The sequence below is a fragment of the Eschrichtius robustus genome, chromosome 13 (genome assembly GCF_028021215.1).
Source record: "Eschrichtius robustus isolate mEscRob2 chromosome 13, mEscRob2.pri, whole genome shotgun sequence".
NCBI classification, from domain to species: domain Eukaryota; kingdom Metazoa; phylum Chordata; class Mammalia; order Artiodactyla; family Eschrichtiidae; genus Eschrichtius; species Eschrichtius robustus.
The window spans coordinates 97,988,220-98,564,935 of NC_090836.1; the positions used below are offsets into that span (position 1 = coordinate 97,988,220).

General features: G+C 43.6%; 6 protein-coding genes and 1 pseudogene across 16 annotated transcripts; 5 read left to right on the top strand and 2 right to left on the bottom strand.

Annotated features, from left to right (window-relative positions):
* Positions 1–52,131: 52,131 nt before the first annotated feature.
* On the top strand, positions 52,132–70,007 carry GRAP2 (GRB2 related adaptor protein 2). The gene is made up of 7 exons (XM_068561235.1): positions 52,132–52,233; positions 58,927–59,018; positions 62,034–62,153; positions 65,675–65,843; positions 67,690–67,878; positions 69,104–69,226; positions 69,828–70,007. Exons 1-7 carry the CDS (start codon positions 52,156–52,158, stop codon positions 70,005–70,007), a joined length of 951 nt encoding a protein of 316 aa, XP_068417336.1. The 5' UTR covers positions 52,132–52,155.
* Positions 70,008–91,035: 21,028 nt separating this feature from the next.
* On the top strand, positions 91,036–119,973 carry FAM83F (family with sequence similarity 83 member F). The gene is made up of 5 exons (XM_068561862.1): positions 91,036–91,527; positions 111,487–111,654; positions 112,141–112,262; positions 113,116–113,804; positions 119,924–119,973. The coding sequence occupies exons 1-5, from the start codon at positions 91,036–91,038 to the stop codon at positions 119,971–119,973; spliced, it is 1,521 nt and encodes a 506-aa protein (XP_068417963.1).
* Positions 119,974–132,554: 12,581 nt separating this feature from the next.
* On the top strand, positions 132,555–379,236 carry TNRC6B (trinucleotide repeat containing adaptor 6B). Of its 4 annotated transcripts, XM_068560730.1 has the most exons (25): positions 132,555–132,751; positions 194,138–194,211; positions 199,625–199,715; positions 226,390–226,457; positions 306,802–306,889; positions 318,204–318,225; positions 324,673–325,011; positions 327,254–329,602; positions 331,287–331,445; positions 334,334–334,509; positions 336,776–336,850; positions 338,397–338,442; positions 340,080–340,228; positions 345,712–345,837; positions 357,389–357,520; positions 357,793–357,888; positions 358,049–358,220; positions 366,220–366,357; positions 368,723–368,899; positions 370,205–370,351; positions 370,602–370,697; positions 373,529–373,753; positions 374,191–374,261; positions 377,459–377,598; positions 378,544–379,236. In XM_068560730.1, exons 3-25 carry the CDS (start codon positions 199,671–199,673, stop codon positions 378,929–378,931), a joined length of 5,424 nt encoding a protein of 1,807 aa, XP_068416831.1. In that variant the 5' UTR covers positions 132,555–132,751; positions 194,138–194,211; positions 199,625–199,670; the 3' UTR covers positions 378,932–379,236. The 4 variants fall into 4 exon arrangements, with proteins under 4 accessions (XP_068416831.1, XP_068416834.1, XP_068416833.1 ...); XM_068560733.1 differs by lacking the exon at positions 368,723–368,899; XM_068560732.1 differs by lacking the exon at positions 331,287–331,445.
* On the bottom strand, positions 234,060–234,618 carry LOC137775155 (U3 small nucleolar ribonucleoprotein protein IMP3-like; annotated as a pseudogene).
* An 18,694-nt stretch (positions 379,237–397,930) lies between the features above and the next one.
* Positions 397,931–415,134, top strand: ADSL (adenylosuccinate lyase). Its single transcript, XM_068560753.1, has 13 exons — positions 397,931–398,147; positions 401,349–401,552; positions 403,264–403,308; positions 403,838–403,917; positions 407,542–407,713; positions 407,927–407,973; positions 408,571–408,661; positions 409,079–409,148; positions 409,294–409,441; positions 411,633–411,723; positions 412,682–412,771; positions 413,172–413,348; positions 415,004–415,134. Exons 1-13 carry the CDS (start codon positions 397,977–397,979, stop codon positions 415,088–415,090), a joined length of 1,473 nt encoding a protein of 490 aa, XP_068416854.1. The 5' UTR covers positions 397,931–397,976; the 3' UTR covers positions 415,091–415,134.
* An 8,755-nt stretch (positions 415,135–423,889) lies between these two features.
* On the top strand, positions 423,890–459,697 carry SGSM3 (small G protein signaling modulator 3). Of its 5 annotated transcripts, none has more exons than XM_068560147.1 (22): positions 423,890–423,984; positions 449,693–449,811; positions 450,336–450,421; positions 450,858–450,924; positions 452,912–453,108; positions 453,181–453,288; positions 454,089–454,235; positions 454,440–454,662; positions 455,006–455,151; positions 455,427–455,651; positions 456,006–456,060; positions 456,231–456,358; positions 456,454–456,612; positions 456,753–456,807; positions 456,994–457,043; positions 457,216–457,368; positions 457,511–457,581; positions 457,713–457,761; positions 457,838–457,923; positions 458,674–458,796; positions 458,884–458,944; positions 459,152–459,697. In XM_068560147.1, the coding sequence occupies exons 2-22, from the start codon at positions 449,805–449,807 to the stop codon at positions 459,230–459,232; spliced, it is 2,277 nt and encodes a 758-aa protein (XP_068416248.1). In that variant the 5' UTR covers positions 423,890–423,984; positions 449,693–449,804; the 3' UTR covers positions 459,233–459,697. The 5 variants fall into 5 exon arrangements, with proteins under 5 accessions (XP_068416248.1, XP_068416251.1, XP_068416249.1 ...); XM_068560150.1 differs by having other exon boundaries at positions 454,467–454,662; XM_068560148.1 differs by having other exon boundaries at positions 454,092–454,235.
* Positions 459,698–460,475: 778 nt separating this feature from the next.
* On the bottom strand, positions 460,476–564,604 carry MRTFA (myocardin related transcription factor A). 4 transcript variants are annotated; one of them, XM_068560145.1, is made up of 14 exons: positions 564,384–564,604; positions 500,629–500,694; positions 478,402–478,457; positions 476,032–476,107; positions 474,953–475,114; positions 471,262–471,434; positions 470,641–470,772; positions 468,264–468,517; positions 467,877–467,982; positions 465,638–466,876; positions 465,103–465,198; positions 464,562–464,714; positions 464,203–464,263; positions 460,476–461,452 (listed from the first exon to the last, which is right to left on the bottom strand). In XM_068560145.1, the coding sequence occupies exons 1-14, from the start codon at positions 564,427–564,429 to the stop codon at positions 460,950–460,952; spliced, it is 3,123 nt and encodes a 1,040-aa protein (XP_068416246.1). In that variant the 5' UTR covers positions 564,430–564,604; the 3' UTR covers positions 460,476–460,949. The 4 variants fall into 4 exon arrangements, with proteins under 4 accessions (XP_068416246.1, XP_068416245.1, XP_068416244.1 ...); XM_068560144.1 differs by having other exon boundaries at positions 467,877–467,985; XM_068560143.1 differs by having other exon boundaries at positions 467,877–468,048; positions 564,384–564,603.
* Between the last annotated feature and the right edge of the window lie 12,112 nt (positions 564,605–576,716).

A 576,716-nucleotide genomic window follows, 5' to 3' on the forward strand; every position in this document is an offset into this window, starting at 1 on the left:
CTCTCTTGTTTGCACGTCAAACACAGACATTTTTATCTGACTCACTCCTGCAGCGAAAACTCGATTTATAATGTGTTTCAATAAGCTATTAAAATTTTCAATCACGAGGATTTTCTTTTTCTATTGTCCTTTTCTCGCCCTCTACCAAGCTCACTCAATGCAGAGATGCACGGTGACATTGGCTTAGAGCAACGAATATTGATCTGTTTCTTCACAAGTCTATTAAAAAACAAAACAAAACAAAACCCTGTTAGAATCATAACTTGCTGGAATTAAACAACAGTTTTTAAAACCCTCTTTTTCTTTTTTGGATAACTACCTATGTATATTTTGGAGGGACAAAATAATTTTTAGGTTTTCCTCTATTCTCTAACCTGCATTTTAAAATTTTTTTAGATGTTTTCATAAATGAACTTTCTGCCCAAGAAAACTATCTACATAATAGCCTTCCATCCAATAGAGTAGTTTAAAATGGATGTGTTGGACATCATACCAAAATTAAACACATTCCTAACCATTCGAAAAACCACAAGGAAAAATGTCTGGGTAAGTGAATTAATATCATTTACTAACATACAGTACTTTGTGATATGAACACAGAATATGTAAGACACCATTCTACTAATGAAATCTTTTCAAGCTAACAAGGAGCTCAATTAATTGGTGTTAGTTGTAAATTATATGTTGTTTTACTATGTGCTTTAGACACCTGACTATATGCAAATGCTCAGTTTACTCAGTCCTTCAAAATTTTGAGATTATATCAATAAATACAGTGATGTGACATCTAAGACAAAAGTAGTGCCCAAGAGGGTAAATTTTCACACCTGAGTTTTGGTTGTCTGGCTACCCAAATCCCTGTAATATTTAGAAATGGAGAGAAGTAAGATATTTCATATCGTAAACCTGGGTTGCCTCCTCTGACAGGCCTTCACCCACCACACTTACTACGTAGGTCTACCCATCATGCTCTTTTCAGCACCCAGTTTACTTCCTTCATGACACTAATCAGGATGCATAGTTATGTGTTTGTTATTTTCTCTTGGCTTTCTTCACCACCAAACTGGAAATTCCTTGAGAGCAGGGACCATGATTGTCTTATTTACCAGTGTAATCCTACTGTGTAAACAGGTACCTAGCACATAGCAGGCACTCAAGAAACAGGTCATTGAGTGAATGACCAAGTGGTGGAGTGATACTGCTTTGGTATAAACCTGAATTGAGTCTACAGCTTTTAATTATAAACATGACACGTAAAATATATAATCTAGCTCTTGTAATTGTCAAGTAAAATTCTAGAGTTTTGAGCAAACATTTTCAAACCAATCAACAAGTATTTCTTGAGTACCTACCATTTATATGGCTTTCTGGAGGATATAAGAAATATCAAACATGCTCCTTACATTCAAAAACATCATTTAGTTAAGGAGCTTTCTCCCTTAAATGATTCCAAAATAAACCAATGATGAGGTATAAAAGATCTCTTAATTTTCTTATTACATTTACCCACTTCCACAACTCTTTGGCAAAGGCTGTTTTCTCCCCCAACTTTACCTGAATCATAACAGGAGAGCATTTAAGTTGCCAAGTGACATTAAACTATGGGTCCACAATCTCTTATCTGAATCTTTTGAGGCCAAATGAGTCACAGAATTCAAACTCAATTTTTGGGGGGTAACTTTTGAAGGGTAATGCCATGCCTACACCATATATTACATGATACCCACAGTGAGATCTGGGGTAAGTTTAGCAAGGTCTGAACAATCAAACACATTAACATGACTGCAACAAAAATTTGCAAATATTTGGAATAAGTAAAGACAAATGGCTGTTTCAGTTCAGATCTTGTGGCCAGATAAGTTAGGGGGAAAAATTGGTTTTCAGAACTTTTTGGATGTCAGAATTGAGAATAAAAGATTGGGGAGCTACCAGATGCAACAATTTCTACCAAAAGAATAAGCACAAATTCCCCTACTGAAGTTGTAAGTTCCAAACCCGCAATCTTAGGAATTTAAGTGATTAAAACTATAAAATGAACTAGTCTCATATATCCCCTTTCATGGGCCAAATTGTGTCCTCCAAAATTCATATGTTGAAATCCCAACCCCCAGTACCTCAGAATGTGATCTGGAAATAGGGGACATTAAATAGGTGATTATAGTTATGTGAGGTCGTTAAGGTGGCCCCAATCCAATATGACTGATGTTCCTGTAAGAAGAGATTAGGACACAGACACACAGAGGAAAGACCATGCGAAGAAAGAGGGAGAAGAAGGATATCTACAAGCCAAAGAGAGGTGGCTTAGAAGAAATCAACTCTGCAAACACCCTGCTCTCAGACTTCTAGCTTCCAGAACTGTAAGAAAATAAATTTATATTGTCTAGGCTACCCAGTCAGTGGTACTTTATTATGGAAGCCCTAGAAAACAAATATACCCCTCCTGCGTAAATTCTAAGAAAGATTTATCAACTATATCTAGAAAAAGTTAAAGAGGGTCCGATTGATATTTGGTTATGCCAGGTTTAGAAAAATACATGTTTTGAATATACTTACTTGCATTCAAATATGTATAAATAGGAGGGAATGTCTCAAAAGAGACGTTTCTGAAGAGATAAGCAGAACATATAGTTGATGGCCATACTTTTTTTTTAAGATCAATTCATTAATTAAATTAGAGGCAACAACTAAAAACACTTTCCTTGAAAATTAAACATCCCTTTATGAAATAAATATATTTCAGATGACTCCAAAGCTTCAAAAAAAAAAAAAAAAAAAAGGATTGGGGAGCTAAACTGACGTTGTCCAAAGATTTAGGACAACAGTGACAACAGCATCTAAGAGGCTGAGTACCAAGACGCATCTCTGGAAAGACACATTTAGGGTAGTGCTATGAGGACAGCACAGCTCTTGTGTTTATACAGGTTCTGCCTGTAGACATGAGATCAACTCAGGAGAAAATAAGCTCTGGCCAAGATCGTTATAGAAGAAGGATTACAGAAAATACCTCAGCATTAGAAGGTGTTGCTGTTTTGATGGAAAGAACACTGCAAGAGTCAGAGAAACTAACTTGAGTCCCTCCTGTGTGTTCATTAAATCACTCAACTATTAATTTTCCAGAATTTACCATGTGACAGCCTCCATTTCCAAGAAATGGAGAAACAGGTGCACAAGACACAGTCCCCACCCTCTGGAGTAAATGGCTACTCTTTACTGAATGCTCACAACGTGTTCACACCTAGGCATTCAGTACCTCATCTCATTACTTTAATTAGGATTCCAGAGGCGCAGATTTGAGGTCCTGCTCTGCCATTTCCTAATTAGGGCTTAAGGACTTCTCTGAGCCTCAGTTTCCCCATCTGCAGCATAAGGAATAATCACCACCTAGGGAAGACTGTTGATGGGAAGACATGAGATGTTCTGTAAAGGACTTCTAACGTGAAGGGCGGAGGGAGAATCAACTGCCTGTAGCCAGGGTCGTTCCTTGGCATCCACTTCATTCTTTCAACAATTGTTTCAGAATTACCACTGTGTTCCAGGCAGGCCCTGCGGAGGGCACTGGGTCACAAAGACGACTCAGCCCAGCGACTGCCCTCAGGGAATTTACTGGGAGTGGGAGGCTGGGCCTTGGAGAAGCTTCTAGAAGGAGGGAGTGACGTGATGGCGTCACACAGTAATGACCTTCCCTCACGCAGACCTGCGAGCCTCGTCGCCCTCCCGCCTGCCTCCCGCCGGAGCAGGGAGCAGCATGGGATGGGCAGCGGGATAGCACCCCTCCAGGGCCCTCCAGGCCCCCTCCCTCCCCACCCCCACCCCCACCCCCACGCGAGGGGCTCCTACCTGAGGGGAACGTCCAGCCGCCGGCGTCCGGGCTTTTCCCTCCCAAACGCAAGCCCCGCCTCCTCCGACCGGGCCAGAGCGCCCACGCCCGTTCCCACTTCCGCTTCCTCACTTCCGACCCCTCACTTCCGGCCTTTCCCAGAGCCAAGGTCCGCCGCTGGACGGAGAGGGATGCAAAGGAGAGGGATGCCGAGGGTTAAAATAAGCCCCGCTTGAGAGTAACCCGCGGCTTCAAGGCAAATGTCTTCCTTTCACGATCTGTTGGGCTGTGGCACTGCCCTAATCCTTCATTCAAACAATAAATTTTACAATTTGTGTTACTAGTGTAATTTTAACTGACTGGCCGTCCGCAGCTGATTTTCATCTCAAAGGACAAAGAATGTAATTTCTAGTAGTAGATTACTAGAGATGAAAAGTGTGTGTGATGGGCAGTGACGGAGTGCCTCCAATGAGGGCCTTGAGTACCACTGATGGGTAGTCCTTGAAATATTCGACTGACCTTCACTGGGCACCTACTATGTGTCAGGCACCCCCGAAAGCAGCAAGGACTCAGATAGGACAGAGTTCAATGCTGGATGAGTTTACAGGCTAGTGGAGGTGACAGGCACCATCCCAGAAGATTGCGACAAGATATGTATAGCATGTTGGGAGAGGAGAGAGCATCTAATTCCACCAAGGAGTATTTGAGGGCCGGTTTCAGAGAACAGTTTACATCTGAATTGAATCTTAAAGGATGACAGGAGTTCTCTGGATAGGCAAAGTAGAGGAAGCCATCAGAGGCAAAGGGCACATCATGTGTAAAGGCTTGACAGCTGAGAGCCTATTATCTTGGTAAAACTACAAGCACTGTAGTTACCATGGCTGTCGCAGACTATTAGTGAAACAGCACAGGGAGATGAAGTGCCAGAGGAAATTCAGATCATGAAGAACCTTGTCTGTACAACCAGGTGATTTTATCCAGTAGGCATTGAAAATGTAATCAAACCCATGTTTTAAAGAACTATGGTGGCTGAGTGGAATACTGACTGGAATGGAAGGAAAGAGATTTAGAGAATAGGAAAATGCTTAGTAAATGAAAGTTACCTTTGTTTTTGGTTCCTACTGCTTCAATCATAATTATTATAATAACAGCCTGCATTATTGATACTGACATGTAGATAGGTAAGTGTAATACAAAATGATAGGAGATATGGGGCTTCCCTGGTGGTGCAGTGGTTGGGAGTCCACCTGCCAATGCAGGGGATACGGGTTCGAACCCTGGTCTGGGAAGATCCCACATGCCGTGGAGCAACTAAGCCCGTGCGCCACAACTACTGAGCCTGTGCTCTAGAGCCCGCGAGCCACAGCTACTGAGCCCGCGTGCTGCAACTACTGAAGCCTGCACACCTAGAGCCAGTGCTCTGCAACAAGAGAAGCCACCTCAATGAGAAGCCCGTGCACCGCAACGAAGAGTAGCCCCCACTCGCCACAACTAGAGAAAGCCCGCGCACAGCAACGAAGACCCAATGCAGCCAAAAATAAATAAATAAAATAAATAAATTTTAAAATGATAGGAGATATGAAAGAAGTTGGTACATTATAACCAACTTAGCTGGCTGTAATGTAGAGTAGTGGGGGTAGAAGCCAGAGGGAAATTGAAAAGATGGCCTGGAAATGGGTGGTTCAGGACCTTGAATGCCATGGTAAGGTGTTGGACTTTATAAAGTAGTGAGGAATAAACCAAAAGTATTTTTACATAGAGTTATAGTTTATGAAGACTTTTTATATGCATATCTTATGTAAATTTCAAAGGAAGTCTGAAATGTAGGTGTTATTATCCCATTTTACAGATAATAATGCTAAGTTTGAGGCACATGCCATCATTCTACATTAGAGCCAGGCACTATTCTGAGCCATGAGAACATAAGGAAGTTATAATCTAATAGTCTAATAAACAGGAATACGTCAGTAAATGTGACAAATTACCATGATAAAGGCAAGTATAGATTGCTATGGGAGTCAAAAAGGAATTTGTCCAAACCACACAGTTAGGGAAGGCTTCCTGGAGGAGGTGAACCTGAGCTGAGTTTGCAGGAACAAATAGGTTATATGACTTCCCCAGAAATATTCAACTAGCAAGGATTTAACCGGAACTTGAACCCAGATCTCCTGCATGCACTTCTATGCTCTTTCCCCCATGCTGAGAACCAATCTTTTGTCCTTGATGTTGAGCTTCATTGACCTTCTCAGTCACAAGTCTACCTGTTATATTTTGAGAAGGTCAGAGACCCCAATTTTTTCTTTTTAAACCCATTCATTTTCTCCTTTTAGAACAAATCTCCCGGTATGTTCAGAAAAATAGATTGGAAGCAGGAAAAGAGGGATTGGAAATAGAACAGAATTTTATAATAGTTCTGGCAATAAGTGATGAAAGCCGTAACCAAAGCAGAAGTCATGGGCCTGGTGCCATACTCCACTCTGCTCATTCTTCTCTGACACGCAGACTTTTGCATATGATGTTAAAGCATAGTAGTTACTGGACTTGGCTCCAAATACATGTGGGAGTGAGGGAGAAGGAGGAGTCTACGGTGAGTCTCAAGTTTCTCTTTTGGGTGACCGCGTGAACGGCTGTTGCCAGTTCACCTAGATATGTACACGGTCTGAGGAACAGATTTGGCAGGAAAGATGATGAATTCTGCTTTGGACATTTTGAATGCGAGGTGTCTGGGGGCGACCATGGGAAGATGCCCAGGAGACATCTGAGTAGAAATAACTGGAATAAAGGAGAGGGTTCTGGGCTGGGCTCACAGACTTGAGAGTAGCCAGCACATAGGAGGTGATTGAAGGGGCAGATGGAAAAAAGAGAACAGAGCAAACTCAAAGACGGTGGTCCCAGTGCAGGTGGAGAGGCCAGTAACAGTGACGGAGTGGATCAGGCAGGCAAAAGGCTCACGTGCTACCAACCTATGGATTTAACTCCACTAAAGAAACATTGTGTAAAGAGATTCTTCTTGTCTGCTTTCCTCCATTTGGGGGCACCATAATTTAGTTGCAATACTGTAGCATCCACAGAATACAGACATCATTTTACCACAGTAACTTGGTGTGGGTTTGTTTTGGTTTTTTTCCTGAACTCAGAGTTTTATAAAAGTGAACAAAGCTTTCTTCACTTGGTTTCCAGGACATCGCTTCTTCTCATCTCCTTGGCGGTTTTCCTCTTATTTCTCTGACCTCTCGACTTTGGAGGAGTCGGCTCTCTGTCTGTATTCATTTCCGGGGTGGTTTTATCCAGTCTCATAGTTTTCAACACCCTTCCGTCTCTCAACAACAGTCAAGGTTTCATCGCCAGCCCTAACCTCTCTCGACCTCCAGACTCATATGTCTAACTCCCTTGTTGGCCCCACTGGCAGGTCTCATAGACATCTCAAATTTAATATGTCTGAAAGCAAACTCCTGATCTGGTCTTCCAGACCTGCTACCCCACAGTCACTCCTGTGTCAGGAAATGACACATCCTTGCTGCTAGTTTCTCGGGCCACGAACCTTGGGGTCACCGTTGACGTATCTCTTTGTCTCTCACACTGCACATCATGTCCATGAGCGCACCTGTGCCACAGGGTGGCTACCGAGTGTGGGTTATGTGTGCTCCACAGGTAATAAACGGTTTATCAATGCCACATTTCTAATACACATAAAATAATAATAATATCTATGGCTCCAGACTTTACGGTCACCCTGTATATTCAGAATTCAATCACTCCCCAACATCTGTCCTAAGTCACCGTCATCTCTTGCCAGGATCGTTGCAGTAGCCTCCCACCTGCTCTCTCTGCTTTTTCTCTTGCTTTCTTACTGTACAATCTATTATCAACATAGTGATCAGCATGAGACTTGAAAAACTTAAAACACAAGTCAGATCATATCATTCTCTGGTTCAAAATCTTCCATTGGCTCCCATCTCACTCAAGAATAAAATCCAAAGACCTTGCAACAGCCAGTGAGGCCCTACGTGTTCTGGCCCCTGCTCCCTCTCTGACCTCCATCTCGACTCCTCTCCACCTCACTCACTGCATCAAGCTTGCTTCCACCTTCAGGCTTTCCTCCTGCGAGTCTCAGTACCTGCAAAAGCTATTTCCCCAAAGAACCATCGGGCTGGATCCCTCACTTTATTCTGGACTTTGCTCAAATATCCTTTGATCTCCTAATGAAATCACAACCCCCGCTTCAGCCATACTCTCTATGACTCTTGCTCCATTTTATAATTCTCCGTGGCAGTACAACCATCTGACGTATGTATTATTCCTTCCTCTACCAGAGTGTGAGATCCAGAAGGTCAGGGACTATGTTTTGTTCACTGATACATTCCCAGTACCTGGAACAGGCCTAACGAGGAGTAGGTGCTCAAACATTATCTATTGAATGAATAAAAAGAGAATGTCTGAATCCATACTATTGGATGAAAAGTATACATTTTACCATGAAATTAAATTAAACATAATTATAAATAAGAAGTTCTGATAGTAACAATGACCCGTCAAAAGGAATTGCTGGAAAATTTTAAACAAGTATGGTTTTAAATGAAAATTTCTCCATGGTGGATAAGTCCAGATTTCATATATGTCTTAATTCTCCCGATTTTGCTGATATTTTTATGAGCGTCCTGTGATGGTGAGGACTGAGTTGCTGGCATTCTCACATGAGGGTTTTTATTCTTAGTTTCTGCCTTTGCACCGGTTCAGTTACAAAGCTGCTATGAAATTAACCACCAAAGGGGCCTTGCTTCCCACCCAATATGCTCTGTAACATGTCTGCAGATCATTACTACCAAAATAACTTCTCTGTGAGATCTTCCTGTTCTGCCCTTGGTGCCATACTTGGAGGGGAAGGGGTTGTATTCTGCTCCCTGGGATCATTGCCCTGTGGGAAAGCAGCTTCCTCGCTGGGCCCGTGCTCAGAACACCATGGCGCTTCCTGTACAGCCCTAGTCAACAGTCCCCTTCCTTCCCACTTCAAAGCCACTGGCTCGGGATAAGGACTGTGGCCAGAGGATTTCAGTGTTTGAAAACTAGCGATGGAGCTGTCGGGTGATCCCACCAAGAAGGCCCTTAGAATCTGGAGACTGAAGAACACTGAGGCCAACATGGAGATGTTGTTTTAAAATCATTGTTATCTTGAAAAGTCTGTCTTTATAACATGTGGAAGTAGTGGGGACCCAGTTCAGACGCAACTTGGATTTAAGAACATTTGACAAACTTGCATTAATAAAAAGAAAGTTCTTTATTACAGACTTAAGAGGAGCAAATTCCTTCCTTTAAGTCATTTGACCAATCATTTACTGAGCACCCACTATGACCAAGTACTCTAATGACTCCACACCAGATTCTTCTTTTCTATTTCAATAAAAATGTTGAGTGATCATAACCAAGGAGAAATTCCCTCCCAAAAAAGTAAATCTTGAGCAAGGTTTAGGTATAAAGGGGCAAAGAGATAGAAAAGGATACCATTTCACAATGGAGAATAAGTTTAAATCTGAGACTCCCAAATTGTCTTATCTGATACCCTCCTTCTTAGCCTTTAAGGGGTTAACACTGGGAACATCTTGTCAGCCAGTATTTCCCTCTTTATCTTGGGTCTGGTCACCCAACGCTGAACGGTGCCACTTAGCAAGTAGCAATGTCTCTAATTTTGTGCAAAAGATGCAACGTTGGCAATCCGTTTTCTAGCAAGAGCAAAGACAGAGGAAGAGGCCTTCGCAAGTTACACTTGGTATGGGAGGAAGGAGCTTAGAGAAGAGAGCTGGCTATAAATTTGAAGGTAAGAGCTAAGGAAGTTGAAGGTGACAAAAACGTTAGGTCGTGAAAAATCTTAAAATCCCAGAAATATTTTAGTCCAACCTACTCAGGAGAAAATGAAATCCCCAAAATCTAAGTAACAAGCCCCAGCTCCCACCTGACTATAGCAAAGCTGGGGTTAGAACTCATCCTGGCTTAAGTTTTTCTTCTGTCTTTTCTTAAGGGTAATATTATGGGCTAAGGGTAATATTATGGGCTGAGTCCACTAAGAAAGCATTTTTTTTTTCTGGGATTTTAACATTGTGAGTGATCCAGGGTGGTATTAACAAAGTTCCAGTAAGAAGTCCTAATGTTCCTCTGGATGCTTGGATAGACACAGAAAATGCATTTTCCTTAAGACCAGCAGCAGCTTGCTGACAGACCATCTCTAGGATTAGAAATTTTCTTATGTGAACATAATCGTTCGGGGTGAACTTGTTAAAACTGAAACCAAGCATAAGGAAGCAAAAGTGTTTCAGTGAACCTCCTGCATTTTAATTCTACTCCAGCAGCAAGAAGACAAAACCACATAACCTAAGGCTCACGCCCAACTCTCTGGAGCCCTGTATCTGCTAGTTCCTGTGTGGTTTGCACACAGACTGCAGGGCTGACTGGGGGTAGTTTGAGGGAGGGAAGAAGAAGTCGGGGAGGAGGAGGCACTCAATGGATCTGCGAGCCTGTGCCCTGGGTTAGTGTGGTACTTGGAAGACAGCACAAGGTGGATCTGTACTCTGAAATGCAGACATTTTGATGTTGGAATTCATCTTCCTTGTCGCCAGAAAGGTTTCTAATAACTCGGTGTCAAAGGCATAGACTCAAGCTCTTCTCTTCTGAAAGGTATGTTATTATACACCATCAGTCCACACGTTCTAGAAATCTTGGATAGTTTTATTATTTGCAGGATGTTCTCTAGGAGTCAATCTAATTAAATGAATCCCATGGGCTCTGTAAATATTGGTTTTAATTTTCGGTTCATCACCTAAGGTCTCTACATCTTTTTCTGTAACAGTGTTTGTGGTGATAGGATTCGACTTCTAGCGAATGAACTAGGCTGCTCCTTACCCAGCCCGTTGCACAAAAAGACTCCACTAATTGGCTTCTGAGCCATCTCAGGGAAAGACTTTGGACCCTGGGATTACAGAGGTGAAATTCCACTTCACCAGTGTCAGCATTTATTCCAAATTGGGGTGGGGGGTGGCAGGTGAAGGGCGGAGCAGCAATGAATGAACACCAGTACTGCGTGGTCAGGATTTCTCTTGGGGCTTGCGTTTCTACTTCTGTTAGTATTTGTGGTGCCTTTACAAAGCACACCAGTTCGGGTTCCTTTACAAAAAGAAAACTACGTTGAAATAGGTTTTGAGAGAGTGTTGTCTGTCTTTGTCTCTTTATTAACAGTCAACACTGTGTCCCTAAGACGGTCTCCAGTTCAGGCACTGAGCCCCTACACAACTCTCTGACACTCTCTGCCCCACCTGCCCCCGAACCTGAGGATTGAATACACCCACCAAAGTTTGAGCCAACTTAAAAATATCGTTTTTTACACACCTGGAATTGGGTCTTGTTAACAGAGTATATGTAACTTAATCTGCACATTACTGAAAATATACACCCCCAGGGGAATTAAGAGGAGGGAAAATGTTTAGGATCTAAAACTCCAATAGAAAAGATTACATGTGCTCATGTCCTGTCATCTGAGGGTGGGAAACCTCAGGGTGAAAAACCTTTCATCCTCTACAACTACATTTATCATAGACTTACTTGTTCTTTAGTGGGTCCTCTTTCTTTCTTTTTTTTTTTCCTTCTTTTTGGTTTCAGAAAGAACATTTAGTGTAAGTGTACCCTGCTTTAACAACCCAGTATTGTTTATAAAACTTCACATTTATAAAATAATTTTAAAGTGATCCTCTTTACAAAAGGATCCATTATTAAATAAAGGGCACTGTGTAAATTGAGAACCATCTAAGTGTATTTAAATTTCAAGTTTTAAAAATTGATTTGCACCCTTTCGGAGAAATTTAAGGATTTTTCTGGTAAAAGGAGACAGCCCTATATCATTGAATAAAACTATCTTTTTAGATTGAACTTGGAGTGTCTCCCATGTAGTAAACTGTAATCTGATTCTCCCTACATTGTAATAGATTTCATCTTTTTAAAATGATTTTACTGAAGCAGAGGGGAAGGAGGTGATCGATTTGTTCAAAATGAAGAAGTATCTCTATTGCTAATATAATATCCTTTTGAATATCTTCTATTTCTTGGGCCCTGATGAAAATCCCTTATCTTTTTTTAAAATTTCAATTGTTCTACGTCTATCTCATAGGGATATTGTAAGAATAAATGAGTTAACATAGATATGAAATGGCTTAGGAAAAAGGCGCTGTGAAAATACAGGGTGATATCAGTATTAGTTATCTCTTTGAATCTTGATCATTTTCTTCCCACCTCTTATACGAAATATATCTCACTTACTGCCTGAAGCCATCTCTTTCAGAGCCCTTGCCTTTTGGAGGGGCTGAAAATGAGCCTAGTTCCCACATACTTATTGATTCTCAGAGAATAACACCTGCGGGTATTGGTGATTTGCAGGGCTCATGCCTGAACTCTAGCAGAACTTGCTTCTTTTCCTGGCTCAAGAAAAGTCTACAATTGTTCAAAAATGTGTCATTAAGTGTGATTCCATCAGGATTTCTTAAACAAGCAAGAGTTGCTGCTGGATTAGTCCTAGGGACAGGCTTCATTTTTGTGCCCTCATAAAACAAACTCAAAACTTGGTCAAGAATCTTTATGACCTAAGCTATTTCAATCAAAGGATGTGGTTGACTGACCCCCATTTGTCCATCTCAAGTACTTGCCCACCATATCTCGATTTGTAAAGGAACAACACAGCCCTCTGTGTGTGTGTGTGTGTGTGTGTGTGCGCGTGTGTGTGCATGTCTTTTTTTTTTTTTTTTTTGCCTCTTTACAATTCTTAGGAAAATATAGCCTCATTTAACAAATGAACATTTATTAACACTTATTGTGCATTTACTATGTGTCAGGCTTTGTGCTAGGCACTGAGTTCTCTTCAACAATGTTAATGTTATATTAGGTTTCAATAAGCTTGAGCCAATAGGAATTCAGTAAATAATTTTTTTTAAAAAACAGGTTTTTTAAAAAAATATGCATTCACAGCAAACATTTTGGAGAATTAAAAGAAACTATTACTAAGTACGTGAAGATTAAAGTCTTACATGCCCTCCAAAGAAGATATAAGACATACATCTTACGAAGAAAGTGAATAAAATGTCCAAACATAAAGAAAAGTTGAAATATTTGTACAGTGAATACCTCTATACTCACCTCCTAGGTTCAACAATTGCTAACTTTTTGGCATATTTGTTCTATCTATATGTATTTCTTTCTGAACTACTTGTAAGTTACAGACAAAATGATACTTCACCCTTAAATAATTCAGTAAACATCTAAGAATAAGAACATTCTCCTACATAACCACAATGCAATCATTATACCTAAGAAGATGAACAGTAATTCATTAATATCATCTAATATCTAGCCCATATCTAACCTTAACCATTATCCCCCAAATGCTGTCCGTACCTTAAAAAAACTAGGATCTAATTTTTAAAAAGAAAAATACATTTTTGCATTAGGGTTCTATGTCTTTTTATTCAACATTGGATTTTTTTTGAAAAGGTTAGGCGTTATCTTGTAGAATGTCCTACATTCTGGATTTGTTGTTGTCTCTTGGTGTCATTTAATTTGTTCCTCTATCCCCTGTATTTCCCTGTAAACTCCAAGTTAGAACTGAAGCGCTGATTCGATTTCAAATGAACATATTTTACAGGGTGCTCCATATCGCATCTCATCAGGAGACACGTAGTGCCACATTGTCCCTCTATTTGTGACACTCAGTTTGATTGTGGCTCAAGGTCGTCACCTCACTCCAGGGATCCCTTTGCAATTAACAAGTGATCTGACAGGATCACGCTTAGGCATTGTGGTAATATCCTATTTCCTAACAAACCTCACTCACTAGCTTTAGTGAGTCTTTAGAATCCTTGCCTAAATCAACTATTCCGTTGGGGGTCATATACATTTTAGTACACTTTGAAGAAGGATTAGACATACACATTCATCATTATCAGCAGCAACAGCAGATGTTTACTGAGTGTTTAAGTTCAGGTAACAACAAGGATGACGATGATGGTGCTGATGATGTTGATGATGATGACAGTAATAAGTAACATTTACTGAGTGTTGCTGTGGAGCCAGATGGTCTAGGTTTGAGGCCAATCCTTCCGTTACTAACTAGGCCAATTGGGATAAGTTACTTAGTCTTTCTGTGCCTCAGTTTCTTAAGCTATAAAATGAGAGTGATATTGGTACCTATCTCATCATATTGTGTTGAAGGTTAAATAATTTATACACGTAAAGGTTTCTTTTGCTTGTTTTTTATTTTTATTTTATTTTATTGGAGTATAGTTGATTTACAATGTTGTGTTAGTTTCAGTGGTACAGCAAAGTGATTCAGTTATACATATACATATATTCATTTTTTTTTCAAATTCTTTTCCCATATAGGTTATTACAGAATATTAAGTAGAGTTTCCTGTGCTGTACATTAGGTCCTTGTCGGTTATCTATTTTATATATAGTAGTGTGTGTATGTTAATCCCAAACTCCTAATTTATTCCTCCCCCCTGCCATGTTTCCCCTTGGGTAACCATAAGTTTGTTTTTGAAATCTGTGAGTCTGTTTCTGTTTTGTAAATAAGTTCCTTTGCATCATTTTTTAAAATTAGATTCCACATATGAGTGATATCATATGATATTTGTCTTTCTCTGTTATACGTAAATTTTCTAAAACAGTGTCTGTTATTATTATTTGCCAAGCACTTTACAGGTATTAACTCATTTGCTTCTCCTAACGGCACAATGAAACAAGGCCTAAGATCACCCTTCTTTTATAAGTGAGGAAATTGAGGTACAGAGAGGTTAAGTAAATTGCACAAGGTCACTTAACTTCTGTGTGGTAGAGCCTGGATTTGAACCCAGGCGGTCTGATTCCAGAGCATTCTCTTGAAGACTCCTGGCAGATGGGATGAGAAGGAACACAAATGGGACTGAAAGAAAATCAGTTATAGCCTCCCATCCCCACCCCATCCTATCACCACCCAAGTTTTAAGTTATTTTAAGTTACTGAAAATCTGGAAGCGTTGCTACCAAAATGTATTTTAGGTTTTGTTCATCTGATAATAGCACTCTATTAAGCACAGGTGAGTATGCTTATTGCCTTTCTATAGTTCAAGGCTATGTGTAAGAACTTTAAACATCAGAGATAATGCTAGGACTGAAAAATATAAAACTATAAAGGAAGAGGAAGGAAAAAAAACTGAAAGGAATAATACAAGAGGGGAGTTATGAGATCTCAGAACCTTGGTGCAGAAGGTGATATTTTGATACAGTCAAGGGGGGAAAAAAACCCTTTCATTTTTCACATTACTGTACTGTGTAAGATTTACCACTAAAACACAAGAGTATAGCCATTGTCAGATTTATAAAAGACCACATTGGATTTCTTTATGGGACGATGGATGAGTCTTGTTAGTAGGTAACTTTCCTGGTTGGTTATCTCACTCACTCAGATATTCCATAAGTCAGTCTATGGCTTTGGAAACACATAACTGTGTACAGAAAAGGCCTCACAAACCAGGTATTGGTCCCTACCCCTTCATTAGCATTAAAAAATGGTTCCAATGCTGTCTTATTCACTCTTTCTATTGCCGTTACAGAAAGCTCTCAAGTATAATTTTCTAAAGAGAACTAAAAATAAATGAGAAAAAATCCCAACATTAATAATGTTTTTATGCATTTCCAACATAGTCATTGCTAAATCGGTTCTGCCTTTTTATGTTTTCTAATGAAAAGCAGGCTAATTGATCAATTGGTCATGAATAATACTTTTTCATTTGTTTTTCTCCTCACCTCTCAGCCTTCCAGAACCACGAGCTTAATGTGGCAGCCTGCAAATGGTTTATGATTTGTGTCTATTGTCCAGTGCTTTATGGGAAAATACTGGAAACAAACTGCTGGGAACTCAGTAGGAACTCAGTAAATAATAAGTAGATACTTCTCTTGTTAAGTATGATTTTAAAGAAAAATCTTTAAATAAGTAGGAAATATTACTAAGGAAGTACACTAGTAGAAAAAAACCTGTTTGATTTATAATTTGAATTTTCATCATCATTTTATAAGTGATAGATTTTTAGCAGTTTACAGAGCAAGGTGTGAGGTCAGATTAGCTCCCCTCCCCCAAATGGATTTATAGTCTAAAAATGTGAATTGTTGAATTAGTAAAGCCAGCAGGAAGATCCCAGCTATACATTAAATCATATTTTAATACATTATATCAACCTTTTAGGTTGATCATAAATGTGTTGATATCCATAGCGCAGAGGTTCTTAGTGGCGGTGGTGAAGCTAGAGGTGAATAGGAGTTTCAGAGACACATTTAGGAAGCTGAAGAAAGCTACAGAAACTCTCCCCAGGGGTAAAAAATATGTCTAGCATTCATCCACACACACATTTACACAGAATTTCCAGTGGACCACCTCCCCCCTCCCCCTCCAAGAGTCCATCCATACATTCTCAGAAGGAAAAACATCCTTTATCTGAAGTGTTTTTTTTTTTTTACCCTAAGCCTTATAAAGCTTTAAAAAGCATTTTCACACATTATCTCATTTGATCTGCCTATGATCTTTGAGGCAGACAGACCACATATTTTGCCTCTCATGTTGCAGAGTGGGAAAAGCAAAGCTCGTGAGTTTAAGTGACTTGCTCAAGGCAATTTTGCTAACACCTGCCAACACTTAGTACCTAGGCTGTGAAATTGTAGCCCAGGGCTCCTTCTACTACTCTGGTCTAGGCACAGCATTCTGGAGACACAGGAACCCTTGATGGGGGTTCTGGAAATCTGAATTCTGGCTCTACTAGAAACTACCTGCGTGACCTTGAACATGACATTGTAGCCTCTCTGGGCCTCAGTTTCCTTCTCAGTCGAGTGAGAGGTTAGATCACATGTTCTCTGAAGCCCCTTCCATTCTCTGTTGCAAACTACCTAATCCCCGCCGCGGTCTGAGCAGAGGGAAATGACTTTTCTCTGTGCTAGGTGGCAAGACCTTTCACCCTTTCCTGTAGGTCATTAGAGCTGGCATCCCCTTTTAGATGGGTTCCTTTTCAATGTCCAGATCCTGCTGGAAACTATCAACATGGACAGTGCTTTTGTGGGCTGCTGGTGTGTCGTTCTGCTGGTTGCCTCATTTTCCTGCAGGGCTGGCTGTCTCACAGCAATTTTGCTCTAACTCTGTGCTCTGCACCTGACAGACGTACCATGCTATTTTATGATCCCTCTTGGGTAGTTCAGAATATAATATGGAAATAAAGAATGCTGATGGACTTATTTGGGGCTGATAGACCTTATCCTTCTAAAAAGGTTATTTCTCTTGAAGGATGCAAATCTTCCACCTGATTTTTCGTCATTAGCAGTTATTTCCTTTAATGTCCCTGAAATGTGCTTGGAAATCAAAGAGTCGTGAGAGAGCCAACAGCGTTGAACACAGACGCCCTGAGACAAGAAAGGACATGACCAAGCCCTTTCCTTTGCGGGGTATTTGTAGAATCTTTGGGTCAGTATAATTAGGACAAATTTGTATGTTAGCCTCTGTTTCAGATTTATAAAACGTGTCCGCAGTGCATGTTGCCAAGTATACAAAATCCATGATATAGCCCCAGTTTAATTTTGGGTCTCTCCAGGAAGATAAAACAAGCGGAAAGTTCTCATGCCCCGTATGTCAGTAAACCAGGGTTTAATAATATCAGTTGTCAAACGGTGGAAACTTAGAACCAAAGGTGTTCTACCCATCACAGGAACCACCCTGCTGTTGGCCTTTTGAATCATCTGAGCCAAGCGCTATTAGCACAGACAGGTTAGCTCCCTCAGTAACCAGGAAGGTGTTGGTGTCTATTTATGATTAACAGCCGATGATAGAAAACTGGGGGCCCTGTCTTTTTGCTCACTGCATTCTCTAACTGAACGTTAGGCTGGCGAGTGGAGTTCTATCAACTTCTTGGAGTGAAGTGTATAATTTGCTCTGTACCGTGTCAGGTCATTGGATTTTAGGAGGTAATACTGTCCAGTGATGAGAGTGACAGAGCATGAACTTAGCTCCTGTGTTCTGCGTTCTACTCTCAGCTTCGTGGATGACTCAGAGCGCCCCATCCATGCCTCTGTCCTTGAGTGAAACGATACCATTCTTTAACCCACTACACAGGAGACTTAAGAAGAGTCGTGCATTGCTACCCCCAAAGCATGTTTATTATATCTTTGACAACATAAATGTGCAATCTCGCATTTTTAGAATGCATAACATGGTGCTTTCTCATTTAAACCCATTTGTGGAATTTCTATTTCTTAGACCAATATTGTTAAATAGACGACTCATTCATTTTACAAACCAGATACTGTGCGATGCTGTGGCTTGACACAGGTACCCTGTAAATATCCAGATAAACAAAGAGGATGTGTGAAGTCAAAGAATCTCCTAGCTGGAGAGTAATTCCCAAGACCTGACACAAGGAAGATGGGGCTCTTAAATAGTGGCATGGACACACAACTTTGATTTTAAAATGCAAGATGTAAGGGAAAGTAAGATTTACTACACAGCCAACTTTGTCAGCTCATATTATTTCATAAAGTGAAAGGTCAATTAGGTGTTCTTATCATCAAGAGAGCATGCTGTAATGCTTTGTCATGTAGACACTATAAAAAAATTACCTATCTGGTGACTTTAATCCATCTTTTGGCTACTGTCAGCAGACATCCCCTCAGTCCTAATTCACAGTACCCAGAGGTACTGAGAACATTTAGGGTAATAAAAACAAAAAGAAAACAGGGTCCTTTTCCCTAAGGAACTAACAAGCTCTTAGGGAAACTAGGACAAACGAAAGCAAATGCTGCCACCGCAGGGCAAACACCCAGGAGACAGGGTAAGTGGCCCAAGGCCACGCTTTGTAGGGAAGGCTTCCTGAAGGAGGTGCGTCTGCAGGCAGATGGAGATGGCTTGGCAAAGGGGCGTAAAGTTATCCACAAATTTGCGTACTTCAAGGATATCATAGGAGGAATAGAGTCTTCTTTGCTGAAGATCTGTTTATTTTGCAAGTGACAAAGAGTAGAGAGGGCTCTTGTGAATTTTTTTCCTTGGGGATCCAGATATTTAACTTGTGCCAGTGGAAACTGTACCTCAAGCTCTTTTCCCAGATAACCTGTTTTTCCTTCACTTCTTATCATGTCCCCCTAAGTCTTCTTTTTCGAGCATAAATATCCTTTGTTCTTTTAACTATTCCTCCTATGATGTGGTTTTACACGTTCTCATCATTTTAAGTGTTCACCTCCAATGGACTCCAGCGTAAGGCCCCTCCTAAACCATGGTGCTCAGAATGGGACAGAGCTCTCCAGGAGTGGTCTGACAAATGCGAAATCCCATGGAGTAGTTGCCTCCCTTGATCTATGCCCTATACTTCTATTAATATGGCCCGAGATTGCATTAGCCTTTTTGACACTCATGTCAGTCACACTGCTGACTATGAACATACTGAAATTGTGGTCAACTCATACCCATGAGTTCCCATGAACTACTATTAAGCCAGTTCATCCTTATTCTGTACTTACACTATTGATTTTCTTAAAAAAAAAAAAGAAAGAAAGAAAGAAAGAAAAGCAAACACAGAGTTTTAAATGTAGAGACATTTAACTCTATTACACTTGATCAAATTGATAACAACCCATCAATACATCTCAGAGCTAGGATATTAGTTCTCCCTCCCCAAGGTGAATACTTATCTGCTGGCATGAGGGCATAGCTAGTCTCAACACTGGCCTGGAAGAGACCTCAAAAGGGTCAGGACTTTATTATCTACATCTTTAGAGAAACCAGTGAGCCTCAATCTTTCTAACTGTAAACTAGGAACAAATGTGAATAGCCCTTTCCTTCCCGAGGGTATGCAACAGTGAGTCAGATGTCTGCAAAACTCCAAGTCAAAGTTACTCAGAGGCAGTATTATATGAGAGGAGGAAGTTTTTATATCAGGCTTTTGACAGCTTTCAAAAGATTTGATTACTCTGATCACTATATGTTACAGTAAATAGCATTCAGTTTTGCAACTGTTTTATAGCTATAATTGAGTTATCTGATTTGGGGTTGCTGTAACTTCATGTGATGTCAGTATAATTTCAGCACACGATTATTTGTAATTTGAGGAAGGTCTATGAATCTGTTTCTTTGCAAGGCCCCGTTTAAAATGATTCTCCTCTCTCCATCCCCTCCCCCAGACCCATCCTCACCCCTAGTCTCTTCCTCCCTAAAACAAGGACTACAAAGACCTTGAAGTCTAGATTTCCCTTAGAGTTTGGGAAACCTTTCAAAGTCTTTCCAAGCTCATTTAGCAGGTCACAGGTTTTTGCAGGTAGCTTGTATAATATTTATAATTTCAAGCTAGTAGAAATGTCACATTTCAAAACACATCTCTGAGAACAGTTTTATTCATTATAGAAGAGTGCAGGGAACAGTCACACTTTTATAGTCTGTCCTCCGAATGCAAATTTTAATCTTGCTTTTATGACCTTGTAATCATTAAGATTCAAATAGCCCCTCCCCCACCTCTCACTAGTGATTTTTTTTTTTTTTTTTTTTTTGGCTGTGTTGGGTCTTCGTTTCTGTGCGAGGGCTTTCTCCAGTTGCGGCAAACGGGGGCCACTCTTCATCGCGGTGCGCGGGCCTTCACTAGTGATTTTGATCTAGGGCCTTGCTACTCAATGTGAGGTCCGGGGAACAATGATATTGGTATCACCTGGGAGACTGTTAGGACTGAGTGTCTCAGACCCTGCCTAAAACCTACTGAATCAGAGTCTGAACTTTTAAAAAAGTCCTCTTGTGATTCTTCTGCACAATAAGATGTGAGGAGACCGGATCTAGGGTGCAGGGATTTCACCCCACTTTACCCACCATAACCCCATTTTACCCACTTTACCCCTTGTGTCGTAATACAAAACTTAACAAAACTCCATTTGGTGTTTATTAATAGTTTAGATTTGTTAGTTAAATTTTTTTATCTGGATTTAAATATTCTAGATACATCCAGCTGTTTCTCAAAGTATCTATAACTGGTTTTAAAATGCTCTTGCCTTTCTGGGTTCTTGCAGGGCAAGAATTCTCAACAGGGCATAATTTTGAAACCCCCTCTGCATCAGGGACATTTGGCAATGCCTGGAGACATATTTGGTTGTCACAGTTTGGAGGTGGGGGAGAGGGGCTACCCCTGGCATCTGGTGGGTGGAAGCCATCAATGCTGCTAAGGGCCTTATGATGCACAGGACGCCTCCCGCCCTGATACACGATAAAGACTGAACCAGTCCCACGTGTCAATGGCAACGAGGTTGGGGAGGCCTGTTGTAGAGGTATGTGGTTTGTAGAGAGGGACTCAGATGTGCAACGGTTCACAGCAGAATGCAGGAAAATGAAGCCATGGGGCAGGTCATCACGTGGCCAGGCGAAGAGCAAACGGAATGGCAGTGGCCTGAGTCATGACGGTGGGGCCCTGGGGGGCAGCGAGTAGAGAATCCAGCCACAGGGGAGAGGAGAGATCTCAGGGAGATTGTAACCAGTGCTCTGTGCACAGACTGCCAGCTTTAGGTAACAGGGTTGGGGTTCAGAGATTGGACACCATGTCTGAGCTGGGGGAGGGGGAGGGAGGGGCTGGAAAGAGACAAAGCTTCAGTCCTGGACTGGAGGTTAGGTGTGATCTCAAAATCATGTTAGACCTGGAAAGGGAGAAAGGATTTCGGGTGTTAGCATAGGAAGACACGGGTGAATTTCAGGTAGATCCAGTAAGAAGTGGACTTAGGTGCAAGGCAGAATCCCACTTGCTAGAACTGGGACACTTCAGAGCCAGGCCAGCAGCAGGGGGTGACCTGATGACAGTTAGCTGAGCGTTCAGCTAGAGTGAGCTTCTTAAATCCCTCCCAACCAAGAAAGGCTTAGGGCTGAGTGTACCGTATTGGTTGACTTGCGGGAAGAGGTCAAGGGCTTCCAGCTATAGAGAAAGTTGGGCAAGAAGCAAGTCAGATCCTGATACTGGCTGCTTAAAAGTCACAGGATAAGAACTGGAATAGAACTTGAGAGGTCCTCTGAGTCATTTACCTACTGCACAGCACCTAACTCATTTCAGAAAGATGACCTACTCTTCAACTGTAAAATTGCCAAAGTAAGATTTCTTAAGGACCTGTGTTGATGCCTTATAATCCATCTAAGTCAAAACTGCTTCCGTATTCCTAACCCTAAATCACCTTACCGATGTAAGTCAACTTTCTTTCATCCTACCCTGCATATGATGTGCTTTCTAACATTCAGTAATGATAAATAACACCAACTACCTTCACAGCTGCCAAACCCAGCCTTCTCTTTTCTGGACTAAAGAACCTCAGTTCCATTAGCGTGTCACCCTAAGAGTCTCTGCCCAACCTCTTCATCCCTTTGTCTGTCTCTGGACCCTCTCCAAGTGTTGCCGGCTTACGATAGTCACCACCAAAAAGTATTTATTAAATATACACTGTGTGTAGATTGCCCTTTTGACCATGGAAAGCAAAGAAGAAAGAATATAAAAGGATATACATGGTTTTGGTGGTTTTTATTAGTCTCTTTTCTCTCCAAGGAGTTGTCAATCTTTGCCAAGTTCATAGTCTAGTTGGAGCAACAGTCCTTAGGCTAAGTTCCGTTGTAAAATTTTAGTTGTCCTATATATGTTTTCACTGTGACCTTCACCTAAGGGCAACAGAGTGTACTGTCATATAAAATATCTCTGATGTGAATTTAACTGTAAATAAAAGTGGGATAAATGCATTTGTTCAGTTCCAGAGAAGGCATTATACTGCCATGTGGATTTTCTTTCAAATGAGCTGCAAAACAAAGTTCTTTTCCACGTAAAGGGATTTATTCAACTGAATGCACTCGCTTTGCTGCAACTGGATTAATTTCATTTCACATCATGTCTCTAAGTAGAAAAGTAAACTGATTTGCAGCAGGCTAAAAGGATATATTGATACATCCTACGTCAGTAAGATTTATTCCAGCTTGATTACAACAATCACAGTGCGCTGGTTGCTTTAGCTTCTGTAAAGTAGTTGCAAAAGTGCACCATTTCAGTATGTGCATTAAAAAATTTATCAAAGTTACGATTAGATGGGAATGTTGTAGAATGAAAGAGAACACAGATATGTAAAATGAGAAAATATTATAAAAAATATTAATTCCATTCTGTATCCATGTTCTAAAAGCCACCATTGTAGATCTTTGAATTGTGTTTCACACTGGTACTGCTCAAGATATACACAAGCCCATACGTGGGTGAACAGGTATTGACCATGCGCTTGCTGTGTGCTCATTGTTGCGCTAAGGACCACGGCCCACCCGGTACTGGACCACCACCCCCTCACTCCATCCTCTAATTTCTTCTGCGCACTTGTCTCCTCTGCTTCACTCTCCATTTCCAAAACCACAATCTCACCATTCTCCTGGGACTCTCAATCTCTGTCTGTCTTGGGACTCCTCCTTTCATTTCTCCCAGCTTGCTGACTTTATGCTGGCTTGTGCTTCTAACACAATAAAGCTGCCAGTGGAAAAAAATTTCTGATTTCCATAGCTAGTAGTTTCTATAACTAGTGGTTACTTTCAAAGGAAATAGCTTGTGGAGATGAGGCTGTGGTGTCACAGGGCTGTTACATGGATCAAATGTAACAATGTGTACTGAAAAAGCCATTTGTAAACGGTAACACACTTTCTCAAAGTAAATTATTACTGTACTACATGATTTTAGGGTTTAAAAAGCAGCTGGATGATATATAAAAGTTCAGTAAGACTTGGTAACCCAGTTGGAAATGAAAATTAGAGAATTTGGGGCATTGACCCCTTCATCAATAAGCTAGAACTCTTCAACATTTTTTACAGCCAAAGCACACCCATTCCGTTGAGAACATACACTCTGGTCCAAGGACTGTGTCTGCTCACCATTCTGGAACTAGGCCTTCACTCTCACCTGAGTGTCCCCATTCCCCACAGTCACCTTCCGAAATCCCAACCAACCTTCAAGGGCTAGCCCCAAATCCACTCTCTATCCCCAGCTCTTACCCAGACAGAATTCATGTTTTTCTCCCCAGCACTCATATCAGCCTTAGAATTATTTATGTGGGTATCAATCTCCCTGCGACCTGCTGAAGGGCAGGGCCATCCTAGCATCTGCCAGGCCCTCTTCCCTGCCACAAATGGACATAACAGGTCAAAGTAAAGTGGCCAGAGGATAAAGGAGAGAATTCCATGGACCAAAAATGGCCTACAAAAAGGCTCTATTCCCAGAGGCTGGTCTCAGATATGATAATGTACTTGCACAGCTAATTGTTGGACCCTACGAAATGGAACAGGGTCTATGAAATAGACTCATAAAAACCCTGTGAGTGGTGGGTACACGGAGCGTTCTTATTCTTCTTCGTACTTTTCATTTGCAATTATTTCATATGTTTAAATGAACATAAAAGACCCCATCCTATTTAAAAGTTAGTGAGTTGAGTAACTTTTATTCTAACTTGATTTTCAGTCTCAAAGTTTTCCTGTAGTTTAAATTAGAAAAGTCATCCTTAATGCCACAGCTTAGCTGTATCTTATCTACTGAATATGGTACCCAGTGAAATCAATAGTCCATAGACTGTGATCCACACAATTCCACCTTGCATTGCATCCATATTGAAAGGAACTCCTTGTGCAAAGGGTGGGGCTCTTGAAGAATAAAAAGTACCACTTTTTAGCACATTTTTAAAAAATCCTTGAGCTGTTTTACTATTTTAATACTTTACCTTTGCCAGGGCAGAAAGTCTTTTTTAGGAATCATCTCTAACATGATTAGCCATATAACTATTGCCAAGTACATAATAGGTGCTCAATAAATATTTTTAAAATAAATTAAAATACTATGCCTTTCTAAAAGAAAGATAACTTCAGTCACTTAAAACAAATAGCAATGGGTATAGCTTCCATTTGCTGCTCTTTTGTATTCATTAGAAATCATAGAAAAATGGGAATTTGGGGAAAATATCAGACCTGTTATGGAAACTGCATTGATGAGAGCAGATTGTAATTTTGTTTATAGTGATTTGATATACAATTATTTGATTTATTGTTATTGTGGATTAAAGCTGTGTTGTTTCTATAACAAAAGATTGGCCCAGAGCCCTCATCCAATGCCAAACTCTCTAATATCGCCTCTGTTCTTTCATCAGCTGCCCGCCCCCACCCCCCCGCCCCGCTCTCAGACTCTGTGCGATGCAGTCCTGGCACAGACCCCTAACCTAAAACTCCAGCCAATTTCCCTAACTACACACTTTCTCCCCTTCACCTGCCAGACGCTTCTTGTTCTCAGATGTTGCACCTTGGAATCGAGGGCTTTCAACAAGTTAAAAAAGGAAATATAGAATTACCTAGCTTATCAGTATTTTAAGTATTCTTGAAGACTTAAATGAGAGTTCTTGTACAAAACCACTTGAACTCTTTCTTAAGATATGCTAATTTTTTTTCTCTCTTTGATTGAACTGTTGACCTTCTGGATAAATGACTAGTTATTACCTCAAGTATGTTTGGAACTATTCTTGCCCTAACCATTCTAAAACATAATTAACATGAAGACATTGTTGTAGGAGCACATCACCTAGGACTGGGATCTCATTAGACGGCACAAATCGAGCAGAACTGTGCACGCTCCATGCTCCAAAAAAATCTCTAAGAAAAATCCACAGCATTGAGGGAAAGGTTAAAATTGCTGATTTCGTGAGCTTTCTCTTACCCATATATTTAAGTTGCATAAGGATCCAAACATAGAGATGATTGTGGTTCTACTGTTTGAAAAATGAAAGCAACTCTGTTTTCTCAGAACTCTGCTTGTGCAATGTGGCTGCTCTCACAGCTCTGGGTCAACCAAAACCAAAATAATACATTTTAGAGCTCTAGCTTTTCCCCCCAAAGAAATGCATGGCATTTGAAGGTATGATCCCATGCAACAACAGATGCTATAAAGAATGACTGTCCTCTAGGAGGTAGTTAACAAATATGGGGAAACTGAGGCCCAAGGAGGTGCAATAACTCACAGGTAATTCACACTCCTTGAGCTTCCCCGTCTCTTCTGCCATAGAAGGAGCTCTTCACTTTCTGAATTGAAAACCATTTCATGCTGGCTGCTTAATTATTTCAGTAAACGCTCCTAAGTTTGGGACCAATCCCAACTGTTATGAAACCTTATATGAGTAATAATGATGCTCTTCAATCCTGGGGTCCCAAAGGTGATCATTTCTAGTTCATCGCAGGGCACTTTGGATGCCCATGTAGGGCCCTAAGTGATTGGTACCTTCAGGAGAAGGCTGCCTGATTCTACCATTCGCTTCATTTGTAAGTGTATAATATGCCTTAACGCACAGAGATGTGTCATATAAACAGTAATTTCTCATTTTTATAATAACTTTTTTCCTTATTTGCAAAAATATTTCTGACCTGAATTTATTCTTGTCATGGCTGGGTGTTCAAGCAGAGTCTTGTTTGCCTCTACAGCATATCAATAATGTATTAATTAGCTTCCCAGTGCTGTCCCAACAAGGAACAGAGAGGATTTATCTAAATCATGAAACATGAAATAAAGCTAACACTTTGTTAATTATATTTTAAGGGCAGTCTCAGCATTAGGTAGTGTAGCGAAATTTCGGCCTAATTTTTGAGAGAAGATAACAGAAAAGACTACTCAATTAACAAGGCATTTGTTTAGCACCTACTGTGCACAAATTCTAAGAGGCAACAGAGGCTGAGATGGGGGAAATTGGCCAATTTATTTTTATAGTCATAGTTAAAAGGCAATAAAGAGCAAGATAATATTAAGAGTTTTAATTCAGTGTCAATTAGCTTAAGTATATTAGATTGAACCATATGAAATTGACAATGTCTGACCATTTTTTACCAAAAGAAGTGGCAATTTCATATGATTCAACCCAAAATTAAGGCACTCTTATCATACTGTATCAGTTCCTAAAATATTATAGTGTTCATTTTCTATTTTTTAAATGAAATGATTCAAGTTGAAGCTGTCATTATTAGAAAATCAGTAGAAGGTAAATATAGGTCAGGGATTTGACTCCTGTTTTTCATATTTATTTATTTTTGTAGGCTCAAAAAATAGCATATATTTTGTAGTTTTTAAGGGTTTTTTTTGTTTCTTTGTTTGTTTGTTTTCTACTATATTGGAGACTTCTGTTGATTTGATTTAGAGTCACGGACCCTGCTACCTCTTCTTCAAGTGTGATATTCCCCAACTCAGTTCTTCAGGCGATTTCCTTCGTGATCTTCATGCAAAACTGTCCTGTCTCTCTTCTTTTCTGCAGAGATGTTTGATTGCTGAACACTCTGCTTTTTTTGATCTATTTCTCTATGGGAGATTAAATCTTAACATCCAATTTTGTCGGTCTGTCCCTGAATTACAGATTACTGAGCAGTCAGAACAGGTTACCACACAGGTATTCCACTAAATCCATTCCTCTAATCCCTTCAACATTTAACAAATATTTACCAAGCGCCTATTTTGTGCAAGCTGTGGAACAGCCTCTGTCAAATACGAAGTCGTATGGCCACAATGCATGCATTCACATACATACGAATTTAGTGCAAACTAAGTACCAGGAATTGTTCTTGCACCTGACACGTTAGTCTATTTAACCCTACCCAAGGGGGGTAGGTTACATCGTTATATCCATTTTAAAGATGAGGAAACTGAGGCCAGAGAGCTCAAGTGAGCTTCTAGAACTCAAACACCTGACCAAGGCACCAACCATTGTTCTGGTTATTGTGGAGGACCCGAGGTTAGAAAGCAAGTGCTTTTCCTAGACCATGAAGTTAAAGTGGGACAAATTAGCAGTGCCTTCTGATGCCCTAAAATGGTAAATATCAACCCAGACCGACCTGTGCACAATGACAGAAAACATTCGCACCTGTCACGCTGGGTTTCCTCCCAGCTCAGAACACGCTGACGTGCCCCCATGAGGCCTCAGTGAATACGGGGACACATGCCACACGTGCTGACCGGGGCATTCTTGCAGAGTCACATCTTACCCCAAATCTTATCACAACCCTGCCGAATGTCAGTCTCTATCAAGAAAGTGTTCGCTCATCTTCCCGTTATGCCCAATGTGTGAACACTGATAACACATCTAAATTCGAAGAAAATCAACAGAAGTCATCTCAGTCAACCTGAAAAGTCCAGTGACTCATTCACACCCTTTTCACAGGGCTCCTGCGGGCCGCCCGGCTTCTCCTGAACCGGCCTCCAGGCTCCTGCAGCCTGAGTACAGCTCAGGGCTTGATCGCTCTCCTCTGCAGACCAGATGAGTGCTAACTCCCTCCTGCACAGACGGTAGGGTTGCTCAGCCAGCCGCCCCTGCTCTGTGTTGCCGGTAACCCCACCGCTTATGTCCCTGAGGCCAGTTCAACAAGGTCGCCTTGTAAAAGAATAAGACGGAGGAAGATGCTGGTTTTTGAGCCCCAAGAGTAAATTCCATCACTCTGAAAGTAAAACCATAATATCTAAATTTGATTCGACTTATGTCAGGTCTGATAAATACACGCACCACGTACGTATTGGTGCATGGATGCTTAAACCATGTACGCTGACTGCCGAAAACAAAAAACTTACTCTCTCATTAAGAAGACGAGAGCTGGTAGGCCAACTCACCAGAATAAAGAAAAGAAAAATGGATACTCTAACTTCTACACACACACACACACACACACCACACATTTGTGTAATGCAGCCCACAAGACAGTTGCCCAGGCAGTGAAGGAAAATTAATGTTTTCCAGGATTTTCCTGTTTAAATTTAAACTGTTCCCATGAGCTTAGTGAGCTTGGCTTTAGGCCTCCATCCTCAGATGGAAGGCTGGCACAGATTTCAGCCTTAGGCAGTAAGCAGAGTAGGTAAGAACGAAGGCTCAGGAGCCAGACACCCCAGGCTGGAATTTCAGCTCTACTGTCTTCCAGCTGTACAACCCAGGTAAGGTACTTATCTACCCTGTGCCTCCATTTCCTCACGTGTAAAATGGGAATAATATAACTAAAACTAACCCCCGTGGGTTTTTTATGAAGAGCAGATGAAATAATAGCGGTAAAGTGTTTAGAACAACGCCTGGTTCAGAGCAAGCCCCCAAGATATGGGAGTTATTTGGAACAGTAACTTCAAATGGGCTCACATATCCCAACAGGAAACTCTTGAGTGCTCTTTTGTTTTTAACTTTAATCTTTTTTCTTTTCTTTTTGTTTTTTTTTTGTTTTTTTGGCTGCACCACGCGGCGTGCAGGATCTTAGTTCCCCGACCGGGGATCGAATCTGGGCCCCCAGCAGTGGAAGCGTGGAGTCCTAACCACTGGACTGCCAGGGAATTCCCATCACTTTAATCTTTGTAGCACTTAATTTCCTATTTCTTCTTCTTTTATGTATGTGCAGAAGGAAGGTGTTTAACCATCCTTGGAGTACAATCTTTCCTTTCATTAAAAACCATTATTAAGTGTCTTCAAGCTTCTTTTCTGCGGTAAATGATCCAGATTACTTAATCGTTCTGTTTTACATGCTGTAATCATGTATTTGAACTTCTCAACCATCTCTAGATTTAGTACACGCAGAAATATTGTCTAGGAAAATTTGGTTTTGGAATCCTTTATCATCTACAGTCCATTAGCTCAAATGTTTAAAACTATTGTTCATAAGATCAAAGTTAAGTTCTTTACCATATTTGTCAGTTGGTTTTATTCTGTCATATTGCCAGAGTCAACTAATTCTCAAATGCATAATTCAGCACAAGCCAAACCAGACAAGACCAGAAGTCATTCATTCATTCACCAAATATTTGTTGAGGGCCTACGATGTGCCAGGCACTGTGCTAGCCTCTAAGATTACAAATGAGACATGCCCTGCTTGGAGGAGCTTATAGCTTGGGAGGGAAGACATGGAAGTAAACAAAGCATTGTCAAAGTCTTCCATTAGATGCTGTACTTGAAGTGAGAAGGTGGCAGGATAAACTTGGGGCAGAAGGGAGGGAGAATTCAGCACTGCTTGGTGGGTCTAGGAAGGCTACACAGAGAAGGTGACTTTTGAGCCATATTAAAAAATGGCAAGGAGGGACTTCCCTGGTGGTCCAGTGGTTAAGACTCCGTGCTCCTGATGCAGGCGGCCCCGGTTCGATCCCTGGTCAGGGAACTAGATCCCACATGCCACAAGGAAGATCCTTCCTGCCACAACTAAGACCCGGCGCAGACAAAAAAAAAAAAAAAAAAAAGAGGCAAGGGAGAAAAGGAGGAGAGTATTCAAAGAAGAAGAAACTATTAGCTTCCGGGGTGCTGGTATGTCTGGGGCCAGGATCTAGGGAGAATGCAGAGACACAAAACTGCCCAGGTGGCTGGGGCTGGGCCCACAGTGACCAGCCCAAGAAGCCTGAGCTCCGTCCTGCAGGTCCAGGGAGAGTGGGGAGGGTGTGTTTTACACAAATCACTCTGGAAGCAGTGAAGAGGGGAGACTGGAGGCATTTGAGTCTGGAGTCAGAGAGGAAAAGCAGGATTCTGGGGTCGTGGAGAGAGACTGTAAAGCCTCACTAAGGAGAGGGTGAAGGAAAGAAGGGAGTCATTTTAGGCATATTTAAAAGACAGGGTTTAAAGACCCAGTAGAGAGGGGTGCCAGAGTTGGGAAATAGGAGGAAAAGAGGAGGAGCCCACAAGGAATTCGAGGTTTCCAGTGTGGACCCCTGTCAGGGCCTCGGTGCCATATTGTGCCATAATGGAGCGAATAAAAGTTGGCACAAATCCTTCTCCTAGAAATGCTCCTCAAAGACATGTCTTGTTGAAGGTCAGTAAGGAATGTCAATGTTGTATGCAGAGGGCAGTATATATATTCCCTACTAGTTATTCTTTTTGAAAGACCCCTTAATATATGTGACTTACATGAGGTAAGATAATATTCATGTAGGAGTTAATTAAAAATTAAGTTAATTTTTAATTTTCTGGAAATTAATTTTCCAGATACAGTAAGATGTTAGCATTATTTCAGTTATCTGTGCCTGGTAACCACTAAGATATCTACTTATCTGTTTAATTATTTATTAATCTGTCTCCCCCCAACTAAGACAAGCTTCATGAGGTCAAGGACTTTGCCTCTTTTGTTCACATCTGCATCCCCAGCCCCTAAAAGTGTTTGCCTCACGGTAGTTGTTCAATAAATATTTGTTGAGTAAATGAATGAATTTCCATACGGGTAAAAAGAAATCATCATATCCTTTACTAATGTGGAAAGAAAAGAAAAAAAACCTGGACTTAAAACAATTTTTCATGAACAGATCCAATTTGCAAAAATGGAACTGACGTTTAAAAGCTATTTTTCTTCCTGAAGCTCTACTTCTGGGAAAATCACAGCTGCCAGCTTAGATGGTGGTTTTAACTGCCCAGTTACAAATTCTGCACAGTTGTACACATTGGCAGAGCTCAGCTTCCTTAAATGCTGTTGGATCAGTAAGGAAATGGTGATTTTCCTTGCTGATTTCATGCCAGTTCCTCTTTTGTGAAAATTCTCGTGTGCTGTCCGACGGAACACGTACAAGAAAACCCGAACGTTTTGGGGCCAGAAATTAAGTCTCTCATGTTCCTCTCTGGTCAGGTGATGTTAAACCATTTCTACTTTCAGGCTAGGGTGTTCAATTGTTTTCCCCTTTAAATTTAGCAGAGAGATTATTCCTCCTGGTGGATTGCACATATGCTCCTTTTGATCTGTGAAATAGCTCATTCCCAGATAAACTTTAAGCTCCCAAATGATGCATGTAAAATACTGTTTATGAATCGTGGGAGAAATGTTTCACATTCTCATCACTCCAACACGGTTGCTCCAAACCACTCTCTCCGAGGTTCCTTATTTTCCAAGAAGAAGGAAAAAAACTTCAACGCACAGCACTAAGATAACAGTAATAGCAATCACACTTCCCTTGGATGTTACTCAATAGTCTCCTAGAGGCTACAATGTAGGAAACTCAGCAGCAGCAGCAAATATTTTCCATGAGCTGGATACTGTGCTAGGTCCGTACACTACAAAGAGGAGCGAGGCAAGGTTCCTATCCCCCGGGGCTTACAAATTAGCTGGGGCAGTAAGACAGAAACCACAAAGTAAAATTAATAGTTACTAATGAACTACATGGTCAGTAAGTGCTACACAGGATTCAGAAATGGACAGTGGTAACCAGACGGTGTTCCTAGAGGAGATGGACTTAAATTTGACTTGGACCTTTAGTGGGAGACTGCAGTGAGAAAGGGCAAAGTGGTAGGAACATTCCTGGATGCCATTGCTAGGGGTCCCACCGGCTGAGGTGAAGGTTGTAGCAGCTAAGGTAGGGGCTAGATTGGGGGTGGCCTTGAATGCCACTCTAAGATTGTGGGGCTTGATTCTAGAAGTAAAGTGGAATCATTGAGAATTTTGGAGCAGAAAGGATGTGAGCTAAGTAATGCTTTACAGAAATTAAATCAAACAGAGATCCATGCTATGAATTTAATCGGGGGTCTTCAGAATTGAGATAATGAGACCGTGACCCAGGCTGGGGACAGTAGGATATCTCCATCATGCAGTACATTCCTGTGAATGCTTCTTAGGGATTTCTACGAAACTGCACTCAATATGCCTAACTGGCTCCATACCGTTAAGACAGTGATTTTGTGATACTGCGTGCTGCTTGGAAGTAGTCTCATTCCTTTAGAGCCCCACAGTGTGTACATGCAACAGGCCCAGGTGTGGTCCCTCTGCAAACCTCAGAGAATCTAGGCAACTTAGAGGATAAAAGCTGGGAGGAATCTCAGAGCCCGCGAAGTCCACCCCCTCAGTTTACCGATCCAGAGGCCGGCCCTTTCTCAGGTTCACACAGCTCGTCAATGTCGGGCTCAGGGCGCGACTAGATCTCCTTACTGCACCCCAGCAAAGCTTCCAAAGCCGGTCCAAATTCTGCTTTCAGGTGTGTGTGTATATACATTCTGGCAGGATCCAGAAAACTCCGATCCCTAACTGAGATAGTTGAAGCTACTTTCCTTGACTCCTCCCAGAATCCATTCCCCCAGATCCAGTCCCTGCCTGAGCCCCCTCTTCATTGCTGCCAACTCCCTGCCTCCATGCTTTCCCGCAGCATCTTCCGGCTTCCAGTTCTCTGCTCAGACCCTGTTGTTTCTTGGGTCTTGCCATGGATTGTGCTGTCTTCTTTGTCCAGAACGCTTTATGGTCCCAGCATAAGCCTCACCACCTTCAGGAGACCCCTTGGCCTCTGCCCCTCCCCTAGATGGACTCAGGTCTCCCTCCTTGGAGTTCTGCGCTACCCTACACGAGGCTGTATCCCTGTGTCTCTTAGATGTCTTATAATTGCCTGTTTATGTGCCTGCCTCCCACCCTTCAACTGTGAGCTCCCTGAGGGCAGAGACTGAGTATGCATCACTGAACGCCCAGCATCTTGCCCAGAGTCTGGCACATACGGGGCATTCAAATGTCTGATGAATGAATGAATGGCATTTGCCTTCTTGGTGCATTCATTCATTTAATAAATATTTATTGAGCAATTACTTATGATCAGTATTGTGGTTCACCGTTACACGTCAAAATATGCCAAGGCACTCAAGCTCCAAATTATGCATGCGTAACTTATGCACGTGGCGTGCCCACATGCACACGCAGCAGAGACTGTGTACATGTCTACAAACACCAGAGCTGGCAAATGCAGTAAACTGTGTGCCAGATGTCTCCGAAATTTGCAAAGAACCAAGAACCAAAAATGACAGTTAGCTCCATATAAGCCCTATAAAAGAAAAGCGAAAAAACGCAAAAGAACAAAAGAAACTTGAGCAGGAGGAAGTGGCTATGTTTTTTTTTCTGTGCACTCAAGCCCAGGGGTGGGGAAGACTTATAAAATCATTCTATGCTGGGCAGGTTCATGTAAGCCTGAGTTCCTCAAGGGTTGGCTTTAGGAGCTGTTAGGAAAATTCATTGCCATGCACGAGTCGGGGGATTGCTTTTTATTCCACTGGAAATTGTTAATGGGGACCGCGTTAGCGGCCCCTTCTTGCTCTGCCTGATAGAGAGACAGCGGGTTCACCCAAGCAATTCTGAAACCCTGATCACTGCCAATTAGGGGAGCATTGTCTGGCTGACATAATCAAGTGAGTATAAATATATTTATCGTGACTGGAGTCGGGAAGGGAGAGCAGGAAGATTGAGGCAGAAGCTGCCACCCCTTGCCTGGCTCCAGCCTGCTTCTAACTCAGCATGTCTGTCACCCGGGGCTCAGTAGAAGCCATCACCGGCTTCTGAGGAGGAATGCACAGCTGAGAATTCAGGACTAGAATTGTTTTCCCCAGAAGGGGCCATGTCTCTCCTTATTTTTCCTCCTTGCTTCTTCCCTTTTTTCATGATCACTTCTGTGAACGCTGCAGAGAGACAGGAAACCAGATGCCCCGTTGATCACATTTTAATTCTGCCCCGGCGGCCGCGCTGCCCCCAGTAGCTTATCTGCAGTTCAGAGCGATCTCGGGGAACGTTGCTGTGACGTGACTCCTACCCTCTCTGCCTGCCTGGGTGTGCGTGTCTGTCTGGCATTGGGTTTATTTCATTGTCCACTCGTGAAACTTTTGTGGGAATACCTGTTGATGTGTCTCAGAGCCGGGCTTGAAAGACCCTGATAAAAATAGCCCCCTGAACTGGACTAGATATAGGAGGAATTTCTCACACTTCCACAGCTAAACAGTGAGGCGAGCTGAAGTCATATCTGGTGGGGTTCATGTTGTCTGCCTGGAGAGGAGGGTCTGTTTGAGCATCTGCACAGATTTCAAAATGCAGGCTGCATCCATTCATCCCCAAACCAATGGCCGGGGTCCGATACAAATGGCTGAGTGGCATGGTTAGGGGGAGGTCAACGACAAAACTGACCTCTTGGCTGAATTTGAACTCCGGTCGATGCAGAGCCAGTCCATCAAACAAGAGATTTTTTTCCCCCTCCCCTTGACTATTTGATAACAGCATTTGTAGAGCTGAGTTGATTTTAGCTATTTCCTCTGCTCTCATCATGTGTGTGCTGCTCTGTCTTTGCATTTGAGGGCTGAAGACCCTTTCCAGTGGCTACAATGGATTACAAAACCCCTTCTGTGTGTCCTGTTCCCTTTAGTTTGTCTTCACAGCTGCAAATTGTTCTCAGCCTGTCTTCTTGGATTTGACAAAAACTATTTTATTACTGGTAGCACACGTATAATACTCTGTGATATAAGGGAAGGTGTAGATACACAAAATAAATAAGAAGCCCATGTAGGAGAAATGTCATTTTATAGAGATCGCTCAGCCTTAAGGCACCTGACCACCCTTATTCAGTCTATTCCTGCTAAATTTTTCCTTCTTCAGCTGCTCAGGAATTGTCAAGGCTAAACTCTTTTCAGCCAGCTACCGGAAATATGTATTTCCTTGGCTTTTCAGATCTTAATGGATGAGATACTTCTTTTTTCTGTCTTCTACCTCTTGCCAGATATATTGTATATTTGTTTTGTTTTGTTTTGAGAATGTGAGTTCATTTATCTCCAAGGGAGAAAGAAAGTCATTGCATATTTACCCGTTAACAGATTATCACTTGCAGTGAAAGTACAACAGAACTCTCTCACTCTCTGTGGATAAATGTGTTACTCGCCTTGGCCATATCTTGGTTGGATGGACTACCACTGCTCTCTTCAAGGTGGCTTAATTTTCTCTCCTTGGTTTTTGTTTCCTTGAAGCAAAGAGACTCTTGGTTCTTTCTTTGATCCTGCTTTTGAGGAATGTGCCTGTCTCCTTTCGGTCTTTGTTTCGTGAGCTGGTTCGATTAACCCCTTAGCATTTATTGAGGAATCTGTTATGTTGGGTGCTGTGGGTTCCTCTGAAATCCTCCCTGCTTGAACGTTGGATGGAGTCACTTATCTCAATGCTGACTCCCTCCTAATCCATCTGTGTAGATGGGGGCATGAAAGAGCCATCTACCAAGAGATAGCACGATGTCGTAAACTGAACTAGAGTGCTGTAGTCAGCGAGACCCAGGTCGTAAAACGGTGCAGTCTTGGGCATATGGCTTCCCTTTTCTGAGCCACACATTCCTTGTTAGAGATGCTGATGGGAACAACAGAACAGTCTATTCTTCTTTGCTGTTCTCCATAATGAGATAACCACCAAACAGACGGAGAAGAGTCTGGTTTAACCAAATAATGTTGGTGCAAATTACAAATGTCTGTAAGAAGGTATTTTTGGCCTGAGCGTTTCGGTGGCATTTAGTGCGGTGTCTGATGCATGTCATTTAGTTACAGGGATAAAACCTCTTGAACACACACAGAGCTCTTGACCTGGTAACACATTACATCTTACATCATTTTGATTCTTTTTATTCAGGCTACTTCTTTCTAGGAAGTGGTAAAAAAGAAGTTAGTAGTATAGTACCAATGTCAGTTTCCTGGTTTTGATACTATACTATGGTGATACCTTTATCACCATTGGGGGAAGCAGGATAAAGGGTATAAGGGAACTCTCTGTACTACTTTTGCAATTTCCTTTGGGTCTATAATTACTTCAAAATAAAAAGTTCAATGAGAGAGAAAGAAAGAGAGAAGGAGAATGGGGTGGCAATTAGGAGAAATGAATGCTCATCTTGGTTTTGGTCCCCAGCTAGACAAATATTCATATTTTGTCTTCCTCTTCCTCCCCTTTTCACATATAGCTTTTGTGAGCAGTCAGATATAAAAAACTAGGGTTCATTTCTCTATAGAAGAGAAGAAAGAAGGAGAATGAGTCAGAATGAGTCAGAAGAACCCCTGCCAACATCGGGTCAGAAGGCCTACCACCTGCCCCTCCCCACACCCTTTACCTGCACAGACTTACCCTCTGCATCTGCACTCACCTTGTCCTCCTTCCTTCCCGTTCAAGGGGAGATACCTCATTTGCTGCTACAGATGAACTCCTTCACCTGCACAAGGCATCCATGCCTTCCTGCTGTTTCCAAAGGCTCATCCTTCTACATAATCTCCCCATGTGATTCCTTCTTATCTGGGGTTTTAACAACCATCTAGATGAGAATAACTCCCAAATGTATATGTCCACTCAGACCTTTTTGCTGAGATCCACACCTACGTATTCAACCCCTGACTGGGAATCTGTACTTAGATATTTCACATTTCAAACTCTTTCCAAGTGATTATTTCTTCCTATATTCCCTTATCTCCAAAAATGTCATCGCCATCTACTACGTTGTCCATGGCAGAAAGACGAGAGCCATTCTAGACCCATGCTGCCCAGTCTTGTAGCCTCTGGCCACATGTGCTATTACGTACTTCACATATGGCTGGTCCAAACTGAGATGTGCTGCAAGTGTAAACCACATACCAGACTTCTTAGTTCAGAAAAAGAAGACAAAATATTTTAATATTTTATACTGATTTCACATTGAAGTGATGATATTTTGGATTTATAATGTTAAATAGAACAAATTATTTTGAAAAATTTCCTTTTACTCTTTAATGTGCTACTAGAATATTTTCAGTTACATGTGTGGCTTGCATCTGTGACTTGCATTATATTTCTACTGGATGGTGCTGCTCTAGACTCTTCTCTGCCTTTTAGCCACTCCTAATTGGTCAAAAAGTCACAGTGATTCTCCTGAGTTAAGACAAGGTATACAATATCAGCGACGTGCACAGGCTGAATTTGAATGTTGGCTCCACCATTTTTGATACATGTGAACCTGGGCCATTATTTAATCTTTTTGAGCCTCAATTTCCTTATCTGTCAGATGGATATAATGCTAGTTCTTACCCCTTAGGTTCAGACACCATTAAGTGAGAGGATACATGTAAAGCACTTACTATGGAGATAAAAGCATGTGCAAAGGCCCAATGCCAAGAGAAAGAGCACAGCCTCTCACTGTCGTATTTCAGGGCCTCATCATTTCAGGCCAAGGCTACTGTAATAGTTTCTTCATCTCCAGTTCATCCTGCCCTCCAATCCTTCATATTGCCACCAGATTAAACATTTTCTAACGCAAACATTATCAAAACATTTAGTGAGTCCCCATCACCCTCGGGATAAAGTCCAACGTCCTTGGTATGCTATGCAAGGCCCTCCATGACCTGTCCCCACTGGAAACACCAACCCTGCCTCCTGCCAATCCCCGATGGCTATAATGAACCCACTGGGCTTCCCAGTTCCTTCTTGCACACACCTCTCTCTCTATCTGTGATGTACGTGGCCTCTACCTGTCCACAAGTCCCAGCTCAGTTGACACCTTTTTGGGGAAGCTTCCCCTGGTCCTTGCTGTGCCTGTACCCATCCCAGGCTGGATCAGGAGCCACTTCTTCGGGGTCCTCAACCACTTGAGGTTTGGCTCCATTGTCACACTGCCCTTGCTTCTTTGGTCGATGTGTCTGTCTGTCCTACAAGACTCTGAGCCATCTGAGAGCTAGGATGGGCTCCCCAGTCCACTCGGGATCTCCACGCTGAACAGGGTGCCTGGCACAAAGTGGGGTCTGGTAAATGTTTGTTGAGTGAATGCTTAAAGTACAGGAGATGCTCCTGTGGGAAATAAAGAGAGTGAGAGCTAGTGAGGCCAAGAAGCAGAAAATCTGAAGACTAGCCCGAGGAGAAATTGACGCTTCTTGGCCATGCAGACAGAATTAAGAGAGAGGAAAGAATCTGGGCAAGGAGTCAGTAATGGAGGATTTGAAATGAAAGACTATAAAAAAGAGAAGATCATGAAAAGAACAGAACCACATTTGGTACTGCCAGTGGTTTAGTAACTTCCTCTACAATGATTCCAGGAAGAAACAAGGCTCTAGGAAGGCACAAATCATATAAAGAAAGGATGAGGTATCAGCAACCCATTCAAGGATTATTTGTTATCAGGACTAGATACATGGGTGATACAAGTAAATGTCAACCTGCTGACTACGTGATGAGACTACTAATAATTTCCTGGGGCTGGTGCCCAGGAATTCTTTTACTGTGGTGCAAATGCCAAGCATGGAAAATTTTGACACATTATAGATATGAGAAAGCAGATAGTGAATTTGAGAAGAACGATGTGAAATGCCAGAATAATCACAAGAGAAATATCTGAATGCGTAAGAAGGTTTAGAGGATTCCAGCTTTACCACAAATATGGATTACAAGAAAATTCACTTATAAAGACAGAAATTCCACTATATAAAATCCACTTATCAAAACATGTAGCATTCCAGAATGCATAATGCTAAACGCATGTCTTTTGACACACACACAATACTAAAACTAGCAAATAACACCAGAAAGGTAGAGAAAGTAGGAAGTACGACATTTTGTGGCTCACAGGGTATACGAATGGGAAAATATATACTTCTACATACAAACCACAACCTTCACAAGAACGCCTAAAGGCTTCATTCCGAGACCTCAGGTCTCATCCCACAGGGTAGCCCACTCCTCAGTTTTCATGTAAAAGGCCTTATGGGACAGGCATGGTGTGAGGAGAAGGGACAGCAGGGAGAATTGAGGTGAGAGGGTGAAAAGATCAAATGATCCTTTGCCATCATTCTTGACAATGAGCCAGTCCTCCTCTTTGAGAGTTCTGTGGAGAAGGTAAACATCTGGGATATACTTATGCTAGAAGCTATTTGCTGTTTATCTGAAATTCAAATTGAACTGGGCCTTCTGCGTTTTATCTCACACCCCTACTTAGTGAGGTATACATTTCCTCGTTCGTACTGCCTGTGAGCCACACACATCTCAATAATCGAGGAACGTGTGGGAAGTCTCAATGACTAACAATTCTTGAGTACACCTACTATGTGCCAGGCCCCATGCTAAGTGGTTTAGGGGGATATTTCACATGTTTTTCACAAGCACGCTAGGAGGCAGGCACTAGTATTATTCCTGTTTTAAAGACGAGATTAAATCAGAGAGATTAAATAACTTGCTCAGGGTCACCCAGATAGCCATTGGCAGAGCCAAGACTTGAACTCTGGCAGTCTGACTGCAAAGCCCATGTACTTGCCCACCTCACCGGACACGGTGGCAGCAGCAAGCAAGGGGTAGATACATTGAGTCCCCCAAAAGAGTAAGAGACAGCGGGAGCACAGGGGATGACAGGGGCGGGCCCTGAGTGAGGCCTTGAAGGAGCAGTTGAAGTTAGACCAGGTGCCTTTATTTAAGCTGGAAGAGGGTGGCCCTAACTCTAGGCAGATGCAGCCCCACACCAGGACCGGCAGCTTGATTAGAAGAGCACCAGATGGATTTCAGTCCCCACTGAAGCCTTAGCCAGGGGCCCTTGTGCAGTGGACAACCTGCACAGCTGTACATAGCAGCCTGAGTTAGATGGCAGAAGGAGGACCAGTGCAGAGGCCAGGATGCAGATAGGGTGCTGAGAGAATAATGAGGGGCCAGTCACTAAAGCACGTTTGCACGGGGTAGGTGGTGCTCTGAAGTCAGTTTAGAGAGACAGGCCGGGGAAAGATTGCTGAAGGCCTGAAATGACAACAAGAGTCTTGAGTGGATCTGGGAGGTGGCATGGCAACATGACACTGACGAATTCTGAATGGAAAAATGACCCTCAGAAAGTGTGTGTGTCAGAAATCTTCAACACACAGGGGTCTTTGCTCCATCAAGCAGGCAGCATAGGGTAGAGGGAGGATGGGGGCACGATAGCTAATGTGACAGCAGCCTATTTAAAAGACATGAGAAGGGACTTCCCTGACAGTCCAGTGGTTAAGACTCCACACTTCCACTGCAAAGAGTCCAGGTTCGATCCCTGGTCAGGGAACGAAGATCTCCATGGCGCAGCCAAAAAATAAAAAAATTAAAAATAAAAGACATGAGAAAAGGAAACTCAACAGACTGGAAAAGAGCTCAAGGAGTGGGGAACAGAAAACACAAATGAGGGAAAGTGAGTGAGAAGGTGAATTTCTTCCACTTTGCATTTCCCCAAGTGTGTCCCTCAAGGAAGAGTTGACCTGTTCTGGTTTTTCTTTTCCTGAGGGTTGGAAAGGGCACAGCACAGTTTGCTTTCAGCAAGGCATTTGGTTGCATTTTTCATGATACCCTAGAGAATAATATGAAGAAAGAGGGACTTCCCTGGTGGTGCAGTGGTTAAGAATCTGCCTGCCAATGCAGGCGACACGGGTTCGAGCCCTGGTCCGGGAAGATCCCACATCCCACATGCCACAGAGCAACTAAGCCCGTGCGCCACAACTACTGAGCTGGTGCTCTAGAGCCCGCGAGCTACAACTACTGAGGCCATGTGCCACAACTACTGAAGCCCACGCGCCTAGAGTCCGGGCTCCACAACAAGAGAAGCCACATCAATGAGAAGCCCGCGCACCGCAAAGAAGACCCAACGCAGCCAAAAATAAATAAATAATTTTTTTAAAAAAAATGAAGAAAGACACGTTGAGTGATAACTACCAGAACGGGCGGGTTTGGAGTTGATGAGCAAAAAATATAGATTAAGAGGTTAATGTCAACCTGGAGGGAGTTTTTAGGTAAGGAAACGGAGTTCACAGATAACCAATTTGTTTATCACCACACAACTGGTGAATGAAGGAGTCAGAATTCAAATCCAACTCTGCCTGACTCCAAAGCCCGTGTTCCATTTATTATGGAATAAAGACCAAAAAGGCATTAAGTTTGCTTATGAAAAAAGGAGATGGAAGAGAAAAGCAGAGGGAAGGAATGCAATAATTTTCAGTCTGAATTTTACCCTAAGAATAAAAAAAAATTGAATGTAAGAAGATGATACTCACAAGTCCCAAATTCTTATGTCTAAGCTTTCAGACTGAAAATTATCATGTGACATTTTGGTTCCATATAACCAGTTCACCAAGCTCTTAGTCTATTCCTTCCAAGTCCACCCTTCCTACCGCACCCCTCCCCCCCTGCCATGCCCATTCTCTGTCATCTCAATACATTAGGGAAAGACCAGACCAACTTTCTGGGTCACTTCCGACTTTGAGAATCCAAGATTTAGGGCCCTACTTGATCAAAACTGGCAATTAAAAAAGAAAGAGAACTGCTTTAAACAAGGCTAATACAGGTGTTCCTCAGTTCAAGCAAACTCCAGTTAAGACCTACATTTCCAAAAAGTAAGAATGTTACAGTTATTCATTTGATTGAAGCAATTCACAATATCCTCCCTTCTATTGGCAGCTTTTTAGTACCTTTATGGGGTGACTTGATCAATAAAAATGTAATTACCTCCAATTTCTCAGGGACAGACTTATCAAATGAAGAAAGGTACACTGTCATACGGGTTCATGTCCACTTTTGCAAGCTTTTGAGACCAATGAGCTAAAAAAATGATCCTCATTCCAATAATAAATGGGGGCTGGGGAATATAAGTAAAAGTGACAAGAAGATGAAAATAGCTGTGGTCATGCAGTCATTCACTCCACCCTTTTGTGCTTTGGTAAAGTTAAGGGAGCACAGAGCACAGATGGTGAGGGAAAGGGGGCGGGGGCGGGCACTGAGAGTGTTTGTGGTGTTTGTGAATGATGTTACAGCCCTGGTGACGACAGAGCAGGAAGATGGAGGCTTTCAAATATGTGATAAATGAGCCAAGATTTCAGAGCCCAAATCAATAAAAACAAACACGAAGCAAACAGAAGGGAAGAAGGAAAAGAGAGGGCACCATAAAATCCCAGTGATATATTCCAGGGTAAATCAGGATGTGAATAGAAAATGAGAAGTGAAAAAAAGACTGGAGATGTGTAAAATGCCTGTCTGTCTGTCTTTCTGTCTCGTTCTTGGCTTCCACTCACATCCACCACCACTCCCCTTGCCCTTCTTATAGGGCTCACTAAGTAATTTCTGATTTTAGGTGGGTATTTTTAATGCTTCATTCCTGGTTGGGTTTTGCCAGCAGGATTCCTGGTGTTTCTGTAGACAATCGTTACAGTTTTAGGAAACAATTCAGGATAAAATGAGAAAGTGGCAAGTCTTGCAGCAGAGTTGGGCTAGAGGTAATATCTCCTGGTCGTGGGCTCTTTCTGTTTCATTTTTGTTGTTGTTGTTTTAGATTGATGTTTTCATGGGGTTATTTGAATAAGAAAAGTGTAGAAGATATTTAAACAGGAACATTTTAGATATACTTTTTCTAACTATATAGATCCATGGTAAATTACTAATGTTTTGAAGAGAAAGAAAAAGAAGTTGAAAAAAGCAGAACACATTGTGGGGAAAGTGGATGGTGGGAAAGGTTAGACAACCATGATATCACGAGAGAGAAAGAGGCAAGGAGAGAGAGAGGGAGAGGAACAGAAAGGAAAGGAAAAGAGAACAGCTGCTTGTAAGTTTATTAATTGAGATTGTTTCCACATCTGCAGTTGCCTTAAAGCATGATTGCTTGGTGTGAGGTCCTCCAGGTTTATTGGAGTCTTTGCCTCTTTGACCAAGGAGCAACGGGCTTGAATTTTGCAAGTATGTGAGAATTGCTCCCATCAATTTCTTGGCTGATGGACAGCAGCCCAGGAAGGTTCAGGCAGCCCTAAGCGAGTTAGCAATTATCCTGAACTAGTGCAAGACTTGCATTCTTTTGCTAGGACGGAGAAGAGAGAGCATGTACCCTAAACTCTCACCTCATCTGCTCATTCATAAAATGTGAATGATAATAATAATAATAATGCATGTTGCAAAGGGTGGCTGTTTGTGAAGCCCTTGGCACGTGATAGACCATGGCGATAAATGGAATTTAGTCTTTGCTGGTTCTTGTTCCTAGCCATTGGTGAGACATGTTCCAGGTGCTCTCCCTACATGACTGTCCTGGAGCTTCCTGTTTAAAGACAGCAACGCAGTGACCGAGCTCTGGGCCCATGGCAGGGTTTAGAAGCCAAATCAGTTTTGTGTTTCTCAACCTTCCATTTCCCCACTTCCCTTTGGTTAGTGCTATCTTTTCTCTTTACTTACTGGATTGTCTTGATTACAAGCGTTGTACCTCCTGGTGACATTGCAGCCAGGGCCCCATAGTAAGTAGGGAGAAGCTAACACTTGCCCAGGGTAAGTGGGGGAAAATGGGGCCTTGAAAAGCTGAAAAGGAGTATATGCTTGGATCTAGAGTTTTGAAATTTTTTGGAATTCTTTACGAGAAAGAATGGTAGATAGCTGAGAGGCAAAAATGCTTTGGAGAAAGACACACTAAACTGTTGATCCCCAATGATGAGCCACGTCTTCTGCATCCTCTTCCCAAAACAGTGTGGGGTGAGGATTATTTTCTCAAGTCTTGATGAGAAAACCATGGCACAGAGAAGTTGTTTCCCCAGCTACCAAGTCGGCAACAGACTTAAGATTTGAAACCAGGCCACTGTTACTGGCAGCCTCACCTTGCAGAGACTGGTAAATTAGGAAAAAAAAGAATAGAATTTGCTTGAGTTTGAAAGAACTTATACATTTTGCTTCAAGAAAGATTTTTCTTACAAAAAGTGTGAAGACGAATGAGATTTTATATGATGTGCTTTGAACTTAAAAAGAAAGTTATGTTTTATAAGCCAAACTGGTGTTGATGAAAGGAAAGTAAGGTGATAAATAATCAGGAGAAGGAAGAGCAAATGACCCTTTATCTGGGCATCACTCAACTTGTGAGGCAGGGGAGGGGAGCGACTTGCACAGGGACCATCTCCTGATTTGTCTCCTCCCTCTTCTACTTCCCTCCCTTGCCATCCCTCCCCCCTCCACACACACACACACAACAAAAAACCTTAAGCAGGAGCTAATTTTGAAAGAGGAAAGCATCCTTGAGACCAATGAAATCTCCATAATCCACAGTGACAGACGGGGACCAGCAGAAGAGCAATTTGATTAAATAAGGATATCAGGGACTTAGAGGGACTCTCCAGTTGTGTCACGTTTGTCTGTTAGTCTTTGAAATATATTTCTTTGCCTTCCAAGCCTGGAAACCAAGTGCCTTCTAGCTGGGGAGATGTTCCCATTTGGAAAATAGGAAAAAAATCTCAGGGCAAAGCCAAGGGGTCCAGGCAGGGCTGGGTTTCCAGGTTGGACTGAACCTAAGAGGCTGGCAGAGGGTCTGCAGGAGGTGCTGGCAGAGAGAGGCATTAGAAGGTCAGGGTGGGTACCGCCAGCCTCGCAGTGGATGGTTATGGGCTGAGCCTGAGGCCATTGCAGAGAGCATGCCTCCCCTGCCCGTGTTTCCTATCCCACTGCCTGCTGCCCATTAGTTAACCTGTGATCAGAGACCGCTCTGTTGCCACTTTCCGCAGTGAAGCAGCTAGAGGATGCATTGTTCGGTGCGGAACACACCTGCGCGGGCAGATGGAGCGCTCCCTGAAAGCTTCCATTCACCAGCCACTTCCTAGTGGCTTCAGGACTGGCGTCAGCAGATCAGCCGCCGAGGAATTATCGTCCTCGGACAAGCTTCAAAGGGCCCCTCTAGTTCCGTGTGTTCACCTCTGCTGGTCATGCCAGGGGATTTATGCTTTCCTGGGGCTTATGAGGGGGAAATAATGAGTCACCCGGGGACAAGAGGAAAATAAGAATGTCCCATGGGCACAAAATCATTTAATATGGAGGCTTTTAGAGGGTACAGTACTAAACTCTCAGCCAACTAGCCAGAAATGGTTTGTGGGGTATATTTTGCTTGTCTTGGCTTACTCTGGTTGCAATAAAAATCAGAAATGTTTATATCCCGTGGAGAGAGTACCTATGGAAACAGGCCAGGTCCTCCTGAGCAGGCGCCTGAGATCCTAAACCCAAAAAGAAATGGTCCTGCCTCTCTGACTTGGGAGATCCAGATAAGCATAGGAGTTGTTGGTTGTAAATCTTTTAAAGGAGAAGCCCATGGTGGCCACTCCCAAGTTCACGGCTATCTGCAAGCTTGGTTGTAGCCGCCATGATTCCAACGCCCACTTCACCCTCCACACCTGGCCTCAGATCCAAGTCTCCAGAGAAACCGGAAGGAGGATCTTACTAGGATAGGACTGGAGGCTCTCTATGTTAAGGGCCCCGGAGGATGAGTTAGAAGTAATTCAAGAACAGGCACAGTAAAGGAATCTGTAAGCCTTGTTAGACATTCAGAGATAAGGTTAACATTTCCAACATGGCCAGCTAATGAAGAGGTAGCCTGTAAGCGAGGGTTCTGCTGGTTTTGAATAGAGCCAAAATGTTGTCATTTGAGAGCACACAGTGAGGAAAGGCCAGCCCTTGATCACTTGGCCGTGCGCAGCCTTTTTCTTTTCTTTCTTGTTTTTTTTTCACTTTCTTTTCCAGAATAGATTGGTTTGGGTCTCTAGAAGAATATTTCAGCAGAGGCTAACAGGTGAGTTACAGGTAGTTGTCCATCCTATGCTTACAGATTTTCAAGAAGACCCATCTATGACCTTTCTTGGTTTCCTGCTCTGTCCAATGCCCAGTAAGAGGTGATAAGGCAGAAAGGCCCTAACCACAACTGTAAGGTTCAGATGAAAGAAAAACACACAGTAGGGATTTCAACACAAATCATAAACCTAGACTCAAAAGTAGCAGAGAGGAACTGGTCACTTTGAAATGAAAGGGGACCAACTTTCCAGGGAGCGCAGAGAGAATTTAAGCATCAGAAAATGTGTAGGAGCAGGTGTCTTCCAATTTTTATCCATCAGAGCAATTCTGTATTTTATGGGTTTGAGACTCTTTGAAACGTTAAAGTTTATATGCCTTGAAACACACCGGAGAGAAAGAAGACAGTCGCCAAACTGTCTGGAGAGAGGTTGCGGGGACTCGAGATGCATAGAAAAGTTATGAGATGGAATCCACTGTTTGGGGCGCACCATTGCCCTCTATTGGATTAAATAAATCAGACCTTTAGCGTGGGTGCATGCTTCATTATCTCTGGCTGAGTTTGCCCAGAAGTCAGGGCACCTTTGAATGGGAAATTAATCCATCCTTGTAAACGGGTCCTCCGGTCTGCTGCCCCTTCCCTGAGGAAATCAATTACAGTTGTAACTCTGACGGCAGGCCGTTTATCATGTTTCCAGTCGCTCAACAATCATTTGCTAGGTGCCTAAGCACTGGTGAGGTATCGTAGGGCATCCAAGAAGAAATAACGACTGTTACTACCATTTATTGGATGCCTACTGTGCACCAGGGTCTTTCTACACATTTACACACAGGACCCCCATGAAGTAAGGGTGGCTACTCCCGGGTTAGGGATGAAAAAACGTGATACTCGGGAAGTAAATGCCACATCTGAGGTTCCAATCCAGGTCCAGCTACTCCTAAGACCCCAAGAAGTTTACAGACTATCAGGGGAGATAGATAGGATATTGATAAAAATGTCTATACCAGGAGTCCGTAAACTACGGCCAGTAGGTCAAATTTGACTCATACATATTTTTGGCCACAAGTTAAGATGGTTATTACTTTTTTTGAATGGTGGGGGAAAATCAGAATAATAATATCTTGTGGCATGTAAAAATTATATGAAATTCAAGTTTCAGTGAGCATAAATAAAATTGTATCAGAACCCAGCTCTGCCTGTTCGTTTACTGTTCTCTCAGGCTGGCTTCTGGAAAACGGCACGGATGCGTGGTCATGGCAGAGACTGTACAGCTCGCGGAGCCGAAAACCCTTTCTCTCTGGCCCTTTACAGAAAAGGGTTGAGGACTCCTACTCTATATTCCGAGGTGTGATGTTATATATCAGTAGAAGAGGTTTTTAGAAAGCATTTGGGGGTTAAGGAAAGGGGGAACTAATATTTAATCCACGGTGTGAGGTGATAGAAGGGATAAACAGGTGTGCTCCGTTTTAAGACTCAGTGCAGGAAAACCCAGCCTTCCAAACAGATCAATTAAAAGATAGCTATCTGCATAACAAATTTTCCTTTCCATTTTGTAAAGGGATTCACCACGGGGTTCCTTTGTAGAATGAGCCTCCATAAGGCATGCTAATATGATTCTATTTGCAAATACTCTCTTCATAATAACTCTCCAAGAACAGATCTATTGTGTACAGTGAGGTTTAGCTATCATCATTTTTTCCTGGCACTGAGAGGTTTCCCACTTCTGAAAAGTCACTGAGCTGACCTTGTCAATTCAGAGGAGGAGGAGGCACTGCCTTCCCCACCGTCTCCAAGAGGGGCTTTGCCCGGCAGATGAAAGGGTGTGGATTCCAAGCATGCGCATTATGTGAACCTAGAGAGCTGGTATAATTTTACATTTTTAGCTAAGCTCCTCTTGGTCAGTGCAGCCAAAGTCCTGAAATGTAAACTCCTCACTATTCTATCAATCCATAAATCAATACAAATTATATTGCTCATGTTCTGATAAATAGGCTATAAGAAATACTTATCAAGAGCAATGTTTCTCTTCTTTTTTTGAGACATAATCTTAACCACATGACAACAGAAACTGGGGCAAGTCATATAATATTCAAATTAGGGCTCTCCCCAGCAAAACAGGAAGTGTTGTCGCGATTCAGTTTAGGACCTGGCTCCTTCTTTCCCTGGGTCCTGAGCCGGAATCTTCGGAACAGCTCCGTGCTGTTATGCAATCGCTCTTTTTCAGAGACGAGTAAAACGGAAACCTTCACTATTCATAGCCAAATTAGGAGGAACTGAAATCGTTCAAGAAGTTGCTTGCCTGGTACCATTTTGTTGTTAACTATGCGTTTCTTCTGAACATATCCCCTGACTCTGGCTTTCAAATGGAGGCTCTTTTAAAGAGCTGTCTCCTAGCTTTTATTTTCATCCTCCATGGTGACTTATATTTTAGAAGTAGATAAGCATTCCTGGTATATAGCCTGACTATTTTTCAGGTTTTTTGGTGGTACAAGAAGCCTAAATGGAAAAGCCAGGGCAGAGAAAATCGTGCTGAGGATGTCCTGTGTGGTGTTGTCCAGTGGTGATCTGTGTCTCAGGGCTGCTAATGGGTATTCTGTGCAATTTGTAAAACAGGAGAGTGAGAGAGATGCAGAGGGCTGGTGGGAAGCAGAGCCAACATCAAGAGGCAGGAGCCCTGCACGGTTCAGAGGCGGGATTCCTGAACAAATGGCCCCATCACTGAGGCTGGGATGAAGGGGGGAGGCTGCTGGCAGGGGCCTGGCACCTGGATGCTGTCACTTCTCATTCACGCTCTATGGCAGGTAGCATTGCAGCCATTTCTAAAGCTGATCACTGGAAGGGAAAACGCATTTAACCCATCTGTGAGGCTCTCTGAGGAGGTGTCTGTCTTCATCTTCCCCTGAGGTCAGCAGCGGCGTAACTGCAAACAGCAGCAAGAAGGCTCCACCACATTCTTGAGTTCTTGAGACTGCTGCCCTTTCTCTCTCTCTCTCTCCCCACTCTTTTCTCTCTTGGAATTGTTGCTACCATGTTTTATCTCCATCATTTATTTGTTTTCTTTTCCAGATGCAGTATGCAGTGGTGGTAGGTACAGATTACCAAACGAAATGGATAAATACTGAATAAACTATGTTAGTTCCGTTTTCTTTTTTCCCTGGTGGTAATTTTTAACTTTTCAAAATTAAAACTAATGGATATAAAGGAATAGGATATAACTTTCCACGCATTTTTATGATCAAACATCAGACCAACCCCTGGGGCTGGCACATTTACCATTCTCCGCTATTAGGGAAGCAGAGAATGGTAAATTCAAGGGAAGAACTTGCAGAGCCCGGTGATTTGAATGAAAACAGAGCATCCCCCACTCCACCCTGAGCATCTCCCTCCCACCAAACAACATCTGAACAGATTTCATTTCACAAATGGAAATGGGACGCAAACAGATTTTTTCAAAGTGATTTCATGAAGAGTGGGCCTGTTTAATTGGGTTTCCTGCGCCAGGATTAATATTACAAGCTGGGGAGCTCTGTGATGTGCCTCTGTTGTTGGCTTTGCCACACCACCTGCCTCCTGGGGGAAGGCAGAGAAAAGTGCCACCATTCAGAAGCAATTTTACTTCTGCCTCAGCCTTCTCACTGAATGACTTACAGTCAGCCTGGACCGAGCACCCAGGCCTGATCTGAGTTACATGTAATGTAGGAAAGATCTCCCCAAGCTCAAGGTCATATCTAGAGCATGCGTCGGATATTTTTTTTCATCTCTAATGTATGTGACTTTCTAATATGTTTAGCATTTGCCCTCCCCTTGTCTCCGTCCTGCTTATTAAGGTAAATTTGCATAGAAATGGGATCTTGGTTTTTAGGACTATTCACCTGACACTTGATCTCTTGATGTGACCAGTGTCTGCTGCTGATACCATGTGGGTGACCCACAGAAGCCCATCTTCCTGCACACCAGAGGCAAGGCCTTAATTAGGGAAAGCTTTGCATGTTAAAGTAATGGGGTGAATCAAATCATCAAAGGCATTTAGCTTTCACTCAGGAGGACAGAATACTTCTTCCTGTTGAGTGGGTCATCCTAGGTCACAAAAATTTTAATTTGCCTTAGACAGACAGATCTTGAAGAAAGTGCACAAAAAGTATATATATTTTGGGTTTGGAAATAAGTTTTGGCTGGTGATAAAGCTCAGACGGTGAGCTATGACATTTTCCTTTGGATCCTGAAATATTTTTTGCTTAATATCTATCTTTGGGATTGGTAATACTCATCTCTATAATTGCCTTTGGAAGACCAAGCAAATGTGGAGAATCAGAGGAAGGCGCCCCTTGCTATCACCAGGGTTGCAGTCTGCTTTAAGCCCCTGATCTCCGGGTGCCACCCCCTCCCACGGGCAGCCACCTTCCTTATTTACCTAAATCTTGTCACTTGGGCAGAAATTCCCACTGAGAGGATAATTGTGGTCCCAGTTTCCTGGTTGCTGAAAGTCAGTTAGGTTTGAGGGTTTCTAACCTAAAGGGTTTCAGACTTAAGCAAATTTTGCAAAACATAAATGCCAAGCAATAGCTCTCAAGACGGTGTCCTTGACAGTTAGCAGAGAACCAAAGAACTTGAGCGTCATGGAGAATAAGCCTCAAATTTCTTTCTTTTTTTTTTTTTTTAAAGCAATGCATTCTTTTTTTTTTTTTTTTAATTTATTTTTGGCTGTGTTGGGTCTTCGTTTCTGTGCGAGGGCTTTCTCTAGTTGCGGTGAGCGGGGGCCACTCTTCATCGCGGTGCACGGGCCTCTCACTGTCGCGGCCTCTCTTGTTGCGGGGCACAGGCTCCAGACGCGCAGGCTCAGTAGTTGTGGCTCACGGACCTAGTTGCTCCGCAGCGTGTGGGATCTTCCCTGACCAGGGCTCGAACCCGTGTCCCCTGCATTGGCAGGCAGATTCTCAACCACTGCACCACCAGGGAAGCCCAAGCCTCAAATTTCAATGAGAAAAGTTTAGAGGAGGTGGGAGAAACCAGAAGAAAATTTTTGCGGCTTTTGGCTAGGCTGCCTTTGCTGAGGCTAAATTCATTCCATAAAGTTATTCTAAAACATAAATGCTATGCTACTCAACTTTATCTTGTATAACATTTTGCATCTATTCTTTAATTTCATCTTACATCCTTATTCGTTGAACATTATGATTCCCATTTTACGAACGAGGAAACTGAGGCTCCAAGAGGTTTAGTACTTGCACAGATCACACAGCTGTTCACCGACACAACCAGGACTCTGCTCTCTTTCTATTACAACCCCACTGCCTCCTAAAAAAACCCAACCGTATTTCATTTGTGGGCTGACTTATTTATCTTTACACAGGTCTCATGTATTACTAGGAGGAGCCAATATTTTAACTCAATTCAGAGGTATTAAAATGCAAGTTTCCAAAATGTACTTGGCTTACACAATAATAATAAAATAAGGAATCTGACTCATTGAGTCTCCCAATTCTAAAACCAGAATGCTTTCTACTCTCAAACCATGTAGAAGGCCGCTAAGTTCCCCACTGACCAATGCTGTCTAATTCTCTTAAATGATTCAGATGTAAAAGAGAAAATGGCATCTGTCTAATTAACACCGCCTGGCTAAATATAGCTGTTGAGGGACGGCCTCGGGACAGTGTTTACAGAACAGTCTCTCCAGCCCCCCAGGCCTCAAGTTAGAGATGATAGCAAGTCTTCCGTCCTTATCAACCGGAAACAGGGGTGCCCCAGAAACGCTTACAGGCCAGGACAGCAAATGGGGATGAAAGGAGAAAGGGAAAGGCGGTTGCTGGCCTTCATTTCCTGCTCCTGGCATCTGGGGATTCAGAGAATGATGCCGGGAAGTGGATCCTAGCAGCTCGTGCAGCTCTTTCTGAAAACAGAAGCCCTCACTGTGTGCCTACGCCTCCCTCTCTGGCCTGGAGACCTTGGACCCTCTCCACCAACTGCTAAGACTGCCCTCCTCCTGGCAGAAAGACACAATGACCACATTATTTCCCTTCCAGCTTCACGTTACAACATGGAAGCCATTGCCAAGTTTGATTTCATGGCCTCAGGAGAGGATGAACTGAGCTTTCACGCTGGAGATGTTCTGAAGGTAGGTGATGCGGGACCCAGGAGAGCCGGGGAGAGTTTAGGTTACTCTGGTTTAGCCACTGAGTTAATCTAACAATCCATCCTTTGTTTCTCAAGAAATACACACAGTTCCTTGCAAAATGTGAAGTTTGCCTCATTCAAAAGGGTTCCTTCTGAGCACCTGTGCACCAGCTACCAGGCCGGGTGATGGAAATCCGATTGGCATGAGCCACCATCCTTGTCCTGAGATGCTCGTGGTCTGGAGGGGGAAACAAATCCATCCAAAGGGCTGTCATAGATGTCCTTATCTGAGGGCTCAGGAGCACAGGTGAGGGGACAAGTGATCCCACCTTGAAAGATGGGGTTGTAGGAATGGGTGGCAACATCAGTTGTCAGGGAACACAATGCAGGTGAGTCGGGCTTTTGGCTAAAGCTCAGAGATGGGCAAACCCAGGCAGAATTAGGTCAGCATTGCAAGTTTCAGCAAAGCTGGAACTTACAGAAGGAAGGTGTGGATGGGGACACCTGGAAAGTCAGCTGGAGGAGATGCGAGTCAACAAAGGCCACGCACACCCGACCACTCAGGGGCTCCTTACAACTTTTCTGCCCCCACTTGAGTTGTAGTGGCCACTTGCTGAGCTGAAGAGGCCTTGAACTTCTCCCACATTTCATGCACCATGCTTACGCACTCTGCATCTTAGCCCCTGTTTTGTGCAAAATAGCATAGGAGGCCTTCAAGAGGCCACTGGGGAGTCTCTGGCACCTATGCCCCCCTTCCTGGCCTCAGAGCACCTCAGATACCCTGATCCCCTGTCCTCAGCAACCCATATGGGCCTCCTGAGACTGCCCAGTGGCACTGAGACCACCATTGTCTCTCCACGAAGATAAATGCTTGCTATGGAAAGAACCCTATCATACGTGAGAGGGTGACTCGGAAAGTGTCTGCGGAGCACAACCCAGGTGGAATGACGTGGTCTGGAATTTTAACCCCCCAATGTTTATCCCTCTGACTGCTCTCATCTGGCAAGGTCTGGTAATGTGGCTGCCAAGAGTATGCCTTCAATGCTGGAACTTCTCAAGGTCAAAATATTGCTTGGGCCGCTGACCCAGGAAAAAGTGACCTTCACTTCCTTGGGGTCTTACCAAGGTCACAGAGGGGTCTGCGACAAGGTGAGCAGTCCCTCCCTTCCTTGTGGGGTATTGTGACCATGTGATTATCTACCATTCTCCAGTGTTTTCACCCAAAAGAGAACCTCCCTGGGGGGTTGGGGGCAAGTCCCGTCCCTCATCTCCCATTTCAAACAGAACCTACTATCTGGCTTAAATTTTCCCTATTCCCCAGAAAAGGAAAAAGGAAGAAAAAAAAACACCTTTCCTCAACTCTGCTTCTCTGTTCAGCTCCTAATTTCTTTCCTCTCCTCACTGCCAGCACTGGGAAGAATTCTCTATGCTGGGTGCCTCCACTCCCTCACTTCCTGTTCACGCCACTGGAACCCTCTGGAATCTGTCTTTTACCCCCAACACTCCCTTAAAGTCCACTGGTGATCTCCTCAATGTGGAATGTAAGGACCCTACTAAACGCCTGTAGGATTAGACACTGCTAACTGCCCCTCTCCTGTATCTGAATGAAGCTCTGTCCCACACCTAAACACTGTACTCTGCTCTGAATATTTTTCTTTTATCATATCTCCCAAGCAATCCCTTCTTCACTGGAGAAGAGTCTGGTGCAATAAAAAGGAGCATGGACTTTGGAGCCAGATAAATCTGAGTTTGAGTCCCAGTCCATTAGCTGTGTGGCCTTGGGTGGGTCACATGCCCCCTCTGAGCTTCAGTGTCTTCATCTATAAGTGGAGGCCATGCCTATCTTGCAGAGGTATAGAAAGGATTAGGGGTAATGGTCCCAGCCCAAATCGGATGCTCAATAAATGATCACCGTATTGTCAATATCACTCAATTCCTGCTGCCTCTGACTGTTCAGACTATTGCTATGTTCCCTTGACTGGCCTCATTGCCTCCCGTCTCTTCCTCCTTCATTCTACGTACCAGTCCCAGAAGGATCTTTCCAGAAGATAAATCAGATCATATTACTTCCTTACTCAGAAGCGTTCAGTGGTTCCCCATGACCAGGTGATGGAAATCTAAGCCATCTGGCCCCAGCCTACTGCCCAACCTCATCATGCTCGCGTGCAAGAACATGTACACATACATACACATATACATACATACATACACACATGCGACACACACACACACATCTTTGCGTATGAAATGCCCCAGGTCACGCTGCAATATACAAACTCTCCTTTTTCAGGCTCTCCCCATATTCTGAATGCCCTTCTCTCACACACACATATTTGACCACCTCTACCGGGGAACCCTCACTAATCCTCCCCGCTCCTGACCACCCTGGTAGAATAAATACTCCCTCTTCAGCTCCCCCACAGCATTTCACACACACTGTTCAAGGCACTCACACCCTGGCCTCACAGGACAGTTATTTACAAGCAGGCCGAGCTTCAGCTCTCTGCGCCCTGAGCACCCACCTCTACTGCTGCCCTTACCCCGTGCCATCCTGACTGTCCACGCACATCGTGGCTGTTCCACTCCCCAGAGCTCTGCGCGGGCTGGGGCCGGGCCTGCCTCAGTGTCCAGAACAACAGAAAGGTGATGAACATTCGATGAATGAACGAATGGGTGATCCCTCCGCTGGTGTGAGAGCAGAGCTTTGCCGGGTTCATCTTTGTATATTCCCAGCATCTAACGCAAGTCACGGCCCCAGATAGGGGCTCAGTACATATTTCTTGAATTGTTAACTGCGTTTTTGCACACTCATTTAGAATTCCATCAGAAAGCCAGACCCCTCCTTCTTTTCAAATTCTATCCATTGCGGCCACAGGGGTAAAGAGGAAAGGGGAGGGGGCTTGTTGGCTGAGCCTCACAGAAGGTCTGTATCATGGTGGTCGGTGGGCCTGCCTGTAGGTCTCCACGTACAACCCTCTCCTCCAGAGATGGGTAACAAGCCCCAGGGTCCTGGAAATTGTTTTCTTTTCTTTTCTTTTTTTTTTTTTTGGGAAACTGTTTTCAAGGCTAGCTCTTAACTGCCCCGGCAATTCACTCATGGAATGTTCTTTCGTGTTTGGCCTTTAGTGCTAAAAGACTAAACAGACATTTTCATTAGAAGGTACACAAAATGTCTCGCTCACCATCAACCACCCCCCGCAGACTTTGAGTTCCCCGGGGCGCAGGCCCCAGCTTGTTCATCTCTGTATCCCCAGCACCTAAGTACAAACAGCCAGCAGGCACTCACTAGATGCTGATCCCAGAATGGTGAACAAGACGCTGGACACAGAACTCTGGCCAAATGACTCGATCCCGTTTCTCCTGTGAGAGACACATTCCAAAAGTCAAGGGTTGGATGTTTCGTGTTCGTATCAGCCCCTCTGGACCCACAGCTGCACACAGCTCGCAACTTACACTTCCCACTCGAATCTGCCGGTCATTATTACAAAATGTCTCTCGACCCAGGCCATCTCTATCTGCTTCTGTAATACGTCTAACACGACCCCGTTTCTTCCTACTAAAACAGCAACCAAAAAGCCCCCAGAGTTAGACCTACGTAATTAACTTCTTCAGCACTTCACATTTCTGCTATGCCTCTAACAGCTAAAATTTCATCCAATTTTAAAATTCACCCAACCGTACATTTTGTCTTCTTCCCACGTCTAACTTATTCTCAGGCCATGTAACCCAGAAAATGATTCCGGTAGGCAACGTTGTAAGAATTAAGTCACAGCAAAGCTAAGGGTAAAACCTCATGCGTTTAGGCTGAACTTGCCCAGCTTTGCACGATGGGGAAAAGAGATAGGGGGACGGAGGAGATGGAGAGATGAGAGGAAGAGGAAGTATGGGCCCTGAGCCAACAACGGCAGGAGGAAACCACCTCCCCCCAAAGACTCTTCTTTGCAGAAAATGAGATCTTTTTAAAACCTTGCCTTCTATACACCACAGAAAGCCTATAAATGTGCCTCTCTGGGAACACGATCTCAGGCTGACCGAGCACCAGGTGGTGGGGAAAATGGCTGGCATTGTGGGACAATCTTTGGTTGCTAGAGGGGGTAGATGGGTATGAGCCACGATTACTAAAATTACAGCTGGTTTGGGGTCAGAGAGCTAAGTGCGAAGTGTGGTTTTTACCGTGCAGGATCGATTTCCAAATGGCCTCTTTTACCTCATCCCTGCTCACCCCGGTATTTGACAGCTGCTACCCAAGCCGCACACCGCCTTCCCATGTGACGGGAGAAAGGAATTCCAAAGCCTTTAAACTTGGGGGAGATGGCGCAGAGTGAAATGCCCCCGTGTTCCTTATGTGCAGGCAGGCCCTGCTGCTGAGCTCCCTGGTTCTTCCTTTGACCTAGATTTCCCACCTTCCCCACAGGCCCCTCACCACACACGTACCCACACGCCCTTAGTGATGCCGACAGTCATATTTGATGTCAGAAACTATAGAGTTTTCTTTTCTCAGCAATTCTAGAACTCAAACATGGGACACACTTTTATTTCTTCAGAACACATGATTACATTCAAAACATACAAATATAACACTTTAAAGAACTTGTAAACCCTTCCGTGTCCTTCAGAGCTGGAGTTCTCCCTCATAAGAATATCACATTTTACAGAATTATATTTAAAAACACAGCCTGTACTCTCTGAAGGACATCCAGATACCAGGGCACATTTGATCCTTGCATCAGCTCCGTGAGGTGCCGGCCAGTTTTTATTGCCCCCATTTTGCAGATGGTAATTGACTCGCCTGAGGTCAGACAGCTAGTGACAGGACCAAGCTAGACCCCAGGCCTTCTCATCCAAAACTCAGGAGTGATATTAGAAATAGGTCAACCCTGCTTCTCAATTACTTAGCTCTATTCAGCTCTCTTCCCATCTCCGGGAGGGAGAAATCAGAGGCTTCAAGTCCACCCACTTTTGGATGACCCGACTCCGAAATCTAGCTCCAGCCCCCACTTCTCCGCTGAGCCCGACACACATCTCCAACGCTCGCTAAGCCTTCCTTCTCAGAGCATCCCGGGGCAACTTGATTCCCCTAAAGGCGATCTGAAGTCTGTGAGTTTTCCCTCAGACCTGCTCCTCCTCCTGTATTTTCTATTTTAGTAAAGGCATCACCACCCACTCAGTCTCCCAAGCCAGAAATCCGGAGCCATCCCAGAATCCCCCTTCTCCCTAGGCTCTGAGAACAGTCAGGAAGTCCTGCCCATTTGTGCTTCCTGATTCCTCTGAAATCTGTCCTCACCTGTTCTCAGGCCAGATCCCCTTCGTCTCTTGCCTAGATGGCTACACGCATCTTCCTACACTTTCTCCCCTGACTTTACCTACCAATCCATCTTCACGCTCTGATACAGCATGCCATTCTTAACTCTGATTCTCACTGTGCTGTTTCCCTGCTGAAAATCCTTTCATGGCTCCCCATACGTTTCAAGATAAAAATCCAGACTTTTCAACGTGGGCTACAAGGCCCTGTGCCCCTGGTTTCCCCTCTCTCTACTCCTGGAGTCACAATCTAAACTGCCCCCTGACTGAGGTGTTTTGTCCCCAGAATGCACCTTCCTTCCTCACTCCCCGGAAGTAGTTCTTTTGCCATCAGACTTCGCCTGGGTAGCTCCTTTCATTGCCTGGGCAACCCAGATGGCCTCTCCTCCGGGCAACCTTTCCTAGCCATCTCCTGCTTTCCTCTTTATCATTGCATGACATTTTCAGCTACAAGAAACAGAAACTAAAATTGGCTTAAACGACAACAGAAGATTTATAATTTCTCCTGCGAAGTCCAGAAGTAGGAGGGCTCCTGGGTGGCTAATTCAGCGGCTCCGTGACATCGCCAAGTTTCTTCCCATTTTTTGTTCTGCCATCTTCATTTTGAATTATTGTTGAGTCTGTGCTACATATTTTAGAAACATTCTCAGTGGGGGGGTGGGGGGAGGGGGGCAAATATTTGTCTTTTGATGGTAAAAGATTTTCTGAAATAACCAGAAGCCACATAGAGCCACGTCTGGAGGGTCATATGAGTAATCAGGGCAGGTGATGACATTTGAGGTCGTGGTCGAGGTAAGACCCTACAGTAATGAGACAGAACTTCTGGTTTTGCCTATGATCTGGGTCTAAAAGCAAGTTGAGCAAAGGCATTCCAGGTATCTTGAGTTATGTCCAAACTGTTTGGGAAAACATGGAGTGTGAACACCAAGAGTTACTGTTTTCAAAGCTGCTCCCACTTGATGTTTACGTTTTAATCTGCTGGTGTAAAAAAGGAAGAGCAAATTAAAATTATAAAAGGTTCCTTGTTACCTGGCAGAGAAGGAGAAACTAACTACCTGCCTAGATAAGGAGCTTAAAGTGCTAAGATCTGGGACACGAATCTCCCAAACAGAAGGAGAAAAGGGGTTCAGGGAAGCCCCTGAGCCCTGAGTCTGGGAGGTCACGCCAGGGTGGGCTCATATGAGTGGGTGGCCCACGTGGACAGAAATAGCTTGGGGTCAAGGGAAGCCAAACTCCAAAGACAAGCCAGCCGCTCCCCACTCGAGCGGCTGTGTGGCTTCTTCGGCTTATTTTCCTCTAAATCCCAAAGCGCTTTCTTTGCCCTGCAACCCCTTTCTCCCGCTTCTTGGCATCCTCCCCACAGTGTCTTTGTCCTTCCTTCTCCTCCCTGTAGATCTTAAGTAACCAAGAGGAGTGGTTCAAGGCGGAGCTTAGGAGCCAAGAAGGATACGTGCCCAAGAATTTTATAGACATCAAGTTTCCTGAGTAAGTATTTCCAGCCTGCTGAGATGGGTCTGTCCCACACACTCCCCTTTACTGCAGCAGCCACTAAAATTATCCCAACGCAGCCCAGACGCTGTCAAAAATGGTTGCCTCTGGAGAAGGAACCACGCCGCTGAAAGCCAGGGCTGGGAGGGAGATTTGCATCGCACAGCATTCTCGTTTGAATGTTATACCATGGGCAAGAATCACCTATTTTAAGTTTATAAACTAACATCATGTATAATTGTAACCATGGGGTTTCCAAGAATTCCGGGGGGGCGCGGGGGGCGCTCCCGGCCGCTCCACCTCAACAGAGGCTCCTTCAGGGCTCTTCTCTTTTATCTCCCAACCCACCCTCCATCCCAACCAGGAGGGCAAAGCTCTCGGCCTTCCTGAAACCACGTTCGCACCAGTGAGAGAGGTCAGGGAAATTCCCTCCATAAAGAGGAAACGAAAAATTGAGATTGGGTCTCGTGCGTCTCAAGAATTGACCACAGGGGTGAGATAGAAATCTAACGTGGTGTGAGGGTCAGGGTCTAGCCGAAGAGCAAAGGTTTGTTAGGTATTGGTGACTCTGGTGAGGAACCAGCACTGACCACTGAACCAATAGAATGACCACTGACCTCAGCCAGGGGGCCCCTGAGGCTGCCCTGTCATCTTCTAGGTGAGCACGGCACACCTGCAGCCCCTCTTCCACCGCACTCTCAGCGGATGGCCTGGCTTCCAGGACAGCGGAGGCCCCCAGAAAAGCCCCTCGACCCCACCCAACCTGACTCGCTGCATCCACCCACATCCTGCAACTGCGCAGACACTGCCTTTCCTGCAGTTGTTTGGAAAGAACCGTCTGCACTTCGAGCAGAAGTTCTCCCCTCTCTCGCGCATCAACTTGCCTCCCTCTCTGCTGGATCATTCCCGGCAGCAAACAAAGATGCCGCAGTTTCTCCCATCTTACCAAAAACCAAAAAGCAAAACCAAACAACAAAACCCTTGATTCCAAACCCCCTTCCAGCTACGACTCCACTTCTTCAAAAGAATCGTTCGTTATATTTGCCATCCTAAAGTCCTCTCCTGCCATTCTCCCCGGAACCCACACGACTTCAAGGTCACCGTGAACTGCTGGTCCCAGTGGCCGATCGTCGGCCATCACGTCAGCACGATTCAATGTGGGGAATCTCTCCCTCCCGTGGAAACACTTTCTTCCTTTGGCTTCCAGACTATCCTTCTTCCTGGTTCTCTTCCCGCCTCCCTGGCTGCTCCTTCCCCGGCTCCTTTGCCGGTTTCTCCTCGCCTCCCCCATCTCCTTTACAGTTAGAATGTCGCCCTCCCAGTGAGACCCTCCCCATCATCATATTTTAAATGACTCCCCCTCCCCATCTCTCCTCTGTCTTCATTTCCTCCCCAGCACTTACATCAGCTGACACACTTAATATTCTAATTACTTTGTTGTTTATGGTGCGTCTCTCCCTGCCACACTAGAATATAAGAAGTTCCACGAGGGTCCTTGTCTGTGCTGCTCACCACTGTACCCGCTATATCCCCAGAAGGAGGCCCAGCACACAGTAGATGTTTAATAAAAGCTGTTAGCGATGAATGAATAGCTTTTGGAATGATGTGTAATAGGAAAACCTGGCACTCGTTTCATAGGCAGTGTGTGGACATTTTTGCAAGTCTTGAGGGAAGTCACTTATCAAATTCCAGATGGAGGACAAGCGTGTATTTTCTAAACAGTCCCCTCACTGTTTGCTGCCTCTTCCGAGATATCTCCTCTGAGGACGGCTGCTGTGGAGGGGTCCCATTCTCTTCCCCTCCCCGTTACATTTCCTGTGGTGGTCACTCATCAGCACTGTAGGTTTGTATGGCAAATACTCTGGCAGGATCTCCAGGCAGATGACTGGCAGAAACCCTCTGCTTCCGGCCCCTCAGAGCCCGACCAACCTTCCCCTGCAGTCCCGGGTCTGGAAGAAGGACATTCTTCCGCCACCCCTGTCTGTTCAGTTCCTACATTCCAAAGAGCACAGGGAACTGCTCACAAAGGAATCCAAAGCTGTGGCCTGTTGGACCTTCATCTTAAAGGGACACACATACTGGCTTTCCAGGGGTGGCAATTAGAGCAGCTACCTTGCAGCAAAAGGACACCGCCCCCCCTTTGGCCGCTGAGGGATTGCAAACACTTGTTCCGCTTCGCTATGGTTGAGAGAGGTTTCTGGCCTCCTGCCCCGTGGCTGTAGCCACTGTTTGACTTGCCCCTGTGCAAGTGTTTGGTCTTTTTCACATACGCTGTACCCCCTGCAGCAATGCTTCCAAAGGCTGCCAGCCTGAAAGAGCAGTTTCTCCTTGGTTTCTTCTTTTCCAGGGTAAAGATTATTTTCCAGCCTGGTTTTTGGAGGGGGCCCAGGAGCTGGCTGTGTAGACGTCTCTCTCTGGCTGCTGCCATCCTCGCTTATTTCCAAGTGTGCGTGCGGGCCTCCCTGGGTGCCCTGCAGCCTCTGCCAGGCACGGAGCACAGCCGCTCCCGCCCCACGCCACCCAGGGGCCCTGGGCTGTGACTCTCTTTCCCGGCCACCAAGGTCTCAGCCCGGAGCCGGTACCCAAGGCCCTGCCCATTGCCCCCAGTGCCCCGAGGGCTCCCTGTCCCTGCAGTTCTTTTCTGGAGACATCCCTCTCACAGCTGCCGGCAGCCGCTCCCCGCAGTGAGTCACTCCCATGCTGTCCCATTTGGTGCAGTGGCACATTTCCATGATTCAGGATTTCCAAGCAGGAGAGAGACTTCTCCTGGGGGGACGGGACAGGAGGTGCCTCAAGGAGAACACTCACTTGCCTCGCCTGCAAACTGCTGGAGCGTTTGTTTAGTTTCAAAAGCACCTGGCCCCTCTTTGGTCTCTGTCAGCTCTCTGCTGAGCAGTCCCCAGCCTCTCTCCCTTTGGGTCATCTCTCCCCTACTTCCTTCCCTCCCTACCCTCACCCCTACCATCACTCTGGCGTCTCACCAAGATCCTCTGCTTTTATCTCACCTGATAGATGGTTTCACGAAGGCCTCTCACGACACCAGGCAGAGAGCTTGCTGATGGGCAAGGAGGTTGGTTGCTTCATCATCCGGGCCAGCCAGAGCTCCCCAGGGGACTTCTCCATATCCGTCAGGTACCGGCTGTTCCTGACTCCTCCCTGACCTACTAAAGCACTAAAGCAGCAAGGTGACCTCTTGAACATGACCTATTCCTCAGGAGCATGGCGGACAAGGGTCCCAGGCATCCTATCAACTGTGATGCTGTGCATTTTCTTTCCGTAACACACGTACACAACTCCTTAGTTTGTGGCCCAAATTACATGTGCATTCATCTGCCTCCCCCTCCAGCCCAGGTGCTTCTGGAAAGAGAGGATTTTTATCAACTTCGTCTCTGTGCCTTTTACAGCACCCTGTACCCAGTAGGTGCTGGATGAGTATCTGTGGAAGGCGTGGGAATGGAGAAGGAAAAGAGAATTCCCAACTGTCCACATCCGTCTTGGGGTTGCGATCTTAACCTTTTCTTTTACTACTGATGCTTGTCTGAAGAAGGGTAGAGAAAAATCAAAACCCCAAGTCACCGCCGTAGGACACATCTGTAGTTGTAAGTGGCTGCACAAAACGAAAGGCTACCTCTATGCCCCGTAATGCAGCAAAACTGACAGGAACAGAGCAGAGCCCAGGAGTCCTGGGGTGGGGGGCCCGTGACAGCAAAGGCTCGTTAATGTGCAGCACCCCCGGGAGGAAGTGAAGCACCCCCGGGAGGAAGTGATTCAGTTTAACACGACACAGCCCCACACGCAGAAGCCCCAAGTCTGAACACACGGCATGTGGTCAGCGTGTTGGGGATCTCAAGTCACACATCGGACTTGGTGACCACATGTGAAAGTGCAAGAATTATGGTGATAGCAGTACAGGGGGTGTCGCGGCAACCCGTACAGTGAAACCTCACTGTCAAGTTACCTGACCGGAAGTGCTGTCTGGATTCTGCAATATAATCTGAAAGGCGTGCAGCTTTAAGTTCATAAATCCAATCTCGGGTAATAAACGGAGGCCACTTTACTATTTAGAAAGAAAGTGTCCTGTAAGGAATAAGTAGGAAGGACTTAAAAATAATGGGTCAACCATTTGTGTGCATTTGTGCCCCCAACGTGCTCAAGAATAGCTTGGTCTCCTAAGCATTGCACTTGCAGGCTGGCTTAAACCCTTCATTTCCCTTAACTTAAGTGTTCTTTTTCACATCTTGGGTGATGGTAAATTTTAGCTCAGGCCAATATTGATGTATCACAAATTCTAAAATTGTTAGGTCTTAATGAGATTTTGCTCTATTAATAAATCTTGCAAGTCAAACCTATTTCTTAAGGGCCACAATTCAAGGCAAGACCAAGCAAATTGTTCGACTGAAAGGCATTTCTTGGTGCCTTTGGTTTGCATGATGTTGCTGAGTCTGGCTTTTTCAGTGAGGAATTAGGGTTTCTAGTTCCTTGATTAAATTGAATTCTACAAAAAATGATCAGCCTTGACGTCTGCCACAGTCTTCCCCTGCTGTTGAGGCCATGCAGCTTCTCGTGATGGTGATTATTACTGTAATCAGTATTACCTCTTCTGCAGAAATGTAGCATAATATATTCCAAAGCAGAATCATTTTTATTTATTTATACGTCTGCTTTCTGTCATGGGCACAGATAATTAAGAGCTAATTGTAGTTCTATCACTTAGCATTTGTTAGGGGTCTGAAATACTAGACTTTAGAGCCTGGAGCCCTGAATTACACCCTTTCTCTGTCCCTCTCAGAACTCGAGACAGTGGTCCAGCCACTCTCTCTCCAGCACCCAGATGACCCACTACAGCCCTGACATCCATCCTCTCAGCACATGGGAGTGAAAGGGTTAATGTTTCTCATTCTGAGTTCTTTGACTAAGAGGTGGTGGATGAAAAATTGTATCACAAGAATATTTCCTCCTCCTCACCCCGATGTGGGGAGTGATGGCTGTGAGTTGAGCCATGTGGTGTTGCACTGAAGAAAGCATATGTGAGTGACCACAGCCAAAAGGCGAAGAGCAAGCAATGATTGCCAAAGTGTTGGCTACGACCCCCAAGGTGGTTAAGCAGAGGTCACTGCATGGGTTCACTTGGCTATGAGCAGAGACCCACACAAAAGATGAGAAGGAAGATCAGAATTCCTGTCTCCTGGCTTCCCTGGTGGCACAGTGGTTAAGAATCCGCCTGCCAGTGCAGGGGACACAGGTTCGAGCCCTGGTCCGGGAAAATCCCACATGCCGTGGAGCAACTAAGCCTGTGCACCACAACTACTGAGCCTGAGCTCTAGAGCCCATGAGCCACAACTACTGAGCCCATGTGCCACAACTACTGAAGCCTGCACGCTTAGAACCCGTGCTCTGCAACAAGAGAAGCCACAGCAATGAGAAGCCCACACACCGCAACGAAGAGTAGCCCCCGCTCGCCGCAACTAGAGGAAAGCCTGCACTCAGCAACAAAAACCCAACGCAGCCAAAAATAAATTAATTAATTAATTAAATAAGTAAATTTTTAAAAAAAGAATTCCTGTCCCCTCTGAACACGGACCACGAAATCCATCCCTAAGAACGAGGTATCTTTACTCTTCAACATGCTTTAAGTTTGTGAACTTTCTTCTGCATCAGGCAACTGGTGTCATTAATGCCAGTTTATTTTTAGACATAAATGCGTATCCATTTGACAAAAAAAAAAAAACTTGACATCCCAACGAGAATGACTTGGTGATGGAAAAAGGCTGGAGCTATTAGTAAAGGCCCGGTCCCCTCTTTCTAATGAATAAAATCCAATTTCTCCATCCCCGGTACAAACATGCTCCATCACTTGTGAGCCCAGCTGGTGTCAAAGGTGCTGATCTAAAAGAAGTTAGCATGAAAAAAAATAATAATAAAAAACAAAAGAAGTTAGCACGTGTGCATGGTGTGACAGGCCCAGCTCATTAGACTGGAATCAGAGACCCCGGGTCCTTGTCTCAGCTCTGCCAATCACTCACAGTGACCTTGACAAGGCCCCTCCACCTCTCTGAGGCTCAGCACATTTTTTCCCAAAAGCTCAAAATACTTTGTAACCTTATTTATGCAAAACAAGACCAAGAGATACCCATTATGTAGAGAGCAAAGCGTGGCAGATTTCTCAGGGTAGTTTATGGGCTTAAAGGAGCTGGTTCAAACTATTTTCTGTTAACAGACAGGTAAAGAGGGCTTGAAAAACTCCTCTCCTCTGAGTATTGGCAGAGTCCTTAGCCTGGTAGGTTCTCAGGTGTTGCCATGTTTCAAATAAACATTGTAAAAAAAAAGTCCTTGACCTTGTAGTCTTTAAAGCACTGGGAACATTTTTTTCTTATAAAAGGTCAGTTCCAGTGCCAGAAGAAAGATTACCTTCTCCTCATGTTAAAAAAAAAAAAAAAAATCCCCTCTAGCTCAGCCTGTGTCCGGAGCCGTCCCTCCCACAAATCTCCCCATGGAGTTTGCCTGGACCAGCCCACCTGCCCAGGGATGGGCCAGCCACCCATACCTCTGCTTCCTGCCCAAACAGAACTCCAGCATCCCTGGATGCAGTCAGCCCTGGAGGCAAGGACATGGTCACCATGTAATAGACAGTTTGGATTTGCCTTGATCTCTAGGCATGAGGATGACGTTCAGCACTTCAAAGTCATGAAAGACAACAAGGGTAGTTACTTCCTGTGGACAGAGAAGTTTCCATCCCTCAACAAGCTGGTGGACTACTACAGGACGACTTCCATCTCCAAGCAGAAGCAGATCTTTCTGAGGGACAGGACCCGGGAGGAACAGGTATGCTGCAGGTCCCCGTCGGCCCCAGTCCAGAGATTCTGGGCAGCTCGGGTCAAACACGAACCACCAAGACCATGCATCTGATGGGCAGGTCCCTGCGTATTCTGAAAGGCAGAGATCTCAGTTTTAATCCTAGCTTAACACTTCCCAGCTATGTGACTTTGGAAAGTTCTCTAATCCTCAGTTTCCTCATCCATTAAAATTGAGATAATAGTGACAGCTACCTCATAGGATGGTGTGAAGTTTAGAGAAGATAATGTATCCCCATTCCTTGCATCGTTCCTAATCACGCCACAAGCACTCAGTATACGTGGGCTCTTACTATGGATGCTCTTATTTTGTTATTCACAGACGTTACTATGTCACAGTTTTCAGCCTAGCTCAGGAGTTGCCCAAGGATGAAGGTGGGGGGGAGATGGGGGGGCACTATACGTGGGGATATTAGAGCCTAGAGTCCAGGACTAATGCAGCAGGTAGAGCTTTGTGACCGAATTTGGGGGTGGGGGAGGGTAGAAGCAGGGGGCATTGGAGGAGAAAACTGGAGGTGGGATTCTTGCTCTTGAAACAGTTTGGGATATGAAGTATTGTTTTAAAGAAAATGCATCCGACAGACCTGGCTTTCTTTAAAACCTGATTTCATTGCAGGAGACGAAAACTTTCTGAGTATCGGTTTTTCTCTTCCATAGAATGGAGAGACTATAATGCTTCCCTCATTGGGCTGTTGTGAGGATAAACGAGACATCATTACAGCCCTTGCCACAGGGTCTGGTCCACAGTCGGCACTAAGGAAATGTTAACTAGCCTCCATAAGTAAATTCACACACACACAATCTATACAATATGTTTCAAAGGAAATAACATGGTTATAGGAGATGGGTATTACAGGAACAAGCATTGACTAGAAGAGTTGAAATCCCAGCGACAGGTTATTTGAAAAGGCATTGAGACTTTCAAAGCAACATGTGCTTCAGGGAAGTAAAGAAAACCATCCCTTGCAAGTAATGGGTTGATTTTAAGCCTGAGAAGTTACCGTCAAAGGAGGAAAGAGTGTTCCCAAATGCACACAGAAGTTCAGAAAGATAAACAAAGGTTAACCCCCCCACCTTGTAAATTCTTTTAACCAGGAAATGGACAGAGGTATTCATTTATTAGGATGTGCACACAGAGGTGAAAGAGGAAATATAAAACTGCATTAAACTGGATTTAATGAGTTCATTTTGCAAAGTGCTTAGACCAGTGCCTGGCATATACTAAGCCAAGGGCCCTGTGTAATTGCTTGTTAGATAAAAATAACAAGAAAGTGTCTCTGAGTCACGAGGTTGTGGTAGCAGTCAGGAGAAAGATCTTGTTTCTTCCCAACATGCCCAGCAGCAGGCCTGGTTTCCATGGTGCTGCAAGAGCGTTGCTGTTTGGATCTCTATCACCAGGCTATAAATGACAGTTCAAAATCATGCAAAGTCAATAGCAGAGCTTATCTGGAGGATAGGATGTCCAGCAGTGTGGCAACATGCGATAAGGAGGGGTGGCACTGTGTCGGTAAAATGGAACATTTAAGCTTGATTACACAGAGAAAAACAAGCCCACTAGGAAGGGGCTAGTTGGGTACCACGTGGAAAGTCTGTGAACCAGAGATCCAAACTCCCCAAACTGGGAGAATCTGAGCATGCAGCGGCCACTTTGAAAATGTAATGGTCTGAACCATCGATTCTCCTTAAGCTGCCCTCACCCCATCAGCTGTTTCTTGGAGCTGTCACGAGCTAAGTCTGGGAACAGCTGCCAGAAGAGTGGGGCAGGGCCAGGAGATGCTTGAGGAGGATGGAACCGCATCATCTCTGTTCTCTCCCAGGGTCAGCGGGGCAACAGCCTGGACCGGAGGTCCCAGGGAGGCCCACCCCTGAGTGGGAATGTGGGAGAAGAAGTCCGGCCTTCGATGAACTGGAAGCTGTCGGATCACCCCCCGCCCCCTCCCTCGCAGTTTGCCCCCGCACCACTGCCACCACAGCAGCGGTACCTGCAGCAGCAGCGTTTTCATCAGGTATCTGGGAAGAATGAAGTGGGGCACAGCGAGGTGGGGAGGAGGACCCGCTCTCCCCCCCAGGCTTCAGTCACCTTGTCCCCACTGCCACTTAGTGTGTGAAAACTCCCCACAGTGCCGGAAACAACCAAAGCAAATAAACGCTGGGGGCCTGTTTTGGGTCCAGGACTGGGGAGGAATGTCCCAATCCAGGCCTGGCCCCATCAGCTCTCACTGGGCCCATATAGAAGATCCTGGACCCCCAGATGGCAGAAATATGTAAACTGCTCTTGGCGAAGAAGTCTCTGTGAATTAAATGGCTCCCTGCTTGAAAACACACACACACACACACACACACACACACACACACACACACACACTCTCTCTCTCTTAACCCTGAGGACTCAGTGAACAATTGTTTCATTTTCCTATCAGCACAATTCCAAATCTTTTCATGCCCTTTAACCCATCTGGCTGTCAAGATCTACAAGAAAAACAGATGAACACCAGAAATGGAGCCTTGCTTATTTATTTATTTATCCCCCGCCTTGTTCCAGATGGGATTTTACGTGGCTTGCCCAGAGTGACAATACAGCCAGATAACATCATCCCTGAATTCCGCAGCAGGGCATACAAAAGTCCTTTGTGAGCTGCCCCTATCTGTCTCCCCAGCCCCATCCCCTGCTACCGCGCCACGTGAACATACATTCTGGCAACGCTGCACTCCCTTTAGTTACCAGAATTTTTCACTGCGTTTTCTCTCATGCTTTTGAGGCTTTTTATATGCTGTCCCCTCTGCCTGAAATGCCCTTTCTTCGTCAGTTCTGCTCCTCTTGAAGCTGGAGTTCAAGCATCATCTGCTCCCTGATCACCCAGGCCAACTTACACTCTCTTCTCTATGCTCACTCCTCACTTAAAAGTGTATGGCTCCCCCTCGAAACTGATGTTCCATGAAGATAGGGGCCTTCTCTTTCCAGCTACATATCCTCAAGATAGTACTAGACACATGGTAGGTGCCAGAGAAATATTCCTTGGTTGAACGAATGAAATCTGGCATCATCTTCGCAATCTAAGGTCTGCTTGTCATCCTTTCCCCTCTCTCCATTATCTAGGGTTTGTTGTCCTCAGCAGTAAGTATTCTTGGAGCACGGGCTGTGTCCATGGCATCAGAGCAAGGTGCTGGGGGAGCCTGTGAGGGACGCTTCCGGCGATGTGGTGATGGCTCTTCTGTCACATCTGTTTCTAGGAACGCCGTGGAGGCAGCCTGGACATAAACGATGGGCACTGTGGCATAGGCAACAGCAGCGAAATTAATGCCGCCCTCATGCACCGGAGACACACAGACCCCGTGCAACTCCAAGCAGCCGGGGTATGTGAACTTCCCTCTCTGGGCTCAGTGGAGGAGGCCAAGGGGTCAAGTAGAGAAACGGTTGGTCCTCCACGAGAGACATCAAACTGCGCACAGAGGTGGTGGGAACCCAGCGAGTGATGGTGGGGCAAGAGTTCCCCGTAGAGCTGATCCCAGCTGGCACCATCCAGCCTGCTGTTCTCAGTTTGGCTGTCGGGCCTTGCCTGATCCTCATATTTCCTGACTGCAATTCGAGCAGAGGGAGATCTGTTGCGCTGGCATCGAGGGCTGTTAGTCTGGGCACACTGCGTTCTGTTTGTCACTTGAAGAAAATAAAAAGACCACCTATTGATGTAGAGAGGGTAGTTCTCAAGGATCCTCTTGGAGCCTTGGAGAATTACATCTCGGTTGCTCAGAGCTGGGCATCCGGGTCTGCTTTCAGTTGCAATGGGGCTTGAAATGTCTCTGGAGAGCCACCCGTCAGCCTTCAGGGCAGGCAGCTCACGGCGAGCTTTGTCTTGGTGCCAGGGCCAGCAGATCCTCTTCCGTGTGCCCGTGGCTCAGAAACCAGCTCGGCCGGCCCCAGCTCAGCAGGACCTCTCTCTGTGTTTTCCCCCAGCAGCGAGTGCGGTGGGCCCGGGCGCTGTACGACTTTGAGGCTCTCGAAGATGATGAGCTGGGGTTCCACTGCGGAGAGGTGGTTGAGGTCCTGGACAGCTCCAACCCATCCTGGTGGACCGGCCGCCTGCACAACAAGCTGGGCCTCTTCCCTGCCAACTACGTGGCCCCCGTGATCCGATGAGGCCCTTCTGGAGGGTTCGGAAGCTTTTGTCTGAAGCTGCCTGCAAGTGACGGAACAAGGAAGAAAATCTGGAACTACACATACATATATATATATGTGTGTATATATATATATATGTGTATATATACATATGCACACACATATATATGCCTATGTATCCACACATTTATAATAGTAATTTATTGGCAAGTTAGTTGGTTACTTAGTTGATATGAAAGGAACTCAGGTGGAGAATTATATTCATACTTATTTTTCTGCTCCCCTCAGCGGGTGTGCAGAAGGCAGTGGGGGCGCTGGGAAGTGGGAGGCAGGGAAATGATACGGAAATGCCTCCTGTCCTTAAGTCGGCACTGCTCCCTCCTCGTCTTGGGAATTCTGAGAGGAGCTAAGCGGGATGCACACCTGGTGCTGGATGCGGAAAACAGGCTGGGGTTGGACTTGGCGGGGCATGTTCTCGTTTCCCTGCACGTCCTGCTCCCCGCCCCCTCCGAGGGTGCGCGGGGCTGCTGCCCTCCTCTGCCTGCGGGGTGGGCACTGCCGGCTGGAGGATGAGGGTGCAGCTCTGAGCTGGGAGCGGGAGGGGATGTGAGGGGAGGGCTGGAGCAGGGGGCATCCCGGGGCCTGGGCAAGACTAGTCCCCTGGCCGATGCTCACCTGAGACCTTCCTCTCCCTCAAGCGAACATTCCCCAACTAATTCTCTTCCCTGTGGCTGAGGTGGAGAAATGCAGGCCCTGTGAGAACCGAGCACTGGGAAACGGAGCGGTTTTTCACAAATCCCCCACTGGCTTACTTGAGTGTAACATCTGTTTCCCCAGCAACCAAGAAAGCAGCATCCTAGACTCTGTAAAGCGCCCGGAGAAGCCCCGGCTGAGAATGGCAGATTTCAGAGCCACTGTTTTATGGTTACAGGGATGTCTCTTCAGGGCTCTATTTGTTTTCCCTCTTGGTTTCCTGTGTTTTGAAGATGCTTTTGCCCAGCAACACAGAGAGAAGCCCACTCCTCAAGAGCACTGCTTAGCGACTGATGGATTGATTGATTGGCCATGACCCTGGGTGGCAGCTGGCTTTGAGAGAGCTTCCTGTTCCCTCCGACTGTTGGGCCACCGCTGGCGCCTCCCCGCCCCACGAGCTGTACCTGGGAAGGAACCCCACGGCCACTGTCTCTCCTTCACCTCAAAATAGACTTGTGTCTCCCAGGGCTCAGCCTGGGCGCGTGAAGCGCAGATCAGGCTGGCCGGGGAGCAGGGACACTGGAGAAGGAAGCTCAGTGTCTTAGGGGAGCCAGAACAAACGTGTCCGCCCCGAGGGCGCCTGGGAAGGGTGGTGGGCGGGTATACTGAGACCAGAAGGAAAGGGCTCTGGCGGAAGTGTTGGTGAAGGAGCTCCGGGGTGGGTGGGGACCTGTTGCTTTGTTCTCTTCCCAGCCCTTCCTGCTCTGAGGAGGGACGGGGCAGCCATCACCCAAGGTGACGTAAGAAGGAAGAGTTTCTGACTCAGAAGTAACTGTCAGTGTAACGTAGGCTATGGCCTGTTGACTCTGAAATCTGCCATTCTCTGATCCCCATGTCGCCTTTAGAGAAAAAGAGAAAAAGAAAAGACTCTGCGGTGGGTCTCGGGAGGGAAGAGAAAATAGCCTGAGAGGCAGGGGGAGTCCAGCAAGTGGGGAGCGGTCTCTGGAAATGAAAGCGCAGGAGGGAGAAGGGAGCGGAGACATTTCAAAAGGTCCAGGAGCAGCGTGAGAGGCCGAAGGGAGGAAGAGGGACGGGAGGTTAAGTGGGGCAGGTGAGGAAGACACTGGAGTGACAAGTTGGGGGCAGATGAGGCACAGGCAGGAGGGACAGAGGCCGTGGGCAGGAGGAACCGGGACAGAGAAGACACTGCAGGAACCAAGACAAAAGAACAAAGGCCAAGGAGCCCGGATAAGCTGTTTCGGTGCTGGGTGATGTGAACAGGTTACAGTAAATAAAAGCCAAAAGTAATGTTTGATTTTACAGTATTTACAAACCATATGCTTTCAGCGGTCCACGAACTTGGTCCATTTGTCTGATTCTGTGGGAGGACCAGCCCCAGGGAAGACAGAGGGAAACGACTTGGTTCTGGCCTGGGTTTTGTGCCTTGAGACACTCCTCAAGAAAACAGTAATAAAACAAATGCCTTTGTTTTGCTGGGCTGGGTCTGGTGTCTGTGTCACACGCCTCTCTGGCGGAGGGCGGGGGTCACTGGCCTGGAGAAGCTGACCACGCAGTGTGGGCAAAGCTCTCAGAACCCCTGGATCTGGACTTTCTGTTCCACCAGAGCTTTTAATTGAGGTGCTCAAACAGCCTCGTCCCTGCTCATCTTGAGGCTCAATCCAGAAGGAACTGAGAGTCATCCTAACCACCCACAGAGAACAAGGGCCCTCAGGGACCGGACTAAGAGGCCCAGGACCCCGCTGTCCACACTGTCGGGGGAGGAGAGGCCTCTGGTGCTGCCCAGGGGAAGTTGCTCTCCACCCAAGGGCATTTCAGCACCAGGGGCGGGTCCCCCCAGGGCCTTTCATCAACCACACAACCAGGAAACAACACATTGTCTCAGAATTCAGTTGAATGAATCACTCTGCGTGACTTGGGGGCCACCTGGAACTTCCAGAGAAAATCTGGTTCCTGTTGGACCAGTTCGGTCTCCCTAACCGCTTGCTGAGGCTCAAGGCATTTCAAATATCTTGTACCTGCCACTGCCCACCCACTTTTAGATGGCCCTAGGGTGACCTGAGGCAGCACTTTTCTCAAAATGAACCTGCCTATGAATTGCCTGGGAAGTGTGTTCAAATGCAGAGTCTGGTTCAGTCCTGCAAGTCTATCAAGCTCTGAGGCGATGTTGCTGGGTCCACAGAACACACTTGAGTAGCAAGGGCAAAGAACTTGGCGGTGAGCTAACGGTCTACGAAAATCTAATTGAATCTCTCTTCTAGGGATATTTAGGCGTTTTTCTCTGTTGCTAACAAGTAAGTCACTTTGGCTGTGGGATAGACAGACATGATTCAGAGCTGTCATAACATCATTTGCGTTTGGCAGCCCAGACTTCTTATTTTAGCATCTTCATCTCCATCTCGAACCAAGAAACTTTAGGGCAAGAGGCATTCGGATGAAATACAGACAGGGATTTCCTAACAGTAATTATTGTAAACACGAGCAGTGGTTACAGAAGTTGTGAAAGCTTTCTCAGGAAATCCTTAAACTCCCATCAGCTGTGATCCTGCTTGGAGGCTGGGGGGATAGCCCTGTGACGTCATCAGATCTCGGGTAACTCAAAGCAAAACAGGCCACGTGTGGGACAGACTGGCGTGGTCAAAATATTTGCTGTTTGCTTTGTCTCAAGTTGGCCTGTCTATACCAAGGCAAGAACCTAAGAAAAACCTGTCGTCTCAATTCTTCTCTTAAATACTCCTTAGACTCTTCCATTTCTTTCTATTACCACAGCCACGCCACCATCATCTCTCCCTTAGGCAGCTGAATTCACCTCCACCCTTTCCTCCCTGCACACCCTCTTGAACCCAATTCATTCTCCACAGTGAATCTGAAGGCACCACTCCCCTGCCCACTACACTTAGGTTTAAATCCAAAGTCTTAATGTGGCCCTGTGAGGTGTGGCCCCTCCCTCCCTCCCCAGCCTCCTCTGGTTCCTCTCTCCTCCTTGCTTTCATGCCCCTGACCCACTGGCCTTCTTTCAGCCTCCAGATGGCCAAGGATTTGTCCCCATACCTTTCACACCTGCTGTTCCCTCTACCTGGAATGCATATCCCTGCTCTTCACCTGGCTCACTCCTATACATCTCCAGGTCTTGGTTTAAATGTCACTTTCTCAAATTGTCCTTTCCTGACCTCTAATCTAAAATAATCCTTCCCGGTATTTCCCTGGTGGCCCAGTGGTTAGGACTCTGTGCTTTCACTGCCGAGGGCCTGGGTTCAATCCCTGGTCGGGGAACTAAGATCCCACAAACCACGTGCTGCAGCCAAAAAATAATAATACTAATCCTTCCCGTTAGACTATCTCGTGGTTCCCGGTACTTTTCCTGAATAGCACATATACAGATGATGGTGCCAGACTGATTACTATGACTATTAGATGGTAAGCTCCCTGGTGACAGGATTGTCTCTGTTTTGTAAACCATTGTACACCCAGCATCTAGCACGATTCATGGCACACCCAGGTTCGATAAATATTTGTTTAATGAATGAACAAGTGAGAACTGCCTCATCTTACTTATCATTCATTCTGTAACCCAAATGTCCCAGGCCTTACAGGCCCATAGGTACAAACAAGGTGATATTAACATTGATGCCCAAGTTATAGTAGCTCTTAGCCATCTGCCCTCAAAATCTCCAGTTACTTCTGGAAGCCCAAGAGACAGAGGCTGGTGTCTCTCATGTGTTTAAGCACCAGTCTGCTTGCGTCTCCTACTCTGCATTGCCCAGGACACCCTCTGCTGACAGCGTCTCCCCTGATGCTGCAGATACACTGTGCATTGCATCTGTCTGCTGGTGAAATGGGCCAATCCTTCAGGAAACCAAACCTGCTCCACAGTCCATGTGGCAAGGGGTGGGGGGGGAGAATAGCCTGCACCCAACTCTGAGTAGCTCTTGTCCCTGGGCCCCAGAGAGGCATTACTTGGGTCCAGGGTCCCTCACAGCTTGTTCCCTTCTCACCAGAGCCATCTCTCCATCAGACAAGATAGGGATGCCACCTGCCCCATCATCTGTCTTTTCTGTCTCTCTCCCTATTGCCCCTTTTTCCTTCAGCTGAAATAAATGCCCCTGTACCTCTTCAACTGTGCAATAGGGTCCCAGGGGATGTGCACCCAAGTTGTACAGTCTGGGCTTGGTTATAATTCATTCATTAAATCAACAAATATTTACAAAGCACGCCTAGGGGCCACACACAATCAGCCATTGGGTCCTTTCCATCTGTCGACCCTGCCCTGTCTCTGCACCTGTGCCACAGTCATTGCCTCATTTAAAACTTCCCTCTCTTCCCTCCCAGGTGATTGCCATGGTCTCAGAACTGGCCTCTCTGCCTCCTGGCTGGCCCCCTCAATCCAGACTGCCAAAGAGAGCTTATTAATATGCAAAGCTGATGACATCAGGCTTCTGTTAAAGCCTTCAGGGCCTCCCCATGGCTTTCAGGCTAGAGTTTAACCTCCTTAGCTTCACACTAAAGACATTTTGTGATCTGACTGCTGCCTGTTTGTTCAGCCGAAATTTCCATCTCTCCCCAGAATGAGTCATGTTGTCTCAGACCTCTGAGTCTTCCCACCCTGTTCCTTCTGCCTGGAATGTCTTTCTCCCACTTTTTGGTCTAGACCAGTGCTGTCCAATAGGACTTTCTGCAATGATGATGGAAAAGTCTCTATTTGCTCTGTCCAATGTGGTGGCCCCTGGCCACATGTGCAATGTGTCTTGTGCAAGTGAGTTAAATAGCTGGAAGTGGCTACCTTATTGGGCAGTGTGGATCCAGACAACTGCTAATCCCTTTACAGTACTTAGCTCAGGGCTCAAGTTCTGTGCCGGGAAGCCACGCCAAATTCATGGCTGATGTAGATGCCCCTCCTCTGTGTCCTGTAGCATCCTTGCTCTGTTTCTATCCCCATACTCAGAACTTCTCTATAGCCAGTGATGCATCAACCTGCCTCCCCCACTGGACTGAACATTTTTGAGGACAAGGGCAAACAGTTCACCCAATGAATGGTTGGTACATGAATGCATAAGTGCACTGGTAAAGGTTTAACTAGCTCAGAGGAAAAGCCCTGATTTGTTTTATTTGCCAATTCTGTGATGCAAATATTCCTAATATGTGTCCAGAGAATAAGACAAGGCACAGAAAGAGAGAAAATATTTGCAAAAGTCATATCTAATAGATCTGTTATTTGACTATTATCCAAAATAAACAAAGGATTCTTAAAATCCAACAATAAGAAAATGAACAACCCAATTCAAAAATGGGCAAAAGACTTGAACAGACACCTCACTGCAGAAGATAATGAGATTACAAGCAAGTATGTGAAAAGATGGTCAACATCAGGTATCATTAGGGAAATGCAAATTAAAACAATGAGATACCACTGCACACCTCTTAGAAAATCCAAGATCCAAAACACTGACAGCACCCAATACTGGCAAGGATGTGGAGCCACAGGAACTCTCACTCACTGCTGGTGTGAATGACATCAAATGGTACAGCCACTTTGAAAGCCAGTTTGGCAGTTTCTTACAAAACTAAACCTAGTCTTAACATATGATCCAGCAGTCATGCCCCTTGGCATTTACCCAAAGGGCTGAAAACTTATGTCCACACAAAAACCTGCACGTGAATGTTTACGGCAACTTTACTCATAATTGCCAACACTTGAAAGCAACCAAGATGTGCTTCAGTAAGTGAATGGATAAATAAACTGCAGGACACCCAGACAATGAGATATTATTCAGCGCTAAAAATAAATGAGCTATCAAGCCATGAAAAGACATGAAGGAAACTTAAATGCATATTACTAAATGAAAGAAACCAATCTGAAAAGGCTACATACTGTATGATTCCAACTATATGACTTTCCAGAAAAGGCAAAAGTATAGAGACAGTGAAAAGATCAAAGGTTACCAAAGGTGACTGGGGAGAAGAATAGGTGAAAACAGGGGATTTTTAGAGCTTCACAGTGAAACTAATCTCTGTGATTTTATAATGGTGGCTACATGTCATTATACATTTGTCAAAATCCACAACAAGGGCTTCCCTGGTGGCGCAGTGGTTGAGAAACTGCCTGCCAATGCAGGGCACACGGGTTCGAGCCCTGGTCTGGGAAGATCCCACATGCCACGGAGCAACTGGGCCCGTGAGCCACAACTACTGAGCCTGTGCGTCTGGAGCCTGTGCTCCCCAACAAGAGAGGCCGCGATAGTGAGAGGCCCGCGCACCGCGATGAAGAGTGGCCCCCGCTCACCGCAACTAGAGAAAGCCCTCGCACAGAAACGAAGACCCAACACAGCCAAAAATAAATAAATAAATTTATTAAAAAAAAAAAAAAATCCACAACAAGAGTGAACCCTGACATAAACTATGGACTTTGGGTGATAGTGATGTATCAATATAGGTTCATCAGCTGGGACAAATGGACCACTGTGGTGGGGGACATTGAAAATGGGGGAGGCTATGCATGTGTGGGGATGCGGAGGATAAGAAAAATCTCTATCTTCTGCTCTAAAAACTACTCTTTAAACTGCTCAAAAATCAAGTCTATTTAAAAAAAAAAAACTACCATGGCTGACTTCAAGCTACCAACATGACATCACTGAACTCAGAGTGGGGAAGAGATGTGCAGGATTGGCTCTCACAAATGCAATCCAGTGGTGGTAGGAGCCAGCTCCAGCACACCACTGCATGAATAAATGAAAGAATGAATGAAGTGTGCTAGATGCTGGAAATATAAGAGATGCCTTCAGGCTCTTTAGGAAGAAGCTTATTCAGACCTGCAAGAAGCTGGGCATGCAGCTGCAGGTCTGATTTCAGTTCTAAACCATCAGATAAAGGACTGAGGTGTCATGTCTGTGACTTATTCAGGAAGAGAGACCTTTGTTTCCTTTGGGTCCTTTACCTTCAATACCAAGCCTTGTCCAGGCATCTACTGAGCCCCCAACTCAGATTAGAGGAAAGTGGGTGAGCCTGAGGCTAGGAAGCAAGGGTATCAGTTAGGAGGGTTCGCCTGCAAGAACATGGAATCCTGACCGGAAGTATCCTAAACAACCAGGGATCTGTGATGTCCCACATAAGATGTCCAGAAGGAGGGCAGTTCCTGGCTTGCTGAATTCAATGGCTCAACGATGCCATCCTCTGAGGATCAGTGGTGTCTCTCCTCGGCGGCCATCGCAGTTCCAGGCATAACATGCAGGCTGACAACGTCCAGTGAAGAAGAGGCACATTCCCTCCCAATTTTAGTTAGTGAGAAAAACCTTACCCAGAAGCCCTTCAGCAGCCATTCCTACAGATCCCAGCGGCAATGACTAGCTCACATGCCGTACTTAAACCAACCGCTTCCAAGGGATGAGACCACCATGACTGGCTTAGGCCAATTAGTGGGACCCTCTAGGAGGCAGAACCTGGGAACCCAGGCAGGACTCTGCCCTCATGGAAGAAGCAGGTAGGGGTGGGTGGCAGTGGGCAATGGCTGTCAAGACCCAATCTACAGGAAATATTAGAAGAAGATTCACCTATTTTATGACCAGGCCATTCCATAAGCATTCTTGAGATATTAAGGAACAAGAAGGCGGTGCGAGGGAACACAGCTCCCCACATTCCCTCTCCAGGTTGAAATACCTACATGGACACACACACATGCACACACACAAACACACCCTGCCATCAGCCCTCCTCTATGGATTCCCACGTGCAGATTAAGCCAACACGTCAATGGGGACAGGTTCCATGCTGTTCAAAGAAACCAGAACTGTACATAGTAAGGCCCGGCGTCTGCTGTGGGGACAGAGGTCCCAGCCAGCCCAGGTCTGAGCCATACTCCCAGCAACTCTCTGGTCCTGGTGTGAGACTCCCCCAATGCAGGTGCTTCCAGGTATGGCTCTATCCAGGGTCATCTTGGCCACGGTCTGATGTGGGTGACCCCGTTTTGACAGGTGTGAATTCCCCAGGGAGAGCAGCGCATGGTGCCTCACTCCAGCTCTGACCTGGTTATGGGGAGTTGCTAGGTAACCGCTACGCGGCCTCTGCTTCCCACGCCGCCGAGGAGGCCTGTTTACCATGGCAAGTCCAGATGAGTTGGGGCGTGCAAAGGAAAGGGAGCCCCGGCCGGGGGTCCGCAGCCTGGACTCTGCCCTCACTCTCTCTGGACCACTGGACCTTGGGGAAGTCTATTCACCCCTCTGGGCCTCAGTTTCCTTGTCAGTCAAATGAAGGAGAGGCTGGGTCTCTTTTCTCTCTAAACCGTTGACACATGCAGGCAGCATAAACTAAATAAACACTGATCATCAGATTCCTCTTAGGTAAGAATGACTCAACATGAGTGCAGAAAAGGAATGGGTTGAGTTATTTGCCTTTAAAATAAAATAGAGAAACTAGCAAACCTGTGTCTCCATTAGGACACATAAAAGTTACAGAGAATCTGTAACTTCCCTGGCAGTCCAGTGGTTAAGACTCCACGCTTCCACTGCAGGGGCCTCAGGTTGGATCCCTGGTCAGGGAACTAAGAGCCCACATGCTGCACGGTGAGGCCAAAAATAATAATAATAATAAATTTTAAAATAAATAAAAGCAGAAGTTGCAGAGGGCTTCCCTGGTGGCGCAGTGGTTAAGAATCCGCCTGCCAATGCAGGGGACGCGGGTTCGAGCCCTGGTCTGGGAAGATCCCACATGCTGCAGAGCAACTAAGCCCATGTGCCACAACTACTGAGCCTGCGCTCTAGACCCCGTGAGCCACAACTACTGAGCCCACGTGCCACAACTACTGAAGCCCGCGAGCCTAGAGCCCATGCTCCGCAACAAGAGAAGCCACGATGATGAGAAGCCCGTGCACCACAAAGAAGAATAGCCCCCGCTCACTGCAACTAGAGAAAGCCCGCACACAGCAACGAAGACCCAACACAGCCAAAAAATAAAAACAAATAAACAAATTAATTAAAAAAAAAAAACTTACACAATGTTTAAAAAAAAAAAAAGAAGTTGCAGAGAATCTTCCTTCTGCTGGCAGAAATTTAGCTTTTGGAATTGATGTTCGTAAGTCCATGGGGCTCCCCGGGTCCTTTTCCAAACCCAGACTTCCTAAAGAAGTCCCCTTAGGGTCACAGCTTGCTAAAGCGTGCTGTCCTATCTGGGCTCTACTGGCCCTTCTTTTCCCGTTGGAGCCACGTCACAGGCCCAGCCCTTCAAGGTTGCTGGGGCCAGCCCCGACTCCTGCAGTGTGGCCTCTGCACTAGCCTCTGGGGTCTGCTACTTGGTCCTGCCTTCATTCTGAGACCCGGTCCCACCCTCTTCCCTGGTCCCTGCAACAAGATCCCCGCCCAGGCCCGCATGCTGGCACCTCTGGAGGACCCAGCTCCTCACCACCCCTGCCCCTTGTTCATGCCAATCCCCCTCCCAGAATCCAGACTCCTTCTACTGAAGTTTCCTAACCCCGCCGCCATCCTGCCTGTCTGCCCACCTGAATTTCCAAATACGGCAGGCTGCTTTACCCCTCAGCATTCCCGTGCCCTTGTGCCAGAGCCCCTGGTGTGCCAGCTGCATGCCACGGCCACCACCACCACACAATGCCCGTTGTCACAGGTGGCCCCTGTGACCCCATCCTACCCCAAGCAGCTGATGTGTTTTGCCCTTCCTCCTAGACCCTGCCTTCCTGGTCCAGTTCTAAGTCTTGGCCACGTCTGATCCTTCCCTACTGCCATACACACACAGCGTAAAGGATCGTGTCTGAATGTGCCCCAGGATGCTGGAGTCATATCAGGGAACATTCTCCACCCCCTCAACAGAGTTTCCCCCCGGTTGGGGGCAGAAGGAGGCATTAGTACCTTGTGCACAGGGAATGAGAATCACTGGGGTGGTCAGGGCAAGTGGCCTTTCAGCTAGCTGCCAGCTCTGCTCTGGGGCACTCTAGACCCTCCCAGCCAGGCAGAGAAAGCCCCATCCTTGAGTCATGCACCCCAGTCCCGCCTTCTTTCTAACACTCCTGTAGGCAATGCGGAAAAGCCAAGAAATCACAAGCTTTGAGTCAGACAGATCTGGGCCCCAGTCCAGACTCTGCCCCTGACGAGTCCTGAGCCTGGACAACTTCCTTGACCTCTCTGAGCTATTCTAGAGAACTGGAGAGAGTAGCACGGAGTTGTCATGAGAAGTAAGCAGAATGATAGGAACTGCTTGGTGAGGGCCCAGCAAACCGTGGGCAGCCCCCCACCCCTGCCATCTTGGCAGAGATGGGCTTCCTCACGCCTCCACCCCACCCCAGACATGTTGCTGCAAAGGCCTCCTCTGCTTTGAAACTTACCTGCCCTGTATTCAGCCCCCTGGGGTTAGTCTCTCCACCCCTATCAAGTTGATAACTTGCTGATGTAGTAAATCAACTTTGGGGGAGCTCTATTCCCTGGGCCTCACCCACCCCCTTCCAGGTGACGGCTGCCCCGCCATAGTGGCCCACCGGGGACAAAGTACAGAGGGTGTTGGCCAGATGAAGGAGTGATTCTTGAAGGGAGAATGCCAGGGCAGGCAGAGGTGTCCCGCAGCCACCATGACTTCCTCTGGCTGGTCTGCCTGCCCCCAGGCTCTCCGTTACCCAGATCGGGCACTTTCTCTACTGGAAAACCTTTCTCCTGCCATGCCTGGCTTGGGGTTCAAGGAGCCTCCCGGAGATGCAGGGGGGAGGTGGAGGCAGGATGTCTGGGCTCCTCTGCCCTAAACCTTGCCCGGCATTTCCTTCTTTGGAGACTGTGCTTCTGCAGGTCCGCACTTGAATTTCCCCTTCCTTTCGATTTACCTCTGTCCACATCCTAGCCAGCCTGCAAGGCCAGGGAAAATGCCACCTCCTTGATTGATTCCTTGATTCCACCCTCAGCCTGGAGTAACTCTCCCTCTGCAGAAACTTCTCCTGACGCTTGCTCTCTGGCCTTGCCCTGGAGGGATGTGTGCCCTCGAAGCCTGTGCCCTGTGACTTTGGGGGTTCCAGTTCCCCAAAGACAGAGACGAGCAGATACTAAGCAAACAAATAATTCCAGCCCAGGTCCCTTGGTTGGGTCAGAGCTGTCATAAAATTTGTCTAAAACTATTGCAGACACAGCCCAGTTCCCAGCACTGCCGGCCACTGGGAAGAGGAGGTGCTTCGCAGCACTCTGCCCAAAGGGGTGAAGATTGCCCACGCTGCCCCGCGTCTGCCCTGCGTCTACAGCCTACCAGGTGTGCTGCTCCAGGAACTCCCCACGTCTGTGCTGCCGCCAAGAGGAAGTGAGAGGAGGCTCCGTCCCTCCCCGCAGCTTCCCTCCTAAAGCCTCCCAGCCTCAGAGCAGAGTTCTTTCTCTAACACCGAATGTCGTCCACCACGGGCTCTCTCTGCCTCTGGCCCGTCCTGTGCCCTCTGCCAGGCACATCCATCTCGAGCACCATTTGCATCCTGCCATTTCCCAGCTCACGAACCATCCATGGCTCCCAACTGCCAACAGAGTTAAGTTCAAACTCACCTTGGAATTCAAAGATTCAAGAATTCAAAGATTCAAGATTAAAAGATTCAAGAACTTTCATGAGGCAACCTATATCTCTGGCCCATCGCTCTTCCCATCCTTGCCCCATCCCTGAAACACACACACATGTACATATTCACATACATGTATACAGACATACACATATGCACATGTGCACACTTACACACACATATGTACATGCACATACATACACATACATACACACTTTATATACACACATAAATTCACACATATATACACACTGACATGACCCAAACTAATTTGTTGTTTAACCTGTATTTGCTTTGAGCATTACATTCATTCACTCACTCACTCATTCATTCATTCATCCATTCAACATTCCCTTGGTGCCAGGTCCATATTAAAGCTGGGATGCAAATGTGAAGAGCACAGTTTTCTTACTTCTCCTAGAAGTACTTACTATTCAGCCAGCTTTCTAATAGCTTTTATTTAATTCTGACTACTTTAAATTTAAATAGTAGCAACCATATTGGACAGTGCAGTTCTACTATAAAACCTTCTGGCCCTTGGGTCCCACGAAATTGGTGGCAAGTAGACTTGGGTTTGAATCCTTAGCTGTGTGACCCTGATTGGGTTGCTAAACCTCTCTGAGCCTCAACTTTATCAGTTACATTGTGAACAGGTTGTAACACATAAATGTAAAGATGAAATGAGCAAATGTATGCCTGGAGCCTAGAAAATGCTTAGAAAATATGTTGAATCTGAATTTTTGTCTCCAGAAATTAAATAATTATTTGGATCATGATCCCTATCCTACTATTAACCTTGTCAATATTTTTGAAGTCTTTTGAATATGTTCAGTTGGCCTGAAATAATATAGAAATCCTGCCTCCTTCGATGTTTCAAGGACAGCAGGGGAGACAGGATCTGGAAGTCCCTTTGTTTTCTGAGCTCCTTTTGAGCTGGGAGTGTGTCCGTGTTTTTACTTAAGTCCCCTGTAACATAATGCTCTATGCATGTTTGCTGATAGAATCATTGTATTCACTGATAACGATACTCAGAATTCAGTCCAATAAATATTTAGTGCATGCACTCTGGCTAGATACTATGGGAAACACAAAGCAAACCACAACAGTTCCTAACCTGGGAAACTTAATCTAACAGCGGAGGCAACATGTTTGCTTGCGATCGTGTTGCCCTCTGACTCTGGGTGTGAAGCCCTTGGGATGGGGCCGTTCTGGTCAGGCTAAGTGTCTCTGCCCGGGGAAGTGAGAGACGAGGTGGGGCAAAAGCCTGGTTTGGGGTGTAAGGTTGTCTTGGTCCACCTACTTCGTGGTCAGGAATCTCCTTCTGATATTAAACCAGCAGAAACAGCCGGAGCACGAAGCATCGAAGACCACAGGGCAGAACTCAAGCTAATCTGCCATGGCCACCTCTCCAGTGACCAGCTTTTGTTCTAGGTCACTGCATCCCAGGTCACACAGTGGTCTGACTCTGACAAGGAACGCAGCAACCAGGCCCCAGGGGGAAGGGCCAGGGGAGGAGTCTCCAGGTGGGGAAAAGCACAATCCCCTGGGCCTCTTCCTAGGCAGGACTTTGGCTGAACTCTGCCCTCTGTTCCCTTCCTGATCCTGCCCCCAACCCCACCTGCCCTTCCGTTTGCACCTCCCAGGAGGATGTGGATGGCAAAATCCAGCTTCATCTTTGACTTATTTATTAATTTATTTTTGGCTGCGTTGGCTCTTAGTTGCAGCATGTGGGATCTCTTGTTGCCGCGCGTGGGCTCTGTAGTTTGTGGCATGCGGGCTTAGTTGCCCCACGGCATGTGGGATCTTAGTTCCCCAACCAGGGATCAACCCGCCTCCCAGGCATTGGAAGGCAGATTCTTAACCACTGGACCATCTGGAAAGTCCCCTGACTTCCAGGTTCTTATTCCTATGTTCTTACTTCATCTATGCTGAGGAAGAGAGAAAATCTTACCCATTTTTTTTTTTTTTACATCTTTATTGGAGTATAATTGCTTTACAATGGTGTGTTAGTTTCTGCTTTATAACAAAGTGAATCAGCTATACATATACATATATCTCCATATCTCCTCCCTCTTGCATCTCCCTCCCACCCTCCCTATCCCACCCCTCTAGGTGGTCACAAAGCACCGAGCTGATCTCCCTGTGCTATGTGGCTGCTTCCCATTAGCTATCTATTTTACTTACCCATTTTTAAGAAGGAATTCCTGGTCAGTTTGAAGTAAAACGATGGTGGAAAAGGGGGAAACTGGGGTGAAAGTCCAGTGTTTAGGGTATAATGCCTGGGAACACCACACTGAATAAGACAGTCCTGACCTCCAGGAACCTACCACCTGCTGGGGGAGACAGGCCATCAGCACAGAGCTTGAGTGCTAAACAGGGGCTGAGCGTGAAGTGAGGGGCCCTGACCCAGACCCGGAGGGTCAGGAGAGATGTTGTGGAGGAATTGACCAGGCTGAAGACAAAGGATTCAGAAGAGTAGCACATGGACTGAACAGAAAAGCATTTCGGCAGCAGGAAGTCCCCAAGCAAAGCCATGACGTACTGAGGAAGGGGGATAAGAAACCTAACAGGTTCGGATCGTAAATGGTCACAAGGCGCTTGACTTGTAGCGTAGGGATAATAGGGAACTTTGGAAGAGTTTTGTGCAGGGAAATGTCGTAATATATTTGCATTTTAGAAAGGATTTGGGAGGAGAAGATCGAGTTGGGAAGACCAGTTAGTGTTACCGAACCCAGGTCCAGCTGCTTGCCGCTCAAAAGACAATAAAGAGACAAGTTTGGTGGAAAGGAAAGTTTGCCGCCTTATTTTGGATGCCGGCACCCGGGGATGGGTGGGGTGGGTGGGTGTGGATGTCTGTCCAAAGGCCGATGCCCCGCCCCCAACAATCAGGGGGCAAGAGCTTTTATAGACAGAGGGAGGGGCCTACATGCAGAAACAATACAGTCAGCTCTGACAGTCATCTTGAAATTGGTCATTGGTGGTCTGACCAGCCTCATCTTGCTTGTTTTAGGTACAGTTAATCTTCAGTTCCAGGTTCGGTTTGTTTCCATTTCTTTGAGGCCATTTCTCAGAATTGTGGCAGCTTATGTCGTGGCTACAGTCTGGTCATCATGTAGTTCACTTCTTCCACCTGGTGGGAGTTTCAGTATCTATAAGACAGCTCACAGGACATGGCTCAGAATATTGTCTACAGCCCTTGAGGAGGCACAAAAGGTCCTTGACTATATGACTAAGTGATTATTTGGTCTCCTTTGACGGTTTTCCTTTGTTTCTGCATTTTCTCTCTTCTCTGATTAAACTTAATCTTTGGCTAAAGGTTTTCCACAGACAAAAGGCAGACTGAAGACATGGTGGTGGCAGGGGCAAGGACCAGAGGGTCCTGCTCTGTTTCATTAGGAGGCTTTCGTAACAATGCTTGGGATGGGGGGAGTGGCAACAGGGATGGAGTGAAAAGGGCTGATGGGAGACATCACAGAGGAGCCTCATCTGGCCTGGTGGCTGTGAGATGGGGGAAGAGTCCAAATGCATCCATGTGTCCCACTAGGGCCACCAGGCAGGTAGTGGTGTCATTCTGGAGGAGGGGGACCCAGAAGGACGTGTAGTGGGAGCAGGTAGAGGAGGAGAGGGTGAGGGGTTCCTTTGAGACACGCTGCCTCAGAGGTGCCTGTGGGGCATCTGAGCAGAGATGAGCAGCAGGCAGCCTGATCTACTGGTATGGAGCAGAGGAGAAAGTTCTGGAGCTAAGAGAGGACTGGGAGAGTCCTTTGAGCCCTAGGGAGGTGGGAGCACCCATGGAGCGTGTGAGGTCTAAACAACGAGGAGGCCAAGGCCAAGCGCTGAGGGACGCCAACGTTGAAGGGATGGACAAAAGAGGCGGAGAAGGAGTGGCGGGAGGTGCAGAGAGGTCAGGGAGTCGGGCTGTCGGGAAGCAAGGGCAGCTGTGAAGCGGCGGGGAGAGGAGCCTATAGGCTTCCAAAGTTGCAGATACAACCAAGTCCCCAAGTCTGGAGGTCGGGGAGGGCAGGTACTTGCCTAGTCCAAAATCAGCGTTCAATAAATCACCCCTGAACGAACAGATGAAAGCCCGAGATATGTCGTGAATGGCAGGGGAGAGGCCTCGGTGTGTTCACTTCTCTGGGCTGCAGAGTGGGTCAGAGGTGAAGGCCGCTCAGCTAGTTCAGTACCAGGATCTACACCCCTCCTCCACGGCCCCAGCTATAATCACCTCCTCTTCCTCTCTCATCCTCTCCGGGAATAGGCAGCAAAGCACGAATCTCATAGAGGCGTGAGAAAGCCCCCAAAGTTTTATAACAGGTCTTCATGACACAAATTGCCGCAGAGGGAAAAAAATGTCAGCCCTGAGAAGCTTATCTTAGAATATATCATGAGGTGGGTTATTCTGTGACTCGAATTACACAGGAGGACCTAGGTCAATAGACGCAAACAGGGATGAACGCACCTACAATGAATGTAAACGCCAAGGGGTCAGATCTCAACTGCACACCCAGCCGGCAGTGTGCGCGGGGTGAGGGGAAGGCGAGTGACAGCCAAGAGCCCAGGCAGAGGGGGAGGTGTCTTCTGGAGGAGAAGGAGGCCTGAGGGGAACTGGAGGAGGAGGCACAATTTCTCAGGAAGGCCCAGTCACCTTGGGCAAGGTGGCTTCCGAAGCTGGAAGAAATGCAACCGTGATGGGCCCCCCAGCTCAGGGAAACACCAGATCCAGGACTTGAGGGACTGGTAGAGGACCAGAGGCTTTCCTAGGGAGTCACCACCGCATGGGATGTCCACAGACACAAGGTAAATTGGGCCTGTGCCTAAAAGAAATCAGTTTCTGGGCTGGTAAGGTGTTTAAAAAATCTCACTAATAATGCACAGGGGATCAGGCCTCAGGGATGCGTGTCCCAGCACCTCCACTTGTTGGCTGATAACCTTGAAGAGGCTGTCTCACCTCCCAGGGCCTCAACGTGTTCATCTGCAGCACCTTACGGTAGTCCCTTTCACAGCCTACTTCCAAAGATTGGGGGGACCAAATTAGATAACTGTACGTAACAGTGCCTCCATAGCCTATAACTTCTCTGTGAATGCCACTGTGTGACTCGTCACCCTGCCTTGTAAAGAAGGCTGTGGGTATCTGACTCCCAGCTAAACCAAGGGAGCCACCAGAGCAGTTAACGATCACGTCTGATTCCTCTTTTTTATTCTCAGTGGCAAGCATGTTATCTAGTACACGTCAACTGCTCAAAAAAGTTGGCTGAATAAATAAGTCATTGGTATGTAAAGGGAACTATCACGAAAAGATCACTGTGTGTTTCATAGCAGTTAGATCTAGGAAAGCTCTTTTCCACTGCGAACTGTTACTAAAATAGTCTACTCTGATTCTAACCTTCTGTCCTATTCTAACTTGTGTCACATAATATTTGTGTCTTTGAGAGCAAAATCCTTATCTCAGTCATTCACTTCAATGTAAGCTCCACATGGGCAAGAACTTGGTTTTGTTCAGAGCTGTACCCTCAGCACCTAGGGCAGGGCCTTGTGATTGTTACAACTCAATAAGGATTTGGTAAACGAATGAGTGGTTTCTGACCACTCATTTGTTGAATTTATCCATTCAACAAACATTCAGCAAATGTTTGTTGAATGGATAAATTATTAAACAAGGGGAATTCTTTTTCTTTCTAATGTCCCTTTCCAGCATTCTCAACCGAGGCAGTATAGCAAGATGGGCAGGCAGGCAAGCCCTGGAGTCAGGTGGTCTGAGTTTGAATCCTGGCTCTTCTACTTAGCAGCTGGGTGACCTAGAGTGAGCTACTGAACCTCTCTGTGTTTCAGTTTTCTCACTTGTAAAATGAGGATAATAATAATTTTTCTAACAGGATTATATGAATTTATTTGAAAGATACATATTTTGCACAGTGCCTGGCACATAGTAATTGCTGCTATTTTTTTTATGACCATATCAGTCTCTTAATAACCTTCAATGCCTCCCCTAGCTACGGAATAAGATTTAAAGTCAAGGTCCCCAGGGACTTCCCTGGTGGTCCAGTGGTTAAGACGCTGCACTTCCACCGCAGGGCGCTGGGGTTCAATTCCTGGTCAGTGAACTAAGATCCCACATGCCGTGTGGTGCAGCCAAAAAATAAAATAAAATCAAGGTCCCCACAGTTTGGACTCCAGGTCCCTCTCTTTCCAGTCCCATCTTCCCACACTTTAACACTAACTACTCTTCACAGGCTACCACGCTGTGCCAGACACTCCACTAAGTGGTGTATATCCATTAATTTGTTTCCCTTCTCACACAGCTCTATTAGGTAGGACTTATTATTACCCATATGTCACTAATGATGTGGCCAAGGCTCAGAAAGGAGAAGTAACTTCCCCAGGGACACACAGCTTACACCAAGAAAGTGGGATTCCATTCCAGGACTCTCTGACATGAAAGTTCACCCTCTTATTCACTGGCTTCTGAAATCCTTGCTATGCCAATTGGTCTATGGACCAGCACTACGAACATTACCTGGGAGCTTTCTAGAAATGCAGACTCTTGGGCCTCACCTCAGACCAACTGAATCAGAATCTGCATTTTAGCAAGATCCCCCCAGGTGACTACTGGGCACAGTAAAGTTTTAGAAGTACTGTTGTAAACTGCTTTCCATCAGTCAGACACAACTGCTAATTAAATCAAATATGTGATCTTATTTAATCCCTACAACAATCTGGGAGGTCACAGGGTCGGGGGGTGGTCAGCATTGTTATCCCATTTTGTAGATGAGGATACTTAAGGCTCTGAGGGTTGCGTATCTTGAGCTGAACCCACGTGTGCCTTATGCCAGCATGATGCTCTGACCGCACCCAATCCCAACTTCCTCTGCCTGGAATGTCTTCACTCCCTCTCTCCCCCTTGACTTCTCCTCCTTTTAGGCTCCACTTAAGATCCCTTCCTGCTAGGTGAAGACCTTCTTATTTACATCCCACTAGTCAGATTAATTTCTTTTTCCCTCAAAGTCCCCACAGCTCCTTGCACCTACCCTTTTCTTGGCCCTAATACATTCTTTTTTAAAGAAATCGTACTAAGTACATACTGCGTGCCAGGCACATAGTAGGCATTGAGTAAATGTTTACTCCCGATGCATTGCTGATTGAGTTTATTAAAAGCATTTTCATCACACCTGTGTTATTCTCCTGTGTGTTTGTTTTTCTATTCCTCCCACTGCTCTGAGCTCCTCTGTATACCCAGGGCATAGAGTTTGGCATCTTATAGGGCCTCAAGGCATCGGAAAACAAACTAAATGCTCTCCCATCTAAAGATGAAATTTGTCTATACTTAGAGTGTTACTAGCAGTGAGGCCTTCCAATTCCCAGGAATAGCAGAGGACACAAGTGAGATGATGGACACGTCTCTGCTCCCCATCCCTGACCTGACACAGAACGCCAGAATTGACTACTGTCACAAAAGTTGCAGATATTTGAAACTCTAACCCTCATTTTTCCAGGCCGTCAAAGGAAGACCCAGAAATATTAGGTGATCTCTTCTAAGTCCCCAGGGTTAAAACCATGTCCCCAGTAACCTTCTGTCATTTCACAAGAGAAGTAGAAAGGGCAAAGGTGCCTGTGGTGCAGGGCAAAGATCTCCCAGACACAGAGAACTTAATAGTCCCCTGTGTTGCCTCTCCTTTACAGGGAGACCTGGGCAAACCACATGTTTCTAGGCCTTATTTTCCTCTTCTGTAAAATAAGGGGGTTGAATTAGTTTCTAAAGCTCCTTCCAGCTCTAAGATGCCGTGCTATAAAATGAGAGAAATGTGAACCTTTGGTTGCTATGATCTGAAAATATTTTGAATGTGGAGAATCAAACTGTACAGCAGTGCATGAACAAAATAATATGTTAATGACTAAGAAGATTGTACTTAATCCAATGGGAAACAGCAGAGCTGCTGCTGGTGATGTGTGTGTGTGTGTGTGTGTGTGTGTGTGTGTGTGTGTCTTCCTCCCTTGAGCTCAAACATATATTTTAGATTACTAATATAGTAATCAGGCCTCTGGCAGCCTATCTTGCCCAAACACACACACACACACACACACACACACACCACTTCAAATTAAAATGGGGGAAAAAAATTCCACTGTTGCTGCTTACACTTTTGCTGTATCTGGGTGGCTTTTTTTTTTTTTTAAAGAAATTTTTGTCCTGGTGAAAGTGTTGGATTGACAGCCCCTGGAAGGGCCTCTGATCTCAGACTGGGACACGTGGACGTGGGCCAGGAGCTTGGGGTTTTATTAGCATTTCGTTGTTGCACACCAACCGCCCCTGCTAGGCCATCACAATCCGGCCTAGCAGAGGGCCCCCGGACCCCCAACCGAGGAGTGGTCAGATCGGCCACCCCAGAAGCACCCTGGCCAGACCACGTGCTCGGGGCCCTAACAGCGGGGGAAAATGGACGCGCTGGGACGTGTCTGGCCGGCCCGGCAACAGGAAGGGTTAGGTCCCCAACCTTTCCCCCACCTAAGGGTCGGGGCCAGGAGACGAAAGCGGGCCAGAGGCCGCACGTGTGTCTAACTACGGCCCGGCTCCAAGTTCCGGCCCGCTCCGGGGCTCCCGCCCCGGGCTGGGCCCCGCAGGCCTAAGCGTCCTCGCGTCCCCAGCCGAGCCGCCGAGGCCGCCTGCGCCGCTCGCGCCCCGCAGGGGCGGAGGGCGCAGCTGCCCCTCCCCGCCCGACGGCCGCGCCTGCGCCCGCGCCCGCGCCGATTGGCCGCTCTCTCGTCCAGGTGAGGCGCCCCGCCCCTCGGCGGCTCCAGGTGCGGCGGTAGGACCCGGGCCGGGGCGCCATGGCCGAGTCCCAGCTCGGCTGCCTGGACGAGGCGCACGTGAACGAGAGGGTGACCGCGGCGCAGGCATCCTTCTACTACTGCGAGCGGCGGCGGGCCGCGCTCGAGGCGCTGCTGGGCGGCGGCGAGCAGGCCTACCGCGAACGGGTCAAGGAGGAGCAGTTGCGGGACTTCCTCTCCAGCCAGGAGCGTCAGGCCCTCGGCGCCGCCTGGAGCCCCTACGAAGAAGTCGCCGCCGCCGCCGCCGCCGCCCGGGGCAAGAGCAAGGCCGCGGCCGAGACCCCGACGCAGGCCGCGGCCGAGTCCGGCGAGTCCCTGGCCTACTGGCCCGACCGCTCCGACACCGAGGTGCCCCCGCTGGAGCTGGGCTGGACCGAATCGTGCTTCTACCGCGGTGTGAGCCGCGTCACCCTCTTCACTCACCCCCCTAGGAAGGAGAAGGCGCCCCACCTGAAGCAGGTGGTCCGGCAGATGATCCAAGAGGCCCAGAAGGTAGGCCCCGCCCCGCCCCACGCCTGTCCCCTCGGACCAGGCGCCACCTCCGAGGCAAGGCCTGGGCCTGACCCCCCTGACGACCCTCTGGAAAATGGGCCCAGAACCCTGCCTTCCGACGTGGGGCTGGTGAGTCCTCTGGAGAGCATGGATGTGAACGTGTTTGGCAAATTACAAGGTGCTGGGACAGTTGCTTGTCGTCACCATTACAGTGTCCAGAGGCGCTGGCTTTCCTCTGCTCTGTGCTTCTGTTTCCTTGTCTGGTTTCTCTCCCTAGAGAAGAGTGTGGGCTATGGAGTCCTGTGGTAAAATGGGCCACTCAGAGGTCTTGATAATAACCTATGTGCTGCCCAGGGATTTACAAAACATGTCCCTGGCCATTTTCTCATTTGATCCTCAGGCAACCCCAGGAAGTGTGGTGTGGCCTCCCACCCCAAGCCTCGCTGCTCTTAGGAGGCCTCCCAGAGTCAAGGCTGGCCTGGCCCCTGGCCCCTGGCATTCACTCCGGCTCTGGGTCCAGTGCTAGAGCTCAAGCAGTCTAGGATGAATTAAGGGATGTATTTTGAGCACCTACTGTGTACCTGACTCTGTGCTGGGTGCTTTGACAAGGCAGATCCCTGGACTCAGCAGGTCAAGAAGAAGCTCCCATTTAGGGCGTCTACTCTACTTGGGGATTGAAAGGAGGTGATGTTTCCAGAGTGGCTGGTATTCTAATACTGGTAGGGCCAGTAGTTCATAGGGCAGGGGGAAGATTTACTCTGTGCCCTTGGGTAGGGGTACCTGGGTAGGGCTTCCAGATAAAATATAAGATGTCCTGTTAAATTTGAATTCCAGATAAACAACAAGAAAAAATTTAGTATTATTCAGTATGACCCAAATATTGCATTGGGACATACTGATGCTAAAAAGTCATTCACTGTTTCTCTGAAATTCAGATTTAATGGGGACATTCTGTATTTTTATTTGCTAAGTCTGGTTCCCCTACATTGAGATTTGTTAAGAAACATCAGCAGCCTTCGGTGCCCAGTTCAGAATATACAGCAGGAGTGGCTTGGGTTCACCATTCTGATTCAACTCAGTAACTGTGGTTGGAGCCCTGTTATCCCTGGAGGCTGAACGAGCCTAGAAAGACCAGTGGTGGGCCTCCTCTTCCTGGAAGTCGCGATGCAGGTAGTCGGATAGATTGGCTGCCAGAAGGAAGGGTTAACTTTTCACTGTCCATGTTTCCACCCTCCCTCTCTAAAGAATTCCAGCTTGTCTACCTGAGCGTTCTTTGTATATTGCATTCTGCAAAAGAGAAAAACAAGTTTGGACAGAGGAGGAGAAAGGACGTGGGTGACAATACTGTGCAGCAGGGTGCAGCTGGGGTCAGGGGTCAGGGCTCACGATGTAATACTAACAAGCCTTGATTTACGCATTCTTAATATGTGCCAGCCACTGTGCTAATGATTTACCTGCATTTTTTCTTTTGCTTTTCACAACTACGGAGTAAGATGGGTATTTTCCTTATGTTTGGATTCAGAACAGTTAAGTCACTTGCTGAGCCAGGGTTCAAACACCAAAATCCTTCTTCTTAACTGCTGTGCTGTCGGATGATGATGCAACAGACTAAACCAAGGAGCTGGAATGGAACTAGCCTGGTCACAACCTGGGCTGCAGGTTGTGAACCCCTGTTACAAGAAGGTGGAGACAGGGCCCTGCCCACTGGAACTTCTAGTCCCATATGGGATGTCAGGAATCTCCTATGTAGTGGAGTGTTCTTAACTCTTCAAATATTTAACAACAGAAACTTTAACAACTGTGAACCGATCCAATGCATACATATTAAACCAGTAATTATTTCCTGAGTGCCTACCGTGTGCCAGGCACTAGCCATAGGAGGATATAAGGTGGCCTTTGCCCTCCAAGAGTTAATTCAAATGCTGGGAGATGTGCTGGAAGGAAAACAGTTTTTGAGGCTAGATATGCCTAATCTGGAGGATTTCCCAAGGGACGTAAATTGCAGAGTTGAAAGGAGAGAGAGAAGGAAAGTGGAATGGGCAGTTTCTCCTTAAGAGACTCAGGAGAGAGAGATTTTCGCTTCAAAACAGCAAGTGGCTTTGACTGGCAGGAGGAAAGAGCTGTTGTGGTGGGAGCTGAGTATGTGGGGGACCTGGTGTTTAGAGCCTGGTCCTAAAACTGGGTCCAAAGCAGGTGACCACCCCTCAGGAAGAAGCAGCTTCTGGCCCCATCTGTGCCCAAAACCCACAAGCCCTCTGGACCCCAACTGTTAATCACTGCCATTCACATCTGTGCAGTACCTTCTTCCCAAAGATCCTGTGAGTAGACAGGGCAGAGAGGTTGACCCTGTTTCACTGGTGAGGAAACTGAGGTGCAAAGAAGAAAAGGGGCTTGCCCAAAGGTCACATGGTTGGTTATGGAAAGACCCAGATCCCTAGCTTCCGCTCTAAAGGCTACACCTTCCGACAACTACCTGCCCACCTCCCCAACCCCAGCTTGTCCAACTGGCAAGCAACCCTCTAGATCCTTCCCCCTTCCTTTTCACCCTGAAACACCCTGGAGGGAGTTTCCTTTGTCTCCAGGGAGAGTCTGGCTGCTGTGAGGCTGGGTGGGACAGACCGAGATGGTTTATGTGCAGAGACACAGGTGACTGTTGGGGAAAAGGGGGAGGGGGGGTCAGAAGGACCTAGTACACACGTCCAGCTGTGTGCCAGAATTTCATATTTTATCTCTTTTAATCCTCAGAATAAGTGCGTGAGGGGCTGTCATTTTTATTCCCGAATGAAAAACAGGAAACCAAGCCTCAGGGGGAGTGGCTGTGACTTGCCCACAGGCGCAGACCAGTGGGGGTTTTGAACCTGGGCCTCAGGGTTATGGACAAAGGAGCCTAACTAGGGGACACTTTGAAAATATGATTGGAGGTTGGGGAGGAGGGGCAGAGGGTGGTGGCCAGTGGGGAAACAGCCCAGCAGGGGTGGAGGTGGGACCGCGTGTAATGGGAGGAGGCCTTTGAGTTGGTCAGTCTTAAGTTATCTGCTGTCTGGGCCTCTGCAAATGGCAGAACGCCCTCCTGGCTGTGCTGGAGAGCCAGCATTCAGACATTCGGCCCTGGTTCCTTGTGGGGAGGGGGCGGTTTTTCCTGTTGTTTTAATCCCCCTTAGGTGATCTGCTTATTTTAGTGTCACTGAATGATGTACTTTGCTTAAAGTACAGGCGGAAAACGTGCCTTCAGGGACCCAGAAGTGAGTCCGTGGCCTCTCCCACGCTGGCAGAGAGGACCAGGGGAGGTTGCTGCCGCTTGGGCTGCTATGACCACTGTAACTGCAGGGAGGGGGCAGGGGGGACTGGACTTAAATCGAGACCATGTGTAGACAAGGAAACAGTTCTCATTTACAAGGGCAGAGTGAGAGGACCAAATAACTGCGGTTTGGAAGAATAGTGCATTTGGTCATTGGACAAATATTTCGAGGTTTACTATGTGCTAAGCACTTCAGTAGAAAACAGACATAAAACACACCTCTGCTCTTAAATAGCCTAATAGTCTAATAAACCATCATTTTAATACAGAATGATGGGTGCTTAACAGAGGGCGTGGCAGGAGGGGCACTGACCCAGCCCCTGAACCGGGTGAGGGAAGGACCTTTGATGCTGAGGGCCTGTCTACAGGCGTGTCTGAATGCAGCAAGAAGGGTGAGATTGCACCAAGCATCCACCCATCTTTGCACCCCAGCTCCCTTCTGACCAGCGGCATCCATTTTTGGGTCTACTGGGTAGGTTTACAGAGTATTGCCTGTGCTCCAGGAGCAGAGGAAAACCTACTGGCCACCCACCTTGAAGATTGATCCTTGGCCCCTGCGTTCCTGAGCCCCACACTCAAGGGTACCAACTACCCAGCTCCTCACTGCTTACCACCGTGCCTCCCCCAGCATTTCCTTTGGGCCTCGAAAACCATGTCAGGCAGAGGGGAGGCCCCTGAGGTCCAGAAGGGTCTAATGACTTGTCTTCAGACCAAGGACAAGGAGAGGACACAGCTTCCCCAGGTCCCTGGTCAGAACTACCAATGACCCCGTGTAGATATAAACACAACCCAGGAGAGGGTGGCTGCTGGGCTAGGAAGCTGTGATTAACTGGGAGCTGCTGCTCTTTATTCCTGTGGCAGTGAGAGGAACAGGCCCACCTGGTTGGTGGGGGACAGAGGGGCATGGGTAGCAGGCCCAGCCCTACCCCATCTCTGCCTGTCAATGGTTTGTCCCTTTCCTTCAGGGTCTGGCTCAGAGGCTAACCCTTCTTTGGCTGTTTATCAAATTTTCAATCCAAAAGTGACTTTTTGTTCTCAGACGTGGCTCCTGGTTTGTGCCACATGTGTGCCTGGCACACAGCTCGATTTAGGAGAGCCCATTTTATCCTCGGGAACTAGCAGCTTTGGAAGAGCTGAGACTCCCTCCTACACCTCTCCGTCATCTTTGTAGGGCCCCAGCGGCACGGGCAACCAATGATGTTTGTTTAATTGATTGGAAACTGCCTCCTATTGGCCACCTGCCCCTCTCCATCCCTCTAGGGAAGCAAGTGTCTGGAGAGTCCCCAGTTGAACTGCACATTACCGAGGGACCCCTTCAATCCCCGCTGTTACAAGCCACCTGGCAGCAGAGAGAAGAATGCTCTAAATTGGGAGGAGGGGGTGCAGAGGGCTTTGGGGAAAGGCTCCAGGGCAGGAGACATGGTTGGTCCGGTTAGCAGCCTTGGTTAGAGGTCTGGGCAGCAGATGGGGGTGAACAGCTGGGTACACATGCCCAGGGGATGTGGCAAAGTCTCAGAGGCTCCAGTTCACTTCACCAGGAGGCTCAGCTTTCGGGTGGCAGCCTTTGCCACTGTCTTCCCCCGTTAGCCTCAAATTGGCTCTTCCCTCATTCAGATACATCCAGCAAATAGCACGCAGCACCTTCTCTGTACCAGGTGCCTGTACCAGGCACCATGCTGGGCACTGGGATATTGACATGAAGCAGATTCAAAAAGAAAAAAGAGAGAGAGAGAGGAAACAAAAGAAAGCGTTTACATATATATATACTTAAATATTACTGGTTTGTGAAATCTGAGTCTGATGATACGTTCGTTAGCCACCTCGCAGCCTTGTTCGAGAGCTGGTCCCGATTCTCGCCTGATACCTTTCCCCGTTCTCCTGACGTTCCATGTCAGAGGCTTTATCTAGAGCTTCTGAGCTGCCTTTGAAAAGCCTGATTCGCTGTGCAGAGCAAGAAAAGGGCCTCTCAGGGCAGCCCGTGACCTGTGGGTCCAACACACTGTCCCCCCTGCCTAACTCTTCTTCCCTCCCTGAGTGACCATTCCTCACGGGCGTTATTTCCGAGGCGCGGGGCAGTTCCAGAGTCCTTGTCCCCTTGAGGCTGGCGGATAATGATGCAGCTGCAGTTCCAGGGACTGAGCACTTCACAGTCCTTCCAGGATCTTGCCTCGGCCTGTCCCAGCATCCCTGCCAAGCCCTTGGCTCTGTGGCTATTGGATTCTGAGTCTCTGTCTTTTATGCTCAGTCACTGATCCTGGGAGCTGGGGTTTCTGGGCAATGGAGACCCAGCTTCACGTCAAGGACAGAGAATAGGCTCTGAAATTGAAAGGTCTTGATTTCTGTCCTGACCTGGCTACTTACAAACTGTGTTCCTTTGGGGTAAATCACTTCCCTCCCTGGGACTCCTGACCTGCAAAATTGGAGGGCATTACCTAGATTTCTGGATGGTTTTGAAAAATAAGGAAGAAACTGTATGGAAGCAGAGGATACCAAGAAAGTATCGTACAAATACCAGTTGTCCTGGAGAGGTGCTGCTGCTGTCGCTGTCCCCTCCCCTCTCGGAGCAGGGAGGGAAGTGTGGCTGAGCTTCCTCCTGGGACGCGGGGCTGCCGGCCAGGAGATCAGAGTTAGGACGGTCAGGGGTTGCTTCTCGTCCTCAGGTTGGAGGCCCTGTGCAGGTGCGCTTCCTGTTTCCTCCTCTGGGTGAGAGGAGCAGCTCCAACTGCCCTCCCCTCCCCCCCCACCCCCACACTTCTCAGCTGCCTTGATTTGATGTGGCCGTTTGTCAGGGTGGCTCTCGTCTGCAGGGCTGTGGTAACTGAGTACTCAGCCAAGGGTCTTCTCTAGGATCTGCCACAGGCCGAGATGAGACAGGAAGGCACGGAGGCTCCCCGGTCCCTGAATCAGGGGTCCCTGAGGGCGTTCCCCTGCAGAGTCACCCGGAAGGGCCAGCTCAAAGAGCCCGAGGGCAGTCTGGAAGGACTCGTCAAGGACTAAAGCTTGCACAAGTAGGCGCTGGGGCATGGGGACACGGGGGTGGGGTGGGTTGAGGTGGGGGACAGGCTGTGTTTCTGTCTTTGGAGAAGAGGGAGGCTGAGGCTTGGTTCCTCTGAAATCTGACACTTTAGGTCCCTGGGTGTTCCCGGGGAGTTCAAAAGTAGAAGATGGGGCCTCAGTAAAGGGGTGCCTTCTTCATGACTTCTTGGTCTCATGGTAGCTTAGCCAGGTTTGCTGGGCAGTGGTCTCAGGAGGCCAGGTCACTGCAGGGGAAGGAGTACACAGTTGGCAGCCGGGAGCCTGGGTGTCTTCATTCTTGCTCTCTCTTTCCTCCTCTACCAGGTGACCTTGGGCAAATCATTTGACCTTGCTAGGCCTCCATCTCTGCATCTGTAAAATGGGGATCATTCTTGTCTTCTTGCTTACTTTCACAAGATTGCTCTGAGACTCCAATGCAAGACTATATGAGACAGCATTTTGAAAAAGATGACTAATAGATGCAGATAAAAGGGATTTATATTAAGAGGGGCTAACATTGTTGAAAGATAGGTGCTCTGCATGTTATTTCCTTTAATTAATTCAATCCTTAGCACCTTGCAAGGGAAATGAGGTTTTCCCAGAGGCTCAGGGAAAGCACAAGGCCATAGATCTCATAAGAGGCAAACTGGGACTCCACCCAGGTCTGAATTCAAGGCTTGTGTCCTTCTGCTACACATGCAGTTAATTTTGGGGATTGCCCCTGTGGCCACCGCTTCCATCTGAAATTCCAGAAACAGAGTATATTTGTTGCCAGCCAGGTTCTGGGAAGCTCACCAACTAGCTCTGGAAACAAACAAGTACAGGACTACTTTGGTGGGAGAGGAGAGGATTCTTTCTGCTTGGTGGCACTGGCACAGGTGTCACCAGGAAGCTGGATATAGGTAGCTTCCAGGGACGTTTTTGGTTTGGCCATGCCACATGGCTTGTGGGATCTTAGTTCCCCGACCAGTGTCCTCTTGCTGGCCACTTTCTGGCCCTCTGGGACGTGGGCCCTCACTGACAAACTGAGACCTTAATGGGAGACCCGCCGGCAACCACACGCCCACGCCGCCCCATCTGTGCAGGTGCACCCCCAGGATGCTGCCTCACTGCTTCACCTTGGCTGGTGGTCAGATCTGCCTCCCTTTCCTCACAGTGTACAGGGCAGACAGAGCCTGTTCTGGGGCAGGCCTCCAGTCTGCGGGGAGAGAGGAGCAGGGCAGAGGACCAACGAGCAGGGCTGGGTCCTGGCTGACCGCCTGCCTCTGCTCCTGGCACTGTCCTGACCACACCCCCTCCCAGGCTGAGTCACTCTAGTGATCCCTGGCCCTCCCCCTCCCTCCCACCACACCTCCTACCCCAGGGGCCATGACTAGTCAGGCTTAGCTGGGGCCGCTGCCTTCCCCCGTTTTCTTTTCCTTCTGTGAATTTGTGGAGTCTGTAGACTTGCTAATGATCCCAGAATCTTAGCCCAGGAAAAGAGCCTATGGCTCTTCTAATTAGTGGTCTCTCTGGCCCAAGTTTCTAGTAATCTGTTAACTCATCCCGGCCCAGCTTGTACGGTGGTCACCCTGTTGGGCCTCTCACAGCACTGGTGGGGCATGTGGGAGGCTCCAGATAAATGCTCTTTCTGTTCTGTTTTCTAGCAGAGTCAGTAGAGGGCGGGGGCAGGGACAGGGACCAGGGATTCTTACCTTTTTGTGGGTCTTTGAGGACCAACTGTGAGTGTTCTTAACTCCCCCTCCCGGGAGGGTTCCCAGACTGCTTGGAGATTCCCCACTTCTGCTCATTCACTCACCATGTTTCACATGTGCCACATTCCGGAAATATACAGGTGAATAAAATGTGGACGCTGAAAAAGAAAATAAACTGCAGGACAGGTTGGAGGGAGCGGGTCAATAGCTATTAATTGTTGAGTACTTAAATACCAGACCATGCTAGCCCTTTTAAAATATATTATTTCGTTTAACTTCCACAACAATCCAGCAACTTTCCATTTTACAGATGGTAAGGTCACAGGGCTGGTAAATAGTGGAGCTGGATGGGAACTTGAGATTGAGTCTGAATCCCACTGAGCTCCAGGGGTGCAGAGGCCTCCTGGGAATTGACAGCTGAAGCAGCCAGTATGGAAGGGAAGGCGGGCAGAGGGCCGGGGTGTGCAAGGCCGGAGGCCTAGGAGTGCACAGATTCACACTACTCCCATCGCCCAGCGCCTCCTGACCACCTTCCCCTGCTCCCCGCACCCTCCACTTGCCTCTCTGGCGAAGCCCTCCCAGGCGGCATCCCCTGGCAGTGGCCAGCAAGTTTTCCTTGCCGCTTCTCAGAACCTCCCGGGCAAGCTGCCAACTCCAGTTGTCTTGCCCTGATTGATCAATCAAGAAATACCTCGAAGGTACTTCTCGAGTCCTGCCTTACTCTGCCCACATATTGTATGGTGCTCAGAGCTCCAGGCCAGTAACCCAGAGCAGCAGCCGATCCTAAAAATCATCTGTGTATCCTCATTGGGTTTTTTTTTTTTTAGCAGCTGATTTATCTTCCTAATTATGTTTAGCTTTAAGCTAATGTTAAAATGAGCTTGCATTAGATAATTTTCACTAATTAACACCAACTTAATGCAGGGGAAGTCATCCCAGAAGCATGCCGCGGGGCAGGGAAAAGCTGGCCTAGGATCTTAAAAAGAATTGCTCTTCTCACTGCCTGGCAGATCACATATGGTTCTTCACGGCTGAATTAGTTGACCTCGCTCACAGGGGTACAGCCTGTTCTCTGGAGAGCCAGCCCGAGGCTCCTCTGTATCACCCCTTCATCCACCTAGTTTGGGGAATGGGTGTCAGGAGTGCCTCGTACGGATCCGAGGTGGACGGGGAGTGAGCCCCGGTGGTGCGCAGCAGAGGCGGGGGCAGAGCTGGCACAGAGGCCAAGGGGTCTGGGAGGGGAAGTGGCCTGGCTGGCAGAGCTGGGCTGCCAGTGCAGGAGGGAGCCTGGTGTTTAATGACGTCTAATTAGTGAGCCTGAAACAGTGTAACATGGCGTCAGACAGCTGGGAAGCCTCAGCTGACAAAGCGCAGGTGCCCGGCTGCTGGGCTGGTGGCAGCCCGGCCTCGAGGCAGAGAACAAGACCCCAGTGGTCTTGGCTCTGTCCTCTCGGTGGGCCAGGGCTCTGGTCCAGACTGCTTCCTCAGCCCCCCGAGGGAAGCCCCCTACCGCGGAGGTACTCTGTTTAGACATTTACTGCGTGTCGGGCCCAGTGCAGGGCGGCATGACAGGTCTCTGTCCCCCCACCATGTGCTCAGAGAGACACAGGCCTGAGCAGGTGTGCCTCCTGGGAAGGGCACACACTGCCCTGGGGGCTGGGGACCCAGGACGAGAATGAACCTGGGACAGCCTGGGGGAGGGTGAAGTAAGGACCTCAACAGGGAAGGGATGTTCCCATCACCACAGGGAGAAGGTGGTGACAGGGTGAATTAAGCCACCAGGGTGGGAGTTGATGGGTGTGTTTGGAGAACGCAGAGGAGTTTATCGTCAAGGGAGGGAGTGGGTTGGAAGCACACGGAGGGTCTTTGGCCAGGCTGAACTCAGGCCGAGGGTTTGGGCAGGGAAACGGCACGATTAGGGTTGGGCTATTGGCTCCACCTGCCAAGAGCAGGGGACCGACCCCTAGTCTCCCATCACGCTGACGCTGAGCCCGCACCGTGCGCCAGGCGTGCGCCAGGCGCTGTGGGGAGGAAGCGCAGCGCCAGATGCTCTCCAGGCATCACTGCGTTTCTCTGCATCCTCACAAGAACCATGAGGCTGCCTCACTTTACAGGGAGAGTTCCCAGGGGTCAAGTAACACCCGTGGTCTCACCGCCCCTGTGGGACCCCTGACTCCAAAGTCTGTGCTTCACCCACTGCAGGATGCTCTTGGACTTTGGGGATTCAGCTAAATGACTCTGGAGTCCACGGGTAGGAGGCTGCAAGGCGGGTGGGGCAGGGCCAGGCAGCGTCCGTGGGTGTTCCCCGGGCAGTCATGCAGGCCTCCTCTCCTGGGCTTTCCTCTCCTCTCTCACCCCAGGGAGCACAGATAGGAAGGAAGCTTAAGGTAAAGCTTTCTTGTCCAGTTGTTCACATCCCACCGGGGCAGAAATTGGATGGGGCCTGTTGCAGCCTTGATGACAAAAGAAAGCCTTTGCGGTGTGCCGGGAGCACTGGCACCTCCGCCATGAGTTGTGTCCATCCTCCAGCAGCACCTCTCCGTGCTCAGTGGCAGCCGTGCCAGTTGGGTCCCGAGCCCACCTGGAGGTGCTCTCCACTCAGGCTGCAGTTTTCTTTCCTTTCTTTCTTTTTTTCTTTTGGCCGCGCCTCATGGCCCCAACCGGGGGTTGAACCCAGGCCCTCGGCAGTGAAAGCTCAGAGTCCTAACCACTGGACCACCAGGGAATTCCCAGGGGCGCAGTTTTCTTAGCGGTGCGTTCCACGCTCGGTGTGCGGGCACTGATGCCCAGCATCACTCGAGGGACAGTGCATTGTACAGACTTACTTACTCTTCCCTTGATCGAGCTGCCCTTCCCCTCGGTTCAAGTTTTGACCTTCCTGGAAGTGTAGTGTTGCCTGGGCTTTAATCACCATGTGCTGGGCCTGCTGGACATGGTATCAAGCAAAGGAAAACATCTCCACCTTGATGTCTGGGGCTGGTGGGCAGCTCTGTGCTGCTGGCTCCCTGGGAGCTGCCTCCGAAGTGAGGCCCCTTTGTTCTGGGTTCCATCAGAGGAGAGAGGGGGGTGCCGACGTGGACCCTCAGCTCACAGCAGGCCAGGCACTGTGTTCCTTGTGCCGCTGCATTATCTCATTTAAAACTCAGAACAACCCTGAAGGGACCACCTCCCCATTTTAAAATGAGGAAATGGAGACTAAAGTACTCACTCAAGGCCCCACAACCAGTGAGACTTTCTGCTTCCAGAGGGTAGATTCTCTTCCCAACAACGGCCGTCACTCAAAGTGTGATCCTTCCACCACCTGCATTCAGATCACCTGAGGGGGAGGGTGTTGTTAAAACGCATTTCCAGGGGCCGCTGAGTCAGACTCTCTGAGGATGGGGCCCTAGCATGCACATTCAGCGGGCACACCCCGCCCCGCCCCGCCCCGCCCCGGCTGATCCTCTACAGGCTCGAGTTTGACAGCCACTGCCCTGGAGACCTAGATCGCTCGCTGGGGAAATCAGAGAAGGCGATCCACAGCTGGGGATGTGTGAGCCGGGTGCTGGCTGGCCTGCCCAGAACTGACTCCCCTTGGCTGCCAGACAGATGGACCTTCTGGGAGGCAGCAGCTGACCAGTTTGCCCAGGTGCTGCCCTTCCTACCCCAAGGCACCTTAGGGCTGGAGGTGTGGGCATTTGGCACCATTCACCTGGTTTGGTGATAGCCCCTCAAAACCGCACAGCTTTTTCATGGGATTTCGTGGACATGATCTCATCTGAAACCCCCAACGGCCCTGGGAGGCAGGCAGGGCAGGCATGGGAGGTAAAAGTCAGGCCCCAGGCTCACATGGGTAATCAGTGGTCAAGTGGGGACTGGAGCTGCCCATGTGGGCTCCCCGCCCTCCCTCCCCAGGAAAAAGTGACCATCACCAGCGCATACCTGCATGGAGCATGCCTGGCCTGGGGCCTCTTGCCTTTTCCCCACCGCGGCGCTGAGCGGGACGGGGGTCTTTGTCAGCAGCAGCCATGCCCACCCCAGTGCCTGGGCTCCACGTCAGCAGAGCTGGGGAAACCAGTGAGGGAGAGGGTGGTATCGTCTGGCTCTATGGAGGCATCCTGGTTTTGTGTGTCCAGAAGTGACCTCAGGTCCTAGCCAGAGTAGATGTCCCCAGAGCCTTCCATGACCACATCATCTGGGGGTGACAGCTCTGGACTGGGATCGGAAGCCTGGGCTTTAGTCCCGCCTCTGCCAAGACCCAGCTGGGTAACTTAACCTTGGGGCTGGGCTCTAGCTGATACGTTTCCTCCCAGCTCTGAGGTGCTGCCCATCTGGAACGTCCTTCAGTGCAGGGGCCGAGTGCAGAGATGCAGCCTGTGCCTGCACTGGAGCCTGGCCCAGGGGCTTTGTAGGGCTGACTTGCAGCCTATGCTCCACTTACTGGCTTGCATTCCATCACAGGGAGGACGGGTACCCTTTCATAATCTGCACAGAGGCGCTGGCTGTACATGCTGGTGGCAGCTCTGCTTCCTGGTCTAATGTTCTTGGCGTGGACTTTTACCCCTTGGTAAAGTACTGTCCTCAATAATGGGCTGGGTGCTCCTTCAAGACCTCGGGCGGGTGGAACAGAGGCAGACCAGCCCGGGGACCGGCGCTCAGGCAGCAGTCCCAAAAGGTGGCCACTTCTTTTCCCTTCTCTATGCCCTTGAGGAAGAACTTCAACTCTGCCTTCCAGCAGGATGATCTAACCGGGAATCTTGCTCAGCATTCTTTTTTTTTGTCCTTCCACCGAAATGTCTAGTCATTAATGAAATAAAAGAGTTAACAACAAAGCTAGGTTCACACCCTGCAAATAAAACAGTAGACATGAAACACCCTCCATTTAGACATTCATTCCACAAACATGGAGAACTGACTTGGTGTTGAGATGTCCCCTGAGGGTGGAGATTCTGAGAGAAGTCAGATGGTCCCTGCCATCCGGGAGCCCACAGCCCTGTAAGGGACAGAGCCATTCAGCAGATGTTACAATAAAATGTCAAGGACCTCTGTTATGTGCCCGGAACACAACGTGGGCAGGAAGCAGGGAGTGGTGAACAATATTGGGTGGGGAGAAGTTCAGGAAATTCTTGCCTGTGTCTTGAAAGATGCGTAGATGTTTCACAGGAGTACAGGAGGGGTAGGAACAGAACTGGAAACTGCCTGATGTGTGCAGTTGTTCTCAAAAGGGGGTGGGGAGTTGATGCAGTTTTGCCCCCAGGAGATATTTATCGATGTCTACAAACATTTTTGGTTGTCACCAGTGGGGGTGGCGCTACTGGCATGCTGCTACACACCCTGCGATGCACAGGACAGCCCCCCACAGCAAGGAATACTGTCCCTGGGTCCCTGGAAGTCCCACGGTGGAGAAACCCTGAGTTAGGGTAACTGCAGGTCATCCTGCACGGCTGAAAACAAGGGGCAGACGTGAGATGGTCCAAGATGAAGCTGGAGAGGAGGAAAGGGGCCATCATAAAGCCCTTCAATGCCAAGTTAAGGAGTTTGGCTGTGGGACCCACCACTTCATCAGTCTGTTGTTTTGGCAGGGTCACTGCTACGGAGAAAAAATTGGAGCACGGAGATGGAGGAGGGACTAGTTAGGAAACTATTCCAGAAGTGCAGTGAGAAATGAGGGGGGCCCGAGCGAGGGCAGCAGTGCAGTGGGAACAGAACGGAGCTGACCCAGAGAAGGTGCACAGAGGAGGACCTGCTGGCATTGGTGGCCGATTGGATTTGGTCATGGGGAGGAGGAGGAGGCCAGTAGACTTGGGCTTCTGGCCCGGGTGACCTAGAGGACGTTGATTTTGGAAGGGCCTCTCCAGGGCAGGCTGGTGAGCATAGCTCTGTGACGAGGAGACTGGCAGTGCAGTGGCCGTCCAGACTGGGTCATCCAGACACACCAGGGGTGTCCGTCCCCAGCTGTCTTTTTTTTTTTTTTTTAATAAATTTATTTACTTATTTATTTATTTTTGGCTGTGCTGGGTCTTCGTTGCTGCACGCGGGCTTTCTCTAGTTGCGGCGAGCGGGGGCTACTCTTTGTAGCGGTGCGCGGGCTTCTCATGTCCTGGCTTCTCTTGTAGCGGAGCACGGGCTCTAGCTGCGCAGGCTTCAGTAGTTGTGGCACGCGGACTCAGTAGTTGTGGCGCACGGGCTTAGTTGCTCCGCTGCATGTGGGATCTTCCCAGGCCAGGGCACGAACCCATGTCCCTTGCATTGGCAGGTGGATTCTTAACCACTGTGCCTCCAGGAAAGCCCCTCCCCAGCTGTCTTGAGTAGAGTTGCTGTGGAGTGCATGGGGAAGGTGGAGTCCTTTTCATGAATTTTGTTAATCTAATGGTAATTAAGGAGTCCAGGAAGAGAATCTGAAAAGCTGGCAGTTTAATTAAAGGTAAGTGACAGATGGAGGGGAATTCAGAGGCTCCCTAACACACCCTGTTCCCCCACCCCACCACTGAGGCCGAATATCAAAGGAGGAGATGGTAAGCTAACCAAACACCTGATGAGAAGTGTTACAGCATCAGAACTGCTTTCCCAGAGCCTGTGACAGCTTCTGAAAACTCCTGCCACCTCAAATTAACCTCTCTCCCCAGGTGCTGCACATCAGTGGGTAACCAGGTAAAGGATGCTAGGAGCCTGCCGGGAGGCCAGGGGATGACTTTTCCCTCCTGACGAAATCCGGCTCCCCAGGTTCTGTGCCTTTGACGTCTCTCTTATAAAACCTGATTTTCCGTTTATACTGGGAGCCTTGAAGTTAGATTTGGCTCGTAGGCTCACGTGGCACATTAAACACCAGAGCGGAGGGAGTGGGGAGCTCGTTTTCCTGGGCCTGATGCCGTGCATCCTAATGTCAAGCAGGCCCTCAGAGACCAAAGCGGAGGGTAATTATCACCTCTCCTGCACAACGAGATTGCAGGAGTCAGCGAGCAATTGATTTTTTCCTACTACAGATATTTCACTGCTTAATTGGTAGTGACACAGATGGCTGGCTCTCACCAGGGCGCCGCAGACCAAGCCTCCCGAAAGCAGGGCCCCTGGGGACGTCTCTCCCTCTAGTCTGTGATGCTCTCACAGCACATCCTCTGTCGGGTGGGGGTGAGGGTGAGCTGGCTCCCTGCGCTTTCAATTACAAAACAAAAGCAAGAGTGAATCCAGAAGCGCTTTCCTGAGCCAGTCAAGCCCTCCCCAGCGACATACTGAGAGTCAGCTTTGAGCTGGGCACTGGAGAGTCTGGAAATGAGCAAACAGTAGACTCTGGCCTCAGGCAGCAGTTGGGAGCTATCAGGAGGCCTATGAGATGGTGGGAGCTGTGTTCTGCTGGAATGAAGCCGAAAGTGGCCTGTTAAAACCCTCCGTGATCCAGCCCCACCCCGTTGTCCTTACGCTACATCCACCCTGAACTGTTCCAGGCCAATTGTTTTTTGTTTGTTTGTTGTGGACCTCAGGTGCAGAGCTGATTGTGAATCTCAGTTCGTGGTCCGCTGCCATCGTCAATCCAGGGAAGGCCCCTCTTATTTTACTCTCTCCTTCCCTCCCGTCCCTTTCTCCTTCCAAAGGCAGCCACCCACCTATATTCAGTGTATGTCCTTGGACATGTCCGTATCCTTGAAAAACTCGCAGAGTTATTTTATGTAGTGTGTTTTTATTTACATAAATGGTATTAGGCTATAGATCTCTATCTCTAACATTCATCTTAAAAAGAACTACCCAGGTTCTGCACATGGAACTCGTCCATTGCTTCTGTCTGCTGCAGAGCACTCTGTCCCGAGCACCCCTCACATTCTCCACACCCATTCTTCTAGAGATGGACATCCAAGTTGTTGCCAACTCCTTGCTATCCCAAAGAAAGCTACAGTGAATGTCTTTGTTCCTGCCCCCTTATAGACCTGTGCAAAGATCCAAGAGGTTCCCTGGGTGTGTGGCCAAGAGTAGCATTGCTGGCTTCCAGGCATGCAAAACCTTAAATCCACGAAGCTCTGCCCCTTGCCCTAAGAAATAGCTGTACCAGTGTTCCCTCCCACCCTCAGTGAATGAGGGTTCCCCTTTCCTCACACGCCAACATTTAGGACTATCCAACTTTCTAGTTTTTAGTTAATGTTATAGTTGTAAAGTGGTATCTCTCTTATCTCTTTGCTTTTTTAAAATTTATTTTAAATTTTTTATACAATTTTTAAAGGTTACACTTCATTTGCAGTTATTACTATCTCTTTGCTTTAATTTGAATCTTTCTGCTTACTAATGAGGTCTGCTTCTCTTTACATACTTATTAGCCATTCAGGTATCTCCTCTAGGAATTGCCTATTCATATCCTTTGCCCATTTTTCTAATTAGTTTTCTGTCTTGATGATGTGCAGGCATCTCTTGTATATTATTAGTTCCTTTCGGTTGTAGATATTGCAGATATCTTCTCCCTGTCAGTTATCTTTGTCTGTTGACATCTTTCTTTGAACAGAAAATCCCTAATTTGCCAAATGCCTCTTTTAAAATTTTATTTGTGTTATGATTCATGCTTTTGGAATCTTAATAAATCCTATCTTACCTATGCCATGAAGATATTTTCCTATATTTCATGAATTCCTTTATTAGTTGTATCTTTTGCATTTAGGTATACAGCCTACCTGAAATTCACCTTTATATATGGTATGAGGTAGGGATCCATTTTATTTTTCTCTATTTAGTATGCCAATTGTCCCAATAGCATCTACTAAACAGCATCCTTTCTCCACTGAGTTGTGATTCTACCTTAAAGTTAAGACTAAGTTAACTTAAAGTTTTATGTATGTGTGTAGGTACCTATATATTTCTGGTCTCTCTATTCTGTCCCATGGTCTATTTGTCAGTTCCTTCCCATCTCAGTATCGCAATTCTTACTAATTTGGCTCTGCAGTATGTCTTACTGTCTAGTAGGACAAGTGTCCCCTTTTAGCTTTTCTTTTTCAAAATTGACTTAGCTATTGTGAATCTTCATTCTTCCTCACATCTTAGAAATATTTGAGCTCCTCAAAAAATTTTACTGACCATTCATTGGAATTGCATTGGATTTTATTAATATGAGGAGAACTGGATTTTTAAAACATTAAATCATGTTATCCATGAACACAGTTTATCTTTTCATTTATTCAAATATTTGTAACTGTCCTTTAATAGAGTTTTCTAAATTTCTCCATAAAGGTATTAATTCCTAAATACTATGTGCTTATTAAGTTGCAATTTTGAATGGATCTTCTTTTCTTTTTTTTTTTTTAATTGGTTTTTGCTGTAGTAGAAGAATGCTATTGGTTTTTGTAAGTTTTTCTTGTATCTGGCAATCTTGCCAAATTCTCCCATTACTTCTAATAGTTTTTCTCTGCATTCTAATTGGTTTTTTAAAAAAATATCATCTTTAAATACTGGTAGTTTTGTCTCTTCTAATCCTTCTGTTTCATTTCTTTTTCTTGTCATATTGCATTTCTCAGGACCACCAATACTTTGTTGAACAGCAGTGGTGATAAGTGAACATTCTTGACTTGCTTAAGACTTAAAGGGAATGCAACTTTAAGTATGTTTCATGAGGGTTTTTAGTAGATAGCCTTTATGACATTAAGGGAGGTCCCTTCTATTCCTAGTTTTTTGAGAATTTTAATCACAAATAGTGTTATCAAATACTTTTTAAAAACTTATTAAGATAATATATGATTTTCCCTCTTTGACATGATAAATGTTATAAATTGATACGTTTCTGATGTTGAATAATCCTTTCATTTTTAGGATAACCTTACTTGATTATGCTGTATTATATTTAATTTACTTTTTAAAAACCTGAACTATAGTTGATATGTTTAATTCACTTTTCATGACTTATCCATGTCAATTTCATTTTCAAAGTCATCAATGTGTAAATGTTCCTAGTCTTTTTACCATTTCTTAAATAGTAAGATTTATTAAATAGTAAGAATTTCTTGAAAAGTAAGTATATCTGTAGTTATTTCTCTTTCTTCATTCAGTATTTTATTTGCATCTCCTCTGTTTTTGTGAGTCATGCCTGTCCTCAGTGCCTTTGCTTGTGCTGTTTTCTTTGCCTGAAATGTTCACCTCCTAGGCCCCTGGTAGCCCATGTGGCACCTGTGCGCAGATTAGGAAAAGGCATCTCTTCCTCAGGCAGGCACAGCTCCCACTCACCCCCATCAGCCCAGTGCCTGTGTGCAGTGCACAACCTGCATACCCATGCATGGCAGCCCTGCCCACTTCCCTGCTTGGTTTTATTCCCTGCTCATTTCTCATGGCACCCAAGGCTGCCCATTCTTCAGGTTTCAGCTTCCTCGGTGAAACCTTTCTTGTTCTCCCCTGGCTGAAAGTAATCTTTCAACCCCCTCCCTAAGTCCCTCCTTCTCTTCCTACCACCCCTCCTTTGAACTCACATTACACATCATTTGTGCATCTCCTAAGGCATTTATCTCGCTTTACCTTATGTCTTATTATTTTGTGTGAATGTCTTATGATTCCAACTGGATTAACCCCTTGAAGTTAGGGACTGTAGTTTGTCCATAGATCCTCCCTCTGCCTGTGGGGATTTGTAAATGTTACCTGTATGAATGATTGGGTATTAAATGTAGGAGGTAAGAAGGGCCTTATGTAATATTGTGTAAATGGTGTTGGGGGGTGGTCTTTAGAGGCAGAGATAATGGCAGAGCACACGTGAAGGTGATGGTGATTGTGATGATGACGATGGTGATGGAGGATACACTTATTGAGCTTAACACGTGCCGGCACTGTGCTAAACGCTTTCACAGTTTGCTTCTCTAAGCCTTCTCAACAACCCTTTGAGACAGGTGCTACTATGAGCTCGATTTTGCTGCCAAGGAAGCTGGGGCACTGATGAGTGAGCAGTGGAGTTAGTGAACCAGGCCTGGTCTGCCTGGCTTCAGCGTTCAGGCTTTCAGTTACAACGACAAGCAGACTCCTTCAACCATACAATGGTTACCATTTATTGAAGACTTACCTACGTATCAGGCATTGTTGATGCTTACAGATGTTATTTCTAATCCTGATGCCAAATGTAGCCAGTACAGGGTATCCCCACTTTGCAGATGAGGAAACAGAGGCTCATCAAAGTTAAGGGATTTGCCTAAGGTTACATAAATAAAAAGTGGTTATAATCAGATCTCTGTGACCCCAAAGCACATACTTTCCTCTGCATCATGGGCACAGTGCTTGGGGCCAACAAGAAAACCCTGCCTCTGGAGCAGAAGGTTTGTAAAGGGAAGTGGAGGAGGTTGAGGTCAGAAAGGCAAATCTGCCTCAGGCTGTGGAAGGCCTCGCCTTCCAGGATGGATAATCAAGACTGGCTTTTGGAAATCAAGGGTCCTAGGCAGGGACCTTGATCTGAGGATGAAGTGGGATGGTCTGGACACCTGGAGGCCAAGGGAGCCCGAGCTAACTGGAGCTCTGCCTGAATCTGTGCTCAGGGAAGCACAGGGCTTTGCACAGCTGCAGGGAGATCAAAGCACCCAGGTCTGCAAAGAAAGTGGTATCTGAGCAGATCTGCAGCTTGTGGAAATGGTCCATTTCATGCCTCTCGGTGACTGCAGCTCCTAGAACCTGCTTATTTCCTGAAGGCACCAGAACCAACTTTCCTCAGCCTCCTAGATCTCCACTGACAACGGCTTCTGAAGAGCCGCTGGAAAATCCCCAGGGTGGGTGGTGGGAATTTGCCAAGGATGAAGCACAAGCAGCATGGCCTGCACCCTCTGCACCATCTTCATTTCCCAGAGCAGGGAGCCCATCTCCTGCTCACATGTGCTCAGAGGTGGGTGGGGATGTGCGAAACCCAGGAGTGGTGCAGATGGCATTTTTGACTCTTGGCCAGCGCTTACCCCAGCCCAGCTGGTCCTCCGTGGGCCACAGTGTGACTCTGTATGTGTGTAGTCACCACGTGCCTCACTGGTGCCTTTCCCTGTCCAGGTCATTGCTGTGGTCATGGACCTCTTCACTGATGGTGAGATCTTCCAAGACATCGTGGATGCTGCCTCCAAGCGCCGAGTCCCCGTGTACATCATCCTGGACGAGGCAGGCGTGAAGTACTTCCTGGAGATGTGTCAGGGCCTGGAGCTCGCTGACTTCCGTATTCGGGTAAGTTGTACCACTGGGGCTGGGGGCGGGAGGGGGGAAGGAAGTGGGATGGAGACTGCCTCTGCCCCTCCCTCTGCCTGCTCCCCAGTTCAGGGGCCCAGGTGAACAGCACTCTCAACCCCTTTCCTTGTGTCTAAAACCTTGCCTCATGAACTGATAACCCTAACATGCCCAGCTTACATCTTATCCCAGGGCTGCTGAGGCTAAGGAGGCAGCTCCGGCCTAGTCCCGGGCACTCAGCCCGCAGAGTCACTGTCAGGGTTGAAGGCAGGGCTGTGCTTCTCTTCTGAAGAGCTTTGAGAGCAGACTGGGGCCACCCTGGGCCTGTCCGAGCCCAAAGCAAGATTTGCTGACTTCCTCAGGCCGTAGGAAGCAGAGTCAGGGTCCCGTGGACAAGAGCATTCGTCCTCCACCCAAGCAGAGACTCAGCTTAGAGCCTCTAGGCCCCCAGCCTGAGTGACAGTGCCCTTCTCCTCTTCTCAACAGAACATCCGTGTCCGCTCTGTGACAGGTGTTGGCTTTTACATGCCCATGGGGAAGATCAAGGGGACCCTGTCATCCAAGTTCCTAATGGTAGATGGTGAAAAAGTAGCCACTGGATCCTACAGGTGAGTTGGGCCAGGTCAGAGAAGGGCCTGGGAGGCCTTAGTTCATGGTCAGAAGTGTTCATGTTCAGAAAGATGCTGGGCTAGAGCCTCCACAATCATGAGTTTAAGAGCTATTGTCTATTCTGATAGCAAAGAATAGCCTCCTGGCCAGTCCCTTCCCTCAAACTTTCTGGCTAATGGATTATTCAAGAAAGAGGGTCAACTTTTATTGAGCATTAAGCACTGCCTGCCTTTCATGGTCCACAACAGCTGGTTGCCTTTTGAGGCTGGAAGAGACCCGGGCACATGAAACAATTAATAAATGGCGTCAGTCCTCTTACATGGTTAAAGTATGGGGTTTTGCAGACGCTAAGTGCTCTAAAAATTCAGAGAAGAACTATTGAGGAATGGAATACTAACAGAATACTAACAGAATACTAACAGTAGTGGCAGCTATAGGTACTACTTATTAAATGTATGTTTGTGCCAGGTACTGAGCGAAACCTTTTATATTCGTTATTGGACTTTGAGCCTCACAACAACGCTGTGACTGTACCCCTTACAAGCCCCATTTTACAAGGCACGCAGGGCAGAAAGCAGGTTTGAATCCAGGCCTGACTTCTCTTGCCCTTGCCCTTGCCCTGCACCCACTGCCTGCTTTCTGCATTTGAGGCCAAGACCTGGGCCAAGGGAGGATTTGGGTCTGTGGAGGGAGAGCACCCCAGCACGAAGGCAGCAAGGCATCCAGCCTCAGTGGTGGAGCAGGTTGGGCTGGGCAGCGGGGTGTTGAGATGGGCTCGCCGAGGGGCGGCTGGCAGGGCGAGGCTGCAGGCCCGGGCACATGTATGTTGCTTTTCTGTCCCCACGTTCCCAGATTCACCTGGAGTTCCTCCCATGTGGACAGGAACCTTCTCCTCCTCCTGACGGGGCAGAACGTGGAGCCCTTCGACGTGGAGTTCCGGGAGCTGTACGCCGTCTCCGAGGAGGTGGACTTGTACCAGCAGCTGGGCCTGGCAGGAGGCGCTGGCAGGCTGGGCCTCAACTACGCCTCCACTGTGGCTCGCAAGCTAATCAACCCCAAGTACACCCTGGTGGCAGGCGGCCGCCACCCACCTGGGGAGATGATGCGCTGGGCTGCCCGGCAGCAGCGGGAGGCCGGCAGCAATGCAGAGGGGCAGGAGGAGGGCAGCAAGGGCGGCGAGTCAGCACGGCGCCTGGAGAGTTTCCTGCACGACCTGGTCACGCTGGAGCAGGTGCTGCCCCCGGTGGAGCCCGTTCTCTCGGGAGAGCTGAGTCAGGATGGCAGGGTGGTCTCCCACCTGCGTGTGGACCTGAAGCCCAGACCCCGGGAGGCCCTTGCCGGAAACGGCAGGGGAGAAACTGCCAACGGGGAGGCCACCGCGGCCAAGGAGGGCAGGCGCTTCAGCAGCAGGTTCTTCAGCCGGCGGTCCAAGAGGCCCGCAGCGCCCAATAGCACGGCCGGTGCCCTCTCCCCCAAGGCCTTGGCCGAAGCGGAGTTTGTGACGGGGAAGAGGCCCAACCAGGGCTCCAGTGACGTCTCAGGTGAGCCCCTCCCACCGGGCCCAGGGCTCCTCAGGCCTCTGGCCCTGGTCCAGGAGCACTGCTGATTCTGTAAGAAGGCAGCCTCCCGGCAGGGAGAGCACATGAGCTCTGGGCCCTATGGTCCTCAGTTCCTCAGGTGCTCTGGCCTTTGCCTGCGTGTGGCCTGGGGCCAGCCACTGCAGGCCGGAGTTTCAGTTTCCTCTTCTCTAAAAGGGGAAAGTGATGCCTGCCTCGCCCAGCTGTTCTGAGGATATGAAGTGCTCAGAACAGTGCTGGGCACGGAGTAGTCTGAGACTAGGGCTCTGACTCTAGGGCTTGTTCCAGCAAACCTTGTTCCTTGCTGGATCAGTTGTTGTCAGGATCTGACCTGGTCAAACACACCGCACCAATGCCCTGACCCACTTTTCCTTGTTTCTGTTGTAAATAGTTTGACGTGGCTCCTCCCTGTGTTTATTTGATAAGTGATATTTGCCAGGCTGCTTACTTCTGGGAGAGACTGTTCCTGGTGGTGGTATCTTTCTGGCTGTCTCTCTGCCTTTATCTCTTTCTCTGGAACAGTCTCCAGAGTGGCCTTTTCTGGCTGGTGGTAACAGCCAGGGCCACTGCTGGCACCTTTTCTCATGTCGGCATTGCTGAGTCAAAGGGGTTTCCATGTTGGGGTTTCTCCCTCCATGGCTGTGGGGCTTTGCAGCGGTGAGCCTGGGCTCCCTGGCTGGCCAGGTAGGTAAGGGCAGGGACTTACCTTGGGCAGCCTGAGTGCTTCCAGAATTCCTGTGTCCCTCAAGGCCCCAGCTTTGACCTGACATTGGCTGCAGTGCAAGTCTTCCCAAACACTGATGCCCCAGCCCTGCTAGAGAGCCTGACGCACTCAGTCCGTGCCTCTTAAAGTTAGGACAGGCCTGGAGTCTCCGAGAATTTGGGCACAGCAGCAGTGCCAGGGCTATAGCTGCATTTGGCCAGGAAGCATTTATTGAGCGCCTCCGTGTGCCGGGTCCTTCACTAGGTGCTCGCTCTCTCACTTGGCCCTCACAGTAACCACGGAGGTGGCAGATGGAAGCTCAGAGAGGTGAATTAAGTGGTCCCAGGGCACAGTAAGTGGCAGTGGGGCCAGTTCGCAAACCGAGGCCAGGGCCCGTGTCCTGTCAGGGAGGGGTAGCTGGGCCCGTCCCATTCCCCCTGGGCTCCCTGGCTCCCCCAGCCCCGGATGCTGTTGCTGCTGCCCTGCACCTCTTGTTTGGAAGGAGGGTTGCCATGGTGAACACCTGGCAGGGAAGAGAGGGGGAGGGGCGAGCCCAACCACAAAAGGGGCTCTTTCCCACTCCCTGACTGGAGGTGAAGCAGAAGCTTTCTCTTCCTTCAGCCCCTCACCCTGAGGTGCTGTTTCCATAGAAACAAAAGGCCATTGTCTTATCCCTTCCTGCTTCCTTTAGTGAGTCTCAGCATCAGACTCCCCTGCTTGGATGACTTGAACGGTCACTGACACTTCTGCTGTTCCCTGAGTGTTTGCACGGGGTGCCAGGAGCCAGCCAAACAGCCAGGGACAGTGCCCTGTACCAGCTCGTCTCCTGAGTGCCTGGCACCCTGAGAGAGAGAGTCAGAGACAGAGAAGGGCAAGTGCAAGAGTGCAGCGGCACGCACGAGGGATGGCCCTCAAGATCACCCTATTCCTGCTCCATCATAAGGAAACACACAGAGTGGCCTCGTCCAGCACAGCCTCTGTGTACCCGGATGGGCATCCAGCCCCGAGGGCCTGGCATTCAAATCCCTTATGAGACCTTTCCTCTTTCCTCCCTCGAAGGCAGGGCAAGAAGCCAGAGACTCCCCTCCCCAAAGGCCCTTTTTGTGGCCTCCAGCCTCCCAAACATTTGACTGGTTTAGTGCCTCCTCTCAGGCAGCAGAAGCTTATCAGCAGGACTCTGTGTGCCAGAGGGTCAGGTTCCTGGCAGCATGGGGGTCCCCAAGGTTGGAACTTGCAATCCTAGTACACTGGGAACTGTCATCTGGGAGGAAATCACGTTAGCTATTCCCTTAGGGCCCCATCCAGGGAAAGGATCCCTGTCCTACAGTGAACATTCAGAGCAGCGTCAGAACAGCCATCGGAGGGATCTCAGCTCCCAGGACCTTGCTCCCCACGCCTTGGACACATCCTTTCACCTCCCCAGGGGCTGTTTCCTGGTTGAGAAGAGGAGGGGTTGATCCAGGAAGGGTTCAGGAGGTCCCTTTGAGCTCTGATTCTGACTGTCCTTTCTGTCCCTGCTGCCCTCTTGTCAAGGGAGAACCCAGGCCGATGACAGGGTGGCTAAAAGAGAGAAAAATAGAAAAGCTAAGAGCTGGCAGCCTGTACAATTACTTGATAAGAAGTATATAGTTGTCAAACAGCATGCAAATTTTTGCAAACCCAAGCGTGGCCCTTGGGAGAACCTTCAGAAATCCCTTCCTTTGGGTCTGGCAGTCCAGCTGTGGGCGGCCAGGTGGTTTGAAGGCTCACAGCTCCCCCTACTGGTGGAAGCCAAGCACCCTGTCCTGGTTTTTCTCTCAGCTGAGTCCTTGCTCCTGCAATTGGCGCCTTTCCTGAGCCGGCCGCCTGTGCCCATCCAGGAGCTTGGGACTCTGTGGCAGAGATCCAACCTCAGGGACCAGCAGTCACTGGAGAGCCTTGTCAAAAGAGTCAGGGGTCTGTCCCGCTCGGCTGGGCTCAGGAATCTGCATTTTAAACGAGCGCCCTGAGTGTTTTCCCACGTAGGGGTCCTCAGAGCAGCAGATTAGGTGACAAGGCTCTGCCCTCGGGGGCTGCCAGTTTGGGGGAGGCGGTTCCAGGTGATGTCCTGAAACCCCTCCTGGTCCCCCTGGGGAAATCCCTGGGACAAGGCCAACACTCTCGTGCATGGTAAGAGGAGGAAGAAAGGCACAGACTTCGGCTGAACACCTGGCGTGTGCTGGGTAGACACGGTGCTAAATGCTGTCACCCAGAACCCACAGCCACCCTGCCTGATGACGTTGTTTCAAGATGAGACCCCAGAGGTGCAGAGAGGCGAGGCCCTGTGCCCACGGTCATGAGTGAGAAAAGGGCGGTGGGCTCTCCTGCCTCCCAGGGCCTGCCAGAGCATTATGGCCATCTCTGGAAGGTTAGGGTTGACACCAGCTGCCTACGTCTTTAAAGGCTGTTTGGAAGGGCCAGAGGCCTGAGTACATGACTGACTCCACCCCCACCCCCCCCGCCACGTATGGAGGAAGAGGAGAGTGCCTCTGGGTCACCACCTTCCGAGGGCCCCTGAGCCCACGCTTCTGTTCCCAGAGTTCTCTGAGGTGACTGCAGCCACAGTTGCTGTGCCAGAACTCTCCCAGGTTCCCCTGAGTCATGCGTGGATGGGCCACCCTGGCTGGCAGTGTGGTCTGGCTCCTAGTGCTGTGCTCGCTGGCTCCTGGATTTGGGGACTTCACATTTGCCTGTGTCATCCCTGGGGTGGAGGTCTCAGATCTCTCTCCTAGAAGTCTGGGCGCCTGCCTGGGATGGAAGGCTGGGGAGGTGCTGCTGGGGTTCAGAGCTCCATAAGGGACCTGTGGGCTTCCAGTTCCAGGGTAAGCCTACTCAACAGCTGTCTTGCCAAGATGGAGTTCCAAAACTCAGTGTCGCTCCTGAGGTCAGACCCCGGCTGATGTTCTCAGGCTGTGCTCTGATTCCATAAACCTGAGCACTGTTACCAGCCAAGGTCTCGGTCACATGACACAGATGAGGGGAGCTGAGTGGGCATCCTTCGAGGAGCTGATCCCACTGGGCTCCGGAGAAGAGGCAGGCGTCCTTAGTCTCATTGGCAGATGTCAAAATCCCCTGCCCTGCTGGTCTCTTGGGCGTGGCCAGGGCTTCCGTCACCATCTAGGTGAGTGAGGGCACGTACGTCACCCAGTCACCACCCACTGATGCCACTGCAGTTGCTCTTGTTACTAGATTGGTGTGAACCCTTACGTAGCTTGCTGCTGCCTGATCGTTCATTGTTTTCAACAAATGTCTATCTATGCGGTGTCTGCTCTGTGCCAGGCACGGTCCTAAATTCCTGGTGTAGCAGTGGACAGAGTGAGCTTGCCCCTGCTCTTATGTACTGGGAGGGGGGCAGGGAGGGCAAGGACCTTCTCCTGAAGAGTGATCAGGGAAGGCCTCTCTGACAAAGGGGCATTTGAGAAGAGACTTGAATGATGGGAAGCAGAGAACCAGGTGGACATCCAGGGGAAGAATCTTCCAGAAGAGGGGAGTGTGAGGTCCTGAAGCCTGTAGGGAGGTAGAGCTCACTGTCCTTGTCATGGCCGTCTGTATCACTGTCCCCTCTCCTGCCTGCCAGGCCGGACCGGCCAGGTCCTGACCATCGGACCGGGTCCTGATGCTCCAGGCCTTCCTTCAGGCCGCCTCTCCTCCACTTCCCGCCCCTATGTCCAGTCTCACTGCGCTGTTTTGTTCCTTTGAAGTTTGACTTTCTCTCATGAGCCTCCTTTGGGCCACCCGTGCCACATATACTTTGTAAAAAATAGAAATGTGGGGCTGTTGATATATTCTCCTCCACTCATCTGAGCAGGTGTGATTGGCCACAGCATCTGCTGCAGGCGGCAGCGGGCTCCGGTCTGTGTGCCGCGGGAGGGGCGGACTCGAGGGCTTGGTCCTCAGCCCGGCCTCCCGTCAGAGGCGCGGAGGTGAATTCTGAGCGAGAGGCCCGTCTCCAGGCTCGCATCCAGCCTCAGAGAGTGGGTGGGAGTGTGGGGAGCTGGCCACAAACCTGCTCTGCCCCGGCTGCCCACAGCCCACGCAGCCACTCCTCCCTGGCCTTGGGAGCCCAGAGGACTTTTCTCACCTGCCTCCAAAATTCTGCTGCCTCTGGGGAGAAACTCAGCATCTGCTCAGTAGGCCAAGCAAGTACAGCAAGCCGCTGAGGACAGGAAGTGGGGACGGACGTGTCCTGCGGCAGCCAGGGGACTACAGGACAGGAAGGGCAGCGGAGGCAGCCTCAGCACCCGAGGAGGCTGGAGGCTGGAGGCTGACCCAGCTCCGGGCCCTTGGAGCCACAGGGAGGCGGGCACCATCGTCTGGCTCCCCTCCCACCTCCTCGACGCTGTAGCTGCTCTCGGAGCGGCCTCCAGGGAGGCTCAGCTGGACCCGCAGCAAGTCCCGAGGCCTGGGTCCCGCTGGCCGGGCAGGGAAGGGCCCTACTCAGGCCTGTTCAGCGTCTCTCTTGCTAACGGCCCGGGAGAGGAGGCCAACACCACCTCCGTGAAACTCACAGCTGAGGTGATACGGGAAGGTGGTGCGAGTGCTGGGAGACGACCCTGGCCCTGGCGGTGTGGAGAGGAACCGGCAGGAAAGAGGTCAGCGGCCGCCCGGGAGACGGCGGCCAGCGCCCCAGGAGGGCTCCCCGCAGCAGACGCGAGGCGCTGGCCTGAGGGCAGGAACACAGCTGGCCTCTGCTTGGGCTGTAGAGGCAGTGGAAACGGGTGGAAGGGGCCTGGGAAGAGGAGAGCTGTGCCTCTCCACCCCTTCTTTCCTCTCGGTGAAGGGTGTGCCCCGCGCCCCTAAGCCTGGGGTCCGCGCCACCATGCCTGGCTCCCTCCCGGTCAGCCTACCAGCCCCTCCTGAGGCACCGCTTTGTCCCTTCCACGTCGGCGGCCTGAGTGGCGGGAGGAGCTGAGATGGGGCTCGGCAGAGCGGGCACTGGCGCAGGCGCTGCCCGGCTCTGGGGGCTACTGGCCCCCCTGCCCACCACTGTCAGGTCGGGCCGAGGATGCCCCCTTGCAGCAGGGCCACGCTGAGGGTCACTGACAGTGACTGCGGTTGCGCTTGTGAGCTGTGACGCTGCATAGGGTATTAGCAACTGGCGAATCGCCCCGCTGAGGTCAGGAGATGGCAGGTCCCTGATGCCCCAACCAGTGGTGGTCTTGCTAAGGCTGTCAGGGCAGGGAGAATCTTTCCTTTTGCTCTTCTGAGGACCCTACTGACCTAGTTTCAGCAGCTTGGGAGGGAGACAGTGACCCCAGCACCCAAATTTGCGGTGTGGGCGGTGCATAGGAGGGGGGCTGGAGGCCAGCCCAGGGAGCACTTTACCTACATCCTCCCTCGCCTGTGTCCCTTGTCTCTGCAGGTAAAACAAGTTCCAGTCCTGCCAAGGCCAGCAATTGTGTGATTTCGTGAGCTGCGGGCCAGCTGTCGGCAGGACCTGTGGATGCCCCCATCCTGTCCTGTGGAGACACAGGTCAAACCCTGCACCAATTTGCACATCGGACGCCTACTGGCCTCCTGCCCCAGCAGCCTCCATCCTGGCCTCAGGGACCCTGTATCCCAGATGTGAGGGTCTGCAGCATCTCAAGACAATCACACGCCTCCACAAGACTGTCATGGCCGGGCAGGGGGTCACCCTTTGTTTACATGAAGTGGAAGCTTGACTAGTGTCCGCTCTCCTTTATGCCCAGCCCCCTCCCTCCACTGGGCCAGCCTTGCCCTGCCGGCCCCCAGATGGGATAAGTCCATGTCTTTATACCTTAATGTGATGGGGTCTCCGGGGCAGCCCCAGCCCCCTGGCTTCTCCTTCCCTGGGCTTCTGGTGCTGCTGGTCCCCCAAGAGGTTTGGTGGAACACACGGGACGAGGACAGGGCTCTGAGCCTGGGATCCAGTCTTGCTAGAGCTTCTGAACTCAAGCTGGAAGATGCAGCGAGGACGGCTGGGGGCTGGCTGCTGTGGCCTTCCTGGCCTGTCCCTCAGGCTCCTGTAGTAGTCTCTGAATGGAATGAGGGCAGAATTTGACCCTGCCATTTTGAGAGCCCTTGTGCTGAGGCCTCCTTTCCCTCCCCCAGCACCATCCTGGCAGGCTGTGTCCTGAGTGGTCCGGGCCTCCTCGGCTGTTGCCTGCTGCAAGCCCATCTGGCAGTTCTGCTAGTGCCTTTACCTGAGGCGGCTCCCTCCCGTTTTTTGCCTTGATCTGCAGCCCAAAGTAGGGAGAGAGAGAGCCTGGCTGATGTTCCGGTGGTGCTGGAGGCTGGGCCCTGTCACCAGGAGCGCTGGCCCTCCTCCCACCCCAGAGATGGCCCTCAGTCCCTTCACCAGCCGGGACTTACGTGCCTTCTCTAGTTATATGTCAGCCAAAGACCAGCCTTGGCCTCCTGCCAAAGTCAGACTGTATTGAGGAGCCTCAGCCTCCCTGGCTTCTTAGGGACCTGGCCTGATAATCGCCACGATGCCAGGCCAGGAAGACCAGCTGAAAATCGCACACCACCCCCTCTTCGTGCATGTGACTGAGAGGACCTGCGGAGGGGGTTCTTGAATGGACAACAGAGAAACTGCCAAACCGCCGGCTCTGTGGCTGGCCTTGCTTCCGGCTGGGTGCTGGAGGCCTGGAAAGCCGCGGGCTGCAGTGCCTGAGAAAGCACCACGCTCAGCCTCTCTCAGCCTCCTACTTCTGAGCCAAACTCTCGTCCTCACACCTTTCCTTCTGCAAAACCCTGGGGCACCAGCAGCCCCTTGGGGAGGGCCCTGGTGCCTGCTAGCACCTGATGGGAGAGGGAGCGAGGGGCACACCAAGCATCCTGCGAGGAGCCTGGCCTCCCCGGTGGGTGGTGGGAGCGGCAGGGGAAGGAAGGGTGCATCTGGTTCTTGGGGGGTGAGGGACCCTGACCCACCTCCATGAGCGTCTGTGAGGATTAAACACTCCTGGGAAGTGCTTCCTTATGCACCAAGGCCTGGCGATGTGGCCCTGCTTGTTCTGGAGGGGAAGGGAGAGGGAGGTGGAAAACATGGGGCAGGGGTTACACCTCAGTTCAGAGTGTTTGGGTGGAGAGAGCACTCTTGGTGAGCAGAGTGGACACCTCTGGGGCAAGGGGGGAGGCCAGAGGAGGGGACCGGCTCCTAAGCGATTGTGCCTCCCTTGCTAGAGAAGCAGGCCCATGGAATCCCTTTCCCATCTCCTGACCCAAAGCAAGCCCGGTTCCTCCCCTGCCCTCACATGCAGGAGGCTCTGGACTGGAGGTTCCAAGTCGCTGCAGCCTTGAGCCTGGCTGTCCGTCCTGCCCCGGCTTCTCCCTGCACCAGCGTGGGGTCATTCTCACTCTCTTCAGAGAAACCAAGCAGGATGGGAGACCATGTGTTAAAAAGGAAGCAACGCAGTGTCACGGGAAGAGTGCTGGCCTGTGAGGTGGGGCACCTCTCCCCTTCCTTACAGAGGTCTCGGCGAGATGGTCTCTGACCCCCTCCAGCTCTAAGATGCTCGGGAAGAGACGATAGTCCAAAGGTGGCTGAGGATCCTGAAGACCTAAAATGCAGCTTGTCTGCCTAAACTCCAGCCCCTCCGTTCTGCCTCTCGGCTTCTCACTTTTTAGTGCATCTGCCCTCTGTTCCAGCACTTTGCACATACTTTGTGAAATAGTCTCTCTGTCATCAAATCTCAAGGGGACATCTGGCCTTCCCAGTTGGATGGCACATTCAAGGATGGATCATGCCCTTGGTCCCTCTGCAGTAGCTTCCACAAGGCTGGTAACATCAGAAGGGCTCCAGGAGGAACAGGGATGAAACAGCACTCTGGGTGCGGGGCCTGGCTTCGCTGGCCCCATCTCACCCCACCGCCAAGCTACCCACTTTCTGAGTCCGGCCTCTGTAGGTTGAGTGCCAACAACTGGCACAGCTCCTTGAGAGGCCGACCTCAGATGAGCAGAGGCACTTGAGGGCTGAGACCCCGGGGCTGCTGCCACCCTAGACCTCGCCCCGTAGGAGCAGGAACCCCGGGACCCCTGCACGGCGCTGGGAGGCTTTTCCTTGACATTGGCAAATCTTCCCAGTCTCATTGTCAGCTGTCCTTGGGGTACAGTTAGCCCTAGCCCTGATCCTTTGGGGGTGCTTCTGAGACCGCCTCTGCCAACAGCACTACCCTGTGCCTGTTTGGACCCTAATAGAAAGGCTGGACCACAAAGGCAGCCTTGAGATACGGAGGAAACGGGCCCGGGTGGAGGGGAGGGGCTATGGGGGAGACTTTTTTTTTTTTTTTTTGCTATGACGCTTTCCTCTTTTTAACTTATTGAACACCTACTATATGCTAGTCACCGTGCTAGATGCCTCCCTCAGTCACCTACAGGTTTCAAACTAAGAAAAGCTCAGGAAAAGGCCCTTTACAAAGTTAACAAAAAGTTCTCCTGTATATTTGGAGACTGAGCATCACAAAGTTGTGTGATGAGCAGCTTAGGTCTTGCCGCCCCCCTTTTTCAGATGAGGAGGTGCATTGTTCTCCCCAGATCCCATGGCACACAAAGTGCAGATCTCAGCCTGCTCCTCCAGCTCAGGGTTTCCTGCCTTCAACGCCAGTGACACTTCGGACACAAAATTCTCTGTGGGAGGAGAGGCTGTCCTACACGTGGTAGAATGTTTAGCAGCGCCCCTGGCCTCTACCTACCAACTACCAGTAGCACCCCTTCAGATGAGACCGCCAAAAATGTCTCCAGACATTGCCAAGTGTCCCTGGGGGTTAGAATCGCCCCAGTTGAGAAAGAGCTCTTTGCATTGAGCCCTGAAGGGCCACGGGCTCCTCCCTGAGCTGCTTTCTGTGCTTACATCCTGCAAAACAGTTCTCTTTGACAGATCTCTTTGGCCCAGAGAGGCTGGCTGACTTGCCAAAGATTTTGCTTTCCGTGACTGACACGATAGCATCTTCCATCTTTGTTCCGGTTACCTTGCTTAGCTCTTGCCTGCCTTGGACTCTGCGGAACAGGTATGTTTATGTGCACACATCTGTCTTACTCCACCCAGAGCCCTGCCACATTTCCTCCCAATCTGTTCCCCTTTCTTCAGTCTCAGTTAAAGTCCTACACAGAGAGTACCCTTGGACATACCCATGTGTGCCCAGCAGTGTCCCCACCTCAAAAGGCAGCCAGGGCCGACAGTAGAGAGACTTCCACGCTCCTCAACACGGGCCAGGTGGGGATTGCTACTTGGGGTGCCACAACCACGTTCCGTTCTGACAAAGTCCCCTTAGCAGCTATTGAGCTCTGCCATGCACTGTGCATATAGTTTATCACTTGGATGTGCACCACAGTCATTCCTCCCTGCCTGGAGGACCCAGCGGCTGTCACTGTGATTGTCTGCACTGCTGTTCCAGTGGCAGGAGGTCTGGTGCAGAACAGGCATCCCGGGCTCAGCAAGCTGAGCCAGACCAAGGTTGAGAGGATGTGCACCTTAGGAAAGGTTGAGAGGTGGCAGGTGCAGACGTGAGAGTGTGCTCAGGGCGAGTCATCGTTGGATCAGCCAGAAGGCTTTGAAAAGTTAGGCAGGCCTGAACTTCTCACCCCTCCTCTGCGAAGCTTCTGCCTTCCCAGCTCTGAACCGAGGAAGGCCCTGCTTCTGACAGCTTATGCTGCTGCCTGGCACGATAGATACCCATTCTGTGCCTGGAGACCAGGACACTGTCTTTCTGCCTCACTATCGTATCCGCAGTATCTGCTTAATAACGATTCGTTAAATGATTGAACACTTGACAACCATGTGATACAGAGAATAAGTCAGGCTAATCAATGTGGACGGTGTCAGAGGCTCTGCAATTGATCATGACCCTTTCACTTTTGTTCCTGACTCCTGAAATTGTACATGGAAGCCAAACAGGATTTAATTTCTTAAGGACTTTGGAGTCCTTCCTTATCAAATCCTTTCCTCCAGGAAGGCTTCTCCTTTCAGTGCATGTCCTCAGCAGACAGTCTTCATTTCCCAGTCACCTGGTCTCCAGGCCTCTCTGGCTGCTCACAGATGACCCTGTCTGCATGCTTCTTTCAAAGGCTAGCACGAAAGCAGGGGAGGAGGAGATGGGCCTTGAGGTGAGGAAATCTGTCCAAAGTCACCCAGCAAGTCATGAGAAGGGCTAGAACCTGGCTATCCGGACCCTCTAGGAGGGCACTGTCACTGCATCATGTGGCCTCTCCAAGTGACAGCCAGCTGGAGACAAGTTTTCATCAGAAAAGTGGCTAGAAGTTAGGCACTGTCTGCAGCCACTAGAAAGCAGCTCTAGGAACAGATGTTCATGTCATAGGAGACCAGCTAGGACCTACCACGGAAGCCAGCAAGTGCGTGGGGAGCCTGGAGGAGGAAGGGAGGAAAGGGCAAGACAGGCAGTATGCCTGCAGAGGCTACGGTCCTCTGGGCACAAGCAAGGGAAAAGCACATCCCATCCTGTGCTGAGCCAAGAACCGTGCCTGGTGATCCTTATTTCCTGAGTGCAGCTTGGACACCCTGGCTGGTCTCCTCCTGGAAGGCCTTGGAAGTTGGGCGATTGGACAAGGAGGGGCACTTCACTGCGGTACTTGGAAGGCTTTATTCATTTGTTCACTCAGCAGATATTAACTGTGCACTAGGCCCGGGGATGAACGGTGAGGCAGGCAGACCCTCGCGGATTTAGGGCAGCGGGAGGGCATCCTGCTTGCTGTGATCTTAGCTGAGGCTTGTGGCAGCGAGAGGACAGTGCAGAACGGGCAGGCTCGGGCTGGATTCCCCACTCCGCCACATATTAGCTAAATGACCCTGCAAGCTGCTCCACATCCATCCAAGTAAAATGGGGATAATCCTGGTACCACTCTCAAGAGGCCCTGGGGAGTAAAGCACTCAGCACAGTGGCTAACGTAGAGGAGGAGCTCTGTAAAGGCTGATGCCTCCGTTGTGTTAAATGGGGGGTTATCACTTCCCTCTTGGGACATTCTCTCCTGGATTCTCTCCCCTGCTCCCTCCCAGTAAAATTGCCACTTTCATGTCCAGTACTTGGCACACCGGCCTAAATGCTCATCCACCTGGAAGAAGTTTCAAGACCCAGGTTTTGAAAGAAAGACGGAGAAAATTTCCAGAGATGCCACTTGTGAGCCCTCAGCTCAGTAGGGCCTGAGTTACACCGGTGCCCGCTCACCGCCCCACCCTCCCCAGCTCTGTAGTTTTGTTATCAGGGGGCCTGGAAGAGGGCCACCGTCTTATCTGCTTGTGCAAAAGTCCCAAACTTTTCTTGACTGACAGTTTTGGGTAAAAATAAACAATTTTTGTTTGTTTGGAGACTCCTTCATATGTAAAATACAAATTAAACCCAAACCAAACAAATAGCACATCAGAAAAGCCTGCCGACCCGCGCCAAGCCACCGGGCTTCCGAGCCAGTCCTGAACCCCCGTGCGGCTCCAGACCCTCCTCAGCTTTCTTCCAGCCCTTTCCGCGCACTCGCCGGCGGCGACGACAGCCGGCGTCTCCCCGGATGGACCGGGAGGAGCCCCAGGACCGGCGCGGGTCGGGGCGCAGAACCCGAGGCTGCGGGTCCCCGCGGAGCGCGCGGCTGAGAGCACGCGGGGCGATGCTGACACCTGGCGGCCGCTCGCAGCGCCGTGCTTTCCTCTTCAGGGTAGAGAAAGAAGGCAGAGGCCAGGGCTCGGCAAACTTTCTGTAAATGGCCACCTAGTAAATGTTCTAGGCTCTGGGGACATGCGGGGTCTGTCACGACCGCTGCTGCTGCTTCAGCGCTAAAGCCCACCAGTACGATGCGAGTGAGTGGGCGTGGCTGTTCCAATGAAATTTTGGGGACGCTGAAATTTGAATTTCGTCTCATTTTCGTGTGTCACAAAATATCACTCATCTTTTAATTTTGTCACCCATTCAAAAAAATGTAAAAAATCATTCCTGCTCAAGAGCTGTGCAAAAACAGGCAGTGGCTGGATTTGGCCTGCAAGCCCGGTGGACCCCTGGCCCCGGGCCACTTTCCTCCAGGCTCCCAGCACTAACCCCCAACTGTCATACCTGGGATCCTTCCCTACTTTGCCACTGTCCTGCAAAGGGGACTCCCCCAGCACCCCACACCCCCCCCCCAACCAGACTGCTGCCGCTGAGCCCTCTTCCTAACAAATTCTGGAGTTGTTAGTTTTCACCCATGCCTATGAACAATCCCCATGGCCAGGCCAGGGCTGGGTCTGACTCTACACAGGGAACTGAGAGAATCTAGGGGGAAGGAGATGTGGGTCTGGCTTCTCTGCTCCAGAAGCCCCTGAGAGGAAAAGGGGCTTGAACTGAGCTTTGAAGGAAGTGTAGACCTCGGAACAGGGGACAGAGAAAGGGGCATCCGAGAGCCGGCAAACTCACTGACGAAGCAATGGGCATGGGCCCGCTGAGAGGCCACCAGGAAGTCCTCCCGAGGGGACCCCCGGGAGGGAAGCATCCTTCACGGTATGAATCTCACAACTACTCCAACCAACAGGTATAATTTTTCTCAGCCCTACCAATTAAAAAATGCGACCTTGGGCAGTTACTTAACCTCCCCCTGCCTTAGTGTCCTCATCTGTATCTACCTCATAAGATTGTTATGAGGATTGAGTAAGTCAATACCTATATAATTACAGCAGTGCCTGGCACTAGGGCCAGCTTCATGGGCATGCAACTTGCGGGCTCCCACGGGCCCTGCACCCAGAAGGCGAAGGGTCCCACATTTGGTTTAATGCTCTGCTGTTGCTGTCTTGAAATTCTTAATAATTTTGGAACAAGGAGCCCCATGCTTTCATTTTGCACTGCCAGTCCTGCCTGGCATAGCATGTGCTTACAAACTTGAGGTTTTATTATTATCTTAGAGTCTAGAATAACAAATCTGATTCAATACACTTATTTTAGAAATGAGGAAACTGAAGCTCAGACAGTTTACGTGACTTGCACACGATCACACAGCAAGTGGCCTGCAGAATGAAGGCTGGGGACGGAGAAATGAAAACCGCGATCTCAGAGGTGAAGGCAGGACAAAGACCCAGCTCTCCACCCCCACTCCCCACCCCCCCGACACCCCCGGAAGGCAACATAAGGAGAGGAGAGAGAGAGACTCCTTAGCAGGAGCTTAGAGAAAGAGGAGATATGAAAAAGAGCATGAACAGTTGTAGAGGTAGGAGGGGAGCTAGCTATTTTGAGGAACCAAGAGAAGATTTTCAGAGTAAAACATAGTGGTGAAGCCATGGAAACAAGGACTAAGAAAGTCTCTTGGATGCCGGCCACAAAGAGGTCATAGATGAGCTTGGAGAAGTGAGTTTCAGTGGAGAGTTAGGGCTGGAAGCCAGGATACGGAACAGCAGTGGTGGAGATGGCCACAGGGCATTATTTAAGACGCTGAGAAAAGGAAAAAGAGGGGAAAAGGGCAGGCAGGCAGGAAGGAAGGCTATTTTGAAGGGGGTGGGAGAGGAGCCAGATCCCAACTGGATGCAGAGGAAGGACCATCAGAGGCAGTAATTTAGGCAGGAAGAGGTGCGCCTCTTTCCCTGAGTCTGTAGGGAAAAGAGCACGGGGTTGAGCTCATAAAGGCTATGAGGGCGACTGTTCATTTGGGGGCTGGTTGTCTCTCCAGCGGCACTGTGGCGGTAACGACGTAGACGCCTCTGGGCAACATAGCAGCATGGAAAAGAGCTGACTCATTGGAGTCAGAGGGCCTGGGTTCAGCTGTGAGGTTATTAACTGTGGTGACCTGGGGCAAGTTAGTCAGCCCTTCAGAGCCTCAGTTTCCCTACCTGGAAAATGGGGATAACCATGGTTGTTGTGAAGGTTAACTGCCATGATCCATGTAAAGCCCTCAGTACAGTGTCTGACATACATCGGTGTTCACGAAAGGGTAGCTGTTATTAACAGCACATTCCGGTTCTCCTGTGAACCTCCTGGGGGTCGAGCGTTGGCCAGCACACAGGAGGGGTCCAGTGTTTGCAGCTTCCCTAGGAGCTTTTCAGGAAGTGTGGTTGTAAGAAATGAGAGGTGATTTAGAGGCGGCACAGCTTCTGTCACAAGGGCTTTGTTACACAATAAATGCTACCAAACGTAATAAATGCTTATGAACGCGTCCTCTGTAATCAGCACCCTCTAGAAAGTTCTCCTCTCCAACTGCTATTGGCCTTGGCTGTGGCCACGCCCACTTCCCAAGTGAGCCAGATCAGCTGTCAGCTGTCCTCTTGTCTTTTGGATTTAGTTCTTTGACAGGGAATCTTCCCATAAGTTTGAGAACCGGAGACTGCATTATAAACACTTCCAAATGTCTCACAGAAATGAGAGGCCAGTGCAAAGGGTAAAGGGAGTTCTCCTGTGCCACAGAAATCAGAGCTGGAGCCGATCCAGCTGGCTATGTCACCCCAAGCTTGTGGGTCATTGCAGAATTGTTTGCAGAAATTCCCCTTGTATTGGATTTTGTCCAGGCCAATGCAATGTGTTCAGGGAATCACAGAACAATCTCTCAAGGGAAAAAAGGAAGGCCTGTTGCTTGGAATGGCTTAGAGCACTTTTGGTAGCCATCCAAGGCAGCTATCACTCATTAAATCTGCCTTCCCCTCCAGCAAAAAGCCAACTGTATAGAACACCACATATAGAGCTCTAAGAATAGTATAGCGCTCCAAGAACATACTGCACTTGGCCTGCATACGAGTGTGCAGGGCTTGGCGAGTCTTTTTACTCTCAAAGCTGGGTGTGTTGTAACAAACAAACACACAAAATATTTACCACAAGTAGCATGCAGAGAAGAAACGAGAAAGAGAGCAAAGGAGAGCACCCTAGCATGTCATTCTTTGACCTGGGCTGCCTTTTCAGGGCAGGAATCGACTCCACAGCCATCAAAGCAGCCTGTAAGCCCTCGGGCAGTGAGTACAGCAGACCCCTTTCCTCCCCACCATTCACTGACTCCACGCTAGGCTGAGCAAGCCCCTAAGTCCTGTAACAGGTGGTAATTTGTCATTTGCTGCGACAGGAAGTTGAAACCATCATCCTCCACAATAAATATTTAGTTGATTTATTGGCTTTCTTCCCACAAGTATAGAAAGTGAGAACAGGTTCCATCCAAAGCTGCAGTTCTGAGCAATGAGAGCTCTCAAAGTACAGACAAGACCCTAAACCACACCCCACTGTTTGTTGGAAGAAATCCATGTGTGGGTCTATTCATAAAAGAGTCTGGGAAGATATTCTCCTTAATGGCGGTTGGCTCTAGTAGTGGGATTTGAGGGAGGTTTTATTTTCTACTTTAAAACATTCTGTATTGTCTGAAATCTTTACTCAATGTTACTTTTATGATCAGAAAAACAGCAATCTTATTTGGGAATTATTTTCCTATTCTCAAGTGGGCAAACACAACAGGGTTTCTGGCTTCCTGCTTTCTCCTGGGGAAGGAAAGTACAACGAGGTGGAGTGGACAGACCCCTGAAGGCCCTCAAAGGCAAAGGTTATAGGAGGCACCGGCTTTGGCCACTCCTGGATATTCCTATCCTGCTCCCTGCCCCCATAGAGCAAGCATTGCAGGTCACGGCACATCTCCAGTCTCTTGCCTAGGTAATCACAATTTAGCCTTTAGTTCTCCTTATAGATGTCACACCTTCAGGGTAGCCATCTTTGTCTCTCCAAGATTGAGTCCCATGTCCCTCCAAGCCATCTGCACTGTGTTTACCTGTTGGTCACCCCCACTAAATCGAGGTTCCTAAAGGCAGACGTGTTTTATACATCTGTGCAGCCTCTGTACCTTAGGAAAGTGCCAACAAGCTCCATAAATATTTACTGAATAATTATTTATTGGGGGAACCTTTTATAATCAGAGCAATTCGAGACATACAAAGATGAAAAAGAAATCATTTGTTTTCAAGGAACTTTAAACTGAGTTGGGGAGACAGGTATGTCCAACAATTAACTCTAAAACCAAACACTAGTTTAAGGGTTAAAAATAGAGTTACAAACAACAAACTATGAAGATAAGGAAGGTTTTGGACACTGACCATTTCTCATTCTTTTTGTTTTCTGGTTCAGAATCCCCATATTGGAATGCTAGTATGGGGTATGTGCATGTAGTTATAAGGATTCAGGTTCTTAGGACCTTTCTTAGAATTTGACTCATGAATTTTCTTCTGTCCTTCTGCTGGCAGTTGCCCTAGGAATACCTGCCATTTAATCTTAATTGATGTTTGTGAAACACTTATCTTCCTCTGCTGAAAGGCTATAAGTGTTGAGCACTATTACTGTGTTACAGTGGTTTTATTATTAAAGCAGTGCCAATGCGGTTACACAACAGCTTGGATCAGGAGACGAAACAAGGGCAGTGATCCCACTGAAGCTACAGGGGATGGGGATTTGGGATGGTAAAATGTTAATTACCCGAGACGGAATGCGGGCTATCGTCCAGCACTGTGCTCCTGGAGATCATTTCAGTCCCAGAGCCTGGGGCCGGCTCTCTGGCAGTGGGTCCTAAGCATTCTGCCCTCCCCTGGCTGGAATGTTGGATTCACTTTGCTGAAAGCAGCCACAGAGAAAGAATCCAATGGCCACAAGCCAGGAGCACTTGTCTTGCACAGCATCAGGGGCTACTCTGGAAGCTATCCAGGAGCTGAAGGGCTGTTCCGTTTGCATACAGTAAATTATTTATTTCTAAGCCGATTTATTCTTTTTCTCTCTTTAGACTCTCTTCTTGTTTCTGGCTCTTGAGGACTCTCTCAAACGAGAGTGAGCTGGAGATGGATGGGTGTGGGTCAGGAAGGTAGGCTTGAAACAGAAGGCTGGTAGAAGTGTCCATTTATTCATAAAGCTGAGAAAATGAACATAAAGGTAGATAGGCTTCTGGTCAGGAACCACCAAGACTGTTTAATTCAGGGTGGGGAGGAATGGGTGCTGGAGAAGAGGATGCAGTGGAGGCAATGACAACCTATCCATAGCTTTAGCCCCCAGCAATGTCACCTCCAGAAACTAACTGAGGAACTTAGGTTCTGAATGAAAGCTTTTGAAGATGTTGGGTTGGCTGAGGGGTACGATTCTAGGCTAAGGGAGAGGCACTAAAGTACAGTGAAAAGAGCGAAGGCTCTGGAGTCAGACAGACCTAGGACCAAATGCTGGTCTACCAACTACATTCTATCTAGGTGACCTTGGGCAAATTTCCTAACCTCTCTGGAGCCTCAGTTTCCTAACTGTGAAATTTAGAGAACGTAAAACTCACAGGTTCAACCGATAGTCCTTGTAAAGAACTCTGCATGGTTGGCACAAAGCGGGCATGCAATAAATGGTAATCGTTACTATCGTCAACCACAGGCCAAATGACGGGAGTCATTCAAACTCCCTAGCAAACAATTAACCATAGCACAGCGAATCCAGATCTGACCGACACGCCTACTTGCCCAATAAGGTACCAGGAAAGAACTCAGTGGAGACAAACCAATGGCATTAGCCCTTGTTGTTGGACGGACTTTCTTGCTGTTCCACCAATAGTTTAAAGATTTGACTAGGGAGTGACATGCTGACGGTCCAATGATTCACAACCAGCCCACACTCAGCACTTCGGAGGGGATAAATCAAGGAGCCGGGACGTATAGATTCCGTTATTAGGCAGTACTGGATGGAGAGAGGCGCTTAGGGGAAACAGCGCGAGGGCGAGGCACTAATGAGCTAATAAAAGGAAAAAGACGATGGTTGCGCCAAGTGAGCTCGGCCGCCATCATGCTCTAGTTTCCCCTTCGCCTCTCCGAGTCTGCGACCGAGGAAAAGGTCTCTGGGATGCTGAGGGGGTGTGCCCCAGAATGATTGGCGCAGGCAGCTCAGCCAATCGTAGCTCGTCAAACGGAACGCATTTGACCAATGAGGGGCGACGGCAGCTGAGCGAAATTGGAGGGGCGGAACGGCAGCTTGACGGGCACAAAAGCCAGCCAGTGAGGGCCGGCAGCATCCTCCCTGCGGCCAATGGAGTGGGGCTCTGGGCGGGCCCCCGAGTGTTTGTGTTGTGGTTTTGGGGGAGGGAGGCGGAGGGGAAAGTTTGTTTATTTTGTTTTTAGTTTCTGGGGTCCCCGTGTTTCTCGGAGGTGAAGCGGGAGGGAGTGACCCCCCCGAGCCCCTCAGTCCCTCTACTACGTCGCCTCCATAGCCTGCAGAGAAGCGGGGACCGCGCGCATCGCGGCGCATCGCCTCACAGCGGAACGCCGCGCACTCGGAGCCGGCACAGCTCAGTGGTAAGTGAGGACCGACGGCCACCGCCGCCCTTCCCCTCCCCCGCTCACCGCCCAGTCAGAGCTGGCCGGCCGGGTGGGCGAGGACGCCCGCGGGATTGCGCGGCGCGGGGTCGGCCTGTCAAGCTGAGGCGCAGCGTGTGCGTGTCCTCGCGAGTGAGCGCGCGCGGCGGGGAGAGGGCCGGGAGGGGCGTGAGCGCGCGCGGGGTCGGCGGGGGTGGCGGCGTTGGGCGCGCGCCCCGCTGGGCGGGCGTCTGGTGGGTTTTACCCCGGGGCTAGGAGGGACGCGGCCGACATCCGCTCGCGGGGAAGGGGCGCCCCGAATGGCCGGGCCGGGACCGGCGGACGAGCGCGACTCCGGGCGTCACGCGCCGGCAGGTGTGAGCTGGGGGAGGGCTTCCGGGTGGGCTGGTCGAGTCGAGTTCGCTTCCCGTCGCCGGGGGACCTCGGGGCAGGGAGGGGTCCCCGCGGAGAGCCGAGGCCCTCGGAGGCGCGTCGGGGCCCCTGCCTGGCGGTGGCAGAGAGAGGCGGCAGGCCTCGGAGCCTCCCGGTCCCCACCTGTGTGCAGGACCTGCGTGACGGAGTGAATGCGTGCCCCTGCTCCCGCCCCCACCCCTCACCCCAGAGCCCTGCGTGTGTGGCCACCTTCAAGAGGCGATTCAACCTTCTCGGGGAAAGGAGGGCGAGGGGAATATCAGTGGACGACCAGCCCGAAGTGTTTTCTGCATTCCCTGGTCCTGCGCCCTTTGGTTTCAAACTAGTGGGTTTCCACAATGGGCTTAAATGCACTATAGTGGCTAAAGACACCCAGTAAAGGTAGCGTCTTGTCAGGCTCCTTAAGGACCAGTCCATCCTCAGTTCTTTGGGCACCGAGAACTAGTCTGGGTCTTTTCAGGCTCCTTGCTTTCTCATGTATCTTTTGGCTGTTTCATTACTTTTTAGCGTCTGTGCTAGAGGTTGAAGCGAGGGATAAGGTGAATTTCAAGTTGGCCATTTGCTTGCAATATAAGCAAAATTATACAACAAAATTGGCCAGAGATGTTTCCCCATGGTCAGTGAATAAAACGTCATTAATTACTGCCCCCCCCCCCAGCAGTTAAGCAAACAGAAATGAGATGTATAGAAATCTTACATTTTAGCATTTTGTGCAGGTTTAACAATAGAGGCTATTTCCTTCGTAGTTGTGGGGAATTTCAGTAGGATGGTAGTTTCCTATTGATTTGGAGACGCATCTTGGCTTTGAAACTATGTTTATTCTTTTGGTAGTGTTTTGTAAATGCCTCTTAAAAAGCAGAACTTTTAGAACATTGACAGCTCTACATGTGTGCAGTGTCACACTAGGTAGGAAGTAGGAGAGATGTGAATGTAGTAGGTCCATACTCTAAGGCAAGTATCCAGATCACAAATCAGACTGGCTTGTTCCACTTGGGATGCCGTGATGATAATAATGATGCCTTTATAGTTTCTTAGTTCTTGACTGTTTTTAAGTGCTTGTCCCAAACATCATTATTTGAGCAGAATAGTTCCTGATAGGACTTAAGGAGAAGAAATTCCCAAGCTGCTTTTCTAAGGTAGCACATAAATGTCATGCCCTTGGGGAAAAAAGATTTTTTTCTCATTCAAATGGAAGCACTTAAAAATGTTTTAAATCAGAATACCATTTCTTCAAATGGTAGTAGTAATGTTAAGCTAACATTTTTTGCGTGCTTTGCGTATGCCAACCTGTTTATATTTTTACCTAATTCTTACCTTAAGCCTGCGGGGTAGATATCATTACTGTTTTATGGATGAGAAAAAGAGCCTCCAAAAGCCACAGAGCTAGGAAGTTCAAGGGCATCGGTTTAGTCTTAAGTCTGTTTGGTTTCAAAGCCTGTGCTTGTTCCATTTTGCCCACTAAGTTACCCAGAGGAAGAAATGCAGAGTACACTGAAAAGTAAGAGAGGGATGGAAAAGGGAAATGCGAGTGATGATTAGGTTCCCCATACCTAACTTAAGAATTAATTAAACTCATTCTTAGTTTTTAGAAATTAGGAACATTTTTACTAGTGTTACATCTAAGCTTTGCTTTAATTTCCTCCTTATTTAATTTTTATAAAGATAAATTAAAATGCGTTTAAAAAAAAATTTAAAAAAAAATGCGTTTAATTCAGAGGTCAGGGCTTTCAGAGCCCTTCGTGCAGATCACTCCAGGACCTTTGCTGTTGTGATTAATCCTGTGTGCTCTTCCAGGGCCCAGGCGTTATTCACTTTTGTATCCAGCAGGGTGCTTACTGTATAGTAGGAGCACAGTAAATATCAGTTGACTAAGGAACAGAGTTAAAAATGTCATGATTTCGGGTTCATTTTAGCAGTTTTAGTTTAATGGGACAATAAGAAAGTGAACAGCTCATGTGCAAAAGGCATGTTCTAGAAGAATACTTAAATGGAGCAATTCATAGAGTCTGGGAAGTTTGGCTCTGCTAGTTTGCTAAATCTTCCACTTCTCCTTATCTGTTTGAGCTCCTGTGCCGTTCTGTTCTTCCTTTCACCTCCAGAATTCTAACAGAGGAGGCTATACTGACTGCTTCCCTTCACTACTTAGTCATCCTTTGAACCTTTGCAGCCTGGCTTTTAACCTCACCACCATTCACTGAGGCGTTTTCCAAGGTTGCCATTTAATTTAATGGTTAAATTTCCCAGACCATCCTTTCGGGCTTTATCCTGTTGTGTTCTGTCTCCCTGCAGCTCAGTCCTTTTGACTGCCCCACCCTTAAAAAAATTTTTTTTTTTACTTTTAAAATAACATATAATAATAATGACTTTTAGTGTGTATACGTTTCTGTGAATGTTAGTACATGTACAGGTTCATGTGACCATCACCATAATCAGGATACAGAACAGTTCCATCACCCCCAAAAGACTCCCTCATGCTCTATCCCTTTTGAGAGCCCTTTCTCCTGACTTCCATCCCAGAGAGAAATTAACACTAAGGATCAAACTCAGGCTCCTTTTGTCGTCTTTCTTTTTCTCTTTTTCTACTCCTTGAAAATGTTATTTACTTTTGGGATTTAAACTATCACTCCTATCTATTAACCTGAGGATCCATGCCTCATCTCTCTTCCATTCTCTAAACAACATCCATATTTACCTGCTGGAATTCTTCCCTAGTCCTTCATACCCGGTATGTTTAGAGTTGTGCCTAACTTTGCCTCCCAGCTAATGGCTCCCAAACCAGCTCTTCCATCAGATTTTTCTATATTTTTTGGTGGTGCCATCCTTCTCCCAGCCTTGTAACCCTGGAACACTTGAAGGGCCTTATATTAAACTCTGTTACCCCAGACCAAGTATCCTGCTACTCAGCTACAAATGCTGGCTCCTGCCCCTTTGCTGCCAAGCCGGCTTCTGTTCAGTAGGCTGAGCAGAGCATAGGTGGTTGGAACACTTAGAACCCATCAGGATTTCCCTGGTCAAAACCCCTCACGGCTTCCCATTGCGCTCAGACCCGTTTAGGATTTTATTTTTCATCCTTTGAGGCTTCGCAAGATCTGGCCTCTGCCTGCCTCTCCAGCCTTCTCTCACCTTTTTATGGCCCACCTGCCTTCCTGACATTCTAACTACACAGCCTTTCTTTCAATTCTTTGAATTACCCAAGCCTTTTCCAGCCGTAAGGTTTTTGTACATACCACTCTCCTGGCTTGGGCTGTTCTTCCGCCCTAGTCTTTACCCACCTGATTTCAGGGTTCAGATGAAATTGTCACTTCTTCAGAGAGTCTTTCCTTTATGACCTCATCCCATCACTCCCATCCACCCTTAATTAGGTCTCTCAGAGTTCCTGTTCTGTCTTCATAGCTCTCACTACAGTTTGTGATTCAGGACCATGTCTGTTTTGCTTCCCATGCCTCCAGAGCCGAGCCAAGTATCAGGCATACAGCAAACTCTCAGTAAATATTTGCTGGCTGTGTTGTGAGTCTGGGCTTCTGCTTTTATAATTTATTGCTGTCTTGTAGTTTCTGGTAGCCTTGCTTTCTACTTCCTACCTTCTCTGGACTTGATCCCACTGGTGGAGGTCTTGCCACATAGAGATAGATATGAAATCACTAAAGAGGACACCGATTTTGTTCTCTTGAATTGCACCTCCGCCTGGGAGCCTTTACCCCTGAGCCAGTTGAGATCTAACCTAAATCTAAACCGGGGCTGGGCTTGCTAGTCCGCTGAGCATTGCACCTTGGTTATCCAGGCTCATGTCAGTGCTTGCAGCTGTTACTCTTCCCTCACCTCACCCTGCTCTTGATTTCTTCCTCCTCTCTACACCCAGCGTGGGACTTCTAAAGACCTGTATACTTTCCAGCGGAGCCTGCTTACCCTTTGACATTTGCTGGCCTTTTGACATTGACAACTGCCTCTAGTGTCTTGACGCTAGGGATTGCCCCCACGCTAGTCTTCCTGAAACAGTGCTTTGTTTACGTTTCCTGTCCCCTCCCCAAATCTACCACAGGCACTTAAGTTTGAAAACATTCAATAGTGTTTCATTGCCTCAAGGGATTAAACTCTGGAGCTTGTTATTTAAAGCTCTCTGGACTTGCACTGTGCAGTAGAAATAGAATGCAAGCCGCAAATGTGAGCCACACATGTAATTTTAAATTTTCTAGTAGCCACATTAGAAAGGTAGAAAAAAAGGGTGAAATTGATTTTCATAACGCTTTATTTATGTAAACATATAATCAGTAAAAAAAAAAAAAATTATTGAGGTGCTTTACATCCTTTTTTTCATGTGAAACTCTGAAATCTGGAGTGTACTTTTCATTTAATACATCTCAATTCAGACTAACCACATTTCCAGTGCTCGGTAGCTGCATGTGGCTAGTGGCTACCATGCTGGACGGCACAACTCTAAACCATGTCCTCAACACAGATGGAGGGCTGTACCTGGGTAATAGCCACCACTGGCCTTTTGGTAACTCTGTTCCCCTTCCCTACAACCAGCTCCTTATCCAAATATGCTAACCTTCCTTGCTGAGAAACCCGGAGGATCCTAAGACCATCCCTAAACTTCAGTTCTCACCATCTCCTCTGAGCCATTTTAATGTTAATTTTTTCGTGTCATTGTTTTTTCATATAGCAATTATTTATTTATCAGTTTGTATTATAATCAGAGGTAGTGTTAAAATATTTAATAACTGATAAGGCATAGGTATAGGTGCCTGATGAATTAGAACCAATGGCAACTGTGTTCTCATCTGTGCGTACCTGCTGAATTACAGCTCTTATTGTCCTGGGCTGTGTTACTCTTGGCTTCCTCCATAAGACTGAGTTCCTTGAAGGCAGGCTTTTGTCCTGCTCATTTTTGCATCCCTAAGATGGCGCCTTACCTGGCCTATAGTAAGCAGTCTGTAAATATGTTAAATCAATGAACAAATGCTACCTTGTATTTTGTTTTATTCTTTCTGTGTGCTGCGTTTTATCTTTCCAATTAGAAACCAAAATATAAGTTCTTTGAGGACAGAGATCATGAATTATCAGGACTAGATGGCGGTTTCTCGATTGTCTTCATAGGAGAATTTCTTCTGAATGAAGATTTGCTTTAAAAAAATAACTATGTTTAGATACTGTTATGGGTTTTCAGGCTGGGTCAAAAAATGAGGTTTGACTTTAATGATACTTTCTTTTGTGGTTTGTAAGCTGGCTTCGAAAGCAGCTTCAAAAGAAGAGCTCCTTGGAATTAATGCATGCTCTTCCAGTTAGGGGCATATTTAGTTACTGGAAAGGCACTGAACTAGAAGTTGAAAACCTGGGTTGGTTTGTATCATAGACATATGCTTGAGTACCTACTGTGTTCCAAGCACAGGAATGATTGAGAATTCAAAAACTAATAGTATGGAAAAAATGCAGCTTTAACACAGAGATGAAATGATTCATTCTTCCTAGGAAGATTGAATTCCTCTCTGCTCCCTTATACTTTCCTTATTTTTAGCATGGACTACACTATATAGTGTTTCTAGATCTGTCTCTCCCATCAGATTGTGAGTTTCTTAAGAGCAAGACTGTTGCATTCATCTCTGTATGAATGCACACACTGTACTGTGCCTGCCATATAGTAGGCACTCAAATGTTTGTTGAATAAATATCCCCAAATAAATTAGTTTTGCAGAACCTTAGTTTTTTCTTTTGTAAGTAGGGGATTCTCTGCCTCAGAGAATTGTTGAAACTGTAGCAGGAATAATCGTTTAAAACTACGTATCTGTTCTGTGTATGTTATACCTCAAATATACAACATTTAACTAAAAAACAAGTGTAACTGATCACATTTCTCCCCTACTTAAAACTGTTAGTGAGTCCCCAAAACCCTGCCATCTGCCCTCTGGAATATAAACTTCATGAGAATAAGCACCTGTTCTGTCTTGCTCACTGAATGCCCAGGGAAGACCCTGCCACATTGCCTGTCCTCCCCTTGGTTGCCTGTACTCTTGGCACACCGACCTTCTGGTTCCTGAAATGCATATTCCTCCCCACTCCAGGTCTCTTCCTTGCACTTGGTCTTCCCATGGTCTGGAGGCCTCCCACCCCAACCCTAGTTGATGCCTCTTCAATCCTCAGAGCCCAGTTTTGTATGTCACTTCTGTAGTGACTTTCTAAGCATCCCCACCCCAGATTAGGAGATGTGCTGCTTTAAAAAATTCAGAGCACTTAATATAGTTGTAATTAAGTAATCATTTAATTTGTATATTGTTTTCCCTGCTAGAAAATAGCTGTGTGAATAAAAATACCTTGTCTGTTTTGTTCACATTTTTATTACCAGTATCTAGCACTGTAAATTGTACATAGTAGGTCGTGAATGAATATTTTTCAAATAAATTAAGAAAGAGAACTAAAAATAGAATTTAAAAAAAATCATTCTAATGGTTTAAATAAATTAAATATATGGGGGCAAGGAGGGGCTTTCCATTTTAGATTGTCTCCAGGTTCTATTTTTTTCTTAGTTTCTACTTGTAATAGGTAAACATTTTAATATTACAGAAAGAATATTGTAATGAAAACTTTTAATTTGTCTGAAAATTTTATCTAGTCATTGTAGAGTTTTTTTCTGTTGTTGTTTTGGCCATGTTGCGTGGCTTGTGGGATCTCAGTTACTGGACCAGGGATTGAACCCAGGCCACGGCAGTGAAAGCCCGGAATCCTAACCACTAGGCCACCAGGGAACTCCCCACTGTAGAGTTTAATGAGTATCTTTTTAATCCTTATTAGTAAAAATGATCAGAATGGTTATTCCTTTAAACGCTTTTTTTATGTGGTCGGGACTCACATGACTACAGTTTCTCTGAACGTTTGAGTGCACACCATGTGCTGAACACTAGGTTAGCAGCTAGGACTACAAGGATGGGATGAGAAGAGATCTTTGCTCCCGAGGAGTGCACAGCGAAGTGGGCAAGGCAGACACATACACAAATGAGTGCCATTTAGTGCAATAAGTGCTATAGTAGGCATATAGGGGAGGGGGCAGGGGTGAAAAGGAAAGTTGTCCACACAACTGGAGGTCCAGAAAGCCGTTCCAGGGAAGGTGACACTTCCAGTAAGTCATAGAGGAAGAGGGCATTTCAGGCAGAGCGAACAGCCTGCACAGAGGCCCGAAGGAGCATATTTAGTATATGGAGAAGATGGCGCAGTGGTGTGCTTTTATAAAGCTGGCGTTGGGGTACAGGACCAACAACTGACTTACAGGCTAACCGTGTCATGTCAGACTCAGACTCTTAGATTACACTACATTTCAGAACTGGAAATAATCTTGGAAATCATGTTGTGATTCCGTACATTTGAATTCATAAAGGCATTTTAAAGTACCATTCAAAGAAGCTAATCATAAACCAGAATGATGCTTGTTGCTTCTAATTAATATAGTTGCTTGAGTAGAGTACCTGTAACCATGCAAATGATTTCAGGTGGAGTTAGAAAGCAGTAACTCATTTAAGCTTATCTAGGAGTGGAGAGTAAAGGAAATGACCTCCAGGTTGCCTGAGGCGAGTGCAGATCCACCTCACAGGGCCAGACACTGAACCAGTGAAAGGGATGAAATCAGAAAGGATTACCCAGAAGGGCCTCCAGGTACATGTACTGGGAAAGACGACTTCTACAGCTTGAAGTTTTAATTTTACTTATCTATAAGTCTTTAAGTGGTTCACTGAACCAGCATTAGTTTAATTTGATTCTCAACTAAAAGTGAAGAAAGGAAGATTCGTTGAATGGAAATTTAGTCCATTTTCATTCATTTTATACCTCTTTAGTTTAACAGCTCTTTGCTTTCATGTCCCCTTCCATTCCTCTTTCTCAGCCTTGTTATTCTTAAGTAGTGCCTCCTTTTCCCTAATTCACCCCAACTCTTGCTATCTTTCGTTCTATTATTGTTTTTAAGTACAATTGTGAGATGTCTGTACTTTGTTGGCTAACCAGTGTTTCTTCAGATTATCATATTCAGAACTTGAATGGGAGGTGATTAAGCTCTGGTAGTGCTGATCACGTTCAGAAGATGGTAATTGACCTGTTACAATGTCGATTGCTACAAATTTCTGTGTGCTTGTTTATTGACCTACATTACAAGGGGCTAAGGAGATAATGGATGGTAGGGAAAGTGATAGCAGTGAGTGTAGTTTAAGATGTTTGGAAAAGAAAGGAAGGAGAAAATGGGAAGCGCGGTGAGGTTGAGAAGGCACAACATCTTAAGGTAAGAAAGAAAATCTATTTAAAAGGTGTAGGAATGAGACAGGAGGGAAGAGGGCAGGGCAGAACCTTTAAAAGAAGGACTTAGCTATTGAGGATGTAACATAAATTGGTTAGAACTGATTAGGCCCAGGATGGCAGCAAGATTCAACTTCCAGTAGCCCTTGAGCCTCATTATACGCTCATTGTAAAACATGCTAAATGACACACCCATGGGCACCATGACAGTTCTGAGGCTGACCATAAAAGGGCAAAAAGTAGGTGGTGGCCCAATTCCTGGAAGTCCCCGCCCCTTCCCCCCAAAGTAGTTGGACTAATCCTCCCACTCATTAGCTTATGAACCCAGTGCATAAACACTAAGCACCCCATATTTTGGGGCTGCTCTCGCCTTTTGAGACGGCCCACACTCTGGCTGTGGAGTATGTTTTTCCCTCAGTAAACCCGCTTTCACTTTACTATGGATCACTCTTGAATTCTTTCCTGTGCTAAGCCAAGGACCCTCACTTGGTGGCCTATCCCAGGAACCCGCCCGAGACCTGGGACATGACCATCCTCTCGTGCCCCATCTTCCTGCAGCCTCTTTACAAAGGATGTTAATAAATCTATTTCTTCCCTGTCACTTTGCCTCTTGCTGAATTCCTTCTGCGCCAAGTCATAAAGAACCTGAGCTTCATTAAGTTCTGAGACGAGTTGTGTGGTTTCAGTTGGAAGATTGTTGGTTCAAGGTGCAATTTCAGGAAGGACCCAGGAGAATGGAGTGATAATTGATAGAAGTTCATTGTAGTTCCTCAGCTAGAGAAGAGGGAGAAGTCAGGATTCTCTCTTGGATACCGTGAGCCTAAAACAGTTTATACTACTTTTTTTTTTTCTATGGCACTCAGCAGAATGATTTGCATATAGTAGGTGTAAGCAGTCTAAGAGATAAATCCACAGGATTGAAAGGAGATATTATTTTTGCTTTGGTTTTGTTTTTGTTTTTTTGGCCACGCTCTGTGGCATGTGGGATCTTAGTTCCCTGACCAGGCATCGAACCCGTGTCCCCTGCATTGAGAGCGTGGAATCTTAACCACTGGACCACCAGGGAAGTCCCTGAAAGGAGATATTGACTGTAACTTTAAACTTGTTCCAGTTGCCAGATTATACTATCTGTGATTTATGACAAATGAACATGTTTGTTAATCCTGTATCTTGTGACTAGTACAGTTACGTTGTATTCTTTCCCTAGAAGGGTTAATTACGTGTATACATTTAAAATGTACCACAGTTTTTATAATGCTTTCTTGGCATGTCTTTATTTTAAAACGTAGTAAGAACCTCCAAAAGTGGAAGAGGTGCAGGCTTCCTGACTTAGGCCCAGGTCAGTATGTTGCAGGAAAGTGGGACACATGAGGTTGGTCATGTTCCAGGTCTCAGGCAAGTTCCTGGGCCCGGCTGCCAAGTGAGGGTCCTTGGCTTTACGCAGGAAAGAATTCAAGAGTGAGCCATAGTAAAGTGAAAGCAGGTTTATTTAGAGAGATACACACTCCATAGACAGAGTGTGGTCTGTCTCAGAAGGCAAGAGCTGCCCCCCAATATGGGGTGGTTAGTTTTTAATGGGCTGGGTAATTGCATAGACTAATAAGTGGCAGGATTATTCCAACTAGTTTGGGGAAGGGCCAGGGATTTCCAGGAATTGGGCACCACCCACTTTTTGGCCTTTTATGGCCTCGGAACTGTCATGGTGCCTGTGGGTGTGTCATTTAGCATATGCTAATGCATTACAATGAGCACATCGTGAGGCTCAGGGTCTAATAGACATCGAATCTTCCACCATCTTGGGCCTAGTAGGTTCTAACCAGTTTTTGTTGTGTCCTCAATGGCTGTGTCATTCTTTTAATGGTTGTGCCCTGCCCCTTTATCTCCTGTCTCAAGTATATCAAGGGAAATGTCTTGAGCATCTTTTGGGTTCTGATGTGGAGGAAGGAGTGAAAGATGAAGCCAAGGTCCTCCTAGGAGCTAGATGTTTTTCCTCCTGTGAAAATCTTGCTAATGGTGTATCATGCTCAGTAATATCCCTTTCATGAGGAGGTATTTTACCCAGATGTATATCTCTTTGGGACTTCCAAGTTGTAGAACTTTCTACTTAAGATGTACAATGGGCAACAGATTTTAAAATAAACCTTCAACAGCTACTCTTTTGTCAACCTTATTTTCTCTATAAAAGTTTTATATTTTATACCAAAGTGTTTAAAATTTATGATGTTTTATTTTGCAGTTTGGCTCTATCCCTTTAAACAAAAGGGCACACTAATTATTGATTCCCACTTAAATCATGCAGGAGAAGGTCTCTTTATTCCCCCATATTCCCAATATATGGCCAAAACCCGGACCCAAAGGGGAAAACACTAGTTTTCAAACACCAGAGAATTAGTGAAAAGGCTCTTTGTGGAAATAACAAAAACAAAACAAGAGAATGAAAATGCAAAAGACATCACATTTCAAGCCAGTAAGGGCTGGTTTGAAAACTTTAAACAGGGGACCCTGTGCCCCGCACACAGCTTGTGAGGCGGCCTCAGCACATTGTGGCATCACCCTACGCTTCCCGAACCTGCCAGAGCCAGGGCTCCACACTGATGCAGCGTGTTTGCTTTTGAAGCAGGTGCCCTCTAAACTTTTATTTACTGCACCTAAACATGTGTATCTAATGTCATTTTCTCTTGTTTTCCTTTCACCTCCTATTTTTCAGACCTTGGGTTTATCATTCAGGGTGCCTTTCAAAAAGGTAACTCTGGAGGCCAGAGATGGGCCTCTGCTTCACCTCCCTAAATGATTTGTTCACTCAGTTGGGTCCCATCATTGGTAACCATCCTCCCAATACCTGAATCTTGAAATCCGGAAACACTGAATCTTGGAACATTGCCACATCTTTCAGCTCTTTTCTCTATGGCTTTGGACTTAGAGCCTCTTATTTTCATTTTCATGCCACCATCCTGCTTCTAAGTCATTCTCAGGCTATGTCTGGATTGTTAAAATAGCTTCCTGTCAGTGGTCCTATTCCTAGTTTCTCTCCAGAAAACATTTCCAACATACACTATTTTCTTTTCCCTTCTTGATTAACCTTTCTTATTCTGTGAAATCCAGACCTCTCTGTCTGAGCCAGATCCTTTAATGCTTCCATCTATCAACTATCATTCCCTAGTTTTGAATCTTTGCCTTCTCCCCTACAATCTTTTCTCTGTATTTTATATGATTTTCTCCCTTTTTGTCCCCATACTTTATAAGGGTTATGCTGTACGTAAAATATTCTGCCTTGTTTCTGGATTCCAAACCATTTTCCTTCTCACTCTTAAAAAGCGTCCTCTAAACTGTCTTCCTAGAAGTCCTTCATTTTTTTTTAATAGATTTATTTATTTATTTATTTATTTATTTATTTATTTATTTATTTATTTATTTATTTATTTATTTTTGGCTGCATTGGGTCTTCATTGCTGCACGCGGGCTTTCTCTAGTTGCAGCTAGCGGGGGCTACTCTTCGTTGTGCTGCACGGGCTTCTCATTGCGGTGACTTCTCTTGTTGCGAAGCATGGGCTGTAGGTGCATGGGCTTCAGTAGTTGTGGCACACAGGCTTCAGTAGTTGTGGCTCGCAGGCTCAGTAGTTGTGGCGCACGGGCTTAGTTGCTCCGTGGCACGTGGAATCTTCCCGGACCAGGGATCGAACCCGTGTCCCCTGCATTGGCAGGCGGATTCATAACCACTACGCCACCAGGGAAGCCCCTGGAAGTCCTTCATTATTAAAGACCTCTTCATTTAGATACAGTGTTTTATTTATTTATTTATTCATTCATTCATTTAGCTGCATTGGGTCTTCTTTGCTGCATGCAGGCTTTCTTTAGTTGCGGCGAGCAGGGGCTACTCTGGTGCATGGGCTCTCATTGTGGTGGCTTCTCTTGCTGTGGAGCACGGGCTCTAGGTGCGTGGGCTTTAGTAGCTGCAGCATGTGGGCTCAATAATTGCAGAACGTGGGCCCTAGAGCACGTGGGCTTCATTAGTTGTGGCGCACAGGCTTAGTTGCTCTGCGGCATATGGGATCTTCCCAGACCAGGGAATGAACCCATGTCCCCTGCATTGGCAGGCGGATTCTTAACCACTGCGCCATCAGGGAAGTCCGATACAATGTGTTTTTATTGATACGATTGTGACTCTAATGAATCAAATAAATAAAATTTCATTCCTTATTTCTAGTGGCATTTTTGTAGGTCATTTTGGTTTTTTACATACACAATTATATTATTTACAAAGAAAGACAATTTTACTGTCTAATGTTTGAGTTTTAATTCTTGCCTTATTGTACTGGCTAAGACCTCAAGTACCATAATAGAAGTGATATAACCAAATAACAAATGTTGGCAAGGATGTGGAGAAAAGGGAACACACTTGTACACTGTTGGTGGGAGTGTAAATAGGTGCACCCACTGTAGAAAACAGTATGGAGTCTTCTCAAAAAACTAAAAATGGAACTACCATATGACCCAGCAATTTCACACCTGGGTATATATCTGAAAAAAAAAAAGAAAACACTAATTTGAAAAGATACATGAGACTTCCTTGGTGGCCCAGTGGTTAAGAATCCGCCTTCCAATGCAGGGGACGAGGGTTCGATCCCTGGTTGGGAAACTAAGATTCCACATGCTGTGGGACAGCTAAGCCTGCACGCTCTAGAAACCATGTGCCACACCTAGAGAGCCCACGTGCTGCAGCTACTGAGCCCACATGCTCTGGAACCCGTGTGCCACAACCAGAGAGCCTGCACACTGCAGTGAAGATCCTGCGTGCCACAACTAAGACATATACAATGGACTACTACTCAGGGATAAAAAATAATGAAATTTTGTCATTTGCAACAACATGGATGGACTTGGAGGGTATTATGCTTAGTGAAATCTCAGAGAAAGACAAATGCTGTATATATATCCACTTATAAGTGGGTTCTACAGAAGTAAAACAAAATAGTGAATATAACAAAAAGAAACAGATTCACAGACATAGTGAACAAACTAGTGGTTACCAGTGGAGAGAAGGAAGAGAGGAGGGGCAAAATAGGGGTAGGAGATTAAGAGGTATAGACTACTATGTGTAGAATGAGTATGCTACAAAGATATTGTGCAGCAAAGGAATGTAGCCAGTATTTTATAATAACTATAAATGGAGAGACATGTACCACAATGTTCATTGCAGCACTGTTTACAATAGCCAGGTCATGGAAGCAACCTAAGTGTCCATCAACAGTTGAATGGATAAAGAAGATGTGGCACATATATACAATGGAATATTATTCAGCCATAAAAAAGAAATGAAATTGAGTTATTTGTAGTGAGGTGGATGGACCTAGAGTCTGTCATACAGAGTGAAGTAAGTCAGAAAGAGAAAAACAAATACCGTATGCTAACACATGTATATATGGAATCTAAAAAAAAAAAAAAAGGTTCTGATGAACCTAGGGGCAGGACAGGAATAAAGACGCAGATGTAGAGAATGGACTTGAGGATATGGGGAGGGGGAAGGGTAAGCTGGGACAAAGTGAGAGCAGTATTGACATATATACACTACCAAATGTAAAATAGATAGCTAGTGGGAAGCAGCTGCATAGCACAGGGAGCTCAGCTCAGTGCTTTGTGACCACCTAGAAGGATGGGATAGGGAGGGTGGGAGGGAGGGTATGTGGGGATATATGTATACATATAGCTGATTCACTTTGTTATACAGCAGAAAGTAACACAACATTGTAAAGCAATTATATTCCAAAAAAGATGTTTAAAAAAAAAAAGTGATATAGATGGGCATCTTTGTTTTTTTCCCGGACTTGGAAAGCACTGTACCATTAAGTGTGATGTTAGCTGTGTTTTTCCTAGTTACTCAGCTGAATACTCTAGGGGTTCCCTGCAGATCTCTGGAGTTGTCTCTGTGCAGTCCTCTCCTCTCCAGTACTACTGTGTACTACAAACTCTAGCTCCCTTGGACTTCCCAGAATCTCAGCTCCATCTCCTCAACTAAGGGAGGTCTCTGAGTTCTACCTGGGTTCCCCCTCCCTGTGCTTTGGCCTGGAGACTTTCCCTAGACAGCAAGCTAGGACAATTACAGGGCACACCTTGTTTGTTTACCATCTCTCAGGAATCACTGTCCTTCCTTACCTGATGTCCAATGTTTTGAAAACCATTGTTTTGTATATTTTGTCCAGAATTTTAGTTGTTTCAGGTGCAGGGGTACATCTGATCCCTGTTACTCCATCTTTTCTAGAAGTGGAAGTCCTGCCTTTTCTTAAAACATCTGAGGAATTATTTAGGAGTTGCTTCGAGTATGAGATATTCTTTGGAATTTCCGTAGGGGAAAATCTTCATTCTTTCAGGGTGGGTTTGATTTTAGGGAGCAACCAAGAGTCATTTCTTTAAAAAATTAATTTATTTTATTTTTGCTTGTGTTGGGTCTTCGTAGCTGCATGGGCTTTCTCTAGTTGTGGCCAGCGGGGGCTACTCTTTGTTGTGGTGCGCGGGCTTCTCATTGTGGTGGCTTCTCTTGTTGCAGAGCATGTGCTCTAGGCATGCAGGCTTCAGTAGCTGTGGCTCGCAGGCTCCAGATTGCAGGCTCTGTAGTTGTGGCACATGGGCTTAGTTGCTCCGCGGCATGTGGGATCTTCCTGGACCAGGGCTTGAACCTGTGTCCCCTGCATTGGCAGGCGGATTCTTAACCACTGCGCCACCAGGGAAGCCCCCAAGAGTCATTTTTAAGGTCTGGTTAAATGATATGTCTGAGTGATACTGTTTGGGGTCCAAAATGATTTCAAAGTAATGAGGCAAATTTCCTTGTGCCATTTGTAAACTGTTTTGCAAAATAGGAGTTGCAAACTTTTTTCAGGGATGGCAACCTGATTGAGATAAATATAAACCTTTTTAGGGTGTGTATCTTGAAAAATTACTTTCAGTTGAATGTTTCTATATATTTATTGGTACATATTTAATATCAGTTTATATTTACAACTGGCACTTAATTGCTTACTAAAGCTTTCTCAAATTGTTTTTATGTGATTCTCTCCAACTTGATTATAAACTCACTGATATCTGGATACTTTTGTACATTTCATCAGTACACTGCAGTCTTAACTGCGGAAGCTTCTTAAATGATGATAGTCAACTAATTTCTGTGTAGGGAAACTAAGATCACCCTGTCAGAATACACTGCATGATATAAAAGGATATAAAGTTGGGTTTTGATAACTGTACAGAATTATTGATGCATCATGATTTAAATTTAAAGTTATTTGTATAAGATGTTGAATTCCGGTAGCTTGAGCGCGCATGTATCTGTATCTGTCTTACACTGTAGGAATTATGTGAATGACCTAGTTCACAAAGATGCCTTGACTCTGGATCTGTTATGTAATTAACCAAGGAATATTCTTAGAACCTAGTAGATTGGTATATACACTATATTATATGCAACCTTAATCACTGGGTATAATTCTTCGGGGCGGAGGTAAAATTCTTTTCTCACAGTCTTTCTTGTACCTGAAGGTCCCATTATTCCCAACCCCACCCCTCCATTAGGAAACAAGGACTTTTAAAACATATTCTTAATGGATTAAAATCTTAGATTTTTAGCTTTCAACTTTGATTTTCTTTAACTTTGTATTTTTAGTTAACTGAATTTATAGCTTTACATTTCTTTTATAGTAAATCTTATAATAGTGAGTTTGGAAACTCTTTTACTTACAGGATGTCCTCTTGGCTTGCTCTTTATCCTTGATGTTCCGGCATCTTTATGTTATCTTTTTTTTTTTTTTCCTCTCCTCTTTCCTTCCATTTCTGTTTTGTTTAAGTAAAAGGGAGATTACAGTGGGAAATTTTTCTTTTAAATTCTTATATGTAAGATGGACTTCTAAGATCCAAATTTACCCTGACGTTTTTAATTTTAATTTTTAATTAGAATTCCATATATCAGTGATGTTCTCATATGTGCTATTTCTGATGGCAACATTGTTATTTTTCTTGCATAGTACGAACCACAATTTAGTAAATAATACTTGTAAAGATAGCATTATCCTTCATTTCCAGGATGTAGCAATGACCATTTTTGCTACTAATATTGCTTTAAGGAGTGTTTTGAGTTATTTTTCTTTCAGTCTTTAGTTTCTTTGAGTAGTATAACTTTGTGAGTGCTTCCTTTGGACAGATATAATTCGGGGTTCTTCTCTACCCCACACATTTATTAAAAGGGGTTTTATCAATCAATGTGATACACCATATTAACAAATTGAAGGATAAAAACCATATGATTGTCTCAATAGATGCAGAAAAAGCTTTTGACAAAATTCAATACCCATTTATGATAAAAACCGTCCAGAAAGTAGACATAAAGGGAACCTACCTCAACATAATAAAGGCTATATGTGATAAACCCACAGCCAACATCGTTCTCAGTGGTGAAAAACGGAAACTATTTCCACTAAGATCAGGAACAAGACAAGGTTGCCCACTCTCACCACTATTATTCAACATAGTTTTGGAAGTTTTAGCTACAACAGTCAGAGAAGAAAAAGAAACAAAAGGAATCCAAATCGGAAAAGAAGAAGTAAAGCTGTCACTGTTTACAGATGACATGATACTATACATAGAGAATCCTAAAGATGCTACCAGAAAACTACTAGAGCTAATCCATGAATTTGGTAAAGTAGCAGGATACAAAATTAATGCACAGAAATCTCTTGCATTCCTATACACTAATGATGAAAAATCTGAAAGAGAAATTAAGGAAACACTCCCATTTACCATTGCAACAAAAAGAATAAAATACCTAGGAATAAACCTATCTAAGGAGACAAAAGACTGTATGCAGAAAACTATAAGACACTGATGAAAGAAATTAAAGATGATACAAACAGATGGAGAGATATACCATGTTCTTGGATTGGAAGAATTAACATTGTGAAAATGACTATACTACCCAAAGCAATCTACAGATTCAATGCAATCCCTATCAAGCTACCAATGGCATTTTTCACAGAACTAGAACAAAAAATTTCACAATTTGTATGGAAACACAAAAGACCCCGAATAGCCAAAGCAATCTTGAGAAAGAAAAACGGAGCTGGAGGAATCAGGCTCCCTGACTTCAGACTATACTACAAAGCTACAGTAATCAAGACAGTATGGTACTGGCACAAAAACAGAAATATAGATCAATGGAACAGGATAGAAAGCCCAGAGATAAACCCACGCACATATGGTCACCTTATTATTTTTTTTTTTTTTAGTTATTTCTGAGATATACATTTTAAGGTAATAACTGGGATTATGACTTATCACATTACACCAGAACATACAAGATTTTTAGAAATTTCATGTAATGTCTGAAACATTTATATTAACATATTTCCATACAAATAACCCAATGAAAGTTTAGTATTAGTTGTTTTGTTTGTTTGTTTTTTTATACTGCAGGTTCTTATTAGGCATCAGTTTTATACACATCAGTGTATACATGTCAATCCCAATCGCCCAATTCAGCACACCACCATCCCCACCCCACCGCAGTCTTCCCCCCTTGGTGTCCATATGTCCGTTCTCTACATCTGTGTCTCAACTTCTGCCCTGCAAACCGGCTCATCTGTACCATTTTTCTAGGTTCCACATACATGCGTTAATATACGATATTTGTTTTTCTCTTTCTGACTTAACTTCACTCTGTATGACAGTCTCTAGATCCATCCACATCTCAACAAATGACTCAATTTCGTTCCTTTTTATGGCTGAGTAATATTCCATTGTATATATGTACCACATCTTCTTTATCCATTCGTCTGTTGATGGGCATTTAGGTTGCTTCCATGACCTGGCTATTGTAAATAGTGCTGCAGTGAACATTCGGGTGCATGTGTCTTTTTGAAGTACGGTTTTCTCTGGGTATATGCCCAGTAGTGGGATTGCTGGGTCATATGGTAATTCTATTTTTAGTTTTTTAAGGAACCTCCATATTGTTCTCCATAGTGACTGTATCAATTTACATTCCCACGAACAGTGCAAGAGGGTTCCCTTTTCTCCACATCCTCTCCAGCATTTGTTGTTTGTAGATTTTCTGATGATGCCCATTCTAACTGGTGTGAGGTGATACCTCATTGTAGTTTTGATTTGCATTTCTCTAATAATTAGTGATGTTGAGCACCTTTTCATGTGCTTCGTGGCCGTCTGTATGTCTTCTTTGGAGAAATGTCTATTTAGGTCTTCTGCCCATTTTTGGATTGGGGTGTTTGTTTCTTTAATATTGAGCTGAATGAGCTGTTTATATATTTTGGAGATTAATCCTTTGTCTGTTGATCCGTTTGCAAATATTTTCTCCCATTCTGAGGGTTGTCTTTTTGTCTTGTTTATGGTTTCCTTTGCTGTGCAAAAGCTTTGAAGTTTCATTAGGTCCCATTTGTTTATTTTTGTTTTTATTTCCATTACTCTAGGAGGTGGATCCAGAAAGATCTTGCTGTGATTTATGTCAAAGAGTGTTCTTCCTATGTTTTCCTCTAAGAGTTTTATAGTGTCCAGTCTTACATTTAGGTCTCAAATCCATTTTGAGTTTATTTTTGTGTATGGTGTTAGGGAATATTCTAATTTCATTCTTTTACATGTAGCTGTCCAGTTTTCCCAGCACCACTTATTGAAGAGACTGTCTTTTCTCCATTGTATATCTTTGCCTCCTTTGTCATAGATTAGTTGACCATAGGTGCATGGGTTTATCTCTGGGCTTTCTATCTTGTTCCATTGATCTATGTTTCTGTTTTTGTGCCAGTACCATATTGTCTTGATTACTGTAGCTTTGTAGTATAGTCTGAAGTCAGGGAGTCTGATTCCTGCAGCTCCGTTTTTTTCCCTCAAGACTGCTTTGGCTATTCGGGGTCTTTTGTGTCTCCATACAAATTTTAAGATGATTTGTTCTAGTTCCGTAAAAAATGCCATTGGTAATTTGATAGGGATTGCATTGAATCTGTAGATTGCTTTGGGTAGTATAGTCATTTTCACAATGTTAATTCTTCCAATCCAAGAACATGGTATATCTCTCCATCTGTTGGTATCATCTTTAATTTCTTTCATCAGTGTCTTATAGTTTTCTGCACACAGGTCTTTTGTCTCCCTAGGTAGGTTTATTCCTAGGTATTTTATTCTTTTTGTTGCAATGGTAAATGGGAGTGTTTCCATAATTTCTCTTTCAGATTTTTCGGTCACCTTATTTTTGATAAAGGAGGCAAGAATATACAGTGGAGAAAAGACGGTCTCTTCAATAAGTGGTGCTGGGAAAACTGGACAGCTACATTTAAAAGAATCAGAACACTTCCTAACACCATACATAAAAATAAACTCAAAATGGATTAAAGACCTAAATGTAAGGCCAGACACTATAAAATTATTAGAGGAAAACATACATACATACATACATACATCACAGCAAGATCCTTTTTGACCCACCTCCTAGAGAAATGGAAATAAAAGCAAAAATAAACAAATGGGACCTAATGAAACTTCAAAGCTTTTGCCCAGCAAAGGAAACCATAAGCAAGATGAAAAGACAACCCTCAGAATGGGAGAAAATATTTGCAAATGAAGCAACTGACAAAGGATTAATCTCCAAAATTTACAAGCAGCTCGTGCAGCTCAATATCAAAAAAACAAACAACCCAGTCCAAAAATGGGCAGAAGACCTAAACAGACATTTCTCCAAAGAAGATATACAGATGGCCAACAAACACATGAAAGAATGCTCACATCACTAATCACTAGAGAAATGCAAATCAAAACTACAGTGAGGTATCACCTCACACCGGTCAGAATGGCCATCATCAAAAAATCTACAAACAATAAATGCTGGAGAGGGTGTGGAGAAAAGGAAACCCTCTTGCACTGTTGGTGGGGATGTAAATTGATACAGCCACTATGGAGAACAGTATGGAGGTTCCTTAAAAAACTAAAAATAGAACTACCATATGACCAAGCAATCCCACTACTGGGCATATACCCAGAGAAAACCATAATTCAAAAAGACACATGCGGGCATCCCTGGTGGCACAGTGGTTAAGAATCTGCCTGCCAATGCAGGGGACACAGGTTTGATCCCTGGTCCAGGAAGATCCCACATGCCACGGAGTAGCTAAGCCCGTGCACCACAACTACTGAGCCTGAGCTCTAGAGCCTGCAAGCCACAACTACTGAGCCCATGTGCCACAACTACTGAAGGCTGCGTGCATAGAGCCTGCGCTTCGCAACAAGAGAAGCCACAACAATGAGAAGCCCTCGCACCACAACGAGGAGTAGCCCCCGCTCACCGCAACTAGAGAAAGCCCGCACACAGTAACGAAGACCCAACATAGCCAAAAATAAATAAATAAATAAATTTAAAAAAAAAAGACATATGCACCCGAATGTTCATTGCAACACTATTTACAATAGCCAGGTCATGGAAGCAACCTAAGTGTCCATCGACAGATGAATGGATAAAGAAGATGTGGCACATATATACAATGGCATATTACTCAGCCATGAAAAGAAACGAAATTGAGTTATTTGTAGTGAGGTGGATGGCCCTAGAGCCTGTCATACAAAGTGAAGTAAGTCAGAAAGAGAAAAATACCGTATGCTAACACATATATATGGAATCTAAAAAAAAAAAAAATGGTTATGAAGAACCTAGGGCAGGACAGAAATAAAGACGCAGATGTAGAGAATGGACTTGAGAACCCAGGGAGGGGGAAGGGTAAGCTGGGACGAAGTGAGAGAGTGGCATGGAGTTACATATACTACCAGATGTAAAATAGATAGCTAGTGGGAAGCAGCCGCATAGCACAGGGAGCTCAGCTCTGTGCTTTGTGACCACCTAGAGGGGTGGGATAGGGAGGGTGGGAGGGAGACGCAAGAGGGAGGAGTTATGGGGATATATGTATATGTGTAGCTGATTCACTTTGTTATAAAGCAGACACTAACACACCATTGTAAAGCAATTATACTCCAATAAAGATGTTAAGAAAAAGGGGGGGATTTACTGCTTTCATGTCCACCAGTTGTGAAATGAGGTTCCTATTTGGCTGCGTTGTTTCTAGCATTTGCTAGTTCTGTATGTGAGAGAGGGTCGGGGAGGGAGGGAGGATTGGCGTACAGTTTAAAAAAAAAAATTAACAAATTTTATTTCACCTAGATACCAGGGTTTAAAATACAGTACTGTACTTATGTTTATTAAAATGTTCATTCTACCCCTATTTTTCATGTGAAATCTTCTAAGTTACTCTTCATTGTAATTAATGATAGGTTCTTAGTAGTCTTATTAAGACTTAGTTCTTGTTTTACTCTGGCTTTATAGTTTTCTTTCTATAATAGAGACCATTGAGTTTTGCAAGCTTTGTTATTATTTGTCATTTAGTCATATATTATAATAGAATTGATACATAACTGGGCTAAAATATATAATTTTCCCTTGCACGTCTTCTATTCCTTGACTTTTATTTTGTATTCTATTCCTTGGTAACTACTTGGATTCTGTGACTTCTTTTTGATTTTTATTCTTTTAATTATTTAAATCGGTGCTTGTTAACTTTTAAAATCTATGTTCCTCTTTGATACATTTAAAAAAAAACTTATGCTCTTTGTTTTTGGGGTTTTTTTCCAACATAAAAAGAAAAATCAAAACATATTGACAGAGGTCTGCTTTTTTAACTTTACTATCTTTACCCCATTTTGATACCACACTCCTGTCAAAGGGTGATTTTAATGTTGCCTTCAGAGAGAGGTTGACTTAATGTTGAAGTGGTATAAAATATTCTAACTAGGGGCTTCCCTGGCAGCGCAGTGGTTAAGAATCCGCCTGCCAATGCAGGGGACACGGGTTTGAGCCCTGGTCTGGGAAGATCCCACATGCCGCTGACCAACTAGGCCTGTGAGCCACAATTGCTGAGCCTGCGCGTCTGGAGCCTGTGCTCCGCAACAAGAGAGGCCGCGATAGTGAGAGGCGCGCGCACCGCGATGAAGAGTGGCCCCGATTTGCCGCAGCTAGAGAAGGCCCTCGCACAGAAACGAAGACCCAGCACAGCCATAAATAAATAAATAATTTTTAAAAAAAATTCTAACTAATAATGCAGTTATAGCATTATAGACATTCAGAGTAGAGTATTTTAATAGTGATAAGTTTTAATTAAAAATTAATTAGTTCAAATTAATGTATAGGAATATTTTTAGAAAGAGATGTATATTTTGATAGAGATGGACAGGACTATTTTAATAAAAACCCATTCTTAGGTTCATAGTCCCTTACTGGAAACTCTAAGGGCCAGCTGTATCTTAGAATTCAGAATTTTTTTTTTTTTTTTGGAAAGCTTATAAGATACATTTACTGTATACATGTAACGCCCCTGCAGAGTCAGGGGTAGCACTGCATAGTCAAATACATTAATATTTCAGTGGCCAAAGCTATGACTATTCTTACTTTAGTGGGTAGACTATAAATAGTCTCATGTCAGTTCAGGTCAGATTTTGCTGCCAGTTAAATTCAGATCAAGTTTTGCTACCAATGAATTACAGAAAATTTTTGATTCTCAGAAGTTTTTGTGGATTTTGGAATTGTGGCTAAGGGATTATGGACCTGTTTTTACTTTCTTAGCTCTAATATTTGGTTACTTTTGTTACCTTCAGAAAATGAAACCTGCTTTCCTTTTTTTCTTCTACAGGATATGAGATTAAATCTGTTCTCTCCAGGCCAGTTAATAGAAATTAGGACACCTCTTCACAAAGCTTGATACCTTAGGCAGCTGTCACTGTCACATGACACTTCCTCCACTTCACTGGCTTTATGTTGAGAATCTCATCGTTCTCGTCTCCATTCTCCTTTTCGGAGTGCTTTGTGGTAATAAATAGTAAGGAAAAGAGATTTAAAATGCCCAGTACTTCACGTAATACATATCCTGTCTCACGCACAGTAAGGTTTCAGAAGGAACAGCATGTTCTCTGAGGACCAGCCTTTCCTACTATCAGCTAATGTAGTAGCTTAAAAAATAAATCTTTCTAAAAGGAATACATGCTTATAGTAAAACAAAACTCCAAATGGTACAGAAGGATAAATTAAAAGTAGACGCTTTCCCCTGCCCTACAGCACCCTTCACCCAATCAGCTTTTAACCACTTGTTTTGTACCTCTTCTAGGGGTTTGGATCCTTTTTAAATTTTTTTTTTCTTTTTTTTTTAGTTCAGACTTTCCAGGGGACGGTTTGGGAAATTCTGATTAGGTATTATAACCCAACTTGGACTGATTTTGTGTTCATTGTATGTTAAACTATGGAGTGACCTTTTCGGTTCTAGTTGGCCTGTATAAATTTTATTTCTAGAGCTATTTGTTCAAACTGCATAGTTTTGAAATGTTAGACACATGTTTTGAATATTAATTGTTCCAAATTGCAAATGTCTGAGTATTATCCACACATAGGAGTAAAAATTCAATGACTTATTGATTTGCTTAGCAAAATATAATTTTTTTTAAAGTCAAAAAGCATGCATATATTTGACAGTGTGCACTTTTAAGGAACACTTACGTTTAAGAAGTAGGGTGTTAGCTCGTTGGCCAAGTCACTTGTTCTCAAGGTAAGCATATGGGCAGTGAGATGCAGATGGTCCTAGCAATTATTACCAAGAACATTACTGAAATTGTTTATGTTCTTAAATCCATGATAAATATAAGAGCACAATATATCTAAACATGAATGTTCTTCTGGGGAAAGTGTCAATTTTTGTTTTATATGGAATCCAGATTGTTTTACTGTTTAGTTCAACAAGCATTTATTGAGTATTAACCGTGTCAAAAATTGGCCTTATAGTAATGAGATAAAAATTGCTGGGACATTCCAGGGGACTGTCCAGAGATTGTTAGAAAACAAAATTGAGAACTACTTTTCCCAAGTCATGATGAGGCTGTTAGATGTATACCCTTGTAAATGAGGACGTACCTAGTAAGTACTGGCTGAAATTCAACTTAAGGTCATTCAGTTTGAAGTTGCTTGGTCCAGATCCCTAAGTGGTACTTCCCTCATCCTACCCATCCCACCCCTGCTGCCTCACACTCACATACACACAGGGTCTGTTTTTTTTTTCCAGTTTTTGTGCTTGGCACCATAAATATGGGACAGGAGAAAAAAAAAAATAGTCATTGGTGTTCTAGGTTGCTTGTTTGCCAGTTTAGAGCCTCAGACCCCTTGTTTTTGCCAAGTACATATAGACTGCTTTTTTTGTTAAAGTCAAGGACTCTCTTAGTTTTTGTCCTCTTTTGGTGGAGCTTTGCTAGGATTCAACACTCTGCATTGAACAGGAGCTACTGTGATGTGGCTGTGAATTGTGGGAGCCAGACCAGAGATCTCTAAGTACTTTTTGGCAAAGCTTTGGCTCATGGAGTATAAGTTGCCTCTTCCCTTTTAGTGTGATTTTGGAGGGAATGGGAACTGGGATCTGTGACATTTACAAGAGCCTCTAGTCGTTAATTGAAGGAAAAAATGCTGGTTGATGAAGGGAAATGACTATAAAATGTAGCAGAAATAAAACTATTAAGTAGGACTAACAAAATAATAAGCAAAAGTTTGCTATAAAGTCAGGCAAATAGTCTCAAGTTGTAAAAAGCCAATTAGCAGATTAAAGAATAAAAAAAGTCAAATTTAAAAATAGAGCTGATTATTTTAAGCAGTTAAGTAGAGCTTAGAAGAGTAATAGAATTGCCCTCTCTGATAGGAAATAAGTCAAGCTAATAATTTAAGAGTAAATAAAGGATATAAATATGGAGAAACTTTAGAGTATATGAAACCAGTACATTTAAACATGGTAATGTATTTGTTATTATGAATTTCAAAAAAGGTATAAAGATATATTAGGAGTATGCTTTGTAGCTAATGCAGATTCTAAATTTTATGTGCATAATTAAGCTATTTGGATTTTCTATTTTTGTCTTGTGTTAGTTTTGGTAATTTATGTACATCAAGGAATTGCCTGTTTCATCAGAATTGTTTAGGTATTGCCATAAAGCTGTTCATAACATTCTTTTATTATTATTTTAATGCCTGTAGGATTTGTAGTAATGTCCCTTCCTTTATTTCTGATATTAGTAATTTGTGTTTTCTTTCTTTTATTCTTTAGCTACAAGCTTAACAATTTTATTGATCTTGTCAAAGAAGTAGCTTTGAATTTCATAGATTTTTCTCTGTTGTTTTCCTGGGGTTTTTGTTATTACTGTTGTGGTTGTTGATTTCCAGTCTTTATTGTTTCATATTACTTGCTTTAGATTTAATTGGCTCTTCTAGCTTCTTAGGGATGGAAACCGGTCATTGATTTCAAACCTTTCTTGTTTTCTAGTAGAAGCATTTAACACTATAAATTTCCCTCCTAGCACTACTTAGCTATATCCCATAACTATGTCTCACACATTTTTATATATCATTTTCAAAATATTTTGTAATTTGCTTTGTGATACTTATTTGACCCATGTGTTACATATAAATTTCTTACTTTCAACATATTTCTGGATTTTTTTGTTACTAATTTCTGATTAAAAATTGTATCGTGGTCACAGAACACATACTATATGATTTCAGTCCTTTGAGATTGTTGAGACTTGTGATAGTCTTCTTTAGTGAATGTTCTATGTGTATCTGAAAAAAATACGTGTTCTACTGTCCTTGGGTGTAGTATGCTATTAAGGTCAGTTAAATCAAGTTGGTTGATAGTGTTGTTCAGTCTTATATATCCTTCCTGATTTTCTTTCTACTTATTATATTGATTTCTGAGAGGAGTGTTGAAATATTCACCTATAATTATGGATTTGTCTATTTCCCCTTTCAGTCATTTTTACTTCATGTATTTTGAACCTCTGTAATTAGGTATATACACATTTAGGATTGTTATGTCTTCTTGGTGAATTGAGCCCTTTGTAATTTAAAATGTCTCTTTTATCTCTGGTAATATTTCTTGTCTTGAAGTCTCCATTGTGTAGTATTAATATCTTCACTCCAGCTTTCTTATGACTAGTGTTTGCATGGTATATCTTTTTCCATCTTTTAAATTTTAACCTATCTTTGTCCTTTTTTAAAAATGAGTTTCTTTTAGATAGCAGATAGGTCTTGTGTTTTGTTTTGTTTTGTTTTTAAATACAATTTTACCATCTTTCCTTTTTAATTGAAGTGTTTAGATCGTTTACATTTATGTCATTTTCAAAATGGTTGGATTAAGTCTGTCATTTTGCCTCTTTTCCTGGTTATTACTTTTTTTACTATTTTATTTCTTCTGTTGGATTATTAGCTTTAAATCTTTATTTTTATTGTCGTTGCTCTAGAGTTTAAAATATGCATCTTTAACTAATACTGTATCTGCCTTAAAATAACATGGCACTTCATTGATTGTGTAAAAACTTTATAAAGTACGCTTTTATTTTCCTCTTATATCTTTAGGCTGTTGTTATCATACCTTTTACTCCTCCATATGTTATTAACCCCACAATTCATTGTTACCATTTTTGCTTTTAGTGAAATTTTAAAAATCTGAAAAAAGAAAAGTCTTTTACATTTACCCACATATTTGCCAATTCCAGTGCCCTTCATTCTTTTGTTTAAATCTGAGGTCTCATTTGTATTAATTTTCTTTAGCCTGAAAGGCTTCAGCATTTCTTGTAGAAAAGATCTGATGGCAATGAATTCTGTCCTCTTTTGTTTGTTGAAAAATCTCCATTTCTCCTTCATTTTTGAAGGCTATTTTTGCTGACTGTCGAATTTTAGATGGCCAGTTTCTATCTTTCTGTACTTGAAGATGCTGTTCTGTTGTCATCTTGTATTATTTCTAATAGGAAGTCAGGTGTCATTCTTAGCTTTGTTCACCTGTGTGTAATTTGCCTTTTTTCTCTGACTGCTTTATAAGATTTTCTCTCACTGGTTTTCAGCAATTTGATGATGACAGTGTGTCCTGGGATGCTTTTCTTGGGATTCTTAGATCTCTGGGCTTAGAAATTTCAACAAATTAGGGAAAGTTTTAGCCATTATTTCTTATTTTTTCTTCCTCACCCCACATACTTTTTTGGTCTGAAATTACACATAAGTTAGACTGCTTGAAATTGTCGTACATGTCGTACAGGTCATTGGGGCTTTGCTCATTTTTTTTAGTTAATCTTCTTTCCTGTTGTGTCTGTTGTGCTCTTCGGCTTAGCCAATGAATTTTTCTTTTCATCTCTACTAGAAGTTGTGTTTGATTTTTTTCATCTTTTATTTCTTATTTTGTTGATGCTTTTCTTTAAGTTCTTGAACATATTTATAGTAACTGTTTTAAAATCCTTACCTGCTAGTTCTATCATTTTGGTCATTTCTGAGTCTGTTTCTGTTAACTGATATTTTTTCTCCTAGTTATGGGTCACATTTTCTTGCCTCTTTGCATGTATAGTAATTTTTTTTTTTTTGGATGCTGTATGTTGTGAATGTTACATCACTTGGTATCTTGATTTTGTTGTCTTTCTTAAAAGAGGGTTAAGTTTTATTTTGGCAAGCAGTTAAATCACTTGTGGGTCAGATGATTCTTTCTGGGTTAGTTTTTAATCTCTTAGGATGGATCTAGCACAGCGGTCCCCAACCTTTTTTTGGCACCGGGGACTGGTTTCATGGAAGACGATTTTTCCACGGATCGGGGGGGAGGAGGGATGGCTCAGGCAGTAATGCAAGTGATGCGGAGCAATGGGGAGCAGCAGATGAAGCTTCCCTCGCTTGCTCGCTCACCCGCCGCTCACCTCCTGCTGTGTGGCCTGGTTACTAACATGCCATGGACCTGTACCAGTCTGTGGCCTGGGGGTTGGGGACCCCTGATCTAGAGTTCCGAGTTTAGCCCTCTACTAAGGGTCTCTGCTGCATGCTTGGAGTATTCATTGAAGTTTCTCCACTCTGGCTGATTGAAACCCAGATGTCTCCCATCCGGGTATCAATTCTGGGTATTGTTCAGTTTTAAGCTCCCTAATTGTTGGGTTTTCTCTAATAGTTTGTCTTTGCCTGGCCTTATAGAATTTCACATTCAGCAGAAGACTCAAGGAGACCCAGTCATTTAGCCCACTGTGCTCTGCTTGCATTCTTTCTCCCATTGCCACAGTCTGGAAAGTGCCTCCAAGCAGAAAGCTAGAGCCTTCATAGGACTCACTTCTTTGGTTCCCTTCCATCAGATATCACAGTGCTAACTGTTGTTCAGTGACAGAAACAGTTGTTTCATATATTTTGCCCAATTTTCTAGTTGTTTTTAATGGGAGGGCAGGTATGGTACTAATTGCTTAATTATGGCCTGAAGCAGAAGTTGAGAGATACCATTTTTTATCTTCAATTTATAGATAAGGAACTCAGGGCCCAGACATATTTAAGGAATTCTTCCTACTGCGCTCCTTTAACCAGATGGACAGTCTTTATGTTTGCCTCTCTAAAGCCACATAACTCACCAGCAGCCACGTTGAGCCCTGTCTGCTCTAGACCTGGGGTTTGGCCAACTTTTTCTGTAAAGGTCAAATAGTCAATATTTTAGGCTTTCTGGGTCACATAAGATCTATGTCACATATTCTCCTTTGTTTTCTTTTACAACCTTTTAAAAATGTAAAAGGTTAAAAAAAGAGCTAGTGGGCCATGCAAAACCAGGCCATGGCAGGATTTGACCTGTGGCTCAGTTTACTGTCCCCACTCTAGATAGTCCCTTAATACCTTGGACTTTCCTAGTCCCCCTTACCTATGAAATCTCGTATATGCTCTATCCCATTCCCTAGGGAATAACAACAAGATTTATTCAGCTTTTGGTTTGGGGCAAGCATATTCATCATTATTTCAATTTTCAAATGAAGAAACTATGGCATAGAGAGGGTAAGTTCTGGGCACACAGGTAAGTGGCAGAATAGAGACTTACTTAGACTTAAATCTGTCTGATTTTTAACACTCCCCTCCCAACCTCCATCTATAACATTTGAAGCTATGTGCTGTACTGCCTCTAGGACTGACAGAATAGCTAATTTAGCTTTAAAAAATGTATGCTAAGATATTAGTCGTTAATAATGGTATAAGGTTTTTCTCGTTTATGAGAATTACAGAATCATGGCCCTTCATGGTTGGAAGAAACACTAACGATACCAAGTCCAGACTCTTGCCGAACTTAGAATCCCTTCAGCAGCATCCTTGTCAGTCATGCTACTTTCATTTAAATGCCTTACTGCCTCTGTGAGCAGCCATGAGTTTTTGTCTTGCCTTCTGGAATAACCCAGAACAAGCCTGTTCTCCACATGAAAGTTTCTTCATATGCCCTTCCTTTCAGTATTAACCAGATTTTTTTCAGTCTATCCACTGTCTTATAAATATGATGTTCACACAGTAGAAAGGAATGGGCTACGGATATGCACAGCAACATGGCAGAATCTCAAAAACATGCAGAGATGAAAGAAGCAAATAAGGTCCGTACAATACGATTCCATTTATATGAAACTCTAAAAAAGACATCTATAGTGACAGAAGGGAAATCATTGGCTCCTTTGGGCTAGATGTGGGGTGAGGGGGATTGACTGTGATGAAGCACAAGGAAATTTGGGGGATGATGGAAGTGTTCTATCTCTTGATGGTGGTGGCGGCACATGGGTGTATAAACTCGTCAGATTTCATCAAAATGTGTACTTAAGAGGGTACATTTCAGTGTGGACATATCTCAATAAAGTTGATTAAAAAAAACAGAGTTCTGGGACTTCCCTGGTGGTGCAGTGGTTAAGAACCCGCCTGCCAATGCAGGGGACATGGGTTCGATCCCTGGTCCGGGAAGATCCCACATGCTGCGGAACAACTAAGCCCGTGTGCCACAACTACTGAGCCTGCGCTCTAGAGCCCGCGAGCCACAACTACTGAGCCCGCGTGCCACAATTGCTGAAGCCTGCGCGCCTAGAGCCCGTGCTCCGCAACAAGAGAAGCCACCGCAATGAGAAGCCCGCGCACCACAACGAAGAGTAGCCCCCGCTCACTGCAACTAGAGAAAGCCCACGTGCAGCAACGAAGACCCAACGCAGCCAAAAATAAAATAAACAAATAAATTAATTAACTTAAAACAAACAAAAAAAAAGAGTTCTCAGAAATGAGCATGGTGCTCTAGCTGTTGTTTCACCAGTACAGAATATGATAGAACTATTGCTTCTCTCCATCTGGATACTTTGCATCCTATTAATAATTTACCTGTTTTAAGGAACTCCTTCATATTGTTGGCGTACATTAAGATCATAGTTCACTAAAACCTTTCATATGTGTTATTATCAACTCAGATGTAACTCTTCGTGCCTACTTTCGTAATTGATTCTTAAAATGCATTCTCTGTACTCTCAGAGCGCTCTGTTCATAAACAGCACTGTGATAATAGCATTTACCTCATTCTGTTGTGCTTTTTCTATTTCAGTGTCTGCCTCTCTGACTAGACAGTGAGCTCCCCGTGCAGAGCCATAGTCCCTTTTGTATCTCTGGATCCTAGTATAATAACTGGGGGTAACAGGCACTCAATAAATGTTGTTTGTTTGAATACTGATGAATGAAGGAAAACACTCACTCTTCAGAACCCATCTCTCAGATATATCTCCTCCAACAAGTATTTTCTGATTTTCTACTCCTCAAAGCTAGGTTAGATGTTTCTCCTGGCTACGTCACTAACCCTGTGCTTACCCATCACAATATATATTATTGTGTTTTTCATATTTCAAGGATATTCACTGTGCTATTATTTATAGTAGTAGAAAATGGGAAATAACTTACCTATCCAACAACAGGGAAATGGTTAATTATGATTCATTATCAGTGGAATCTATACTGTCATTAAAATAATATTTTTAAAGACTTTTTAAAAACATGGGAAAATGTTTCTGATAAAATGGTAAGAGAAGAGAAGATGCAAAAGGCTATATAGATTCTTAGGTTTAAGAAATGTAAAATTATGTGTGTACACACATGGAAAAAAAGACCAGTGGGTTATAGATGTTAGGAGTGTTTATCATTTCATAAGGGAATTATCAGATATTTTATTCTTTCTTTGTCTTCATCTTTTTTTTTTAACTTTGCAGAAAATATATTACTATAACCAGGATAAAAAGCTGTTAATAATATAATTTAGAGGAGAGGGAGACATGACAGCTAAGTGTAATGAGGGACAGAAAAAGGACATTAGTGCAGAAACTGGGGAAATCAGATTAAAGTCTGTAGTTAATGTACTGTAGCAGTGTGAATTTCCTAGTTGTGTATCATGGTTACATAAAGTGTTAACATTAGGGAAAGCTATGTGAAAGTGATACGAGAACTCTACACTATCTTTGCAACTCTTCTGCAAGTCTAAAATTATATCAAAAAGTAAAAAAATACAATCGAGTGTTAACAGGATTATAAACTCCTTGAGGACAGAGAATGGGTCTTGTTCGCCATGACATACCTTGGGCTGTATCAGGCATAAGTAGATGCTTATTAAATATTGGGTTGGCCAAGAAGTTTGTTCAGTTTTTTCCGTAAGATGGCTCTAGTAGTGCTTAGTTGTCTTTTAACTTCATTCGAAACAGTTTTGTTAGATTGTATTGTGACAGCTGTCATATCAGCCTACATTAAAAAAAAAAAAAACTTACCAAAATTGGTGAATTTTTGTGTAGCCATTTTAATATTGAAGATAGAAGAAAAAAGCAACATTTTCGGCATATTGTGTTTTATTATTTCAAGAAAGGTAAAAATGTGACTGAAACACAAAAAAAAGGATTTGTGCAGTGTATGGAGAAGGTGCTGTGACTGATCGAATGTGTCAGAAGTGGTTTGCGAAGTTTCGTGCTGGAGATTTCTCACTGGACAATGCTCCACGGTCGGGTAGACCAGTTGAAGTTGATAGCAATCACATTCAGACATTAATTGAGAATAGTCAACATTATACCATGGGGGAGATAGCTGACATACTCAAAATATCCAAATCAAGCGTTAAATGCACCAGCTTGATGATGTTAATCGCTTGGATGTTTGGGTTCCACATAAGTTGAGCGAAAAAAACCTTGACCGTATTTCCACATGCGATTCTCTACTTAAACGTAACAGAAACGTTCTGTTTTTGAAGCAAACTGTGATGGGCGATGAAAAGTGGATACTGTACAATAATGTGGAATGGAAGAGATCGTGCGGCAAGTGAAATGAACCACCAACAACCACACCAAAGGCCGGTCTTCATCCAGAGAAGGTGATGTTGTGTATATGGTGGGATTGGAAGGAAGTTCTCTATAATGAGCTCCTTCCAGAAAACCAAACGATTAATTCCAACAAGTATTGCTCCCAATTAGACCAACTGAAAGCAGCACTCGATGAAAAGCGTCCGGAATTAGTCAACAGAAAATGTGTAATCTTCCATCAGGATAACAGAAATCTCATATTTCTTTGATGACCAGGCAAAAACTGTTACAGCTTGGCTGGGAAGTTCTGATTCTTCCACCGTATTCACCAGACTTTGTGCCTTCAGATTTCCATTTATTCCGGTCTTTACAAAATTCTCTTAATGGAAAAAATTTCAATTCCCTGGAAGACTGTAAAAGGCACCTGGAACAGTTCTTTGCTCAAAAAGATAAAAAGGTTTGGGAAGATGGAATTATGAAGTTTCTTGAAAAATGGCAGAAGGTAGTAGAACAAAACGGTGAATACGTTGTTCAATAAAGTTCTTGGGAAAATTAAAAATGTGTCTTTTATTTTTACTTAAAAACCGAAGGAACTTTTTGGCCAACCCACTATTTACTAAATGAATGGATTGAAGTGAAATTGTATATTTTCTCAGTTTCTGCTATTCCAATTATTTTGACTCAAGTTTCAATCTCTTACGGTGACATTGCATTTCTAAGTTGCCATCACCCATTCATGCACTAAATTTTTGTTGAGTATTTATGATGTGTAGTATTATAGATAATGTACTAAGCCCCACAAGCACTCAAAGATAGTCCCCTGGCACTTGTGAGATAATGAGGAGGTCAGATGTATACAGATATTTATAACAAAGGGTGGCTGTGCTAAGCACTATGTGAGGAGTGCCAAACAAAATATCATGAAGGTGGAGAGAACCTAAGGAGCCTATCCATTTGGGAGATTACTTACTGAAGAAATGCGTATTCGAGGAAGTGAAATTTTGAATTTGCGGTGGTGACATTCTGCCACCACATATCAAGAAGAGAGGTGAATACCTTTATCTTCAGAATGTGGTCTTTGATTGAGATATTTGGGAAGAGGAAACCCTTTCATTGACTTGAGTCATACTGGGAGAACCAGGCCTTCCCTTTCTACTTGTTCCTGAAGGCCAAGGGTCAGGAGAGGAAAGGAGTGGAAAGGAGAGGTGGAAGAAACCAAGAGGAGTGGAGTAGCCTTCTCCCCAGGACTCCATTACATCCTTGATGTGTATTTAGAAGCATGAAGAGTTGTGGACTCCTGGTTTTTATATATGAATCTATATTGTGTAGTTCTAGTGATTATTATAACAAAGATTGGTGGGATATTTTGTAGCATTCCTATATATGTGTGAAACACTTACCGTATATGGTGTACTCATTCACCATTCCCCAAGTATTCACTGGGTGGTTTCACAGGAAGGTGATCCCATTCAGTTCCCACTGCAGGCTCCCTGTGGGAGAGGAGTCTAGGATTATCGTCATTGTCAGTCTCCAGGTGATTGGATTGCATTTCAGAGAAGTTAAATAACTAAGTGAATAGTTTGGTACCACACAGCTACTATGTGGCAATTTTTAGAACCTATGTCTTCCTCCTCCAAATTAAGTGCTCTTCCCAATCTGCCTACTAGTTACTCAGACATTTTGCTGAACATACATATTTTTTGAGAGTTAAGTGAAATACTAAACAGTTTCAGTTGCTGACCTTATTGAACCCAGTCAAGAGGTTAGGTCAAGGAAATAAATTCCTTTCCAACAGGAAGCTAGGCCACTCCTTTTATACCACTTATTCTATTCCAGTCTGTTAAGAAAGTAACAGTCTGCTAACCTTTACCCTGCATACCTTTTCTTAGAATAACCATTAGAAATTTTCATTTTTGAAAATACTGTGATTCAGTATCTGGCACTTGCCAGGCTACAAGAGGTCTTCATTGCTTTTACTTTGTATGATGGGAATTGAACATAAATAGCTTAAAAAAAAGGAATATTTTTATTACACAAATAATAAATATTTATTGTAGACAAATTCAGAAAATACACATTGCCTGTTATCACTGTAATCCCACTACACTGAGATAACCACTGTTTACATTTTGGTGATGAGTTTCATATATATTTTTTTCACAAAATGAGTAATACAATATGTGTTGCATTGAGATCTGCTCTGTCCATTCAATATGTATTGTGAACATCTTTCCATGTCAATAAATAGACTTCATTTTTAATGGCTATATTCTATTATATGGATATGTAATAATTTCCCATACTGATTCTAGCTTATTCCCAATTTATAATATTTATCGACACCATTGTAATTTGTTTGTACATCTGGCTTTGCACATATGCATAGTTAATTAGCTAGATTTCTATAAGGAGAATTGCTGGGTCACAAGGTATATATGGCTTTTTTTAATGCTTTAAAAAGACACTTTGTCAGGCTAAAGGTAAAGTTTAGATATACAGTCGACCTTTGAACAGCATGGTCCACTTATACATGGATATTTTTCAATAGTAAATATTGCAGTACTACATGATTTGCAGGTGGATGAATCCGTGGACATGGAGGGTCTGCTATAAATTATTTGCAGATTAACCCCCTGCATTGCTCAAGGGTCAAGTGTAGTAAGTGGAAACTTCTCTCATGAAGTGTCCATACTACTTTACTACTTGAAGACTTTTCATTAAAGGACTCTTCCAGTCTCTTAATGAAGTTATTTATGATTAATCACTGATTGACTGCTATTGAAAATCAGTGTGTTCCTTTTAAATGAAAACTTTTATCAAAGGAAGATCTCTCTTTTAAGCCTCTCCCTCAGCCTAGAAGCTCTGGTAGGTTTCTAGGGAGTTTTTGCAAAGCTCCCGGGTGGTTCTGACTGCTTTGGACCAGTGCTTCTGGTCTTTTGCAACAGAGTGAACTTGATAACCTTCATTGGGGTAAGCAAGCCACATTAGTCTGCCACCAGAACAAAGTTCCTTTGAAGTTTCCTGTTTTAATTGAGAAATGTCTATAGAATTTATATTCTATTCCATAAAATATTATTTTGTTTTAAAAAGAATTTTATGGTTTTATTATTTATATTTAATCCCAAACCTAAATGAATTTTATTTTCTTATATATGAAGGAAGGGGTTTACATGATTTTTTTTTTCCAAATGGATAACCAGTTGTCTCCATGGCATTTATTAAATGATTTATCCTTTCTCCACTGATCTGGAATGCCCTCTTTATTATACACCACATTCCAATATACATATACATAGGTCTGTTTCTTTGTTCTATTTGGGAATATATTCCTCTGTGAGGACCATGCTGTTTTAGTAACTATGGCTTTGAAGCATTTTTGTTAGTCAGTTATTTAATCCTGTAATAATAAACAGTGACATTGAAGATCACATCTGTACCCCAGCTGCCAGCCTCATCTCTTGCCACTTACCTGTAATATACTCCTTCCATCTCTGGCTGTGTACTTCCCCAAGTGTTCCTTGCTTTATCAGATGGCCATGCCTTTGTGCAAGTCATTCCCTTTGCCTGCCCTCTTCTCCTAACTTGGTTAATTTGTCCTTCAAGATCCAGCATAGGTTCATCTCCTGTAATTCATTGCACTCAGTTTAAAATAATAAAACAGAAGAATCCTTCAAAGTGTCCTGGGTATTCAGTGCTCCTTTAAGTGCCTGCATGCTTTTCCTTACATACTGCTTCCTCACACTGCATTACCTGGCAATTTCCTGCTTAAACTTTCAGGCTCTGTTCAGGGGTCACCTCTGGAGGAGCCTTTTTGCCCTATCATCAGAGTTCCCTACTTTCTTCCATCTTGCCTTGTGCATGCCTCTATTGTAAGATTTTTCATAGTACTCTATACGATAGTATATATCTGGAAGTAGTGCTGTTTAGTAGCTTGGTTTTATTTTTTATCTATTTTTAAAATTTATTTATTTATTTATTGGCTACATTGGGTCTTCATTGCTGCACGCGGGCTTTCTCTAGTTGCGGCAAGCAGGGGCTACTCTTGGTTGCGGTGCTGGGGCTTCTCTATGCAGTGGCTTCTCACGGAGCATAGGCTCTAGGCGCGCGGGCGTCAGTAGTTGTGGCATGCGGGATCAGTAGTTGTGGTTCGCAAGCTCTAGAGCGCGGGATCAGTATTTGTGGTTCGCAAGCTCTAGAGCGCAGGCTCAGTAGTTGTGGTGCACGGGCTTAGTTGCTCCGCGGCATGTGGGATCTTCCTGGACCAGGGCTCAAACCCGTGTACCCTGCATTGGCAGGCGGATTCTTAACCACTGTGCCACCAGGGAAGTCCCAGTAGCTTGGTTTTAGAATTAAATAGCCTAAGTTCTAAACCTGACTTTACCACTTTTCAGTTTTGAAACCTGCTATCAGTTATTTAACCTTCATAAGCCTCGGTTTCCTTAGGTGTAATTTGGGGATAATAATAGTCCCTTCCTTATAGGGTTGTTTTAGGTCTAGATGAGAGAATACTTCTGAAATGCTTACCCCGTATTCAGAACATAGGTGGCCCTGAATAAATGCTACTTATTATTACATCTGTCTCCGCTACACTTTGTTTAAGACTGTCTCTTACTTACCTCTGAAACCCAATATTTAGCCCAGAACCTGGCAGGGAGTAGACTGATGAATAAATTACCAGCTCAAAACTCTCCCCTCCTGTTTCCCTCTTCTCAGTGGCACTGTCGTTGCCTTTAGAGTCATCTTTAACTTTACTTCCCATTTAAAACAAGAAATTTGTTGCGTATTTATCATGATCCAGGCACTGTGTAAGGCCCTGGGTGAAAAAGAGAAAAAGATACTGTCTCTATCCATCGGAGCTTACAGTATAATAGGGGAAGTAGTTTAAAAATAAAACAAAAATACTAGAATCTGTAGGCTCATTTTACCATTTGCTCTACCTTTGTTTATGGTTGTAAATTTTCAAAATAAGTTTTAAAGTAAATACATGAATATGTGTAATTATTAAATGTTATGTGCTATGAAGAGTAAAGTGGTCTGGGAAGTTTATATTTAAGCTGAGACTGGAGATTGAGAAGGAGCCAGCTAGAGGAGAGGGTGTTTGACGAGGGAGTAACATGCACCGTGTCATAGGAGAGCAAGTCTTAGCATAGTCAAGAAATTGAAAGGTCAGTGCATATTAGAGCAGGATAATAGAAGAATAGAGAGAGCTGATGATAGTGAGCAGATAAGCAGAGTCCATATCACTTGGGATTTTGAAGACCAAGAGGAGGAGTTCAGATTTTATTCCTGTTATAGTGTGATGCTGTTGAAGACTTGTAAGTATGGAATAAGCCGACCTAATTTACTGTTTTTTTAAATGTGTCTGTCAAAAAGATTGGAGGAAAACATAACCATACAAAATTTATGGGATGCAGCAAAAGCAGTTCTTAGAGGGAAGTTCATAGCGATACAGGCCTTTTTCAAAAACAAGAAAAATCTCAAATAAACAACCTAACCTACCACCTAAAAGAATCGGAAAAAGAAAAACAAGCAGATTGGAAGGAGGCAAGGATGGGAGCAGAGATGCCAGTTGAAGCTGTTGCAGTAGGCAAGAGATGATAATAGCAAGAGAGAAGGAGAAAAAGGAACACATTTGAGAAATATTTTGGAAATAGAGTCAGTGGGACTTGTTGGTGGATTAGAAGTGGGAGAGGAGGGAGAGATAGGAATAAAGATTTATGGCTTGAGAGCTGTATATTGTATTATTTATTGAAATTTACTAAAACAAATGTTTTGGGAGGAAAGTAAACAGTCAAAATTGATTATATTAAGTTTGAGATGCTTTAAGGAGTCCCAAGTGGAAATGTCAAGTAAGTAATTGAATATGGGAGAACTAAAGTTCCAAAGGAAGTTCCATGCTGCAGATATAAATTTGAAAGTTTTTACTGTAAGGATAATAATTAAAGCCGTGGGAATGGATGATGCCATTTAAGGAGAGAATAAAGGAAAGGGGGCTTGGTATTAAATTCTGAATTACTTAACATTTAGAGAATAGGTCAGAGGAGGATGAAGATGAGAAGTAAGAGGAGTCAAATACAAAGAAGGAAAACCAGGGACGTGAGATGCCACAGAAGCCCTGTATCCCCAGGCAATGCCTAGAACAGTGCCTGACCAGGGCTAGTGTTCAGTAATCATTGGTTGAATGAAATCAAGAGATTATTTCGCGAAGGAGGGAAAGATTAACAGAATTTAGTGCTGCTGAGAGACCTAGTAGGATGAGGGCATAAACTATTCATTGGATTGGTGGGATAGAAATTGCTTGTGATGGAGGCAGAAGTCATATTGGAATGGATTGAACAGAACATGAATGGGAGGTGAGAAAGTGCAGATAGCATTTATTTACTTAACCACTTTAACAAAATTTGGCTGTGAAAAGAGTAGAGAAATGGAGTTGTACCTGAAGGGGAGTATGGGATCAAAGAAGAATTTTTGTTTGTTTCTTAAGAGGGGACATACTAGAGCTTAAATGTATTATATAGATGGGAATGATCCAGGAAAGAGTGAGTGACAGTTGGAGGAAAAAGAGGAGATAATTATAAGATTGGAGTTTATGAGTAGGGAAGAAGGGAGGTGATCAGAAGCGTAAGCAGAGAGATTGTTCTTCAATAGGAGGAGGAGGGTCATGTCTGTTGAAACGGAGGAAAGAAGGGAAAACGCGCACAGATTCACATAGGTTTATACAACTGGTCACGAGAAGATGACAAATTTCTAGTTTTAAGCTTGTTTAGGTTCTCAATGGAGAATCAAGGACATTAGCTGAAAAGGATGGGAAGGCTGTAAAGGAGGGAAAAATGGGTAAGAAAGAGCTTTGTTGGAGAGGGGAGGAATTAGAAATCGAGTTTACTAGTGAAATCTAGTAGGATTGCCAGCTAAGATTGAGTGCCCATTTAGTGACCTTGAATTTATGGTGAAAGTAGTCTTCCTAGTTGAATGTTTTTTCATCAGTATTCTTGGTATGGAGAAGGCAGTTTCTTGAGTTCTGGAATTATGGAGTTTGAAAGAAAGAGACCTTGGAAGAGGATCGAGGGTTCTTGCAAGGGAGTGGTTATAATTTTTAACTATGAAATCTAAGCTAGATAAAGAGAAAAGTTGGGAGAGGGAAGATGGGGTCAAAGGAATTGAAGGTCTTATGGCAATTGAAAAGTCATTTTCATGGGGCACTTGAGCAAGTGAACTAGAAGGGTCAAATAGTGGATTGAGTTTGGTGTGACAGTGGGAGGATGTGGCTGAGGCAGAGGGAGGGAGAAGGTCCTTGGAGCTGAGCAGTTTACAGAACTGGGAGGCAAGGTGTTTGCCTGGGTTACCCATTTGGATGCTGAGGTTATGTTGAATGTGATGACTAAGTGTGCTGGAGAGTTTAACACTGAGACAGATGTGCTAAAATATCAGAGAGTGATAAGTGTTCTGCAAATAATTAAATTGGACTCTGGGATAGACAGCTTCTTCAGACTGGGTGGCCAGGGAAGGCCTCTCTGAGCAGGTGACATCTATGGTCAAATCTGACTGATCAGATGATGAGTGCAGAGAATACTTCTGGCAGAGAGAACAACTAGTACAAAGGCTCTAAACTGGATACAAACCCCTCACTTCTGAAGAACAGAAGGGAAGCCAGTAAAGCTGGAGCTTATTCAACCAAGAAAGGGTGCAATGAAATGAAATGAGGTTAGAGTGCAGTAGGAGGGTGAAGGGTTTTGGAAACTCACAGTCTGGAGCTTATGTGCGGTAATGTGGTAGCCAGCCTCCGAGATGGCCCTGATGATCCTCTTGAGTTCATGCCTTTGTGTAATCCTCTCTCACATTGAATAGGGCTAGCCTGTGTAACCAATGAGATATTGAAGCAGTGATGGTGTGTGATTTCCAGTGCTAGGTCGTAAGAGACATTGCAGTTTCTGCTTTGCTCTCTTAGACCACTCATCTGAGGGAAGGCAGCCTGCCATATTGGAAGGACATGTAAATAGCCTGTGGGAAGGTTCACGTGGAGAGGAACTGAGGCCTCAAGCTAACAGACACCGTGTGAGGGAGCCATTGTGTAAGGGGATCCTCCAGCCCCAGATAGACCTTCAGGTGACTACAGCCTATCATGTGTATTTCATTCGTAAATATTCTGGTGTATATGTCTAAAAGCTAAGGACTCATTAAAAAAAAAAAACCAAGCATAAGCATAATGCAGTTATCACATCTAAAAAATTAATAATTCCTTAATAGCACATCAAAAAATCAGGATTCAGATTTCCCCTGATTTTGTAAATTTGATTTGTTTGCATCAGGATCCAAACAAGAACCAAAGTACCATTTGGTTAATGTTTCCTAAGTCTTTTTTTATCTGTAGGGTTCCCTCTCTTCTTCCCCGCAATTTATCTAAAAATTAACTCGATCATGTGTCCAGTAGTTTCTCACCTTCTGGATTTTGCTAATTGCATCCCCATGGTGTGTTTAACATGTTCCTCTATCTTGTATTTCATGTAAACTGGTAGTTATATCTAGAGGCTTGTTCTAGTTCAGGTTCTTTTTGTTTGGCAAGAATACTTTATAGGAGGTGGTGTTTACTTCCATTAGGAGGCATAATAAGCACTTGTCTCATCTTACTGTGATGTTAACAGGTATTAAAGATCAGTGCCTCGCTATGTTATTCTATGTTGCAAAATGGTGATATTCTAACTCTGTCATTTGTCTTCATTAATTAGCTGGAGAAACTTTCCCATATCACCTCTGTGGTTAATCTGAGGTACACTTCATTCAGGAGAGGCAGGAAAAATGCTTGATTCTTTCCCTTTACTTATCAGTGTTCAGAATAATGAGTTGGTTCCCTAGCATTATCCAAAGGAGACCAATGAGTTTGTTTAAAAATAGTATCATGAACTCATGGATTTTTAACATATTTGATATATGTGAAACCATTGCAGTGATTATTTTTATTTATGCTTCAGATTGTCCTATTTTTAACTAGTGGGAGGAAGCTCTTCAAGTTGACTTCTGAAGACTTTTTATAGATAGCATCCTTGCTTTTTGATATGTAAGATGTCTGGGGCTTACCTTGTACGTTTTCTGTCCCAGTTCTGAATCAGATGTTTCTTTGAGGAGCTCTGGTTCCTTTCAGTGGTAAAGGCTGTTATGTGAATTTTGGGTGCTTGATCATGTATATCACACTTTTTAATAGATGCTAATCAGAATGTATAAAGAGTTCAAAAAAGGTCTTCTTTCACTTTGAGTTCAAATGGATAGAAATGCTATTTTTCTTAATCTAAGAAATATGGAATGTTTTTGTTTGTTTGCAGGAAAATAGGAAAATGAAGGCTTTAGATAGAAAAAATAAAGTTTTAACTTCTCTTTTAAATTGTGTGTCCTTCTTCTGCCATACTTTATTCATTATGTCCAGTGAAGAGAAATGCTAATAAGCTTTTCATATTTCTGGCTACATAAAACGAGGTAGTGTTTAAAGATTATCATTATAGCTTTTGGTTTCTGTATTTCTTAAGTCTCTTTTTATCTCTAGATTCCCCCTCCCACAGACACATTTCTCCCACAGACACATGTCTTCTTGGCATTTTTAGGAGGGTATAGTATTTTATTTTGAAATTTTTTGCTTTATCATAATACTCTTGGCTTATGCTACATCACTAGTGAAAAAAGCAGTTTTTGTGACAGGCATAAGGAAGCCTTGTTTCTGGATATTTTGATCATTAAAACTCATTATATAGAGAGAGGGAAGTGAATTCTACAATTTGAATGATTATTTATTTAAATTATAAATCAAGTTAGAGGAGAATGAAATACTGCCCCCCTTATGAGAAGACTCTGGAATACAGATTTTTTCCCCATATTTAACAATTTGATCCTTCCCTTTTCCCCAGTATTCAGGGTCTAGTTCATCAGTTTTATATATGATGCATTAAACTTCATTCACTCACTCATTCATTCATTCATTCATTCATTCATTCAACAAATACTCATTGAGCACGTACTCTACACCAGACATGGTACTAGGAACTGGGAATGAAGAAATAAGCAAAGCAGGGAATTCCCTGGCAGTTCAGTAGTTAGGACTCGGTGCTTTCACTGCAGTGGCCTGGGTTCAGTCCCTGGTTGGGGAACTAAGATCCCACAAGCCCTATGGCACAGCCAAAAATAAAGAAGAAAGAAATAAGCAAAGCATTTGCTGACCATCACAGAACTTTTTATCTCGTGGGAGTAAGATGGTCAAGCAGTCACATTACTACATACGTAGTATGTAGTAATACCAAACCCTGATAATTGCCTTTTAGGAAAATATAGGGAGCTGTAAGAGTGATACACAAGAGGATCTGTCTCGGTCTGGGAGGTTAGGGAAGGCCTCTCTGAGAAAGTAACATTTAAGCAAAGACTGGAAGGAAAAGCAGGAGTTGGCCAGATGATCATTTGGAGCAAGAGCCTTCGTGTAAAGAGACTAACATGTGAAGGTACCTAAGGGAAGAAAGAGCTTGAACCCTTGGAGGAACTGAGGAAGGCTGGTTTGCTGGAGACAGAGAGGAAGGCAGGGTGGTAGGAGAGAAGCTGGAGATGTAGGCAGGCCTGGGTCTTGCAGGGTATTGTCGACCTCATTCTCCCCTAGAGATCCAGAAGTCCAGCCACTTAATCATCGGTGACCCAGACTCTAAGGATCGGGCAGGCCTCCACATAACACTTCCCAGGACCCGCTGGTCCTTCTCCTGGGAGAATATGGGGAACCTCTGAGTTCAGCTTCTCTCCCCTTACTTCTTGAGAGTCCTTTCTTTTTTCTTTCTTTTATTTTAATTGAAGTATAGTTGATTTACAATGTGTGTTAGTTTCTGGTGTACAGCAAAGTGATTCAGTTATATATATATATAGATATATATATAGATATATATATAATATCTATATCTATATATATTGTCTTTCAGATTCTTTTCCATTATGGTTTATTACAAGATACTAAGATATTGAATATAGTCCCTGTGTAATACAGTAGGACCTCATTGTTTATTTTATATATAGTAGTTTGTATCTGCTAATCCCTAACTCCTAATTTATCCCTTCCTCCTCCATTTCCCCTTTGATAACCACAAGTTTGTTTTCTATGTCTGTGAGTCTATTTCTGTTTTGTAAATAAGTTTATTTGTATAATTTTTTAGATTCGACATGTAAGTGATATATGATATTTGTCCTTCTCTGTCTGACTTACTTCACGACGTATGATAATCTCTAGGTCCATCCATGCTGCTGCAAATGACATTATTTCATTCTTTTTTATGGCTGGGTAATATTCCATTGTATATACGTACCACATCTTCTTTATCCATTCATCTGTCGATGGACACTTAGGTTGCTTCCGTGTCTTGGCTTTTGTAAATAATGCTGCTATGGACATTGGAATGCATGTATCTTTTCGAGGGTCCTTTCTTAATAAGGGAATAGTTTAAAAATTATTCCTGCCTACTTTGTACCTAAGAGTGAAAGAGATTTTATTATGAACAGAATTATTTTGGACTGATCTTCAGAAACCTTTCCTCCAAGGATGTACTTATATACAGTTGTACCTTTAAAATTTTTTCACGTCTCATCTGATCCTCACAGCAAGTGTATAAGGTAGATATTTATTATTTTCCTCATAATACATAAAAGGTACTGAAGCTCTGAAAAATTAGACAGTGCCCAAGGTCAACTTAACAAGCAGTACAAGGACTTCCCTGGTGGTCCAGTGGCTAAGACTCTGCATTCCCAATGCAGGGGGCCTGGGTTCGATCCCTGGTCAGGGAACTAGATCCCACGTTGTAACTAAGAGTTCACAAGCTGCAACTAAAAGATCTCATATGCCGCAGCTAAAGATCCCACATGCCACAATGAAGATCCTGCACGTGGCAACGAAGATCCCATGTGCCGCAACTAAGACCCGGGGCAGCCAAATAAGTAAATATTTTGTAAAAAAACAACAAGAAAAACCAAGTAGTAGTATAACAAACAGTAACTGGATACTATGTCTTCTAACTACAAGACCAGTGGTCTTTGTGCTCTGTTCCTCCATTCCCTTTGAATGCGAGGGCTTCTAGCATATTTTGACGTTAATATTTGCATTTTATGTTTTTTTAAATTGAAGAAAAATCATAAAACTTAGGAGAGGAAGGAAGGGAAATAAGGTAGAGGGGACGGGGATAGGAGCAAGACTGCTTTGAGTATAGTGTATTTGTAGATTTGACTTCGTGCAATTACTTAAATATTATAAGGCAAAGTTAATTTTCTTTAACAAAGCAATCCTTGAAAATTGAAAATAACAAGAAACAAAGAACCTAAAATTTAAAACTCAGTAATTTGAACGTTATATCCTTAATGGTGTATACCCTAAGGACAAAAAAAGAACTGCAAAAAACAACAGCAAAACAACAAAACCCTTCAAGTGTACCCATATATAGTTGGTGATGGTATCAGTATTGTCATTCAGAGATTGTTGTGTGTGTATTGTCAGATAAAGTAAATGAGTACTTATGTGATATTTTATCATTTCCAGTGTTGTTGAGACTCAGATTCTCAACATAGGTGAAAGGAGATACAGATATAAAATAAAAGAAGTTAATTAAAGCCCTGTTAACTTGGTTTTTTAAAAAATAGGCTTATTTTTCTAGAGCAGTTTTAGGTTCACAGTAAAATTGAGCACAAAGTACAGAGTTCCCATATACCTCCTTCCCCACACCCAACCCCTAGTTTCCCCTGCTATCAACATCCTGCACCAGAGTGGTACACTTTTTACCATTGAAGAACCTGCAATGACACATCATTGTCACCCAAAATCTACAGAGTTTACATTAGGGTTCATTCTTGGTGCTGTACATTCTGTGGGTTTTAACAAATGCTTAATGGCATGTGTCCACCATTACAGTATCATACAGAGTAGTTTTCACTGCTCTAAAAATCCTCTGTGCTCCCCCTATTCATCCCTCCCTCCAACCAAGAACCCCTGGCAACCTCTGATCTTATTTCTACCTCCATAGTTTTCCCTTTTCCAGAATGTCATATAGCTGGAATCATACAGTATGTAGCCTGTTCAGATTGGCTTCTTTCACTTACTAATATGTATTTAAGTTTCCTCCATGTCTTTTCATGGCTGGATAGCTCATTTCTTTTTAGTGCTGAATAATCCATTTTCAGTTTATTTATCAATTCACTTACTGAGGCACATCTTGCTTGCTTCCAAGTGTTGGCAATTATGAATAAAGCTGCTGTAAATGTCAGTGTGCAGGTGTTTGTGTGGATATAAGTTTTCAGTTCCTTTGGGTAAATATCAAGGAGTGTGATTGCTGGATCATAAGACTGTAGTTTTGTAAGAAACCGCCAAGCCATCTTCCAGAGTGGCTGTACTATGTACTGCATTCCCACCAGCCATGGTGAGCATTCCTGTTGCTCCGTATCCTTGTCAGCATTTGGTGTTGTCACTGTTTTAATTTTTGGCCATTCTAATCAGTGTGCAGTGGTATCTCATTTAATTCATGATTCCCTAATGACATATAATGTTGAGCGTCTTTTCATATGCTTATTTGCCATCTGTGTGTCTTCTTTGGTGATGTGTCTTGTTCAGGTCTTTGGACCATTTTTTAATTGGGTTGTTCATTTTCTTACTGTTTTAAGCGTTCTTTGTATATTGTAGGTGACAGTCGTTTATCAGGTATGTCTTTTGCAAATACATCTTTCACATTCAGTGGCTTGTCTTCTCATTCTCTTGATTAACTTGATTTTGAATTGGAAGTTTTTGGAAGAACTCTTGATATATTTTATCTTAAAAAAAAAAAACATAAAAACTACCTGCTACCTTATTCTACTGAAAAGCCCTAGAAACAATGATCAACCCAGTAGCCGTATGTAACCCTAGTGCCCAAATTACAGTCTCGAAATACCAATTCTCACAAAAGGAAGCAGAATTCCTTGGATAGCTTATCCAGTTCTGCAGTAGGAATTATACAAGATAAAGCTAAACCTAGAATTTCTTGTTATACCATATTACAAGGAGGTCATCAAAGACTACAAGGTCATATCAAAAGGGCCCAAGAACATACATGAAGAGACTCCCTTTGGCCAGTGATGAGACAATTTGAATACCAATAAAAACATTAACTGATACATTTATGAGTTCATAATGATACTTTATAAAAGTTTATTGGTTACCATTTGTTAATGCTGCATTAAGCATATATTTTTCTTTTCCTATACAAATTGATCTGGCTTCTGGATCTGAGTACCAAGTTATAAGAATTACAGAGGACAGAGCAACATGTTAAATACCAACATGGGGGTCTAATAAGAAAAATCCAGACTATAGGAAACCCTACAGGACAAATAGCCTGGTTTCTTCGACAAATAAGTTGCAAAGGAAAAACACATGAAAGCAAACAAACTAACAAAACCTTGTGTATTTATGAGACAACTGGAAATTTGAATACCCACTGGTTACTTGCTGGTATTGGAATTATTACTATTTTTAAGTGTCATAGTGGCATTGTGAATTTTTAAAGAGGTTTTTTTTTAATGTATTAGGGATGAATACTGATGCGTTTATGCATGAAATAGGTTTGGCTTGAAACTAATGCAGAGGCAGGGAGACAGATGTGGGTTGGATACAGATGAAACAGTGTTGGCCAGGAGTTAACAATTATTTAGGCTGATGATGAGCACGTGAAGGTTCATTACATTATTCCACCTACTTCTGCGCTTAAATTTTTCCATGATACATTTTTTTGAAATCTCCCCTAAGAATTCATAACCATGAACTGGCCCACGTGTGGATGTGGGATTTGAATTCATACTGTCTGTGTAGCATGAGAAACTCAGGATAATTTACTTTAAATTGTTCTTGGGTTAGTAGTGCCTCCAGGAACCTGACAGAGCAACACAAATATTCTCAGGAGAAAAAAATATCCTACTTAGGACTCAAAGAAGTCCCACAAATAAAATTCCACAGAACAGGAGCCCATGATGAAAAATCACAAAGCACTTAGGAAACAAGCTGCAATGAGTGAGGCAGCAGAAATAAAATCATCTGATTTGAAAAGACTATATATTGTAATGATTGGAAACTGAACATAAAGTAAAAATATTTGATATCCTTAAAGCAATAAAAACAGAGATTAAAAGCATAACTAGGTAACTGAGACCATCCGAAATAACTAGGTTGAAAGTCCCATATGTTGTGGCCGGGTTTTTCAATTGCTGTGCGTCGTTGTAGAGCTATCTGACTAGCTGTTTTAAAAGATATTAATAACCAGATATATTTTAAAAAGAACCATTTCAGAACTGGAGAACACGATTATTGAATTTAGTAGTTAATCGACAAGTTAAATAGCAGATTAGACACATGAAGAGAGAACTAATGAACTAGAAGATAGAGCTAAAGAAATTGCCCACAGGAAACCCAGAGAGACAAAGAGAAAATATAAAAGAAAGATTAAGGCATGTGAAAGAATGAGGTCTAACATAACATCTAATCAGAATTCTGGAAGGAGATAATAGAAAAATTGGGAGAGAGGGAGTATTTGAGGAGATAATGACTGAGATTTTCCAAAATTGATGAAAGACTTGGATCCTCTGAATTAGGAAGTTCAAGCAGGATAAAGAAAGAGAAATATCCCCTAAATACATTGGCAAATGTAAGATCTTAATAGTGGCCAGAGAGAGAAAGCAGACTGTTCTCAGACTACAGTTTGATAGCTGACTTCTCATTAGCTGGAGTGGAAGCCACGAGACAGAATGCTATTGTCAGAGTGCTGAGAGAAAAATAATTATCTTTCAAAAATGATGACAAAATCTTTATTTTGAAATAAAGACCATTTTATGATGAATGGAGGAAATAGAAGAGTGTTTTTGAGCTTTCAGTTATAACACAGTAGTTAGAGCTTAAGCTCTGGAGTCAGCTTGAGTTCTACTGCCCTTGACTGTGTTATTTAAGCTCTCTGCTTCAGTTTCCTTCTGTATGAAATGGGATGACAGTAATACGTGGGGTGTTTTAAGTAAGCAAATGAGTTGTTAAATCTAAAGCGTTGTGACTGGCCCATAGTATGCATTCAATAAATGTTAGGGGTTGTATTACCATATTTTATTGAATTTAAGATGCCATCAATTATAAGACGTGCCATTATTTTATGCTCCACTAAGAAAAAAGAATGCTGTCAATTAACTGTAAGATATAAGATGGCATTCATTGTAAAACCTGTCTGGATTTCAGAGATGTTAACATGTAAAGAAAAAAATACGCATCTCAGAATTGATGGATGGAATATAGCTTTCCACTTTCCACTCCCACGATAACTAGCTGGTTATTCCAAAATCATTTAATGAATAATTCATCTTTTCTTCACTGATTTGAAGAGTCCTTTTTATCATAATTTCCCTTATATGGTGCATTTCTTTCTCCTTGATTGACTAGAGCTTCAACCATGGAATCAACAAGATTAGTATGTTGGATGAGGACTAGTGGGAAGGGAGATTGAATGTAAGCAATGTAGAGGTTTGTGATATCAGAAATGAATTATACTTGGGAGAGAGGTTTGGAGAAGAGTTCTTTTTGGATAGGTTGCATTGGAGATTGGAGGGACATTGTGATAGAAATTCTTATCAGGTTCCCAAATTCTCTCCTCATCTTGGCCAATTCCTTCTTCGCTGCTTCTTTCCAAACCACTAATTCTCAAACTTATGCCTAAATCAGAATCATCTGGAGGGCTCCTTAACACAGATTGCCGGCCCTGCCCCCAGAGTTTCTGATTCAGTAGGTCTTAGTAAAGCCTGAGAATTTACATTTCTATCAAGTTCCCAGGTGGTGCTGATGCTGCTGGTCTGGGGACCACACTTGGAGAACCACTGCTCGAGACCAAGTCCTCTTCTTTCCCATCTAGATTATTCTAATGGCCTCTAGTTTGGGGTTCTTTTCCCAGTTTTCCTGTCCTTTAACAACTCCTGACACAATTTAGGATTATTGTGGTGAGAGTAGAAGTGGAAAGAAAAGAATAGACCTGAATGACATTTCAGAAGAAAGATTAATGGCCTTTGGAGACTGCGTAGATGTGAGAGAGAAAGGAGCAGGAGGCAAAAGAGGCATTTTCTGAGCATTGCCACCAGATTTACTTTTTTCGAAAACACTTCTTTCATCTTGTTATTTCCCTGTTCAAGAATCTGCAGTGCGATACATCTAAAATGAGATTTATTTGAATAAAATACAATTGACAGTTGACACCCAACCAGTGTGGTTTCTCCTGTTGTGTCTAAGTCAGATCTCATTATGACAAATGATTTTGCAAGTAGAACTCTGCATTACCAAATACTTTCAGGCCCGTGCCAGTGACCTACTTTAAGCAATATCCAATTTGACAATTTCAGTTGAGCAAACTAATTTGGATAGCATTTTAGGACTTGTAGAATTCAATCTGAAATACATTTGTATAAAGACTGTTGATTTCTAAGGGTTAGTTTATACCCTATTTAGAAATCCTGTTTATTGTATGTATATCATTATTTTTTATCTCATTATACGCTATGCTTTCTTGTATTTACCTTTTTCTTATGCTTGCTGTTTGGCCATAAAAAGGGGAGGCATTGTGCCAAATATTTATATTTGCAATTATAAATGCAAATGAGGCAAGAGTGTATGTTTGTACAGGTGGGATGAAATGAACAAATGGCAGTGAAAGCCTGTTTATCAAGATCATTATTTGTTGCTCTTGGATTGGAAAATAAGTATAGAGATGGCGCTTTGGGTTTTTAAGATATTTAGTATGTGACATTTTTATTTTTTAATTTTTAAAAGCTGATTTTTGTTGTTAATTGTATGTTATTTGGTCCCGTGTGTGGTTGAGATTTTATTTTAACTTTTTTTAATATTTATTTATTTATTATTTATTTATTTGGCTGCTCTGGGTCTTAGTTGTGGCACTTGGGATCTTCGTTGTCGCATGCGGGATTTTTAGTTGCGGCATGTGGGATCTTTCAGTTGCAGCATGCAGAATCTTTTCTTAGTTGCGGCATGAGGGATCTTTAGTTGCGGCATGTGAGATCTAGTTCCCTGACCAGGGATCGAACCTGGGCCCCCTGCATTGGGAGCACGGAGTCTTAACCACTGGACCACCAGAGAAGTCCCTGGGTGAGATTTTAAAGATGTGGAAAGTATAGCTAGCTGTAAAAGAATACCAAATATTTGTATTTTAAAAAACAACTTTATTGTGGCATAATTTACATACCATAAATTCACCCATTTTAGGTATGAAATTAAAACATTTTCAGTAAACTTACACAGTTGTGTAGTAATCATCACAACTCAATTTTAGAACATTTCCATCAGCGCAGAGACCCTTTATGCCCATTTGCTGTCAATCCTTGTTCCAACTCCCAGCCCTAGGCAACCACTAATTTACTTTGTCTCTGTAGATTTGCCTTTTGTGAACATTTCATTTAAATGGAATCATAAAATATGTAGCCTTCATGGGCGGCTTCCTTTACCAAGCATGTTTTTGAGGTTCACCCATGTTGTATAGTATGTATCAGTAGTTTGTTCCTTTTTATTTTTTTATTTTTTTTTATTTTTTATTTTTTATTTTTTTTAATAAATATATTTTGAGTGAATTAATTTATCTTTCGATAAAGTGTTGCACTTTATTTTTTTTTTTAATTTTTACACTTTATTTATTTATTTATTTATTTTTGGCTGTGTTGGGTCTTCGTTTCTGTGCGAGGGCTTTCTCTAGTTGCGGCAAGTGGGGGGCCACTCTTCATCGCGATGCGCGGGCCTCTCACTGTCTCGGTCTCTCTTGTTGAGGAGCACAGGCTCCAGGCGCGCAGGCTCAGTAATTGTGGCTCACGGGCCTAGTTGCTCCGCGGCATGTGGGATCTTCCCAGACCAGGGCTCGAACCCGTGTTCTCTGCATTGGCAGGCAGATTCTCAACCACTGCGCCACCAGGGAAGCCCCCCTTTATTGGTTTTATATGACCTGCTTTTTTGTTTTCCTGAGGGTGTCTTTTGGTGAACAAAAGCTGAATTTTGGTATCATTATATTTGTCTGTTTTTTGATAATAGATACTTTTTGTTTCCTGTTTAAGAGATCCTTCCCTATGCCTAGGTAATGGAAACATTATCCTACATTGTTTTCCAAAAGCTTTATCTTTCACTTGGGGGCAGATAGTTCACCTGGAATTGATTTTTGTGTATGGTAATTCTTAATTAACTTATTAGTGCTTCTCTGCCTTTAAGATATTTTTTTATATTTTGTCCCGATTTTCTGGGCTGTTTTTAGCAAGATAGGATGGTTGGTCTGAATTACCTAGTTTACCATGCCCAGAACCAGAAATCTCTTTTAAAGTTTTAGTTTCACTTTGACTTCAAAATGATCCATTCTCTTCTGTAAAGAGGCCTTAATAAATATGTTTACTAAAAAAATAAAATAAAAAAGACTGAAAACTATATAGATTCATGATTGCTTTTATTTTTTATATTTTTTATTTAAAAGACCAAAAAAGAAGCTTCTGTTTTCATCTGTGCTTCTCTCAGCTATAAAATAACTGTTAGACAACTTAAAGCTTGCTACATAAAATGAACAACTGTACTTATTGCAGGATAATTTTAGAATGTTATTTTTTAATTTAGAATTTTACCATAGTTATACACTATCGAACACTGATGATAAAACAGTTTAACGATGGTAATGGCCACCCCCCTTTCTCCGTCTATCCATATATTTAAACCTCTTTTTTTGGCCAGAGATGGACTGTATGCAAATCACATCCAGAATGCTTTTAGTTTGTGCCACAAAATATGAAGAAAATGTTTTCAGTTTATGGCAACTAGATCCATGACATATGATGCTCTGGGAACTGTTTTTACAGTCGCAAGATGCACAGGAACCGAATAGCAAACTCCCATGATTATTGGCAAGGAAAAACTGGCTACGTGGCTGATGTTAAATGTGCTTTTTAAGACAGCCAGATCAAGAAATGGCTGAAGAATTTGAGACTGTAGCAGGGAGATGATTTAGTAGTTAGTAAACACAGCCTTGGGAAGGCCCGGCAAGGCAGTTTCTTGTGAGCCATTTACAGCTTCTAGGAGGAGAGCACAGTGTAGGCGCCAGAGAGGAAAGCCTGACGTGGCCTCCAGGGAATGTTGCTGGGGGCAGCAGAGCCTCTTCCACAGGCACAGACGCACCATGGGGTGAGGTGGAGGCTTCTTGTCCCCACCTTGCCCTGCCATTTCTGTCTCTGAGGCTCACGATGGAGGTGAGCCTGGTTGTAGCCAAGATTTTAGGGATAAGCATTGCGTACTTGGAAGTTATGGCTCTCGAGCCACACATTTCCTTCCTGCCCAGCCCTTGCTTATACCATTTTCTTTCTCTTTTAAAATTAATGATTCCCCAAAGTGTGGTCCATGGATCCCTCCTCACCCCCCATCTAGACCCTTTCAGGGGGTCCATGAAATCACAACTATTTAATGACATTAAGATGATATATGCCTTTTAAACTCATTCCTGAAATGTAAGTGGAGTTTTCCAGAGGCTGCATGGCATGCGGTACTGCAAAAGGTTGAATGCAAAAGCAGATGTTAGGATACAACTGTTGTCTGATATTTGCAAAATATTAAAGTCACTTGCAAAAATGTTAAAAAATGGCACTCTTCTCAAATTTTTTATCCTTTAAAATATGATTTTTAATTTAAAAATGTTAACACATAATCATTTATTTGTATGTTTAAATATTTATGAATAAATATTTTAAATTTTTCATAGTTTTAATTTTTAATGTGGTAAATATTGATAATTACAACCCACCTAAACAAAAGCTTTTGGGAGTCCTTAATAATTTTTAAGAATGTAAAGAGACCCTGAGCCGAAAAAGTCTGAGAATCACTGCTTTAGATCCCGTCAATTCCAGCACAAATCTTAGTTTCTCTCTGAAGGCTGCACAGATTGTCTAGCCCACTGTTTTCTCTGCATCCTCAAAACTTCTGTGCCACACAGCTTAGTGCTTAGTTTTTGTGGAATTGCTTGGAGTGCTAGTTTTCTTATCAACACTTATCAACAGTGTTAAGACCTCTGAGGACAGGGAACATATCTTAAATGAGAGTTTTTTGAGATGTCCACGATGTATATTGCTGAGCACAGCATAAATAGTTAATGGTTATTCATATTATTATTATCTTCAATATCAATATTAAAATTTCCCTTACTTACTGGTTTAATGGAAAACCAATATGCATTTGAAATTTTGTGAAGAACCTCCATAGAAATAGCTATTTGATTTTTTAAAAACCTACATAAAATATACGATATGGAAAAAGAATAAAGGCTTTTTGATCCTAGATCGTCAGTGAATTGGGTACAAAAGCTGAGCATGTTAATCTGTTTGACTCTTATGTGGCCAATGATTGCAGTAAAACCTGGCCAGAGGCCCTTGCTCTGAAAACGCTGAGCATAGTGCTGGGCATTTCGTAAGCATCAGGAAAGCTGGTTGAGTTGAATCTGCTGTTCCAATAGCTACCTTTGCTGTTCTTGTAGCTGGCAGTCATTATTCCCTACCATCCCGCCCCCATCTCCAAGTGACTTGCAGTGTGTGTAGGTCTTCAGAGGGTAGTTTTACTTTCTGTTAAAGAATTGACAAGTTGTCCTGGACTAAGTGAGAGGGCGTTAGTTCCATTTGACCAAACTGGATTAGTGGTTGAAGGTGAAGCACGTGCCTTTTTCATCATCCCTGCTTCAGACTGAGTTTGTTTTTTATTAGGCAACCCTCCCTGACTTACAAGATACAATAAATTTAACATCTTTGTTTCAGGGTCCTGCTCTCAGTCCCAGAGTTTCTTCACAGCTTCTCCCTGGAAGTCTGTGGGTCCATGCAAGTAGCACACTGCCCCGAGAGCCTAGCATTACTTCACCATGGTGTTTCTAGAACAGAGCATGATAACTGGCAGGTGGCTCATTCACTGAATGAATGAATGAATGAATGGAATCTGTAATGTGGCCTTGGATGTATTGGTTTTTTGTTGTTGTTTGTTTGCTTTTAAGTATTTATTTATTTGGTTGCATGAGGTCTTAGTTGCGGCAGGTGGACTCCTTAGTTGCGGCTCGCCAGCTCCTTAGTTGCAGCATGCATTTGGGACCTAGTTCCCTGACCAGGGATCAAACCCGCCCCCCCTGCACTGGGAGCGCGGACTCTTATCCACTGTGCCACCAGGGAAGTCCCCCTGGATATATTGTTATAAGTGATAAGCAGCATCCTTATTTGAGTAAACCAAGAATATTGTATTGAGTTGATTTTCTTTTTCCCCAAAAATGTATGTTTTTATTTCATAAGAGCTTATTGGAATATCCTTTGGACTAGCACTGTTTTAAATGATGGTGATACTGTGATAAAAAGACTTAGCCGTTTCTGCCTTCAGGAAGCTTATGACTTTGTAGTATACACGACATAAACAAGCCTAGTGGAAAAATATACAAGTACGGTTGCTAACCCAGAGGAAGGACCCATCCAGAGCACCTGTAGCGAAAGAGAGGAATCAAGACAAACTTCATAGGAAAGGTTTCCCTTTTCTTGCATCTTGAAAATTGAGAAGAAATTTGCCCTGTGAGTGGGAAGGAGTCCAAGGGGGAAACAGCATGTACAGAGTCACAGGCACATGAAACCATGTGGTGCTTAAGGGAAATTGAAAGCAGTGTGGTTTTGTGAAATGAAGCTGAGAGGTGAATGGATCCTGGGCCTTGTATACCACGCAGTGGGAATTAGATTTCATCTTGAAGATGGATGAGAGACATTGCAAAGGCACTGTGGTTTTGCACTTTACAACAGTAATTCTAATGGCAGTGGGGATGGGGTGGGTCTTGAGGGTAAAAAAAATCAATTAAAAAACAAATGGAATAAACCTGGTGAGAAACTATGCTGGAACTAAGGCAGTGACAGTAGGAATAGGGAAGCAAGTACCTGTTGAAATATTTGGGGATTAGAATTGACAGAGTTTGGTGAGAGCAAGATGCTGATGATGGTCCCAGATTTTTATTTGAGTGGGACGCTAGTGTTCTCTAGAGAGGCGGATTATTTTGTGTCATTACGTTGCGTTTTTATTTGAGTGGGACGCTAGTGTTCTCTAGAGAGGCAGATTATTTTGTGTCATTACATTGCGTTTTAGGGACCTGTGGAACATGGGGTAGAGAAGTCCACTGACATTAGGAAGCTATATAGATGGCTTTGAAGATTGTAAGAAAGGAGAGCCCTAGAGAGAGATTTGGGAGTCATCAAGATATAGCTAGTAGTTAAATCTGTGGGAGAGAATAAGGACATGAGTTTATAACAGCGGTCCCCAGCCTTTTTGGCACCAGGGACCGGTTTCGTGCAAGACAGTTTTTCCACGGACTGGTGTAGGGGGCTGGCTCAGGTGGTGATGCGAGCGATGGGGAGCGATGGGGAGTGGCAGATGAAGCTTCGCTCGCTCGCCCGCCGCTCACCTCCTGCTGTGCGGCCCGGTTCCTAACAGGCCAAGGACCGGTACCAGTCCTCAGCCCGGGGGTTGGGGACCCCTGGTTTATAATAAAAAGAGAAAGGGAGGATGAATTCCCGAGGAACGTACCAATAATGAAAGGACAAGTAGAGAAAGACTGTCCAGCAAAAGAGACTGGAAGGAAATGGTCTAAGTCAAGAGAGCAAAACTGATGCATTTGGCCCCTTCTGTGGGATAAAGGGACTAAATATGTTCCATATCAGTTTGAGCATCAGAACTAGGCTCAATCCTTGAAGACAGGAATTGAGTTGGATTCCTTTACCACAGCCCCTGTCCTCCAACCCTCCATGTACAGAGGCAGCAGCTCCTCACCCAGCAGCACTCTGCCCATGGTGAGAACCTGAAAATCAACAGTGTTGACAGGGGCCTTGGGCTGGCTGCAAACCTAGGGAGACGGGGACCCAGACACAGCCAAGGGACCAGGAACTAAAGCAAGGTGCCCCTGGCCTAGCGACGGGATCTGCAGTATCCTTAACATCAAGATAGGAAAGGAGCTCCCAAATGACAAGGGTTTCAGGTCATTCCAATTTTTAAATGCCAAAGAGAGGTTAAAGCAAAAAATTCAATGATATCCACTGTATTTGACAACAGAGAGTGACAGGGAAAGAAACCAAATTTTGATGCTTAGCAAGTGCATGAGAGATAAGGACACTGACACCACAAGTAAAAACTTCTTCTTTTTTTAAAAATTAATTAATTAATTAATTAATTATTTTTGGCTGCGTTGGGTCTTTGTTGCTGCGCAGGCTTTCTCTAGTTGCGGCGAGTGGGGCCTACTCTTCGTTGCGGTGCACGGGCTTCTCATTGCAGTGGCTTCTCTTGTTGCGGAGCATGGGCTCTAGGCGCGCGGGCTTCAGTAGTTGTGGCACGCGGGCTCAGTAGTTGTGGCTCGTGGGCTCTAGAGCACAGGCTCAGTAGCTGTGGCGCACTGGCTTAGTTGCTCCGCGGCATGTGGGATCTTCCCGGACCAGGGCTCGAACCCATGTCCCCTACATTGGCAGGCGGATTCTCAACCACTGAGCCACCAGGGAAGTCCCAAAAACTTCTTTTTTAAGAGCTTGACTAGGAGAGGAAAGAGGGGATGGAGGGCGCAAAAGCTGGAGGAAATTATAGGATTAAAGGGGATGTTTTTAGGAGTAGGCAGACTTGAACATTTTTACAGAAATTCCAAAGCGTTGAACTGAAGTAGTAGTGATTGGAAACTGCAAAGGTAGCATTTCCAGATCTTGGAACAATAACAACCCTCGGGTTTTGGTGGCTAAATAAACCCATCGACCTGTAGCAGAACAGCCTCCACCTGTGCTCCTTAGACTTTTGAGTTTATCATTGATGTTAATTAAATAGGTTCCTTTTTGCCCACTTGGGCTGGGTGCCCCGCTTATAGAGCTGGACGTGTGGTACCCTCCCATCTGCCCTGAATCTCCGGGTCTATGCTTGCCTCCTGGGAAGACCTTCCTGGGCTTCTTTGCTGGTGTTTTGCTCCACCCTCACATCTGCTGCCTCACTTAAGGCATCTCTTCCGGACATCTTGCTTGAAGTTAGGCCAGTTCCCAGCAAGGTAGACAGTCAGGGTTTTCAGTGTTATTTGTGATTCAACTAAAAGTTTACAGGTATATTCTTAATAATCTGCATCTCAAGAATCATGATGGTTGTCAAACAGATAACAGTGGTGAGTCCTGGGAAGACCAGGGCAGGGAGAGAGAGGACCATGGTCAAGGGCTTTATCCATATTGCTTGAATTTTTTTGAAATGAGAATTGAAATTAAATTTAAAAGAACCATGCTAAACAACCAAGTCTGAAAATTAAAACTTTATCATATCAGAGGTGTTATTAGTAAATATAGTTTATTGACTTTGTATTTCTTTCAACCTGCCATATTCCCTATGAAAGATTTCAGTTCTAATTACATCTGTGAGTTTAGTTCCATACTTAACTGTGGAGGAGCTCTTGAAGCCTACTTGAAGTTTTGCAGGGCCTGGGAATTGATTTAGTACAAGACCCACTGAACCTTCCCACCCCCCAGTGTGAATTTCAAGACCAATCTGGTTATTCTGCAAGAGAATAGAGAAAACTGGAGCAGTTCAAATAGTTTACTGCCGTGGCTACACATCGTCAGATGGAAGGATTGCAGTGTAGTTCTGAACATTTCAAAATGATGTTTGAAGGAATTTGCCATTACTCATACCTTAGAAGGAAAACAGTGCTGTAGATAACTTCAACTAGATAATTTTAAATGTTGATTTTAGAATTAAATTTTGTTTATTTTGAATATGAGTGCATCTGATACAGAGGTTTACAGCCCTGCAGAGAACGTAATGAAGCTGTTCTGTAAAAACTGGTTTCCAGAGTAGTTGGAAAACTGCCCAGTTTCCCCCGCCCGCCTCTCCTCTGTTTTAACTCCTTTTCCGTCACTGACCACCGGCAAGCGTCTGGGACCAACTGCCAAGCAGGCAAAGGACAGAGCTGGCCAGTGTCCTAAGCTTGTCTGTTAGCAAGATATGTAAGAATGGGCTACTTTATGAAGTTGGTATAGAATTTAGACTACTGATAAGCCTGGAGAAGAATGTTTAGCCGGGGCAGGAACTAACCACAATAGAGAACTGAAAATTAGTCGGTCTTATCTTGATAGTCTGCAGTTGAGAAAAAATTTAAGAATCCTATCTTTCTCTGAGGTGCTGAGCGTCACACGTAACCACAAGGTTTACATCCTCTGTGAGGGCCAGGCCCATCTTGGAAGTTGCAACTAGCTTCTTCAGCTTTCCCCAGTGCAGTGTGGAAGCGTCCACACTGTAGTACTGAGTTATAGGGATCACGTCAGGATTCAGTTCAGCTTATGTTTATTGAACTCCTGCCCGATACCAAATTCAACGTTAATGTAAGACATAGATAGTCCTTGTTGTCAAGGAGTTCTGTTGTGTGAAGAAAACAGACCCATGGATATTACCAGTATTATATGGTATTTGGAGGGACACTTAGAGCAACCAAGAAGGGCACAGGAAACTGTCAGGAGCTAACAGCTGAGGCAGATCTTTAAAAGAGGAGTAGAAGGGGGACTTCCCTGGTGGTCCAGTGGTAAAGAATTCACCTTCCAATGCAGGGGACGTGGGTTGGATCCCTGTTCGGGGAACTAAGATCCCACGTGCCACAGGGCAACTAAGCCCGCATGCCGCAACTACTGAGCTCACGTGCCTCAACTAGAGAGCCCGTGCGCCACAACTAGAGAGAAGCCCTCGCCCCTCAACAAAGACCCCACATGCCGCAACTAAGACCCGATGCGGCCAAAAATAAATAAATAAGTAGCACCCCTTATTTAAAAAAAAAAAAAGAGGAGTAGAAGAGAATTAGGCACAGGGCCCTCAGAGACGTTAGTGAGCAAGGAAACCCTGTGCAGTCTATGTGACTAGAATGTGAAGTGACGATGGGGCTAGAGAGATCTTGAATTTAACCCTGAGGGTAGTGGGTAGGTATTGACTGAATTTTGGCAGTGGTATGCTCAAAGGTGAAATTGGCTTTTTAGAAAGGAAGGTTGCTGGGATAACAGTGTGTATAATAGAAGGGTAAAGATAATAATTAAAATGTCACTAATATCACAGCACCATTCCGTCTGAGATTTATTTATTCAAACACTTAAAAAAATAAGCTAAGGTAGAGATGATGATAGATAAGAGGGCAGCAAGATGCTTTCGAGATTCAGTAAAACACTACCTCAAATGTAGGACTAAAGCTATAATTTATAATCCGTAGCCATGGGAAATGGAATGTGCTTTCTTGGACAGAAACATTAAGTTGATTGTGAAATCACCTAGGGGGCCAGTTGAAATCAACTAGGGGGCCTGCTTCCAAATAGTGACCTCTTTCTGACAACAGTGTAGCATGTTGAGCAGAATATCCTTCTAGCATTTGTTCCTGCCATTATAAAATGAAGGGACTGGCCTGGGATCTCTAAATGTCTAATAAATGGCTGTCATTTCATATATATTTGTATATATATGAGTATATATTTCACATATATATAAAGAGAGAAACATTCCATCAGGAAATAACATTTTCACTGCACTTATTAGCAACTTGCTATCATCTGATTTGATTTTGAAGAGGCCATTCCAGCAATTAATTAGAAACGGATTGGGGAGGCACAGGAGTAGGCCCAGGAACACCAGCTAAGAGGCCTCCACAAGTAAGGAATGATGATAACAATGAAAATGAAGAGTTATGGGTGGATCTGAGATCCATGCTGTGAAAGCAGGAATGACAGGACTTGCTGAAGGATTGTGAGAGGACTCGGGTGGGGTGAGAAATCCAGGGTGACTCTGAGGCTCTGACCCAAGCACCTGGGCGGAGGACGATACCCTCTCCTTATTTTTTTTGGCCGTGCTGCACGGCATGCCAGATCTTAGTTCCCTGGCCAGGGATCGAAATCGTGCCCCCTGCAGTGGAAGCACGGAGTCTTAACCAGTGGACTGCCAGGGAAGTCCCAGTTATACCCTTGATTGAGACAGTGGAGACAGGAGAATGGGGTCTGGGGGTGGTCCAGGGGCACAGGGGATGAAGAGTGCAGTTTGGGATGTATTGAATCTACAGTGATTATGAGACAGCCTCATGTCAAATGGAGAAGTTGAAAAGGCAATTTGGTATTTTTTGGTAGAACAAATAAGTTAAATAAATAATAAAGGTTTAACATCGGTTGTCATGTTTCTTCAGAAAGTATTTCAGTTAACATTCTTAAAAACCATTCACCTTTATAGAGCATGTGGCTGGTGCCCTGCCCTGTGTTAAGTGTTTTACACATATTTCGTTTAAACTTCCAAAGAACCCTAATGAGGAAGGTGCTGTTATTGTTCCCAATGTTGAATGAGGAAGCTGAGGCTTGAGCTGTTAGGCCACTGGCCTAAGCGTCAGTAGCTGGTAGGTGGAGAAGCCTGGATTTGTACCATGGCATCTTGCTGTGAGCATGAGGCTCATTGTTATTTTCTTCTCTTTTCAGGGTTTTGGTTTTTGCACTGAATGTAGTCTAGACTCATCTTCACGGGCTTGTGTTGCCCCAGGATACTGTCAAAGGTAAGTTTTTAAAATCTATTTCCACCGCGTATTGGCAGTGAAATGGGAGAGTCTTCATCTTAAAAAGAAGAAAAGTACGTTTTGACATTAATGCTTCTTTCCAGAGTTCTTACAGAAGGGTATTTAAAGTGGCCATGACACCAGCCCTTTTGCATTTCCACTTCACTAGGTCCCTTTAAAAACACCTGTATTTCGTTTGATACTGACATTTGGTGCCTCATCCTTTTATGAAGCTAGAATTTGTTCTTAGATTTAGCAGTTTCACAGTTTTACGTGAGTGTAGCCTCGCTTCTCTGCCTCCGGTCCCTGCCCCCTCCGGTCTGTAGTCCACGCGCTGCCAGAGTCAGCGTCTAACGATAGATTTGCTCACGTCGCACCTTTGCTTAAACAGCTCTCGTGGCTCCCGGTCACTGCCGATGTCATCCTACAAACCCCTCCAAAACCTAATCCCAAACAATGTTTCTGGCTTCTTTTTTAGTAAACCCCTATCTGTAAACCTCACCAGACCATGTTCTGTTCCCCAGACATGAAGTTATTTTTCACAACTTTGTGCCTTAATGGATACTCTTCTCTTTGCTTAGATTTTGGAAGAGGGGAGAGGGATGCAACTATTTACTCTTCCTTCTTGTACTCTCCTGGCAGAATTTCTTTTTCATCTGTGTTCTAAGAGCACGCGTTGTTGTTACAGCAATGAAGCATTCGTTATTTTAAGAGTTATTTGTATCTGTCTCCTTTACTAGTCTGTAAACCCTTTGAGAATTCTTGGAAAGGAACGGTTTTTGTAGTGCCTATTGGCTGCTGCTGGACACCTTGCTGAGTGCTATACATATATTATTATTATTAATTAATTCATTTATATTTTTTTATTTTTGGCTGCATTGGGTCTTCACTGCTGCACGCAGGCTTTCTCTAGTTGTGGCGAGCGGGGGCTACTCTTTGTTGTGGTGCTCGGGCTTCTCGTTGCGGTGGCTTCTCTTGTTGCGGAGCACGGGCTCTGGGTGCACGGGCTTCAGTAGTTGTGGCACATGGGCTCAGTAGTTGTGGCTTGCAGGCTGTAGAGCGCAGGCTCAGTAGTTGTGGTGCACGGGCTTAGTTGCTCCGCAGCATGTGGGATCTTCCCGGACCAGGGCTTGAACCTGTGTCCCTTGCATTGGCAGGTGGATTCTTAACCACTGCGCCACCAGGGAAGTCCTATTATTTAACTTAATTCTTGTAACACCTCCTCCTGACCAGTTTTATAGATGAAAATAATGAAGATTAGAAAGTTAAGTAACTTGCTCAAGATTATACAGCTAAGAAATGACAAAGAATAATGGTTCTGCTCCTTCAAAGCCAAAGCTCATTCTACTACACCACACTAGCCCAGCACCATCTGGCATGTGGTGAGGACCCAGTAAATATTTATTGAATAAATACCTATTGCAATTTAAACAAAAAAGACTTCAGTTGATTAATTCAGTCATTCTTACATAGAAATTTATTGGATACTTATTAAATGCTGGGTACACAGTTTTACGTAATCTGTTAATACAGAGATTAATGAGAAATAGTGTCTGGTATCAAAGGGTTGATAATCTGATAGGAGAGGCATTAATGTAAGTAAATAAACCCAATACAGTGTTACAGATCTTATAATAAAATTCAAACAAGATCCACTGGGAACACTGAGGAAGGAATCACCAGTTCTGCCTAGAGATGGGACAGGAATTACTTTATAAAAGCTGAGTCTCTAATGAGAAGTAGGGAGAGGAAAGGCCGAGGGAGTAATATGAATAAAAACATGAAAACCTGAAACAATCTGGCATATTTGGGAAGCTGTAAGTAGTTCACTATGGCTGGAACAAAGTGATCAAAAAGGCCTTGGCCGATGATGCTGGAGAGACAGGTGAGGGCTGGATCCTGGAGGACTTTGAAAATATTAACGTATTTGCCAACTTCTTTAGAGAAGATCGAGCACAGAGGCTGCATGACATTACTCATATTTGCACATTAATGTCTGCTGAGGCCTGTCCTGTGTGTGCTGAAGCACTGTGCCAGGTCAAGACTATCGGTCACCTGCTTTATTCACCTTCCTTTTTGTCAAAAGGGCAGTAAAACTGATTTAGACCATTAGACACAACTATAGCCATGACTTCAAACAAGAATGTCTTAGAGGCTTTCTCAAGAAACACATTGAAGAACATTAAGGATAGTTCAAAATCAACCAAAAAAAAAAAAAAGAGAGAGAGAGAGAGCAAATTAAATAAAGGACATCAGTATGACATTTAGTGAGAAACCTCTCAATTTCCATTTCCCCTTTGAATTGCCTATATAAGCCTAGAACAAACAATTTAAACATAGAACTTCACTGGTTTTATAGCGCATGTGCTGTTTGAAATTCAGCTGCCTTGCAGCTTATGTACAGCAAATAATTGTTAACACTCGCTAAATATCTAAAAGGCCTGTATGAAGAAAGTCTCTTTTCCCTAAAGTCTAATCATTGCCTCAGCCATGCCTGCTTAGGAAAAGCTGTGCCTGCATAATTCAAGGTCAGGCAGCAGCCTTCTGTACTTTGAAGCCACCCAAGCCTGATAATGCCATTGCCTTTGCTGAGGCCAGCATTTGCTTGCTAGGCCAGAGTGGCTGATGTATGCTGAGGCCACTTGCACAGCTGACATTTAGATGAGCTTTCAGTACCACCACCACCACTGCTGCCACCACGACTGACTGTGGCTTGTTGCTTTGCTGAGGCCGGCAAAGCCCCCAAGCCTTTGCTCAGGCTTCTCTGCCTGGTGCATGCAGCCTTGTCTCTATAGAAACAGCCACATACCTGAAGACGGAGTTGCCATAACTACAGTTACACTAAGGTCAAAATACAGTGTGGCCTATGCTTTATAAAATTGTCTTTTTTTTTTTTTTTTTGGCTGTGTTGGGGCTTCGTTGCTATGCGCGGGCTTTTCTCTAGTTGAGGCGAGCGGGGGCTACGCCTCGTTGCAGTGCGTGGGCTTCTCACTGCGGTGGCTTCTCTTGTCGTGGAGCATGGGCTCTAGGCGTGCGGACTTCAGTAGTTGTGGCACGTGGGTTCAGTAGTTGTGACTCATGGGCCCTAGAGCGCAGGCTCAGTAGTTGTGGCGCACGGGCTTAGTTGCTCCATGGCATGTGGGATCTTCCCGGACCAGGGCTCAAACCCGTGTCACCTGCATTGGCAGGCAGATTCTTAACCACTGTGCCACCAGGGAAGCCCCCCTATGCTTTATAAACTTCTAATTTGGCCTCAGTAGTTAAAAGCTAGTATATAACTGTAAAAACTCATGTGGACTAATGTAAACCTCTGTAAGGTCAAAGCACTTTGCCCTCTCACAAAAGACCAAGGCCCAAAGTCCTGGGCCCAACAGAAGCCTCAGAAATTTCACGTGTATTTTTCTCCCCAAATTTTGCTTCATGTCTGTTAATCAAGACTCTAGTCTCATGTGCCAGATTTAGGTCTTTGAGAGACCTAATAAATAGCACTTTTTCCCTAGGCTGAGTTCTATACCATTGAGAAATAGAAGAGTAGGGCATTTGGGAGACCAAAATATCATCTTTATTACTAATAAAGCTGTTTTGGAGAATGCAGCTTACATCTACGGGCAAGAGTCTTAACAGTGAAGCTCAGAATTCAGCAGACTTACCTGTCACAGGTAACCGTGAGGGACCTGTATTGATGGGTACGAGAGTGGAGCACAGTGCGTGCTCCTGGGGGACAGCTGGCTTCCGAAGGGAAGAGACAGAAGGGGCTGAGCTCACATACCTTGTTTCTCCTTCTGAACTCACCATTCAGATAAGATCCTGCACCTCCACTGGGGTGGAATGTGTGGATGGAGTGGAGCCAGGAGTGAAACCTCAGGAGAGGGGAAGAAGCGTTCCTCTTTCCAGGGCATTCAAACGAAAACGGCACAGAAATAATAGGGGTGTCTTTCCTGGTCAGCTATGCCTGTAATGTATCATCTATGAAATACAATCTCTATTTCAGTAAAGCAGAATGAGAACTTAAAAGACATTTGTGAAGCAATTTGTATACCAGATCTTCCTAGTTATGTTATCGAGTTTTTCCAGTGCTGTCAATTTAGTTTTTATAGAAAGAGTAATTCTGCTTCTGCACAACTGTCATAAACAGGTGAGGGACAAAAGCAACTAGAGAAAGCCTGTTTCACTTGCTGTGAGCATCAGCTGTGTATTTTACAGAGGGAATGGACAGTGTCGGTTCACGTGGAGTGAGTGAATTGGTGTTGGTTAAGGGGCTTCCACTGTACCAATTTTACATTTCATTACATAAATACACATTGGTTCCCAAAAATCCTTATTAGGTGAGCACAGTAGGTATTTCGATACCCTTTCCCACCCAACAGGTAAGGAAACAGATTGCCAGAAATATTCAATACCTTTTTGGCCTTAGGTCTTGGTTATTGAGAAGCCTGCAGAACCAGATTGTGAGGTCCCCAGACCTGCTGTATTCATAAAGATTTCTCTGCACACCAAAAGGATTCACTGTCAAACGTCTTTTTAGCTTTCATATTTTGTAGCTATGAGCCCTTTGAAATATTTGAAAGGCTTTGAAATATTCATACCTGTATTATAATGGAGATTTGTTTTGTATCAGTTTGAGTACTTATTCCTTAATAATTACGTACTTAATGAATTAATTTGAATGTTGCATAAACTTTTAGTAGTTTCTTTTTGGTACATTTTAATTCATAAAATTTTAACACCTTTATTGGACTCATCTTCTTAGAGGAAAAATTACTACTTTTTATTGTCTTGCCCTATGAATAGTCTGTTCTCATGTAAAAATAAATTAACTGACATTTATTTTATTAAGCAAATTTTCTTAAAGTAAAAAGGTAGGATCAACCATTAGAGTACACCTTAATTTCAGTTATAAAATACCACAAATGTTTAACATAAATTATAAACCCAAGAAACCCAGATACTTTCAATAGCCTAGCCTAATAGCCAGACAGTATGACCTGCTACAGCATAACAACTGGTCCCCTAGTTTACTTAGGCCGGCCTCTTTTCTGACAGGTCAGTGTTTGTACTGTATGAATTGCCGAAGATTTTCACTATTACCTCTGCCAAAAGTCAAAAAGAGGAAAGACATCTAGAACTGTTTAATATTCCAGTGTCTGAAACCTGTCCTAATTATTCTCCCCTAACGTGGGGAAAACTCTCTCCCTACCTCTCTCCCTCCTTTCTTATCTAGGATGCACGTGTATATACACATACACACACATGCACACACACACACACGTGCACGTGCGCACACACACATTACTTAAGGTCATTGCTTCACAGTATCTATGGTCTCAGTGACAGAATTTCAGTATAGTCTGAGAAAACAAATTTTCACACTGAATTCCTTATGTGTTTTTTTTTCTCTTCTTACCTCTTTCAGGCAGTATTTGTGTGTTTCTGCAGAGTTTTGCACAGAGTCTGTTCCCATGCAGACCAATGAGGGAGAAGTATCGGAAGAAAGCAGTTCCAAGGTCAGTGAATTACTGTAGGTGCAAATAATTTGAGCAGAAATTAAACAACAGGAGCAGTGATTGAGTAGAGTGGGTGTTATGTTTTAGGTGAATTTAGAAATTCGATTGATTTAAATTAGAACCTAACCTAAGATTGAGAGGATTTTTTTTCTTCTCAATATCCATTTTTGTTGCACTCGGTGACAAATTTAAAACAAATTTATCTGAACTCATAGAAAAATTTATGATTCATTTGTAGACTACTTTAAGGTTTTATTATGCAAGTTGTATGTACTTATTTTAAAAATCAAAACAAATCAGAAGTGTATAAGGTAAAAGGTAAAAGTCTGTCCCTTATTCCTGCTACACAGAGGTATCACTGATAATTTTTTAGACACTTTTAATTATAAATTTTTACATGGTAATTGGTTTGGTTTTTCAAGCTAAAGCTTAAATGAGTGCTATCATTGTCACCTGTGTATAAGTAATTATGTATGTGTTTATCTATATCTGTCTATATCTGGCCTCATGTCCAGAGTCTCCTTGGCTGTTTCTCTTCCTGGTCATATGGAACCCTCGGTATCACTTTCACATCCCTCTTTCTCCTGTCAAAATTGTCTCTAGTCCCTTCCTGGGAGCTCTCAGGGTATCTCACACTGTGTCCTGGGCAGTGCCCAGCATGTTATCTGCTCTGAACCCTCCTGAGGGCTGTCCCTTTTCTGCTGCCACTGCTGCTGGTACTCTCTGTGGGAAAGCTTATTCTTTCACCAGAGCAAAAGTGGAGAGGGGTCAGATGTCACCGGGAACCTCCAAAGCATCATGCTAATTGGAAGAAGCCAGGCACAAAAGGTCACATATTGTATGATTCCATTTATATGAAATATGTAGAATAGATAAATCTGTAAACAGAACACAGACTGGTGGCTGCCAGGGATTGGCTGAGGGGAAGGGGAATGAGGAGTGACTGCTTAATGGGTGTGGGGTTTCTGTTTGGGGTGATGAAAATGTTTTGGAACTCAATAGAGGTGGTAGTTGTATGACATTGTAAATACATCAGATGCCCCTGGATTGTTCACCTTAAAATGGTTCATTTTCTGTTATGTGGATTTCACATCAATAAATTATTAAAAAAACAAAAAAGACAGAAAAAAAATATCTGTGGGTTCCCATCAGATCAGTCCTCACTGCCTATTGGCCTCATACAAACACTTCACCAAGTTTTAGAGAGGCCACCCCCTTCTCTGCTCTGTTGGGCTTTGTGGGCTGGGCTTCAGAGAAGCACGGTTTGTGCCCTGAGTCTCAGGGTCCCTTGTGAAAGATGCTTCAGCTTCTTTCTGAATCCCCCCTCACTGCAGTCCATGTGTTAGGTAGAAGGACAGATGTCATCCTGTCTTCTTGTTTGTTTTTTTCCCCCTCACCAGATCTCTTCCTTCTTTCTGTAGCCAAAGGAGAAGCCTATAGACTTTGATCAGACTCATCTAGATCCTAAATCTGATTTAGGGAGAGTCAGAATATGTGACATCTGGACACACTCTAGGAATCTCCCCCAAACACACACCCAGGTCACCCAAAATACACAAACCCCAGGATTTCTATAGTATGCACAGACCCTTCCCCAAGACCCTAATTAATTAATTTATAATGAACTACAATGTTAAGGAAGACTGGATTCTTGGATCTTCTAGTTAGTACATTCTCTCCCTGGAAAGCTAGGTTGTAACTGGAAGGTTGCTTGACAAGCATGTAACTAGACCAACGTAGAATATTTAATTGTACCAGAGATTCAGTTTCTACCTTCTTCCTGGGAGCAGGGGAGGAAGGATTGCATTTCTTGATTTTCAGTTATTGAATATTTTATCAGTTTAGAATCAGTTAGACTAAAGAATAAAAGAATATTCCTTTTATACTTATAGTTAAGTAGATGCTTTGTTCTTTTTTTATTTTTGGCTGCATTGGGTCTTCGTTGCTGGGTGCAGGCTTTCTCTAGTTGCAGCGAGTGGGGACTACTCTTCGTTGCGGTGCACGGGCTTCTCATTGTGGTGGCTTCTCTTGTTGCAGAGCACAGGCTCTAGGCGCAGGATTCAGTAGTTGTGGCTTGCAGGCTCAGTCATTGTGGCCCGTGGGATCTAGAGCGCAGGCTCAGTAGTTGTGGCGCACGGGCTTAGTTGCTCTGCGGCATGTGGGATCTCCCCAGACCAGGGCTCGAACCCGTGTCCCCTGCATTGGCAGGCGGATTCTTAACCACTGCGCCACCAGGGAAGCCCGATGTTTTGTTCTTAAAAATTACATTTTAACTTTGTTTTCATCAGTCTTAGTTTATGTTTTTATGACTTTTTTCTTTCTTCTGCTTCTCTTTGTTTAAAATCTTATTATATTCGGAATGATTTGATGTTAATACAGGAATTTATCATAGTACTATGGTAACATAATTTGTGGTTTTCTGTTAACAGAAAGAAGTTAGGAAAGGTAACTGGTTTTGAGAAAAAGTGGGGACTTTTCTACAAAACGATACTGAAGTGTATCCATTTTTAAAAAAATAAATACTTGAATATGTGCTATTAGGGGATACACAACAATAAATAGAAAAGACGGGCTTCTTACTCTCGAGGTAGTTATGTTTCAGTGGGAGAAACAAATGTAAATAAAGACAGTAATTGTGGATTATGGTCAATACCATGAAGAAAATAAAATAATGTAATATAGGGTGACTGGGAGGACAAGCTTAGGTTAGTCAAGGAAGGCCATTAAAGGCTGTTAAGTTAGGGAGTAGCGTGATATGATTGCATTTTTAGAAGATCGCTCTGGCTGCTGTGTGGAGAATGGGTTGGAGGGAGGCAAGAGTGGGAGCAGGGAGGCCAATGAGAAAGAAGACAGTCGTAGTCAGTCACTCAGGTGAGAGAGAAGATGGATTAGCGTCCTGCACTGACGTAGAGGAAGACAGACTTGAGGTGTATTTTGGCAGTAAAGCTGACATGACTTGAGGATGAACTGGAATACTTTTGCTTCATAAAATCAAGAGGCAAATTTCAAGAAAAAGGTAGAATCAGTACTGTCAGATGCTGCTAAGAAGCCAAGGAGATTGGTAACTGAGAAAATGCATCTGGATTTGTTTTTTGAAGAATTAATTAAAGAGAAGGGACGCAAGAAAATTTTCTGGAGGGATGGAGGCGTCTATGTCCGATAGGGGTGTGAGTTATACAGGTATATCCATTTGTCAAAATTATAATTCTATAATTTACATTTACAATAAAAATTACAACTTTCCAGGTACAATTGTCCTGTGAAAACTGTAAAATAATATAATTAAATAGGGATGGAGAATGGATGGAAGTATGGCTGAAAGAAGAATGACAGAATGTTGATGACTGTTGAAGCTTGGTGATGGGTACGTAGGGGTTCATTTGTATTTACTTTGTATGTACTTGAAATTTTCCATAATAAGAAAGTTTTTTTTTTGGCCCCTCTACACGGCACATAGGATCTTAGTACCCCAACCAGGGATCGAACCTGCGCCCCCTGCAGTGGGAGCACGGAGTCTTAACCACTGGACCACCAGGGAAGTCCCCATAATAAGAAAGTTTTTAAAAGGAATTTATTAATGGTCTGCAAGAGTAAGAGGATGAGAAACTAATTTTATGGGTTAAAAAGAAATGAAATGATAAAGAAAAAAGTAAGAATTGTGGCTGTAGTCTACTATCCAGTTGTAGGAAATTTAGAAGTAAATGAAGTGAGAAGGAGGCATTACTAGTTCAAGTGAAAGATTTTTTTAATGGAGGAGGCCCATGCATGTTTGAGAAAAGAGGAAAGAAATGAGTGGAGGAAGGCAGAGTGTGTTTATGGAAGAGGTTCACCAGGCTTGTGAGCTGGAAGGAAGCCCCGGGCCGGGGATCAGTGAGGCTGGCCTTTGCTGCTGTGGTGGTGCCTGAGCTCAGGCCTGAACCCTGCTCCTCTGACTCCTGTCTGGTGGTGGAGAGATATTTAGAGGAGGAAAGAAAGAAAGTGGGGTTCAGCTTTTCTTCATGTTGCCTCTGGAATAGAAGTCATTGTTATTTGGAGAGTTTAGAGTGCACGATTGAGGACTTGAAATGACGAGTGTAGATTTCCTTTTAAGGGGAAGTTTTGGAATTGCATTTGTAGAGAAGGTGCTAATAAGAAAGCTAATAAGTGAATGAAAGGGTCAATGCAGTTTTTAAAAATACCCATGTAAGTGTTGTACAAACAGAAATGAGGGATGCTTATGGTCGGACTGGATTGACAAAGGAAGTCTTCTTGGAGAATTTTGATGCTCCTTTTGAAGAAATATTCTCTGAAACTTTGCAACATCTTCCATAGCTTTTTTTTTTTTGGAGAGAGATGTTTGTTTAAATTCAGAGATGGACTGGGGATTATATATTCTTCAAGAGTTAGGAGATGTACACTTCAATCTCTTGAGTTTAGAAGACTGTGTCTGTGCTAGAAAGATAAAAAGCAGAGGATGGTTTCTAACAGTTGGCTGTAGGATGGCCATAGATGAATCTATAGTTACGTACAAGTGTTCTTTCCATTTTTCCTTGCTTATTTTTTTTTTACCTCCCTTTCCCCCCTCCTCTTTTCTTCTCATTGATTCTGCAAATACTTACTGAGCATCTATTACGTGCCGGGAACCGTGCTGGGTGCTGACACACAGAGCTGCCTCAGTGAACTGTGATTTTTCTTTCTTTTGATTATTGGAGCCGCAAGAATTTTAAGTGGAAGCAGGAAAAAAGAATGTTAAATTTCACATTAGTTTAGAACTAGCTTTTTTTCCCTGAATGGTCACTAAATATAATTTTGTGTGACCTAATCACTTTCTCAAACAGAGTTCTGCTATTTTAGTGAAAGCTTCTATTGTAAATGCTGAAGGACAGCAAGTTGACGGAGTTATTATTAATGTAAAACTTCAGACGCCCCTGAATATATCCTTTGGAGGCACAGTGACTATTCCTTATATTTTTCCCAAGGACTACTTCAGGGCTTATTTAATTTCCCTGCTGGGTCTGTGAGAGAGAAACTTGAATAGAATTAACACAGTTACCCATGAATCTGTCTTATTGTTCCACATTTTCAGAAGTTAAGTATGAAAATTATGTTCTGTAAAAAAGTCTTTGATGCCGTATCAGAAATCCAAAGGTGGGAGCATGAACTTCATTGGCACGATTCTCTTAGAGAGAGACTCATGTAACTTAATTTATTTAGTATTTTTGTGCTTATGCTGTCACATTAATCTAAGAACAGGTACTATTTTATCTGACATTGTGGCTTTGACTTTCTGAATGCAGTGATCAGTTTCTTAGTGCCTGGGCTAGCTATTCCATAGTGGGACTCTATGTTACTGGGGCGTTTCCATTCTAGTGTGGATTTACTGACATATTTTGTATTGTAGCTATTTATTTATATTGTCCCTTCTGTTTTATTTTTTGTAATTAAGATATTGTTTAAAAAAGATATACCTTTGTAATCATTCAGTTAATTATTTAATTCTGTTAACCTAAACCTGTTCTTAAAAATAAAAGTTATATACATTAAAACACACACACACACACACACACACACACACACACACACACACACACACACACACACACACACACACACACACCCACACCCATCCCACCACCACCACAACTTATTATTAACTCTCATGACTCTGTAGTTGGCTGGGCTCAGTAGGGCAGTTTTTCTGCTCCAAAGTGGTGTCAGCAAGGGCTGCCATCATGTGGAGGCCCAACTGGCCAGAAATGTCCAAAGTGGGTAACTCACATAGCTGGCAGTCAACGTTGGCTGTCAGCTGGGAGCTTAGCTTAAGGCTGTTAACCCGAGCGTCAAGGGTCTCCTACATATGACCTCTCTACCTGGCTTGGGTTTCTCACAGCATGGAGACTGGACTCCCAAGAGGGAACATTCCCAGCATGCAAAAGCTGCAGTTATATTAAGGTCCAGGCTCAAAAGTCACACAGCTTTACTCCCTCTGCATTCTGTTGAATTAAAGCAAGTCATAGGGCCACTCTAGATTCAAAGGAAGGAAAAACAGATCCCACCTCTCATTGAGAGGACTGGCAGAAAATTTAGGGTCATCTTTAATCCACAACACAGTGATATGAGTGTTGGGTGCTAGGTTGAAGAGGAGGTAATGGCAGAGACCAGGTTATTTTAGGCTAAGGAGTTTTAATAATAGTCAACAGATTTTTTATTTTAGATTTTATTTTATTGAAGTATAGTTGATTTACAGTGTTGTGTTAATTTCTACTGTACAGCAAAATGATTCAGAGACACACACACACACACACATATTCTTTTTCATATTCTTTTCCATTATGGTTTATCACAGAATACTGAGTATAGTTTGTGTGCTATACAGTAGGACCTTGTTGTTTATCCATTTTCTATATAATAGTCTACATCTGCTAATCCCAAACTCCAATCCATCCCTCCGCACCCTTCTATAATAGGCAACAGATTTCTAAAGAATGGAAGAGATATGTGCATTTTACTTTATGGTTTGCTTTCTTTTTTTGAAGTGCATCTTTTAAAATTAATTAATTAATTTATATTTTGGCTGCGTTGGGTCTTCGTTGCTGCATGCAAGGTTTCTCTGGTTGCAGCAGGTGGGGGCTACTCTTCTTTGCGATGCGCAGGCTTTTCATTACGGTGGCTTCTCTTGTTGCGGAGCATAGGCTCTAGGCGCACGGGCTTCAGTAGTTGTGGCACGTGGGCTCAGTAGTTGTGGCTTGTGGGCTCTAGAACACAGGCTCAGTAGTTGTGGCGCATGGGCTTAGTTGCTCCACGGCATGTGGGATCTTCCCGGACCAGGGCTCGAACCCGTGTCCCCTGCATTGGCAGGCGGATTCTTAACCACTGCGCCACCAGAGAAGTCCCTATGGTTTGCTTTCTTATGATAGCTGGTGTTGATGTAGAGGATAGACTAGAATATCTGCATCTTGACCCTCAAATTCTCTAAAAGAAAGAGAATCTGATTAGCCCAACCCCACCTATGGACTGATTTCCACTGGGTCTTGAGTTCTTTGAGTAGGATGGCAGGGCCCAGAGATGAGGAAGTAGATCCCATAAAAGGACATATTAGGGACTTCCCTGACAGTCCAGTGGTTAAGACTGCACGCTTCCAATGCAGGGGGTGTGGGTTCAGTCCCTGGTCAGGGAACTAAGATCCCACATGCTGCACAATGTGGCCAAAAAAAAAAAAAAAAAAAAAGACATATGAATTGGGAGGCAAAACCCAGCATTCCTGGGTAAGTCTCTAATAAACACTGATATAATCTTCCATTATACATATTTCTCAATGAGGATGGATTAGAATTCTTAATTTCAATTCCACAGCTATTTCTCAGTTTAAATTTAGTATAATTTAGGTTGATAGTCTAAATGAGTTCGTGTTGGCTTACTAATTATAGAGATTATGCAGCTATAGGCTTGGATTTTTTTTTTTTTAAGTAAGCAAAATCTAAGCAACTATAGTAAAGTTTATAATAAAACTGAGCAGTTGGGTGTTTGTAATCTTATTCTCTGTACTTTTTTTGTATATTTAAATATAATAAAACAATAAAAATGAATAAACTCTAGGATTTAAAAGTTATAGCTATGGATTTAAGTGCCCATGTATCTCTATTAATTACTACAAATAAAAAATATGTATTGAATCAGGAAGCCAACATTTTAGCTGTAACATTCCCCTTATTGTTACCAAAGGTAACAAGTAAACTTAGTCTTTGCCTACAAAGAATAAAGTGATCTATTGACTGCTTTACACTAAAGAGAATTAAATGAGATTATTTAGACAGTCTTTTTTTTTTTTTTTTTTAATTATTATTTATTTATTTTTGGCTGTGTTGGGTCTTCCTTTCTGTGCTAGGGCTTCCTCTAGTTGCGGCAAGTGGGGGCCACTCTTCATCGCAGTGCGCGGGCCTCTCACCATCGCGGCCTCTCCCGTTGCGGGGCACAGGCTCCAGACGCGCAGGCTCAGTAATTGTGGCTCATGGGCCTAGTTGCTCCGCGGCATGTGGGATCTTCCCAGACCAGGGCCCAAACCCGTGTCCCCTGCGTTAGCAGGCAGATTCTCAACCACTGCGCCACCAGGGAAGCCCTAGACAGTCTTTTGCTTCTTTAAGTTTAGGATATTTCTACCTTAGACTGAATCTGACTTACCAAATTTATAACAGGATTTTATTGATTCTGGTATTTTAAGAGCAGACTGGGAAAGAAACCATGCAAGATAGGTATTTTTCCCATTTGTTTACATGGCTGGCAAACAGCATAATTTGGATTAGATTCCAGGTCTGTCTGACTCCAGAGGCCACACTAAGTTCAATACTCCATCGTGAAGAAGTCATATGGCAGAGTAATCAACTCTGTTTACTTATATCAGAGAAGCTTCCTAGAAAGTTCACCTGGGTGTAGAAGAATGCATATGAGGGAAGAGGGTGCTTTGTGCACGTTCAGAGTCATACACTTCTCTTGAGGAGAGGTGTTGGAGCATTGGGATGTGTGTGTGAGGCGGTGAGAGATGAGGTTAGACAGAATCCCATGCAGGCAACAGGGTACAGCTAGAAGGAGAGAAACCTGGTCTGATATGTGTTTTAGAAGCATCACTGTAGCAGCAGGGTGGAGAAATGGTTACAGACAGGGTTTAAAATGGATACAGGGAGACCAGGTAAGAGTCAGATTGAGGAAGGCTTGGAATCAGGCAATAACAGTGGATCTAAAGAGGAGAGGACTAACAGGAGAAATGTTCAGAAAGAATGGGATGGGGGCACTTAGAGGCAAATCTGGAGTTTTCAGCTTGAATGATACGTGCAATAATATAAGAGATAGAGCAAGGTTTGTTGTAGCTGTTGTTAACTATTATTGTGGTGGTGGTGAACTGGGTTATGTATGGAGGGTTTGGATTTTGAAATATTGAGGTGCCTTTAGGCACCCCAGGAGAAGATATTTAGTAGGCATCTTGGAACTCAGAAGAGAGAAAGAGAGGATATCAAGGTATACACTTGGGAGTTCTCAGCATATAAGAATAGATGGGACCTGGGAAATGAGAAAAGGTCCAAGTATAGAACTGTAGGAACTACTTCAGGTTTGTGTCCTTTAGTACAGGCACACCTCATTTTATTGCATTTTGCTTTATTTTGCTTCACAGATAATGCGTTTCTTACAAATTGAAGGTCTGTGGCAACCGTGTGTCAAGCAAGTCTATCGGCACCATTTTTTCAAAAACAGCATTTTCTCACTTTGGGTCTCTGTGTCACATTTTGGTTATTCTCATGATATTTCAGACTTTTTCATCATTATTATATTCATTATGGTGATCTGTGCTCACTGATCTTCAATGTTACTGTTGCAAAAAGATTACAATTTGCTGAAGGCTCAGATGACGGTTAGCATTTTTTTAGCAATAAAGTATTTTTTAATTAAGGTACATTGTTTCTTTTAGGCATAATGCTACTGCACACTTAATAGACTACAGTGTAGTGTAAACATAACTTCTACGTGCTCTGGGATACCAAAAAAATCATATAACTCGCTTTATTGCAATATCTGCGTTATTGTGGTTGTCTGGAACCAAACCCACAACCTCTGAGGTATGCCTATATACATAAGCATTACCTTGGGTATTTTTCTTTTCTTTCTTAACAGTTTTCTAAAGATATGCTTCACATACCATAAAATTAACTCATTTACAGTATACAGTTCAAAATATCAGCTATATTTTATAATAACTGTAAATGGAAAGTAAACTTTAAGAATTATATTAAAATTTAAAAAATAAAGTATACAGTTCACTATTAGGACTAATAAATGAATTCAGCAAAGTTGCAGGATATAAGATTGATATACAGAAATCTGTTGCTTTTCTATACACTAATAATGAACTATCAGAAAGAGAAAGTAAAAAAAAACAAAAACTCATGTAAAATCACATCAAAAAAGAATAAAATACTTAGGAATAAACTTAACCAAGGAGGTGAAAGACCTATAATCTAAAAACTCATTGATGAAGGAAATCGAAGATGATACAAAGAAATGGAAAGATAGTCCATGCTCTTGGATTGGATCCTAAATCATATGGAACCACAAACTGCCAAAGCAGTCTTGAGAAAAAAAGAACAAAACTGGAGGTATCACCCTCCCAGACTTCAAACTATACTACAAGGCTACAGTAAGCAAAGCAGCATGGTACTGGCACAGAAATAGACACACAGATCAATGGAACAGAATAGCCCAGAAATAAATCCATGTGCCTATGTTCAATTAATCTATGACAAAAGAGGCAAGAATATACAATGGAGAAAAGACAGTCTTTTCAATAAGTGGTGGTGGGAAAACTGGACAGCCACACATAAAACAATGAGATTAGAACATTTCCTCACATCATATATAAAAATAAACTCAAAATAGATTAAATACCTAAATGTAATACCTGAAACCACATAATTCCTAGAAGAAAACATAGGTAGAACACTCTTCAACATAAATTATAGCAATATTTTTTTGGATTTTTCTCCTAAGGCAAAAGAAATAAAAGCAAAAATAAACAAATGAGACCTAATTAAAACTTAAAAGCTTTTGAACAGCAAAGGAAACCACTGACAAAATGAAAAGACAACCCACGGGAGAAAATATTTGCAAATGATGTAACTGATGGGTTAATATTCCAAAATATATAAACAGGTCATATAACTCAATATCAAAAGAAAACAAACAACTCAAAAAATGAGCAGAAGACCTGAATAGACATTTTTCCAAAGAAGAAATACAGATGGCTAACAGGCACATGAAATAATAACATTGCTAATTATTAGAGAAATGCAAATCAGAACAACGAGATGTCACTTCACACCTGTCAGAATGGATGTCATCAAAAAGTGTACAATAACAAATGTTGGAGAGGGTGTGAAGAAAAGGGAATCCTCGTACACTGTTGGTAGAAATGTAAATTGGTACAGCTATTATGAAAACAGTTCGGAGGTTCCTCAAAAAACTAAAAATAGGGTTTCCCTGGTGGTGCAGTGGTTAAGAATCCACCTGCCAATGCAGGGGACACAGGTTCAATCCCTGGCCCAAGAAGATCCCACATGTCACGGAGCAACTAAGCCGTGCGCCACAACTACTGAGCCTGCGCTCTAGAGCCCGTGCTCTGCAACAAGTGAAGCCACGACAATGAGAAGCCCGCACACTGGAACAAAGAGTAGCCCCGCTTGCCTCAACTAGAGAAAGCCCATGTGCAGCAGTGAAGACCCAACACAGCCAAAAATAAAAACAAATAAATAAATTTATTTTTAAAAACCCCTAAATTACCATATGATCCAGCAATTCCACTTCTGGGCATATATCCAGAAAAAAATGAAAACACTAATTCGAAAAGATACATGCACTCCAGTGTTCATAGCAACACTATTTATGACCCAAGATATGGAAGCAACCCCAATGTCCATCAACAGATGAATGGTTATGTATATATGCAAAACGAAATATTACTCAGCTGTAAGAAGAATGACACTGCCATTTGAAACAATATGAGAGGGACTTCCCTGGTGGTGCTGTGGTTAAGAATCCGCCTGCCAATGCAGGGGACACTGGTTCGAGCCCTGGTCCAGGGAGATTCCACATGCCACGGAGCCACTAAGCCCGCCTGCCACAACTACTGAAGCCCGCGCGCCTAGAACCCGTGCTCCGCAATGAGAAGCCACTGCAATAAGAAACCCGCGCACCATAATGAAAAGTAGCCCCCGCTCGCTGCAACTAGAGAAAGCCTGCATGCACCAACGAAGACCCAACACAGCCAAAAATAAATAAACAAATTTATATATAAAAAAATGAGAGAATATTATGCTTAGTGAAATAAGTCAGACAGAGAAAGACAAATACTGTTATGATATCACTTATATGTGGAATCTAAAAAATAATACAATCTAATTTAAGAAAGTTTTCATTTTGCCAGAAGGAAACCCTGTAGCCATTAGCAGTCACTCCCCATTCCTGTTCCTCTTGGACTCAGGCAGCCACTAGTCTACTTTATGTCTCTATACAATTGCCTATTCTGGCCATTTTGTATAAATAGAATCATACAATATGTGTCCTTTGTGTGTGAGACTTCTTTCACTTAGTATGTTTTTAAAGTTCAACTATGTTGTAACATGTATCAGTACTTCACTCCTTTTTATGGCTGAATAATATTTTGTTGTATAAGTATATAAGATATAGTATTTTATATACAATATATACAATTTATTATATATAATATTTTATTATATATACTACATTTTGTTTATCCATTCATCAGTTGATGGAAACTTGGGTTGTTTCCACTTTTTGGCTGTTACAAATAATGCTGCTGTGAACATTTTTGTGTAAGTTTGTATAGACATATGCTTTCATTTCTCATGGGTGAATAACCAGGAGTGGAATTGCTGGGTCACATGCTAACTCTCTGTTTTACTTTTTGAGGAACTGCCAGACTGTTTTCCAAATGCCGCCTCATTTTAAATTCCCACCAGAAATGTGTGAGGATTCAGTTTGTCCACATCCTCACCAACACTTGTTATTGTATTTTTTTATTCTAGCCATTCTAGTGAATATGAAATGCTATCTTATTGTGGTTTTGATTTGCACATTGTGTGCTTTTTAAAATGAAAGTGCCCAAGGTCCACCCTGGACTTATTGAAACAGAATCTCAAGAGTTGGGACTCTGGAATTTATGTTTTACAAGCACCCAGGTGATTCCTATGCTGGTTGTAGGCAGACCAAAGCTGAACTAAGGGGCACTCAGAGGCGGAAGAACCAGTGAATTGTTAAAGTTCTCTCTGAGATGTAAGGCACACATGAACTTCAAAATAGGGTTATTACGTCTGAGGAGGAAGGACAGGGATGGTGTTTGGAAAAGACTGTGCTGGGGGGCCTCAACCCTTCACCATACCTTCACTGTATTTTATTTCTTTAAAAAAAAGAGAGAAACCTGAAGCAAATGTAACAAAGTAAATATGTTAAATCTGGGTAATGGTTACATGGGTGTGTTTGTTATTTTATTCTCTGTGCTTTTCTCTCCCCCCTTGTAGCTTCAACACAGCTTATTCTTGTTTCTGCCATATAGAATAAGGAAGGATAAAAAGTATTCTACAGACTGCTCTCTCAAATATATGATGACAGTTCTCATAAATTTCTCAAAAATCTTGACTAGGTGGCCCAGGACTGGTATGGCCACAGGGACTCAGACGTCTTCTATTTTGTTTCATCTTCAATATGTTGCTTCCACCTTATGTTTTGCTCTAGCCCCAACCATCATGTCTGGGTTCCATCCAGCAAAGAGGAGAAAACTTCCCTTGAAACACTTTGTGGAAGTTGCACATTCCACTGTGCTTATTATTTCTTCGACCAGAATTTAATCACATGGTCACAATAAGCTTCAAAGGACTTTAGAATATGTGTCAGCTAAAATTTGTAGATTCCCTTGCTAAGCGAGAAGTGCTTCTTTGTGTGAGTCAACCACATTATCCAATACACTGCTATTATACTGGTCTTGCCCATCCTACAGTTTTACAACTGATTGTTTTGAATCTAATGTATAAGACTTCGCAATTTAAGGAGTTTTTAAAAAGACTGATTAATTCAGTGAGGGAAAGGAAGATTTTTCAATAAATGGTGCTAGAGCCAATACATGACCATATGGAAATACATGAACCATGATCCCTGTATCATATAGCATACATAAGATCTAATTTGAGATGGGTCATAGACCTAAATGTGAGGGCTAAAACTGTAAAGCTTTGTTGGAAGATAACACAAGAAGTGTCTCTATGACCTTAGGTAGCTTGCAGAAAGCACTAACCGTAAAAGAGAAGTAGCTCAGTTGAAGTTCATTTTTTAAAAAAAGGTTAAACTTTTGTTGATCAGCTGAAACCATTAAGAACGTGGAAAAGCTATAGACTGGGAGAAAACACTTGCAATACGTTTATCTAATAGAGGTCTCATATGTAGAATATATAAAGAATTCCTAAAAATTAATCAGAAAAGGACAAACAACTCAAGTGAAAATGTGGACAGAAGACTTAAATAGGCATTTCACAAAATAAGATATTCAAATAGGCATGAAAATAGGATATTTAGCATTCTTATACATAAGGGAAATGAAAATTAAAACTGTAATGTGATACCATTACATACTCACTATAGTTCAGAAAGACTGACAATGCTGTGTTTTGTTGTTTTTTTTGGCCACGCTGCAGGGCTTGCAGTCCTGACGAGGGACTGAACCCGGGCCACGGCAGTGAAAGCCCGGAATCCTAACCACTAGGCCACCAGGGAGCTCCCGCTAAGTGTTGATAAGTATATAGAGCAGCTGGAACTCTCATACGTTGTTGGAAGGAGTGTAAAATGGTACAATTACTTCAGAAACTATTTCTCAAGTCTGTAGTAAAGTTAAGTATACGCCTACCTTACTACCCTGACATTCCATTCTAGACGTATGCCCAATAGAAATGACTGCATATATTCACAAAAAGACTTATGTGAGAATGTTCATGGTAACTTTGTTTATAACAGCCCCAAATTAGAAATAGCCAAACTGTATCAACAGGTGAATGAATAAACATATTTGTTCAATGAAATACTGCTAAGTTTAAAAACTGAACTTTTGATGCACATAAAACATGGGTGAATATCAAAAACATTATATTGAGTGAAAAAAGACAGACATGAAAGTGTACATTCTAATTATACAAAGTTTATGAACACGTAAAGCTCATCTATGGTGATAGAATAGTTACTTGAGGTATAGGGGGTAGAATTCAAGGGAAGGGGGGGCATATAGGAGTTTTCTGGGGGGGAGGTGGAAATGTCCTGTCTTGAACTATATAGTTATGTGGGTGCAACCATATCTAAAGTTTATTGAGTTCTACACTTAACGCTTGTGTATTTTTCTGTAAGTGAATGATTTTCAGTAAAAACAAAAAACAGTTTTAGGAACTTCCACCCTTCTCCGTAGTCTACTAAGATCATTTTGAATATTGATTCTGTCATGCAAAATATTAGCTGTCCTTCTCAGCTTTACATTTCAGGAAATATATATGTTTTCTTTTTAAACCATCTGTGGTACCTGGAATGGAGGGGGTGGTTGGAAAGGTGTAACATGTATAAAATGGATGGGATTTAGCAATTAATTTGATATGGAAGAAAAGGAGATGGAGAAATCGAGGGTAACATCAAGGTGTCAAGCTAAATGACTGGGAGGATGGGGATGCCATTGTCAAATAGGAAACATAAGGAAGAAAACAAGTTTGGGAGGGAACAGGATTAATTCGGTATCGAACATACAGAGTTTGAGATGGTGGCAAGCTATCCACAGATACGTGTCTGTCAGCCAGGTGAAAATACGGGGCTGGGGGCTGGAAATACAGGACTGGGAATCACTCACATTTAATAGTTGAAACTGTGGGATTAGATGGTATTGCTATGGCAGAATGTGAAGAGAGGTCCAAGGACAGAACCTGGGGACATAAATGTTTAGAGAGTAGAAGAAAGAGAAGCACAGATAGCAAATTAGAGAGTCAGCAAATATTTATCAAACATCTTGAGCCCAGTTTATGATGAATAAGACATTCAGAGTCTCTGCCTCAAGGCGTTTGCATCTTGGTGGGGGGACGACAGGCAACAAAACACATAAATAAGTGATCCCTTCAGATAGTGATGTGTGTTATGCTAGAGAGTGACTGAATGTGGAAGCTCTTTTCAGTTGGGGTGGTCAGGATTCATTCATCGCTTCAAAGAGATGGCACTTGAGCTGATAACTAAATGATGTTGAGGGAAGCTTTCATGTAACAATGTGAGAGAAAAGCTTTCTAAGCCAAAGGAATAAATTCAGAGCCCAGATGGGCAAGATGGAGTATCAGCAACAGGATTTACCTTCCCACTAGAAATAACAATTTTTAAAATATACGAAATGGGGGCTTCCCTGGTGGCGCAGTGGTTAAGAATCCGCCTGCCAATGCAGGGAACCACGGGTTCGAGCCCTGGTCCAGGAAGATCCCCCATGCCGCGGAGCAACTAAGCCCGTGCGCCACAACTACTGAAGCCCGCGTGCCTAGAGCCCGCACACCGCAACAAAGAGTAGACCCCGCTCGTTGCAACTAGAGAAAGCCCGCACACAGCGATGAAGACCCAATGCAGCCAAAAATAAATAAAATAAATAAATTTATTTTAAAAAAATATATATATACACAAAATGTATTTGAAACAGTGGTTTTTCAAGACACTGGACATCAGGTAATGAAGGACAGTGATCACTGAGAAATGGAAAACAAGGTGAGTCATCTGACTACCCCAGCGTACTGGCTTGAGAGAGAGCTTCCAGGCCGCAGTGCAGGGAAGGGGAGCCCAGGCAAAGCCCAGTGGACCCTCTCAGTTGAGGCAACATTGCTGAGAGTCTGGGGAGACTGAGGCAGCCGAAGTTTGTAGGACAGAGTACTGGAAAGGAGAGAGCTGCTAAGAGAGAGCACTCTGGAGATTTGAGGAGGGTTCACCTGTGTATTCGGCAAAGTACTTTTGCTATATACTTACGGCACATACGTGTGACTACTCAAGGCTGAGGCAGGAAGGGGCACCCCTCCAAGAGGATTGGAAGGAACAGTGTCTAGCACTCAAACAGTGTCAGTAATCGTGCCTGTTTCTACAGACTAGAAAACCTCGTAATTCATGGAGCATTATTAGTATACTCAGCAGTAGTACTGGTAGAGTTCTCACCGTAGTAGTGAGGAATAATTAATTAGCCCTAACTAATTATTAAGTCTGGCTTAACAAATCCTAAAAGCAAGACCTAAAAGGAACAAACTGTTTCAAAGTAATTTAACTGCATGTCAGTGCAATGCTCAAAAATATTTATAGGAATACAAAAATATTCCGGATCCAGCAAAAATTCTCAATGTCTGTTATTCAAAGCAAAGATTTTCAGGCATGTAAAAACCAGGAAAATGCAAACATAGTGAAGGGAAAAACAAATCAATTGAAACCAACTCATAGTTGACACAGATGTTAGAATTAGCAGACAAGAGTATTAAAACACTTATTATAATTGTATTTCAGATGTTCAAAAAGTCAAGCAGAGACATGGAAAATATATTTTTTAAAAGCCCCAAATCAAATTTCTAGAGTTGAAAACTATACTGTTTGAGATGAAAAATATACTGGATGGAATTGTGGCAGATTAGATATTGTAGAATAAAACATTAGTGAATATAAAGAATCACCAATAGAAACTATCCAACATGAAACACAAAGAGTAAAACTCGAAAAAGTGAAAAGAGTACCAGTGTGTTGTGGACAACTTCAGTCAACCTAATATCCCTGTAATTGGAGTCTCTGAAGAAGGGGGCAGTGGGGCAGAAAAATAGCTAAGAAATAATGGGCTCAAATTTTCCAAATTCGATAAAAGCTATAAACCCACAGATTCCCAGATCCAAAAAGCTCAATGCACCTGAAGCATGAGAAAAATGAAGAAAACCACATTAAGGCACATCCTAATCAAATTACTCAAAACCAGTGATAGACAAAATCTTAAAACTGGAAGAAAGAAGACACACTGTTAACAGAGGAACAAAGAATTTCTCGTTGGAAACAATGCAGACAAGAAGACAGTGGAGAAACATCTTTAAAGCACTGAAAGAAAAATCTAACCTTGAATTCTATAACCAGTGAAAATATCTTTCAAAACTGAAGGCTAAATAAAGTCTGTTTCAGACATACAAAAGCTGAAATAATTTATCACCAGCATACCCTTACTATAAGTAATGTTAAAGGGAGAAGGAAAATGATGCCAGATGGAAGTATGAATCTACACAAAGGAATGAAGTACTCAGAAAACGGAAACTACACAGCTTAAATATATGACTTTTTTCCGTTATTTAAATCTCTTTAAAAGAGAATTGATTGTTTGAACAACAATAATACAAATGCATTGTGGGTTTATAGCATTTGTATCTGTGAACTGTACGATAACAGTGGCATAAAGACCTGGAGGGGAACATGGTAGAATACTAGTGTGAGATTCTTATACGTGAATTAGTATAATTTCACTTGAAGAGAAGAGAATACACTTGACCCTTGAACAATGCAGGGATTAGAGGCGCTGACCCTCTGGGCAGTCAGAAATCCAAGTATAACTTATAGTCAGCCATCCCTGTACTCGGTTCTCCATATCTGGGGTTCCTCTGCATCCTTGGATTCAACCAACTGGAGATGGTATGGTACTGCAATATTTACTATTGCACAGTTGAAACCCGTGTTGATCAAGGGTCAGCTGTACTTCCCAACTCAGTCTGTGAGGCCGGCGTTACTCTGATAACAAAACTAGACGAAGACATTGCAAGAAAAGAAAACTACAGGTCAGTATCTCTCATGAACATAAATGCAAACATTCTAAACCTAATTTTAGCATATTGAATCCAATAATATGTACAAGGATAATATGTGAACATGTAGGGTTTATCCCAGCGATGTAGGGTTGGTTTAACATTCAAAAATCAATGTGATTCACCACAATAACAAAGTAAAAAAGAAAAACTGTATGATCAACTCAACAGATGCAGAAAAAGCGTTTGACAGACGTCACATCCATTCCTGATAAAAACTTTCAGCAAAATAATAGGAAGGAGCTACTCAACTTGATAAAGGACTTTTATGAAAATTCTACAGTTAACATTAAGCTCAGTGGTGAATGACTGAATGCTTTACTCATACGATGAAGAACAAAAAAAAGGATGTTTGCTGTCTACACTTCTATTTAACATTGTACTGGAGGTTCTAGCCAGGGCAAAAAGGCAAAGAAAAGAGAAGAAGAGAGAGAGGAGAGAGGAGAGGAGGGGAGGGAGCCAAAAGAGTACATACTGTGTGATTCCATGCATATGAACTCTAGAAAATGCAAACTAACCTATGCAGACAGAAGGGACATTAGTGGTTGCCTGGGGAGGGAGAGCAGGAGGGAAGGATTAAAAAGGGGACATGAAACTTTTAGGAGTGGTGATTTCTTGATTGTGGTGATGGTTTCATGAGTATATACATACATCAGATTGTATACTCTAAATATATGCAGTTTAATTTGTCAGTTATACCTCATAAAACTGTTAAAATTTTAAATAATTTTTAAAAGAAGAAAACAAACCAACAAAAATTTATTGGTGGCACTAAATAGAGCAGTTTTGATAGTGGGAAAACGTAGAGGCAAGAGGGTTTTAAAAGTAGTCTGAACACAGTAGATTAAACCCAGTTATTAATCTCTGCTCCCTTCTAAACCTCCACTAAAATTACTTTTGCAAAATGATTTCGGCAAGCATAAATCCACCAGAAAAAAAGTGAGTGGAAGAGGAGGTGAAGTAGATAAGAGACGCCAACGGAATTTTGGAAGCTAGAAAGCTTTTGGAGTGACCCTGAAAATGGCAGGTTTGGTTGAAGAATTTACAAGGAGCAGGGTCCCAGGTATCCTGCCCCTCACATCCACAGATGGATGGATAGCTATCCCTCTCCCACCCTGGCAAAGCAGGGGGCTGGGGAGGGGTAGAGAACCTAACTAAAAACAGAAGGATTAAATCAAAGTCACATACTAGGTGAGAATGTGCCAGCTCTCTTCCCCCATTCAGTCCCAGAACACTGGAAGCCAGGCTTATACCTGTTAGGCTGAGGATTGAAGGGGTACCTCTCTGGGCAATTGAACAACCCAGGGGGGAAAAAGAATATACAGATGTAGGCATCTGAGTGTTCTCCCAATGAAATGGCCAGGTCGCCTCCTTATATCCAGGAAGCCAGCCACGGGATAAGCAATGTCCTCCCCCTTCTCCATATACAAAAAGCACTTTTGAGCTCTTTAGGACTTAACTCTTAAAAATCAGTGGATAGCTGAAGATGACCAGACATTTGATAAAAACCTGTGAATGGAAGATAGTGACCAAACCAAAGATCAAAGAGGAACTTGGAGGAAACAGATGATACAGGGAGCGAAAGAAAATAAAGCAAACAAAATAAAAACACTCCATAATAGCCTCAGAAATAAGGATTATATAATCGGGGAATAAGAACAGGACTATTAAAAAAAGGACTATTCAGAGCACAAGGAAGAGCTCTTAAAATTAAACTGCAAGGGCAGGAAAACCATTTTAATTGAAAGTATTGAAAGGTTAAGAGAATCTCCAGAAAGTAAAATAAGTCAAAGTGATAAAAGTGGAGAGATAAAGAAGAAAATTAAGGAATGAGTCCTGTAGACTCAGTACTGGGTAACAGGAATTCCTGAAGTAGAGAAAAGAAATCGGAGGGGATAAAATTTTCAAATATTTAAATAAGTAGAGAAAATATCCCAAACCTGAAGAACTAGAACTTCTGGAATTGCAAGTATTTACCCAGTACCAGCTCAGTAAATGAAAGAAGGACCATACTTAGTGGTTTGCATTTTTAGAAACTTGAGGAAAAGGAAAGGATCCTAAAAGTTTCCAGAGAAGAAACAGGTTATATCCAAAACATTAGTATTTATAATACTATCGAATTTCTATCTAGCAACTCTGGGTGCTAGAAGACAATGGACATGGCCTTCAAATTTTGGGGGGGAAAAACATTTACTAACTTGAAATGCTATATTTGATTATGTATGTGGATAAAAATATTCTATATGTTAAATATATAGATAAAATAAGGACATTTCAGTCATTCAAGATCTCAAAAAGTTCACTTCCTGTATACCTTTTATTAGGAAATCATTGAAGTCTGTGTTCCACCTAAATCAGGAATAAACCATAAAAGAGGGAGAAAAAGGAAACAGATGCTCCGGTGAAGGGGAGAGAGCAAGGAGTCCCAGAGATGAAGGGAAAGAGTCATCCCTGGCAAAGTGTCAGCTATTGAGCAGTCTAGAGAGCAAACAGTCTCAGCCGGAACAGGAGAAAACCCCTGAGGAATGTCTCCAAGACCAGAGTGAAATTGATAGATTACCTGAAGTGTTTGAACTTATTTAAGAGGAGACTCACAGCTCTGTTGAAGGGTTTGAGGGCGAATTAGTTAAAAATACATAATAAATACCAAGCCAAAAAAATTGAAAGAAAGTATAAGAGGAAGTAGTAATTGTTAGTTCCAGGGAAAAGAAAAAATTGTACAAGAAAGGAAATTAACTATCCCATATGATCCAGCTGTATATGTTTTTTACTGAGTAATAGCACTGCTAGCACTGAATATTGATTTGAACAAAAATTGTGATTTATATTGGGAGGATATTGGGATATATTGGGAGAAGGGAGGTACATATGTGTTGGTGGGGGAAGCAGCAGAAGAGCGTGCTCAGTGATGAGAACACAGAAGAAATGGGGGTGTAGTTTAGTCTTTAAAGAATTTGGTTAGTAAAGGGAAGGGAAAAAACAGGAGGATAGTTGGAGAGGATCACAAGGCCAAAAATAATTTTTCAGAATGGAAGAGATTATAAAATATTTGTAGCTTGAGGAGTTGAATTTACTGGAAAGGGAGAAAGAAGGGTTCTTTAGATAGTGAGATCCCAGAGAAGGCAGTGTGGTGTAGGTCATGAGTTTGGAAACAAGTGGTGAGGTTAGCCTTGCAGAGCAGTCAGTGGGGGGCAAATGGGCAATGACACAGAGGTTTGTGATATACTCACGAGAGAAAAAAACGGGGGGCTTTTGGCACTTTGTGTGGGATAGCGTTGTCATCTTCAGAAAGGAAAGACTTAGGGAGGATGCTTAGTGGATGGGTTTAGAGTCTTTGAGGAGATAGAAAAGGTACAGGATAAATAAGTAAAGGAGTGTGGTGTAGTAGGTCAGTCATTCAGCCCAGTTCTTAGCACCTAGAAGGCATTTGGCAGTTGTGTTGAAAGAATGAACAACCGACCAGAAGGGCTGTGTTAGAGGCTGTGTTTGGCGGGGGTGGGGGGAAGCAGGTGAACAAAGGATCACAGCTGCTGGCTAAACCTTACAGAGCTACTGGGAAGGAGCACCTGGAAGGGAGGAGGAGGAAGTGCCAGGAGATATCAGAAAATGCTTCCTAAAAAAGTAACTTTCAACCAGTTTTTGAAGGTGAAATGGAAGTTCACCAGAAAGACAGGATGAAGATGGGCCTTCCAGGCAGAGGTGCTGAATGTCAGCACTGAGTGGAAGTTAACTGGTATAATTTGTAAAGGAACCAGTTTTGTAACTTTCTCCAGCTCTGCACTCCAGGAGCTGAAGAGAAAAAGAGAAGGGTTTGGCAAGACAGGAATGTCCTAAGGACAAGTTGGTGGTGAGCAAATCTAGGACATTATGGAGGAAAGTCACTGAAATGCCTGCGGGTGAGCCTCTGAATGGACTCTGAGGAAAGAGAAGAACCACAGAACTAGACCTGCCAATGAGGACTCCTTACAAATTCATATGGAGGGAGGGAGTGGAAGAGGCACTTATGGTCGGAGGCGGATTTCAGAATTCATGGACCTCGGTGTGGAGCGGTCCAGATGGATGGCGAGGCCCAGCATCCGGTCCTGCCCATCTCCTCCCTGAAGCAGGAAGGAGATGGATCTTTTGTCTCGGATGGGTCTAGAGTATCTGATGCCTTTAAACTGAGTTAAGTGCCCTTCCTTCCTTGTTTCATTGCATTCTCACACTGTATTTTAATTGACTAGTTTTTGTTTGTCTTTCCCACCAATCCGTAAGTTTTTTGGGGGGCAAAGACTGTCTTCTTCCCCATTACCTCAGCACAGCACCTAGCATGTAGTATGTACCCAATAAATAATTTGTTGAATGAATGAATGGTAATGGGAGAAAGGTGAGGATATGGTGTAAGTTTTATGAATAAAAGTACTGAAGCTCCTGAAAATGAGGTCAAGGGGGAGGAGTGGTGGGGATCATCAAATTAAGTTCAAAGTGTTCAAGACATTTGTAGAAAAAAGAAATTAAGATGCGAAGGGACTGGAAGTGGACTTGAGAAAAACAGGAATTGGCAATAAGGAGCAGTGATCTTTCTGGACCGTTTTTATTGCCTTCTGAGATGATGAAGAGTGAGAAAAGGTATGAACCCTGGTGAAGGAGGTAGTATCTTCTGGGGAAAAGCATTTTAATTAATACTTAAAAGAATGAGCAGAAATATGAAGTATATGTAAGGCAGAAGACCAGGGCTTCTAGGCAAGAAGGGACATTATATGTAAAGGCACAGAGGGGTGAGGCGTTGGTGTGTGCTCCACCAGGGGTTCAGAAGGGGTGAGTGAGGCAGGGGTGATAATAAAGATCACTTAGGCAAATGAACTGAAATTTTATCCCTCAAGACAGGTGATAGAGTGCCATTGAAGAATTTCAAGGAGAGTGATGTGATCATGTTCGCATTTCACAAAGTCCATTTGATGGAAGTGGTTTGGAGGATGGATTGAAATGAGATGGGACCCAGAAGCACAAAGGCTAGTGAGAAGGTTTTTGTAGTAGTGAGATTTAGAGAAGCTGGCTTTAACTATGGCAGTTAAAGAGGATAAAGAAGGGATAATGGGTATGAGAGCTGTTTAGAGGTAGAAGCCACTGTACTTGGTGATTAATAGGATGTGGGGTTAAGGAAGGAAGGTGGAGAACCTATAACCTTGACTGTAGGTTTCCTGTTTAAGGATCTTGGTGAAGATGGCACCATTTACAGAGATAGGGGATATAAAAAGGAGTGGAAATTTAAGGCCAAAGATGATGTTTCATTTTGGACCTATTGGGCCATCCAAGTAGAGACCCAAATATGCAAAATATGAGGGCTGCAGTTAAAGATTCGAAAGCCAGTATAGGGGAGGTTGTTGAAGCTATGGGGTTTTGTTTTGTTTTGTTTTAATTTTTGGCTGCATTGGGTCTGCGTTGCTGCACACGGGCTTTCTCTAGTTGCGGCTAGCGGGGGCTACTCTTTGTTGCGGTGCACAGGCTTCTCATTGCGCTGGCTTCTCTTGTTGCGGAGCACGGGCTCTAGGCGGGCGGGCTTCAGTAGTTATGGCGCATGGGCTCAGTAGTTGTGGCGCATGGGCTTAGTTGCTCCACGGCATGTGGGATCTTCCCAGACCAGGGCTCGAACCCGTGTCCCCTGCATTGGCAGGCGGATTATTAACCACTGAGCCACCAGGGAAGTCCCAAGCTGTGGGCTTTTTGATTATTATTTCTTTTCATTATTGTGCTAATTAGAAATGGTTATAGATAAGACTTTTTAAAAATAAATTTATTTATTTATTTTCGGCGGCAATGGGTCTTCGTTGCTACACGCAAGCTTTCTCTAGTTGCGGCAAGCAGGGGCTACTCTTCGTTGCGGTGCACGGGCTTCTCATTGCAGTGGCTTCTCTTGTTGTGGAGCACGGGCTCTAGGCACGTGGGCTTCAGTAATTGTGGCACGCAGGCTCAGTAGCTGTGGCTTGTGGGCTCTAGAGCGCAGGCTCAGTAGTTGTGGCGCACGGGCTTAGTTGCTCTGCGGCATGTGGGATCTTCCGAGGCCAGGGATCGAACCCATGTCCCCTGCATTGGCAGGCAGATTCTTAACCACTGCACCACCAGGGAAGTCCCTAGATAAGCCTTTTTAAAAAAAACTAGTAAGCAGAGGCTAAGTCCGCAATGTAGAGCTCTTTAACTGGGGAGGATTTTTAAAGGTCAAAAATCAAGAAATTTTCATAATATATATAAGTGGGAGAATAGTCATTCTTTGAGAAAATGATTACAAGGAACTTTAATAAATTTAAACAATGTGTCATCTTTTTTTTTTTTTTCTAATTAAGGCATAACATTTATTTGTAGAGTCAAGTGCATAAAATGTACAGTTCAGTGATTTTTTTTTCCACGTATGTGTACTTTCTTGTAACCACAACCCAGATCAAGATCATCTCCAGCTCCTCATAAAGTTCCCTTTGCAACATTATAGCCATGTTTTTTCTTCTGGAGGTTTAGATCACTGTGTAAATTTAGGATGGAAGAATCCTCCCTCTCCTTGGCAAAATCTGGTAGGCTGCAGAATCAGGAAGTCCGTAGAGAAGAATAAAAGTCGAAACCTGGTTTGAATTTCACAGTATGCAGTATGTGTCTTTTATTATTCTTGCTTACACTTCCTCCAGTTTCTCCTTTTAATGGAAATAAAGTAAGCCTCTCGATTTTTCTGTTCTTTTTGAAACATAGCCTCTTAATACTATTCCATCTTCTCCAGTATTTCTGAGAAATGAAGACTGCAGAGGGTTGCAGAGCTGGAAAGCCTTTTGTTTTATTTAGGTTTCATTATGGTGTGTATCTATGTTACTGTTGTCTGTCTTCCAGATTACTAGGTTCTATAAGAAATGGACGGTATTTTTCTAAGTAGGGAATAATCCTTGAATACATCTGTTGATATCTATCTCCTTGAATACTTCTGTTTGATATTTTAAGATTATGCCTTTTGGGGAAGTTTTCATAGGACTGATAGTCCCAGTTTGTGGAGGTAGCTCTATCTCTGTACTTATCTTCCTTTATTGATCAGTAAACCATCTGGAATAGTAAAATGCTTTCTTTTTCCTTTGAAAATTTGCATTGAGAAATAAACCATACATATAAAAGAGAAAAGAAAAACATACAGTTAAAAGAATAATTATAAAATAAATGCCCATATACCTACTACATAGGCCAAGAAATAGAATTTAACCATACCCCAGAAACCACCATGTGTCCCTTCCTGATCGAATCCCTCTTGCCTGACTCCCTAAGATACTAATTAGCTTAAGTTTTGTAATAGTTATTCCCTTTTCTTTATAGTTTTATAAACCATAAATATACATACATGTCTATATATACATATATATGGCTTAAAAATGTATATATTGGAATTTTATATTAATGGATTTAAACTGTGTATGTATTCTTTTGTGACTTGCTTCTTTCACCTAGTATTGTGTTTTTGTAACTCATCCAGGTTGAGGTGTGTTTCTGTAGTTCATTCATTTTCATGCAGTATAATATTCTATTGTCTTAAAACACCATAGCCTATTTATCTACTTTATTGTTGATGAATGTTTATTTTTTTTTCCTGTTAAAAATAATGCTCCAAAAAATATTTTTGTATATGTGCAGAAGTTTCTCTAGGGTATGTACCTAGAAGTGCAACCACTGGTTTGTACAGTAAGTACATAGTCAAGTGTACTAGGTAAGGGCAAACTTATTAAAAGTAGTGGTACCAATTTTCCCTCCCACTGGGAATGGATGAGAGTTGCTGTTGCTCTGCACCCTTGTCAACACTTGGTATTGCCCAACTTTTTAATTTTAGCCAGCCTGGTGGTTGTGAAATGGTATCTCTTTGTGGTTTTAATTTGCATTTTCCTGATTGACAGGAGATTGAACATCTTTTCATAAGTTTAGGGCCATTTATGTGTCCCCCTCAGTGAAATTCCTACTCAATAATTTTGTAAATTTTTCTGGTAGGTTGTCTTCTTCTTACTGATTCATAGCAATTCTTTATTATATTCTGGATGCTCATCTTTTGTCACAATTACGAATTGCAAATCAGCATGCTTCCTTTTTTATTCTGCAAATCTGGTCACCCAAGCAGAGATGCCATAAGCAAACCTGGAGAGTGAAAACCACTGGCTGAGGCTTCTGTCCTAGGCAGTATAGTGAAATGCCATGCGGTTCTGTAAGCACAGGCCCTGGCACTTTGGAGTGATTGCATCTTAGTTACTGACTACTGCTGACTGTGGTACTTGCCTTTGCAGGTGGAACAGGAGGATTTTGTAATGGAAGGGCATGGCAAGACTCCACCTCCTGGTGAAGAAAGCAAACAGTGAGTTACAGTTTATTTAAAAAGGGTCTTATTACAGATCTTCAGAAACACTTTGGTTAAACATGCTGAGAGCATGTTTGCAAGGGATGTATATGTTGGGCACATTGTGGAACTCACGAATTGCTTTGGTGGCTGTTAATGCATTGCTTCTATTTATAGACAGACTAACTGGAGGGACAAGAAAGTTGGCTTTGTAGTTTTTCACACTTGACTAATCAAAATTTATGTCACGCTTTAGCAAAGGCTTTAAGGCTTAGGATGTTCCAAACTGAACTAACTCAGTCTGGTTGATTTCCAAAGACAGCGTAAAATGGTATATCCTTTTCTTAGCAATGTCTTTATGAAGTGAACTTAATTAATAGACTGTTGTTACCCTGCATTCCAAGTGTGAATTCATTTGAATAATACTTCCTGAAATTCTATTCCATTAGTTACTTATACTTCTGATCTTTGTTTAAATAACAAATTGTTTCCCTAAAGGAACAGGAATTATAAATAATATAACTTAGCCAACGTTCTAAGTAATTCAGGATGTCTCCTCTAACTTTTTTTTTTCTTTTTTATAAATTTATTTATTTGTATTTTATTTATTTTATTTTTGGCTGCGTTGGGTCTTCGTTGCTGCGTGGGCTTTTCTCTGGTTGTGGCGAGCAGGGCCTATGCTTTTTTTTTTTTTTTTAATTTATTTATTTATGGCTGTATTGCATCTTCGCTGCTGTGCACAGGCTTTCTCTACTTGCGGTGAGCGGGGGCTACTCTTCATTGCAGTGCGCAGGCTTCTCATTGTCGTGGCTTCTCTTGTTGTGGAGCACGGGCTCTAGGTGCGCAGGCTTCAGTGGTTGTGGCACATGGGCTCAGTAGTTGTGGCTCCCGGGCTCTAGAGCACAGGCTCAGTAGTTGTGGTGCACAGGCTTAGTTGCTCCGCGGCATGTGGGATCTTCCCGGACGAGGGCTCGAACCCGTGTCCCCTGCATTGGCAGGCAGATTCTTAACCACTGCGCCACCAGGGAAGCCCGGCGGCTACTCTTCGTTGCAGTGTGTGGGCTTCTCTCGTTGTGGAGCACAGGCTCTAGGTGCGCGGGCTTCAGTAGTTGTGGCACGTGGGCTCAGTAGTTGTGGCTCACGGGCTCTAGAGCACAGGCTCAGTAGTTGTGGCACACGGGCTTAGTTGCTCTGCGGCACGTGGGATCTTCCCGGGCCAGGGATCAAACCCGTGTCCCCTGCATTGGCAGGCAGATTCTTAACCACTGCGCCACCAGGGAAGCCCCTCCTCTAACTTCTTAAGGAGTGATAAGTTTTAAATCTGAAATTGAGAGTCCTCTAGGTAGCTTTTGTGTGGCAGTGAGTAGATTTTTTCCTCCCTCTGTCACAGAACTTGAAAAATTATGTTGCAGAGCAGAGTGGTGTTTCATATGCCCTTTTAAAGGAAAAACAGTTAAGACTGGCTTAAAGTACTGACATAACTATTTTTTATTCAGACAGTAGTCTTCTAAGTTGAATGGGACAGTGATTCATGGAATTTACAGAAAATCTGTAGAGAGAAACTCTTTTCTCTCATCTTTTTTTTTTTTTCCTAGAAAATAATTTAGTTTTGGTCTGTCTTATGAAAATTATGTCTCTGAAACCCTTAGGAATGAATTATGCAGAATATGCTATGCTGCCCTGAGGCCAGGTTCATTAAAGGAGAATGTTTGTGTTGTGTTTGTTGTGAATGGAAACCAGGATATTTTCACAGCTGGTTTAATTTGCTAACCAGGCAGTTTTAAAAATAGCTTACAATATAAATCCTAACTTTGCTGTATTCTGTCAAATGCACTTATATTCTGCATGGGCGGATAGAATCAATTCATCTTTAGCAAGATAGAAAGCCAAACAACTAGTCTCAGTAGAGGGAACTAGGAACACTTCAGTTGCCCTGCCCCCTTATCCACTCCCCCCTCCCAGACTCAGGTCAAAGGTATTATAATATAAAAATCATAGCTCCCATTTGACGAGGGTTTTCTGTGCACTGAGAACTTTGCTTAAGGTGCTGTGTATGTTACTTCCAACCCTTACAGTGTCTCCACTTCAGGTATTGGGGTCGGTAACTTGCCCATGGTAATGCAGCTTGAAACGGAAGTTAGGATTTGAACTGGATCTTTCTGACTTTAAAGTGTTTTATAACATCTCTTGAATGCAAATTCTTTGCCAACCTTGGGATCTATGTTCCTGGGAAGTATTGTGTCTAGCAAAATTGCAGCTGTCAAGATCAAAGTCTCATGGATAAGAGTGAGTTGGGGGAAACAGTGAAAATGGCATAAAGCCTATTTTTAAAACACAGATGAAGGTTCTATTCTCTGAAGGGTATCCATTTCCCAAACAAACCAGTCTTTATCTTTAAAAACCTGCTCCAGTAACCCCTATCCTGAATCAGCTTCTTTAGGTATTCAGGAAACATTGCTGGGATAGATTCTCCCACAAGTTTTATGTTATACAAACTGTACTTCTTTTAGAGAACTTAAAACAGCCCCAGCAGACTTGAAACGTCATGGGTTGTATCCTTACCATTCCTCTTGATTGTTTTGTTTTCACAAATCTCTGACTTTTCACAGATTAATCTTGTTTTATTTTGTTTTGTTGTTTAGTGGGAAGGAGTTGTTTGTTTTTTTCTGGGCTTGGTCTGCTATCATATATTGAAATGATAAAGCAGAAATGAATCTTCTCTCTGGGGCTTCCTCCGATAGATCTGCCCACCTCTTCTGTGGGAGTGGGGAGCAGAGGTGCTGTGTTCTTTTGTTTGAGGCAACAGAAATAAAAAGAGTGAAAAAAATTTTTATTTTTTATTTTTTGTATCTCAGAACTGCAGTTAGCAAAGGATGATTGAATCCTGGGTAGTAGGATCTAGGAACTGAATACTACATTCTAGATCCTGTGAGTGACACATTGCTGAATAACTTATGAAATTCCCATCCATTCTTTTTTTTTTAATTATAAAAGTAATACATGGTTGTCATAAAACATTCAAATAGTAAGTGTGGATTTAGAAATAAAAATGAGACTCTTCTTTTACCCTCCTTCCCTTCCTCATCTTCTTAAACATTTTCTGTATATTTAGAAAAAACAACTAAATAGATTTTTTTCCTAATATAATTCTTCTGAGACTTGCTTGTTTCATCTGACATCTTTTGCAGTCTATTTCATTCTTTTAAACATCTGCAAAACATTCTGTTGAACTGATGTACTATAGTCATTCTTCTCTAATAAATATTTTGGTGGCCTTCGCTACTTTGATTATTACAAATAATAGTTTATTGAACATACTTATTCTTATATCTTTATACACAGGTGTATTTCTGTAGAATAGATGTCCAGACATGGAGCTGTTTGGCTCATGGGCATGTTTATTTTTTTACAAGGAGGTAGCTGCTATCAAAGTACCTTTCAAAAGAGCTATACCAGTGTTCATTTCCATCAGCAGTGAATAAGAGTGCCTATTCCTCCACAACTTTTTTTTTTTTTTTTTAAACCAGCAAACGCGAGTTTATTCAAGAATAGCCAGAACTGCAATCCGGGATACGTGAAATATGGCGGAGCATAGGCAAGGGCAGAGACAAGGAAGGGGAACTTGTTTTTATAAGGAAATAAGGGGGAGTTGGGAGGGGCTGAAGTAACCAAAGAGTCCATTGGAGGAAGCTGAGAATCCAAAGTATGGAAGCTTCTCATTGGTTGGACTGCTAGTCTCTGATTGGCTGGGCTGTGGTCCCGCGAGAGAACTTTTCTTCTTCCGGCTGGGTAGTGAAGTAAGCAGCATCTTCCTGCTGGAGACGGAGGTGTACGTCTCTTCCTATTCAGAGTGATTGAAGATGCGTGGGGGGGGTTTGAGAGCTACCCCTACAGGCCTGTTGGGACTCCAATTTTAGCTGAGGTTTATGAATTCCACACCTCCATTCAATGTTTCCATTCATTCAGATCCATTCTCTGATTCGCCCTATTGGTAGGTGTTCCTCACAGTCATTTTCCTCAGAAATGTCAAGATCCAGTTCTCAATTATAAAATTCTTTTAAGTTTCTCAAGGTTAAACTCACACTCTCTTTCTTATTGTTGGATTCCCATTCGGCCCATGGGAAGCAGATTTTAGAGTTTACCTTGATGAGTGAAAAAATGTATTGATCAAATAATTTCTTTTTTTTTTTTTTTAACATCTTTATTGGAGTATAATTGCTTTACAATGGTGTGTTAGTTTCTGCTTTATAACAAAGTGAATCAGTTATACATATACATATGTTCCCATATCTCTTCCCTCTTGCGTCTCCCTCCTCCACACCTTTGATGACAATAAAATTATTTATCTTTGAATTTTTGCCACTCTAATATTTTATTGTTTTAATTTGCACTTTTATGCTTACTAATAAGATGGAATGTCTTTTGTTCGTTTATTGGCCATTGATTTTTATTTCGTGTTACCACCCTATTTACCTACGATTCCCATTTTTCTTTTGGATTGTTTTGATAGTTTTGTAGGAGCCCTTTGCAAAGTGTAGATATTAACCTTTGTCTTTTGAGATGTTCTGAATATTTTCTCCCAGGCCTTATCTTTTAACATTGGGGTATCTGTCATACTAATAAACCATTTGCATTTTTATGTAGTAAAATCAGCCTTTATGGCTTCTATGTTTTGTGCTTTCCTAAAGAAGTCTTTCCTACCCTAACATGATGAAATGTCCTGAGTTTTTCTGCTGTATTTTTCACTTTTATACCTTTAATTGAAATGGTACTCATTTTTGTGTATGGTATGAGGCAAAGATCTAACTTAATTTTCTTCTGAATTGGTTTCCAAAATGGCTCTCATTCATTGGTATTAGCTTGTACGGAGAGCCTTTTTCACTTACGGAGGCAGGTGGAGCACAGGGATTATATAACTCGCTCAAGGTCACAGAGCAAATTCTAGTAAGGATTAGGTCTAAAATTATTTCTGTTAGCTGATCTGTGCCACTTTCCTTGTTTCTTCATTTAACATTTTTACCATAGGTTCTGGAAGTCTTGAAAAAATTATTTTATTTCTGTGATGTTTATTTCAATGGAATAAGTTCTATTAATAGGTAGATTAAGGTAGCTATGCATGTAGAAAGCTTCTTGAAAAAATAATTGTCTTTTGATATTGAAAAATATTTGTGCTAAATTGTTAATATTTAGATCAGTTGTGCTGATTTCTGGTGTACATGTGAATAAGATTTAGTAGAATGTATAGCTTTAAACATTTGTCTGTATATATTGTCCCAATATTATTGCTTTTTAATGAGGTTTATTTACTATTAGTGTATCTAATATAATCATTTTTCTGAGGATATTCACTTTATGAGCTATTGAAGCAAATCAGACAAACCAAGGTTATTGCCATATAATTACTACACTAAACTCACACAGTATTAATCACATGATGTGTTTGACACAGGGGTAAATATAAAACTATTACAGCTTTTTAAAACACAACATGAGCAGATACTTGCTCATAGATTGTGTTTGATCATGCTTATTGAAAGCTCATTCCAGATAAAATGCTTCTACCCAGGCAGGATTTTGATTTGGTTTTATTTATGATACAAGTGGTGGTCTAGTTATTTGTGGGCATATCATTTCTTGTAATTTTTTTTTTTTTAGATAAACCCACGCACATATGGTCATCTATCTTGTAAATTATTTTGAAGTTAGATATCAGTTTTGGTATATTAACAAGATGAGTTTGGCCTCTTTTTCATTTCCTCCTTTAAAAAAAATTTTAATATAGCTTATAAACAAATCTAAGCTTTACATCTCCATGCTGAAATTCACTCATATTCTCAAAAGATATTTGCTTTTAACCTACTAAAATAATTCAATTTTTCTAGTAAGTTTTTATCGATTGAATTTTCTTAATTCTTTTGGTTCATTTTATGAAAGGTCATCATTAAAAACAACTCTCTCGGGGGCTTCCCTGGTGGCGCAGTGGTTGAGAGTCTGCCTGCCAATGCGGGGGACGCGGGTTCGAGCCCTGGTCTGGGAGGATCCCACATGCCGCGGAGCAGCTAGGTCCGTGGGCCACAGCTACTGAGCCTGCGCGTCTGGAGCCTCCACTCCGCAACGAGAGGCCACGAGAGTGAGAGGCTCGCGCACCGCGATGAAGAGTGGCCCCCGCTCGCCGCAGCTAGAGAAAGCCCTCGCACAGAAACGAAGACCCAACACAGCCAAAAATAAATAAATTAATTAATTAATTAAAAAAAAAAAACAAAACAACTCTCTCAAAGCAGGATCTCAAAGAGATATTTGCACACACATATTTATTGCAGCATTATTCATAATAGCCAAGAGGTGTAAGCAACCCAAATGTCCATTAACAGGTGAACAGATAAAGAAAATGTGGTATATACATACATGGAATATTATGAAGCCTTAAAAAAGAAGGAAGTCTTGTCACGTGCTACAACATGCATGATCCTCAAGGGCATTATGCTAAGCAAAATAAGCCAGTCACAAAGGACAAATACTGTATTATTCCACCCATATGAGGTATCTAATGTAGTCAAAATCATAGAAATACAAAGTAGAAAGGTGGTTGCCAATGGCTGTGGGGAGAGAGGAGAGAGAATTAGTATTTAATAGGTATAGAGTTCAGGATGAGAAAATTCTAGTGATCTGTTGCAAAGCAAAGTGACTATACTTAATACCACTGAACTGTATACTTAAAAATAGTTAAGATATAAAATTTAATGTTTTTTACCATAATAAAAAAAAATAGCAGCCAAATTGAAATGTACCTTAAATGTAAAATATAGCCTGGATTTCAAAGACTTAGTACAAAAAAAGAATGTAAAATTAATAACTTTTATATTGTTTGTTTATTTATTTTTTGCGCTTAAAAAGCAGTTAGGTCATTTGTTGGCATTAGGAGAGCATTCCTTTAAATAAGAGAAAGGACTCTGAACATTAAAACCTCGTCCATTTTATGAAAACTTGAGACCAAACTCTTCATCATCTGTAAACTGCTTAATCACGAACAGGAGCAAGAATTTGAGTTAAATAAATTAAACCAAACTGTCCGTCTACAAGAAAATGAAAGGAAAGCTGGGGGGCGGGGGAAGAAAATGAAGGGAAAGCTGAGGGCGGGGGAGCACCCCCCCCCCAGAGTCCTTGCTTTCACACTACAGTGTTTCAGGTACAAGAATCCGACAGTTGGGACTTCCCTGGGGGTCCAGTGGTAAGACTCCCCCTTCCAGTGCAGGGATTGAGGCTTCCATCCCTGGTCGCGGAGCTAAGATTCCACATGCCTTCTGGCCAAAAAACCAAAACATAAAACAGAAGCAATATTGTAACAAATTCAATAAAGACTAAAAATGGTCCACATCAAAAAAAAAAAAAAAAAAAACTAACAATTCCCCAGTGCAGCACAAAACCGCTTCCCATAAGGCAGTCATTTAATTATCAACTGTCCAAAGGCTAAGAAAATTTCGTGGAAAAGGAGCATACCCTTTGGCTCTGTGCGTGGCCTGTAGCTGAGGAGCCAAGTTCTTAAGAACCGATGATTGACTGCCATACTCTTGGGGAGAACGCCTTCATGGAATCTTAGGCATCCGTTCTCAGCTTCCCCATCTATAAAATGCGGCCCTGGCGAGGCAAGACCTGATAGGCTTCCTGATCGAAGCCTTCACACACCTCATTGTACTCCAGCACATGCCGCTTGATGTTGGACGAGTCAGCCCAGGTGACGAAGTCCTACATGCTGCACGTGACAAGGAAGGTGGGGTCGGTGACCACGTCGGGCCCCTTGTGCACGTGGCCCTGCTCCATGAATGCCACGGCGGCCTGGAGGTGCTGCGCCAGGCGCAGCTCAAGGAGTACAGTGGGCAGGCTGCGGCGGCAGAAGGACGAGGCCTTGAGGAAATCACAGAGCTCCAGTGATCCACATGTGGGTACTAGGCCGAGAGCATACTTGTCCATCAGCGCTTCGGCCAGTAGCGCAGGCGCAGCTCGCGCGCCCAGCAAGGCTCAGCTGGTTGTAGCGTGTGTCGTCCTCGTACCGCTGCAAACGATGACACCGCGACACGCGCAGCTCCTGCAGGTTGTGATCGGTGGCCTCCCAGTTCAGGAAGACCATGTGCTTCAGCAGCTTCTGCTCACGGAATTTAAGCTTCCACACCATGGTGGCGGCTCGGATGCTCTATATTGTTTTATGTTGAGATGATAATCTGTTATATATGTTGTGTTAAAGCATATTAAAATTTTAAAAACCAAAAAAATCTCATTTAATAATGTATTTTATAGACAGTATCCCCCTTTTAGGGATTGTTGATATAATTAATTATATCATTTTCTATATTTCTACTCTCCTGGGGTGCTTTTTTAACTTCTCTTTCTAAGGGAGAATCTATTCTTGCATCGGAGACCTGTAAGGAAATCGAAGTGTTGAAGACAGGTTTATATTGATTCAGAGAGAAGAGTGTAATTTAGGGAGTCAGCACCACCCTTTATACCCCAGTGTGGTGTAATATGGTTTTGTGCTTGAGGTGCTGTTTTTTAAATGTCTTAACAACAATGTCTTGATTAAATTCTCTTCTTACTAATTACATTCTTCCCAACTTAAATGTCTAGTTATAAAATGCCCTTTTAATTTTTCTGAATTGTTAATTATACAGACCTTTTGTAAGTTCTGATAGTTAGTCCTTACCGTTATTTCTGCTCCTACTCTAACTCCTTAACCTACAGTTCTCTCTTCCTCACATTCATCTTACACTGTGGTACGACTTTTAAAAGTTTATTCTTTCTAAATCTCTACAGTTGATAGCCCTTGTTTTATATTTGACTACCGAATTTAACACTAAACTCTTTGGGAACCATTCTTTTGGTGCTTATTTAAAGGCTTTGCGAAGCTCTGTAGCATTTCCTAAATACAGAGAAAATGAAAGTATTTCCAAATCACTCATTTTATAGATCATTATCTTCAAAACACAAACCTTGGTATTTGGCCATAGGAAAGGGTTTTTTGGTTTGTTTGTTTTTAACATTTTATTTTCTGTTTTCTACCATCAGTTTTTCACCAACTTTTTTTTTCCTTTGGACCATTAAAATATATACATGTTGAAATAAACTTTTTAAGAAGTGCCAAATTGAATGCTTTGTAAACTCAATCATTACTACACAGCAGTAAGCTGGACATCAGGAAAATAGTTGGATTTCTTTTTTTAATATTTATTTATTTGGCTGCACCAGATCTTAGTTGCAACACGTGGGATCTTCGTTGTGGCATGCAGGATCTTTTTTAGTTGCCGCGTGTGGGATCTTTAGTTGCAACATGTGGGATCTAGTTCCCTGACCAGGGATGGAACCCGGGGCCCCTGCATTGGGAGTGCGAGTCTTAACCACTGGACCACCAGGGAAGTCCCTGGATTTCTATATAATCTTTTCAGATTGTTTTTGGGAGAAAGGAAGTGAGAGTTATTTTCAAGTTTATTAGTATTTTGAAAATGCCACAAAGAGGTTCAATAGATAGTTATGCTCATGGAATTTTTGCTGCTGGGAATTTTAGTATAACCATAAACATTTTATACTAGGTCTTTGGGAAATTTTCAGTTGCTAATAAATTCTCTAATATACGTTGAAATCACTTAAAAAAATTAATTCTTTGAAAATATCTTTAAGTTCTAAACTCTATTTTATGAGGTTTTTCCTGTGTTTCATAATTGAAAATGACTAGACTGTGGATTGCTGCTACACTTACAGGTTAAAGTGGTGACTTTAAACAACAATGAATAGGGTAGCTCATGTGGCTCTCAGAAAACTACAGTTAATTTAATAAAAGTCTTATTTATTTAGCTTATATTTTACTTATGGACAAATAATATGCTTTCATGGAAAAATATTACTTGAAAGGCAAAATGTAGTAAAATGTATTTGCACAGTTCCTTGAAATTATTGTTTTAAGGCTGCTTTTTTGGAGACATTACTGTTATCGTATAGTTGTAAAATGTTTTGAAATACATAGCATTATGTAAATATAGATAACGAAATGCATGTTCAGTTGCAAGAATTTCCAGTGGTGTTATGAGGAGAAGGTAGTGTTTATTTCTCCCAAATTCTATGTTCACTGGAGGGTATGGACACAAGTCCTGCCCTAAGCACTGCGCCTTTCCTTTCCCACTAGGAGTCTGTGAACTGAGGTTTTGGCAGAAGCACGGGGTGGAGGGGGAGGGAGATTGTAGTAAAGAGGAGGTACAACATGATGGCAGGCAGTGAAAGGTCAGGCTAAGGCTTTTTGCTCTGTCTTCAGCTCTACAAGAACAGAAACTTTTGCCAGCGTGGTCACTGCCATTGGCACCAGAAAACGTCAATAAATATATACTGAATAAATGAAGATGTCAGTAAGTTTCCACAGACTGTTAAGAATCCCTGTTCTGCACACTAACTTTGAAAATCTGAAGTGAGGTAACTAAAAATCCTAACTTCAGAATATTTTATTTATTGTTAGCAGAAGAAAAGTGAATTGGTAACCTGTCACGTTTGACTTTATATTCACTACTTTCTTAAATATATTCCAACAGATCCAGCTTTAACAGATTCTTCTCTTTAAGTGTCCCTACCTGTAAGCCAGTAGATTATTATTTTGCACAAAAAAAAAAAAAAAAAAAAAAGATTTTCTATGCAAGTCTGAACTCTTTCTTTGCTTCCAAGGGCCTCCATAAGATGCCTTTAGCCTACTTATGCATATTTTCTCTACTGTTTAAAGGATCTTCCTGCTCCTGCCCAGTGTCTCTCAGTAAGGTCTTCCATGCATATCTCGTTTCCTTCCCCCTCTCATGCCTTTGTTCAGGCAAAGAGACCCTTCTTTCTGACCAGGAGCAAATCTAGGTTTTGTGGGAATGCTCTTTAGGAAAAAGAAAGTCAGATAACCAACAAGGACCTACTGTATAGCACAGGGAACTCTACTCAATATTCTGTGATAACCTATATGAGAAAAGAATCTAAAAAAGGATGAATATACATATATGTATAACTGAATCACTTTGCTAACACAACATTGTAAATCAACTGTACTCCAATAAAATTTTTAAAAAAGAAAAAGAAAATTTCAAATACATAATTGGTACAAAAGTGAATATTTATTTACAATGAGGAAAGAAATCACAAAAATGGCAACTTAAAAGTTGACAAATACAAAATTCAGAAGAATAACATATTTATATTAATTTGTATTAATATTTGCCTAACACATTGCTGTAATGTTTTTTTCCCAACATTTTTTGGCTGCTTACTCTTTGATTGACCCTTCATATTACGACAATTCTGTGATATTTTCTAAAAAGAGATGGAGATAATTCAGTGTTTCCTATAGCATGGTTGACCAAAATATGTTGTTTGTTATTGATAGATTAGAGAAGTTCCTTTCATCTTCACAACCTGTTATTGGCTACATCATATAAATTTGTAAGATTGTTATCAATTTTGGGAAAACCTCAAGCAAGTATCTTTTATAAATAAGCTATAAGATTGCAAGGCTTCATTTTTTTCTCGTATATTGACTACCCTGAAATACTCTTTGAATTGACACATTTATATCATGGTATGATCTGGCCCTGCACATTTCTGTCAGTATGCACAGTGAGTTGGCCCAGCAACATCTTTGTACACAGGATGGTTAATAGTAACTCAGCCATACAAGGAAGTGACTGAGAGCCACATAAATATATTCCATTAAAACCAAAGGGAGTTCCCTGGGGGTACAGTGGTTAAGAATCCACCTGCCAATGCAGGGGACACGGGTTCGAGCCCTGGTCTGGGAAGATCCCACATGCTGCAGAGCAACTAAGCCCGCAAGCCACAACTACTGAGCCTGCATGCCACAACTACTGAAGCCCTTGCGCCTAGAGCCTGTGCTCTGCAACAAGAGAAGCCACCGCAGTGAGAAGCCCATGCACCGCAGCGAAGACCCAATGCAGCCAAAAATAAATTAATTAATTAAAAAAAATAAAACAAAACCAATAGAATATCATCAACACAGCTTTCCCTTTAGGAATCCCCCAAATGCCTACAGCCACTCTTACTCCATTGACAGAGGGGATCATGGTGGGGGGAAGTTGAGATGGAAAGAGACTGTGGTTTTGACAGTCTGTGTTAAGATTGTGAGGAAAAATACATTGTCTTTGCACATTTTTAAAAATAATTGGTCATTTGGAACAAAGTTGGAGAACTCACACTCCTAATTTCAAAATATATTACAAAGCTACAGTAATCAAAAACAGTGTGGTACTGGCATTAAGACAGGCAAATAGCCAAATGGAAAGAATAGAAAGCCCAGAAATAAACCCTCATATAAGGTCAGATTATCTTTGACAAAGGTGCTAAGACCATTCAGTGGGGAACAGAGAGTCTTTTCAACATATGGCAATGGGAATTTTCAATACCCATTTGCAAAAGAATGAAGTTGGACCCTTATCTTACACTATATACAAATATTAACTCAACATGGATCAAAGACCTAAGCCTAAGACCTACACCTATAAAACTCCTAAAAGAAAACATAGGAGAAAAGCTTCATGACACTGGACTTGGCAGTGGTTTTTTGGATATGACACCAAAACATAGGCATAAAAGCAAAAATAGACAAATGGAACTACATCAAAGTTTAAAATTTTTATGCATCAAAGAACACAGTCATAGAGTAAAAAGGCATTCTACAGATTGTGAGGAAATATTTGCAAATCATATTATCTAATAAGAGATTAATATCCAGAATATATAAAGAACAACTCAACAACAGCAAAAATCAAATAACCTGATTAAAAAATGTCCAAGGGCCTTGAGTAGACATTTCTCCAAAGATGATAACATAAATGGCCTTTACGCATATGAAAAGATGCTCAGCATCACTAATCATCAAGGAAATGCAAATCAAAACCACAATGAGATGTCATTTCATACCCACCAGGACAACTACTATCAAAAAAAAAAAAAAACCAAAATAACAAATGTTGGCAAGGATATGGAGAAATTGGAACCTTTGTGCACTATTGGTGGGATGATAAAATGGTATAACTTCTATGGAAAACAGTGTAGAGTTTCCTCAAAAAATCAAAAATAGAACTACCAAATTATCCAGGAATCCCCTTTCTGGGTATGTATCCAAAAGAATTGAAAGCAAGGTCTTGAAGAAATATTTGCACACTCATATTCATAGCAGCGTTATTCATAATAGCCAAGGGGTAGAATCAACTCAGGTGTCCCATTGGTGGATGAATGGATAAACAAAATGTGGTATATATAGGAAATGGAATATTATTCACTCATAAAAAGATGGAAATCCTATTAAATGCTACAACATGGATGGAACCTTGAAAATATTATAAGTGAAATAAGCCAGTCACAAAAAGACAAATACTGTATGATCCTACTTTTATGAGGTATCTAAAGTAGTCAAATTTATATAAATAGAAAGTAAAATGGTGGTTACCAGGAGCTGGGGGGAGGGGGAGTTGTTTAATGGGTATACAATTTCAGACTTGCAAGATGAAGAAGTTCTGGAGATCTGTTTCACAACAATGTGAATATATTTAACACTGCTGAACTGTACACTTAAAAATGGTTAAGATGGTAAATTTTACATATTTTACTACAAGAAAAAAAAAAGAGATCATCTGGGCATAGTTTCAGGACCCCTCCTAGGGCTTTGGGAGAGCCCCATGAAAGTGAGGGGTCCTGCAGCTAAAGCTTCATTAGCTTCATATTGAAGCATCTGGGTTTTTTGCATTCTTCTGGTTTTGTTTTTTGTTTTACTTTTATTTGCATTTATTTTTTGGGGGCATTTATTCTGGTCCGTAAGTTTTTGTTTCTTCTGGAATATCTTTTTCTTCTGTGCAACCTCTTCTTCTGGTTTAGGAACAATCTGTTCCTTTTCAGTAAGGATATCTCAGTGTGGCAGGGAGAGCCCATGTATGGGTTGATCTGACCATGAGCTCTGTTAAGTCCTGCACCACGTCCTGGGGACTTCATTCACCTGGATGTGCTCAATGACCAGAGAATCTACCCCTAAGCCCTTAAGTTCAGCATTACCCTATGCATTATTGAGCATGTGCAGTAAAAATTCAGCACTCTTTTGGGGCCATGGAGCCCCACTGTTTGGCCCGGGCACACCTACCAACTCCACCATTGTAACGACAGGATGGCACACATTGCTGAAACATCTAATTTGACCATTCTGATTCTGTCCTTCCTTTGAAACTCAGCTCAAATGAGCTATAGTGTCTCAATTTTCTAACTCCTGTCTCTCTGAGGGTTGGAACCATATAGTTAACAATTTATCTTATACTTTCTTGTTGACTGTCCAGTGTCTTATCTCCTAATTATAGGATGTTAAGTGTTGTTTCTTTTGCATCTTATAAATACCCAGGTTAATAGTATTCATCTATTCATTCTTTTGCTTATTCATTTGGTCATTCATTCAGCAAACATTAATTGAATTCTTCCTATGTACTAGAGATAGAAATAATAACCATATACCCTGCCCTTAAGAAGCTCATAGTTTAGAGGGGGAAGCACCAAGTAAATGGGTAACAATAACAATAGGGTTTGAAGGTGCTTCCATAGAGGCATGTACAGGGTGCCAGGAAGCACAGAGGACACTGAACTCAAACAGAAGTGTCAAGGAAGGCATCCTCCAGACGCAAATTTGATTTTTGAGGTTTGGTTCTAAAGACTCTGAGAATTTTTTTTTAGTGTTCCTTAAAAGGTCTGCTAGCATTCTAATTTATAAATGTGTAATAAGAGTGTAAATGCTAACCTTCTCCAAAGATTTTGGATTCTAGTTGTGTTAGAGATTCCACTGTAGTTTTGGCTACTATTTCTGTCTATATACCTTCTGACTTTGTTGGGGACAAAAATTCTGAAAAAACTTAGTTCTTACATTTATTTCTCGTCAGCCTTCTTCATCGCTGTCATTTGGTAGTGCTGAAGTTGATAAAACTTAGAAAAGCTTTTGCCTTTCCTCTGTTTTCTACACGACAAACTCCTACTGATTCTTTAAGACTCCGTTTAAAATCTTACCTCTCCTGTGTAACCTTTTCTGACTCTCAGCAGTTAGTTCTTTGTATTCTTATAGCGTAACTATCTATATATCTCTATTTATACTTTAATTATGGCAGTTACCATGCTATATTTTAATTATGGATTTACATGTCTCTATGTCCTTCAAGGTGTTAAAATCCTCTTTGTACCCTCCTGGGCTTGGTTCTAGCACAGCATCTAATACATAGTAGATGCTTAAAAGATGGTTCTTGACTGAATGAACAGTGAGTTCAGAGTTTGGAGTCTTATTTTTGAAAGGGTGGATTGGCCTTACTATACTTCATGGTCACAGATTGCATTCTTTTTCTTTTTTTTTTTTTTTTAAATATTTACTTAATTGGCTGTACCGGGTCTTAGTTGCAGCACGCGGGATCTTTTAGTTGTGGCATGCAGCATATATATATATTTTTAATAAATTTATTTATTTTATTTTTGGCTGCGTTGAGTCTTCGTTGCTGCGCGCGGGCCATCTCTAGTTGCAGTGAGCAGGGGCTACTCCTCGTTGTGGTGCGCAGGCTTCTCATTGCGGTGGCTTCTCTTGTTGCAGAGCACAGGTTCTAGGAGCACAGGCTTCAGTAGTTGTGGTTCGCGGTCTCTAGAGCGCAGGCTCGGTAGTTGTGCCGCACGGGCTTAGTTGCCCCACGGCATGTGGGATCTTCCCGGACCAGGGCTCGAACCCATGTCCCCTGCATTGGCAGGTGGATTCTTAAGCACTGTGCCACCAGGGAAGCCCCCATGCAGGATCTTTAGTTGCGGCATGTGGGATCTAGTTCCCTGACCAGGGATCGAACCCAGGCCCCCTGCATTGGGAACATGGAGTCTTAGCCACTGGACCACCAGGGAAGTCCCACAGATTGCATTCTTAACAACAACCAGTTATCTAACTTACGATAGAAGCCCCTCTACCACATCCATCTGATCCAGGCTATTCTCCCTCACCTAGAAGTCCACAGTTGCCTTCCAACTTGTCTCTGCTTTTCCACTTGGTCCTCTGTAGTGTATTCTCCATATAGAAGCTAGGATGAGCTTTTGAACACATAACTCTGATCCTGTCTCTCCTAAAGTGGTAGTAAGACCTCCATGGGTCCTTGGAATGTTTACTTTGGGAGGTTTTGGAGACTTTGTCCCACTTTATAGGAAACATATTAAAAGGTACCCTCATTCCCTATTTTTTTAAAAAAATATTTGTTTATTTAGTTGGCTGGGTTGGGTCTTATTTGCGGCGCGTGGGCTTAGTTGCCCCGCGATCTTAGTTCCCCAACCAGGGATTGAACCCGTGTCCCCTGCATTGGAGGGCGGACTCTTAACTACTGGACCACCAGGAAAGTCCCTCATCCCATATTAAATACGTGGTTTTATTTATTTTTGCTATCGTATGTTAAAAGAATTTTAATAATTTTGCTTCTGAAATTCTTTGGCTACTAATAACTGACTTAATTTGTAATCACCTAAGATTTCTTAATGATTAACATATTTAGTATTTTTTGCAAAGTGAGAATTATTTTCAAATGTAATGAAACCTTATAAATGCTAAACTTAGTGAATGAAAATTGTTGGGTGTTATATTCCAAGGACACTGAAGCATTTATTAATTTTTATGGTTATAATTTTCTTTTTGTATTTTGGACTTGTAAATATATTTTTTCAGGTCCCAAACATTTGCCTAGACCCTTAAAAAGCTTGTCGATCCGAGATATTAAGTGGAGACTGCGTAATGGATAAAATGGCACTGTTCACTCTCCTGCTTTAAAATTCTTTTGTGACTTTCCACCATTCTTAACAATAACATCCTTTCTGTGGCCTGCAAGACCCACTATGATCTAGCTCCTCCTACCTCCTCGGCTTGTCTCCCACCTCTCTTCCCTGGTCACCTGACCTAGCCTCCTGATCATCCCTCTTATTCTTTCAACACTCAAGCAATTGCTTTTCAACTCAGCTTAAATGCCCCTCCTGAGAAAAGCCTTCCCTAACCACCTGATCTGAAGTGAGCCTCTCTCAGTTTTTCCATATCCCATCAACTCTTTACTTCCTTCTCAGTGAATTTCCTTCTCCCATGAGGATATTGGCTCCATGTGGACGAGAACCTACCCTGTTTGATACTACTGTATCCGCAGCACCTAGCACAGACACAGAGAAAGCAGTTAATGCATACTTGTTGAAGAAATGAAGAGTTATGTTAATAGATTTTGTAGTTTACCATTCCTTGAATTGTTGGTATAAACCCTACATGGTCATAATGAATTATTCTCTTAAAACTGGTAAATTCTATTTGCTAATATTTTACTTAGGATTTTTGTGTTCGTCTTCACAAATGAAGATTGGTCTGTAGTTTTATTTTTCATACCGCGTCCTTAGTCCAGATGGGTATCAGGAATATGTTAGCCTCATAGAAGAAATTAGGAAGCTTTCTCTTCTGTCTCCGTAAGTTCGGGAACAGTAGAGATAACATGAAATTATCTGTTTGATAGAAGAAAACCACTTGTGCCTGACGTAGTTTCAGTGGCTAGTTCTTTGAATAATTATCTAACACATTTCTGCAATGGGTTTTTGTTGTTATTTTCATAACTTTTCTTGAGTTGACCTTGGTAATTCCTGTTTTCCTTGGCTATCATCCATTTTATTTAATCTTCAGGTTTATTGACATAAAGTTATGTATAATTCTTTCACAGTTTAAAAAAGTCCTCTCCAAATCTGTGATTATAATGTCCCATTCTCAGCCCTAATGTTAATTTATAACTTCTCTCTTATTTTTAATTGATCAGACTTTCCAAAGGATTATCCACTTTTATTTATTTATTTATTTTTAATTTTTAAAACTTAATTTTAAAATTTTATTGTTATTATTTTCATTGAAGTATAGTTGATTTACAGTATTGTGTTAGTTTCAGGTGTACAGCACAGTGATTCAGTTACAGATATGTGTGTGTGTGTATATATATATATTCCTTTTCAGATTCTTTTCCCTTATAGGTTATTACTAAATATTGAGTATAGTTCCCTGTGCTATGCAATAGGTCCTTGTTGGTTATCTATTTTATATATAATAGTGTGTATAAGTTAATCCCAACCTCCTAATTTATCCCTTCCCCCACTCCCCCTTTACCCTTTGGTAACTATAAGTTTGTTTTCTTTGTCTGTGAGTCTCTTTCTGTTTTGTAAATAAGCTCATTTGTATCATTCTTTTAGATTCCATATATAAGCGATATCATATGGTATTTGTCTTTGTCTATCTGGCTTACTTCACTTAGTATGATAATCTCTAGGTCTCTCCGTGTTGCTGCAAATGGCATTATTTCATTCTTTTTTATGGCTGAGTAGTATTCTATTATATGCATATGTATACCACATCTTCTCTATCCATTCATCTGTCAATAGACATTTAGGTTGATTGGCTATTGTAAATAGTGCTGGAGTGAACATTGGGGTGCATGTATCTTTTCGAATTATGGTTTTCTCCAGGTATATACCCAGTTATTTATTTTTTAAAACAAAATTTTTTTAAAATTTTAAGTATAGTTGATTTACAGTGTTAATTTCTGCTGTACTGCAAAGTATTATACATATATTATAAACTTTTTAAAATTTATTTTTATTTATTTTTTTTTTCGCTGCATTGGGTCTTCGTTGCTGCGCACGGCCTTTCTCTAGTTGCGGCGAGCGGGGGCTGCTCTTTGTTGCAGTGCGCAGGCTTCTCATTGCAGTGGCTTCTCTTGTTGCAGAGCACAGGCTCTAGGTGCGTGGGCTTCAGTAGTTGTGGCACACGGGCTCAGTAGTTGTGGCTCACAGGCTCTAGAGCGCAAGCTCAGTAGTTGTGGCTCACAGGCTTAGTTGCTCCACGGCATGTGGGATCTTCCTGGACCAGGGCTTGAACCCGTGTCCCCTGCATTGGCAGGCGGATTCATAACCACTGCACCACCAGAGAAGCCCCATATATGTAAATTTTTAAGTATTCTTTTCTATTATGGTTTATCTCGGATATTGAATATGGTTCCCTGTTGTTTATCCATTCTATATGTAATAGTTTGCATCTGCTAAACCTGAACTCCCAGTCCATCCCTTCCCTACACACCTCTCCCTTGGCAACCACAAGTCTGTTCTCTGTGTCTGTGAGTCTGTTTCTGTTTTGTAGATAGGTTCATTTTAAAACAAAAGTTTTTTGAATCAATAAAGATTCAGTCTACTCTTTATGATTTTATCATTGTTAATTTATTTTTTGAGTTCATTACTCATTTTTGTAGATTTTTGAGTTAAATATGTTCAGTTCATTATTTTTCAATCGTGTTTCCTCATAGAAATATTTTAGTAGTGGTTATATAGTCACCGAAGGTGCCAACTTTGAAAGATAACACTCATTTGAGCATGTAAGTTCAGGTTTATTTGTTTTAAAAGTAAATTCATTTTTGTTACTTTGTAGCCTCACCTTGTAATACAATTGAAAAACGCTGTCTAATTGTTCATATGAAAACAGTACAATAAATATAACTATATCACAAAGTCCAAAATGCCTGGAAATACAGGGGAAATAGTGCATTTATTACACTTCTTTCTTTTAGATGAACAATTGGACTAATTGTTTTACGTTTAGAGGTATCTCACCAAGAAGAAGATTCCTGGAGGTTGAAGAAAATTGTTGATCACATCATTTGAAAATAGAACTAATATTTTGCTTTAAAATGTGTTTGTTTCTCTACTTTTTGTGCAGCTTGCTATAACACAAGGAAACACATAGTCACGTTTACACGATAATATTCTGCATTGAGGAGTGGAGACTTGGCAAAACTCAGTCTTATAAAGAAATTCTGTCCGTCACAAATTAAAACAAGGCAGCTGTACAATTTCCGTGCATTTTAACATGTTGAGCATGCGCCACATAAGTAAGCTTTCCGTAGCTCATCTGGAAGGTATTGGAAGGATAAAAATAGACTAAATGTTCAAAATTTCCATCCTTGGAGCTTCCTGCTTTTGCTTACAATCTCAATTGTCAGTTCAGGTCCTGGCTCCTACTCCACTCGGGTCTGTGCAAAGACAGTGGAAGCGTTTACGCCATAAATATTCAAGCTGCCAGATCATCTAGGCATTGGCTTCTGCCTGCCCTGAAACAGCTCCTTTCTGGTTCTTCTATCACAGTGGAAAAAGCGAAGGAGGGAGACTGTATAAGGACCCAGAAGCCAGGATGACAAAAGTGTGGGATTTAGAAAGGGCTCGTAGGATCCTTTTCAAGGAACGCTGGGCTTACAGAATCCATCAGCTCTGTGCTGGCTGGCATGTCAGATTACGCTTGGTCAGCCCAGTTCATTTGGGAGAATCACACCGTGGAATCCGAGCTTTTCTGGTTCATAGAGATAGATGGAGTCTGATAGTCACAGGGCACTTTTGCCCACTTTCTATCATTTTAGTTACTTTATTTCCTCAAGCAGTCCTTAAAACAAATAGATGGAGATGATTTTCTGGAAACTATGTGACTTTTATTCCTTGTATTTGGATAGCACATTTCCTCTGTTCGGCCCAGCACTTCTGAATGGAGGTCTAAGTCATTAATTCATTCATTTATGTACCTACTATGTGGGGCTAGGTAGGTGTCGGGCCTCACACAGCAGTGAAGGAAGATGTGGTATGTGTCCTTATACATACTGGGGACGACCAACTATAAGCAAGTTCTTTGACAAATAATAAATTGCAGTTATGCCCAGTGCTATGAAGAAGTAGTAAGGGAAGTTATGGGAGTGTTGAACAGGAAGGCCTGGTCTAGACGGGGAGGGTCAAGGAAAACTTTCCTGGGGTAATGACTTTTGAGATGGCAAGGATAAGATGAAACAGAACTGCTAAAAACAAAGAAGCCGAGTACAGTTTTAGGGCTGAAAGGAATCAAAGATACCGTCTACTGATGGCCAATCCTTACATTCCACAAATGAGAAAACTGAGGCCTGGAAGGTAAAGGGAGTTGCCTAACTAAGGTTACACAGCCTGTTAGCCCCTGGGCTAGAGACGCAAACCCAGTGTGGTTTTCTTAGGTGGGTTGAAAGCAAGATGCACTGAGTCAGAAGAAGGCTCTTAGAAATGGGGGAAACCAGGTAGGTTTTAAATTTAGCGCTGACTCTAGGTCAGCTGCCGAGCTACTTCCTCAGGTGGTGGGGGAGGGGATTAAAGGTGACTCAGATCTGCCAGCTTGCTGTGCTGTAGCATAGTTTTTATTTGGGGTGCGGGGAGGAGGTACCAAACATACATACACCCGAAACAATAAATGTGGAGTTCAGTTGGGAAACCAGTCACTGTTCTGCAGCTGTCTAGCTGTGTGATTGGGATAAGTCACTTAACCTCTCTGAGTTGGCATTCACAGATTATACTTTGGTATATTTCCTTTCAGTCTTTTCCTGTGCATTTTAGGAGCTTGTTAGAGATCAGTTGTGTCCTTTATTTCACCTCAGTCTTTAAAGACGAAAGTCTCTTGTTTGGGTAAGGTGTTGTTTAAGCCCCTTTTTAAAGAGTAGTTTGCCAGCCTGTGCTTGCCCAAACATCCAGAGAATAACTGTAGCAAGTGAGCCAAGCTCCAGGATCTGTAAGAATCGTTAGCAACTGAGCACATTTCTATAAACCAATAAAGGTTTTTATATTTTGTTCATCTGTTACCCTTATGCTGTTGCCACTTTCACATTCAGTGTGTGTAGGTGGAGAGTATGAGATAACAGCGTTTCACAAATGAAAGTGAGTGGAAAAGGGCCGCTTTCCCTTTAAGGTAGTTTCAGCCCCAGTTCCCTCCCCTTTCCTGATTGACAAACCTACCCAAAGTCACATGATCCGCCTCTATTTGAAGGTCACAAAAAGCTGCTTCCTTTAGAGACAGAGGGGGAGAGAGAGAGCAAGAGGGAGAGTGAGTGTGAGAGTTAGTTCAAGCCAAAATGGCCGACAGAGTCTCTGCTGGTTTCTGAATATTTAAAATACAAAAAAACAGATAGACAAAAAGAAATCATTTTTTGGACCTTTTTTCATTTCCATTTCTACCTTGTATGCCTCAATTTGCTGGATTTAAGCACTGCTGCACTTTATGAGGTTGGTAAATATTTTCAATTTTTTAAAACCAATTGATTTATATGGATCTTGTCTAACCGTTTTCACTAGTGGTGTTGCAAATCGACATTTGTCTAGCGTGGAGACTGGCTTCAGACATTTCGTGAATCTGTGTAAATCAGACCCGTGATGTACTTTTGGTTCGGCATTTTAGAAATGGAAAAGCCTGGGTAAAATATTTGATTTTGAAGTGATTTAATTGCACTTTTAATTTATATGCAGATTTTCATCGTCTTGCAAATAAATGAAGCTGCGAGTATTTGGAAATTTGATATTTAGAAAGAGGTTTTTTAAAAAACACAGACCTCTCCCTGCCCCCTTAAATCTGCTGCAAAAATTTGCATAAATATAAATGGGTTTGCATTCTTTCGGCTGCTAAGGCCGACAAAGGATCTGGGAGGGCAAGCACTACCACGGGAAAACCTTTTTCTTTTTTTCTTTTTTTTTTAAAGCTAGGCCGTCCTTCCTAGAGAGATGTAAAACCTAAAATAAGACCTGATCCATTTTAAACATCAGGCTGGGGGCGAGTGAACACCAGGAGGTTTGGGGTTTGTAGATTCCCCTGCTTGAAAACCTCCCAAGCAATGTGTGGATCACCCCTCTCCTCTGCGCGCGCTCATTTGCACTGGGTCTCTGTGTGTGTTCTCAAATATGCAGCCAGATGCGCGTTTATTTTGATTGTGGTTCGAACCAAATGGTGGGACTATCTTGTAAACATGGTGTTTTAAAGGGTATAAACAGCTATTCCTCCCGATTAGGAATTATTTCTTTATCAGTTTCTCCCTGTGGATTGGCCTTATTCGTTTCTCATAGATTACAATTTCCGTTTAATCTTACACAGATGAACTGGGCTTTTCAGCACAAATTCAGCATCTGTGTGTGTAGGTGCCTGTTTTAGCCACGTATCCATTGTGAAGTGGTCGTATTGGGTCACCTAAATAAGTAGCTGTATGTGTTACCCCTGAAACTGTGTGTGCAGTGCACTGAAGTTAAATTCCATTACTCCTAATGCAGGATTCTAGAAAGCCTGGGAACAGGGAGGGAAGAAGGCTGAAAACTTGCTTTCTCAGAGCCACCTCCCCCTATCATTGTGAGAGTGTGATGTAATGCTTCTCGGTCTGGTGGGCTGAAAGGATCGTAGTTTTGATGCGGCGGGTATATTGACCCCCACCCCGGGGAAATTCCCCCCCCCCGCCCCCCCCCCCAGCACATCCCTGGCTCTGCGAGGCCTTGTTTTCTTTTTTTTTTTCTTCCTAATTTGTATCCTCCTGATTTATGCTTTAGCATATTGGCATGAGAAACAGACTATTTTTCTAAATCTGTTACATAGTTTAGAAAGGGCATTTAAAATACGCAAATAGGTTGAATTGTCATATCCCCATCATTAAATATGTAGACTTGGATTAAAGCTAATTAAGCATAAATGGAATAATTTTGATCAGAAGTGAGCAGTGGCTTTTTTTGGCTGTTGTTGTTTCCTCTTTAATTAATCTAATTATAAGATGTTTGCTGGACCTGAAAGTGTTAAAAAAAAAAAAATGGAAAAAAAATGCTGGACCATTTTGAAAATTTGACAGTCTGGAAGAGGGTGTGTAGTGCTTTCAAAAGCTTTATTCACTGTTAAAATGGATTGGCCTCTTGTGCTGAAAATGGCCTGTTTCTTTGGGCCAATTGTGTGTAGATGAAGGGACTTTCATGCTAATTTAACAAAAAGACTTTCCATTTGAATTCATGAAGATAATTAAAGTTCTCTGTCTCTAAAGAGCAAGTATTTTATTATTTTTCTAAAATTAATGTTGTTATTATATTAGCAGTGGAAATGAGTAGAGAAGTGACGGTTTAAATTCAGTGTAAATTTTTTTGGTGGTGTAAGTTCAGCTTTTGTGTAAGAGGGATTGGAAACATTACAGTCAGGAGGTAATCTGGAAAAAATTTGTCTCTTAAAAATTTTTTTTACAGCTTGAATTTAAAGGAAAAGACAGAAATTACCATAGTGATAGGGAGTGTTGCTTTGTGGTAGACCTAAGGAAAATTAGAGCTCTGATTTTTGTTGTTGTTTTTTCTGAAAATGAAAGCGCTTATTTGGGGCTTTACTTGTTAGATGATTCATTTTACGCCCATTTCCTAAGTTGGCCTTACAGAAGAAGAATGAGAAGAACCTAAGCTTTCCATGTTTTGCCATTAGCTTGTTTTTGTGGACTGTAAACATGTGAATAGCAGTTTAATTCAGTTTGCAGAGCGGAGGGACCAGAAGCAGGGTGCCTGCTCTCTTAGGCAAGAAGGAGAATGATATAATGAACATTAACAGAATGCCATCTGATTCTTTGAAATGTTTTGGTAAATATTCTTCTCTCCTAGACAGGTTGAGAAGTGCGATAAATAAGACCTGGTTTCACGTATGTTAGGCATTATGGCTCTGATGAGTTTCAGAAGCTCAGCTGCCATTTTGGATCTAAGTTCCTGCGGGGCCAGTCCTTATGGCACACCAAACTATGGGAATTCAGGAGCAAATAAAAATGAGTAATAAATCAAGTGTGCAGATGGGTGGTATTTGTGCCTTTTGTTGAAGTTTTCTTTCTGTTGGTAGCGTGAAATGAATCTAAAAACTTTAGAGATGTGGCTGACGTTATGAACAGCAAAACCCCAGGGATATTAGAACTTGCATGTTGTGGTTTTTAAAAATGAGACGGTGTATGCAGAGGAAGTTTCTTACTGGAGAAAAATAATATAATCCTCACTAAAGTCTCCCCACCCCCAATGCTGGGTCTACTTGTGATATTACAGTAATGTCATTATTCACAAGGCTACTCTGTCTCAGAAAGAATTGTCACAGATTCATTATTAAGATTTTACTGAAACATCACAAAAATTGGTAGCGCCTATTATCAGAAGTGGTATCTTATTTTTAAACTGTTTTTCAGTCCTTCCATCTGTGTGCCAGAAAGGAAGCATTGGCATCTTTGGTATATGGCGCAGACTCAACCCTGTTGTTCAGCTTTGAATGGCCATTTGTTATTCTCTGTCGCCACTGGGACAGTCCTTTAAAAATCAACTTCTAAAAATTGAAGCAGAGACTTCTAAGGCTTTTCCAGCTCTTAAACCTACAAAGAGACACAGAAAGAGTGATATGTGATGATGAGACCTTCAGGTTCTGCAGAGCAGGCCCCAGCAGATAACAGTAGTAAGGGGTGGGCCTCACCCTACCCAGTTGCCCCAGAACTGAAAAGTTTTGGAGAAATTTAATTTTTACAACTCAGTATAATCATTGACCTTCTGCCGTTTAAATTGGACAAGGCCCTGAGGCAACACAGGTGAATGTACTTTGTCCCTCCCCTCAAGGAGTACCCATCTAGCGAGGGAGATACCCAGGTAAAGAACCAGTGGCTTTACCTTGGTGCTATGTGTGCAACAGTTAGAACAAGTACCTGGTACATAAGTAGCCTGAGTATCTGCATTAGGAGAACCCTTATTTAAAGAAGCCAAATAATTACTCCTTATTAATTTTTAATTATCATTTGGATATTAGATTTTCTTTAAGTGGAACTTGGAAGTTAAAGGTGGGGTTTCTGATCATTGGCTGGGGAGTGGGGCAGCCTATGCTAATTGTTTCCTAGTACAGTATTGTTCAAGGGTTTACACTAATCCGACTTCCCTCACCTGCTTCTTGTGATTAAGACTTGTGGTGGAGTGGGTGGGGTGAATTGAAGCCACTTGGCCTGAAAAGGGATTTAACCCGCGATGGTGACATTTTAACATGTTTTCCTTTCTTTCTTCAAATATTCAGCAATCATTTATTATGCCAGGTGCTGGTGTAGGAGCAGGGGGCGCTAAGAATTAATTTGGTCAGCCCATCGCCCTGAACAACCACCGGTTCATGTGGAAATATTTGCCACCTGATGACTGTCTAACCTACTGCTTTGGGTTATGACTAGGATAACGCTATAGTTCTTTCACCTGATGGTCTCCTTACTGATACTCAGGGAATGAATGGTAAGTTTTTGCTTCTGGTAGTTCTAGAGACTTCGATTTAAGGTTTGACGAGATAGTCACTTTATCCTTTTTTTTTTTTTTTTCAGGCCTGCAAAATTATCTTTTGAATTATCTCTGAGAACCTTGCAATTTAAGTTGCCTCCCTAGTTACTCTATCATATCCCTCAGTTTTACTTTTTTTATGCCCCTTAATTGTGTCAGTGTCTGAAATCACATTATTTGTGTGTGGTACATCACTCCCCACAAACCAAAGCAGACTTCAGTGTTTTGCTTATTGCTCAAGCCTCAGCATCTAGAATAGGGCTTAGCACAAGTAAGTGCTCAATAAAAATGTGTTTGAATTAGACCTGAGTGTAAGATCACCAGGACCAGCTATGTGACCATAAGCCCCTGTTTCTTAATCGGTAAAATGGGAATAATACGTTGTTGGGAAGCAGAAGGGAAATGCTGCATGAAGGGGCCAGCACCTAGTCTCGTTGCTCAGTGTTTCCTTCCCCTTTGCTCTCTCTCTGTTAAGTAAACCAGAAAGGCTTTTACGGCCCCACAGATGCCTTGATCCTCTCACGGCTCCCAGGATCGTGAAGCACTGCACTGATTGCTCGGAGCTCCAGCCTGGATGAGGACAGGAGCAGCGCTGAGCCTTTTCTTTTATTCAAGTCCCTACATTCCTATGGTCTGAGGTCGTCTCCCTGCTCTCCAGTTCCCTTCAGGCTCTGCCTCTGTGGTGTATCCACATTTGCTTGGCTGCTTTTCATACATTCTGTGTTTTGCATCAAAAGGTTCTCAACGGTTTCAGATGAATTGGTCTTAAAGTTTACAAGGCAAAGGAGAACATAAAATACGGTGTTTTTTCCTTCATTTTCATTGTTCTGAGCCTGCACATGTAGACTCTATTTCACCAAACTGGTAATAGTTTTGACTCAAAAGACAGATAAAATTAAAATTTAGGTCAATTGCCCACTTTATACAATGCTGTTGAATTAATATAGATGACAAATAGCTTTCATTCATTGACCTTGGACTGGAATTTGTTTCAGAGAAAAACAAAATTTTTATCTGTTCATTCATTACAAATAATTATTTGAATACCTGTTACCTGCCAGACATTGGGATAAGAGCTAGCATAGGAGTAGTAGGAAGATTTTTTTCCGGGTACCATTTTTTTCCAGGTACCAGGTACCAGTAGTAGGAAGATTTTTTTCCAGGCTGAAGTTAGAAAGAATATAAATTCAAGGAGCCTGGCCAGTCCTCAGGGTGTTGGGTGATTACAAAAGAGGGACACCCAACCCAAATAGAGGGAGGGACCAGCTTATGCAAGGGCCCCGAGGCAAGAGAGGACTTCAGCATATTTGGAGAACTGTATGTAGAGTACTTGGACATGGTTGGAGCATGATGTGTGTAAGAGAAAAGATAATCTGGGAAATGAGAAGTGAAACTGAAAAGGTAAACACTGGTGAGATGCGGAAGAGTCTGTAAGTCATGTTTGGAAGTCTTTATCCCAAGAACAATTAAAGGGTTTTCAGCAGGAATTTCACCTGATCAGATTGAATTTTTGAAAGATATGCTCTAGTTGGACTGTAGAAAATGGCTGGAGGATTGAGTATAAGACCAGATGGTATTGCAGTAATCTCAGGTGATGGTGGCGTGGGCCGACAGCAGAGCTGGGAAGAAGTGGATAAATCCAGAGACATTTACGAAGAAGATTTCACAGAACCTGATCATTGAGGGTTAGGGTTGGCGAAATAAAAGATGACACCTCTGTCTCTGGCCTGGCCTGCTGATGGATGGTGGTACCATTCACGGAGTTAGGGTCCATTTAGATGAGAGACACATGTGGGATTGAGAAAATGAGTTCAGTTTTGGAGTAGTTTAATCTTGGGACATCTAAATGAAGGTCTGGAGTAATTAGATACCTGGTTGGAGATAAAGATTTGAGAGTCATCAGTGGTCCCAACTTTACCAAGATTTTCCTTTTTTTTTTAAATTATTTATTTATTTTTATTTATTTATTTATGGCTGTGCTGGGTCTTCGTTTCTGTGCGAGGGCTTTCTCTAGTTGCGGCAAGTGGGGGCCACTCTTCATCGCGGTGCGCGGGCCTCTCACTATCACGGCCTCTCTTGTTGCGGAGCACATGCTCCAGACACGCAGGCTCAGTAATTGTGGCTCACGGGCCCAGTTGCTCTGCGGCATGTGGGATCTTCCCAGACCAGGGCTCGAACCCGTGTCCCCTGCATTGGCAGGCAGATTCTCAACCACTGCGCCACCAGGGAAGCCCAAGATTTTCCTTTTTAAGTTGATTTCTTTGGTAAGATGTCCAGAAATGGCAATGTGCAGTGCAAGTGCTATTGGGTACTGACAAAAGAACACTATTTTATAAAGAGGGTAAGACCACAGATGTACTCCCATTACTACAGTGGTCACCATTAGAAATACAAAAGGAGTTTGAGGGAGGAGAAAGGCTAATTTTGGCTGGGTTGATCAGAGAAGTCTTTATATGAGGACCTTTTATTTGAGCTGAGCCTTAAATATTGGGCAGAATTGTGAGGAGCAGACATGAGGGCAGAGCATTGTAGCTGGAGGGTTAGTTGTGTTCAGAGGGGACTGAAGGGAGTTTGGATGGGAGAGCTGGGACGCCTGCTGAGTAGTTTGGATTGCCATGGCAGATAGTGGGAGTCTGTTGAAAGTCTGATGGCAATGTGATCAGTGTGGTATTTTGAGAATATTAGTATGGCAGTGAGGCAGAGGAGGACTCGGGGTGGTGGGATTGGGAGAGGGCAGGACTGAGGGGAGAATTGAGATAGGCAGGCCAAGCAGGAGGCCTGTTATGAAAGGGCCTGCCATAAGACTATGGCAGTGGGGCTAGAAGAGGGACCAGGGACTCCAGATTTTCAAGGTGAGTGACGGGAATCCAGCAGAAATGAAGATGAGGAATTCCAGGTCGGGCATACTGAGTTTAAGGAGCTGGTGGGATTTCCAGATGGAACTGGTTAGCAGCCAGCTGGCAATGTGGAGCTGACGCTTGAGAAAGAGGTCAGAAGTGGAGATAAAGAATTGGAAGTCATCCACGTAGAAGTGATAGTTGAAGCTGAGAGGAGATGAGGTCACCATGGGTGCAGAGAATGGAAAAGAGAACTGAGAATGGGGCCTTGGGGACAGGCAGAGAAAGAGGACCTGGGAAAGGATTAAAGAAAGGTGCTTGTGCGGGACAGTCGTGAGTCACTGAAGAGGAGGGAAGGACTTCTGAATCTCAGATGCCGTCAGCAGGTTTTGATGCCACACAGGAAGAACAGTATTTGGTTATGGCAACGTCCCCGAACCTGGTGTTGGAAGGTGTTCTGGTGGGAAAGGTTTGGGAATCATTACGTTATGCCAGCACCATTCAGTAGAAATAGAATGTGAGCCATGTGTTATTTTACATTTTCCAGGAGTCACATTAAAAAAAAAACGGGGGAATTCCCTGGCGGTCCAGTGGTTAGGACTCAGTGCTTTCATTGCTAGGGGCCTGGGTTCAACGGGGAACTAAGATCCCGCAAGCCATGCGGAGCAGCCATAAAGAAAAAAAAAGAAGAAAACAGGTGAGATTAATTTTAATAATATATATTTTATTTAACCCAATATGTACAAAAAGTTAATTCAACATGCAACAGATTTTAAAATATTAATGAGATATTTGACATTCTTTTTTTTCATACTAAGTTTTCAAAATCTGGTGTGTGTTTTATAATACATTTCAGTTTGAATGTGAAATTTTATTGGACATGCTTGATCTGTATTTAGATTTGATAAATTTTACAGTTGAAAAAGTACATTCATGTACCCAAGTTTTTTCAAACATACAAAAGTTTTCTAGTAATAGAAGTAAGTTATCAATTAAAAAAAAAAAATTTTTTTTTTTTTTGGCTGCGCCATGTGGCTTGCGGAATTTCAGTTCCCCAACCAGGGACTGAACCCGGGCCACGGCAGTGAAAGCCCAGAATCCTAACCACTAGGCCACCAGAGAACTCCCTTAAAATTTAAATTAATTAAAACTAAGATACATTTAAAAATTCAGTTTCTCAGTCACAGTAGCCTCATTAAAAGTTCACACTAGCCATGTGTGGCTACGAAATTGGACAGGGAGGGTTTATGCAGAGTAAGATAGGCTGCTTGCAGCTAATGGGCACTTTGGAAATAGCCAGAGTCACAAAGCATTTTTCCCATCACAAAGCATTTCACAGGATTGGTGTTAGAACACATGTGGGCTTATGCTAATGAAATTTTTAGAATTGAAGGGGTCAGATCCTAATTTTGCTTGTGAGGAGATGAACTTTTTATGCATAGATTCTAAAATTTAAAACAGGAATTTAAAAAATTGTTTTGGCTAAGGTCAGCTGGATGGTACATTGGTAGAAGTTCTTAAGCATAACCAATTTGTGTCCAGTTTCAGTAATGCTAGGTACAGAGATTTAGTTGGAGGGTGGGAGCACTCCCTCCCCCTTTTTGAACTCTGTGGGGTCAGTGAGAGGCCGGGCTTCAGGTGGGGCGGTGACATTAGGATTCCAGTGTTCTCAGAAGCTTTCAGTCAGTGGTCCCAGCCTTCTTGCCTGAGGGGGAAAGGGTGCCAAAGGGCTAATTATTTTGTGCTTGAATCTCGCTTCTTTTTGGCAACCTGCAGGCTGTTTGGCCATAGACTATTATACTCATTTTGTATTTCTTGACATCCTGGGCCAATGTAATATTTACTAAATATGGGTGGTTTATAAAAAAGCAGGTTCAAAGATTTTTATTTAATGATCTCATTGATTTATATTGCTTTGTAGTTGCTAACTAGACCTTCTGAATAATAACCTGAAAAGATAGAAATGATCTTGAGTTGTGCTTGGAACCAAACCTTGTTCACACTGGAAAGTTAAGCGTTGCTTTTGAGTTGGTGCACAATTCCATTTCGGTGGGCATAGAGGACCTTATTTTTCTATGAAGTATAAGAGTTTGGGGTGTCAGTTATTCTGTGAAGTCTTCTTTTTGTTTTTTAAGTCAATATGGAAATTAATTCCTTACATTTTTGTTTTCCTTTAGAAGTGCATTTTGGTTATCCATGCCTTTGTAAAACACCAGACTGTGTAGTGGTGGGCTTATGTAATGCCCTTTAATGGCTTAAAAAGAGACCTAGCACAAGGTTCCTTGCCCCCCTCTCAGGAGCCCAGAGCAGTGAGTCTTGTGCCTCTCGGTGCCATTCTTTTTTTTTTTTAACCCCTTGCTTGCATAAAATAATTGCTGTTCTTTTTATGCCAAGAAGTTCCTATTCATAAGCTGAAGTTAGACAGCTAATTGGGTAGCTTAGAACAGTGGCTTTCAAACTTTTTGATTGGATCTACACTAAGCAATAAATTTGATTGAGGCCCTGTACATACATGAAGTATACACTGAAGCAAAAGTATTTATATTTACTTTCTGATACTACGTCGTATATTCTATCCTGATATAGGCTACTCAAGTCCATTTTGTAAAACAAAACCAAAACCAAAAGAGCTGATCCCAACCACTGAAATGATTTAATGATCCACTCTGGGTTGTTTCACTGAGGTTTAAAGAATTTTTAAGGAACCACTCGTGGGTTGCCATATTCCAGGACATGATCCCCAGTTTTTCTGGTTTTGAGAATCAAATTTATCAGTCCACTCAGTTGCCATACCAACCAAATTCATAAGCGATTTTTAAAAATGTTTATTTGCGGGACTTCCCTGTCGGTCCAGTGGTTAAGACTCCTCGCTTCCAATGCAGGGGGCGTGGGTTCGATCCTGGTCAGGGAACTAAGATACCACATGCTGCCTGGAGCGGCCAGAAGATTTGGGGGAAAAAAAAAAAAAAAGAAGTTAATTTGCTACTTCAACACGTAGGAGATGAACATTTTTGATGACCAGAATGTTGTCCTCCCTATCCAGAGCTTTCCATTTGGATCAAAAGGAGTTGGCCATCCGTATTGAGGAATGGAGATATACATGCATATTTTCCCCCTAGATTTTAGAGAAACTGAAGTAGAAAAACCCTGTTACCAGATTATGTAACTTTCTCTCAGGAAAGCCCCACAGAAAACACTGCCATACTTTCTTTTTTGGAGGGGTTGAGGGTGGGGTGATTCCCTGCCCCATTTCCAGGTTTCAGGAAGACAGACTTCCACTAATTAACATATTCTGTTTTTAGACACACTTCAGTAGATTTGATTAGTTCAGCATTTCCTACTGTTTGTCAGGGTACTAACAGGTTTGTCTGGAAAACAAAAGAAAATTTCCTTTCCTGAATTAAACTGATCTTTGCTTACTACAAGGACTTAAGAGTCTTTAAGATGCTAATATGCGTTGGGAATCTTAAGTGTTGTGTATATATAAAATCTTAAAAGTCCCAGGTTTTTATTTTTGTTTTTTAGGCACAATTTGGGGAAATGCATGGTGTGCTTTCCATTTTAATTATTCCTTTCTAGAACTACATTCTAGACAAGTAAGCTGGATTTGGCTATTTCCCAAGTCTCTTCAGACACTTTAACATGGTGGTTCCCAGACAGACGTAGGTTTCAGGGAACTGTAACATTGCAAAAGCAATATTAGGATCCATCATGAGTTATCAGTTTTAAATATGCCAAGTAAAGGCATTTTAAAAAACCCACTATTTATTACCACCATTTCAAAGAAAAGGCATTTTGACAAAAGAGTAGAATGGACAGTCTCAGAATAAGAAACATTACTCAGTTGATTATAGCTTCGTGAAAACTATTACATACGGAATATAGATCAGCACAGGTACTAAAGTTTTCAGTGTTTGGGAACCACCCTAATTATAGCCCATCTCTTAGCATGTATTACAGTTAACTATGTGCTTGCTGGTTTTATTAGCCTCACTCATAGGAATAAACCTTACTTCAAGTTCTGGAACTACCTTCCTTCATATTTATTGACAATGATGGTCATTGTGTGACAGTGACTCACTTTTAAAAAAATTACTTTGCTCCCTCTGAAAATACTGTAAGCAGGTAACCATTCTACTTTAACGTACGAAAAAAAGAAAAAACGAACCAACTCCATTAGGTGCTGAGCAATTGTAGAATCTAGAATAATAATCAAAACCTGTTCCAAAGTTTATCTGATTTAATGAGGTATACAGTTGACCCTTGAACAATGCCAGAGTTAGGGGCGCCAACCCTCTGCGCAGTTGAAAATCCGAGTGTAACTTTACAGTCAGCCCTTCGTATCCACAGTTCTGCATCTGCGGATTCAACCAACTGTTAAGTATTTACTCTTGAAAAAAATCCATGTATAAGTGGACACACGCACAGTTCAAACACTGTCTGTTCAAGAGCCAACTGTATAGTCGTGGTGATTTTGTAAAAGTGGCAAGTAGGTCACAGAACTAAATAATATTACTTATGTACATTTTTGCCAGCCTGTTGGCTCTTAGTGAGGTGTAAATAATGGCCATGGCAGGTTTTTTGTCATATTATGTACGTTTTTATTTTTATGTCCACCATCCCACTCTCACATTTTAAATGACAAAGACCTTAAATCTGGCAACTGCACATCAAATGTCCCCTCTGTCTGTCTTCAGCGAGAGAAAGTGCTCTTTAGATGCAGTTTACTCCTTTTATCAAGGGGCCCATGGCCAGCAGCTCACTGGCCTGCCCTGCTGTGATAATGCTGTCAGCTGGCTGTGGGACTGGCTGCCCCAGCGAGTGCTTTGACTCTTCATCCTCAGAATCCTGGGGCCAAGAGAGGAGGAGGGGAGAGGTTGGGGTTAGCACTGTAGGTAGGGTCTTTGGAAGCAGTAACAGGCTGGGTAGACTTGAGTGAGCAGGATATACTCTATGTCCTGTGTACTTGGAAAAATTTGTTTATTACCTAAGTATTTATGCCTCAGGCACTATACAGTGTTGGGAATAGTACAAGATAAAAAGACCTGGCTTTTATCTTTGGAACTCAACCAGTAATGTGAGGCTGCCTGTAATAAAGACAGAGGTATGATGCCAAGGGATCCTGGAGGTTGGAGGCAGAGCCCTAGGGAATTGGGGAAGTCTTCACCATCGAGGAAACATTTGAACTTATTTATTTTTTTTTGGCTGCCTTGGGTCTTCATTGCTGCACACGGGCTTTCTCTAGTTGCAGCAAGCGGGGCTGCTCTTTGTTGCAGAGCACGGGCTCTAGAGCACAGTCTCAGTAGCCATGGCGCATGGGCTTAGTTACTCCGCGGCATGTGGGATCTTCCCGGACCGGGGCTCGAACCCGTGTCCCCTGCATCAGCAGGCTGATTGTTAACCACTGCGCCGCCAGGGAAGTCCCTGAACTGAGTCTTAAAGGAAAATTAGGAGTTGCTTGGTGAAGGGGATGGTGAGTAGATCGGGGTGATATAACGTAGTGGTTAAGAACTGAGGTTCTGAAGTCAGGACAGTTGTGTGGTTAGGTCAGCCCAGTGTTGGGCAAGTAATATCTGTGTGCCTCAGCTTTCTCACTGGTAGAATGGGGAATAATAATAGTAATAGTACCTGGAATCAGTGTTAGCTACTGTTTTCATAAAAGTTATGCTAGCATTTCAGGCAGAGGAAGTGACATAAACAAGGGAGGATTTAGGGGGCGGGGGCATATGGGAAATGGTGAGGTGTTAGTGGGACACAAGTGCAGGCTGCCTGGAGGAGAGTGGAAGGGTTGTCTGGGTTTTGTGTTCTAAGGAATTTGAATTTTATTCTGTAGAAAGCAGTTTTTAAAACAACTTGCTTCAGTTGATCTCCATATTGAGAATCTGATACTGGAGGAGAGATAAGGGGCAATCAAAGCAAGAGAAGTGATTGGAGAATGTAAATTAAGTCCTTGACAGTAAAGATGGAAAGACTAGATTTTAGAAAAACTTGTGAAATGAGATCCATCGGATGTGAGAAAGGAGGAAGAGTTGTGGACAGGCCCTTGGCTGGCTGAATGGATGATGCCAGGAGTTGGGATGGGCATTTGGTGGGTGGAGCAGAGGTTTTGAGTTTGTAAAAGTGTGAGGATGGAGGCTAACAGGCTGTGTGTTTGCTTTGGATACGTTTTAGATGTTTGCAGGACATTTACTATAACTTGGCGGGTGGAAATGAGGGCCTGGAGCTCGAGAGAAGTTGGGAGCCATCCATTTAGATCTAGAGATGGTCATCTAGGCCATGGTTGTGACGGTGCTCTCTTAACAGATGGTCAGAGGAGTGGGATGAAAACAGGAAAACGGGTGGTGCAAGAGAAACCCAGGCAGGAAGGAGTTTAGGGAAGTAAAGGATAGTTATCAGGGCTGGTGCCCCAGGGGGTCAGCTGAGATAAGCCCTGGATGTGGGCAGTTAGGTTTGGCCTTTAGGAGCTCAGTGCAGGGGCTTCCCTGGTGGCGCAGTGGTTGAGAATCTGCCTGCCAATGCAGGGGACACGGGTTCGAGCCCTGGTCTGGGAAGATCCCACGTGCCGCGGAGCAACTGGGCCCGAGAGCCACAATTACTGAGCCTGCGCATCTGGAGCCTGTGCTCCGCAACAAGAGAGGCCGCGATAATGAGAGGACTGCGCACCTCGATGAAGAGTAGACCCCACTTGCCGCAACTAGAGAAAGCCCTCGCACAGAAACGAAGACCCAACACAGCCATGAATTAATGAATTAATTAATTAAATAAAAAAGGAGCTCAGTGCAACGCGTTCAGGGCTCCACTGAGGTCCAGCACGTTGTTCATCCTGCTTGCTGCTGTCTGTCACATTGGGAAGCCTCCCTGTGGGTTTTCGGGTCTCTCTCTGTCACTACGGTGAGCAGCTCTAGGACAGGAACTAGTCGTGCTCACCTCTGTAACTCCAGCACCTGACCTGACGCGCACGCACACACACACACACACACACACACACACACACGCAGAGCGAGTGCTCAGTGAGCATTTGCTGAATGAATAAATGAATCAAGGATGACTTGAATTAACTCAACAAATATTTATTGAGTGCCTTGTGTGTTTCAGGAGCTATGCTAGTCTCTAGGGATAAAGCAGTAAGAAAATAGATAAAATCCCTACGCTCGTGGGGCTTATATTCTAAAGCATGAATCAGAAGGCTAAAGGGAAGGAACAAGCCGAGACTTAACTGTCGAAGGTACGAGGATGAGCTCTGTAGCCTCACCATCCATGAACTGAGCCTGGCACCCAGGAGGCATTCGATACAGCTGGGTGGCTTGAACAGGGGAGAGAGAGGGTTTGAAGAGAACTGAGGTGTGGGAAGAGATTTGCTGCCTAGATGACAGGTTAGCCTTGGAGAGGGAAGAGTAAATTTGGAAATGGAGAGAAGGATATTTGAGGGAGTTGCCTCTGGGAGACACTCCCCTCTCAATGGGTGGCATTCCTCGCTGTAAAACAGGAGATGAAGTCTGAGTGGAAAAGGACTACAGGAAGAGCCATCTACCAGCTCTACAGGCTTAGCTGAGAGAGGAGATCCTTTCTTTGTAATTGCAGTGATCTGAGGCTATGCAGGCTCTTTCCAGCAAAGCAAGGTGAAGAACGTGGTGAGTTGGGGTTCATCTGAGGCTGAGTGAGGATTGGCCTGGGTAGGTAGTGTGGGGTAGCCAGGGGTTGAAGTCTTCAGGGAATGCTGGTGAATGTTCATGGGAGTCCAGGCTGGGTTGGGAATAAGATAAGTCCAGGGTCAGGCAAATGACCTGAAAGAATATGGAAAGAAAGGGTTTGGGTTGGAGGAGGCGAGAACTTATACATTAGAAGGGAAAGACAGTGTTACTTCCTGTGTGCTTCCTATAATGCTGTTCTAAGTGCTGTATATACGTTAACATTTATTCTTCATGACGACCCCATGAGCTAACTGTGGAGAAGTTAAGTATCTTGCCCAAGGCTGCTGAATTTGTGTGCTTGAGCACTAAGCCCTACTGCCTTGGGAAGAAACCAGACGCAAGAGCTTCTCCCAGGCCAAGTAGCTTCACAGTAGCTTCCTGAAGTATCTGAGCCATCCTTCCCTTCTAGCAGAAATATTTGGGGTGGCATGGAAGGGACCTGTGAACTGTCCCCTCCCTTTAAAAATATTTTAGGCGACAGTGTATTTTATATAGAACTCTCAGTTTTTCCTACCTGCCTTGTTCATGCCCAGACATCCTTGAATAGGAAACAAAGAATATTTCACAATTAGAGAAGGCTTTAAATGCAGGCCAGTCTCTGAGCTCTAGTACCTTTCCTGTTCACCTGTCCTCCCCCCCACTAAACTGAGAAGAAGAGCCAGAGCATCTGGCACTTCCACCAGTGTGAAGGGAGGAGAGACTAAATAAAAGCTTGATTGATGTGTGGTGTCTAAAAGGAGGGGAATCTGGCTGTGTTGCCTGTTACAGAAATGTTGGTAGTGTCTGCTGTGGTTTGGGGGCTTTGACAAACAAGAAAGTGTTCTCTTCCTGGGGCGAGTCCCCATGTGTTTTTGGTGACATGGGCTCTTCTGGATAACTAGTTGGACTTCAGTTGGGTAAGGAATTTTACCCCTGGCCCCGTGCCCTCCAGCTGTGTCTGAGGCCTGTGACAGATCACTCATAGACTAGGCCCTTTGCGAACCTTGGGGGGAGACATTTTGACCTTTGCTTGGAAGCCATTTGGAAGCACAGAGGCTTTGTACACAACTGATGAAGTACACAACTTCATCCTTTTGTATGAAGAAAGAATTATTTGCAGAGACCAAGTGTATATTCATGATACCTCAGCATTTTGTTTGCATTCTTTTAACATCTGGCTTTGCTCTTGAAGCAGTATGGAAGGAAGGCCACTACATCCTCCTCCATCCCTACAAGGTAAACAAATTTTCATGATTTAAAAAAAAAAAAACACACCAAAACCACATACTTTTACATTCCAGAAAAGCTTAGATATTTCAAATATTGAATATACAGAGCACATAGATCATCTAGCATTATTTGCTGGCAATTTTTAGGTTCACTCCTCATCCTAGTGTTTTCTGTTGAGGCCGTGTCTTAACCTTCTGGGACTTTTGCATTTCTGCTTGGTTCACTGTTGGGGGCTAGCATTTTTGTGTTTTTTTCCCAACACTGCTAGTGTGGCCCATAGTGCATCACATTATTAACACCTTTGGTTTTTAAAATTGGTTACCTCTAATTGATTTTTTTTTTTTTTTTTTTTTTTTTTTGGCTGCATTGGGTCTTTGTTGCTGTGCACGGGCTTTCTCTAGTTGCGGTGAGCAGGGGCTGCTCTTCGTTGCGGCGCAGTGGCTTCTCTTGTTGCGGAGCACGGGCTCTAGGAACGCAGACTTCAGTAGTTGTGGCACGTGGGCTCAGTAGTTGTGGCTCACGGGCTCTAGAGTACAGGCTCAGTAGTGGCGCATGGGCTTAGTTGCTCCGCAGCACGTGGGATCTTCCCGGACCAGGGCTCGAACCCATGTCCCCTGCATTGGCAGGCGGATTCTTAACCACTGCACCACCAGGGAAGCCCTAATTGATTTTTAATAATGTGATCTTCTTTTGTCAGATATTAAATCCTAATATTTAGTCACTGGTACTTGATAGAGCTGGTTAGGCAGAACAAACAGATAACCCATCACTGAGAGAGTGGTCCCAATGCCCTCAGGCCAGGATTAGTTGGGGTCTCTAAGACTAGTTGGCACCTTTATTTGGAAGTCAAAGTAGAAAATATAGGCTATTTATTCCTCATTTCTTCCCCCTCTGAATACTGATACTATTCTCCTGGGTAAGGGATAAGTTCATTGCTTGTTTTTAGGTCATGGAACTCTTGGCTGGTGTTTTTTCATTTCTCTTGTTTTGGTCAAGGGCAGTGATAGGCAGACATAGTTAAAGCTAGCAGTTATGACCCATGTTCTTCTATAGGTTCTCTCTGAGGTTCTGTGTGACCAGATTGAAAAAGACTGCTTAGAATCATACTGAGTTTTTCCATGAGGCTCTGGTGGGGAAAGGACATGAACTCACATTCATTAAGTGCCTATTATATAGCAGGTATTTCCCATGACCTCATTTAGTTCTCACCGCAACCTGAAGTGGAAATGGTTTGATCTTCATAGGAAGGATGGCATGCCCAAAACTTAGTAACTGATCTGAAACCACTAAACAAGGAAGTGGAAGAACTAGGGCTCTAACTCCAGAATGTATTCTCTCCCCAAGCCTTCTCAGTTGCGGCACAGAATAATTTGTGCATTGATGATAAACCCCTGTTTTATAAAGCAGAGTGTCTTAAATAAAATATGCACTCAAATGATGGGAACTGATGGCTTTATGGGGATCCTCACACTGCATTCCTAATAAATAATAATGAGGACAATGAGGCCAGTACTGATGGCATGCAGAGCGGGAGGTTTTGGGGGACAGTCCTGGATGGCCATTGAAAGGCATTTTTCTTCTTGAGCAACATGATATGTTAACTAAGAAAGAGAAACTACTGAGTGATTAAAAACTTTATCTCAGATAATTAATTGAAAAGCCAAATTGATTAATAAAGAGACATTTTTAAAAGGATCTTAACTGTATCGAGTTTAAGTAGTAATTCTTAAAGTGTAATCAAACAGAGGACTTAACAAAACTATAATGAAGAAAATAGAAATCATTTGTAATTAGACAGTAATTAAAGGCAAGTACATGCCCAGTGATTTTAGAGTGCTTGAAAACAATTACATTTCTTAAGTAGGTTAAACATCTGGGTTATAAGCTTGTTTACACTATTAGTTTACTTAACAAACCTGTTCTTCAGAGATGATGCAAAAGTGAACTTTAGCTTGGCTGTCTGAATTATCATAAGTTCCAACTTAATGGATACTCTTTTTAAAAAAATTTTTTTACACTTAATTTTTTAAAATTGTCCCTTCCTGAACAATCCAGTCCTAACGCTTCTTAGGTAGACAGAGAAGGTAGGTGACCTGGTCGGGGTGTTAGAGCCCAAGTAGGATGAGGCGGCCTTCACATACAGGGAAGGTCTGGTGTGGTGTATTGGACCCAAAGAGAGGTGAGCAGGGCATTCACGTGAGCCTAAGGTGGCAGCAGCACTGGGAGATTGGTTAAATACAGGAGGAGGATTGATCTAATGCATATGTACGTTAAGAATAATGGGAGCCGGCAACTCTCACTGTTGGAGAAGGGAGTTACAAATATTGAAAGGGAGAAAACTGGAATGAACCTTGTGATGTTAGATTGGAATCAGAAGTAGTAGTGTGAACTCATGAATTTTAATTAGTATTGATAAATATAGAAATGATACAGATGTAAAATGCATGCATGTGTATTTATATACATATGTATATACATCTCTTCGCTCTGTCCGTAAAGAGGGTGAGAGTGCCTGAGAGCAACAATACCTCAATAGCAATGAGCACATCACATGCCCAGATCTTGGCTTCTAAATACCATTTGCCACTAAAAGGAACCCCAACTTCTTGGACAAATGGCTGATTACGGGCTTAGAGCAGAAAAGTTTAAAATGAACCTGGAATATCTTGTGCTAGAAAGCAAAGAAGTCTTCAAGAATGATGGGAGATATTTCAAAAGGACACACGCCAGTTTGAAGGCACTCCCACTGGCCAAATTTGGGATAATTTGATCATCAAAATTTCAGAAGTGATAGTCATTGGTTAAAACCTATTGAATAAAAGAGAAATGTGAAGGTTCTCACAATTTCACCTACTTTGAAATAAAACCTTTGTATGGACTCGTGAATAAATTCAAAATGTCTTATTTAAATTGTAAAGTACCTCCCCTCAAAATACTTACTGAATACGGGGGGGGGGGAAAAGAGTTACTTTACAGTCAAGAAGCATGGTAGATACCACCTTAACCAAGTGACCTGAATGAATATTACCAGTAATGGGACAGACTGAAATTAATAGGATGCAATATTGCATTGGTGATATTTGTGCCAAGGTGCATGACCCAAATCTAATCATGAGGAAACAAACATCAGACAAACCCAGTTTGAGGGACATCCTACAAATTAAATGACCTGTGATCATCTTTAAAAGTTCAAGGTCATGAAAGTCAAAGCAAGGCTGAGGAACTATTTCAGACTGAAGGAGACTAAAGAGTCATATCAACTAAATGCCACATATGATGCTGACCTGGGTCCTTTTATTTTAAAAGACCGTTGCTGAGACAAGAACAAAACTAGAATGGGGCCTGAGGATTAAATGATAGTAATGTATCAGTGTTAATTCCCTGATTTTGATAGCTGTATTTTAGTTACATAGGAGATTTTATTTTATTGTTCAAGAAAATCATACATTAAAGTATTTGGAGTGATGAAGTATGAGACCGACAACTTCCTCTCAATGGTTCTGGGAGAATGAACTCTTTGTACCATATCTGCAACTTTTCTATAAGTTTGAGATTGTTTAAACATTTTAAAAGAACTTAAAAAATAATATTCTTGCCTAAAATTTAAATCATGAGAAGTACATAAAATTAAAAGTCCCCCATTTCTCATTTTAAACACCACTCCCCCGCCCCAATCCAACTCTGTAGAGATACCACTGTTAACAACGAATGCATATTCTTCTAGGCATTTTATTTATGTAGGAATGAATGTATATATAAGTAGATTATATTGAGTATTTATGGTATGCTGGCCACGTTGCATTCCTAGGAGTTATAATGATCAGCAATCAAAAGGCATAGTCCTGGGGCTTCCCTGGTGGCGCAGTGGTTGAGAATCTGCCTGCCAACGCAGGGCACACAGGTTCGAGCCCTGGTCTGGGAAGATCCCACATGCCGCGGAGCAGCTGGGCCCGTGAGCCACAACTACTGAGCCTGCGCGTCTGGAGACTCTGCTCCGCAACAAGAGAGGCCGCGATAGTGAGAGGCCCGCGCACCGCGATGAAGAGTGGCCCCCACCTGCCGCAACTAGAGAAAGCCCTCGCACAGAAACCAAGACCCAACACAGCCATTCATTAATTAATTAATTTAAAAAAAAAGGCATAGTCCTTGCCCACCTCTGGTAGCTGCGTTTTGAAAACTTTGCCTGATGGATTTTGAAAGTCAGAGAATTCCTATTTGTTCCAGTTTAAAGTCATTTAATTTGACTTTTATATTCCTGTATACCCTGCTTCAAGCAATGCTTTAAAAACCAGAATAAGCTTTTAAAACCTCTAAATGACTCCCCCCTCCACCCTTTTTTTTTTTTTTTGGCCTCTGGCAGACCTGTTTTACAAATGACCAACTTTATATTATGAGTTTTAACAAGAATGTTTTTCGCTTGTTACATTTCACATTTGAAAGAATCAAATAACTTAGGGTATTATAATTGCAAATAGATTGTGATTTTCCTGTACTCAGTGAAGGAATGGAAATAAACCATTGCTGCTCATGAGTATGTATAAACTCGTATAGGATGGGAGATACGACTGAAAATTGTGAAAAAGAAGGGAGTCTGTCTTTCAAAAGGAGACGAACCCATTTCTTAAAGATTAATCTGATTTATGTAATGCCTCAGTAGCAAATGACTTATTTCTCAGTTTGGATTTATATAGTCCACAGTGTCAAATAATCACCCTCATAGCTTTGTACACACCAAAATGTTTCCTCCATATCACTGGCCCATACAGATCTCAAGTTCTCACAGATGTATTAAAGGGGCCCGTATGTAGAATGCCTGCTGGAATAGGAAGAGGAGTGGACTGAGTGGAGGGGATAACTGGGGTGAGGTTGGGGGGACATTGTTTCCATCCTGTCTTTCCTCACACTCTTACTGTCTTCTCTTGCTAGCCTCTTTCTTCTTGCCCAGGCTTTCACTAATGTTTTGATCTAAAACACTTTTGAATTTAGTGAGGAGGACCTTGGGGCCTGTTGCCTTAGACTGTGATGAGGCCAAGGTCTGTGTTGAATGGGCTTCAGCTTTGCAAGTTGGCATTAGCTTACCAGCAGGTTCCCCAAAATGCTGACCACTGATTATCAGCCTGTCTTGTTGAGTGTTTTAGAGAGAACTAATCATTGGTGTTCACGGTGTTGTTTAGCAAACTTCACGGATAGTTCAAAACAAAACACATTTTTGGTCCTAAGCTATTGGTGCTTCCCAGGCCCGTGTCAGGACACTAGTGCATCACAAAGACCTCACATGTCACAACAATGCCAGGTTTTCCCCACTGCCCAGGGGTCACTCGCCCCCTTACTGGGTTCCCATCAGGCTCGCTTCTGGCTGTTTGCCCCACCTTCCTCTTTACATTAATCCATGTCCCACCACTTGCCCTTCCATAGCAGAAGTCAGCTTCATGAGAATACTCCATAAGAATGCAAAAACTTACAAATGTGGAGTAAAATAGACAGAATTGGGAAAATAGCCCAATAAACTCTTTTTTTCCCTCAATAGTTTTTTATTGAGGTACAGTTGATTCACAGTGTTGTGTTAATTTTTGCTGTTCAGCAAAGTGACTCAGTTGTAAATATATATATATATACACATTCTTTTTTTAATGTTCTTTCCATTATGGTTTATCATAGGATATTGAATATAGTTCTCCATGCTATACAGTAGTACCTTGTTGTTTATCCATCCTGTATATAAAAGCTTACATCTGCTAACCCAACCTCCCACTCCATCCCTCCCCCAGCCCCCTCCCCCTTGGCAACCACCAGTCTGTTCTCTATGTCCGTAATTCTGTCTGTTTCATAGGTAGGTTCATTTGTGTCATATTTTAGATTGTACATATAAGTGATATCATTTGATATTTGTCTTTCTGTTTCTGACTTCACTTCATACAATAATCTCTAATTGCATCCGTGTTGCTGCAAATGGCATTATTTCATTCTTTTTTTATGGCTGAGTAGTATTCCATTGTATATATGTACCACATCTTCTTTATCCATTCATCTGTCAATGAACATTTAGGTTGTTTTCATGTCTTGGCTGTTGTGAATAGTGCTTCTGTGAACATAGGAGTGCATGTATCTTTTTGAATTATAGTTTTGCCCGGATATATGCCCGGAAGTGGGATTGCTGGATCATATGGTAATTCTATTTTTATTTTTCTGAGGAACCTCCAAACTGTTTTCCACAGTCCAGTAAACTCTTTAATGATTACTTTGATAAATGCCACTTATGGAAAAGCTTTACAATTACAGTAAATTCTATATTTAAGATGAAATTTGGAGACCTGAAAATCCTCTTTCTTTCTTTTATATAGCTTTGAGTTCAGTCATCAGAACATTCTCATGGGGTGAGGCCTTCTACTTTTGCAATTTTATGTTTTGTTTTCATTTCCTGCCACATGGCAGGTGCAGCTGAGAAGTACCTTCAGAAATCACGGAAAATTCTGGCCTCATCATTCTGCAGGGTGCAGTGATCTATCTAGAATCCAGAAGGGCTGTTAGTTGCAGGGTGGAAGGCTAGTGGCCAGCCTCAACTTGGACCTCTGTCTTGTCTCTTATTGCCCTTTATGAAGTGTCTGTCTCACTTTTCCTTTCCTTCCTCACTCTTCCTTGCCCTCTTTCCGTCCAAACAGCAGTACCTTCTTCAGCCCTCTACGTCTCACCCCTACCAGCCACTTAGTAAATGAAAGGGAATCAAAAAGAAAGGAAAGAAAGGAAAAGAGAAGAAGAATCATTATAATGCAAAGTTTTGAGCGACATACATAACTCTGTGTCTTTATGTGTTGCCACATCTCTTTACATTTTTAGAGGATATGAATATTTTGTCTTTTGTAGTTCAGTAAGCCATCTGTACTGTGTTTAGACTCTGGGGGTTCTTTATTGTTTCGTTATAAGAGAAGGAGGTATGGGACAGGATCTTTTCATGTACTTGCAAACTTCAGTCAGTCCTGTATTTATTCATGGGCCACTAAGGTAAACTGGGCATGCAGGTTCAATTCTTCTCCTCTTTGTTCGGTTGCTGTGGCCAGTGTCCGGGGCCAGTCGTTCCAGATTCACCTACTGCCACTTTGGATTCCCAGCCACTAGCAGAGCCCAGACGGTATATCTTTTCTTGGCTGTTGACCTGCCCTTCTGCTTCCTCTGCCCCACTGTGTTCAGAAAATTCTAGCAAGTTACTACTAATGAGAGTAAGTTTTAAGTGTTGCAAAGCAGTTTGTGGAACTTGGGTTTTAATGCCTGCACCATTATTTTGTAAGCATGATGTATCTCTGAATGATTACATGTGTAACCGACCCGGGGGCTGCTTGGCCTCATTGATGCTCTTCTGTGAGAATAATTGACTCTGGTAACTGCAGAGCTGCCTGCGGCTATCAAGGAGCTCTGCTATACCTATACCACCTGCTATTGTTCTCTTCTCGGCCGCCACTGCCGCTGCTTTTTCTATTTTTAATAAGTTGCCAATTACTGGGTTTTTGTAGGGATACCAACAGTTTGCTGAAATGGGCATAAGACAAATATAATTGCTTTCTAATCTTTATTTTCATTTATCCAATGAAATTATTGATATTAAGAAGCTCTTGGCAGTTATTTTGAAAGTACTGATGCATTTTTATCTTACTAAACAGCACTGTGTCAGTTTTTCCAGTTTGAAGGCGGTATACAAGCATGTAGCAGAGGGCACTCTTCCCAGCATACATTAATTTTGACGATGATGTTAATTTCAGGTGTATTCCACAGATGTGATCTAGGAGGCTGATCAGCTGTTCCTGACCACTGAACCACACGGGAGTGTACTGAGCCCGTTTTCTCAATTGTTTGGCTTGTTCTCTTAGGGGAAATTGTCAGCGCCTTTTGTCTGTTTTGTTCGATGATGCATCCCAAGTGCTTGATAGAATAGTAAATAATATTTGTAGCATTGTAGTAATTAAACAGATGCCATTCACAGATTATTTAGTGTTAGGTGAGATCATGTTTTTATGCACCAGTACTGCAAAGGATTCTTTGGTATTGACTAGAGGTCAAAAGATTACTGGTACTCTAATATGAAGAAAGAATTTACACATAATGTATTAACGTAATCACCAAAATCACGAGATTAGTCGTGTTGGTTTGCCCACAGAAGCAGTAATGATCATCAACCTAGAAACTTTAGGATCTGAGTGAGGTTCATTACTGAATCTTTAAAGTGAGTCATTAATTTGAAAATTGGCATTTAAGCATTGAGGGAAAAAAAGTAATTGAATAATTATTTGAAAGTTACCATTGTTAACCAACAGAGAAATACTAGCTTTTGTGACATTCTCAGTTTACGAATTATCTAAGTTGTTTAAATATAATTATTTAAAAGGGTTGGAAATGATCATCTGTAGAGCATGTTCTTTGAAATTAATCAGAAAAGTAGTTTTGAATCCATAAATATACTGTCAATGCTATTCTGATTTAGAGAACCCATCAAGTGAATTTGGGCAGCCTAAAGGGATTTTGATTATTAGGAAACGATAATTCCTTTTTGGTTCTGAGGTTAAAGTGGATTTTATTCTTCTCATCTATCACAACACAAGGGGACAATACAATAGTATTTAAGAGATTATGCAGTGGAACCAAATACTGGTTTCTGTTTCCAAAGTGCCTCCTTGGGTCCTTACCTCTTTAAGCCAGTTTTCCTCAACTGTAGAATGAGGTTAACAATTTACCTCAGATGTGTGAGGATGACATATTTAGGGCAGTGTCTGCCACATAATGAGCACTGAAATATCAGATATTAATATGGTTATTAAAATGTCTGAGATGCTCATTCAAGAGGTTACTGGGCATTAGAAACTATTTCTAAAGATCAGCAGAGTTTCATCTCTTTTATTTAAACCAGGGGTCCCCAACCCCTGGGCCACGGACCAGTACCAGTCGCTGCCTGTTAGGAACCAGGCCGCACAGCAGGAGGTGAGAGGCGGACGAGCCAGCAAAGCTTCATCTGCCGCTCCCCGTCGCTCCCCATCGCCCTTATTACCACCTGAGCCAGCCCCCCAGCCCCCGTCCGTGGAAAAATTGTCTTCCACGAAACCAGTCCCTGGTGCCCAAAAGGTTGGGAGCTGCTGATTTAAATGATTCCCTGTTTAAGAATATAATTCTTAAAAGTATTACTACAGTAGCAACAGAAAAAATAAGAAATTTGGAGCTAAACCTAGTAAGATCTCCATGGAAGAAAATGTAAACTTGTATTAGGAGACATGAAGGTGTAAATAAGCACAGAACTCTGTCATGATCATGGGTGAGAGGGCTCAGTAATTTAAAGATGTCATTTCTCTGCAAATTGGCATTTAAGTCCACAGCAATTCCAATAAAAATCCCAGTAATTTTTTTGAAACTTTATAAGCCTATTTACATTTATTTATTTATTTAGTTAGTTAGTTGGTTGGTTGGTTGCTCCAGGTCTTAGTTGCGGCCCGCTGGCTCCTTAGTTGCGGCATGCAAACTCTTAGTTGCGGTATTCATGTGGTGTATAGTTAGTTCCCTGACCAGGGATCGAACCTGGGCCCCCTGCATTGGGAGTGCGGAGTCTTAACCACTGCGCCACCAGAGAAGTCTCTGATTTTTAAATTTATACGGAAGAAAGAACAGGATTGACAAGTAGGAGGACTTACCCTACTAGATATCATGACTTACGGTAAAGCTGTAGTAATGAATACAACCTTGTATAGATGCAGGGGTAGAGATGGATCAGTGGATCAGAGTGGAAAGCCTAGACCCAGACCACTAAGCATGTATGGAATCTATGATAGAAATGGCCTCACCAGTCTATCAGTGGGAGAGGTGACAATTGACACGGCAGATTAGTAGGGGAAAGGATGGACTTTTCAACAAATGGTGCTGGGTTGCTCTATATGATTGTAATAGGCTCCTGGGGCTGCCATAACAAAATGTCACAAACTGCATGATTTATAACATCAAAAAATTACACTGTTACAGGTCTGGAGGCTGAAAGTCCAAAATCAAGGTGTTGGCAGGGCCAGGCTCCCTCTAAAAGGCACTAGGGAAGAATCTTTCCTTATCTTCCGAGCTTCTGGTGTTTGCCTACAATCCTTGGCATTTCTTGGCTGTGGCTGCATCACTCCAATTTCTGCCTCCATTTCACAAGACCATCTTCACCCTGTGTGTAAGGATCAAGTCAGACACTGGGTACAAAAATAAATGCCATATGGGTTCAGATAAATGTAAAAAGATTTAATAATTCTAGAAACAAATATAGGAGAATATCTATGACCTTGGGACAGGGATGTTTTAATCCTAAAAGCACAAATCATGAATGAAAAAAGTTGATACATTCATGTTCATCATAATTAAGAACTTACATTCATCAAATGACATTATAGTGAAAGTAAAAGAGAAACTAGGAGAAAATATTTTCAGCACATATGATCAACAGAGGATTTGAATCCAGAATACATAAAGAACTCCTACAAACCAATAAGAATAAGACCTAGTAGAAAAAAATAAATGAAATAAGAATTTCACAGTAGAGAAAAATCCAAATGTCCAATAAATATAGGGAAAAAATGCAGCTTAATTAGTAGTCAAGGAAATGCAAGTTAAAGCACAGTGAGATAAGATTTTGTACTCATCAAATGAGCAAAAATTAAAAGATTTGAAAATACCAAGAATTGGTGAGGATATGGGACAATGAGAATTTTTATACTCTTCTGGTGGGAGTATAAATTTTAGTAACAACTTTGGAAACAGTGTAGCAATATCCAGTAAAGTTGGAGAACATGGACACCCTGTGACCCAGCAATTTGAGTTGTGGGCACGAACCTACCCCCACTGAAGAACTCTTGTGTATATGTTTGTATAGGGAGACATGTTCCAGGATGTTTATGGCAACATCGCATATACTTGTAAAAACTGGAAACCTAGATGTTGGTCAGAAGGAAAATGGATAAAGTGTTAAAAAAAAAAAAAATACCTTGTGGTATATTAACAATGGAACTCTGTACAACATTTACATGAATGAACTATAACAACGTAACAAATGAATTTCAGGAACATAGTGTTGAGTAAGAAAAGCAAGTCACAAAAAGAATAAAATCGTATGATTCCATTTATAAAATTCAGAATGTATACAGTCAAATATATTGTTTAGGTTATTGTTTAAGCGTTATGTGGTAAAGCAAGGGGATGATAAGCATCAACTGAGGGGTAGTTACCTCTGTCAGGGTGGGAAAAGGTGGGATCACAGAGGGTACCAGGGGCTCTAAGTACTGGCAGTGTTCTAGTCTTTAACTGAGTACTGCGTACATGGATATTCTTTCGTACGCATTAAATATTTAGTAATAAAAAATTTTAAAACTTTGAAAACGTTACCCTCATAAGTTTTATTGTTTTTAAGAGCAGAAAAATAACAGAAATGTCAGGTCTCCATCCAAAAATTCAGGCACTGAATACTTATTTTTACATGTGTTTTGAATTCTTTGTCGCTGAGAGATGCTTGAAACTGGGAGAAGGGAAAGGCGGGCCCAGTGATCCTTGTCTGTCTCATGTCTCTGGCGTTGAGGAGGCTTCTGCCACTGCAGACGTGACATTTGTGTCTTAAGACCCTGCTGAAGGGGCTTTTAACAGCATGTGAAAGCATATTCACATTTTTAGCGAAGCAACAATATGCCCATCTCCTGTTCATTTCATTTTTTTCTTGGCATCTGAGTAACTGAGCCAGATGGAAAATGTTTCCCACATTAGGTTCTATTTCGACATGTCAGCCATTTAATTTTATTGTCCCTAATCTCCTGTTGATAAGACTTCAAAATGTGAGTGGTTGACTAAGAGAGTCCAATTTATTCTAGTCAAGGTTGATAGCAGCCTGTTCTTGGGGCAGACTTCCTTTAGAACATTTACTTTCCCACTAAGTTCTCCAGTACAGAAGCTTTTAATGATAGCTTACACCTGCCCCTTTCCGTTCAAATCATGTACTGAATAGAGAGTAAGAACACAATAAATAAAACTAGCTTTCATTTCTTCCAGCCCATCTGGACATGTAGTCATCTGGCTAGCAAGAAAAAGCTCAAACCTTTATCTCACCAAAATAACATGGAAAATTCAATATTAAGCAAAAGAAAAAGTTTAAATTAAGAACATGGGCTTGGCATCAGACAAACCTAGGTTCAAGCCTCAGATCTGCCTCTTATGTGTAAACCCTTTGTAATTTACTTAAAGTCTCTGAACCTCAGGTTTCTCACTTATAAAATGGGGATGTTGTTGATAGTTCCGATTTCATAGTTTTAAGGATTAAAGAACTAATAGATATAAAACATGTGATTGTTACTCTTGGACCAGCTCTAATTTTCATACAAAAAGCAGGCACAGGTTGGGCCCTTTGGTCAGGTATTTCTCCTGCCTCCCCATCTGCCCCTCAGGTTTCACAGGGCACGTCATCTCTACTTGCCATTTAACTAGTTGTGTGAGCATGGGCAAATCACATAAAATCTCTGAAATGGTTTCTTCAACTATAAAATGGAGATGGCAATATCTGTGTCACAGTTTTGCTACACAGATCAAATAGTCAAGTGAGATGAGGCAGTGGGCATGAAAATGCTCTGTCCTCTGTAGCAGTGTGGGAACCTGTCCATTCCACCCCACCCGCTGCCAAGCAAGCCTGTTAATGTTTGTCGAATGACAGAGTTTTATCTTCATAAAATAGCTTTGAAGGTACATGGCTCAGACAGTCTTTGCTTAAAATTGATAAGAGTTTGTGAATCTATTTCTGCTTGCAGATTCATTGAGAACTATTTGATACTTCGGTCAAAATTATTTTCTGTAACATTTTTTTATGCATTGCTTTCAGTGGTTAAAACAAGTAGGTGAGTGTAGAGTCTTATCACATCACTTCCTAAACATTTCCTCTTTTACTGCAGTGGAGACAGTGTTAGAATCTTAAGTAAAGGTGAGGATAGAAACTATTAACAGACTCGTGGTAACATTCTTTGATACTCATCTTCCCTAGAACTTAAAGTCAATTAAATTGTAAAGAAGATAAAGTGGTTTTATAAGCTGTGGTTTGCTAAGACTTATATCATCTTTAGATTTGTCTTTTGCCGTTCTCTCTTCCTGCTCTCTGGAGAAACTCATTACTCCCGGGACTTGGGCTACTGTCTCTGTGCCCTGTAAAATTCCTGATTCTTGTTACCAGCTCCATTGTTCCTCTAAGTTTCCAAGCCCTGCTCACCATCTTTATCTGGATGCCCGTGGACACACAAGTGTTGCCATATCCCAAACTGAACTCATTATCTCTTGCCGCCTTCCCCCAGCCCCACATCCATAGTCTTCCGCCTGCGTGCTCACTCTTGATTTATAGCCCGTTCTTTATCAGTTACCCTAGTCTAGGAACCTGGATAATTCTTTGTTTGGGGGGCCTGTCCTGTGCATCGTAGAGTGTTTAGCAGCATTTGTGGCCTTAACCCACTAGATGCCAGTAGGACGCTGGCCCCCTCAGTGGTGACAATCAAATATGTCTCCACACACTGCTGCCATATGTCCCCTGGGGGGCAAAATCACCCCTGTTGAAAATGACTGTCGTACACACTTTTTCTCTTACCTCTCACATTTCGTCAGTTACCAAGCCCTTTTGATTCTGCTTCCTGAATATCTTTCGGAGATTTCATCTTTCCTTTTTATTCTCTTTGCTCATGCCTTAGTTCAGGCTCTTTTCTCCTGCCTGAACTATTTTAGTAGTACTAAGAACACCACCTGTATTGAGTACCTCACACGCTTTACATGTATTTACATATAATCCTCACCACAAACTTATTGTCGGTCTCTCAGTTGCGAGCAACCTAAATCTAGCTCAAACATTTAAACCAAAAGAGGAACTTAAAGGGCCTGTGGTACTAGGAAGCCCAGGACTGTACCCCACTCTGGACCTCTAGGCTGTGCTTGCCTGTGCTTTGCTTCCGTCTGACAGGCTTTCGCTGCAGGGCAGCCAGAGGCCCTGGCAACTCTTAGCCCCGCATTGTCCTACAGACCTCCATCCCAGAGAGAACAGCAGGAGGGTGTCACCAGAACTCTGGCAGCAGTCCGCAGAGGCCAGTTCCTCACCTACCACAGAAATGTGTAGGGAGATAGTCTCCATTTGACATTAAGGAAACCGAGGCTCTGGGAGGGGAACCCTGCGCCTAAGGTTACCTTGTGGGTGGGGTCTGACCCCAAAGCCTAACTCTTTCTCCTGCTGTGTGCTATATCCTAATGCATCTATCCTTTGGTCTATCTCTTCTCCTGCTGCATAGGCTTCTTTCTCTTCAAAGGTTAGCTTTCTAAAATGAAAATTTGGTTGTTTAAAATTTAGTTTACATCGCTTAGTAGATTTCTTCAATGGTCCCTCACCAAGATAAAGTCCAAATCTAGCCTGAAAGACAAAGCCCTTTGTACTGGCCCCTGCTTACCTTAGAACTGGCTCCTGTTATTTCCCTAGCTGTATATTTAAGGCTCCAGCCACCCACTGCCTTAAAGCTGCATGCTTTTGCGGTTTCTGCAGTCTCGTGGAGTGGCAAAGATCACTGGGAAACAGACAGACCTGTGTTTGAATCTTGGTACCTACCAGTTCTGTGACCTTGGGCCTTGCCTGGACCGCCCTGCCCACCGTGTCCCCCTAGCTGAGGTCTGTCTTTAGGACGGTGAACGTGGCCCTTGCTGGAGAGACCTTTTTGGCCCCTCAGTGCCTCTACCCTCTTCACCTTCCATTCTCAGCCTCTGCACATACTGCTGTTAACACTTTCATTAGTATCCTTAGTGCCAGCACTGATTATTTTTTAAAAGCATACCTTAGGGAACAGATTAGCTTGGAGTTTTTATGGCCTTTGGGTATGGACACAGGCCAAGGTTCTGGTCTCTGTGTACTGGGTTTCTGCATGCTTCCAGCATGCGTCAGCTTCCCTTGTAGCTGTGGCTTTGCTCTGGCCTGTGTGCCTGGCCTTACACCAGCCGGGTATTTCTGATTTCTTTTTCAAATAGTCTTAAGCAGTGCTGTCTAGTAGAATTTTCTGTGGTGATAGAAATGTTCTGTGTCTGTGCTATCCAGTCAGGTAGCCAGGAGCCACGTGTGGCTCTTGAACATTTGAGATGTGTGACTGAGGAAGTAATTTAAAATTTTTATTTAATTTTAGTCAATTTACGTGTGGCTAGTGGCCACCATATTGTACAGCTCTGGTCTTGACTGTTAATTACTTAACCCTTCCTGTTAAGTGAGATGTTACGTCTTCTCATAATTTGGAACTTCTGATGTCCTTCTGCTCTTTTGTGGAACATTGTTCTGTACTTCAGTGCCTGATGCATCTAGAGTAGTAAACTTGTGTTAAAATTGAGTAAAATACTTAATGTCACTGAACTGTATACTTCAAAATGGTGAATTTTATGTCATGTGTGTTTTACCACAATAAAAAACAAATGAAAGTTTGCCCACATGGTGAATGGTGGTAAAGTCTGCAGTGAAGAGCCATCAGGGAGATTTTTGCTGAGGAGAGAGTACCCTCAGTATGACAGGCAGGAGCAGTGGCCCAGGGGAGAGGGGTGACAAGTGGCTTCCTGACCTGGACCTGGAGAGGCTGGTTAGCAAGTAGGTGCCAGGCCTTGAAGAGCCCCAGATGGCAGGCTAAGGAGATGAGGCTTGGTCCTGAAAGCTATGGAGGGATTGTAAGCAAGCAAATGACATGTTTGGATTTTATTTTTATAAAGATCACTCTGGGGCCGCTCTGTGGAAAATGTATCAGAGTGTGGCAAAACTGGACCATGGGAGACACAATCAGGCTAATGACAACCACAGTGATAATAACAGCAGCTTCCATTCAGTGTGGCAGCGATTCAGGAGGAGATGATGCTGAGAGCCTGAGAGTGCCTGACGGGGTTAGGAAAGATGCCGTCTCTTATTTGAAAAACAAGGTGTCCTTATTTGAAGAGGTCTTTATCTACTTTGCATTGTACTGCTGTGTAAGAATAGCTAATCCAAAGCCACCTGAGTTACCTTGTTCTTTAATCACTCTTTAAATATGGAAAAAAGAACTCTCAATTAATATGACAAATGATAAAAATATATAAGGTCTTTTCCTTAAAAAATAATGTACATAGGTATTGGCGGGGGAGAGGGATGGCGATGGCTATAAAAGGGTAACCCAAGGGATTCTTGTAATGGAACTGTTCTGTATCTTACTATGGTATGGTGGTGGTTGTTTGAATTCACACGACAAGCTGCCTAGAACTGAGTACACACATGCGCACACAGGCACAGATGAGTACATTGTAAAGCTAGTGAAATCTTAATAAGGTTGGTGGATTATATCAATGTCAGTTTCCTAGTTGTGATATTGTGCCATAGTTACGTAAGATTTACCATTGGAGGAGACTGAGTGAAGAGGATACAGGATCTCTCTGTGTTATTTCTGACAACTGCATGTGAATCCACAATTACCTCAAAATAAAAAGTTAAAAAGAAAAACAACAAAAAAACGGAATAAAGCAGATCTCCTTGGAGCTCCTGGCTTTCAGTATATTCCTTTTATTTGGATGTTTCTTCAGTAATAATTTTCTACAGAAGTGACTTGATTACATTTGACACGTTGCTAAAGAATATTTAGCTGTTTTGTCAATTCTGAGATATACATTTTTTCTTTACCTTTTAACATCTTTGAAATAAGGATGCATCTTACAATTCATGGAGACTTGGTGTTGAGTCAGCTTAATTGGCAGCAGTTTTTCTTAATGGTACCTAAAATGTTGGTGTGTCCTACAATCACTGGTGTCCTACATTTGATACGTTTGATTCCTGAGTCATTTGACCATCTTGGAAAAGAACAGAGGCTGGTAAAAGTTTTGTTTGACACACTTGTGCGTATGTGTGTGTGATTTTTCAGTTAGTAAGCTTGTGTTTCTCAGCTCCAAGCCCACCCTTCTATACTCTGTTTCGTGATGTGAAAGCTGGGCTTCTACCAGCCGCATGTGTGCTTGCCACCTAGCTCTTTGTCAGGCTGTACCAACAGGGCGTGTGAGAGGCTGACTGCAGGGCCTCTTTCTTCTTCCTGTCTGCTTCCTCTTCCCATGAGGGTCACTTGAGCAATACTTCTTTGCCCCAGCGGCAGCAGCAGGGGCTTCCTGTAGCAGCAGCTGAATGCACTTTCCAGTTTTTCCAACACTTGCAGGACCAGCTTCCCTGCAACCCCCCGAGGCCTTGGCACCCACCCAAAGCCCCCTGCTCGGAGCCGCTTCCCTTCTTCCCCAGCCCTAGGGCTGCTGCTACCTCTGCGGTACCTTAGCGCTCGCTCTGTCTCTCTCTCTGTTTGATTTTTCAGTGACTAGTTAATAACTCTGTACCTAGTTAACTATTCTTTTCATTGAAACCTCTCTGTTAGGGGCTTCCCTGGTGGCGCAGTGGTTAAGAATCTGCCTGCCAGTGCAGGGGACACGGGTTCAGGCCCTGGTCAGGAAGATCCCACATGCCACGGAGCACCTAAGCCCGTGCGCCACAACTACTGAGCCTGCGCTCTAGAGCCCGTGAGCCACAACTACTGAAGCCCACGCGCCTAGAGCCCGTGCTCCGCAACAAGAGAAGCCACCGCAATGAGAAGCCCATGCACCGCAACGAAGAGTAGCCCCCACTCGACACAACTAGAGAAAGCCCGCACGCAGCAATGAAGACCCAGTGCAGCCAAAAATAAATAAATAAATTTATCTAGCTAGCTATTTATTTATTTTAAAAGAAACAAAAACAAAAAAACCTCTCTGTTAAAACAGCACGTGCAGTCTGTCTCCTGCGGGGATCGTGCCTCATCCTGGGAAGACCAGCGGGATGCACGTGGCCTGCATCCCAGCTCCTCTCGCACTTGCTCTCCCCTCTGCAGCCCGGGCCCTTTTTGAAATAGAAATCTGATATCAGCAGTGGATTCCCATGCTCTGAGGAAAAAAGAAAATTGGTCGACAGCCCCTGCAGGCCCTGTGAACAGCCCAGTCTCACCTCACGCTTCACTTCCCCTGCCTTTGTGACCCAGCCACACTGGTTTTATTTCAGTTCCTCAACAGCCCGGTTTCGTCCCGCTGCACAGCCTTGGCCGGGGCTGCCCCCTCTGCTTGGACACACCCACGACCCCCGCCCCGCCCCCTCCCCCCCCCCCCCAGTTTGCCCTTTCTTCCATTAAGTCTCAGTGTAATTGTAACCTCCTTGGGAGTATCCTTCTCCCTGCCCCACCCCCAGATCTGTGCTCCCCACCACGTGCACTCATGGTACCTGTACCCCTTTCAGCACTTATCACAGCCTCAGTGGACGTTTATATATGTTTCTCTCTTCCCCAGCTGCACTGTTAGTTTCATGAGGGCAGGACTAAGTCAGTGTTTGGGTTTTTCTTGTTTCTTTTCTTGACTGCGGTGTCCCCAGTAAGAAACGCCTGACGCATCTTAGTGCTCAAATAATTGTTGAATGAACAGGGATATTGTAAAATAAATATTTATTAAATGTAGAAAGGGACCATTTGGTGATATCTTGATGGTGAATTAATTTTTATTATAAGCTAAAAATTTTTGAGAAAGCCTTTCTTGCTGTGAGTTAAAATACTTCAATAAAAATACTGACAAGTAGGGCTTCCTTGGAGGCACAGTGGTTAAGAATCCACCTGCCAATGCAGGGGACACGGGTTTGAGCCCTGGTCCGGGAAGATCCCACATGCCGTGGAGCGACTAAGCCTGTGCGCCACAACTACTGAGCCTGCGCTCTAGAGCCCGTGAGCCACAACTACTGAGCCCACGTGCCACAACTACTAAAGCCTGTGCGCCTAGAGCCCGTGCTCCGCGGCAAGAGAAGCCACCGCAATGAGAAGCCCGCGCACTGCAATGAAGAGTAGCCCCCGCTCGCCGCAACTAGAGAAAGCCCCGTGCAGCAACGAAGACCCAACGCAGCCAAAAATAAATTTAAAAAAAAAAAAAAATTAGGGCTGTTTTTTTTTCCAAACAAAATACTGACAAGTAGCCAAACTATAAGAAAAAAATTCACTTATTGAACTGGAAGTCATAGTATGTTATTAGATTGCTGTCTTCTGAGATAATTCAGATGGAAAAACAATATGAAGACTTGTGTACCCTCATTAAAGCCTAATTCTGTATTACCACCTCCTCCTCAAAAGACAGAAGTAGAAGTTATCCTACTTAGTTTCTTTGAGTTGCCGTTAGTCTCAAATAGGAGATTTTGCTACAGCATGAACCCACAATATCTGCATTTCTAAAACTGTTTCTCTCAATCCAGTACCGTGCCCTGTGTATGACTTTGCTTCCTTTCCTCTGTCTTCTCAAGGTCTTGGTCACATGGGCAAAAGCCTTGTCCTCGAGCTGGGTATACCCTACATATATCCCTTCTGCAGCCCATTACCATACTCTGAAAATTCCTTCTGACCTTGAAAGCGTTTCCTTCATTGCTTCTTGTCTTTCATCACTGTGTTATTGGCATCAGCCTTTTGGTAGCTAACAATTAAAAAGTAGAGACTGTTTTTTGATACTTGTTCCACGTAATAGTTCCCAAATTATTTTATTGAAATTGGATTTTACTAATTCTGTAAAATCACCATAAAATGTTAGGGCTGAAAGTAACCCGACATCATCTAGCCAAATTCCTTCTCTCACATGTGTGACCCAGAGCTGGTGAGTGTTGGATGCAGAGCCAGGGCTCCAGATGCCCTGCCTCATGTGTTCAGTGACAGTGGGGGCTGACGCCTACTGTGTGTAAAGCAGTGTCAGGAACGAACGCACAGTGTGGCTATGTGATTTCTTTCTAAGCCAGTCCTCTAGGATTTATACATCCAGATTAGCATTGCTTTCATAAAGCAGGCAGTTCAGATATTGAAAAAAGTGCCCTAGCACTGGTATAGTCTGAAAGAGGAGTTACCAAACTATTTGACCCAAGAAAATGTTACTGGACTAATCACAGAGATGTCTTCAAGATAACTGCTTTGAAGAGGACAAAACTTATTTGTCACAGTAAATCCTGGTATGATTGTCAGATTCTCAGGCTTATTTCTTTATAATAGTTTATAGAGTTAGGGCTACTGTTTTCAGGGTGCTTATAATATTCTTAGAGACAATGACCTAATTTAATAATACTAGAAATAATTGTAAAATCCTATTACATGGCAGCGTATTGATGACTAGGTGATAGTGAAGAATTCTGAGCAGGGCAGGGAAGTGCTGTCAAGAAGGCTTCTGTAGGAGAGAGACTCAAGCCAGCCCAGGGACGGTTGGACAGACATCCTCTTTATTTCTTTGTATTCACAAGTATTTACTGAGTGCCTTTCTTGGACTAAACATGGGTGGCACAGGGTGACCAGAGAAAAGGCAGAAGGTGACAGTGGGTTCTAGTAACAGGAAGTGAAGGTTTGTCTGGGGAGGCGAGGAAGAGGAGATGGAGATGTAAATTGAGGCCACAGGCAGGGCAGGCTTTACGGGCCAGGCTCAGAAGTGGAGGCTTGATCCTGATGGGTAGGGTGAGTTCAGTCAGTGTCCAAACCAGGACACTTTTGAGGAGCAACAGGCTTAAACCAGATGTCCTAGGCATTCTGGGAAGCAGGCTCACCGGGCAGATGACATCATATATACCCACAAAAGAGTGAAGTTGCTGTCAGAGGCAGTTATCTGATTAAAAGTCAAATGAACCTTTATTGTTATAGTTACCCCATTGTGTAGAAATTGTCGTTTACCAGTTTCTCTCCCTGGGAGAGCAGTCTGAGCCCATCGAAGTCAGGACCTGTGTCTGGTTCCCAGGGCCAGGATAATACTGGGCACTTAGAAGGTGGACAGTCAATATTTGCTTAGAAAAAAATGAATGAGTGCTTGGGGCTTACAGGAGTCCTTGCATTGGATCTAACAGGAAGACGTGGAGGGGCTGAGACTTGGGTGGGGAAACTTCAGCTAGATGGAAACAATATACTGTTGGCCCTCCATGTCCGCGGGTTCCCTATCCCAGGTTGGCTGAATTCACGGATGCGGAACCCGCGGATACGGAGGGCCGACTGTACTCCGTCGTTCTGTATAAGGGACTGGAACATCCGAAGATTTGGTGTCCATGGGGGTTCCTGGAACCAATCCTCTGTGGATACCGAGGGACAGCTGTTTGAAGGAGCAAGAGTCATTTCTGGAGGTGGAAATCACCTTAAGCAAAGGTCCAGGCTTGGGAATGCGGGCTGGAGGAGGCCCAGCAGGAGGCTGGAGGTTCTTTGATTGCAGTGGGAGGACAGGAAGAGTCCTGGACATGATAGCAGGTGCTGTTAGGTGTTCGCTGTGGACCCCTCCCCCCAACCCCATGCCAGCACCTACTCTTCTAACTGCCTTTTACCCTGCAGACTTCAGCTAAATACTTTGGTGTCAACAGTGGCCACACAGATCTTACTGTGCCTTTCACTTAACAAGTTGGTTCCCTCCCCGTGCCTTTTAGACTGGTTCTTCCCTCTCTCTAGAACATTCTTCCCACACATGGCTTTTTTTTCAAATATCACCTTCTCAGAAGCTTTCCCTTACCTTATCCAGAAGAACCCATTCTCTGACCTCTCCACATTCTGTCCTATTACCCTGCCTGCTTTATATTCTTCATCGGTCGCTACTAAAATCATATTATTCATTAGTTAGTTGGCTTACTGCTGGTTTTCTCTTACTGGAATGTAAGCACCATTTCTATCTTTTTCTGCTGTATCCTGAGTACCCAGAACAAGGTGTGGCCTATAGGGGGCACTAAATGATTGCATGGAGAAAAATGTTTTATTACACAGGGAAGACCTTCCTTTTGAAAAAACCATTAGGAAAGGTAGGAACTTTATTAGCAACAGTTTATGCTACAGCTCACAGCTGATCTTGCTGAGAACTGCTGTTATAGTAGGTGAGGGGTGGAGGTTGGAGCATTTTAGCATGTCCTAGCCTGGATGCTCTGGCCTCCTGAATCCTAAATCTATAGTACCGGTTACTTGTGGGTTACAGAAAGTGTAGTGGGGAATCCTTGTTGAAGGATCCTCAGATTCTTGATAACCATGAACAAGCCACAACCTTCCTGGAGCTGAAGCCGGAATCCCGAGTATGACCAGGATGTAAGGCAGGGCGGTATATATGTACTCAGGTGCAGTTTCCTCTCTATTGGAGAGAGGGGTGGAGGTTGAGCCCCCTTCCCTCCCCAGCCCCACCTTCTGGGGAGCCTTTGTCACTCTGTCAACATTAGAGTGACTTAGAAGAGGGAGGGAGGGACTGTTTGAATTTTCCCTGCTGGAGGCAGAAAATAGTTTTGTTAGCCTTGCGTGCTCACTGTTGTTCAAGTGTTTGCTTAAGTCATTTTATCTTCTTGGAAATTTTTCTCCCTTTTGGTTAGCACTTCTGTGGTTTAGTTCTGGTACATAGTGTTTGATTTCCCTTCTTGTTTCATCCTTTTTTAAATTTTATTTTAGCAAAAGATGTACATACAAGAGTGGAAAGCTTAACTGTGGAAACCCCAAGTTGGCCAGAAAAATTGGCAGGAATTGTGAATGCGCTCACTTTCCTTTCCCTTTTAAAGCCTTTGTTTTAAGAAAAAGGAAATTGGTGTATTTGGAGAGCAGTTGTTAGCTTTTCAAGACTGGGCTCGTTGGTCTCATTTGGTAAGGGCCCAGAGCATGTCAAATAAAATGAGTGAAAAACGTAAAGCTAAAGCAGGCATGTAGCGGAAAGCAAATAACTATAAATTTTAACCCCAAAGCCCCACCTAATATGCTTTTAGCGAGAGGGCTTGGCTGTTTCTGGGAAGCTTCAGGTTTTCTGATGATGGTGGAATCCCTGTAAGGCATCCCATCTCCTGCCCTTCCCAGCTCACCCCACCGTCACCGCCAGTTTTGTTGATACCTGTAGCACTCTATCTTGTGTCTAGACGCTCAGGCCCCGCCAGCATGTCGAAGACTCCAGTTCTTCCACTATTCCCTGTGACACAACATAGCATATAGTTTCTTTTTGTCAGGGCAATGGTTTCCTTCTTTCGGGTGTATGAATTGTTTGACAGTAGTACTTACCTATATTCCTAAGACAGATCTTGGGTGTCCAGCTGATGTTTCAGGAGCCGTGTTCCTACACCAGTTGAGTGCTCAGGAAATTTGTAAACGCAGATTTGTTTGGTTGCTGGTTTTCTCTTAGGTAAAGATTATTGGCTCCCTTCTTGCCCCCTTTATTGACTCCTGTCTACCTTCTGGCCGCCCTGGCTCCAGCACTCCCATTGGACATTCTGCCCCAATCTGTCCTTATTCCAGGTTTCCTGTGTTTTAGAGTTAGATGGTTGCCTGGTGAGCCTGGGGTCCATATAAGGGGTGATTTAATTGAAGGATTTTGATGGCTGATGTCCTGAAGTTAAGGTGTCCTGGCCTATCCATCTCTTTTTCCATTTTAGGGTGTAGCCAGGAGGCAGGATGATGACTCACACCTAATAATGCGGGCACTTTCAACCGCAGGAGGAGTGGAGACAGCAACAAATTCTCGCTCTTTGGCGTCTCCCCTGACCTTCTCTCTCTTCACACCATCTCATAGCCCCTCGTGGAGGTAGAAGTTGCGAGTCCCTGAAACCTCTTAATTGTCCATTTGCAGCTTATTGCTTGAGGAAGTTTCCATTCTGTCATGGCTGATCTGGATAGCCTGCATCTTCATGTTTGGTGGGCTGCACAGTTCCCTCTGTGCGCCACTGTACGAAATGCTGAGGCGTCAGGAGTAAAAGGGGTTGAAAGGGGATGGGGAGATGACCAAGGGGAAACTTCGTGGCTATTTGAAGGCCTTGATTGGAACCAAAAGAAAGGAGTGGGATTTGCATTCCAGGCGTGCAGGGGGGCAGGGGTTGGGGGCGGGCATGGGCCAGACAGGCGGAGAGGGATGGGGCTTGTCTGGGGAATGGAGGGCTCTCACGGGGAATCAGGTTCCCGTGCTGAAGCCAAACAGTGACCTTTCTTCTGAACTCAGGATAGCATCACTGCCTTGACCACCCATTTGACTTCCAGATCCATTTTATATTGCTTACTCAAATAAAATAGATTTTTTTTAAAATTTAAACTTCTTGTTTTGAAATAATTGTAGATTCACATGCAGTTGTAAGAAACAATATGGTGGTTAAAAAAAAAGGGTTTTAAGAAATAATCTTGTGTACCCTCTACCATTTCCCGCCAGTGGTAACATCTTACTCTCTCTTTTTTTATATTAACTATATATCCCCCATGCTGTGCATTTGATCCCTGTGACTCATTTATTTTATAACTGGAAATTTGTACTTCTTAATCCCTTACCTAGTTCATTCATCCTCCCACCCCCACTTCTCTGGCAATCACCTGTTTGTTCTCTATGTCTGTGAGTGTGTTCTGTTTTGTTCTGTTTTTTAGATTCCACATGTAAGTGAAGTCATACGGTATTTGTCTTTCTCTGTTTGATTTATTTCACTTAGCATGATACTCTCTAGGTCCATCCATGTTGTCGCATATGGCAAGATTTCATTCTTTTTTTATGGCTGAGTAATATTCCATTGTGTATATATATCACGTCTTCTTTATCCACTCATCTATCAGTGGACACTTAGGTGGCTTCCATATCTTGGCTATTATAAACAATGCTGCAGTGAACATAGGGTGCATATACTTTTTCCAATTAGTGTTTTTGTTTTCTTCAGAAAAATACCCAGAAGTTGAATTGCTGGATTGGATGGTAACTGTATTTTTAATTTTTTGAGGAACCTCCATACTGTTTTCCATAGTGGCTGCATTGGTTTACATTCCCACCAACAGTGTACCAGGGTTCCCTTTTCTCCACATCCTCACCACCACTCATTTGTTGTCTTTTTTGATAATAGCCCTTGTGACGGGTATGAGGTGATATATGTCCTTGTACTTTTGGTTTTCATTTCCCTGGTGATTAGTGATTAGTTTTAATGTGTCTGTTGGCCATCTGTATGTCTTCTTTGGGAAAATGTCTGTTCAGGTCCTCTGCTTATTTTTTAAATCAAGTTTTTGTTTTGTTTTGTTTTGTTTTGGATGTTGAGTTGTATGAGTTCATTGTATATTTTGGATATTAACCCCTTATCAGATAATATCATTTGCAAATATAATCTTTAAAATTGAATTTATCTGGTCAAAAAAGGTATACAATTGTCTTACAACCACCCAGCTTTTCCTTTTCTGATGCAGTAGTGTTACTAGTTTTTTTAAATGTTTCTTTCAGGGAGTCTCTGTTCATATATAAAGAACTACATGTAAGCCCTCTTTTTCTTACATACATGGTAATTAAAGTACACTTGTTTGCATCTTGCTTTTTAAGTTTAACAATATATCTTGAAGATCTATTTTCATTAGTACATAAAGAGCTTCCTTTTATAATTACATAGTATTCCTTGTGTGGATAAGCTATAATTCATATAACCAGCTTCCTAATTGATGGACTGTTTCCCATATTTTGCCATTATAAACATGTTGCAATGAATATCCTTTACATGCATAGTCTCCCACACGTGCAGTTATTTTCCTGTGATATGCTCCCAAAAGTGAAATAGCCGAGTCAAAGACTATGTACACTTTAATTTTGATAGAAAACTTTCAAATTGTCCTCTAGAGAGATTTTACTAGTTTATATTCTCACCAGCAACATATGTGAATGCCTTTTCCCTGGCACCTTTGATAGCACTGTGTTTTTACAGATTTTGTCTTTGACAGTTTGGTAAGTGAAAAGTGGTATCCCAGTACAGTTTTAATATGGTGTTCTCTTATGCGGAATGCAGTAGGTCATCTTTTCATGTTTTAGATGTGATCTGTGAACTATGTGTTCATTTCCTTCACCTACTTTTCTATTGGATTGTTGGCCTTTTCCTTATTGATTTGTAGGAGCTCTTTATGTATTATGGAACCTAGCTCTTTGTGATATAAATTGCTAATATATTTTCCCAGCAAATACTGATCTTGCTCCTGGTGGATTTTATCATGATAATTGTTTTAAAGTTTTTAAATATCTGTATTTTATATAGATACAGCAATCATTTGTTTATGAAATCTGAGTTTGTATCATAGTTAGAAAGTCTTTGTTCACTCTGTAATTATGAAAAGAAAAATTAGCCAGCTTCTTCAGTGCCTTAATGATTTCCTTCCTTCCTTCTTTCATTTATATTTAAACCTTTCCTTCGTCTGGAGTTTATTTTCATGTGAGGTGTTGAGATATGGGTCTAATTCTCTAGAGAGTTGTGGTGGTTCTTGAGTGTGTCTCATACCCCCTGTGTATCACCCATAGCCCCTCATCTGGTGCTTTATGCATAATAGATGCTTGATATGGAGGAGAAGGGGGAGGACACTGCTGCCAGAAGCAGCAGCAGCAGCCGATAGGCTGGGTATTGTAAGGTGCTTTCATTCATCATATCTAATCAGCACAACCAGTCTTCAAGATAACTAGTATAACCCCCATTTTATAGATACAGAAACTGACTTAGAAGCCAGGTAATTTGCCCAAGTTCCTACCATTAGTGTTTGAGAGATACATGTAATTTGATCTTGAAACTGTCAGACTTCAAAGCTTATGTGTTTTCTCTTCACCTGGTTACCTTGGTAGAGGGCTCTGCTTGTAATTGACTGTGCTTGGGTATGGGGTTGTGGGAGATGGAATCAAAAGAACTTTGAAGATGTTGGAAACTGAGGGTCCTGAAACACACAAAAAAATACAGAAATACTGCATACATTCCTTGAGAATCTCTAGACTCAAGTGATATATAGAAAGCATTAATTCTTAACTGCAGGGAAAAAAAGATCTTGATCTCTTGCTTAAGAGAAACTTAAGTGTTCTCTCAAAAAAACATGATATTTACACTTGGCTATTACTGAGAGTATTAAAAACATAGATTTGAAATTCCTTAGATTTGGGTGATGCTATTAAAGATTACAATGGTAAATCACTCTCTAAAAATTTTCCTCAGGTTACCTAAGTAGAAATTAGGTACAGAACTGTGCCTTGAATATCATCTTAAATGGAATTAGGCATCCTGTATCTGATCTTGAAGCATCAGGCACAGGTACATGTTGGCTTAGTTGTTCCCAAAAGGCTGTATGTAAATCGTATTTTAAATTTTGAGTCATTTTCCCACTGTTGTATAATTTTAATTGAAGAAATGGGTCATGTAAGTTCACGAGTTATTTTTACTCTGTAGTTGGTTACTTATTAAACATGCTTATCTTTCAGAAATGTACATATCCCTCAAGGTAACTCAGTTATTATCATTCAACTTGCTAGGTTTAAATGATAACTGGCACACAAGAACACAACTTTCCATTTTTACTATTCTGAAAATAGAGCACAGATTAAGAGCATTGAGAAGTAGGGTACGACTGTCACCTGTGGAATCCTGAATTCAGAGTTGATTTCCTTCTCTGCTAATTTTTCGATACCAAGATAAGTGTCACAAATAGCACCCTTTCTCAGAGGATTTCCAGAATTAGAATAACAGGCACAGACTTAATAAAGTGATAGTGATGCATTATAATCAGGAAGCTTACACACTGCCTGTCTCACTCATTGTTTGCAGTATACTGTGTGATCTCTGAGGAAAGGCCAGATCTCTTCCATTTTAATTTCTGAATAAAATGTTTGGCTTTCTCTTAAGGCACAGATCTAGAAAGATGTGCAAAAATCACTTTCCCTGGAGGCCTGCGATATAAGACCCCTCCCACCTTGGTCAGAGGAGAGCCAAATGGATTATTGTTTGAATTCCCTTCTTTTCTCCCCCCCTTAGATCTGAGTAATGCTTTTAAAGATTTTCATGCACGCTGTTTAGCCCTGTTTCTTATGGGTGCAAGCCACTTGCACACATAGCCCCGAGAAAGTGGCTTGGTCAGTGAGAGAGGAGGGTCCAGAGCCTGAGGATAATGGCTCCCAGTTGAGGGCACACACTTCCCAACTCCCTTCTCCTGTGTAGGTAGGCAACAGACCTTCCACAATCTCTCCAAACTTTCCAGACCGTTCCATTGGGAGTGCACACATAAGGGTCCGAACCTCAGACCAAGGCTTCTGACTCAGCTTCTTCAGAGATGAGGCCCTGCTGGGGATAGACATGTGGAAGCACTTCAGGCATTTTGATATCCTGGCCACTGAGTCCTCCTGGATACATGTGGACACCGCATACTCTTATGTCACATTTTAATTGCTTTAAAATTGCCTTTTAATGGAGTTGCCACTTACTGTGATTTTGGTTGAATTGCTAACAATCTTACCGATTTCAAAGATCAGTTATTATTATTTATTCTCTTAATATAGTGATTGTGTTTGACCATGCATGGAAGCAGGCAAAGAAGGGTGGAAAAGCAATATAAAAACAAAAACACCTAAATGTTTGTGAAAGCAGCCCCACTATCTACTGTTAATAAGTTGTCAGTTCTTCTCCTGAATAACATGTGCCTCACACTGTGGGTTCTGATTGATAAGCTTATTTTCTTTTCTGCTGAGGAACCGTATTTCATCACTATTTTATAGTGATTTCCAGAACCCTGGCTTGGACTCCTATACCTTGTTTCTTTTCGCTTTCTTTGCTGTTGAATACTAAGGGTAGAGTGCTTCTCTGGCTTTTGTGTGTATGTCTGGCCCTTAAGGTTTAAACGTAGTTTTTAGTGGTTGCAGGATATAAATATTAGAGTATGTGGTATAGCCCTCGTCATGGTGCTGCTCCTTAGCCTGTTTGGGTATTTGTAAAACTACTGCTAATTTCAGGCTGTCTTTAGGAGCCTAGCATGTTAATTGTAGCGTGTGGGAAAGCACATTCAGGAGTAAAATGTGAGATGGTGTTAACAAAGATGTATTCACCAAATCTTAGCCCTTTAAAACCTAAGGGGTCCTCTGAGCTTGAAGAACCTCAGTTTGAGGCAAGCAAAACCGAAAGAATGGTTGAAAAATGAGCAGATTGGATTCAGAGTTACAATATAAACACACCATATAGGTGTTACCAACCGAATGGAAACATCGGGAGAAAATCCCAGGGAACATGCTGGTAGTTTATAGCAATCCAGAGAGTTAAAGCAATGAAATATAAAGGTCTAGAAGTTCAGACATTTGCCTTATTAAGCTTTCTTTTACAGGAGGCTTCATTGCACTTAAAAATGAAACTTTACACTCACAGGAACATTATCCGTGCAGAAGCTCCGATTTAAAGATTTGCCATCTTAGGGAACAGTGTGCACAACCTGGGTGAAATTTCTTTCTTTTGTCTTTAGTTAATTTATTATTTGGCTTCATTGGGTCTTCACTGCTGTACGGGCTTTCTCTAGTTGTGGCGAGCAGGGGCTACTCTTCGCTGCGGTGCACGTGCTTCTCATTGCGGTGGCTTCTCTTATTGCGGAGCACGGGCTCTAGGCACGTGGGCTTCAGTAGTTGTGGCTCGTGGGCTCTAGAGCGCAGGCTCAGTGGTTATGGCGCACGGGTTTAGTTGCTCCACGGCATGTGGGATCTTCCCGGACCAGGGCTCGAACCCTTGTCCCCTGCATTGGTAGGCGGATTCTTAACCGCTGCGCCACCAGGGAAGTCCCAACCTGGGTGAAATTTGAACTGATAAATCTCATTGGTATCAGTGCACAGTCAGGGCTCTGCTAGGAAAACAGGCCATTCCAGGTATTCCATGTAGGAAAGAGTTTTTTCCTCTTTCTTTTATTTCAGCCCCTTATTGAGGTATAATTGACGTATATTAAACTGCCTATATTTGAAATGTTCAGAATACACTGAATTTTGAACTGTGTATACACATGATAAGGAATGCATCTTTTATCCCCCAAAGTCTCTTTTTGCCCCTTTGTCAGTCCTCCTTTTCACCCCTTCCTGCCCCTTCCCAGCCCCCAGGTAACCACTGATCTGCTTTGTGCCCTCATAGATTAGTTTGCATTTTCTAGAATTTAATACAAATGGAACATACAGTACTTCTCATCTGGCTTCTTTCATTCAACATAATTATTTTGAGTTTTATCCATGTTACGTGTATCAGTAGTTCATTCCCCTTATTGCTAAGAACTGTTTCATTGTATGCAATCCCACCATTTGTTGATCCATTCACCTATTGATGCACCGTTGAGTAGTTTACAGTTTTCAGCTCTTACAAATAAAGCTGCTGTGAATATTCATTTAGAAGTCTTTGTATTGGATGTATGCTTTCTTTTCTCTAGGGTAAATAACCTAGGCAAGGAAAGGCTGGGTCATGTGGTAGGTGTCTAACTTTTTAAGAAAATGCCGAACTGGTTACCACGTAACATTCCCACCATGAGAGAGCTCCAGTTGCCAAGACTTGGTATGGTCCGTTTTTAAAATTTTGGACAGTCTAATAAGTATGCATGTGGTATCACCTCACTGTGGTTTTAATTTGTTTTTTCTTAATGACTGATGATGTTGAACATCTGTTTATGTGCTTATTTGCCACATCTGTGTATCTTCTTTGGTGAAGTGTCTGTTCAAATCTTCTGCCCGTTTGGAAAATTGGGTTGTTTTCATATTAATGAGTTTGGAGGGTTCTTTATATATCTGGACGCACATTCTTTATCAGATAAGTGATTTGCAAATATTTTCTCCCAGTCTGCTGCTCTTTTTGTTCTCTTAACAGCATCTTTTGGCGAGCAGAAGTTCTTAATTTTAATGAATCAACTTTATCAACTTTTTTTCTTTTGTGGATTGTGCTTTTGGTGTTGTAGCTAAGAAATCATTTGCCTAACCCAAGATAACAAAGATTTCCTTTTCTGTGTTTCCTTTTAGTTTTATATTCAGGTCTTCGATCCATTCTGAGTTAATTTTTGTATGTGGTGTAAGGTATGGGTTGAGGTTCTTTTTTAAACATATGGCTATTCAGTTGCTACCCCACCATTTGTTGAAAACAGACTATCCTTTCTCTGCTGAATTGCCTTTGCACCTTTTTTGAAAATCAGTTGTCCATTTCTGTGTCAATCTATTTCTGGAATCTGTTCTATCCCATTGAACTTCTTGTCTATGCCGCTGCCAGTACTGCACTGTCTTGATTACTGTACCTTTATAGTAAGTCTGGGTTTCAGGTTGTGTGAGTCCTCCAAATGTTCTTTTTAAAACTTGTTGGCTATTCTGGGTCCTGATGAATTTTAAAAAGAGCTTGTCGGTTTCTACTGAAAAAAAGTCATGCTGGGATTTTGATAGGGATTGTGTCAAATCTGTACATTAATTTTGGGAGAATCCACATCTAAACAATGCTGTCTTCCAATACATGAACACAATATATCTCTCCACTTATTTCGGTTTTAAAATTTTTTCTCTCATCAGTATTTTATAGTTTTCAGTGTGCAGGGATTGGACATTTTTTTTTTATCAGCTTTATCCGTAAGTATTTTGTAAGTTTGGATGCTACTATAATAGGATTTTTTTACAATTTCAATTTCTGATTGTTTGTTGCTAGTATATAGAAATAGAATTGATTTTGTATATTGATCTTGTATCCTGCAACCTTGCTAAAGTCATTTATTAATTCTGGTAGCTTTTTTTTGTAGAACCCATTGTATTTTCCTAGAAGAAAAGGTTTTTTATAGGGAATTAAAGGCTCACACAACCATTAGAAAGTCTGGGGGGGGGGGGAGGGAAATGCAGGGAGACCACTGTTATTGTTGATGAAAGTAGAGGGCCGGGTTCCCAGGGAAGCAGTGATCTCAGCGGCAGCCTGCAGCTCCAGGATGGCTCCAGTTCATCTGGAAGCTGCTGTAAAAGTGGAAAGTCCTGTCTGCCGCTGCCTATGTGTCTGCTTGCAACTATTTTTAGAGAATACTGACTTCTGCCTTCCAGACCAAGAGAGAGCCTCTCATTGGCTGTATCCAACCTAGACCAGACAGAGAAAGGGATTCTGGGAAGTGTTGTCCCAGCCCTTTCCCTGCAGTGCAGGGAAGACTGTAGGAGGCCGCAGTGGTAGGCTGACAGACAGTCTGGCACAGAGGACTTTGGGAGAGACACATGTGAGATCCTGCACACAGTCTTGGAGAAGTAACTTAGCAGTACTGTGAAAAATAGGGGTGTGAGGTAGCTGTAACTCAGAAAGATGTGATTGCTAAGAAGGCAAACTGGCTCTTTGACTGTATTGGCAGTGAAATATTATCTGGGACAAAGAAGTGGCAGGTCTACTCTATTTGGTCCTGCTTTAACCAATAATTGGATGCATGTAGACAAACTGGACATGTTTAGGGGATAATGACCCCAGTGGTGAGGGGACAGAAAACCAGGTCACATGTGAAATGTTTGAAGAAACTGAGAAAGCGTCAGGGATGCATGATAGATGACTACAGATACGGATTTAGAAGACTTGTCTTGTGCGGTCTGAAAAGGAAGGCTTAGGGCCGGTGGGTGGGAACTATAAGGAGATAATCTCCAAAGCAATATAGAGAACTACCTACACAGCTGCACTAAGATTGAATAGAAGGTTTTGTTATAGATTGCTGGGCTGCATGGCAACAGTATATAAAGTATAAGAAGAGTCATTTCAGATTACGTGTTCCTCAGGCACCATTCTAACCCTGAAGGGTTTCACAGGGAAAAACCTCCTGCATCGTTGGTTATAACTTTTGCCACATGGAATTTTTGAAAGTGAAAACAAGGTCTTTTAAATGTATTATCTTCCTTTATTTGATTTGAGTAATTCCAAATAAACCTATTCCTTGCATGTGCCTCATCTATGGAAAGTGGGGGAATTTGTGAGATGCTTAGAATCAGAGGTTATATATGCAAAAGTATTATTGCCATATTTCATTGATTCTGAAACGCAAGTTCTTTTCATGTTTGACATACCTGAAATCTGCACGTACCTTGCAGTTGATGGTCCCCTTCAACTATTGATGCCTTACATTTGATGTCATCGTGGATTTTTTGCCTGCACAGATTTGGTCCTAGCTATTCCTCATGTCATCGTTTCAATTGAATTTTATGCATATTTGGTATTACACAAGTTGTTTAATTGACTTTTAATATATCTTTATGAAGATTACACTGTAATTTGGCACTGAAACACAGATGGGAATAACGAGGCATAAGCTTGGTGTTAATGAGGTTAATATTTATCCTTGGAGAGCAAGTACAATTCCATAATTTCCTAGAAAGAACAACCAAGTGCATTGTACCTGAGCTATTCAAAGTAAGGTCCAGGAACCAGCAGCTTGTTAGAAATGGAGAATTGTAGGTCCCAACCCACACCTACTAAATAAGAATCTGCATTTTAACAAGATTCCCATTAAAGTTTGAGAAGCATTGCTTTGCGCAACCTCGTGTAGAAAGGTAAGTCATATGTAGCAGGAGCGGTGTTAATTTTGTTGCCGACGCGCAAAAGAATAGCCTATTGCGTATTACACGATGCAACTGAAGGCGAGAGAAATTTCTGCATCCTTCTAAATTAATGAAAAATATATTTACCTTAATTTTTCTAGGTTTAATGTTACTGTTTTCCTCCCATGAGCCACTCAGTGTTAGAATGATTTTGATGCCTCTGTGCTGTTTGGCCTTGTCTACTAATTTAATATCATGTGCAAATTACATTAGCATCCCATTAAATTCCCTCAGTCAGATCCAGCAAATGAAAAAATGTTAAGAACAAATCCAACACAGATCTTTGGAGTATCCTGCTATGTAATTCCTCTGCTGGAATGGATTTATTCCAACATGCTCTCTTTCTGTGTGCGTTTTTAATTAAAAACACTCTAAATGGATACTTCTGGCACTTTGCTTAACTCTTTTCATTGCACTCCTTTTGTTAATTTTCCTCACTCCAGATACGTGTGTGGTATCATTAATCCTTAATTGGTCATGAATGTTAATGCTTTTGTGTCTAGTTATTTTCTTACTGTTTTATAAATTGCCGAGATTACCGTTTGTCTTTTAAGGAAATAAACGTCTATACAAGTCACATATATTAGATGTGCTTTGGAAAGCTTATATGTATCTGTGTTGGACGGAGTTCTTAGTGTCAGACAATAGAATTAATTCACTCTCACTGGTGCCAGGGGTTTATTAAATGGTGATGCTGTCTCACAGATCCTTGGGAATCACACCACGGAACTGGCGGCCCCACGGGAGCTTTTTCCTCTTCCTGTACATTCAGGAAACCGCTGTTAGAGGTTTTGGCTCCAGGACCCATCATGTCTGCTCCCTGAGAAGAGGGGTGCCCTGTGCCCTGTCAGTTCCCTAGTAAAGTCACGCACGAGCGCAACTTATTGGCAGGACATAAGTCACATTTCAATCTCTAGTTGTAAGGGAGTCTGGGAAATAGGCCAGAAGGGGCTTGGAGTTGATGTTGGCTGAATTGATGCACTTATCCACCGCAAAGTCAAATAATAGCTTTTATTACTAGTACAGCACTAAAATTCTCAGTAGAAGGATGATATTATGAATTGCGTGGTAGAGGAACATTTTAAATATCCTGTGGTATCATATTTATCACATATCTAACGTACTGAAGACACAAGAAACCTTGACTGATAAAACTATAACAATTTGAATACATTAGAGTGAGTGTAGATTCTAGAACATTTGGGGGAATGCATTTCTGTGAATGTCAGGACTAAAATGTTTTCTAAAATTCTTTTTGACTTTATGTGACTTTCATAAAGAGCTGTTAAAAGAGTTTTTTAAAGTAGAAGTCCTTAAAAAATTTTAAACACATAACTAAAAGATGAGTCAATGTTTGAGGCTCTTTTTTTTAAATTAAAATCTTTATTGAGATAATTGTAGATTCACATGCAGTTGTAAGAAATAATACGTTGAGATTCCAGGTACCTTTTACCCAGATTCTGCCAATGGTTTCTTCTTGCAGAACTGTGGTACAGTATTACAGCCAAGATGCTGACAGATATAACTCACCGATCTTATTTAGATTTCCGCAGTTTTACTTGTGCTTATTTGCGTATGTGTGTGTTTAGTTCTATAGTTTTGTCACATGTAGGTTCATGTATCCACCACCACTAACAAGATACAGAAGATGCATCACCACAAGGACCACTAGTGTCACCCTTTTTTATAATCGCCCTGCCTCACCCCACCTCAACCCCTGGCAACCCCTGACGACTACTTCCTTCACTGACAACATTCATGACCACAACAACATTCATTTCAGAATGTAGTGTAAATAAAATCGTACAGTATGTAACCTTTGGGATTGGCTTTTGTCACTTACCATAATTCCCTGGAGATTCATCCAAGTTGTTGATGTACTGATAGCTTGTTCTTTTACAGTATTGGTTTGCTTCTGGCATGTTTCACATGTTGGGTGGATCTGTTGTATCCGTTCGGGTCTGTCTGCCTCGATTGTGTAGAGTTGGTTAGGAACTGGGACCAAAGGTGCCGCCACACTTACTGACCAGAGAGCATCAGGTGTTGATGGTGTTGTGGCCAGTTATCCCCACATTAAAGAAAAGAAAGATGCTCTTTATATCTGGACACATTTTCCTGTTAAGATGAACCCTGTCTGCTTAGCTGAATTGAGGTTCTTAGTATCTTTACACTCCAGTCAGCATATTGGTGATTACTGCTTTCAAGTATGAAGTTGTCAGCCCTGCCTCTACTTGATGTTTGAGGCATGATGGGTTTGGGTTTGAGCAATTCAGGAATCATTGGTCATGATTCTAGTTTGTGGGAAGAAGTTGATCTCTTACATGGATTATCACAAGCTATGAATTCACATATCCAGGGTTCTGGTACTTTCAAAACACCAATGGCACTGTAAGCTGTCTTCAGAGTACCCCAGAGTGCTGGTAAAGCAGAGCAAGAGCAGAGGTTCCTCCCTTGAAGATGTTGTCTGAGCTGTGAGGCGAGATGCAGCTGTTTAAAAACTTAAACTGAGGGACTTCCCTGGTGGTCCAGTGGTTAAGATTCCACGCTGCCAATGCAAGGGGCCCGGGTTTGATCCCTGGTGGGGGAACTAAGATCCCACATGCCTCAACTAAGCCCGCGTGCCGCAACTAGAGAATCCTGCACCCCGCAACGAAGACCCAGCTCAGCCAAAATAAATAAATAAAAATTTTTAAAAATTATCACACATACACAAAAATTTAAACTGAGAGCTCCAGGAGGATAAGCAGCACTGCATCTAGTTTGCTGCTGAATCTCGGCCTCTAGCACAGTGCTTGGCGTGAAGTAGGCACTGAAATAAGGAAGGAAGGACGGACGGACGTAGGACAGAAGCTTTTAAGAAATGGAATGCCTAGTTCTTTTGATGTGAGCGAGGACTGTTACAAAGTAAGTACAGAAAACTCTGAAGGGTGTGTGTGGGGTTTTGCTGTGGGGGGTTGGGGAAGGGAGGGAGAGGAATATTCCTCCCCCCAAAAAATAAAGCCCCAAATACACACCACGCACTGTCCCATCTCAGGACCCTTGTGTTTACTGTTCTCTCAGCCTGGTTGGTCACTCTTCTCCCAGATAATTTTCTTCATTTTGGTCTCTCACTGCCTGAGAGAGGCCTTCTGTGAGCATCTTGTGTAAAGTAGCTCACCATCTTCCCTGTCCCTTCCCTCTTGGTCACTCTCTAGCCCCTTTCCCAGCTTTATTCTCTTCATGGCATTTGTAATGATTTCCTGGCGTTGTGTATGTGTGTGTCTGTCTCCATCTAGACTGTCAGCCCCTGAGGCCACTGTTACATGCCCACTGCCTAGATCAGGGCCTGGCACATAATAGTAACTCAGCGTATGTTTGTTAAGTGATTTAATTAGGTGCTTTGAGGCTTTTGTTTTGAACACGTGTCCCACGGAAGGGATAGGAAAGTGTCGCTTGCTCCATAATCATGCGTTTTGGTAACACTTAGTAGAGGGCCTAGTGTGTCCTGGTATTTGTGCTCAGTGCATATGATAAGAGGAAGGGCAACTCCCCTGCGTCCAGAGACTTCATTGGTAGCAAACGTAGACCTACTTGGCTTGCTGTTCCGCAGTGTGATGGGTGCTCTGAGGGAGGCATGCCAGCCCCTGGGAGGACAGAAGCAGGAGCTCTGGAAGTGTTGACCCGGAGGGGAGAAATGGGCCTTTTCATTGAAGGTGAGAATTAGAGGTATCGGAAGTGTTGGTTTATGTGTGTGCACCCCAGTCCCGGGTTGATTCCTTACTCAGTTATCAGGGGACGTGTCCCGGTTGGTTTGAAAAGTGCAGTCACTCTCACGAGAGCCCTGCTCCCTCTCTGACCTCATCTGCCGCTGTCTCCCTCACTCCCTCTGCTCCAGCCTCCTTGCCAAACACCCCCGTGTCATTCCTTCACACTTACTGTTCCCTCTGCCTGGAGTGCTCTCTCCCAGATAGCCGCATCTCCCTCGCCTCGTGGGTCTCCATTCCTAGGCCACCTTATCAGAGAGGCCTTTTCTAACCCTTCTCCTGCAGCTCACCCTGCCCTGTCCTCCTCGAGGCACTTGTTGCCACCTGAAATGTATATTAGATACATGTACTTTGTTGTATATTGGTTGTTGCCTATCTACCCCACTGGAACGTAAGCCCGCCCGAGAGCTGGGGTTTGGTTTTGTTTCTGCTGTATCTCCAGTGCTTAGGAAAGTGCCTGGCTCATAGATGTTTGTTAAAAAATGGGTCAGTTCCTGCGCTTCCTGGTAGAAGGGAAGTGAGACACAGAGGAGCCCCCAACCCAGCTCTTCCTCCCAGAGCCCTGGTCAAAGCAGCCATGCTATAGAAAAGTCATTTTACGTGCTCTGGTGCTGCCAGTGACTGATAGCATCTGTCGTGGAACCCCTCGAGGACCAGACAAGAGGCATGGCAGAGGTGGTGAGGTGTACAGAGGAGGGCGAGTTTCTTATGAATTGGAGTTGTCAGGGAAGGCTTTATTGAAGCAGATGGATATTGAGCTAGGGCTTGACAACGGGGTAAGATGTCATTGGGCAACAAAAAGGAGGAAGGTTTTTGTGTCAGGTCTGCACAATGGATGAGGGAAGTGTAGAATTTGGAACTGTACTGTGAATGGCCCTGGATGTCAGCTCTAGGGGATTGTCATCTGGATATTACAGCTCTGGACATCCCCAGCATGGCCTCGGACCCTTGGAGGCTTTGGATGTGAGAAGCAGCAGGTTATTAGGAATGTCAACGTCGTTATTCTTCAGTGTTCTGAACTTGCATGCAAAACAGGAGTCTTGCTCTGCCTCAGCTCAGGTGAATATTGGATAATCTCCCCTTTTATTCAGATACTGCCTTTCTCAAAAAAAACTCACTTGTACATACTTCTTGCAACTAATGGTTATTTGTTAAAAAAAGAAGAAGAAGAAAGAAGGAAACTTGATTTTCTTCACTTTGGACCTTTTTAAGAGTAGTTTTGGCTTTTTATCATTGTAGATTTATTCTCGATTACAGTGTTTACACTTGCATCTGGCTGTGTGTTTAGAGATGGGGGAAAGTATCAATGATTTCTCCTGCTTCTAGATCTAGAAGCATTTGAGGGTTAAGTGAGACCCACCTAGTCCCTGCCATTTGTATTTGATTGTTGTATGGGAGATTTGATTTTTGAAGTATAAATAGATATGTTTTAAAGTGTAGGCTTAGCACAGGAATTTAGAGTAGTTGTTCTCAACTCCAACTACATGTTAGAACCACTTCTAACTGGGGGCTGGGGGCTTTGGGAAAAAAACCCACTGATTCCTATGTAATTGATCTGGAGTACTGCCTGGGTAATGGTTTTGCTGATGTTTGTTTTTTGGTGTTTTGTTTTGGGAAACAATCTTGAACTTACTGAAAAGTTACAACTATGATTTTGGGGGAAAAAAAGCACAACACTTTTTTCCCTTAATAATTTAAAAATAAATTGCTGACCCAATGTCCCATCACGTGCGTCCTTTCCCCAATAATTAGAATACTAGTGTATTTCTAAAAAACACGAACATTCTCCTATATAGGCACAATAAAACCATCAAAAAAATTAACACTGATACATTACTACCATTTAATCTTTAGCCCCTTCTCAAGGTTTAACACTAGCCCCAGTAATGGCCTTTATAGCAAAACGATCACACTTTGCAGTTGGTGGTTGTATCTCTTTAGTCTCCTTCCATTTGGAACACCTCCCCAATCTTCCCTTAGTGTTTATTACCTTGAAACTTTTGAAGATCGCAAACCAGTAGTTTTCTAAAATGTCGCTCAGTTTGGGGCTGTTTGATGTTTCCTCGTGATGATATTCAGGTTACACGTATCACAGGAGTGATGCTGTGTTCTCAGAGCATCCAGTCAGGTGACTCACAATCTCAGTTTGTCCCATTATTGACGATATTCACATAGATTATTGATTAAGGTAGTGTCTGCCAGGCTTCTCCTCTGTATGATTATTATTTTCTCTTTTATAATCAGTACGTATTTTTATGGTGTGATGCTTTAAAACTCTATTACATTCCTTGTAGTTTTCAATGTATTCATTTACTTATTTCTATCTGTATAGACCGATGTTTTCCTGTTTTATGCAATGGCCTATAATCTGTTACTATCATTACTTATTTTTATTGTCATATTGTCCCAGATTTAGCTTGTAGGAGCCCCTTCAAGCCTTTGTGATCATTTGATGTGCCCCATCATTTGTAGATTTCCTTGCTTCTTGGCAAATAGGCATTCCAGGCTCATTTTGTACTTTCCATGTTCAAGCCCCCAAATTAGCTCTTTTTCCGAAGACCTCTGGTTCTCTTAGTAAAGAATGGTATTTAGAAGACATAATCTGGGTTCGAGATGTGTTCATACCTACAGTATTTGGACGTTGCTTGTTCCCAAGCCCTCTCAGTGATAGAGCTAGACAATAAGCGTGTGTGTTTGCATACATGAAGGAAATATACACATATAGGCACACAAAGTTACATCTACTTTTTTTGTTATGTCTGTTTCTATGTGTTAAGAATCATGAGTTCGTGCCAATAACTAATTCTGATCCAACGCTACAGGGTTCATTTGAGATTTCTCCTTTTCCGTTTTGGTAACTCCTTTTTTCAGTAGTGAGAAACCTGATTGTCATCATCGTTAATATATTTACTTATTGGTCAATCACCCATATGTAATGGATCTCCCATCACCACCACCATAGTTGCCTTCCCTGCATGGATGCCCTCTTCACCCCTGTTAGGCTCTGATGCAGCATAGAGATGTTTTAAAGCTCCCCAAATGGTACTAATGTGCAGCCAAGATAGAGCACAACCGAATTAGAAGAAACGTGAACCCCACACTTTCTGACTCATTATTAAGCAAATGGTAGGTTTTTAAGTCAGGTTTGGTTTGGGAAAATAAATTCTTCCTAAGGAAGTGAAATTTAAAGAGAAGACTCAATTCTACCAACACACAGAGTAAAAAGATCAGGGTGAAAGCACAGCCTGTCTCCTGGAAAGCTTTGAAAAATATTTGTTTTGGAAATAAATCTGCTTGTAGTGAACATAAATTTCAATCCCTTTCCCTGAATTACCTGTTTATAGGAAAAAATATTTGAAAAGGTTAGTTGTTTTTTAAAAAGGTGTTTCATTAAAGACTTACTGCTTTATTTTCTGTTTCTAATGTTTGTTTATCACTTGACATTTTGAAATAGTAATATATAAAAGGGATCACACAATTCTAAAAAAAAAAGAAAAGACTGCTTTTTATTTTTTACATTGCATTTAAAAAATAAACTTTTAGTTTTGCAACTTAACGCTCTTTAGAGCATTGACTATTTAAACAGGAGATTTTCAGGCTGTGGTTGCTCTTCTTCTGTAGTAAGTTTTAGTTTAAAATATGGAAATCAAGTTACAGTAACTGGGTCATGAGGAACCCCATCTTCTTCCATTTGCAGCCAGAGGAAGCGAGAGGCCCTAGGAGCCAAATATAACAGGATCTGTGGCCAGCCTACCTTAGATGGTCAACATCTATCTTGCCAATTTTCGTAAGTCCATTTTCTTAAAGCAGTCCACGGCTGCAAGTGGATTTTCACCAAGAACTTCACACTTAGGCTGACGACACACAATCTGACTCCAAAGAAATCCAGCCTTAAACCTAAGGAAATTACAATAAAATCTCTTCCTTGATTTTATTTTTGAAGTGTTCATGGAAGTTGCCTTGGAGTATGAATCGTGCACTTTAGGCTTTTGTATATTAACGGCCAGAGGTACAGAAGGAGAAAGGGCAGTATTTGTGAATGTAGAAAAGAGCCACTGAAAACTTGATATGTAGGTAAAACACTTATTTTTTGTTTGTTTATTAGTTCTTGTTTTCTATAAATAAAGCGTTACTTATCTATTCATGAGAGTGTGCCTCAGTGTGGAACTGTGCCTCAGTTCCTTTTAGGTAGGTTGAGTGAGTTTCACTCCCCAAACTTGAGTCCTTCAAGGACCATCTTTGTGATCTTTGTCATGTCTGCAAACATGCAACATTTTTCTTTAATTTCTCTGACATTTAACTTAGCCTTTATCTAGGTGATATCTGTGAAACCGTGGACTCGGTGTGTCGGATCACCTAAAATCACAAGTACTGCAGGCAGCATCTGCTCAGAGGTTGGGAACTGGGAGCTGGATCCCTAACTCTCCTTCCAGCTCTGAAATTCAATAAGCATGGTGTCTGGAGTTTCCTGCCTTGTGGTTACACCACAAGGTTATACCAGTGGTTGTTTATGCGTTTTTCCCAGTCAATACATAGAAGTTGACAGCTTTCTATATATATTAGAATATTAAACTATATGTAAGAATATAATATAGAATAGAATAAATATTACATTTTACAGTTATTTTTTCAAATGTGAGGTATAAGTTACATTATCTTAGTTTCTTAGGATTCAGCGTATTTCTTCAACTAGATTTTTTTTTATGTATTATTTTTATTTTAATTGAGGAGAGCAAAACCTGATGATCTTAATTGTCAAATCACCCAATAGGGAATACATGGATTTGTAGGACCTTCAATACTGCCTTAAAAACACAAGTAGAAAACATGTAAAACATACAGTGTTAATAATGCAGAAGAAAAATACGGAATTTAGAACATAGGGTTTTATGTTCACCGCTCTGAAGATGTCATGGGAAAACACCTAAATTATGATAAATACCTGTGTACCATAACTGAAGTCATATTCTGCATTATTTGTGAGGAATATTGTCAGAAGCCAACTGGATATTGTCATATATTCAAATCAAGTTCTTTGCTGAGTGGAAATACATTAATCTCGTGTGTGTGTGTGTGTGTGTGTGTGTGTGTGTGTGTTTAGGAAGATATTATAAAGGCTCTCTTTAATGGGTTACTTTAAAACCAAACTTAATGTCTTGTTTTGCAAAAGGGGTGACAAACCAAAATAAAGGGGGATAACTAAATGTAGTGAGTTTTATGTATCCTCCTAGCTTAAGTAGAATACTGTGCTCTGCTCAGTCAGAGATGAAATGTTTGTTGCCTTGCCTACCATCTATAAGCATTTAATTTGCTACACAAATAGACTGTGGATAGAGATGTTTAACCTTGTGGTGTGACATTACTTTAACAGAGAGAAGGAGCAAGAAAGGGAAGAACAGTTAATGGAAGACAAGAAAAGGAAGAAAGAGGATAAAAAGAAGAAAGAAGCCACTCAGAAGGTGGGTTTTACCAATTAAAGTCTGTCTTTACATAGCCAAGCATCTAGAATAAGTAACTGCCTTGGTTTGGATACCTGACATCTTAATAATGCTACTTGAGGCATTAATTTACTTAAGAGTTTTAAGATTTGAAAGTGGGAGAAAGTTAAAGACCTGCATTTGTTACCATAAAGTAGATGTTAAATTCATGCTATAGCTGACTTTATTGAAAACAACAGTAAACAATACTGAGAAAAGCAAGAGAGTTACCGACACTTAAATGCTTGTACTGTTTCCTTCTTTGTGTCATGATTAATCTCCATTTTCTTAAGCTTATAGAATAACTTTTCAAAGCTTTCCATTTGCCCTGATGTTGTCCTTCTGGTCCACCTACAGCATTGTCATTTATATGAGTCTACCTTTTGATAATTCCGTAAAGAAACATCCCTCAGAGAGGATCTGGTGGGCTTGCTTCATGCTATGGGGGAGATAGTATTGCATGGCTTTGAGGCATTTGCTGGGGGAAAAAGAGATGCTAAAAGAAAAAAAGACAGAGCTTCCCTGGTGGCGCCGTGGTTGAGAATCAGCCTGCCAATGTCGGGGACACGGGTTCAAGCCCTGGTCCAGGAAGATCCCACATGCTGCAGAATGACTAAGCCCGTGCGCCACAACTACTGAGCCTGTGCTCTAGAGCCTGCGAGCCACAACTACTGAGCCCGCGTGCCTAGAGCCCGTGCTCCGCAACAAGAGAAGGCACCGCAATGAGAAGCCCGCGCACCACAATGAAGAGTAGCCCCTGCTCTCCGCAACTAGAGAAAGCCCGCGCGCAGCAACAAAGAACCAACACAGCCAAAAATAAATAAATAAGTAAATTTATAAAAAAGAAAAAAAGACATAGGACTGACAGCTGTCAACTGTCAAGTCTTAGTTGAAGTGTTTGCCTGACAGGGTTGTGGGGAACAGAGTGGGTAGACCTCCCTGCCCTGCCCCCTCTGCTGAAGAGCGTGCCCCTCTGCCCTGGCCACTGTCTGAGCTAACTTCGCCCACCTCATTGCGGACTCTGGCTCAGCACGGTTGCATTTCTGCCTTTGCAAAGTGCCTGGCAGAATCACTTTGCCTCTAGTTCTTGTTATCACTACCTGAAGCACTTGGGAAGCAGGGCCTCAGTATGAGGCAGGTTTGAGGGTCCCTGCTGTGGAGCCAGGTTACTGACGCTAAGTTTATGGAGGGGAAACAGTTACCAGCTTCAGAGGGAACTCTAGATTTAGAAACAGACTCTAGGCATTCGAACTCAAGGGACACTGCAAGTTACCCCAGCACTATTGGATAGAGTGTTTCCCATAATTCTGTTCTTTGAATTATTGAAATCATTTGGGAGTGCTGGAACAAAAAAAACAGTGGAAATATTTTCTGAATCGGATTGCATATGACACTGCCACATTAAACATGTGAAATGTAATTTATCTTTTCTTCAAGACTCAATTAAAAAGGAATATTTATTATTGTTTGGTGCTGTAATAGACTACTGTGCTCTTTAAGGTTTTGTCTGCTTTTAATTGTGTTTCTGGTTCTATTAATAGTGGCGTGCTCACCGTCACATCTTCATGCTGTCAGGGTACCTGCTTCTAATCTGAGCTTGTTGGAACTGCCTAAAATGACAGTAAAGAGTCTGAATAAAAATGTCAGATGACGACCCAGAGGCTTTTTTTTTATACTTGGTGGATACAGCCACATTCCACGTTACCAAGGTTGTGATGTGCGGGTCCACCAGCTCTAGGGTATCAGGGGCATTGCCCCTGTACCCACATGCACTGACCTTCCTACAGGAGTGATGGGACAGTGAACCTCAGTGAAGGCTTTCTTTCTTTTCCTTCCTTCCTTCCTTTCTCCCTCCCTCCCTCCCTCCCTCCCTCCCTCCCTCCCTTCCTTCCTTCTTTCCTTCCATTTATGGCTGCCTTGGGTCTTTGTTGCTGCGCGTGAGCTTTCTCTGGTTGCAGCAAGTGGAGGCTGCTCTTTGTTGCGGTGCGTGGGCTCCTCATTGCGGTGGCTTCTCTTGTTGTGGAGCACGGGCTCTAGGCGTGCGGGCTTCAGTAGTTGTGGTACGCGGGCTCAGTAGTTGTGGCACGTGGGCTCAGTAGTTGTAGCTCATGGGCTCTAGAGCACAGGCTCAGTAGTTGTGGTGCACGGGCTTGCTCTGTGGCATGCGGTATCTTCCTGGACCAGGGCTCAAACCCGTGTCCCCTGCATTGGCAGGCAGATTCTCAACCACTGCACCACCAGGGAAGCCCCAAGGCTTTCTTTCTTTAGGGCATTCACATTTCATCTACTAAATTGGTACAAAAATTGGATTTTGCTGTCTGTGGGAATACGTGGTTATAAGCTGGCCACTGGGGAACTTGAACAAAGGCTGGTTAGCCTTTGTTCAAGAAGATGCCGAATAGAGTGATTGTTTTAGGTAATGTACAGTTCATCCTCATTCTTCACATAGATAACAATGTTTTTTAACCTGAAATGTCAATACTAGAAGTGATTAATAAAATGTGCATCTGTAAACCTTCGTTGTGGATCCTACTAATAAGAAAAATGATTTAAAATAAAAGATGGTGTGGATTTATTCGAGAGTGAATTGGGATTTTTTTTTTTTTTTTAATTAATTTATTTATTTATTTATTTATTTTTGGCTGTGTTGGGTCTTCGTTTCTGTGCGAGGGCTTTCTCTAGTTACGGCGAGCGGGGGCCACTCTTCATCGCGGTGCGCGGGCCTCTCAGTATCGCGGCCTCTCTTGTTGCGGAGCAGAGGCTCCAGACGTGCAGGCTCAGTAGTTGTGGCTCACGGGCCTAGTTGCTCCGCGGCATGTGGGATCTTCCCAGACCAGGGCTCGAACCCGTGTCCCCTGCATTGGCAGGCAGATTCTCAACCACTGCGCCACCATGGAAGCCCCTGGGATTATTTATGCGGAGAATTGCGTATATACAGCTGGACAGTCTCCCCCATCTACTTGCATCTGCATTAAGAACTGGTTTAAAAGTTACGGCAAAGAGGAAAATCACCATAAATGAAATTTCAGATGGTTAACTATGAACAATAAAAATTCACTCATTTTTGTTCAGAAATGTTCTAGATTGGCTGACACAGGATCTAGGCTTAACACATGTCCTTTGATATTGTTTTATCATACTGAACCATTGTGTAATTTCAGAATTAGATTCTGATTTAGCACTTTTAAGGAGCGAGCACAAAGCTCACCATGTGACTGTCTTAGTGGTTTCTGACCTCACAGTAGAGACAGCACCTCAACGAGGAGGCATAAAATGTGCTATAATGCAAAGAATGGTAGAGAATGTGCCAGAGGTTCTATAATGGGGTCATTCGTTCAGTCAGTCAGCAAACATTTGTGGTGCCTCTTCTTCGTGCTTCCACGTCTTTCTCTCAGCCTACCCCATTGCTTTACAATCATCTCTTTCTGTCTACCCCGTTAGACTGGCTCTTAAGTTTCTCGAGATTTTATTCATATTTGTATTTGCAGTGACTAGGACAGTGCCCAGTGCAAAAGTGTTACTCAAAAAAATGTTTGTTTAATAAGTGAATGGGGATAGCGGAGTCAAGGTGGCATACTAGGAGGATGCAGAATTCACATCTCCTCACAACTAGGGCACCTACCAGGCACCGGTGGGGGACCACGGACACCTAAGGGGATGGGAGGAACACCCAGCAACGGGCTTGCGGGACCTTGGTTCCCAGGCCGGAGGTCCGACCCGAGCTCCTGTGGTGGGAGCTCCGAGTCCAAACCACTGGACTAACAGAGAACCTCAGACCCCAGGAAATATCAATCGGAGTGAGGCCTCCCAGAGGTCCTCATCTCAGCACCAAGACCCAGCACTATCCCACTGCCTGCAAACTCCAGTGCTGGACGTCTCAGGCCAAACAACCAGTAAGACAGGAATACAGCACCACCCATCAAAAAAAAAAAAAAAAAAAAAAATGAAATGACAAAAAAATATGTTACAGACGAAGGAGAAAGGTAAAAACCTGCAAGACCAAATGTAGACGAAATAGGCAACCTACCTGAAAAAGAATTCAGAGTAATGATAGTAAAGATGATCCAAAATCTCAGAAACAGAATGGAGAAAATACAAGAAACATTTAACAAGGATCGAGAAGAACTAAAGAGCAAACGAACAGTGATGAACAACACAATTACTGAAATTAAAAATACTCTAGAAGGAATCAATAACAGAATAACTGAGGCAGAAGAACAGATAAGTGAGCTGTAAAATAAAATGGTGGAAATAACTGCCAGGGAGCAGATTAAAGAAAAAAGAATGAAAAGAATTGAGGACAGTCTCAGAGACCTCTGGGACAACATTAAATGCACCAACATTCAAATTATAGGGGTCCCAGAAGAAGAAGAGAAAAAGAAAGGGTCTGAGAAAATATTTGAAGAGATTATAGTCAAAAACTTCCCTAACATGGGAAAGGAAATAGTCAATCAAGTCCAGGAAGCACAGAGAGTACCATACAGGATAAACCCAAAAGAAAACACGCCGAGACACATATTAATCAAACTATCAAAAACTAAATACAAAGAAAAAATTTTAAAGCAGCAAAGAAAAAGCAACAAATAACATATAAGGGAATCTCCATAAGGTTAACAGCTGATTTTTCAGCAGAAACCCTGCAAGCCAGAGGGGAGTGGCAGGACATACTTAAAGTGAGGGAAGGGAAAAACCTACAACCAAGATTACTCTACCCAGCAAGGATCTCATTCAGATTCAATGGAGAAATTAAAACCTTTACAGATAAGCAAAAGTTAAGAGAATTCAGCACCACCAAACCAGCTTTACAACAAACGCTAAAGAAACTTCTCTAGGCAGGAAACACAGGAGAAGGAGAAGACCTACAATAACAAACCCAAAACAATTAAGAAAATGGTAATAGGAACATACATATCGATAATTACCTTAAATGTAAATAGATTAGATGCTCCAACCAAAAGACATAGACTGGCTGAATGGATACAAAAACAAGACCCGTATATATGCTGTCTACAAGAGACCCACGGCAGACCTAGGGACACATACAGACTAGAAGTGAGGGGATGGAAAAAGATATTCCATGCAAATGGAAATCAAAAGAAAGCTGGAGTAGCAATTCTCATATCAGACAAAATAGACTTTAAAATAAAGACTGTTACAAGAGACAAAGAAGGACACTACATAATGATCCAGGGATCAATCCAAGAAGAAGATATAACAATTGTAAATATTTATGTTCCCAACATAGGAGCACCTCAATACATAAGGCAAATGCTAACAGCCATAAAAGGGGAAATTGACAGTAACACAATCATAGTAGGGGACTTTTAACACCCCACTTTCACCAATGGACAGATCATCCAAAATGAAAACAAATAAGGAAACACAAGCTTTAAATGATACATTAAAAAAGATGGACTTAATTGGTATTTATAGGACATTCCATCCAAAAACAACAGAATACACTTTCTTCTCAAGTGCTCATGGAACATTCTCCAGGATAGATCATATCTTGGGTCACAAATCAAGCCTTGGTAAATTTAAGAAAATTGAAATCGTATCAAGTATCTTTTCCGACCACAACACTATGAGACTAGATATCAATTACAGGAAAAAAATCTGTAAAAAAATACAAACGCGTGAAGGCTAAACAGTACACTACTAAATAACCAAGAGATCACTGAAGAAATCAAAGAGGAAATCAAAAAATACCTAGAAACACATGACAATGAAAACACGACAACCCAAAACCTATAGGATGCAGCAAAAACAGTTCTAAAAGGGAAGTTTATAGCAATACAATCCTACCTCAAGAAACAAACATCTCAAATAAACAACCTAACCTTACACCTAAAGCAACTAGAGAAAGAAGAACAAAAAAACTCCAAAGTTAGCAGGAGGAAAGAAATCATAACGATCAGACCAGAAATAAGTGAAAAAGAAATGAAGGAAACAACAGCAAAGATCAATAAAACTAATAGCTGGTTCTTTGAGAGGATAAAGTTGATAAACCATTAGCCAGACGCATCAAGAAAAAAAGGGCAAAGACTCAAATCAACAGAATTAGAAATGAAAACGGGGAAGTGACAGCTGACACTGCAGAAATGCAAAGGGTCATGAGAGATTACTACAAGCAACTATATGCCAATAAAATGGACAACCTCTAAGAAATGGATAAAGTCTTAGAAAAGCACAACCTTCTGAGACTGAACCAGGAAGAAACAAAATATAAACAGACCATTCACAAGCACTGAAATTGAAACTGTGATTAAAAATCTTCCACCAAACAAAAGCCCAGGACCAGATAGCTTCACAGGCAAGTTCTATCAAACATTTAGAGAAGACCTAACACCTATCCTTCTCAAACTCTTCCAAAATATAGCAGAGGGAGGAACACTCCCAAACTCAATTCTATGAGACCACCATCACCCTGGTACCAAAACCAGACAAAGATGTCAGAAAAAAAAGAGAACTACAGACCAATATCTCTGATGAACATAGATGCAAAAATCCTCAACAAAATACTAGCAAACAGAATCCAACAACACATTAAAAAGATCATACACCATGACCAAGTGGGGTTTATCCTAAGAGTGCAAGGATTCTTCAATATACGCAAACTAATCAGTGTGATAAACCATATTAACAAATTGAAGGACAAAAACCATATGATCATCTCAATAGATGCAGAAAAGGCTTTTGACAAAATTCAACACCCATTTATGATAAAAACTCTCCAGAAAGTAGGCATAGAGGGAACCTACATCAACAGAATAAAGGCCATATATGACAAACCCACAGCCAACATCATTCTCAATGGTGAAAAACTGAAACCATTTCCTCTAAGATCAGGAACAGGACAAGGTTGCCCACTCTCACCACTGTTATTCAACATACTTTTGGAAGTTTTGGCCACAGCAATCAGAGAAGAAAAAGAAATAAAAGGAATCCAAATCGGAAAAAAAGAAGTAGAACTGTCACTGTTTGCAGATGACATGATACTATACGTAGAGAATCCTAAACATGATACCAGAAAACTACTAGAGCTAATCAATGAATTTGGTAGAGTAGCAGGATACAAAATTAATGCACAGAAATCTCTTGCATTCCTATACACTAATGATGAAAAATCTGAAAGAGAAATTAAGGAAATACTCCCATTTACCATTGCAACAAAAAGAATAAAATACCTAGGAATAAACCTACCTAAGGAAACAACAGACCTGTATGCAGAAAACTATAAGACACTGATGAAAGAAATTAAAGATGATACAAACAGATGGAGAGATATACTATGTTCTTGGATTGGAAGAATCAACATTGTGAAAATGACTATACTATCCAAAGCAATGTACAAATTCAGTGCAATCCCTATCAAACTACCAGTGGCATTTTTCACAGAACTAGAACAAAAAATTTCACAATTTGTATGGAAACACAAAAGACTGCGAATAGCCAAAACAATCTTGAGAAAGAAAAACGGAGCTGGAGGAATCAGGCTCCCTGACTTCAGACTATACTACACAGCTACAGTAATCAAGAAAGTATGGTACTGGCACAGAAACAGAAATATAGATCAATGGAACAGGATAGAAAGCCCAGAGATAAACCCACACGCCTATGGTCACCTTATCTTTGACAAAGGAGGCAAGAATATACAATGGGGAAAAGACAGCCTCTTCAATAAGTGGTGTTGGGAAAACTGGACAGCTACATGTAAAAGAATGAAATTAGAACACTCCCTAACACCATACACAAAAATAAACTCAAAATGGATTGAAGACCTAAATGTAAGGCCAAACACTATAAAACTCTTAGAGGAAAACATAGGCAGAACACTCCGTGACATACATCACAGCAAGATCCTTTTTGGCCCACCTCCTAGAGAAATGGAAATAAAAACAAAAATAAACAAATGGGACCTAATGAAACTTAAAAGCTTTTGCACAGCAAAAGAAACCATAAGCAAGACGAAAAGACAACCCTCAGAATGGGAGAAAATATTTGCAAACGAAGCAACCAACAAAGGATTAATCTCCAAAATATACAAGCAGCTCATGCAGCTCAATATCAAAAAAACAAACAACCCAATGCAAAAATGGGCAGAAGACCTAAACAGACATTTCTCCAAAGAAGATATACAGATTGCCAACAAACACATGAAAAGATGTTCAACATCACTAATCATTAGAGAAATGCAAATCAACACTACAATGAGCTATCACCTCACACCGGTCAGAATGCCATCATCAAAAAAATCTACAAAGAATAAATGCTGGCAAGGTTGTGAAGAAAAGGGAACCCTCTTGCACTGTTGGTGGGAATGTAAATTGATACAGCCACTATGGAGAACAGTATGGAGGTTCCTTAAAAAACTAAAAATAGAACTACCATATGACCAAGCAATCCCACTACTGGGCATATACCCTGAGAAAACCATAATTCAAAAAGAATCATGTACCACAGTGTTCATTGCAGCACTGTTTACAGTAGCCAGGACATGGAAGCAACCTAAGTGTCCATCGACAGATGAATGGATAAAGAAGATGTGGCACATATATACAATGGAATATTACTCAGCCATAAAAAGAAACGAAATTGAGTTATTTGTAGTGAGGTGGCTGGACCTAGAGTCTGTCATACAGAGTGAAGTAAGTCAGAAAGAGAAAAACAAATACCGTATGCTAACACATATATATGGAATCTTAAAAAAAAAAAAAAAAGGTTCTGATGAACCTAGGGGCAGGACAGGAATAAAGACACAGACGTAGTGAATGGACTTGAGGACACGGGGAGGGAGAAGGGTAAACTGGGACGAAGTGAGAGAGTAGCATTGACATATATACAGTACCAAATGTAAAATAGATAGCTAGTGAGAAGCAGCTGCATGGCACAGGGAGATCAGCTCGGTGCTTTGCGACCACCTAGAGGGGTGGGATAAGGAGGGTGGGAGGGAGATGCAAGAGGGAGGGGATATGGGGATATACGAATGCATATTGCTGATTCACTTTTTTATACAGCAGAAACTAGCACAACACTGTAGAGCAATTATATTCTGATAAAGATGTTTAAAAAAAAAAAAAAAAAATAAGTGAATGGTCGGGACTTCCCTGGTTGCACAGTGGTTAAGAATCCGCCTACCAATGCAGGGGACATGGGTTCGGTCCCTGGTCTGGGAAGATCCGACATGCTGTGGAGCAACTAAGCCCGTGCGCCACAAGTACTGAGCCTGCGCTCTAGAGCCTGTGTGCTGCAACTACTAAAGCCTGTGTGCCTAGAGCCCATGCTCCACAATAAGGGAAGCCACCGCAGTGAGAAGCCCGTGCACCACAACGAAGAGTAGCCCCCACTCGCAGCAACGAAGACCCAACACAGCCATAAATAAATAAATAAATAAATAAATGTATTAAAAAAATAAGTGAATGGTCAAGAATGGATGCTGGCAACATAATTTTCCTGAAGAACTGACTTTTATTTAGCTAAATTAAGTTATTTCTACATAGAAATTAAGCACGAGCTTCTTTTCCATTATGCTCAGTGGTTATGGCAGTTTGCTCTTTCTAGAACCATCCCTGAGTTAACTGTTAGATTTCACTCATGAGAGAGGTGTCAGAGAAGGATTTCACTCACATTCGTTAGGCTGCTGCTGCTAAAGAATCATTGTTTAGCGTTGGCAGAACATATGTTTTGATCATCCAGCTTTTCACCGTCTGGGGGCAGTTCTTTTAACAGAACCCACATTATAAGACACATTTGACATTAGTTGGGTTTGTTGCTTACAGCTAGGGAAGGCATTGAAGTGACTTCCTGTATAACTGATCTTCCAAATGGCATTGTAAGAAGTATTTACAATGATATAAATCTTCAGTTGCCTTAAGGAATTGGTATGTGGATACAAATCAGTTCATTCTTCAATATGGGGGCTTATAGAAAATTATACAGTAGAATTGAGCTCTGTAACAGTTAGTACTGGGAAACACATTCATTTTAAGAGGCTGCCTACCACAGATTCAGTACAGCAGAATTAGCTTGTCTTTTAATGCAAGAATGTAAGAAACACTCCAGGAGGTCATCCAAGTGGATTGTTTTAACTCAGTGGTGCGCTGGAATCCGTTTTGAAGGGGCTGGTTAGCCACAGGACAGACCTTCCAAAGATGACCATGTTTTCACGAACACCCAAAGCAGTAACTTAGTATGATTACCAGCCACAAATAATTAAACCTCTTCTATATGAATATTTTTGTGACAGAAGTCGGAGAACTAATATAAAAATCTTTTTTGGAAGATTTAACAATTGGGAAAAGGGGGTCAAAATAACCCATGATCTCAATAATGTGATTTAACCCCTATTGGAATTTTGGTGCATTTCCTTTGGAATATTTTTCTTATTCATGACCTTTTGTGGTTTTGCTTAAATATTATAGGGCACGTATAATTAGATGCTCTCCTTTATTTTCCCCTCTTAATAGCAGAAGCAGTTTTCCGTGCAGCTCCTAGTCATCATTTCCAAACTCTCCAAAAACCCATTATTATATTCAGCATATCCAACCTTTTCAGTTAATCACTTCCAGAAATGTATTAGTTACTATATAAAGAAATACTTTCAACAAAGCAATCTGTATTTGTTCAAAATTTATATATTTCAATCTTGCTGAATATTTCTCTGTTTCACATTATTTTCTATAAACTTTGATAATAATAGCAGTCATTAAGCATTGGTGTAGGTTATCTGATTTAATCCTTACAGCATCCTTTTCTGCAAAGGAGATACTGTTATTATCTTCATTCAAAAGATAAATTAAAAACTGAGATCACGTAGCCAGGAAGTGGCATAGCTTGGTTTTGAATCCAGCTTTCCTACCGTGATCTCTGATGCCTCTGAGCGTGGCCCCTTAAACTTTGCTTTCTAGATTTGAAGTCAAGTGTTTGAGTCCATACTCATAGGTAAATCTTTTTGTCTCTGTGGTTAATTTTGTTTCTGGGTCTCATCCATTTGCTTTTCTCTAGTCATTGCAGTCCGAATGGGAAATAGCATTCCCAGTGCAAGGACCTCATTTAACGAGAGCGGAATGCTTTTTTGTCTTAATTTTTAGAATCTTCCGTAATGGTAGTCATGTAAGTTATAGCTGGACATATGGCCATTGTCTTTAGAAGGATGTCTGAACTGACTTTTTCTGAATTTTAGGTATGCCTATGTATCTGACACCTTGAATTACTAATATCAGAATTAAAGTAGTCTTACAATACAATACAGAATTAGAAAGCAAGTCTCATTTACTTACGTCTCTTTATTTTGCAGGTCACGGAACAAAAAACCAAAGGTAAGATTTTTTTTTTCTTCCTTTTTAGATTTATGCTCTTTTGTGTTTAGATTTTACACTTTGCTGACTCAGCCTCCAATCCACTTGATTCGTGAGAGTGGGTGTAGAGTAATTAAGGTTGGCTGTTTGCAGTCACTGAAGAGCAGTAATGACAAATTAAAAGTACTTAGTGTTTCTAGTTGGCCTTACATTTTTGGGGAGGCAAGAGAGATTAGACGGTGTAATACCTTGTTTTGAAAGTAAAGAGGTCATGATTTTGAACTGAACCTTTTCAAAATTTTTCTTAGAACAGTAGCAAAAGCAGCACACTGGTCCCTACTTTACAGATGGGAACTGCAGAGGCTTGTTAACCACCTTGATCCATGATAGGCACTGAGTTTGAAAATGAGTGCTATATTTAGGATGCTCACGCTATCTTCTGAACTAGAGCCTGGAATATGCTTTTAAAAAAGATAATGCACTTTACCTCTTACAAAATTGTGATGTGTTGTAAACAGAAGCAGATGTCCCTGAGGTCCTTCTCGACCTCTGATGGTCTGCGTGTATTCAGTTCTTTCTCTTTTGTTCATTTTGATTATGCAGTCTTGCATAATCAGTGGTCATACTTCTGGTCAGTTCTCCTTAAAAATGGGAGACTTAATTCCTTGAGACCAGTGTTGTAACTCCTAACCTCACCCACTTAAATATGTTGTTCTCTGCTAGCATATGCACTAGAATCATTTGCATAGACTTGTCAAAATACGCAAGCCCAGTCTCTTCCCAAACCTTCATGGTCCCAGGTCACAGCCCTAGCAGATCGATGTATCTAGGGAAGCTCTGCAGGTGACCACAGTATATGTCCCAGGTTGAGGACCACTGCCCTGGATGAAGGGAATCAGATGTGATTATGATAACATGGGGGAAGATAAGGGTCATGGAGAGGCCAAGGCTTGATGGGAGGTTCTCTAATGACTGGTTTCTTTATTGTTTTGTTTCGTTTTATTGGACCACCAGACCAAAGTATGTCACACAGTGAAGACTAATAAAGATGGTACTAGTTTCTTAGGAAACTTAGTTCTGGAAAACAAATTCTCAGATGAGTAGACATTACTGTCACATATTTCTAATCAAAAAGCATTTCAAAGAGAATATAGTCTGGAACTTTGTAGTGATTTATAAAATAAACTGAGAGAAACTACTGTTAGCTGTAATTATTTTAATTAGTTAGAGAGAACGGTGTTCCCCCCTTGTACTTCCAGCCAGTTCCTAACCCAGAGGTAGGCATTATTTTGGAAGTATCTCTATAAATTACTTGTTTGGAATATAAATTATACTTTACCATAGAAATAGAATTCTTGATAGTAGAACAGTGTCCATATTTTCTAAACCAGTATACTGTCTAGGAAAGGATTTTGGCATATAAGTATATTTATAGGACTTTTTGATGATTTATGAGGGCAACAGATGAGAAAATTGGCATTTTCCTGAAAAATCCAGACCCTGTGGTCGCTGGAACACAGTGGTTGGGTTCCTGGGCCTGGCCACAGTTCTTAATACTTGTGACGCCAAGGACCAGTTGAGCTGTCAAAACAAGCTGCTCTGTATGTTAAGTGGTATTTCTATTGGAAAACTGAAAATCTGTTAGATTTTTCTTTCTTTTTTTTTATTTGTACTAGGTCTCTTCTCAGAATCACATTCCTCTTTTCTCTGCCAAAGCCTTAAAAATTAAACTTTCTTTTTTACTTACTACCAAAGTTTCCCTCCATTTAGGGTTTTTCTCATACCTACCATAAAATGGAATACAGTTTCACAGTTTCCATACCCCCCTATCACCACCACCCTCCCACTCAAAAATTAAAATAATCCTGAAGTGAGCTGAGAGCCTGCTTTGGGTCTCATAAGGGATTTAATTGTTAGAACTGGGGAATAAAAATTATCCCTGAGGTATGTTAGACCGTAAGGAGAAGGAGGCCCTGATCTTTCTACCTTTTTTATCCCGTTTTACAGCCACATCTTCATCTTTGTTCCCAAGAGCCTGCCTAAATCCCATTCTTCTTCCCTCAGCTGATGTTTCTGGGTCCTAGTCCCCTTCCCAAAGATGGTGCCTTCCTCAGGCAGCCTCCCCTTAACTCTGAATCCACCTCTCTTTCCCCAACAGACCCTATATAAAAAAAAGACTGTGTCGGTGCCAAGTCTCTGGTTGTACAGAGGACTGAAGTAAGGTTTGTCCGTATTTCAGAGAAAAAGTAAATTCAGCATATTTTCTTTATTTTTCATCATTTAAAAAAAGTGAGAATTTTGGAGAAAACAGGACAGGGCTTTCAAGTGGAGGTTAGGTGAAGACATGGGCCAGAGCTGGGCCTGCTACTCAAGTAGCAAATAACTAAAAGGCACTTAAGGTAGAAGCTGATCTCCTCCTTTGTTGGATATTGGTCTTGGAATTGGAAAAGTTTGTGGGAATGATGTAACAGACCAGATTTAACAGGGATGGAAGGGTATGATTAGGATTGAAGAAATAGACTGTGTAACGGAAGAGTTTGGACGTAACCATTTAGCGTTGTTAAAAAGATGTTAGATCTTAGGGTGACAGTTGGCTTAATGGAAGTTATCAGTATGAGATAACCGATTTGTAGAAACTAACGTGACCTTAAGCTACATTACTAGAAATACAGTATCTAGGCAGGGATTTACAGTTCCTATAATGGGCACCACTCTATGCAAAGGGACGGAGATCAACCTCTATGGACCATGAGGAGTTTGGGCCAGAATGGTTAAGGAATTTGAACCTGTGTCACCTCGGGGAGGGTTAAATACTGGAAGGGGGTGGGAAGTGTTTAACTCCCAAGGAATGCTTCCCACATGGGGAAGCTCTGGTAACTGTCTTCAAGGATTTGAAGAACTCTGGTGCCTGACACTTAGCAGTTCCTTGGTAAATGTCTGTTGGTGAGTCAAAGCAACAGGGAAAAGCTTCCAGCTCAATATAAATTAAAATTTTTAGATATTGCTGTCCAAAGCAGTAATTCATAACCTTTACCCAGTTTGGACACAGCAGAGAAACAGCACTTTCCCATCAGCATACCTGAGGAGATGGACCACTGTTGTACAGTGACCACAACTCTGGCTTTTGAGTCCATTCCAGAAGTCACATTACAGTGGGTGCATGGTGCTGCGTGCACTGAATAACCTTGGGTCTACTCTAATTGATTAACGTTTGAGGTAGGCTTTCTTCCCCCGAGGTCCAGCTAGTGCCCATTAGAATGACAACGAAATCACTAGTGGTTTAATGAGGAGAGAAGCTTCCAGGGAGACAGTCTGGACAAAGGCCAGTGTACATTGAGTATGGGGAGTGAGTGGAAGGTAAAGAAATGGAGGCAGTGCTTAGAGGTTACCGAACAGTGTTGAGTGTGTGTCAGCCACTCTGTGTGTCATCAATCTTTGAGATTTTTTTGTATTGCATTGTAACTCATTATTATTCACCAAGAAAATTTTCAGTCTAAAATAATGTCTTCTCTAGAGCTTGTTTGTATTTTAACTACTACTTTTAAAACATTTCTAGAAGGGTTTTTTGTTTGTTTGTTTTTGTTTATTTGTTTGTTTTTGATGTTTGGTACCATCAAGGTATTTAAAGAATAAAAATTAATTAAAAAACCAAAACAAAAAGGTGTTTAAAGAAAATAGTTTGTATTGGTCCTATCCGTATCGGAATTTTCTTAAAGAATACTTTTATCTGAAAAAGAATCTTATTGAAGTTTTTCAGAAATAGAGGCAATTAGAAGTTCAGGCTGTAAGATGAGAATGGTATTAAATAATGGCAGCAGGGAAGGGGAAAAGATTCAATCATTAGAGTAAGTAAATGGCTCTTGGTGGTAAACGAATGGAAATTAGAAAATAGGATACCCAGCATTTTTCACATCTTTATTTCCCTGATGCAGAGATCATGTTTAAGCCACGGACTTTCTCTCTGGAAAATAAGAAGCTGTGCCCTTATTCTGAGCAGCTCATCTTTAGAAATATTTGCACCACAAGCTGTTAAGATCACTGAGGTTCAGAAGAGAAGAGAGAGGGCCCAAAAAGTAATTCAGACTTAATCATAATTTCCCTCTCCTCTGTTACCGCCTGACTTTCTGGAGCATGACGTGGCACACGCACTGATTCTGATGTCTCTAGTTGGACTTCTGGAAGCAGGTCGGATTGGGCGTCCTGCCCAACAGCTGCACTGCTCTCCAGTTAGTGCCTAGAGTTGTGACTGGCTTTTAAATGTTGAAAATTCTTGAATTTACAGAAAGGTGTAATTTAAAAAAAAAAACAGAATAAGAATTCATTCAAGTCCTGAGACAGTTTGCTCTTAACATGTAGCACAGGCAGGCTTTTTCTGACTATGTCCTAGAGTTTTGAATGGCTAATCTCCCAGAATAGAGCACCATGTTGCAAGGAGAGTGGTCAAGCGGTGCTCCTGTTTTATAATGACTTCATCGTTTATGATCCATTCTACCTCTGATGTGACGGTGGGAAAATGCCTTGAGGAGCTTTTGCAGGGAATCTTGCACAATACACAGTACCCACCACATTTCTTTGGTTATGCTATGAATGTCGTAAAGTTAGTCGAACTGATGTTCAGATCTCAGCTCTGTAGACTCTCCTTACCATGTCTTACTCTATTTTAGAGAAGTGAGGGAAGGCATGTAACAAACCTGGTTACCTTAAAGTGGAGGTTCTAGCCCTCTTATAGAAGGGTAGCCTTGCAGAAGCATAACTCCTTCTATCCTAAAAGCTAGTTGGGAAGAATCCCGCCAGCCTTTGTCAGCTTCTTGTTTATTCTCATAATAAGAGGAAAAGGGATTGGGAATGCCATGTGCTACGGAATCCTCCAGGCACAGATAGAAAATGAATCATTAAATAATTCATCTTTATTCATTCATTTATCAGTTATTTATCCACTGGCTGTTAATAAGTCATGCAAAGGGTACTATATTAATAATATTAGATAATGACCAATTTATTTTCTTAAGAAGTATGTTTATTATTTATTCATTCATTCATTCATTTATCCTCTGACCTCCCTTCCTTACTAGGAGGCCCAGAACTGCCTCATGATTGGCTAAGGTTAGACCCAAGCATTGCTTTGCCGTTAGTTCAGGCTCCTACTCTTTTTTTTCCTGTTACTCACAGTACTCACCAATGTCCAGTGGGTATAGATTGGGCCCCCTGGTTTCTGATGATGTATCTCTCTCCTCATAAAGGAGCCAGTTCAATGAGCAACATGCTGGCCCAGCATCATTTCAGCAGTTAGAGCAATACTGCCACCAGGGCTGGCCCTAACATGACTCTGGGTGTCAAGGATTTGGGCCTCAGAATCATCTGAATTACCAGTCTCAATGATTGTTTCTGTATTGCTGCCAGCCTGTATTTACCAGGTGGATTTTCTTGGAAAGGGTGGCAGTCTTTTGGTAAGATGAAGCAAGGGAGGTGCAGATCCAGCGGAACATTCTCTGTAGGGTTGAGGGGAAGCCAAGGGGTCCTGCAGAGCTGCACAGTCGTCTCAGTGTTCCAGTACTTCCTGTTTGCCATTGTAAAAGTGAGGGAAAACCTTAAGTATTTAAAGTAAATAGGAAAACTAGCTACATTTTGAAATTTTTATTTTAAATGAACAGTTGAAAAACACACACACAAGGTCCACTTAATTTTTTTTTTTTTTTTTTTTTTTTTTTTGGACAAAAGCAAAAAGATAACATTTCTAATGTTTACACAGAGTGCCAAGAGTCTTTGAGTTCAGGTGGCTGTAGAAACCAAAACCAAGTTGATTTTGTGATTCTCTAGGCCTGGGGTTCCCTGTAGGGGTCTACTCTGTGCCAGGCCCTAAGAAAAAAAGATGAAAGATGGGTTCCTGCCATTGAGGAACTTCTGGCATGGTGAGGAGAAGGGTCTGTAAATGGAGAATGTCAATATAACCGGTTCATTCAGTGGTACAGAGATGGACAGCATGTTCCAGGAGCCCGAATGAAGGGTGCGTAGCCTACCTAGTCCAGGGATTTGGGGGAAATTTTCTCAGAGGCCAGTCTTTCAGAATGTGGATGAAGGAAAAGGGTCCTTGGGCTGAGAGCCTTGAACCTTTGCCATGGGTTTTGTGTGGGGTTTGTATGCATCCTTAGACCTTCTGGGCAGCCCTTCAGGTTGTTCCACTATTGATTTAGGGGAGTTAATGGTGCTTGCTCCCCTCTCCTCCTTAGTTAATGGAATGTAATTCCATGATACCGCAGTCTTTGAATCCTTGTCACCATCACTCGCTGCCCTTACCCCCTACCTTCGGTAAACTGAAGATGCTGGAGAATCCGGAAAGACTATGTCCCTCAGAGTTGGGTGAAAGAAGAGTTGTCTTATTAGAATTGGTCTCATGGAAGCTTTCTTAAAAATAATCTTCAGAAAAATGCATTTGATCTCAAAGGCTGTTTCCCAATCTCTCTCTTTCAGTGCCCGAAGTGACGAAACCAAGTTTAAGCCAACCAACGGCCGCCAGCCCGATTGGCAGCTCTCCATCGCCACCAGTCAATGGTGGCAACAATGCCAAAAGGGTGGCAGTGCCGAACGGACAACCGCCAAGCGCCGCCCGCTACATGCCTCGGGAGGTGCCGCCGCGATTCCGTTGCCAGCAGGACCACAAAGTGTTACTAAAGCGTGGGCAGCCTCCTCCACCGTCCTGCATGCTCCTCGGGGGCGGGGCGGGGCCTCCTCCCTCCACAGCGCCCGGAGCAAACCCCAACGCACAAGTGACAGGAGCGCTGCTGCAGAGCGAGGGTGGGACCGCACCAGGTGAGCGAGCCTCACGCAGGTGAACGGGAGGCACGGCGGCTGCAGGGAGTGAGCATGTCGCTTGTGTTGCCCATGTCAAGTCCACGTTAATTATATAGACGCTTGGGGTTACTCAAAAGATGGGGGAGGAGCCCAGTGTGAGATGCGTACCAGCATTTCTCTCCTGAAACTGGGTTTTGGTGTCCAGTGAGTGCGTGGTCTTGGCCTGAGCGTCTAATGTCACTGCTGTTTTTCCTCTCTCTTTGGGACCTTTTTTCCTCCTCAGACAAGAGCATTACAGTTCGAGCCTCCATAGTCCCAGCTTCCCCCACAGGTGTGTGCTCAGGGGGCGACTGGAAGTGAGGCGAGTGCAGAGGCTGGTTCTGAATCTCAGACTCCCGTGTTTACGTTCCTGGAATGCTGGGAGAATAGAGAGAATGGTCTCTTAGATGATAATGTAGAATCTTGGGAGGATCCCACATAATACCATTCTTTTATTAGATTTTTAAAATCAGTATTTCTTTAGAGAGCCCTGGATTTTGAGCTTTGTTAAAAACTGTATGTAGATATAAGGGATCTTTAGCTGAAGGGTCCTACTGGAAGTTTTGAGAGTTTTTAATAGATGAATACTAGACAGCTAACAGTAAAGAACTTCCAGATACCATCCCCCCCTTTTTTTTTTTAAAGCTTGTTAACAGATTTCCACGTATTCTTAAAATATTTTTTGAGACTATATTAAAATTCAGAGCTTGAAGACCATCAGGCGTTGGCAAGGACAATGAGCTGGTGGTTGTTAATGACAGGACACTTTATTCTAGTTCTGATTTGAACGTAGAATTGCCTAGAAAATTCTGTTACCATCTTGTGTGCCAAGCGAAGATGGAAAGAAAGCTCGCGGCGACACAGGCTTCATACAGAGATAAGCCCTGTATAGGAGGCTTCTTGTGGTGGCTGTCAGGCCAGGCCCAAATCAGGGAGGGAAAGGCCTCCTGGCCCTTCCTTCCTGGCCCCTCGTAACCAGCTGCAAAGGGAAGTGTGAGGGAGCGGTTGTGCCGGGCACTTCAGCAGCTGAGTGTAGCCAGGCCTGGACGTCGACATGGGTCCAGTGTGAGTCAGTCTCCTGTTTACATTCTTAAAACCAAGGAGGCCCTGATCTCAAGAGTTTGAGATTCTCTGCTTCCTTATTTTTTATATGGCTCTATGTAATAGTTTTTTTTCAACGTCGTATTGATTTAAAGCTCTTTGGTGAAAGGAATAAGTTTAGAAATTATTGGGCTAAAAACAGGTCATTTTTCCCCCCACCAAATACAGTAAATTCCATCAAATATGTGCTGAGCCAGACTATTTTATCAAGTTCCTTGGGCATACAAACTGATTCATGCTTGTCTGCCCCTGGCATCTAGCTGGGTGGGCATTCCTCATTCAGTAGATGTTTACTGAGCAGCGGTTCCCTGGTCGCCATGTGGAACTCAAACGTTAGCAGGATAGGTCTCTGACTAAAAGGCACTGACGTGGGGAAGGGAAGAGGTGAACACAGTACACTGAGCAAAACGGCGCCAGACAGGGAAAGGTGGTTTTCAGGTGGTAAGCTCAAAAAAGTTTCATAGAAGCAATGGCACTTGAACTAGGCCCAGAAAGACAGATAAATTCCAGTTTGTGAATTCAGAAGGAAAAAACAGGAGGTGCCTATGTGGAGGTGACTATGTGGAATGGTGCCAGGGTGAGAAGGTGCAATTTGTGGAATGTGGGCATCATCAGAGAGAGCAGTGGAAGATGAGACTAGAAGAGTCCGTTGGTCCCAGGTTGTGGAGCATCTTGATCAAACCTCAGTCCAAAGAGTTCAGCTGTCTTCTTGTACAATGAGAAACTATCCACTGCCTTCCATACAGCAGTGATATAATCAAAAGTGTGCTTTAGAAAACTCACTGCAGCCAGGAGTGTTCAGCATGGATTGGAGATATAAAGCAAGTACAGGGTGTTATTGCCTTGTCTCAAGATACAGGAAGGCCCTTCTCTGTCACGAGGAATGGCAAGAGGGTATCTTTGAGAGATGCTGAGGGGGTGAGATTTAGCAAATACACCAACCTGGCAAAACAGAAGAGATGACTAAGATGGGTGTGATACAGTTCACCAAGGCAGGCAGCTGGGTAGAGAACTAGTTTGCGGGGAAGCATGGTGAGCTCTCCTCTGGGGCACTTTGAGCTTGGGGTGTTAATAGAGCATGCATGTGCAGCTGTGATTGATGAGACACTCTCTTTCTCAGAGTCAGCCCTTGGAGGTGCTGCTGCTTCACATTATGCAAATCCCACTTGGGGCCCGGGAGCCTCCTCCAACAACGGCGCCTCCCCCAACCCTATTCACATCTGGGACAAGGTGATTGTAGACGGGTCTGACATGGAAGAGTGGCCTTGCATTGCCAGCAAAGACACTGAGTCTTCTTCCGAAAACACCACCGATAACAACAGTGCCTCGAACCCTGGCTCTGAGAAGAGCACTCTGCCAGGAAGCACCACTAGTAACAAAGGAAAAGGGAGCCAGTGCCAGTCTGCAAGTTCTGGGAACGAATGTAATCTTGGGGTCTGGAAATCTGACCCTAAGGCTAAATCTGTTCAATCTTCCAACTCTACTACAGAAAGCAACAATGGACTAGGAAATTGGAGGAATGTGAGCGGTCAGGATAGAATTGGACCTGGCTCTGGCTTCAGCAACTTTAACCCAAATAGCAACCCATCTGCCTGGCCAGCGCTGGTCCAAGAAGGAAATTCTAGGAAAGGGGCATTGGAAACGGATACTAGTAATTCCAGCGCACAGGTTAGCACAGTAGGTCAGGCATCCAGGGAACAGCAGTCAAAGATGGAAAATGCGGGTGTTAATTTTGTTGTCTCTGGCAGAGAACAGGCTCAAATTCATAACACTGATGGACCAAAAAATGGAAACACTAACTCCTTGAACTTAAGTTCACCAAACCCCATGGAGAATAAGGGAATGCCCTTCGGAATGGGCTTGGGGAACGCCTCCAGGAGCACTGATGCCCCTTCACAAAGCACTGGAGATCGAAAGACTGGGAGTGTTGGATCTTGGAGTGCAGCTAGGGGGCCTTCTGGAACTGACACAGCCTCTGGACAAAGCAATTCTGGAAACAATGGGAACAATGGAAAGGATAGAGAGGACTCCTGGAAAGGAGCTCCTGTTCAGAAATCAACCGGGTCAAAAAATGACTCTTGGGACAACAATAACAGGTCTACGGGTGGGTCCTGGAACTTTGGCCCTCAGGACTCTAATGACAACAAATGGGGTGAAGGGAACAAAATGACATCCGGGGTCTCTCAGGGAGAATGGAAACAGCCGACTGGGTCTGATGAGTTGAAAATTGGAGAATGGAGTGGTCCAAACCAACCAAATTCTAGCACTGGAGCATGGGACAATCAAAAGGGCCACCCCCTCCCTGAAAACCAAGGCAATGCCCAGGCTCCCTGTTGGGGAAGATCTTCCAGCTCCACGGGAAGTGAAGTTGGAGGTCAAAGCACTGGAAGCAACCACAAAGCGGGAAGTAGTGACAGTCATAATTCTGGCCGTCGGTCGTACAGGCCCACACATCCTGATTGTCAGGCTGTCTTGCAGACTCTTTTGAGCCGAACTGATTTGGACCCCAGGGTGCTCTCAAACACTGGCTGGGGCCAAACTCAAATTAAGCAGGACACAGTGTGGGATATTGAAGAGGTGCCAAGGCCCGAGGGGAAATCTGACAAAGGAACTGAGGGGTGGGAGAGCGCTGCCACACAGACCAAGAACTCAGGGGGCTGGGGAGACGCACCCAGCCAAAGCAATCAAATGAAGTCTGGATGGGGGGAGCTCTCAGCCTCTACAGAGTGGAAAGACCCCAAGAACACAGGAGGCTGGAACGACTATAAGAACAACAACTCTTCCAGTTGGGGAGGAGGACGACCAGATGAAAAGACATCTTCCTCTTGGAATGAGAATTCCAACAAGGAGCAGGGGTGGGGAGGTGGACGCCAGCCCAATCAAGGATGGACTTCTGGAAAGAATGGTTGGGGAGAGGAGGTCGATCAGGCGAAAAACAGCAATTGGGAAAGTTCTGCCAGTAAACCTGTGTCTGGGTGGGGTGAAGGAGGGCAGAATGAAATCGGAACTTGGGGGAACGGTGGGAATGCAAGCCTGGCTTCAAAAGGCGGGTGGGAAGATTGCAAAAGATCTACAGCCTGGACAGAGACCAGCAGACAACCCAGTTCCTGGAACAAACAGCACCAACAGCAGCAGCAGGCACAGCAGCCGCCGCCGCCACAACCAGAGACTTCTGGTTCATGGGGAGGCCCAGCCCCACCACCTCCAGGCAACGGACGACCTTCCGGTTCCAACTGGAGCAGCGGGCCGCAGCCAGTGGCCCCGAAGGATGAGGAACCCAGTGGTTGGGAAGAGCCATCCCCACAGTCGATTAGTCGGAAGATGGACATTGATGATGGCACTTCAGCGTGGGGAGACCCTAACAGTTACAACTACAAGAATGTGAATCTGTGGGATAAGAATTCCCAAGGGGGCCCAGCGCCTCGAGAACCAAACCTGCCTACCCCGATGACCGCTAAATCAGCATCAGGTAGGCAATGGCTTTTTCTCACAGGTTTTGGTGAAGAAAAGAAATCCTAAACCAAGGCATTTTTATTAAGATGCATTTATTTAACTTAGCTTTGTTCTGGGAATCTTTCCTACGTTAACTCTAGGCTGTTGTTAACAGAGACTCTTTTTATAAAATGATAGTGATAACAGATGCTGGTGGTACATTTTAATGTTCTTTCTTGGCAGAAGGAAAAAGATGGCATCCCTGGGTTAGTCTCCCCAGTTTTTTTTTGTTTGTTTTGGTAATTGTATTGGTCTGCAGAATCCAAAAGATTTATATCTTGCTAAACAAACTGTGCTCTAGATTTAAAAATAAAGAATTAAAATAGGAGCAGAAATAGACCTGACTTCCATTCTGGTTCTGCCTGTGGACACATCCTCTGTGTTTCTCTTGCCCCGGCGACGGGAAGTAGTCTGTGTTGTTCTTGCAGAGACCATCAGAAAATGCTGTAGCAAAGCTGGGATCTGGAAGGTTTCCATCACTTTCCAGATGATTTTTAACAGTTAACCTCTGGAAGTGGAGTACTTCGTTGTGTGGAGATTGTTATCTCATGATAATCAGTTGTCCAGAATTAAACTTTCTTCCCTCCTTGTTTGAGTAGGAAACATCATACCTGGTAAATTAAAAATAGTGCTGGTGAAAATTTTTAAAAAGGCAGGGTGGCGGGGGTGGGGGTGGCCAGGGGATTTTGAACTCTTTTAAAAAAAAAGAAGTAGTGCTGGTAATCATTCTTAGTTTGGCATTGTCAGCTTGGATGTCCTCATATAGTTCAACAAATTAAGAGGATGCACCATTCAAGTGTTCGTTTTTTTAGTTAAAATTATTCATAATATTTAATTTTCCACTTTCCATAGTAAGCTTAGTATTCAGTGAATCCAGTTATGGACACTTAGAAAATGATTACTTTTTTTTTTTTTTTTCTCGCCCTTCCTCCCTCTCCCGTCCCCTGATTACTTTTAATTAGTTCTTTTCTTGAAATATTGAAAAGAATGAGGAAGGAAATGAAGATTGCTCATTAATTCCCTACCTAGAACATGTAAAAATTTTTATTCATATAGTAAAAACCTTCAAACTGTACAGAAAAGCAAAAGGTAATAAGTAAAAGAATCTTAGTCCCTAGGGTCTCTCCCTGCAGGTCTTAGAATTTTGTGTGCCATTCAAAAATTCCGTTCATACCTATAGCAAAATATATCTATCCTTTAAAATTTTTACACGGAAGGGATTGTACTATATACACTGTTCTTCACCTTGCTTTTTTCATTATTCTTAAAAACTTTCCACGTTAGCATGTACATTTCTGTCTTTTAATTGCTTCGTATATAGTATTCATTTGATGGGCAACTCACGATTGGTCTGACTGGTCCCTTTTTGGTAGATATTTAGGTTGCTTCCAAATGTTATCTGACAGTGATGCAGTGGGCATTGTTGTACATGTGATTTCATCTACTTTTACAAGTATATCTGTGGTATAATTTCCTGGCAGTGGAATTACTGGGCAAAAAGTTAAAGTGACAATGCCAAGTGCCCTCCATGAAGGTGGTACCTATTTATATTTCCACCAACAGAATTCAGGAGTGCCTGTTCCTCCTACCTTCACCCCCAGTGGATACTATGGTGTTCATTGAACAAATCATTCTTAGAGATACATGTCCTTTCTTTACAGTCTGGAGCAAAAGCACACCACCTGCTCCAGATAATGGTACTTCAGCTTGGGGTGAGCCAAATGAAAGCAGTCCTGGGTGGGGTGAAATGGATGACACAGGAGCATCGACCACAGGCTGGGGGACCACACCCTCCAGTGCTCCAAATGCCATGAAACCTAGTAAGTATACGGCATTATTTTTGAGGGAGTCTCTGTTATAACTTTGGGGGTCACACATTTTGGCGAGGGCTGTTGTTAAACTGTTGTTTCAGTGAGATTCAGGACCTTGAACCTTTAATAAATGGTTAGCAGCAAATGCTGGGGACTTGGCATTTGTAAAAATGCTTACAGTGAGCTAAAAGTCATAAGTTAGTTTTGTTGATTTCGTTTTAACTTAGGTTTAGTGTCTGGCCAGAATAGAAATTTTCATGTGGTGCTTTTTTTTTTTGCTCAGTAACTTAAATATTGCTCATTAGATCTATTTTGCATTTCTGCTCTCATGTTGGTATAATTTTTTTTTAAACTCCTGGCTTTTAACGTGGAACAAGGTCTCTGCTGCCCAGTGACTTCATCCTTCCGTTCCTTCCTTTCCCCTTTCTTTGTCTCTCTTCTCATACATCCACCCATGTAAGGACATTTAAGGTTTCTTGAACCCAACAAAGATTTCTTCATTTGAATTTTTAAACAAAGCACGTCACACTTATTCATGATCATTGAAAATCTAAGCTATACTAGATCCAGCTGGCAATGTGTAGTCACAGTAATTTGCAAACTTTGTAAATGGATGCTGCGGAACGTCCCATTGGATGGTGCTCAATTGAAAAACTCAGTTTCAAGTATCTGTTTTCACTTGTTTATAGTTTTCTTAAAAAGTACTCCAACATCACTTTTCTACCATATTGCAGGCTTAAGGAATTGTCTTTTGATTAAAAAATGTGGTCAGACTGAATACTCAAAATTTGAACAAGAATAAAAAAATTCTACTGTCAAGTTTATTTTATGATATGTATGATTCTTACCATGCCACAGGAAGGAATATCATCTTAGCTATCTGTGTTCTAGAAACTCACTCTTGTTCCTATGTAACTTGACTGCATTTTAAAAATTACGAATCTCCTTCCCTTCATAGAAATAGCTTTATAAAGAATTTGATTTCGTCTTGATTTTCATTGTAAAATTGGTTGTATCATCATGGGAAATACCATCCTGTAGACTTGGAATAGATCCAAAATGCTGTTGGAAGGCATTAACCAGACCCTTGGCACAAGGAGGTACTTTAGCAGTACTTTCAGGATTTTTACGTGTCTTTCCCAACTTCAGGATCATCTTTTGTCCATCACAAAAGACTCACTTTTCTCCAGATTTTAAATAGTCTTCTACTCTTCAGGATCATCTATATCTGCAGTTAAAGCTGTAGTTATATTTACTCCTTCTCTGGGTAATTTCAGTGTGTAATAGAGGAAGGGGCTAGATCGTCACTGCCTACCAAATTGATGCTGATAGTTAACCTGTGATCTTGTCTAGACTGCAGATACCTTATATCTGGTGTGGGTTCTGTGACTAAAATTCGGAGCTTTTTTATCTTTCTACAAGAAGTCGTTTGTTAAAAGTTCAGCTCCTCTCTCTAGAAGAAGGGTTACGTGGATGTCTTCCTTCTTTAAAGGGGTCAGTATGTCACTTATGTTGGGTCTTTAATTCCTGTTGCTTGTCAGGGGATGTATAAAGCCTGTGTTTACAATAATAGTGGGTAACCTCCTCTGCAGAAGAAATGGTCCTGGTTATCAATGGCATTTCCAGCAGCGGAGAGAACAGCCCCCAAGCCCTGCCTCTTGCTGCCCAGTCACAGAGCCCCTGCAGAGGGGGCTCAGTGAACCCCATGGAGGTTCCATCAGGTTCCCCTGGGCGTTGCTGGGAGATGATGCCACAGTCTGAGGAAATCAACTGCCTTGCACCCTGTGTACTTGATGGGTGCCTGCATGGCATCATAGGCCTGGTCCTAGGGCATGGCAGCAGTCATTCAAGGAAAGGCCTGGAAGAGACACCTTTCTGGCTCTAGACTCTTCACATGAAGATATCTAAATCAAATAACTACCCCTTCGTAAAGGTCCTGTCATTTGGTAACTTGAAGGTGTGGATGGAGCTTCTAGGCAGGGTAGTGTATTTCCCTTCTTCCATCATTGTATAGAGTATCATTACCACAAAGTGTATCTGTCAGTTCCATACAGTATTTTAAGAAGGAGATTAAGGATTTATCCCAATCTCCAAATTAAAGATCTTTGTTTAAAGGGGGATGTTGGTGAAATTTGACTCTGGATACTGATGACGTCCTATTTCGTCGAATATTAGAGCCCTGATTTCCCTCTGTCTTTGTTCTGTTTTCCTCGTTCCCTGTCTACCACATTTCCTCCGTCTGTCTTTTAAAAGCCATTGCTTATACATTGTCTTTGCCTAGGATCTTTTTAGTACCTAATCCATTTCAAGTGTGTAAATCCAATAACTTTCAAATTCTCATGGCTATATGTGAATTTCTCTTCTTTCACCATAATTTTGATATTCAAAATCTAATACAGTTTTCTTTTTTCATCCATTTTGCGTGTTCTTTTCTTCACCCCAAGCAAGGTAGACAGTTGTTCTTTGCCATACCACATATTTGTAAAGTCCATTATAAAGTTCACCACATACTTTTAGGAGGGTAAAACTAAAGAATGCAGTAAAACATCCTCATTAAGAGTAACAGATTTCTCTAAATTGAGATGTGAAATTTCTTGTAAGTAACGACAGGTTCTTTTCAATTGGGGGATTTCTGTCAACTTTGTATAAAGGGGAAAAAAATCATTGAACCAGAGGCCAGGAAATCTTGATTTGTGGTTTATTAACTTACTCTGTATCGTTGACCCTTTTTGGGTTTCCATTTCTCCTCTCAAAAGTTCGAATGATATTCGCCTTGCCGTACAGGTAGACTAGACAAAATTACAAATACACTAAAATGCAGCGTTTACGGGGAATGGTTGTTGCGGTTATCGTTATATATAGCTATTGCGTACAGTTGGTTCGTTCTTCTCTTAAAGATTCCAAATCTATGCAAGACGGCTGGGGGGAGAGTGACGGGCCCGTGACAGGAACTCGCCATCCCAGCTGGGAAGAGGAGGAGGATGGAGGAGTCTGGAACACCGCCGGCTCTCAGGGAAGTGCTTCCTCCCACAGTTCGGCAAGCTGGGGACAAGGAGGAAAGAAGCAGATGAAGGTAGCCCGCTTTAGAAATGCCTGGGCTTGCTTATTCGTTCTTAGAGGGCAGGACTGAGAATGTTTTCATGGGCGAAGCCAGGCAGCCGGAGTCCCTGAGGTCCTCAGTGAGGGGAAGGTATTTTCTTCAGAACAAGTAGCTGCTTCCTCTTTACCCCTCATCTTCCTTCCCCGTGACCTTGAAATCTCGAACGACAAAACTCTTGCTGTGGGTAAGATGGAATTTTCAAAGAAACGAAATTTTCCTCACTTTGGCTTCCATATTAGAATAATTCTTGGGAAGCTGTCAAGGCACACCTTATAAATGTTTTACGCTTTCGCGTTCTAAAGCCAAGTCAGTCCTTAGAGTAAATCCCCAGGAATATGTAAAAGAGAAACCACAGTAATATGGTTTCTCCAACAGCAATCATCGCAACTCATTTTTATCTCATTCGGGAAACTCCAAGGCCCAGGACCCTTTTCTCAACGAGGTGCCAGTGTGTAACCCTGCGTTAGCAACTAGATGATTTATCTACATCCTGTACCAGTTGTGTTCTACACTTGTTACTTTCTGTATCTTAGAACAACTTAGTTTCTCCTTTGATTTGCATAATTTGATGAGGACTTTGGTTTTCAATCTAGAACCTGAACGACTCTCAGTAGAAGCCCTCTTTTTTCATTCCAGCCTCTCATTCCACAGATACATTGAGAGACATAGGAAGTGGGCAGCCATGTATTTAATTTGAGGATGGAAGCCTTGCTGCCCTGAGTAACGCTTCACAACTAAAAGTCCTGGTTTTCAAATACCGGCTGCCATTTTAGAAGGTCTTCAGTGGCCAGGGGCTGTACCTTCATCCCCTTTGCCTATGGGATTTTGTTCTGAATATGATTACTCTCTTTTAGGCCTGAGAATACAGATTGTTTCTGTTAGAGACGTTTTGTTTCAGCAGTCATTTACAGTTTTCCCTCTTAAAGGACTTGTATTACTCCAGTCACAAAAGAAATTATTCAGTAAACTTGCCAGCATTTTTAGTACATTCGTGTTGTCTAGTCTGCTGTGGCTTTCTTTTTGTTATTTACAAATTAACAATAAGACCAAATTACAAGACAATTCAGGAGACTGTTGAGGAAGCAACTGAGTGAAAGGTACTAGCCCACTCAGGGAACCACCAAGATTTAACGAAGTTAATTGGGAATTAAATGTTTCTGCTCCATGACTGATGATTCTGACCTTTCATACTGAGGGCCTCTTTGTGTGTGTGATCAAATACAGCTGACATCAAATTTACCATCTTAACCAATTTTAAGTGTACGGATCAGTCGCATTAAGTACATTCACATTGTTGTGCTGTCATCACTAACATCTGTCCACAAAGTAACTACCACTTCTCTCCTCCCTCCAGTGAGGGTTTTTTTGACCCTCAAACTAAGTACCTTAACACTTGCAAGAATAATAAAATTGATCTGACCAATACCATCAGAACACAAATAGAATTTTTACCTGGAGAATGCACACGTGCACAAAGCCCCATCACCTCCTGCCCCCACAAGGTCCCTGCCACAGTTCCACTCACCTTCTACGTAGAAATAAAAGTGGAACTGAGGGCTGGTGCCTTGTTCAGTGGAGAAACTAGTTTGTCCCATTAAGAAACAAGCAGAAACCTACATCCGCCACCTTTGCACTTAAAACTAACTGCCCTCATATAGTAACAGCTATGCGGTAAGCTTGGTGATAGTGTCTTCTGCTAGGCTTCTTTCCCATTGGGGATCCACATCCTTTACACTATGAAACAAGCAGATGAAAGTGCTACATGGATGAGTTCCTCACTGTATCCACACAGAGAGTAATGACCAGTTTAAATGGGCTCCTTTCCAAATAACATGCACTAGCATCAAACTCTTTTTCTTCACTCCTAATACAAACCGGCTTCGGTTACAAGGAGATACTAAGAGAGAAAATACTAGCATGCAAACATTATGTTTTAGAAAATCTGATATTGACCTTCTATTTATAGGGTAAAAACACTAGCTGACCATATATTTGTCCAGTTACTTCCAATTCAATGCGACGAATAAAGTAAGAATGAAAACACAGATACAATAACTAAGGCATAGTACTTTTCTAGACTAACAGATAACATATCAAAATAACTATAGTTAAAGAGGAATAGTTAGGGTTCAAAAAGGTAAACTCTTGGTTTTGCATCTTCAGTCAGTACTTACGCAACTCAGGAAGTTGAAATAAAATACATTATTTGATTCTGAGGTTACGTATTTCATTTCTCTAGTGCTCACTAAAAGGAGGAAACAATGATTCATGGATGAATCCCGTTGCCAAACAGTTTTCAAATATGGGATTGCTGGTAAGTTTTACTTTTTCGTATGTGTAATGTCTCCCAACTTTTACATTTAGTACAAATTTTATGACCACTGCCACATATAGTGCAAAATTACAGATTTAGAAACTGGTTAAGCAGTGTTCCTGATTTGGATTAGGCAGCACTTGTTCTCTATGCTTTTTTTCTTAATGAAATACTCCAGTATTTAAAGGGTACAGCTTTTAAATTTTTAGTCCTTGTATCCTTTTCCTTAGGCAGTTAGGGAAGAAAGAGCCAAGTACTTAAAATTTATATAATTTTTGCTGACTACTGTACCAGTTTTAATATTATAATTTTTAAAAAGACAGCAACTGCAGAATAACTAGGGAAACTATTTGTGATTAATTATATAGGCAGTTCTTGTAGAATTTCTGATTTTTTGATCTCTTGGGAACATTATGGGGACACCCTGTGCCTGGTTGCCAAAAGACAAATGACTTGGCTGCACATTTCGAGATTTGATGACTCGACAAGTCACAAGAAGAAGTTGTCATCATTTGGCTGCCACTCTTGGAATTTGATCCTGAGCCGACTGGAACTTGAGCACAGGGGTTTAATTCTCCAAGCAGCTGTTTAGCTGTTCCTCTGCCCATAGATTTACTGAAGCTAATTTGATGTGAAAATCGAATTTAGGAATACAGACACCAACAGCAATCAAAATTAGTCAGGTTTTTGTTTTTAGTATTTATTCCTTTATTTGGCTGCACCAGGTCTTAGTTGCGGCTTGCGGATTTTTTAGTTGCAGCATGCGGGCTCTTAGTTGCGGCATGCGGTATCTAGTTCCCTGACCAGGGATCGAACCCGGGTCCCCTGCATTGGGGGCGCAGAGTCTTAACCACTGGACCGCCTGGGAAGTCCCAAAATTAGTCATTAAAAATGTTACTGGGACTTCCCTGGTGGGGAAGGGGAGTGGTTAAGATCCGCTGCCAACGCAGGGCACACGGGTTTGAGCCCTGGTCTGGGTGCCGCGGAGCAACTAAACCCGTGCGCCACAACTACTGAGCCTGTGCTCTAGAGCCCACGAGCCACAACTACTGAAACCCCTGTGCCTAGAGCTAGTGCTCCGCAACGAGAGAAGCCACCGCAATGAGAAGCCCGCGCACCGCAACGAAGAGTAGCCCCCGCTCGCCATAACTAGAGAAAGCCCGCGTGCAGCAACAAAGACCCAATGCAGCCAAAAATAAATAAATAAATAAATAAATATATATATATGTTTTTGTTTTTGTTTTTTTTTAAGTTATAAAAATGTTACTGTCTTGGGACTTCCCGGGCGGTCCAGTGATTAGGACTTCGCCTTTCCACTGCAGGGGGCGCAGGTTCAATCCCCGATCAGGGAACTAAGATCCCTCATGCCGCGCGGCCAAAAAAAAAAGTTACTGTCTTCATTCCAGTTTAAGGTTCATTTCCAAGGATGTTGTATAGTCCTAGTAGTAAAGTAAGGTGTGGCTCACACATGAATAATGCCGTTTCTCCTCTGATTCAGACGTTTAATTCAAGCCTTTAATCTTCCTTCACTGTTTTTTATTTTCAGAGTCAAACTGAAGATAATCCAAGTAGCAAAATGGATTTGTCTGTAGGTGTGTATCCCTGCACTAATACGAATGGAATATGTTGTTGTTCATGACACCCTGTTGGGATCCCCTGCTCACTTTGAGTTGGGATGGGTGCAGGTCCTAGACACATATTCCACACTCGCTCTGGGGCAGGTACCGTGCCTGACGTAAATGAGTAGTGTGTGCTACATATAAAAACTTGAGACTTGGAGGCCACTGGGCAGCTGGGGAGACTGTGTGTTCCACATAAAGGAGTCAACCTTTGCTCGGCTGTTGGCACTTGTTGTCGTGGACGAGTTCAGGCTCAGCTTTGCCAGGTCCTCCAGTGTTTTCAAGAGAGGCCAGAAATTCAGATATGCATTGACATCCTGATTTTGTTTTTTTAACATCTTTATTGGAGTATAATTGCTTTACAATGGTGTGTTAGTTTCTGCTGTATAACAAAGTGAATCAGCTATACATATACATATATCCCCATATCTCCTCCCTCTTGCGTCTCCCTCCAACCTCCCTATCCCACCCCTCTAGGTGGTCACAAAGCACTGAGCTGATCTCCCTGCGCTATGCGGCTGCTTCCCACTAGCTATCCGTTTTACATTTGGTAGTGTATATATGTCCATGCCACTCTCTCACTTCGTCCCAGCTTACCCTTCCCCCTCCCCGTGTCCTCAAGTCCATTCTCTACATCTGCATCTTTATTCCTGTCCTGGACATCCTGATTTTTAAATAGTGGAAGCTAATCCAGATTTTTTAAAATGCTGTGTGTGGCCAAATAAAATATGTCTGTGGCCCTGCCAGAGTCAGCCCTCAGGTGGCCAGGTCTGTCTGCACTGGGATGTCCCATTATTGACCAACCCCGCCCCCCCCCCCCCCGCCCCCCGCAAGTAGAGCAGATGCAGCATCAGCCCTTCATCTGTGGGACCTTCACAGTGATGCTGTCGCTCACCTGAAGGAACTTAAAAAGAATCAAACCGGGAAGAAAAGGAAACAATCCTAGGAGATAAGGGAAATAACCTCTGATCTGTGATACTCTTAAATACGAGAACAGCTAAAAAATGAGCTTCATGTCACTGTACAATAGCAAATTTATAGACATGTGAAAGAAAGTGGGAATAGCCATTGCCACCTGGGAAATTACATTGTACCAGTAACGTGGCACACCGTCTCCTGCGTTCAGCATGAAGTTCTCAATGTTAGGGCAACAGCCGTGCCTCTTTGCTCTTTTTATTCCTAATAACGTGTTTCACAACCCCAACTGTTTGTCTAGCAGATGCTAAAATATTAACAAGAGACACATCCTCTCACCGAGGACATTTGAATATATGAGCAAGATATATTCATCAAACATATCAATACCCAGTCTAAGAATTAGATTAGTTAGAGATTTTTTTACTGGGTTAGCCCTCAGGCTCTCTTTCAGTCTTCCATAGAAAACAGGCTACAGCTAATACATGTTGTGGAGTTTGGGGGGGATTGTTTGGTTTGGTTTTGTTTTGAAGGCATCCATGTGTGTTCCAGGAAGGACCACCAGCAGCCTGAACCAGTAAAAAGCTCTTCTGGTCTTACACCTGCACTCAGGGAGCATAGTGGGACAGGTCACTCTTGGTCATGAGGGAGACATTGATTGCTAACATCCTCACTCCTTCTGTGTTACTTTTCAGGGAGCCTTCCAGATAAAAAATTTGATGTGGACAAGCGAGCAATGAATCTCGGGGATTTTAATGATATCATGAGGAAGGATCGATCTGGGTTCCGTCCACCTAATTCCAAAGACATGGGAACCACAGATAGTGGGCCTTATTTTGAGAAGGTGAGTTGAATCCTTGGTTTAAGATAATAATTCATGAGAACCACTTTGGTTCCCACTTGTCTTTTGATAATTAATTCCAGAAGGAAGCATAGAATTACTGAACTGAATGAGCGAGCAAAGCACAAACATCACCTGCTTTTGAATGGTGACATGAAAATAGTTGTTGTTGGCAGGTGATTAGGCAGCAGCTAGAACCATCTGTCTTTAGAATGTGAGTATTGTGAACAAGGTCTAAGTTTTGGGGAATTTATGAAGTTTGGAGGGGGGAACTGATCTATTTATAGTGGGGGAAATGCACGCTCAAAACACGTAGAAGAAATCCTAGAGGCAAATTTATTCTGAATTCTTTTTTCTGCTGTTGTGCAATTTACAAAAATAAATTTTTGGATCTTGTGCAAATACTCTGTGTCTCCTAAGGCCTTGCCTTCTAGCTTTGTCAAGATGATCCAAAACTTTCTCCTTTGCTATTTCTAAGAGAGCTCTTTTGTCTTCTTTCTCCATTTCCATAATGAACTGTTTTTAGTTATGATGGTATACTTTTCAAATTCTCAACTACCTGCTTTAAACAAGTCATTTATACCTATCTGTTGGGATTTTTAACATTTCTAATGGAGGAGATGATTCCTTGATTCAGAATACCAATTTGCAGTGTTCCTGGTCTTCAGAAGGCGGTTAAAACCAAAGTTTTTAGATCTGGCACTTTTTTGACGCCACAGTGCTGATCCAGACAGCAACATGTTCGCAAGAAGATTACCCTGGCTTCTGTTTCAGCAGCCACGTAGCTAGAGTAATCAGTACTAGACGCATGAAAATGAAGTGTCTGGCAATTTTTATCTTAGTGCAATGGACAGAATGTGTTACTAACTTAGAGGATAAGAATCTATAGGAAAGAGGATGACAGATGGTGTCTGTTGGGCAAAGTATCATGACTATCACCAGATCCAAATTCTATCCTCGTTTACTGCTGATACACTCTAACCTTGTTTATTCCTGGTGTTTCTCTTTTCCCTTCTTGCATTCTGTTGCTTCACTAACCAACACTCATTGTGATTGGCTAACTACTACTACTTTTCAGCTGACTTTGCCTTTCTCCAATCAAGATGGGTGCCTTGGGGATGAGGCTCCCTGCTCTCCCTTCTCCCCTTCTCCCAGCTACAAGCTGTCTCCCTCTGGTTCCACACTACCCAACGTCAGCCTTGGAGCAATCGGCACAGGGCTCAACCCCCAAAACTTCGCTGCTAGACAAGTAAGGAGGCCTCTCAAATTTATAACTGCTTGGCTGCGGCCTCGCCTCGGCCCTGGTCTGCAGTTTATTGCATCATTTGTCTGTCTTGGGAAATTTGTTGATTACTGAATGCACAGAATGATACTAAGTATAGGCTTTAGCTCTTTCAGCCCGTAGAACCCATCTCTCTTCATGTTTCTCAACATGGATTTTATTTTAAATATGTTTCTTTTGTCTTCCCATTTTTAGTCATAAGTTTATGTTTAATAGTTAACTAATGACTGGCTTAGGAAAATGTTAAAGAAGCTTACAGGTACCTTCTATCATCTAATTTAGCAACATATTTGCCATTTTTGAACGTTTGATTGAATGGCAAGACTACTTTTGAGGTCTTTTCAATCTAATAAAACTGCTAGTTAGAAAACAGCAGCAAAACTAGTAAGATTAAATATTGGAGGGTTACAGCATCTTAAAAATCCAGTGTCTTTAAGTATCATATTACCCAGAGAAAGGTAACTTACATGTTAGGTAATGAAGCTTTAAGAAGACCGATGTTGCCCAGTGTTTGGTTCAGCCTGGAGCAGCGCCTTTCCTGGGGTTGGATCTCTCCGTCCTCCAGGGAAGGGCTGTGCAGCAGAGACAGGACTGGCAGGGCTGTCGTGATGGTGCCGCCTCGCCTCTGCAGGCCCAAGCGGACAGAGCAGGCCTCTGTCTGTCACCTTGCAGGAGCTCTGTTGTAGTTTTTGTGGAGAAAACCAGGAATTTGGAGACCGTTCCTCTGTGACAGTGGCTCCAGTGATACTTTCCTAACCGTAGTTCCACGACTACTTACTTGTCCTTCTGACTTTCATCTCTGAATGTCACAGAAGGACATTTAATTATTAGTTGCGTCCATTCTGCTTGCACGTGATGGCTTCCACATAGAAATGAAAGGATGGTATGAAACACCTCTTACGCTATAGTCCTCAAGTCTCATATAGATCGTTCATATGCTTTCTAATTGTTGCCTTAGCACATTTAAAAAATGGATTATATTATATCCATATGTTCAGATTGGTTAACTCTGGATTGAGAGTTATAGGTAGTTTTTTGTTTTCTTCCTTGATATTTCGCTCTTTTTCCTAATGTTTCCACAGAGGACATGGTTGTGTATTACTTATATAAACAGAGAAGAAACAATTATATCCATTTTGGTGGGGAGGAGGGCTCTTTTGGTTTGAGATATATAAAATATAAGATAGTCTTAATACTCTTGGTTAATGGTGATTATAAGTATGCTCCCAGGATCACCTGATTATCAGATGCTTTTAGTACATAAACTTTAGTATAAGTGACCAGCCAAACTAGCTGTGCACTGGACTCTGAAAAAAGGTCATTCCTCTTCATTTTTTTGATCTGTGGATTGCTACAAAGTCCATTGTGAACCAAGTTGATTATACATGTTCTATCCAAATATGGTTATGGTTTTTTCACACTGTTTTCATGCAGAGTTAACATACTTCATAATTTAAAAACAAAATTTGAGGTTTTTTTCCAAATTATAGAAGATTTCAATTAGCTTGATAACCTTGTTTTTAATTTATATACCTTTCTAAGTTAAACATTGTAGTTGAGGCAAATATCACCAATAATTATTAGGCTCAGGTCATCATTAAAGCCTCACATACAACAGTGAAGCTTTAGAAATAGCCAGATAAGCCACCATTAATATATATATATATATATATATATATATATATATATATATATATATATACATGCTTTTGATGCTGGTTTTCCTAATCTCTAAATATAGTTTTAAAAAAAAGACTGGATTTGTATGATTACCATTAAATACATTACTGTGCAAAATAGCTACTTCTGAGCCAAGAAGATGACCAACTTGTGATGCCAAGGTTCCATATTAAAAAATAGAGAAGGTGAGAGGAGTTCCCTGGTTGGCCTAGTGTTTAGAATTCTGGGCTTTCACTGCCATGGCCCGGGTTCCGTCCCTGGTCGGGGAACTGAGATCTCACCAGGCACATGCCACGGCCAAAAAATAAAAAAGCGAGATTTAACAGTAAATAATGAATAAAAATTATCTAAAAATGGTTTTATTTTTTTTTTTAAAGGTATTTTTTGATAAACTTTTGTTGACTTACCTTTGTTATTATCTGTATCAGATATATCAAAAGTGTTTGGTGTGGCTTTAGAGACACTTGATAATGAAAACCTAAAACCTTTGGTGGGAGTGGGATGGACTCTTTCTCCTAGGAATAGGAAAGGAGGACTTGATTTTACAAAAAGCAAAAAAGGCAAATTCTTTGTAATACCTCTTACCAGAAAGAGAGGTTGAAATTTAAAATGACCCGTACAGAGCAGTTTGGAGCCCTACAAAACATAGGTCTGGCAAGGACTCTAGCTGTCAGAAACCCCCCCATCCAAGACCATCCATGAATAATTAACATCTAATAACAAGGTCATTACTTTGATAGTAAAGTGTGAGAACGATCTTAGTGGAATAGTCTTAGCAAAATAAATGTTTCCTGTTTTCCTGGGAAGGATTAGTAGCTAAGCTCCAGACTACCAGGATCTCAGAAAAGTTAGAACTGAGCCATTTCCCCTCAGAATGACAAGTTTGATTAGTAAGACAGGAGGGGCAGAGACGTTAGAGTTTCTAGAACTAAAGGTCTTTTCATGTTTAAACAGTCCTTTGGGAGACTTAAAATTCATGGTGGACCTTTGATTTTCTTTTATGAGATGTACACAGATTTTAATTGCCATTTCTACTTTATATGCATAATCATTTTTATTTTCAATACTTTTAAGTTCATTAATTCCCCTGAAGCAGTCCCTTAATCTGTTTTGAATCATTAAGCCATCAAAATATCTTTGTTGCTCTGGAACTTAAGGACAAAATGCTTCTTTAAAATTGCCTTAATCCCCACGATTCCAGGGATAAGATGATGGTGGTGACCTCAGCTCAGAGCGCACAGGCTTGGTATAAGCAGTGGTGTAGCTGTCTTCACTGACGGTGTCCAGTGGGACGTTTGTTTTCAAGTGTATGAAACTAGTGGGTCATGGATGTTTGCAAATGATGTGCTCATCCTACAGACCAGGGCTGGACTGAGTTCCTGGGAATACAAAGAGGGAAATATTAAGCTGGTGGTGGAAAGACAGGATGCAAAATAACTGTAATATGATTTGATGATGGATCCTATCCAAGGGTCTTCAAGTGTTTTGAGAATGCAGAGGTGGGCTCCGTGAATCTGAATGTGCAGTGAGGAAGGTTTGGGAAAAGACTTTGTCGATGAGGATGACCTCTGAGCTGGGCCTTGAAGAGGCCAAGTGAAGGTGGAATAGAAAACTACGTCAGGCAGCGTCAAGTATCGAATGTGATTTCTTTGCTTCTCTGCTAGAAACAAGTCAGAAAGGAAAGGCCATCATATACAGCCCAGCTTTTTATAGCTCTTTGATTGGAGCAGTCTAGAAGTGCTTCAGTGAGTTGATCCTCCAGAAACCAGGGAGCTAATAAGCTTGTTTTTTGACTAAACTGATAGTCATACATTTGAATGAGAAGTTACAGGTGAGTAGTGTTTTGTTTTGGTGTCCCTGGAACGATGTTTCACTTTTTCCCTTTCTTCCTTTTTTATCTCACCCTGTGGTTGACTCACGTTTCCTCGTCCGGTAAAGAAGGGACCAAGCAGACCCAGGACAGGGAAGGGTGTTCGGATCTGGTGTAGGATCCTCATGGAGCTCGGCTCACAGTTGGGTGGCACTGATCTTACGATTGGATCAGAGAAGTATTCAAATCAGCCAATTCAGAGAAGTCATATCGTAGTACTGTCGTGCAACTGATATTATTCACAAGCCTGCATGTTTACTCAGGTGCTTTCTAAGGTGCGCCTCAGCTTATATAGTTTGAGAGTAAATTCGGTAAACCCAACCTTAAAAAAGAAAGTAGCCGAATAAATGTTGTACTGCCTGTACCTTTCGATAACAACAACAACAAATTAGTGCTTCTTCTAACATTTGACTAAATGTAACCCTTTTGGTTTATAGCATGCGTCAGACCGCAGGGGCGGTGATGGTACGCCCATGATTGGATTTGAATACTTTTCTGAGCATTCTGCGATCAGGAACTTTTTTCAGTTGTAAAATTCTGTGATTCCACGGAACACGGGATATGATTCTTCTGCGGGAGAGAAAACCTGAACTGTTTCTTATTTGTGTTTTCTTATGTTAACAAAAAGCCTCACCGTCGCTGTTCCGTTGACAGGGTGGCAATCATGGTCTGTTTGGAAATAGCACAGCACAATCGAGAGGCGTGCACACCCCTGTGCAGCCGCTGAATTCTTCTCCTAATCTCCGGGCGCAAGTGCCTCCCCAGTTCATTTCCCCCCAGGTAAGCAGCTTCATGGATCCACAATTCATAAGTAAAGTCCAGATGGTTACTAGTTGTCAACTGACTGGTTTTGTGCGCGTAAAAGGAATAACGGTAGTTACCCATCCAAAATGGGAAAAATCCAGAGGCCAGGGATCAAGATTTTTAGAACAAGATGGCAAATCTCGTTTGTTTGGTTTTTTTATTGTATCGTGCATACAAAGTAGATGTCTTTACATGAAAAGCATTATGATTATATTCCTTTTAGATCCCCTATATATTTTCCCAATACTATATTGATTTTTAAATCGTGTATAATTAAAACTGCTGTGTCAATTCTGATGTGGCAACATTCAGAAGTTGGTTGCCCTCAAGGATTTGCAGGGTAATTGCCAGGTTCTGGGTTATTCTGAAAAGTTTTGAGGAGATATATACTAAAACACTGACTGGGTGTTCTGGGGGGGTTAAAGAACCAATGAAGTGGCAGAGACTTATTCACAGAGCAGCTTTGTGTAGGACACGGTCCGTTGGGTACCATGGGAACCCTTTAGGACCCTCTATTAGCAGGAGATTGGACAAGTTGTTCGGGGGTATAGGTGAGAGATTTGTGCCAGTCTACCACATACTGCCTCTCATACATCTTTGTGGGAAACAGGTCTGAGGGGCAAAGTAAACGCTGATAAGCCCAAGTAAAGATGCAGTGTGTGAATCAAGATCAAGAGCTTTGAGTCTGTCCCATCGTATAAGAGGGGGGTGGGGTACTTACTAGATCCAGCCAACAGGTTGTGAAGGGTCAGGTTTTGTTGTTTGTTTTTTGATACATCTTGTAAGACAGAAGCTTAAAACGTTTATTTGAAACCATAATCTATAGATTTCAAATCCTGCTTTGGACGTTGAGTCTGTCCATCTTGGTAGAGGAAGGAATGTTGATCGTGCCCCCGCCCCCATCTTCACGGTCCTGTCTGGAGTCCTCTTAGGTCTCTCTTCTTCCCCTTCCCTTTCTCTGAGTTCCACTCATCCTTCAAGTCCCAGGTAGACAGAGCTGTTCCTGACTTCCCCAGCACTTTACAGTGGCAGTGTCTTGCCTTTTGGAGCACTTGCCAACATGCCTTGCCATCAGGCCAACAGCCGTCCATGGTTATCGAACGTCTGCAGTGTTCCAGGTTGTGTGTTGGCAGTGCGTGATTGAAGAAAACGCTGCCTCTCCCATCGCTGCCTCCTGGAGTCGTGGCGGTGATGGCAGAGTGCTGCATGGAAATAGATAGTGTGCTGCATGGAAAAGCTTAACAGAGTTTGGGGAGCTGGGTGGGACCTCACACTAGCAGTGACATTTAAGCTGGGTCTTGGAGAACGAGTCAGAGTTCGCTGAAAGGTGCCTTCCAGGAGGCAGGAGCAGCTTGTGCAGGGGGCAGTAATATCTGGAAGGACACGGCACGTTTGGGGAAATGCGGTTAGTGTCAGTAGTTAGTTTGAGCTTGTGGAAGTGTAGGTATGCTGTCTAGAATGGAATAGGAAGAAGCTAGTCAGGAACTTTGGGACCAAATTTGGAACGGTTTTGTTTGCCTTGCTAAGTAGTTTGGACTTTGTCCTTTGGTCACCATGGTTTGTAACATTATCTTGGCTGCTACTTAGAAATACAGTTTCTGGGTCTTCCTCAGTCTACTGAGACACAGAGTCTTGGGTGCTGGGGCCTCGTCACCCCCAGGGGATTTTTACGTGCCCCCTAGAGTTTGGCTGCTCCTGCTGAAGATAATATAGTATTAGGCAAGATTTCTCAGCTGAGTGGCAGTACAGGAAAGTTTAAGTTTTGGAAAAATAACACCATGATATAGAGGACGTGTTTGAGTGACAGGATCGCTAGAGCAAAGGAGATCAGTTACGAAGCTAGTGCAGGAGTCCAGATAAGATAGCGGCAGTCGGGGGGACTTCCCTGGTGGCTCAGTGGTTAAGACTCCACACTTGCAATGCAGGGGGGCTGGGTTCGATCCCTGGTCAGGGAACTAGATCCCACGTGCATGCTGCAACTAAGAGTTCGGATGCCACAACTAAGGAGCCCACAAGCCGCAACTAAGGAGCCCGCCTGCCACAACTAAGACCTGTTGCAACTAAATAAATAAATAAATAAATAAAGGAAACACAGCATTAAATTAAAGAAAGATAGTGGCAGTGGGAATTAAGACCTCCTTGTGAAGGTCACTGGTGATCTTTGTGTTGTGGAATACAGTGATCTGTTCCCCAGTCTCTTTTTACTCATGTATCGGCATTGGACGCAGTGGGTCACTCCCTCCTTTTTGAAACAATTCATTTGGCTTTCAGACACCTTCTATATTGGTTCTCCACCTGCCTTTTCTTGTCTTTCTGCTTTACAAGTTCTTCCTCACTTCCCCAGTGTTTAAACATCACAGTACCCCAGCCTCAATATCTGAACCTCTTCTCACCACTTACATCCACTTTTAGGTGATCTCACCCAGTGGAATGACTTTAAAATACTGACAGTTCCACAACTGTGACTTCAGCCCAGATCTCTCTTCTGAACCCCAAAGACTTCTGGCCATCTTTAGTAGGATGCCTTATAGGCATCTGAAGTGAACACGCCCAAAACAGAACTTCCTGCTTCATCCCGCTCTCCCCTCAAAGCGTCCTCTTCCTCCCAGTACCTGGCACTCTCATCCTGCAGGTGCTCAGGCCAGAGCTGGTTGTGAGTCCTCACAGCGCACAACCAACCCAGCAACAAATCCTCCCTTCAAAACTTCATCCAGCGTCCGACCATTTCCTACTGTGACCATGGTCTCCTGACTGGTTCCCCCCCGCTTCATCCCATACTTGCTCCCTCGAGTCTTGTTTTCTGCCCCGAGTTCAGACTGATCCTCTAAAACCGCACTGTCCAGTGTAGCCATTAGCCACATGAGCACTTGAAATGTGACTTGTGGGATGGAAGAACTGAATTTTGGTTTTAATGAATTTAAATAGCCACACCAGGTTAGCAGCTACCGTATGGACAGTGCAGATGTGGAACGTTTCTGTCATCACAGAAAGTTAAGGTAAATCACGTTGCTGCTTTACCGGGACCCCTCTCCTGGCTCCCTCTCTCACTGAGGATACAAAGCCAGCTCTTCACTGTGGTCTTTGGGGCTCTTGGTGACCTCCCTGCCCCCCACACTTGCTGCTCTCCTGTTCGTCCAGACCTCTCCAGCCAACTGGCCCCAGTGCACGGAACATACTCCCAGAATGCTCTTCTCCCAGATTGGCACATGGCTCCGTCTTTATTTCCTTCAGAGCTCTGCTTCAGTCCCACCTTATCAGGGAGGCTGTCCCAGGCTGTGTATAGTACACCACCACCACCGTTACTCACCCCCACCCCACCCCCAGGAGGGTAATAAGCTTCACAGCGGCAGGATCTGTGGCTGCTCTGTTCATTGCTGCACCCTGAACATCGGCAACTGTGCAGGGCATGTATTTTAAGTTCAGTAAGTATATGTCGAGTCACAGGAAGATGCATTTCAGAATGATCTAGAAAGTGGAATTGTTAGGAAAGCGCAGTGAACTTAGTGTAAGAGACTTAGGGGCTGCAAATCTCTTTAGGACCAAAGTATCTGCTCTACTTGGAAAAGAAAAGTACTTGCGTTCTCCTACATTTTTGAAATGTGTTTCTTCAGCAAAACATGGTTAACATTTATTTAATGCATAATTAGGGCAAGATATTAAACAATGGAATGTTCAGTTTTTTCCTGACATTTACATACTTTAAAAAACAAAGCAGTTGGGTAGGTTTAAAAAAACTTTTTTTTTTTCAAGTAAAGAGAATATAATAACCGCACTGAAAGTTTGGATTGTGCAGAAAAAAATTCTTTCTTGTAAAAAATTTTATTTATTTATTTTTATTTGGCTGTGCCAGGTCTTTAGTTGCGGCATGCGGGATCTTTGTTGCATATGTGAGCTCTTAGTTGTGGCATGCATGCGGGATCTATCTCCCCCACCAGGGATTGAACCCAGGCCCCCTGCATTGGGAGCACGGAGTCTTAATCGCTGGACCACCAGGGAAGTCCCAGAAAAAAATTCTTCCCAAAACTACCCTCCCACCCCACTGGACGCAATGACAAGAATTATTTTTACGTAATCCTCTATCCAGACTTTGTTCGTTTACAGGCATGCTTTTCACATAACTGCGTTCATGGTCACAACAGCCTGCTATTTTCACTAACATTGGGTCATAATATTTTCTGGTTACTAATACAGTCTTCAAGTTGATCATTCTTAACGAAGAAGGCAAAATGTTCCATCAGGTAGACTTGATTTGATTTCCCTTTCCCAATTGGTTATTGTTTCTAATTTTTCACTGTCATAAGTAACACTGTAGAGAAATCCTTTATACATAGATCTTTGCCCACATTATTTCTAAATTTAGTTGCCCAGAATGAAATTTCTGGGTCAAAGCACATGAACATTTAAAATTCTTTTTTTTTCTTTTTTAAATCCATTCCCCATACCTTCTTTTATTTTATTTTTATAAATTTATTTATTTATTTATTGGCCGCGTTGGGTTTTTGTTGCTGCGCGTGGACTTTCTCTAGTTGCGGTGAGTGGGGGCTACTCTTTGTTGCCATGCATGGGCTTCTCATTACGGTGGCTTCTCTTGTTGCGGAGCACGGGCTCTAGGCGCGTGGGCTTCAGTAGTTGTGGCACACAGGCTCAGTAGTTGTGGCTCGCGGGCTCTAGAGCGCAGGCTCAGTAGTTGTGGCGCACAGGCTTAGTTGCTCCGTGGCACGTGGGATCTTCCCGGACCAGGGCTCGAATCCGTGTCCCCTGCATTGGCAGGTGTATTCTTAACCACTGCGCCACCAGGGAAGTCCCTGAACATTTAATATTCTTAACGAGGGACTTCCCTGGTGGCGCAGTGGTTGAGAATCAGCCTGCCAATGCAGGGGACACGGGTTCGAGTCCTGGTCCGGGAAGATCCCACATGCCGCGGAGCAGCTAAGACCGTGCGCCACAACTACTGAGCCCATGTGCCTAGAGCTCGTGCTCCGCCACAGGAGAAGCCACTGCAATGAGAAGCTCACGCACCTCAGTGAAGAGTAGCCCCCGCTCGCCGCAACTAGAATAAGCCCGTGCACAGCAACAAAGACCCAACGCAGCCAAAAATAAATAAATTTATAAAATTCTTGATGAATATTACCAAATTTTACATCCATTTTAACCGCTTTTTAGGGACAGTCAATAATTAATGTAAACATAGGAAGAAGATATTGAAACTCATCTTTAAGATTTGTTACAAATGTTCCATACCGTGGGTTTTTTCTACCTTGCCTTTTTCTTCCTGTTACTCAAATGTTCAGAAAGTAACATATTTTAGAGGTTTTTGTCTTGCTTTTATTTTTATTTATTTTTTAATAAAGAGACCATTCTTTCTTTTTTTTTTAAATTCTATTTATTTTTGGCTGCCTTGGGTCTTCATTGCTGCGCACAGGCTTTCTCTAGTTGCGGCGAGCAGGGGCTACTCTACCTTGTGGTGCGCGGGCTTCTCGTTGCAGTGGCTTCTCTTCTTGTGGAGCACGGGCTCTAGACGCGCAGGCTTCAGTAGTTGTGGTGCACAGGCTTAGTTGCTGCGCAGCATCTGACTCTTCCCGGACCAGGGATCAAACCCATGTCCCCTGCATTGGCAGGAGGATTCTTATCCACTACGCCACCAGGGAAGCCTGTCTTGCTTTTAAATTGCTGTCATTTTGCACTTGTAACGCTTCGTTAAATGCCATATTGACTCCCAACTAGAGCTTCACTTTCTCCAACCCAGCTGGAGATTGAAAGGATTTTAAGCCAGAATAATTAATTCCCTGCCATGGGAATGTGCAAACCTGCACTTTAATTACTCTGCAACCCAGGTATGAATAGTCATTTGCCAGGAGCCCAGTGAAGCATCTGTCTGGTCCTTTTGTGTTCACTGGAGGGGGACAGTACATGTGAATCTGAAGGAGGGGGAAGTTGAGCAGTGCTAGATAGGAAGTCCTCAAAGTACAACCTTGATAGTCTTTATAACTGTCAGTTTATAGAACATATGAGATGCTGGCATTTAAATTAAAGTATGAAAATACCTTGTGTTAGCATTTCTTTTCTTTATAGTCTTTCGGTATCTGTCTATCTGTAAATAATATGTTTCATGTTCCCTTTTTTGAACTTTATGTAATGAAATCATACAGTATGTAGCCTTCTCTGACTTTCTTTACTTGATAATGCTTGTAAGATTTTCCCATGTTGATTTAGGCAATTGTGGTTCATATTGTATTCTACTATATGAATATACCATCATTCATTTACCTATTCTACCCTACTATCAATAGACATTTGGGTTGTTTCCAGATTTTTGCTATTATGAGCAGTGCTGCTGTGAATATTCCTCTATTTGTCTCCTAGAATGAATTTCTCTAGGGTACTGCTGGGTCATGGGCATGTTTTGCTTTGAATGGTGGTTTCTTTAGCTAGTTTTGAGTAGTAGGAATAGTAAGGAAGGTGGTGGGATCATGGGCTCGTGGCAAGGGGTAACATACATTCTCAAGACTGAAGAGAAATGGTAATCAGGAGACCAGCTGATTTGTCCAGTAGGTCTTTTAAAACTGAAAGAGGGGGCTTCCCTGGTGGCGCAGTGGTTAAGAATCTGCCTGCCAATGCAAGGGACACAGGTTCAAGCCCTGGTCGGGGAAGATCCCACATGCCGCGGAGCAACTAAGCCCGTGCGCCACAACTACTGAGCCTGAGCTCTAGAGCCCGCGTGCCACAACTACTGAAGCCTGCTCACCTAGAGCCCGTGCTCTGCAACAAGAGAAGCCACGACAACGAGAAGCCCACGCACCGCAACAAAGAGTAGCCCCCGCTCGCCGCAGCTAGAGAAAGCCCGCACACAGCAACGAAGACCCAACGCAGCCAAAAATAAATAAATAAATAAATTTATTTTTAAAAACTGAAAGAGGGCTTCCCTGGTGGCGCAGTGGGTAAGAATCCGCCTGCCAATGCAGGGGACACGGGTTCGAGCCCTGGTCCGGGAAGATCCCACATGCCGCGGAGCAACTAAGCCTGTGCGCCACAACTACTGAGCCTGCGCTCTAGAGCCCGCGAGCCACAACTACTGAAGCCTGTGAGCCACAACTACGGAAGCCCACGCACCTAGAGCCCATGCTCCGCAACAAGAGAAGCCACTGCAATGAGAAGCCGCGCACAGCAACGAAGACCCAGTGAAGCCAAAAATAAATAAATAAATAAATAAATAAATAAATAAATAAATAAATAAATAAATAAATAAATAAATAAATAAAATTAAAAAAAAATAAAACTGAAAGAAGGGAGGAGAAATGACAGTTCAGACAATGGCTCTTTATTTTGGAGGCCAGCAGGTTGGGAAAGAAAATAAGCAGAGGAGATTTCCCATGAATCATAGATGAAAGCTTCGGAAAGGAAGTTAGAAACGTGCTGATCAGTACAGACAGCCTGGAGCAGCACTGTCCGGTAGAAATGTAACACAAGCCACATGATGGAATTTAAAGTTTTTAGTAGCCCCAGCTAAGAGATAAAAAGAAACTGGCAAAGTTAATTTAATAATATATATTCTTCAAACCAATATATCTAAATTATTATCATTTCAACCTTTACTCAGTGTTTTTAAATTATATCAAAATTTTTACTCTCCTTTTTTTAATACCAAGTCTTTGAAATCTGGTGTATATTTTACACTTAAAACACATCTCGGGACTTCCCTGGCAGTCCAGTGGTTGGGACTCCACGCTTCCACTGCTGGGGGCATGGGTTCAATCCCTGGTTGGGGAACTAAGATCCTGCATGCCACGTGCTGCGGCCAAAAAAAAAAAAAAAAACAAAACCCACATCTCCACTTAGGTTAGCCATGTTTCAGCTGCTCAATAGCCACATGAGACTAGTAGTTAACATACCAGATGGCACAGGCCTGCAAACAGAGTTATTGTATTCGTTTCTTTTCTAGAAACTGCCACAGCAAATGACCGCAAACTGGGTAGCTTAAAACAACAGACATTTATTCTCTTGCAAGTTCTGGAGCCTAGACGTCCGATAGCAAGGTGTCATCAGGGTTGGTTCCTACTGCAGGCTCCACAGGAGAGTCTGTTCCGTGCCTCTCTCCTAGTTTCTGGTGGCTGCTGGCAGGGCTTGGTGTTCCTTGACGTGTAAATGCATCACTCCCATCTCCACCTCCGTATTCACGTGGCATTCTTCCCTGTGTGTCTCTGGACTTTCTCTTCTTCTAAGGACACCAGTCTTTGGATTAGGGCCCACTGTAATCCATTATGTCCTCATCTGAAACTTGATTATGTCTACAAAGATCCTACTTTTGAATAAGGTCACATTCTCAGATCACAGTTGGGCATGAATTTGGGGGGGTGGGGGACACAGTTCAACCTGGTATAGTTGCTAAACCAAATGAATTTAAGATTCACACTGTGAAGGTAAGAAATACGATTTCATGAGTCACTGAGGTATGGTCTAAGACTCTGGTTTGGAATATGGTGTGATAGCGTAGGATATATCTCCACTCGAAGCCTCCTTCCCTGTCCCCGACTGCTCCCGCCCCCCCCCCAAACAAAAAAAAGAAAAACTTTTAATACAGTGAGGTTAGAACCATTATATCAGAGACAATAAGTTAAGCCACATTGGTGACCATTTGGGTGAACTCAAAGGAGAGATGAAGAAGAATTATTATTTGAGAGGAGTTGTGGAAGGTATGTCCCTCATGCTGGCCATAAAACTGGTGCAGAGGTAAAGTGCACAGTAATGGTGTGCCTGCTTTGAGCTCCTATCTGCTAGGGGTCTGTTAAAATAGAAAATCAAATAAGGTGGGTTTTTGTTTTGTTTTTTTAAGTCAGTTTATCTTTTATTTTTTAATTGAAGTATAGTTGATATACAATGTTGTGTTAGTTTCAGGTGTACAGCAAAGTGGTTCAGTTATATATATCTATATATCTGTTCTTTTTCAGGTTCTTTTCCATTATAGGTTATTACAAGATATTGAATATAGTTCCCCATGCTATACAGGAGGTCCTTGTTGTTTATCTGCTTTTTATATAGTCGCGTCAGACAAGTTTTTTAATTGGTTGGCAGCACTCAGCACCTCGTAGAGAGTAGCGAGGAAGCAGCTGGGCAAACTATTACTTTAAATCAAAATACTTTCCAAAATGAGAGAATTGATAGTTTAAGTGCAAGTGCCTGAGATCTTGGAAGAAAACGAGTTGGTGAGCCGAGCATAGGAAACTTGAACTTAGATGTTTTTAGACTAGAAGGTGTCAAAGAAAAGATAGGCAGATATTCTTGAGAATGTAGCAGACAGTGACTCAAAAGTATTAGGAAGCTGAAGAATTTAACTTTGACTGTGATGCTAAAGAAAGGTAACATGGGAAGACCCCGTGGCCTTCTGATGAAAGCTTTCTGTTGACTCACGTTTTATAGGGTAATTTTTAAAAGATGGAAGGTAAGGGTATGCAAGCAAGGGTGAATGTGTGAGAGTCATGCTGGGAGATTAAAACACAAAATAAGTTGAGGCTTGTAAAAAAGTAGGCAGGTCAAAAGTGTCTTAGAACTTGGTTTGGTGCAATGTGGTGACTGGGAAAGGAATCATAGCTTTGGACTCTTCATATAATGCTGACTGATTAAGTGGAAAGAATATTTTTACTGCTTTTGTCTTCTCTGTTAAGAATAAGGGTGTTCAACCGCAAGGGTTTAAGATGCATTAAATCCTACAGCAGAGAAAGAATTTGTGGAAAGAATTGCAGAGTCCTGACTGTGATCTTTGAAGAATGCTTGAGGTCTTCAAGGAGGAGGGTTTAATAATGACAACCCCTCTTTCCTGCCCAAATCCTGAATTTTTAAGACAAAAAGAGGAAGGCTTCCAGGGGCCTAAACGTCCTCTTTACTACCGAGAAAGCTGATACTGGAGAATGTGAGCTTCCTAATACTGAATTCCAAACTTACCCCCTAGTAACTGGAATAGGGCAGTCCCCCCTGTGGGCTTGCTGCCAGGATGTAAGGGAAAGAGGCCCAGAGTGTTATGATAAAGGTGGGTGCCCCTCTGTTGGAGCCTCAGGTCAGCAATGGGAAAGAAGCTCCCCTCCCCTACAATGAAGTAAGGAGAATGGGGGAATTTTTTTTTTTTTTTTTTTTAATTTTGAAAGAACAAGGAAAGTGGCTTAAAGACTGATGAACTTGGTGCCAATTCCAAGCAAGATTCTAGACAAGATGATCAAAAACATGGTTTCTGAGCACCCGTACTAGGAATCGAGAATCATAGTTTGCTAACATATTTGAACTTAACTCGTTTTCTTCACTGATTGGTAAAAAAATTTTGGATTATAGGAACGATAAAGTTGTTGTATCTCTATTTTGACAAGTCATTTGACAAGCTGTCTAAAACAGTTGTGTTGATTAGAAGTGATTGACTATTCCTGGACTTCGACTGGAAGGGTGACTGTTAGTAAGTTAAAATATGAGAGGTTCATTCATCTAACAGGTGTTTATCAAGCATCTGCTATGTGCCATGCATATAAAGATAAATGTAAAGTCCTAAGGATCAAAACATAAATTAATAAAATTTTTAAACCCAGCTGCTTAAAAATTACATGGGGGAGTAAAACACCCCATGTAATTTTAATCTAATGCCCCATCTACAATTTTAATATTGTAGATTTTAATTGACAGTAAGCTTAATGTGTGAGTTAGGAGTTGATCATCAGAGAAGTTGAGATCTTAGGAACTGTTAAAAGCATGGCTTTCAGAAGAACGGTTAGTGATGGCCAGGTCTACCCAGTATTAGACAACTTTAGGAAATGGCTTTTCTGTCCTGGGCTCTGCATTGAGAAATTGAATGAGATACAGGTGAGAGAACTGATCATATGTAGCCTGGAGATGAGATGCAGGGGAGCTGTGATCATTGCCTGGACATCTGAGGAACCATCCTGTGAGATAATATGAACATGTACAGAGGGCATTTCTAAGCATTTGACATGCACTAACTCGTAAAATCCTCAAATGACCATTTTGGAGATAAGGAAAGTGAGGCTTAGAAAGGTTAAGTAAGTCACTTGCTCTGAGTCCTATACCTTAGAAATGGCAGGCTCACACAGTCTGCCTCTAGAACTAATAAGCTTTTGACCAGAATGCTATTTACCACTCATGGAAGACGGAGTAAGTTTGTTCTCCATGGCGCTCACTGATTCAGTGGGTTCAGTGGATGTTTTTATAGCACATTTCCAGTAATAACTTCTCAGACAAAAGTTATATTATCATTAATTTGTTTTCTTGATATTTTCTAGATTGCAAAATTCGTAATTTTTATTGCAGAAAAATTGTAAAGTCTAAAAAGAGAATTAAAAAGCTCCTGTAATTTCACCACTCAAAGACAACCATTGTTAACACTTTGGTGTATTTCTCCCAATCGTTTAATATTTTTTCATAAATATTTTTCAAGGAAAAAATTGGCAGTGCTTGCTTTAGCTCTAATAAGATTCATTTCACGGAAAAAAAAATTTTATTTTGATAAATTCTGAATGTTCCTTCTTTTGGCTAGGTTTCTGCCTCAATGCTCAAGCAGTTTCCCAACAGTGGCCTGAATCCAGGTCTTTTCAATGTGGGGCCCCAGTTATCTCCTCAACAAATTGCCATGCTGAGCCAGCTTCCACAAATTCCCCAGTTTCAGTTGGTAAGTAGCAGATTTTCCTCCTATAGCTAAAAAGGTTACTTGATTTTTTTTCTTTTTTTTCTCTTTAGCTTTTATTTGCTTCATTTCATGCAAACTGTTGAGTGTGCTTAAGGGTTGATATATCAGCTCAACTGCAGGTAAATGTGACCCGTAGACTGGGAACTCGGTGGTGCTTCCCTCACGGGCACTTGATTCATTCACAGGCCCTTTAAGTTTTCCCCGTCAGTCTGTCTTAGGAAACTTTCGTCCTCTCTTTCTCCCCTGCGCTGTAGGCGTGTCAGCTGCTCCTGCAGCAGCAGCAACAGCAGCAGTTGTTGCAGAACCAGAGGAAGCTTTCTCAAGCCGTGCGCCAGCAGCAGGAGCAGCAGGTACGTGGCACCGGAAGGGCCCCCTGGTGCTCCGTGGGGGGGATGCATCTCTGCTTAACCTCTTCGATGGCAGGCACGACTCAAATGCCGCCTTTCCCCGTGCGGTTCAGGGTGTTGGCTTCTCACGTGTCCGTTTTCCCTTGCGCCTGCTCGCCTCCAGCTGGCTCGAATGGTGAGCGCCCTGCAGCAGCAGCAGAGGCAGCCCAGCATGAAGCATTCGCCGTCTCATCCCGTCGGGCCCAAGCCGCACCTGGACAACATGGTCCCCAACGCTCTAAATGTGGGGCTCCCAGACCTTCAAACCAAAGGGCCGATACCTGGATACAGTTCTGGTAAGCTGTGAAGTAATGAAAACTGCCTGTTGAAAATTACCTGCCAGTCATGTTCTCAGCCTGGGGGTTGGACCTCCATTACACTGTTTTCACAACAGCTGTGCAGGGTAGGTGACTATTTGTATCCCCCTCTTTCAGGTGAGATATCTGAGTTATTGATATCCTAGAGTCTCAGTGGTTTCCTGAAGCTCACCACACAGTAAATAACAGAGACAGGCCTCCACCTTCTCTGGGTCCAAAGCAGTCTTTTATTACTTGTGAGTGGCAATCAGCTCTCCTACCACCAGGAGTTTTTTTCAAGCCAGTTAAATGTTTGTACCTGCTGTGACTGCTACACACGTCTGAGGTTATAATCTAATAAATTATGTACAAGTTGAGGCGTTTAGCTCTCCAGATAAAATTACCTTCTCTTGAAAAAATGGGGAACTGATATTAAAATTAAAAGGCAAACTGATAAAATTCTTCTGATATTAGTATCTCATCTGATTTAAATAGAATTAGCACAAGTAAAGTTATACCTTTGACATTCATCAAGAATTTGTTGGCAGGCAAATCGTAGCTCTTTCAGAACCGGGGAACGTGTTGTAAGCAGAGTCCAATCAGTGAGGCAACAGTGATTTACAAGTAAAATTAAAAAATTAAAAAGGTACCACACCCCACAGTGGGTTTCTTCTCAGACTGACAACATTTAGATTTTCTTTCAGTAAAGACAACGCTGTTCTTTGCAAACTCAAAAACAAGAGTTTGGGGAGACTTGAAATCCATACTCCCAGGTGACAAAGTGACCCTGGACAAATGGCCCTGCTCTCTGTGCTCTGTGAGGTGCCCACTGCCCCCTGGGGAGGCCACATCCAGAGAAGAGCAGAGAGTTCAAGGACTCCTTGATCCTGGATAGTTGTAAGGGAATTAATTTACAGATCCTCAAGTTCTACCAACTGTACTTAAAAATGATTTGCCTGAGAACTGACTTTTAAATTCAAAATAAACTTTCTTCCATATGACATAAAAGAAGGGCAGATTCTCCACCATCCCGTATCCTATTAGAGCATGCTTCTCTGAGGTTCCAGGCAAGGAGGAAGCCTCCCTTGATGACTAATGATGGTGCCATTACCCCTGGGTTTCCAGTCTTCACCTTCTGAATCGTGTCTTCTGTTACAGATGAAGCTTGACATAAGAGCCTGGGTGTGTTGGTGTGTGTTCAGTTGTTCTGAATTTAGACACTGTACATGATCGTGAAGTGGGGCAACTGTGCTTCTTTTACATCCGCTTTAGTCAAAGGGTGCGTAGTTCTTGAAAAGGAATCCAGTCGTATAAAGCAAAGAGAGCATCTGGAGGCCACAAGTGGCTTTTCCCACTTGTTTTAAGAACACAGTTCTTTTCAGGCCTTCTCAGTACTCATCCTGAGGGTATGTCTTAGTTGGAAAGAAAAGCACCTTTGAACAGCTTGAGCAGTATAGTTTAGTGAGACTGACTCTTTGAAACAGACATTTTCACAGCGAATCAGGTAAAGCCTGTGGATAAAACTTTTATGTGATTTCCTTTAGACTGGGTATGCACTGGTCAGTTAGTTGTTAAAAACCTAAAATCATGATGTATTTATTTCAATGACAGTCTTTATAACATCTTTACTATCTGCTGCCCCCTATTAAAAAGTAAAATTATGTGTTGGCTACAAATCTGTTAATTTTTAGCAGTGTGTATACCTCTTATTTATTAAATATATAGAAAATTTGTATCATGATGTCTTATTAGATTAATCGTGTTGTTTGTGATTATTATACTTAACTATTCCTAATGACTAAAGGATCAGAGTTCAGTATATATACATATGTACATTTACGGAAGAAATTTCATGGGTTTTTTTTTTTAAATCATATTCCTGTTTCATAAGTACCTTAAAAATTTAGTTCTGCATTATAATCCAGATTAAGTAAGGAGGAAGAACATATTGACTTATTTACATCTGCTCACTTATTAAACAATGGATAAATTAATTTTATTAGGTCTTTATATTAATTGTGATCTGACCACTTATAATCTGCCTTACAAGATGCGTTTTGCAATTTATTTCACAGTTACAATTCTCCTTAATTCATATTACCACATTTCTTGGAATTGAAAAATTGGGACTGAAAACAAGTCTGATTTGGCTGGCTATTTTGAATAAAATCTATAGCTGTAAGATTTTGACGAAAATATAGTTAAAGCATTTACACAGGTTAAAATTTTTTCAAAAAAGATTATATGGCAAAGCTGTAATAAAATGAATGAATATACATGAGTATAAATGGTGCTGAGTATAGCAAACTAAAAAAAAAGTACCTGTAGGTTAAAGACTAGCAAGAATAATTAAGTTTCTTAATAAATATTGATGAAGCCTCTACTGGTATATTTTCTCAGAATTAAAAAGTTGAATGACTTTCATGACTGCTTAACGGGTTACCCTTAGCTATTTTTGTTTCTGTTTTTTTTTTAATATTTATGTATTTTTTTGTCTGCTTCGGGTGTTCATTGTGGAGCGCAGGCTTCCCTCTAGTTGCAGCGTGCAGGCTTCTCTCTAGTTGTGGCATGAGGGTTTTCTCTTCTCTAGTTGTGGCGCGTGGGCTCCAGGGCTCGTGGGCTCTGTAGTTTGCAGCATGCAGGCTCTCTAGTTGAGGTGCGCAAGCTCAGTAGTTGTGGCACGCAGGCTTAGTTGCCCCGCAGCATGCGGGATCTTAGTTCCCTAACCAGGGATCAAACCCGCATCCCCTGCATTGGAAGGCGGATTCTTTACCACTGGACCACGAGGGAAATCCCCCTAGCTGATTGTTTTTGTAAAGTAGATGATTTCTAATTTTCTGCTTTTAGCAAAATGGAAAATATACCTAATTGAATTGTCACGTGATAATGACCTGTCTAAAAATAAGTATTTATACTAAATATATACTAAATACTAAAAGTAGTTTTAGTATTTGTTTTATTGAGTGGGTGGGGTGGGGGAGGAAATATACCTAAAAAGGAATGTAAAGAAATAACTGATGTAATTACAAGGCTCCTCCTTTTTCCATCTCCTTATTTGTGTAAGATATCTTAGTGCTTTATCAAGTCTACAAAAATTTTAAAAATAGGAATAGTGTGAGCTAGATCTCATTCTAGTATTAAGTCATAGTCACTCACAAATATCTGAACTAATCGAGAAGCAAAATCGCTCATCAGGAAGGGCATGTCAAATAAAATTTTACTTTTTATGTTTAAAATTTATCATAATATGTAATATTTCTGTGTGTGGTATATCCAGTGAAAAGTAGAGTTATGAATAGTAGAGATTATTAAAATAGCAGAAGAATAACTGTATCTTTCCTGGTATTATGGTGTGTCAACATCACATGGGCATGTGGACATGGATTAGAACAGTTGTATTAAAGGGGCAACTGTGGATGATTTCTTTCTTTTATAATTTATTCTTTATTATAATTATTACTTTTTTAACATCTTTATTGGAGTATAATTGCTTTACAATGGTGTGTTAGTTTCTGCTTTATAACAAAGTGAATCAGCTATACATATATCCCCATATCTCCTCCCTCTTGCGTCTCCCTCCCACCCTCCCTATCCCACCCCTCTAGGTGGACACAAAGCACGGAGCTGATCTCCCTGTGCTATGCGGCTGCTTCCCACTAGCTATCTGTTTTACATTTGGTAGTGTATATATGTCCATGCCACTCTCTCACTTCGTCCCAGCTTACCCTTCCCCCTCCCTGTGTCCTCAAGTCCATTCTCTACGTCTGCGTCTTTATTCCTGTCCTGCCCCTAGGTTCATCAGAAACATTTTTCTTTTTTTTTTTTTTTTTTTTTTTAGATTCCATATATATGTGTTGGCGTATGGTATTTGTTTTTCTTTTTCTGACTTACTTCACTCTGTATGACACGCTCTAGGTCCACCCACCTCACTACAAATAACTCAATTTCGTTTCCTTTTATGGCTGAGTAATATTCCATTGTATATATGTGCCACATCTTCTTTATCCATTTATAATTATTTTAAAACCCCAGGAACTTGTTTTTTTAATCTGCAACCAAAGTAATAGTGGAAAATATAGAACTATGGCAAAGAGAGTAAAGGAGTGATGAATTAAGGAAAAGTTAATTTGAGAGAGTTTCCTTAAGGAGGTAAGCCCTGAGACAAGTGGTAGTGATGAATAGACAACGAATTAGAGTGTGTGGCAAAGAAAGTAATTCTGGCAAGGACAGATAAGGTAGCCAAGGGCTTGTATTTGTAAGAATGATAAGGGAGGTAAAAGGAATGTACTGGTGAAATGAGGCCCTGGAAAGGCAAGGGGCATGTCTTATCTCTGATTGTACCTTAGCTCCTAACACAGAGCCTGGCACAAGTTAGGCTCTCCATAAATATTCATTGGACTGAACTAAATGACTTGTTTGATTAGAAGTTCTGTGTCGGGGAACTGGAGAATTACTGGAGGCCACTTGATGGACCGAGGAAGTTTGGTTTGATGAAATAGCAAGGACAGTCAAGTCAGTGTTTTCCTGGGTTTGGAGGTGTGATAGCTCATGAGCAGCCCCAGAGGTCACGAGTGGAGTGCCCTCTGCCTTCTGTTAATGCAGCCTCTAGAGCACAGAATTCCTTTCATCGAGATTTGTTGAACACATTCTATTCTAACGTCAGGCCAGTCACTATGTGACGTCGAAGAAAGATACAGTTACATACAACCTTGCACTGATTTTCCTCTCATAGTTTTGGGTTTGTAGATTGGACCTTTCAAGGCACTGTTATCTCCTGTGGTTTTTTGGGGGTTTTTTGTTTGTTTGTTTTTTTGCCCTCTTCAGTTTTTTTTCCTTACCACACTTTATTGTTTAGTTACGGTGCTGCCATATCGTGTTGGCATTTGATCCACAAGTTTCTAATGAGAAAGATGCCCACTTTACCTAAGGTTCAGGGGGAACTGCTCAAACTCTTTTCTCTCCTAAGATTTATAACTCTTACTAATTTTCTACATTTTATGTGTCACGGAAGAACTCTAAGCAGCTGAAATTAAATAACTTTAATTCTTTGTGAGTTTTAAATTTTAGAGCAACTTTAAAGAAAATTAATATATAAGGAATGGTTTCTTATCTTACTAACCCTTACATTCTTCTTTTTAATCCCAGGTTATTTTCAAAAGCTCTTTCTCAATGATTAGAACCGAGCTTTCAGATGGCCTGGAATCCAGGCACTGAGGGCTGGTTTTCTAAGTCAAAGGTAGAGGTGTAATTTGCCCAAGGAGTAAACCCACGTAGGCCACTGAAGCTGTATCAGAGAAGGCCCTTGTTCCTTTCAGCCTCCCTGTCCTCCAGTCTCATTTCATTTTAGTCACATAGGACAAAAGTGAAAATATCTTAAACTCTTCTTTTTTAAAAAGAAGGGTTCCGGGACTTCCCTGGTGGCGCAGTGATTAAGAATCCGCCTGCCAATGCAGGGGACACGGGTTCGAGCAATGGTCCGGGAAGATCCCACATGCCGCGGAGCAACGAAGCCCGTGCGCCACAACTACTGAGCCTGCACTCTGGAGCCCGCGAGCCACAACTACTGAAGCCCGTGCGCCTAGAGCCCGGGCTCCGCAACAAGAGAAGCCACCGCAACGAGAAGCCCGCGCACCGCAGCAAAGAGTAACCACTGCCCACCGCAACTAGAGAAGGCCTGCGCGCAGCAACGAAGACCCAGCACAGCCAGAAATAAATAAATTAATTAAAAAACAATAATAATAAATAAAATAAAAAGAAGGGTTCAATCTGAAATATTTCCAGCTCATTCCAAGGACTTCTCCCCACCCACACCCTCCAAGCAATCACTTGGACTAGTAAAGTCAGTTACAAACTGTGTGAAAGGACAGTGTTCCGTATATTAATAGCAACATTTTAAACAGGTCAAGAAAGGTGTCAGAACTGATTTGATTTATTGTGCATTTATAAAACTATCCCTGGCAGGAGAAGCACAGGGGAGAAAAATGTGACCTGGGCCCCCAGTGGGATTTGGATAGATGGAACTTGAGGGCCAATAAGACAGCACCAGATGGTAGGAGAGTAAAGTGGGTACAGCGTGGAGTCTGGCCTGGCTGGAGCTGCACGTCCACTAGGGGGAGAATAGACCCCACAGGCCACCTGAGCTGAGACGTGGTGGGAACCCTGCTGACCTCCTTGGGTGTCCATGCTTGCATGTTGTTGCCACCTTATCTATGGCTCATTCTTCTTTTTCTGTTTTTTATTCATTATTCTTCCCTTCCCCTGTTTCAGTGGTTGATTTTAGTCCTTCACTTCTTTTGAGCATCGGTTTGAAAAGTATTAAATACATTCTGACCCAAAATGGATGGTGGACCCTGTGAGGCTACATCAACGAGCCGCTCCTGTCTGGCTTTCACCTGTCCAGCCCTGTGCCGTGGGAAAATGTTACCTGCCAAAACCCTTGCTAAAAGCCTGACGCCTGGCGGCACATGGCGAAGTAAACTGAATCTCTCGCCAGTTGCCTATTCAAGCTATGGGGTCTTTGTCATTATATAAAAACTTTTTTCAAATTGATCTCCCAGATTCTATCTACCCCATTCTCACACTGTCAGGTCTCTTTGTAAAATACAGGTCTAGTTGTCTCTCCTCACTTGCTGAAGAATTTCATCTCCTGTCTTAGAGGGGAAAAAAAGGTCTAGCTAGACTCCTCAGCCTGATACATGAAGACCCTACATGCCACGCCACTTCGTTGCTCCCCGTCTCACTGCATCCATAGGCAGCCAAACATTGGAGTCACATTGGGCTTGTCATCATTCCCTAAACACGCCTGATTGTCACCAGTCAGAGCTTTGTACTTGGTTTCCTTGACTTACTCGCCTACCTTGCCTAGGTCCAGGATCAGTGTCCCTCTGCAAAGCCTTTCCTCTGCCAGAGACCCTGCCACAACTTAATAGCTGCTGTTACACCAGGTTGGGGTTTTGTTTTGTTTTGTTTTTAAATTAATTAATTAATTTATTTATTTATTTATTTATTTATTGATTGATTGATTGATTGCTGCGTTGGGTATTCGTTGCAGTGCACGGGCTTCTCGTTGCGGTGGCTTCTCTTGTTGCGGAGCATGGGCTCTAGGCGCACAGGGTTCAGTAGTTGTGGCGCACAGGCTCAGGAGTGTGGCTTGCGGACACTAGAGCTCAGGCTCAGTAGTTGTGACGCACGGGCTTAGTTGCTCCGCGGCATGTGGGATCTTCCCAGGCCAGGGCTCGAACCTGTGTCTCTTGCATTGGCAGAGAGATTCTTAACCACTGCGCCACCAGGGAAGCCCTGGGGTTTTTTTTTTTAAATAAGTTTATTTATTTACTTACTTATTTATTTATTTATGGCTGCATTGGGTCTTCATTGCTGTGCGTGGGCTTTCTCTAGTTGCGGTGAGCAGGGGCTACTCTTAGTTGCGGTGTGTGGGCTTCTCATTGTGGTGGCTTCTCTTGTTGCAGCGCACAGGCTCTAAGTGCGTGGGCTTCAGTAGTTGTGGCACGCGGGCTCTAGAGCGCAGGCTCAGTAGTTGTGGCGCACGGGCTTAGTTGCTCCGCGGCATGTGGGATCTTCCTGGACCAGAGCTCGAACCCCTGTCCCCTGCATTGACAGGTGGATTCTTAACCATGGCACCGCAAGGGAAGCGCCCACCATGTTGGTTTGACGTGTAGACGTCTCCATCTCAGTTGGAGAATTGCTGGCCCCACGTTCTGTTTGACACAGATGGATAAGTGAATGCACACATGCACTGAGATGGTCTTAATGAGATGGCAGTCATACATGTTTTCATACCTGAACAGAGTCGTCACTTTTTTAGCAAGCAGGAGCCAGGATCAGCATTTTGAATCAAAATATCTGTTTCTGAGTAAAGAAAACTTCATGTGAATTGGTCTTTAAGTGACAAATGAAGCTATTCATGGGTTCTGCCTCAGAACTCTTGGTTACTGATACTAGAAACTTATAAAAAGACGTAAAATTTGGTTCTCCATTTTAGGCTTCAGCTCTGGCGGCATGGACTACGGCATGGTTGGTGGGAAGGAGGCTGGAACAGAGTCTCGCTTTAAACAGTGGACCTCCATGATGGAGGGACTGCCCTCTGTAGCCACACAGGAAGCCAATATGCACAAAAATGGTAAGAGCAAACAAAGCTTCGTGACTTGGAGCTGTTCCGACTCTCAGCAGGCCTTGACGAAGTGGCCTATAAACTTACTTTGAAGCACAGATCTATTTTAGCTTTTTCCTAATGAGTCTCTTGATTTTTTTCCCCCCAATCCTATGATCACCTAGGAGAGGAAGATTGGGGTTGTGTGTATTTCAAATTATAAGAAACTTAAATGCTAGTTCCACTTAAGGGGAGCAAAATTTCCCACCTGCAATGGGATTGAGAGCAGTAGCAGTGAACTTGAGCTCCCCTTAGGTTAAAACCCTAATAAATAGGCTGAGAGAACAGAATCCGTTTTTGGAGCTACAAGAGAGAGATCATAACAAATATGTATCATGATGATTGTTTGAGCTCTTTGATCTCCAAAAGATGACTAATAGATCAATACCTGAGGTTTGAACTTTCCACAAATCTTTCTTGTTCTTTATGAATTACAGTGTCTGCAAGACAGCAGTTGAGGGCATTGTAATTGTAGGCTTTGGTTGTGAATGTGGGTCAGCTCTACCATCTCTGTAATTCTCTGTAAGAGCATCTCCATTTCCCTGTGAAATGGATAAAAGGTCTTAGGACCTTCCTTCAGCCTTTGTTTCAATGTTTGTTTCATTTGACAGTAATTTACTTGGGCTCAGCTGTGTCCATGAGAACCAAGTTGTAAATAGGGGTCGGACTGGCTCCTGCAGGGGCTTCCTGGCAGCCTCAGCCCCATCAGTCTGGAGCCTTTCAGGGTTCCTTTATAAACCCCTCTTTCATGTGCCCACCCGGTAGGCTGGTGAAGTGGCCACGTGAAGTTCTCTGCCTGCTGTCCCTAAGCATTATCATTTGATTTCATGCTACAAAATCAAGAATGATTTATTGAAATTATCAAATCTGTTTCTGGACTGAATAATCTAAGCTCAGCATCTATAGCTTTGGACACTTAGGCTGCTTCCTTAGGCTGATGATTCATTAAGTCCCCTTGTCCCCAAAGACATGATAGGTGTATGATTATAATTGCACAGTGGCACGTGAGAAGCTATCTTACAGGTAGAATACTCGCTTGCCTTTTTAGAGCTTATAGGTAATGTTTTCCCATTTCCTTAGCAATCCCCAAGGTAATTGAGCTATTCATTTCCTACTACTTCACTACTATGTGCCCTTGAGTCAAATTCCTGTCAGTGGCTCCAGAAAAGCGAATGACTTCTCTTAGCTGAGCGTGGAGACAGTTTTAATAATACTTGTGCTAGGCCAAACCAAACAGATTATTTTCATCGATATTTACACAAATATTTTATTTTCATTTTTTTTACTTTTTGGCTATGGCGTGCGGAATGCAAGATCTTAGTTCCCCGACTAGGGATTGAACCCGTGCCCCCTGCAGTGGAAGCATTAAGTCTTAACCACTGGACCACCAGGGAAGTCCCTACACAAATATTTTAATACATTACCCTGGAAGTAATTTTATCTGTTCATAAACAGCATCCTAAGAGTAGATCAGGTAACACAATACAGCATGTAAAATTCGTTTGAAAGATAAGTAGAATGGTATCTCACAGAGGTCAAAATTTTCATTTAAAGTAAAGTTCATTTTTTGTTAGTTTAAGGGAATTATTAAGCTTTTAATATTTTTCCTGCCTCCCAGCATATAAAATGCATGAAGGGGGCACCAACAAAACTGCTGAAATACTCTCGGGACAGCAGTTTTACAAAGGATTTGCTGTTCTTCATGTGTGGAGCCGTGGATCTCAGAGCTGCAGAGTTCACTGCTGGCCCTGTGCTGGCAGAGACCCTCGGCGGCGGCGGCGGCGGCGGCGGCGAGAATGCTGTCTCATTGCTTTGGAATTTAAAGCAATTGCAGATGCCTTTCTCTCCAGCGAACTCCCTCTGTTTACTCTGCTTCTTCCAGCTAAACTAGGCCTGATCAGCACTTAAAGACTTGGGTGGGTTGGTGTCAGTAGAAATGTAATTAAAAACCCTTTTATGTGCCGCAAATTGTTGAGTATTTTTCCTATTCCTCATCCCTAGGTCATCAGTGTAAAAACTGGGGGGATGATGGTATGATTCGTAGTTGATGAAAGTTTTGTTAACTTCATAAGACCCTGGAGTTTTAAAATTGAACAGGACGTTCAGGACTGAGAAGAGCGCTGTGTGCGTAAGTGCAGACTGAGAGGCTGAAAGGCGAGATGAGTCGTCAAGGTCATCCTGCTCCCTAATTAGGCGGTGGCTTTCAAGTGGGACCTCGGATTCCAGGACTCTTCTTACTGCATCCTGTGTTTGAGTTCCTCTAAATGAAAGCGCAACAAGTTCTGTTCATAGGAGTCCTTTCTGGTGTGAATTAGTTACCTCTCTCTTTTCTCAGGCGCTATAGTGGCCCCTGGTAAGACCAGAGGAGGGTCACCATACAACCAGTTTGATATCATCCCGGGTGACACACTGGGTGGCCATACGGGTCCTGCTGGTGATAGCTGGTTACCTGCCAAATCTCCACCAACAAATAAAATCGGAAGTAAATCCAGCAATGCCAGTTGGCCTCCAGGTATTGTACAGGAAATGTTTTTTCTGGGATATCATTTTTTTTTATAATTGTTAATACCAGGTTCTGAACAGATTACTTCTGACACTCCCTTTACGAAGGCATTCACTTTGATTTTTTTTCATTCAGTAATTATTGTCTGATAAAAGCAGGGAAGAATTTGCTGTGGGAAGATAGCAAATTTTCATTAGAGGGGGTCTCTGCTCTGTAGAGTTCAGTCAGGAACATAGGTGTGAACGCTGATCACCTACAAGGCAAGTTACTGTGTGGTAAATACTGCACAGGCACAGATAGGCCAAAGGAAGTCCGTGGAGTGCAGCCTGGGAGTAAAAGAAGGTGACCTTGGAGCCGGGACTTGGCATTCATCCATGCAAAGGATGCCTTGTAACGTGGGTTCTTCTGAAATGTCCAGCGAATTGATTAGTTTATTCACGGAGCAAGTATTTATTATCAGTTTCTAGGTACGCAGTAGTGAGTGCAGTGAGACTATTTGCTATTTGTTTTCTCTTTTTATTCTGATACAAGTAATCTATCTTCATTGTAGAAAAAAATTTTAATTTATTAAAGCAAAATTAAAAACAAGAAGTTTGGTGTATGTCCTTCTAAACCTCTTTCTATACGGGTATATTTGAGCTATGAATATGTATAGTTTCTAGTATAGTGCATATTCATATGTACTACATACTGTTCTTCCTCATCATGGTTAGGAAAATAAAAGTTTAATATAGCTTTAAATATGATTTAAATTAACTGATAAAAAATTGTAAACACTTAAATATTTTCTAGGCTTTCTCATGATAAGCCAAATTATTCCTGCTGGTTGTCCCTGGACATTCCACGTGGTAGTGGTCATATGTGTTTTCTTTTGTGCATCTGAGCCAATTTCCAGTGAGATAAGTGGGAGAAATATCTCCTCTCCAACTCAGATTTTCTCCCAGTTTTTGTCCTAGATGCCTCACAGTTGTCATGAGACCACACTACTGTATCCTGCCTCCCTGCCCTCAGGCCTGAACTTCCCTGGGAGCAGGAAGAGCAGGAGCAGGGCCTGGGGCCAGACCTTGAGGGTCTGTGGCATCAAGTTCCCAAGCAGAGAGAGAAGGTCGACATGTCGGGATAGCACAGGAGTGCTGCTGGCAAAGTATATGTTCAGGCCGACTTTTTTTTTTTTTAATTTTGTGATGAAAGTCTGAGCTAAAATAGATTCAGAAGTTAGACTCTTCACAGATCTATTTCATGTATCAAAAAATAACTTTACCACGTTTTGAACAACTTCCTACCTCTATCCAACATTTGTTCTCCTTATCTCAGAATTCCAACCAGGAGTGCCATGGAAAGGTATCCAAAACATTGACCCTGAATCTGACCCCTATGTCACCCCAGGAAGTGTGCTGGGGGGTACAGCCACATCTCCCATTGTAGATACTGACCACCAACTTCTGCGGGATAACACCACAGGTAAATAAGTGAAACACCCCTCGTGTTTATTCAGTACCCAGTATTTTCATGTTTGGCAGGCTGTGGCTTCATTTGTACTTGCTGGTATCTCACCAGAAAACATAGGAATATGTAGCTTTTCACATTTAGTTTTTAGATATAGTTTGTCCTTCCTCTTACTAAAGGTTAAATAAAATACTTCAAGATTTCACTAGTTACGCTGACATTTATCTGCACTGTTTTCATTTCGTTCTTCATTCGTCATCCAAAGGGTCTAATTCTTCCCTCAACACCTCGCTGCCTTCACCTGGTGCCTGGCCCTACAGTGCCTCTGACAACTCCTTCAGCAACGTTCATAGCACTTCAGGTACGCGTGTGACCCAGTTCTGCCCCTTCGCTAGCGCTTTCCTGTCTGGCTGCCTTCTACAAAGGAGATTGGCGTTTATTTCTTAAGGAATAAATACCTCTATAGCAGTTGACCAGCATAGGTCAGGGTGGATGGAGACCCACCTCTTGTATTGGCTGCGTCCTTGGGGAACTTGCAGTCTCAACAGAGGCAGGGTGAGACAAATACAGCTTTAGGACCAAGGCAGATGGTGACATAATTACAGGGAGCTATGGGTGTTGAGAGGGCAGAGGTTATATCCTGATGACACAAGTGCTTTTCTTTTAACCAGTCTGCCAAGAAAATCAGGGGCCGTGGGAAGAACCAGTTAAGTCCAGGTTGTTATTCCTAAGGCAGCCAATTAGAGCTTGCTTTTCTCTAAAAATTCTTCCACTTACAGACAAAGGCTAAGGGCAGATGGCCAAGGGGAAAAAAAACAGGACCTTGGTTAATTCTACCAACAACATTTGTTGAGTTCCGTGTGTGTGTGTGTGTGTGTGTGTGTGTGTTTAAGACAATAGGGAATGGAAAACTTATTGGTTATAACAGAGCCTTTGAAGTCACTTACTTAGCACAACACCTTATAGATTGGTAGACCAATCATTAGTAATTGGCACCTTGGTCTTGCAAAAGTTGGACCTTAAGCCATTAAAGTCATTAAGACTTCTGACGTTTATGCAGGTAAATGCAAATAAAACAAATCCTTAGCTACCTACTAAGGCACTGCGGGTTAATGACCTTACAGATTGTCTTCTTTTCCTTTCCACCTCTGTCATATCAACAGTGCAACAGTGCAACAGTAACCTCTCAGGACCAGGCAGCATGCTAAGCCTTCAGCGTGAATTCTTATCTTACCTTCACCAAAGTCTGTGGGGGAGGTCCCGCTATTATCCCCATTTTGTAGATGAAGAAACTGAGGTTCAAAGAGCTGATAGAATTTGCCTCAGGTCCAAGTGAGTGTGTAAAGGAGCCAACTCCATATTCCATGTTTCTAAACACCACCCTACATTATGCTTTTATAGGACTTCTACCTTTTTTTTTAATTTTTTTTTTTTTTTTTTTTTTTTTTTTTTGGCTACACTGCATGGCATGTGGGATCTTAGTTCCCCGACCAGGGATTGAACCCATGCCCCCTGCACTGGAAGTGCACAGTCTTAACCACTGGACTGCCAGGGAAGTCCCCTAGGGCTTCTACCTTTACATGTAAAAACTCATTTTCACCTCTTTTATTCCTGTAACTGCCCATGCCTCTGTTTTAACTATTTTATCTTTCGTTTACAAGCGGTCACCTGAGAGATGACTCAAGCATCACCCTTGTTTAAAACTGAATGTATACATTTCCAACCCTCACCCTCACAAATTTTCTTTTTTAATTAATTAATTTATTTATTTATTTATTTGTGGCTGTGTTGGGTCTTCGTTGCTGTGCGCTGGCTTTCTCTAGTTGCGGTGAGCGGGGGCTACTCTTCGTTGTGGTGCACGGGCTTCTCGTTGCGGTGGCTTCTCTTGTTGTGGAGCACAGGCTCTAGGTGCGCGGGCTCAGTAGTTGTGGCTCGCGGGCTCTAGAGTGCAGGCTCAGTAGTTGTGGTGCACGGGCTCAACTTCTCTGTGGCATGTGGGATCTTCCCGGGGCAGGGCTCGAACCCGTGTCCCCTGCATTGGCAGGCGGACTCTTAACCACTGCGCCACCAGGGAAGCCCTGTCTTTCGTTCTTAACTCTTTTTCTTAGTGGCGCTGCTGTGCATCACTTAGTCGCAGCATCTCAGTCTTCCCTCTCGCCTCTTCCTCACTCTTTCCTGTCTCCCTCGCTTGCTGGATCCAGCCAGTGATGACGTCTCCCAAGTGGTTTCTTCTCTCTCAGATCCATTTCTTCTCTTCCATTCTCTTTGCTGTCATCCACATTTTGGCCCTAGTTTAAACACTGCCTGCTAAATCTACTGCAAAAACTCCTGATAGCATCTGAAACTGCCCCCAGCGGACCTTTATGGCCTCCTTTACCTCTCTGCTACTGTGAAATGTTGTTCGGCCAAACTTGGGGAGAAACATATTTGGTACAAAGAGAGTTTAAGTTGAAGCTCGGTTTCTATTTTCCTGTCTTGCTGAGCCGTCCATTTATATCAATCCTTCAAGACTTGTCTTGGCAAAGTCGTTGCTGACAGCCCAGCGTTGTCATTTTCCTCCTCCGTGTATTGAACATATATGATGTTGCCTGGGTTACCAATTCTGTTGTTCATCTTTTCTGTTTTCCCGTCTGAACTTGAAGTTCTTGGGAACAACTGTTTATATTATCCATAGCACTGATTTAGCACCTTAAAAGCAGAGTAAGCCCTTAGTGAATATTTGTTGATTATATTTTAAAAATCTGTTTGAATGTTATCTAGTATTCTGGATCAAGAAAAGTTTAATTTTTAATGTACTTTCCATTCAATCTGCAAGTATTTATAGAATAAATACTTTAGTTCTGCCTGGGTTCACATTCTACTCTATCTGTAAGACTAATGACTTTAAGAAGGCTTTCCTTGAATTTATCTTCCTTTTCAGGTTGTGTTTAGCTAAGAAAGCAGTAGAGAATTAGTTATCTTACTAACTCTTTAGTTCATGTGTTAATTTGTCAATTCAGAGTAAGAGTCATTGAAAATTTATATTTGATAAGCTCAGAGAACAAAATTATTTTGTACTGCTCCTCTTAAATTGTGCCCTTAATATTTTTAGAATTTAAACACGTATGTATTTGTGTGTGCGTGCGTATGTGTATTTGTTAACAAAAGTGACCTGTCTAACCTAATTTCCGCCTTAATTTTCTCTTCTTACAGCAAAGTTCCCTGATTACAAATCGACATGGTCCCCAGATCCCATAGGACACAACCCCACTCATCTCTCCAACAAGATGTGGAAAAACCATATTTCCTCAAGGAACACTACACCGCTGCCCCGCCCGCCTCCCGGTCTGACCAACCCCAAGCCGTCATCTCCCTGGAGCAGCACAGCACCCCGCTCAGTCAGGGGGTGGGGGACACAGGACTCACGGCTTGCCTCTGGTGAGAAGGATCTGCCTAAAGGAGCATCATTGTTCCAACCCGAGGGGCTTATGTTCACACAAATGTTGAAGACACGATGAACTCAGAGGAAATCACGGTTGTTGGGTAGAGGAAAAAGTATCTCTTGAGTGGAGAATTGAAGTCAGCATAAGGCAGAGGGACCCAAGAACTCCCGGGGTACTGATGGAGTAAAGATGAGAACCCTGGGAGGACAACATTGTCTTGCAAATAAGGCGCAAGAGCGCATAGGATCAAGGTCTAGGAGAAGAGAACTGGCTATTCAGTGACAGGATAAAGGAGGTCAGAGTGAGGCAGAAGGAGAAGATGATTTATAAAAGGAGAGAGGAACCCTGTGGGCTGTTTGAAAATGTGTCTCACGCGTGGCTATCTTAATTTTTTGATGGTTCTTCCTGATCTTTTTTTCTGGTTGCTTCCAGCCTCCACCTGGAGTGATGGTGGTTCAGTTCGTCCTAGTTACTGGCTGGTTCTTCACAATCTCACTCCACAGGTAACCACGCTTTCTTGGGATTTTCTGGATGGGACTTGATTGTATTACGAGAGGGAAAGTCCGAGGTGTGTGGGGCTAGCAGAGAGGAGAGCTCGTTTATTTCCTGGTCACCACAGAGAGGTCCCGCCTGCAGGGGTGAGTCTCCCCAGCTAAGGCCCGAAGCCTACTTCTGAAGCTGGGGGGATGCTGGACACCCAGCTTCACGCCTGCCTTCATGGTGATGTTGACACGTGTAGTTTATAAATAGTGAGCATGGGGTGGTGATCTGGTGAATTCTGTTTAGCAGAGATAACTTGCTGTGTGGATCTGCCTGTCAGAATCTGGAACCAAGCAAAAAAGTTACCTGTTTTTGTGTTACTCATTCAACGAGACTTGTGGCTCACTGGTAACCATTTTTATGCTTCATTCATACACAATTAACCATCCATCTCTGCAGTGGAAGGAATGTGTGGATTTCGTGGCTTAAATGCCGTATGTGTGAATTTCTGTCTGTTAATTTAATTTTCATTTCCTGTCTGTTCTCTTCTTCTCTGTAGATGGCATTACTGATTTGCTCTCATCAGAACGTGCTCTCTGGGTTGTTGTTACAGTGGTGGGGTTTCATTTGCACCAAACCTCCCTCCCTTCCGCTTGAGTTGCCTGATAACTGACGTATTTGCAGCAACATACGTGGAGCACTCAAATGAGGTTAAATGAACCCATGGAAACTGAGCCCAGGGCCTTCATTTGGGCTTGACAGCACAACCTTTACAACACCTTGTTAAAAAGGAATCAATTATACCTCCCTCCCTTTGACACAGAGAGTAAATTGTCTGGCATTTAATTCATAAGTGGATTCATGCACACTTTACTAAGCCAGCATTTTCCAGAGTGTTCCCATGGGATATTAATAGGTCTCTGGCCTAATATGTTTGTAATACATACTTGATTAAACAAAATTAAGCAGGTGCCTTCATTATGAGGCTTCTTAGACCCTTTACTATGCTTTAACATGTATTATGATCCTCTGTGGGGAAATACAGATTCTCCTAAATTTATTTGCCTAGTGAACCTATTTGTGGGGAGTAAATCTGGGGCTCGTATTTCAAGGTTCGTGTTGAGATGGACAGTTTTCTAAATACAGTTAACATGAGGAACTGTCTGGAACGGCTCTTAATCTCCATATCTAGTCAACTCAGCTGAAAGCCCTGGGTTATTTATTTAGCGAAGAGTTGACTGAAGTATAGACATTTTATATAACCATCCTCAAAATATGCCTCATTATTTCTAAGTTGTCACAGTGCTGTGGGTGTAATATGGTTAGGATGAGAGAAGCAGTGTTGAAAGGAGCCTGTATTATCATATGAAACATAGTAAAGGTACAGACTACTATGGATAAGATAAATAAGCTACAAGGCTATATCGTACAACACAGGGAATATAGCCAATGTTTTATAACTATAAATGGAGTATAATCTATAAAAATGTTATACACTTGAAACTAATGTAATATTGTAAATCAACTATACCTCAATTAAATTTTTTTAATTTAAAAGTAAATAAATAAAATGAAAAAATAGTAATTACATTTGTATATGTATATAAATGAATATAGGCAGGCTTCCCTGGTGGTGCAGTGGTTAAGAATCCGCCTGCCAATGCAGGGAACACGGGTTCGATCCCTGGTCCGGGAAGATCCCGCATGCCGCGGAGCAACTAAGCCCATGCGCCACAACTACGGAGCCTGCGCTCTAGAGCCCGCGAGCCACAACTACTGAGCCCGCGTGCCGCAACTACTGAAGCCCGCACGCCTAGAGCCCGTGCTCCGCAACAAGAGAAGCCACCAAAATGAGAAGCCCACGTACCACAACGAAGAGTAGCCCCCGCTCGTCTCAACTAGAGAAAGCCCGCGTGCAACAACGAAGACCCAACACAGCCATAAATAAATAAATAAATAAATTTATTTTTTTAAAAAATGAATATAGGGATTGGCTGTGTTTGTGTTAGAAAGAATTGATTCATTTAAAAATCAAAATGACCTAATAGCAGACATCTCACTAATCTCAATCATAGCTTAAAAGGAGGTTATAAGGCCACATTTTTGGGGGACCTGGATAAATTTACTTGTCATCACCTACCATTTATTTATAGGGCATCTATCCTAAAAAAGTCACTTGTGGTATATACTGACATGCTTATATAGTCAATTGTCATTTATAAAACAATGCTAAGAGCTTTTGTCCCATCATTTTCTGTAAAGAATTACGGTGAAACTGCCAGTTTTCATCCTGTAGGGTTTCCATGGTAAAACCACAGAATGTTTCCACTGCTGCTGCCAGTAGCACAACTTTTTAAGGCTATTCCAGTAGTAATCTGTTTCCCTTCCCAAAAAATGAACTGAAATGTTGCACTGAGCAGCTTCAATAAACCTAGTAAAGTTCTTGATACAACTAAATCGGAGGGAATAAAGAGATTTGTTCTCTAAGTCATAGGTGAGGAAGGGCAATTGTCCCTAATCACTGAACACCCTAATGCTGAGAGTCTGACTAGGGTGAGCAGCTATAAAAAAACCATTGGTCACGTTGGCTGAGGGCAGCAGAAGGCACAGAGAGAGAAGTAGGTAGAAGTAGAGTCTCTCCTTGAGATGGCGAGAGTAGGAGTAAAGAGACGTCAGAATAGTCTGAGCTGGGTCAAGCGTCGGCATTCTAAATCGTCAGATGGTTAGCAGTGCCTTTCTTGTTCGTGTCTTTTCTCTGTAGCTTTTGGTGAGATTGGAAGAATGTTACATTAGTAATCATGCTCAGAACTTTGCATGTTCTCTTACATTCTTATTTGGTTACCGTCTTATTTCTGCTTTTTAAGCCTCTACCAGTCAGCATAGGTTTACTTGTTTACCTCTTAAGGAAAATAGACCACAGGTTGAATCATATGCTTTTGTTTTGAGCTGTATTTATACAAATTTTTTATGTGCAAAATGGCCACATTAGATCTGAGCCCAGTGCTTTGAATATCTTAAGATTTGCCTTGAAGACCTCTGTATTCAGTGCAGTCTTTCCCTGCCTTGAGTTCTTCATTTGTCTCTCCGAGACTTATTTAGTACTAATGCTGTTATTTACGAACCGGAAGTCCTTCTCATTCTCAAATATAAGAAAGGTCACTTGACTTCCTTTCCCACCCCATCACCAGTTATTATCTCATGACTGTCATTACTCTTTTAGATTGATGGGTCAACCTTGAGAACCATCTGCATGCAGCATGGCCCACTGCTGACATTCCATCTGAACCTAACCCAGGGCACCGCCCTGATCCGATACAGCACCAAACAGGAGGCGGCCAAGGCCCAAACTGCACTGCACATGTGAGTACCCAGCCTGCGCTCACTGAGACAAACATGCATGAAGAGGCACATGTGAGTATTCGGGCACCTGCTTAATTAAACAGAGATGCACGAGAACATGCACACAAACGGCATCATGACATGAGCAATGGCTTGAGTACCGAGGTGGCTAATCTCTTCTACCTATGTAAGCATGGATTGTCCTGTTTGTATCCGATAATCGGAATTCCAAAAGTAACAGATTTGTGAAACAGTGAGCACATTTTTAGTACCATGAAACAAATCCAGGATTTATGAAATGTGAGACGTTGTAAGTGCTGTCCCTTTTCGTAATGGGATCTAGCTGCTTTCTTTGGCCTCTGTGGGTGATGATGAATATTGTGGTCTTAGTGGGTAGCAGGGGTTCTTCCTGAAGTAAGTGGGGCTGGGTCAGACTCTGACTATCCTCTTCCCCGCCGCTGTCAAGGTGGTGAACGGGAGGAGCTGACTCCCCGTGGCTGCAGATGCCATGACGGGAAGGTACACGCAGAACAAGCAAGTGATGGGGAGGTCAGGCAGTGAGCCCGGCCCTGAGACGAAGCAGCACTTCAGGTGCCTGGAGCTGGGTCACCTTGATGCTTGGGGCTGTGATCTTTTACCCCCAAGGGGGAGAAGAAAAGAGGTGGCGTTTTACTTGACATACAAATTCCATATCCCAAGGGATATTGATATATAATATTCTCCAGTAGTCTTTGGATATCTGGAGATTGAGTGATACGTTGTTCTCAATCAGTACTTCTCAGTCACCTTTTGGTCTGGTTAAAATGCAGGTTCCGATCCTGTGATTCTGAAAAGCGTCCCGGGGAGGTGGAAGCTGGAGTCAAAGGACCACGCTTCTGAGTAGCGAGGACCCAAAATACTCAGTCCCTGTGCATGCTTTTAGGAGTTTCCTCAAATGCATAGCTCTTTCCCTCCCCTTTTTTCCAGGTGTGTGCTGGGAAACACTACCATCCTGGCTGAGTTTGCCACTGATGACGAAGTTAGCCGCTTTCTGGCACAAGCTCAGCCCCCTACCCCTGCGGCGACCCCGAGTGCACCCGCAGCGGGTTGGCAGTCCCTGGAGACCGGCCAGACCCAGTCGGATCCCGTCGGACCTGCTCTGAATCTTTTCGGTGGGTCCACAGGGCTCGGGCAATGGAGCAGCAGTGCTGGTGGCAGCAGCGGGGCCGATCTTGCTGGCGCTTCATTGTGGGGACCCCCAAACTATTCTTCTAGCTTGTGGGGAGTCCCGACCGTGGAAGACCCCCACAGGATGGGCAGCCCTGCTCCTTTACTACCTGGTGACCTTCTGGGAGGAGGGTCGGATTCAATCTGAACTTAGAACTTTCAACTCTGACCTCGTGACCTTTTTTGGAACAGCAGCAGCACTAACTTGACCTTTTCGTTTTTTTTTTCAACTTGCAATAAATACATTTTTAAAAGGAAAAAAGAAAACGGAGAGAGAAAAAAAGGTGGGTCACTGACAGACTGTCTGAGCACATAGTTGCCTCCCTTATAACTTCAGTTTTTTCGTTTGGAATACGAATCCAAAAAGAGAACATATCACTCTTGAAATACTTGAATCATGAACGCCAACCTAGAAAGACAATGTGAAGCAAGTACACATACCATTTAAATTTAAACACAAAAAAATTAAAAAAATTAGTTTCTAGTTTTTCACTTTTTTCATGTTATATGGAAGTTGTTGCTAAGAAACATATATACTGAAAAAAAAAAATAGCTTTTTAACTTTGTTTGCACTGGGTGTGTTTCCGTCCTTAGGTCTACCATGTTTGGGAGGGAGGGGAATTCAAAAGAATTGTTGGGGTGGGGGGAGGGAAGACTTGACGGAGCCTCACTTTAAAAACAAAAACACAAAAAACCTAAAAAAAAAAAAACAAAAACAAAGAAAAAAAAATTGTGATTGGCTGGTTGATAAATACCAGTGTGTTCTGGCACATGTAACTGCCCAGGCATGCTCGTTCTGGTATGTGTGTGCACGTGTGTTCATGTGCATTCGCGTGCATCCTTCTCTCTGTCTCTGTGTGTGTGTGTGTGTGTGTGTGTGTGTGCGCGCGCGCGCGCCTGTGTCCTCCTCCTCCTCCTCCCCATCCTGATTTCTCAGAAAGCTGCATTGCTGACAGTCCGCAGGCTGGCTGGCCGGCCATCTGCTTTTTATTTTTATTTTTTTTAACTATGAGAACACAGGAGCACGAGCACCTGGGGAGCCACTGCTACTGAAGCCACCCCGTTGGGCTGTATTGAGATGAACAGAGTGCTTTTTAATGAGGATAGCAGGGAGCTCCTTTACATTTGCAAAGTAGCCCGAGCGTGAGTTTTCTGTCTCTTTTCTTTTGACCTAGCAGTAGAGTGGAGCACTGCCGAGTCCCCAAAACTAGGAGAGCAGGAGGTACCTCTTGGAGCAACTGTGTGTTTATTTATTTCTGTTTTTTGAATTAAGTGGCTACTAGTAGGCACATCTGAATATCTGTTAAATTTCATGCTGGCCTTTTCATTAGTCTGAATGGGAACAGACAGTAAGATAGCTTTTAACGATGTGATGTCTCAAAAGCAGAAAAACTGTGTTCCCCCTTTCTTGTGTGATCAGGTATGAGAAATTGGTCAGAAAGTCAGGTAATGCTGAATTTAAAATTTCTGTTGTTCCTCTTTAACATTTTACAAAAACAGAAAAAAAAAAAATAAGTTGTGAGCAGCCTCCTGCAAGCATCCGCAGCCCCTCCCTCTCTGCTCCCTTCTTGCTGAGCGTTACCTGTGCCAGGCCGTGGCGTGTTACAGCACCAGGCCATCACTGACAGAAACGTTTACTTAACGAATGTTCTTAAACCAGTGTGTACTTCAAGCGTTTCCTTTTGTTTCTCGGTGTTGTGTATTTCCTGTGTATGTGGTTTTGCTTAGGCAGGTATAACTTAGCAAAGACTTAAGTATTGCACCTTTTTTTGGTTTTGACCTCTTTTTTTTTTTTTTTTCCTTGTAATGTTGCTTTTTTTTATTTCGGTATTTAAAGACTTTTTTTTTTTTTAAGCATCAATGTAGTAGTACTCTGGGCCGAATAGGGGGCAACTTTTAATCCACAGTTATCACCAACATGTATGTACTTATGTTGGAATCAAAATGTATCAAACTGCTTTTTGTGAAGAGTTACAGCAGACCTGAAGGGTACCCCTTTATACAAAACAGATGGCTGGCGGGGCGGGGGGGAGGGGGGGGGGAACGTGTGCCGGTAACGTGCTAGCACTTGTGTGGACATCCCCGTCTGCATTATACTGTTTAACATAAAGTGCCGACATTCTGTACCAGCAAATACCTGCCCATTCCAACCCTTGGTGGGAGCAGACCTCTACTGTCCTCCGTAACTTGCTGCTAGTGAGGACAAGGGAGTTTTTCTTTCTTTAGCATCTTCAGTGAAGGATACAACAATGCCTAATAATGTATTTGACTTTTAGCTTGTGTCTGTGGGTGGGTGGGCGGCTGTGTATAGGAAAAGGCAACAACCAATTATTTGCATTTAAGTGGTTTTGTGAGACAAAGAATGGGAATTCTGTAGTCCTCTCAGTTTACTCTGTTGATTATAAACCTAGCCTCAAAAGAGATTGACGTGCATAATCCAAGTGAGCGCTTGCTCATGCAAGTCTTTATGAACCCTGTGTGGGTAGGTGGTCAAACTTGAGTTTCTAGCGTTGGTTTGGTCCCGTCGGATGCCTTTAGAAAACTAACTGTGCCCTCCGGTTTCCGTCACCACCATGCCCCTTCCACTTCTGCCCACGCACAGAATGTCTCCTTCGAGCCCCACCGACTGCTCTCTGCCTAGGGAGGCAATACCCTGGCATGTGTGGTGGCCTCCAGGTGAAGAGCAGCTGTGATCACACATCTACAGAAGGCTGAGTCTGAGTGTCCCTGGGCCGGGAGCATGTCCTGAGGCTCAGGCGAGCTGCCGCCCTTGGTTCCCTGGCATGTCCTGCCCCACCCTCCTCTCTTCCTGCCTGTTGGTTCCTTGACCTGCACTATGGGTTAGTTGAGTTCCTTACGATACTACGGTGAAAGCCGGGTGCTAGAGCCCCTCTTGTTTACAAGACATAATGAGGGATTTGAAATATGTAAAAATAAACATGAGAAGCTAAAATGTTCTTCCATCATAAGCTTAAAGGGAAAAAAACTAAAAACTTAAAAAAAGACCAAAAAGTGCATATATATATACATATAAATATATATTTTAGATGAAGACTAACTCTGGGAGCATTTAACAGTGTTTTTTGTTTTTAACATTTATTTTCCTGCTTTAAAATTTGCAAGCATTCTCAGGAATTCTAGGGTAGGAAGCCAGATTTTGGAAGATGGTTTATTTAACCGTATCTTATCCTAGATAGACGGCTGTTTCTTTCCTGTTTAATAAACTTTTACAAGTTCCTGAAACTTCAGAAAGTTTAAACAATTTTTACTTAAAATGTAAAAAGAAAAGTCTCCAAACGTTATTGTCATACTGGGGATCACACATTTTAAAACACGTAGAAAGAAATATTTTTTAAAAATTATCAATTTAGCAGCAACAGGTAAATTCACGAGCTTAAAAGATATGGGAGAAGGATTAAGCTTTATAAGAGCTCTAGCATGGATTCATTGGAAATTGTGTATAATTTAGTGGGAGAGTGTTTGGAGTGTATAAATGGGAATGCCATCACTTTATTCCTTTCCGTTTAAGACTGAACATTTAAATCTCCCCTTGGAATTTTTAGTTTTCTTTAAAGGAACCTTTCGCCCTGTCTCCCCAACCACAGCAACAAAAGAAAGGATCAAAGAAAGAAACAACAGCTTAAAAAAACAAAGTAACTCTAATCTGTAAAGTAGTGCGGTTGGATTGCTGAGAATCTATGTAAAGAGTTAGGAAATATAGGTTAATAATTTTTGGAACAAATTTTAAATGTAGGCATTACTAGAGGAAAAATATCTATGGACTGTTCTGTTAACGAAGAATGTCCGTCTTACCTCCGTTTGTTAAGGGAGGAGGAGAAAGTAGAAGAATCTAATAAGGAACAAGTGGTTTTACTTTTTTAGCTCCCAGCTACCGTTGTGCTCATTTTAATTGCTGTTTTGAAGATCTGCTGCTTAATTATCCCCATCCCCCAGCCGGAGATGTGGAGTGTTTTCCTTTCAGTTTTTGGTGATGTCGAATTCTCCTTTTGTATTCCCTCCTGGGCCAGGGGTTAGAATTCCCAAGCATGACCACAGCTTCTTTTAAACACCTAAGCTTCCCAGTAGGAAAGAAACTCCTGCTCGACAGGTAAAGGGAGTGGGTGGGGTTGCTGCCTGCAGTTTCTCTGAAACCGCTTTAGTGCCTTCGTACATACACCCACACATCCTAAGCAAGAGGAACTCGTGCGTATGTGCATGTGGTCCCGTCGCTCCAGACAGTAAGACACTCACCCGTTACAGAAATTGGAGTGGTTCTGGACAGGCCCCAAAGGCAGTGGGCTAAATTTAAAGTCATTAAAGAAACAGAAATAAATCAAGGAAGTATGCTTTTATGTCTTGATAATGTGGGATACCAAGATCCTTCCTCGTGCTGTCACCCTTTGTTACTGTGTATCGGCTTCTCCCGTGACAACTGCAGTGACTTGGAAAGGCTCTTTGTGTCAGGCCATTAGAAAGGGGTTCCTGTTTTTCTGCTCTTCTCCTTTGTCTCCTCCCTTTCCCATCAACTCCCTTTTTCTTGACCAGTTGCTGGAAGCTTTGCTTTTTTGGTTGTCAGTGACCTAAGAACAGGATATAGTGAGGGTGTAATGGAAGAGGAAAACTTTTCTTCCCATGGTATTCCTTGTCAAGAGCCACGTCTGCTGAGAGGTTAGATGGCTTCAGTACACTTAGAAAATGTGGCGGAAGCATCTTCTCTTCCACTGCATTCTGGCATGGGTATAGGGGCTTGCTGGTGACCTCTCATTACATAGATTTACTTCATGAACATTTTGATCACGTAAACTTGAGCTTTCCAATTTTTACCAGTTTCCTGTATATTTTTAAACACTTGATTACTAGTGGCCAGAGATATCCCGCACTCAAACATCATGAACTTGGTTTCTGTCTACCACATGAGTAGCCAAAAGGAGAGAAGCGCTAGAAGGGGAAGGGAAGTCTTCCATCAGACCGGAGACCTCTCCTGGCAATTAAGATCCAGTGCCATGACCTAATTTTAGGTGTTCAAAAAAAAAGTACAGATCTCCTAGACACTGTGACGAAATGGATGGTCCACGTGGCGTCTCTGATTCCCCCAAGTCCCCAGCCCTTGATATTTTTCATTTACAACATTCACGGAAGTTAACTTAGTAGTGCTGCAAGTTAAGGTTCCAAAGCACATCCTTTCATCAGTGTCCCCCAGTAAATCAACATTACGCCTTGATTGCCATTCAGTCAGTTTTATTTATAGCAACTTGATTTTCTGTTACTGTGGCTCCTGTTCTAAGAACTTTCCCACCTCTTCTGACGTGTATGTAGCAGAAGTTAGCAGTTGGTTCTTCCAAGTTCCTGTGGGTTGCATGTGGTGTGTACGATATGCAGAAAGAAAGAAAAGAAAAGAAAAATTCCTGTTGAAGAATTTGGAAGACCTGTTATTAATATAGCTAGCAGCAACTAAAATTTCACAGGCTATTAACTAGTTGCAAGTATTCACTCTCACTTTCACCACTTTTTGCGGGGGAGGGGGGCAGTTTTTGTACGATTAACAGCCAGATTCCATATCGACCTCAGATGCTGCGTACTTTTTAGTTTTATTTTTTCTATTCTGCCATCTTGACTGTTAAACAGAATGAAGATGTCTGTGAGCTGAGCAGAATGCTTAGGCCAAGCCTCTTCTCTGCTGTGTAAACAGGATGTTTTCAGCAGACTTGGCTGTAGTAGCCATCTCTAAGATTAGGGAACAATTGAGTCTTTATGTTGAAAAGGTCCCCTTCTCCCCCATCCTCAGAGTTCAAATTCAGCATACAACACTCGTAGATTATTGTTTTGAGTTTGGGTTGTTTTCTTTTACTTATCTATAAGGTCTTTAGGAGTAGAGATACATTTTTAGCTGGTTAAAAAAAAGAAATCAAACCTTTTCTTCTCCAGTGTTTCACCAAGTTTTGTCATACTTCACGTCTATGCATTAACTACGCTTCTTAGTGTTACTACAAAGAGAAATCTTATTGTTTTCCCTCCCGTGAGTGTACAACTAAGGCTGCATGCGATAGTGCAGATGGAAATAGTCTGGCCCGTGTGTATAACCTCAGCAGTTAATCAGAAAATGGAGTGCCCTTCCCCTCGGCTGCAGGACTGCACCACGGCCTCTCTGCTTTCTTTCTCCACAAGTACAGGGTGTGCAAGCAGTCTAGAAACAGGCAGGTGTATAAAATGTTGTCAAGGACATCATCAGTCTATTACAAAACATAGAATATTATCTCTATTTCCAGAGTTAGTGCACACCCTGTGATAAGGCCTGTAGGTTTATGGCCAGTGCCAAAGGTGTGTGTATTTTCAGAGATGGTCCCCATTTGTCAATGATGGCGTTGTTTTCTTGACCTGAAATTTGACAGAGGAGGTACTGGCATCACATTCTTTATTTGAAATAATTATCAACTTCAGGAATCTGTGAACATAGTAATAACATAATTAAAATTGAGCAATGACCCTGCCCGCTTCAGCAGAGGAAAGAGGCCACAGACATGCACGGGATGGTGAAGGGAACACCGGTCAGGAAACAGGGCTGCACCCCACCGGCTGGGCATCCATGTCATCCTCATGTTTACGGTCACTCGGACTAGATCTGGATTAATTACCAAGTATTTGAACATTTGAGTGGTTTTTAAACTGTCAGCCTCTTACAGTAACCTCCAACCACCACCAAAATAAAATAGCAAAAGTGATAGAGACTGCCAGTGTTTGCCTCACAGAATTTAAATAATTTCCTCTTCAGTTAGCCGTACACCTGAATTTGTTTTTAACGACAGCTGTGCACACCGGGAAAAATGGTACTGCCCTGAGCAAAAGGTCTCTGCAAAATTCAGCTGTTGGTTCTTCATTGTGACAAATGCTTGTTTTGTTCATGGGAGGAGAAAGGTCAGAAAGAGGCAAGAAGTGTTCTGTTTTAAATTGAAAAGAAATAGTGTTTCCCTAAAGCACTTTGTGCCTCAATTTCACTTTCAAAACATAAATCATTGTTTTGAAAGTAAATTCCCAATTGGAATTGATCCATTTTGAGCCAATACTAATTAGCTGGGATTGTTTTTCTCAAAAAGTGAAAGTCCTCTTTGCTGCTGTTCGTGAGCAGCAAAAGAGAAACTGTGGAATAGCTTCCAATGTTGTGGAGCGAAGTGCTTTCCTTCCTTTCTGGTCCCCCACTTCCCTGGACCTCTTACTGCATCTGGCGGTCCTTCTCCTTGCGGTCCTGAAAGGCGTGCGCAGTCCTCGGAGGGCTGGGTCGCGAGAGGTGACGGGATGCCAGGAGCCACCGCGCTGCAGGACCAGCCTGACAGCAGAGCTTTATGGAGAGGAAGAGAGTGTATCCTGCGTGTGTTCGCCAAAAATGAAAAAGGGGACTACTTATACAAAACAGAGCAAAAACCTTTGGAACCCTTAAAGAAGTTACGTACCTTTTAAAGGTAGTAGAGTTTTTCACCAAGTGCTGCATTCAGCATGACACTTCTTGCCAGACGTTTCGGGATAAGTTAAAATATATGTGTTTAAAACACCACCCCTACCCACCACCCCTTTTTAATTTTGTCCAAGGAATTAATTACTTAAGTGTAGTATTTCTGAATGTGCCTTTGTGAGTTCAGAGACCGTCTGTTTTAGGAAGAACCTACCCATTGGGATAAAACAGAAAGACGGTCAGCTTGGTCCTTAGGGAAGTCGGCATGTCTCCGGACCGTCCCTGGGGCGTTTTTATTGCACAGTGTAGAGTTGTGGGGGAGAGGTTCCGGGACTTGGGAGAGGGGATGACGAGGTGATGGTGCACGGATGACAGAGACCTGGTTAGTCCAAGAGTGCAGGTTGAACTTAATCTCTCTGCGTTGCCTGGTCTTCTTCGTGTTTATGTGTGTGCGTGCGTGGCTGTGGCTGTGGCTGGTTTAGTCTTTGTTTTCCCGTGAGCACTGGAGAACTGAAATATGGTGATGCTTGTGACACACTCGTGCACGTCGAGAAGGCTTTTCTCCCTCCTGCCTCACGCAGGGCAGGCAGCGCGTTGCCACCCTTTGAGTCTGTGTCCTGAGAAGGCAATTCTTTTCCCGAATGGAAGTCACATAACGTTGCTGTTTGTGCAAACAGGGTATCACACACGAGGAAAAGGCTTTTGAGAGGATAGGATTGACGTGTTTGTGAAAGAAAAGAGAAAAATCTGCAATCATATTTTATTTCTTCAGAACTATTATAGTTAAACATAGAAATCTGCAGTGTCTCTTCCTTTGTTTCATGTTTGTTTTAAACAATTCCACCTCTTCTCCCCACTCCCTCTCTCTTCTAAAGAGAAATCAAGTGAATGCTAAGGGCCATTTCCATAATTCCTCAGAACTCCCCAAAGAGGAAAACAATCCCTCCGCAAGATTCCTTCAGCTTCATTCAGGAAGACACAGGGAGGAGAGATGCTGCAGCTTCCGGGGCTTCACTCTCATTCCTCTCTAATGGCCTTGAAATGTATTATTATGCAAATGTGAATTTTGATACTGAACTTAAGAAGAGGTTGTTGGATTTTTCTTTTTTCAAAAAAAAAAAAGGTCCCATATGTGGTCATCATTGCTTCTTTACTTTGTAACGTGTGAATTGTAACTATGCATTCTGCAAAGGGGGGGTGGGAGGAGAGGGCAGAAAGGGGAAGGAAGTAGCTTTGTATCCTTGTTCTACAGTTTCTGTGTCCATGGTATCCCCTCAAGCTGGCAGGGAAGGGGAGTGAGAGTAAGAAGCGGTAAGGTCGGCACAGTGAGGTAGAAAGAGACCTGTGAGTCCGGCCTGGCACTTCCTGGGGGGCCTGCAGCCCCTACCAGCCAGTGTGGTACAGGATCTCCATCCTAGCCGTGCGGTGTCAGCCTGGTGCAACAGGAGGGCCCCGAAGGCCCCCTGTTTTCTGGAAAAAAGTGCTCACCCTGTCCTGAACTCAGAACCCTTTCAAGCTCAGGAAACCTTGCCTCACGCGTGCTGACCTTAATCTTTATGTCATTTCAGAAAAAACTCCTCCTCCTCCTCGCTCCATTTTAATTTTTCTTTCTTCTTTCTTAGTCATTTTTAAGTGAATTTAATTGTAAGGAAACTTTCTTGCTCTATGGGGAAGAGGTCTGTTGCTTGACAGGCAAACAGGGCTGCTCTTCCCTATCCACTAGCCCTCCGCCATATGCGGCCTCTCTGCTTCCCTTGCAGGTGTTAAGCTGTGTGTAGCTAGTGAGCAGTGAGGTGTTTGACACGGGAAAGCCCACAGCCTCCTCTGTCCTGACAGCATCCCTCTGTTGACCCTTCCTGCAGTCAGTCGTGGCCCTTGCATTGCTCTGGTCTAGGCATTATTGGCAACACACAGTATCGGAAGCAAGAGACTGCCGTGCCTGGAGCCAGTGTTTCCCTGCAGCAGTTTTGCTGTTGATATTCACAGTACTGTAACTAGTAACAGACTTGATCACAGTCTCCTCGTGCCCCTGCCAGCCTGCACAGGCACGATCTCATCAGGGTTCCAATCTGTTAGATTGCCTTTAGACAAAAAAGAAAACAAAAAAATAAAATTCTGACGTTTCAGCTGTCTATAACACAAAACAATACCTCGAGGTACATTTCCCCTGCAGCGTAGACCCTTAACTCCCCTCCTTTTCTGACATCGGTGGGTTATCCTTGGAAAAATATGAACGTGTAGATAGCAGGATAACTTTTACAATTTTTTCTTTGCTGTGAAAGTAACCCTAAAATATGATGTTTTCCACTTTTTTTAAAGCCATCAGAAGTTTCAGATCTTATTCTTTCATGTTTAAGAAGAGAAAGCAGAACAGGTCAGGGGAGTGGACTTGCATTTGTGGGGTGATGTTCTCTCCATTGCCTCCCATACACAGTGACGACAGACCAGTGTTTAAACCCTGCTCTGAATAGATGCCATCTATTCTAGCTCTAGTTCCAGAGTAGGGAGTGTCTGGATTTCTCTCTTCCAGAAGATCCATCCCCTCCAGGGACTCCAGAATGTTTTCTCCTGAGACCTTGAGTTCTCAACTTTTCTTGGTTCAAACACACACACACACACACACACACACACACACACACACACACGCACACACACTTTGAGTAACTGAGTAGCATTCTGTAGATCATAAAGAGAATCAGTCCCTGGCATTTCAATTTTGTGCTGTAGAATTCATAGCCGTGTCGCTTTGCGATGCTCTGGAAATGAGTTGATTTCTTACTTAGAAGGAATCATCTGAGACGTGCAGGCAGCCTCCCTGAAAGGCCCGTGCACCCTCAGGTGTCCCTCCCTCCACAAGGCTTGAAGCTGACTTTAGGTAGAGGTAAATAAGTTTAACGAGTGCTGCTTGTAGGGATCTGTCAGCTACTGCTCTCCTAGATTTGGCCGCTCATGAGGCAGGACCAGAATAGATCATTTTGAATAGCTTCTTCGCAAACCCCCTAGCTCCCCCCATCTTAAAGATAAACCCTGTATCTGTCAGGAAGCCCTTTTTAGGTTGGGCTCGCTGATCTTTGTCTACTGACGACTTCCTTTGAGGGAAGAAGCTTGATGATAAATGCACGCATATCCACCACCCACCTTCTGATCTGGGCGCTGTCGACCTGCGGATTTTATTTCTGTTGTTTGTGTGGAAGCCCCTTTTCTATCAGTCTCCTTCCTCTGGTCCCTCCTGAGTTTTTCCTGCCCTCCTGTCCCTCTGCGACGCTCCCAAAGGGCTCTGCTGATCTCTGCACTTCTGTCCTGGGACACTCCCCCCCCACCACCCTTTGCACACACCAGTGACCAAAGTGTGTCCAGTGATCTCACAGAAGACATAAAAAATGGTGCATGCACCGTGAATGTGCTCACAGAGACACGTGCACAAGATTCTGCACCCTTGGCCTTAACCTCAGTATGACTTAAGGTGCAGGAACATTTTTAACAGGTTTTAAAAAAACAAAAAAACCCTTCCTGGAGGAAAAAAAAAAAAGCAGATGCAACGGCTCAACCATGCCCACTCCTAACTCTCCACTATTTGCTTATGACTTACTCTGTGCCCACCCCACCCCTCCCTGTTTCGAGTAACCAAAAACAGGTAACAGAAGCAACCCGAGGAGAGGTTTCTGGACTATTTTTTCTTTCTCCATTTAGATGGAGATATATATGCTGCTTTGGGTTCCATAATCCTAGGGGGCTATGTTTACATAGTAAAATACATCCTACCAAATCAGGAAACTGAATATGGGAATCTCTGCAATGAGAGTTAGGTCACTGATGGTGAACAAGAGAAGTGAGGGCCCTGGGGGATGGCGCAGAGGAGAGGCAGAGCAGTACCACCTGACGGCCTGGGACGCGTTGCTCCTCCCTTCGCTTCTCTCCTTGCCCCCTTTCACAGAAGGTGCAGGGAAGGGCATCAGAAAGAGGCTGGATCTTTCAAAGGCAGCTTTCCAACTTTGCACACAAACAGGTAACAGGAAGGTACAGCAAAAATCCTCTCATCTGAAACACTGTCCGCAGAAACAAAACCTGTAAACATGACTAAATAGCTGCACAATTTTGATGCTCTCTGCAAGTTACCTAGAAGTGTTTTGTTTTTCTTATACTTGAAATAGCTTTTACAATGTTATTTTGGTGGCTTTCTTTTCTCTCTACTGGTGGGCCATAGAGAAAGTGGATGACGGGATTTAAGGAAGTTTGAGGGGAGAAAAGGGAGGATATGGCATTGTCTTTTTTTTTTTTTTTTTTTTTCTCTTAAACATTTAATCAAACTCCCATATGTTGAAATTGCTCCTCATATGACTGGTTTTACATGGACACAGAAACTAGGCACTTTAGAGGTGCACTTGCATGGCAGGCTGGGCCCCCCTTTTCTATATTTTATTTTACTTTTTTAGTATAGTGGTACTTAAAATCACTGGTTCACTTAAAAAACAATAAAATGTTAAACTCTACTAATGTACAAATAAGCTGAAAAGTTGCATTTTATGTGTATTTTTTGCCATAGCAGGTACTGTATTTCTCATGCTGGATTTCAAAAAAAAAAAGTCAAAAACAAAAAAAACTAAAGGGTGGTCTTTTATTGGATGTGACAGGTTGAGTAATAAGGAATTAAGTCGTCGTCATTTCATTAAAACTGAGAGATGATGTAATGCATATATGAGTTTTCTGAAGGGTTTTTTTGGGCTTTTAAGCAGCTTATTTTTGTTTTTGTTTAGTTTTTTATTTTATTTTATTTTGGAAAGATATGATTGTATTATGTGCAACTCAGTTGCTTACATTATAACTACAAAATATTTTTGGGTTCCTGGAAAAAAAAAAAAAAAGAAAAAAGACTAATAAATGTGTTTGGCTGCTAAGCATTTACTGTGGTTTCCTGTTTCATTCTGCCAGTTTAATTTGCTCGTCTGTTGAATGTTTGTATTTCTTCTACTGTACTCCCTCGCCCTGCCCCACACATAAAAGCTGTCTGACATTCAGCATCTGGACTGGGCCTCCACTTTGTCTATCTTGTCTTGTTATGTTTGTGTTGCCAGAGTTGTCAGGTTGACCAGCCGCTGGTGGGTGTGTGCTCCTTGCTGCCTGCCACGCTGCCGGCTTCAGAGTCTCTGAAAGAAATTCAGGTTCTCCTGCTACCTTTCGTTGTCATCCCGTTTGAGCCTCGTGTGCCTCTGGAGTGAAGACACTACAGAGTGGAGGAGGGCAGAGGGACGATGCCTGCCGGGGCTCTGCTGCAGCCCGGGAAGGTGACAGCGTGCCAGCTCTGTCCACGAAGCCACCCGCCGGCACCCCCCGCCCTGCTTCCGGTGCTCACCACTGCGGAGGAGCGGGAGAGCCTTACGCTGAAAGCCAGCTTGTTCCCATCTGAACAGTTTCTTACTTATTGTTAGCTGCTGGAGACTCGTTAGACATGTGACCATGCAACCGCGCTAGAAGGGCAAAGGGGAGCAATGGAAGGAAACTAAGACCTTCTAATTCCCAGGTAGTGTCGTGTCTGACTTCATTCTCAGGATGCTGTGTGAAATAGGTAGTGGCAAACCCATTTCATGAGGAAGTGCAGCTCAGCATAATTTAATCAGCTAGTAGTAGATAACACTGACTGATTGCTTCCTATAATGTTTACATGAGGGCACTGCTCTAAGCATACCATGTAAATATTCATCACTTAATTGAAACTTGTTTCAGTCACCATGCTAGGAACCTAGGTTGGATTCCAAAGTTATCACGCCAGAATGCCTTGGCTGAAAGACACCTGGAATTCTAAGAAAATGGTCTTAAGCAAGTCTGCTGTACAAAGTGGTAGGCTATATACCATCCAATTCTTACCATAAAATAAGTAAACACCAGGAAATGTGAGGTCAGGAGAGGGGAACTAGATGTCAAAAACACCTTGCGGGGGCTTCCCTGGTGGCACAGTGGTTGAGAATCTGCCTTCCAATGCAGGGGACGCGGGTTCGAGCCCTGGTCTGGGAAGATCCCACATGCCATGGAGCAACTGGGCCCGTGAGCCACAATTACTGAGCCTGCGCGTCTGGAGCCTGTGCTCCACAACAAGAGAGGCCGCGATAGTGAGAGGCCCGCGCACCGCGATGAAGAGCGGCCCCCACTTGCCGCAACTAGAGAAAGCCCCTGCACAGAAACGAAGACCCAACACAGCCATAAATAAAAATAAATAAATAAATAAAAATTAAAAAAAAAAGAAAACACCTTGCGGGCCTGCCTATATCAAGTAAGTGCTGCATTTGTGGAATTGAGGTCATAGCAAAACCTATGAAGACCTTTATCACCAAAGACTTTAAATTCTGGATATTTTAAAAATGCATAAACGTCTAAGGGGGGGGGGTGTGTTTTAGAATTGAAGATGGTTGTCAAGACTTTAGCCTCTGACTCAGCCCTCTTCACCGCTGCGGGCTCTGCTGTCACCTTAGGTGACTTCAGCGTCTGCTTGGAAAATCCATCCTAACTGCCAGGTTTCTGCACTCCTTCCCCCAGTCACCCCGGCCACACGTTCCCATACTCACACCAAATTGCTCCCCTCCAGAATCACTAATTTCAGCAACCTTGACCTTGACTTCCTGTCCTCCCAAACTGCTTCCCCCTCCTCTTTGGCTTCATTTTGACCTCATCAGCCATCCCAGGACGCTGGCCTATTTACTTTCTTCGACTCCATCAGCCCTCTCCTTTTCCTCATTTCCTTCCTAATCCAGTTTAGATTTTATAGCCTATAATTTCAATAATATGGTTGCTAAAGTCCCCACTTTGGAAAAACCCTATTTTCTATTTTCCACCAGCAACCAAAAGCAGTACCACTTGGGGAAAAAAGTCACTGCGGGGCAAATAAGGACTCCTGTAAATCTACTGTAACCAACCAGCAATGAGACCTTGGCACTGCCAGCAAGCATCCTGTGTCCGCTGATATGTGGAGAAAATTAGAGGTATCAGAAGAATTTCCCCCCAAATTCCTGCTTCCAAACTGTAATCAAGAGACGTGCTCCCCCTTCAAGTGCTGGTTCCTCCAGCACTTTCCCTTCCTGCCCACTTGGCTACTTTTACCTCCCCATTCTTTGTTCTCTCTTCACGTGATCAACTGTCACCCCCATCCCCACCCTAAGCTACTCTATGCTCTTGTCCTGCTATATTTTTTTCACAGAACTTAACCACTTTTTAAAATTATCTTGTTTAGTCATTATTATCCATCTCCCTCACTGGAATGTAAGCATCAGAAAGGGCAGAGTTCTTTCCCGTGTTGTTCTCCAGCTCGAGCGCCTAAAACCCCTATGGCTTAAATTACCACCTATGTGCTAAGACTGCTAAATTTATATTTCCAACGCTTACCATTGGGCTCCGGACTTGTAGATGTAATTGTCTGCTCAACATTTTGAAACACCTGGATATCTTAATGGCTCTGCAAACTCAATAAACCCAAAAGAGAAGTCCATCCTGCCTGCTTGCCCCTCCTCCCACCCCATGGTAAATGGCATTGCTATCCTTTCAGCAATAAAACCTAGAGACCTAGGAGCATCAGCTGAGTCTGCCCCCTTCCTTACTCCCCGTAACTAACCCACCACCAAGCTGGATTGATTGCACCTCTTAAATTAATCTCTTCCTTTTCTTCATTTCCTCTGCCACTTACTTCCTTTGTCCAGGCTAGATCACCTACACGCCTAGGTCTCACCTAGTCCACTGCATTAGCCCAACTGGTTTCTCATTTGGCATTCACTCCAGTTCCCCACCCCCAATCCATTCTACACATAAGAGCTGAGATGATATTTTTCAAAACATAAATCTGATGACGTTATCCTCCAGCCTAAAACTTAGTGGTTTTCTATTGCTTAGAATAAAACCCCAAATATCCTTATTTCCTACCAGGTTCCCATGGTCTGCCTTCCACCTGCTCCTGCAAATTTACCTCCCTCTCTTTTCACCTTTGCCCTCTCCACTCAAGCCTCATCAGCTGACCACTATATCCCAGTGCCTAGTACAATGCTTGGCACACACTAGGCACCACTGTGAAATGAACGATCCTCATGAGTAACAGAATTTAGAAACTAGGTATCTTAAAAGCCTGAAAGAAAAACAAAAGGATAGATGTAAAATTCCCGATTTAGGGACTTCCCTGGTGGTCCAGTGGGTAAGACTCCACACTCCCAATCCAGGGGGCCCAGGTTCGATCCCTGGTCGGGGACCTAGATCCCATATGCATGCCGCAACTAAGAGTCTGCATGCCGCAACTAAGAAGTCCGCATGCCGCAACTAAAACATCCCATGTGCCGCAAGTAAGACCCAGCACAGCCAAAATAAATAAATAAATATTTTAAAAATAAATAAATAACCTTGCCCTATATTAGGTTCATTAGGTTTATAAATAAATAAATAAAATTCCCAATTTAGAGATGTTGCTTTAGATAACACTGACAACCAGCCGCAAGTGTCTAGGTGGCCTTTGAAGATTAAGAACCAAAACTTTGGGGACCTCCCTGGTGGTGCAGTGGTTAAGAATCCACCTGCCAATACAGGGGACACAGGTTCAAGCCCTGGTGTGGGAAGATCCCACATGCCGCGGAGCAACTAAGCCCGTGTGCCAGAACTACTGAGCCTGCACTTTAGAGCCCGCGAGCCACAAGTACTGAGCCCACGCACCGCAACTACTGAAGCCCGTGCGCCTAGAGCCCGTGCTCCGCAACAAGAGAGGACCCCACTCGCCGCAACTAGAGAAAGCCTGCGCACAGCAACAAAGACCCAACACAGCCAAATAAATAAATTTACATTTTAAAAAAAAAAAAAAAGAACCAAAACTTTAGAGAAACCTGTGGACTCAGAAGATAAGACTTGCAGACGTGCGGTTTCCAAGGGGAGTAAAGATGGGTTAAATCTTGAGGAAATTCCCACCACTTCCTTTTCCAGGAGTGTGAGAAGGAAGGATCATCAAAGAAAGAGCAGTCAGAAAGGGAGGAGAATCAGTACACTTTAGTTTTCAAAGCAGGAGGGAGGGGTTGTCAAAAATGCTAAATATTTCAATCAGCCAAAAGGGATGACTTAATACAAGAAAAAGGAAAACTACTTGACTCAAAAATCAAAATGATTTAAAGATGTACGTTGGGAAGCTTGCTCCCAGTTACCTGGCCTATCCCGTTCCCTGCATGTCCACCCCACCCACACATAGCCTTTATTAGTGATTCTTTATGCAAATAGGCAAACATATTATGGCAAAGGGCCGTTTGAATTATTAGAGGAAGTTACTGGTGATCAGTGAGAGTGCAGTTTAGAGGAGACGAGAGGGCAGAAGCTGCATCACAGTGCTAAGGAATAAAGAAGGGAGGGGAACAAATGTGTTCCATACAGGAGCCCCAGACCCTAAGCTAGGATGTCAGCATCTATGTCACCTGCCTTTGCTCCTCACTACACCTGCGGGTCATGAGCCATATTTCACAGGTAAGAAGACCCAAGTGCCAAACGATTAAGTAATCGCCCAAGTCACACAGCTAGTAACATCAATGCCGGTTGGTGAAGAGGCAGCCAGAAAGAGCTTTCCGTGTTAAGGCGGTAACAGCAAGTGAAGGTGTTTCTATAGTGGAAGAGATCTGTGCGTTTAAAAAAAATAAAAAGGAGAAGGGAGGCAGAACTGGAGAGATTCGAGATAAAATAATTGAAAGAGCAAGATCCTTTCCTGAATGAAGAGATTGGAGACAGAAACTCCTATTGGAGGAGGAAAAGTAACAGCAAAGTGCAGCAGAGCCAGGAGAGAGGCTGGAAGACTGAGGAGACAGAGTTTGCAGTAGTCACCGTGGAAAGCAAGGAGAGTAAACTCATCACAGCACAGCAATGACAGCCCTGGAAGTTGCAGGGAGTAGTCATCTTCTTTCCAGAATTGTCTGCCCTCATCCCCAAAAGCAATCCTCTGCAGCTCCAGAAGGGAGGTAGAAGACGTGGGTGATAAGCCCAGGTAGCTGATGGGCTTCTCTGATGGCCACAGTATTCTGGGATTGGTGCTGCGGTCCATTCTGACAATTCTGAAGCCCAGGTGGAGACTTGAAGGATCTATGGCATGAGGACACTGAAGGATGTGAGAGGCTGGGGGAAGAGGAATGGCAATGTCAGGATCTAACTTGTATCTTGGCGACTGTGGGCCTTGTTTCCCTTTGTGCGCTAGGCTCCTTTGGGCAGCATTCATTCACCAAGCGAACATTTACTGAGCACCTACACTACGTTAGGTCCTGTGCGGGATCCACCTGCCAGGGACACGGGGGACCAAGGCAGGCATGATCTCCACCCGCACCGAGTTTGCCATCGATGGGAAAGGCCAACAACACTGAACTCTGGTGAGAGTTATGAGAGGCCTACATGAAATCCCAGAGGTGGGGAGGGAGAACACTTACAGGGGTGGTCCATGAGTTTTTGAGTAAATCGTGAAAAAAAATTAAAGCAGGAATGGAAAGGTGACAGGAAAAGAAGTTATTGTCAAAGACAAGATCTTGGAAGTCTTGAGATCTAATCAGCAGCTTTTAATATTCCTGAAGTATTATGGTTACTGGGAAAGCGGCCATTCACCTCAGCAAACAAGCTGAGAATTCAAAATGGACCTCCCTTCATAGTGAGACACTCAGAAACAGGTCATTTCAAAGCACTATAGGACCTGCTACTGTAGCACAAAGGGAAGAGTACCTTTGAATCTGGTAAGAACCAGGAGCCTGGAGCCTATCCCCCTGCACTTAACTCCTAGCTCTTGCCCTTCTACATGAGCAATCTCAAGACACTCAACCTGCCCATGCCTTCGCTTTGTCATCTGCAAAATGGGGATCATAATAATGGCAAGCATTTACTGAGCACTTACTCTGCATTGGAGAGTAGTATATTACTTCATTTAATAGTACCTGAAAAACTCAGGATCCTCACATGGATGTAATGAGATCCCATGTGTAAAGCACTCAGGACAGTGCCTGATACCTAGTGAAACTTACATAAACGTTAGTGGTTTTATTATTAGTGGCCAAACAGAGGGAAGAGTGGGACCATCTGGGCCTTACGTAAGACGCAGTGACAGAGAGACGTGTTCCAGGACGGGGGAATGCCTTCACCAAGCCGTGGTGTGACCCGGCACGGCGTGTGCTGGGAACTACACAGCGTAATGGCTCAGAGTCAGAATCTGAAGTCGGGCGGCTCCATTTATTAGCTGGGTGACCGTGAGCAAGTCATCAGCGTCTATGAGCCTCAGTTCCAGCGCTTGCTGAAATCCATTTTTACTGCACTTTCGCGCAAGGGGCTCACTTGGCCCTCAATAAATGCCGATTTCCCTTGGGCATCTTCCTTTCTCCTCAGAACCGCGCTGGAGGCCAGGCAGGCGGTAGGAGCGTGGGAGGGATTAGGCGACAATAATAATAGCAAACACAGAGGGCTTTCTAAGTGAACCAGACATCGATCTGATGACACCCAATCCTCACAGGAATCTTAAAGGCGGGTCTTAATGTACCTTTTTTCAGATGGGGAGACTGAGACGCAGAGCTGCTGAGTAACTTATGAAGCGCTAATCACGTTTCTGGTAAACCAAGAGAAACTCCTTAACCCTCAGAAAGCCAACCGCCGAAACTGAACAACCTTGGGGGCTCGGGTCTCCCGGAACCCCGGGGGCGGGACCAAGCGGAGGATGTTCCGCTCCCGGACTTCCGCTTCCGTCCTCGGTGTCCCTGTCCGGCTTCGGCGGGGTAGCGTGTTCGGGATGGCGGCGGGGGGCGACGGTGGCGGGCGGGAGGCGGCCTGCGGGCACGACAGCTACCGCTCGCCGCTTGCCTCCCGTTATGCCAGCCCGGAGATGTGCTTCGTGTTTAGCGACAGGTACAAATTCCGGACCTGGCGGCAGCTCTGGCTGTGGCTGGCGGAAGCCGAGCAGGTAACGTGCTGCGGGGCTGGAGGCGGGCCCGGCCCCGCACGTGCCGGGTTGGGTGCCGAGCGCCGGCTGAGCCTCCGGGGGCAGCCTCCCCGCTAATCCAGAGGAGCTGAGGCCCCAGGAAGCCCAGGGCAGGAGACCCGGCAGCCGCCACCTGTTGCCTCACATGTTTTAATCGTCGAGGGTTCGAGGCGCACAGGGGGCGGCGAGAGGTGCAGTTACCGTTTCAGGGGGTAAGTCTTGGCGGTTCCTGCAGGAGTACATAGCCGAGCGCTTGGTCCGTGCCGTTGTGCTCGTTTCTGTACACGTCTTTCCCCCGTTAACCCGTAAAGACTTGGCAAACTAGGTGGTGGTTTTCCCACATTGTAGGGAAGAAGACCAAGCCTCGATGGTACCCAGCGCGTTATTTGCTCCTTACCATTGATAGCGGAACCCAGGTGTGAACCCGTGTCCCGTGCAGAGCCTGACTGAGCGCTCAGCCACCTCGCCCTCCACAGTGCCTCAGTGTTGTCTGAGACCGGACTGTCACTACAAATTCCATGTTTCCTGGGCCACCGTTTCCGCTTCACCCTGCTGCCGTCTGCCTCTGGGGAGGGAGAATCGGGGCTGTTAGATGAGATGTATGGGTTCTCTTATAAGAGCTGCATGTAGACCTATTTAGCCCAACGATTTCAGAAATAGCTACAGACGGGCCTTTGCAGAGGAGCTGAAGGAAACTGAAGGTGATCCACAGAGCTGTAAAGTTTCAGAGGAAAATGCCACAACAAGCAAGATGGCAGCACCCAAATGACATTTAGTAAACCTGGAAACAAATCTTGAGTACGTGCCTAGGACCGAGGTACACGGTCCCCAAACAGGAAACTTTCTTCCTAGATTTTACCCCCTTCCTATCACTATGCTCAAGAAAATAAAGTAGTACATAACACTAGCAGACAGAATACTCTGTAATGGCCTATATGTAAAAGAACCTAAAAAAGAGCAGATATACGTATATGTATAACTGATTCACTTCGGTGTACACCTGAAACTAGCACAACATCGTAAATCAACCATACTCCAATTAAAAAAGAAAAGTAGCAGACATTTCTGCAGTGCCTGCTATGCGTGTGCCCGGCAGTTTGAAGATTAAAAATTAATAGTTTACTAATCCTCAAAACAATTCTTTATAATAAGTAAGTTATTCCTGTTTTACAGAGGATAGAATGGAGTTACAGAGGATAGAATGGAGGCACAGAGAGATTTCATAAACTGGGCTCAGATAACAATAATAGATAGTAGACAAGAACATGAAGTGTGTTGTGGTTTGTTATGTACTAGGCATGTACTCTATTTTCTGTTTTACTTGGTACTCTAGATAAGGGTGGTGGCACTCTTAAGATTTTGCCACTCAACGTAGCTAGTAAAAGGTTCAAGCTGGGATTGAAATGTAGAGTCTGAATATGTGTCCTTTCCTCTGCCCAGTCTATATATACATTGCCCGAAATGCAGACAATTTTGATATCTCCTGAGTTTGGATTATCTATTAGCTAGGTTGTCAAAATTAACAGCACAAATTACATAATAATTTAGTAGTTAAAAAATTTGAGCCATGAGAGATTAGCAGAAGTGCTGAAAATTAGGAGTAGGGAATGAATTTTGAGAAGACACATTGCTTGGGGATAGGAAGCATTTTGACCACGCTGCCCCCTGCTGCTTTGCTTTGGGAGGAGCCCTGAGATGTCAGGTCTGATGACTAAAAATCCAAGGCAGCTTGGGCAGATGTGGCTAGTGTGACTGAGGAATTGAATTTTTACTTTTCTTTTTTTTTTTGGCTGGGCTGAGCGGCATGTGGGATCTTAGTTCCCCGACCAGGGATCGAACCTACGCCCCCTACAGTGGGAGCTCCGACTCTTAACCACTGCACTGCCAGGGAAGTCCTGAGTTTTTACTTTTAAATTTTTACTAGTTTAAATGTAAATAGCCACATCTGAGTAGTAGCTACCACCTTGGACAAGGTAGGTCTTAAGATGTGAGCCCCTTCCCAGGGCCAGGCCTTGGGGCTTTCAAGTGAGGTTTGGATAAATTTCACCAATGAACTTATTCAGTACTTGGCTCCAGGGTTCCGAGCTGCCTGTGGGCTGCCAGCTATTTTTTGTTGGCCTGATTTTTTCAGTGATGGATGAACGTAAGATGTTGATGTGTTTATTTTCTCATTTGTATCTCCCGGAATTGCTTGCTTTTTTTTTTTTTTTTTTTTTTTAATTTATTTATTTTTATTTTTGGCTGCGTTGGGTCTTTGTTGCTGCGCGCAGGCTTTCTCTAGTTGCGGCGAGCGAGGGCTACTCTTTGTTGCGGTGCACGGGCTCTAGGCACACGAGCTTCAGTAGTTGTGGCACTCAGGCTCAGTGGTTGTGGCTCACAGGCTGTAGAGCACAGGCTCAGTAGTTGTGGCGCACGGGCTTATTTGTTCCACGGCATGTGGGATCTTTCTGGACCAGGGCTCGAACCCATGTTCCCTGCATTGGCAGGCGGATTCTTAACCGCTGCGCCACCAGGGAAGCCCCGGAATTGCTTTCAGTTGCACTGAATTTGTTGCACATAATTTGTTGGCAAAGATACTAATAGCATTCCTAATTTTGGTTTCTCTGGCTAAATCCATCTAGATCAAATGTAAAGCTGTGGCCTGGATCCTACACTTTGGGCACTTAAGTGCCAAGCACTAAAGAATAAGCAATAAATACCACAAAGCTCTCCTCTCAGAGAGTATATACATTCTAGAGGGGAGAGACAGGCTAATAGATTTGTAAAAATGTCATGTGGTGATAAGTGCTCTAAATAAAACCAGGCTAAAGGGATAGATAGAGAGTGCACAGAAGAAGCGTGTTTCACATTGAAGTCGGGAAAGACCCCTCTGAGGAGATGGCGTTTGAGCCCAGAGACCAGACCTGTGAGGGAGTGAGCAGAGACGTAGGGGCAGAGGGAACAAAAATCAGGATTGCATTGTTTTATATATTGGAGTTCCCTTAGAATATAATTTACCATGATTCATTTAGAAAGTTGTCTCCTCCTCCCCATGTCCTTTTAGTTTAGTTGGCCCAATTTTAGTTTAAGAATTGGAAGGTAGGGCATAAATGCTAACATGAACCAATTTTTTTTTCAGTGTCACTTCAATTCAAATAATTGTGCTACAAGAAGTTATTTTATTTTATTTTGCCTGCTCTGCAGACATTGGGTTTGCCTGTCACAGATGAACAAATTCAGGAGATGAAATCAAACCTGGACAACATCGACTTCAAGATGGCAGCTGAGGAAGAGAAGCAGTTACGACATGATGTGATGGCTCATGTGCACACGTTTGCCCACTGCTGCCCCAAAGCTGCTGGCATTATTCATCTTGGTGCCACCTCCTGCTATGTTGGAGACAATACAGTAGGAGCCCATGATGTTGTTTTGTTTCCACTTAGACTCAGTGTTTATAATGCATTTATAAATTTTCTTTGATTTTGTCCATTTTAGGAAGTGACTCCATAGATCTTAGGATCTCAGTGCTCAGGAATTTTCCGCTTTTGGTATCCTTCCAATCTAAACTCTAAGCCCCTAATGACCTCCATAAAATGAGACGTACAGATACTGCCTACGCGTTGGTATGCTGGACATAAGCCGAGTTCTTAGCATTTTAGTGGCCAAAGTAGTTTTCCAAAGGGATTTTCTTTCCAAAGTCCTTTTTACTCTTTGCCAAGACTTCTGAAAAAAAGAAATAATTACCTTATAATTCTTAAATCCCTTAATTAGCAAAAGTGTCTCATAAACACGAGAAAGTAAAAGCAAGCATTTTCCGAAGTTTACTAGGCGCCGAGCGCTATTCTGAGCACTTTCTACGTATTACTTCATTTTTTCTTCACAACAGGCATAAGAGTTAGATTCTGTTATCTCCATTTTTAAATAGCTTTATTGAGGTATAGTTTAATATCATAAGTTTACCCATTTTAAAGGTACAGTTCAATGAGGTTTAGTAAATTTATGCAATCATTCAGCCTCACCACACTCCAGTTTTCGAGCATACCCCTCACGCCAAGAAGTTCTCTTTTGCTTGTTTTACAGTCAATCTCCACTCCTGCTTCCAGTTTCAAACAACCACTGACCTGCTTTCTGTGTCTATAGTTGTGCCTTTTCTCGATATTTCATATAAATGGATTCAGAATATGTAGTCTTTGGCTTTGGCTTTTTTTTCCCCATTGCCACAGATGAGGAAGTGTAGAAGTTGAAGAACTTGCTCTAGGTTTTGCAGCTGGAAAGGATTCATGCCTGGGTAGAGTGGCTCCAGAGCTCTGCCCTTATTGCAGGGCACCCGTGGGACTAGAAGTTAGAATCCAGATACACTTGCAGTTCAGAAAGAAGCCAGTAATTTCTGAGTTGCCCGAAGTAACATTTTTTGTCTAATGTGGTACGTAATTAAAGGCATCGATGTGTAATTGGTGAATCAGATAATGGGAGAACAGCAGTCCTCTAACTTGGAGTATCCTTTTAAAATTACCCAGCATGCAGTTGGGCTCAACAATTACTGTCTCATAAACATGTGTTGGAGTTGCCTGCAACACTTACATCTCCTAACCCCCCAGGAACAGCTTTAGATTTCCTAAACCTAGATCTTGTAGTTCATGACTTTTTTTTGTTAGCAATGATTGACATGAAAAAAAGGGAGTGGAAACTAATGAAATGTGCCTTATGGATTTTTTTTTTTTTTTTTTTTTTTTTTACCCCTATGGATTCTTCTCAGAAACTCAAACACTAATCTTCGGGAAGGTATAAACCCTGTTGACCGGGACATCTTTGCCGTATTCACGAGGGGGCTTACCCCTCATCATTTTCCCGTTACATTAGATACCACATAAATAGGGCTTTATAAGTATAAAGGCTTTGTGCTTATAGAATCCAGTAGTACTGCTCTCTAAGTTGGTGTGCTTTTAAAACAGTAATCAGAAGAGAATTTCTGTTAGCATCTTCTGGCTTGCACAGTGTGTTGCTGAAAGTGAGATAGGCAACTAGGTTAGAAACCCAGTTGTGATGGCCAAGAAGTGTTATGTCATAATGTTGTTTGGGCAAAGCTGATTAACGTAAGATCACTGCATTTCCCTTGCAGGACTTGATTATTCTTAGAAATGCATTTGACCTGCTTTTGCCAAAGGTAAGAAGTTGACAGAAGTTGCTTACCAGTCCTAAGAGTCCCTGTGACAGGAGATGGGTACCACAGTGTAAAGCAGCACAATGTAAATCTAAATAAGTTATTGTTTACTCAGATGAATGATCCTAGATCTAATCTGTAGAACTAATTATCTCTTCTTGAGTTAAATCACTATATAAGTTAATGCTTTTTAAGGCATAGCCTTTTAAGTGAAGAAAGTGTAACCAGCAGCACGTGGCTGGAATATGTGGGTCAGATTTATGATTTTGTCTTGTTTTTCTTCATGAACGTGCCAGTGGTGTTAAAACTGTGCAGAAATAATTCGTGACATTTTAGGTAGTCAACTCAGTTTTTGAATGTTGGTTGGTATGAACTCTTGAAGGCACTTTAAGATACAAAGATGAAAAAATATGGCCTCTGCCTTCCGTGAGCTGGAGGTGTAATTGTATATGAATTGTCTCCAAATTTAGTTCCTGTTTATGCAAGTGCTCAGCCTGAATTCACTCTTTCTCGCACATGGTCTTCCTCGCAGCTTGCCAGAGTGATCTCTCGGCTTGCCGACTTTGCCAAGGAACGAGCTGATCTTCCCACCTTAGGTTTCACACATTTCCAGTAAGTGAGAGGGTTACCTCTTGGGAATTGGGCTTGTTTATGTGCATCCAGCTTCCATTTATTCCTTCAGTTCTCCCTTCTCCATGGTAACCTGGAGGTGAGAAATCTCAAAACATAAGCACTTGGGGTGCCTGTGAGGAATGAACCTTATACCTACCTTAAAAGCTGTACTGCTTAGAGAGTAAATCTAGTGGTTCATTTCATTGGAAAATATGTATACAGAAAGTATTCTTTTTTTTCCCCTTAATTTAATAATCTAACACTTCTGGTATCTCCTTTGCCTACAGGGAGATGTTTTAGGGACAAGGAGGAGGTTGGAGAGCAGATCCTGTTTAAGTCACAGGGCCTGATCCCTCCTTTCCCACTCCAGGAATCCAATGCTGGTTAGTAGAGTCAGCCCAGATGGTTTTGCAGGTCAGGACAGTAGACAGCTAGTTGGGGTAACTATGAAGGACCAGAGTTTTAGATGGGTACCTTCCTGCGGCATGAGCAGGAGGGAAGGAGGGGCTCTCCCAGTTTAGGCCACAGGAAGGGGGAGCCTCTGATTGCTCTCTTCTTGGATCTGTTTCCACTCTGCCTCTCAAGAAAGTATTCTTGATTCAGTGATTCCATTCTTGAGAATTTAACCCAAGTCATCCAAATTATGGGAAAAGCTATATGTACAAAGATCTTTGTTAAAATATTATTTATGATGGTAAGCATTGGAAACAATCTAAATGTCCAAGAATAAGAGAATAATTAAATAAGGTATAGAATGTAGTATATCCACAGGTTGGAATAATACACAACTAACAAAATGATGCTGGTAAGACTAATAAGACATGGGAATGCACTTAGGTTAATGTTGTGGGGAAAAGACAGCATATAAATTGTACAGAGATTGGAAGGAAGTACACCAAGATGTATATACTGATTACTCTGGTTTATGAGGTAATAGGGTAACTAAAATTTTTTCCATACTATGTTTTTTATGTTTTGAATGTGCAAGTATTTTTATGATTACTGAATAAAACCCTGTTTTAAAGCCAATGATCTCATTTTTGAAATGCTAGTAGCAGGTTTCAAGTGATGATATTTGAGTAGTGGTGTGTTAGCCTCTGCCTTTTGTTTTTGTTTAATTTATTTGTTTATTTTATTTTTGGCTGCGTTGGGTCTTCGTTGCTGCATGCAGGCTTTCTCTAGTTGCAGCGAGCGGAGGCTACTCTTCATTGTGGTGCGCAGGCTTCTCATTGCGGTGGCTTCTCTTGTTGCGGAGCCCGGGCTCTAGGCGTGCAGGCTTCAGTAGTTGTGGCTCGCGGGCTCTAGAGCGCAGGCTCAGTAGTTGTGGCTCACGGACTTAGTTGCTCCGCGGCATGTGGGATCTGCCTGGACCAGGGCTCACACCCGTGTCCCCCTGCATTGGCAGGCGGATTCTTAACCACTGTGCCACCAGGGAAGCCCTGCCTTATGTTTTAATGGGGTGTTGCTATGGCAACAAGGGTATCATCCCCTGTAACTTAGGAAAGCCTATTGAGTTTAATCTTCCTTAAAATTAGAGCCTTCGTTATTAGTAGCAGAAACCAGAAGGATTTGTTCCTGTGAAGGAGTCAGTGCTCAGTGTGAATGGCTGGGCCATGACAAACGTTGCGTTCTGTGCTGGCTCCATAGACGCCTAGCATCACCTGTGCTGCAGCTCCTCTTCTCCTGCATCTATTGGAGAGTGCTCAGGGGATGCAGGCATTCCAGTATTCCTCTGGGGATGGTTTAATGAGGGGTACCTGCTGCCACAGTTAGCAGCCGTTAGAAACTCAGAAAATGGTATTGATGCGTAGATGTGACCTCAGAATGGGTGAGTCCCTGCAATTAAAAAGAAATAGCTTTATTGAGATATAACTGACTTAACCATAATATTCACCATTTGAAGTATACAGTTCAGTGGTTTTTTGTATATTTACAGAGTTCATGCAGTCATTACCAGTATATAATTTCAGAATATTTCCATCACCCCCCCAAAAGACCTGTACCCGTTAGCATTCCCTCCCATTCCCGCATTCCCCCATTCCCCCATTCCCCCATTCCCCCATTCCCTAGCTCCTGGCAACCACAAATCTGTTTTCTGTCTATGGATTTGCCTCTCTTAGACACTTTGTTTAAGTCGAATCATATAATGTTCATCTTCTTGTGACTGGCTTCTTTTCACTTACCATAGTGTTTTCAGTGTTCATCCATGTAGCATGTGTCAGTACTTAATTTATTTTTACATTATCTGTTCACCAGTTGCTGGACATTTGGCTTGTTTCCACTCTGTTGCTATTATGTATAATGCTCCTATGAATAGGTCCATGCAAATGTATTTTTTTCTTTGCTTGTACCAATAATCTAGTAGCAGAAGTTAACAAGGAAGACTACCATAAGATTGATTTGGGAATATGTGTCCTAACTTTTGATGTGTATGCTGTAGACATTCCTAGTGGGGTGCCTTGATGTCGCCAGCTGTCAGTATCATTAGCCTAATAGAAGAGAAATTCCACATGGAGTAGGCTAGGTCATCTAGTAGAACTCTGACTTTATTGCAGTTTACTCTTAATTATGTTTTATGTTATAAACAGACCTGCAATAGATTGATTTAGACCTCAGACTGAAGACAAAGCCATTAGCTATTATGTTAGAGTCCCCTGGTTGTGTGTGTTTTGGGGTTATTCTCCACAGTTTGGCTGGCTCTTCATTGGATCTTTTATTTATTTATTTATTTATTTATTTTATTTATTTTTGGCTGTGTTGGGTCTTTGTTGCTGCATGCGGGCTTTCTCTAGTTGCAGCGAGCAGGGGCTACTCTTCATTGCGACGCGTGGGCTTCTCATTGCGGTGGCTTCTCTCTCTCTGGAGCACGGGCTGTAGGCCTGCGGGCTTCAGTAGTTGCAGTGCATGGGCTCAGTAGTTGTGGCTCGTGAGCTCTAGAGCCCAGGCTCGGTAGTTGTGGCACACAGGCTTTGTTGCTCCGTGGCATGTGGGATCCTCCCGGACCAGGGCTCGAACCCATGTCCCCTGCATTGGCAGGCGGAGTCTTAACCACTGCGCCACCAGGGAAGTCCCTCTTCGTCAGATCTGGACTCTTTACAGAGCCCTTTCTTTACTGTCAGTCTAGAGTCACAATCTCCAGTATCGTCATCCTTGTTTTATTTTTTGATAGCATTTTAAAAATGAACAATTATCTTGTTTGTTTACTTGTTTACATGACAATATGAGCTCCACTTGTCTGTTTTGTTCTTTGTTGTATTTCCAATACCAAGAACACATTAGATGCTTGGCAAATGTTTGTTACGTGTATATTTCTTGCCAAGGCCTGGGGACAAACAAAACAGACATTGTCTCTGCCCTTATAGTGCCTCTTGATGGTGAAGAAAGAACTATGCTAGTAGCCCTTTAGTTTTATAACCTTTGAATATTTATAAATGACACTGAATTTGCTTAACTTATTTGCTTAAACTTTTTAGCTCTTGTTTTGTCTTCACTGGTTTCTCTGTCTCTTACTTTAATTCTTACCCTTCCCAGAGGTAGCAGTGATTATTATAAGAAGCAGTGAAGGTTTTATGAAATAAGTCACTGGTTTGAGACCTCTCTGTGTTCTCTTTGGGTTGTTTTCAGGCCTGCTCAGCTGACCACAGTTGGGAAACGTTGCTGTCTTTGGATTCAAGATCTTTGCATGGATCTCCAGAACTTGAAGCGTGTCCAAGATGACCTACGCTTCCGAGGAGTGAAGGGCACCACTGGCACCCAGGCCAGCTTCCTGCAGCTCTTCGAGGGAGATGACCAAAAGGTATTCTGAAAGTGACCTGGGTGATACAAACTCAACTGCAGGAGCACCAGAGACAAAGCTGACCTCCAGGATGGTAGGAGCGATTGAACCTGGAATGGGTGGAGTCTGGACTGGAAGCGGGTAGTGAAGGCCAAAACCTGGGCAGGTGACTTGTCAAGATGTTCTCATGCTAGACACACCTGAATTTCTATAGGGATGTCTTTTCTTTCCAAGGTAGAGCAGCTTGACAAGATGGTGACAGAAAAGGCAGGATTTAAGAGGTAGGTAAGTGGGAAAAGTGTTGGCCTCCTTGTTAAGTAATGAAAGATAGTATTCCTCTAGATTTGACCTTAAATTTTTTTTTTTTTTTTTTTTTTCTTTCCCTGTCCTTCCACCCATCTCCTTCCATCTCTAGCCTGGGTTTTATTCTTACAGTCTGGATTCTATTATATTTCTTATAATTTATAAGAAAAAAGGAAGCTATTTAGTTCTGAGTTCAGTAGAATAGCCTTACCCATGTTGTTGCTGTTTTGCTTTTTACTGAGGACCTCCGATGGGTTGGTCTCAGTCTGGCTATTTGCATCGAGGACTACAGGCTCCCCCACGGCTCCTTGTTTCAGGCACTTCATTGGACTGCAGCAGGACAGAGGCTCGCTGGACCGTGTTTCCTCCTCGGGTCAGGGCGGCTGTCTGGGTATCAGTAAAAAGGGTGGAAGAGCAGTGTGTTCCTGGAGCCACATATCAGCGAGGTCCTGGGCTCAGTGTGACTTAGTGTTCCAGTGGCGCCAAGCTTTCGCTCAGTCTGTTCTTGCTCATTTGTTTGACACAGTCACATTTTGGAATATTTTCACGTGAGGCTCTTTTCTATTCATTACTAGGGCTTTCATCATCACAGGGCAGACCTATACACGAAAAATAGATATTGAGGTGCTGTCCGCGCTGGCCGGCTTGGGGGCATCGGTGCACAAGGTGAGTGGTGGTAGCAATGGGAGTGTTGGACGCCACAGACAGACCCGCCCAGCCTCACTTCGACTTCATTGTGGCTTTTGAGAGATGTCAGATATCACTCATAGCAATTTGGGGCCTGTCAGTGAAGCCTCTTAAGTTAAGGTGTGTTAAAAGGAAGGACTAGTTTCCGTGTTCTCATTAAAGTTCATCTTGCCGTTGTCTGTCCGTGATAATCCTACGCAGTGTTTCACCAGAACATTCCCGTGCTCCCCGAATGCCAGCTCTTCAGGAGCTGAGAGGAGTCTCCCTCGGGGAGGACATGCTGACCTTCAGCTCGGCGGGCTCCCGAAGAGCTCACCTCCTCCATCCGTCCAGTCCCTGCCCCAGACCCCGCATGCTAAGAGTGTGGGTGATGCCTGTGCCCCTGCTGTTCCCCAGATTTGTACTGACATACGACTCCTGGCAAGCCTCAAGGAGCTGGAGGAACCCTTTGAAAAACAGCAGATTGGTGAGTGTTGCGTGGAGGCCCGGGAGCACCGCGAGATGCCAGGAGGTTCGCGGGCGCGTGTCAACAGTTCTGCCAGGAGCGTGCTCGGCCGCCCACTGTCCCCTGAGGTCTTCCTGCCTTTGCTTCTTCTCCTTTACACGGACAGGCTCAAGTGCAATGCCGTACAAGCGGAACCCTATGCGCTCAGAGCGGTGCTGCAGCCTGGCCCGTCACCTAATGACCCTTGTCATGGACCCGCTGCAGACAGCATCTGTGCAGTGGTTTGAACGCACACTGGATGATAGTGCCAACCGGTCAGTGAAACGGGGGTGTCGCGTACAGCAAGTTGTGGGAGGACCAAGAGGGGCCTGGAAGCAGCAGGACTTTATGAGCATCTCTGTATTCCCTCCTTGTCCCTGAGGAGCCTGGAGTCTAATAGGGAGGCAAGAACATAGAAGGAACAGTGTGATATGTGTTAGAATCAAAATATATACAGAGTAATCCTTGTGGGGGCAAAGCGGAGGGAGGGGTGGTGGAGGAGTTGAGGGAAGCTTCACAGAGGTGATGCTTTAGACTTAAGAAATCTAGGCATTTTTTAACATTTGAGACAAGATTGGGAGCACGTATAAAGGCACAGAGCAGGAGAAAAAACAGTTGGGGGAGTTACTAATAGTCGGGTAGCCCTGGAGAATGAAGTCTGTGGCAAGAGATGAGGTCGGACATGCTCTTGGGTAGTAGCCAGTTTATGAAGGGCCTTCTAGGCCCTGAAAAGGAGTTTAGATGTTGCTCTTTCTTTTTTTTTTTAAGTCTTTATTGAACTTGTTACAATATTGCTTCTGTTTTTCTTTTATGTTTTTTGTGGGTTTATTTTTGGCCGTGAGGCATGTGGGATCCCAGCCCCCTGACTGGGGATGGAGCCTGCACCCCCCGCATTGAAGGTGAAGTCCTAACCGCTGGACCTCTAGGGGAGTCCCAAAGATACTGTTCTGAAGGCAGGGGGATGTCATGTGTGGTGTCTTGACACAGCAACATCTTAATTAGTTATGAGATGGGTCAGGAGTAATTTGTAGTTACTAATAAGGTACCAGCATGCACGTGATTTTCTGCTTTGTGTATATACTTATTAATATTCAAAAGCAGATTCATTACTCTAGTTTGCTTGTATTCTGCTGGAATTTCTTGAGAGGAAATGATCAGAGTTAAAGCTAGGTCTCTGGGGTGTGTGCATAATCCAGGGTTTATGGGACTAAAACATGTGAACTCATTCGGAAGTCAGCCATTGACTGTTTTTTAGCAGGCTGTGACCTAATCAGATGTGCACACTAAAATACCCTGCACCAATTTGGAGAATCAGTTGTAAGGGGACAGGGAGCTGATCAGAACAAGTTAGGAGGCTACTTTAAAAATCCAAGTCCAGGGGCTTCCCTGGTGGCGCAGTGGTTAAGAATCCGCCTGCCAATGCAGGGGACACGGGTTTGAGCCCTGGTCCAGGAAAATCCCACATGCCGTGGAGCAACTAAGCCCGTGAGCCACAACTATGGAGGCTGTGCTCTAGAGCCCACGAGCCACAACTGCTGAAACCCGCACACCTAGAGCCTGTGCTCCACAACAAGAGAAACCAATGCAATGAGAAGCCCGCACACCACAACAAAGAGTAGCCCCTGCTCGCTGCAACTAGAGAAAGCCCGCGCACAGCAACAAAGACCCAACTCAGCCATCCATCCATCCATCCATCCATAAATAAATAAATAAATAAATAAATATAAATATAAATATATATATATATATATATATATATATATTTAAAAAAAAAAACGAATCCAGGTTCTTCCCTGGTGGTCCAGTGGTTAAAACTTCACCTTCCAATGCGAGGTGTGCGGGTTTGATCCCTGGTCTGGCAGCTAAGATCCCACATGCCTCACGGCCAAAACACCAAAACAAAACAGAAGCAATATTGTAACGAAGACTCTAAAGTCTTCAATAAAGACTTTAAAAACGGTCCACATGAAATAAAAATCTTTAAAAAAAAAAGAAAAAATCCGAGTACACACTGGCACAGTGGCCATGTAACTGGAGAGGATGTGGATATAAAATCGATGTCAGGTGGGCTGGCCTTGGCGGTTGACTGGAGTGAGTGTTAAGATGGTGATGGGGTGCTGGTGCCATTTCCTGAGTCAGGAGCTACAGGGAGAGGAGGAGCGGGGTGAGGTGGGGAGCAGGAGGCAGTGGAAAAGTGGCTGAATTCAGTTCTGGGTTTGGGGAACCTACACATCAGCCAGGTGGAGCTCTCCAAATGGGTATATGGTCTGGCGCTTGGGCAAGTGGTCTTAGTCAAGAGGTGATAGATTTGAGGGTCATTAGGATATTGGGGTAGTTGAAGGAAATTGTCCAAGTAGCACATCTGGCATGAGAAGTCAGTAGGGCAGCTTCTTGGGACACACCCTCCATTTCATGGAAATCGTTATTTGCTTGAAGCGATAACTGAATTGGCTGTTTGTTTTCTAGACGAATGTGTTTGGCCGAGGCATTTCTCACTGCAGATACGATACTGAATACGCTGCAGAACATTTCTGAAGGCTTGGTGGTGTACCCCAGAGTAAGCGGCCTCCGTTAAAAAGCACAGTATGAGGGCGGGGCGGGAATGGGGCGGGGCGGGTGGCCTACTGCTCTGGAGTGAGCGTGTTGGAGGAGCTGGATTCTGGTCCAGTTGGAGCTCTTCCCAAGCAGAGCTCACTCTTCATGTTGTGACATAAGCTCTAGGGAACTAGGTCTGGGAGATTCATAGACATGTTTATAGAAGAGGGAAAAAGAAGTGCTTCCAATTGGCTTAAAATTGTCCACCGGCCTGAGTCGTCAGGTCTGCTGTGACTGGCAGAGTAGACTTCTCCGTTGGTCTGTTTGTGAGTACCTGAGGCAGGTGGGTTTGTTGCCATGCTGTGCTTGGCTCCTGAAGTCAGGCACTGAAATTGAGCAGACTTGAGGTTTTAGGAATCATTCTGATGAAGCAACTTTTTTTTTTTTTTTTTTTTAAACATCTTTATTGAAGTATAATTGCCTTACAATGGTGTGTTAGCTTCTGCTTTATAACAAAGTGAATCAGTTATACATATACAATATGTTCCCATATCTCTTCCCTCTTGCATCTCCCTCCCTCCCACCCTCCCCATCCCACCCCTCTAGGTGGTCACAAAGCACCGAGCTGATCTCCCTGTGCTATGTGGCTGCTTCCCACTAGCTATCTATTTTACATTTGGTAGCGTATATATGTCCATGCCACTCTCTTACCCTGTCACATCTCACCCCACCCCCTCCCTGATGAAGCAACTTTTAAAAGTTTACTCAAGTCAGTATTCCTTTTTTAAATCAAAATAATACTCTGGATTATGAGAAAACTTAAAAATACAGTGTAGCATAAGACAATCCATTCTACCCTCTTTCTTCATAGATAGGGTAGTTCGTGTCCCTGCTGTGTATCTTTTTGGTCATAGTTGATGTCCTACTGTGCGTATGACTTTGTAACCTGAGGCATCCTTCTTGGTGCTTCATTCGTACAGGTAATTGAGCGGCGCATTCGGCAAGAGCTGCCTTTCATGGCCACAGAGAACATCATTATGGCCATGGTGAAAGCTGGGGGTAACCGCCAGGTTTGTAACCCCTCATGCTCCTGGGTAAACAAAGTACACCTTTAGTCCTGCTTTCTCCTCCCCAAAGAAGGATACACGAAGATGTCTCTGTTATTACCTTCGGTCATGGTATTGGTACAGAACAGTGACCATATGCTGCCGTAGAACAGGCCTATCTTTGGAGGGTGATGGTGGTGACCTCAGTTTATTAAAAAGTGAATTGCTTAATCACTTGTAGAAAAGGTCCACTTTCAGTGAAGAAATTAGGTCTGAATTTCCATAGGAAATGCTGGGAAGTGGGCAGGATGTAAGGGCAGATGGTTCATGAAGCTTTGGAGGAGGCCTTTGCGCCAGCTGCCATACAGCATGGGCCCTCAAATGCCTGTTACTAGTAAGCCAACCATACTCCTTGTCTTCCCAGGATTGCCATGAGAAAATCAGAGTCCTCTCCCATCAGGCAGCTGCTGTGGTCAAGCAGGAAGGGGGTGAAAATGACCTCATAGAGCGTATCCAGGCTGATGCCTACTTCAGTCCCATTCACTCCCAGTTGGACCATTTACTGGATCCTTCTTCTTTCACCGGTCGTGCATCCCAGCAGGTAAACATCAGAACACTTCTGTGGTGCTGCAGTCTTCCCCAAGTGCCCTCTTTTTACACTGCTGGGCTGCAGAGCCTGGAATATTATCTATTAATATAATGTTTCTGCTTCATGGGAGGTATGCTGAGAAATGGAGCTAGTTAGAAAGAATTCAGAGTAGGTTGCTGGCTAAAATTTAAAGATTTGGTTGTTTTGAGCTGCCTTAAGTGTTTCTCCCAGTGGATTTCTCTGAATTCTCTTTTGGTCTGGAGCCGTGGTGTAATGGACAAAGATTGGGTTTTACTGTCAGGTAGATTTGGGTTCAGTCTTGACTTTCTACTTTTACTGGCCGATAGGATAGAGATACATATCTTGGAGTGTGGACTGAAAGGCCTAGCTTGGTGCATAGTAAGTATTCAGTAAATGTTTGTCACTTTTCCTCTTGGCCTTTTGGAGACTACGGGTTAACTCAAAAACATTATCGAGGGCTTCCCTGGTGGCGCAGCGGTTGAGAATCTGCCTGCCAATGCAGGGGACACGGGTTCGAGCCTTGGTCTGGGAAGATCCCACATGCCGCGGAGCAACTAGGCCCGTGAGCCACAATTACTGAGCCTGCGCGTCTGGAGCGTGTGCTCCGCAACAAGAGAGGCCACGATAATGAGAGGCCCGCGCACCGCGATGAAGAGTGGCCCCCACTTGCCGCAACTAGAGAAAGCCCTCGCACAGAAACGAAGACCCAACACAGCCATAAATAAATAAATAAACCCAAAGTTAAAAAAAAAAACAAAAAACATTATCGAGTACAGGCTAGGTGCTCAGATTGTGTTTGGGTGCTGTGTTTAATTCTGGTGCTTTAAAGATGAATTAGATAATCCTTATCTTCAGGGAGCTCAAAACTTAATGGTGAAGGCTTAGAATACCAAGCTGTACATGCAAGAATTGAGGGAAGCACATCTTTTTGGGGATCACAAAGGAGACAACCCTAGATCAGAAGAAGTTAGGAAAGACTTCTTGGAAGACATGACATCTGAGCTGAATCTTAAGGACAGGCAGGAGTTACCTGTAGGGAACACCAGGGTGAGAGGAGATGGCAGATGCATGGACGTCCAGCATAAGAGAGAGTTGCCAGATTATCAGGTGCCCTGGAAGCAGTTAGGATTTAAAGTAGAAGACAGACGGGAGCTTATCATTTATATTCAAGTCACTCTGGTGTATTGGATTTGAAGGACTTAAACTGGAGGTCGGGAGGCCAATAAGGTGACTGCTGCAGTGGGTAAGCAGTCGGTGACGAGGGCTTTGAGCCAAGGCCAGGGTACGTGCACACGGGGCACAGATTCGAGGGCTGGTTAAGATGTTAGTCACTTGGAAGCTGGTCGAATGGGGAGGAGGGAAGAAGCAGTGATAATTTTAGCTTGGGTAATGGGTGGAGAATGGTGAGACCAACTGAAAGGACACAGCCAGGCTGGTTTGTGGGGAGGGGCGGCCTGGTGGGCCTGATGGGGTGAGCTGCCTGTGTCTAGGGAGAGATTTCTGGCAGGGAGTTGAGAAAAATAGAAGCTCAGTGGTGGCATAAAGGTTTATCAAATAAGGTCTCAGTGTTATGAATTGACATTGAAAAAAGGATTCTCAAAACTTAACGTGTTCTTTTATCTTGCATTTGCTTTCTTCTTTGGCAGGTACGGAGATTCTTAGAAGAGGAGGTACATCCCCTGTTAAGACCATATGAAAGTGTAATGAAGGTGAAGGCAGAATTACGTCTGTAGAGTTAGAAGAGAATTAAACAAAAAACTGTTGTTGGCTGTGTTAACTTTTTTTGCCGAGTCATGAAAACTGTTACTTCTAGTGCCTTATTTTATCTCAAGAATTGTTACCGTAGGGACTTCCCTGGTGGTCCAGTGGTAAAGAATCCACCTTACACTGCAGGGGACGCGGGTTCAATCCCTGGTCAGGGAACTAAGATCCCACATGCTGCGGGGGCATCTAAGCCCTCGAGCTCGCGCGCCTCAACTAGAGCCCAAGTGCCGCAAACTACAGAGCCCATGCACCCTGGAGCCTGTGTGTCACAACTAGAGAAGAGAAAACCCGCACGCCACAACTAGAGGGAAGCCCATGAGCCACAACGAAAGATACTATATGCCTCGATGAGGATCCCGTGTGCTGCAACTTAGACCCGACACAGCCAAAAATAAATGAAATAAATCAAAAAACTTTAAAAAAAAAAAAAAAGAAGAGTTGTTTCCGTAAATTAATACAGCACTTTTCTTTCCATGGTGCTTTCACATTTCTCAAGTTTGCAACGCAGAAATAAATTGCACTGTGGTTGGACTCTGTTTTTCATGGCAACACGAATTTTCGTAATAAATGTAGCTTATAGTCTTCACTCTGCTCTTTCAAGGCATATTTTCCAGCTAGTCTAGTCCTTTTTACACGTTCCCTTGATTGCGATTGCAAGATGGGGAACAAATTGCTGGCCCTCTCTTCTGGAAGTGAATTTGATCTAGGCCTAGCAAAATAATCTGGATTCAGTGATTCGTTATAGCTGGATACCTGCATTTCAGTTGTATCTGATGAGAATAAGTAATGAAATTTAGAGGTATGGTAAATTCTCAGAGAAAACTGATGTGATCATCAGGCTTAGCTGAAGTTGTGCCCAACTTCACTTGATCTTTGGATAAGGCTTGTATATCAAGGAAATGCTAACTGGGTATACTGATCTCATCAAGGCATTTGACCATCTCTGGTCCTGATAGCTGAGTGAACCAGCTGCAGCCAAAGGTGAGCGAGAGTGGATACACTCTCCGGGTGGATACCCGGAAGGAGAGCACTCGTGTCATGACATAGGCTTCTATCCCTAGCCCTGCCTCATTCTGCATATTTCTTCAGCATAGATGAAAAGGAAGAAAGCTTATCTCTCAGATTTGCAGATGACACAGAACTAGGACAATTAACCAGTACGTTTATTTGGTAAGATAACTTAAGATTTCACCTAACCAAAATAGATTGAAACGATGTGGCCAAAATGAAGACGAAATTAAGGTAGATGTAAATAAGTTAACCTTAAACTCAGTATGAACCAGGAGTGGTTGCCAGTGAGCTAAGACAGTTTTAGGTTGTGTTAATGGTAGTGTAGTGTCCGGAAAGGGCACCCTGTTCCAGACCCGTGGCCTTATGTTCTATTTTGGACACCCAGTCTGAGGAACAGAGATAAACTGGAGAGCCAGCCTCCAAGGAAGCCCTTGCCACATGAGGAGTGGTGAAGGAGTGTTAGGGCTCCTGTCTTGTAAGAGAAAACTTGCCATTGCTTCAAATACTGTTGTGAGGAGGAAGAGTGACACAGCTGAGACCGTCCATACCCATGGTTGAGAGTGAAGCAGGGACATCAGAACTGCTCTGAGCTAGTGCCTCTCTCCCTGCACCTCCACCCTCGGGTCACCTAGTTGTCAGGAGTGGGAGTGTCGTGAGGGAGAAGAGGCTGAATCGGCCCCAGTTGTGTCAAGTCAAAGGCAGCCCGACTGAAGAACTCAACCTGTAGTGAAGAATAGGAGGTGATCCTTAAAGCCAAATTCTAAGTACAGTTCAGGGTGGCAAGCAGGCATGGACCGCCCGGAGCCACGTGATATTTCAATTCTTCCAGGAACAGTTTGATTACCGTTAGTCCTCTCTTGTGAGCATCTGGAAGGGATGTTTGAAACTACTAGGTCTCGCACAAGGAATTAATCATTGGGCACTGTTCAGACACGCTGTCTACTTCCTTCTCTAGTACAGGCCTCTGGAGAGGAAGCAGCTACTATCAGTGCATCGTAATCTGAGAGCTTCTATAACATACCAGACACACTGGGGATATCGGATACTGTGGATTTTAGTTAATAAATTTCCTCATAGAAAATAAATAGATGACAGTCTTGTTCTGACAATTCTGATCTCTAGTGATTGGTGGTTTGGCTGGTTTTTCTTCCTAGACTATTTGAGGGGTGGGTTTGTGTCTTCTTTCCTTTGTGTCTTCTTTCCTCTTCCATTCTCTTGGTTTTATATTTATATACTTGTGATATACTCTTTTTTTAAACATCTTTATTGGAGTATAATTGCTTTACAATGGTGTGTTAGTTTCTGCTTTATAACAAAGTGAATCAGCTATATGCATACGTATATCCCCATATCTCCTCCCTCTTGCGTCTCCCTCCCACCCTCCCTATCCCACGCCTCTAGGTGGTCACAAAGCACCAAGCTGATCTCCCTGTGCTATGCAGCTGCTTCCCACTAGCTACCTATTTTACACTTGGTAGTGTATATATGTCAATGTTACTCTCTCACTTTGTCCCAGCTTCCCCTTCCCCTTCCCCGTGTCCTCAAGTCCATTCTCTACGTCTGCATCTTTATTCCTGTCCTGCCCCTAGGTTCATCAGAACCATTTTTTTTTAAGATTCCATACATATGTGTTAGCACATGGTATTTGTTTTTCTCTTTCTGACTTACTTCACTCTGTATGACAGACTCTAGGTCCATCCACCTCACTACAGATAACTCAATTTTGTTTCTTTTTATGGCTGAGTAGTATTCCATTGTATATATGTGCCACATCTTCTTTATCCATTCATCTGTCTGTGGCCACTTACGTTGCTTCCATGTCCTGGCTATTGTAAATAGTGCTGCAATGAACATTGTGGTACATGACTCTTTTTGAATTATGGTTTTCTCAGAGTATATGCCCAGTAGTGCGATTGCTGGGTCATATGGTAGTTCCATTTGTAGTTTTTTAAGGAACCTCCATACTGTTCTCCATAGTGGCTGTGTTGTGATATACTCTTAAGTGCAATTTTGTTATTTTAACATTTTAATTAAAGGCATTTGGGTGGGCTTCAGGTTCCTGAGAAGAGAGAACGCTCATGGCATCTCAAAGATTAGACTGAATTCAGTTAACCAATGATGCAAGCCCCAGGATCTGAATCATCCAGAAATCAGGGTCTTGGCAGACTGTGGGACCACTGTCTTCTGTTCAGCTGCAGTCAGACACCTGGGCACTTACTGCCCTCTTTCCTTGGCTGATGGTAGATTTCATACAATAACCAGGAGAGCCAGATATCCTTCAGTGGAAGCACAGAGGATAGGTGTCTCCAGAACAGTATGAAAATCCAGGGTCTGACATGAAGAAAGTATTCAGAAAATGTCATTTTCCTTTCTGAGCTCAGGAGTGTTCGCCAACCTTCCTCTCTTCTTGCTGGTTAGTCGGGGAGCAGGCTGAGACTTGAGGACGCTACTTTTGGTTTGGTCTGCCTACCATGGGTGAGTGCATCCTGAACTTGAACCAACCAGAGAATTGGGAATGAGTCAACATAAAAAATGAATAGTAAAAAGTTAAAAAAAAAAAAAAAAAAAAGGCTGGAAAGCTATATAGTGAAATAGTGTGGTTTCTTGGATAGTGAGTTTAAGATGATTTTTTTCTTCTAGTTTTATTGAGGTATAATTGACATACAGCACTGTGTAAATTTAAGGTGTACAGCATAATGATTTGACTTACATACATCATGAAATGATTATCACAGTAAGCTTAGTAAAGATATACAAAATTAAAGTTTAATTTTTTAATTAAAAATTTTTTTCCTGGGCTTCCCTGGTGGCGCAGTGGTTGAGAGTCTGCCTGCCAATGCAGGGGACACGGGTTCCAGCCCTGGTCTGGGAAGATCCCACATGCCGCAGAGCAACTAAGCCCGTGAGCCACAATTGCTGAGCCTGCGCGTCTGGAGCCTGTGCTCCGCAACGGGAGAGGCCGCGATAGTGAGAGGCCCGCGCACCGCGATGAAGAGTGGTCCCCACTTGCCGCAACTAGAGAAAGCCCTCACACAGAAACGAAGACCCAACACAGCCATAAATAAATAAATAAATAAATAAAATTTAAAAAGAATAACTAGACCTACATATTTAAAAAAAAAAAAAAATTTTTTTTTCCTTGTGATGAGAGCTCTTAGGATTTACTCTCCTAACAATTTTCATATATAACATACAGCAGCATTCATTATGTTTATCATGTTGTACATTGCATCCCTAGTGCTTCTTTATTCTGTAAGTGGAAGTTTGTACCTTTTGACTGCCTTCATCCAGTTCCCCTTGCCCCTACTCCCCACTTCCGGTAACCACAAATCTGATCTCTTTTTCTATGAGTTTGCTTGTTTTTGAAGTATGATTGACCTACAACACTATGTTAGTTCCTGTTATACAACGTAGTGATTTGGTATTTTTATGCATTTCAAAGTGATCACCATAAATCTAGTTATGATATATCACCATAAAAAGATATTACATATTTATTAACTATATTCCCCACACTGTACACTTCATACCTGTGACTCACTTATTTTGCAACTGGAAGTGTGTACCACGTAACTTTCCTCACTTATTTCTTCCCTCTCCCCACCCCCTCCCCTCTGGCAAGCACCTGTTTGTTCTCTGTGATTCTGTTTCTATTGTTATGTTTTGTTCTTTTGTTTTTAGATTCCAAATATAAGTGAAACCATACAGTATTTGTCTGTTGACTTATTTAACTTAGCATAATGTCCTCTAGGTCCATCCATGTTGTTGGAAATGGCAAGATTTCATTCTGAGTAATATTCCATCGTTTATACAGCACATCATCTTTTTTTTTTTTTTTTAATAGGGGTATAATTGTTTTACAATGTTGTGTTAGTTTCTACTGTACAGCGAAGTGGAGTTCTCTGTGCTATACAGCAGGTTCTCATTAGTTATCTATTTTATACATATTAGTGTATATATGTCAATCCCAATCTCCCAATTCATCCCACCCCCTCCTTTCCCCCCTTGTATACCACATCATCTCTATCCATTCATCTATTGATGGGACAAGATATTGCTTCTATATCTTGGCTATTGTAAACAATGCTGCAATGAACATAGGGGTGCACATATCTTTTCTAATTAGGAGTGGAATTGCTGGATCATATGGTAGTTCTATTTTTAATTTTTGAGGAAACTCCATACTGTTTTCTATAATGGCTGCACCAATTAACATTCCCACTAACAGTGCACAAGGGTTCCCTTTTCTCCACATCTTTGCCAATGCTCATTATTAATTCTTTTGCATGTAGCTATCCACTTTTCCCGACACCATTTATTGAAAAAGCTGTCTTTTCCCCATTGTATATTCTTGCCTCCTTTGTCATGGATTAATTGTCCATATAAGTGTGGGTTCATTTCTAGGCTCTCTATTCTGTTCCATTGACTATGGTTCTGTTTTTGTGTCAGTACTATACTGTTTTGATGACTGTAGCTTTGTAGTATAGTTTGAAATCAGGGCATACACCTCCAACTTAGTTCTTTCTCAAGATTGTTTTGGCTATTTGGGACCTTTTGTGTTTCCATACAAATTTTAGAATTATTTGTTCTAGTTCTGTGAAAAATGTCATTGATATTTTGATAGGGATTGCATTGAATGTGTTAATTCCCTTGGGTATAGTTTGGTCATTTTAACAATATTAATTCTTCTAATCCATGAACACAGTGTATCTTTCCATCTGTTCGTGTCGTCTTCAGTTTCTTTCATCAGAGTCATAGTTTTGTGAGTACAGGTCTTTTACCTCCTTAATTAGATTTATTCATAGGTGTTTTATATTTTCTTTTTGCTTCTGTGCATTTTTTCAGGTTTTGAATGCAATTTTTATTTAAATTTTAGAAAAGTTTTAGATTTACAGAAAAATTGCATATATAGTACAGAGAGTTTCCATATACACCATACTTGGTTGCCCTTATTATTAATATCTGATGTACCATTTCACAGTTAATGAACCAATTTTGATACATTATTAAATTGAGTCCTTAGTTTTTCACTAATGACCTTTTTCTGTTCCAGGATTCCACCTGGAACAGACGTTTTATTTATTTATTAATAAATTTATTTATTTTATTTATTTATTTTTGGCTGCATTGGGTCTTTGTTGCTGTGTGCGGGCTTTCTCTAGTTGCGGTGAGCGGGGGTACTCTTGGTGGCGGTGTGCGGGCTTCTTGTCGTGGTGGCTTCTCTTGTTGCAGAGCACGGGCTCTAGGTGTGCGGGCTTCAGTAGTTATGATGCGTGGGCTCAGTAGTTGTGGCTCACAGGCTCTAGAGTGCAGGCTCAGTAGTTGTGGCTCATGGGCTTAGTTGCTCCACGGCATGTGGGATCTTCCTGGACCAGGGCTCAAACACGTGTCCCCTGCATTGGCAGGCAGGTTCTTAACCACTGTGCCACTAGGGAAGCCCAGACATTATATTTAGTCATGATAACATTTTAAAAATACTGGAATTCATAATTCCCTGGCGGTCCAGTGGTTAGGACTTCATGCTTTCACTGCCAAGGGTCCAGGTTCAATCCCTGGTTGGGGAACTAAAATCCCACAAGCCGTGCAACGCAGACACACACACACAAAAAAGATGAAAAATACTGGAATTCAAATATATTACTTATAAGGTGTGTTGTTTATTAGAGATGTGGTCTGATGGATACAAACTTTAGCTCATGAATTTAGCTAATTCTGAACGTAACTAAAAGTAAAAGCAGAATTAGGTTTTTCAATTCTGGATCTTGTGCAACTTTATCTTTACCTCATTAAGTGCTGTGTACTGTACAGACAGATTCTTAAAGGCCAAATTTCTGCCGGGGGAAATAGTTTAAGAGGTGAGTATGGGTGTTAATTTGCCTTCACGAAAAGTCCAAACTCAGGAAGAAAGTGATTTGGGTTTCTGACCCAGATTTCAACTTGAGCACTTCAGAGGATGAGGTGATCTGTAGGTGACCACTTGGACAAAAGGTCAAATGAAAAAGAAATGAGTTTTTGGGTGGCACAAAACAGAAGGCCCTCTTCTCATATAACAAGATCCTTTGGCCTTAGAAAAGCCATGTTAGATCTGCCCTTTCAGATTCTGATGCTTTATTTTGTACTGAAAGTTCATATTTGTGGTGGTATTGGGCCTTCCTTATCTACAGTGGGCCAGAAACTGTGGCTAGGTAACATCCCAGTCCAAGCTAGAGTGGAAGGAGGGGCTCCAAGGGATACTTGGGAGCTACTGCAGACCGCCCCCTTGTCCTCAATCCCCACAGGAGTTTCCTAGGAAATAACAAGCTCCTATCAAATAGTGATGTCAAGTGGCCACAGATGAGGTTGAGAGGGAGACTGGCGCCATGAATGCTTCGGGTCAAGTTTCCATCCACAAATGATGGAGCCTTCCACTGACATGGCTCTAGGGCACTGAGAAGTTTAAAACTATGGGACAGTGTTACACCTCTGCCATGGCTTTATAAAGTTGTAACTAGGATAGTGCTAGTTGTGAGAGTACAGGCCAAGGACAGTTGACCCTTGAACAATGTGGGGGTTAGAGGCACTGACCTCTGTGTGGTTGAAAATCCACATATAACTTTAGAGTTGACCCTCTGTATCTGCAGTCCTTCAACCACTATTAGTTCCCATTATTGATATTTTGGCCAAGTTCTCTGCAAAATTCTAATGATAAAATTTGCCCTGCTTTTGCCACAGGAGTGTTTGTGAATAACATGAAAGTGCTTTGTAAAGTGAGCATAATACAATGAGGTCATGATTGAGAATGCCTTAGTGTGTTTTGTAGGCTTCACCTGTGGTTCCCATTAATTCACTGCATCATTCCCACCTTGGAACACCCTTAGGAACCTGAGCTCAGGTTAATAAGCAGCTCTAAAACGAAACTGTGGTACATCTCTTCAGAGTAGGGTGAAGTTTCTAGAAAAATATTCCTGTAATCCTGTTATAGCTTTTGGTGACCTTTCTAAAACATGGCAAGTGCTTTTTTTTTTTTTTTTTTTTTTAAACTAGAGCCTGATGTCCACTGGGACCTGGATATCAAATGGAGATGGGCCCTGCTACCGTCATGGACTGTTCATTCGTACTGCACTTTAACATTTTCTCAGACAGCATCCAGTTCTCACAACCACCACAAGTTCACATTCTCATTTTACGGGTGAGCCAAATGTTAGCGTGGTTGATAGACTCAATTGCAGGCCTCTGACTACACCCTCTCATTGCATTATGCCCGAAGATTGAATTTCTCGGGTAGGACCTCAACCAATTTGTTACTAGTTGCGGCTCCTTCCAAGGCTTGTGAATTGTGTAAGAGTGGATCGATCAGGCCGGTCTAGGACTGGTTTGTACACCCGTAAAGAAGGCACTTAAATGTTTAGAAAATGAATATCAGGTAAGCCGCTCCTTCCAAGAGCCCTGCCGCGTCTATCCCCCATCCTGACCACTGGTCCACCCCATATTCCCCTAACTCCTAGGGATGCAGCGCAGACGGGAGGCCAGGTGGGCATCGCTAGGCCAAAATTGGGCTTCGAAGGTCGCCTCTCCACCTCCACCCCCAGTAACGCTCGACCCCCCGACCCCCGCCGAAGGACGCGGCCTAGTCTCCGAAAGGAGGCTGGTGTGCGGGGTCAAGAAGCGCGCAGACCCCACCGCACCTCCCGGCCAACGGACCAGAAAGACTACAGCCCCCAGCATGCCCCTCGGCCGCCCGCTCGGCCCGGCGCGCGTGCGCGGTGACGCCGCCGAGCGCCGATAGGGGTCGAGCCTCCAGCCTGACAACCTTTGGCACAGTGGTGGCGGTGGCTCACGGCCGCGGGGCAGCTGGACGTCCCCCGCGGGGCAGGTGAGTGCGGAGCGAGAGGTTGGCCGAGACTCGCTGGGTTTGCGGGGCCCGGCGCCCACCTGTGCCCCTCCGGTGGGGACGTGAGGGTCTGTGGACCGACCGACTGACCCACGGACTGACGGGCCGAGGAGCAAGGCGGCGCCGTAGCCGGCCGGCCCGGCCCTCGCTCGTGCGGCGCGCGGGGCGGGGGTCCCGGCTAGGCCCGGGCTCTCGAGGTCGGGCGCGAGGCCTGAGGGGCGCGAGGCCTGAGGGGCGCGGGCGGTGCTCGGGGCGGGGGGCGGGGGGCGGGACCCCCAGCCGGCCCAGCGGGAAGGGGGGCTCCTGGCGCCCGAGGTGAAGTGCCCTGGGCGCTCGAGCCCGAATACGGCCCCCTCCCGCGGCTGGGAGCAGTTTACAGAAGCCGCACCTCAGGCCGGCGACCTTTTTTGTTTTTTGGGTTTTTTGAAAAAACGGCTGCCTCGGATACGTTTACATCAGCAAAATCTTCTTCAGGTGTGACTTGTAACTTTACGTTAAAGATTCAAGTCTGGTGTCAGAACACAGGCTCAGATTCTGGCCAGACTCGGAACACACTGTAATATGGGTTTTTAACTCTGGAGAAATTGAGGCATGTACTAGCCAGGACTCAGCCAGTGTGGTTAGGATTGGAATTTTGAAAATTATTCTCATACATGGTTTAATGATCGATCCAAGATGCTTTTTATATGGGGCGGCGGGGAGAGGTGATTTAAAGTCTCTTTTTGGTGACGAATGACTGTATCATATTTTCCAGGCTTGTGCTGCATATGCGATTTGTGGTGGGTTGCTGGCTCTTTTTTGCTTGCTCTTTGGTGGGATATTTAGAAGTGTCTGGAATATTCTTTATCCTTCTTTCTTTTTCTTTCTTGGTAAATTCAAGTTCCTAATCAGACTCTGTTTCACAAAAAGTGAATTTTCAACTTCGACTTGTTTATTTGTAGCTTTTGTGATTGTTTATGATTAAGTTTGTAGGTACACATATATTTCCTCCTTTTCCTCTTCATCTCTTTTCTGTATCTTCCAGTTCTCTCTGAACTCTAAACGATGGAGTTATATCTTCTTTGTTTTACATATTTATTTCTGTTCTCCATGATTAGCTGGTAATTGATTCTAAATAATAGTCAACATCTTTCCTGTCTTTTAATAATCCCAGGTGCCGGTAGCCTTTTCATCACTAATTGTTACATTAGCCTGGGCTTTAGCCCTCTTCGTATCCCTTTTTAAGCATGGGGGTGTGTGATGTGGGAGAGAGGGCCCGGGGTGAGGTGTTTTTCTTGACCAGATATAGGTAACAGCTGAACACGACCCATGGCATCAACTTTAGAAGGCTGTGAACAAAAATTGTTTAAATATTAATCTTGTGAATTTGGGAACTTGTCAGGTTGACAGAAGAGTCGGTGAGGTACCTCACAGAAATGAACCTGATGTGAGGGTAAAATATTGAGAAAGGATCTCAGGAATCATCTCTTTTATCATACCGCCATCTTTCAGTGCCCAGAGTGGATGCTGGGGACACCTTGTTGGCTTAGAAACTTAAACAAGGTTCTGTGTGTTTGTGTTTTTGGTTTCTCTCTTCCGAGTTCTCAATGAACGCTTTGGCAGGAGCTCAAAATCTGGTACATTTGATAATTTAACATCAGTTTCATCTGCTTATTCTCCAGATTGTCTCTCTTCCTCAGCTGGTGACATCAGTAATTTTCCACAGCAGCCATTCATGAGCTCATGCAGACTGTCACAAGGAAGTGGAATAGCACAGAGGGTGGCACATACAGGAGAAATAAGGGTCTTGTTTCTTTGCCGTCACATATTACACAAGGAATGAGACAGGAATTCTGGACTGAAGCACAAACTATGCGGGAGGGGTTAGCACACCAGAGTCCAGGCTTCCACATATGGTAATAATCATTGGTACCACTTACTGAATCTCTTCTCTTTGCCAAGTGCTGTAATCGTCACAGTGAAGTGCAGGTTTATCATTGTCATTTTATATGTGTGTAAGTTGAAGTACAGAGGTTAAGTGATTTGTCCACAGACATAGTGACCGGGCCAGAATGCAAATTCAGGTCTCTGATTCTGACATCCCCGCTCTTTCTACTGCACTGTACTACCCTACCAACATATATGTTCAAGTCTTTCTCATTCTTAAAAAAACAAACAAAAAAACCCACCTTTCCTGTGGCTACAATTCTTCTTCAAACTACTGTCACTTCCCATCTGTTTCCTTTCTAGATTTGTCCTTAAAAAGCAAACTCTATGCCCTTCTCTTCTGTTTACTCCTTATTTCATTGCAGTCTGGCCCGCACCCCTCGACTCTATTGAAATTGCTCTCATGAACTCCACTCAGCCATTGATTGAATTTCTACCTTAGGTACCATCTTCTAGACTTACAAAGAGGCTGAGATATGGTTCTTGCCCTGAGGGAGTTTAGGAGCTAATGAGGGAGAAAAAGAATTTTATACGGGTCACTGTATGTTAACTCCTGACCGAGCAATCTTTGCTCTTGGGAGTGGGGGAGGAACACTTCACTGAGAAGGTGATAGTGGACTGCCAACAGAGAGAAACCCTAAGTTGTTCCAGGCAGTGGTGTCAGGACTGCATGCTTAGGTGTGGACTTTTTGAAGTTGTAACTCGCCAGTGAGAGATGATACAGTTGAAATATACAGTGTAGGCTTTAGAGTCTGCCAGACCTGGGACCTGAGCCTTAATTTCTTCTTCATAATACTGCCTACAGTGTCAGCTCTGTGAAAGTAGGGCCTTTGTCTTTTTTTTTTTTAATGGCTGTGTTGGGTCTTCGTTTCTGTGCGAGGGCTTTCTCTAGTTGCGGCAAGCGGAGGCCACTCTTCATCGCGGTGCGCGGGCCTCTCACCATCGTGGCCTCTCTTCTTGTGGAGCACAGGCTCCAGACGCGCAGGCTCAGTAGTTGTGGCTCACGGGCCCAGTTGCTCCGCGGCATGTGGGATCTTCCCAGACCAGGGCTGGAACCCGTGTCCCCTGCATTGGCAGGCAGACTCTCAACCACTGCGCCACCAGGGAAGCCCCAGGGCCTTTGTCTTTTTCACCACCCCACTCCTCTCTCCTAGAACACTAGTCAGTAGATGTTTGTGGAGTGAATACCTCATAGGATGTTGTTCAGCTCATGGGAGGTGCTAGATTCTCAGCAGCACCATGTGACTGAAGTAATGAGGCTGACGTTCAATGTGGTTTATGAACTGATTTTGAAGACACCACTGTTTGAAATAATATACATATAATCACCTCCCCTTTTTGAACATTTAGGCTTGTTAATTTATGCTCACAATTCATAAATGAGGAGAGAGACATTCACCTCTTTTCTGTAGGCACAGTTAACTGCTAACTGTGTTTTCACTTCCAGTATTATGCCTCTTTTTCAGTTATAAACACATCTCTGCTTTTTCTAAGTGTTTGTGATGTAGGTTTTGTATGTATTTTTTTTCTCTGCTAATGTTCTGGATTGTTTGGGGAAGTTAATTTCTTTGGAATCATTAAATACCTTTATCAGTAAGAGTCACGTGAGAAATGAGATTGAAAGCACCAGTCCAGTTATCAGAAAGCTTATTCTTGGGAAGGGTCTGATTTCCAATTAGGACTAATAGATTTTTTTTTTTTTTTCCTTAACAAAACCGTACAACTATTCCTGGTCTTCCTAGATACCTAGTTAGCCTTCTAGCTAACATTCTAAAGACATGAAACAACAGATCATTTCCCTCTTCTTGTGTTTGAGTTTCATTTGTAAATATCCTTAATTTGTGTGACTTGAGGTTATGGGATTAAAGTCCAAGTACCACTTTTTTTTTTTTTTTTTTTTGCTTTTGAAGTCAGTGGGATATAGTAATTAGCACCTACAATAAAGCTCAAATTCTGGCTCTACCACTTTAAACTTTGAAAACTTAACAAAAGTGATATAGCTTCCCAATGCCTCATTTTGCTTATCTGTAAGATTAGGATAATTACTACTACTGTCACCACTCAATAATAGCTCTTATTTATTGGGTGTTTACTATAGACTTGGCACAGTTCTAAGAATTTTACTTCTATTAACTCAATCTTCACAGCCACCCTATATAGTAGTATTATGCCCACTTAAGGTGAGGAACAGTGACAAGATGGTCACCTGAGAGTTGTAATAAAGGTGTTTAATAATGTGATGGGTAGTTGTACTAAATGACCTGTAAAGTTCTCCTCAATTATGATTCTCTGATTGAAATCTAAGTCTCCAGACTCTGAGCCCTAGAGATTGTTCTAGAACAGACTGTTCCTGCCTTTCCCTGTATGGCCAGCCTGGTTTCCTGTTGTCTCTGCCCCACACCCCTGCTTCACCCAGCCCCTTACATTCTTTTTTTTTTAACAGTTTTTTAAAAATTTATTTATTTATTTTTGGTCATGCTGGGTCTTCGTTGCTGCACATGGGCTTTCTCTAGTTGCAGAGAGTGGGGGGCTACTTACTCTTCATTGCAGTGTGTGGGCTTCTCATTGCGGTGGCTTCTCTTGTTGCAGAGCACGGGCTCTAGGCACGTGGGCTCAGTAGCTGCGGCTCGCGGGCTCTAGAGCGCAGGCTCAGTAGTTGTGGCACATGGGCTTAGTTGCTCTGCAGCATGTGGGATCTTCCCAGACCAGGGATTGAACCCGTGTCCCCTGCATTGGCAGGTGGATTCTTAACCACTGGACCGCCAGGGAAGTCCTGCCCCTTACGTTCTTCACATCACCTTCTCATTGAGCCTTCCCTGAACACCTAATTTAAAATAGCAGCTTCCTGGGACTTCCCTGGCGATCCAGTGGTTAAGACTCCGCACTTCCAATGCAGGGAGCGTGGGTTCGATCCCTGGTCGGGGAACTAAGATCCCTCATGCCGTGCAGCCAAAAAAAAAAAAGTTATTGTCTAACCCTAAGGTTTATAACAGCAGGAGGACAACCTCCTCTGACGTCTTTCCTGGAATTTCTGGTGATAATGATGCTGGTCTGAGTGTAATGCAGTTTGCCTGTTACCATGTTGTTACCAAGTTTTTGATTCAGTTTGAGGTTGGGATAGTGGAAATAGGAGACTTAGCTTCTGGTCCGGCTGTGTCACCTACTCTCTTTACAGCTTTAAATGAGTCTTTTGACCTCTTTAGCCTCAGTTTCTTTCTTTTGAAAAAAGTAAGAGGGAGATGAACTCAAAAGATCCTTCTAACTTCATCATTTGTGACTCTGTTCTAAGAGTCTTTGCCCTGCGCGCAGCATTGAAGAAGCTAATGATCTCTAAACATAGGTGCAGGTCTGTTAGAGAAATTCATTTGCTCTTGTACTATGGGGATTCTCTCCTAATTTATATTTAATTTGGAATTTTCACAGAAATTTATGTTTCTTAATACAGTTGCTTGTATCATGTTTTTTAACTCTGCCTGGCTCCCACTGGGCTCCATTCCCAAGTCAAGGTACATTGTTCTTACACACGCACAAGTGGCTTCTGTGTCTTCCCAGGGCACTGTGCTGGAGAATTGACAGCTCAGTTGTACTAGTCAGTGTGGTAGAGAGGGACCACTTAGGAGTCACTTCTGACTCACTGACTGATATGGGCAAGCTGCTTAACCTCTCTGAGCCCTGGTTTTCTCAAGTGTAAAATGGGGAGTGCTTAGCAAGTATGGTAAATGCTCAATAAACACTTTTCCTTCTTTCGTGGTATCTCCCTTCTAATACCTCCATCTAACCACTGCCACAAAGTACACAGGATTGGATTACCATACTGTAGGGTTATTGGGTAGGTGTTTTCATATCTGCAAATGAAAAATTCCCAGTAATTATATAGATGGTATGGCCAAATGAGTGACTTAAAGGTAGTTTTTGACCTCTGTGGTTTAATTATATGAGGAATAGGGACTTTGTTAACTATATTTATGATCTGTTCCTTTTAAGTGCCCTAAGCTCCTATGTTAATATAAAGCTTTAAATATAAATTTTTCAGTGCCCTTTTTTGCCAGTCAGCCCTCAAGGAGCTTTATTTTCCTCAAAAACTCTTGTCTGTATTTTTCAGAGCTACCTGAATGTCGAGTTGAGGTTAGGTACCCATTGTTTGTTTCACTTTTACTTCTAAGGGGGGTGTTGCTCCCCAGCCCTGGTGGCGGGAATGACAGAAGGTCCAGGCGGTACCTTGCTTCTGCTTTCCTTATCACAGTGCAGGTGCTTCCAGGCTGTACATCTTAGGGGAGTGATCCTGGGAGGAACTCAGGGAAGTGACCAGAGTACCTTGGGTGATTATTTTACAGGAAGACCTAGAGTGGATGGGCCTGCAGAAGCCTGCACAGGAGAGCCTCATTTACCTGGTGCTGCTGTGCAGGAAAGGGAGAGCCATACCTGGGCTTGTGGAGTTCTGGCGGGGAGAATCCTGTTTCCCTCGTCTGTGTTTCCAGTCCGTGCTCTACCTTGCACAGTCGTGCCTAAATCTTGCCTAAAGGAACACTATCTCTGGTCACAAAGAAAATATTGACTCAGGGACGGGGAAGCAGCCCCAGCTGTAAGCCTGTGGGAGCGGGAGTGGAGGGAGTGGAGCGCAAAGTGGAGTTGATTCCTGGGTCGTTTTGCTCTTTAGCTGATGCCTGTTTGGAAGGAGGCAGTTTGAGAAATTTGGATGCCTTTTTCACTGAGGAGATTAAGAATAAAGTGAATACTAAACATGTTTTCAGCAAGAATGATTGGGGTGACTGGAGGGGGGAGCCAGTTCTAGAAGATTAGTGCCACTAGCTGCTTTATCGTGGTGTTTGGTGGGGCTCAAGTTTTGAGACTTTCTTTCCATACTGTGGTAATTGCTTCATTTAGCAGCATGCTCTAAGAGAAAGTGGTGGGTTCTAAGGTCTGAAAGAAGGGTGCTACGGCTGGAGCGTCGAGTGCGTGTCGACGGCTGAGAGATGAGGCTGGAATGGTCAGCAGGGACTACTAGCTCATGCAGTCTTATAAGTCAAGTTAACAAATTTGGACTTTTTCCAAAAGTCAGAGGGAAGAAAAGGGGCTTTAAAGAGGAGAAGGAAATAATAATCAGTTGCATTTAAAAAGGATTTCTGTGCTGGGTAGAGAGTAGAAGCTGCAGAATCAGAAATTCTGGGGGGTGGGCCCCAGCTGTCTGGGTTTTAAGAGCTGTCTGGTTTTTTTTTTTTAATTTATTTATTTATTTTTGGCTGCATTGGGTCTTTGTTGCTGCGCGTGGGCTTTCTGTAGTTGCGGCAAGAGGGGGCTACTCTTCGTTGCGGTGCGCGGGCTTCTCATTGCAGTGGCTTCTCTTGTTGTGGAGCATGGGCTCTAGGTGCACGGGCTTCAGTAGTTGTGGCACGTGGGCTCAGTAGTTGTGGTTTGCGGGCTCTAGAGCGCAGGCTCAGTAGTTGTGGCACACGGGCTTAGTTGCTCCACGGCATGTGGGATCTTCCCGGACCAGGGCTCGAACCCGTGTCCTCTGCATTGGCAGGCAGATTCTTAACCACTCTGCCACCAGGGAAGCCCTGTCTGGGTTTTAAGAAGCCCTACAGGTGATTCTGATACACTCTGCAGTTTGAGGACCACTGATGGAGGTCATTTAGGAGAGGGAACAATATTGTAAAGTCAGGGAACTAAACTCCATGGTATTGCTGAAGTGTAGCTCGTGGTTTTTTTTTTTCAGCACTTTTTTTTTTTTTAATTAATTAAGTTATTTATTTGCTTATTTTTGGCTGTGTTGGGTCTTCGTTTCTGTGCGAGGGGTTTCTCCTGTTGCGGCAAGTGGGGGCCACTCTTCATCGCAGTGCGCGGGCCTCTCACTGTCGTGGCCTCTCTTGTTGTGGAGCACAAGCTCCAGACACGCAGGCTCAGTAGTTGTGGCTAACGGGCCTAGTTGCTCCGCGGCATGTGGGATCTTCCCAGACCAGGGCTCGAACCCGTGTCCCCCGCATTGGCAGGCAGATTCTCAACCACTGCGCCACCAGGGAAGCCCTAGCTCGTGGTTTTTTAAAAGTAGTTATTTTATATACCTAAATAAAGAAATAAGATAAGCTAATAAAACGTACATTACATAATCAGTCTAAATCACTTACCTTGAAATGTCAATAAAATGGGCATAAGCCCTATATCCCACATTATGTGAGAAGGCCAACACCCTCCCCCAGGTTTTTCAAATTTAACTCCTTTAATTCTCATAGCAACCTGTAAGGTAGGAATTACTATTCCTATTTTCAGACCTTTCTTTGGTTTTCCCCTCAAACCACAGTCAAGGCTATTATGAGTCCAGCAGGCTTTCTTGAAGGTATGGATGACAAAGGGGTATTACCTTGCAATAGCACACTAACTTAAATTGGGGTTTGGATTGTTCTTTGCTTAAGAGGCATTTGGTCCACCCCTGAGACCTCCCCACTCCCAGGCACGCAGCATGTCACTGTCTCGTGGGTCGCTCTGTCCTGAAGGATGCAGCTCCTTACCCATCCTCGGACTGCTGTTCCCGTCCCCTCTGTAGTCCAGGCCACCCCTATTTTCTGTTCTCCCCTACCTCCAAATTTCCATTAATTTCCTTTGCTAGACAATCGATAGATCTCTCCTTTTCTAATCTGTGGCTTCAAGGTTTACCTTCCACCTTTAAGGAGCTTATCAAAATATTTTCCCAAAGATAAACCTCCTCTCTGGGAAGCATTCTGGAGCCAACATTTTTTCTTTTAAATAAATTTATTTATTTATTTTTGGCTGCGTTGGGTCTTCATCGCTGCACGTGGGCTTTCTCGTGTTGCGGCGAGCGGAGGCTACTCTTCCTTGCGGTGCGTGGGCTTCTCATTGCGGTGGCTTCTCTTGTTGCGGAGCACGGGCTCTAGGCGCGCGGGCTTCAGTAGTTGTGGCACGCGGGCTTAGTTGCTCCGCGGCATGTGGGCTCTTCCCAGACGCAGGCAGATTCCTTTCCTTCCTTCCTCCCTTCCTTCCTCCCTCCCTTCCTCCCTTCCTTCCTCCCTTCCTCCCTTCCTCCCTTCCTTCCTTCTTTCTTTCTTTCTTTCTTTCTTTCTTCATTGGGTCTTCGGTGCTGTGCGTGGGCTTTCTCTAGTTGCGGCGAGTGGGGGCTACTCTTTGTTGCGGTGCGTGGGCTTCTCACTGCAGTGGCTTCTCTTGTAGCGGAGCACGGGCTCTAGGTGCTTGGGCTCAGTAGTTGTGCCTCTCCGGCTCTAGAGCGCAGGCTCAGTAGTTGTGGCACATGGGCTTAGCTGATCTGCGGCATGTGGGATCTTCCCGGACCAGGGATTGAATCCGTGTCCCCTGCATTGGCAGGTGGATTCTCAAGCACTTCGCCACCAGGGAAGTCCTTGCAGGCGGATTCTTAACCACTGTGCCATCAGAGAAGTCCCAAGAGCCAACTATTAAAATAGTAATTTTCCACTGTCCCATTATTATAATATTATAAAATTTTAGGCTCATTTTAGGGGTCACTAGGTTAATTACCTTGCTTCAAGTGACATCGTATTAAACTCTAATAGCAATAATTTGTTACTAATCTGTTCTTTGATTTCTGTTTACAAAGCTGACACTATACAGTAGAAAAGGCACATTTTTTTAAAATCCAAATCCTCTCCCAAACTAGAGGAATGTACTTCATTTAAAAAATCTTCAAAGGTCAAGTTCCTCACAGCACTGTTTTTATTGCAAAAATTGCTGTTAGGTGCTTAAATGTTGTATCTACAGATGACTACATTAGTAAATTATAGAACATATGGTTATAAAGACTCCATGATTACTGGGGAAATGCTGATAATTTGATGTGCAGTAGAGAAAAATATTTTAAAATCTGAAATATAAGAACTGTGTATGTGTGTAGAGAAAAACCAAAAGAGAGCATAGGAAAGAAGAAAGTGTGATTTATTGAGATGGCAAACTTGTGGCAGAATTTTTAAAAATTTTGATTTCTGTTAATGTCATTGTGTTAGTATAATTACAAAACTCAGAGGAGAGTCCCACACTTCCTTCCCATGATAAACCCAGTGACTGTATATGCTGCAGAGATTTTCTTCTGACCTATAGCTTACATATATCCTGCTACCACTTAAGTCTGTCATCTGTGTTCTCAGTGGAAAAGAACGGACCTGTGCAAAGTGCCCAGAAGTGCTGGGAAGAAGCCCCCCCTGAGCCTCGGGCTCTGACAGCCAGTGTCCTACCTGACCCCAGCTCGGGTGTGGCTGGGGACCCAGTAAGCGCCCGGGCTGTGGAGAAAACTCCGGACAGAGAGGCATATCTGTACAAGTAGATTCGGAAATAGCATTTTTTCCCCCTTAGAGTCTGTCTTGCAAATTGATGTACTTTTCTGGTCTCCTGGTTTATAAGCATCTTTTTCCTTTAAACTGCTTTTAGTGACTTTTGCTTTGGGCAGAGTATTTCACTTCAGTGTACTGGAAAGAAACTGCAACTCCATGTGAAGTCAAACACCTGGGGATCTTGTTTAGCCTTAAACGAAACAAAACAAAAAATTGGCGTGGAAACCTGGTTTCAGCAGCTTAGGGAGTTCCTGACTTCACAGTTGCTGTTAAGATGTCAGATTCATGCTGAGCAGTGTTAGTAAAGTGTTAGTTACAAATTAGAGAGAAAGGGATCCTTTTCACAGTTATATATAAGCTATCTCTAATAGTTTGCACCTTTTTTTTCACTTTTGCTTTCTTTGGTTTCATATAAATCCCTGTGGAGATGGATATTTGAGGTGATAAGTAGTAGCCCTGTGAGAGGAAGAGGAAGGCAGGATACAGAGAAACTGCATAGTTTATGTAAGTTCAGGCTTCATTTGTGGACCTCAGAAAACTCAAGGACACATTCTTATTCCCTCAGTGTTCTGTACTTAAACTGTAATTTTTAAAATTGAGATATAATTCATGTACCATAAAAATCACCCTTTTAAAGTATACAATTCAGAGGTTTTCAGTATATTCACTGTTGTGCAACCATCACCACTATCTAATTCCAGAATATTTTCATCACCCCCAAAAGAAACCACATACCCACTAGTAGTAATTCCCTATTTCTCCCTCCCTCCAGCCCCTGGCAACCACTAATCTACCTTCCTTCTCTATGGATTTGCCTATTCTGAGCATTTTATATAAATAGAATTATACATTGTGTGGTCTTTTGTGACTGGCTTCCTTCACTGAGCATAATGTTTTCAAGGTTCATCCATGTTGGTACATGTGTCAGCACTTCATTCCTTTTTATGGATGAATAATATTCCATTGTATGGATATACACATTTTGTTTATCCATTCATCACTTGATGGACATTTGGATTGTTTCCACTTTTGGTTTTTTGTTTGTTTTTTTTTTGTTTCCACTTTTGGACTATTATAAATAATGCTGTTGTGAACATTCATGTACAATTTTTGATGTGGTATAATTATTATTATTATTTTTTTTAAAGCATTATCTTCCTCTACTATTTTAATACTCTGAGTTAAGAACTATCATTACCTGTATTTTGCAATTTATTTATTTATTTATTTATTTTGAGGTCTGGGCTCCAGTGAGCCTTGGTCATGTTCTTTTTATTTATTTATTTATTTATTTTGGCTGTGTTGGGTCTTCGTTTCTGTGCGAGGGCTTCCTCTAGCTGCAGCAAGCGGGGGCCACTCTTCATCGCGGTGCGCGGGCCTCTCACTATCGTGGCCTCTCTTGTTGCGGAGCACAGGCTCCAGACGCACAGGCTCAGTAGTTGTGGCTCACGGGCCTAGTTGCTCCGCGGCATGTGGGATCTTCCCAGACCAGGGCGCGAACCCGTGTCCCCTGCATTAGCAGGCAGATTCTCAACCACTGCGCCACCAGGGAAGCCTGGTATAATTATTTTTAAACACAATACCTCTGTACTTTTTCAAAAAAGAGAACATTTAAAATCAAAACCAATGAGCCCCATACTCCTACCACTTAAATAAGCTGTATTCCTTTTTATATTACCTTCAACATGTATATATTATATATTTTTTAAATGGCTGAAATCACATACTGTCTTCATGCTGATGACTCTACTTTTCTTCTCTTCCCTCTTCAACTCACTCCAACTGGACTTCCACCCTCACCATTTAAAATTAAAGCTCTCATAAATCGTAGCAGTGTTTTCTTAGGTCAGTCTCCCAAGGCAATAGAAATTTTAAAATGGGACCTAATCAAACTTACAAGCTTTCGCACAGCAAAGGAAGCCATAAAACGAAAAGGCAACCTATGGAATGGGAGAAAATATTTGCAGATGATGTGACCGACAAGGGCTTAATTTCAGAAATACACAAACAGCTCACACAACTCGATAACAAAAAAAAACACAATCAAAAAGTGGACAGGAGACCTAAATAGACATTTCTCCAAGGAAGACATATAGATGGCCAATAGGCACATGAAAAGATGCTCAACATCACTAATTATCAGAGAAGTGCAAATCAAAACTACAATGAGGGGACTTCCCTGGTGGCGCAGTGGTTAAGAATCCACCTGCCAATGCGGGGGACGTGGGTTCAAGCCCTGGTCCGGGAAGATCCCACATACCGTGGAGCAACTAAGCCCCTGTGCCACAACTACTGAGCCTGCGCTCTAGAGCCTGTGACCCGCAACAACTGAGCCCACGTGCCACAACTACTGAAGCCCACGTGCCACAACTACTGAAGCCCACGTGCCTAGAGCCCATGCTCTGCAACAAGAGAAGCCACCACAATGAGAAGCCTGAACACCACAACGAAGAGTAGCCCCTGCTCACCACAACTAGAGAAAGCTTGCGTGCAGCAACGAAGACCCAACACAGCCAAAAAAAAAAAAAACTACAATGAGGTATCACCTCACACTGGTCAGAATGGCCATCATTAAAAAGGCTACAAATAATAAATGCTGGGAGAGGGTGTGGAGAAAAGGGAGCCCTCCTACACTGTTGGTGGGAATGTAAATTGGTGCAGCCAGTCTGGAAAACAGTATGGAGATTCCTTAAAAAACTAAAAATAGAGTTACTATATGATCTAGCATCCCACTCCTGGGCATACATCTGGAGAAAACTCTAATTCGAAAAGATACATGCACCCCATTGTTCATAGCAGCACTATTTACAATAGCCAAGACACGGAAGCAACCTAAAGGCCAATGAAAAATGAATGGATAAAGAAGATGTGGTACATATATACAATGGAATACCACTCGGCCATGAAAAAGAATGAAATAATGCCATTTGCAGCAACATGAATGGACCTAGAGATTATCATACTAAGTGAAGTAAGTAAAGCAGAGAAAGACAAATATATGGTATCACTTATATGTGGAATCTAAAATATGATACCAATGAACTTATTTATAAAACAAACAGACTCACAGATACAGAAAACAAACTTATGGTTACCAAAGGGGAAGGGGGGGTGTGGGATAAATTAGGAGTTTGGGATTAGCGGATGCAAACTACTATATATAAAATAGATAAACAATAAGGTCCTTCTGTATAGCACAGGGAACTATATTCCGTATCTTGTAATAACATATAATGGAAACAAATATGAAAAAGAAGATGTATATATATATGTATAACTGAATCACTTTACTGTACACCAGAAACTAACACAACATTGTAAATCAACTATACTTCTATTTAATTAATTAAAATAAAAAGTTCAAGAAAAATAACACAATTAAAGCTCTTGTCAGTATCACCACCAGCCTCCAGCTTGCCAAACCAATGACCAGTTCTCTGTCCTCCATACCACTTCACCTCTAAGTAGCACCTGACACTGATGATCACCTCCTCCTCGTAGAAACACTTTCTTCTCTTGGTTTCCACAGCGCCACACACTGCTAGTGTTCCTTCTACTTCACTGGTCACTCCTCAAACTTTATTTTTGTATATTTTTCTGCGTAACCTCTAAATGTTGGAATGTTCCAGGATCTGGTCCTCAGCCCCCTATTCTGCATTCTCTCCTTAGCCACGACATCTAGTCCTGGTGATTCTCAAATTCACGTCTCCAGTTCTGACTACTGCGAACTCTGTGCTCATATATACAATTGCCCAGTTGACCTCTCCACTTAGAGGTCTAATAGACATCCCCACTGAACGTGGCCAAAGCAGATTGCTTGCTAACCATGAAACCTGCTCTCCCCCAGTCTCCCTTCATCTTGGTTAATGGGATCTGCACAGTTGCTCAGGTCAAAAGCCTAGGAGACATCATTGATTCTTTCCATTATCTACCTCTATATCTCCAAATTATATCCAGAATCTAGTTACTTCTCATCATCTCAAATGTTTTGGTCCAAGATACCATCTGTCACCTGGACAACTATAATAGTTTCCACTCTAAACCCCTCTGTAGTTCATTCTTCACAAAGTAGCCAATGTGATATCTTTAAAAACCTAAGTCAGACCATGTCATGCCCATGCTCAAAGCTCTCCAATGGCTTCCCATTAAAATAAAATCCAGAGTCTTTGCTATGAGCAGTAGGCCCTACATAATCCAGTTCATCCTGTCTTTCCAGTGATAATCTGCTACTTTCCCCCTCATTGCTCCATCTCAGACACACTTGTCTTTTATTTCTCCAGTGTGATAAATCTTTTGTTCCTTAAGGTCCTTGCACAAGCCGTTTCCTCTGTTTGAGCTTCTAAGTCTTTGCAGAGCTGACTCCTTATCATTCTGGTGTCAGCTGAAATGTCATCTCCTCAGAGAGGCCTTCCCTGACCACCTATCAAAAATAGTCCTGCCCCTACCTGCCTCTGAAATTATTCTTTCATTTACTTATTTATTGTCTGTTTTCTGTCACTAATATTAATAGCTGGCTTTATTAAGCACATACTATGTGCTATGTATTGTGATAAATATTTACATTTTCTCATTTGTCATCCTCATTTTACAGATGAGGAAACTGCAGGTTCATAAAAGCGAGAACTTTGTCTGTCTTGTTTTACTGCTGTATCGCTTGCATGTGGAACAGTGTCTGGGGCATAGTAGTTGCTCAAAAAATATTTGTTGGTTGGATAGATGAACAAAAGACTCCTAGGTTTATATCTCTAGTTTTTACATCTCCTTGAAGATGTAAACTTGTGTATCCAGTCACCTGCTTAACAGCTCCGCTTGGATTTCTAAGAAACATTTAAATTATCCTACAGCTCTTCATTCCCTCCTCCCCCAAACCTGTTTCTTTCCCACTCACCACCATATTAGTAAATGTCATCATCGTAAACTCAGGAGTTCAGACCAGAAACCTAGGCCTCGCTTTGGGATGCTCCCTTTCTTCACTCCCCACGTCCAACCCAGAAGCAAGGCCTATTGGTTCTGCCTCTGGTTATATCTTGAATCCATTTACTTCTCCCCACATCCACTGTCACCACTTTAGTCTCACTCCCCGCCATCTTTCCTGGAGCTTGTACTTCCAAACTGGTCTCACTGCATCCACTCTTGTCTCTCCACAAGCCATTTACCAAACAGCAGCCAAAGTGATTTTTTAAAAAACGTGTTAGTTCACGCCACCGCCATGTTTAGGATCCTTTTGTAGCTTCCCATTGTCCTTAAAATCTAAATCCTTCACTGTGACCTACAGTCCCTTGACAATCTGGATGCCTCTACCTCTCCAGTTTCCTCTTACCGTTGTCCCCCTTGTCCGCTGTGTTTCAGTTACTGGGCTTTCCCTTCTTCCAAGGCCTTCCCCACCTGAGAGCCTGTGGACTTGCCTTTCTTTCTGCCCATGACTCTACCCCCATCTTTGCAAGGCTGGCTTCTTGTCCTTCCGGTTTCAATTCAAGTAGTGCGTCAGTGATTCCTTCCCTGGATTCTTTTTGTTTTGGTTTGGTTTTTGGTATTTTGTGGGGGGGGGGAGGGTGCAGTAGAAAAAAATAGCTTTATGCTTTGCCAGGCAAACCGTCCCTGGATTCTATATCACATCACCCTTTTGTTTTATTCAGATCACTTGCCATACTCTGAAATTCTTATTTATTTATCCATCTCTTTGTTTTCTGTTTGATTTTCCCCCTCTGGATTGTAAATCATTGTTACCCTAGCACATGACATGTGTTGGGGAAATATTTGGGGAGTAAATGACAGACATACACGTTTCTGAGTGCACATGCTACATACATTTTCCCTTAACATTATATCATAAATAGTATCCATATTTCTTTAGTCCCTATGATTGGAATTCTTTTTTTTTATATATAAATTTATTTATTTTACTTATTTATTTTTGGCTGCACTGGGTCTTTGTTACTGCGCGCGGGCTTTCTCTAGTTGCGGCAAGCGGGGGCTACTCTTCGTTGCAGTGCGCGCACTTCTCATTGCAGTGGCTTCTCTTGTTGTGGAGCACGGGCTCTAGGTGCGTGGGCTTCAGCAATTGTGGCTCACGGGCTCTAGAGCACAGGCTCAGTAGTTGTGGTGCACAGGCTTAGTTGCTCCGCGACATGTGGGATCTTCCCGGACCAGGGCTCGAACCTGTGTCCCCTGCATTGGCAGGCGGATTCTTAACCACTGCACCACCAGGGAAGCCCGTACCACAGTTCTTTATCCATTTACCAGTTAAAGGACCTTTGAGTTGTTTTCAGATTTCAGATTTTGGCAGTCACAGATAAAGTTGCCACAAACGTTTACATACAGGTTTTTGTGTAAACAAAAGTTTCGTTTTCCTTAGATAAACATACCTAGGAGTGGGTTTGTTGGGTTGTGTGGTAAGTACATGTCTAACTTTATAAGAAACTGCCAAACCTTCTTCCAAAATTGTGGTACCATTTTGCATTTCTACCAGCAGTGTATGAGGGTTCTAGTTGCTCTGAATCCTCATCAGCACTTAATATTGTCAGGTGGTTTGTTTTTTAATTTAAGCCATTTAATATGTGTATGGTAATATCTCATTGTGGTTTTAATTTGCATTCCTTAATAACTAATGACGTTAAGTATCTTTCTGTATGCTTGTCATCTGTATATCTTCTTTGTTAATGTTTCTGTTCAAATCTTTTGCCCATTTTATTTTTTTAAAATATTTATTTATTAATTTTTGGATGTGGTGGGTCTTAGTTGCAGCATGTGGGCTCTTCGTTGTGGCGCACAGGCTTCTCTCAAGTTGTGGTGCACGGGCTTCTCTCTGTGGCACGCAGGCTCCAGAGCACATGGGCTCTGTAGTTGTGGACCCTGCGGCATGTGGGATCTTTGTTCCCCTACCAGGGATCGAACCCGTGTCCTGTGCATTGGAAGGTGGATTCTTAACCACTAGACCACCAGGGAAGTCCCACCCATTTTATATTTTTAATTGGATTGTTTGTTTCCAGCTCACTTGAGTTTAGAGAACTCCTTATATTCTAGATACATGTTCTTTATTAAATGTGTGATTTGAACATATTTTCTACCACCAATGGCTTCTGATAAAGTCTCATTTAATCAAGTTTTTTCTTTTATAGATCATACTTTTAGTGCAATATCTAAGAAATCTTTGCCTAACCAAGGTCACAAACATTTTTTCCTATGTTTTCTTCCAGAAGTTTTGTACTGATTCTTCTAGGACCATTTGTTGAAAAGACTATCCTTTCTCCATTGAATTGCATTTATATGTTTGTTGAAAATTAATTATTTACTTTCCTAGGGCTGCCATAATAAAGTATCACAAAGTGGGTGACTTAGAACAACAGTAATATTGTCTCACAGTTTTGGAGGCCAGAAATCTGAAATCAAGGTGTCGGCAAGGCCATGCTCACTCTGAAACCTGTAGGGAAGGATCCTTCCTTGCTTCTTCCAGCTTCTAGTAGCCCCAGGCGTTCCTTGGCTTATTACACCATAATTCCAGTCTGTGCTTCACATGGTGTTCTCCCTGTCTCTTCATATTTTCTCTCTCTATATATCTGTGTCCAAATTTCCCCTTTTTATAAGGACATGAGTCATAATGGATTAGGGCTTACCTTAATGAGGTCGTCTTAAGTTGGTTAAATCAGCAAAGACCCATTCTCCAAATAAGGTCACATTCTGAGGTACTGAAGGTTGGGACTTCAACATATCTTTTTTTGGGGACACAACTCAATTCATAACGTTAATTGACCATATGTATGGGTCTATTTCTGGATTACCTATTCTGTTCCATTGATCTATATGTCTTGCCTTTTGCCAGTGTCACCTGTACTACATGTAGCTTTATAGTAAGTATTGAAATCAGGTAGTGTGAATTCTCCAACTTTCTGCTTTCAAAATTATTTTGAGTATTTTGATTCCTTTGCTTATCCATTTAAATTTTAGAATCAGCTTGTCAGTTTCTGCAAGATATCCTACTGGGATTTTTTTTTTTTTTTTTTTTTTTTTTTTTGAGTATAGCTGCTTTCCACTGCTGTGTCAGTTCCTGCTGTACAGCATAGTGAATCAGCCATACGTGTACATGTATGCCCTCTTTTTTGGATTTCCTTCCCATTTAGGTCACCACAGAGCACTAAGTAGAGTTCCCTGTGCTATACAGTAGGTTCTCATTAGTTATCTGTTTTATATATAGTAGTGTATATATGTCAGCCCCAACTCCCAATTCATTCCACGCTCCCCTTTCCCCTTTGGTATCAATACATTTGTTGTCTCTGTCTGTGTCTCTATTTCTGCTTTGCAAATAAGATCATCTATACCATTTTTCTAGATTCCACATATATGCGTTAATATACCATGTTTGTTTTTCTCTTTCTGACTTAACTTCACTCTGTATGACTCCTACTGGGATTTTGATTGGAATTATGTTGAATCCTGTCCTTGTTCCCAATCTTGGGGGGAAAGCATTCAGTCATTTATCATTAAGTATGATGTTAACTGTAGGATTTTTGTAGATGCCTTTTATTAGGTTAAGGAAGCTTCCTCTATTTCTAGATCTCTGAGAGTTTTTTATCATGAATGGATGTTGACTTTTGCCAAATGCTTCTTTTGTATCTATTGAGATAATCATATAGTTTTTCTTCTTCAGTCTGTTGATATACTGAATTACATTGATTGATTTTTTAAATATTGAACAAGTCTTGCATTCCCAAGATAAATCCCACTTGGTCATGATGGTATTGTTTTTATGTATTGTAGAACTTATTGGCAAAAGTTGTTCATAATATTCTCGTATTATCCGTTTAATGCCTCCAGGATCTGTAGTAATGTATCCTCTTCCATTCCTGATAATATTGGTAATCTGTGTCTTCTCATTTTTCCTGTTCAGTCTGATCAGAGGTTTGATTTTATTGATCTCCAAAGGAACAGATTTTGGTTTCATTGATTTTTCTTTTTGTTTTCTGTTTTATTGATTTCTGTTATCTTTATTGTTTATTGCTTTTTTTTCTTCTGCATACTTTGGACTAAATTTACCAATAAATTCAACAACTTGGATAGTGGACAGATTCCTTGAAAGTACACAAACTATCAAAGCTCACTCAGGGGACTTCCCTGGTGGTGCAGTGGTTCAGAATCTGCCTGCCAATGCAGGGGACATGGGTTCGAGCCCCAGTCCAGGAAGATCCCACATGCCGCGGAGCGACTAAGCCCGTGCGCCACAACTACTGAGTCTGCGCTCTAGAGCCCACAGGCCACAACTACTGAAGCCCGCGCACCTAGAGCCCGTGCTCCACAACACGAGAAGCCACCACAGTGAGAAGCCCGCCCACCTCAACGAAGAGTAGCCCCCGCTCTCTGCAACTAGAGAAAGCCTGTGCGCAGCAACAAAGACCCAACGCAGCCAAAAATAAATAAGTAAATTAATTTTTTTAAAAAAAAGCTCACTCAGGAGGAATAAAGATAATCTGAGTAGCCTTATCTCTATGAAAGAAATTGTAGTTGAAAATCTTTCCATGAAGGAAACTCCAGGCACAGGAGACTTCATTGGTGATTTCCTTTCAACATTTAAGGAAGAAATAATACCGGTTTCTACACAAACTCTTCCTGAAAATGGAAGAGGGGGGACTACTTCCCAAATCATTCTATAAAGCAGATATCATCCTGATACCAAACCTGAAAAAGGTGTTATTAGGAAAGAAAACTACAATCAAACATCCTTCATGAACATAGATGCAAAAATTCTTAACAAAGTTTGGGCAAATTGCATTCCACAATTTCTGAAAAGGAAAATACATCACAATGACTCGGTAGGGTGAGCTTCAGGTATTATTCCTTGTGTTGCTTGCAGGTGGCTCTCTTCCCAACTTTGGGTAGCTTCCTCACACACACGCTCTGACCAGTATTCACATGAAGATTTGGGGGTGCTCTCTGCAGATTTCTGGAGCTCTCTGTGCAAGTCTCTGCTCTACAACTTCAGGCTGCTTTGGCCACCTCTAGCTCCCAACTCAGCTCCTCTGCCCTCCTGGGTGCCCAGTCCTGGCTGCAGACTCTCTCCAGGTGGTAGCGGGCCGTCACAGGGCTCAGCTCAATTGTTTTCTCTTTCTCAGGCTTCACTGTCCTGTGCTGCCTGTCATCCAATGTTTGAAAACCATCGTTTCGTGTATCTTTCTGGCTTTTCAGTTGTTCAGGTTGGGAAAGTAAATCCAGTCCTTGTAACTCCATCTTGGCCAAAAGCGGAAGTCCATAACTGGAATATGAAATGATTAAATCACATTTTATTGTGTCAGTATACCCAGATTTGATTAATTCCCCTAATGTTTGACATGTAAATTGTCCTCATGTTTTTGTTGTATAGGTGGTGCTGAAGTAGACCTTTTCATGTACATACCTTTTTGCGTCTATTGAATTATTTCCTTAAGATAAGTTTCCAGGAGAATAGTTACTGGATCAAAAGGCATTTTTAAAAATTTACATGCTTAAAGATGACAGTCTTTTAATCTTCCTCCAGTATATTTCTTGTTTTTCAAAAGTTTCTGCCTCTCAGTACCCCTGTGACAACATCAGGGCCGCCAGTGATGTGGCTGCTTTAGCCAGCTCCCAGATGGCTGCTTTCAGGAAGGTTTCCATAGGGACTGGAGGCTGGAAAAACCTGCCCGCCCAGGTTTGCAATATCACTTCTGGCTCCTGTTGGGAACTTGGGGACTAGGGGGTAGTTGGTAAGAGAAATGGCATATACGTATTATTGCAGAGACTCATTAAAATATATCCAGATCTGACCGTTTCTCACTGTCCCCATGGTAGCAAAGCCAACATCATTCCTACTGTGTCACTCCCTCCTGCCCTGCAGTCTTCTCTGCACAGCAGCCAGAGAGAGCTTTGAAATCCTAAATCAGATTCAGGTTTGCCTCTGCTCAGAACCCTCCTGTAAGGAGGATAAGATCCAGTTCTGTACTGCACTCTAAGGCCCTCCTGAGCCGGCTGCACCTCCCACTGTTTCCTCCTCCTCCTCCCCCTCCCCAGCTCCTCCCCAGCCCCTCTGCCCTGCAGCTACTTCACCTGCCACCTCTGTTTCTGCCTTGTCTTCACCCTGCTGCTCCTGCTGCCTGGATCTTCCTTCCCTCAGGAGCCATAGGACTTGGTCTCCCACTTCCTTTTGTTTGGGCCTTTGCTTGGATGTCACCTTATGCTCAAAGAGCTTTTCCTGACTACGTTGGCTACGTGGCTCCTCTCTCCTGACTCTCCTGTGCCTTATCCTGCTTTATTTTCCTCAGAGTCCTGTAGTTAGCACCATCTAACACAGCTGTGTTTATGTTTGTTGTCTGATTCTCTGCTGTGATGTGATGGCTGGGACTTTGGTTTTTCACTGTTGCGTCTCAACCCTTAGAACCATGTGTGGTTCGTGGCGGTGCTCAGTAACTGTTGAGTGAATGAATGAGGGGGGCAGGCCAAGGCTGGGAAAGGGAGCTGTGGACTGAGAATTGTCTTCCCAGGCCCCTCAGTCCTCCACAGCCAGAGACAGCTCTTTTCTTCCACTTATAGACAACGCCTGCTTCCTCCACACTTTCTCTGCCCTTCTGGAAGAAACAGCCAAATCACTACCTCTGAGGCGTCAATGACGAGGAGTCTTTCTGATGATCCCAGCTGGCATATGTTACATTGAACCATACGGAGTTGTCGTTTTTACAGGTTGTAATGGCTGGATGGATATCAGCAGTATCGTATGGCCTTGAGTAACCTCAGTGTAGAGGGCCCAGATAGTCACAGTAACTTTCTGGAAATTATGAGGACTCCTGCTAATTGCCTGATGCTTCCTGAGCACTCGCTGTGTGTCAGTGTGCTGGGGCTCTTTGTGTTCTCACTTCATCCTCATAACCATTGTGAGACATAGGTACTGTTACTCCAGTCTGTGGAGAAGAAAACTGAGACTCAAAGAGGTGACGTGAACGTGCCCAAGGTTATAACAAGGGGGGAGCCGCAGAGCCGGGATTTGAATCCATATCTGTCTGTCTGGAGAGGTCTTCACTTCAACCGCAGCGCCGTCCGGCCTCTGCACAAAGGTGGCAGAGGATGAGCTCGGAAGCCTTGCCCTCCTAACGCTGGTGCCACAGCAGTGTGCCTGCCCAGGGCTCCAGGCCAGCGGTGGCCTGGCCGAGCACGGGGTTATTTCCTGGCACTGTCAAGCTGGTGGCCGAGTGACATCATCTCCCCAGCATGGTGGTGCAGGGGGCACATTTATCAGGGTCCATTTGGGAGACTGTACGTGCGTCTCTTCTAGGCTCGTTTTCTCGTGTGTGAGGACCAGAGATAATCTGCTTCAGAATATGCTGTGAGGACTGAACGGTGACGTGATTTTAAGAACTTCTAGCTCAGTCCCTTTAATGTTAAAATACTTGCTCCATCCAGCACAGAATTCTGATTCAAACCAGGCCCCGCATACCTGTTATACTGAAGGAAGACGTTATGTTTTCCTCACGCAGAACAGACAGACAAGTCTAGGACGGCTGGCCCATTAGGGAAGCGGGTTCTGCCATCTGTTTCTCAGCAAGGCTTGCCTGGAAGCAAGAGGGCTCCCTCCCAGCTGGGCATCAAAGCCTCCACGATGGGCATTTAGCCCAAATGTGGCCCGGTCAGGGTGTGTCTGGGGGCAGGAGTAGAGGTTGGTGACCCAGCTGAGCTGCCCTTGGGACAAGCTGTTTGGCCCCAGATTTGCAAGTGTGTCTTTAAAGAGAACTGGGATTTTTTTCATGTGCCCATTTTTCAACATTCGCTGGAGTAAAGGGTCCATAGGGTAATGTTTTCTCACGCTTCTCACGGTGCCCTCGAAGTGGTTCTTTGATTTTCCTTTTTTGTTTCTTTCTCACTCACCTGACCCTTCTCATTTACCCCGAATTCCCAACAGCAGACAGCACGCAGGAGACGAGGCCAACAGCTGTCACCTCTGAGCTCCTGTCACCTGAAAAATGGCGAAAGGAGGTCTAGGCCTAGGTGAATATGATTCTAAAACCTAGACGGCAACTTGCCCTAAAATATTTCACCCACATCTCCGTTGTTACCTTCCATTTATGTTACCTTCCTTTCATTTCATGGTTAGAAGTAAAAGGTAGAAGTAAAAGGCTTCATATTCAGAAAAAGGCTGAGAAAGCCACCCCTCAAACTGCATTTCTGTTGAAGCTCGAGTGGGTGATAATAGGCTCTTGCCTGTTCTAATAGGAGCAGGCTAGAAATAGGAAGTCAGAGGGAGCCCCAAGTGCTGACGCCTCAGTTGATGGCTTATTTATTTTTTTTAAATTGAGATATAATTCACATGGTACAAAGTTCGCTATTTTTAAAGTGTATAATTCAGTGGTTTGAGTATTTTATGCTGTTGTGTAACTATCACCACTCTCCAATTCCAGAACTCTTTTCATCTCTGCAAACAGAAACCCTGTACCCATTAGCAGCCACTGTGCCTTCCCCTCTCCTCCAGCCCTTGGCAGTCACTAAGCTACTTTCTGTGTCCAGGGATTTGCCTCTTCTGGACATTTCATTTAAATAGAATCATACAATATTCATCCTCTTGTGACTGGCATCTTTAACTGAGCATAATATTCTTAAGGTTCACCTGTGTTATAGCATTATTAGCGCTTCATTCCTTTTTATAGCTGAATAATATTCCATTGTATGGATATTCTGTGCATTTCATATATCCCTTCATCGGTTCTTGGACATACGGGTTGTTTCTGCTTTTTTGGCTATGAGTAATTCTGCTGTGAACATCCAAGTACAAGTTTCTGTGTGGACACTTGCTTTCATTTCTTGTGGGTAAATAACGAGGAGCAGAATTCCCGGGTCATGTGGTAACTCTGTGTTTCACCTTTTGAGGAGCTGTCAAGAGTACTTTCCACAGCAGCCCACCATTTTACATTCCCACCAGTAGAGTATGAGGCTTCCAGTTTTGCCACATCCTCACCAACACTAACTGTTGTCTTTTTTTTTTTTTGATGTTGAAGATAAGTTTTAATGGCAGGTGCCTACTGCTGTAGGACAAACAGGAGCTATGTGCCTAAGTGTATTCATCCCATATGGCCAAACACTGCTCTTAAGACTTTTGTCTCCAGGGACTTCCCTGGTGGCGCAGTGGTTAAGACTCCGCCTGCCAATGCAGGGGACACGGGTTCGAGCCCTGATCCGGGAAGATCCCACATGCCACGGAGCAACTAAGCCTGTGGCCCACAACTACTGAGCCTGTGCTCTAGAGCCCATGAGCCACAACTACTGAGCCCACGTGCCACAACTACTGAAGCCCGCGTGCCTAGAGCCCGTGCTCTGCAACAAGAGAAGCCACCGCAATGAGAAGCACGTGCACTGCAATGAAGAGTAGCCCCTGCTAGCTGCAGCTAGAGAAAGCCCGCGCGCAGCAACGAAGACCCAACGCAGACAAAAATAAATAAAATAAAATATTAAAAAAAAAGACTTTTGTCTCCAGTATGCCATCCTCGTGGGTGTGAAGTAGAATCTCATGGTGGTTTTGATGTGCATTTCCCTGATGACTAATGATGTCGAGCATCTTTTTACCTGCTCATTGGCCATTTATGTCTCTTCTTTGGAGAAATGTCTATTTAAATCTTATGCCCATTTTTATTTCTTTTTAATATTTATTTATTTATTTATTTTGGCTGCTCTGGATCTTAGCTGTGGCACACGGGATCTTTTAGCTGTGGCATGAGGACTTCTTAGTTGTGGCATGCGGGGTCTAGTTCCCTGACCAGGGATCGAACCCAGGCCCCCTGCGTTGGGAGTGTGGGGTCCTAACCACTGGACCACCAGGGAAATCCCCTTATGCCCATTTTTAAATTGGGCTGTTTGTCTTTTTAATTGTTGAGTCATTTTTTAAGAGGACAAAAAAAGGAGGGAGGCAGGGGTTAAACAGTGACATGAGAGACTTAGATGGCAATTTCCTAGTGGCCCAGCTGTGAGGTGCTGGAAGGTGTAGTCGAGCAGACTGGTGGATGAAGTGGAAACGTCGGTGTCGGGTGAGTGGAGGCACTGACTCAGAAGTGTTGCACCTAAGTGATTCCTCAAAACTTCTGGCTCAGAGGAACCTATTCATGGAAGTTTTGGTGGTGGCTGGTTTTTGTTTTCTTTTTTAAGAAACATTTGCCTGAGTACAGAGCATCAGGAAGTCTGTCTGTGTGATCCTCTCCTTCCTTAGTAGTATGGGAACTGAGCAGACCCTCCTCTTGGCTCACAGAGCTGTTGGAGAACAATAGTTTTGTAGCTTCTTCAAAGTGTATGCTCTCGGATGAAATGTTCAGAATAGGAGGCTTTTTCTTTCAAGTGTGACTTTTCCTTCCCTGTCAAACAGTGGCCAGGATTTACCTCCCCACCACCTCTGGGCCAGCAAATTAGAGTCGGGTAGAAAGGACTCCCAGGAGAGGGGCTGCGTTAAATGACTTTCCTCTTTGCACTCCTACCAGGGTAAATGTTTCTGGACCAGATGAAGCTTGAGGAGCCTTCCAGCTGTAAGATATTAGGATAGGAAACTCCTGAGTCTGGATCTACAGAAGACTTGCCTGTCCTCTCCACACAATGTCAGGTGGGAGGCAGGGGCCTGGCTTGGACATGGGGCGACAGGCTCTCCAGGGGGAAGGGGGGTCTTATCCAGGAGGACACCCCGGTGGGAGGGAAGCAGGCTTGTTTTCCACGGACCTTCGAGGGTTACGTGGACCATCCAGGTAAGAGGTGGAGGAAGGAGGAAGTCGTCTGATGGGCATCTGGGAGAGTTACTGCAACTCTCTTCTCAGTTTTCCTGAATCCCTGTCCTCTCGTTCCAGCCTGCAAATCCTCACTCAAAGGTGGAGGGAGAGGCAAGGAGATGAAGTCTGGTTATGTCTTGTAACACACTGCTGGCTTCCTTTTCCTTCCTCCAGAAAGTTGTACTTTGCTAGGTTTCTTCCCTCCCCCATCCATCCCACTCTAGATGGTCCAGTCCTTTAATGCTGGCACTCTGTGGGTGGGACGGGGGGGAGAGGAAGGGAGAGGGGGTGTCTCAACTTGAATTTTCCCCCTGAGTGCTCTGCATTTTCTTCATCTCCTATTCCTGGTCCTCCTTGGTTTTAGGAAGCCACATACCTTCTGCCAGTGGCCCCTTCTCAGCCCTGACTCCTAGCATGTGGCCCCAGGAGATCCTGGCCAAGTACACACAGGTACAGCAGTCAGCCAACGGGCGCCAGTGGCTCTGCTCCCACGCTGGGGCACCCAAGGGGACCCACTGCCCGCTGCAGGCATCCTGGGAGGGGGGCCACTCCCCCATATTCACACAGGGTCAGAAGCCCCCATCAGAGACAGCATCTTAGCTCCACGTTCCCTGTGAATCGGGCATTAGGTTGGGGAACAAGTATGGCACTCTGCTCTCAGTATTATGGGGACACAGAAATACATAAAACGTGTTTCTTGCCTTGATTTTATCTTTGACCTCTGAGGAAAACTCTGGGAGAATTCAAGAGGGTCGTGGCCCCCGTAGCTGAGTGATGACCACAGAAGCTTCAGGGAAGGGTGGCCTTTGGTCTGAGTCAGGGAGGCTGGGAGGCATGGCAGCAGTGCACGTAGCCCCAGGCTGACTCTTCCTACTCCTGGGTCTAGAAGGAAGAGGCAGTGGAGCAACCAGAGTTCTGCTATGATGAGTTCGGCTTCCGCGTGGACAAGGAAGGTGAGACAGCCCCTCGGGTGTAATCTCTCCACTTCCTTGGGGAGGACCAGCTCCAGTGACTGATTACGCTGCTGTGGCCTCGGGCTCTAGATGTTTTACCCAGATGTTCCAGAATCAAGGACAGAGCCACATCTGATGGTGATGCTGTTATAAGTATCTGGAATCCTTTGGGGTTTTTTTTTGCCGTGTTGCGCAGCTTGTGGGGTCTTAGTTCTCCAACCAGGGATTGAACGCACGCCCTTGGCAGTGAAAGCACCGACTCCTAACCACTGGACCACCAGGGAATTCCCTGGTTTTTTTTTTTTAAGATTAATTTTATTGATCTTCATATGATAATAAAAGCAATAATGTTCATTATAGAGAATTTTAAAACTACATCAAGATATAAAGATTTAAACAACCCATTATCCGACAACCTGAAGATAACTGCTGACATTTCAATGTATTTTTTTCCTGGCTTTGTGTGTATCCATATGTAACTTTTCATAACTAAGATGATATCATATACATGTTTTTATATTGCTTTTATATCTGTTAACATTATTCCATGAGCATTTTTTCTGTCCGTTAAGACCTCTTTAAAGCATGTTTTTCAGTGGCTGTGTACTATCCTTGTAATTATAATGGATTTGTCATCATATTTTTTTTTAATTTTTAAAAAAAAATTTTTATTTTTGGCTGCATTGGGTCTTCGTTGCTGTACGAGGGCTTCTCATTGCGGTGGCTTCTCTTGTTGCAGAGCACAGGCTCTAGGCGCGCGGGCTTCAGTAGTTGTGGCACACGGGCTTAGTTACTCCACGGCATGTGAGATCTTCCTAGACCAGGGTTCGAACCCATGTCCCCTGCATTGGCAGGTGGATTCTTAACCACTGCGCCACCGGGGAAGTCCCTGTCATCATATTTTTATAACCATTCTTCTGTGAGTGGGCCCCTAGGCCATTTCCATTATTTTCTACTGTAAAGACACCTGTTGTTGTCGAGTGGGCTGTTGGAAAGCCGTCTGCCAGAACCCAGGGTAGCCTGTTACCAACCAGATGTTAACTGACTGACTGAGACCAGTCATCTTCAGGTCACTCATATTCCCAGTTCTGATGAGTCTTCCTTGTTCTGTAGTTTGCAGGCAGATATTTAGAAGGTAAAAGCTGGGCCTGAGAGGAGCACAGGGAACTTTCTAGTATGATGGAAGTATTCTGTATCTTGATGGGGACAGCGTTTAGACTGTCAGTGTTTAGACATTTGTTTATTGATACTCAACAAAGTGTACACTTAAAGTTTGTGCACTTTATGTGAATTCACTGAAGGTGAAGTTTCAGAAAGTGGAGGCCAAGGGCATGGCTTTAGGATGAGTAAGGATGAGGCTCAGTGGGGTGGCCCCGCCCCACTGTGCGTCCCCAGTGCCTCAAACAGAGCCAGAGGCGGTCTTGGCCTCGTGAGTTCCCAGGCAGTAAACAAACAAATGTATGCTGGGGGCAAGAAGAGGCTGGGAGAGGAGGGGAGGTGGGAGACGTTTGAACAGAGACTGGGAGGAAGTGGGGCAGTGAGTGTGGCCAGGAAGGGGAGTAACAGGTGCAGAGGCCCTGAGGCGGGAGTGGATTTGTGGGGAGGAGCTGGGGTGGAGGGAGCAGGGCGCGAGGAGGCGGGGCTCGGGCGCTGTATCTGCGTGAGAGGCTCTGAGCTGTGACGGGGCTGTGGGCAGCCTCTAGGGAGGCAGGGCAGCACTAGGAGGCTGGTGAGGAGGCTGTCTGCTTGGACTAGGGCCGTGGTCGGAGGGGCGCGAGGGCCGAGGTTCTGCCTGTGCTCCGAGGAGGAGGAGCCTGAGCACCTGGTGGGGGGTGGCCTCGTGGGTCTGGTTTGGGGGTGAAAGCGAAGAGCTCGCGCTGGCTGTTCGGGGTGCCACGGGAGATGCTTGGAAAGGTGGTGAGATCCGGGCGGCGGACCCAGAGCCCAGTCCTCTGCGGTGGGTGTCGCTCTCCCTCCTCCCCCACAGGCGCAGACGGCGCCCCCCGCCCAGGCCAGCTGCTGGAGGACCCCCCCCAGAGGCTGCGCTGGCAGGCCCACCTGGAGTTCACCCACAACCACGACGTGGGGGACCTCACCTGGGACAAGATTGCCATCTCCCTGCCCCGCTCGGAGAAGCTCCGCTCCCTGGTGCTGGCCGGGGTGCCCCACAGCATGAGGCCGCAGGTGAGGCAGGGCCCGCGGGGGCCGAGGGCTTCGGGGCTCCCTGGGGACTGAGCGCCGTGCTCCCCCCATCAGCTGTGGATGCGGCTCTCCGGTGCCCTGCAGAAGAAGAGGAACTCCGAGCTGTCCTACCGAGAGATCGTGAAGGACAGCGCCAATGATGAGACCGTTGCTGCCAAGCAGGTGGGGCCCTGTTTGGGGGGGGAGGGGGGGCAGGGGGAGGCCCTTCGGGGGGGCCTGGGAGAGCTCGGCAGAGCTCGGCAGCCGTGAGGCAGCCCTGGGCAGTCCTTGCACCTACAGACGTGTGCCTGGAGCCAGCCAGCTTCCTCCTGGTCCCTCTGGCGGGGGGCCCGGGCGGGGCGTGGGGGGAGGGATTGTCAAAAAGGCCACTGGACCGGTGCACATTAGGATCCCCTGGAGATTTTTTTTGTTTGTTTTATTTATTCATTTATTTATTTTGGCTCTGTCGGGACTTAGTTACAGCATGTGGGATCTTTCGTTGGCGGCGTGTGGGCTTTTCTCTAGTTGTGGCGCGCAGGCTCAGTTGCCCCGCGGCACGTAGGATCTTAGTTCCCCGGACAGGGATGGAACCCACGTCCCCTGAATTGGAAGGCGGATTCTTAACCACTGGACCACCAGGGAAGCCCCTCCCCTGGAGATTTTAAATACAGGTTTCCAGGATTCATTCCAGAGATCCTCATTCCACAACTGTGGTTTGAGGCCCGGGAATCTGTAATTTTATGTTCAGAGGCTCCCCCGTGAATCACGTGGCACCAGCTGCACACCAGCTTGGCTCTAATCCTGAAGGGAGGAGGGTGACTTTGACCCGGAGCCTGAGGAATGCCCATTCCTGGGAGAGAAGCCAACCTGAGGTTGCCCCACACAGGGGCCCCCGGCCTCCTTCCCGGGGATCTCGGTGTCAGGGGTGCGGAGGCTGTGCGCCTGCTCCTGTGCCTCACAGGCTCTTGTGGGCGGGCTGCCAGCAGATTGAGAAGGACCTGCTCCGCACCATGCCCAGCAACGCCTGCTTCGCCCACGTGAGCAGCGTGGGCGTACCCCGCCTGCGCAGGGTGCTCCGAGCGCTGGCCTGGCTCTACCCGGAGATCGGCTACTGCCAGGGCACGGGCATGGTGAGCACAGCGCGGGACTGGGGCAGTAGGCCTGGAGAAGGGGGTGGAGTGGGGGGGCGTCCCCAAGCAGGGAGGGGTTCCAAGCCTGAGGCAGGCATGCGGTCTGTGGTGTGACCCGCCCCCCCGCCCCACCAGAGGCCGCCTTGTTCTAACCGGTCACCCCCGAGGGGGTGCCTCTTCTAATTTGCATGGACACCTGGGCAGAGGCCCCTTACCCCCTGCCCCGGCCAGGTGGCTGCCTGCCTCCTGCTGTTCCTGGAGGAGGAGGACGCCTTCTGGATGATGTGCGCCATCATCGAGGACCTGCTCCCCGCCTCCTACTTCAGCACCACCCTGCTGGGCGTCCAGACCGACCAGCGGCTCCTGCGCCACCTCATCGTCCAGTACCTGCCTCGGTTGGACAGGCTGCTCCAGGAGCATGACATCGGTAAGGGCCCGAGCCCACCTCTGCTCTGGGGTCAGGGGGTCCCGAGCTCTGGCTCAGGTGCTGCACATCTGAGGCCTCAGGACCCAGCTGAGGATGGGGCAGCTGGCAGCTCAGGGGGAGGAAAGGAGCTCATCTGACGACGGCCACTCACGCTGCCTTCGTTGCTCTCTTGTTCTCTGACGGTCCCTGACGCCCCGCCTCCTCTCTGCCGTGGAGCAAGCATGGCCCCTTGCTGCTTTGGGAGATTCGCTCCACCTCCTCCACGGCTTGCGTGCCTGGGGGATGCCCCTCCTCTCTGGCTGTTCCTGGTCCCAGCTTCAGGGCCTCTGGTGTGTGTCCACAGAGCTGTCCCTCATCACACTGCACTGGTTCCTCACGGCCTTCGCCAGCGTGGTGCACATCAGGCTGCTGCTGCGCCTCTGGGACCTGTTTTTCTACGAGGGCTCCCTGGTGCTGTTCCAGACCACGCTGGGCATGCTGCGCCTCAAGGTGAAGGCCAGAGCCCCGGGTGCCAGATGCAGCTGTCCTGGCAGCCTCCTCGGGGTCTGCCCTCCCTCCACCTCTGCTCCAGTCTGGGTGTCAGTGTCATATGGCCTGAGCCCTGGCCCCTCTGGAGAGGCCCCAGGGAGGAGGGAGGTCTCTCTCCTGGGGCAGGGCCTCCCTGTCCTCAGCTGGACCATCCAGGGAAGTCACACATGCCTGAGGCCGGTGATTGGGGTCAGCCAGGCAGTGACCGCGCCCCCCTCGCCCCTCGCATGGCCCAGGAGGAGGAGCTGATCCAGTCGGAGAATTCGGCCTCCATCTTCAACACGCTGTCGGACATACCATCGCAGATGGAGGACGCGGACCTGCTGCTGGGGGAGGCCATGCGGCTGGCGGGCTCCCTCACTGACGTGGCCGTGGAGAGCCAGCGCCGCAAGCACCTGGCCTACCTCCTAGCCGACCAGGGCCAGCTCCTGGGCGCCAGCCCCGCCGCCAACCTCTCTCAGGTGGGCCCGTGAGGGAGGAGGCCCCAGCTCACCACCATCCCCTCCAGCTCAGCACCCAGGGCCCGGCCTGGCCAGACCACAGCTGTGCAGGGACCTGCCGCCTTGTCCTTGGCGCGTCTCTGCTGGGACCCGCCTGGTTTGGGCGTAGGACAGACCCAGATTTGAACTGACGATATGTTTCTGAGCCTCAGAGCCGGCCTCAGAGGCCATGTCAGAGGAGGCGGCACGAGTGAGATGCCAGCCGGGCCTCTGCATGGAAGGGCTCTGCTTACTGTCCCCAGTGCTGGGGCGCCATCCACTTGGCTGGGCGCCGGGTGCCTGGGGCCGCCGCCGACCTGATTTCCCCGCCTGCAGGTTGTCCGCCGCAGGACCCAGCGGAGGAAGTCTGGCATCACGTCGCTGCTCTTCGGTGAGAACTCCGCGCGGGTGGCCAAGCGCTGGGCTGGGCTCTGAGAGCGGGGCGGCAGGGGCGGTCAGACCCGGGGCATCTGGCCTCACACCCCGTGTGGACTGCGCTTCCTTGGAGTCGGGACAGGGCCAGGCTGGGCCACGGCCGCCATTGCTCTCTGGGCCTTGCAGGGGAGGACGACCTGGAGGCGCTCAAGGCCAAGAACATCAAGCAGACGGAGCTGGTGGCCGACCTCCGGGAAGCCATCCTGCGCGTGGCACGCCACTTCCAGTGCACAGACCCCAAGAACTGCAGTGTGGTGAGCCTCAGGTCCCGGGCTGTGCACACAGCTCAAGCAAGGGCCCTAGCCCTGTTCCAAGCGCCCCCTCGCGGTGGGCTTTTCTGCCTCCACAGCAGGAGCTGAGCCCGGACTACAGCATGGAGAGCCACCAGAGGGACCACGAGAACTACGTGGCATGCTCGCGCGGCCACCCACGCCGGGCCAAGGCCCTGCTGGACTTCGAGCGCCACGATGATGACGAGCTGGGCTTCCGCAAGAACGACATCATCACGGTGAGCGGGGAGCGGGCACCTTTGTCCCCGCCAGCCCCGAGGCCACGGGCGGGTTGGCCGAGCCCTCAGGTGGCCAGAGCTCCCAGCCAAGGACGAAGCCAGGCAACTGGAGCTGTGCTTCCCGCCCTTTTCCTCCGCAGATCATCTCCCAGAAGGACGAGCACTGCTGGGTGGGGGAGCTGAATGGCTTGAGAGGTGAGGCCTCCGTCTGGTCCTGTGTCACGCTGGGCGAGGGGAAGGCGGGCCTGGCTGGGAAGCTGTAGCGGGCACTGGGTTTGCTCAGACGGCGGCCTCTGTCGCTCCCGTGTGTCCTCAGCCCCACTGGGGGGAGCATCAGGACGCCAGGACGCCAGCTTCTCACGGGCCCTGCTTCTCCCACAGGCTGGTTTCCAGCAAAGTTCGTGGAAGTCCTGGATGAGCGGAGCAAGGAGGTGAGAGTACGCACGAGGCAGGCCCGTCCCCGGAGCCGCTGCTGCCTCTGGCCCGCGAGGCCTGCACCCTCCTTGCAGGGCCTGCGTCCCGAGCGCATGTGGCTTGTGGCAGTGGCTGTGAGGACAGGGAGGGGCTGGCTGGGGCCTCTCAGACCCTGTCCTCCACCCTCAGTACTCCATCGCGGGGGACGATTCTGTGACAGAGGGGGTCACGGACCTCGTGCGAGGGACCCTCTGCCCGGCCCTGAAGGCCCTGTTTGAACACGGGCTGAAGAAGCCTTCCCTGCTTGGGGGCGCCTGCCACCCCTGGCTGTTTATCGAGGAGGTGAGTCAGTCCTCTTCCCTGAGCCCCTGCACCCTGCGGAGCTGGTGGCAGGAGCTGGTGGGGTGGTGACCTGAACTCAGTTGGACTCTGTGGCTTTGACCTGGTACCTACCCCGTTGCCTGACGCTCACCCTGCCCCCCAGGCGGCGGGCCGGGAGGTCGAGAGAGACTTCGACTCGGTGTATTCGCGCCTAGTGCTGTGTAAGACGTACAGGTAACCTTGCCCTGGCCTCGGTGTCCTCCTGGCAGGGTCACCCGGCAGCCTGGGGCTGGGGGTGGAGGAGGGAGAGGGAGCAGCCCGAGCCCACCAGGGCAGCACTGGCAGCTTTGGTCCCCCCCTTTCAGGTTGGATGAAGATGGCAAAGTCCTGACCCCAGAGGAGCTGCTCTACCGGGTAAGCAGGGCCGTGGGCGGAACAGGCCTTCAGGGTTGGCAGCTGGGGACACCTGAGTGACAGCTGTGCCCTCCAGGCTGTGCAGTCCGTTAACGTGACCCATGACGCTGCACACGCACAAATGGACGTCAAGCTCCGCTCCCTCATCTGCGTGGGGCTCAAGTGAGTGTCTGCGCCGCTGCTGAGTGGGGGCCGCGGGGGGCCTGAGCTGGGCAGACGGAGGTGGAAGACGGCCAGGGTGGCTCCCGAAGCCCCTCCTCCAGCGTGAGACCAGCCACTGCTTGGGGCGCGGGGCTGGCGCTTGGGTTTTGGGGAGCACAGATTTCAGCAAGGTGAGCAGTGAAGGCTCACCAGGGATGCGGCTGCAAACTAGGGAGGGGCGCCTGCCGGAGGGGCTGCAGGCTTGTGTGAGGCTCGGACCTTGGCCAGGCTGAGTGCGGTGTTTCTGCACTTGGCCATGCAGCAGAGGGGCGGCCTCCAGGCTGCCCTGACCTGGAGAGACGGGGCAGGGGTCCCCGAGACCTGCTCGGAACACACCGTGGGCCCACCGGCCAGCGAGCGGGCATGTCGCTCCCCGACTGACCGGCGGGACTGAGGCCCCGGGGCCCGGGGTGGTGGTGGCCGAGTCTCAGACACGGGACCGAGGGGAGTGGGGGCCACAGGGACCTTGGGCCCCTGGGCACGTCTCCCCACGCGGAGGAGCCAGAGTGGCTGAGAGGGAAGGAGGCGGGGTCACCTGCATAGGCCATCAAGCGGAGGGAGGTTGGGGGTACGGATGGAGGGGCCCTGGAGCGGGGGTGGCCCAGCGCGGTGCGGTGCGGTGCGGTGCGGTGCGGGAGGGCAGAGCCCCGCCTACGGTCCTCAGGACCCTCTGCCTGGAGCCGCCCCTGACCCCGCCCTGCCTGTGGCCAGTGAGCAGGTCCTGCACCTGTGGCTGGAGGTGCTCTGCTCCAGCCTGCCGACCGTGGAGAAGTGGTACCAGCCCTGGTCCTTCCTGCGCAGCCCCGGCTGGGTCCAGATCAAGTGCGAGCTGCGGTGAGGAGGCCCGGCCCCGGGGGTGGGCCGAGGGGCGGGCCGAGCCCCCTGCGGCTGCTGACAGCCTCCCTCTCCCTCCGCCTCCAGGGTCCTCTGCTGCTTCGCCTTTAGCCTCTCCCAAGACTGGGAACTTCCTGCAAAGAGAGAGGTGGGTGGTCGGGTCCTGCCTTCCCCGGGAGGGATGGCGGCTGGGGCGGTGTGGGTGTTCGTGCTGGCGGGTCTCCCCCAGACGTGTGGGTGCTGAGGCAGGCCTCCTGGGGGCCCTGAGTGCTGGTGTCGCCTGTGAGAACCACTCTGGCCCCTTGGGCCCTGTGGTGTGCCCTGCGGCCGTGACAGGAGGGCTGTTCCTGTGCAGGAGGAGAAGCAGCCCCTGAAGGAGGGCGTCCAGGACATGCTGGTGAAGCACCACCTTTTCAGCTGGGACATAGACGGGTGATGCTCTTCCTCCAAGGACCCCGTCACACCCAGGCCTCCCCAGACCCCTTGGCTACCAGGCCCCTTCCTCAAGCAAGAAGAGAACAGCCCGGCGCTGGCCAGCCTCGGGCCCACCCCAAGCTGCAAGGTCGAGGGGAAGACACACTCGGGAGCTCTGGCTGGGCACCGTGGTTGGGAGTCCGGGGACACCGCCCTGGGTGTCAGAGTGCTGGTGGAGGGCAGCAGGTGGCAGGAGCAGAAGGTGGGGGCCTGGCTCAGCCTGTTACTCTCAGCGCCCGGGGGAGGGCTCTGCCCGGCCAGGGTCTTTACCAGAGGCCCCGGGCCCCAGGTTCACTGTGCTGAACAAAAACCTTGTGAGGTGGCATGCCACCTCTGTTCTGTCAGGTTTTGCTCAGGAGGGGAGGGTGGGGGTGGCTGAAGGCTCCCCGGCCTCTTTGATTTATAAATAAACTGTCTTTGAGAAGCACCTCTCCCACCTTCTGTCTAGCCAGCTGCGCGTCCAAGGTTCTGCTCTTCCCAGAGAAGTGGTCCAGAATGCACAGCCAGGGATGGGAGGTGGCCTCACGGGGAGGTGCAGTCAGGGTCACAGCGTGGCACCCAGATGCTAGGACACCTAGGACACAGCCACACCACCCACCTCTTCCCTTCCATGGATTGAACGAGATGGACTAACAAGTGGGGTTTTTGTTTTTATTTTAAAAAGTTCACACAGCTTTCCCACCTCTGTCCCAGCACTGGTTCTGGTGACTCCATCCCTGATCCCCTATGAATGACAATGACAGGCCAGAAGGGAGGCCAGGCCCCAGGGCAGGAGGAGGCCATAGCTTGAGGGCCACCTCTGGCTCCACTGCTGTCCCAGGGCCGTGGTGGCTGCAGTGAGGCAGCGGGACGGAATGTGGGCAGGTGGCCAGGAAGCACCTCCGCCCTCATGGCACTGATAAGCAGGAAGCAGGACAGGTGCGGCACAGGCTGTGATGAGGTGTCTACATGTCAAATACAAGTGATGGGTGGGGCCAGGGTAAGCTGTGTTCAGCCCCAGGAGCGGTGGCTTCAGGCCCTTCCGTGTGCACAGAGCAGAACGGGGGCGGGGGGCTGCATTCACCTCCCACCCCCCCCCAAGATATATGTGTATATATGTATGGCGATATATAATATAGAGGTATATACACCTGTACAGAAAATGTTTGTTTGCCACCAACCACTAAATGGTTACACTACACCAAGACACTAAAATGGCAGGCAGCCCCCCCCCCCCCCCCCCCGCCTCCTGGGAAGCCTGGGTCAGTGGTGTTGGCATCACGAGGGTGGTGAGGTAGAGGCCCAGCCAGTTCCTTCCCTTGCAGGGAAGGGGGAGAGAAGGAAGGACATGCACCCCTTGCCCTGCCTCAGCCTCGCCTCCTGAGCAAACTGCAGCAGGCAAGTGTACCCCGACCTCACAAAAGGAGGTCAAATAGAAGCCCCTGGCCCATCCAGGCCTCCGAAACCCCAGGGTGGGACCCAGAGCTGCTTCTTGGAAGCTCTTCTCCTTGATGAGCCAGAGCCAGGTGTGGGGACACCCTCCTCCGGCCTCCCACGGAGGGGAAAGCAGGGCCTGTGACTGTCAGGACTCACGACCACGTGGAGAGGCTGCATCAGGCAGGAGAGCGCTGAGCTCCCTGGAGTTCCCGAGGTCTCCGACTTTCCAGCCCTCCCAGCCCCCGGCTCTGCAGCCCCCAGAGCTACAAGCAGGAATCCCAGTGTAGCTGCAAGTCGTGGCCGTCGAGGAAGTCTGTGGAGAAGAGGCTGGGGGCTGTGGTGCTGAGCGGGGCCAGGCTGAGCACCGGCCCGCCCGACGACAGCTCCAGCCAGTCCATGCCGTCCAGGTGGCCATCGGCCAGGTCCAGGCCCACGCCACTGGGCTCAGGCGCAAAGTGCAATTCCGAAGTGTCCATGGGGGAGGGGGGGTGGTCCAGGATGGCAGAGCTGCTCAGCATCTGGCTGTGGAGGTCGTCGATGAGGGAGAGGGGCTCTGGCCCCTCGTGCCCGCCGGTCAGCAGGGGCAGCCCTGTGCTGCTCTCCAGGAAATCCTCTAGGCGCCCAGGGAGGGCCGGCGAGCCGGATGGAGGCGGGACAGCCTGAGGGAGCTCGGTGGACGGTGACGGCTGTGTGGCCAGGGGTGACCCGCAGGCTGCTGTCAGGGGGGACTTCTCTTTCCCTGGCTCCTTGAAATCTGCTGAGATCTCTGCCAATCAAGAAAGTCAATGGGTGTCAGAAACCAGCCTGACGATGAGACGATGACCTGCTGTTGGGACCCTGCCTTACACCACATACAAAAAAATAACTCAAAATGGGTCAAAGATCTAAATTTAGGAGCCAAAACTACAAAACTCTTAGAAGAAAAGGGAACATCTTCATGACACTGGATTTAGTAATGATTTCTTAGTTATAACACCACCAAAGGCACAGGCAATGGAAGAAAAAATAAACTGGACTACATAACAATTTCAAACTTTTGCACATCAAAGGTCACTATCGAGACTGAAAAGACTGCACAGCAACTATACTTCAAAAATATTAAAACAAGTGAAAAGAACCCATGGAATGGGAGAAAATATCTGCAAACTATGTATCTGGTAAATGATATCCAGAATAGATAAAGAACTAGAACTCAACAACAAAATCCAACTGAAAAATGGACAGACAACTCAGACGTTTCTCCAACAAGATATTCAAGTGGCCTATAAGCTCGTGAAAAGATGCTCAGCGTTATTAGTCATTAGGGAAATGCAAGTCAAAACCACAGTGAGGTATGTGACTTCACAACTACTAGGCTGGCTATTTTCAAAAAACTTTCTTGAAAATAAGTGTTGGTGAGGATGTGGAACAACTGGAACCCTTGTGCGTTGCTGGTATGAATGAAGACAGCACAGCTGTGTGGAAAACAGTTCTGTGGTTCCTCAAGAATTAAAATACAGAATATGACCATATGATCTAGCAATTCCACTTCTGGGTATGTACCCCCAAAGAATTGAAAACAGACTCAAACAGATACCAGTGTTCATACAGCATTACTCACAATAGCCAAAAGGTAGCAACAACCCAAATGTCCAGTGGATGAAGGGCTGAACACAATGTGGTACATACACACCATGGAATACTATTCAGCCACAAAAAGGAAGGAAATTCTGATACAAGCTACAACACGGAAGAACCTCGAGGACATTATGCTAAGTGAAGCCAGCCAGAAACAAAAGGACAAATAGTGTATGATTCCACTTAGAGAAGGTATCTAGAATAATCAATTCAGAGACAGGAAGGAGAAGAGAGGTTACGGGGGGTGCGGGGGGGCACGGAGGAATGGGGAATTAGTGTATAAACGCCTGACCAGCTGTCTCCCACAGCACCAGCCTCTTCAACCCGCTTCAAGCAGGCTCTGGCCCTGGCCCCCCTGCAGCACCCTGGCTGAGGTCACCAGCTGCCACCACAACACAGCCCGGGACCGGATCTCGGTTCTCGTCTTCCCTGACTGCCCATCAGCAGCCCACGGCCTCAGGACGTCACCCTCTCAAGGGCGCACTCCCACCCTCCACCTGCTGCTCAGCCTCACTGGCTTGCGCCCCTGCCTCCACCTCGCCCTCTCTGCTCGCCCTGCCTCACTGCTCCGAACGCCCCCCTGGACGCCAACAACTCCCCAACTCCTGACTCAGCCCAGACCTTGCCCGGGCTGGCCATGTGGCCCTCCACTCGGCTGTCTAGGGACTGAGGCTGCGACTGACGCGGCCACCACTCGCCCCGGCCCACGCCCCCGGCGCTCATGCTGCTGCACCCAGTAACTCCCCACACCCTCGGCCTCATCCTTGGCTGCCCTGGGGTCCCCTCGCCACACACCTAAGCCGTGAGGAAACCATACCGGCGCTCTCTCCAAGATACACCCAGATTCCAGCCCTTCCGCACTTCGCCACTGACTCCCGGCCCACACACCCCGCTCGCGCCTGGACCACCGCGCCTGCCTCCCTGCTCCTGCCCTTCCAGCGGGGCAACCCTTCCCTCAAAGCTGTGCCATGGCTTCCAGTGTCACCCAGAGCCCATGGGCCTCCGCCCGGCACCCACCAGGCCTCCCAATCTGCCCCTGGCGCCCCCCATCCCCGCCCCCCGGCGCCCGTCAGCCCTGCAGGCTCAGGAGCTCCCCAGGGACGCCTGCGGCTAAACTGCACCTGCCCGGCAAGGCTGACCCTGACACCCCTCGCACCTGCGACCCTTCCCGTCCCGGCTTTTCCTAACACCTGTCTGACATACGATAATTTACTTATTTCATTCACCGTTCATCTCCCCACGCTGGGCTATAAACCCCGCCAAGGCAAACGTCTCTCTTGCTCACTGCTACGCCCTGGGCTGCGGGCACGGCGCTGGCCACGCAGCAGGTCAGGGTCAGGCAAACGTGTGTCGAGGACGGCACCCCAGGGAGTCCCTGCCCAGGCCTTGGAGAAGGGACGCGTCTCACATGTTACCGCATCCAAAGCACCAGGCCTGCCGGGCATCGTGTTCAAGAACGAAACCAGGGCTTCCCTGGTGGCGCAGTGGTTGAGAATCTGCCTGCCAATGCAGGGGACACGGGTTCGAGCCCTGGTCTGGGAAGATCCCACATGCCGCGGAGCAACTAGGCCCGTGAGCCACAACTACTGAGCCTGCGCGTCTAGAGCCTGTGCTCCGCAACGAGAAGCCGCGATAGTGAGAGGCCCGCGCACCGCGATGAAGAGTGGCCCCCGCTTGCCGCAACTAGAGAAAGCCCTCGCACAGAAACGAAGACCCAACACAGCCATAAATAAATAAATTAATTAATTTAAAAAAAAAAAAAAAGTATAAAATAAAGCATTAAAAAAAAAAAAAAAAAAAAAAAGAAACCGAACCCAATAACCAACCAGCCTAGGAATGGAGACAACCTGTGAAGAAAGGAGGAGGTAGAGGAGCAGAGTGGCGGGGTCTGGACTTTACCTCCACTCTGAATCAGAATGTCAAACAGGTCATCCATCTGCTGGCTTGAGGAACCATTTTCCTGTGGCACAAAAATAAGAAAACGAGATGGAAGTCTAGAACAAGAGGCCCCCCAGCCTGGCTCAGGGCACAGACCCTACCTTGTGGCCCTGAGCCAGCAGCCAGGCCCACAGAGCCCGGCGGCCTGCACTCAGGCTCCTGGAGCCCACACTCACTCCTGCCCGACGGCTGCTCTCCAAGGCCTCTCTGACCTGCGAGGCTGGCTCCTGCCTGCCCCACCGTCCAGCCAGGCCCGGGGGACTGTGGGAGCCGAGCCCAGCCCAGCCCAGCCCAGCCAGGCCCCGGTCCACCCTCTTTACCTGCTGTCTGGGCTGCTGGCTCACAGCTTCCTCATAGCCAGGTGGCTCCTTCTTCGGCAGAGAAGTGCGGGGCCCAAAAAGGGGCTGTGGCGGGTGCTCCAGGTCCCTCTGGCCTGGGGGGCCAGGGGCTGGAGAGCCAGGCTGGGACAAGAGCTAGACAGGAGAAAGGGAGGGAACCAGTGGCTGGGGTGAGGGCGACAGCCCAGGGCCCACACACTCCAGGCAGGCAAGGCGGGCAGCTCTGCCACCTGCACTGGCTCTCGGAGAGCTTTCGTGGAAGCCCCCGAGGAAGAAGGGATGTGGGATGGGGGAGGCCCTGACCTCTGACCCTACAGAGGGCGACTGGCTCCCTGGGGTTTGGTATAAGCCACACGGGGCAGAGGGGGGTCTCTGGGCCGATTCCCCCTCTCCCCCCTGGAGTTTCTGCCTGAGGCTGCTCAGGGGCCTGTGTCCCTTCCTGAGTACCCGAGTCCTGTCACTGCCCCCCTGACCCCCAGCTCGGCAGGGCTGAGAGGCCACACGAAGCCTAAAGCAGCCTCACCTTCGGACCAGGCTGAGTTGAGGGTCTGGGCTGTGAGGGTGGCAGCAGCAGGGAGCCAGCTGCCAATGTCACCTTGGTGGGGGACAGCTGGCCTCTCTGAGGGGAAGGAGTGGAGCCCGCATCAGGCCCAGCCTGGCGGCCCTCAGTCTCTCCCAGGAGGGGCTTCCCCGACCCTCCCCTGGGCCTGTCCCACCCCATGGAGCAGGGGCAGAAGTGGCCTGGCCTGGGTGGGGCGGCTCAGGAGCCCTCGGCTGGGCACAGAAAGGTTGAGGCCGACGGGCCAGAGCAGTGGGCAGGCCCTCGTGGCCCCACCCTCAAGGCTGGGGGCCTCACACAGGTGCCTCAACCTTTTCAACTCTGAGCACCTTCCTGGGTGACACCGGGATGGCGATCCCTAGTTTCGGAGGGTTGAAGGGAAGATTAAAGGAAGCGAGCATAACCCAGCCGGCCACGGGGGAGCCTGGTGCACAGGGCGCTGTCACGAAGAGTGCCTTCACACCCTCCTGGGGCTCCTGCCCCTCCCACACCCAGGTACCTGCTGGGGGCTCCCGCTGGCCAGGCCAGGGCCGTCTGCATTCTTATTGGTCACGGTGAGGACAAGGTGGGTCCCTGTGGAGTCAGTGAGGAGCGTGGGAGGTGTGACCCCCTTGATGAGGCTGGGGCCCTGGGGGCCCAGAAGCAGCTGCGGGGCCAGGGCTGGTTCAGGCTCGGGCAGCACGGCTTCCTGCTTCACCACCACGGCCGGGGGCACCAGGGTACAAGCGTCTACACGGTGGGCAGCGGGGCCCGCGAGGCTGGGGCCGAAGGGGTGATCAGGGCCCGGGGGCTGCCTGCTCAGCTGGCAGCTGGCAAGGCTGTTCTCCTGCTTCACTGAGGGGCCAAGAGTGACCTGGGCCGGGACTGGTTCAGGCTCGGGCAGCACGGCTTCCTGCTTCACCACCACGGCCGAGGGCACCAGGGTACAAGTGTCTACATGGTGGGCAGTGGGGCCCGCGAGGCTGGGGCCGAAGGGGTGATCAGGGCCCGGGGGCTGCCTGCTCAGCTGGCAGCTGGCAAGGCTGTTCTCCTGCTTCACTGCGGCACCAAGCGTGGCCGGGGCCGGGGCCGGGGCCGGGGCCGGGGCCGGGGCTGGCGTGGGCTGCTGGGCCCGCTTCTCCTGCTCCAGCTGCAGCCTGAGCCACTCCACCAGCTGCTGCTTCTGCCGGAGCATGCGGGTCAGCTCCTCGATCTGCTTGTCCTTTTCCTGAAGCATCTGGTCCTTGTCACGCCCCTCCAGCTCTGCCCGCATCCCAGGGCTGAGACAGCAGGACCCAGCGCGGGGGCCCTCCTCCTTTACAAGGATCTGCAGCGGCGAGGCCTGCAGGGTGAGCTGGGTCACTGGCGACGTCACCATCTCGCCAAAGGTGTCCCCGGGCGTGGAGTTCTCGTCGCCTGTGCTGAGCAGTGAACGCTCTGAGGGGGTGGGAGACACAGGGGGTGTGGAGCCCGTGCTGCCAAACTTCACCACTCCATTGCTGGTCACCGTGGCCACCACCACCTCAGCCGGGGCCAGGCCCGCTGCCACCAGGGTGGGCCCTGTGCTTAGCCGGGCCGCAGGGAAGGCTACCACCACCTCGCCAGCCTTGGGCAGGATGGAGGCAGCGGCGGGGGCCTTGGGTGCTCCAGCGGTGGGACTGACTTGCTCCTGGTAGGCGCGCAGGCGCTCAATCAGGTCTGTCTTGGTGCCCGAGACGGGCAGTGACCGCAACTTCAGCTCCTGCTTCAGCTCTGCCACCTGCAAGGGGGTGGAGAGCCGGGCAGTCCTCGTCTGTCTGGACCCCAATGGCCACTTCGGGTGCATCAACCACCTGAGCCTCCCACAGCCCTGGGGGGCGAGACGTGCATCTGCCAGGCTGGTCCCCTCCTCCCCGCCGTCCTCACACTGGGGGCGTGGTGCCTGGTGCTCAATAAATACTTAATTGAACTGACTGGATTTTACAGATGAGAAAACTGAGCTCATGAAAGTGAAATAACTTCTTCAAGATCACACAGCTGGTGATGGGCAGAGCTAGGAGTTAGAGCCGGGTCTGAAGGACTCTGAGGCCCGTGTCCAGCTCCCCCCAAGAGGGCTGCATCTTGCTAGGGAGGGAGCAGACTGGTTCAGAGGACAAACTCTCCAGGGAGAATGTGATCCACTCCCCTTTCTGATCAGGGCAGAGAAAACAGGCCAGGCCTGGGGCGTCTCCCACCCTCCAAAGCCCAGGGCACGAGCGCAGCCTGTGGCCCAAGTGTGGGCTGCTCTCTCCCAGGCCAACGCAGCACTTGTAGAGCAGACTCAGCAGGGCAGTAGCCGGCCGCATGGAAAGGGCGGGTGCTGTAGTGGAGCCCTGAGTCTGAACCCTGGCTCTACTGCCGGCCGGGCCCATGACCTCAGGCAAACCTCTCTATCCCTCGACGCCTCTGCTTGCTCATCCTTAAGCCGGGGTAACACTCCCCGTTTCTCACACTGCACTGTAGAGGCTGAGGAAAACGAGAGGTGCACAAGTGCTCAGTAAGCCCCGCGGCCCTGGACAGACACTGGCTGGCGTCGTTAATGACGATGGCCACGATGACAAGGCTAATGCCGCGGACGACCAGGGCCAGGCGGGCCTCTGCTGCAGCTCAGCTCTGCCTCCTGCAGCCGTGGTCCTGGGCCGGCCGCCTCCCCTGCCTGAGACCGAGCACCTGACCGCCCCCACGAGAGGCCAGGCTGGCGACGGCACAAGGCCTCCAGGGGGGAGGGCGCGACCGCCTACCTTCATGTCGTCCAGGTTGGCAGGCAGGGCCCCCGGCTTGCCAGTCAACGAGGTGCTGTTCTGACGTACCAGCCCACTGGGCCCAGGGGCGCCCGAGCCGGAGCTGCTGCTGGTAGCAGAAAGGCTGCGCGTCAGGGGGGCCCCACCGCTTCCCAGAGCCTCCCCTGCTGGCCTGAGAGGAAGAAAGGACAGGAATGAGCCCCCGCCAGGTCTCGCCCTCGGCGGGCCGGGTTGCCGGGTGGAGAGGAGCAAGGGGCAAGGGCCCCGCCCACAGGGCACTCCGGCAGGACCCGGACCACAGGGTCCTTCATGTCAGGGCCGCCCGCATCTGCCCGTCCCGGGTGCCTGCGGGCAGGTGTGTGGGTGGGGCGGTGGGGCGGGGCCTACTTGGGCGGGGCGGGCAGGATGGTCTGGTAGTTGTAGTGCTGCTGCTGCTGCTGATTGAGGATCTGGAGCTGCAGGAAGAGCTGCTGCTGCTGCAGGATCCTGGCGTAGGAGGAGTCCATGGGGGGCGCCCCCTTGTCCTGCTTCTGGTCCGGGGGGATGTACTGGTGATACTTGAGCTTCTTCACCTTCGGCTTCAGCTCCTTGGCCTTCTTGCTGCGCTGCGACTTCTCACCGGCAGACTTGGGTTGGCTTTGCTGCGGGCACGGGAGACAGAGGGCGCCGTCAGGGGCAGCCGAGCGGCTTCTGGAAAGGCCCCGCCGCCCACCCCGCCCTGTCCACGCTCCCTGCCGGATGGCACCCCTCCCAAATCAGAGGCCTCCTCAGTGCCCAGGACTGTCCAGGGAGGGGGCGGGGGCTGATGGGGGCGGGGCTTGTGACTTGATCTGCTCTTAAAAGAGCTTCTAGCCCGAGTGCACAGGCCAGGCAGCCTCCCTGTGACCCTGAGCACAGAGTGAACAGGACGACGAGGTGAAAAGAGCTGTTCTACGGAGCTCGCGCAGCCCACACCGGGCGCTTTACAAAAACCGCGTCACACAGACCTGCAAAAACCCTGCCTCCCCAGGAAGCGGCCCGTCTGCTCGAAAGGGAGGGAAGAGGCTCGGGGAAGCCCCGCGCTCGAGGCCGCACAGGGACTGGGATCCAAACCCGGGGCTCCAGAAGCTCACGTTCATTCACGACGGGGCGGCCGGCACACAGGGAGGCCGTCTCCCGGGTGAGGAGGGTGGAGGGGTTGTGGGCAAGAGTGAGCAGGGCGCTGAGCGCTGGGGAAGGAGCGAGGAGGGCCTCGCGGCTCCTGAGCAGAGAACGGCAGGTTGGAAGGGTGGAGACTCGATGCGGGACTCAGCTGGGGTCTGACCAGGGCGCTGTGGGCACTGACGGGATGTGGAAGGAGGTGACCGACTGTCCCGAGGCAGAAGGGACAACAGAGCATGTGGCAGCCAAGCAGCTACAAGGTCACGGTTTTGAGCTTCGGCAACAGCACGTGACAACGGTGGCCCCTTCGCAGAAGTCGGGAAGAGGTGGCGGTTGGCCAGGGTAGGGAGAGCTGGGGAGAAGGCGCGGGGCTGCTGGGACCGGAGGGCACCCGAGAGGAGGGAGGGGGGTCCACTGAGAGGCCGCGGCAAGGCTGAGGGCGCAAGCATGAGGCCGAGGGCAGCACTGAAAGGGAAGAAGACGGGGAGCCCAGGGAAAGCCCCCAGAGAGAGGAGCGCGACCTGAGGCAGGTCTGAGGCAGCTCGGGGCTCAGCTTGGAGGAGAGTTCGTGGCGGGGCTGGGGAGCTGGGACAGAGGCCGAGGCACTACCGGGAAAGAGGAAGTTGGATAAACACACATACGCTGTTCTCGCAAACGGGGAGCGGGCAAAGGAAGGCACCAGTCGTGTGACGAGGAGCAGGTCTGAGGGAGGAATTTGGGGGGAAAACCTCAGACATCTGCGGCCAATCAGGAATAGACCACAGAGGTAGGGGAGGTGCCGGCTGCTGAGGGAGCGGCCGAGAGCCAGCAGGGCGCTAGGGCACCACCGCCCGGGAGGAGCAGGCCTGGGGCGGAGACCCCGCCAACCACCTGGGAGCGCCCGGAGGCACAGGAAGGCTTCGCTAAGGCTGTGAGCCGCAGGAGAGGAACGTGGGCCACCAGAGGCTCCAGGCCAGGGCCTGGGCCTGTGTGGCGGGACTGGAGAATCAGTCAAGGTGGGAAGCAAGCCGGGCGGGAAGGAAGGGCACCTGCCCAGCAGGCGTGGAGCACAGGCTGGAGGGCGGCAGTCAGGGCCAAGGTCCCAGAGGCCGAGGGAGGAAGCTTGGCCGGGCGGGGAGGACCGGACACCGGCTCTTGGTGCTGCTGAACTTAACCTCAGCGTCCAGCACCGTGTTCCCATACAAAGGTCCCCATGGGCGTCTCGCGGGGTTGACGGTAAATGCTGTCCCTTCAGGTATCTTAGGTCAGGCCTTGGAGGAAGAGAGTGACAACAAACACCCGGCACGGCCGGCTGGGTGACCTCAGGCCCGTCACCTCACTTCTCGGTTCTGTCATGGCCTCACGAGGCTGTGAGTGGACAGAGGGGACGTATGGGCGTGTCTTCCTGGGGCAGGCAGGAGTGAGAGCCCGGCCCGCGGTGCTCAGTGAGCGGTGGCGGTGGCGGTGGCTGTGACGGCCAGCGTGCGTGAAGGCAACAGGAGATCTCCCAGAGCACTGTGGTGACCTCGGCTGGTCCCCGACCAGGAGGAGAAGAGAGCCAGCCCCACTCCCCACACTGGGACGGAGTCACGGCAGGGCTCAGAGGGGCACGGGGAGGAGAGGGCGGTCAGCTAGAGGTCTGCACCTTAATGAGGGTAGGGAGGGGCTTGGCGGTGGCGACCGTGGTTCCGTTGGCGAGGATGGGCGGCGGTGGAGGCTGCTCCGCCAGGAAGACTGTTTCTGCAGACTCTGGGCCCACGGGGAGTTGAGACAAGACCTGGGAGAGAAGAGGGGAAGTGAGGACACGCCCACCCCTCCTCGCGGCCCCGGAAGCTGCGCCATCTCCAGGCTTCAGCCGGTGGTGTGTCCCTGTCCTGCCCTGCCCGGAGGTGGCTGGCTGTCACCCCCTCGGACGCCATCACTGTTAGGGGGCAAATGACGGGCAAAGACGAGAGGGATGAAAAGAACAGCCTCCAGGGTGGCAAGGGGAGAGGGAACTAGAAAAGGGGAAGACAGAGGGTGGTGAAATATCATGGAACTGAACACACTCAGGAGAAGCGGCTGTTCTGAACGAGCGGACATGGGGCAGCAGGGAGGCCTCTGCATCTACCCGCAAGGCTGCCCAGCCGGCGTCCTCCACGAGGGCCACCGCCGCACTTCCTGGCTTCCCCGTCCCACCTGGCCCAAGCGAGGGACCTCATCCTGGGCCGCTCCAGTAGCTCTGGGGCCCTTGAGCAGGGGAAGCACCTGGAGCGGACAAGCTCACCTGAGCGGGGGACACAGAGGCGGCACTGGGCAGCGGCTCGCTGACTCGGGCTTCCAGGGGCGACGGCACCGACTGGGACTCATGGCTGGCAGGCTGCTCAGGAGATAAGGCGTCGCTGCTGTCCTCATCGAAGGAGGAGCTGTCTGCTACTTTCGGGTAGTTCACCTGGCCCACTGGAAGCCAAGGCCAGGGTGAGACGGGAAGAGGCTGTCCCAGCGAGGCGCCTGCCCCGCGGCCCCGCGGCCCCAGCAAGCAGCGGGAGGAGGCGGCCAGCAGCCGACCTGCCTTCTGTGTCCGAAAGAGCTCAAGGAAAGCTTGTCATCACGACCCCGAAACAAAGGCCAGGAAGAGTCAGTCCCACCAGGCCATCAAAGCACTCCCCTTGGTGGGGAAAGGCCTGATTGCTAACCCCTTGCTTTTAACTCCACCCTAAGTTCAGTCTTCCAAGTCAGGGTCTGCCCTCCCGCCCCACAGCCTACCACCTCCTCCACCTCCACTGCTTCCCTGCTGTTGAAGGCACTTTATTCCCATCCTGTGGCTGCACAAAACTCTCTTCTCCCAGAGGCTCATGGACCCTGCGATCAGGGACAGAAGGAGTTTGGGTAACAGCTATGCAGGTGCAGCTCCTCCCTGGGCTGCCCGACTCCCCAGAGACCAGGAGGAACAGACAAAAGAGCCTCCTGGAGAAGGGCCGCCTGCTTGCACAGGTGAAGCAGATCAGTGGAAGGACAGCGACCTCCCTTCAGCAGCCAGTGACTGCCAGAGACCCACGTCCTGGGGGCAGGCCTGCGCTCCTGGGCAGGGACCAGGCTGGGTGGGAGAGGCGGGAGAAGCGGGGACCCGGCGTGGGAATCCCAGATGTAGAGGGAAGGAAAGAAGGGGACGGGGCAGGCAGGGTATTTCAAAAGACTCCTGTCACAACCCCGCCGCCAGCACGGTCAGGGGAGAAGTTCTGCACCGGCACTGTCCACACGGGGAAAGAGGCAGTGGCGCAGAGGTGAGCCGGCGGCCATGCCGGGGACGCTGCCGCGGCGGGAAGACCACAGATGAGGAACAGGAGCAAGCCTGGAACTCTCCCAGCAGACCCTCCCCCGCTCCAGGGCCGTGACCCGAGGCCCTCTGCCCCTGGGACCCGGCAGGACGCCCCTGAGCTTGTCCCCCACCCCCTCACCCGCCCTCCCAGGGGCCCGCAAGGAGTGCGGAGGGGACGCAGCTCACTGACAGTGGGCCCTTCTCGCCGGTCACGCTAGGTCTAGGTGCCCTCCCACAGTCTCTTGCTCCCAGAGAGGGGACCTGCCATGGCACAGCAGCCACAGGACAATGGGACTCAGGACGGAGGAGCTGCGGGTCCACCCCCGCCTCAGCCCGGCCTGAGGAAGCTGCTGGCCACGCCGCAGCGGCCCCAGGGCCGGTCAGGCCAGGTCACTGCGGGGCCCACCCGTCTCCCGCAGCCAGGGTGGCCCGGATGGGGTCCTGCCCGGCAGGAGTTCACGGGCCAGGCACCCTGGAGCCCAGCCGCTGCTCTGCTGGCGGGAAACGTGGATGCTGAGGGGAGGCCGGGCATGACTCCGACGATCAGCTGGCGTCGCGTGTGTGAGCAGATGGCCGCGGGTGGGTGCCCGGTGGAGTCAGGGAGGCGGAGGCCGTCTGCGAAGCCCCTCCCATCCCAGCGCGCACCCAGCTCTGCCTCCCCCTCCATCCCCCGCCTCCTCGGCCTCTCCTCTGACTCCTTCCTCTCAGCCCTAAACATCCTCCTTGACCACTGTCTCCCTCTCTCTCCTCTCCACTCTCCTCCTGAACAGATGGACCACGTTTGCCGTCACCACTGCCTCGCCTCCTGCTCACTCCTTGACCTGCACACTCACTGCCGGCGAGTGCTCCTTTCTCCCCAGTCGCCAGTGACGACCTCGTTCCAAACTAAGCTACTTCCCAGGCCTCAGACAAGCCGTATTCCGCCAGGGCTCCAGGCCACACTGCCCACGCTGTCCCCTCTGCCTGCGATGTCCCTCTGCACCCTCTCTACTTGGCAAACTGACTCAGTCTCCAGGTGGGCCCCAAACGTGCCGTCAGCCCCACCGCCGTCCGCGTCCCTGAGAGACGCCCGTCTCGGATGGGCTCTCGCTGCCCCTGCCACACACCTGCCGTCCTACACTGGCCACGACAGAGCCGCCAACTGGTCCATAACGAACGTCACTGCCAACAGCAGCAGCCCTTCCCCGAGTCTCCCCGGGTGCCCAGGACTGTGCTGGGCCCTTCACAGCCATCATCACCTGGGAGCCTGCAAACTGTCCCGAACAGCAGGTGACTTGACTACGATGTCACAGGGCCCTGGTCTTTCTAACTATGTGGCGCCACACGTGCCTGGGAGCTAGACTCAGAAATCACTTGTGCACACGGCAGCCTTCTCCCGTCAGACTGAGTTCTCTGAGGGCAGCAGCGGCATATTCCGTTCGTCTCTGTGACGGCAGGACTCACACAGGCCTGGCGCGTGGCTGACTCCGCAAACATCTACCAGATCTGGGCCGGCTGCAGAGTCCAGAACTGACCCTGGCCCAAACGCTGCCGTGGAATCTGCTGAAGATCCGGGTAGGAAAACACTGACACGAGGTGAAGTGAACGCCAGGGCAAAGCAGGGAATTAAAGGGGAAGAGGGCGGTCGGGGCACGGGCTGCCAGCCTCCAGCTCGGAGCCACCGCCTCTGCGGGTGCAGATGAGGCCCCAGAAACCGGTCTCCTCTGAGCCAGGGCTCAGGCCCAACGTGGCCTACTTTGGGCCTACTCCTGTGCCCTCCCCTGCCCTGCCCAGAGACCTAGCTCACTTCTACGGTGAGAGCACCTGAGCCTCCTGAAGGCACGGCTGCTTCCCGGGGGCAGGTCTCAGGCCTGCGGCAGCAAAAGAAACATGTCTGTACCAACAGTTACCAAAGTCTGAGGGAATCATGTCTGAACGCCTGAGCATGGCAGACGAGGCCCTGCACGTCCTGGACTCTGTGGCCTCCCCCCTCGCATCTCGACACCCGCGTCCAGCTCCACGTGCAGGCTGCTCCTTCTGCCCGCTGCATACACTTTTAATTCCCACTCACCCTGCACCCCCATCTGGGCCTCACCTCTTCTGACGCTGATGCCCCCTGTCGGGGCCGGGGTGGGCGGCCCTCCATCTCACTCTCGCCTATTTCCTTGCCTGTATCTGCTCCTAGGCTTGAGCTCCGTAAGGACGAGGGGCTCGGTCTGCCTTGTGGGGCTGTGGCCCTAGCACCTAGCACACTGCTTGGATCAATCGACCTTTACTGAGTGAACTATCTGAGGAGAGTGCCAGGCTCCAAGAAGAGATCTCACTAATGAAAAGAAACCGCAGGTATAGTTTCAAGGTCCCAGCGTCTCCACGTGCTCACGTGAACACACCAACCCCGACATCTATCTACCTTCTCCGGGAAAGAGGGACAAGCCCCTGCGCTCACAGAGATGGGAAGTGGCCAGAGGCCTCTCTGTCACTGACGTAGTTACTTTGGCACGGCGCTGATCTGTGAGGCCACTGGCGCTGTCCCAGGCTCATAGGACCCGTTTATCAGGCTCTCACACTCTGTACCTCGGCTCCCCCAAGGCTAAGCAGGCAGTCAGGGAGCAAGCGGTCCAGAGCCCATTCCCTCTGCACCCCGCCTGCAAGTCCACACGTGGTGGCCGGGCCTCCTCACCAATGATGGCTTCCTTCAGGCTAGACTCCACAGGCAGGATATTCTTCTCCACCAGCTCCATGGGGCCAGGCCTCTGCGCAATCTTCTCGTTGAGGTCATCGGCCAGCCTGGCTCTTTTCAGCTTCAGCTGCTTGGCCTGCAGGGAAGGCTCGGCCGAGGTCTCTGCCCGTGGGAGAGAATGGAGTGCAGGAGGATATAGGAAAGAGCTGGTTCTGCCCTGGGAACTCCAGAGCAGCTCCCCTTCCCTCTGGGGAAGGAGTAGAGACCATAAGAATGCAAGTCATGTCCCAGGCAGAGTACGGTGGCCCGGCTTGAAGTTTCACAAGGATAGAAGAAGGGGGCCCCGCTGTGGACAGTGTGTGGTCACACGCAACAATGGTCACTAGGCACAGGCTGGCCCAGACGACTCTCTGAGGTGGAGCCAGAGCTGAAAGGGCACCAGGCAATGGGTGGTGTCTCCTCTCCCTCAAGCTCGCTGCGTTATGGGGACAATTCGCCTCCCTGCTCTGGGCCTCAGTGTCTTCCTCTGCGAAGTGTGGGGTTCAGTCTAGGAAAGTCTTCCTCCAACCCCAGAGTGGTTTCAAAACCAAACAAAAAATGAATAGACTCAAGCCAAAACCTTTCCTTCCCCAGAATGAGGAAACAAGCGTGTGTGGGCAGGTGGAGTACATCTGGGATGCTCCTGCTTGTACTTCACAGGTGCTGCTGTAAATACTGAGTGAGTGAATGAATGGATGGATGGACAGATGAATGAATGAATGAAAACACAAAGTAAACACATTTAAAAACAGAGTTGGAGGAAAGGATTTCACACCGAGGTTTTATGAGATCCAGGGCCACCACATGGCCATAGAAAAAGGAAAGCCACCCCAAGAGAATGTGACTGTGCTTCTCTGGGAATTCCCAAAAACCAGTGGTGGTGCCCACAGCACTGCCGTTTTACTGCGTTAAGGCTCTGGCTTACACTGTCAACAGAAATGGGAGTGATGAAAAAGAGGGAAGACGAAACGTGGGTGGTGCAGGGGTGAAAACAGTGAGAACGAGGGTTTAGATGAAGAAGCATTTCCAATCTAACACACCTTCCAAAATGTGCATCCTGACCAGCTCCGATCTCTCCGGCCGGGAACGAATCTTCCGCTTCAGGTAGTCCTCTGTCTATAGAAAAAACACACCAAGCAGCTCTCAGATCCAGGTCACAAGCTTATGGCATGAACAGGACCAAAAAGCAGCCGTGCCTTTAGTGGGTCACCTCTGCAGCCCCCACGACCTCAGCCTGGAGACTGCAGGGTCCTGAGGCCTGAAGGATGTGTCCACTTTCAGCGCACCTGCCAAGGGCATCATCCATCTGTCAAGACCATTTGTCGCTCTGAGGCTGGACTACTAATATATGTTTTAATCTATTACTTTTACTATCATAAAAGTAATATATGTTATGTTCATCAAAGAAAATTCAGAAAATTAGAAAGTAAAACCACAATAAAAATTTTTAATCATCCACCGTTAGTATGTGGGGATATTTGTTTCTAATCGTTCTTCCATGCAAAAGGTAAGTTTAATTTTGCAAAGCTGTAATCATACTGAATATAATTTTATACCTTATTTCAAAAAACTTGGCATTGCCTGATAGCATGAGCATTTTCCATTCACTCTGAATGGCTGCCAAGTAGAGTACTAATTTTGATACATGGTGTCATAGCTCTAGTTCCTTAAAGTCTCATGTCCTCATTTCTGCACTTCTGAGACAGCAAGCAAATTAAAGCATTCCCTCAACAGTCCCAGAGCCAGCCCACTGCCCGGCTCTCACGTTATAATGTATATGTGACTCCGGATTTGTCTGACTCTAGAGCCTGTGCTCTTAACCTTTGCACCAGAATTTTACAAACCATAGGTCAAGACCATTAGTGGGTCAGGACCAGCACAGGATAGGGTAGGATAGGACAAGACAGGACAGGACAAGACAAAGTAGGGTAGAGTAGAATTGAATAGAAAATAAACTATCAGAGCATACTGCATGCCTGCAGCAAGGTAAAGACTTGCTCCTTGGACTGGCCTTGGTGCTCTGACTGGTCAGCTCTGTGCCAGCCCCAAGGTGGTGCTGAGCTCTCCAGGAGATGGCTCACAGTGGCCGCGGGTTCAGGGTCTATCACCCATCTGCAGTGGGCAGAAGTACTGCCATGGCTGCCGGAGAAGACGGCAGAAGAGGTGTCGTACACTGCAGGTCTTCACAGACAGCAGAGGGAGGCATATGGTACTGATGAAGAAAACACCTGGAGTCCACACACCAAGGTTTAAATCCCAGTAAGCTTGCCACTTACTAGCTGGGCAAGTTAGTTAACCTCTCTTAGCTGCATCTATTAAGATAAAGATAATAACACCTCATTCATAAGAGCTGACGTGAACATAAACAAGAAAAGGGTATAATTTCACATATAAAAGAACTCAATAAACTAGTAGCTGTACTCATTAGTTCATATTTACTCCTTGCCTTGGAGAAGCAGGCCAGGAAATGGTGCCAAGTCTTAAGACTGGGTTGAGGGCACAGGCGATGGCATTCCTTCTCTCCCTGCTGTGCTCTCTCGTCCTCCCAGCCACTGAAACAGTGCAGCTGGTCACTCCTTTGGTTCCCAGGACCTGTGACCTCATTCTTCCCACTCACTCTAAGAGTTAATCATAATTTTCCTTAGAAATTTGTTAAAAGTAAAATAAAGACAGAGATAGTAAGATAAGTCTTGGAGGTAAATACTTCAGAGTCTCTGAAAGAGCTGTGGGTCTTAGGGAGCCCCGGCCTATGATCCTCCAGCTGGGGAGGTTCTCTTCCCTTGTCTGTGAAGGGGCTGAGAGGGGGAAGCATGTTCTGGCGACTTCCCCATCTCCGCCCACACTGGGCAGCAGAATATCCCCTGAGGCCCCCGAGGGAACTGAAACTGAGGGGGACAGGGCAACAAGCCAGGTGCTGCAGTGTGAACCTGAGCTCGGAGGGACCCAGCTTCTGCTTCCACGGCCTCAAGTGGACCCTGGCTGCTCAGAGGCACACGGAGACCAGTAAGGTTTCCATGCCCATTCTGGAGAGGTGGGGGCAGTGTGGCCAGACAGGAGGGGTCACCACTCAGCAAGCTTTTCCGTGGCTGGTGGTCGTGTCCTAACAGCTACAAAAGGCTAAGTGGAATTAAAGATGGGGAAATACTAGTGGTCTCCAAACCAAAAGAAGGGAGGTGACCATTACATACCCTTGAATGTACTAAAGGAGGAAACTCATTCTGATCATGGCCCATTATCATCACACTGGGAGACACTGGGGTGGGGATGAAGCAGAAAAGCCAGAGCTTTCTATTTAGAACCGTAAGGCCAGGGCTGACCCTGGAGGCAACGCTAGACTGGAAGGAAGATGACAGCAGCACAACGGGCTTTGAAAATGCTCTTAGGAATCCTTGGGAAGCAAGGTGCCTTACCCTGGCCCGCTCCAAGCTCCTTCTCTGCTCATGAAATGCAGCTGGACTTTTCAAAGCTGTTGGGAGAAGAATCATAAAAGAATTACTTTATAGTGAAGCATCATGTCTACTGCTACAATTTACAGTGGAGAAGGTATCTTAAATTCAAGTTAATTTTAGCAGTACTATTAATATCAGCTGAAGTGAAGAAGAAAACGGCACCTGAGTAAGCACATATCTTTATGGTTCAGCTACCCCATCAAAACAATTCTGGTTACTTTGTTCCTAATGGAAAGAGTCACTGCCTAAGCTTGGGCTCTATAAGGTGCACCCACGGAATATAACTTTAATATAATCCTTATGGAGCAGTCAGTCAACTCTCCAAGAATGCCCACTGGGCCTCCCTTTACTCTCGGGGAGACCGGCACACAGAGCAGAGCTGCAAGTTGGGTCCACCCACTTTCCTTCTCCAACCTCATCAGAAATCACAAAGTGACCGAACTGTTTGAATGAGGCAGTTAAACCAAAAAGACATGCATCTACTTGGGTGCCATTTCCTTCTTCGGTTCAGCTGGTATTAATAGTGCTGCTAAAATTAACTTGAATTTCATCTTGAAGGACTAAAAGAACTTCACCATGATTGTATGGTTAACCTTGGTGCACACAGCCAGCAGCTGACCAGAAGGCTCACTGTATCCCCCATCAGGGACCCGGCTCTATTCTGGGGCTACCATCACATGGCCATAGCTCGCAACTCAGCAAAGCACACCAAGGGTGGGGAGACCAAAGCAGGACCCTCTACAAATGCAGCGCCGTGAAGAGAGTCTGTGTCAAAAACTCAGCAGATAACGAGTTGGGACACCCTGAGGATGAGAGGGGAAAAGGCCTGACTCACTTCAAGTAGGGAACAACAGCAGTAAGAGAGAAATTCGTAAGACCGTGGTCAGTTTCACTTCTGCTGCCCTAGAATTTCAGAGCAGCTGTGAAACTGTGTGTGGAGATAACTTTTGCTGGGCTGCTGGCTGTGGTAGGAGTGCAGGGGTAAGGAGACGCTAAAAGTAGCCAGAGCACAGATATGACCCTAGCCTGCCTGGGCCTTTGCACTTCCTCCCCACATCCCACCCCCAGGGGCTGGGCCTCAGCAGCAACGGTCCCCGAAGAAAGCTCCAAATGTCACTGCAGTACTTCTTTTTTTCTTTAAGTTTTTTTTTTTTCCTAATATTAAAGTAAAAAAGAAACTATCATTTTAAAAGATCAGTTGGAAGTACCCTATCTTCTAACGGCAGGGGGAGTGCTAGATTTAACAAATAATCTCTAAGGAAAACCAGCACAGGCTCCCTCCCCAACCTACCAGAGCATTCCAAAGCAGGACCCAGGCCACCCCAGCTCTAATCTGAAGGTCTTGGCATCTCAGTGGGTAAGCAGACAACCCCTGCACCTGCTTCTACTGAGTAAAGCTGGTTCAACTCCAAAATCAGCCTCCAAAAGTCCTGATATGCAGGGTGTGATGGACCAGCAGGGAATGAACACACAACCTTGCTCTAGGAGCGCTGATCACACGGATGAGACGAGAAGCACTAAGAATCAAAGCAAAACTCAGTGTCCGCCCCACCCCACCCCCAGCTGCCTTTCTGCCTTAGTTTTCTCCACAGCTCATCACCGCCTGACACCTTGGATGGTCATACTGCATCTCTCTCTATTTATTGCCAGCCTCCTACCATTACAATAAGCTCCTCAGGGCACGGCAGGGTGTTTGCCTACTTTCTGACAGTACCCCCGCCACGGAGAGCACATAAGTCATTCAATGAATTAATGAATATTCTATAAGGAATGGATACAAAGTGTACACTGGTGACAGGAAAACTAGAGGATTCTGTGAGCTCTAAACTTTCATTTATTTGTACAGCCAGAATTAGGCTCTCATCTCGGTTCAAAACTTCACAGAAGTCCCAGATATAAAAGCAAGACATGTGCATGCCTGTCCTGGGTTCTACCAGTTACTGCTGGTGTGACACGGGGAATGACTGCTTTCCAGGTCTCATTTTCTTCTTCTGTAGAGTCAAGTCCGCCCACCTCCCAGAACTCCTGTGACAATCGAAGGAGAGTGAAGGGCTCTGCAGCCAGTGGCGCCCTCACCAACACATTTAGGGTGCTGCTGTCATCACGCGCAGTGATTTGGTTGAATCAGGGCTTAGATTCCCACACGGGCCAGCTAGTTCCTACACCACGGTCACAGACAAGCTGGCTAAACACCAGTCAGCGTGCAACGACCTACACTGGCTATCCTAAGGGGTAAGGCACAGATCCAGCTTCTGGAAAAACAACTCACAAAGCGCAGAATTTCTTGATGGAAGGGGAGTGCAACATCTTCATGTACAACGAGGGTGTTGCACCATGAGTGGGGGTAAGTGACAGGTGAACTGGCTGTACTGTACGTGACTTCCTGCTTCCATCGAGTTAAGGAAATCTCTGCGTAATAGCGAGGATGCCTACCTTCTGTGGTGGGCACGGTTCTAAATACTTTAAAATGTTACCTAATTGAATACTCCTAATGACTCCATGTGGTGTGTAATATCCCACTGTACAGATGAGGACAGGCTCAGAAAGGGCAGGAAAGGCAGCAAGTGGCAGAATAGGATCATAACCTAATTCTCTCTCACCCTCAAGTCAGAGTTCCTTCCCTCCTCTGGGTCGGTTCCTTAACTTCTTCAAAAAGTGGAGAAGAATGACCCCGTTGGATGGGAGGCAAGGAGGCTTCAATGACCTGCAACGCTTAGATGTAGGGCTGAGGGCAGGCCATGTGGAAAGGCCAGCTCGACCACAGTACTGAGCACAAACAGGTGTAAGGAAGGCTCAGAAGAGGGGTGCAAAGTGACTGCAGGTACACAAAGCCACGGTTTCAAACCTGGGGCTCACCATGGAGCTTAAGGTGCAGCCTTCAGCACTGACACTAGGAGACGAGCCTGGAGGTGGATGAGAAGACCAGAGCAGTTCACTAGCTGCTCAGAGCTTGGGCAAAAGAACCAGATACGAAGACCAAGAAAAGAATTCAAAACAATAATTACTGATCCCAAAAGACGGTTTCATTTTATAACAACAACATTATAATCTCATTGAATCCTCTTAAAAACCATGAGGTAGGTACCACTATTCCAAATCTATATGTGAGGAAACTAACACTGCAGTAACCTGTGAGGTCACTCACCAAGTGGTGGACCCCAACCCAGGTCCAGCTCTGTCTCTCTTTCCCCCTTTGTGACAAGTGTGTAGGCTTCTATCAGCCCTTGAAGAGCCCACTCACTTTGTGCTGCTCTCTCCCCACGTCTAATTCTGCTCTCTGACAGCAAGTTCAGCGATTTCAAGAGCCACTTCCAACATGTGAAAGGAAGAGGGAGCAATGGCCCATCTTGTGCGGGCTTCAGTCAGGACTCCTGGAAGGCGCTTCCCGGGCCCATCTGGGGAAGCCTGGAGCTGGGGCAGCCAGTGCTCTCGGTAGGTCGGGGTTTGGGGTGGAAAGGGCACTCCTATACGTGTCTGGCCAGCTCTGTTAAAAGCTGCAGCCGTGGAGGAGGGTAACCTAGTGAAGAGATTAGGGGTGATAAAGGTAAGCCCTGCGCTTTCTTGATGTAGAAGCAGGTGGCAATGTATAGTCAAAATCACAAGCTTCCACGCTAAGGGAATGAGACACAAGGAAGTACAGCAACGCAGAAAATAATTTAAAAGTTTAGGCCTCTACTAGTTGTGGAAAATCCCCAAAGGCTCGAAGCTAACCCATAAACATGTGTCTGAGTAGGAGGGCGGCATTCACCTTGGACTCTCACGCCCTCTCTCGCTGCCTTAATGCTTGCCAGAGGAGCCAGGGCACTGCTCACTCGGAAATTTTATTTTCCCAGAAACTCCTAGAAGGCAGTTTCTGAAAGAGAAGCTCCCCCAAACCAATGCAAACCCAAGAACTCTGCATGTTGTTTATGAGAATATACATTTTTGGTGTCAGAGGGCACCAAAACTTGATCCTCTACTCCCACCCTCTGGGAGCTGGTTTCCTGGAACACTTGCACAGCTTTGCGTGAACACAGGGTGGGTGTGCAAACACGTGCTGAAAGGAAAAATAACCAAGCACCCCACGGAAATCAAATGAACACAAGTGGCTAAGAGGTGTGGCGCTCTTAGTCACAGTTTCGGTGCCAGATGTGGGCCCCGGCCCTGGCTGGCTCTAACCCCCGATTAATACCCTGTTCCCTCTCTCCAGCGTCCATCTTCTTTCTCCCCTTACACATTTGCTACCTTAACTAAGTGAGGTAATTTGTGAACTACAAAGACAAAAGCTGTTTCAATTTCCTTTTTCAAAACGCACTGCCGTCCACTTCCAGGGGGAGTTCGGTGCTGTGCTGGGTGTGATCTGTTCAGACGGAGTGCTGTGATCTGATCTAGCACCGAAGCGCGAACATAAGGAGCCTTAAAAACCAACCTGGCGGGACTTCCCTGGTGGCGCAGCGGTTAAGAATCCGCCTGCCAACGCAGGGGACGCGGGTTCGAGCCCTGGTCCGGGAAGATCCCACATGCCGCGGACCAACTAAGCCCGTGTGCCACAACTACTGAGCCTGCGCTCTAGAGCCCGTGCTCCACAACTAGAGAAAGCCTGCGCGTGGCAACAAAGACCCAAGGCAGCCAATAAATAAATAAATAAATAAATAAAAAGAGAGTAACTTAAAAAAAAACAACCAACTTAGCACATGAATGTAGCGCCTTCCCATCACCAGCCCCAGATTTAGTTCAACACGTAGGCAAGTGAAAGCCTCCTAGGAGCCACAAAGCAGTTCTGGAAATGCCTCTCAGCGAGAAGGATAGCAACAAACCCCAGCTATTCGTTTTCTCATCATTATCATTAAGGAATATTTATTAGGTGCCTGGGTCTGAATGTCACTTTATTAGGTGCTGACATAGTAAAAATGATCGCTCCCATACTATGCTAGAATTAAGCTCACTGCCAATTCTGTATTCAGAGGAACTCAAAGGCTATAAACACAGGACAGCTAACAGAGATCAAGACTGCCATGGGCTAAGGAGCCCTTCTTCCAGGCAAGCCTGCTGGATTTCTCTGTTCACTGTGGAAGCAGCAGGCATACGCACAGTGCATCAGTGGGGGCTGCGTCTGCGTGTGGTAACAAACATACTTAACAACTCAGGTGGGAAATCAGAACTACGTCCATTCATCCATCTATCTAATAAATACTTCTTAAGCAACTACTGTGCTAGTTACTGAGGACAAGGATGTACAGGATGGAGTCCCAGCCCTCAAAGGCAGCTCAGGGTCTGGTCAGGGAAAAGACAAATAATCACAATACAAGATGGAAGCATAGTTGTAGAGGTAATTTAAAGTGCTACGTAAGACAGAAGAGGCAAAATTCTGCCTGAGGAAAGAGTATGTGAACTGTATGGGTAGATTTTACAGAGAAAACCCAAATGAATGGAATAGAAACACCACAGGCAGACAAGGAAGGTCATCTAAGAGCGTGACAAGTTCAAGGGACTACAAGTGGTCTGATGTGGTGGGACCAGGGTGTTCACGTGGGGATCATGAGACTTGGGGGGGGGGGCGGGGGGCAGGGCCTGCATCTGGGGAGCCGGGGAAGACACTTTTCTCTGTTCTTCCCACTAAGTACAACTAAACACTCTGGACCTTACATAAGTAGGTTCTGAAAGGTGGAGGGAAGGTGGCAGACTGGCTAGGGACCTTGGAACCCAAAGAATGACACAGTGGCGAGTCCCCCGAGTTTCCTTTTTGCCTCTTACATCCCAGACTTGGAGCTGAAGAAGCTGGCAACCTGGAAATGCCAATGGAAGCGGACAAAAAAGCCCCAACAAAACCTACTCTCGCTAGCCACAGGACCAGGAAAAGGGCGGCCTAGCAAGAGAAAAAACTTAAAAGACAGTAATCATTCTACTCCAGCCAGACAGCACGGTGAAAGCCCCACCCCCAACAGGAAAGGCCAAGTGGGAGTCTAGACTTTCACCCTTACAAGGCTGTAATGAAGCACCCCAACACCCCTGCCAGGTGGTGTCAAAGAAGGCCAAGTAGGAAGCTGCCCCCAATCCAAGGAATAAGTGGAGACCAAGTGCGGAGCCTGGACTTACACCCCCTCTAGCAGTAAGGAGATTCCCCCCTCCCCCCGCTGAGGTGGTGTCACGGGGAGGACTGGTGAGGTGTCAGGACTTTCACCATTACAAGGTCACCTCCACCCACAAAAAAGTTTAACATCGTGTCATCCAAGCCCTGGAAGGAGAGGAAAAAGATGGGTTGGAAAAGTACTTAAAACTTCCCAAATTTGGCAAGAGACATAAGTCTTCAGAGATTGAAGAAGCTGAGCAAACCCCAAACAAGTTAAACCCAAAGCAGTTCACCCCAGGATACATCAGAATTAGACTTTTGAAAACTAAAAACACAGAAAAAAACTTGAAAGCAGCCAGAGGAAAAACAATTTGAATGGCAGCAGATTTCTCATCAGAAACCATGGAGGCCAGAGTGGTCTGTAACTACCACATTACCCAGGCGAGTGACATGATCAGAACTACACGGAGGGGTGGGGAGTTATTTCTAACTTGATGTTTTATGTCAAAAAATTAAATGAAGATGTGGCACATATATACAATGGAATATTACTCAGCCATAAAAAGGAACGAAATTGAGTTATTTGTAGTGAGGTGGCTGGACCTAGCGTCTGTCATACAGAGTGAAGTAAGTCAGAAAGAGAGAAACCAATACCATATGCTAACACATATATATGGAATCTAAAACAACAACAACAAAAAAGGTCATGATGAACCTAGGGACAGGACAGGAATAAAGACGCAGGCCTACTAGAGAATGGACTTGAGGACACGGGGAGGGGGAAGGGTAAGCTGGGACGAAGTGAGAGAGTGGCATGGACATATATACACTACCAAATGTGAAATAGCTAGCTAGTGGGAAGCGGCCACATAGCACAGGGAGATCAGCTCGGTGCTTTGTGACCACCTAGAGGGGTGGGATAGGGAGGGTGGGAGGGAGGGAGACGTAAAAGGGAAGAGATATGGGGATATATGTATATGTATACCTGATTCACTTTGTTATAAAACAGAAACTAACACACTATCGTAAAACAATTATACTCCAATAAAGATGTTAAAAGAAAATTAAATGAGCAGAAACACACCTGGTAATTGGTATGTATTCCTTTCACCACTCATGTCTGCACTCACATGCTCCCCCCTCTTCCCTGCACCCCCTTTTAATTTTGAATTTTTTTTTGAAACCTACAAAAACACTGAAAGAGCAAGTAATAAATGACCCTATAACTCTGACCTAGATTCACCAGTTACCTTTTAGCCGTATTTGCTTTCTCTCCCTCCCGTGCGCACGTGCACGTGCACACGATTTTGTTTGTTTATTTAATCACTTGGAAGTGAGCTGCAGACACAGTTGTCCCTTGGTACCTGCAGGTGATTGGCTCCTGGATGCCCCACGGACACCAAAATCCTGTATAAGGATGCTCAAGTTCCTTATACAAAATGGTGTAGCATTTGCATATAACCTACGCACATTCTCCCATATACTTTAAATCGTCTCTAGAATATTTATAATCCCTAATACAATGTGATTGCTATGTAAATAATTTCCAGTGCGTGGCAACTCCAAGTTTTGCTTTTGGGAACTTTCTGGAATTTTTTTTTCCAAATATTTTCAATCTGCGGTTGGTTGAATCCACATTATTTGGAACCTGTGGATACGAAACCTGCAGATACAGAGGGATGACTATCAATCACAACATTTCATCCCTAAATTCTTCAATATGCATTTCCTAAGAATAAAGACATTCTCTTATCTAACTATAATATCTTTATCACACCTCAGAAAATTAATATTAATCCAATAATATAATTGAATTTGCAGTCCATGTTTGAATTTCCTGAATTGCCCGTCAAATGTCTTTTATAGCAGTTTGGATTTTCCCCCTTAATCCAAGATGTAATCAAGAACCATGCACTACATTTCATAGTTGTCTCCTTGGTCACATTTTGAAACAGTACTCTTGCCTTCTGCGCTTCTCCTGACACTGACTGAAGTATACAAACCAGCTTGTCTTGTGGAAAGAATGTCCTATATTCTGAATTTGGCTGTTTCCTCGTGATTAGATTTAGGTTAAACTTCTGTGGCAGGAAGACTACATAGCTGACGTGCACTTCTTAACATCAGGAGGCGCACACAGTGCCATGCTGCCCAGCCACTGACAGCGCTGAAGTGTGAAAGGCGACACCAGATCTCTCCACCCCAAAGGTAGCATTTCCCCCTTCGTAATTAATACATAGTCTGTGGGGTAACATTTTGAGGCCTTGTGAAAATCCTGTTCCCTAAGCACTACTTACCTAATGGTTTTAGCATCTATTGATGATACCTGCCTGAAATCAAGTATTACATTGGGAACTGCAAAATAGTAAGAACTGCATTTTTACAAGATCACTCTAGTAGAGATCAAGAGGCCATTTAGAAGAATAAAATGGAGTGACCGGGTAAATGGTCGTGTCATTAACACTCCCAGAGAGGGGATACAGAAGGAGCAGGCCTGGGACAGGGTGGGAGAGATGGTGTTTAGTTTGGGACATGCTGAATATGAGCTGATTGTGTGACATCCTATCAAGAGATGTGCAAGTGGTACGTGTGTGTACTTGCATGTGTGTGTCTATATGTACATAAGCTTATATGTGTATGTGTGTGCATACAGCATCATCTAGGGATAATGTGATATGTTATGCTGAGACAGAAGAAAATACTTCCCAGGATGAATCTTAAGAGACTCTCAGAATTTAACCATAGGTGACGGAGAGAGCCCAGCAAAAGAAACTGAGAAGGCTCACGGGGGTGGGAGAAGGCTATAAAGATATAGAGACTCGGCTTCAAGAAAAAGGGTGTAGGTAGAAAGAGAGAGATGTTAATAGTGGGCAGGTCAGACAAAATATGGCTTGCAAAGTTTCCAGAGGATTACTCATACTTAGGACACAGCCAGAGGTCTCGGAGCTATGCCAGTGAGTTGGTGGAGATGGGGACTAATCACAAGAGGCAGAGGAGTAACAGTGAGGGTGGGGTCCAGAGGTGTGTGTCCCCTAAGGGGTTAAGACCGCTAACTGTTGATTACTCACTCCCAACAAGTATTAATTGAGAGCCCACATGTCTGTTGGTGCTGGGATATCCTTGTTCTTCTCTAGTGAAGAATGGTGCATCAGACAAATAAACACCTAACACAGTAGGAGGTGGTACATGCTCTGAAGAAATATAAAGCAGGGTACGGGCGATAGAGGGTGATAGGGCAGGATTTTATACGCAGTGGTCAGGGAAAGACTTTCTAATGTGATGTTTGAGCCAAGACCAGGAGGAAAGGAACGAGCCCTGCAGGCAAGGAGAACAGCAAGTGCAAAGGCCCTGGGTGGGAACCTGCCTGAGAGGCAGAGGGACCTCAAGCAGGCCAGGCTGGCAGAGCAGAGTGAGCAGAGAAGAGTGGGAGGAGATGCCGTAAGAGGGGGAGCCGCAGAGGGCCCTGCAGGACTTTGGACTTTACCCTGTTCTCAAGTGGAAATAGAGGGAATGAAACGGGGAGAAGAAATAAAGCAGGATTGCGCCTGTCAACCGTGCTGTTGACAAAAAGGCTCCTGAGGGTAACGTAAATAAAGATCTGCTGCAAATGGTTTCCTTGTTTTTCCCCTGCTGTTTGCACAGCATGCTGGGAATTACCTTACTTGAGCTTCTTAGTACCTGCTATTTCCTACACTTTATAAAGGAGAACTGACTTGCCTGGGATCACATCCTAATTAACTGCAGAACGAAGACCAGACTCTGGTTCTTCTGATTCTAAAATTCAGATCTTTTAATTTATGTATATTTCAGCATAAGCCAGGTAGGAGGAGGGGTGGGAGTGGGTCAGAGAAAAGATACTTCTCTGATCAAGCATCTTTTAAAAAAAAAATTGATAGTTACGAAAAAATAACAGTGATTTTAATCTGATCTTTTACATTTTGCTTTCTTCTCCTGGTTATTCCTCCGGAAGGAAATGCTGCCTTGTCATTTGCTCTAATACTGGCAATGGGATAGAAGGGAGGACTTCAGATATAACCTCAGGAAATGTCAAGGGGCACACATTTTCCCATCCCTTTTCCCATCAACCCTCTCTCAAAGGGGTCAACATAGCAGAAGAGGGAGTCACCGTATAATCAAACTCCTTCCAAAGTTAACTGAGTCTTTTGCCACATCCCGTGGCCCTAGCACAGAAGTTTGTCACACAGCTCCAGGTAGTTCATTAACTCCGCCAAACTGACCACAGACATGGTGCAAGGCCATATGAGAGGCAGGCAAGGCAAGCTTTTCCCAGCATTGGAGGCAAGGGGTCATAAGCTGTCTGTACTCAATCATTTTATATGCAGCAGCCTCAACTGTCTTAGAAATTCATCATCAACTCTTGAATCACGTGGATAGGACTATCCTGTACTTCAGAACTCCTGGCGAGAAGAGAGTAACAATATTCTACGCCATCACTAAAAATGTAAAGGGGAATGATGCCAGCAGCCCTTGGTCCAGTGTTTCTCCGAGTGTGGTTCCAGAACCACACTTGCATTAGAAAGTCTCTGGAGGGCAAGAATCTCTATGTAAGGCAGATTCCAGAGCTTCAAGAATTTCAATCTTTAGTCAGCTCTTCAAGGAGGCTGGTGCCAATAAAATTTGAAAACCATTGTTTCCCTAGTCCAAAAGGCAGGGGAAAGGTGACACTGCAGATGAGAAAGTAAGAATTTTTATTTGCTCATTCTCCACCACGAGGGGCTAAGTGACTAAAAAGTACACCTAGTAAGGACTTGATAATTTTTCTGAACAGCTAACTCAAAATTGCAACTCTGATGGCTGTGTAGGTGTCCAAATTGTGTACAAATTGGTAGAGTTTAATCTCCTGAGCTCCTTTCGGGATCACTGCTTCGAGGTGCAAAGTATGTACTTTTGAGAGTCAGAGGATCAGGGCTTTTTGCCATCTTCCTCACACGCTGGCAAGGGCCTCATTCAGTGGGATGGATTCCACACCCTGCTGTTTGTATTCGGGCCTGGCAACACACTCAGTGGAAGGCGGCTACAGAAATGTAGTCCTTGGTCTTAGCACACAGCAGGTGAGGAGCACAGAGGTTGGCTGTGTCACTGATGTGTAAGGGTTTACAACAGCATTAGGGGAATGATTTTTCTTGGGATTCCATATTCAGGCAGAGGAGGAGCCCTTAACCTGGGGCACACTATACCAGTTTTAGAGTATCTATGAATCCCTGGAAACTGTGTGCTGAATTTTGGGTACTTGCTTGGGCAACTGTCTAGTGAGAGGATGTGTAAGATTTTCCAAGGAGCATCAATGGCACACCCACACACACAAAATCAAGAACCTCTGGTTTAACTAAGCGTTATTAGGACAGAAGTGAAAAGGTGCCCATGGCCTTCAAGCCAGCAGACAGGAGCAGCAACTTGGAAGCAATTTTAATAGAGGGCTTAAAAATGATGGAGCTACTCTCACATACAACCCCTCCCCACTAACTTTCACCTTTCCCCACCAACTGTAGTTCCTGATCTAACACTGTTTTCAATTTTAATATTTACAAAGTTGAAATTCTGAAAGTACATCAAGCTATCATCATGAAATTCCTCTGTCAATGAGAATCATTAGACCATGACCTTCAGGAATTAGCATGGGGTTCGGAGCCAGAAGACCTGGAGTGGATCTACCTCTGTCTTTTAGTGGTGCTGTGACCTTGGGCAAGTCACATGACCCCTCTGAGCCTCAGTATTCTCATTGGCAAAATGGCAATTATACAATTTGCCGCGATGACTCCTAGCATTAAAGTCAAAGTGCTCTGCCATCTGCTAGAAGCTCTGGTTAATAAGCTTTTGGCACTGTTACTGTTTTAACTTTTTTTTTCTGTGCCATCCTCCTTCTGAAGAGAACAGCGTGGGTGTGGAGTCAAATGCTGAGAGCTAACTGGGGTTGACTTCCATTTTTTGTCTTTCTGTTTTTATCTGTTATACCAAAATGCCTGCAAAAATAACCTGCAATGTTGACCATTAACCAAAGAGTTGTGTCAACAGTCCAGGGACTGGCCATGACAATGAAAACCAGAACTAAGTTCATGTGAATCAAAGAAAGAGCTTGGGTGATGGGGTATGGGGAAGGGATCATGCACTCTGGGGCAAGCACGGGTCCAAACTGACAGGCAGAAAACGTGCTTCATCCATATCCTGTTTTGGCACTTGGGCTGTCACCCCCAACCCAAACCATCAGGGAAGCCAACTACCAGGAATGAATGTTAAAAATGGAGACTCAAGGATGCTAACCTTTTCCTTTGCAGAAGTGCAAGCTGCTCCAGAATCTTCAACCTTGACCCACTGATGGTGAAAGAGACTCAAGACTGGGAGAAAAAAATCACTGCACAATCTTGCATGGCATGAATATCAACAGGTACAGTGAATTCCAAAAGGCTAAAATATCAGGGGTCAAATATTTTGAATTTGGCCTTCCAAGTTTCTCTTTGACATGTATGCCAGCCATGTTTGTATCTGCCTTTCACACCATAGCCCAGCCTAATACTCCAGATCAGTCAATTATCATTCCAATATACACTCCTTGCTGAAGCATATACATATTATACACCTTTCTGAAGCCCCATAATCAATACACCTAAGTCATCTGTTTAGATACAAGCTCCAAATCACCTTTGCCCTTCTGCAAATAACATCCTACTAGGCTGAAGGATTTTAAATCACTGCCATCATCAGATATCTATCAGGGCTCCCCATGAGTATGTAATTCTTTAGGATTTTTATCGTTTAAGTAAAATTAGTGCATAGTGTCAACAAGTGACTTTTTTTAAATTTTATTTATTTATTATTTTTGTCTGCGTTGGGTTTTCATCGCTGTGCGCGGGCTTTCTCTAGTTGCAGTCAGTGGGGGTTACTCTTTGTTGCGGTGCACAGGCTTCTTATTGCGGTGGCTTCTCTTGTTGCAGAGCACGGGCTCTAGGTGCATGGGCTTCAGTAGTTGCAGCACACAGGCTCAGTAGTTGTGGCTCACAGGCTCCAGAGCGCAGGCTCAGTAGTTGTGGCACATGGGCTTAGTTGCTCCGCAGCATGTGGGATCTTCCCAGACCAGGGCTCGAACCCATGTCCCCTGCATTGGCAGGCGGATTCTTAACCACTGCGCCACCAGGGAAGTCGCCTCAACAAGTGACTTTATTAACTCCTTTACTTCACTTATTATCTTGCAAAGATGTTAGCCTTGGATATCTCAGACATGTTGAGAACTAATTATTAAATGACAGTGAATACCTATTACACTTTTTAGATATTAAATTGTATCAAGAACCTGTTATCAGGAAGATTACTTTTGATGGTCTGTTCAAGAGAGCTCCCTGTTGGATTCTCCTTTGGATTCAGCAATGAATACACTCAGAACACACAACTCGTTCTAGAGTCCATTTTAGGATTAGTCAGCAACTGGACAAGGAAGAGGTTCTATGCTAGTCACTGACCACTGACACAGGAAGACACACTTCTGATGACCTACATCAGCAGGAAGAGAGATGAGGATGCTGACATCTATCAGAAAGGCAACATAAAATGCCAAGGAGTGACGTGCCCAGCTGGTCTTCTCCTGAGATGAAAGAGAAGATTCCTGAGGCCATATGCCTAACACGATTTTCTCTCAGCTTCAAATCTAGGGATCAGGTTAGCTCTAATCCTGGAACACATGTTTTACCATGGTGTTTTTTTTTAAAAGATTTATTTTTATTTATTTATTTTGGCTGTGCCGGATCTTAGTTACGGCACACGGGATCTTTTAGTTGCAGCATGCGGACTTCTTAGTTGCAGCATGCATGCAGGATCTAGTTCCTCGACCAGGGACTGAACCCGGGACTCCTGCACTGGGAGCATGGAGTCTTACTCACTGGACCACCAGGGAAGTCCCTACCATGGTGTTTATCAAATGCCATTTAAACTTGGGATTCAACTACAGTTAAATGGTAACATTCCTGTGCTGAGGATACATCATCTCAGACAGGCGGAGTTCTCTTTCTCTGCTTCTTTAAAAAAAAAAAAAAAGTTATGCTGTACATCTGAAACTAATATAATGTACGTCAATTACATCTCAATTAAAAAGAAAAGGGAAATAAAGAAAACTAGCTCTTTCATCCAAAAATATCTATGTATCTGAAAAAGCCAAGCGGACCACACTAACAGCTGTGAGAGTGATCATCTGAGAGAAGTACGAGCCCGAGGGCCCTGGGTGGACTGGAGAGGTGGGCAAACTGCAGGCTTTGGGGAAGCCTTTTCTTTTTTTCTTTTTTATACATTTATTTATTTATTTGTTTTATTTTTGGCTGTGTTGGGTCTTCGTTGCTGCGCACGGGCTTTCTCTAGTTGCGGTGAGCGGGGGCTACTCTTCGTTGTGGTGCGCAGGCTTCTCATTGCAGTGGCTTCTCTTGTTGCGGAGCACGGGCTCTAGGCGCGGGCTTCAGTAGTTGTGGCTCATGGGCTCTAGAGCTCAGGCTCAGTAGTTGTGGCGCACGGGCTTAGTTGCTCCGCGGCGTGTGGGATCTTCCCAGACCAGGGCTCGAACCCGTGTCCCCTGCGTTGGCAGGTAGATTCTCAACCACTGCACCACCAGGTAAGTCCCGAGGGAGGCCTCTTCTGAGCTGCTGCCAGAAAGGGGAGCTGGTCAGATCCTGTCCAAACTTCTTTGGCTCACAGGAACAGCTGTTCAGAGACTACCACACAGACCTTCTAGCAACTCCCAAGTGGACTGGAGCACATGGGAAACGGCCGAGGCCCAGGTGAGGATCTGCTCTCAACCTAGCCCCACCCAAACTCATAATCTACACAGAACCCTTTGAGACAGAATGTCTCGGACCATGGATGGACCTAGAGATTCTCATACAGAGTGAAGTAAGTCAGAAAGAGAAAAACAAATATCGTATATTAACGCATATATGTGGAATCTAGAAAAATGGTACAGATGAACTGGTTTGCAAGGCAGAAACAGAGACACAAATGTAGAGAACAAATGTATGGACACCAAGGGGGGAAAGCGGGGCCGGGGGCGAGGGGGGATGGGGGGATGAATTGGGAGATTGGGATTCACATATATACACTAATATGTATAAAACAGATAACTAGTAAGAACCTGCTGTATAAAAAAACAAATAAATTAAATTTAAAAAAAAGAATGTCTCGGACATTGTAACACTTCACTTAAAAGCAAAACAAATGACATTTCCTTGAAGCCTACAATTTTGTCATCTTCAATCTTTGTAAGTTTTACAAAAGGGGGGGTCGGTGGCAATTCAGCCTCAAACTAGACCCTCTTCTGCTCTGGAATCACCAGTATCCCCGCTGGTGAACATTTCTGTCTCTTGGCAAGCTGCCCCAAAATAAAAAAAAAAATTATTCCCAACCCAGCCACTCACTTGTTTTGTTTTAAGAGAGGTTAAAAACAAAAATACATTACCATGGAGAGGGCAAGCTAATAAAATAATAGTCCCATTAATATACAACCAAAAGGGGAACAATTTTAACAGAGTACCATGTTGGCTAGTGGTTCTTTGAGTCAGTAATTTTCAGCAATTGTTTTTTAATCCAAGGGTAGGGAGGAAAGTGAAATTAAGAAGGATTTTATTTACTGAAAGATAGTTCCTGATCAAAAAAAAAAAAGGTTATGAAGAACCTAGGGGCAGGACAGGAATAATGACGCAGATGTAGAGAATGGACTTGAGGACACAGGGAGGGGGAAGGGTAAGCTGGGACGAAGTTAGAGAGTGGCATGGACTAATATATACTACCAAACGTAAAATAGATAGCTAGCGGGAGGCAGCCACATAGCACAGGGAGATCAGCTTGGTGCTCTGTGACCACCTAGAGGGGTGGGATAGGGAGGGTGGGAAGGAGACGTAAGAGGGAGGAGACATGGGGATATATGTACATGTATAGCTGATTCACTTTGTTATAAAGCAGAAACTAACACACCATTGTAAAGCAATTATACTCCAATAAAGATGCTTAAAAAAAAAAAAGAAGAAAGATAGTTCCTGTTCCCAAACACTGGTTTTCACAGAACTTAATGAGATATATATATTAAAAGCTGCTTTCAGATTCACAAGATGGTAGATCCAAGCTAATGTTCTCACTCTTAACTGCAGATAATACTGCCTGTATTTCAAAAGCATGAACAATACATCATCTCATTTATCTCCAAATTAACTGGGGGGTAGATAAGAATTTTATTTTTTAAAAATTTATTTTATTGAAGCATAGTTGGTTTACAATGTTGTGTTATTTTCTGGTGTACAGCAAAGTGATTCAGTTATACATACATATAATAGTTTGCACCTGCTAACTCCCAATCCATCCCTCCCCCACCTCCCTCCCCACCTTGGCAACCACAGTCTGTTCTCTCTGTCTGTGAGTCTTCTTCTGTTTCATAGATAAGTTCATTTGTGTCATATTTTAGATTCCACGTATAAGCGATATCATATGGTATTTGCCTTTCTCTTTCTGACTTACTTCACTTAGTATGATAATCTCTAGGTCCATCCATGTTGCTGCAAATGGCATTATTTCATTCTTTTTTATGGCTGAGTAGTATTCCATTGTCTGTATGCATACACACACACCCCACACACACACACCCACATCCATTTAGGTTGTTTCCATGTTAGATAAGAATTTTATAAAAGTAGAATTTGAGTTCAGAAAAGTTAAGTGAGTTACCCAAAATCACCATGTTCTTAAGTGGCAGAATAAAGCCTAAAACCCTACTGTCTAATATAACAGCCACCATCCACATATGACTACTTAAATTAAAATTAATTAAAATTAAATTAAATTAAATTAAAAATTCAGCTCTTCACTCAAGCCAGCCACATTTAAGCACTCAATAGCACATGTGACTAGTGGCTAGTGTTATAGAATATTTCTATCATCACTGAAAGTGCTATTGGACAGGGCTGGTATAAAGGTTAGTTCTTTTGAATTCATGGTAACATGGGGGAAAAGATGCCACGGCACCTCAGTATTTAATAAAGACGGACTGAGAGTGACAAAGTTAAATCATAGCCTCTTTCTCATTACAAGAAATTCTGAGGTCTGAGGAGGTTGGTTTACCTTCTCAGGGGTTAAGAACACCAAAAGTTACATTTAAAAGAGCTTCACCAAAATAGATTTTTATCCATATGTACTCAGGAAAGAGAATCTTGAAACTCAGTTTGTACATTTAATCAAGAATAATATAAGAAATAATTCCCAAGTTACAAATAGCAAAAATATTATTATTAAGAATTTTAGCTACAGAGGAAAAGAGATCACAATAATTAATCCTGACACTTCCAGCCATTAAATAACCTTCTGTCAGAGTTTAGAAGAAATTTCTTGTTGGTGCAGAGACTGCTACAGTCAGATGAACAGGAGATTTTTCGGCTAACGTGGGGCCGGTCAAATGACAGCTTAGGTTAGCTACCAGTGCTGCAACTGGGCCGCACTGTCTCTGTGTAGCACTTGGCTAATGCCAACAGCTGAAGCGTGACAAAGGGATCAAACCGTAGAATTGAAGGGCTGGGGAATCAAGATGTGGTGAAGTTTATTAAAAATAGAGCTGCGAGAACTCCATTACACGAGGACATTTTTTTTCCAGTTTCAGGGTGAGAACACAGGGCCTACTAGCAGATATATAAATCAGTCAAAACTAGCTGGCCAACTGGCTCACTTTCTCACTCAGCAACATGTCCGAGGGCCTCTCGGGGGCCAGGCAGTTTGAGAGGCCTCTGGATTGACAGTGGCTGCCCTCTCTGAGTTGTGTTGCCCTCACACCCTTCGGATTTTCCCAACCACTGAGAAGTAAGTGTCACCAATGGCAGTGGCTGAGTGCACAGAAACACCATTTAAAATGAAAAAAACAAGCTCACCCAAGACACGGAGAAAGATCCTTAATCTACTGGACAAACATAATGATTTCCTCATGTTTGCCAAGGTACCAAGGTTTTCCTACTACATGCACATGGGGCAATAATGGACTGGTAAGGGGTAACTGGAGCATTAGAAATATGCTACTCTCTGCTTTTTCTCAAGGATTCACAATGGAATAACAAAAGGTTGAGAGGGAACAGACAAATGAGATTCTTCTCTCATATCTAGAAAGATTATAGGAGACTTTTTTCTCATTTGTTTGGGTCAGGAGAACTTCCAGGTTTTCCTTTAAAAGGTTATTCCTCTGCAGCAGCTCTCATTGCCAGAATGTTTTTCTTAATTTTCACCTTAACCTTATGGCTTGTACACTTTAAATGTCAAAGAGAAAGGCTGTGGGGAAAGCTCTGTTTGAGAACAAAGTGTACCACACATGACCCACCTCTTCTATGAATCTTCATCCTAGATACAGCAGCATTCCTTAATCTTGTACTTAAACACCAGCTTCCTATCTGTGCCATCTCTCCTCTCCCTCAAGATATGCAGAGCTTTAGACATCATTAAAGAAAGCTAAGGGCCTGGGATATGTAATCCTTTGCTATCTGGCACTCTGCATTTGGTAGGGTTTAAGTAGTGTTAAATTCGAGACAAATGTTTACATGATGAGAAAGAAGGATTCTGGGAAATGATCCTATTTAAAAACACATCAGAAACCAACTTCTATATCCCATAGTTTAGATGCCATGAACAGAGCATATCAAGTAGCAGAAAGAGGTGTATGCGAACTGAGGGATTCTTTAATCCCCTGAATTCTATGGGAAGGCCATAGCCCAACTTTGAACAATATGCAAAAACACGAATGACCCTGACAGCAAGGTAGCTACTGAAAACATCATGTCCTACAGATATGATGTCAGAACTGGAAGCCAGCCACTCATGGGAGCTGCATGTGAGTGTTCTCTGAAACGAGGTGGGTGGGTTCTTCCTAGAGCTACAGAAAGATTGGGATGAGAAGAATTTGATAAGAGATATTATCAGAAATGATGAGGCAGAATACAGCCATGCTCCTTTCCTCTGGTTTGAAGGTCCTAATTACTTCCTAAGTTATACAACAAACTTAAACATAAAGGCGCTTTTCAGAAACTCCTCAGGCCAGCAAGATGGAAATCAAAATGGGCACTTCAAACCAGATGTTATCTTTTCAGGTCTCCAAATCTCCAATAATCAACAAACGGCTGATCAATTATGATTTGCCCCCAGCACTACTCATATTTTTTTTGAAAGACATGAGTGAAGGGTGAGATGTGGAATTGCTGGGGATGTCAGGGAGGCAGAGAATGTTGGAGACTATAATGGGAGTTGGGGTAGCGGCGAGGGGCTGTGGTGAGGAAGCGGTGTTACTCAGAGGGTGAGGGGCTGGGGAAAAAAAGAGCCTCATCTTTGGGAACTCAGGGCCCTATCTGCACATCAGCAGGCATGCTGATGAGCAGGGAACTTCACACCTGAAACTCTTCCCAGGCCTCAACACTCTCTCTCATAATCTAAGAGTTTGCTTCCTACTTTCTTCACTAGAAAAGCTGGAAACCAAACTGTGCCCATAGTTGAAGGTGGCTTGTTGTATGAGGGAAGATGCAATATTCTCACAGAAGCAGGGCATTTCTATTCCTATAAGAAGGTCAATTATTCTCACTTCACAGATAACAGAGAACCACCCAAAGCACATAATTAGATATTCAGAATATTTTAGAACCTGGGCTCCTGACAGAACAGGAGTGTTGTTTCAAATTCCATGCCCAGAATTCCAACAAGTTTGCAATAGAGTGGTATCTGTGTCTGTCTTTCATCCTCTCCCTCTTTCTTTCTTTCACACACACACACACACACACACACACACACACACACTCACTCACTCCACTTTACAAATGGCTGTCTTCATTCATTCATTCATTCAGTACCAGGTACTGGGGACAGAAATATAAATAAGATACTTTCTCAAGGAGCTCACAGTCTAATTGGAGAGACAAACATATAAGCAGATAACTGCAATATTCAAGCATCATTTGTCTTAACAACACAGAATACTGTAAGAAATGCTAAGCAAGGAGACTGTATACAATAAATCTTATTCAACAGTTATCTCCAGTAGCCCCTGGTATCAAATGAAAGGCAGCAAGAAGAATGCAAGGCACTCATCCTCCGCGTGGCTTTTGGATCCTGAACATACTACAGATCCTGAGAAGCAGCACTATGCTCTCAGAACTAGCACTGTAATTAGAGTCAGCGCCCCACAGGTCAATGCTGAACTGCTCTTTATCTTGTGTGCGGGCAAATCTTACTACCCAGATAAACTGTTAAATGTCTTGAGGGCAAGTCCCGTGCCTTACATTTCTTTAATCTCTAGAGCACCTAGGACTACCCCAGGCAAAAAGTAGACACTAAACGCATGATGTCTTGGTGAAAGGCAGCATGATGTCTTGGTGAAAGGCACGAGTAGATGTGACGCTGGGTAACTTGTTCCTCTACAAGGTTTGTATATAGATTGGCGGATCTGGAGTGTTTTGTAAAGCACAACACCGCCCTACCTGATCACATTAACTGATCCACACTTTAAAGATGGGGAGTCCTTCACTGGAAGGCCAGAGAAGAAGACGGCATGTGGGTAAATTGTTTGGTAGTTAATAGCAACTTTAAAAAAGATATAAATTTGAGACTTAAGTTTCCTGGCTGACACTTAGGACAGAAATAGACCTCAGACTCCTTATACTTGCTATGAAGTTCTAGCTCTTAGACATGGACCTGGTATTACCACGATGTAAATCAAATCCCATCTTCACTTGCTTAAAAGCCTTCAATGGCTTTCCATTGTAGTTAAAACAGAACCTACCTCCTCCTCGTGGTTGACAAGGCTCTCATTCTGGCTCCGCCCACCTTGCCAATCTTAACTGGCCCCTACTCTCTCCTCACTTACCAGGCCCAGCCACAATGGCTTCCTTGATGTTTGCAAACATGCCAGGCTCTTAAATGCACTAGGCCTTTACACTTCCTTTTCCTTCTTCCTGGGCCCTCTTCCTGCTTCTGAATGACTGACTCCATCATATCCTTCAGATCTCAGCTCAAATATTTCCTCCTCAAGAAGGCCTTTCTTGACGAACTTTTCCAAAGTGATTCCATCTCATTCCTATTATTTGTTAATATACCAACCAGTTAATTTACTTCACAGCATTTACCATGTTTTGAAATAATTGTGTTTGTCTCCCTGTTTATTATATTATCAGTCTTCTAAGTACAAAACTCCTGAGAGCAGGAGTTGAACTTATCTTGCTGTATCAACAGGCACACACTAGGTACTCAAATACTTTGAATGAATGAGTGAATGAGAATTAGGAAAGTACAGTAGCAGTAGGTTAGCAGGCACTGAGTTAAGGTGAAAAACATCAGTTCTCCCACTATGACGCTAGAAGTTGTTGTATGATATATAAATTTTTACTTCATTAGGGTGTGTCCAAGTAGCAGTAACACATAAAGATAAAAGAAATGAGAGGGAGAGCCTAACTCTCTGCTGATGACTTAAAAAGAAATGTCAAAAAAAGCAAAATTTTGCTGGCTTCAGCTTCCACTCATTTTATAAGGCTACTGGTATTAAAAGCAAATTTTCTTACTTCTAACAGATTCCAAGGTCGGCTTTATTTCTCCCAAGTGATGCAGTTCTGCACCAAGCCCAGCCCTGCGATACCCCCATCAATGACTCCATTCAGGCACACTCATCCCCACGCCAGCCTTAGGGTATATCTGAGGCTCTCACTCTAAATAAAACTGGGGTTGACTCAGAATACTAGGTGGAAAAGGGCTGTCTCTTCCCAAGCACCCGAACACTGAGGCAAAACACATGCGAGAAGTGTTCTTCCTCACAGTACCCCAGCTCAAGATCTGTTCCTCCTATAAAGGGAAGTGTAATAGGGCGTAGAAACCTTTTTAAACGTGCAGTTCAGAAGCTAAGGATGATTCAATGGTACCGTTAAACCTAACGCTGTTTGTTTCACTGAACTTGATCAATTAGGGCTGTTCTCTTAACTATCACTGATTGAGAGGCCCTGAACTTGGAAAAGCATGACAAAGAAAGGAGTGAAAAATGAACCCCGTAGGCCTTGTTTTCTGTTAGATGCTCCCCGTGGCATACTGGGTACACACACCGCATCCTAAAAGCAACTCTATCAAGTGCTGAGAGGGGGAGAGAGAGTGGTACTTACGCGGCATGATCCCTTGGCTCACCAGCTCCTCCCGAGTCCGGCGCTGCTGGAGCTTCAACTGCAGCACTGCATGGCAGCAAAGAGAGAGGGGAGATCAAGGCTCAGTCGGGCATTCCACCACAAAAGACACATTTTCAAATGCAAAGAAAGCCTCGAAACAGAAGGGTGTAGTGTGAAAGAAGGATCCCCTTTAATTGTGAGTGTAATTGCAGAAGTGGCCTGATACAGCACGGTTTCCGTATTCTGCTGTGGGCGGCGAGAGGAAGTTGCAAAGGGTCTTGCCGGGTGATAATAATCCACAAAGTACCAAAGTCTTGCCTCTTGCTCAAAACCTTCTACAACACTGTGTCCTCCTCCAAGACGAAAAAAACCACAAATTCTTAACTCAAAGAAAACATAATGAGGACCACCGCACAGCAGAAAAAGCTTTCTAGATGTTCTACACCTTCTTTCTGGTAGCAAACAAATGTTTACCACCATAAGTATAGCGAGTGATCGATCAGGAAGTATTGGTTATTTGTAAAATCTTTTCTTTTGTATCTAAAAATTATACCTATTTTCAGCAAGCAATGGATTTCCGTGGACCAGAAAATATTTTGCCATTAAGATAACTCTTCTCTGCCTCTTCCTCTTCACTTAGAGCCTTTTTCTGTTGACATGAAATAACAAAGCGAGGTGATTCAAAGCACATCCGGACTAAGGGAGGGTGATGGGCGTTTCTCCTATTTCTACTCTGGCAACACCACTTGATATAACAAGTTAATAGGATTCTTTTTTTTTAAAGTAAAAAGCCAATTATCTCTATTTCAAATGCCAGTGAAACCTAAAGGGTATTATTACCACTGCACACCATACAGAATGACAAAGGCACAGCCTCCATTCAGAGACTAAGTGAGAAAATGTCCAGAAAAGGAGGGTTAAGAGGATCTCACGGGTCAAGGGAAGTTCCCTTATATGATAAGTTTTCAATTATAAGGTCCCTGCAAGCCACATCTGAGGGGGACCTGTATCTATTAGGAACCATATTACCCTAATGTCTGCCTTTTCCATCCACAAAGCAGTTTTTAAGAAGGTCTCCAAAAACTGCAGAACCGTAACTAGTCTCTCCTGACTATATCTCAAATTCAGCAGGTCCAAAACCTATCTTTTCCCCCCAAAACCTAACCTACTTCCCATCCTTTTTCTCTTTAATGGTATCACTATCCTCTTCCCCAGTACTAATACTAAAACTTCTGAGCCAACTTCAACTCTGCCACCTCCTTACGCTCCTATTTTATCAAGGTTACCACGTTTCCTCGCGTTGCAGTGACAGCACTGTGTCTCGCCCACTCTCAGTCACCCAATCAAGATTGTCCAATTACTCTTCCTCCAGTACCATGGACTCGCCCAACTCCTTATTCACTTCACCTGGAAGTGCCCACCTCTTCACCTGACCTTCCCAACTCACTCCTCCCCAGCACTGAGAATTACTCCAGGCCTCCTGTGAGCTACCTTTTATCTGTTATAAAAAGTAGAGTGATATTTTGCCCTGTGTGATATTTACCCTCTGAATAAATCTTCTCTCTCCTACCAGTTTATAAACTCCTGGGGGCGGGCAGGGAATATATCTTACTAATCTATGAACCACCCCCCAACAGCACTTAATACACAGCAAGCGTTTATAACAGTTGTTTCTTAACCTGAACTGGATCTCTACATGATGATACATACAGCCTGAGAAATCTAATCAGGAGGGTTTTATTACGGTTTACAAATTAACACTGTTAAAACTAAAGACAGCCTTGCAGAATAAAATGCAAAAGCAGCAACAGCCACACCAACAGCTAACATTTACAGAACATGTGCTCTGTGCCAGATACTGTCCTACATTCTTTCATGTTTTAACTCGCTTAATCTTCGTCACTTCCCTACGGAGAGAACAGGTATTACTATTTTACAGGTAAGGAAAATGAGGCCCAGAGAGATTAAGCAGGTTACCTAAGGTGATTTGCTAAGAAGAGGTGCAACAGGTTTTGAACCCAAGCATTCTGATTCCAGAACCTGGGCTCCTTACTTCTCTGCTTCTCCAGGGTCTTTTGGAAGCCTGTGCTGCTGAGATCAACAGGCATGAAGTATGATCACCTGGGTTCATTCTGTGTTAAGACAAAGGGGATGAGGGAAAGGGATGGTTCAGGCCGGGGTCAAAGAAGTTTGGGTGATCAGTTTCAGTAAAACAAATTTAACCTAAGAACTTGATTTCAGAATAAATTACAGATCAACAGCAGTAGTAATAATAAAATAAAATTATAATAGGAGACATTGAGTGTTGCTATGTGTCAGCCCTATGTTAAGTGACTGACATGCTTTTCACTTGTTTAATTAAAAAAAAAAAAGCCCTCTTTTTTACGTCGGGACTTGGGAGCTGCTCTGTGGTGCTTGGAACAATGGCTTTCTGTGTAATGGAACTGTTATGTGGAGAGGCTAAGATGCAAAGGAAAGTTCCAAAACATATGGGAGAATGTTTGCTGGAAAATGACTTGGTTAAAACCTGACAATCCTACCAGCATCCTGCAGGTTGATGAATACTAATGAAGCTATGAATGTCACCAACTGATGAATAGCTTCACTTTAAATGAGGGGTTGCTGTCTGCCTATTGAAAGAGGCCAGTTTGCTATGAAGTTCCTAAGGTGTCAACTTTTCTGGCTAGCGCCACGAGATTTACTTGTCTGTTGTATGAAAAACTGGTGATCAGGAAAAGCTCTTCATTTTATGGACACGGAAAGAAAACAAACTCAAGACAGATTTTTTTTTTTAATTTTGAAATTGCAGTTGTTAATAGATTTCTGAGCCAACATCGAATCTAGATTAATGCATCCATAAGATTCAAGCCATTTCTATTTAATCATGTCACTGCCCTAGAGTCATAACCTGTTATTGATACTTTCTAGCTCTGAAACTGTTTTTAATGGAAAATTCTTTTTCAGTTATCCAGCCTTGTAATTAAATAATTTTGAAGGGGTGTGGGGGGGGGGGAAGCCCTGTGGGAATAGTACAATTATTATCTCCATTTTACAGATGAGAAAACTAAGGATCAAACCTTTAAACTTTTGCCTTAGGTCAGATGGCTCAAAAGTGCTGGAACTAGGATTCGCACCAGGTCGCTGTGACACTAAAGTGAAGGTACTTAATACTGTGCCACATGTCTCCTTGGAAGAAAGAAAGAGGATGGCCAGGCAGGATAAAGTAAGAGGGGAAAAAAGGGCATATATTTGTCATCTTTTAGAGTGTTTCTAAGGCCCCGTGTAAGATGAGCTATTAGAAAAGGATTAAATATAACAAACTGATTTGATTTCAGAGAACAGGGAAACCTAATGCAATTCAGTAAGTCTGAACACTTCAAAAAAACAATAACTAATGAAAACTCTATTATCCAAGAATAATTTTGAAGTATCAATCATCAGCCTTCCTAGAAACCTATATACAGACAGGGATCCATTATGCAAACTTACTGACTGAAAAACTTCTTGCTTCATGAAAGCAAAAATTTAACTCTATGATTCGAGCTTTTTATGGAGCTTTTTTTTTTTTTTTTAAACAGCTCTAGGTCAAAGAGGAAGGTTCATCTAATAAACCTTTTCCATCTCTAAAACTAAATGAAATTAAAGTTCAGTTATCTGAAAATTCCATCTTGTGCCTCTCAGCAGTTAACTCCAAAATCTATGCTTATCTGAAATCTGAACAAGTTTCCCATTTACATAATAGAATTAACCCTGTATCAGTATACTCTGGGTATTGCTATAACTTGATTGTAGGTATGTATTATTTTATACATTGCATAACCCCTGCTAACCCTAACAATGTTTATAAGGAGGAAAATAAAAGCCCTAAGCAGTAAATTCAGAATTATGGTGTAATGTATCTGTTTGGCTCTGTATATATACAACAATCCTTCTTCTAAGACTTTCAGCTACAAAGCAATGCATATTTATATGAATTTCCCCTTTCCTTAGTCTATCTTAATTCTAAGCACTCTAAATAAAATGGCTTTATGTTTCCAGGCCTTGAGGATTATTCATTTTAGAACAAATCATTTAATAACTGACTTTCAGTAAATACCATGTTATGTATTATGTATATTATGTATTACGTATTATGTTATTGTACATCACCATTTAGATTTCCTCTCCATTCCCCAAGTCAATAAAAACTAAACAAAAATACCTATTTGTGTACAAGCATGCATCTTTATACCTTCACTGTTATTGAATTCCACAAATTTAATATATCATCTGTTTCTAAATGGGTCTGTGCAAGCAGCCTATATATAGATGAACAGATGTCTTTAAAGCTGATGCATGGTGAATCAACTGAGTTGCCTGCCAGAAAAGGACTGGAATAAAAAGAAACAAACCGTAAAGTGGGGAACCCTAGGTTCTCCATTCCCCATGAAAATAATCAAGTTTTCCATTTGTTTCAAACACAGGTGATCAACTGCTATTTGAATAACTGGCTGCTTGGGAAATCAAAGCAAGGGAAGGAACTTCACATATTTCTGCCCTGTATGACCATGGAAGTATACTGATGGTATTCAAGGGATAATGCCCAAGAAATGAACGCATCAAACAATTGGTTCAACTGGGTCTGGAAAGAAAAAGCAAAAATAAGTGCTGTGTTCTCAAGTCCAGCTCTATGGCTTCCACTGGTCAGTAGTTCTGGATTTTATTGAAAAGGGAGATGTGCAGCTCAGTAGGTTGCTCCTACCTTATTCATATTTACCCATTATTGATTTCACCATGGCTTCTAGAATAGGGCGGCAAAGTATAAGTTATAAGGGAAGTAGAAAAGAAGAGGAAAGGGTTAGTATGGGAATGACTGGGAAAGAACAAACACTCCCTCTGCATCATCCTTTGCTCAGGATGAAGACCTCTTCAACAAAGATTCTGACTGCAGGAACATTCCATTAACTCAGCTCTATTCGAAACACTGATGAATCTTTTTCTCAGTTCTTTAAATTTGGATATGAAACTTTAAATTAAACGTAAACAAATGACAATGAATTTGATCACAGCTCTTCAGACTATTTATGTTACAAAAAGGCTCCAAAATAAACTTGTTGACAAATAAGGGAAACGCTCCTTGACTAGAAATTATATGCTAGTCCAAAAAGTGCTGTATCAGAAACTCAGTGAGGTTTACATGCTTGAGGAGAGCAAAAGGCAAACAAGCCTTCTCAAAAATCTTTTCTCTCCCCGCCCCCCAACCCCGTTAAGATATTTGACCCTAAGTTATGGAGGTTCTCATACTTCAGAGGAGGAAATTACTACCCAGAAATGATCAATTGAAAGACTGGCCTGGTTGGAGTTAAGTTTGAAAGCATGAGTTTTCATGAGAATTAAAAGTGACCCTCATACTAAGATACTAAAATAAAAAGGACGAATATACTAGAAAATAAATTAGATGTCATTTCTGGCATTCCTAAGGTACAACTAATACTAGAAGATTTCGGGACTTCCCTGGTGGTCCAGCGGGTAAGACTCTGCGCTCCCACTGCAGGGGGCCTGGGTTCGATCCCTGGTCGGGGAACTAGATCCCGCATGCATGTGGCAACTAAGAATCTGCATGCCACAACTAAGTCCACAAGCGGCAATGAAGATCCCGCATGCTGCAACTAAGACCCGGCGCAGCCCAAATAAATAAATAAATAAATATTAAAAAAAAAAATACTAGAAGATTTCTCCATTTTGTTTTAATTCAATTTCATGATACTTACTTAAATGACTTAGAACAGGGAATCTTTTGATTTATCTCCTCATGAATTACAATCTACCTCACTCTTGATAATGAACAAATATGCAGAAAATCAACAAGAATATAGAAAACTTGAACACACTCCACCCAACAACTGCAGAATACATATTCTTCTCAAGCACACATGGAACAGTCTCTAGGACAGGTCATATACTAGGCCATAAAACCAGTCTTAGTGAGTTTAAATGGATTTAAATCATACAAAGTACATTCTTTGACTACAATGAAATTAAATTAGAAACCAACAACAGAAGAAAATTTGGGAAATTCATAATTATGTAGAAATTAAACAACACACTCTTAAGTTGCCAATGGGTCAAAGGAAAAATAATAGGGAAATCAGAAAGTATTTTGAACTGAACAATATATCAAAATTTATGGGATATATCTAAAGTAGTGCTTAGAGGGAAATTCATAGATTTAAATGCCTATATCAGAAAAGAAGAAAGATCTCAAATACATACTATAAAGCCTTCACCTTAAGAAGCTAGAAAAAGAAGTGCAAACTAAACCCAAGGTAAGTAGAAGAAAGTTAGTTAAAGCAGAAAGGAATTATATAGAAAACAGAAAAATAAGAGAAAACCAATGGAACCAAAAGTTTTTGTTTAAAAATATCAACAAAACTGACAAATCTTTAGTTAGAATGACCAAGAAAAGAGACATAAAACAGATGCAAAACTCAGCAATGTAAAAGGAGGTATTACCACCAACTATAGTAAGTAAGAAAGTTAAAAGGGAATACTATGGGGCTTCCCTGGTGGCGCAGTGGTTGAGAATCTGCCTGCTAATGCAGGGGACACGGGTTCGAGCCCTGGTCTGGGAAGATCCCACATGCCGCGGAGCGGCTGGGCCCGTGAGCCACAACTACTGAGCCTGCGCGTCTGGAGCCTGTGCCCCGCAACGGGAGGGGCCGCGATGGTGAAAGGCCCGCGCACCGCGATGAAGAGCGGTCCCCGCACCGCGATGAAGAGTGGCCCCCGCTTGCCGCAACTGGAGAAAGCCCTCGCACGAACCGAAGACCCAACACAGCCAAAACTAAATAAATAAATAAATAAATAAATAAAGTAGCTATAAAAAAAAAAAAAAAAAAGGGAATACTATGAAGGACCATATGCCAACAAACTAGATAACTTAGACGAAGTGGACAAATTCCTAGAAAGGCACAAATTACTGAAACTGACTCAAGAAAAAACAGAATATCCAGAGAGACCTATAAAAAGTAAAGAGATTTTTTTTTTTTTTGAGGAGAAAAGAAAAACCAAGGCTCAGATGGCTTCACTGGTAAATTTTACCAAACATTTAAGAGAAGAATTAATAATAATCCTTCACAAACTCTTCCAGAAAACAGAGAAGGGAACACTTCCCAACTCGCTCTAATGAGGCTAGCATTACTCTGATACCAAAGCCAGAGAAAGACATCACAACAAAACTACAGACCAACGTCCCTTAGGAACACAGACACAAAAATTCTCAACAAAATACTAGAAAACAGAAGCCAGGACTGGAACCAAATCTTCTGTATTCTTATCCTTGTGTTCTTTCCCCCATTCCAGTGATTCTCAACCTTTACTTCCCAAATAAAATCATCTGAGAATGTCTTCAGTTGGTCTGGAGTGGGGCCTGGACATCAGGGTTTTTCAAAAGCTTGCCAGATGATTCTAATGTAGTGTCAGGTTAACAACTGCTGCCCCATTTAATGCTACTTTGGCCTAACTTAAATTCACTTTACACTGGAAAATTAAACATGTTCCATCCATGTTCATGATGCCAATTATAAATCATGCCGAGTAGCTAGTACTGCGCAGATTTAATCCACCTTTCTTTTGAGGCTCCCAATTAACTGCTTTTAAAGCACATCATCCTTTGGTGTGTACTGAACAATGGTTGAATCTTTTTAAGTTAAAAATTTTGTTTTAAATTTGTTTAAAAGTTTGTAACAGGAGAGCACTTTCATTTTCTAACACGCTTCTTCCAGAAAAATTATTTGTCGTCTACTACTGAAGGTTTAAATGTCAAGGGGAAAAAAATGGCTAAAGGACAACTTAATAACCAGATAAAATCTGGTACCTCTAGACTCACTTCCGTGAGTTTTCTATCTAAATCTAATGCACTTGACATGATGCATCTCTAGCACACTTATTTAATAAATATTAATTGTTAAAACTAATTTCAGATAGTATGTTCTTACTCCAAATTCTGTTCTTTCTATAAATCCCCAAAGACTGAACTCATAATAATTGGTACATTTTTCCTCCTCATTAACCTTCAGGTACCAATCCCAGAAGAAATAAGCAAATACAATTCAATTCACAATAGACAACACCATCTCTAGCTTCAAACTGGAGAACGTGTTTTACTGGGAAGAGAAGGAACAGTGTGGGTTTTAGCCTTATGTGAAGCTTAGCATGCTCATAATCAGAATATTCATCTTTGCAGCAGTGAATTATACCTATGTTACTGGTGTATTTTTATACTTCAGTTTATCCTATAAACTGCAAAATCACCCAAATTGTAAAACCACATCACCTATCACTTAGAACCAAAGACTATTCTCTGAACACCCACTCATTTCATTATTAGAGTATATGAATAAAAGTAGGTGAAGGGTGTTTATGTCAATTATATCTCAATTTTCAAATTAATTATTTTTTAAAAGTAGGTGAAGGTACCCCCAGAGGAGGGTATGTCTCATTTCTGCTGCCTGGGCTACTTTACAGCATCACCACCAAAATAGGGATTGGGAGTCGGGATGAGCAAAGAGTTCTCCTCCATGCATCCTCTCATTCACTCATCTAACAAATATGTTAGGGTTCATACTAGTAGGCTGGATACATCTATGGTCTCTGCTCACATAAAGCTTTCAGTCCAGTGGGGAAACTGACATCAAATCACATATAAATAAGTACAAGTTGTGATCAATGTTTTACAAGAAAGAATAAAGGATATGAGAGAGGTCAGACCCTGGAATTCACAGTTACTCCTCCTTTAATATTCTGTGATAACTAACTTTCCACATTTCCTCTTCACTATTTTTTTCAGATGATTTTTTAAAATTCTCTTCACTATTATAGAGTCAATTATTTAAGATACTAACAATCCTTGAGAAACAGAGACTTCAGGGTAAGCTGTATTAAAGTAAGTAAGTTAAGACACAGTTTCATTTAGTCACTTTACACGTATTTGCTTAGTTGCTCGAGGGTTCACATACTAGTTGGTCAGCACACCTATGCACCTCATATTCATGCCTTATTCAGTTATTCCTCAGTTCCTGTCAAAACTTTCCTTGGCATTCACTCAAGAACTATGAGGGCCACTGAGCTTGCTGTGGGGATATTAGTAGTGACCAGACAGAGTCGCTGCCTTCAGTGGTTGTTTGAGGGAAACAACCATCAAATAAGGACTTATAAGAGTGAAGAGTATTTTCAAAGAAAACATTACTCAGACACCACATCCCAACTAAGTGGTTTGACGGTTCCCATGATTCAATTCATGCATTCAAACATCTTTTGTACTCTCAAAGCCAGAGCCGGGCGCTAGAAATAGATATGTGAATAAGACATGGTTCTCATGTTCAAGGAATTCTTAAGTCTAATGCAAAAAAACGGACTCAAAATGGATAATTACAATGCTATAAGAAAGATATTGATGTCTGTAATGTAGATTTTTTACTAAAAAGTCACAGGAAATTGCAACTTTAGCTAGCACACACTACTAAGGGTCCCTGCCAAACTCAAGTCATTTGGTCTTATGTGTGCTACACACATATGCATAAATAATAAAAAGATGTGTTGGTTTCTTAAAAATATAAATTCAAATAGTTACGTATTTTTTAGGTGCTATGGGAATACAAAGGTGATACTACCCAACACTGGAAGTCACAGAGAAAGAGAAACAAGATCCCTTCTATGTGGGGTAGGACAAGTGAACATATAAATTGGCCCTTAAAAATATTTTATCCCCATGATTAGCTTGAACTAATGTTTCGAGTAATTTTGTGATTTCACTCCCAAAAAGAATACTCCTCTGGGTCCCTGTTTACTGTAATCTCTCATAAGCCCTTCCCCAGAGAGACTAGAAAGATGTCAAAGAGGGGGGAGAGATGCCTCTGTGCTCCCTTACTCCCCTCCACTGCTCTTCCTGCTTCCTGGTTCTCATTCCTACCCTGTCCTACAGCATCCCTGGAATTCTTTTTCTTCTGCTCCTTATATATAATTTCTCAAGCCCTCTAAGTTCTAAATTTCTCTAGTCCTTTTCATGATTAATTTTCTTCCGTCAACTTGGGAAACCAGCCGGAATGGGTTAGCACAGCGTACACAGCACTAAAAATGTATTTCTGGCCTATGCTTTTAATATAAACAATAGCATTTTAAAGGCCCAGTGTATTCTATAATTAGTCCTACTCTTAACCAGAAAGCATTTACTATCTACTTAACTATGACTCCGGGGAGAGGGGCAAGCATTGCATATTGAGTTGGTTATATGAATATTTTATAAGTTCCAAGTGAATGCAATACACTTAGAGAACTGACCTTTAAGGGCAGACCAAAAACATGAGAGAAAGAATGGGAAGACACGGGTTCCAGGCCTGGCTCTGCTGCTACCTAATCAAGTCACTTAACGTCTTTTAGCCTTGACTTTCTCACTATAATACAATTTGGAAAAATAACCCCTACCCTTTGAAGCTCAAAAAAACCTAATGTATGTGAAAAGTGCTTTGTAAAACTGTAGCACAGACTATAAATGTTTCACTAGAGGTCTTTGCATGATAGCTTTTCTCTAGGACAGGAGCAAGAACTGCTAGCACTGTAACCTGGTACCATGCTTTATTCTGCAGAGTAAAAGGGCCTTATACAAAAAACCTCCTTATTTAAAATCATGTCCCAAGTTGTGGGGCAGGGGGAAGAGGGAGAAGGGAGGGGAGAGGTGGAGAGGAGAACTGCTTCCTTTTGGAAGGCAGTTTTGGAACATGCAGTCAGTGAAGAAGCACGCTCTGTTCCCAGACTCTAGAAAACCTGGTATGTATAAAGAGCAAGATGCAGAGAAAGGCAGAAGAATCAGTACCCATTCATTAATAAAATTAAATATACAGGGAGTGTTCAAAGCAGGCTCCTGAAATTCTGAGCTGTCAATACCAAAACAGTGGTTAAAGGACCCAGAAAGGGGACTTCCCTGGTGGTCCAGTGGTTGAGACTCTGCGCTCCCAATGCAGGGGGCCTGGGTTAGACGCCTGGTCAGGGAACTAGATCCCACATGCCACAACAAAGATCCAGCACGTGGCAATGAAGACCCCGAGTGCCGCAACTAAGACCAGGCGCAGCCAAATAAATAAATAAATACTTAAAAAAATAAGGACCCAGAAAGGTCCATTTATCTGTTGCCAGAGAACGAAGGATCTGCTAAAAGTCAGATCCAGAGGTTAAGACAAAAAGGAGGAAGTAGAAGTGAGAGAAGGAAAGTTGATTCCGAGAGGGATCCTACTGATCCACCACCTAAAAAGCACATGGCTAAATGCACTGTGGTATCCTAGATTGGATCTTGGAACAGAAAAAGGACATCAGTGGGAAAACAAATGAAATCTAAATAAAGTTTGGAGCTTACTTAGTAGTGTGACCAATGTTAATCTTTAAGTTTTGACAAATGTACCAAAGGTATGTAAGATGCTAACATTAGGGGCAATCGGTGAATGGTGTATGAGAACTCTGAACTATCTGTGCAACTTTTCTGTAAGTCTAAAATTATTCCAAAACAAAAAGTTTATTTTAAAAACCCATGGATTTGACTCTCCTTTCAGAAAGATATACGAATCAATTACTAAAACATATCAAGGGTCAGGTTTTTCTTTTTTTTTTCTTTTTAATAAATTTATTTATTTTTTATTTATTTATTTTTGGCTGCGTTGGGTCTTCGTTGCTGCGCGCGGGCTTCCTCTAGTTGCAGTGAGCGGGGGTTACTGTTCGTTGTGGTGCGCGGGCTTCTCATTGTGGTGCCTTCTCTTGTTGCGGAGCATGGGCTCTAGGCGCGCGGGCCTCAGTAGTTGTGGTGCGCAGGCTCAGTAGCTGTGGCTCGCGGGCTTTAGAGTGCAGCCTCAGTAGTTGTGGCGCACGGGCTTAGTTGCTCCGCGGCATGTGGGATCCTCCCAGACCAGGATCAAACCTGTGTCCCCTGCATTGGCAAGCAGATTCTTAACCACTGTGCTACCAGGGAAGTCCCAAAGGTCAAGTTTTTCAAACTGAAGTGCTACCATGTGTTGGACAGAAAGAAATTATAAATAATTATAAATGATTAATTATGAAGAACAAATAATAATGGTCTTCTAATAAATTTAAATTATAAAATGATTTGTGGCATAAACAAATATAATAAACAATAATGTAATGTTTCAAAGACTTGAAGACAGGACTCCCTAATTCTTTTTAAAATCACACATACCAAAATCATCTGTGAGATTTCAAATTTGGTTATTTTATCAATATGCTCATTCAACCCTTTCACAATCCCATAAATTTCTCTTTCATCTCTGTATACAGTGTGTAAACATGAGTTAAATTATCTCTCAAATGATCTGCTTTAGAAATCAGAAATAATACTAAAAATGATAAATAGCTTCTATTTAATCTGAATACTGGCAGGGATACAGGCAGAGATGAGGTATTTTCCTGGGTTGGTAAACCTGGTAATTTACAAATGATAAGCTTATGAAAATCCAACCTGAACGACTAAAATATGCAAAATAAAGGGGCTCTGTAGTGTGTAATAATACTTATAAAACAGTGAAAACATGCACGTATCATCTTATTTAATTCTTAAAACAAAGCTATATGGAAGTTGTTATTATTATTATTTTTGTTTATTTTTGGCTGCGTTGGGGTCTTTGTTGCTGCGCGTGGGCTTCCTCTACTTGCGGCAAGCGGGGGCTACTCTTCATTGCGGTGGCTTCTCTTGTTGTGGAGCACGGGCTCCAGGCACGCGGGCTTCAGTAGTTGTGGCTCACGGGCTCTAGAGCGCAGGCTCAGTAGTTGTGGCGCATGGGCTTAGCTGCTCCGTGGCATGTGGGCTCTTCCTGGACCAGGGCTCGAACCCGTGTCCCCTGCAATGGCAAGTGGATTCTTAACCACTGTGCCACCAGGGAAGTCCCGAAGTTGTTATTATCATACTATTTGTAGATGAGGAAATTGAGCGTTAGAGAAATTAAGCAATTTGCTCAAGGTCATAGGGTAAGTAAAGGGTAGAACAGAAATTGGAACCCAGCTCCATTTCAATCGACAACCTGAGCCCTTAACCACTATCTTATGTTGTGCTTCTTTTCTTTCATAAAACACACCAGTTCTGCATGTTTAAAAATGACACTATATTAGCTGCATGATGTGACTGGAAAAAATTATCTATATGTTTACCAACCAGGGGAAAGTCCAGGTGATTTCAGTGAATAGTTTATGGCATTTCAGAACTCTAGAATTGAAAAGGCCCCGTCTATTCAAATTCCAAAAGACATAGAGACTATAGATAACAGTGGTCACATGTAAAGGTCATTCAAAGGGGCTCCTCCCAGAGACAGGAGGCAGTCTGGAAGGATAACAGAGAACTCCACAGGCCCACTTCCCATTTGGCTCTCGAATAGGAAGAGAGTACCTGCTTCCTGGTACAACTTCCTTTCTGCAATCTGCCAGGGGTTCTTCCCTGGTACTAGGGAGATTCTGGGTTGATTCATTCATTCATTAATCAAACTAATGTTTATCACGCACCTATTACATGCTAGGCATTGTGCTAGGTGATGTAGCAGTAAAACGGACAGATTGACGTCCCTGCCCTCACTGAGTATATGTTCTAGTGCGAAAAACAATAAATAAGTTACATATAACTTCCGGTGGTACATTATGTGAAGAAAAACACAGTGGAATACGAGAAGAGAGAGTGATGGTGGGTGGTCAATTTTAGACCAAGTTCACAGGGAAGGTCCTTCTGAGGAGATAGATGACTCTTACGCAGAAACCTAAACAGCATGATAAACCATGAAAAGATTTGGAGAAAGAGTGCTCCAGGCAGCAGAAATAGCAAGTGCAAAGGCACCGAAGTAAAAGGCTTGTCTTGAGAAGGAAACTAAGATATAAGAGATGAAGAATCGAACATGCTGATTTCCTATACTATGCAGTCACTGGGTTGGATGCACTACTACAGTGACTCATTTATCAATAATATCAACAGTTATTTAAGGTATGTATTGCCTCTCTTTTATAGACGAAGAAAAAGAGGTTCAAAGAGGTTAAGTAACTGTTTGCACAGCTAGTAAGAGGTAGAGCCAGAGTTCAAACACAGGTTGGCCTGATACCAAAGTCTGTGCTTTTTCTATTACATCATATTTAATGCCAGAGTCATAGCAAAAATATTAATAATTATACATAAATAAGTAAATAAATCAAACTCCCACATCCTCAAAAAGCTGAGGCTCACCATTTCATTTTGGGTAGTTGCTCATCACCCCCTTGAAGTAATCTTCTCTAACTGCAGCAGACATATCTCAAACTGCCAGCCACTTCGAGGTCATCAGTCTCTTTCCTGAGGATCTATAAGGCAATGCTCAAAACAACCCTATCACAGAAGATCTGAGGAGAACGTGTACTTGCACCACACGTCTGAATGGGTGGAGATAAATTGGGAATGTGCTTCCTTTGGACTGGCAGGGCCATCTGAACAATCCCTTCCAACATTAAAGGCACCAGGAACAGCATTTTCCCTGCCACATTAGCTCTGCACGTTCACCCAGAAAACATGGGCAGCTTCGAATCTCATTTGCTCTTCCCTGTTGCATAACTGGTGCTGACATTTTGCACCCAACTTTGTTGAGGGCAGGTGACAGGTGAATAGACTCAAAACTTGGAACAGGGTAGTTAAGCCAGAAGTGACAAAAAACTTTTTCCCTTAAAACTATATTAGAGTATTTATTCCTTCTATATCTTTATAATATGGACTTGAAAACATATAGCATGGTAGGATAATCATGACTGAAATAATGAGGGAGGCCTATATCTTCATATAAATTCTGTAAATACTCGGAAAGTTAGTTTTTTACTATTAAAGTACTTCCAACTTAGCTTCTTGACATTTTTGAAATTAACTTTCAGTGTTTGTATAATTAACGACAGTTCACGTAACTGACATTTTGATGAAAAAAATGGTAAATTCTGGTTAAAATAATTTTTAAATGAAAAAAAAAAATTTTAGGGGAAGAATTAGGGAGCAGAGAGGTTATGAGAAATTAGAAATTTGGTAAAACGGGTTAAAACACACACACACACACAATCTGAAAATTCTAATGTTTATGTGTAAACTTCTCCATGATATTTAAAGAAAAAATGGTAATAATTTCTCAACCGTTAAATCCTAGGTAATATAAAATTTTATCTATTTTTCGCAAAAAAATTAAAAGAATATTTAAAAATAAATTTTGGTAAAGGCTACAGCAAAATTTTTCTTTTCTGTAGAAGAATGAGATCCATAAAATTAAAGTTCATGTAATATATGAGGTGTGAAAGCTACAAGCCTATCAGCTAAAACTGCTGGAAGGGTTAAAATTCTCAAGACCAAATCCATAAAGGAAAAGCCAGTCTATTACAATACTGTAGCCCATTTAACTACTGTAGGATTTTCCCACGCCCCATCCCCCCAGGTTTAATAAAGACATCTCAAAAGTAAATGTGTAAGTAAGTAAAAGGGCGGGCGTGTTGTCAGGAGAACTGCAACTCTGTATTTCCTGAAGTTTGTGTGGTCAAATTTGCAAGTGGAACATTTCAATACTGCAGGTTTTACACAAAATTTTACAAAACAAACTTGCATTAAGTTAAAGCAGAACTGAAATCAATGCCTTTTCTGGCCACTTCAGGAATGATTTGTGTGTTTTCCCATCATAGAAGCCTGCTTTTTATTTAGATGTTTGGCTCCTTCAACACACACCATGGCTCAGAGTGGACAGTCCAGCTCCAAAGCTAAAATGGAAGTAGAATGCAAAGTGATCAACCGATTACCCAGTTATCCCATACCACATCTTTCTAGCATAATTTTGAGTGATGCAGAGGGTGCCACACTTTTCAGCAGAATGCTTATTTTTAAAATATCCCAGATACTAGCTTATAGTTTCCTTTCTCCTGCATTTTCAAATCATCCCAGTAATAACACTCCTCCCTAAGAAGTCTCACTGCAGTTGTTTCAGAAAAGTGCATTAGACTTGTCTGATGCACTGTGTGATACACAAGCAAGACCCTTCTTTCTCTGGCTCTTCTGCCTCTCTGGAGCATGAAAGCAGCCAGAACTACAGCAACAGCTGGGGATCATTAAACTGACAGAAATAGCATAGGAGACTCCATTGGTGTGTGAGTGGGGGGAGGAGAGGCTCCGTATCAGATTAAAAAAAATCAAAAGGGCAACAGGAAAGCAGGGGACGGGGTGGGCAAGGTGAAGCCCAAGCAGTGCATCTCACCCAATTTACACAGCTAAAGGGACGCACTGAAGCAAATAAAGGGACAGGTGGCTGCAGCCTAACTTGCAGCCACCACCTATTCTCAGATGGAAGGTTAGTCAAACCTAAAAATGTGGGTCAATGACAACAGGCTGGGGAAGAGGCAGGAGGGGAGTTGTGGTGTCTCAAACGCCAACCTTGGGTCATCCCCAGTCTGGAGGAATTACTTAGAGGATGTGAGTCAGTTCTGGGGCTGTGCAGACAATAAAAATCAACTCCAAGATGGGGCAGGGGCAAGGGGAATGAGAATAGGTGCCAACCCCTAAGTGGACTCAGAGACCAAACCGATCCCAAGGCATCCCTTCAACTGGGGAGGACCAAACACTAGATGAAATGCAGGCTCGCGGGCTGTTCATGCCAGAGCAGAGCCACGCCTCCAATGCTAGCTTTGTAACCTGGCAGGCCTACGAAGGTCGGTACAGGAATGTGCCATCTGCCTGGCCCAGTGCCCGAGTGTGTTCAGCACATATCTGAACACCCTAGACGAGCTTTAGTCAGATGGCCCCATGAGAGTGGGCTTGCATATCCTGATCTATGCCTTAAAGTCTGGTTAGTCCCAGGATCCCGGGGTACCTTCTCCATCCGCACACTTGCTAGGCTGTCATTTAATATCATCAAGGCCTCTCCCACCAAGGCATTTTCTTTATAACTAATCTTACAGGACTGCAGTTTCAGACAGTTCCCCCACCTGCAAGCCTGAACAGGAAATGATTCAACTGCAGATATTATGATTGCAACTCTCTTTGGCAAGAGTGTTTAGTAACTGTGAGATTGCATGAACTTCAGCTGAACATTTTATTTGATACAGCTAATGATTTACTGGAGAAGGCTCCAGACTGATGGCTGTTCTCAGCAAAAAACAACCACTATACTACCCTCCTTCTAGAATGGATTGCTTCTTTTCTAACCCACAAACCTTGCAAGAAAATCTCCTAATGCATATTTCCAAAACCTGGTTTTCTATAATGAGTTGGAAAAAACCTCACAACAGTTGGCTCATTCTGAATATTTGAAGTTAGTATTAAGCAGGGTAGAAGATATACAAAAACAAATCCACTAGAGAGGAGACTAAGAAAGAATTTAAACTATATGTATATGTAGTTTATACACACACACACACACACACACACACACACACACACACACACAAAACACATACAGTTTATTTTAAGGCTGCATAACATCAAAGGACAGGATATATTTTAACCAAACTATTGTGACTATAATCACTTCTCAGTGTGTGCAGCCTAGGTGGGAGTAATTGTATCAATATATCTCTCCGCAACCTTTAACAGAGTAAATTCTTTACCTAAAATGTGAAAAATAAATGTCATAAATCAATCACTTGCTATGGACAAGTCTTGGTAAAAGGTAAAAGGTAGGAATTGAGAAGGAAAATAACCCAATATATTTATATAATACTTTACAAAGCTACTTTCACACGTATGATCTTATGAGTTAGGAGGGCAGACATTATACCCACTGTACAATGAAAGAAACTGGTTTGCCAAGGTTAGAGCCACTTAGCCAAGCTCCCCACTGGCAAGATCAAACCAAGAACTTCAGGTTCTTGACTAACAGCTCAGTACCGAGTCCTAGCTGCCTACCACAAAAAAGTAATCTGCCCACAAGGAAGTAATCTCTGACACCTAATGCCTTGGCCAGTGTTTCTCAGGTGTACTAAGTTTCTTCCCAGTAAGAATCTCACCAATCTCCTGGTCCAAAATCATATTCTGAATCGAATTCAAGACAATTATGTTAAAAGGTTATTTGTTAATATCACTGACAATTAAAAGATGTGAGTTCATTCTGAAGGCTATAATTATTAATATGAGATTGAATAAAACTGAATTAAGACAGAGTGCTCAAAATATATCTGTCACTTTGGGACAAACACTGCATTTTGCTTAAGGGCATGATACCGCCCTCTAGTGCACGGTAACCTCAATAGACTCAGCTAATGCATACTGACCACCTACTATGTATAAATGTACTTTGCGAGCATTTTGCAGGGAAAAAAAGAGAAAAGGTTAAGCCTATCACACACATACAACCATAAAAACTATACAAGCCCCCCTCAAGGAATTTATAAATATAATGGAGAAGATAAGAAATGTAAAACAAAGTCACTGTAATCAAAGACAGTATTATAACTGCTTTAAGAGTTTGCAGATAATAAATTATTCGAGTACAAAAAGGATCAGATAAGCTTCTTTGGAGCAGCACCATATATGCCACCTTTGAGGGACTTCAAAAACTAAAGATGAATAGCATGAGCCAAGACCCGGCCTAGGAAATACTATACGGCTAAGAACATAACCAATACACTCCAGTTTAGCTAGAGCATTAAAGGGAGTGGTGGAAGATAGCTGGAAAGGCTGGCTAAGGTCAGAATGTGAAGGGTCTAGAACTGTGCTATCCAATATGGTAGCCACTTGCCACATATGCTATTTAAATTTAATTAAAATTAAATAAAATATAAAATTCATTTTCTCAGTCACTCTAGCTACATTTCAAATCTCCATAGCTATGTGTGTCTAGTGGCTACCATAGTGGGCAAGACAGCTGTAGTACTGGGTAATACTGCACCAGATGGTTGTATTAAACCACAAAACATCAATTTCAAGGCTGATCAATCTTTTAAGCTCACTCCTCCCAAAAAATGCACATCTGATCCTTGCCAAAGTCTATTAATAAAGAAAATCACAGGTCCTAATGCCATAAAAGGTAAATTAAAAAGTCTGGTCTCTATCCTTCTAGGCATTCCCAACTGTCAACTAAAACAATAAGAAAAGTATTACACGTGGCCTCCTATAAACAATTATCTCTAAAAACATGTGCCAGCTTTTAGAATCTTTTTTTTAATTAGGAAAAAGAAAAGACAGAATTACAACTATGAAAGAAGAGAAAGTATTATTAGGTATTTATCTAGAATAATAAAACACAAGACTAGGAAGTTACTTCCACTGAGCTTCTTTGTGTATTTAAAGGAAGAACTATCTTTATCCTTCAGACACCTGCTTCACCTCAAAAGGAGTAACATCAGGCATCTTTTACATCTAATGCACAATCTATTTTGTGCAGTTTACAAAATAATTTTTTTTAAAAAACAATGTGTATATATATTTGTAGAAAATATAACGTGAGTCCTCTCAAGATCCAGAAGACATACAGAATTCTAAGTACAAGGTTCTAAGCACAGTATAAAAGCAGAAAAACATACAGTCAATTGCTTAGGACAGTTGTCTAAAATTACCATTGTGACCCTACTTATGACAAGAAGTCTGTAGTTCTATTTCCTATACACTCCTGCACTTAAAGATATTCTTAATGATCAGACTGGGAATCTAGAACACTATAGTACTCTGGAATATAGAAAGTCAACAGTAGCAGCCCAAAGCCTTAAGTCCGGAGTCACACTGTCTCTCTGCCTCTCAAACGACCTTCCCTCTAATGTTGCCATGGTGCTTCTTTGACATTAGTTCAGAGCACTTCTAGATATTCAAAGAAAAATCAACTGCCTCTCAACCAGTTTTTTAAAGTAAGCTCTTTGCAAACTGGGCACTGCTGAACGCTCATCCCCTCTTCAATGAACTCATTCATTGCTGATTCCACATGCTCAAGTCATCCTGTCAAATGTCAGTAAAGTCCCAAAGAGATCTCAAAAATTCAAAAGAAATATCCAAGTTTTTAGAAAAGCAGCATTTATGTAACCGATAATAGAGATTGTATTTAAATTCTGATAATGGATAATAGAGGATTTCCAAGCTAGGAGGGGGAAAATGTTGATAATTCTTTTCTATTCACATTTGATAGAATTTGGATAAAGTCACTATCCTCCCTTTTTTCATAACCCATAACCCTTCTGAAATAATTTTTTTTCAGCAGTTTCAGCAGTTTTTTCAGAACTTTCAGGGATGTTCACAAGGGAAAACTCCTTTATGGATGTTCACCTAATAAACAGTTTCCTGCTGTCTTCCATACACTTGGATGTAATTCTAATGTAATTCTGCAATTACTAAAAAGATCGGTAAGGCCAGTCCAAATTGTTCACCCTAACCAAAACTAACATGCAATACAAATAAAAAGCCTTCCAAGTGTTATTTTATTTTAAATTATGGTATCTTCATGTTACGAGATCTTAGAGGTTATCTATCTGCTTTCAGTACTTAACAAAAGAAACTGAAGTCATCATCAATAGCTGCCTATTGATTTGTACAGTACCCATGGCCAGAGTATGTTTTATTGGTAAAACACTGTGTTTCGACCCACATACAGGGGAAAAATCCCATCTTACCGAAGAAAAGATTTTTCTTCATTCTTCCATAATCTAGTTTTGATATATGAGCTCTGCATGGGTGGAAGAAAAGGAATAAGAAAGTGAAACATCCTAAACACTGTCCCATCAGGTCATAAAATACAGGACCCTACAGGTCCTTGCTCAGTTATCTATCTGCTAAGTGCTCAATAAGCTTTAATAAAAACCATCCAAAGACGAAACCATCCAAAGTCAAAGCTTGGATGGCTACAGAGAAACAATGAGGGGATAAAAGACGGCAGTAGATAGAGGAGGAAACAAAAGCATGCAAATCCCACAGGGATAAATATGCCAACCTTCCCGTAAACTGTGATAAGGGGCCAGGCACACTGCTGAGTAGCTGTCCTTTCCCGGCTTCAGGACAATCCATGAGAGTGGCAGAATCCTGCAGGTGGGTTGATAAATCTTGGTCTTCTCCTCCAGCCTGGGGGAGATGTGGGACTCCAAAGGCCAGTGCTGCAACAAACTCATCCTCCTCCCCTCACTCTTTAAAGAGGCCGTTTATTATTTGCAGAAGATTTGATTAGCACTGCTCTTTAAGTTAAAGTGGGCACTTCATTTCTGTAGCCCTAAGGGTTACAAGAACAGCTAGATCCCAAGTTTACTTAGGGAGTGTGGCATTAAAAGCAGTGACAGCAGAAGGTCAGAATCAGTAAGTCTCCTGGAAAACATTTCTTCCTGTCAGCACTGGGCCTCGAAGCGGACACCTCCCTCCTCTACCCAAATGCCAAAAAGCAGGATTGGGATGATTTCAATGCGCAGAGCTGGAAGAGAAGAGGGTTCCCTTAGAGAAAATGCTCATAGCAACCCACCAACCTCATTCACCCAAAATAGTAAACAGTTGGTTTCTCTGCTCAGAACCAAAAGGCTTCTGCCAGACAAGCAGCATCACATGACCAGGTTCCCTCTTCTCTCCTCTACCTCCCTCCTTTCTTGTGCAAAGTCTGCACCGAAGCAGAACAAGGAGCTGTAACACTACACTATTTTATTTCACTTGACATTTGTTTTTAAAATATTTATAGATGAAAGATATCAAATCGGGAGGAGGGGAAGATACTAAGAGAAAAACTCAGGAAGAATTTACTTTGAAACAAGCCATATCACAGCACTAAGAAGGGTAGCACAGACATAGTGGTTAATTAGCAAATGTGCCCAATGAATGAACAAATGAGTGAAGAGACAGACATTTCTTAGCAAAATATTTTGCTGATAAAATCTCTAAAAGAAGATATAGCTCAGTACATACTTGACTTGCTCATTTAGAAAGAAAATAAAGGCTCTTAAGAAGCTGGCTAGTGTCAGAGACAACGTACTGTGACAACAGGGGCAGCCCACCAAGAATCTGAGATTCATACTCTTACCTTGCCGGCCTCGACTTACCTTACTCTTTGATATTACTCCTTAGATGTCACAGTCACATCATGCAAATTGCTGAGTAGGCAATCAGGGCAACTATACTAACAGACTGAATTGAAAAGCCTACCCAGCTAATTATGCAAATAGCTGCCACCATGACACTCACCGGCATTTTCACTTAAAGCAGGTGGTGGTGAAAGGCTGGCAGCACAGCTGGTGCCAGATGCGCCACCATACTCTTCTCCCCACAAGGTTCCTAAGCACTTGAAAGCTGAGCAAGGGATACAGGGTAGAGGCAGAGAAGCAAAAACCTCCATGCTGAGCAATCTGTGCCAGTAGGAAAATAGGTGAAGTATAAGAATCAACTGCTTCACCATCACTGCATGGCCCCTACTCAAGGGGCCAATCAGGGGGCTCTGAGTAGAGTCACTCATCCTTATCCACCCCCTTGCATTGTAAGACGCTCAATAAATATTTATAAAATGGAAATGAAAGAAAAAGGGAAAGGAAAAAGAAAAAAAAATATCAGAAATCCTTAATTTAAGCAACATCTTTTCCCAACAAGACTATGTGAAGAGAAGTATTTGGCTAATATCAGAATACAAATACTACTGATAATTTGCTGGGGATGCGGAGAAACTGGGACTTTCAGACATTACTGGGGAGAATGCAAAATGATAATGCTATTTTGGAAAACAGTCTGGAAATTTCTTATAAAGGTAAACTTACACTTATCATACAATCCAGTAATCCCATTCCTGAGTATTTAAACAAAGAGAAATGAAAACATATGACCGCATAAAAAGCTGTATGTGAATATTCACAGCAGCTTTAATTGCCAAAAACTAGAAGAAAAACAAACGTCCTTCAACTTGTGGTACATCCATACAATGAAATATTACTCAGCAATTTAAAAAAACTCCGAACTACAACAATATGTATGAACCTGAAAAGCACTATGCTAAGTAAAAGAGGACAAATACAAAAGGTTACACACTACATGATTACACATTTATATGAAATTCAAGAAAAAGCAAAACTATAAGGGCAAAAATAAGATCAGTGGTTGCCAGAAGTTGGGAATAGGGAGGAAGACTATCTACCAAGAGGTACAATGGAACTTTTTGATAGAAATAGTCTATATCTCTTGGTTGTGGTGGTGGTTTACCTTTTACCAAAACTTATTGAACTGTACCCCTGAAAAGGGTGACCATTACTGTATATAAATTTATCTCAATTTTTTTAAAAAGCAGATTATAAAATATTATGCATAGAGGCAGAATGGAACAGTAGTTAAGAATATAAGCTCTAGAGCTAGATTGCCTGGGTTTATTAAATCTTGGTTCTCTTTACCACTTACTAGCTGTATGACCTTGAGATACTCAACATCTCTATGCCTTCATTTCCTCATCTGTAAAAGTGGGGATAACAGTATTCATCCTGTAGGGTTGCTGTAATAAATGAGGTAATACATGCAAAGCACTGAGGACAGTGCCTATTCTATAAGATTCAGTAAATGCAAGCTGTTGTCATCACACGATTATGTAACACGTAGATAAACGTGTGCACAGAGGAGAGTGGAAGGATGGTGGTAGGAACAGTATGCTTTTATTTTCTTTCTCCCTTCTGTTTATCTGTATCTTCTAAATTTTCTACTTTAAACAACTGCTGCCTTTATGATAAGCAAAAAAAAATTCTTTTTTCAAAAAACAATGAAAGAAAGGACACTGGGCTGGAATTCAGGAGCCCCGTTTTTCAGCTGCGCTGCTAATTATTTAGTTGTAGGACTGCAGGGCATCACCCTCATCTCTAAACAGAAGGGGCCAGAGCTGACAGGCTCCATCTCTAAAATGGAATGGTTCTCTAAGATGTATGGTGGGACTGGGCAAGCTACACCCTTTGTTTTATTTTTCGTTCCATATTTACTGTCTGCCTACCATGTGCCAGGCACCGTGACACAGACAGATAAAACACTCAAGTCACTCCCTTCATGGAGCTTACAATACAGGCTGTTCAAAGAAATGGACAGACGTGTACCCAATTATACAATCGTCGGCATGACAAGTGCTCTGATGGGAACACAAAGAGGGGACATAACAAGGTTCAAAGGAATCAGAGAAGACACCTGAGCCAAGTCCTGAACAGTTTTTTTAAAAAGTCAAACCAAAAAGATGGGGAAAGGAATTCCAACCAAAGGGAGAGAAATGTTAAAAAGCAAAAGGTGTGACAATAACAATTTCTTGGGCAACGGAGGAGAGAGAGGAAGAAAGGGCACTTTGACAGCAGTGTGAAATGAAGAGAACCAAGACCAGCCATGGGAGACTGGTTAGGAAAAGGGAAATGAGAGGTCAGGCTGTTTGCTGATAATCTCCAGAAATCATATAGAACTGTAAATGTTTTATTCTTTCTCAAACATCTATATATGAATAAACCTGATAAATATTAGTCTGAGATGTACTTTACTATATTTACAAATATAGCATATACTTACAAAAATTTTACAAACAAAAATGTCAGTTCACTTCCATTTTCCATGGTTAATTGTACACACTTGTTCATTCAGTAAATATTTATTGAGTGTGCGTTATGCACATGCTAGGTACTGGGGAAGAAGGGAGACACAGACAGTAAACAAATGAACCACCAAAGCAAGCAAGAGAACCAGATTGCTTTTTCTTCTGCCCGAGATCTACTGAGATCTTCTACCCCTCTGAAGCAGGATAGAGGCAATGTGATAGCGGCTGAGAGCTCTGCACTCGGAACCAGGAAGATCTTTGTTCAATTTTTTGCTCTTACTACCCACCACCAGTCTGGCTTTGGGTAAGTCACTTAACCTCTCTGAGTTTTCATCCCACCTGAAAATGGTGGTAACATCACCAAATTCATATGGTTGTAGGGTGAATTTAATGAGACAATCAATAATCAATATGTCATATGTACAGAAAATGTTCAGCAAATGGTTCTTTTTAATATTGTTTAATTATAGTCTTCCACTTTTAGGGCAGCCCATGCTCTCCCATTAAACGGACAAAATTACTCAGAGTAGAAAATAGGGGGAGAAAGGTATAAAAAAGATCTGTTTAACACTACTAAATTCACATTTAGTGAATTCACAACTGTTTTCTTGTAAAGATGTCATGCTTGGAACTCACATTCCTTTAGGATTTCTCAAACTGTTAACATTTGCCTATGTTACAAGACTTAGTAAATTAAATAAAAACCATCACCCAAAAAAGGGAGCCAGTCACAATCTCTCCTGGGATTCCTTCGTTCGGACTCTGACTAACACTGAGTCATGCAAAGACCAGAAACAACGAAGAGCACCGATAAGCAGTCTGCACACAATTGGGGAGCATAGTTGCCACACTGTAGACTGACCGTTTACTGCAAGCAGAACTTTCTGAAACAGAAAAACCAAGATGGAAGGAGAGTTTTCTAACTGGCTGTGCCTTTGAGTAATCAAGTCTTCAGGAGAATGAGGCACACCAATTAATATGTTTCTCAAGGGAAAAAAAAAAAAAAAAAAAAGGCTGCTGCCTCCCTATAATCACATACTCAAAAATGTTTTAGCCATCTTTTTAAAATGTTTATTTTTGGGGACTTCCCTCGTGGTCCAGTGGTTGAGAATCCGTCTTGCAGTGCAGGGGATGCCGGTTCGATCCCTGGACAGGGAACTAGGATCCCACATGCCGCAGGGCAACTAAGCCCGTATGCCGTAACTACTGAGCCCAGAAGCCACAACTAGAGGGTCCTTGCACAGCAACTAACGAGCCTGTCTGTGCACCACAACTAAAGAGAAGCCCATGCACTGCAAAGAAGAGCCCACGCGCCGCAACGAAAGATCCCGAGTGCTGCAACTAAGACCTGATGCAGCCAAAAAAAAAAAAATATATATATATATATATATATACATATGTATTTTTTAAAAAATAGAAATAAAAACAAATAAAATGTTTATTTTTTACAAATGACTTTGTACAACACAAAAAGAAACTGTCTCCCCTGGGACCCCAGACCTTAACGGCCAAAATGATTTTATTTAAACTTTCCTCCCTAAATTTCCTTTTGCAATGAAACCAGGCAGTGATACTTCAGACCAAACAGAATAATTTCAATTACAGTCTACACTTTTTTTTTTTTAACTGAAGTAAAAGTCTACCCTTATAAACAGAAAGAGTACCACACTTTTACATCTCTTTCTCTTATTAGTGGTTTATAACCTCCTTTATACAGACAGTCCTCTGTAGACAACTGTCATGCTTCCAGGGAACCCCAGGATCTTTTTGCCCACCTAATACCATACAGGACACCTTTTTTGCTGCTACTCTCCTCCAGTCCCCTTCCTGTCATTAGTGCAGAGGGAAGCCAGCAGCTAGAGAAGCTTCTGAACAACCGAGCATCCCTGCTATGCTCCATTCTGTCTCAAGGTCTCTGGGCTGTGCTGTGTATTAGCAAGACAAGCCTTAAAAAGCCACAAAGCCAGGTTCTTCCCTTTAGGTACTGGAGCGCTGATCTAATGAGGCTAGAAATCCGTGCGCTCGTGCTTCCCCATAACTGCCTGTGCTAGCCCTATAACATACCACCGTTTGCGCTTCTGCAGTGGTCCAGATGTCATCAGCCAAACAAGCCGCCCACATTATAAACGGGCAACAAAATTATTAGTGCATAGTTCTGAGGAAAAAACTATCAGATGACGTCAAACTACATTTCTGCTGGCTCTTTTTTTTTTTTATTGATTTATTTGGCTGCGCCGGGTCTTAGTTGTGGCACGTGGGATCTTTAGTTGCAGCATGCGGGCTCTTAGTTGCGGCATGTGGAATCTAGTTCCCTGACCAGGGATTGAACCTGGCCCCCTGCATTGGGAGTGCGGAGTCTTAGCCACTGGACCACCAGGGAAGTTCCTCTGCTGGCTCCTTCTCATTACTTCATTGTCTTCAATACTTCATTGTCTTCAATTCTATCTTTCAAAATCAAAAGCTGCTAGAACTCCTCCAGCAGAAAGCCATCTCCCCTCACTTTTCTCCACTGAAGCAAGAATACTGCATGTTAATTCTTCTGCAAATCCAGACATTTTCCCCAGAAGTCAGGATGCTCAGCAGCCACTCACTCACCAGGGTTACATGTTTTGTTTCACAGGCATCAATTCTCTAGTTCACATAGATACACACAAGTTCCAATCCAAGGACAGTACACACAGGGGAGCCATTTAACTACATGGTGCCTGTAATTTGGGAGTCTGAAAGCAGTTTTAGTCCTTTAAGATAGTAAGTTTATTTTATTTTATTTTTAGGCCACGCCATGTGGCATGAGGGATCTTAGTTCCCCGACCAGGGATCGAACCCGTGCCCCATGCAATGGAAGCGTGGAGTCTTAACCATTGGACTGCCAGGGAAGTCCCTAAGATAGGGAGTTTATTGAGCTCCCTATACTCAGAGAGTCAATTCCAATTTGGAATGCTTCATAATTTTAAAGAGAGTAGAGTCCTTCATCAACCATCTTAACCTGAGACTCTGATACTATTCAACAACAAAAAAGTTTTATCAAGACTGTACTGCAAAGAAGGTATCAACACTTCCCAGGATACTTTTAAAAAATAAACTATCTAAGGCTGCATAGGCCCACTGAAAAGATTCAGTTAAATTTAGATGAAAATAACTTCATAACTTTAAGTGTAAATGGTTAAGAAAGTTCAAAGCTGGATTGGGCCTTCTTTGTACAACTTTGTTATTTTAAGAAAACAAATACTATCTTGTTTTATAATTGAAAATTATATATAAATATATAAGTTATATATTTTCAATTATTATAATTGAAAATTAATTTTAAAAATTCAAATTTGACTACTACTTGCTTTGTAGTTAAAAAAAATTAACCTAGACTTCTCAAATTTCTTAGGTCTCAAATTCTCAGGTAATTTCAAGATAAATGCTGCATCTGGTCAGAATTCAGGCTACCGTTCTGAACATATCAACACATCAACACATCAGCCTTTTAGTTAGGAAACAGTTAACTTGTTGCTGTTAAAAGAATGTTTTTGTTAAAGAGTGTTCTTAAATACTTTTAGGAGTGCTTCTCTTTTTTGGTTTGTGTACACAGGGACATACATTGTAACATTACTTATACTTTAAATTACTAATTTAGAAATAAAGTTTTTTTAAATTAGACTTAAGAAAAGGAAACAGTAAGTTTTCTGATTAGTAAAACTATGTGAATGGTAAAGAATAATTAAAATTACCTCTAAATCTTATATTTTTATGAAAAGCAACAGAGAACCAAAAATTACTTTCTGAATCCAGATCGTATATTTAAACTTCATCCGCACAAATTCAAGCAATCAAAATGACAAGCAGAAGCACAGCACTTAACTGAGAGCCTAGAAAAGGATTTCATCAAACAGAATCCTCAATCTAGAATCTCAAGTTAAGATGTGTGACAAGGGACACTCCACTCTTTAAAATTATGAAACATTCCAAGTCGGAATTGACTCTCTGAGTATACTATCTTTTAGGAAACTCAGATCTGCCACCTGTTCACATCCATCATCTGAAAACTCTGGCTCAAAACTTACCTATTCCAAGAAACCTTCCCTAATTAACCTCTAAAAACTCTAGTCACTCCACCTGCTGTACCTTCAGTATAAAATTTCCTCTCATTTTGTAGTATAATGACCAAGTCTATCTTCAACTGAATGTTACTCTTTGAAGAAAAGGATAAGCATCTTGTTTCTTATTTTATTTTGCCATTAAAAATAATAATAAAACAGGGCTCTATCCAATGGATACTCAATAAACATTACCAAATAGCCAGAGCATCTAGTCCACTATCTTTCAGCCGGATGTTCACTAATTATTGAACCCTTAGTAATGTTATTTATCATCATTGCCAGATCCCAGACAAAGGGAAGGAGAAAAAGGTCAAACTCAAATTAGCCCCTGGTACTGATAAGGTCTAGGTCTAGACTGTGGTGGTCTATATTTATGTTAAAACACAGGTTAAAAAATTATTCATGAGTCTTCAAGCTCTTTTATACTGTATCTAATCAGAAGACTGCATGGTTTTAATAGTCAGGTGCTTTGAATTTGAAGGTACAACCCTTAGCTCCAGCACTTACCAGATAGGTTCCAGTTTCTCTCAAAGCAAAATTTTACTTAACTTGAAGGACTGGGGTTGGTGTTAAATGAAATAACTATTTAAAGTGCCTACTACAAGGGAGGAAGTCAATACATGGGAGCTATCATCACTGTCAAAATGATTAATTATAAGCTAAGAAAAACTGTTCATAATATAAATTTTACTATATTATATTATGGCATCAATTCCTTGATAAAATATGGTATCTAAAATATAATCCCTTCTTGAACGTGATCTGTTTACCACTGTACTAAACTTCCCTAGAAAAATGATCTCTGTTGCAAGGTAATTTGCCAGGGATCTGGGGAAGAAGGTTTTGCATACATGCAAAGACATATTTCCCAGAAAAACTCAAGTGTTATGCAACATTTTCACATTAACAGATGTCTTAGAATCCAAACGCCCAACTTTTTACTGTTACCGAACTATCGTAGTCATCCCCTGATCCCTTACAATCCATGTCTCACTGGCATTTCAAGATGTGGCTGCAGTGTCCAAACAGGTTGGGCTTTCATATGGCTTAGTCAGCAAACCTGTTAAGAATCCTAATTAAAGTCCTGATTGGAGAGAGATTAAAGTAACAACAAACTATCATGTCATACCCATTAGAAGAGTCAAAAATTTTAAGAGTTTGTAACACCTATAGCTAGCAGAGAGGTGGGGAAAATGGTACACTCATACGTGGCTAGTGGAATGTGAAGCATTACAGTCTGTTAAAAAGCAATTTGGCTACTGCATTTATGGAACTTAAAAATACATATCTCCTTAACTCACCAGTCGCACTCCTAAGAAGAGACACCACAGAAATACAAATATAAAACATATGTAAAAAGGATGTTTATTGCAGCATGTTTCATAATGGCAAAAAAAGAAAGAAGCAAAATGAATATAATATCCTCCGATACAGGAAATGTCTGAATACATTATAGCCCATACAGGCCATGAAATAGTATGTAGCCATTGAAAAGAATTAATTTGATCTATGTCAAATGATGTGGTAGGATTCCATTAAGTATCGTTGAGTGAGAAAAGCAAAAGGTAAAAAAAAATGCATATGACACAATCCCGTTTAAAAATAAGTCAATGGCAAAAAAGAAAAAAAAAAAAAACTGTGTGTGTTTGTGTGCATATGGATCTGTATACGATTGTGTGAGTGCAGAGAAAAATATAGAAGGATATACATCAGGCTGTTTACATGGTTTGGGGGTAAAGACACACCAATGTGGGGGGAATGAGGAAAAAGAAGAGGAGAGAAAGCTTAGCAAAAAAGCCTGCACTTAAAAAAATAAGGATGTAAAATTTCAGATTTATGTTAACTATGTAAAATTATGTACATATGTAGATTTATGTATGAAGACTTAAGTAAATTTTAAAAATAATAATAATCTCCCAAATGGGGATTGATGAGTCACGACTTTATTTTTAAAAATTTATATTGTTACAATATTTTTAATTGAGTTATAGCTGATATACAATATTATATGTTACAGGTGTATAATACAGTGATTCACAATTTTTAAGGGTTATACTCCATTTATAGTTATTATAAAATACTAAATATTAAAAAATATTTCCCATGTCATACAATACATACTTTTTTTTAAACATCTTTATTGGAGTATAATTGCTTTACAACGGTGTGTTAGTTTCTGCTTTATAACAAAGTGAATCAGCTATACATATACATATATCCCCATATCTCCTCCCTCTTGCGTCTCCCTCCCACCCTCCCTAACCCACCCCTCTAGGTGGTCACAAAGCACAGAGCTGAGCTCCCTGTGCTATGCGGCTGCTTCCCACTAGCTATCTATTTCACATTTGGTAGTATATATAAGTCCATGCCACTCTCTCACTTTGTCCCAGCTCACCCTTCCCCCTCCCCGTGTCCTCAAGTCCATTCTCTACGTCTGTGTCTTTATTTCTGTCCTGTACCTACGTTCTTCAGAACCACTTTTTTTTTTTCAGATTCCATATATATGTGTTAGCATACGGTATTTAGTTTTCTCTTTCTGACTTACTTCACTCTGTATGACAGACTCTAGGTCCATACACCTCACTACAAATCAATACATCCTTGAGTCTATCGTACACTTCCCACTCCCCCGCTCCTCTACTGCCCCTCCCCCCTTCCCTCTCCCCACTGGTAACCACTAGTTTGTTTCTATAACTGAGTCTGCTTCTTTTTTGTTACATTCACTAGTTTGTTTTATTTTTTAGATTCCACATATAAGTGATATCATACAGTATTTATCTGTCTCTGGCTTATTTCACTAAGCATAATACCCTCCAAGTCCATCCACGTCGTTGCAAATGGCAAAATTTCATTCTTTTTATGGCTGAATAGTATGCCACTATATTATACACCGCCCCCTGACACACACACACCCACATCTTCTTTATCCATTCATCTGCTGATATTTAGGTTGCTTCCATATCTTGGCTATTGAAAATAATGCTGCTATGAATGCTGGGGTGCATGTATCTTTTCCAATTTGTGGGTTTTTTTCTTTTTTCTTCAGATATATAACAAGGAGTGGAATTGCTGGGTCAGATGGTAGTTCTGTTTTTAGTTTTTTGAGACACCTCCACACTGTTTTCCACAGTGGCTGCACCAACTTACATTCCCACCACCAGTGTACGAGGATTCCCTTTTCTCCACATCCTCGCCGTGTTTTTTTTTTTAAAGGTAAATTCTTTTTACTGTTCATTGTTCCTGATTTATGATTTAATTTTACTTAATCCATTGCTCAACACCCAAACACATATTCATTATATTTCACTGATTCATTTTGTATCAAATTTTGGACTGAAGGAAGTTTTATATAAAAAACAGAGAATTTAAGATTCTTGGATTTCTGGTGCAGGGGATATAAATCTTCCAGGTGCTGCAGGGAAGCCCCAGGGCAAGACCTGTCCAAAATATGACTTCCAACAGCCTGCTATGATGGATGGAATTCTGCATCTCAGTCTTGCTTTTAGGTTAAAACATAGAAATTACCTACAAAATGTAAACCTAATAAGGTTAGGAATCGATGGGCATCCTTTCAGAATCATACCTCCTAAACCAGTATGACCTGGAACCTGTTGGATAGTAATTTTTGATGTGAATTTGGGCAGAGCCAAAAAATTAGATTTTAAATCTAGAATCCTACAGTTAAGAAAAACCATAAAAGTCATCTAGTCCAGCTTCTTTCCAAATGTAGGTATTTTGTCCTCTATAGCATACCTAAAATGGGACCAACAAAGCCTCCAGACTCTTCAACACCTCCAGTGGCAGAAAGCCTGCCACTTCAAGAAGTATACCCATTCCATTGTTCTCATCTGTAATCATCTGGTATTTTTTCTCTCTGTTGAGCCAAAATACAGTTCTCTTTAGGTTCCATTCACTGAGTTCTTTATATATTTTGGATATTAACAGCTTATCAGACATGTCATTTGCAAATATCTTCTCCCATTCAGTAGGTTGCTTTTTTGTTTTGTTGATGGTTTCTTTTGCTGTGCTAAAGTTTCTAAGTCAATAAGTGGTGTTGGGAAAACTGGACAGCCATTTACAAAAGAATGAAACAAGAACATTTTCGCACACCACATACAAAATTAAACTCAAAATGTATCAAAGACCCAACTATAAGACCTGAAACCACAAAACTCATAGAAGACAACATAGGCAGCACACTCCTCGACACTGGTCTTACCAATTTTTTTTTTGGTTCTTTTTTTGAATTTTATTTTATTTTATTTTTTATACAGCAGGTTCTTATTAGTCATCAATTTTGTACACATTAGTGTATATATGTCAATCCCAATCTCCCAGTTCATCCCACCACCACCACCACCCCCTCCACTTACCCCCCCCTTGGTGTCCATACGTTTGTTCTCTACATCTGTGTCTCAATTTCTGCCCTGCAAACCGGTTCATCTGTACCATTTTTCTAGTTCCACATATATGTGTTAATATACGATATTTGTTTTTCTCTTTCTGACTTACTTCCCTCTGTATGACAGTCTCTAGATCCATCCACATCTCTACAAATGACCCAATTTTGTTCCTTTTTATGGCTGAGTAACATTCCATTGTATATATGTACCACATCTTTTATTTTTTTAATAAATTTATTTATTTTTATTTTTGGCTGCACCGGGTCTTTGTTGCTGTGTGGAGGCTTTCTCTAGTTGCGGCGCGAGGGCTTCTCATTGCAGTGGCTTCTCTTGTTGTGGAGCACGGACTCTAAGCGCGCGGGCTTAAGTAGTTGTGGCACGAGGGCTCCAGAGTGCAGGCTCAGTAGTTGTGGCACATGGGCATAGTTGCGCCGCGGCACGTGGGATCTTCCCGGACCAGGGCTTGAACCTGTGTCCCCTGCGTTGGCAGGCAGGTTCTTAACCACTGTGTGACCAGGGAAGCCCATGTACCACATCTTCTTAATCCATTCATCTGTTGATGGGCATTTAGGTTGCTTCCATGACCTGGCTATTGTAAATAGTGCTGCAGTGAACATTGGGGTACATGTGTCTTTTTGAATTATGGTTTTCTCTGGGTATATGCCCAGTAGTGGGATTGCTGGATCATATGGTAATTCCATTTTTAGTTTTTTAAGCAACCTCCATACTGTTCTCCACAGTGGCTTTATCAATTTACATTCCCACCAAAAGTGCAAGAGGGTTCCCTTTTCTCCACACCCTCTCCAGCATTTGTTGTTTGTAGATTTTCTGATGATGCCCATTCTAACTGGTGTGAGGTGATACCTCATTGTAGTTTTGATTTGCATTTCTCTAATAATTAGTGATGTTGAGCAGCTTTTCATGTGCTTCTTGGCCATCTGTATGTCTTCTTTGGAGAAATATCCATTTAGGTCTTCTGCCCATTTTTGGATTGGGTTGTTTGTTTTTTTAATATTGAGCTGCATGAGCTGTTTATATATTTTGGAGATTAATCCTTTGCTGATTCGTTTGCAATTATTTTCTCCCATTCTGAGGGTTGTCTTTTCATCTTGTTTATAGTTTCCATTGCTGTGCAAAAGCTTTTAAGTTTCATTAGGTCCCATTTGTTTATTTTTGTTTTTATTTCCAGTACTCTAGGAGGTGGGTCAAAAAGGATCCTGCTGTGAATTATGTCATAGAGTGCTCTGCCTATGTCTTCCTCTAAGAGTTTTATAGTGTCTGGCCTTACATTTAGGTCTTTAATCCATTTTGAGTTTATTTTTGTGTATGGTGTTAGGGAGTGTTCTAATTTCATTCTTTTACATGTAGCTGTCCAGTTTTCTCAGCACCACTTATTGAAGAGGGTGTCTTTTCTCCATTGTATGTTCTTGTCTCCTTTATCAAAGATAAGGTGACCACAGGTGTGTGGGCTTTCTATCCTGTTCCATTGATCTATGTTTCTGCTTTTGTGCCAGTACCATACTGTCTTGATTACTGTAGCTTTGTAGTATAGTCTGAAGTCAGGGAGTCTGATTCCTCCAGCTCCACTTTGTTCCCTCAAGATTGCTTTGGCTATTTGGGGTCTTTTATATCTCCATACAAATTTTAAGATTTTTTTGTTCTAGTTCTGTAAAAAATGTCATTGGTAATTTGATAAGGATTGCACTGAATCTGTAGATTGCATTGGGTAGTATGGTCATTTTCACAATATTAATTCTTCCAATCCAAGAACACGGTATATATATCTCTCCATTTGTTGGTATCATCTTTAATTTCTTTCATCAGTGTCTTATAGTTTTCTGCATACAGGTCTTTTGTCTCCCTAAGTAGGTTTATTCCTAGGTATTTTATTCTTTTTGCTGCAATGGTAAATAGGAGTGTTTCCTTAATTTCTCTTTCAGATTTTTCATCATTAGTGTATAGGAATGCAAGAGATTTCTGCACATTAATCTTGTATCCTGCAACTTTACCAAATTCACTGATTAGCTCTAGTAGTTTTCTGGTGGCATCTTTAGGATTCTCTACGTATAGTATCATGTCATCTGCAAACAGTGACAGTTTTACTTCTTCTTTTCCAATTTGTATTCCTTTTATTTCTTTTTCTTCTCTGATTGCTGTGGCTAGGACTTCCAAAACTATGCTGAATAACAGTGGTGAGAGTGGACATCCTTGCCTTGTTCCTGATCTTAGAGGAAATGCTGTCAGTTTTTCACCATTGAAAATGATGTTTGCTGTGGGTTTGTCGTATACAGCCTTTATTATGTTGAGGTAGGTTCCCTCTATGCCCACTTTTTGGAGTGTTTTTATCATAAATTGGTGTTGAATTTTGTCAAAAGCTTTTTCTGCATCTACTGAGATGATCATACGGTTTTTATTCTTGAATTTGTTAATACTGTGTATCACATTGATTTGCGTATACTGAAGAATCCTTGCAACCTTGGGATAAATCCCACTTGATCATGGTGTATGATTCTTTTAATGTGTTGTTGGATTCTGTGTGCTAGTATTTTGTTGAGGATTTCTGCGTCTATATTCATCAGTGATATTGGTCTGTAATTTTCTTTTTTTGTAGTATCTTTGTCTGGTTTTGTTATCAGGGTGATGGTGGCCTCATACAATGAGTTTGGGAGTGTTCCTTCCTCTGCAATTTTTTGGAAGAGTTTGAGAAGGATGGGCATTAGCTCTTCTCTAAATGGTTGATAGAATTCACCTGTGAAGCCATCTGGTCGTGGACTTCTGTTCGTTGGAAGATTTTTAATCACAGTTTCAATTTCATTACTTGTGATTGGTCTGTTCATATTTTCTATTTCTTCCTGGTTCAGTCTTGGAAGGTTATACCTTTCTAAGAATTTGTCCATTTCTTCCAGGTTGTCCATTTTATTGGCATAGAGTTGCTTGTGGTAGTCTCTTAGGATGCTTGGTATTTCTGCAGTGTCTGTTGTAACTTCTCCTTTTTCATTTCTAATTTTATTGATTTGAGTCCTCTCCCTCTTTTTCTTGATGAGTCTGGCTAATGGTTTATCAATTTTGTTTATCTTCTCAAAGAACAAGCTCTTAGGTTTATTGATCTTTGCTATTGTTTTGTTTCTATTTCATTTATTTCTGCTCTGATCTTTATGATTTCTTTCCTTCTGCTAACTTTGGGTTTTGTTTGTTCTTCTTTCTCTAGTTCCTTTAGGTGTAAGGTTAGATTGTTTATTTGAGATTTTTCTTGTTTCTTGAGGTAGGCTTGTATAGCTATAAACTTCCCTCTTAGAACTGCTTTTGCTGCATCCCATAGGTTTTGGATCATCGTGTTTTCGATGTCATTTTTCTGCAGGTATTTTCTGATTTCCTCTGATTTCTTCAGTGATCTCTTGGTTATTTAGTAACATATTGTTTAGCCTCCATGTGTTTGTGTTTTTTACGTTTTTTCCCCTGTAACTGATTTCTAATCTCATAGCGTTGTGGTCAGAAAAGATGCTTGATATGATTTCAATTTTCTTAAATTTACTGAGGCTTGATTTGTGACCCAAGATGTGATCTATCCTGGAGAATGTTCTGTGTGCACTTGAGAAGAAAGTGTGATCTGCTGTTTTTGGATGGAATGTCCTATAAATATCAATTAAATCTATCTGGTCTATTGTGTCATTTAAAGCTTCTGTTTCCTTATTAATTTTCTGTTTGGATGATCTGTCCATTGGTGTAAGTGAGGTGTTAAAGTCCCCCACTATTACTGTGTTACTGTCGATTTCCTCTTTTATAGCTGTTAGCAGTTGCCTTATGTACTGAGGTGCTCCTATGTTGGGTGCATATATATTTATAATTGTTATATCTTCTTCTTGGATTGATCCCTTGATCATTATGTAGTGTCCTTCCTTGTCTCTTGTAACATTATTTTAAAGTCTATTTTATCTGATATGAGTATTGCTACTCCAGCTTTCTTTTGATTTCCATTTGCATGGAATATCTTTTTCCATCCTCTCACTTTCAGTCTGTATGTGTCCCTAGGTCTGAAGTGGGTCTCTTGTAGACAGCATATATATGGGTCTTGTTTTTGTATCCATTCAGTGAGCCAGCGTCTTTTGGTTGGAGCATTTAATCCATTCACGTTTAAGGTAATTATCGATATGTATGTTCCTATGACAATTTTCTTAATTGTTATGGGTTTGTTTTTGAGGTCCTTTTCTTCTCTTGTGCTTCCCACTTAGAGAAATTGCTTTAGCATTTGTTGTAGAGCTGGTTTGGTGGTGCTGAATTCTCTTAGATTTCGCTTGTGTCAAAAGCTTCTGACTTCTCCATCAAATCTGAATGAGATCTTTGCTGGGTAGAGTAATCTTGGTTGTAGGTTCTTCCCTTTCATCACTTTAAATGTATCATGCCACTCCCTTCTGGCTTGTAGAGTTTCTGCTGAGAAATCAGCTGTTAACTTTATGGGAGTTCCTTTGTATCTTATTTGTCGTTTTTCCCTTGTTGCTTTCTATAATTTTTCTTTGTCTTTAATTTTTGTCAATTTGATTACTATGTGTCTTGGTGTGTTTCTCCTTGGGTTTATCCTGCCTGGGACTCTCTGCGCTTCCTGGACTTGGGTGGCTATTTCCTTTCCTATGTTAGGGAAGTTTTCTACTATAATCTCTTCAAATATTTTCTCGGGTCCTTTCTCTCTCTCTTCTCCTTCTGGGACCCCTATAATGCGAATGTTGTCGTGTTTAATGTTGTCCCAGAGGTCTTCTTAGGCTGTCTTCATTTCTTTTCATTCTTTTTTCTTTATTCTGTTCCACAGCAGTGAATTCCATCATTCTGTCTTCCAGGTCACTTATCTGTTCTTCTGCCTCAGTTATTCTCCTATTGATTCCTTCTAGTGTATTTTTCATTTCAGTTATTGTATTTTTCATTTCTGTTTGTTTGTTCTTTAATTCTTCTAGGTCTTTGTTAATAAGCATTTCTTGCATCTTCTCAATCTTTGCCTCCATTCTTTTTCCGAGGTCCTGGATCATCTTCAATATCATTATTCTGAATTCTTTTTCTGGAAGGTTTCCTATCTCCATTTCATTTAGTTGTTTTTCTGGGGTTCCATCTTGTTCCTTCATCTGGTACATAGCTCTCTGTCTTTTCATCTTGTTTATGTTTCTGTGAATGTGGTTTTTGTTCCACAGGCTGCAGGGTTGTCGTTCTTCTTGCTTCTTCTCGCCAACGTGTTATTTGTGTTCTTTTTGATGATAGCCATTCTGCCAGATGTGAGGTGATATCTCGTGGTTTTGATTTGCATTTCCCTGATGATTAGTGATGTTTAGCATCTTTTCATGTGCTTGTTGGCCATCTGCATGTCCTCTTTGGAAAAATGTCTATTCAGGTCTTCTGCCCACTTTTAAATCGGGTTTTTGGGGTTTGTTTTTTTTTTCGATTTTTTTTTTTTTCTGATATTGAGTTGTATGAGCTGTTTATACATTTTGGAATATTAACCTCTTATCAGTCATATCATTTGCAAATATTTTCTCCCATTCAGTAGGTTGTCTTTTCATTTTGTCGATGGTTTCCTTTGCTGTGCAAAAGCTTTTAAATTTAATTAGGTCCTATCTTTATTTTCGCTTTTATTTTCTTTGCTTTAGGAGACAGATCCAAAAAAATACTGCTATGATTTATGTCAGAGTGGTCTACCTATGTTTTCTTCTAGGAGTTATATGGTTTCCAGTCTTACGTTTATGTCTTTAATCTGAGTTTATTTTTGTATATGGTTTTAAAGAATGTTCTGATTTCATTCTTTTACATGTAGCTGTCCAGTTTTCCCAGCACCACTTATTGAACAGACTGTCTTTTCTCCATTGTATATTCTTTTCTCCTTTGCCATAGATTAATTGACCAGAAGTGCATGGGTTTATTTCTGGGCTTTCTATTCTGTTCCATTGATCTATGTGTTTGTTTTTGTGCACTGCAGCTTTGTACTCAGGGAATATGACTTTTGAAGTCAGGGAATATGACTGTGATTCCTCCAGCTCTATTCTTTCTCAAGAATTGTTTTGGCTATTCGGGGTCTTTGTGTTTCCATACAAATTTTAAAATTATTTGTTCTAGTTCAGTGAAAAATGCCATTGGCATTTTGATAGGGATTGCACTGAATCTGTAGACTGCCTTGGGTAGTATGGTCATTTTAACACTATTAATTCTTCCAATCCAAGAACACGGTATATCTTTCCATCTGTTTGTGTTGTCTTCAATTTCTTTCATCAGTGTCTTACAGTTTTCTGAGCAGGTCTTCTACCTCCTTAGGTAGGTTTATTCCTAGGTATTTCACTCTTTATGATGTGATGGTAAAAAGGATTGTTTCCTTACTTTCTTTTTCTGATAGTTTGTTGTTAGTGTATAGAAATACAAGATTTCTGTATATTAATTTTGTATGCTGCAACTTTACCAAACTCACTGATGAGCTCCAGTAATTTTCTGGTGGCATCTTTAGGATTTTCTATATATTGCATCATGTCATCTGCAAACAGTGAGAGTTTTACTTCTTCCTTTCCGGTTTGGATTCTTTTTATTTCTTTTTCTTGTCTGATTACTGTGGCTAAGACTGCCAATACTGTGTTGAATAAAAGTGCCAAGAGTGGGCATCCTTGTCTTATTCCTGATCTTATGACTTTAAAAGATTTATTCAGTTATCTCATTCTGATTGCTGCATTTGTCAGTTGATGTTTTTCTATACCACATTTCTAAAACTAATGACGCTCCCCATTTATCACCACGTTCACAGCTTAAGCAAAGTTAAGATACACAGAAGGTAAACACTATTTGCAAACAGCTAACCCAATGCACTAGCTAGCAGCAAGCACAGATGATATGCAATGAAAACAGACTCTATAAAATGTAACCATGATCACAATGGGATGACTATAGCTGACACTGCTGTAGGACATACAGGAGAAATGTTAAGAGAGTAAATCCTTAGAGTTCTCACCACAAGGGGAAATTCTGTTTTCCTTTTTTCTTTTCATCTTACTTTTCTTTTTATTGTATCTATATGAGAAGATGGATGTTTGCTGAACATATTTTTGGTAATCATTTCAGAATATATGTGAACCAAACCATCATGCTGTTTGCCTTAAACTTACACAGTGATGTATGTCAACTGTTTCTCAATGAAACTGGAAAAAAATTTATAACCACAAAGTGTTCTTGAACACACTATTATTTCAATTCTTCAATGGCCAAATACAATAAATACTGATCATGCTTATTATGGATGGTGAGTTCTGACTAGGATAGATGATGGTTTCCATTAGCAGCTGTTGAAAGCCACTGTGCACCCAAAGAGAAGCGTACTCTAATCTTAGAAACCAAATTCTTACATTACAAAAAAGTGGCCCCAAATCCCAGTTCCTGTGGAAAGAACCTATTACTAACATTCCTCCACCTTGAAGAAACTTCCAATTGAGATACATTTTTGTATCTAAAGGTAGGGCCAGAGTTTCCTGAATGAACAGAAGGCATTCCATCCACAGAAAGTGGTAGCGTGCATAAATAAATTTTACTGGAGATAGACAAACCCATTTTTTTACACTCCATCAGCAACTGTGCTTTAAAGTTTTTGTTATTTACTTAATCAAATGGGAGACTAAGCTGTCGAGGAGAAACACTTATTTTTCCCTAGAAGCCACTATGCTAATCTTAATGACAGCACATATGCCAGGTACTGTTCTAGGTGCTTTACACATACCAGCTCCTTTAATCTTCACAAAAACCCAGGGTTCTCAACTCGGGGTGATTTTGCCCAGAAGGAGACATATGGCAATGTCTGAAAACATTTTTGCTTGTTACAACTGGAGGGAGCTACTGGCATCTAGTAGGCAGCAGCCAGGGACGCTGCTAAACACCCTACAAAGCACAGGACAGCCCCCACAACACAGAATTATCCAGCTCCAAATGTCAATAGTGCAGAGGCTGAGAAACCCTGTAATGACCCCATGAGGTAGGTACTACTGTTGTTCCCATTTTTCAGATGAAGAAACTGAGGCACCAAAAAGATAAGTAACTTGCCTAAGGTCACACATCTAGCAGATGGCAAAGCCAGGATCTGAACCTAACAGTGTAGCTCCAGAGTCCTTTCTCTTAACCTCTCAAAAGAAAGAAAGATGCTAGTTGGGAAGCTTACCTACAACTTTCTCCCCATCTGCCTAGATTCCAGGCTTATTTGGGAGAATGTATCATTTATTTGTTCATTCACTTGAAATTCCATCTATCCACCTGCGCATCTATCCAATCAACAAGTATTTATTGAGCGTATGTGCCAGATGCTGCTCAAGGCAATTCTAGGTGAACAAGATCTCTGTCCTTGTGGCACATGCGTTCCTCACTCATATTTCCTCCCTGTCCTTACTAGTCCTTGAACATGCTAAGCATGATCACACTTGTGCCTGGAAAGTTTTTCCCCAGAAAAACCCTCACTTCATTCAGGTCTCTGCTTAAAGTGTCACTTCCTCAAAAAGGCCTTCCCTGACCACCATCTCTTTTCTTTTCTTTTTCTTTTTTTTTTGGCCGTGCCCCACGGCTTGTGGGATCTTAGTTTCTCGATCAGGGATCAAACCTGCGCCCTCAGCAGTGAAAGCGCAGAGTCCTAACCACTGGACCGCTAGGGAATTCCCATGACCACCATTTCTAAATTAGCTACAGACTCTTACCATCTATCCCCTTTCTCTGCTTTCTTTTTCTAAACAGCACTTATCATTCCTAATATTATGTTAATATTTGCTCGTTGTCACTACCTCCCTCTCACCAATAGAACGTAAACTCCATGAGAGATCTATCTCCAGAATTGACGTCTACCTGGCACACAGAAAGCATTCAGTAAGTATTTGTTGAATGGCTGGATTAGCAAATGCCTTTTCAATTGAACCATTTCCTCATGACTACCATCCCTCACCTGGACTTTTGCAACTGCTTCTTATTTGGTCTCCCTGCCATCTTTCTTAAGCCCCTTCAATTCATCTTCTACACTGAAACCAGAATAATCTTTCTAAAATGCAAATCTAATGTCATGCCTCTACTCAAAGCCCTTCAATGACTTCCCATTGCGCTGAGGATAAAGCCCAAACTCCTAACATGTCTTTTAAGGCCCCTTGAATTTCTGAGTTATTCTTAGCATTCATCATTTGACATTTTATAGGCAACAGCAACAGCAGCAGTAATAGCTAACATGTACTGAGCACATGCTGTGTGCCAGGCACTAATCTAAGGGCACTATATGTCAGAAATCACTTAGGCCTAATCTATGGGGTAGAAATTACTGTTATGTCGATTTTCAGATGGGGAAACTGAGACACAGCTAAATAACTGTCCAAGGGCAACTAGTAAGTGGTAGGGCCAGGATGTAAACCCGGGCAGTCAGGTTCCAGAGACCGCCCTCAAATCCATTATACTACGCTGTCTCTATATACCAGCTGTAATAGAAGTCCATTAGTTCCTTGAAGGTGCTGTTTTACTTCTCACCTTCAGATGTTCACATTGTCCTCTCTGCTGGAACATCCCTCAGATCATAGCTTAAATATCCCTCCCTCTGTGAGACCTTCCTACGATGCACCCTAGAATTGTTTGGATCCCCCTGCTCTGCTCTCCCATGGTATTCTGAATTTCCCATTATAACTCCCATTCTATTTTATTGTAATTACTTGTCTGCCTTCACCAATAAATTTCAGGCTGCACGAGGACAAGAGCCATGTCTATCCTGTTCACCTCTGCACCCCTAGCACCCGGCACAGGCCCTGGGATATATGAGGGGCTGAGTGAGTAATTTCACATGGCACCAGCACTACAAGCCTTTCCTAACCCCCTCCCAAAAGTGATTCACTGTTTCTCTAAGAGCCCTGCTCATAGAGCACACATTTTATGCTTCATATTTTGTTAAATAGTATCTACTAAAAAGGATGGAGGAACTTCCCTGGTGGTCCAGTGGTAAAGAATCGGCCTTCCAATGCAGGGGACATGGGTATGAACTAAAATCCCACATGCCGCAGAGCAACTAAGCCTGCGTGGCATAACTACTGAGCTCGCACGCCTCAACTAGAGCCCGTGTGCCACAAACTACAGAGCCCACGTGCTCTGGAACCTGAGCGCCACAACTACAGAGCCCACATGCCCTGGAACCCGTGCACCACAACTACAGAGCCCACGTGCCCTGGAGCCTGCACGCCACAACTAGAGAAGAGAAAACCCACACGTCACAACTAGAGAGAAGCCCATGTGCCACAACGAAGAGCCTACGCACCGCAACTAAGACCCAACACAGCCAAACATAAATAAAATAAACAAATAGTAATAAATCTTTTTTTAAAAAAGGAAGTATATACATATCCTTTCCCTGTATGCTTGTGAAAAGCAGGTATAACATCTTATACATTTATGCGAGCTTTGAAGCGACTCTCACAAACTTAGCGCTTAAAAAGTAATTATTGTGTACAAAGGATCTCTCTGTATTATTTCTTACAACTGCCTGTAAATCTACAGTTATCTCAACCAAAATTTCAATTTAAAACATAATTATTGAGGGTGGGAGGGAGGTCCAAGAGGGAGGGGATATAAGTATACATATAGCTGATTTACTTCGTTGTACAGCAGAAACTAACACAACATTGTGGAGCAATTATACTCCAAAAAATAATAATAATAGTAGTAATTATTGAAAGAAATGGATTGATAAATAATTACTCAATAGCTTAAAAATGACTCCCCACTATCCGATTAAGGCCAAACTCTCCAATTTAACATTCAAGGTCTTCGATTATCCAGCTCCTTATTATCTATTCAACCCAATCTTCTCTTCTAACTATACCATACCTCCTATTCCAATCAAGGTGAAACCTTATTCTTCTGACATACCAGCCTAGTCTAGTTTCCAGATCTTGCCTTAGGATACTCCTCCTACCTGAACGCCATCTGATTCAACCCTTCCCTCCTCCGACTCCTGTTACCTATGCTAACAGCACTTTTCCTCTTAGGTCCAGCCCTAATCTTACCTCCACTGTGAAGTTTTCCTGACCTCATTTCTTTCTTTTTTCTTAGGATTTTATAATCTTCACTAACCACTGTATCTCCAACAAGAATGCAAATTTCTTGAGTCTCAGAATCATTCCTTCTACTTCTCAGGAATCCCCCAGAGTACCTACCAGAGTGTTAAGTATATATATAATCAGTAATAAATAAATACTTGCTGATTAAAAGAGAAGTCTCGTTAGCCATGCACATTATCAACCCTCAATCATCCAGGCTAATAGAAGAGCCAGTGTATAGAAAGACAACCTGCTGGATGAGTCCAACTATCTTTTAGAGTGGGCAGGAATGCCTATATTTGTATTAAGTACTGTGCAGTTGTTTCCAATTTTCCAGGAAGTCACAAAGCTGCCACAAATGGTCTAACTGCACAATTCTTCCCTTGTCAAGGCCCAGAGTCTGCACAGCTTATCATTCCATACTGGCAAACAACTGTATAACTTTTCCTCATCGGTGACACAAAGATAAAAATAAGCAGAGGTAGTCATATTCTAAACATTCGCTGGATCTCACCTTCTCCTAATAGGGAGATCATTGTTTGGGCACAAAAGATCATCTATTCTAACTCTCACTAGGCAAATATCTTGTTTGTATCAACAAAGTGCTTTTGTAAATAGAACAGAGTGACAATATCAATAAGAATTTGAACAAGAGGCTTGCCAAAGAAAATCCCTGTGATGATCTACTCTTAGGATAATCCAGAATTGATAAAAAGCCAAATTCTTCCCACAGTCCATAGAGATTTGCCCCAGCCTACGGCTATTTTCCCTGAGAGTTTGTAAACTCCTCAAACTATGGTTAGCTGCTCTTTCTCATCCAACTGGTCACAGTTTTCTTATAACAACATACCACACATCTGAGAAGCTAAGTTTCTCAGCCTGAATTTTCTGTTTGTACCTGGTAAAGCTACAGCTTTCTCCCAGAGGGATTCCAAAATGCCTAAGCTTCTCTGCAGAAAACTCTCCAAATACTTTCAGTAACCTAACAGCAATAGCTTTGCTACTAAAAAATTTCCCAACATCTTTCTGCTTTGGCAGGCCCTGCTGAAATCCCCCTCCCCATAAGGGGGAATCTGAGTAAAAACACTACCAGCTTCAAGTTCCCTTAGGCAAATTTCCAGCCCCAGTGCAAGGCCATGAGGTTAAACATTTCTCAATGACGCACGCTCCCTCAGAGGGAGGAACAAGAAAGAAAAAAAAAAAAAAGAAAAATCAAAACTTATTCTTCCCAGTGCAATAAATCAAGAGACAACCGCCAAGTCCTAAAAAATAAAGTATGAGTGAAGTTAAACTATACACTGTTTGTTTTGCCAAGGCCCCTCGTAGAAGCACAGAACCAGGATGAGAGCTGTGGGATAGGAGAAAAGGCAACTGCAGAACCAGCAGTCCAGCCAAACAGACAGATAATTCTCTAGGTTCTTTAGGGAATCTCTAGAAGACTGATAATGTGTACATTTCCAGCCACTGTATAATTTATGATAACTAGAGCAACTAAAGCAAAATGACTGAATTGGTGGTTGTGGGGTAAGGAAATGGAATCACACATGAAACAAATCATTATTTAGGATTAAAATGTGTATTAGGTGGAAGGCTGAAAAAACCAAAGGAAAGTATGTTTAATCAACTTCTTGGGGAAAGAGTATAAGGCTGACCATAGAGAAAGCAAACTCATCTGAGGGGCTGGGAGGGCTCTTGGACCTCTGGCTGCCTGCAGATAGATAAAAGAATGAAATAAAATCAGAATTGCTGGGACTTCCCTGGTGGTCCAGTGGCTGGGACTCCGAGCTCCCAATGCAGGGGGCCCAGGTTTGACCCCTGGTCAGGGAACTAGATCCTGCATGCCGCAACTAAAACCCGGCGCAGCCAAATAAATAAATTAATTAATTAATTAATTTTAAAAATCAGAATTGTCCCCTCAGAACTCATTTACAGATCACAGAACTTTACAGTTAGAAAGGGCCTAATGCTTACAAGAAAATGCTAATGATGAAAATATTGTTACATCTGTATAGCACTTCCCCTTTCAAAGTACTTTCATTCATTTAGTCCTTAAATAAACTAAACTATTACATAGCTGCTGTGTGACAGGAACTGTGGATATAGAAATAAGACACCATCCCTGCATTCAAGGAGCTTACTGCTGAGCTCTGCTAGGAACAATAATGCAATAAAACTAACCGTCTGGTCGTCTGTCCCAAGTATAGGAAGAGCACAGGAGAAGGAGCACCTAAGTCCATCTGGAATCAAAGACAGCATGCATCTCGGAAGAGGGAGCCCTTGAGTTGGGACTTGAAAGCAGAAGTTAGTCGGCTGGCAAACAGAGAGAGGAACGGTCAAGGCAGAGGGAAGATTATATGCAAAGGAATAGAAAATCAAAAGAGCACAGAATGTTCTGGAAACTAAAAGCAGTTTAGCATTGCTGGAGACTGTGAAGTTAGAAGTGATAGGAGGATAATTAGTCAGAGGCCAAATAGACAATATAATAAAGTATAATAGTTTAAATTTTACCCCATAAGAAATCGAAGCATTCTAAGAATAAAATGATTAGAATTGATTGTAAGAAAAAGTATCTTGGCAGCTGTAGGAAGGGCAGACTAGAGAAGAACCAGGTTATAGGCAGAGAGACTAGTAAGAAGGCTACTGAAACCACAGTGAGAAACGATGACAGTCTCATCTAGGGCAGTGAGACAAAATAGGAGAAGTCAAAGCAAAGGTAGAATCTACAGAACTCAGAGACCAAATAGATGTGAGGAATATAGGCAAAGAGGAATTGAGAATGACTCCTGATTTTCTGGGTAGGAAACTGGTCTCGAGTTAGGGAACGCAGGGGTAGCCGTGGGGACTGGTAACAGCAACTTTAAATCTGTAGAAGCCTGAAGTGTATGTAGTCGTCTAGATGTCCAGGTGGAAAGAAGTAGTAGATTAAATGAAGCTACTAGAGCTCAGGAAATATGGTGGGGCTAGAGATATAGATGCAGACATCCTGAATAAGTGGTAGCTGAAGCCACGAGTTGGGATGAGATTGCTAGGGAGAATGTGCAGACTGAGAAGAAAAATGGGTCATGGACTAACCCTGGGAAAAACTGACATTTAAGGGACAGGAAGAAGAAAAGACTGCAAAAGAGATTCAACAGTGGACAGAGAGGTAGAAGGCAAGTTGAAGAGAGAATGTTGTCTATAGTTTAGCTGCCCAGATCTGAATACCTTTCCTATTTGGGGGAAATTCCAAGATAGGGGGAAGGCAGGCCTCTCTTCCTACTACAGAGTCCCTCTCTCTGCATCCTGGCATCCAGCTCACAAATACAACCCAAGTCCAGCCAATCAGATCCTCTCATCTAGAACTTTGAAAATTGGGGGAATGACACAAATGTGGAAAATATAATCAGAAGTTATCCCTGGCACTATGGCAAGGATCTACCGGTGGCACTGCCAATAGCTGCAGGCATTCACTGGAGACCAGGCCAGCAGCAGTGGCAGAGAAAGTCCAGTAAGCAGTGCCAGTGACAGAGTCCTCAGCAGACTAGTCCTGTGACATGGTCTTCGCTATGTCTTGCCTCGCTCAGTTTCTGCTCACTTTCCGACCTTTGTTAGACAGCCTTCTTATTAAGGCTGCGCACTATCCAATACTCTTCCAAAAAATTGATTTTATGCTTAGATTAACCAAGATCACACAAAGAACCCTGAGTAGTATAGAGTAAGGAGAGAGCACTGAATAGGGTCAAATGGTAAAGAAAAGTCAAGTAAGAGGAGGCCTAAAATGCGCCCACTGCATAGGGTGACTAGTAGTCAGCAGTGTTCTTGGTGACACTGTTCACATGTGTTACCTCATTCCACCCTCACAACACCTTCTGAGGAAAATAAAGCAGGTACTACATCTTTATTTTATGGTGAAAAAATTGAGACTAAAAAAGATTAAGATCATACAGTTCTTTTGATTATCCGCAGTTGCTCTCAAGAAAGTTACTTTATAGATGCTCATTAAAGGAGACGTTAAATGTCTACACTAATTCTTACACTGAATGTCAACTAACACAGATGATGATCACATATGGTCCCCAATCCTGGACTTCTAGCTTCTTCAATTTTGGCAATATAAAGAGGATCCCAACAAAAGAACTAGGATTCTCATAGACAACCACCCAGAAACATACCTCAAGGAACATGAGGCTCCTTGCCATCACCCTTCCATGGCTCATTCAGGGTGCCTTGGCCACTACTTAAAGAATATATCATCAGCTACAAGGACTCCTCAAGTGGAAGAAGGGATCTTCTATCCCTGACCATGAGAACCACTGTGGGAATGAGAGGTTGAGAGCTTTCAGAAGAAGATGGTTATTTCTCAACTTCATTCCTTTGGGATATGTCACAGCCAGGAAGGGAGAAATTGGAAATAGCAGCTTTCACAAGCTGCCAAATCCATGTCCTAGTCCCAGGGGATAATTAGCCAATGAGGTTTTGTAGAGCTGATGTAATGTTGGCAGAGGCTAATGCTTTATGTTTGAACATGTAGCCTCTTGATATTTAGCTACAGGGCTAAAAGGGATGACATCCTGAAAAGCCAAGAACCCATAACACCACCACTTAGCAATCTGCATCTTTAAAGTAATTTGTAAACTAACTGATCCGTCTTTATTATGAATAGTGTACAAGAGCATTTGTTAAACTATACATTTTCTAAATCTTATTTTATGTAACTCTTTTACTAGGAAAAGAAATTTCCAAACACCTCCAAAGAACAAAGATAATTTAGAAAGCCTAAAGTAACAAAAGAAAGAAATTAGAAGGAAGGAAAGTCTTCCTAGGAATAAAGTCTGTTTGTGGTACTTTAGTCCCACTACCAGCACGCCAAGTTTAAGGCTGTCTAATGTTCTTATGAAAACAATTTTTGAAACTGAGTAGATTGAGACAAGCGCTTTCAGGAGCACCACATATCTCACAAGAGTACTCTGAAATGCAGGAGGTAAGAAATCAATGGGCAAGAAGCAGAAGTATTCAGACATTAAACTCTTGGTTTGAGCTTGAGCTTTTAAATTGCAAAATGAATGCTTGCCACTTTAATAAAAATTAAGTCCTTTGACTTTAATATGCCATGATGGGGGCTTCCCTGGTGGCGCAGTGGTTGAGAATCTGCCTGCCAATGCAGGGGACACAGGTTCGAGCCCTGGTCTGGGAGGATCCCACATGCCGCGGGGCAACTAGGCCAGTGAGCCACAGCTACTGAGCCGGCGCGTCTGGAGCTTGTGCTCCGCAACAACAGAGGCCGCGATAGTGAGAGGCCCGCGCACGGCGATGAAGAGTGGCCCCCATTTGCCGCAACTAGGGAAAGCCCTCGCACAGAAACGAAGACCCAACACAGCCAAAAATAAATAAATAAATAATAATTTTAAAAAAATAAAGGAATTCCTTTAAAAAAAAAAAATGCCATGATGATCTCCCAAAGCCTCAGACAAAATTAAGTATATTAAAAAGGAAAAAATTTAAATTCTCTCATCAATTGGCCAAAACATAATGCTCCCAAATATGTACTAGCTCCTTACTTGAAGCAAGAGATAACTTTTGGTTCAACCTGGGGCAGAAGTGTATCTAGTGATAGAGATACAAATACTCTGTAGTTTATATATCTTGACAATTTCACAAAAAATTGAGAATGACTTTTCTCAAAATGAATGATGGAGACGGAAAGATGGTACAAAAAACCATGACCCTCTACATCTTATAAAGGAACTAGAGACTCATCCTTAGCGGGATAACTCTGTACTTGCTCTTCGAGAAATAGTTGGGCTGGGGAACCTAATACCAAATGTTCCAACAGTGGCTTTCTTCCCAATCTCTCCAATATTTCACATTCACTTCATTCACTCATTAACATTTATTCAGCACCAACTAGGTATCAAGCTAGATAGATGCTAGATATAAAGTGGCAAAACAAAATTAACAGGTAAGATAAAATTAAAATGAACAGTAACAGGTAAGGCCTTCATAGCGTTTATAAACTAGTGAGGGAAACACACATTAAACAATCAAAAAGTCCCACAAATAAACATATAATCTCTAAGTATAAATGTATGAAGAAAGAGAGAATGAGAAAGAATAAAAATAACCAGAGTGGAGGGGCACGCTTAGGGGGGCATTCTCTGAGACCCTAAGGAAGGATGGAACCTAGAAAGCAAAAGGAAAAAGATCAGGAGGTGCAGCTGGAGAAGTAGGCAGGAATGGATAAAATGAACCATGCACACTGAGAAACTCACCTACTACTTCATGAGTACAAATACTGACTTCAGAACTAGATATCTACGCTCTTATTCTAAACTATCGAAACTAGCATATGATCCCTATGCAGGGGACCACGTTTTTCTAGATTCTCAAACACTTTTCATGTAACACCTATGAAATTCTAAGAGTACATCAAAAAAAGTTTTCCTTCAAATTTATCAAGACTTTCCTAAAAACATTCATACTAACCACCTTAGTTGGGATTAAATATAAATTTAGTAACACTGAGTCAGTTGACCAAAAGCCAAGCTGCAAGGGGATCTTTAGCAGAAAACTAATGGGAGATTATTTGCAAACATCTCATGGACTGACTTAGCAGATATAAAACTCAGCTGTTAGGATGTTCTGAAAGCTCTATATTACAGAGCTCAGAAGAAAAGGGGGAAGGAGGCAAGGAGACCTTTTTTTCTCACCAGAGTCAGCAAGGACCTTCACATAGAAAATGTTCCTACTCTAAAGATATACAGATTTAAATTTACTTCCTACCCACAGAAACTATTTGCTACATCGGAAAAAATTTCTAATGCACGTTTATGGCAACACGCTCAGGAGGTTTTGCTTAGTTTCAAACATATGAAGCTGGTTTGGGCCATGGGTGTTGAGTCAGAGATCTTGCTACACTGCAACTCAAAATAGCGTCCTTTCTAATCCTTGTGAACAGGTACAAGAATCACTGTTAAAAAGAGAGAAGCTTCTAGGCAAAGGTTAGGGCTTGTATGAAGGCTTTCTAAGTTGGGTTAAATGTAGGGGAAAAGGTCATCCTTATGTAGAGAGGAGATCTAGGACAAGAAAACTTAATACAGATATTCAAAAAGAGAAAAAAGTTAGAAATGTGTTTAACAATTATGTCATAGTGTTCTGGGGGTGCAGGGGATAAGGCAGGGTGGGAAGAGGGTAAAAAAGAAGGTAGGCTATGTAATGAAAGAACAGGACAAGGAACCTAGACAAGCTGGGTAGCCTGTCAAGAGCTACTATATATTTATTGGGGGATAAAAGTTCACGTGGAAAGCAATATAATGTAGTGGTAAAGAGCATGGATTCTGAAGCCAGACCATCTGGGTGCAATCTTAGTTCTACCACTTACCAGGTGTGTGGACACGTTCCTTTATCTACTTTGCCCCTCAATTTCACCATCTGTAAAATGGGATAATGAGAGCATCCATTTCACACAGTTATTGCAAAGATTAAAAGAGCTAATATATGTAAGGAGCTTGGAACACTGGCACATGGTAAATCCCATTTAAAATGTGTTAGCTACTATTATTTTATTTTAAATATATTTCTACATTTTTCCTGGAATTCTTATAAAATATACTTAGAATTCCATACTCTATAAATGTGTCTCTTATGTTTTGTGGTTTGTTGCATTGTCCTGTTTGGTCTCTACTAGTTTTTTTTTTTTATTTCTTCTATTAAGCCACATATTAAAGAGATATGCAAAAATGTAAAACAATGCCATTCTCTTACTAATTTTTTATTTTAGAAAATACAGCTATTTTTCTTAAAACATGTTATCTATGTTAACATATTAAAGGGATTTTTATTTAAGTATAGTTGATTTACAATATTGTGTTAGTTTCAGATCTGCAGCAAAGTGATTCAGTTATATACATACATATATATAGTTTCAGATTATTTTCCATTATAGTTATTATAAGATACTGAATATAGTTTCCTATCTCTAATTTTTAATGATTTGTTTTTCAAATACAAGGCTGTCTTGCCTAAGCTTAAGGGAAATAATAAAAATTTTCTTCACCTGTGGAGAATTTTAAATGGGAAGTACTCTACCCCTGGGTTTAGGCATGGTTAGGCCCAAGAAATGAGTGAGGGCAAGGGAAGGAAACCTCAGGGAGAAAGCTCAGGAACCACCTACAGAGCTGGTTTTGCTAATTTAGAGATTATCTTCCACAACTGTTCTCAAAGCTTGGAGGTTTTTGTGTAATATGGCACACTTCCTGACAAGAGATCAGGGAGACAGAGGTGATGTGGGTGGGAAAGAAGTTCACACACTTGGGGTTTTGTTGTGTTTTGTTTGGTTTTTTAAACATTACCTAGCAGTGCTACCTCCTTTTCTCCTTTTGGCTTACTTCCTTCGAGAGTAATTTTAACTCCAATCTCCTGGTGCCCAAATTAGCTCAGGGTACTCCAGAGTGTATGAAGGTGAAAGGCAGTCAACCTGATTTGTTATACCCAATGGAACATTTTTCTGTTGTACATAAAAGGAAAAAAGCAACAAAAGCCCATAAAATGTTCCACAAACTTTAAACTTTAAAAAAATTTTTAGAATAATCACACCCACTCATAGGTTTTGAAAAGCACAGCAACAGAATCACAATAGTTCAAAAGCATAAGAGCACAGTCTGACTGAAAATGATCAATCTAATTTCACTTTGTAAACTGACTAGATGGAAAAGGGAGATAGAAATTAGCAATAGAAGTCAGAGTCCACCAAGTTAATTTTTTAAACAGTTGTTAGCCTTGTATTTATAAAGACAAGAGAGTTTTAATGTAAAGGTGACTTTAAGCTTAAAACAATCAGAGATAATTTTACAAGTTTTTGAAATCAATTTTATTGAAATTTAATCTAGATATGATAGCCTTACCCATTTTAAGCATACAAGTGCAATGCCTTTTGACAAATGTATACACCTGCATAACCAATATGACAATCAAGATACATGATATTTTCACCCCCTCAAGTGCTCTTATGCCCCTTTGTAGTTAACTTCTCTTTCTGCTTCTGGCCCCAGGCAACAACTGATAGGCTACCTGTCACTCTAGAGAAAGCTGCATTGTTTCCCTCAGACTTTTTTTTAAATTGCGGTATCATTCACATTCTATTCAATTCACCCATTCAAAGTCTATAATTCAGTAGTTTTTAGAATATTCCCAAAGTTGTACAACCATCACCACTATCTAGTTCCAGAGTATTTTCAACACCCCCCAAGAAATCTGCATCTATTAACAGTCATTCCCCATCACTGTCCTACCCCCCAACACCAAGCCCTGGCAACCACTAATCTTTCTGTCTCTATGGATTTGCCTATTCTGGACATTTCATATAAATGGAATTATACAATATGTGGCCTTTTGTGTCTATCTTCTTTCACTTGGTGTGTTTTCAAGGTTCATCCATTTTATAGAATAGTACTTCGTTCCTTTTTATTGGTGAATAACATTCCATTATAAGGATATACTACATTTTGTTTATCCATTCATTAAGTGATGGACATTTGGGGTGTTTCCACTTTTGGCTAACGCTGCTATGAACATCTGTGTACAAGTTTTTGTGTGGAGCGATGTTTTCAGTTTTCTCGCGTATACATCTAGGAGTAGAATTTCTGGGTCATATGGTAAATCTGTTTAACTTTTTGAAGAGATGCCTAACTGTCTGCGTTTTCTTAAACTTTTTATTTTGAGATGATTATAGATTCCCACCCAGTTGTAAGAAATAATTCAGAGATCCGGTTTACCCTTCACCCAGTTCCCCCCCACCACCACCGCAATGATAACAGCTTGCAAAACTATAGTGCAACATTACAACCATGATACTGACACTGATACAATCAAGATACAGAATATTCCATCACTACAAGGATCCCTCATGTTGACCTTTGATAGCCACAATTACTTTCCTCCCAGCATCACCCCATCTCAGCCCCCAAGAGGCATCAATCTGTTTTCAATAACTATCATTTTGTCATTTCAAGAATGTTATACACATTATTCCTCCATGCTACAATGCTGGGTACTCAGTAATTTCAAATTGATTCATTGCTATACCTAATGGAAAAAATCATTTTAAGTTCTCTACCTATTCTCCCTAAGGGAAAATGCTTGGGGAGTCCACTGTTCAATAGTTCTCCTAATGTCATGACTTGATTTTATATGTCTCTTCAATATGTTTTTAAGGGATTTGGAGTAGAGCTTTAAACATCTTCGAATGCTAGTTGGGAAAACCCATATCTTTGAAAGCTAAATTACTTTGTGCCTTAAAAACGTGAATTTCACAAATAATTTTTTTTGGAATGATGTGTTTGAAATAGTTATAAATGCTTGCTATTTTTGCCAGTTTTAGGACTTTTTAATATTTGCAATTTGTTAATACTCTTTTAGAAGCACTATGTGTGTGTGTGTGTGTGTGTGTGTGTGTGTGTGTGCACGTATAATTATATTCCTAGTCATACTTAATAAAAAATAGTTTGAAACATAAAAAAAAAAAAAGAATGTTATACAAATGGAATCATATAGGTAACCTTTTCGGATTAGCTTTTTCACTCGGCATGATTCTTTGGAGAGCTGTCCAGGGTGTGTTTTATGTATCAACAGTTTGCTCCTTTTTTAAAAAAAAAAAATACACCAACAGATCGTCTTTACTTCTTTCACCTGTTCACCTCCAAAGCAAAGTCAATAAAAATAAAATATCTGTTGGAACAACACTCTTCAACTTTAATACGCACCTGAGGACCTTGTTAAAATAAAGATTCTGATTGCACGTCTGAAGTGGAGCCTGAGATTGTGCATTCCTAACAGGCTCCCAGGTGATACAGATGATGCTGGTCCTTGGAACACACTTTGAGTAGCAAGGTGTTAGAAGGGTTAGCAAGGTTACAGCATCCATTTGGATAGCCTACTTAATGTTAAAACCATAAATTTTCAATACTCTACACAGCCAAATATTTTATAAATTTGTCTTATGGCACTGATTTGAGGAATATAATTCTTCAATATAAGTGCTTCAGTTCCTATCTACAAGGCAAAGATGAGGCAATATGAATTTTGGCTTTCTGATAAAGAGTAGATGGATTGTTAAGAGGATTTTCACACTTACCCTACAGTCAAAGAACAAAATATACTACAGAAAGGTACTTTTAAACAGTTAAAACATTTTATACTAACACCACTATTTTATGCCTAAGAGAACTCAGATTTTTCTTACCCATCAAAAACAAACAAAAAAACTTAGTGTGTTTTTAGTTCATAAAAACTTTGCTGAAAGGTTCAGCAAATTGAGAGTAAGTTACCGTGCACGGGAAGGATCTGCAGCTCTGCCAAGAACACGACCTAATACAAACACTGCGAAGATAAATTTCAACAAATCTTACAAAATAGAAACAAAGGCAAAAAACATAAAAGAGGTTTAGACAAACTAGACTGGTCAGATGGAATAAGGGATGGAGTGCCTCCTTATCATTCACTGTTTGGTCAGTGGAGTGCTGTGACAGAGGTCAGAGGTCCCAAAATCAACAGTTCTAGCTCCTGATCCAAGACACTATTCTTCCAGTCATTTTCTGCCTCTTTCAACTACCTATGTGTGTACACACACACACACACACACACACACACACCTATTTAATATGAGCTTTATTTCAATACAACAGAAATATATGCTTAAGATGGAAAATTAGAAAGATACAGGAAAACTCAAAGGAAGAAAAAAAAATCCACTATGAAATCCCACTACTCAGAGACAGCTATTAATATGCTGATGTATATCCTTACAGCCATTTTTTTAGGATTATATGGATAAATGGTAAACATTTTCCCACATCTTTAAATAACCTTATGACTACATTAGTACCAATTATATGAATATATCATAAGTTATTTAACCAATACTCTATTGCTAAAGTATTGGTTGTTTCTGTTTGTTTCTGTTTTTTCTATCATAAAGAATACTGCTGGGGATATATGTATACATATAGCTGATTCACTTTGTCATACAGCAGAAACTAACACGAAATTGTAAAGCAATTATACTCCAATAAAGATGTTAAAAAAAATACTGCTATGAGCATCCTTATACACACACACACACACACACACACACACACACACACATATATATACCTTTTAAAATATCTTTAGAACAAATTTCCAGAAGTACTTCAAGATTAAAGAAGAAAGATATTTTTTAAAAATTTATGAGTTGCCAAATATCAAGAGAGTTGTGGCAAGTTGTCAGAATATCCAGGAAGAAATAAAAACTATCTGCACCTAATAGTATTCAAAGCCCAACAACAAAAACCAAAAACAACCACAATAACATCAAAAAACATACAGCATTTATTATGTACCAGGAACTGTTATAAGCATTTTACATACATTAAGTTATTTAATACTTAAAACTTCTTGGGGTTGGTATTGATACTATTACCTTTTTTTTTTTAAACAGACGAACCAACAGGCACAGAGAGGTTAAGTAATTTGCCCGAGGTCACAGAGCTGGTAGTAGTGGCAGAGCTAAGAAACCTGGCTTCCAAAGTCTACGCTCTTGAACACTATACCTATTCTTCCCAACCTTTTTGACATCAGGACTCCTTTACCCTCTTATAGTTACTGATAATTTCAAAGAGCTTTTGTTTATATGAGTTATATCTATTACTACTTATCATATAAGAAATTAAAACTGAAAGCATTTAAAATATTTATTATTTCTTTAAAAAAAGCAATAAACCCAACTATATGTTAACATATATATTTTTATGAAAAAATATAATTATTTTCCAAAACAAAAAAAAAAAGCAAAAAGAGTGCCATTTTACCATTTTTGCAAATCTCTTTAACATACAACTTACTAAGACAGATGAATTTTCATACATGACACTGCATTCAATCTGTTGAGATATCATACCACCATGTAGCTCTGGAAAACTACACAGGTACACTCATGAGTGGACAATAGTAAAAAAGGCAAATAACACCTCAGTATAAATATATAAAGAGCTTCCATCTCACATCCACTGGAAAGGTCTCAGAGATGCCCAGAGGTCCCCAGACCACACCTTGAAAACCACTGCACTAGTTACTGCAGTGCATGCTACACAGAATAGTTGAAAGGCATGTCCTCAGGAACATACCTGCCTAAAACATATTCCAAAAACATATCCCAAATTTTTTGGTAAATCATTTACTCAAGAATTATTATTAAGTGCATACTATGCACCAGGTACCCTTCCAGGCACTGGAAACACAGCAGAAAAACAAGAGAGAAAAATCCCCTACTTTGAGGTATTTATTTTCTTGTAGGGAAAGACAGCAGTAGCCAATAAACAAATAAATCACATATAGTCAGTCCTGCATATCCACAGGCTCTGCATCCACGGATTCAGCCAAACACAGAATGAAAATATTTGGGGAAAAAAAAAAAATTCCAGAAAGTTCCAAAAAGCAAAACTTTAATTTGCTGCGCAGGCAACTATTTACACAACATTTACATTGTATTAGGTATTATAAGTAATCTAGAGATGATTCAAAATATACGGGAGGATGTGCAAAGGTTATATGCAAATACTATACCATTTTATAAAAGGGACTTGAGCATCCATGAATTTTGGTATTGGGGGTGGGGAGCGGGCTGGAACCAAGTCGGCCCTTGGTTTCCCCACAGAAACCAAGGGACGACTGTATTCTGTCAGATGGTAAGTGGTACGAAGAAAAATAAAAGCAGAATTTTGAAAAACAGGATGGTCAGAGAAGGCCTAACTGAGAAAGTGACATTGGAACAAAGATCTGAAGGAGGTGAGGGAGCAGGCCGTGAGGCTACCCAGCAAAGAGTGCTCGAGCAGAAAGAATACCAAGTAGGAAAGCCCTGAAACAGGAGCACAGCCTAAGGTGTGCAGGGTCAGCTGAGAGGCCAGCACGGCTAGGACAGAATGAGCAAGGGAAGAGGAGGAGGAGTGTAGTCTGAGAGTTACAGGGCTGGGGCCTTGTAAGGACTTGGGCTTTTTCTGTGAATAACAACCAGTGGCAGGTTCTCAGTGAGGAGGGATACGATCTGACTTTTCATTCTAAATGGAACGTATAAGTAAGTAGTGTTTCAAGTAAAAAACCTAAATGTAAACATATATTCCATCTCTTACTGTGTGTCTTGAAGCCTCTCTAAGCCTCAGTTTCCTACCCTACAAAATGTGAAGGTACAGATACCTTAAAATTGTTGGGAAGATCAAATAAGATAATACACATAAAAACACTTTAGAAGTGTGATACACTATAAAAATTTCACTACTGAGTTTATTTTCACTATGTAATTGCCACAGATACCTCTTTTCTAGGCCCTCTGTACTCTCACTAGACTGCTGCCACCACCCCATTTATGTGGCTGCCGTGAGATTAAGGATGCCCTAGACCCCTAACAACATGAGCTCAGCCTGATACTGCCCTTGAGCTTGTTGAGAGCAAGGCAGAGAACGTTGTTTTTTGTTGTTGATGGCAGAGCGGGAGGTTTTTAATTTTTTTCCCCCTTGTTATTACAAAGAAAATCCTTTCAAAAATAATGCATGTGGTAATCATAAAAGTGAAGTTCCAAAAAAAACAAGACTGTATGAGACTCATCTTTATTTAATTTGGCACTGTTTTAATAAAGCTAAAACTGTGGTTCATGGTCTTGACAGCTTGCCTCATCCAAAAGGAAACAAAAGGGAAGAAAAAAAGATAGAGACAGACAGATGAATTCAAATTCCTTTGATCTAGGTCCTTACTCTAAGGGGACCCCAGATAAATTAATAAGTCAGAGAAAGGGCAGTAAAGATGTAATCCAGAATACTGATGACAACATCTGTTTGTCTGCCTACCTGTCTTCTGAGATCATCATCAAGGTATGAGATCAGCACTCAGGCCAGAGAAGGCAGGGCAAGATGGAGGTCCACCAGGGAACCAGGGAACCACAGGGCCTGTAGCATCTGACTCCACTTCCCAGGGGCAGGAGGTAGACACCCAGGCACTGGTTTTTATCTCCACCTCTTAAGATGTGAGTCATTCTGAGTAGTGGGAGAAACCTGCAAGGGAAAACCCAAAGAAACCAAGATCTCTGGGGGAAATTATAAACAATCTCATACATCAAAGGTCTCTGATGGTTTCTTTGTAAGTATGTTATAGCAGAAAGAGCACTGTCATGGGAGTAAGGAAATGAATTCTCCTTCCATCTCTGCCACTAATTAATCATGTGACTTCAGGAAATTAACTAACCTCAAAGGGCCAAATTCCTCATCTTAAATAACGGAGAGGACAAGAAAATACCTAAGGTTTCCTTCAAGCTCTAAAATTTCTTGAACATAAACAAAAACATATTTTTAAAAGCCCACATTAACATTTAGAGTATTAGTAGATCCAAAAGGTAGTTATTGCTGAAGGTTCTGGAGTTTTTCACTAGCGCTATAGACCCCTGAGTGATGTGAACCCAAACAGGGGGCCCTTCCTTAAAGAATTAATGTATCACCTAAAAGGGCAAAAGTTGTCTGCCCACCATCTTCCTTTAACTTTATTTTTATGAATTACTCCTCCTCTCTCTCTAACCCATACTATTATAAAATATACAGGTCAGAGGCAAACTGTAATGATTAGGGAACCAGAAGTTAAATAAATATGCAAGAATTAGGTACACAGACATCAAGGAATGAGAGAGTAAATGGACCGAGGCAACACTTTTATATGGTAGCATGTATGGGGTACACACATAAAAAATTTAAAAGGTATATACAGTTAAAAGCAAACTAACAAAGCGGTTTTCTAAGGGACAAATCGAAGAGGGTAATTAGAGGACTTCAGTGTACACTGTGCTGCATTTCTCAGGTTGGATAATGTGTCCATGGGCTTGTGTGTTCTATATACTGTTGTAATATGTACTCTACATGTTCTTTCACAATTATGGGGTATCCCATAATCATAATAAATTTAAAAGAGAACTCCATTCTTTTGTGGAACAAAAAGTCTCTTCTGTCCCAATCCCCCAGCTCTCCATCCCTTCTCCCTAAGGCAGTCACTGTTGCCAGTTTCTTACAGTCCTTCCAGAGATATCCTATACAAGACAAGAGTGAGGAGGGGCGTGTAGGGTGTGGATGGAGTCTGTGTGTGTGCATGGGTGGGTGGGTGGGTATGCAGAGACATGCGTACAGGAGAGACGGAAAAAACAAACTGACTCCCTAACCGTGCCTCATCAAGATCAGGTGTATATCATGTGACCAAACATACCTAGGAAATTGCTTCAATCCTTTTCTCTACAAAGGGAACTATGATCCACTGTTGTACAGTTATAAACTAGTAAGAAGACTGCACTGGCTGGATGCAGGGACAGGGCCTGCCTGGTCAAAGCCTTACATATTAGCTGTCAAGGGCTGAGCCCTGGCATTCCTTGGTTCTAAAACATACCAGAGTCAGTGCTGTGCCCCAATATTCCCTTAGTCTTAGCTTCAGAAATCCCAAATGTCCATCTCAGATAATTAGTTTTCTAATCACAATGACCTAGATAGGTTTCCATAGGGGTGATAGGTGCTTTAATCCTCTGTGACTTGATCAGAACACTTGGATTTAGCAGTACACATCGCAGGAAGACAGTGCACACTGCACATCCTGAGATGCGGAAGAACTTCAGTTTTGAAAGCTGTGCTTTCAACAGCACACGCTTAGGGCAAGGCCTGGCTAAGATACAGGATGATAGTTAGAGGATTCATGTCTTAATACAACAACAGATCTTAAAATACTTTCATAAAATCTTGATTTAGGACGCTTATGCCAATTTATTAGGGTAAGTATGCCAAACCAGATTTCTTCATTCATTAAAAAAATAAAACACATGGGGCTTCCCTGGTGGTGCAGTGGTTAAGAATCTGCCTGACAATGCAGGGACACGGGTTCGAGCCCTGGTACAGGAAGATCACACGTGCCACGGAGCAACTAAGCCCGTGCGCCACAACTACTGAGCCTGCGCTCTAGAGCCCGCGAGCCACAACTACTGAGCCCACGTGCCACAACTACTGAAGCCCGCGCGCCGAGAGCCCGTGCTCTGCAACAAGAGAAGCCACCGCAATGAGAAGCCCATGCACTGCAACAAAGAGTAGCCCCCACCAGCTGCAACTAAAGGAAGCCCACGTACAGCAACGAAGACCCAACGCAGACATACATACATACATATATGTATACATACATAAAAAGAAAATACATACTGAGTGTCTACCATGTGCCAATGTCAGGAGCCAATATATGGATGAATATATAGCCTTTGAGAAGCTAATAATCTAATTAGGAAGACATGAAAAACAATAATTAGTCTACACTGTAAAAGGTGGTGCTGCAGGAACAGAGAGAAGGAAGGGCTGACTCTATCGAGAGAGGTTTCACAGAAAGGCAGCATCTGTACTGGATCTCAAAGGGTCAGAAAGAGACCACCAGCAGTGAGGAGGATGAAAGTCTCCTCATGCAAGTATGCCTCACCAAAAATCTCCAAGCTTCAAATACTAAATGGAAACACAACGTATCCTGGAACTTTGCCGTAACATTCAGTATCTTAAAGTTTAATTTAGGGTGAAAACCTTGTATCTTGAATCTTGTCAAAGGAGTTTCATTACTTTAAACATTTCATTAAATAGTAGTTTCACCTATAAAGCATATATTCATGGAAATCCAAATACTTTACTGCTGGAAAACCTACAGCTCACATAGTCTAAATGTCTTGACTTTATAGAAAGAATGATAGGCTTTTTTTTTTATTAAAGCTTCATAAGAGATGCTTTTTCATTTCCTATCATACACCCATTATTTACTATTACAATCCAGTATAATGGTTACAGCTTCAGAAGAACACAGTAACAATTTTACAAAGCAACACAGTACTAAGGTTTTTGAACATTTAGGAACCACAAGTACTACAGCAATCAGTTTGCTATTACTCCTTTCTATAGCCAGTTTCCCTACTTTTATGAACATATGCAAAAGAAAAAGGTCCACATACATGCTATTCTCTGCAGACCTTTCATTCTACCTGTATCCAACACCCCTGTCAATTTCATCCATACTTGTCTTACGTACTATTATCGTTTAAAAGTTTTATGAAGTAGCTGGTCCAACAGATGGGTGGCTAGCCCTACCCAACATATGTCACAGGAAAACCAGCTCTTAGGCAAGACAAGAAAATATTAAGTAAGTCCCTTTCCCTTATCCAGCTAGGAACAGTGAGACACTAGCTCAGAGAAAAGCAATCTTTTTTTGTTGTTTTTTTTGTTTTTGTTTTTGTTTTTTCAGTTAAATTGAAGTTGGAAAAGCAATCTTTTAACTTTTATTAAGAAAAGTTACTGGACTGAGATTATCTGTAAGTAACAAGATGATCAAAGAAGGGAGAGAGAGTCCAAATGCTAACTTCTACTCCCTAAAATAAAATATGCAATGCCCACATACAGCAGAGAACCAGGATACAGAACAGGGAAAAAAAAAAAAATCTGACTCATTTTAACTGGGAACTATTTCATCAAAGACAGATGGGAAACATTCAGATAAGCATACTATCTTGTTTAGAACACAAAGCTCAAAAGATCTGTGGGAGGAAAAGGAAAGGAACCTGGAATGCAGAGCATACATGAACAGAAAGACTCAACTAATAACTGACTCATCATGATCTTATTTGTAAAACCAGAAAAAGCAGAACGGTAGCAATATCTTTCCTTTTTGTCCATACCCTGTCCATAAAGTGCAATGTGATAGCATCTGATTGTGTCTCCAGATGGATATCTGTGTCTTTCAACATACTATCTAAGCGCTCCCCGAGGAGAACAGTGAGACCAGTTCTGCCTGAGACAGTATCTGCCAGCACCAAGGAGTCTAATTTTCCTTTGAGTGAAGGCCAGTGGATGGGAAGAGGTCCCCAAATGCCACTTGTATGAATCTTTCAAGATATTCTCTGAAACAGGAAAACACTACAGACTACATTTTAGTAGAAGTCTAAAAATAACAAAAGAACATTCCCTATTTTTAGATATCTAACTTACAAGTTTAAGAACACTAAAAGAAATCATTAAAAACAAACTTGGATTTTTAAAATGTTTTAAAAGACACTTTTAAATTGGGAAAACTGTTTTTAAGAGAACTCCAAAAATCCTGCATTCCTTCTGTTGACTGGCTGCCTCCTTGCTCAAACTTCCTCATCTCCAAAACTCAGAGTCCCAATCCTACATGTTATCAAGAGCATTTCCAAAGAACCAAAAGATGATACAAATAAAAGATTTACCACAAAAGAGAAGAACAGCTAAGGAAAAATTTTAAGACACGCTTTCACAAAGAGTCATTTAAAGAAGAGTGTAGATTAGTGATTAAAGACAGTACTGTATAAAACAGCAAAAGCAATTTAATTATCCCTCATTAAAAGCAGCACCACGGACAATAAAAAAATACTTGATTAAAGAAGACAAGTAGTTTTTTCTCACATGTCTCCTCACTGAACAGTCTTAAGATCGGTAAGCATCTAATTCAAAGCTATGTCTGAAGATCTAAAATTTGCAATCAGGAAAATATTATTAATATTTTTTACAATAAAAACCTGAAAATGCAGTACATTTACTGGACAATTTATATTTACCCTCCCTCTATCTTCCTCCCCATCTCCATCCAATCCTAGTACAAATATGCCCAATGTTTTTTAAGAAACCTATGGCAAATAGGATTTGCAGGCAATACGGGAATTACCGGACTGTACAGCCATCATTAACATCTCAGGTTCCAGTAGCGTCATGACAGGTTCTTCTCAGAAACAAGAGCCCACAAATATAATGAAAAAACCTCAAAGTCGCAGAAGAAAGATGTTGTCTTCAGAGGCTACTAAAGCTTTCATAAATTCAGTCTCATGCCTTATGCTCAGATGAGACTGTGAGAACTCACTCCCCTTCTGAGTGCAGTTACCAATTTATCCACCCTTCACACAAGTCAGGATGGCACAGAGTTGATTTACTGCCGACAGGAAACCAAAAAGCACTCAAGTTAAGACATATGAAATGTGGTTAGAACAGTGAGTGAGCTCCTCCCCTTGCTATTCGTCTCTGGGGGGAGGGGAGAGATGGACAGAAAGACCTTCAGAAAAGAGATCAACTGCTTTTTTTCCCCTCTCTTTTCAAGAAGAGAAGACAAAGTTTTGTTCAAAACCTTAGTATGAGGGACTCTGCTGCTAATGCAGTTTAGAGCAACAGATTAAACATAATCCAAACAGCTCAATCTTGTGAAAGACACAGCCCAATTACTGACCCATTAATGGGAGGTGGGATGGGGATCAGGCATATATAAACACATACACACAAATAAATGTGTACGGTGAGTTAGTTTTCTGAAAAAGCGTTCTAACGGCTTTTTCGTCTGTGGTATTTATAGATAACAGGCTAAGGAAGTTGAATGTTTAACTACAGAAGCACAGATATTTCTCCACTCCCTCTCCAATTAAAATATCTGTTTCAAAAAGTCATCTGAATACATTCCGGAGCTCTAATCTGTCTTTCAGATCTGCCAAACCCCTAAAAGAGCTCCTTACTTGAGCCTGTGTAAGACACGGGATCTGTGAATAGACAGCTTACTGATGTTACTGACTTTTCTAAAATGCTTTATGATCTTGCTGGACGTTTGGAACACATAAGAAGACAGTTATAGAAATAAGAATTTCCCTTTCCTCATAAACAAACTTCAATCCTTTTTCCACCAGCACAGAGCAGGATCTTCTGAATAAAAACGAACATGGGCATTTTAATCTTTCATCGCAAAAACAAAAAGAAACTAAAATCTTTTCAAATTTTAGCAATTTCCATTTATTCAAAATTAAAAACTCATTCCTTCCCTTCACAGTACTTTTTACTGATATTCATAATAAGGATATTAAGATGCCTTTCAGCATATCTGATTGAATTTTTTGGGGGGGGCGGGGCTACGTTGGGTCTTCGTTGCTGTGCGCGGGCTTTCTCTAGTTGCAGTGAGCAGGGGCTACTTTTTGTTGCAGTACGCGGGTTTCTCATTGCGGTGGCTTCTCTTGTTGTGGAGCACGGGCTCTAGGCGTGCAGGCTCAGTAGTTGTGGCTCGCGGGCTCCAGAGTGCAGGCTCAGAAGTTGTGGCGCACGGGCTCAGCTGCTCCACGGCATGTGGGATCTTCCCGGACCAGGGCTCGAACCCACGTCCCCTGCATTGGCAGGCAGATTCTTAACCACTGCGCCAACAGGGAAGTCCCTGATTGACTTTTAAATAGCTGAAAACTAGAAATCCATTTTTGGTATGTTTAGTTAGAATGCCTCAGTTTTTTTCTGGGTGACAGCCTGTATCTTGAAAGCCTACTGGGCAAACTCAGCCCAGCAAATGCCTTAATGCTCACGTAGTCACACAAATGATAAATGAAAGCGCTTAGAGGTCTTAAAAGAGAAAGTAGTCTCAGAATGATTGACGGCAATATTCTGTTATTAGAAAAGAGAAAGCAATGCAGATTTGCGGTGGGGGAGATTCTGTGGAGGAGAAAAAACTTCCTTTCTTTCTCACTCCAAGAACATCATGTTTAAAAGAAAAGCCAGAAAAGCTCTATATAGAACTGTGGGAATGACTCAACAGGCAACGGAGTGGCAGCCGGTGTGGGCTAAATGCTGCTCTGGGAAGAGAGAAGCATTCTCACTGGCCCCTTCTCACAACCAAGCTCTCAAACCATCTTATGAAAAACGGGTAAATTTCAGCTCTCGGACTACATGATAGTCTGGTCAGAGGTTACCAACTAAAGCAAAAGAATCCCTAAAAGCTTGAGTCATTCCTTTGTCCATATGTGGGCTGGACAATTTGCTGTGTGAGGGTTTTTCAAGTGAAACAAGTTCTCACAGTTCTGTACTTACATGAAAATAAATACAAATTATAAGATTCCTGCAAAGAAGATGGTAGGAAGGGCAGAGGGCTGTTTCCCTTCTGCCAAAACTTTTCTGTTTGCTGTAGAAGAGTGCCTGGAATGTCAACTGTCAATATTCCAGCCCGACAGAGATACAGTACTGACAGTCACGTGGTGGTAGTAACATTAACATATCACATTTCAACTGATTTGTTTAACTTTTTCACAGCAACTCCACACCCATTATTTCATCTGCACTTTGGGATAAAAGGAGCTAAATAAAAAGAAAACAATTTTTAAAACAGAAATCCAAAAAATTAATCTTAAAAAAAAACCAACAATAAGCAACACAATCTGCCTACTGCTAGGATTTTGCATTCACCCTGAAGAGTATCAGCACAGCAACAGACTCAATGTGAAAACTGGTTTTAAAACAGGTTTCACAATTCTAAAAGTCTGAACTCCTGTGGCAGCTTCAAATCCACTAATTTTTGTGCAAATGAGCAAAATTTCATAGAAAGAGAACTAAACTTTGAAAAGGTCTCTGCACATGTGAACATGATTTTCAAGTTGATGGCACCAGGGAAATGAAGGGTAATGATCTTAATTCCCAAAAAAATAAAAGCTCTTTTGCTTTTAATCATAACTCTCTAGCTAATTAACAAAAATTTAATATGATCTACAGTCTATTAATCCACTCTAAAGGGACTTAATAACTGCAGTATAGCAATATAGTTTATTCATAAAGCTTTCCCACCCACCACTGGCTCCCCAAAGGCCTTCAATGTTCATAATCAAGAGGAACTAGACAAGTTCTTATCCTACTTGACCTTCCTACTGGATTTGTCATGGTTTCCATACTCTTCTTAAAATTTCCTATTTCCTTGACTTCCTTTAAAAATCCTACTTTCCTACCTCTCTGACCTTTCCTCTCAGAATTCTACATGGCTCCTCTTTCTCTGCCCCTCTCAGGAGCACCCCTTTCCTTTCCTCTTGTACATATTCTCCCTGGGCAACCTCAGCCTTTCTTAAGGTTAACCACCACCTACATACTGATCCATATCAAGCCCTACCTTTACTTGTACGCTACCAACTATGCATCTCTACGTGGCTTGGCTATCCTAAACTCAGTATGTACAAAAGCAAACTTCCAATATCATTGTTTTGCACCAACCCCTCAAGATACATTGCTTCCATTCGCCTTAACTTAGGTAACAGTACTCAGGTCTTAAACCATAAACTTAAGACTCCCCTCCCCTTCTGCCCCAAACATCTAAGTTTAACTAATTATCTTTTTTTTTTTTAATATAAATTTATTTATTTATTTATTTATTTATGGCTGTGTTGGGTCTTCGTTTCTGTGCGAGGGCTTTCTCTAGTTGCAGCAAGCGGGGGCCACTCCTCATCGCAGTGCGCGGGCCTCTCACTGTTGCAGGCTCTCTTGTCGCGGAGCACAGGCTCCAGACGCGCAGGCTCAGTTGTTGTGGCTCACGGGCCCAGTTGCTCCGCGGCATGTGGGATCTTCCCAGACCAGGGCTCGAACCCGTGTCCCCTGCATTGGCAGGCAGATTCTCAACCACTGCTCCACCAGGGAAGCCCTTAACTAATTATCTTACAACTTATTTCTCAAATCCATCCTTTTTGTTCCATCCCTACAACCAGTGCTTTATTTTAGGTCCCTAATATTTCTTGCCTGGAGTACAGTAACAGCTTTTTATCGATAAAAACATTATAGAAAAGTTCAAACATACACAAAGGTAGAAAGAATGGCATAATAAGCAGCTTATGTACCCCATCACTTAGCTTCAAAATTTATCAATACATGCCTGCTTCCCCCTAGCACCCAGCCAATACTGGATCACTCTGGAGCAAAATCTAAGCATCACCTAATTTCACCTTTATTCTGTAAACCCAGAAGATAAGAACTATTTTCTTAACATAACTACAATACCATTACCACACCTAAATTTAAAAAAAATTTTTCAATATCATCAACTATCCAGTAGATGTTCAAATGTTCCCTCCTGTCTCATAAGTTTTTTATAGATGATTTATTCAAATCAGAGTCCAACAGGGACAACATATTGCATTTCATTAATGTATCTCTCTCACTTTTTTTTTTTTTTTTTTTTGGCCACGCCACGCAGCTTGCAGGATCTTAGTTCCCCAACAAGGGATCGACCTCAGGCCCCGGGCATTGGAAGCATGGTGTCCTAACCACTGGACTGCCAGGGAATTCCCTCTTAAAGCTCTTTTAATCTACAGATTTCTATTTCCTCTTTTCTTTTCTTGTAGCTTATTTGTTGAAAATAACCAGACTGTTTCCCCACATTTTGGATTCTGCTAACTGTATCCCAAAGGTGCCATTTAACATACTGCTCCATCCCCTTTATTTCCAGGAAGTTAGGAGTTAGACTCATACAGAGTCATGACCCAATTCAGGTTGAAGTTTTTCACCAGAATATTCTGTAGGTGGTAGTGTGTACTTCAGCAGTAGCTTCTTTTTTGTTTTTTATTTTTTTAATTTTTTAAATGATATTCTTGTCTGCTTACATTCTTTTTATGTATGTATGTATGTATGTACGTATGTATGGCTGTGTTGGGTCTTCGTTTCTGTGCGAGGGCTTTCTCTAGATGCGGCAAGCGGGGGCCACTCTTCATCGCGGTGCGCGGGCCTCTCACTATCACGGTCTCTCGGTGACGAGCACAGGCTCCAGACGCGCAGGCTCAGTAATTGTTGCTCACGGGCCGAGTTGCTCCGCGGCATGTGGGATCCTCCCAGACCAGGGCTCGAACCTGCGTCCCCTGCATTGGCAGGCGGACTCCCAACCACTGCGCCACCAGGGAAGCCCCAGCAGTAGCTTCTTAACTGTGCTCCTTCTCTCCAGCCTTGCCTCGATTAAAAATCATCCTTGTTACCAACTGACTCTTGTTCCTCCTTCAAAACTCAGTTTAAGTGCTGCCTTCTCCAGAAAGCCTCCCTGATCACACCCTCCATGGATATGCTAAATACCCCTCATTTATGATCCCTCAGAACCTGTTCCCAACTCTATTACTGCTCTTTACCACATGGTTTAATGCCTCTGTATTAACAGAGCTCACACAGTGTCTAACATGTGACAGCATTCATAAATGTATGCCAAATGGAATGAAAAGCCCTATTTATCTCAGAAAATTCTAACAACATGGGGAAAGTTCATAACAACAAAAGAAACCCAGAAAAGGCAGGTAGTCTGCTACAATTTTCATTAGAACACATGCCAATGTTATTATTTAGAAAACTACACGAGGAAGACTGAAATTATCCACAGTACTGAGGTATAGGGTTAACATAAAAAACGACATCCACAATAATAACCTCAGGAATATTAAGTGCTAATGACAATGAAAATGCCCAAATTGTAGGGGATGAGCAGGAGAAACCAGAGAAACAGAGCACCTGGCTCACCTAACAAACTAAGCAATCCCTGAAGCATTGAAAGCTGTCAGCTTCACTAACAACTGGTATCAATTCCTAGGATGGAATGTAGTATACACAGGTATACAAAATTAAGAATGCCTTCTTGTGATCTCTGTGGGATTTCAGAACACAGAAATGTAACCTTGTTCCTATGGCCACTTCTGATTTGGGTTCTCACAAGTACATGCAGGAGTTTACTCAGGTTCAGCTCTATAAAGATCTAATCATCATATCGAAATTTTACAGGATCCAACCAGTTAAGTCTCTCCCCCAGACAACTGGTATTGGCCAAAGTGAAAACACCCAAAAGATAACAAAACCCAACACCCAGACAAGTTGTTACAGGTCCTGGGCAGTTTTCATTTCCTGTGAACACAACCTACTATTGATGAGAAACCCAGTCAAGACCTGCAAACCTGGGAGGCTCACACATTACCATAGGTATGCTATTCCTCAGCCTCAGGACAGACGAAGGCTATACCTCCAGCTAACTTTCCAAAGGACCGGCAATGTTAAGGGCTATGAGCCATAAGTATAAACAGCCAGCTCATTCGTACGGCATGTCTGAAATATCGTCATTCTGCACGGTATCAACGCCAGTGGGGGCACAAAGACAATGATGAACCAGACTGCCACTGCCTCTGTCCTCAAGGGCCTCCTAATGAAGTAAGGTAGAAAATCTCTAACCAACAATTTAAAAAAGAAGAAATGAAGTGCTAAGTAAGAGTAAAAACAATGAGCTAAACAAACGTAAAAGAAGCAGCCACTGGTTCTGGTTACCAGAGACTTGGATTGTTTCTTAGGGGAAGGATGATGTGAACTGGCTCTTAAGAAAAACAGTCGCCAGAGTTTATCAGTTTCTTTTCCAATTCCCAACTCCACACACTTGTATACCCATGAATCATAAAATAACACAGCCAAAAGAAACCCACTCTTGACCTAATCCAGCCCCTTATCCAGAGAACTAAGATGAGAGACATGTAAGAAACTCTTCTTTAAATTCCTGACAATTGGTTCCCAGTCTGTTACTTGAGTACTTGTGGAAGAACCTTAAAAATGATCTTTTAGTGAGAAAGGAAATGAACTGAATGGTCAAAAATGATGAAACAACTACAAACATTTGGGGAAAGATTATTCCTCACTAATCATCAAAGAAATACAAACTGAAATGAAAACATTTCAATGATCACATCATCAAAGTCCTTTACAAATAAGACTATCAATGTTAGTAAGTGAAACTGGCACTCCAACAGGGTTGACATAATTGTAAATTGCTGGGCTACTCTGGAATGGAATGGGACAATGTATTTCTCAAGAACCTCAACTGTTAACAAGGCCTACAAAGGCCTGCGTGATCTGGCCCCTAACTATCTACTTATTTCACATCACTTTCTCTCTCACTCTCTCCACTGACAGAATGATATTCTTTTAGCTCTTCTGTGCCAAGTTTTCCCCAGTGAACCCTTGCCTGTCCCAGACCCCTTTCCCCACCTCCTCCTCTCCCCAGTCTTAACGCAGGCTATGCCCTCTTTGCTTTGTTGAGCCAAGCGCTCACTACTTGTGCTTTGGCTATCAGCCTAAACGTCTCTCCCTCAAAGAGGCCTTTCCTGACCAACCTCCCCGCCTCCCCACACACCTAAATTAGAACCATCACAATGAGGTTTCCTAATCTGTTTAACATCTTGTGCTTTTTTTTCCCCCTAAGCACTTACCAAAATTTGTAACTATGAATTGGCTTGTGTAACTCTTTGTTTAATCTTTCTGTCTTTCACGAACTGTAAACTCCATGACAATGAGAACCTTATCTGTCTTGTTCCTTACTGTCTCTCCAATACTTGGCATACAGATGGTGCTCGATAGTCACTGAACAAATTTTTTCAATGTTAAAACGGTCAAATTCTTTAAGCCAATATTTTCACTTCTGAGGACCTCAATAACCTAAAATGCAGAAAAGGCTTTTAAAATGTTTATCCAAATATTAGTGTAAGTGTGAAAAACAGAAAATGATTCAAATGTCCAATCAGTGGGGAAATGAAATAAATGATGGCACAGAATGGAAGTTCTACACATATTAAAAGGCTACTTATACGAAGTATTTCAATGACTCAAAAATCTTAAGCTCCAGTGCTAAGTGAAAAAAAGCAGGACACACAATTGAGTCTATAGTATTAGCTCAGTTATTTTTAAAACATACATTTGGAAGAAAACTAGCGGGAAATAAACCATGTGCTAATAAGAATTTTCTCTGGAAGATGGGAGTTATTTGTGTGTGTGTTGTTTGTTTGTTTGTTTGTTTGTTTAAGAGGGAGATTCTATCTGGTATCTGCTCTCCAGGAGTCTAGCACAACATCTGATGAATACTCAAGAATGGGAAATTGATTATCTCTCAGTACTGAGATGAAATAGGTTATGAAATTCTCTACATCACATTTTAAGCAGAATTGCTTAATGAACTAGCATGCTTAAGATTTGGGCATTTTCACATTGGCTAATCTAAAAAACCCTTGACAACCAGGCTTCCTGAGGAACCTAAGTAACAAATCTTTCCTTTCCCCAAGAAAATAATGTGATTTGGATCAGAAACTGCCCACTCAAAATTTTTACTTCTCCCAGCAGTTAATTAGTACCTCCTGTGCAACACTAAAGCATGAAAGGATACAGTGTACTCTTACAGGAAAAAAAATACATTACCTGCCCTTTCTTCCACAGGCTACACATATGGAAAACAAATGAGTACTTCCCAAATTTTACACAAAGGAGAAAAACCTATGAAAGGGAAACGACTATGTCGAAGTGAACATTCTCTCCTGTTCATTTCTCTTTACATAATTCTTCCCATCCCACCCAGCAAGGCAGATAACAGACACATACAAATTGCATCTGTTATTTCTTCCAGAAAAATATTTGGGATCAGCAACAACAGTTAGAAAGTGAAAAAAATTTAAAAGATACCATAACAGCATTAAAACTTATGAAACCTCTGAAAATAAATCTAACAAAAGATATGTAAAACCACCACACAGAAAATTATAAAACCTCACTGAGAGATTTAGAAAATCTAAATAAATGGAGAGGAAATTCCCTGGTGGTCCAGTGGTTAAGACTCTGTGTTTCCAGCGCAGGGGGCAGGGGTTCAAATCCCTGGTCAGAGAACTAAGATCCCACAAGCTGTGGGGTATGGCCAAATAATAATAATAATAATAATTTCTTAAATAAATGGAGAAAAATACCACATTTGTAGCACAATATTCTAAAGATGCTCATTCTCTCTAAATTGGTTTACAGATTTAATGCAATTCCAATCAAAATCCCACAGTGATTTTAAAATTAATATGGAAATGCAAAGGGCCAAGAATAAGCCAAGAAAAAGACTCTTGGAAAAGGAAAAAGATGGGAAGACTTACTTCTCCCATAGAACAGGACTAACTACAGTTACCATAATCAAGACTGAGGTGTTGGTACAAGCACAGACACACAGACCAGTGGAAACAAACAGGAGCTCAGAAACACACTCACACATAGGCAAGTCCCTGATACATGAAAGAAGTAGCTCTGCTGATCAGTGGGAAAGATGATTATTTTCAATAAATAAGAATCCGGGACTTCCCTGGTGGCGCAGTGGTTAAGAATCCGCCTGCCAATGCAGGGGACACGGGTTTGAGCCCTGGTCCGGGAAGATCCCACATGCCACGGAGCAACTAAGCCTGTGCGCCACTACTGAGCCTGCACTCTAGAGCCCACGAGCCACAACTACTGAGCCCGCGTGCCACAACTACTGAAGCCGCGCACCTAGAGCCTGTGCTCCACAACAAGAGAAGCCACCGCAATGAGAAGCCCACACACCACCATGAAGAGTAGCCCTGGCTCGCAGCAACTGGAGAAAGCCCACATGCAGCAATGAAGACCCAACACAGCCAAAAATAAATAAATAAATATTTTAAATGAATAAATGAATAAATAAGAATCCATTTGGGAAAAAAAATCAGGTTGGGCCTTACCTTACCCCCATACAAAAAATTAAGATACAAAACTCACTAACTAATTAGAAATCCTTAATTAAAAGATACCATAAAGAGAATGAGAAAGATAAATCACAGAGCGTGAGAAGATATCTGTAACACATTTAAGCAACAACAAACTAGTATTCAGAATATATCAAAGAGCTCCTATTAGTTCTTTGGTAGAAAAAATAGGCAAAAAATGTCACTAGGCATTTCACAAAAGAAATCCAAATGGCTAGTACGTATAAGAAGAGATGTTTAACCTCACTAGAAAACAGTAAAATGAAAATCAAGAACATCATAAGATACCTTCACATAACCAACAGAGTAGTAAATATTAAAAATCCAACAATTCCAAGTGTTGGTAAGGATATGGAGCAGTGGGAACTTTCATAAACTGCTGGAGGGTATATAAACTGGTACAACCACTTTGGAAAAGAATTTAATCTTACCTAGTAATTTTGTGTTACTATATATATGTATAGGACTTTCCATTCCTATGTATGTATGCATGTACCCATGCGCCAGGATACATAAAGAACCTTCACAGCAATATTGTAATAGCCTAACCCTGGAAACTACCCAAATGTTCACCAGAAGAATGGATTTTTTTAAATTATGGAATAATTTTCCATGGCAGCATTCACTATACAGTAATGAAAATGAATAAACTAAAGCTGTATGCATAAATGAATAGCACATGTACTGAACAAAAGAAGAATACAGAATCATTCTGTTCACATAAACTTCAACTAAACTATATTGTTTAGGGATATATTTGTAGTAGGTAAAACAAATGATTTTCAAGAAGTCAGAATAGTGGTTACTCCTATGAAGAAGAGACGGTGCTGTAATCAGAGAAGAGCATGTGGGAGGCTTCCTTGGGGCTTACAATGAGCTACTGTTGAGCTGAGTAGTGGTTACACAGCTCTTTGCTTTATGGTTATTCTGTAAACTATCATGATTTATAAACTCTTCTGTATACATGTTATTATCCTCCCCCGCCCCCCCAAAAAAGAAAAAAAGACATGAATGGTAAAATATATATCACCAATCTAATACTGCCGGGGGCGGGGGGGGGGGGGCAATTAGTGTAAGAAGCTTTTTCAGCTATGTAGATCTAATTTCAAATGTTCTGTCCAATTGTTCTCTAAGTATATTCATATCTGTTGGATCATGAACAATCTGTGATTCAGAAGTAAAGGTTCCTACAGGTGTAGATAAAAGTAATTTCTCGTGGGTGATATTTCAAGTTTTTATTTACTCAATCCTTGGTGGGTTGGAGAAAAGTACTTTCTCAATAATGAGAATGCAAAATACAAGAATTCAAGTCCTACAAACTTCTCATCGGCTTTAAGAACCAAACATGGATTTGTTAACTAGAACACAAGAAGTGCAGGAGAGCTATCTAGGGGGTTGCTAGGGGGGCCAAGCAGGAAAAAGGAAAGGTAAATCTCACCATTTTCAAAAATTTTGCCTCGTATCAACCTCTATCTATGACCCCCAAAATTATCCCTCATAAACAGATGACCAGCCCCAAATTTAGTCTGTAGTACCTAAAGTGGGAAAGAAAAACAAAGAAATTTGGTATTGATTAGCTCTTATAAAAGAGCTAATTAATGGTTTGTTCATCAAAGGAACAGGAGAGAAGGCAAAAACTAGTAGCTATGGTCCAACTTATTCTTCTGTATACCTTTCAACGTCTTCCTCAGTGCCTCATTTACTGTAGGCACTTTATAAATATCTGCTGAATAATAATTTCCATACTGGTCACAGCAATGAACAGTAGCAGAACTGTAGGAAGGTACAAATGACTGACCTGAAATAAAAGTTTAAAAGTCAAGGATAAAATAAAAGGCCAAGAATACAATCCCCAAAATGCCAGCTTTCTCTTAGAAACATTTATGAACTTGTCATCCATTAAATTATCTAACTTTTGTCTATAACGTCTTCTGAGTAATGCATTCCATGTAATTACTATACACTGTGTCTTAAATCCATAATTCTCAAACGTCAAGAGGCACACCTCTTAGGATATAAGCAAGTCCCCAACTTACAAATGGATTATATTCCAAAAGTTCATTTGTAATTTGATCATTTGGAATATGGAATATACTTTCCCACAAAGGCCATGAAATATGAATTATGGCAAAATTCTCAGGCTTGCCCACAAAAGCCTGTAAGGTAACTGAAATGCAATATATTTGCAATGAGAAAAAGGAGTAAATGGTATTTCAGCTCCCATCCTAGAGGCTCCTGAAAATACACCTTATGCAGTCTCAGCCAGTTCTGAAACTCATTCATACTTGAAAGACTGTTATCAGTTAGTATAAAGAAGGGGTGGATATGTAAGGAAAAGAAGCCAAAGAGCACTGTGCCATTAAAGGAAGAAGCAAAGTAAAACTTGAATTTTCCATTATGACACATTCACTCAATGTGTGCCAGCTGGCCAAAGGGGATAGGGTTAGATCATTAGAGAGATTTTTCTGGACTTCTCCAAGCCCAGCCTGGAGAGGATCCCAAGGTACATCAATTTTATCTTTTAGACCTAAGTGCTCAGCCTAGAAGAAGACAGACGAGTAATATTTAAAAATACACCTTGAAACGTCTCTGCCAACTTTTTCCAATTAGGCCAATAAAGGTTGGATTAAGACACCTCCTCTCAGTAGGGTTCCAACTTCCTCTGTTTAGGAAATAGAGGTATCAGGACCTTGACTGCCTAT

Excerpts from the sequence above, each read along its gene's own strand:
- FAM83F (XM_068561862.1), top strand. The coding sequence starts at position 91,036 with ATGGCCGAGTCCCAGCTCGGCTGCCTGGACGAGGCGCACGTGAACGAG. Across the intron at positions 111,655-112,140 it reads TCGCTGACTTCCGTATTCGG|AACATCCGTGTCCGCTCTGT; the intron begins GTAAGTTGTACC and ends TCTTCTCAACAG. Across the intron at positions 113,805-119,923 it reads GGGCTCCAGTGACGTCTCAG|GTAAAACAAGTTCCAGTCCT; the intron begins GTGAGCCCCTCC and ends TTGTCTCTGCAG.
- GRAP2 (XM_068561235.1), top strand. The coding sequence starts at position 52,156 with ATGGAAGCCATTGCCAAGTTTGATTTCATGGCCTCAGGAGAGGATGAA. Across the intron at positions 52,234-58,926 it reads ACGCTGGAGATGTTCTGAAG|ATCTTAAGTAACCAAGAGGA; the intron begins GTAGGTGATGCG and ends TCCTCCCTGTAG. Across the intron at positions 65,844-67,689 it reads ACAGGACCCGGGAGGAACAG|GGTCAGCGGGGCAACAGCCT; the intron begins GTATGCTGCAGG and ends GTTCTCTCCCAG.
- SGSM3 (XM_068560147.1), top strand. Across the intron at positions 456,359-456,453 it reads ACCCCAAGAACTGCAGTGTG|CAGGAGCTGAGCCCGGACTA; the intron begins GTGAGCCTCAGG and ends CTGCCTCCACAG. Across the intron at positions 457,369-457,510 it reads CCTGGCTGTTTATCGAGGAG|GCGGCGGGCCGGGAGGTCGA; the intron begins GTGAGTCAGTCC and ends CCTGCCCCCCAG.
- MRTFA (XM_068560143.1), bottom strand. The coding sequence starts at position 564,429 with ATGACGCTACTGGAACCTGAGATGTTAATGATGGCTGTACAGTCCG. Across the intron at positions 476,108-478,401 it reads GGAGCTTGGAGCGGGCCAGG|ACAGAGGACTACCTGAAGCG; the intron begins GTAAGGCACCTT and ends TTTTTTCTATAG. Across the intron at positions 466,877-467,876 it reads CCAACCTGGACGACATGAAG|GTGGCAGAGCTGAAGCAGGA; the intron begins GTAGGCGGTCGC and ends ACCCCCTTGCAG.
- TNRC6B (XM_068560730.1), top strand. The coding sequence starts at position 199,671 with ATGCAGACCAATGAGGGAGAAGTATCGGAAGAAAGCAGTTCCAAG. Across the intron at positions 318,226-324,672 it reads CACGGAACAAAAAACCAAAG|TGCCCGAAGTGACGAAACCA; the intron begins GTAAGATTTTTT and ends TCTCTCTTTCAG. Across the intron at positions 370,698-373,528 it reads CAACGTTCATAGCACTTCAG|CAAAGTTCCCTGATTACAAA; the intron begins GTACGCGTGTGA and ends CTCTTCTTACAG.
- ADSL (XM_068560753.1), top strand. The coding sequence starts at position 397,977 with ATGGCGGCGGGGGGCGACGGTGGCGGGCGGGAGGCGGCCTGCGGGCAC. Across the intron at positions 407,974-408,570 it reads GAAAAGGCAGGATTTAAGAG|GGCTTTCATCATCACAGGGC; the intron begins GTAGGTAAGTGG and ends ATTCATTACTAG. Across the intron at positions 413,349-415,003 it reads CCGGTCGTGCATCCCAGCAG|GTACGGAGATTCTTAGAAGA; the intron begins GTAAACATCAGA and ends CTTCTTTGGCAG.